Source organism: Furipterus horrens, unplaced genomic scaffold (genome assembly GCF_987537825.1).
Source record: "Furipterus horrens unplaced genomic scaffold, mFurHor1.1.pri manual_scaffold_4, whole genome shotgun sequence".
NCBI lineage: Eukaryota > Metazoa > Chordata > Mammalia > Chiroptera > Furipteridae > Furipterus > Furipterus horrens.
The window spans coordinates 62,821,767-63,398,482 of NW_028327174.1; the positions used below are offsets into that span (position 1 = coordinate 62,821,767).

At 38.1% G+C, this 576,716-nt stretch overlaps 2 protein-coding genes, 1 non-coding gene and 4 pseudogenes across 6 annotated transcripts; 4 read left to right on the plus strand and 3 right to left on the minus strand.

Annotated features, from left to right (window-relative positions):
* The first annotated feature begins 6,180 nt into the window (after positions 1 to 6,180).
* Positions 6,181 to 71,208, plus strand: LEMD3 (LEM domain containing 3). The gene is made up of 13 exons (XM_090273563.1): positions 6,181 to 7,794; positions 39,880 to 39,917; positions 44,897 to 44,963; positions 47,153 to 47,220; positions 60,969 to 61,048; positions 61,135 to 61,280; positions 62,147 to 62,248; positions 62,359 to 62,461; positions 63,120 to 63,298; positions 66,805 to 66,886; positions 68,571 to 68,676; positions 68,762 to 68,840; positions 69,053 to 71,208. Exons 1-13 carry the CDS (start codon positions 6,228 to 6,230, stop codon positions 69,214 to 69,216), a joined length of 2,781 nt encoding a protein of 926 aa, XP_090129689.1. The 5' UTR covers positions 6,181 to 6,227; the 3' UTR covers positions 69,217 to 71,208.
* Positions 71,209 to 91,707: 20,499 nt separating this feature from the next.
* On the minus strand, positions 91,708 to 91,916 carry LOC150012092 (small EDRK-rich factor 1 pseudogene; annotated as a pseudogene).
* Positions 91,917 to 97,969: 6,053 nt separating this feature from the next.
* MSRB3 (methionine sulfoxide reductase B3) lies at positions 97,970 to 371,024 on the plus strand. Of its 4 annotated transcripts, XR_016510495.1 has the most exons (9): positions 98,125 to 98,396; positions 153,042 to 153,150; positions 154,790 to 154,867; positions 201,410 to 201,438; positions 267,741 to 267,838; positions 295,688 to 295,879; positions 367,105 to 367,290; positions 369,840 to 370,503; positions 370,854 to 371,024. XR_016510495.1 is itself a non-coding variant. In XM_090273566.1 (7 exons), the coding sequence occupies exons 2-7, from the start codon at positions 134,398 to 134,400 to the stop codon at positions 276,357 to 276,359; spliced, it is 558 nt and encodes a 185-aa protein (XP_090129692.1). In that variant the 5' UTR covers positions 98,338 to 98,396; positions 134,347 to 134,397; the 3' UTR covers positions 276,360 to 279,307. The 4 variants fall into 4 exon arrangements, 2 of the variants coding, with proteins under 2 accessions (XP_090129691.1, XP_090129692.1); XR_016510494.1 differs by lacking the exon at positions 370,854 to 371,024 and having other exon boundaries at positions 369,840 to 370,718; XM_090273566.1 differs by lacking the exons at positions 295,688 to 295,879; positions 367,105 to 367,290; positions 369,840 to 370,503; positions 370,854 to 371,024 and adding exons at positions 134,347 to 134,473; positions 276,192 to 279,307 and having other exon boundaries at positions 98,338 to 98,396.
* On the minus strand, positions 172,787 to 174,473 carry LOC150012094 (spermine synthase pseudogene; annotated as a pseudogene).
* LOC150012095 (nuclear factor interleukin-3-regulated protein-like) lies at positions 226,461 to 228,527 on the plus strand (annotated as a pseudogene).
* Positions 289,762 to 289,897, minus strand: LOC150012096 (small nucleolar RNA SNORA48). Its single transcript, XR_016511045.1, has one exon. It is a non-coding gene; the product is annotated as a small nucleolar RNA SNORA48 (small nucleolar RNA).
* Positions 371,025 to 495,899: 124,875 nt separating the features above from the next.
* Positions 495,900 to 499,265, plus strand: LOC150012097 (small ribosomal subunit protein eS28 pseudogene; annotated as a pseudogene).
* The last annotated feature ends 77,451 nt before the right edge of the window (positions 499,266 to 576,716 follow it).

Genomic DNA, 576,716 nt, shown 5'->3' on the forward strand with positions numbered 1-576,716 from the left:
CTAATAAAACCTACTCCTTGGATAGTCAGAGGAGTTATATGGTCTTTTACAACATAATTAAAAGGCAGCTAAAATGATGCATGTCATATTAAGAAGACAAAATAAAATAAATACCATTTTTAAAAACTAGGCACACAAAAATAAAGTTAAGCAATTTAGGAGGAGTCAACAATTGGAGTAGCTTACAAAATATATGCAATGGATCCCTAAGCACTTTCTATGTTTGTGCCACATAACAGTCTGAAACTTTATGGCTGTTCTCTCAAAGAAGGATACATGGCAAGTCAGCAACCCAATAGTGTCCATCCATAAAGTGAAAAACAAATTAATAGTTTTGTGATTCCTCAAAAAGTTAAACATAGAATTACAATATGCTCTGTAATTCCTCGGAACATACCCAAAAAGAATTGAAAATAGGTATACAGATACTTGTACACCAATGTTTATAACAGCATTATTCATCTTAATCAAAAGGTGGAAGCAACCAATGTATCTACTGATGGATGAATGAATAAACAAAATGTAGTGTATACAATGAAATATTTTTCAGCCATAAAGAGAAATAAGTGCTGACACATGCTACAACATGGATGAACCTTGAAAACGTGCTTAGTGAAGGGAGTCAGATACAAAAGGTCACATATTATGATTCCATCTATTTTTTAATATGTTTTATTGATTATACTGTTACAGTTGTCCAAATTTCCCTTCCCTCTGCTCCCCTCCACCCAGTGGCCCCCCTCCCTCCAGTTGTCCCCCACTTTTAGTCCATGTCCATTGGTTGTGCATATAGTTCTTCTCAACCTTTTCCTGTCTATTCCATTCCCTCCTACTATGCTTCTTAATTCCTGTACTATCTCCCTACCTCTCCCCCTTCCCCCCCACTGACCTCCCCCCAGTATGTTCCCCATACCTATAGTTCTTTTTCCACTCTCGTTGCCTACTTAGTTTGCCTTTGTTTCAATTCCCTAGCTTCTGTTTTTGGTTATTGTCATGCAGTTTTCATTTTAATGTTCATAGTTTTGATCCTCCTTTTTCTAAACCAGTCACTTTAACATCTCATATAACAGTGGTTTGGATCTAATGAACTCCTTCAGTTTTACTTTGTCCTGGAAGTACTTTCTCTGCCCTTCTATTCTGAATGACAGTTTTGCTGGATAGAGTATTTGTGGCTGTAAGTTTTGGATTTTCATTACTTTGAATATTTCTTGCCAGTCTCTTCTTGCCTGCAGGGTCTCCCTTGAGAAGTCAGCTGGTAGTCTAATTGGGACCTCTTTATACATGATTCTTTTCTTCTCTCTTGCTGCTTTTAAGATTCTCTCTTTATCTTTAATTTTTGACAATTTGATTATAATGTGTCTTGGAGTGGTTCTCCCTGGGTCCAGTTTTTCTGGAACTCTCTGTGCTTCCTGGACCTGTAAATCTATTTCCTTCTGCAAGTTCGGGAAGTTCTGCTTCATTACTTTTTCACATAATTTTTCAATTTCTAGTTCTTCTTCTTCGCCCTCTGGCAATCCTATAATCCATATGTTGGATCTCTTATAGCTGTTCCAGAGGTTTCTGATCCTCTCCTCACTTTCCTTGCTTTCTGTTTCCTCTTTCGCACTGGTTGACTGTTTGTTCCTTCCCTATGTTCTGGTTTGTTAATTTGATCTCTGGATTTTATTTCCTCACCACTTGTCTCATATGTGTTTTTGTTCTTTTCAGTATGAGTGGCTTTCAATCTTTCCCGGTCTTGTTCCAAATCTTTTGTTAATTCTGTAAGCCACCTAATAACTATAGCTCTGAATTGAGCCTCTGAAAGGTTTCTTATTTGTTCGTCTGTCAGATTCTTCATCTGCTGCCTGGTGAGCTGTGTCACCGGGATTTCTATAGTTGTCTGCCTCATTTTGACAGATTTGTGTTTTGCTTTGCTTTCTGGGTAGGCTGTAGGGGGAGGAGCCCCATGTACTCGTCACTACCCCGCGACCGGTGGTGATCCGCAACCTTTTTCGAGGCCCTGTGGCGCTTTGTGTGGGGGCAGGAGCCCAAGATGGATTCCTGCTGTTATTCTCTGCTGGGAGATCAGGACCCGTCCTCCCGCCCTCTGGGCCTCACCGTCCGAGGCAATGGCGGGGGCTGCCTTTCCCAGTGTTGGGGTCGGGAGCTGCTTGGGCTCGACTGCAGCCAAGATTGCTCCCACTACCGCTGTCCCTGCTGCTACCGCCGCAAACAGCACCGCCTGATTTTGCCCCTCCTACCTGTTCAGGAGCACCGCTGGTTTATAACTTCATACATTGGGCTTCTGTGTAGTTTTATTTTCTGGAATTTCTAGTTATCTTTTGTTTTGAGGTAGTTGTATTCCTCTCTAGTTGTAGAGGGAGACCGAGCGTGTCCGTCTAAGCCTCCATGGTGGCTGGAAGTCTATATGATTCCATTTAAACAAAATATCCAGAGTGGTTAAATTCATAGAGACAAAAACAGATTATTGGTTTCCAGGGGCTGGAGGGAGGGAGAAACAGGGAATGACTGCTTAATGGGTATAGGGTGTACTATGGAAGGGATTAAAAATGTTTTGCCAGTCAGAGAAAGACAAATACCATATGATTTCACTCATATGTGGAATCTAATGAACAGACTGAACTAACAAGGAAAACAGAGACAGACTCATAGATGGAGAGCAGATTATAGCTAGCTGGTGGGGGTGTGGTGCTTAAGGGGTGGAGGAATTGAGCACAAAAACTACTGAGGGACATGGACAAAGTGTAGTGATGGCTGGGTGGAGGGTATTTACAGGGACTAAATAGTAATGGAAAAATGATAAAGATTAAATAAAAAATGTTTTGAAAATAGAAAGAGGTGATCATTATAAACATTGTAAATGTACTAAATACCACTGATTGTACACTTTAAAAAGGTTAATTTTATGTTCTGTGAATTTCACCTCCATTAAAAAGTAAACAAAGCAAAACCAAAATAAAACAAAAACAAAAACAAAAACAAATGAGTTCTTTGGAAAAGTACAATTATTTCCAACACTGAGACCAGAAAGAACAGTTTTGGGGAAATAAACCCTCAGCAATATCTTTATTTGAACACATTGTCAGGTTTCATAACATTCTTTAGAAGGTCCTTCAATGTAAGCTGGTGTCATGACTATAAAGGGCAACATGGGGAATGATATTTTACTGGGAATCAGGGTGAGTGTGGTGTTAGTAATGTGGCCCACATGACATTGGTCTCTGATGAGCCAGCTTAAGGCAAAGATAAAATGGAAAACATCTAGAGGGAGAGATGGATTGGAAATTTTTTCTGGAATCCATCATAGGTGTTTCCTTTAGTCAAATTTTGGAAGCAGGAGTAAGCTTGAGATTGCATTCCCTACCAATATTTGATTGCAGATCCTCCATTTAGAACCTTGTGCTCTAAATTTAGTCAATCTGGAAGCAGGATTGAGATCCATTGGTAAATGAGAAGAATGTTGTAAGTGAGTAGGGATGATGCTGAGACAGTGAATGTTCTCCAGAGAAAGAGTCATGTCTGCTCAAATGTCCAAACAAAGGGTAATTATAACCCCATATAGTTCTGTACAATAAATCATGCCCTCAAGATCTTCAGAGGTAAGATTTCTTGTGGACTAAATGAGACCATGTATATAAAAGCTCGTTGTAAATTGTAAAGTTCATATCAATTGTACTTTTCATTGTTATTAGTATCTGGCTATAATATATAACTTATAAATGACATATTTGAACAGCATTTTCACAAATGGTATTCATTCATTATTCTCAACAAATACTTATTAAATACTAATCGTGTGTCAAAAAGGGTAGGCAATATCAACATTTTAGAAAAGAATAAACTGAGGTTCCCAGAGCCTCTATGATTTGTCATATAACTTGGAGATTCAAGACATTTACTTTCTAGTTCATTCTAAACTTTGCTGTCCCCAAGGGTTAAAATGATGAAGAACTATGGTTTGCAAAGCCCTTCATCTTCACTAACTTTTAAGTCTGATCATTTATTTATTTGGGCAAAGTTTCACCATTTTTATTTCTGTCAGTACAGTGACATTTTCTTTAATTGCTGTTGCATGGGGTTCTCGGGAACCATGCTACCAAACACACATACAATGCTTGGGTTCACATTGTTGGCTAATAGTTATTGAATGCACATTGTGTGTTAGGCATGGCGCTAAGCATTATGCAGACATACTCTTATTTAATACTTAGAATAGACTTCTGAGGAAGGTTTATCATTCCTCTTTTGTTCATACAGAATTAAGTCTCAGAAAGATTAAATAACTTGCCCAAAGCCACAGGCAGAAATATAAATGGTCTTACAATTCTTATAGAAGTAAGTATATTTTAAGATTCATGAAAATCAAAGGCTGTACCAACAGACTTCTATGATTCCTATCTGAAGAGCCAGTAGGGTATGGGAGAAATGTTGAACTAAGAATAAAAAAGTTAGAGACAGAGCTGGGTATGTATCCAGTTTTCTTTAACACCAAAGCTCACAGCTTAACCATCCAAATACTCTGAGACACAGGTCTAGTAAGTTTGTTATAATTTGATTCCCACCCAGATGATTATGGTAATACATTCTGGGTCATAATCATCATGGTGCCTAGAATTTACTGTGCTGAACACCTTAGAAGTGCTTAACAGTCATAGATTCAGGAGCATTGTAAAATTTTAAAATCTCCTGGTAAAGAACAAGGAAGTGGCCCTTGACATTAAAGATTTTTGGTTTGTTTTTGTTTTTTTAGGAGATGGCAAGCTTTTGCTAAGAGTAGTCAGAAGTTTAGATTACTGAATATTATTCTGCTGTTTGATTCAGAATATTGAAAAGCTAGTACCCAAGTTTTTACCTAACATTTTTCTGTACAGATGTGTGTAATGCAATGGGGTAAAATAATTTGACCAAAAATTACTACCGTGTGCCAGATATTATGCTAGGTGCTGCTGTATAGTTATTAAGGTTTAAGTACTCAAGAAGTGTTAGCTCTGTCAAAGTTTGAGAAAGAGGGAAGCAACCTTTACCAAATTGGGCTAATTTTACCTCTTTGGGATTCATTTATTATTTTGTAAATGAGGGGGTTGGACATCTAGGTCTTAATTGGTTGTTTTTTTTTTTTTTTTTTTTTTACTTTGTGTGAAGATTTCTTCTCATCTGCCACTATTCCCATATCAAAACATTAATCTCATATTATCTTAGCTTTGCAATTCATTAATTATTTCAACAAGTATTTATTTAACTTCTAAGTACAAGGCTGAACTGAGAATTATAAAACCAAGGGTCCTCTGCTCGTGGAGCTTACAGTCCCAAGAACTGTCTTACAATTTTTTATTGTAAGACTTTAAAAATACATAATTAAAAAAACAAATGCAAAAGACTAATCATTAATAATAATTATATAAACACCTATAGGTTGGAAAGGTGCTAAGAAATATGTAGGATGGCGTTGCTATGTCTTCTTGTCATAGTATGAAGCAACTGATAGGCTCTCTCAATTACCAAAATGATGACTTATTGAGGTCATTAGATTTTTTAAAAGGCGGAAAACATAATACCTTACAACCAACTAAAGAATGACTAGCCCTTACTCTTGAAGAAAATTGTATTGTGACTGACCTATTCTGCATTTTCACCCTAGAATGGAGGCAGAGGCTTATCAAAAAGAGCAGCGAGGGTAACAAAATTGTATTTATTTTATTTTTTATTTGTAATTCAAGTGAAAAGACAAAATGAAAAGAGAATTTGGAGTCAGGCAGGGAAATCACCAATCGATTCTCACTATTTCTTTTTCAGCTTTGCTAGGCTTCCCTCGGTAGAAGCAATCTGGATGTACACTAACGTTATGAACTTCAAGGTGGAGATTTTATTTCAGTTATGACTGCCTGGTGACGGTAGCCTGGGAAGAGGAGGTCAAGGTGTGTGGTTTAAGAGGCAGTTCCCCGGAAAGTCATTAGGAAGGGCAGGGCAGAGAACGACAGGGACAAGGCGAAGAGAAGAAGGGGGAGAGTGTGCTGGCAATCTAAGGTGAGAGCGAAGAAAAACTCTCTGCCGCGGGAGTCCCGCGGCGCTCAGGTGGCCCTTTCCCGCTCAGGTGAGCTCCTCCCGCGCCTCCTATTGGCCAAGGCTTCCGTGGCGCTGGGAGGGCGACGCAGCCCGGTCTAGTTCAGGGTCTAGGGCGGCACGTCACTTCCGGTAGCGCGGAGCTTGTAAAACACCCTGGAGAGAAAATGGCGGCGGCGGCGGCGGCGGCAGCAGCTTCGGCGCCTCAGCAGCTCTCGGATGAGGAGCTTTTCTCTCAGCTCCGCCGTTATGGCCTGTCTCCTGGTCCAGTGACGGAAAGCACCCGCCCGGTCTACCTCAAGAAGCTGAAGAAGCTTCGAGAGGAAGAGCAACAGCAGCAACAGCAGCAGCAGCAACAGCAGCAGCACCGGTCTGGGGGCCGCGGCAACAAGACGCGGAACAGTAATAACAATAACACGGCAGCCGCCAGGGTAGCCGCTGCGGGACCGGCTTCGGCGGCCGTCGGCATTGGGGTCCGGCCGGTCTCGGGAGATCTCCCCCACTTTCGGACTCCTGGGGGCCTGGGCCGAATCTCGGCCTCCGGCGCGGAGAGCCCCTTGGGAGGGCCTGGGGGCGCCTCGTCCGCCCCCGCGGCTGGTAGCAAAGTGCTCCTGGGCTTCAGCTCGGACGAGTCGGACGTGGAGGCCAGTCCGCGGGACCAGGCCGGCGGCGGCGGCGGCAGGAAAGACCGGGCTTCGCTCCAGTACCGCGGGCTCAAACCGCCGTCGGCGCCCCTGACCGCCAGCGAGGTGACTAACAGCACCTTGGCCGAGCGAAGGAAGCCCCACTCGTGGTGGGGGGCCAGGAGGCCGGCGGCCCCCGAGCTGCAGACCCCGTCGGGGAGAGATGGAGCTGCGGAGGGCGAGGAAGAGGAGGGCGAAGAGCGGGAGGAGAGGGACCCGGAGGCCGAGGAGCCGCTGTGGTCCAGCCGGACCGTGAATGGCAGCCGGCTTCTCTCCTACAGCTGCAGGGAAAACTACTCGGACTCGGAGGACGAGGAGGACGTCGACGTGGCCTCCGGCAGACAGGTATTCAAGGAGGATTCCCTTGCCCGGCATCGGCCCAGACGGAGCCATAGCAAGCCTCTCCCTCCGCCGTCTTCGAGGTCCGCCGGCGGCGGGCTGGAGCCCTTAGCGCAGGGAGGGGGAGGAATCGCGATGAATGACAGGGCAGCGGCCACGGGGAGTCTAGACAGGAGTCGAAACCTCGAGGAGGCGGCGGCGGCGGAGCTGGCAGCCGGGTGTGAGCCGCTGGACTCCAGCCCCATTCCCAGATTCCGTGTTAACGCGAAGAAACTGGCCCCTCTGCGGCCCCTGCCACTGACGGACGTGGACGCGACCTTGGATTCGTCCACAGGCTCCCTTCTGAAAACCAATAATCATATCGGCGGTGGGGCCTTCAGCGGGGACCCCCCCAGGATTTTTTCCAACAGCCTCCCGCCCACTGCGACGGCGGCGGCGGCCGGCGCTGGTTCACTCAGGATCAATCACTCCAATCACACGGGCTCCAATCATACCTACCTGAAAAACACGTACCACAAACCGAAGCTTTCTGAACCCGAAGAGGAACTTCTCCAGCAATTTAAACGGGAGGAGGTGTCCCCAACCGGGGGTTTCAGTGCCCACTACTTGTCCATGTTTCTCTTAACTGCTGCCTGCTTATTTTTCCTAATCCTGGGACTGACTTACCTAGGAATGAGAGGGACGGGCGTATCGGAAGATGGATCCCTCAGCAGTAAGTACTAACCCCGGAGGGCGAGGCAACAAAGGGAATGTTGTTAGTGATCTGCTCTGATGGATCTGGGCGTTTTACCTGAGGTGACTTCTGTCTGCAAAAACATGGTTTAGTAGTGAAGGCAACAGATGGAGTGCAGATGTGTCATTGATCTTTAAGGAAAAACACTTAACCATGATCAGAATGAAAATTCCAGGGCCGATTAAAACATTTTTGAGTATGACATGTTGGGAAGTCCAAGATAAATAATAGAAAAAAGAACAAACCATCACAAGCGTGTTAGCAAAATGCATTTATTTGTGACTGTAGGTACAGGTGCCAATTACTGAACAGTATTGAGGTATTTTGATTGCTCAAGGGCATCGTTAATGCAGTGCTTTTTTTGACTTGAGTTGTGATTTTGAAAGGCAGTGTAGGATCTCTTGAAATTGCAGTTATTTTGTAGTGTTAAGTATATGTGTAGGTAGTTCTGTCATTTTTAAAAAGTGAATGAATATATAAGGTAGGAAGGCACACTTCTAAGTTGATTTCCCAGCCCAAAGTCTCTCTTCTCACTAGTGAAAAAAGTAGTGGTACCTGGACTGGTTTCCAGGCCCTGCCATTTACTTGTTAGATGACTATAGAGAGGTGTGTGCATTCATTCATTAAGCTAGCATCATCTCTATGCTGAGCACTCAGGATACAGTAGTGAAAAGTCAAATGATTCCTGTCCTTCAACACGAGAAGATGAATACAGATCATTTTGTGTTTATGAAGGAAGTAAGGGTGGAGTAATTAATTGGTATATGCTACTTTAGGGTTGGGAAGAGTGGGTACTGTTTAAGGCAAGACCTGGAGCAGGAGAAGGAGGCACCATTGCAGGGATGCAGGAAAACATTCTGGGCAGAAATTTAAGAGGAAAGGCCTTGAGTTGAGCAAGGGTCGTCTGGAGGTTAGAGTGGTTGAAGCCCTTTAAGCCAGGGGGAGTGAGCAAGAGTTTGAGCTTCTCCTTTTTAATCTGTAAAATGATGCTAATATTGATTAGAATGATGACTTGAAGATTAAAAGAAAGTAAACTTAGTGCCTGATAGACTGTTGAATACGTAATTTCTCAATGTTAACTCTCCTCACTCCCCCTGAAACTTCCTACCCTTTTCACTCAACGTGAATTCACTGTATCATGACTTGTATTTCTAAAATTGGCTTAGTATTATTAGATTTGTTTCAAAATAGTGAGCGATGCAGTTAGACTTAGATAAGAGTAGAAGTGAAAACAGTGTAAGTTGGATTTGGGTACAGCCAATTCTAAGATAGTCAAATGATAGATTATTGCTATTCAATATTACTATATTGCTTAAATAGAGGGTTTAGAAGAGGACTGAAATATAGCACTCACTTTAATTGGTACCCTGGGAGCAAGTGTGTTATATTTTGTCCTGCCCCAGATTCTTGTGAGAAAAAAGAATTAAGGTCACCCTGGGAGTTAAAGTAGTAAAATTCACATAAGTTAAATGACGTTACCTATCAGCAGTACATATCTTCATCTGCTTTTTTCTCTAACAACACCAACTCTTATGACCTGGACCTTTTCTAAGAGCTAGTAAGTGCTTTACACCTAGTAACTCATTGAATCTTCCTAACAACTCACAGAAGCAGATGGTGTTTATCCTTTTATAGATGAGGAGAGTGACACTCAAGGAAGTTAAGAAATGTACCCACAGTTGAACAGCTAGTGAATGATAGGGCTAAGGTTTTGTTTCTTTTTTCTTTTTTCCAGCTATAAAGCATATATTCTTAACACTACTTTGAGTATTGTTTGTAGAGAGCTTTCTAAATAAGAGGATACCTTAATTTTGTGTGGATTAAGAAAACAATTGAATATTTGGTAGGGTTTCAAACAATTGCTGATGAGCACAGTTCTTAATTAAGATGACTGTCACATCTTTCTCCTCACTGTTAAGAAAAATGACTAATTTACCACAATTTCAAATGGAATAGAAAGGGATAGGCCTACTAGGGTTTTTGTACCTTCTTCACCTCCACCAGTGTGGAAGGAAGGAAATTAAGGTGTTTTACCTTTTAATACTAGTAAATGTGAGATAGCCTGAGGGATGGAAAGAACTGGGGCTAAGAGGTAGAAGATCTGGGTATAAGGACTTCTCAAAATGACCATAGTCAAGTTCCTTAACCTTTAAACTTCATTTCAAATGTATTAAACAGGAGTAATGATTTCTGCTGTTTAGAGGGTTGATGTGAGGGTCAAATGAGATCATTTGTTAAACAAACATAAATTAGTATTACTTAAAAGCTTAGGAAAAAATTGTATTCCTGGTAAACTACAGTATAAATGTAAAGAAATAGTTAAAGTCATTTCTGTAAATGACATTTAGTGTATTTCTTATCTATTCAACATTTAATTTTTATTCCATTAAATACACATTGTAGACATTGATACAGAAATTTGAATCAAAGTTTAATGAATCCTTAATGTATCATGTTCTTGACTTCTTGTGTACCCTGGTTGAAAACCGTGCCTGCTAGTTCAGTTAGTCTGCATGACCAACGGTGAATAATTTTCACTCCCTATATTTATGTATTCTGATCCTTTGTCATGTTATAATGGTTAACTGATGCTTAACCATAGGGTTCATTGGTCAAATACTGTGCTTAAGGGGATAGTTTTACCTTGTGTAATTATTCACTAGAAGATTGTAGGTTATATGTGAGAGTAAGCTTTAGTAAGCTTTTATTAGTTATTTAAATTATTTATAACATGTAATAGATTAGCGTTTAAGTAGTTCTTAATCTCTTGGTCTTTGAAAAGTTTTCATCAATGCCTAGTTTTATTAATTAAGTTACCATGAGTTTCTGCTTCCTCATCTGTAAAACTGTGGGGTTGGATTAGATTATCTCTAAGCTTTTTTCAGTTCTAAGTTTTAAGATTCTAACTTTGAACTGCCCTACCAAAAAACTCAACTATCAGTCTACAGATCATGACAATCCATCAAAAGAAAATAGGCAGAATTTACTATCTTAGGCTCATATGATCATTATTTAGGTACTGGTTTTAAATCACAAGACATGATTTTTGTAGAAAATGTGGATAGAGATCTTTGAAGCAACAAATGAATGGGTATTGTATACCTCTCTTAGTCTCATAATTACCTCGATATAAGTTCAAATAATAACCTTTTCAGAACTTTCTTAATGTTTTCCAGGTAATGCATACATTTATATATTCACATGTGTGTACATTTTCATCCAACAACACAATGCCTACTATGTGCCAAGCAGTATTTTAAGCAGCAGAGATATGTGTTTAACAAGACAGATGAAATCTCTCTTCTCATGGAGTTTATTCTAGGAGGGAAGCTGGACAAATAAATAAAAATTTCAGATGGTGATAGTTGCTAACACAAAGTAATCATAGTAACTTTAGGGACTGAGCTGGAGGGGAATGCAATATTACAAACAGTTGGGGCAGGCCTCTCTAAAGAGAACTGAGATCTGAATGGCTTGAAGGAACTAGCCAGTCACAGGGAGAAGAGAATTTTAGGCAGAAATAACAGCAGGTGTAAAGACCCTGAGGCAAAAACAAGGTTGGCATGTTGAAGCATCAGAATAGAATGGCCAGTGTGGCTGGGGCATGGCATATCATGAAGTCAGAAGTAGATAACTTTCCATATATTAAGTACAAAAACAATTTAAAAATCTCCTCCACTAGTTCCTCTCTCAACCTATAAAAATGCTAAAAAATCTCTGCTATCCTGAAAATCTTCATCCCTCTGTTCTCCTGTAGCCAAGATTAGTATGTATCTCTTTCCTCCTCTGCCGTTCACACAAAACCCCGCTCTAGTTTAGCTTTTTTTTTACCATGCGTTCCTCTGCCTGTAGTCACCAGTTACTCAATTACCTAATCCGAGAAAGACTTCATTATTATTTTCATCTCTGATACCTTTAATACATTGAGAACTTCATTCTTCATGAAACTCTCCAAACTTCTATATCACCACTCCTTCCTCACTTTTGTTTACTCCTGTCTGTCTGTGTTCTAAATATGGTGGTCTCTGGATTACTTATTTATTTATTTATTTTGGATTACTTATTTTTGGCTCTGTTCTTTTGTACGGTTTTCCTAGGCAGTTTTATCCATTCTCCTGATTTGTGCCTTCCAATTTTATATTTTCACATTAGATATTTCTCTCCTGAGTTCTAGACTTACCTGTTTACTTATTAGACAATAACTTTTGAATATACCAGAAGTATCAAAACCATCTGTGTTCATCAGCTTTCTTTACTTTCACCTTGTTTCCCCCCTTTATTCCCCGCTCTAGTACTCAAGCTAAGAAATCTTGATTTGCCTGGATTTCTTCCTTTCCTTCATCTTCCTCCCAAACCTCATACTTCAATCTAATTGGTTACTGAGCCCTGTAGTTCCACCTCCTATATATGTTTTGAATCTTACCTGTTTCTCTTGGTCACCACTGCTCTAGGTTCTTGCCTGAACTGTTTCAAGTAGTCTTCTAACAGCTGTTCCTTCTTCTAGGTTGTAGCTCTTTCAGTCTGGTTTTCTGTGCCAGAACAGTATTTCTAAAACATAACTGCAATAATTCACTCTCTTGCTTTTAAGTTACTCAATGGTTTTCCCTTATTGGATGAAATCTAAATTTCTTGGCTAAACTATTAATGATCTGACTATGCCTGCTTTTTCTCATTTCGTTTCCTATCAATCCCTCTTATCACACTTTCTGGGAAACAAACTTTCTGAAACACTATACATCAAGGAATTTTGTTCACTGAATATGTCAAGAAATTTTGTACCCTTATGCCTTTGTACATGTTATTCCCTTTTTTGGGATTGTTTCTCCCCCTCTATTAATTGCTATTTATTTGTAAAAAGTGTCACCTATATATATCTTCTCTCTCTGTCCTCTTTACCCTAGAGTGTAGCCCATCATTCTCTGCTAAGATCTTATACATCATTCATAGCATTTATTACAGTGTATTATAATTGTGTATGTCCTCTGTGTCCTTGAGGTAATATTTCTATAGGAGGAATTGAATACACTGGTAAAGGGCACGGGCTTTTCACTTATTTCTGAGTTTGAATTTTATTTCTCTTTTATCTGCTCTGTGACTTTACTAGATACTCAGTTGCTCATATTAAAAATGAAGACGATAATACTAGCCTCCAGATGGCTTTAAGCATTATGTGAGATAATGTATGTAACGTTTTAGTGTTGTCTGGCATATAGGAATCACTTAGTAAATGGAAGTCACATGTATCCTTGGCACAAATTTATTACTCAGTAAATATTTGTTGAATAAATCATCACCTATCAGGTACCCAATATACGTGTATTGATTAACTCATTATCTAACTCAGTAATTGGTTAACTGCTCAGTATCTAACTCAATACTCAGTAGTGGGAAGGATACAAAAAACAATCTCATTCCTACAGAAGCCTCCACTTCTTTAGTAATAGTCATAGAAAATAAGAAACATACAAGATACGTGATAAATGTCACACTTATAAATGGGGAATGTTCGCTATGAGTTGGATCAGTGTCAGATGATCAAAAGCCCTGATTCCAAATTTGGATTTTACTCTGTAGGTTGAGCAATGGGAACCCATGGAGGTTTTAAACTAGAGGACTAGTTTGGTTAAATTATTATTATTATTATTATTATTTACTTATTTATTTTAAGAAGGATAAACTGGTGGTGGTATACGTAAAGGAGTAATAGGATTGGAGAGAACGAATGGAGTGATTGGCACTAAAGGCAGACGTGGAGTGATGAAAACCTCAAGAAGATTGATAACTACAGGGATGGAGTAGGGTCTGTGAGTGAGAGAATCCATTTAAGAAAGAAATATACTTGGTGACTGTTTGGATACAGAAAATGAAGGATTATTCTGTGGTCCTAAGCCTGGATGGTCGATAGACTTGATACCATTGACAAGAATTAGACATGCTGAAAAGGGATTTTGTTTGGGGAAAGGTAGTATAGAGAAAGTCCCTGGCTGGTTTGGCTCAGTGGATTGAGCGTCGGCCTGCGAGCTAAGTGTCGCTGGTTCGATCTTCCAGTCAGGGCACATCAGAGAAGGAAAACTCTGACTCCAAAAAACCTCCGCTGCCTTGCGGCATACCTCTTCAGGGGAAAGGCTAAGGGAGTAAACCCCGACAGAAAATCCGGAGCCGGAGTCCCTAAGGCGGTTTGACGTTGCAGTCAACACCGGCAACTCCTGCGGCGCACCTGAAGCCAAGCTGTATTGACTCCGTCTTTCCCTTGGACCCTTCAGCTGCGAAGAGAGGGGGGGTCTGCTGCATGGGCAACAGCAGACCCTCCATATCACCCTGCCCAGGCTCTGTAGCTTCAGCTTCACTGGAGAGGACACTCAAGCGTCATCGCAAGATGTCGATTCAACACGGGAGGAGACAGATACCGTGTCACTCCCGAGTCGGACTGCACAGCCATTCTCGGCGGTGCAGATAGACTCTTAAGAAGCTACATCATCGTCTCTCGAGACGGACGGCTGCCGACGAGTATAGAGAAAATGGATTATTTGGGGTTTATTTTTTTAATTGTTCAAATACCCTGTAGACTATTGTAATGACATAATTGGATTAAAGAGAGACTGGTGCTCATTGTGAGTACTAGAACTGCTTACTAAAGGAATAGATACCTCAGCATTACAAAAGGGTGCCATAGTATTTTTAAACATTTATTTTAACTTCTTCAAGTAATTAGACTAGCCAAAAGGCCCGACATTTGGTATCTATAATGAAATAGGCATAAAGAGGTTGAAAAATAGTTTTTGCTCTCATTCTTGAAGAGCTGAATGTTACATTTGAAGTTTCTCAAAGGTGACTACTTTGCAAGGAAAAAATATTCCACTATTGAATACCCCAGTTTGATGATCTAAAAAATTAAAATCTACTCTATGAAAATTTTCATTTGAAAATTCTCTCTGGAGTAATTTAAAATAAAAGTCATCAGAGTGAACACTTGTGAATTCCCCTTGAGAATATCCATCGAGCCTAGTTTGAGGAAACATTGGCATAGCTATCAGGACTTAAAGGTGATTGGCCCTTCTATCTGCTATCATTTTTATTAAAGGCAAATTGCTGAACCACTGTAAACCTCAATATCCTCATCTGTGAAACAGAGTTAAGTGAGAATTAATGTATGTAAAGTACTTGGCTCAGCCTGTGACACATAATAATAGTAAAAGCTAACCCTGTGTAGCACCATGTGTCAGGTAACTAGAATTGTTACTTCATCTTCATGAGACAGCTATGTATCCTGTTTTGTAGATATAGAAACTGAGACACAGAGAAATAACTTGTCCATGGTCCTGTAGCTAGTAAGTGTAGAGGCAGTATTTGGATTCAGATAGTTGCTCTTAACCACTCTACTAGATTGCCTTTTAATATGTATAAGTACGTAAGGACTTTGTATATGCTCTCTATTATTATTATCAAGAAAATTATGAAAGCTTTGGATGGGTGAAGCAGATTAATGCATGAAATCCTAGATGTGCCAGAAATAATCTATGAAGCCTATCAGCTTTAGGACAAGAAAGGTACAAATTTATACTCTCAACAATTAGGGGTTCATATGGAACTATTTTTCCTTACTTAAGGTTTTAGATTGTGTTGAGCTATGAGGGGGCCAATCTGATATAATATAAATTATATAATACATAAAACTTGGCCCTTGGCTGGTTTGGCTCAGTGGATTGAGCGTCGGCCTGCGAGCTAAGTGTCGCTGGTTCGATCTTCCAGTCAGGGCACATCAGAGAAGGAAAACTCTGACTCCAAAAAACCTCCGCTGCCTTGCGGCATACCTCTTCAGGGGAAAGGCTAAGGGAGTAAACCCCGACAGAAAATCCGGAGCCGGAGTCCCTAAGGCGGTTTGATGTTGTAGTCAACACCGGCAACTCCTGCGGTGCACCTGAAGCCAAGCTGTATTGACTCCGTCTTTCCCTTGGACCCTTCAGCTGCGAAGAGAGGGGGCGTCTGCTGCATGGGCAACAGCAGACCCTCCATATCACCCTGCCCAGGCTCTGTAGCTTCAGCTTCACTGGAGAGGACACTCCAGCGTCATCGCAAGATGTCGATTCAACGCGGGAGGAGACAGATACCGTGTCACTCCCGAGTCGGACTGCACAGCCATTCTCGGCGGTGCAGATAGACTCTTAAGAAGCTACACCATCGTCTCTCGAGACGGACGGCTGCTGCCGAATACATAAAACTATAAAACGTATGATACTATTTCTAAATTTTAAGAGATTTGCACAGTCTCAAATCTGGTGGGGAAAGTGGTCTTCTGATTTGCATTACCACTTTAAAACTTGTGCTTTTCATTGTTAATTTAAATGTAAAGACCTTTAAGTATAGTACATTTTTTCTCCCTTTTTTGTTTCTTTTAAATAAACTTTTCTTCCATTTAGATCAATGTTTTTCAATGGGAATGAGGTATTCTACAATTTCAGGGATCAGAGATATTTTTAAAAATCAGATATTTTCGTAGTTCCTCAGTAGAGTTCTGATGTTTTAAAACTAGCTTCTTCTTGCTCATTTATTATCCTGTATTAATTTTACCTATCTGAAAAATATTTTTTATGTAAATAAAAGGAACCTCATGCAAAGAGATATTTAATATGGTTTATAAGTAGTTTAAAAATAAAGTATAACTTACACTATCAGAAATCTCCAAAATATATGGTAAACCGCAGTAGTAACTTCTTTATAACAATTAGATTGCTAATGGTATATCTTTAATATTGTATTAATTTATTATACACTAAAAATTGGTACCATTTAATCTGAAAACCCAACCCAGTTGTGGAAATTCTTATAACAGTTATTGCCTTATAACTTTAGATTTTGACTTTTATACTCAGAATTTATTTTTAACAGATTTGAAAGTGAATCAGTAGCAGTATATTGGAATAGAAACCTTTGGATTATGTTGTTTTAATCATGCTTTAACCTGAATCACCCAAGTCATTGGTTAAAAAAAAAACAATTTAAACAACAGGTTTTACTTTCTGCTACTTATTTATCTTACATTTTATAGTTAAGTTTAACACGTTCACCATCATTCTTTTGTAAATAAGAAAATTAACTTTTAAAACAGATGATAAAAATTTGCGCTAATAGGGGTAATAATGTCTGACAATAGGATAACAGATCATGTATTACTTTTATGCTGTCTTGTTTTTTTTTTCCTAGAGGTATAGAGTTTAAAATTATACTACTTTTGTTTGGGTAGCAGATTTATTATTCTATACCAATAGTTTTTTTACTTAAAATATTTTTGCAAGATGACTTCTGAATTCATCTTTACAGCTATGTTGATGTCAAATGACAGGCTAACATTTAGGAATGGCTTGCATGGAAAAAACTATGCAAGAGTTGAGTTCAGCTGTTCTAAACTAATTGAGTGATAAGTATGCACCAACAATTGCTCTTCTGCCCTGAATGTGACATGAATGTAAAAAAAAATCCATCATTAGCCAAGGGCATTTTAATAAACAGAACATACTTTGTTTTGCAGTTAGAGACCCCTTTTGTATGTATCAATATATATGTACTGAAGGAATTTGCTTATTGTGGCTAATTCTTCTAAGCACTTTATATGTATAAAGGAAGCTTTGCTCTGTAGGAATTCACCTAGGTATAATTTTTTGAAGCTTGCATAAAGAGAGGGCCCTTGAAATTAATTAGGAGGGGGGAAATTTTAGAATATCTGTTTCTTCTAGTCCCTAGAACATGGTCAGCCTTATTAATGATTTCTTTGGTTTTTAAGGGTACCTCCCATTGTATCACAAATGCTTCCTTGTTTGATTTAGTTCACTTGAAGAAACATTTATTAAGGTTCTTCCATTTATTTATCTATTCATTCACTAATAAATTATTTTGGACACCTACCATGTGCCAAGTAATACCAGAAGGTGTATATATACTTTCTAGAATGAAAGGAGTGACACTGTTCCCCAGACACATTGCTTCTCTTCCCCCTACATAGGGGTGGCATTCTTGTCTTTAAAAAAAATATTCATGCACTAGCTAGTTTTCAGAATTGAGATTTGGTTACAGTGCACTGCTATATCATATTAGTATATTGTGACTTGGGAAACAACTTTAAAGATCAGATTCTGCAAATTTGAGTATGCCATATGTTAAACTTGACCAAATGTGTACTCTGCAAGCAGTCCCCAACCTTTCTGGCACCAGGGGCCAGTTTCATGGAAGACAGTTTTTCTATGGACTGGGGTGGGGGGATGGTTTCAGGATTTTTCAAGCACATTACATTCAAAATCACTTCCTGCTGTGCAGCCCAGTTCCTAAAGGCCTGGACTGGTACTGGTACCGGTCCATGGCCCCAAGGTTGGCGATGCCTGCTCTACACAAAGGAAATAGTTTCATTTCTTGCAGGTTTTTGGAAGTAATTTAAAAAGTATAAAAGGAAGAGACATACCGAGTGAGTTTGCCAAAAATGAAAATGTTTTCAGTATGAAGTGTTTATGATTATGGTTCAAGATGGTCTAGAAATATCCTTATGCTTATGACAAAAAGTCTTTTTTTAAAAAAGTGTGCTTTATTGATTATGCTGTTACAGTTGTCCCAGTTTTCCCTCTGCTCCCCTCCATCCAGTGACCCCTCCTCCCTCCAGATGTCCCCCCCTTTTAGTTCATGTCCATTAGTTGTCCATACAGTTCTTCTTGACCTCTTCCTGTCTGCTCCATTCCCTCCTACTATACTTCTTAATTCCTGTGCCATCTCCCTCCCTTTCCCCCTTCCCCCTCCCTGCTGACCTCTCCCCAATACATTCCCCATACCTATAATTCTTTTTCCACTCTCGTTGCCTATTTAGTTTGCCTTTGTTTTGATTCTGTAGCTTCTGTTATTGGTTGTTGTGATACAGTTTTCATTTTAGTGTTCATAGTTTTGATCCTACTTCTTCTAAACCAGTCCCTTTAACATCTCATATAACAGTGGTTTGGATCTAATGAACTCCTTCAGTTTTACTTTGTCCTGGAAGCACTTTCTCTGCCCTTCTATTCTGAATGACAGTTTTGCTGGATAGAGTATTTGTGGCTGTAGGTTTTGGATTTTCATTACTTGAATTTCTTGCCGGTCCCTTCTTGCCTGCAGGGTCTCTTTTGAGAAATCCACTGATAGTCTTATTGGGACCCCTTTGTCCATGATTCTTTTCTTCTCTCTTGCTGCTTTTAAGATTCTCTCTTTATCTTTAATTTTTGACAATTTGATTATAATGTGTCTTGGAGTGGTTCTCCTTGGGTCCAGTTTTTTTGGAACTCTGTGCTTCCTGGACCTGTAAGTCTGTTTCCTTCCCCAAGTTCAGGAAGTTCTGCTTCATTATCTTTTCACCTAATTTTTCAATTTCTACTTCTTCATCTTCTGGCAACCCTATAATTCGAATGTTCGTTTGCTTATAGCTGTCCCAGAGGTTTCTGAGCCTCTCCTCATATTCCTCACTTTTTGTTTCCTCTTTTTGCAGTGGTTGACTGTTCCTTCCCTGTGTTCTGATTTGTTGATTTGATCCCTGGTTTTCCTTTCCTCACCACTTGTCTTGTATGTATTTTTGTTCATTTCAGCAGGACTAGCCTTTGTTCCTTCCCTGTCTTGATTAAGTCCCGCTGTTAGGTCTGTAAGCTGTCTTATGACTATTGCTCTGAACTGAGCTTCAGAAAGGTTTTCTATTTGTTCATCGCTTAGGTCCCGTACTTGCTGTCTGGTGAGCTGCGTCACGGGGATCTCAATCATTATCTGTGTCATCCTGACAGTTTTATGTTTACCTTTGCTTCCTGGATGGGACTGTCACACCTCCTACACTATAGGCGTTGGAGCCCCATGCACTCATCACTGCGCCGCAACACTTCTCACCACGCTGTGGCGCTTTGTGTGTGGGCGAGGGTCCAAGATGGATTCCTGCCGTTCACTCTCCGTTGAGAGACCAGGAGCCTCTTTCTCCGTCCCCGCACCGCACCCTCTGGCCCTCACAGTCCGAGGCAATGGGGGGGGGGGGGTCTGCCTTCCCCAGCGTTGAAATCGCGAGTTGACAGGCTCAGCTGCCGCCGGGAGTGCTGCCCTGGCATTTCTCGCAGTCTTGCCGCTATCCCTGCTGCTGCCGCCGACAGCACAGCCCGACCTCTCTGTGCCTCTCCTGCTAGTCCGCAGGAGCACCACTGGTTTATAACTTCATTCATTGGACTTCCATGTAGTTTTATTTTCTGGAACCTCTGGTTGTTTTTAGTTTTGAGTAGTTGTAGTCCTTAGTTGTGGAGGGAGACAGAGCGTGTCAGTCTAAGCCTCCATCTTGGCCGGAAGTCCTTGTTTTGTTTTTTTAAACTGTCATTTTCAAATGTCCCTTTCAGATTCTAAAGCTTTAAGTAATAAAAGCATTTGTTGAGAACTTTCTGTGCGTGAGCAATTTATCTTAATTTTTATGAGGGAAATTACTAATTTGTTTTCGTGAGAAAACTGAAATATGAAGGGAATAAGGTTACACGTGTCTTGTCCAAGATTCCATGGCTACTAAGTTTTAAAGCCAGCACTTGAACCAACAATCTGACCTCAGAGTCCACAATCTTAACTACCTGGCAGGTAGATTTTCTTAGGTGTCTTTTCTCACCTAACTTTATTTGCATAGGTAAGTCACTTTATAACCTCTGGGCCTTGGTTTTTTGCTTCTGTCAAGTGAGGGGTTAGAAAAAGCAGCTTATTTCTAGCCAATGACTTCTGCAGGGAACTAATGTGATAATGTTTATGGAAATGCTTTGGAGGAATTTCAGGTGATACATAACTGTACATTTGTAATATTGTAAGTTAGAATTTCTCAGTTATAGTAGTCTCATTTAAGCAACATGTGTTTAGCATTATGGCATGTCCTGTCACTAATGTTAATAAGTGATAGAAGAGTGGGTTTATAGTCCTTATCAGTATTTTTACACCTTTCTCTCAAGCTGTCTGAGCAGATACAAGGAGTCATCTTTTTATGTTACCAGTTGTGCCTTATCTCTAGACACTGAAAAGGAATATTCTTATTTTTTCAGTTATATTTGTTTAGTAGGTTATGAAGCACAATTTGGAACTAGATTTTAGCCTCATTGGTCACTCGAAGATAGATTTGCTGATAGGGAAGTGAAGAGATGGGATATGTTTCTTTTAGTCCAAAATATAGTAGTGAATTTGAGACAGGAAAACATTTCTTAGGAATGTGGATAGGTCTTACAGTAAACTTGTGTTAACATTATCTGAAGAACAGACAGTGAATGCAGCTGGTAGAGAAGGATGGTCTTGTCCCATGCTGTTCTTCATTCAGTTAGTTTGTAAGGTAACATCAGTACTATTATTGCTAAAGTGGGAAGATGAGTTGTGTCCCTATGAATAGGCAGTAAATTGAATGTGGGTAATCAAGAGATTGAGGGTATAAAATAATAAAAAGGATTTCATAAAAGGGATATTAAAAATCATGCTTCCTAAAGTTTAAGGAATTTAAAGTAGAGTAGTCTCTTAGTCTCCTAAACAATTTATATGAAGCAGATAATGAAATTTTCATCTTATTTTGCATTTGAAACTATCAAAGATGTTATTTGTTTAGACCAGAGCTAATAGAAATATGACACTTGTAATTTAATTTTTCTAGTGGCCATATTAAAATGTAAAAAAGAAACAGGTGAAATTAATTTTATTAATGGATTTGATTTAATCCTGTATATCTAGTATATTATCATTTCAACATACAATCGATATAAATTATTGTTTAAGGTTAATTTGTTTAAGGTCAAAATCCTTGTAGCAGGGCAGGGATTTAACGCTAAGTCTGATTCTAAACTTGTCCTGTTCACTATACTGTTCTAAAGCATGGTCACCTGTCATAGGTATGTGAGTGAGAATTCCTTTTTATTCTTTTTATCATTTCCTGTTGTAAACTGCTTTGTACAGCTTTTCAAATTAGTCATGTAGGAAGGAGAGAGATGGCCTTTTGATTCTGGCACAGAATCAAGTGTCCTGGTTGATAAGGGAAAAGTCAGCTCCTGTTGAGAAAATGAAAACAAAATGTTTGTGGACATAAAAATTTTTTTTTAAGGGTTTCAGTACATCATTTTGAGAAAGATTTTGAGATGCTTTTACATATCATGGTCTTCAAAATATAAAAATTATCTTTTTTTTTACAAGATGTTATTTTATGGTGATTTATTCCTAGTGAATGTTTGCTCGCAAAGACAGGCTAGTTGCTTCCAATAGGAAAATGGGCAATCTTTAATTTTTGAATAGCTTGTCTTCAGATCATGTATACAATAGTTGTTTGAACTTAGAACATGTTTAACCACTGTTTTTAAACTTAGGTTTCTAGGCTAGCCCACAGAAACCTATTTTAGCATTAATGTAGTACACCTTGGTTTAAGTTTTGGATCCTAAGAGCAGTAGATCACGTTCCGTGGAAGTTGGATGAGGAGGAAGCAAGTTTATTTTTGGCATTTTATGTTTTTGTTTGTTTGTTATACTTTTTGATCTTTTAATTCCTGTTTTTATAGTGGCCTAAGCTTTCTGCTGTTCTATAATCTTGGCTAAACATCTAGGTGCTCAGTAATTCATTTTTTTAAATTGAGATTTTTTTTATAAGTATATTTTATTGATTATATTGTTACAATAGTTCCAGTTTTTCCCCTTTGCTCCCCTCCGCCCAGCACCCTCCTCCCCCAACAATCTCCCCTCCCCAAGTCCATGCCCATGGGTCGTACATACAAGCTCTCCTGCCTCACCCTTTCATATATTATTATTCTTCTTTTTTAAAAAATAATTAATTATTTTAACAATAAAAAATAACAATCCCTCCCTCTCAGACTTAAGACCCTTTATAATCTTATAAAGGACAATGGACGAAGGTCTCCAGCTCCTCTAGCTGCTTCAAGCTGGACATGGTTGTTGTCCTACCTACGCTTGGGTCCAGAAATCCCTAATAAAGGTGGGGGTGTGGATGCGGGGATGGCCTCCCCACATGGGGAAGGATCGTGCAGACTCCAGGTAGGTTGGCTGTTCCCGGACAACGGCGTGCTTGGTTTAACAGGCTGGCATCCTTGTTGTATTCTCTGGTTCAGTTTTGCTCATTTGTTTGTGTTGTTCATTAGTTTCCCAAAATAGGTAATAGCATAAGATATTTTTCTTTCATTGCCTGACTTATTTCACTAAGCATAATTCTCTCTAGTTCCATCCATGTTGTTGCAAATGGTAGAAGTTCCTTCTTTCTTTCAGTACTTATTCATTGTCATTTTACCCCTTTGTACTTGTGTTCCTCTCTTGTCTCTCTCTGTTTCTTCATCTTCTTATAGCAGACCCTTTAGCCTCTCTTGCAGTGCTGGTTTGGTGGAGATGTATTCTTTTAGCCTTCTTTTGTCTTTGAAACTCCTTATTTCACCTTCCATTTTGAATGAGAGTCTTGCTGGGTAGAGTATTCTTGGTTGTAGGCCTTTGTTTTTCATTGCTTGGAATATATTTTGCCATTCCCTTCTGGCTTGTAGTGTTTCTGCTGAGAAATCTGATGATAGCCTTATTGGAGCTCCCTTGTATGTTATTAGTTGTTTCTCTCTTGCTGCTTTTAGGGTTCTCTCTTTATCTTTGAATGTTGTCATTTTAATTATGATGTGCCTTGAAGTGGGCCTGTTGGGGTTCATCTTCATTGGGACCCTCTGTGCTTCCTGGACTTGTGTGACTTTCTCTCCTCATGTTAGGGAAGTTTTCTGTCATTAGTTTTTCAAAGAGGTTTTCTATCCCTTGTTCTTCTTCTTCTCCTTCTGGAATTCCTATGATAAGGATATTATTATGTTTCATGTTGTCCTGCAGCTGTCTTAGAGCCTCTTCAGTCTTGTTCAGTCTTTTTTCATTTTGTTGCACTGTCTGGGAGTTTTTGTCTACATTGTCTTCCAGCTCGCTGATCTGATCTTCTGCTTCCTCTAGCCTGCTTTTAATTCCTTCTATTGTGTTCTTCAATTCAGAGATCGTATTCTTCATTTCCTTCTGACTCTTATTGATAGCTTCAATGTCCTTTTTCATGCTGGTGTAATTCTCACTAAGTTCCTTGTAGTTTTTCTGGAGTTCCTTGTAGTTTCCCTGGAGTTCTTTGTAGTTTCCACTGAGCTCATTGAGCTTCTCCATAATGCATGTTTTGAATTCCATATCTGTTAGTTTGCTCCCCTCTATTTCATTTAGCACTCTTTCTGGGGATTCTACCTTTCTTTTCGATGGGGGGTTGTTTCTCTGTCTCCCCATTTTTGTGACTCCTATTGTTTGTTGGTGCTTCTTAGAATGATCTCTCAATTGAGATTTAATTGATAAAAAACTTAATAATTTTAGCTGGTTAATGATTTGATATATGTATATGTTGTGAAATGATTACCACAATAAATTTTAGTTAACATCTATCACTATACATTATTACAGTTATTTTTCTTGTGTTGAGAACTTTTTAAAAGTATATTTTATTGATTATGTTGCTACAGTTGTCCTATTTTTTTTTCTCTTTTGCCCCCCTCTGCCCGATACCTCCCTTCTCTCCAGTAATCCTCCCCTTCCCTTAGTTCATGTCCATGGGTCCTGCATATAAGTTCCCTGGTCCCTCCATTTCCTATACTGTTCTTAACATCACCCTGCTCATTTTGTACCCACCAGTTATGCTTCTTGAATCCCTGCACCTTTTCCCACATTCTTCCCCTTCCTCCTCCCCACTTACAACTCTCCATATGATATCCCTGTCTATGGTTCTGTTCCTGTTCTAGTTTTTGCTTAGTTTGTTTTTGTTTTTTGATTCATATGTTGATAGTTATGAGTATGTTATAATTTTACTGTTCATAGTTTTGATATTCTTTTTCTTAAGTGTGTCCCTTTAACATTTCATATAATAAGGACTTGGTGCTGATGAACTCCTTTAGCTTTACCTTGTCTGGGAAGCACTTCATCTGCCCTTCCATTCCAAATGATAGCTTTGCTGGGTAGAGTAGTCTTGGTTGTAGGTCCTTGCTTTCCATCACTTTGAATAGTTCTTGCCAGTCTCTTCTTGCCTGCAAAGTTTCTTTTGAGAAATTAGCTGACAGCTGACAGTCTTATAGGAACTCCTTTGTAGGTAACTCTGCTTTTCTCTTGCTGCTTTTAAGATTCTCTCTTATCTTTAGCCATTGGCAGTTATGATGGGTCTTCGTGTGATCTTCTTTGAATCTAGCTTGTCTGGAACTCTGTGCTTCCGTTGCCAAATTTGGGAAGTTTTTCTTTATTATTTTTTCAAATAAGTGTTCAATTTCTTGCTCTTCCTCTTTTCCTTCTGGCACCCCTATGGTTTGGATGTTGGTATGTTTAAAGTTGTCCCAGAGGTTCCTAAGCCTCTCCTCACTTTTTTCAATTCTTGTTTCTTCATTCTGTACTGGTTGACTGTTTATTTCTTCCTTATGTTCCAAATTGTTGATTTGAACCCTGGCTTCCTTCTCTTCCCCATTGGTTTCATGTGGATTTTTCTTCATTTCACTTAGTATAACCTTTACTTCCCTTATGCATTTGCCATATTCGATCATGTCTGTCAAGTCTGTGAGCATCATTATCATCAGTGTTTCGAACTGTGTGTCTGTTAGGTTGGCTATCTCCTCATTGCTTAGTTCTCCCAGTGGAACCTTGATCTGCTCCGTCTTTTGGATCATACTTCTCTGTCTTCTCAACTTGACAGCCTCCTGTATTTGCCTCTGTGTCTTCGGTAGAACTGTCACACTTGTTAACATTGTAAAGGGCGGAGCCTTAGGTATTTGTCAGTGTGGGGAGACCCATTTTACCACCTTGTGGCACTGTCTGGATGAGTATTGCTTCTTTATATCTTTGTTTGATTTCAATGCAGTTCAATTTTCTGATAGTTCTGGGGGTTTTTTGTTTTGTTTTGAGGTAGAGGTAATCCTTCTTATGGTTGTGGAGAGAAGTGAAGCATGTGTATCTACGCCTCTATTTTGGCCAGAAGTTGTGATGAGACTTTTAAGATTACTTTTTTGGCAACTTTCAGATACACAATACAGCATGTATTGTTAAATATACTCACCATACATTACATCTCCAGGACCCATTTATCTTAAAACTGGAAGGTTGTACCTTTTAACCACCTTCACTCATTTTATCCAACCCCCTGCCCTCCCTCTGGCAAACAACAACCTGTTCTCTTTATGAGTTTTTTCTTGTTTGTTTTTAGATTCCACATATAAGTGAGATCATTATTTTTCTTTCTCTAGCTGACTTATTTCACTTAGCATAATCCCCTATAAATAGTAGGTTTATTTATTGGGTGCTTGGCAAGTATAAACATTTAGTCCTCTTAAGCATTTTTTACATCATTTTACAAATGAGTAATTTTAATGTAGGATTAGGTTAATCACTTTGTCCGAGATTATAGGTCAGAGAGGGAAGTTTTGGACTTATGTTGTTGATTGAATATGACTTGAAAGCTCATCCTAAATGATAGCGCTGTATTGCATTCCACTTTCATATACCCTCCCCTTTACCAAATTCCAACTCCGTTTTTTACTACAGCTACTTTTAGTTAAATGTTAGGGAAAGCCATTTGAATTAATTGTAGAATCCTGATAATACAATAATATAATTTTATGGTAAAATTTGATAAAATGTGATTATTTTAATTAAGCATTGAGCCAATGGAATCTGTTTAGCCCAGCCTCTCTAAACTGTCCTTCATCCTTATATGCGTAGTAGTTGGGTTGCCTACATTTTTTCCGTTAGAGTTTATGTCAGTAGTTCTTAGCTTACGGGCTAAGGACATTTTGGGAAAGTGCATTACAGAGTATTGTCTAAAAGCCTAAAAAATTATTTGCCCCGCTCATATTGTGATATTATTTTTCAACTGCATATCAGTATTGCTATAATTATAAAAATTATATTTATGGTAGACTTTTGTCATATTTTCTTGGTAAGTGAATACAAAAAATATTGTGGGTATTTAAATGAAGAGGTTTTTTTACTTAAAGAGTAGAGAACCATTGTTTAAAGCATGCTGTAAGGAAATTATATATACTGTTTATATTTTAAAATTTGTTTTCAGAACATTCATAGTGTTTAAATGACTAACTGACCAAACTACAACTGGTAAAAGCCCCTTAATCTTTGAGATGATTGTGCTTTAAATGCAAGATCTTTATTAACCCAGATTCTATCTTTGATTAGTGAAATTTCTGGCAGTGAAAATTGAGGCATTATAAAAGACCGTTGGCAGGAGCCTTACTTTTGGGTTGTCCTTTTCATCTCTCCTCAACTCAACAGGTTTTGTAAGAACTCTTTTCTTCACAGTACCTCTATGCCATAGACAAATGAGGAATGGAGTAGTGATATATTGTGTTAATTTGTAAACTGAGTGCCTTTTTTTTTTCTTTTTTATTTCACATTAGGATTGGAAAGAGAGAAGGAAAAGCTAAGATATATTAATTCCTTTTCCATATTGCTGTGCGTAGTCACAAAACATCCCATTTTTCATTAGGTTATTAGAGTCCCAGAGAAGGTGACTTGCTTAAGATCACAAGTCATAAATGTTAGAACTAGTATTCTTTTTCCAGAGATTTTTTTTTCATTTTACCTCACAGCCTTTCAGTGTGGTGAGATACTTTTCCTTTTATCTAAATGACATAGCTTCAAAAGTAAACATTACTCAGAGGAAAATTTGTACTTCGTTTAAATTTTAAAAATTGTACGAGGTTGAAATGAATATAAAATTGTTATAAATTATATTAATACTCTGCCATCCAAGATGGAAAAAGGAAATGTCACCTGATTACTTTAAAAAGATTTAGCACCTTTTTAAAAATTCTGCAATCTAGGGGCTGGAAAATGAAACTCTGGTGATTTATACACATGTTTAAAGAGCAAGAATAGCCTTTAGTAGGTTATACAATTTGGGGAGGGGGTAGATAAAGAACTTAAAGTAGTAAATGAAAATTCTGGTAAGTTAATCTGCCAGCTAGACCATGAATGTAAATGTTATTTTGTTCTTTGATTTACAAGAGCCTGTTCTACTCACTGACTACAGGGTTTTTGCCTTCTTTTTTTTTTTTTGGTCTATTGTTGGTAATGAATCCTGGTTTTGAAGGAAGGGAGGTCACACTGCATAAATAAAAGCAGATAAGCTTAAAGTCAACATTTTTGGCACATAAGATCACCAGAATGAAAGGAATTTTAGAAGTCAGTTGCTACTTTGGGCGTTGGAGTTTGAGAAAAGATGTTTTAGTTGGGCTCTTGATCATAAAGATAGTCTTAAACTAATGGTTTACTCTGGGGTATATGTGGACTGGGACTGTAAAGACTTTAGGAGTCAATTCAACTCAAGGAACTCTAGGTATGTACTTGTGAGTGTCTGTCTCAGAACTGTGCTAAATTTTGCATGCATGGCAGGTAGTTATCATTCCTTTTGGATGAGGAAACTGAAGGTTAGGGAGGTTAAGAAACTTGTCTAACCAAAATTCGAATGCAGATAATCTGACTCCCAACATGGATATTTGTTTCTATGCTATGCTGTCTACATGGTTTGTATCATCTGAGTGTATTTGTTTTTTGCTTTTTTTGGAATTATCCTCACCTCCCCATTTTAAAAAAGTCTTATATTCTACTGGACCAATGGCCTATGACTCTTAAAGAAGCTATAAATGGACTCCAGGTAAATAGGAATTCCTTGAAATTGCATGCACATTTTATAATGTATATGCAGTTTCTGGGAAAGGGATCAAAATCTAAAAAAGGGTCTGTGGTCCTCCAAAGTGGTAATGATCACTGCACAACATCTGCTCTGGGAAGGTACAGTAAGTTTTCATCTTGTATTCCTGAGCACCTTATTGTATGGAATTTAACAAATAAGAGGTCTTACGTGGGGAAATTAGCTTGAAATTAGTAATAATTTGAGAATTTTGAGATGCCTTGAATGTTTATAAAGTGGGTATTATTAAAGCATCAGTTTTATTTACATGGTTCAGAAAACTTTTTTGTTACCGGTTCTGATTTCCAGCTCTTGTATATAGTGGTTTATGAGTTAGGTTTTTGAAATCAGAACTAAGAGCAAAAATTAATCATGATCACATATGTCATTAAGTCCCCTAGATTTAGAGGCTGCTGTATGTCTGGCCGTTGTGTTTACGTGGAAGCATGGGTTTCAATCTTAAGGTTCCATATATTGCAACCAACAAAAGTTTTATTTAGTCTCATTTAATTTACTAAATGTAATGACTGCTTACATTTTGTTTTATTCAGTGGTTTTATTTGTACCTAATGATGACATACTTAAATTCCTCTATTTCTCAAGTGACTTTTTATTCCTGTCTGGTTTTTCCTGAGCCAAAAGTCAAGATATAACTTTTAAGCACATTGCCCATAAAGTAAATGATGGGGATTTCCTGTTTAGCTTCAAATTCGGTTTATGTTTATTTCAGTCATACTTCAATCTCTGTGCTTTGTCTATACTTGTAATGCCATTTTCCCTTTTATTAGATCTGTGCTCCTTATCCCCACTTGAGGAATGGAATGAGAACTATCATTAAAATTTTTTTTTTAGTTCTGTTTGCCTTTACATTGCACTGCAGCTTTTCTCTGCAATTTTATTATTTGCATATGTCTTTGTGCTACACAAAACTATACGGGTAGTATTTATTATCTCTAGTCATTGAAAATGTTAAACACATGCATTTTGATTGAGAATGTTACTAAATAGAAGACCTCTTGTATGATTTTATGGGAAATGCATGTTGCTTTATTGCATTGATAAGTTGTAGAGTGTGTCACTGATCCTTTTTGGATCTCCAAATTCTCATTTAGCAGTATTCTTTCAGAGTAGACCTTGGTATAATACAATTTCACTTGTGTTCTTGGCAGTGTAAACCCTGAGGAAGTGTTACAGCCAGTCTCTAGTATGTAGCAGTTAATGTTTAAAATCTCTTAATACAGTGAGCTGTCATCATGCTTAATAAATTACGGTATTGCATTAGCATAAATTCCTTTGGGTGCCAAGTTATCTATTGCACAGATGCTTGGTTTTATTTATAGGTTTGTATCTAACCTTCTTGGGTTGGCTTGCTTTTATTTTTCTGTTCACTTGTCACCATGCAATAACGTAATTCTTTAACTGGCGTTATGTGTAAGTACAGTGTTCAAGAGTTCTTTGAAAGTACTGAAAAAGATCACTCAAACTTTTGGACTTTACCAGTATAGTAAGGTAAAGCACCCATAATTTATCTTTATTTGAATGCGTTCTTATACTACCTTTCCTCCCAACATTGGGGAAACTACAGGAGTATCTTTAGCTGACAAAATTAGATGGAGGCAGCAGCCTTATTGTTTCCCTCTAAAGTTTTGAGCCACTAAACCCCTTAGCGAGAAGTATATGTGTGTTGGGGAGAGATTATTAACTTCATATTTTATCTTAGAGTAAGCTGTTGATACTTCTTAAAGCCTTAAAGTCTTCTCTTGTATTAAATATTTTTTTTGAATGGGAATTTCAATTTTAGTCACTAGTTAGATTCAGTAGTCAGTAATTCCATCAAATATTTTTTTAGTTTTGGGTGCTCTATTAAAATATCTGTTCATTTTTGGAAGGGATAAATTATCACTAATGTCTTTTAAATGTGAAAAAAAAAATTCTGGATCTGCTAGTGATTAACTTTCTAATTTAGTAATAATTTTATTTTAAGTAAATGAAGCCAGTCTTGTTAAATTATTGTTAGGCAAATTGCCTCCAACTCCATGGGCTAAACATGTTAGAAAGTAATTTTGAAAATTTGTTAAACATTTACTTTTTAAAAATTATTATACATAAGCTCCTATATTTTGGCTGTTCTTCTATAAGCTAAGTTTCTGAAATTATTTTAGTAAAAGAGATAACTTAAAATCTTATTTGTAAACATAACATATAAATTGTAAAAAGTAAGACTATTATTATCCAGGTCTTTCTAAAATAACACAGAACCTTACCTTACAATAATTTTTCTAGTTTTTTTTTCTTCCTAAAAAGAACATTTCTTTTTAGTTTCTGATTTTTCAAGAATCTAGATTGAAGTGAAAGGAAGAAACTGATCATTTCTTATACAATAAACTGCAGCTCTTAAAAAAATTTTTTTAACCTAACATACTTAGGTATTGAAGTTATCTTTTACCAGTTCTCAGATAGGATTTTAGTACCACCAACAAATATTTTTTTATTTTGTTCTTTATACTTCTTTTTCCTCTAGCATTTTATTATAAAAAATTTTAAATAGACAATTGAAAGAATTGTGCTGAATATTCATATGTCCACATCTAGATTCTACAGTTAACATTTTCTATATTTGCTTTATTATATATCTTATCCATTACTCTATCCATTATTCTTATCTTAAAAAAAAATGTATTTCAGGGTAAGTTGAAGACAGGATACTTATTTCTTACATCTTTCATGTACGGTATTAACGAGTGAGGTTTTATTTTGTTTTTTAATGTAAAATTTGCATAGAATCAGATGCATAAATCTTTATTTTTTTAAGTATATTTTATTGATTATGCTATTACAGTTGTCCCAATTGTTTTTCCCTTTGTCTCCCTCCTTCTCGTACCCCACTTCCCTCCAGCAACCTACCCTCTTAGTCTATTAGTTCATGTCCATGGGTCATGCATATAAGTTCTTTGGCTTCTCATTTCCTTTACAACTCTTATTAACATCCTCCTGTCTCTTATGTTCCTACCAATTATGCTTCTTAATCCCTGTAACTTTACCTCCATTCTCCCGCTTCCTCCTTCCCCCTTCCCACTGATAACTGTCCAAATGATCTTTGTATCTATGGTTCTGTTCCTGTTCTAGTTTTTACTTAGTTTTTGTTCTTCAGATTCAGTTGTTGATAGTTTTGAGTTTGTTGTCAATTTACTGTTCATAGTTTTGATCTTTTTCTTAAATAAGTCCCTTTAACATTTCAGTAATAAAGGCTTGGTGATAATGAACTCCTTTTAGCTTACCTTGTCTAGGAAGCACTTTATCTGCCCTTCTATTCTAAATGATAGCTTTGTTGGATAGAGTAATCTAGGCTGTAGGTCCTTGCTTATCATCACTTTGAATACTTGTTGCCTGTGGTTTCTTTTGCGAACTCAACTGACAGTCTTATGGGAACTCCTCTGCAGGTAATTAACTGCTTTTCTCTTTCTGCTTTTAAGAGTCTCTTTATCTTTAACCTTTAGCATTTTACTTATGATGTGTGTTGGTGTGGTCCTCTGTGGGTCCAGCTCGTTTGGGACTCTCTGTGCTTCCTGGACCTGTATTTCTAGTTCCTTCACCAAATTAGGGAAGTTTTCCTTCATTAATTTTTCAAAGAAGTTTTCAGTTTCTTGCTCTTTCTCTTCTCCTTCTGGCATCTCTATGATTTGGATGTTTGGGTGTTGGCACTTTTGGAGATGGTTGAGTCTTATTATCTCCTTCTTTTTTTGAATTCTTGTTTCTTTATTCTCTACTGGTTGACTGTTTTTTCCTTATGTTCCAGTTCATTGATTTGAACCTTGGCTTCTTTCCCTTCACTATTGATTCCCTGTGGATTTTTCTTTATTTCACTTAGTGTAGTTTTCACTTCTCCCCTTAGTATACGTTTTCCATACTGAATGAGTTCTCTGAGCATCCTTATCACTAGTGTTTTGAACTCTGCGTCTGATAGGTTGGCTATCTCCATTTTGCTTAGAAGTTTTGATTTTTTCATTTGAGCCATATTTCTTTGTCTCCTCAATTTGGCAGTCTCCCTGTGTTTGCTTCTGTGTATTACGTAGAGCTGCTTTGACTTTGTGTCTTGGCCCACCTGTTACATTGTAAGGGGCAGAGCCTTAGGTATTGTCAGTATGGGGAGACCCATTTCACCACTTTGTGGCACTGTATGTGGGAGAGGGGTCAGAGAGGTAACAATGCTGCTTTCTTGGTACTCCTTTCCAGTCACTTCACCCACCCCCCATGTGCAATTGGCACCCATCTAGTTGCTGCCCTCGTGATGGTTTGTAGAGTGGGTGGGCTTGCATACATTTTAGGACCATGGAGGCCCTCTAAACGGACTCTCCTGAGAGATGGGCATTTTCTTCCACTGCCCCAACTCCCACTGGTTTTCACAGCCAGAAGCTCTGAGGCTTTATTTTCCCAGTGCTGGAACCTGGGGAATATGGTCTGTGGTGGGATCTCTCCCCAGGTGTCCCTCCCAGCTTTTATCTGCCACTTGTGAATGTGGGACCGCCCATTCCACCAGCCATTGCCAGTGCCTTGCCACTGCCATGTCACCTCCCCCACATTGTGTCCTCTCTGCCCCAGCTTCCTGACTCAGTCCCTCCTATCCCTTCTACCTGTCTGGATAAATATTTCTTCTTCAAATCCTTGGTTATCGGACTTCCATATGTTTCGATTTCCTGGCAGTTCTGGTTGTTTTTTGTTTTGAAGTTAATTGTGATCCTTCTTATGGTTGTGGGAGGAGCGAAGCATGTCTACCTACGCCTCCATCTTGGGCGGAAGTCCCAGATGCATAAATCTTTAATGTATCATCAGATTAGTTTTGATAAGTCATCCAGCCATGTAACTTAAATCTCTACAGATATAGAACATTACATTCAACTCCAAAAACTTCTTCATGTCTAGTCAATACTCATCACCTCATCACTATTTTGATTTTTTTCACTGTGTTAGTTTTGCCTGTTCTAAAATGTCGTATATGTAAGTGGATTCACAGACTACTCTTGTATAAAGCTTTTTTCACCTAGCATGATATTTTTGAGATTCATCAATTTTGGATTTTCCAGTAGTTCATTTCATTTTCTTACTCTTGGTTTATTTTTGAGACTCAAATGCATTGTAGGCAGAAATTATTTGCTCCTTCCTGAGTTCTTAAAGCACACTATACTAAACTCTGAGGTGGTTTTGATTAAATTATTATCGCTACTCCTTTGTCTCCACCACTGCTTAAGAGGCATGGTCTCAGAACATGGTGATTAGAATGTGCTCTGTAAACACTTGTTGATCAGTTTGTGATTAGAATTCTTTCTTACAGCTTTTGTTACATAGATCCCAAATTTGGGGTACAACTTTAAATGTAATTAGCATTTAAATAAAGACAAATTTCTATCATTTTTTTCCTTTCATAGGTAGGGAATCTTCATTTTTACAGTGAGTAAATGTGAGGGTTTTAAATAACCACAAAGTTGAAAGGGACCATAATGTTCTTTATCATATAGAGATGAAGAATAAGAACCAACTGTATATTGGGTTGGCCAAGAAGTCTGTATGTTTTTTTCTGTAAAATAAAAGTCACATTTTTCATTTTTACCAGTAACTTTATTGATTTGGATATTTTGAGTATGTTGGCTATCTCCCGCATGATGTAACGTTAATTGTACTCAGTGTCTTAATTTGATCTCTATCAACTTCAACTGGTCTACCCAACTTGTAGCATTGTGCAGTGAGAGATCTCCAGGATGAAACTTGCAAACCACTTTGACACATTTGATCAGCCACAGTACCTTCTCCATACACTGCACAGATCTTTTTTGCATTTCCATTGCGTTTTTACCTCTTGAAATAATAAAGCATATGCTGAAAATATCACTTATTTTCTTCCTTCTTCATTATTAAAATGGCTACACAGAAATTCACCAATTTTAAGTTTTTTCAAAAAATGCACACTGATATGACAGCTGTCACAATACAATCTAACAAAATTATTTCGAATGACGGTAAAGACAACTAAGCACTACTAGAGCCATCTTATGAAAAACACCGAACAACTTTTTGGCCTATCCAATATAAGGCTGTTGACAATTTAATTATGAGTTTTGATCTTTTATTCTCTTGGACACATGCATGTTTTCATTATGTTCTTAGAACTTTGATGTCCACATTTAAAGCCCTTTTTATTTTTATTTTATAGAATCACTCTATTTCTGTCATTCTTTAAGATAACAACTTATTTGAAAGTAGCACAGAATTGTTGCCTCTCATAAAACACTGCAGCTGAAAAGTTGGGAGCCCTGTCAGATATGATAAGTTAAGGAGCTTTTGGGTTTTTCTCAAAATGCCTTCCTTTTTCATTCATTATCTCCACTTAGGTCTGTACCTCTATAAATCCAGATAGATCGGTAGGGTTGAAGTGGAAAAGTTACATATGAGTAGAGCAGGGTGGTATCAGATTACCTTCGGCAAGCTTTATAGTAGACAGTTTTGTGCATAAAACTTGTCTGTTTTGATTATTGATTTAATCTCAATATTCACAGTATTTTATTAAGTACAGTTGAAGTGAATTGTTCTGTCTTTTAGAATGACCCATTTGATAGAGCCCTGAAACAATTGGAGTGCTTTCGGAAAACAAATGCACAATGTGCTGTGTTGCAGAAGAATGTTCACCCTGTCCATTTTTAGATTCGTCTGGCTGATGGTAAAGTGCAAAAGTGTTTGCCACACAGGTGCAGTGTTCTGCAGCTGTTGGAAACATTTGTCCCCCCCCCCCCCCCCACTCCCCACCTCCTACTTCTTCACATATAATTATGCTCTGTTGAAACCATTAATGCTAGAAGATGGGATCTGAGAATTTGAATGTCTGTTTACAGAAAGATACAACTCAGATAATTGGTCATTTAGACAGCTGAATTTAACTGCCTAGACGACTTGAAGTTTCCAAAGACTAAAACCTAGGTTTAAGGCCATGGAGTTATAAAATTACAAGGGACTGCCTTTGAAAGTGCATGTGTGCAGAGTTACTGCCCTTAAGACTGAACATTTTGAGAACGGGGCTTAACATAATTTCACTTTTTAAATTTCCTGCAACTTGCATAATGCCTGGCGCATGACAGGCATTCAGTGTGCATTTGTGAATATCTTATGTTGGAAAATGAAGCCAAAATATTGTTCAGATGTAGTATGGTACTTAACAGGAAAATTATGATTATTTTTAAAAAAATGTATGCCTTGTGCTAAGTTTTATAGCAGTCTTATGAAAAAGTGCCATGTCAGCAGAGAGAAAGGGAGTGATTAATGCTGCCTATGGTGGTCATGGGATACTTGGTATTTTGGTATATCATGGAAAATCTTTTCCTGAGCTATAGTTAGGTTAGTTTTGAAGTTTTCCTCACCCAACACACAATAGCATATTCTCTAACAGCAGTGTCTTTTCCTCCTTGCATCCCCATTTGGGGCATTTTTCATGCATTACATCATAAGGAAATTAAAGTTTCATGATTCCAAATCTGAAGGTTCTAGAGAAGAATGCTTTCCTTAAACCAAATTTTTTTCCCCCGGAAGTTGTTTTTTCTGTAAAGAAAAGAATGTAAGTTTTGGAGTCACACATAGGTTTGAATCCCAGCTGTGACAACTACAGTTACATTAAGGAAGCAACTTAACCTCATCATGCATCAGATTCTTTCTCCATGGCTTGTTCCCTCTGCTTGCTTGGGTTTCTGTTCAAATGCAGTTTTTTTTAGTATGGTTTTCTCTGACCTTATTTAGTATTGCTTCCTTCCCTCACATGTCAAGCACCATTCTTACTGTTTTATCTTTAAGGCACTAGAAGCATTTGATGTACTATACATTTTAAAAATGTATTTGTTTGCCGTCTCTTCTAACTCCTCTAGAACATAAAGCTCCTTGAGGGTAGGGATATTTTTTTATTTTGGTCACTGCCATATTTCTGGTGCCTAGCTCAAAAGTACTTTATAAATATATGTTAAATGTTTATTTTTATTTCTGAGTTATAAAACAACTTTGGTCATCACAGACTTTTCTTCCATTTACTGCTACCGGGTGACCAAAATGGAGCCTTTCTGAGAACAGTATTTGGTCAACATTCATATATTCTGTGAATATATTTATTGGTTCATATACTACATTTCACTCTTTTTATCTGGGAATTCATGATGGTCGATAAATTTGATCTTAGCCTAATAGAATTTTAAAAGAAAGTTTACACTTGACAAAAAGAATCAGTAAAACCAGTAACATTTTTAGAATTGATGTGAGAGAGAGGTTTGGAGAAACATCAGCGTGTTTTGTAAGTAAGTAGGAAAGGTCACAAGATTAGAATTAGTTCCTTGAAGAAAATGTGATGGGAAATCATTGGACAGTTTTTCGGAGTCTAGTAGTATAATTAAAGAAACATTTTTAGAAATTTGACTTTACGGTTATTAGGATAGTTTAAATGAAAGAAAAGTCAAACCATTAAGGACATTTACAAAGAAAAGTTTGGTGTTGAAATAATCTGGATAAGGAAATTGAAGGAGAAATGGCCAAAGATGAGATTTTAGGAAAAACAGGAATGTTGCAGGTATAGAGTATAGAAGAAGACAGTAAAACACTGAAAGATTGTGTCTTTGTTGGGTGGGAGAGTCAAGTTTGAAATAGCAACTTGGCATTATTGTGACTTTAAGATAAGGAATAAGAACTATAATTTACTCCCAGGTCCATCCCTAGGAAAGAGGCTAATAAATGAAGTGGCAGTGTCTTGCTGTGGAATGCTTTTGGAATAGGGTTTCTTCTCTCTGCTGTTGCCTAATAGGCAGGGGAGGAAGGAATATTTATTTCATTAGGGTTAACGACATGTGTTCCCATTAAAAAGTGTAGGTAATTTGGTTGAGATAAAACATGCTGATGTAGGTTTAGAAATACTGAAATGATTTGGCAGAAGAAAAGCTAGATGTATGAAGATGCTTGTTTTAGAAATTTGAGGGCTTTTGGTTTGTTAGAATTGCTGTTTTTAGACAGAATTTTCTTTCTAAAACTTAACCTCATTTTACTTCTGTTAATGCTGTTGTTAATTCTACAGGTCTCTGTTAATAAGTGACAGTTGTCATAGGAAATGGGGGAAATTTTTTTTAACAGAAGATGTGTAGGATGGAAAGTATATTGTTGGCTTTTTAGATATGTTATATGCTAGGGTGTTCTAACCCATTAGACAAGATGCAGAAATTTAGAAGGATACAAAGGACAGAGTAACGTTTTTCACCAGAATTATTGTTCTGCTCTTTGGCTTTCTCTTTGTTATCTTATCCCCCCACCCTTCCTTCCCAGTTACCCAGAACATAGGCTTCTCCAACTTCCTGCAGAATTTCACAGTTTCCCTTCAGTGTTAACACACAGAGTGGAATCAAGGAGGATGGATTTAACTTAGGTAGCAAAACCAGCACTTTTCAAGCATTGTGCTTAGCGCTAGGCATACAGACATGAAAGACACATGGTCCCTGTCATGAGAAACTCACAGTAGAGCAGTCTAGGGGGAGAACATCTACAATCCACAGCAATACTTTAATAGTGATACTTGAAGAGCTAGTTTTCCGTATAATAACCTGGACAAAAAATACTTATGTATAGAGTCAAAAGTAATGCTGTCATTTCATAGACATTAAAACTTGTGTTTTAGAATTGTATGTTTTAATACATTTTAGAATTATTTTAATAAAGAGCACATAAAAGACCTGTTTTTAGTATTGTTTGACCAATTTTAACTTTATTTTAACTAGATAGACAGGACATCTTTTTAACTAAATATATTTAGTTAACTATTTAACTAAATACAGCTTTATTTTAAATTGTTGAAATTTTACATTAATAAAAATCAGTGTTATTAGAAAGTGTCTTTTTAAAAGTTCAAGCATGTTCCAGTTCTTAACACTTAATTTAATCTTTAAGTTATTCTTTCTATTCCCCTATTGAGTACTTTTAATCTCTCTTTAGACATTTGTCTTTCCCAACATTAAAACCCTGTTGCTCTATAAAAAATTATTGTCTAAAAATCCATTAGCAAAATCCCTTTAGATGATAGCAGGATACATTTTTTTTCCTTTTTTTTATTGTACCTTGTTAAACTGGTCTCACACATGAACTTCCGTAGAATCAGGCAGTTCCTGGTTCCTGTGGGACTTCCTGTTTTCTCAAATAAAAATAGAAAAGCACCTCAAAAAGGAAACCTGGTGAGTGTGAAGTACTTTGTAGGCTCAGTTTTAGTTGTGACCTGGATTATAGAGATCCAGGTATCAATCCTTTGAATATTTTTACATGTGATTTAAAAATAGATGATAAGGAGAAGATTCTAAATAATAATCATGAGAGATGCACATAATTCAGCCATAAACTTATTTGTGTCTTTTTTTTGCGGGGGAATAGGGAGGTTGGATAGAAAGTGGTAAATCCAAAGTTGTTTAATACTGAGACTTAATTCTTAGCTACTTTGGTCTGTATATTTGTTTCTTGCCACTCTTCTAGATATTAACAAGAATTAGGAAGGTTTTCTTTTCATTATTAGAAGTCAGAATTCTAAAAGAATTATTCACTTAAAAAATATTTTATTCATTTATTTTTAGAAAAGGGGTAGGGAGAGATGGAGAGAAACATCGATGTTCCAGAGATAAATTGATCAGTTGCCCCTTGTACACTCCCAATTGGGGACCTGGCCTGCAACTCAGGCATGTGTCCTGACTGGGAATTGAACCAGCAACCCTTCGATCTGCAGGCCAGTGAGCCACACCAGCCAGGACTTGAAGTATTCATTTTTCAATCATGTTGTAGACTCCACAAGTAATTTTTGAAGAGAAATTAAAGTAGAAACAAATGATACAGTCATTAACAGAAACAATAATTGGTAACATATTAAGTATTTAAGGCTGTCAAGAATTTTTTTATGATTTATCTCATTTAATTCTCACAACAATAGTATAAGGTAGGTGTCATTGTTACATCCTTCCTTTACGGAAGAGGAAACTACAACTTAGAGTGGCAAAGTAGATGTGAGTTCTAGGTCATGTTGCTAGTAAGTGATGGAGCTGGGATTTGAACCCAGCACCTCTGACATCAGAGCGCCTTCTCTCAATTACTGCAGAGAGCACCACAAATTCAAAGTGATAATCATAAGTATAGTAAGTCTGAAAAAATACTTCCCCAACTGGTATTATCATCAGTTTGTTTTATATGCATGTTTTTATTCAGTTTTAGCAAAGTACATGCTGGCATTTTAGAGGACTTGTTTAGGGGGATTCTTATTCTCATTTTTAAATGATGCTAATAGTTTTCTCTCTTTTTTTCCTTAATAGTAAAAAACCCCTTTGATGAAACATTTGGAAAAATACAAGTAAGTAAAAGATTATAATACTGATATATTTTGTTTCAAATTTTATATGATAAAAGTATTAGGGTGACTATCAACCAAAAATAGTAATTTAAAAAAGATCTTTTAGGCTGAAGCAACAAATTTTATTATTTTGAGTATTCCTTAACTATAGTATAATGAAATTTGATACAGATTTTTCTCCCAAGTGCTGAACTGTTTATCATGTTAAAGTAAAAACCACTGTCCAGTAAAATGACAGTCGTATGTTGTCTGGGAACCTAGCCTTACCTTTGAAAGTATGAATGTTTTTATAAGTTACTGTATACCTTAGTAGTTTTTGTGCTATTTGACCTCATCCTTTCTCTTTGGATTTTTCGCTTATTGGTATGCCTCTTCAACCAGTGGGAAGAGAAAGTATTTAGAAAGAAACATTCCCTCAGGCTGCCCCTTTTATAATTCCTTTTCTTTTTAAAGAATCTATAATATTAATTTTAACTTAAATTTTATTTACATAAAAATATTTTTTGTTTACCATCAGTATAGGCATTTCAAAAATTAAGATATTTGAGTTATGATACAACTTGTTAATTTTTTATTTGTAGAAACTGATACCAGTATAGAACTGTATAGAACATATTATTTGTTGTGATAAGTAATAATGTATAATCAGATCCACAGAATATTGCTTTAGATTAGATTGTTAGAGTGGGACATTGTAATGATTATTTTTAATAATATTGTGTTGATATTTGTTTTAAAAGAGTTGACTTTACCAGTTAAAACACTGCTACTGACATCATAATTTAAATTTGTACAATGTACTCACCGAATATGGGAAATATTATACAAGACTTTATTCTGTATAATTTTTCCCATGAGGTAAACTAAAGTTCTGAACTTCTGAAAAATAGTAGAAATTATAATGAAGATGATGGCAGTTCACTTATATTATGTACTTACTCTGTGCCAAGTACCATGCTGAGTAAAATCCCTTATTATGATTTAATCAGATACATGATACAAAAAATTGAAAATATTTTTGAGGAGAAAATTGGCTGAGGATAGAAGAGGGAAATATTTTTTAAAAAAATTTATTTGTTTGTTTATTTTATTTTTAGAGAGAGGGGAAAGGAGAGAGGGAGAGAGGGAGAGAAACATCATTGTGTGGTTGCCTCTCACTCGCGCCCCCAACTGGGGACCTGACGTGCAACCTAGTAATGTGCCCTGACTGGGAATCGAACTACTGACACTTGGCTTGCAGGCCGATGCTTAAAAGAGGGAAATATTTAAAGGTGACAATATATGAGAAAATTTGGTAGAATCTCTTTACAGGTTGTTTTTTTCTCCCAAGGATAAGAACTTTACTTTAGAGAGTATGTATTACTCTTAAGAAAATCTGGACCTTACCAAACAATTAGAAGATAGCTATCTGAAATTATGAAATTATTTTTGTTTAATGAAAGGTTACACGAAAACTTACTTTAAATATTGACTTATTGGTAGATCTGTAACTTGTTTTGGGGGTGATTAGGGAAGCCACTAGTTAGATACATTTCAAGCTGAATGTTAGGAGAGACAATCTGAAAAGCGGTCAGAATGGAAGAAGACTATAATGAAACTGTAAGCCAGTATAAATTTTTATAAAGAAAGTAGCTTTAATATTTGATTTGCATACTTTTCAAATTTACTTTTAGGTTAGCATTCTGCTGCTAAAGATAGTTGAACCAAAGCCTTTCTCTTTCTCGAAATTGATTTGTTCACATTAATAACATAGTTTTAGATCATAACTTAGTTGATCATTTGGATGGCACTTGAAATTCTTGTTATGTAGAAATGTTTATTTTGAATAAGTTGTCATTGGAAAAATCGTGAAAAAAATTATAGTTGAGCTTATTGAGTGCTTAAATTCTTTGTATGAGAATGTATGTTATCCTGTATGAGATCCATTTCCATCTGATTAGGTTTTGTTATTCTACTTATCTAATCCAGTGCTAATACCTGAATCAAAAGATGAAGTATGATTACATCATTAAAGATGTAATCACAGAGGAGAGGGCAAGTATCAAATTTTTGGATTTAGTTTTATTTTCACAAGGGGAGTGGGGATAGGTTTGATCAGGATATATAAAACCAAAAGGAAATCAGTCACTTTTCCAGATAAGGGAGGAAACAATTTATAAAACTCAGCTACTTTAATCTCATAGCCTGATCAGATTTATCTTGGTTTTAGTATTATGTCCATAATCTACACTGTCATTGGAGTTCCTTCTCATCCTATTATAATGAACATATTTATTAAAAATAATTTTGTGGTTTAATGTATCACTAATACATGGCTTTCATAATCCTATATTTTAGCCCTGCAGTTACTTTTTGATGTCTTGATTTTTTTGCGGTTTGGATTTTTAAGCTTATGCAAAGATAAGAATCTGGTTGAGATAAAGTTGGGATAGGGGACAGAGGGATTGGAAGGCAAGTGGTTGGATGAAGGTATATCACTTGTCTCTATCAACCATCTCACATAAAATCAGGGACTCTGATACAGGATCGTGGAGCCTTTGATAAGTTTTCACTAAAGAGTGTCATTTGTTAAAGCTGTGTTGACAAAAGCATGCCACTTATAGTGTCCAAACTTTTCTTCTGTCTCTGAACGTATAGCATGAAAATAAATGAATGAGGTTGCATGTTCATGGGCATATAATTACTTTCCTAGCTTTTTATATCTTGTCTAAATTTGCTCTTGGTCATATTCATCTAAGTAATCCTCTTTTGTTAGACACTTCAGGAATAAAGGAAGTAATAAAAACACAGCCCCCTCATGAATCATGAATTTATTTCAGATAGTGTGATATGCTATTATTACCCCATCTCCTAACGTACCCTTCCCCGTTGTTTATGTCGGTCTCTCTTAATTGTGATTGCTCTGAAATTGGGGGGCTCATTGCTTTAGACTAGTTGGCAGGGTACATAGACATTGCAGTGGTCTATTCTCTGGTTTCTTTTATATGGTCAGAGTAATAGTCCTGATGCATGAGTCTATTTATTTTACTTTGCTCCCCCTAAACTTTCAGAATGAAGTCAAACTCTTCATCTTGGTATCTGGGGCTCTAGCAGTTCATTCCAAACTGCTTTTTCAGTAGGTTGCTAAATCTAAATAAGGCTACTGGTTATGTAAGATATATAACTGCTTTTATGCCTTCATGCCTTTGCTCATGCTGTTTCTTCTGCTTGGAATGCTGGTCAATTCTATTCTTCTTGTGAAACTCAACTCAAATATCCTCTCTTCCATAAATAGATCTTCCCTCCCTCTTTTGTATTTACATTATATTTTGTTTACAACTGTAATATAACCCTTAATATGTTTTTTGCCCTTGAGAACAGGCACTGCCTTGTTCAGTGGGTCTCTCTTTGCTGAGAACAGTCTTAACTCTTAGTAGATACTCCTTAAATGACTTGTTTTACTTTAATGGTGTGTAAATTTACACAGGGCCACTTTGGGAGACTAGGAGAGGTTGAGGGCCAAAGTGTCAATACTCATTCACTTATTATTATGTGGTTGAGTCAGATTAAACAAAGCATGAAGGCAGCCTGGAAGAAAATAGTGTCATAACAATATACATAAGCATACAGTTGTATGGGGGAGGGGCTTGTGTGTGTGGGAGCATTGCTTTGCTGATTGGGAGAATTTGTTGTGTATGAGACCTTTATTAGCACTAACTTTAATGCTAATTTCCTGATCATCCTCATCAAACGAAAAAGTTTTTGCACAACAAAGGAAATCATCAACAAAATAAAAAGATAACCCACAGAATGGGAGAATATACTTGCTGATACGTCTGATAAGAGGTTAATATCCAAAATTGATAAAGTATCTAACAAAACTCAACCCAATCAAAATGGGCAAAGAACCTGAATAGACACTTCTCCAAAGAGGACATACAGATGGCCAATAGACAAATGAAAAGATGCTCAACCTCATTAATCATCAGAGAAGTGCAAATTAAAATCACGATGAAACACCATCTTGTACCTGTCAGAATGGCTATTATCAATAAATTAACAAACAAATGCTGATGAGGATGTGGAGAAAGAGAAACCCTTTTGCACGTTGGTGGGGATGCCAACTGGTGCAGCCACTGTGGAAAGCAGTATGGTGATACCTCAAAAAATTAAAAACGGATATGCCTTTTGACCCAGCGATCCCACTTCTGGGAATATATCTGAAGGAACTCAAAACACTAGTTCAAAAGAACATAAGTGCCCCTATGTTAATTTTAGCATTATTTACAATCACCAAGTAATGGAAGCAGCCTGAGTGTCCATCAACGGATGAGGGGATAAAACAACTATGGGACATTTACACAATAGAGTACTACTTGGGTATAAAGAAGAAAATTTTACCTTTTGCAACAGTATGGATGGACATGGAGATAATTATGCAAAGTGAATAATCCAGTCAGAGAAAGACAAATACCATATGATTTCATTCATATGTGGGATCTAGTCAGCAAACTGAACTAACAGGATAGCAGGATGACAGCTAAGGTTGGGTGGGGGTTAGGGAGTGGAGGAATTGAGCAAAAAGGAAAAAAGGACTCATGGACATGGACAACTGTGTAGATTGCTAGGGGCAGGGTAGTATAAAAGGACTAAATGGTAATGGGAAAAATTACAATAAATTTTTTTTAAAAAGAAAAAGAATGTAAAATACCTCAATAATTTTTGTTTTGATTACATATGAAATAATATTTTGGGTATGCCAAGTTAAAGAGAATATATTATCCAAAAATAAAATACAATATTTAAAGTGATAATTTAGATTTTTAGGTTTAGGTTTCTTTAAAATATGGTAGCCATTGTTTAAATATGAATTTGTCCTTTAGATTATGTAGCTTTTATGGTTTAAATTTACTTGTGTTTTCTTTTTAGGGGTAAGATTATTGTTTGGTGTATGTATTTTTTGGAGTTAGATATTTTATAATAATTTTTTTTAATTGTAGGAAAGTGAAAAAAATCTTATGATGAACACTTTATACAAGCTTCATGATCGATTGGCACAGCTTGCAGGTAACTATTTTAACAATCATAGTTTCTAAAAATGTTTTGAAAATTAATTTGCATGCTGTAGCAGTAGAAATAGTTCTTTCCAAGTTCAGTGTTATGTTTGTGAAGTATTTTCTCTTTATAAGTTTTTATTACCTATACCGAGTGGGTTTTTATTTGTGTAGATATATTTAATCAAGGTCTTTTTTCTGTTTGCCCCATGTATTAGATGAAATATATATGTATATAATTCAAAAGTCAAATTTCTTTTCTGCATTAATAGTAACAGAATTCTGAAAGCTTAAGTATCAGTTGAATTGGGTAAGCAATGAATCAACTAAAATCCTAGATTAAATATGAAAATGTAGGTTTTCCTTGAGTGGTTATGTAAGTGTCATAAAGTAAATATATTCTAGAATTTTTTTTTCCTGATTCATTACATTTTCCTTATATTCTGCTCTTAGGAAGTCTTTGAGAGCTCTCAGGTATTAACATATTTGCAATTAGAATAATAACATAGGTGAATTGGTATCAAGTTTAGCACCTATAAACTGGAATAGGAGCTTAAAAGTTCATTACATTTTAACTTTTTTATTCTCATTACAAATAATCCAGGAAAAGAGACTTTGGATTTTCTTCTTATAAACAGTTACAAGGAAAGAAAAATGTAGTTGTTCAAACTTTTGATGTATGAGATCCTTCTGCAGAAATCAAATCAGTGGTAGAAAAGCCTAGTAGAGAAATGTGGAGCTTCTCTGATGCATGGAGGCATTTAGAATCCTGACAGTTCCTCATCCTCTCACCAACCTTTGTTTTTTTAGTTTGGGTCCTTAATTCTGGTCAGTTTTTTAAGCTCATAATTCTGTGCATATCATTAAAAGCCTTCTTTGCATTGACTGATAAACTGTTGTATTTATACACTGCAAGCTAATGACATTTATTTGATATACTGTAGCACCCAGACAAAAGTTAAGTATACTTTAGCCAGAAATTCCTTATGTTGCTACCATAAGCTTCTATAGAATTGTTTTATGAAGTATGCTAGGTCAGCATACTCTGAAGTGCTTTTAAAGATAAAAAGATTCCTGCTGCAGAATAGGGGCTGGCAAACTTTTCTGTGAAAGGGCCAGATAGTACATTTTTTAGGCTTTGTGCGCTAGATGGTCTTTGTCGCAGCTACTCAGTTCTGTCATTATAGCATGAAAGCAGCCATGGATAATACATAAATGAATGAGTGTAGCTGTGTTCCAATAAAACTTTATTTATAAAAACCAGAGGTAGGCCAAATTTGGTGTGTGAGCTGTAGTTTGTTGACTTCTGCTGTAGCTCTATGACATCTGAATCTCGGAGGATGCATTATAAAGTTTGAAGACTTACTTGTTTATCTGATAAGTATTTCTTTTCTTTTTACAACTGCAACCACTAAAATCTGGCTACTTGAACAAAATTAGAAATAAGAACATAGTTTCTTTAGTGATAGAAACACTTACTGAGAACTTTAACTCTTGTACTTTTATGTTAACTTAAAAGAATTACTTGAAAGAAACAAGGCAGGAAAAACTTACATTTAAAGTTCAACATGAGGATAATTGATCCTTAATAACCACAGATAGCCTGAAAGAAAAGGTTTTGATTCTCTTACAAATAATTACAAGAAAAAGAAAGTGTAATTTTCCATAGAAACCAGATCATAGCTAGAAACTTTTATCTATTTTTCCCGTTACTGTGTTACAATAATTTTTATGGCATGTATGCCCCTTGATAAAGATAGGCTTAATTATATTCTGAAAATATATGTTTTAAAACTTATTTGTTCATTTGAATTACTAATTTTAGTGATAGATATGTATATTAGCACAATGAATTTTCCCCCCTTGGAAAATAATGTCTATGGAGGGCCTTTTGTGTGCCAAATTCTATGGGTAGGCTTTATAGTGTGACATGGTTCCTACCCTGGATAATAATTTAGTTGGGAATATAAGAGGAAGGCATGTGCTTATATAGACTGAAATGCATTTTAAAGGTTGTTTACATAAAGGTAACTGTTTATATTACTTGAATTTTTCCTAGAGAATATAAATGATGTTCATATTTCTCTACTGATTATAATGACATAACTATAGTTATAATATGTAAAATATTTTGATTACTATTTGTTTTCTTCTGTTGAACACAGTACTGGTTTAAAATGAATAATATGCTGATCTTTCCAGGAGATCACGAGTGTGGCAGTTCTAGTCAAAGAACGCTTTCTGTCCAAGATGCAGCTGCGTATTTAAAAGTAAGCAGTGGAATTATAACTTTAATAGCTATATTCTTAAAGTTTATATATATCATTACAACTTATATCAAAAGTACCATGTATTTGAACTGTTAAAAGTTGGGCCTGCTGTTTGGTGTAATGTGAGCAGATAGAAAAAAGCAGAATTACTTAACATTTTTTGTTTTAGTTTGCTTTGGAACATTCTGTTTGAGAAGGATGCACATTAATTTGGAAAGGAAACCAACAACAGTGGTGAGAGAGAAATTGAGATTGGTATGTAATACGTAAGAAAGCAAGTGTGCATCTAACTATTGTCGTTTATTTCAAATCTTCTGCCCCAGATTAATTTCATCTTGGGGTACTAAAAGAACTTGCAGATGAATTTTATGAACCACTGTATGTAATCTTTAAGAAACCCTAGATGAAAGGAAGTGTTAAGGTGGACAGGTGTCATTCTGATCCAAAAAGAAAGTGGATTTTGAAAATCATACCGTGAGCTTCAATTCTATAAATATAATTCTGTAAATATAATTCCATAAGGATGTGAATACTTACAAATAGAGAAGTGCTGATCCCTAGAAGCTACCATGGTTCATTACAAGCAAGTCATGCCATATAAACTTTATTTTTGCCTTTGTTTATTGTGGTAAAAAAACCCATAATATGAGATATACCTTATGAACATTTTAAGTATACAGTACAGTATTGTTAACTCTATGCACATCATTATACTTAAGATCTCTAGGACTTTTCATCTGGCCTGACTGAATCTCTATAGGCCCATTTCAAAGCAGCTTTTCATTTGCCCTCTCCTCCCAGTCCCTGGCCACCACCACTTCACTTCGTGCTTCTATGAGTTTGACTACAGTGTATACCTCATATAAATGGAATTATGCAGCATAATGTCCTCAGCGTTCATCCATGCTGTAACATGACAGGATTTTTTGTTTTTAAGGCTGAATACTATTCCTCTGTGTGTATGTGTGTGTGTGTGTGTGTGTGTGTGTACATGTGTATGTGTGCATGTACCACATTTTCTTTATTCCATTGATCTGTTTTTTTTATTTTTACAATAAATTCAGTATTTTATTTATTTTTATTTATTTATTGTTTTTCTATTACAGTTGTCCCACTTTTTCCCCATTGCTTCTCCCACATTCCGCCCACCCCTCCTCCCACAGTCAGTCCCCACCCTGTTGTCCATGTGGGTGGTCATTTACACTAGTTCCTTGACTAGACCCTTCCCCTACATACCCTCTCCCCCTCCCCCCATTGATCTGTTAATGGACATTTAGGTTGTTGCTACTTGGCTATTGTGAGTAATACAGTGAACATGGAGGTGCAGATATCTCTAGATCCTCTTTTCAATTAATAATCGATTTCTTTAGGGTCAGTTTCTGGAGATTTATTTTCTTCCTTTAGTATGCATTTGAAAACAGCCACATACCCCCATCTTTATGCAGGGGAAAACCTTCAACAACGAACTCGGAGATTCTGGGGTCATCTCAAATTTTTTCTGTGGGTGCATCTTGTGGGATGATTTCCAACTAGAGAGGTATTCAGGCTGCTTTTTTTCTGTAGCTTGTAATTTCTTGCTCCCTCTGGTGTCCGTCTGCTGTACTGCACGTCCTCTGGAGTAGCAAGCTGTTCATTTCTTTCTTGTTCTCAGCAGCCTCCAACCATCTAGACTGTCAGATCTTGTCAATGCTCTGAAACAGGTGCTACAGATACCCTTGGGAAGGTCCCCGAGAAACTGGAGCACTGGACACATGCTCCAACTCTTTCCCTGCTCAGGGAGGAGCCATGAGTTTGAGATTTTCTTCTCCTCCTATACTGAGCCCGGGGTGGGACAGTGGTGAGTGAGCATGTGCTAGTTCAAATAGTTGCCTTTGTTCTTGGCAGCCCCCAACTTGGTGCCCTAACCTATCAATGTTTAGAATCAGGCAAGACTGAAACCAGTCCCTCTGGTAGCCCCCCCTAAAAGTCTGACCATTAGAAACATGGTCCAGTCTTCTCTTTCCGTCCTCAAGGAGAATCCAGGAGTTGGCAATTTCTCCTGACTAAACCATGCTGTGCCAGGAGAAGGCACTCTGGTGTGTGAGTGCTCTAAACTTTCCTCCTTGCTTCCATGCAGCTAGGTTTTGTTGGGGTCTCTTTGGATGCAGGAGCCTCTTAACTGGTTTTGGGGTTTATTGCAAAGGGGATTTGTCTGTATATTCAATTTCTGTCTCCTGGGGGAAGGAGGGACTGGGACTTCCTATTCTGTCATCTTGCTGATGTCATCCCCCACCTTTTAAAAAATTTACAACGTACTATAGTTCTAAGGCTTCCATCAAGGTTTCGTTGTCAATCTCTCTTGATATATTTGCCAAAACATCTTAATTAATGATTACGTGTAGATAGCTAACAGTTAAGACAATATGATATGATAGAGATTAGATGTGGATTCAGATTATAGCACTGTCACATAAAAGCTGTGTGTCTTGGTAAAGTCCCTTCACTGTTTTATACTGTTTCTCAGTGTGAAAGTGGGACTCATTAATACCTGTCAGAGTTGCTGGAGACTTAAGTGAGTGTATGAAAATACCTAGCTCAGTGCCTGATGATTATAGTGCTTCCCAGTATGTATGTTTTTTTCCTGTTTCCTAACTAATTAAATCAGTGTCATCTGGAGAGGTTTCTAATAACATGATACAGAATTCGTCTCAACCTTGTTCTTATCTTCATTTTCGGTTCTGATCTAGATGACAGGCAAATTTGTTGGTAGTATAATAGCTAATAGATTGGATAGCTAAAGAATCAGTATCCAAAAAGATCTCAAATAAGGAGGGGTTATGATTATGGGGTTCTGTTTTAGGAGATGGAAGAAGAATTGCAAGATGGATTTTGGATTGAGTAGGCTAAAGGGGACATAGAATAAAATATTCAAGGAAGAGGGCATAGCACATGGGAATCCAAAGCAAGTAAATGGCATCTTACGAGATATTTGGAAGTATTTTTACTGGTAGCAATAGGAAAAACTTATGCAAACCATTGCTTCCTTCCTGCTTTCTTTTCCCCCCCCATTACATCTTTTCAGTAATGGCACAGATATGTGTTGGTAATAAATTCCTGCAACACAATTAATATTCATTTCAGTAACTCTTAAAATCTACTGAATACTATATTTGAAGAACTAAAGGGATAGGACCCAGGGCTTGGGGACAGGATAGTGCCTGATCCAGTAGTTAAGCTGGAGCTGAGGAAAAGGAAGGAGTTAATGTGGAAGGATAATTAACCTCTTCTCTTTCCCCTCTTCCAATTATTGGATTGCAGCTATGGGTCAGCAATAGGATGTGATAAAAAATAAGGGACCCAGAACCAGGGTTGTGACAAGTCAGAGTCTAAGCCAGGCAGCAGTAGGGTACAGGAGGTTAGTTCTAAGGACAAGCAGCAAAGGAGTTGCTGATAGCACCCATGCATCAGTTGAGTTAGAACTGCTTGTATTGAATTTTAAGAAAAAATTTATATTAATGAACTACAGTCTTCAAAGATTTTTATATCTTTTCCCCTGGAATAATTTTATGTTTCTGAATAGGTTTATTTATGTAGATTCAGTAGAGTTTCTTATATATATATTTATAAACCATTTTGGATTGATCAATTTCATTAAGTAGTTTTAAGTGAAATTATTTTATGTAGAAATGGCAGTATCCTTTTATGTTTAGATGTATGTGCGTGTTAACCTTTTCTTTTTGGAATCCCATTTTCAGTTTTACAAATGTATGTATTTGTCCTGTGGTTTCACCAGCAACACAATTAAGTTATTGCATTCATTCAGGAGTCAAACCAAAGAATGTGTAGAACTCCTATAGGTATAAGCTAATTTTCTCTCAACTTACAGTGCATTATAAGCACAGTACTGGTAAATGTTTAATAGAGTAAAATTAGTGAACAAGCTGCAGTAAAATTTTATTTTCTTGAACTTGATTCTGTACATTGTTTTTATTTTTCTCACTTTCTCCATCAGAGGAAATTTAAATAAATGTATCAGTTAACTTAAATAATTTATTCACTCTTTTTCTAACTCCCCAATTTCTTGAGCATTTTATTCTTCATTTTTGTGATTGAGAGCTTGTTTTGATTTATGAAAAGAGGTCCCTCTGGTGGAACATTTAGGAAATACATAGCATTATAGTTATGAAAAGATAAATATTGTTTATTTTTTGTTTTCCTTCCACCTTCCCCTTCTGCCTCCCAATACCTTCCAATTTTATTTTCTGAAGGAGCACTCCAGAACAATCAAGGCAGACTCAGAGATTTACTGATATAGATTGGTTTTTAAGTTAAATGTTGGAAGCTTTGTGTGATAACTTTCCAATAGAACAATGTAATGAATGGGTGGTTCATTTCCTAGGTCACTTTCAATACCTGTTTAATCTTTAAAACAATGAATATGTTTAACATTTATGAAAAAAACAAACAAGAAAGAAGATAGCTACAAATGTGACAAATCATGGGTCTGGATAGATTTTTATGGTCTAGCTTAGAATGCTAATCACTGTTAATAAAATTGTATTTTTGTAGAAAAATAGTGTTCTTGGAAATAAAATGAGGGAGAAGTTTCACAATAATTACAATTATTACAATAATTACAATTTATCCAGTGCAGCAGGTCCTTGAATAATATCATTTCATTCAGTTTCATTCCATTATAAAGTTGATGAGATGACATAGAAACTTAACTCTTGTTTATGGTAAAAGTGGTTTTGTTACACATCATTTCGCTTAAAGTTGCAGAACCTATTCATGACATTAAGTGAAGACCTCTTAGTACTTTATGTATGTTACCTTTAGTATCACAATGATCCAGAAAGGTAGGTGGTATCTGACATACTTCATAAAGAAACTAATGCTCTGAGGGATTTAATGATTAGAATGTCCAGCTAGTAAGTGGTGGAACTTGGAAATTTGTTTTAACATTATTTGGAACTTATGTTTATAGGCTAGCCTTCAAAATTCTTTGTAGTAATGCAGAAATGTCATAATCTGCATATTGTAATAATATAAGCTGAAGCACATTTATTACAAAGAAGAGTTAATGCAATGTCTTCAGCTCTGTGGATAACCCCTATTAATCTTGTTTTGTGAATTTTGAAAGTCCTGTATACAGTAACCATCCCTTATCTGCAGGGGATACATTCCACAACCCTCAGTGAATACCTAAAATTTCAGAGCTAAACCCTATAAATACTATGGTTTTTCTTATATGTGCATCACTATGATAAAGTTTAATTTATAGATTAAGGACAATAAGAGGTTAACAATTACTAGTAGTAAAATAGAATAATTATTAAAGTGTACTATAATAAAAGTTATGTAAATGTGGTTACTCTTTTCAGAGGATCACTTGCTGAAGTCTTCATGTACCAATGCTTTCTGGTACAACATGTTGCTGTGTATCAGAACAGATTTTCTGTTCATGTCTTATACTCACAAATTTAATCCCTTTTCCTCCTTACTAAGCACCTATTATACTATACACTGGCCATAACTTTTGCAGTTTGAGGTATGACAGCAAAATCAGTATGAACTTCTTTTTCCTTTTTCATACTTTTCATGGATTGAAGATTCATTTGTATTTTATATCTTAGCAACCTCAGCATATAATTTTTTTCTTTCTTAATTAAATCAAGAACTTTCACCTTTTCACTTGAAGGCTTTTGTGTGGCATATCCAAATTGCCAGCATCACTACTCTTGTACTTTGGGACCATTATTAAGTAAAATAGTTTTACTTGAACACAAGTACTGTAGTACTGAGACAGTTGATCTAACAACTGGAAAAACTAAGTATTAAGTGACGGGGAACTTATTGGGTTGGCCAAAAACTTCATTTGGCCTTTTTCCATAAGATGGCTCTAGTAGCACTTAGTTGTCTTTAACTTCATTCGAAACAATTTTGTTAGATTATATTGTGAGAGCTGTCACAAAAAACTGCCCTGGCTGATGTGGCTCAGTGGATTGAGCACTGGCCTATGAACCAAAGGATCGCAGGTTCGATTCCCAGTCAGGGCACATGCCTGGGTTGTGGGCCAGGTCCCCAGTTGGTGGCACACAAGAAGCAGCCACACATTAATGTTTCTTTTCCTCTCTTTCTCCCTCCCGCGCGCTCTAAAAATAAAATCTTAAAAAAAGAAACTTATCAAAATTGGCGAATTTATGTATAGTCATTTTACTATTGAAGATAGAAGAAAATGTGCAACATTTTCGGCATATTATGCTTTATTATTTCAAGAAAGGTAGAAATGCAACTGAAATGCAAGAAAAGATTTGTGGAATGTATGGAGAAGGTGCTGTGACTGATTATGCATGTCAAAAGTGGTTTGTGAAGTCTCATGCTGGAGATTTCTCTCTGGATGATGCTTTACAGTCAGGTAGACCAGTTGAAGTTGATAGCAATCAAATTGAGACAATAATTGAGTACGATCAATGTTATACTATGTGGGAGATAGCCAACATACTCAAAATATCAAAGTCAATAAAGTTATTGGTGAAAATGAAAAATATAACTTTTGGGGGGGGCGGGGGAAATGAAGGGAAGTGAAACCGAAGATAAAGGGGTACTATTATAGCTTGTGCTTTATCTAAATCCTGATCCATGCAGTATAGTTAGACATATGTTCTCTTGATGCTTCTACATCAAAGTTTTTTCCTTTAGTTTTAGAGCAATGATTATAAAATTTTTGTTTGATTTTTAGTCATACACAAGAGGTTTCTAGTAGTATATTTATAACAAAACAGTAATTGAAATTATTTTTGTATGATTTTATTGTATAACATCTTAAAGCAATATTAAAACTTAAAAATTACTTTTTGTTTTTTAGTTTTTACTCATGAGTATGTTATAAATAATATAGGTTGAATGTTGTAGTTTTATTATTTTAAGCATATAGCTCTTTAGCTCTCATCATAATTTTCTTTTTTTAAAAATTTTATTTAATGTATTTTTAGAGCGAGGGGAAGGGAGAGAAAGAAACATCAATGTGTGGTTGCCTCTTGTGTGCCCCCAACTGGGGACCTGGCCTGCAACCCAGGCATGCGCTCTGACTAGGAAACGAACCAGTGACCCTTTGGTCCGCAGGCCGGCACTCAGGCCACTGAGCCACACCAGCCAGGGCTGTTCATCATGATTATTTCTTAATTCATAATACCCCACTGAAACGATTTCACATATGAAAACATTTTTCATTTATTACATATTTACATTGGCTGTAATTTTAAAAATATTTATAAATACTGAAATGAGCACACTTATTTATAAAATGATAGATAACCTGTAGTTATCTTCACTAATCTGAATAATTCTGATATTAGTTACACATAAGTAGTAATGCCTAGCAAGATTAGTCCTGCTTATAAAACTTTTATTACATTTTCAAATTGTATATATTAAAATTACTTAACAACTTTATATTAGGAAGTAAATTTACTGATCAAATGAAAACCTTGTGATTTCATTGCCATTGAAGAATTTGTCGATAAAATGTAATAGCTTTTACTTATAAATTTCCTTTTTTAAAGGGATTTAAAAAACTACTTATTTCTATTTTTATAAATTCATTTTTTACACTTCAAAAAGTACATAAAATCATCAGGAATTTTTATTGTTTTGTTTAGTGCTACATCTCTAGGTCCTAGAACAGTTCTGTGTGTTCATAGTTAATCCTCAATAAATATCGAAAGAATTTTCAGTGATGTTCAGCATAGTACTATTTAATATATTAAAATAACTGGAAACACTAAATGTTCCTTAGTAATGGTTGACTAACTTCCGGTCAAGATGGAGGTCGAGACAGACATGCTGCATCTCCCTCCACAACTAAGAAGGACTATAACTACCTCAAAACTAGAGACAACCAGAAGTTCCAGAAAACTAACCTGTGTGAAAGTTTAACAAAGATATAAAGAAGAAATACTCATCCAGGCAGGTAGGAGGGGTTGAGCCAGGGCAGAGAGGACATGGTGTGGTGGTGGCGGCGGCAGCAGCAGCAGTGATGGCAGCAGTGGCAACGGCAGGCTGGCGGAAAGTGCAGTCACACATTTTAAAAAGTAGGGAGGGACATCTGGGGAGGACTCCCAGCACCAGACCAGACCACGCAGTTCATGGTCCCAGCGCTGGGGAAAATAGAGCCTCACTGCTTCTGACTGTGCAAACTAGTGGGGGTTGGGGTGGATAAAGAAACTGCCCGTCTCTCAGCAGAGTCCGCTTGTTTAAAGGGAACCTGTGGTCCTAGAACATCTGCAGACACACATACTCTGGGAACGACAGCAAGGGCAACAGCTAGAGAGGCACCATTCCCGTACAGAAGTGGGAGTGCCTGGAAAATGGGATGAGTGCTGAGCAGGTGGCATTGTTCCCTCTTGAACCCCTCCCCAACACAAAGCACCACAATGTGGTGAAACAGGTTGCCCTCTACTGACGAATATACCTAAGGCTCCACCCCTTACAACATAACAGGTGTGACAGCTCTACCTAAGACACAGAGGCAAACAAACACAGGAGCCTGTCAAGATCAGGAGACAGAGAAGTATGGCCCCAGAGTGGGAACGGATCAAGGTTCCAGTGGGAGAACTAAGCAAGGAGGAGATAGCCAACCTAACAGACGGAGAATTCAAAACAGTGGTGATAAAGATGCTCACAGGCTTGACAGATATGCTTAAGTACAGCAAACGCGTAAGGGAAAAAGTGAAGGCTATGCTAAATGAAATGAAGGGAAATCCACACAAAACCAATGGTAAAGGGAAGGAAAGTGGGGTTCAAATCAATGATTTAGAACATGAGAAAAAAACAGTACAGAATAAGGTAACAAGAGTTGAAAAAAATAATGAGAGGCTTAGGAACCTCTGGGACAACTTTAAACATGCCAACATCCAAACCATAGGGGTGCCAGAAGGAGAAGAGGAAGAGCAAGAAATTGAAAACTTATATGAAAAAATAATGAAGGAAACTCCCCATATTTGGCAAAGAAAATAGAAATACAAGTCTAGGAAGCACAGAGTCCCAAACAAGCTAGACCCCAAAAGGACCACACCAAGACACACCATAATTAAAATGCTAAAGGTTCAAGATAAAGAGACAATCTAAAAAGCAGCAAGATAAAATCAGAGAGTTACCTACAAAGGGGTGCCTATAAGACTGTCAGTTCATTTCTCAAAAGAAACTTTGCAGCAAGAAGGACTGGCAAGAAGTATTTGATGTGATGAAAAGCAAGGACTTACAACCAAGACTACTCTATCCAGCAAAGCTATCATTTGGAATGGAAGGGCAGATAAAGTGCTTCCCAGACAAATGAAAGCTAAAGGAGCTTATCATTACCAAGCTATTATTATATGAAATTTCAAAGAAACTTACTTAAGAAAAAGAAGATCAACACTATGAACATTAAAATGGCAACAAACTCACAACTATCAACAACTGAATCTAAAAAATAAGAACAAAATCCAACGAAGCAAACCAGAATAGGAATAGAATCATAAGTATGGGGATCAGTTGGAGGGTTATCAGCTGGGAGGGGGAAGGGGGAGAAATGGGGAAATGGTTCAGGGATTAAGAAGCATAATTGGTTGGTACAAAATGGACGGGGGAAAGTTAATAATATAGGAAAGGGTGAAGCCAAAGAACTTATATACATGACCATGGACATGAAGTAAGAGTAGTGGGATTGCTGGAGGTGGGTGATACTAGGCAGAGGGGAGCAAGGGGGCGAAAAATTGGAACTACTGTAACAACATAATAAAATACGCTTTAAAAAATAGGTTGATTTATTAAAGTATAAATTAACCATACAATGGAATACCATTTCGTTGGAAAAACTTGGGGTTGTTCCATCTGTACTGACATAGACACAATACCTCATTCTGTGAAAAGGGCAAGTTTAAAACAATGGATATAATATACTACTTTTATCTTTAATAATTAGATTTAAAAAATACATAATCCACATACATATAGCAGTTTTTAAACACCGGTTTCAGGATTCTTTTTTATTCCTAAAATTACTGAGGACACTGAATGGTTTTCGTTTGTGGGAGATATATATATGTTTATATTTAGATAAATAATTACCATATTAGAAATTAAAAATAGAAGTTTGTTTAAAATAGGAATAATGAACTATTGCATGTTAACATAACATTTTTATGAAATATAACTACATTTTCCAAAATAAAAAATTTAGTGAGAAATGGCATTGTTTCACATTTTTTACAAATCTCTTTATTGTCTAGCTTAATAAAAAGCAACTGGTTCTTCATATCTGCTTCTGCGTTCAATCTGTTGTGATGTTGTTTTAGTTGAAGTACAAAGAAATTCTAGCCTGCTCTGGCCAGAGTAGCTTGGTTAGGTGTCACTCCACAAACCGAAAGATCACAGATTCATTGTTCACAGGTTCAGTGACCAGTCAGGGCACATGCCTACGTTGCAGGTTCTGTCCCTGGTCAGGGTGCATGTGAAGGGCAGCCAAACAGTGTTTCTCTCTCACATCGATGTTTCTCTTTCTCTTTTTCTCCTTCCTTTTCCCTCTCTCTAAAAATCAATATGTATGTCTTTGGGTGAGGCTTAAAATAAATGAAAGGAAGAAAAAAAGAAAACAAAAACAAAAAAAAAAAGAAAGAAAATCTAGCCTTATATAGATATGTTGTCAACATAGGGAAAAGTATTTTAATGCTCTTCAGATAATCATAGATATTCTTTGATACTACATTAAAACTCTACAATTAGTAGTTTCTTAATGATTAGTTACATTGTGGAGTTTGAAACCATAACTGAACTTTTTCATACTCATAATCTTTAAAGTCTGTTGGTGTGTTTTGCACTACAATGGATCTTTTACCTGTGCAAGATTTTATAATTCTGCATTCATCATTTGGAAAATGCTGGCTTACTGGTTAAGTAGATCTTGCAATGTTGACACATTTTATTATGCAATACCCAGAAGTCATAATCATTAATAATAATCACACCAGTCTTGTTGCATAGGGTTTCAAGTTATTGTGATGCTATCAAGCTCATAGTTATGGATACAAGTTTTTCATAATTCTACTTATCACTTGTAAGCTTAAATTTTATCAGTAGTAATATATGGTCAGTTCTTTTTCTTGAGTTGACAGACTATTGTTGAGAAAGTGTGGAAATAGCTAAGTCTGAATATTTGTCATTTGTTCATCTAAAAATAGTGTTCCATTTTTTTAAGCGACTAACTCACTCTTGATGATACTTTTTAAAAAAGTTATTAAAAAAAAGAAAACCACACCAAATCTGTCAATGTGGAAAAAAAAAGGAACATAGCAAAATATTAACAGTGGTTACTTAGGGTGGTGGGGAAATGGTAACACTGTGCAACACAATTTTCGTTGAGTTAGATGTGACACTTGTTTTTGACTAACTTTTGGCATCTGAATCCAAAAATGACCCCAGTTTTTCTCTATCGCGTCAACTTTTTAAGGTACAGGATACCCTCCCTGTGTACCAAAAGTCATATAAATGGTACACACAAAGGAAAATAAAGAAAAAATTATTCGAATATACAGTTTATTTATTTTATTCATATAAAGGCTATATAGTGTTACTGTAAGTCAAATTATGTACAGGTAGTAAAGTTCTGCTACCAAACATACATATTAAGATATTTTATCTTTTCAAACAACAGGCTAGGAAATGCCAAAATGAGATACTTGAAACAGTCTCCCTCAGGTGGCAAAGCTTTAACAAATTGCTTCATGAGACCCAGTTTTATGTGCAGAGGTGGGAATATAATGTTCTTCCTGTCAACAAGTGGCTCGTGTAGAATGTTTGGATCACCAGGTTTGAGGTCAGATGTTGGAGGCCAATTTGACTCCACCCAATGCTTCTCATGAGCTCTGCTGTCCCACATACACAGAAAACAGGGATACTTGGTGTATCTGTGTTGCTGACCAAGAAGGAAGCAGACCACTTTAAGGTCAACACAGATGATCCAATTGTGCTTGTGATATTGCAACAGATCAATGACTCTCTTTATATCTTCATATTCTTCACAAAAACAAACTGAGTGACCAATTGGGACTGCACCAAATAAATTGCCATTGTGGAGGAGGACAGACTACAAGCTTCGCTTTGAACTATCGATGAACAGTCGCCATTCAGTTGCATTCTAGATGGAATTCCCAATTCCTCCATTAAACCATGTATGTTATGGCAATACATTACAAGGCCACCGTCACTTTAAAAGCACTGCAGAAATGCACTTTCTCTTGATGGAAAGTAGGATGCCTTTGCTCCTTTTTCAAGCAAGTTTTTTTTAGTGCAGTCTTGATTCTAGGAATTCTGAAGCCTTTTTGGATAGTCCCAAATCTCACGCCAAATCATTCAACTCATGCTGATCAAATCTCTTACAAACTGAGTCATCTTCCATTTCAAAATCTTCATCATTGCTGTCACTTAATTCTTCACTATACTCCTGTTTTTCAAAAGAGGGTAGTTCAATGAAAACTGGCACTGGGATTTCAGCTGAATGAGGCACTGGGCGTATAGCTGATGGTAGACTAGGATACTCTATTTTATATTGATTTTTCTTGTTCTATCCTGATGTTCTCACTATGCAAAAGTAACAGTCACTTGAGTGATCTCTGGGCTCTCGCCAAACCGTAGGTATACCAAATGGCAATTCATCACGTGTTCCCTTTGTCCACATCTGTAAACTCTTGATACACTGCTTGCACACCTTGTGAGGGGCCCACGACTTAACTTGATCACCAAGTTTTACTTTAAAATATGCAAAACAGGCTTGCCTGACAAATGCACTTATGTTTGTGCTTTGACTGGGAATGGTGAAACTGCCACAGATATAACAAAATGAATCAGGGTTGTTTAGGCATTTATGACAATAAATAGCAGAGGCAGCCCTGGTTGGTGTGGCTCAGTGGATTGAGAACCAGCCTACAAACCATAGGGTTTCTGGTTTGATTCCCAGTCAGGGCACATGCCTGGGTTGTGGGCCAGATTCCCAGTTGAGGACGCATGAGAGGCAACCACATATTGCTGTTTCTCCCCCTTTCTCACTCTCCCTTACCCTCTCTCTAAAATACATGAATGAAAACCTTTAAAAAAAACATAAAATAAAATGATACTATTAAAAAAAAAATAGCAGAGACAGAAATGATCTGAAGGAAAGGAAATAAGTATGTATGTAAATAAAAAAATAAATTCTGCTAACTCCTTGTACATAGACAAGAACTTGGACTATACTTTGGAATATGATTCACTGTATATAGTGGTACACAACCTCTCACCATACTGTCTCACATGTAACTGAATAGCCTAGATAAGTATGAACCTGTTGCTGGTCTCGAAGGTCATCCCCCTCCCCTCCCCACTCGAGGGGGGTTTGCTCTCAGCCAATAGGAGAGCACCAGTGCTTCCCTCAATCCCGGCTAGATCCAGCCTAGGGTGGTCACATTAAGATAAGCTGTACAGAAAAAAACTTGACATGATAGAAGAAAACTAACTGCAGTTTTGAAATCAGCATGCCTACTTAAGTCTAAAACAGCTGAAAAATCGAACTCAACAGGAATTAGGTACAAAATAGTTTCCTGGTGAATTTTCTTTTTTGTAATGATAGTAATTTTTGTTATGCTATATAGTTTTAAGTGTTATGCAGAGTATGTTAATTATAGGACAGCTCACATATAGAATTAAATGAATGTGAGTTATTAGTAGTTAGTTATGATCTCTATTTTTCTTATTAGGATTTAGGTCCTGAATATGAAGATATATTTAACATCTCATTACAGTGGATTTTTGAAAATGGAAAAGATGTTGGAATAAGGTAAGAGATTTGATTTCCACTTAGATCATTTTGTAATGTAAGAAATTATTTTGCCTCTAAACTCTCCCTTAATTATTTTTAAATAGATGTGTTGGTTATGGCCCTGAGGAACAACTGACAAATATAACTGATGTGCAGTTTTTGCAATCCACAAGACCACAGATGTCTTTTTGGTGTCGTTTTCGACGTGCTTTTGTTACTGTCACGCACCGATTATTGTTGTTATGCTTAGGTAAGTTGTTAGGATGGGAAGGAAGATACGTTGTATTCTAAAATTTTATGTCTGTATTTTACCAAATGTCAGGGTTGAGAATTTATTTTTGTGATAGTTGCCATTATAAATCACAGCCAAAACTCTTCACTAAGGTATGATAACATTGAGCTTTTTAAAAATAATGTCAGCATCTGTTTAGAAAACAGTACTTATAAGAAGAAGTTGAAATAAAACTTTGTCATACGAATGTCAAAGAAAAAGCAGGTACAGTGCATAGATGGAAATCTACTTTAGAAAATAGAACGTGAAAATACAAAAATTAAACTTAATTAAAAAAATATTTACCTGAATTAATATTTTCATTAAGATTCCTAGGTTTTATGTTACTATTTTGATTGATAATAGGAATTGAGGAGATGTATTTTTCTGTTCAATTCCTTTAAAAACATTTTATCTAAAAAATAAGATGTATATTTAGTCTCAATAGATTCACTTTTCTAGTTTAAAGCTACAAAGGAAAAAATGTGTGAAACATATGTTGTTTTCAAAAAATTAATAGAATTTAAATGCCCACGTGTCATAATCGACAAATAAAAAAATTGCATAAAAACTTAAAAATTGGAAAAAAGTTCACTTGTCAATATAATGTAATAAGTGAGATTAAGATAAACTCTGGATTATGTTTAATATAATTTTTTCTATGTAGTTTTTTAACTATGTAGCAGATTCACCCACTATCTTAAAGGCTCATTCCATTAACCCCATTATGGCAGTTAAACTAATTTCTGTAGAAACTGTCATATGTTTTTTTGTCTTTTGCAATGAATGTTATTGAATACCATTTAACCACAGTTTTTAAAATGCAAAATATATGAATATTGCAGGTGTAATGATGGTTTGTGTCGTTCTGCGTTACATGAAATATCGCTGGACAAAAGAAGAAGAAGAAACAAGACAGATGTATGATATGGTGGTAAAGATTATAGGTATAGTATTTTTAAAAATTTAAACTATTTTTAGAATGGCATTCTGTAATAAATTATAACATGATTACCAATGATTGATTCATTTGTAAATGTGTTTTATATATTTTCAGATGTTTTACGAAGTCATAATGAAGCTTGCCAGGAAAACAAAGATTTACAACCTTTCATACCTATTCCACATGTGCGAGATTCCTTAATACAGCTCCATGACAGGTGTGTTCAAAGCATTATGAATTGAAGTAAATAAGGATGTTCTTGTTTTCTGCAGTTGTGAAAATTACATTGAGAGTTATGACCCTTCTCAATTAGATCTCTTTCCCTATACAGGCTTTATTTTTATATGTGAAACTTCCTTTTTTTCTGGATTCTTTTCTGTTACCTTACTGATTTTGAGTTGCAAAGTGGACAACTACATTTCTAAATCATTCTCATTCTAATAGATTTGATTCTTCTTGTCATTCTCTACCTTATTTCCTGTACTTTCATCTTGGTTTAAAAAAATAAGACGGTAGCCAGTGATGTTTTATTGGTAATGTTTTTAAATACTTTATTTTGTTAACAAAGCTTTTAAAAGAATTAGTAACTTCTTGAAAATAAAGATGATGCCATATGTTAAAGCAGCATTCTTAACCCTAGTAATACGTCAGGGTCACCAGTGGAAATTGGGGGAGAGGAGTGTTGATGCTGTGTTCCATCTCTAGAGATCAAAATTCAGGAAATCTGAGGCAAGGTTCAGGCATTTAAATCTTCCTTGAAAAACTCTGTGAACAGTGATAGGAACATCCAGAGTTAACAATAATCACTACCTTCAATTATTAGTATTTGAAAAAGGTGACAAGTCAAGATGATAGTCATTTTGTTCACATAATAGGAAGAAAATGAAGAAAGTCTGGGATAGAGCTGTTGACTTCCTTGCTGCTAACGAGTCTAGAGTTCGCACAGAAACACGAAGAATAGGTGGTGCGGATTTTCTGGTTTGGCGGTGGATCCAGCCTTCTGCATCCTGTGACAAAATATTAGTAATACCTTCTAAAGTATGGCAAGGTCAAGGTATGTTGTTTTTTTTTTTTTAAGGTATGTATTTTAAAACAGAAAAAAATACAAATTTTTTTCTATTAATTTTCAATTACAAAAGTCTTACATTGTTTAAAATAGTTCAGTTGAACAAGGTATGAAAGCAAAGCTCCCCTTCCAGTTTTATCCCACAGAAGGAATTAGTGTTAGCTTTTTATATATCCTTCTACTTTTCTCCTGGCTGATAATAAGTTAAATGGTTTGTCTTTATTGTACTAGAATACCACATACATTATGTTGATTTCTTTTTTCCCTTTCACTTAACAAAGCAACTTAATTATTATAGATTTAATTGCATTCTTTTCCCCTAATTTTTATGCAAATAAGACATATAATTTGTTTTATACATATATATACACAAACATATATATAAGACATATATATATAAGACATATATATATATATACACATTTCCCTGGCTGGTTTGGCTCAGTGGATTGAGCGTCGGCCTGCGAGCTAAATGTTGCTGGTTCGATCTTCCAGTCAGGGTACATCAGAGAAGGAAAACTCTGACTCCAAAAAACCTCCGCTGCCTTGCGGCATACCTCTTCAGGGGAAAGGCTAGGGGAGTAAACCCCGACAGAAAATCCGGAGCCGGAGTCCCTAAGGCGGTTTGACGTTGTAGTCAACACCGGCAACTCCTGCGGCGCACCTGAAGCCAAGCTGTATTGACTCCGTCTTTCCCTTGGACCCTTCAGCTGCGAAGAGAGGGGGGGTCTGCTGCATGGGCAACAGCAGACCCTCCATATCACCCTGCCCAGGCTCTGTAGCTTCAGCTTCACTGGAGAGGACACTCCAGCGTCATCGCAAGATGTCGATTCAACGCGGGAGGAGACAGATACCGTGTCACTCCCGAGTCGGACTGCACAGCCATTCTCGGCGGTGCAGATAGACTCTTAAGAAGCTACACCATCGTCTCACGAGACGGACGGCTGCCGACGACGACGATGCCGATTTCCCCATTCTTCCCCTTCCCCCACCCTACTGATAACCCTCCAGATGATCTCCACATATGAATCTGTTCCTGTTCTGGTTGTTTGCTTAGTTTGTTTTTTGTTTTTTGTTTTTTTTTTTTTAGATTCAGTTATTGATAGTTGTGAGTTTGTTGTCATTTTAATGTTCATAGTTTTGATCTTTTTCTTAAATAAGTCCCTTTAAAATTTCATATAATAAGGGCTTGGTGATGTTGAACTCCTTTAACGTTACCTTGTCTGGAAGCACTTTATCTGCCCTTTCATTCTAAATGATAGCTTTGCTGGATAGAGTAATCTAGGTTATAGGTCCTTGCTTGTGAACACTTTGAATACTTCTTGCCAGTCCCTTCTTGCCTGCAAAGTTTCTTTTGAGAAATCAGCTGACATCTTATGGGAACTCTTTTGTAGGTAACTCTCTGCCTTTCTCTTGCTGCTTTTAAGATTCTCTTTATCTTTAACCTTTGGCATTTTAATTATGTGTCTTTGTGTGGTCCTCTATGGGTTCAACTTGTTTTGGACTCTCTGTGCTTCCTGGACTTGTATGTCTATTGCCTTCATCAAATGAGGGAAAAAGAATGAAACTGAGATGGCCAACCTATCCAATGTAGAGTTCAAAACACTGATGATAAGGATGCTCAAAGAACTCATTGAGTATGGCAAAAAAAAAAAGTAAAGAAGAAATGAAGGTTATACAAAATGAAATAAAGAAAAAGATACAGGGAACCAACAGTGAAGGGAAAGAAGTCTGGATTCAAATCAACGATTTGGAACAAAAGGAAGAAATAAACATTCATACAGAACAGAAAGAAGAAACAAGAATGCAAAAAAATGAGGAGAGGATTAGGAACCTCTGGGACAACTTTAAATGTACCAATATCCAAATCATAGGGGTGCCAGAAGAAGAGGAAGAACAAGAAATTAAAAACTTATTTGTAAAAATAATGAAACTGGATCTTTTCATCAGCACTTAGATGGCTGTAGTCTCTCTCATTTTTAAGACAGTGTTGAACTCTACATTATCCTGTAGCTGTTAACCCTGTCTGTCTACCTACTTACAGCCAAGTAGCATTATACAGTTTACTCACAATCTACTTTTTCACCTGTCACTTATTTGTCGGCTGACTCCAGTCTGTTTTGAAACAGTTCTCAAACTTCCATATTGATAAATATGGTGGATTTTTTTTTTTTTTTCTGTCCTTATTTTACTTAGAACTGTTAACAATTTAGCCTGCCTAGGAACTTTCTTCTTTTGGTTTTGGGGCTACCACTTTTTTCTGGTTTCCTTGTACCTCAAACCATTTCTTCAGTCTTCTTCTTTTCTTGGACCTCTAGGTGTTAAGTGTCTCCGGGTTATTTTTTCTCATTTTGCCTCTCTCCCTAGATGATCTCATGCTGTGACTTCATTTACCATATATATGTTGATAACTCCCAAATTTATATCCTGAGCTAAGTCTTCTCCAGTTTTCAGATTCTTATACCCAGCTATATAGTTACCTTCTCTACTAGGAGATGGGCACCACAAATTTAACATGTGTGTGAACTCAATATCTTTTTCTCTGCAAACTGAGCTTTCCTGCAGTGTTCCTGTTTGATTAATATCTCTCAATTGATTCTGCCATAAATCTGGGAGTCATCCATAAATTCTCTTTTAGCCCCCTCCATTTGCAGGTCTTTAAATGAGTCACATCAGGTGTACGTACTCCAAAATACGTTCCAGTTCTACCCACTTATTTCCAAATGCCTTGTTGGCCTTTCTTATCGAAATTACTATCATTTCCCTCTTAGACAACTCTAATAATCTTTTAACTGGTCTCCTTATGTTCTCTTTTGCTTATATGTACCTAATTGATTCTCAACATGGCAGTCTATCTTTTAAAATTTGTAACTTTAAAAGATTTCATCATATTATTCATTCCTCTCCTGAAGATGTTTGAGTAGCTTTCTATTGCACTTAAAGTGATGTATAGGTACTTTAATGTGGCCTACATGGTCCTGAATAATCTGACATCTCTCTCTTCAGCTTTACCTTTCTTTTGTCCTCACTCTAACCACAATGGCTTTTAGTTACTTGAATAGATCAAGCTCCTTCTTGCTTCACAGGCAGTGTACAAGTTAGCATCACCTTTGCTTGAAATGTCCTTTACACCTTTCTTCTCTCTGCCTATTTTTATTTATTCTTTAGGTCCCAGCATAAATTTCACTGCCTTGATGAAGTATTATCTGATACTTTTCAGACTTAAGCTTAAGTTACTTACACAGCTTTCTTTATTATTCTTTCTTAGAATTTACCCCAATTATGACTTCTTTGGTGACATTCTGTTTCATCTTTCTCACCCACTAAACTGTAGACTGCGTGAGAGCAGTGACTCTGTCTTATTCACCTTAACATCCAGGGCTCTGCCTCATAGTAAGAATACACAGTGAATATTTTTGAATGAACTGAATGATTGAATACTTTTCAATAAGATGGAATAATAGGAAGTAGTAAAATAATTTTTTTTTTTGTAGCATTTCATTTAGATAGAAGAAATTCACCACCGAATAGTTTGACACCGTGTCTCAAGATTCGAAATATGTTTGACCCAGTTATGTAAGTATTATGACCAGGGGTATATGTAGTTTTTATTTGGACTGTTTGGCTAAAACATCAATGTTATGGTATGTCTGAATAGAAAAATATCTTTTATTTCTCAGTCTCTTGTTATGTTTTTTCTCTTCTCTTTTATGTTCCAAGCAAAGCTTTGGCCAAAAGACACAGTGGTAAAATGATTTGTAAAATTTTTATAAATCTTTGTAGTCATTGTGAATATCCATAGCAGATAAGTGCTTGAGTCAAATTAACGACACACGATACAAACAGTACTCTATTAGATGTATATGTTGTATTTGCCAACATGCCTTGCCTCAATAGGCAGTAGAGGTAAAAAAATATCTGCTATTTTAAAATTTCTAATCTTAATTGTAAAAATTCTCTACAAAGATGCTACGTACCTTCTCTTGTATAGCCCCGTTTATCCATGTAATATTTAACGAATTTTCTGTCCATTTCATATTTGAGAAACGTTTTTTGTCTGTATAATTACAGCAGCACATGCATCCAGAGAATAGCACAGACTAAAGTGATTGCCTTAGAGCTCATAATATTTAACATATAAGCTATAATAATCTTTAGAATTTGCTTCTTGGAGGCAACCACTTCTCTATTCAATGATATCACTAATTCTGTTTGCTTTTTTTAAATCCTCACAGTGGAAATTGTTTACAAATAAAGTATCCATAAGTTTACTTCAAGAAATAGTTGATATGATGAGATTCCAAACAAGTGACAGCAAAATCAGAAGTGTAGGGAAGCAACTGTCAGTGATATACACAACGTCTGTTTTGCAGACATAGAAACAATTAGCAAGGTAGTAATCCTTGTGTTGGGAATCTTACCTCATACCTTAATGGTTCGGAAATCAATATCACTCCAGTATTACATTTCCTAAGGTGAAGATTACCATTTAAAGTGTAGCTGCCTTTCCCTCTGCCCCACAATCTGTATCTCACAAATGTGCATTAGTGCAGCAGGATATCTTAAAGCTTTCTTATTAGTAAGGTGACTGTTTCTGAAAAATGTTCTGTATTACTCTAATTATCTAGAGAAGAGAAGCTCAGAATAAAGTACAGCAGGTCCTTGAATAAGGTCGTTTTGTTCAATGTCATTTTGTTGCAACGTTGATGATGTGTAGGACCTTAACTCCTGTATATACAAGTTAGCCTCTGGTAAAATCTGTTGTCATACATCATTTCACTTAAAGTCACAGTACCTATCGATGATGTTGAGGACTTACTATATTTACTACGAATTTTCCTTAAGTTTAGGAATTAGAAAATGTCATTGAAAATAAAATAATATTCATCTTTTACCTATCTACTCCAACTCATTAAAGAGCTTATTAACAATTGTGTGGGAAGAAAAAAGAAATGACTGGAGGTACATAGGATTTTAAACATAAAAATGACAGCACATTTGTGCTGTTGTGGGCTAATTCTTTTATTACCTCAGATCTGTGTGTTCTTACATTGGAAAGTGAAAAAAGGGCTGAGCTTCTGAATGCTAATATTTAAAAAATTACCTATTACTAGTGCCAGGCATTTATTTACTACTACCTTTAACAATATTTAGTTTTTAAACTATCCCCATTTTAATAGGATACATTTGTTTTAAGAAACAAAAGGCTCCTTACTGAATAGGAATATGGTTGTTGATTTTTGTTTTCATTAATTTTTAGGGAAATAGGGGATCAGTGGCATTTGGCAATTCAAGAAGCAATTTTAGAAAAATGCAGTGATAATGATGGCATTGTTCATATTGCAGTAGACAAAAATTCACGTGAGGTAAAGTAACTTTTACTATTGAATTCTACATTTTTAATGTGTTGCTATTCAACTAAGACTATTCTTTTTCCTTTAAATATTACAGGGTTGTGTATATGTTAAGTGTCTGTCTCCAGAATATGCTGGAAAAGCTTTTAAGGCATTGCATGGCTCTTGGTTTGATGGTAAGAAATCTGAGTATTATAAATGTTTTGAAGAGATAAATTATGGCTTACTATTTAAACTATACCAGATTTTAAATTAAAGAATTTTGTTAGCATTTTTAGAGAAATAACTTTAGGCTGTTTTATTTTTGTTTGTTATTACCACAGTTTTTCTATAAATTATTAAGCACATTTCTACAGATCTAAAATATTCTTTTTTTATCTTACAACAGGAAAATTGGTTACAGTAAAATATTTACGACTAGATAGATATCACCATCGCTTTCCCCATGCTCTTACTTGCAACACTCCCTTGAAGCCATCAAATAAACACATGAACTCTATGTCTCATCTTCGTCTGCGGACTGGCCTTGCCAATTCTCAAGGAGGTTCCTGAAAAGACTGAACAGACTTTCTTCCACTCCTAGGACTGTTATTTACAATGGGAAAATTCAAAAATTCCTGTTTGGCTTCCTGTCTTCCTTTTAAAATGCTTTTTGTATGTAATATTTTTATTGAATACAGCTCTGTTTGAACGTTCCAGAAATCTTAAGGTTCCAAAGGGACTTAGCAGCAGTGAGGCAGCAATGCTGAGTACATAAATTGTTTCATTCAGTTTTTGGAGCTCATTTAAGCCAATGCATTTAAAGTTTTGCATGAGGAACACTGACTTTATTATGTATTTTCAGATGTGGTGGTGGTATTTTTGCACCAGAAAGTGTTTTGATAACCACACAAAAGCATGGTGAAGAGGCTTCTTGTATTTCCATAATTTCCTGTGAACTAATGTTGTGAATTCTTGTATACAGTAACCTGCATAGTTCCTTACAGACTAATGTGGTAAAACGATTCATTTCCCAATTTAACCTTAGGTTTCTGTTGCTTGTAAGAGAGTCATTTGCAACAGCTGGTATAAGGGAAAACTTAATTTGGGTTTAGTGGTTACATATAAGTGGATGTACATGTACTTAAACTGGCTTTTGTATATATGTATAAATGCTGGTGGTGGCGAAAGTAGTCTTGTTTTGTGAGGATGTCTGCATTAAAGCAGTAAAATAAGCTGCTTATTTTATTCATTACCTAATGTGTATATATGTATGTGTATATATATGTGTATGTGTATATATGTGTGTGTGTGTATGTATATATACACACACACACATATACATATGGCTGTACTGTCACATAGACCGAACAGCCAAACACCTGGAAGTATTAGATACAAGTTTCAAATATCTTTTATAGGTTTTATATAAAAATGTCTTGAGTATGATTTTGTGTGAAAGTTTCAATACCAGTTGTAATGGATTCAAAGTTATGTGAGCAATAAAGAAGCAATTGGCAGATATTGGAAAAGTATTTTGTGAAAAGCTGTATTTATTATACTAGGGCTATGATATAGTATCATTGGGATTAAGTCATTTTCCCAATCTATTTATAATTTAATAAAATGTTAGCTCCCCTGTTATATGTCAAGTTTAAAGCAGGGCACATTGTTTTGCAAAATGTGTATTTGAAAAATCAATATTTACAATTTTGGGTCATGGAAGTTTGCAATATAGTAAATGCACGAGTGACCGTTGCTTTGTGCCTCAATATTTTACTTTGTTTCAGTAAAGTTACTTTATTTTGGTTTTTGATTTCAGATTAAAATAGTTGTGGAGCAAAGTTTACTTGTAACAACTGGCTTTTTAAAAAAAAATAACCTGTTGATATATCATTGTCAGTTCAAATGAATATGTGAAACAGTTGAAATTTTGATTTTGTTTAAAGCTCAGTTTCCTTGTTGGTTTTTATTGTATATGTGTTGGGTTTGCAGCATGAACTTGCACAGATAATGCACGTTTCCCGGTTAAATAAACATGATGCACACTGTTCTGTAACAGAAAACCCTATTGTGCCTTACCTATGTGCTTTTGTGGGCACCATGTTTATGAAGAATAAAAAATGATTTGTTATCTGAAGAGAATAAAATTTAAATTCTCAATTTATGTCTCAGATGCTAAAGTGTGAAAATATAAATATATAATATATAAAATAACCATTTTATGTGCATCATAGTGATTTATCTGAGCTTAGTGACCCCATCTTGTGACCTGTTGCGAGAGTGAATGTAAAAAAAATAGTTGTGGCATTTTAAAAGGTCGCCTTTTGATGCAGATGCATCTTTATCTTGCTTCTAAAACATATTTCATGTAAACATTGTACATTTATTATTGTAATATATACTATTATGCAGCTTATTTTACCTGAATTTGTTAAGCTGACCAAGGTCCCTCCCTGCAAGACAGATGGGAATGTGTATAATAACTAGATATTTGAGAAGTTCTGAAGTTTGATGTAATCTGTTACTTGTCCTGTTACAAAAAAGGATAAAATTAAAAATTTATTAGGTTTTTTTTTTTAATGCGTCTTGACTTCTAAAAAACTTTTAAGTGCCCTGTGTCTTTATTTTTTTTACCAGTGAAAATAAGTGCCTTTATTTTAAGTATTTTGGGTGGGATTTGTAAATATATGTGTGCTTGTGAAGATGGATAAAGACCCTAAAATTAATTTTAATTATCCATTCCTCAGCATTTTGCTTTTCTTTAAGAAGTGTCTTTTTTCTAACTCAAGTGTTTGGATCCAATTGGGGCAAGAGCATACATCAGCTGCATCACTAAAACACTTTAAGTTTAGCTAGACATTTTTTTTTTCTATAGCAAGACTTCCTCAAAAAAAAAAAGGAAGCCATCCTTTTACACATTCTGGTTCAAGCTTATTGTAAACAAATAGCTTATGGGCTGGCTACTTTGAGTAGCATTGGTTTAGATTTTTTGATGGTTTTATCATGTACCAAGAAGTCTTGAGCCCTGGCTGGGTGCTCAGTTGGTTGGAGTGTTGTCCCATATACCAAAAGGGTAGGGGTTTGATGCCCAGTCAAGGGCATATACCTGGGTTGTGGGTTCTATTGGTGTTTCTCACATCAGTGTTTCTCTCTCTCCCACCTCCTCTCTCTTTAAATCAACAAGTGTATCCTTGGCTGAGGATGAAAAAGAAAGAAAAGACAATGACTTGATATGTCAATTGGTAAATATAGCACTGTTACATATTAGGGATGCAAAGATGAAAAGACACACCCTCTCCTCAAGATGGTTACAGTCTAGAGGAAGAATATCGGGCAGATAAGTTAAATAAAATAAAGTGTGGAAAATACATTGAAAGAGAAAAGAGCAGAAGAAATTTTGGGACAAGAGAGAGGCACCTATGATCTTAAATGTCGAAGACATCGGGGCAGATGAGGTAATAGCTGAGACATTTTAATTCAGTTCAACATAAACTCTTCTTAATTGGTATAGATACAATAAGTCTCCCTTACCTTGAGCTTCCAGGAGAACTTCTGTTCTTGTGATGAACTCGTAAAAATTAATGTTTGGAACCAGAGTTATTACACAATCCATCTTAATGCTCATTGGATTCCGGAATATCTTGTGAATGTTCAAGCCTGATATTGGACACTGTTATATTTTCCTTGTATGGTATTCACTGTTTGAATGACAAGTTGTGATTTCCAAGTGAACAATGTTTTGATGTAGCATGTGTCCAGAACATTTCCTGTAATAAGATTGACCTTGCAGTCTCACTCCCTACTCCTAGTAACATCACTTTCCTGTAGGTCACCTACATGGCTGCTTTGCCCTTTTTCCCTAGAGTTATCTCGGCAAATCACTTCCAGATGACTCAACAGAGAATGCAAAATCAAGCAGAATTTTGGCAGCCACTTTTGGAAAGTATGCTGAGGAACAGGTTACACAATAAATATAATAATAAAAAGAACTGAAAATAGGAACCAGAAGTCGTGGTTTAAAGAAAGCGTCGAGGATACGCATTTTCTTGGTCCAATATGGATGCCTAGCTAGTTGCCTTTAAGCTGCACTGGAGAATATTAATGACTGGAAATGCATCTGATGGTAGATGTCTACCCCTAAGAACCTCTACTAGGGGATAGACTCGTGTTGATTCTTAGATTTTAAAACCAGCTGCATCTGTGTACTTAGATCTTTTTCTTTCATGGGTGCACACTGGAGAACTGCACATTCCCCTGAAATTGGAGAGGCAGCTATCTAGGCAAAGATGGCATGTTAAAAAAGATAGATTGATGAGAAGCAACCTGGTGCATTTATAAACCACAAGCAGTTTTTATGACTGAATTGCTCAGTACAAAAAGTTAGGCAATAATCACCTCATGGAAGGCTTCATAGATCACACTTAGTTTGGATATTGGTTTCTAAAGGGAGTTTAAGTGAGTTTTGGGATAAAAAGTAAAGTATATGAAGAATAAGACAAAATGGGAAGGACTTGAGTAGCTGGATACTGAGAAAGATATTGATGTCCAATTATGTATTGTGGATCTCTGACAGTCCCAACATTTGGAGAATAGATAAGTAACAAATTGGGAAAGATGGTAAATTGAATTTTTGGACATTTTGAGATCGGGATGCCTATGGAATATTCAGGTGGATGTTTCTAGTAGCTGATTTGATTTCTAATTCTGAGGTATTTTGAGAAAGATCTGAGCTAGACACACAATTTGGGAGTTAAAAAAAAATGAAAGTGAATTAGATAAGACTGCCTTTTAAAGGTTAAAGTTTTAAATTAATAAATTAGGGATAAAGTTGCCAAAACCAAAAAAAGGTTCCAGGCCCGTGAGACTTGACTAGTTTACAATGGCTGTATAATACACAGCTTCAAATAAGTTTCTAATTTTGGGTATACATATGGCAAAACGTTTACAAAGTCCTATTTTGACCAGTTTTTGTATTTATCCCTTCTGACAGTCACATCTCTCATCTCATTTTTCCAGAAACCAGTAAAAATGTTACCACCATGTAATCAGTTGCCCAAACTAGGAATGTGATCATTATACTCGGCAGCAGCCGTCCGTCTCGAGAGACGATGGTGTAGCTTCTTAAGAGTCTATCTGCACCGCCGAGAATGGCTGTGCAGTCCGACTCGGGAGTGACACGGTATCTGTCTCCTCCCGCGTTGAATCGACATCTTGCGATGACGCTGGAGTGTCCTCTCCAGTGAAGCTGAAGCTACAGAGCCTGGGCAGGGTGATATGGAGGGTCTGCTGTTGCCCATGCAGCAGACCCCCCCTCTCTTCGCAGCTGAAGGGTCCAAGGGAAAGACGGAGTCAATACAGCTTGGCTTCAGGTGCGCCGCAGGAGTTGCCGGTGTTGACTACAACGTCAAACCGCCTTAGGGACTCCGGCTCCGGATTTTCTGTCGGGGTTTACTCCCTTAGCCTTTCCCCTGAAGAGGTATGCCGCAAGGCAGCGGAGGTTTTTTGGAGTCAGAGTTTTCCTTATCTCCACTTTAACTGTATCCCATTTAAAGACCTTTTCAAATCCCACCTCCCTATTTTGTTTGAAATATTAATATTTCACCCCATCCCTAAGGGCCACAAAACTATAGTAGAAATAGGATTTAATTAAATTTCTAGAGACTCTCTGGCTTTATTTTTATATATTAAATCCTGTAATTCTTTTACCATAAAAAAGCTACAAATGTGTACATTTTTAGGTTTTAGTGGCTCTTTATTTACTAGTGAACAAAAGTGAAACTTAAGTTGATATTCAAGGCCTGCCTTTACCTAGACCAGTGCTGTTCAATAGATAGATAACACAGGGGAACAATTTTTAACATAATTCCTGTTGAGTTTGATTTTTCAGCTGTTTTAGACTTAAATAGGCACGCTGATTTCAAAACTGCAGTTCTATCACATCAAGTTTTTTTCTGTACAGCTTATCTTAATGTGAGCACACTAGGCTGGATTGAGCCTGGATTGAGGGAAGCCCTAGTGCTCTCCTATTCGCTGAGAGCAAACTTCCCTCGAGTGGGGAGGGGTGGGGGACAACCTTGGAGACCAGGACCAGGGTCGTACTTGTCTAGGCTATTCAGTTACACGTGAGACTGTGGCGAGAGGTTGCGTGCCACTCTATGTAGTGAATCGTATTCCAAAGTGTAGTCTGAGTTCTTGTCTGTATACAAGGAGTTAGCAGAATTTATTTTTTAATTTACATACGTACTTATTTCCTTTCTTTCAGATCATGTCTGCCTCTGCTATTTCTTGTTGTAAGTGATTAAACAACTCCGATTCGTTTTGTTATATCTATGGCAGTTTCACCATTCCCAGTCAAAGCAGAAACACAAGCGCATTTGTCAGGCAAGCCTGTTTTGCATATTTTAAAGTAAAACTTGGTTATCAAGATAAGCCGTGGGCCCCTCACAAGGTGTGCAAGCAGTGTGTTGGGAGTTTACAGATGTGGACGAAGGGAACACATGATGAATTGCCATTTGGTATACCTATGGTTTGGCGAGAGCCCAGAGATCGTTCGACTGTTACTCTTGTATAGTGAAAACGTCAGGATAGAAAAAAATAAATGTTAAATGGAGTATCCTAGTCTACTATCAGCTATACGCCCAGTGCCTCATTCAGCTGAAGTCCCAGTGCCAGTTTTCATTGAACCACTCTCTTTCCAAAAAGGTGAAGAACTAAGTGACAGCAATGATGAAGATTTTGAAATGGGAGATGACTCAGTTCGTAAGGGATTTGATCAGCATGAGTTGAATGATTTGGCATGAGATTTGGGACTATCCAAAAAGGCTTCAGAACTCCTAGCATCAAGACTGCCTGAGAAAAACTTGCTTGAAAAAGGAGTGAAGGCATCCTACTTTCCATCAAGAGAAAGTGCATTTCTGCAGTGCTTTTAAAGTGACGGTGGCTTTGTGTATTGCCATAACATACATGGTTTAATGGAGGAATTGGGAATTCTAGTCTATAATGCAACTGAATGGCGACTGTTCATCGATAGTTCAAAGCAGAGCTTGAAGTGTGTCCTCCTCCACAATGGCAATTTATTTGGTGCAGTCCCAATTGACGATTCAGTTTGTTTTTGTGAAGAATATGAAGACATAAAGAGAGTTATTGATCTGTTGCAATATCACAAGCACAATTGGATCATCTGTGTTGACCTTAAAGTGGTCTGCTTCCTTCTTGGTCAGCAACACAGATACACCAAGTATCCCTGTTTTCTGTGTATGTGGGACAGCAGAGCTCATGAGAAGCATTGGATGGAGTCAAATTGGCCTCCAACATCTGACCTCAAACCTGGTGATCCAAACATTCTACACGAGCCACTTGTTGACAGGAAGAACATTATATTCCCACCTCTGCACATAAAACTGGGTCTCATGAAGCAATTTGTTAAAGCTTTGCCACCTGAGGGAGACTGTTTCAAGTATCTCATTTTGGCATTTCCTAGCCTGTTGTTTGAAAAGATAAAATATCTTAATATGTGTGTTTGGTAGCAGAACTTTACTACTTGTACATAATTTGACTTATAGTAACACTATATAGCCTTTATATGAATAAAATAAACTATATTCGGGTAACTTTTTCTTTATTTTCCTTTGTGTGTACCTTTTGTATGATTTTTGGGACAAAGGGAGGGTATCCTGTACCTTAAAAAGTTGACGTGATAGAGAAAAACTGGGGTCATTTTTGGATTCAGATGCCGAAAGTTAGTCAAAAGCAAGTGTCAGATCTAACTAAATGAAAATTGTGTTCCCCAGTGTAATGTCAGCCATGTGTAATTTTAAATTTTATGATGGCTTCATTAAAAAGAACAGCTGAAATTAACTTGCATACATTTTATTTAACTTTATATATCCAGGATATTATGTAATCAAAATTTTTATTAGTGAGCTGTTTTATATGCATTAAAATGTAGTATATTACACTTACAGTGAGAATAACCCTGTGTTGTATGACCTTCATTGCTAAAACTTGAACAGTTGGTCACCTTATTTACAGCCCATCTCAATTCAGATGCTACATTTTCATTGAAAATACTTGATTTATATTTATATTTCATAAAATCTGTAGTTGGGAAAAAGTAGATTTGTGTACCCCCAAGTTTTTTCAAACATACTTAAAGTTTTTCTATAATTGAATCAGTTATCAGTTTTTAAACTGAATTTAAATTAAGTCAAATTAGATGTGCTCAATAGCCACATGTAGCCAGTGACTACCATGCTGACAGTGAAGGTCTAGATCAACTTGTACCTTTCTTGCTAAATCCACGTCCTCTCACAGCCACAGTGCTCCAGCTAAACTGCACTGCTTGCCTTTTCCATCCATATTCAACTTTTGCTTGATTCTGCCTTTGCTAGCATTGTTGATATCGGGTTTATGTATTTATTTATTTGCCTGAAACATCCTTCATTTCCTGTTACTATGTACCCAAATGTATACAAACACCTCCAGGAAGTGTTGAGTACCCCTGGATGGAAGTAATTCCTACCATGTGCATTCCTGAAATATTTGATTTGCATTTCTATTTGATTAGCAGTTTCTATCTATTATATAGTGTTCTCAGTCTGCTCTGGTTTGGCTTCTGTTATCACTCCTCTGAAATTGTCTAGAGATTACCAAAAAACTTATTTTTGCCAAATTAAAGAGTCATTTCTTGGACTCTCAGTACCACCTGTCATAGCTAATCATTACTTTTTTACTTAAAACCTTTTATTATGAAGTAATTCACATACAAGATTATATATAAAGTATATATAGCTTATACATTACTTACATTTTGAAGTACAACATCATTTATGATATACATTAACTTTGCAGCACCTCTGTGTTCCCTTGCCTAGTACTTCTCTCTCCTTCCCAACTCCCAGATAACCGCTATCCTGAATTGTTAATAATTCTTACTATAGTTTTACCACATATGTGTCTCTAACTACTACATAGTTTAATTGTTCCTGCTTTTTTTCAGCTCTTTATTTCTACCTACCTACCTACCTACTGACCTACCCACCTACCTCATTGTCTCTCTAATCTATTTTCTTGACCACCATCATATTGTGCCTGGATTGCTACAGAAACCTTGTAAACTGGTCTCCTTGTTTCTTACCCAGCTGAGTTATTTTTGACCTTTCAATGAACAGAATCAAATTATATGTATACTTTAGTGACCTTTTGCTCAACATTGTTTTTGAGATTCATCTGTATAGGTGTATGTAGCCATCACTTATTATCATGGCTGCATAGTATTCTATTAAAATACACCACAATTTATTCATTCAACTATCTATGGACATTTAGATTGTTTTCAGTTTTTTACTATTATAAACAAGATAACTATGAACATTCTTTCTTGAACATGTTACCTGGTGTACATATTCAAGTTTCTGTAGGTCAGTGATATTCAGAAAGTATGGTTCTCAAACCAGTATTGGCATCACCTGGGAATTTGTTAATCCAAGGAAATTATTCGGCCCCAGTCCAGATTTATTGAATTAGAAACTTTGGAGTTGGGTTTAACTAATCTGTGTTTTAACAAATTCTCCAGGTGGTCCTCATGCACTCTTGAGTTTGAGAATCACTGGCATAAAGGTTTCCTTTGTGAGATTAATTTGCATCTCCTGAATTCAATTTTTGGTTTTCCTATTACTCTTGAAATATTCTTAAAACTGTATGAACAAGACTTACTCTTTCTAAACTGTCTGCAGTTTGTTCCCTCCCTTTTCTCACTTTCAGATTTTTTAGTTTTTAAAAATATTATTTATTTTTGAGAGCGGGGGGAGGGAGGGAAGAAAGAACATGTCTTTTTGAGTGACAATCTGCAAGACGCTAGCAAACATAGACATTAACAAAAATAGTACTGGGAAGCACAGAAGGATATTTGAGGAGGCACTGATTTAGGTTCTGTAAGAGTATTTTATGCTCTATTATAACAATGAATATACTTGAATTATGAGGACACTGCTATATAAGAATTCAGTTTATCATAAAGGTGGCTTTAAAAATTAGCGGGAAAAGTATAAATCACTCAAAAAAAGTTAAAGATAATGTAACTAGTGTCAGGGACTATGACTCCTACAGCTGTGTCTCCTTAGAGGCATGGACCCTGTGGCTTATAATAAGAGGATTTTAATGACTAAATAGTTCCACACTGTGGGAGTCACTCAATTTCTTCATACTTGATTCTGAGAGGATATCTTCCACAAAGATTTCATATGTCCCAATAATATAACAAATAGTTGTCTTTTTAAAGTTCAGTCTCCTTACCATGACAAGCTCCAGGACAAAAGGGGCAGAAGAGGTTTCCTGACGCTTATTTTGTTCAGGGCTCTCTTTTTATTTGATAATTACAGTTGAGTTTCTCTTTCACTATCAGCATCTAAATTATAGAGTCCTAGTAACATCAGGAGAGAAGAGATTCTATCAGAAGAACCTAAGTAGCAGAGCTATTCTGGAACAGAACTTCCCAACTGACTTGTCACAAATGGGTTACAGCTGTACCAAGATATTAGCCTTTAGAGAGGCAGCAGGACTCGGAGTTAGTTCTGGCAGGCTCTTAAGTAGCTTCTTCCATTTAACCAATGCACTGTGCAATAATTATCCTTTTCTTTCAGTGCTATGAAGTAAAAAAATCGGTTGGGGAGCACTGTTCTAAGCAATTAGTTAGAAACAATGACAACATGAATTATGTGAATTTAGAGTCATTTGGATTAGGAATGAGAATAGCAGATTGTAGCAGAAAACGGGTGGGGCGCCGCTTAGACTTTTTTTCCTGGCTGAAATCACTCCAATTCTATTTTCACATTAGACTTTATATCATCAGTATGATATCTACATTAGTATCAGCCTCTGAAATGTTTACTTGTTAACAGTTCTCTACTCATACCTAGACAAATTCCAGGAGGAATAAAGAGTTGAGAAGTAAAATAACCAAAATAAAAATCAGAGGAAAACATTTGCTGTAGTGTTAAGCACAGAAACAAAGAAATCATAAAGAAAAAGGGAACATGTTTGGCCCTGGCTGGTGTGGCTCAGGGGACTGAGTGCCAGCTTGCAGACCAAAGGGTCTCTGATTTGATTCCCAGCTGGGGCACATGTCTGGGTCACAGGCCAGGGCCCCAGTTGGGGGCATGTGAGAGGCAACCACACATTGATGTTTCTCTCCCTCTCTTTCTCCCTTCCTTTCTCTCTAAACATAAAATCTTTTTTTTTTCAGATTTAATGTGTTTTATTGATTAAAATATTACATTTGTGCCAATTTCCCTTCCCTCTGCTCCCCTCCACCCAGTGGCCCCCCTCCCTCCAGTTGTCCCCCCCTTTTAGATTATGTCCATTAGTTGTGCATACAGTTCCTCCCAACCTCTCTCCGTCTATTCCATTCCCTCCTACCTTGATCCCCAATTCCTATATCATCTCCCTCCCTCTCCCCACTCCCCCTCCCTGTTGACCTCCCCCCAATATGCTTCCCGTACCCACAGTTCCTTTTCCACTCTCGTTGCCTATTTAGTTTGCCTTTGTTTCATCTCCCTAGCTTCTGTTTTTTTAAAACCAGTCCCTTTAACATCTCATATAACAGTGGTTTGGATCTAATGAACTCTTTCAGTTTTATTTTGTCCTGGAAACACTTTCTCTGTCCTTCTATTCTGAATGACAATTTCGCTGGGTAGAGTATTCGTGGTTGTAGGTTTTGGATTTTCATTACTTTGAATATTTCTTGCCAGTCTCTTCTTGCCTGTAGGGTCTCCCTTGAGAAATCAGCTGATAGTCTAATTGGGACCCCTTTGTACATAATTCTTTTCTTCTCTCTTGCTGCTTTTAAGATTCTCTCTTTATCTTTAATTTTTGACATTTTGATTATAATGTGTCTTGGAGTGGTTCTCCCTGGGTCCAGTCTCTTGGGAACTCTCCTTGCTTCCTGGACCTGCAAGTCTATTCCCTTCCCCAAGTCTGGGAAGTTCTCCTTTATTATATTTTCACTCAATTTTTCAAGTTCTAGTTCATCTTCCTCATTCTCTGGCAAACCAATGATTCTTATGTTGGGCCTTTTATAGCTGTCCCAGAGGTTTCTGATCCTCTCATTGTTGCTTCCCATTTCCTCTCGCTGCATTGGTTGACTGCTTGTTCCTTCTCCATATTCCAGTTTGTTGAAATGAACTCTGGATTTTATTTCCTTTCCTTCTGTCTCGTATGCGGTTTTGTTCCTTTCGAGATGGAACATGTTTGGTTTACTAAGATAAAAACCATCAGTACATCCAAAATTCTAAGAACAAATTAAAAGACAAGTGAATGGAAAGATGTTAGCATATATGATTTGCAATAATCTACAAATGAAAATTATTTTAATAAAAAGACTAACATTCTAATAGAAAAAGTCAAATGATACCAGAAGGTGATCCATAAAGTGCTACAAATGCCTAACAAATATATGAAACATTGTGCAACAAATGCGAATTAATCAACAATTGAGAAAGTGTTTTTCACGTGAAATTTGATACATTTTACTTAAGTTTAGGGACAAAAGGCCTCTTACATAAATGTTTTGTAGTCATGTAAAGAGATGAGCATTTCTAATGTCAATTTGGCAATATATAAAAAATGTTTTAATCTTCATATTCTGTCCTTATGTTTTAATTTTTAGGAGTTTATTCTGAAGAAATTATCAGATGACATGAAGATATTTGAAAATGATATTCATTATAGCTTTATACTATGATAAAAATTAGAATTGAAATTACAAATGAGAAAAAATGCATGATGGATTATGGTGAAATGGGAAATTGTTAAAATAATGGCTTTGAAGAATATTTAAGGTGTAGAAAATATTGTTTATGTGTTGCTTAAATTGAATGTACATTATTTAAGATAAACTACATTTCATCTAAGATACTACTGGTTGGAAGAGGTACCATTTTCTCTGGCACTAAGAAAGGAAACAACAAAAATAATACCCAATGATCGAAACAGTCTGGTACTGGCATAAGAACATATAGATAAGTGGAACAGAATAGAGAGCCCAGAAATAAATCCAGGAATCTACAGTCAACTAATATTTGATAAAGGAGGAAGAAACATAAAATGGAGTGAGAAGAGCCTCTTTAACAAATGGTGCTGGGAGAACTGGACAGGGATGTGCAAAAAAATGAAACTAGACCACCAACTTACACCACACACGAGAATAAACTCAAGGTGGATCAAAGACTTAAATGTAAGCCGTGACACCATAAAAGTCCTAGAGGAAAACATAGGCAGGAAAGTTTCAGATATCTCACGTAACAATATTTTCACGGATACATCTCCTAAAGCAAGAGAAATAAAGGAAAAAATAAACAATTGGGACTAAATTAAACTAAAGAGTTTCTGCTCAGCAAAAGAAAACATCAACAAGATGAAAAGGAAACCAACCATATGGGAAAACATATTTGCCAATGATATCTTAGGGAACTGATCTCCAAAATATATAAAGAGCTTATATGACTCAACATCAAGAAAACAGACAACCCAATTAAAAAATGGGCAAAGGAACTGAACAAACACTTCTCTGAAGAAGACATACAGAAGGTCCATAGACACATGAAAAAATGCTCAACATCACAAGCCATCAGAGAGATGCAAATAAAAACCACAATGAGATACCACCTCACACCAGTCAGAATGGCCATCATCAACAAATCAACAAACAACAAGTGCTGGCGAGGATGTGGAGAAACGGGAACCCTACTGCACTGTTGGTGGGAATGCAGACTGGTGCAGCCACTGTGGAAAACAGTATGGAATTACCTCAAAAAACTAAAAATGGAACTGCCTTTTGAATTAGCGATTCCACTGCTAGGATTATACCCGAAAAATTCTAAAACCCTAATTCAAAAGAACTTATGCACCCCCATGTTCCATAGCAGCACAATTCACAATAGCCAAGTGCTGGAAACAACCTAAGTGCCCATCTGTAGATGAGTGGATCAAAAAACTGTGGTACATTTACACAATGGAGTACTACGTAGCAGAAAGAAAGAAGGAACTCGTACCATTTGTAACAACATGGATGGAACTGGAGAGAATTATGCTTAGTGAAATAAGCCAGGCAATGAAAGAAAAATACCTTATGCTGTCACCTATTACAGGACACTAATGAACAACACGAACAAATGAGCAAAATTGAAACAGAGGTATGTGAACAAGGTGTAGACTAACAATGACAAGGGGGAAGGGGGAGGGAGACAAGGGGAAAAGAAGGGGAAGGGTCTAATCAAAGAACATGTATAAATGACCCATGGACATGGACAACTGGGTAGGGACTGACTGGGAGAAAGGGTGGCCAGGGAGTGGGGAAGCAATAGGAAAAAATAATGTGGGACAAATTTAATAGATAAACAATTTTTTCTTTTTTCTCTTTCCCTCTCTAGTGGGGGAAAGAGAGAAAAAGAAAAGAAAATAAAAAGAATGGAAACGCAATTCCAGTGAATATTAGGAGGACAAAGATTTTCCTTCACGCTGTATATTTTTCTCCCTACCTGATTTCTCCAGAAATTGGCATCCCGAAGAAGTAAGTAATGACATAAGGTTCTTTGCATGAAAATAATAAGACCAGTTAATAGAGATCTTGTTGACCAAGACTTTGACTGGAATGTCATGCCTAAAAAAGACATGCTTGGGCTCTGGTTGCTACCAAAAGCCCTAAGGAACCAAGGGTGAGCTTAGAAGGTAATAAAAGCCCACAAGGAAAAAGGCCTGGTACCTAGGTTGGATGTGCGGTCCATGGCAATCTTTCCAGAGAAGGAATGAAGGTTGCTTTCCTGAGAGATGGCTAAAAGGGACCTTAAATCACAGCGGAAAACCTGGAGGACTTGGAAAAGACAGGTGTCTACAGACAAGGCTGAATGGCAGGTACGTGGCTCAACTTCGGCGCCCTGAAGGGAAGACTGAAGGTCACCCTAAATATTCTGTGTTTAAGTTCCAGCAAAGCAGACTTAAAGATCAGAAGTGATCCTTTGCTGCTCTTGTTGAGTTCATGCAAAGAAACAGGATACGTTAAAAATGGACCTAATACAGTCCCTTCAATGACAGAGGGGGTAAGCTTAGGGAGAAAAGCTGTGACCCAAGGAAAATCACAATGCCCATTGGTAGACTATAAAGTAATACAGCTAACTGTTGTTAAAGTCTGTTCATTTAAAGTTACCTTGCATTTGTAAATTAAACTAGATCTGTGACATCATCAAAGATGCTTAATTTACAGGTAAGAAGAATGTCAAATGCCTTGCAACTGGATGTCTTCTCATTAAGACAGGCTTACAGAACTAGAGAATGGTTTGTGGGTTATACTACATAAATTAACATGTGTTTTCTATTTTCAAAGGGTATAAGCCTAGGATCTCACTACCTGAGTGATTGTCTGTACGTATAGGCCTCACTTAATCCTGTCTGCATCGCTGCCTCCTGAGACTGAACGGTTTGACTGTACCAAGTGGCTGGGTTTGTGAAGAATGGGATGGTCTGTGGGCTTCACCTTAAAACAGTTTCCTCTTTTCTATTCCAATGGCTTGGACAGAAAAGACCCAGAGGTCTAAGAGGGGGGAAACCTAAAATATTTCCCTCAGCCCAAGCTAAATATAGTGGACAAAAGGGTTCTGGACGGATATAATGTGCCTGGCACACCTTCCTCCAAAGAAGCCCCTCTTTTTTTCCCTAATTGGAGACATTGAAAATTTAATACCTGCCTTTTGTCATCTAGTGGTTATGGATTGAATGATGCCTTCTAACCCTGTTGCCAAATCTGTTGCCCCCAGGATACAACAAGGATGCCAGCCTGTTAAATCAAGCATGCCGTTGTCTGGGGACAGCCAACTGACCTGGAGTCTGCAAGATCCTTCCCCGTGTGGGAAGACCACCCTCCCCTCCACACCCCCACTCTTATCAAGGATTTCTGGACCCAAGGATAGCTTGAAGCAGCTAGAAGAGCAGGAGACCGTTGTCCACTGTTCTCTATAAGATTACAAAGGGTCTAATGTCTGAGGGGGTGGGGAATGTTACTCTTTTTATTGTTATAAAAATAAACCAATTAAGTAATCCTAAAATAATGGTAACATAGGAAAGGGGGAAACTGGAGAGATTGCATGCAGGAACCATGGACATGGACTGGGGAAGGGAGCGATTGCTGGGGGAGGGGGGTGCTGGGTGGGGGCGGAGCAAAGGGGAGAAATGGAACTATTGTGACAATATAATCTATAAAATGTAATAAAAATAAAAAAATTTAAAAAAAATACCCAAGATGTGGATTCTGATGAAAAACCCTGGTATAAAGCAAGAACAACCCTGGAGTCAGGGTAAATGAGACTGTCTCTGGAAGGGGACAACAACAAAATCAGCTGGTCCTCATTCAGATCATTGTTTCAGTTTCTACCCCAGCGTGGTCCGAAGAGCTTCAAGCAAAGAGAATTTCAAGTGCTCACAGTTGATAGTTACCCCAGCTAGAAGCAAACAGCAGTTCCCTGGCAGAAATGGATTTAATGCAGATAGACAGCAATTATTTCCTTTTGTAAACAATTTTTTTAAGACACCATTGATTCTAAAATTAATAATTTTCATATCAGTTGTTAAAAATGACAAAATGTGTGCTTAGTGAAACAGGCATATTATATATATATATATATATATATATATATATATATATATACACACACACACACATACAGTATTGGAGGGAATACATCAAAATTTAGCAGTGTAGCCCTATCTGTTGGATTACATATGTATTTTACAAAATTTCTCCATGAACATTTATTACATATATTTAAATGTCGAACTTAATTAGGGTTTCTCATAATTGTCTTGATTCCATTTTCTTAATTTGACTATTGTGCTCTGCTAGTTTATTTTGAATCACTCCAATCCTTGGTAATGAAGCTCAGACATTTTGGATTTTTTATAATTTCAGCACTTTGGGAAAGAGCTGTGATTGTTCTGGTTGCAGACCTGTGGCTTACTGTTAGTAGGTGTATGAAAGGTCTTCTAAAACAGTGAGTGCCTGCATGAGGGAGGAGGGGAAGAAGGAAGTGGTTAAGATCACAGTCTCTGACACATACTGGTGTGACCTTAGTCCAGTTGGTTTAAGTAGTCTAAGACTCAGTTTCCTCATTTTTAAAACAGTGATAATTGTACAGTTTACAGAACTAAATAATGTGAAATATGTGCCACATAATATTTCTGTTATCATTTCTAAATCAGGGTCTGAGACCAAACTACTTGATAATGTGATTTGTTTACACCTCTTTGTTGTTCATCATTGTAGTCACCCTTAGCAATGCTCACACATTAGTGAGACCTTCGAGAAGCTATCATCTCTTCAATGCATCCTTTTTTATGACAAATTTCCTATTCCACCAAATAGAAAAAGGGGTGCACTCTTGTTTAGTAAAACCTTGACGCAGAAAGCAAACAGAAAGGGAACTTACGTAGGCCAATCTCACTGAACAAAGATGCAAAAATCTCAAACCAAAATCGTCAGCAAACCAAATCTTGTACCATAAAAGTAGGAATTATACACCATGAACAAGTTGGATTTATGCCAGGAATTCAGGATTGGTTTGACATAGAAAATCAATATAATTTGTCACATTAACAAATAAATAGATCATCTCAAATAGATGCAGTAAAACCATCTGATAATAGTCAACATCTATAAATCCTTTTTATAAAAAAAGTGATTCTTAGTATATTAAGAATAGAAGGGAACTTTCTTAATTTGATAAGAGATATTTACCAAAGATATAAAGTAAACATCATATTAATGGTGAATTCTCTGGCGTATCCCTATTGGGTACAGTTCTGAATGCCCAGAAATTTTGACATCTTCCTTTGTTTCTAAAACTGGTTTTGTTCTTCACTATTAATTCTTTGTTCTTTCGAAATTAATGTATTCTTCCTTTTTATTTCACTTTGAAACACTGTACCTTATTAGTTTTTCATCTCTCTTAAAGTATTTTATTGTTTGTTTTCTTAACAATGTGTCCAAAAATTCTTCCTTTTTCTTCTCAGTGCTTCCACTTAAAAAGGTGGAAATTTCTGCTTCTCAGTGTGAATGACTGAGAGTCCGATCCCAGCGGTGACTGTCCGTGAGAGTGGGGTCAGTCTGGTTGGAATGAACCAGTGATGCTTCACCAGTGGAAGACAATGAATCTTGAAAATGATAGTCTGTGGTCAGTCCTGTGTGATTAAAATGTCCCTTAATATTTCCCTAAACATATAAGCTGGTTTAATCGTTTAACTGTAGGAGACTTAGAAATTAATTTTATGTGATACATTCCAGGCAACAATGAAGCTCTGTTATGTGGTGTACATCCCTGGAAGATAGCAGGCGCGATAGAGTTGAGTTGAGAAGCAGACAGTGAGCAAGAGACCTTTTATGAAGAGTCGTGAGTTGTCGAATACTGTTCTCACATTCAAAGAGCTAGCCAATGAGCCCACTGATTGGCCCCTCATTCTGTTATTGACCATTATGAATTATACATTGTTTCACATTTCAGTCAATCACATTTCAATGTATCACATTTAAATAAAACCACATTAAAAATTACAATGTATCATTAAATAAAGCAGCTTAATTATATAAAGTTACCATTTTCATTTTCCACAATGCTTTAGTAATATGGAAAAACCAAAATTGCTTTTCTTGGTTTTCCCCCAAGGACAGCTGAATATATCAAAACACTGCCTCATTATAAAATAGAACCTTATCATATATGGAGATTATTGGAATAAATATTGCCCCATTTAACTGGAATGCTTAGAGAAGTATGCTATTTTCATTGTTTTCAGAAAAAATGTGTGTACTATCAAAGTGTATCATATTCTACTATTAGATCAGTATAGAAAATTTCTATTTAACTGGAGCAATTTTTAAAGATATGTCTTAATAAATTTAATATTCCAGTTACCTAGAAGTTGTAATCTGATTTAAAAATAACTAGTTCTCAAAGAATGTAATAAAATATTCACAGTGCTAAAACTGTGGAACTTAATTTAATCATTGATGACTCAGGAAGCAACTCTGAATCTTGGAGTGCTTCATTTTATAATGAACCTCACTTACTACATGGTAAAACTGAAAATTTTAGTTATTTGAGTTGACTGGCTATTTGGATTATGAGTAAGCTTTTTATTTTGTAAAGATCATGAAAACTTATATATACTCATATTTTTCCTATAATCCTTTTCACCTCTGTTATAGGCGTTATAGGAAAGAAAGGTCAAAATTTACCTTGCTCAACTGGAAAGTAGACATAAAAATTACTCGGAGAATGGTCTATGGACTTCCTGTCTTAGAGTTAATCATCTGAGGCACTTTTTAGAAATGCAGATTTCTGAATCCTTCACCAGACCTGCTGAATCACTGTAACAAGCTCTCCAGGTAGTTCTGACACTGAATTTTGGGACCCATTGCCAGATGGCTGCTGGAGCTGAGATATCGACTTAGGGAGAATTATCAGGGCAGCACCATAATAATTCTGCCCATGAATGTTGATAAAGAAAAAAAGTGACAAAGATTGAAATGGGTGTGCTACTTCCTACAAAGTACAAGAACAGGAAATAATATGTTCTGCTGTCAGACCAAAGGAATTTTAGAGGCAAAGTTGGAAATAGTACAAAGCTATTTCATTCATGTTTATCACATCCTTGCTTACTTAATGTACAGATTTTCCAGTGTATTTTCCCTTACTGATGTGAAGTAACATGGAGTTAGCTGAGCATCATTTGATTCATTTGGAAAATGTTTTATTGTTTTAATGCTTTGCTTTTACTTAAAACGCTATAGTAAATATCTCTTTAGGATTTCTTTCCACTAAATGTTTTTGAGTTTTCAGAGCTTTGGTTGTGATATAGTTGCATATTTTCATCAATACAAGCCATTTTTACTTATAGTTCTGGTTGTTACTGTCTCCATCACTGGGAGCAGAATATAATGGTTTTTAAAAGGAACTATTTGATTTTTATTTTATTTAATGCCACATAGCTTTGATTGATTTGCTTTTTCTATGGGAGCTGAAACATATAGTCTTTCTTAACTATCTCTCTTCTTCCCCTTCAGCCCCACCCTCTCAACCTCACCCCCTCCCCCACCCCAGTTTTAAATGTCAATCAACAGCATTTATTAAGCTTTGAGCACTCATTTCACTATGGGGAGTTACAAAAGGAGAACCTAGTTTTCTTTTTAAAGTTCTCTATTACTGTTAAGAATTCAGTCAGTAACCAAGTCCTGCCAAGTCTTGCTGCATATCTCTATTACTCAAAAGTCTGCAACACTGTACTCACTTTTGCCCAGGGGAAGCCATCACTAAGCCACAGGCCAGTGCTGAAGGTTGGCCTTACTTTTTCGTTCATTCGTCTTCTCCAAAATGCTCCCCAGCAGTGTGGGTGGGCTGGAGGGCCTTTTGTAGCACCTGCTTCATTGTGCTGTTCTTGGGTACTGTTGATCAATTGTGAATTCTGGTCTGCCCCTACATCTACAAGAGGAGTGGGTTGAAACCAGACCCCCTTTCTCCTTGCTATCTTGACCTTTCAGCCTCCACAAAATAAGACATCAGAGCCTGGTGAAAGCATTTGCAGAAGAGAATTAAAAAGTAGGAAAGAGAAGGATTCAAGTTTTGCAGCTCTTTTTTTGATTTTCACTTGTATCGTACAACAGGTGATAAGACCTTAAAGCAGTGGTTCTCAACCTTCCTAATGCCGTGACCCTTTAATACAGTTCCTCATGTTGTGGTAACCCCCCAACCATAAAATTATTTTCGTTGCTACTTCATAACTGTAATTTTGCTACTGTTATGATTCGTAATGTAAATATCTGATATGCAGGATGTATTTTCATTGTTACAAATTGAACATAATTAAAGCATAGCGATTAATCACAAAAACAATATGTAATTATATGTGTGTTTTCCAATGGTCTTAGGCGACCCCTGTGAAAGGGTCGTTCAACCCCAAAGGGGTCGCGACCCACAGGTTGAGAACCGCTACCTTAAAGGGTCTTAAGCTTTTAAATGGAGAAAGTCATCTTCTTGAAGCTCCTGCCTGCTCTGCCTTCGGGTTTATGTTACTACCTCAAATGAATTTTTTCCTTGAATCTTTCAACTGCCCCTACCCCTCCACTGAAAGGGATCTCATTGTCTGAGGCTTTCCTCCTTCACACTCATGCCATACACTGTCCAATCAAGTAAGGCCACAAGGCTCTGCTCTGTTTCACACATGCACATGTGTGTGTAGGTGGGGGGTGATGGATTAACTGACTGGGGTTCTCCAGTTTATGTTTTTTATTCTCTCCAGGGCAACTGTGAACCAGTGGTTCCTTTGCTGATTAACCCATACATTAAGCGCACACATGCATGCACACACATTCACATAGGTTGTACCTGATAATGGAGAACAGAATAGAGCCACAACATTAGTGAGGCTTGTTCCCTGGTTGGAAAATAAATAGGTCTGTGAAGAACTGTTGATCTTCTTGGAATCCACAGAAGAGCTGGACTGGCTCTTCCTGACCTCCTCACTGTTTCACTGTGGTTACACTGCACACATTTTTTATTGTTGTTTCAGAATCTGCCTCAGAGAAATATGGGAATGAGCACTGAATAAGTTCAACAGTTTCTCTAGCGCGCCAGATTTAGCAAATAAAAATACAGGATGCCCAGTTAAACTGGAGTTTTAGACAAACCATGAATAATGTTTTAGTGTAAGCATGCCCCTTACAATATTTAGGGTATACTAAAGAATTATTTGGTGTTTTTCTGGAATTCAAATCTATCTGGGAATCCTGAATTCTATCTCACCACTAAATTCCTACCATACATTCTTGTTTATCTCTAATCTCATGGCTATTATCTGAGGCTAGGAACCTCATTACCTCGAGCCTGGGTCACCTCCTCAGCATTAGTCTCCTTTTCTAATTTACCTCATAGCCTACTACACACTAAATACTTTCTAAAATGCTATTTTCATAAAGCTTTTCTTCCACACAAGAACTTATGGTGGATCCTATTGCTTTCCAAAGTGATTTTCAATCAGTGTGCAATTGTATATCAAATTTTTTTATGTATGTGTATATATGTATTTTCCTTGGAGGTTCTTTATCAGACTCTCAAGGAGGTGTTGTCAAGATATAGTAAAAACTATGGCTTATATAAAGAAACAGAAGTGGGTAAATTTAGAAAAATTCACCTCAGTCATGAGTTTTGCTTTAGACATCAGCAGCTCAAAAGTCCATTTATTTTATCATTCAGCTCCACCAATATTTTGCAGAATAGACAAGGCAAGTATTATTACTTTCATTTCAAAGATAAGGTAACTAAATCCCAGACATGTGAATTGTAAAGTCAAGATATGAATTGTAAAGTCATACACAACTGTCACATGGCATGGCTGGAGTTTGAATAGAAATCTGCCAGTTACAAATTTCTCTTTTCACTTTTATGATAGCCAGTTTTAAAAAATATAAAACCAGCATTTGTCCACTTTAAACAATAGTTTTTAAACCACTTTGTATCTATTTGAGCCTCACATAAGTTCCTCTCCATCTCTAAAAAGATGCCCTCATCCCATCTGTCTGGTGGACTTTGTCACTCAGTTACCCTTTACGTAACACCGATATTGGGTGTGTTTGGCCATTTGACCTATGGGGATGGCCTGTCAGAGTGGTCTCAGTGGTAGAATATACGTAACTGAATTCCAGCCCTGCTATTCCTTATATAGAGAGACTATCTTTTAAGGTAAATTTAAAGTCAATTTATAAGTCATAAAATAAACTCATTTTTTTTTATATAATTTTTATTGAATTTTTTTCCCCATTACCATTTAGTCCCCTTATGTCCCCCTCCCCCCAGCTATGGTTAGTGTTATATTCTTTGAAGAATGGTTCTGAAACATCACACAAAGGGTGAAAGGTAAAGTTTAAAATAGTTTTTATAAGGCTATGTTATAAATATGTAATGACTGTTCACTCTGCAAAATCTTGATTACAGAGCTTATCATACACCTAGTTGGCAATAGCGCCCAGGTTTTCCAAATTGTCAGCATCATTTTTCTCTTGTCTGCATTAACTTCTTCTCATTAGCTGCTTTCTGCTTTTGTTGCATGATCTCGGAGTCCCTTTGTTTTCTCTGAGAGGTAGTCAAGCAATCCTCTTTTCTTTTTCCCTTCCTAATTTCCTGGGATTTCTTCATGTTTTTCTGGTGGGCAAGTTCTCGCTGATTTCCACAGGCCATGAGGACCAGCAGAGTGAGCCTTGGAAGAGAGAGACTCAGAAAAACAACAGCTTCCTCACTCACTCGGCGGTCATCCTCACCAAAAATAAACTCATTTTTAATGTTTTGTTTACTTTGTTAAAAGCATAAAAAGGGTATAACTTAGTTTGGTTATTCAACTATTTCGTTTTGGTTCTAAATAACTGTCTTTTTCCATCAATCAAATGTATTCTCAAAGTAAAACAAAAAAGCTTTATTTGCTGCCAGGTTCCATATTTGCCTGATTTCCATTCTACCTCTTACCCTTGCCTCCTTAATGATCTTTGCTGGCTCTTTTTTTCTTAAGTCAATCCATGGACTTGTCATGATTTAAATCTTTCTCTGCTCTCTGCAGCCCAGGCATTCTTCTATATATGCAACTGTCATATTGTCCAGATGAACAATGTCTTGTGTCTAAAAGCCATTTCAAACTTAACATGTCCAAAACTGAGCTGCTACTGTTTCTACTGCACCACCTGCTGCTGTCATCCCTATCTCAGGAAATGGCAATTCTGTACTGTGCAGGCTAAAACAAACAAACAACAACAACAAAAAAAAAAAAAACAGAATAAAAAGCATATAGACTTTCTTAACTTTGCTTTCTTTCACACCCTACATTTGATCTGTCAACAAATATTGTGGGCCCCTCCTTCCAATTTGATCACTTTCACCACCTTCACTGCTTCCTTTCTACTCCAGATTGCCTGATTACTTCAAGAACCTCCTAAATGGTCTCCCCTTCTGTCTCTGCACTGCTTAACAACAGCCAAAGCTATTCCGTTAAAATTTAAATCAGATCATGTCACTCCTCTGCTTAAAACCCTGTTATCGTTTCCCATCTCACATAAAAGTCAAAGTCCTTATACTGGCCCATAAGACCCTATATGATTGTCTCTGGGCCACATCTGCTCCTCCCACCAACCCCTTTCACCCTTTTCTCCCATCTTGGCCTCCTGGATGGTCCTAATGCACTTGCTTGGGCCTGCTTCTGCTGTGGGTATGACCTTTTCTCTCGCTGCTCCTCCTCTCTGAGATATCAGCATGGCTTCCTTCTTTCTGTGTCTTATAATGTTACTTCCGCCATGCTTTTAGTGACCATATCTGCCTTATTTATTTTTTATTAGCAATTATTACTCTAACATACTAAATATTTTACTGGTTTATTATCTACCCAGCACATAGTAAGCATTCAGTAAATATTTGTTATATGAATGAATGTAAAGATGATTTTCCTGAGTTGAAGATATTTTTTAAATTGTATTATATATTTTGATAGCAATTTTAAAGTGATTTTCACAAATGGTTTGAATAATCATTCATGTATTGTATATCCTCCTAATATCACTACTTTGAGGAAGTTAAAACAGAAAAACATTTGAAAACATAGTTACTATTAGTATCTTGGTTATATGTATAAAAAGTAACTTGGAAGAAAATAGGTGTTGAAAGGATTACTAATTCTGAACAGACTTCTATAAGAGGTGATTATGAATACAGATGTAGGACACTGAGCCATAAAAAGAAACCATGAGTCATTTCAGACAAAGGAAATCATATTACATAAGGCTTAAAGGCAAAGAGTGACTTTGTGGGGATTGAAAATTAGTAAGCAATGATAAAAGTTAATATTAGTACTGTGTTGACCTTTATTAAGGACTTACCATTTGCTAGCATAGTACTAAGCCTCCTGAGTGGTAGGTGCCTTTTTCCATTTTACAGAGGAGAAAGAATAGCAAGACTTAGAATAGTTAAGTAACTTACCAATTGTCCCACAAGCTTTAATGGTTGAGGCTATGCTTGAACCTAGATCTGTCTGCCCCCAAATCCCATGTCACTGACCACTGAGTGGAGCTGTATTTTACTTTGAGATCTGGTTTTTAAGGTAGGTTGCAGAGTGAAAATTAGGCAGAGGTGAAAGTAGTGAGGCCCCATTTTGGAGAGCAACATACCATCTCCCAGCATGCCCAGCACAGCCAGGACTTCCTCTACTACCAGGTTATATTGTAATCACTTTGGATAAATAACACAGGAAGGAGCTGGTTTGCAGTTACAAACAAGTTGTGTGAAAAATACCCACCTTCAAACACTGGACACACACACATACACCATGGGGTGAAATAGTCTGTGTATGAAAGCACTGAGGAACAAACTGAGTGAAAGAGTGGAATCAAGTCTCCTGTCAGAATCTTCTGATATGACTTAAAAAGTTCATTCTTGCCCTCCTCTTCTTACTCTGTGTATGTAGTTGATTTTGTATATACCACTTTATGTGATGCAATCTTGCCAAAAGCCAAAAAGTTTTGCTAATCTGGAGGGGATTATTTCTATATAACATTAAAAAGCTTATTAAATATTTATTACTTGTAGCATATCCACAGCCAAAACTGGTAGAATCAGGCAGCACATCAGTCATGGGAATATATACTTCAAATCTCTCCATAATTAATTAATAAGAGGCATGGCTTCAACTGTGTAAAAAAAAAAAAAAAAAAAGGTAACTTGAGATTTAGGTAAACCATTTTACCACGAATAGAACAATAACTCTCACTTTAATCCAGTCTGTCTTTGTTTAGGTGTCCCACTTGATGTAATGATAGAGTCCTTGTCATCTGAGTGCACTTGGTAACTGGGACTTAAAGGGTGTCATGGATCAGAATCAGAGAGAAAATGTCAAGCGTCTCCCTTAGCCAATCAGCATTGACTTTGTGTCCCTCAAGATGATGAGAAAATAGCTCTCCTCAACTCTATTCCCATCCCAGCACATTGAGGCATGGGACGCACTTCCTTCCGTGTAAAGGTGTTTTAAGCCAGGGCAAGAGTGACAGCATTCTACCCCCCAGGATAGGGAAACAGAATTTTGGGAGTTTGGATTGAGTGCAGTTTGAAAAACTTTCTTCTGGAGAGCCTCTTACATCCTCCTAAGAGGTAATTCCCTTACTCTCCAATTGATCATCATTGATTTAGGAAATGGCACTTGATAAATATTCATTGATTTTAAGTACTAACTTGGGGGTATCTCACCATGATTGGGCTTTTGAATAGTATCTATTGTGTCCATGCTCCTGTTTGCAGATGTTGGCATCCAACCAAGATATAACTTGGGGGATGTGGAGTGGGGACCGTCTCCAAGCTTTGTGTAGCGGCTGAGGGGATGTTATTAATGAGATGAGAATAGTATGTCAGAGAGTTTTACAGCTTGCATGCCTATCATGCTTACAGATCCTATTTGAAAGAGGCTGCCCCTAAACAGGTAGAACCACAGCCTGTTATTATTTTTAGCATAGGTGACAACATTGTGTAGCATGTGAGTCTTTCATCCTTGCCATAGTTGACAATGTAGGAGGGGACACCTGGCTTGGAGGCAGCCAATCTATAGGCTCAGTGGCTTATGAGATAGTCTCATGCAAGAACTTTCCGAGGGACAATGGTGATAGAATCAAATATTCCCCCAGGGGCTACGGAGCGCAAAATATAGCAGCTGGTAGTGGGAACAGAAGTGGAAAAAGCTGTGGGTGTGCAACCTAAATTACTGCTGTGTTCTGAGACATTTCCTGAGGAGCTGCGGCAGCGACGTGCTGGGGCCGTGTCCTACCAGCCCGAGAGTTGATTGTATGCATCTCTTCAGAGACACACGTTGGTGGGACTATTGACACCGCATAGATCAGTTTTCGTTACAATTCAGGTCTCCCTCCTCCATATCTCGTTAACATTTACCGGAACAACACTAGATTGGAAGCAGGATGGTTTATAGAAAACAGGGAAAGAAGTTACCTTCTTTGTCTTAAAAGGTCCTTTGTCTTAAAAAACAATGTTTAAGGTAATATGCTTACATGATTGTTATTAAGATTATAATAAAAAAGACAACAGAGAAAATATTGTGAAATATATGATTTAAATATCAGTGGTTAAGTTACAAAACTCACAGGAATGTGGTCAGAGGGTAGAACCTTTCCTTTTCCTGGTACCTATCAAAGGCAAAGGTCCCAACATTCCAGGCCCACAAAAGATGACTTGACAAGCCGGTTAAGTCTCTGCTCTTATTTCCACATGTATTCTTTTCCCTATTGCTTGAGGTAACCTGAGTGCACACCAGTTACGTAAAACCACAAGAGCCCAATGAATACAGTTTTTGAATGCCACTCTTTTTTAATTGTAGAGAAAATGGACTGATTAGTATGGTAAAAGAATAAAAATTAGTATGGACTTTGGAATGAGGTCTGGATTCCAATACTATTTCACCCCTTCCTGGTAGTGTAATGTACTTATCTATGTCTTGGTCTCCTTACCTGTAAAACAGGGATAATAAAACAAGCTAAGAAGTAAAATATCATGTTCAAAAACATCTAGCACAGTACCTGGCACTTATTATGTATCCGGTAGTTTAAGGTTTTTTTCCTCCTTTCTTTAACATACTTATTCAAGCCTTTAGACCAGCTGCTGGTATTGCTGTCAAGTTAGCAAAATTGATCTAATGAATTAACTCTCCAATTGTATTAATATGAATTAGGTTATAATGATATTGCATTCTTTATCATATTACACTTTTGTACTTAAAGTCAACTAAAATATTTTAAATATAGCTATAATTATTACAGTCCTTTGAAACAAGCTTTTCTCTACAGTTAGGGAGTTCCTATATGTCAATCTACAAATGACCGTGCTCATTTTACTTTTGTTTTTAAATAAATATTTAGACTATGGGCAAAGAACTATGCTAGGTGTTGTGAGGAAAGTAAGTAAAAACAGGTGCTTATATAATAAATGGTTAAATATACAAAAAAGAGGAAAGAGGTAATACGCAAGGGTTTCCTGAGAATTCCCTTCCAACTACCCAGCTTCTAGGTACCTAAATTGAACAATAATGCTATATATCTTTTAAGTCCCTTATTTACTCTATTAGTTTATTTACTGTTTGTTTACTTGGGTCATCTGCCCTTAGTCCCATCATTATAGCTAGTACATTAAGTGTGAACTCTGTCCCCTTGTCAGGGATGTGGCGCTTTTCAGTACCAGATGATTTACAGGGAGCAACTTGCAAATGGACTGCTTTTTGGCATATGGGCCTTAATACTTTGCCAAAATTGAATTTGTTTTGAAATACAGTTTCTGATTTTCAAATATATATGGCATTTTCAAACAGTGTGATATACAAATTACTATACTTTACTTCATGTTAGAATAATCCACACTCTAAATATGTTTGACATTTACCCCTTTAAGTATTTTGCATCAATAAATCATTTCTGCAAGCATCTTAAAATGTTTATAAGTAATTACATAACATCCTATATCCCCAGGGCCTGTCCCATTAGTGTAAAAATAAATAAATTACGGTAATTAAGACATAATTATGTTGTCTTGAAAAGCTAAGGGTCATTTGGACTTGATTCCTGGAGAAGTTATCAGTGAGTGCCAAAGGCAAGTCAGGGTACTACTGACTTAGGCCTGTAATTACACATCTGGGACCGACATTTTGATCATCAGAAGTAGTACCTTTTGAATAAATTTCAGCATTGCCTTTAAGACAAGCTACAATAAATACAGAACGAGGTAGAAAGGGCGACAGGTCAAAACAGTGGGATTTAGGTAATGTGAAAAACTACTGTCACTCAGCCTACCTCGACTCCATATGTGGTGTTCAAATATGAGTTTGGGAAGAGCACCTTTGTAATCTTGGCTAAAAAATCACACACACGCACATACCTCACACCTGGGGTAAAGGGTGCCCTCACCTAGAAGGCAGGAGTGTGGTTTATGTATCATGTCTGCTTGTTGAGTACAGGGTGGTTCACCTGAGTGTGCGCATAAATGAAGTGTGACTCCAGTCTCACCCGCCCACACTTAGAAGTATAATGTTTGCTACATCTTTTTATCCCCTCACTGCCAAAGCTCACAAGTGATGAGGGGCAGCGGAAGGATCTCCTCAAACCCCTTAAACGTCTTCCCACGGGTCCCTGGCTCGCTGCCCGGCCTCCTGATGGTGGTGCCTCTCTTTCCTACCCCTTCAGGGGTCTCAGATGGGACCCGCGGGTGGGATGCTCGGCTCCGCTCCTGGGCCCCCACGTTGGAAAGGCAGGGCCCTGGCACAGGGCTTCCCTCTCCGGGTCGCGCCTGGAGGTCGGCGGCCTTGGGGCGGCTACCGAGGAGAAGGAGGAGGGAACTGGCGGCCGCCGAGGCCGGGCAGCGGGCCCCGACCGCGCCGGGCGCGCTCCGCGGTCCTCCCTCGCTCGTCTCCTATGCTCATATTTGGACTCGGCTGCCAGTGCCCAGGAATTTCCCGTCATGCCTCCCGCCGCCCCGTCCGTCGCCCGGAGCCGGGGCGGGAGGAAGGGAGGCTCGGACAGAGGCGGCGGCGGCTCCCTGGTCCTTCCATGAGCTCTCGGCGGACCCTCCCGCGCCCCCTCTCGCTCTGCCTCTGCATCTGCCTGGCCGCGGCCGCGGCGCGAGGAGCCGCGCAGTCGGGTAAGTTTGGGCTCCTTCTCTGGCACCCCTTACCCCTCGCACCCGGACCCCGCCAAGTGGAAGTGGGATCGCGACCCGGCTCCCCTGCGAGCGCCGGTGGCGCCCGCCTTCGCTTTCTGCGGGGACACCCCCTTTCCCGAGCCGAGCAGGGGCGAGGAAGGGGAGCGCCTCGCGCGGGCGGCGAGGGACGGCTGGAACGAGGTCAGGGCTGGCTTCGCCCCCGCCGACGGGAGGCGCCTGGCCGCCTGGCTGACACCTTATCCCGTCCCCGGAGCGAACCTGAGCCCGCAGACGCTCTTACCCGGCGCGGGCCCCCGAGAGAGGGGCCTGGCGGGGCAGCCCGCCGGAGGCAGGGGAGGGGACGCCTCCCGCGGCTTGGGAGGGCGCGGGGTTCGCGGCGGGGCCCCTGGACTCTCCTGCTCCGCGCAGGTCGGCTCCGCCGAGTGGCCGCTCAGATAACGGGCCCGGGCGCGTTGAAGGGTGCCAGCCAGGCCCTCCCCTCCCGCCGCGCGTCCGGGAGGGCCGTGGGGCGCCGGGCGGCGCGGGGGGCAGTGGTGGGACGGGAGCCGAGGAGGGGCGCACCCAGCGGCGCACCCACCGCCTGAGCGCCGCCGCTTCCGCGCCGCTGGCTCAGGGCCGGCTGCTATTTAATAGGCCAGAACCGAACAACCCCCCGAGTTTTCCAGGTACTAGTTTTGTTTTGTTTTGTTTTTAGCGGAAAGAAGCATACAATCTGTTTTTAAGTTTTACACTGCACTATTTCAAGCTAAACTATATGAACGAAAGGTGCCATTCCATTATTTGGTTTAGGACTAGAAGTTATCAAGTGGGGCAACTTTGAATTCTTAGAATGATTTTTAAGGATAGTTTTCTTTAAATCATGTGGAAAATATCAGTGAGGAATTTTTAAATACACGATTATTATACAAATTAATAATTTGAAAGAACAAATATGTAGAATTTAAAGTAAATGTGAAATGGCATGAACTTTTATATGTGTGATCATTATCTAACTAGTCATGAAATTTTCTCGGTTCTTAATTTTATCTGATATGTAGGAACAGAAATGATAATTCCTTAGAGTTGAGATTTCTTAGGAAACCTTGCTTTTGTTTTTGCCACCAATAGACTAAATTGTTGAAAATAAGATATGGCTAACAAATAGGACTCATAAATTAGTTGAAAGTTGACTCTGTTAAGCTTAGATTATATTCAGCACTCTCTGGCTATCTTTTCATAATACATCCATTTGCAACATTGTTGGCAAAACAGATTTTAAAAGTTTTTTTTAAAAAAAAGTCTCCAGGACTTATGTAACCTAACATTGCCAATTCAGATTAATAGAAGGTTTTAAAAATATTTAACTTTTATTAAATGTGTAGTTTATAAATATTAATTTAAGTAATGATATCAACTTCATATTTAATTCTGGTTAATATTGTTTTTCAAAAAGATATACTTTTTATGAATTCTTATTTTAGAAGTAACTTTAATAACACTTCTTGGGAAACACAAGTTCTAACTTCACATTTTATCAGTGGTCTTCTAAAAAATACTGTGTTGGACCATAAACAGTGGATTGTACAAGGAATAGATTTATGTGTTTTTCCCTCAGTGATGTGTTAACTTACCTAATACTGTAGTAAAGCAGCCCCTGAAGACCAAAATCCACTATACTGTGGCCCCTTGTCAGCAGTTTTGAACACCAAGTTTATATTTAGATAATTTAAACATTTATTATTTTAATTTTGGTTCCAGCTGACATGTAAGTCTAATTTCTGAAGACTTTTATTAGGGCCTTATGTGATAGTCTGGAATTTATTTTATCTTAAAATAAGTATTCCTCTGCCATTTAGAATTTTATCACAGTGCCTAAACTGCCTGTCTGATGAGGTTACAAGCATACAGCATCACTTAGATTTTAAGTCAACACCCATTTTTTGGCTTAAAATATATTTTTTAATCCTCACCAGAGGATATGTTTATTGATTTTAGAGAGAGAGAAACATTGATGTGAGAGAGAAGCATTGATTGGTTGCCTCCCATACATGCCAGGACTGGGGATCGAACCCACAATGTAGGCATGAGCCCAAACTGGGAATCAAACCCACAATGTTTTGGTGTATGGGATGAAGCTCCAGCCAACAGAACCACCTGGCCAAGGCCATTTTTTTGACTTTTAAAGGTGCTTGTTCTAATACCTTAACTAAAATGTTAACCTGTTAGGTTAGAAATGTATTGTTTTGTTAAAGTCAAGTAACAAAATATATATATGTAAAATCCCAACAGTACTTTTTACAGATTTTTCCTAATACACTTATACTTTTTTGAATTAAAAATAAGTTTTCCACCATTAAAGAGCAACTTTAGGAAATAAAGTTGAAATAAAGAACCAAGTGCTTTTTGGTTTTGTCATAATTTGATCACAGTCCTTTTGATTTTTATCTCACCTGTGTTTTTTATTATAGTTAGGGACTTGGTTGATACATTTCATTTTGATGTTTAACTTTCTCTCTGTAAAATGATGAAGTTGGACATAGTCACCAAATTCCTTCTAAATCCAGGATCCTATGATATTGTTTTTTGTTTATTCAATCCTGCAGAGCCACCCACTAAATTGATTCAGACTTCTGATTGTCAACTTTGACTTGCTATACATGTTAAACTAGTCTACTCACAGTCAGATTTGGTGGGTGTGGATCCAGCATCAGGGAGCCTGGATCTGACTCAGGAATGTCTTAATACCTGGCATATGCACCCACCTGGACAGAGTTCCATAATATTAGGCTTCTGTAAGTTTCTTTTCCTTACCTGACACCAGAATGTGCTAATGAGGTCATAGGGTAAATGCCTAACTGCTCTTTGGGGACAGTTAAGTCCAGGCCCTAAAATGGTTTGGTATTCAGTTTTGGAATTTTTGTCTGAGTTAGAGATGCCTCTGAAAAGCAGCCAAGCCTTTTTGTGGTTGAGAGGAGTGTGGCTAGTCATTTGTGGGCATTCTGGACAAAATGCCCTATATGGGTTTTCACTGAATTGGATCTACCCATCTGGTTTATTCAGAAATAAATTGGCTTTCATTAGGAGGGTAGTCAGATAGAAAAATATCTATCTGCCAGTTGTTAGTTAGCATCTCTGATTGCTGTACAGATATCTCAAGGTTGTTTCTTGAATATTCCTATGTTTTCTACTTCCTGGGAACAATGGGTTTTCCTTTTAAAATGTTCTACACAATCCTGGATCTCTGTTCACATATTTGTCTCTATAGCTTACCAAAGTCATATTTATGGTTTTTAAAGAACTACAAAGTCAACTGGTTAATTCATGAGTGGTCTACCTCTCCTATAGTCATACCTTTGTACTCATCAGCTTCAGAACTCATCAAACCCTGTACTCGTTGCATTTTGATGAGGAAAAAAATGTTTCAGCCCTTGGCGTTTGATTGGGACTTGTCACACTTGCTAGAACTTATATGAGTCATAATGCTGCCCCACAAGAGAAAATGCTTCATCATTCAGTATTTGTCAGTTTTGTTATTTATCAAGAGTTCTGGAACAAATTAACAAGTACTTTCCTTTTTCTTTATTTGTAGAGGATTTTGGTTATTCCCTCAAAATTTAAGTTTCTGCTTCAAGTAATATAAATGAACTTGAACTAGTTTTAGGAAAAAGAAAGGAATTTGATGGAAGCCAAATGCAGACAGACCTTATTAGGGACCAGGGATTGGAATACCCGCAGCTTTCCCAGTCTAGTCTTTCCCTTTCTTTGCTTCATTATTCTCTATTTGCTGACTATTTTATTTCTGCTTCCTTTTATTCAGGGCTGAATGTGGCTTCTCAGGGGCTCCTGAGTATTTACGGAGAGGCTTAATCATTTAGCCTTGATCCTAAACTGAGAGAAAGAACCTGATAGGCATGGTTTGGGTCAAATGGCTGATCTATATTTTTCCTAAAGTCTCTTCTAATTCTAGAGTTCTTTATAGAATGTAGTGCAGACATTTACATGGTTTGATTTTATATTATTACTGTTTTTATCATGGACTTATTGGTCCTTAAGATCTATATTTTGTCCTGATTGCAGTGTGTGTGTAATGGAGTGTGACATCCTCAGTGGGACCCTAGGATGTTAGATCCGTTCCTTCATACTGCCACACCTGTGCTGAAGGGCAAGCCTGTGGGGAATGGAGCTTGGGATCCAAGAGAGTTGTGGAAATCCTGTTTAATAACAACTAATTGATCCTGCAGATAATCATCTGCATATTTTCAGGAATTCACTGAATTTAAGTGCTAAGCTCAAAAAGCTCTTAAAAGTAAATTAATTACATCTGGTCAAGATGGCAGCATAGGTAAACATGGTACTCACCTCCTCCCACATCCAAATTGCAACTAAACTACAGAATAATCATTATCAGAATCATCTGAAGTCTGGCAGAATGGAAGTTCTAAAACTAGGGAATTAAAGAAGAAGCCACATTGAAACTGGTAGGAGGGGTGAAGACAGGAGTGGGTTGGTCCTGCATCCATGTATGATGGATAAAAATTAGAGGTTTACCCTGGCTGTGGGGGTCCCGCCTTGAGGAGCCAGGGGTCCCTGTCCCACACCAGGCCCTACAGCCCACAGTCCCAGTGCCAAGAAAAGAAGTCCCCATAAATTCTGGCTGTAAAAACCAGTGGGGATTGTGGCTGAGTGAGATGGAGGGCTTCCGGAGTCCTAGGTTTTTCTCTTAAAGTGCTCTGCATGGATTTGGACTCATCCCCTCTGAGCTGCAGCACTGGGGCAGCAGCTTGAAAGGTACCAGGGACATACAGGAAGGAACTGAATTGTCTGGCATCAGGGTGAGGGCTGGGGTGCAGCTTTCTCCCAGACAGCTGGCAGAGACCAGTGTTCCTTTGCCGAACCCTCCCACCGCAGAGCCATGGGCATTATATCTGAGTCTCCGTCAACTGGCTATCACTGTTTACCCTGCCCTAGTGATTTCCTGAGACCCTGCCCCACTCAACTTGCATGTCCATCTAAGCTGTTTCCAGTGGTTTTACCATATGAATGGCTTGTCTAGGCTCATGCTTCAGACTCTCCTAAAATCTCTCAAACAGGGAGCATCTGTGTGTCCCATACCTCTTGTTAAGTGGTCCCAGGCTTGGCACTAGTGACTACCTGCTTAGTTTCACATCTTGGCCTCTCCTGGGAACCTCCAAGCCCAGAACAAGTAGCAGCCATCTACAGATCTCTTTGTAGCTCATGCCAGGTGGCCTCAGGCACAACACAGCTAGCAGCTGACCTTGGGCTGTACCTCCTGGGAGGCACCAGAGTCATCGCACCTGGTGCAGAGCTAAGACTACATCGAAGCACTACTCAACCACCTTCACAGGTGATATACTCAAGGGGAGTACTCAGCAGACACCAGAGCCCTGCTGAAATAAGTCCTGCTCTGTGGAGCAGGCCCTTACACAGCTGATCCTTCATGGTGGTTGAAGCCAGTCTTTAAAGCTGATTAGCCTGGGAGAAAATCCCTCCTATTGATGTGCCAACAGCAATCAAGGTTCGACAACAACAGGAGGGTATACACAGCCCATATGAGGGGGAGGCACACGTGGAGCACCCAGCTTTGGTGAACACGGAGTCCACACCACTGGACCCAAGAGAACACTTGCTATTTTAGGCCATTCTACCAAGCCTGGGAGATATAGCAGCTCTACTTGATACATAGAGACAAACACAAGGAGGCTGCCAAAATGAGGAGACAAAGAAACATGGCCCAAATGAGGGAACAGAACAAAACTCTAGAAAAAGAACTGAACAAAATGGAGGCAAGCAATTTATTAGATTCAGAGTTCAAAACACTGGTTATGAGGGTGCTCAATGAGCTAATGAGAACTTCAATACCATAAAAAGGGACATGGAAGCCATAAAAAAGAACCAGTCAGGAATAAAGGACACATTAATTGAAATTAAGAATAATTTACAGGGAATCAAGAGTAGACTAGATGAAGCTGAGAGTCAAATCAGCAATTTGGAATATAAGGAAACAAAATACACCCAATGAGAATAGCAAAAAGAAAAAAGAATCCCCCCCAACCCTCCCAAAAGAAAATAGTATAGAGCCTTTGGGGAACTTCAAGTGTACCGACATTCACATCATGGGGGTGCCAGATGAAGAGAGAGAACAAGAAATTGAAAACCTATTTGAAAAAATAATGACAGAAAACTTCCCTAATCTGGTGAAGGAAATAGACATACAAGTCCAGAAAGCACAGAGTCCTGAACAAGATGAAACCAAAGAGGCCCACACCAACACACATGGTAATTAAAAGGTTAAAGACAAAGAGAGAATCATAAAAGCAGCAAGAGAAAAGCAGTTAGTTACCTACAGGAGAGTTCCCATAAGACTGTCAGCTGATTTATCAGCAGAAACTTTGCAGACCAGAAGGGATTGGCAAGAAATATTCAAAGTGACAAAAAACAAGGACCTACAAGCAAGTTTACTCTACCCAACGAAGTTATCATTTAGAATCAAAGGACATATAAAGAGCTCCTCAGACAAGAAAAAGCTAAAGGAGCCCTGGCCCATGTGGCTCAGGTGGTTGGAGTGTCATCCTGTACACAAGGTCGTGGGGTTTGATTCATGGCCAGGCACATACCTAGGTTGGCAGTTTGATTCCTGGTCGGGTGTGTGGGGGAGGCAACAACTCAATGTTTCTCTCTCACTTTGATGTTTCTCTCTCCCTCTCCAACATCAATAAACGTATTTAAAAAATTGAAAAAAGAAAAAGCTAAAGGAGCTCATCACCACTAAACCAGTGTTACATGAGATATTAAAAAGATTCATCTTTAAGAAGGAGAAGGAAGAAAAGATTAAGAATAGAACAATAAAATAGCAATAAATACATATATATCAGCCAGTGAATCTAAAAAACAAAATAAAAAAGCAGAACAGATAACTCATAGATATGGAGAATTTTTTTTTCAGAGAACATTTTGATTGTTGCCAGATATGAGGGGCATTGGATTGGATAGGTGAAAAAGATGAAGAGATTAAGAAGTACAAATTGATAGTTACAGAATAGTAATAGGGATGGTAAGTACAGCCTAGGGAATATAGGAATAGTATTCTAATAAGTATGGTGTCAAATGGACATGAGATATATCAGGATGATCACTTAGTAAGTTATAATGTCTAATCACTGTGGTGTACAACTGAAACTAATATAATAGTTTGTCAACTGTAATTGAAAAATTAAAGGGGGCTGGAGGGAGGAAGAAGAGGGTATAAGGGGGATAGATGGTGATGGAAGGAGTCTTGGGGTGGTGAATACACAATACAATCAATATACAGATGATGTATTATAGAATTGTACACCTGAAGCCTATATAATTTTATTAACCAATGTCACCCCAACAAATTCAACTAAAAAAGAAAAAGATTATTTAAAAAATGTAAATTCATTAAAACTATGTGATAATTAGAGATATTTAGAATAGTAATAGTTTAGAGCCCAAGATTTCATTATTTATTTTCCTATTTCTTTCACATGTCTAGCATTTTCTACCTCTGCCATTCCTTTACACTGTTTCTGCTGGTTGGGATAATTTTCTCTCATAACCTGTTGAAGTCCTTAAGGCCTCCGTCACATGGTATTTTGTGATGCTTTCTTTATTTCTTAGAATTGTGATTTCCTTGTGCTTCTGAGACATTTTGTACCTTGTTTGGAGCACTATTTTACCATCTTGCATTGTAAAGCCCACATGTATTCATCTTCTTCATTTAGATGGTAAGTTCTGTTAGAGCAATGAATCATATAGATGAATTCTCATAGGCTGCTAGGATCCATTGTCCCAGGTGTAATGATTTCAGCTTTTTCAAATGTTCTGAAATTTTTATGACATCCTGTTTTGTCACCAATTTCTTGTTTTGACATTGGAGTTTAGTCACGCTGCTCTTTTTTCTCAGTCCTTGTCTGTTTTCTAGATTTTACAAGCTTTTCCGTGAATATTGTGATTTCCTGTGTGAGGACTGAGTACATAGAATGATAGCATGTTTTTCTGTAAATTGGGATGATATGGGGAAGAGGAGTATAGTAAACTCATGTGGAAGGAAATCAGCTTTTCTGAGCATCCAGAGTTTATCAGACCATACAGAAGGGTAGGTACAGAAGAAAAATTGGAGCATATACAAAGGGGAATAGCGAGAAAACGAAGTATAAAGATGGAAAATTAGTTTTGGCTTAGGCCATAGAAAACCTTTAATGCTTGCCTAGGAAATTTGGACTGGAGTAGTGAGCTATGAGATTAAATTTTTTTGGGTCCTTGAAGTGTCATGATCAGAGTTGAATTATAGCATGTGTTATCTAATAATTCAGAGGATGAATTGAATTGAGAAAGAACACATTGTACTAATACAGAAGGGTTCTAAGAGTTTTTCAGAGAATGAAAACCTGAACTAGGATAGTGGCCACAGGATTGGAGAAGTGTTGCTGAGGTAGATTTGACAGAAATAAAGAATTAATTGAATCTGGGGAAAGAGAGGGATGAATAGAAGTCGATGTTAAGTCTGGGCAGTTGAGAGAATGTGAACTCAGAGCAGGACTGTGGGTGCAGGTTAAAAATTAAGTTTATATCTATTGCATTTGACTTGCTGGTAGAACGTTCATGTGGAGATGTGTAGTAAAATCAGAAATGTGAGACCAACTTGGAGAGATCAGGGCTGGCGATAAACATGTGTGAGTAGGGAAGGTTAAAAATAAAAGGGAGAAGAATGCATTTGTTGACTGGTGTAAGTGAAGGGCCTAGGAAATGCATAAAAAAGAAGAAACAGTTTGATCTGGCTTTGAAAAATGCCGAGTCAGTATATAGCATTCTGTGAACTTTTCCCTTGTTGAGGGGTCATCATATTTACTCATTACAGTGCATGTGAAGCATTGAACAAGGATACTATGGCCGAAATGGCCTTTTTAAAGTGCAGAATTGTTGCTAGTACTTCAGTGCTTAACCTCCTTCAGTGGCTTCTTACCTTTCCTAAGATAAAGGACTAACTTCTTAAATGTCTTCATCATCATCAAGCCTTGCTCTCCTCAGTACTCCAGGCTTCCTAGTAGGTGTTCAGTTGGCCTTGAACATATGCCTTCTGCTCAGTCTCCTCCCCATTCCTCCCTTCACTTTCTCCAAGAATGTGAAGCATATGTGGCTGGCATCAGGCGGAGTACTCTCCTTGGCCTTTTTTTTTTTGGTTGCAGGTTGGGGAGTGGAGGAGGATAGCTCTCTATGGGCATTTTTATTGCCATGGCCACGTTCTTTTCCTCTTATCTCTTTAAGTATTACCTGCAGTCTTCCTATGCATTGGAGTTGACCACCCTGGCCACCTGTACCCAGCCCTCTGACACTTGGCATAGCACTGTTACCTGGCATTTTTGTGATTGGGTTAACCAGCTGTGTGCTGATTTGAAAATAGTGAGTCAGTTTCTTGATACCTGACTTTTGAAAGGAAAATTAGTCAATTTACTTCATTGAGAGGGCTTTATGTATACAGAGTGTGGAGGTCTTTAAAACATGGAGCTGAATAGAGAAAAAATGCTGGCGTTGGAGATGTGTTCTCAGGGCCCGGCTTCCTGACCAACTGGTAAATCCTGATTCTGTTTCTAAAAACAATACACTGTTAATAAATTTGTCTAAATTGACATAATTTATGTTTAGTATACAGGATTAAGAGTAATTTCTAATTCAGCTTAAAAAAGTGATCTTCCCATAACTACTCGTGCTTTGTTAGCTTCGAACTGAGAAAATACATAATAGCAAAAGGCTACTATAACATTTGAAATGAGTTTTTAAAAATATAAAAAAAGCATTCTCATATGTTTGGAAAGTACACATATGTGAAAATTGTGACTTACAGAGTCTACAGACAGTACTTGATTTCTTGCTTTGTGGATCCTCAGGGAGGTTCTGCTCTCAACTTCCAGCTGCTTATTGTGATCTCACTTTTGTTTTAAAATTTGAGCCATTACTGAAATTTTGAAATGGCAGGAAAACTCTGTCTCAACAGTCTCTTACAAAAATTGCTTGATGTATGCCTGGCAGTGTACTTTATGCTAAGACTGGGCTATCAAAATGTCTCAGGGATTAGTATATGAATACTTTAAAAAATCATATTTTCAGATAGATGAGTGTCATTCTTAGGGCTGTCATTCTGTTTTTAAGATAAAATGTAGTAGATGATTTGCATATGAGCACATATCTACAGAATTCTCATTTGGGCCATGGCAAAACTGCCCTTTATAACTACAAATTACACAATGAATCTTTATGGTTTCTTGAGCTGACTCAAGAAACCACGTTGTATTTAAAGGCAAATAAAAACTCATAAACAGAAAAACAAAAAAACAAACAAACAAAAACCCCAACTAATCCTTTAGGAAATATGTTAAACTTAGGGCAAAATTGAAAATAAGCCTGTGCTACATGTTAAAAGTCTTTGAAAAATATCAGGACAGACCTTATAAAAACCAGAGAGCACTGAAGTTTATGTTTGTTTTTTCATTTCTGTTGTTTACATATTGTGTTAGGTTGTCTAAGACTCTGGGCATGGTAGGGGTTTGGAGAGATCTATAGTGACTAATATAGATGGATACTTACTTTATTTTAGATCAGTGGTATATCAGGAAGGAAGGGTTGACCTTAGATCCCTATGTAGGAGATTAGTTAGATAGGACAGTGGGTGGGGGGCCACAATCAGTCTTGGAGTTCTGTTCTCACAGTAATTGAGAATGAAACCAAAAAAGCACATGCTTGTAGTCTTCGTTCTTGATTTCTTGTTGTGTGAACATGCTTTCTAGTCAGACCACCTTCGGGGGCTAGGGAGAGGGTAGGTTGAAGGCACAGGATATTTACCTATGTGCAGAACCATTTGAAAAATTGCATACTCGTGAGCATATTTGCATCCTTGTGTATATGTTCATGTTGCAAGGGAGTCAGTGTGGTGTGATGAAAAGAACATTGGAAGACTGGGTTTTCCTAGTCTCATATTTGCCTAAGGCATTTAAGCTCCTTTTGCCTCAATTTTCATATCTGTAAAACGAATGAATTGGACTGGGTAATACCTGATACTGCTTTTGTTTTAAGATTCGTAACCTACTGGTTGTCTGTAAGTCTTCAAGTAGTTTTCATAATTTTTAATGAATACATCATTAATAAATTATAGAGGATTATGTCTTTGCTTGTTATGTTGGGTTCAAGCTGTCTGTTTTGTGGAACTAAATATAAATGTTCTTCTGTGATGAAGATCTTATGTTTGAACTCTGTAGGCTAGTGTGCCCAGTAATTTGATCCATAGCAAAGTTACATAACCCATTTAAAGATTTAGTATTTATTTAAAGGATAGATTACAATGTTATTAGAAGCATCATATTAAATATCCCACCTGAACTAATGACATTAAGCACTAGATATTATGTGAGTTGTTCTAACTGTACAGCTAAGAATTGTTTATTTAGGATTGATGGTATATTTCAGATGGGGAAAGTTCTTTTATAATGATATACTCCCAGTAGAATTTGCCTTTGACCAACCTAGAAGTATATTTAAGTGTTAAAACTAGTTAATTTGATTTCATCATTAAAGAATATTTTCTCCATTCAGTTTTAAAGAAAAAAACTTGACTAATTTGACAGTAAAAAAGAAAAAAAGGTATCTTCTCTTTTTTTTAAAAGTATCTTCTCTTGCCTTTAAAATGTATTGGTAAGTCTTTGCCCCTTTATTATAGCATATTTTACACAAACAAAGAAAATGCATAATATCTACATAAGGCATAAATAACAAATTTTAAAAACCTGGGTACCCCCACTCAGAAGTGGAATACTGATGCTGCCTGTGTGACTTTTACCAGAGGTACACACAGACATGTATTTTGTGATTATCACTTAACCCAAATGATAACTGATAAACTCTTGCTTTCCTTATAGTTTTATCATTGATATATTTCTACATATTTTAGGTTTAGTTTTGCATGTTTTGACACTTTATATAAATGTTATCATCTTCTGTGTAACTTCCATGGCTTGCTTCCCCCACCCCCCTTGACATTATGTTCATGTTATCCATACTGGTGTATGTAACTCGTTTAAAAAATATTAGCATTTTAAAATTATGTGTTTTTCTACTTTTAATTTATTTCTCTTCCTTGCGTATTTATCCATTAGGGTTCTTGTATTTTCCTATGGAGTCATATCTTTGTGTTTTCTCCCATTGCTTTTAAGCCTCATCATTTATATATCAAATAAGAATAGTGGTAATAACAATAGCAAATACATACAGATCTTACTGTGAGTCAGGCACTAGTCTAAATATTTATTATTTAATACTCATGGCAACTTTTTCAAGAAGGTACAATAGTATCATGATAACTCATATACTAGTTCAGGCCTGAAGTACCGAATCATTCAGTAATATGTGTGACCGTTATTTGAACCCAGGCAGTCTGGCTCCAGAGCCCATGCTCTTAATCATTACACTATTCTAACTCCTATGCAGTCTTTTCTTTTAATTATATTTTTCCCATTTAACTTTTGAAGATATTAAATGTTTCTGTCACATTCAAAAAGGAATGACCCTAGTGTGATGCTCAAGTTGGTTCTCCTGTACACTAATTACTTAATTTCATGCCACAGCTTAATTTGCTTCATGGTTAAACCATGACTTTCTTATGCAGAAAGTCAATTCTCTGGGATATCCTACTGCTTTCCTTTCTAATTGGAAGAGAAGACTATGCCTTCTTCATTATCTTCCCAAAACTTTTCAGTTTTTTTACTTCTGATCCATGGTTTGGAATTGCCTCCATTAATACCCTGTGCTAATTTGGACCAGTTTCTTCATATTCAGAAAATGACACCTCTTTTAAAAAACTGAATATTTTTGAGCATTGGATTTCCCAGCTAAGATGCATTTGTTTAGTATAATTATTTTATTAAGTAAACATATGTAATTGTTAATCAGAACTCCCTTTCAGTGTGAAATAACCAAAGAGGATCATCAGAGAAGAAAAGTAAAGAGAAGTTCTTGATAGTGGTTGGAAACTACTGATTTGCCCCAGCCCCTCAAATTATAGAACAAGAATCTTTGATATAGAGGGATAGAATCCCTTTGTACTATAAATTCCTTGTATAGCTTTAATTTTTTCCTAAATTGATTAATTTATTAATTGGTTAATTTTTTTCTTCTTACATTCTGTGACTTTATGATGCCTTCAAGTTTTCCCAAGCTCTTGGAAAAATCTCCTAATATCCCTTATTTAAACATACTCAAATTTCTCTCATCTTAAAAAACAAACAAAAAGCCTATTTGACTTGCTGTCCTCTGTGACCAAGTTATTTTACGATCTTTTTATATCTTTTCTGTCTCTGTCTTTCATTCATCCAAAAATATGTATTGAGCTTGTGCTACATGTCAGGCACTAATTTATCTAATCCGTGGGGGTGCAGTATGAACCAGAGAGACTAAGGATGTCCATTCTCAGTTTGGAACCTGGATATTCTGTTGTAGTGAGTGAGAAAATGGTTTGTAGTAGGAGCAAGAGAGAAAATGGTTTAAGTTGAGGGCAAAGAGGAGGGCCAGGTCACATAAAGATCTTGGACCAGCCTGAGGAGTGTGGATATTATTCTGAGTGATGGAAGCCATTAGGGGATTTAGGCAGGCACTGTCAAGATTTAATTTGCATTTAAAAATAATCATTCTGGCTACTATGTGGAGAGAATGGATTGTAGGGGGTCTAATGTGGAAGCAGGAAAACCATTTCAGGCTAGCTCAATGGTTCCGGTAAGAGTTGATAATTGTTTGGATCAGGATGCTGGTGGCCAAACTGATGGATTGCTGATGGATTGGATACGGGGTCTAAAAACAAGAAGAACCAGCCACACCATTCCACTAAAACGGGTTTGATTGGAGCCACTGAGGGGGTCTGTAACAGTAAACCCAAAGGACTCAGTTTGGCCCTTGTCTTTCTGATGTCAGGGAACTTGATACCTTGACCACTCACTCCTAGAAATAAGTCTTTTCTTTTGGTTTCTAACATTATTTTGTTAGATTTCTGATATTAGGAAAAGTAATAAAATTATCAGTGCCCCCATTTCTTCACTTGGATATAGTATTGCTCCTACCACATAGGTTGTAATCATTAACTGAGGTAATAGATGTGAATTACTTAGCATAATGTTTTCACGGAGTTTATTCATGGTAAATGTTAGCTAGCAACATCATCATCATCGTCCTAGTCATCAACATCATCCTTGCCATTCTGGGACCAGACTTCCTCGGACCTCCTCCTTCTCTGGCCACGGCTCCTTCTTCCTAGTACTTATTGACTAGTTCTTTCTTCTCCAGGTCACCTCTAAATGTTGAAGTTCCCGAGGGCTCTGATATTTTCTTTACTCTTTTTACACATTTTATTAGGCAGTCTTATTTATTCTGTGGCTTCAGTTCTGTCTGTATAAATTAACTCCCCCTAAATCTACCCATAAACCCAGTTTTGTTTCCTAAGGCACAGCCTTATATATCCACATTCTCCTACATCATTTTCATTTGGACATCTGTATCTTCGGTACCTTAAACATGTGAGAAACTGAACTTTCTATTTTTTTTTTTTTTTCCCCACACTTAAGCCTCCTGCCTTGTTTCCTAGCTTAGTAAATGCATTTACCATTTGCGCAGTTGCTTGAGCCACAGCTGGAGTCCTAAGTTTTTTTCCTACCTCGTGCCCTGTATCAATCTTCTGTCTAGATCTCTGCAGTAGCTTCCTAATTAGTCGCACTACCTCGGGTCGTAGGCCACCCCCACCCATTTCCCACCTTTCAGTATGGCACTGTAATCTTTTAAGTTTGCATTTATGGTCATGTTATTCCGCTTAGACCAGCGGTCCCCAAACGTTTTCGCACCAGGAACTGGTTTTTCCACGTGGGGGTAGGGGATGCTACACTTGCTTGCAACTCACCTTCTGCTATTGACCAGGTTGGGGGTGGAGCAAGAGAGGGGCGGAGACAGGAGGTGGAGCTCAGGCGAGTTTCCCTTGAGGCCCAGGTCCGGGTCCCCGCGGTTGGGGACCCCTGGCTTAGGTTATTTCCCTTTCTTTTCAGGATAAAGTTCCAAATTCATATACAGGGTGGGGCAAAAGTAGGTTTACTATTGTGAGTATGCAAAACAAAATTTATTCCTGTATTATTATTTATTATTTGTTGTATTACTTTCCATGTGCAGAGAAGGAAAACTCTGACTCCAAAAAACCTCCGCTGCCTTGCGGCATACCTCTTCAGGGGAAAGGCTAAGGGAGTAAACCCCGACAGAAAATCCGGAGCCGGAGTCCCTAAGGCGGTTTGATGTTGTAGTCAACACCTGCAACTCCTGCGGTGCACCTGAAGCCAAGCTGTATTGACTCCGTCTTTCCCTTGGACCCTTCAGCTGTGAAGAGAGGGGGGGTCTGCTGCATGGGCAACAGCAGACCCTCCATATCACCCTGCCCAGGCTCTGTAGCTTCAGCTTCACTGGAGAGGACACTCCAGCGTCATCGCAAGATGTCGATTCAACGCGGGAGGAGACAGATACCGTGTCACTCCCGAGTCGGACTGCACAGCCATTCTCGGCGGTGCAGATAGACTCTTAAGAAGCTACACCATCGTCTCTCGAGACGGACGGCTGCCGACGACGAGGGGACTTTCCATGTGAATGACTGTAAACTTACTTTTGTCCCACCCTGTATACGCTTCCAAGATTTGCTTCTTCCTACCTAGGCAGCCTCCCCCTCTACACCTCCCACCTCCAGCCACACTGCCCTTCTTTCATAACCTTCAGGGGGCTATATCACTCTAATCTCAGGGCCATTGCTCATTTTATTCTTTGTCTGGAACACTTCTTTCCTGATTCTTAATCTGGGCAACACAGACTCTTAGTTCATTCTTAGTTTGAATGTTAAATATTACCTCCAGACACACGTTTTTATGCTTCCCAAACTAGAGTACATTCCTCTGCTATGTAAGATCTTGGTTTCTTCTCTGCCTCTCTGATCTTTATTGCACTTGCTAATAATATCTTTCTCACCAGCATGTAAGCTTCTTGACAGCAGGGACCATGGCATCTTATTTCTCACTTTGTCCCCAGCCTGTCTTTGTTAAATAGAGTAGGAGATGAATGCACCATGGATTTGCCCCCAAATGAGAGGCCCGTGTGGTGTGTTTTTCTTAATCTTTCAGGCTGATAAAAGGGAGAAGAGAAAAGTTTAGGCTTACTGGAGTAACTTTCAGACTGCAGTGGCCTCAGGCTAGAGAGAAGGGAAGCAACCTCAGATCTGGAGGTCTCTAGCTATATCACCAGGTGTTGCCTAAGGGTTGTTTCTTTTCTCTGATCTGAGTTGACATCTAGAATTTCTAGGGGAGTGCCCCTAGGATTTCCCAGGTTTGCCTGTTTTTTTCTGAAAAGCCAGCCGTGGCAGTGCTTCCCAAATCTTTGGTACTCTAGGCATGAGTATTGCCACACAACCCCTGGAGGTGTGGCTTCCAGTGTCAGAAATGCTTGCCAGAGTTACCTGCTGGATCCAGTTACACCTTGTGCCGTTACTAAGTTCCCCATATTGTGACTTATGTGTTCTCTGGCCTTGGCTTCTTCTAATTAGAATAATTAGAATCCTAGTGAGAATAGGCTGGATCTCTTTCACTAACTTGCAGGAACAATGCTTGCACTTGAGAAGAGTTGGGAGTTGGCTTTTTTTCAATACATCCTCTCTATTCTATTTTAGTTCTCACTGCTGATGTAGATTTTTCTGTATTTTTATATTCTAGTCACCATTTCAATAGGAACTGGTAGGAATCTCATTGAGGGAGAACATGAATGAGTTTTCTTTTAAAAGGTATGTATTTTGTATTGCCAACTTTGTGTGTGGGTGCGTGCACGTGTGTACATATACACAGTCTCTTTTTCTCTCTGCTTCTATTTTTTAATCCCTCTCTACTATTTTTTTGTTTTGTAATTCTGTATGAGAGTAATTTTTATTAGGTGCATTTAAATCATTTATCTTTTATGTTATGATGATATATTTGATGATATCTTTTTATCCTGTAGTTTTAGCCTCTTTTTATGATCTTTACCCCTTGGTCTTCAATCTTTGGCCATATGGTGTCTATTTTATTTGCTTTTTCCTTTTGTAGGGATTTGAAAGGTTGATGTCATGTTTTAGATCTGTGACCTTGAAAAAATGTTTAAAATTGTCATTGAAACTGAACTCTTCTAATTATTAAATTTAAAAAATAAAGTCAAGTAAAATAAAATAAATAAAAAACCAAAATGCAATAGCATTAGACTCTTCTTTGCAGGAAGGGATTTGGGATTCTTTTATTTTTTTCCCCCTCCGCCTTTTTTAACTGAAGGGGGGGCCTGTAGATCCACATGATTATTGTTGAATCGTTATTTTTATATGTTCTCTTTTAAGGATTTAAAAATCTTTTTCATGTAATTATATAATAACATCTGCTGTATTCTGTGATTACTACCATAAATTTAAACCTTAACTTTACACCTTAACTTCACCATTCTTAGGGATATTTTGATTAAATGCCATTTGGCTGGAGCTTGTCCTTGAGTGTCGGTTTTGTGTGAATATATGTAAGGAAGAGTGTGCACCTGCATATTTCCTGAGGTTATCTGAGGGAGTTACACAGACTGTTATATAACTGTTAACTCTCCCTTGCAAACAGCATATAAATGATAAGAGGAATCCAAGAAAGCATAATGAGGAGGCTAGGAAATGCTTTTAGAATAACCTGAATGTAAATACTAGTGTAATTATGGAATATAAAAAGTTGCTAGCATTCTATATGGAAGAAGAACCAAAGGACAGTGGAATATAATGACTTTCAGATGACAAATTAGTGTCAGTCACATGGTTACTACTGGGAATTTAGTACCTCTAGTATTGTAAATAATTCTATAGTCATAATACAAAATTAATTGTAAGTCCTGGAACAGTTTTATCTTTGAATGAGTGACTGATATGCGCAATTCTAGTCAAACTACAACAATATTGTATAACTCCTTTTGAGATGTTCGAGTTAGAGTTGACCAAAAGTTTACTTTGTCAAATTTCTGTTTTATTTGTACATTTGCCTCATGCACACATAAGGTTAGATCACTCTCTATGATTGACTGAAACAGTTCATTGCAAAACTTGACATATTTCTTTTTTTGGTCAGAGATAATGATTTTATTGACAGCCACTAAAACATAATTGCTGAAATAGAAAAATTAATCTTAGTTATCTATTAGACCAATGATTTTCAACCTTTTTCATCTCATGGCACACATAAACTAATTACTAAAATTCTGTGGCACACCAAAAGATATATTTTTTACTGATCTGACAAAAAAATTAGGTATAATTTTCATCCATTCACACCAGATATCTATTGTTGTGTTGGCTGTTGTCATTTTTTAATTTGACATGCTATGGGAAAAGAAGTCAGTGCCCCCGACTAAATAGTCAGGTATTGCATATTTTAAAAATTCTTGAAAATTGCTGTCAGAAAATCGCCTCATTCTTACCCTATTCAAATCTAAACTAAACTAAACCCTCCAACACACACACATCACATACATGTATACGTATACTCTCTCTCTCATTCTCTGCCTGTATCTCTCTACATGATATCTCAGAGCTCCTCTTGCTTTTTCTTCTCAGTAGGGGAAGTAAAATTTGCTAGTCTGCTGGTTACTTTCAAAAACTTTATCTCATTTAATCCTTCCAAAACATAATGAAGTAAGTGTTATGATCTATATTATGCAGGAAAGGAAACTGATAATCAGAGAAAGTAACTAATTAGCTCAAGATTTACCAGTTGGTTAAGTGATGGAGTCAGAGTTTGATCCTAGTTCTGACTTTTTCTTGTATACCACATGCCTAGATACACTACAGGACTCTAGTCCTGTGGGAATGGACATTAAGCACAGGGATGGGGGAAACAGGGAGTGACATTGGAGTTCAATTCTATGAAAACATAGAGATGAATATCACCAGCTACTCTCAAGGAAGTTTATAAGAGAGGAATATATGAACCTAAATTCTAACATGAAATAATAGATATAATAATAGAGATAGTGAAGTAGGAAGTAGTATAGAGGAAGCACTGACTCATTTCTAATGGAAGGTATTGGATGAAAGGTGAGGGGAAAATCTGTGAAGAAAGGTTTCCCACAGGAGATGATATTTAAATTGGGTCTTGAGGTTAAGAATGAAGAGTTTATATAATATGAGGTATATGGGTGGTATAGTGAGGGTAAAAAAAGGTGTTTGGGAAATGATAACTAATCAGCTACTACCAGAACAGAATATTTATTTATTTATTCAACAAGCACTTACTGAGTGCTTACTAAGGGTTAGGCCCTCTGTGAAGTACTAGAGATAAAGGGAAGAACAGGAGAGTTCATGCAGCATATTATGTACCACGGAGTGTTGAGGACTGATGTTATACAAGCAGGAAAAGGAGCAAACCTGGCAGGTCTTCATGCCGGGATAGATTGGCTGGATTTCCCCTGTAGTTGCTAGTGTGCCGTGGAAGCACGTGAAGCAGGGTTCAGCATGGTGAGAGCCGGTGCACAGAGCTTTTGCAGTATGGGGGCTGGGTGTGCGGGGAGTCAGCTTAGAGGCAGGAAGACCAGTAAGAGGTCTTTACTATATTCTAGATGAGAGATGAAAAGGATGTGTTTGAGCAATATCTTGGAAATAAAATGGACAGCACTTAGTGTTGATTGGATATGAATGGTTAAAATAGAAAATGATTAAAGGGAAGTCCCAGATTTGAGGTTTAGTGGTTGGGTGGATGGGAGTACTTCATAACAGGGTCAAGAATACAGAACAAATAAGAAATTGGGGAAGAAAGAAAGAAACAGTTTGTAATAAATGTTTTGAGGTACACGCAGAATACCCATGTACTTTTTGAAACATTATTTAATTACCTAACATTAATTTAAAAATACACTGTAGGACAAAGTAAAAATATTATTTTATAAAATATTTTATTCCTTTCACTTTATGACCTTGTTCAGGCTTTTTCGTCCTCCCAAGTTCCACATGGCTTTAAAGGATAGTTGATAGAGACCATTGAGATTTTCCTTTCAGTGAGTTAGAGGGAGTCTATTTTCATGTCTCCTCTATCTGCTGTATCAGATGCAAGGTGCAATGCATACCATTATGAGAATTTTATTTCATAATTATCTTAATTTATGTGATAGAAAGTAGATTTGGAGGGGAGGGATGCTAAAATTCTGACACAAGAGTAATTATTTATTTGCAGTTTCAGTGCTAAAATTTCCTATTCTTGGAAGGGTGGCAAAATTCTAATTTAAAATATTTGAAACATGATTTAAATATACATATTTTTAGGGCTTACACTCAACTCATTAAAAATAACTTTTCAGTGATACAGGTACTGTAGTTTATAGTTCAAGGCATAAGATTTAGTCAACCTGTGTTAGCATTTCCTTAGATGAAGTGGTCCATTGTGGCACTGCATCTTTATTGCATGTGTAAATTTTATTTTAATAAAGAACCTGCACAAGGTTCTTGGTACAGGGGAACCTAAGATGAAAAGGAGCAGCATCCAGCTTCACTCCTCCCATCTCTGTCTCACTTCTCTGAAGTAATATTTTAAAATTATTCTTCTGGTAGTTCCCTAATTTTAGTCAATACTGTATAGTTATAGCACTACTTTTTAATTCATCAATTTCAGATAATATCTAGTTATGAAAAATAAAGATTTCTGTTCTCTGTTCTGTTTACCTTTGTTTACTGTTCTGTTGACTTTTAAATTGCTGTATCATTCATTTTTCTAACATTAGGTAATATATTTGCTCATCAGCTTTTGAGAGGCTACATGCCAAGCTGTTGTGAGAAGAGATTCCAAGTAGAGTGGCTTACATAAGTAGAAGTGTATTTGTCTCTACCATAACAGTGCAAAGTAGGTAAAAGCCCAAGGCTGGATTGGTGAATAGCTTTGCCTCATGACCTGTTCAGTCTGTCTTGCTCAAGTAGCTTTCAACTGGGGGTCTAAGTGTGCTGCCACAGTATTGCCACTTCCCAGGAGGAGGAAGTGTGAAGCCTCCAAAGGAGGTGACCTGAAAGATCACACATTGTATTGACTTATATTCCACTGGTCAAACTTATTGTAGTATGTTCACAACACCGCAAGGGAGGCTGAGAGATGCAGCTGTATGTTCAGCTAAAATTTCAGAGGGTTCTATAACTAAGACAAAGAAGGAAGAATAGATTCTAAAGGCCAATTAGAATTTTCTAATCTAGTTAGTATCTCCTAACTCCCCACTTTATAAGATGAGGGTCCTGATACTCTTACTATTCCCTCTGCCTTTCTTTCTGGCCTTCCTTACATTTTATTAGCTATATACATTTTTTTTTTTTTAATCATGAAGTTACTAATGATTACATTCTGTTTTGTGACCACAGCCAAGTCTTTGTCTATAGGTTGTTTCTAAAACGTTGTTCACTTATGGATCAAAAAAGTGAACTTTTACTACAGTTCCTTCTCTTTAGGTCCAGGGTCATGATCTCTGGGCCACTGGAAATGATACACATTTTTCTAGCATCATGACAAATGAATAGTTTTTGTGAAATTGATTAAAAGCAGGGAACTTTATATCTAAGGTCTGCATCTGGGCAGTGACTTACTGGATCACTAAGAGAAGATGCAGTGAATGTGGTTAGTTTCCAGGGAGCTTTCAGTTGCTTCAGGAATGAGATCTTCGTATTCAGTAATTTTATTGTGACCAGGAGCTACTTAGTCAGTTTTACAAAGCTGAGTGAAACCTTAGTTCTTGAAGGGCTTGAATCGGTTTGTAAGCTCCAGGTGATCGAAGGTGAAGTAGTTCTCTCCTAACCTTTAATATCTGAGTATGCAGGGAGAACTGCATCTTCAGTTCAAGGTAAGAATCTCTGGAATATTTAGGAATAGAAGGGATGACTAATGAGAGAGCCTGGCCTTTTCAAAGTGGTCTCATTGTCTTTACATTGGAGTTCTCATCATTTCAGACCCTGTTGTTTTCCCAAACAAGGACAGCAATCAGGGACACAAGAATTCCTGCCCTTGAGGAATTTTTAATGTAGTAAAAGAGATTGAAATAGATTTTAGTTGAAATTTCAGCTCCATCATCCACTGGTCGTATGACCTCAAGCAAGCTGTTCTGTGAACCTTAGTTTCTGCTGGAACATACAATCCCCAAATCCCAATGGCTGAAAATGCTTGCTTATAATGCATGTTCATTGTCTGTTAAATGGAAACTCTGCTCCATGTCTCCTTACTCCAGGATCATGGTTAATGGAGCAGCCACCATCTAATTACAGAACATTTCTGGACGCTGTTGGAGTGGGAAAAGAAGTCCTGGAGAATCTCACACCAACAATTTAAGTACTCTGGCTTAGAAGTGACACACACTATCATTTCTGTTCACAATTTAGTGCCCAGGATTAGTGACATGGTCTCACTCAACCACAGTGGACTGGCCAGGAAATGCATTCCTACCATGGACTTGGAAAATGGAGAGCCAGAAATATTGAGCAAATAGTACTAATGCCTAGCTCAGGGTTGATGTGAGAATTAAATGATATTATATACACAGTCATCTAGTGCAGGTATTCAAAATTAATTATCATTAACAATAATATCATCATAGTAAGATGTACACATGCAAAATATTTGAATAACAATATTAAGTGGGACTCAAGATTCTTTCTTGTAAGCTGTATAAGACTATCGCAATGTATATGAAAGGGCCTTGTAAATTAAAACAATGTGCAAATGCAAGTTGATGTTACTATTACCTAACAGATATTAGAAGATACAGCATTAGAGCTTAGTTCAGTGTTAGAGCTAGATCTTTATAGTTGTCTATCAAGAAATGATGGATGAAGCTATAGGAATGGGAGAGACCTGCAAGAAAGAGACTAAACAGTGAGAAATAAGGAGGATTCTGAAGGGGTAGCTCCGGAGCATGATCACAGTTTGGGAATCAGAAGGAAGTATCACAAGAGCCAGGGAAGAGAGTTCTGGAAAGGGAGGAAGAAAATGATACTTTGTAGTATCATAGAAAAGTCAAGAGAATTTTTTTTTTTTAAAATATGAGGTCTGTGATTTACTTTATTTTATTTTATTTATCTGTTTTTAGAGAGAGGGGAAAGGAGAGAGGGAGAAAAACATCAACATGTGGCTGCCTCTCATGTGCCCCCTACCGGGGACCTGGCGTGCAACCTAGTCATGTGCCCTGACTGGGAATTGAACCAGTGACACTTGGTTCACAGGCTGACACGCAATCCACTGAACCACAGCAGCCTGGGCTTGAAGAATGTTTTTAATAACAAAAATCAACCACACAAAATGTCTCTAAGGCACCAAATTTCAGTTCTATGAGTTCTGTGGGGAGTATTAACAAATAGTCAGTAGGGAATGCCACTTAAGGGAGAAATTGCAGTATTATTGCAGAGGTGCCTGTGTGCCAGGTGCTCCTCCTGTAGCGATCTAGTGAGGAAGCTATTTATTATAAACTCTGCATGAGACTTTCAAAGCTCAGAGTAAAAAGTGGCAAATGAAGGCTAAGTAACTAGTCAGTGAGAAAGCTTCAATTTGAAGTACAAGAGAAGCAAAACCAAATGTACTATGTATGCACAACAAAATGAAAAAGGAAAAAAACCCTGAAAAGTTATGAAGGAATTTTTTATAGTAATCAAAAATGATTTATTTATGTGGGTTTTGCTTTCTTGTTGGCACTTTTTAAATATTAAGAAAATGAAACACATAATATAGAAGCTATGAACTGTGAAATCAATGTACATGTGAGAAAAAAAGATTTGTTTTATAATGGTGTTAGAAGTTTTAAAATATTAATATGAGAATGAATAAATCCCGATGTTTGCCTACATGCTTTATAAAACAGGAATCCTGAAAAACAGCATTTAACAGAGTTATTATTACCATTAGAAGATGGACTTTTGTCTATAAGTCTATTTTAATTACACTGGTGTACCTTCTGAATGGACATAGTTTAAACCTTGCATTTTTAGTATTAGGTATGATTCTTTTTTTCCCCCTTTCTTATGTTTTATATGAACTGAATCATAAAGGAAATGTAGGTCCTGCAACATGTAGACAAGAGGGGTTTTAGCTTAACATTTTATCCAAATGGCTGTCTGACCTTTGATTAGTCTCTTTATCTGTTTTGTTATTTACAAAACAAGAAGTTTTTATTTATTACCTATTCACTCAGTTCATCGTTTCTCCCACTTTTTCCCCACTGAGATACACATAACGGATTATATTCCGTGAGTAATACGCTCACAGTCATACACAGATGATGGTTATAGACTGGGGAACAGCTGGTTGAGGCTGCACATTCTTGGTGCTAGTTCTGACTCCACTCTTTTCCCTCCCACTCCAGAAAACATGTCAGAAAACAAGTAAATGAAAGTGACATTGTTGAAAAAATAATTAAAAAAATACATCCTAGTTGTTATCTTAAAAAAAACCTTACTCTCAAACTTTGGCATCTAAAGACAGTTTTCTTTAAAAGCAAACCCAGCCCTGGCTGGTGTGGCTCAGTTGGTTGGAGCTTCTTCCCATAACCAAAAGGTTGTGGGTTTGATTCCAAGTCAGGGCACATACCTAGGTTGTGGGTTCAGTCCCTGGCCTGGGCACGTGTGATCCCCAGGCACGTACTGGAAGCCCCCAGTCGATGTTTCTCTCATATCGATGTTTTTCTTTCTTCCTTCCTCTCTCTCTAGGAAGTAATGAAAAGTTGCCCACAGGTGAGGATAAAAAATTTTTTTAAAGCAAACCCAGATAGACAGTGCCATAGTAGCACCAACGAAATAGAGTAACTAAAGTGATCAATAACTTATAGAACAGTACAATCTTTTTATACTGAATAATACAAAAAGCATGATTTGTCACAATGTTCTCCATTTTTAAACTCTACAAAGCATGCATTTCATATGTTAGGATTCGATATAATCCTAATTATTTTAATACTTTAACCCTGATTATAGTGAAAAGGCAGCTATTTCTGCAAAATGCATGCAAAGTAACATTACTTACACACTATGTATTCTAAAAATATGTTGCTGTTATCTCTAAGTGATTTGGAAGATTGACTGAGGATTCCGAATAGCCAGGGTTCTGTATTTTCTTAAAACAAATACAAGAAGATCTCTGTAACAAAAGGGATGCCCAGTTCTTGCTAATAGCGAATTTTAGCCAATGGTATATTGATTACAACAGGTAAATGAGTAATTAATTAATTTATTCAACAAACATTAGTTGAGTATAAAGAATGCCAGGCACTGTGCTGATAAGAACAAAAATATTTTTATAGAACTTTGTAGTGGACAATTAGATTAGTGGTTCCCAAATGCTGGCCCATGATGAAGTTTTTACTTTAATAATGAAATGGGAAAAATAGCAACAATGAAAATGTTTCCCATAAAAGTAAATGTACTCGATTCATAAGAATATCCTTTATCTATCATGGTAAAATTATGAGTACACTGATATGGCAGGAGGGTGGCATGGGGTGGGGTGTGGTTATGGCAAGAGAAAGGCTAAAGAGAAAGGCAGCAGCTAGATTGAGAACTTTAGCTGCTTTGTTTAAGATTTTGGACATTAGTCACAGGATTTACCAGAATGTGTTCTGTGGAATAGGGATAGGAAAGAACAGGGCTTTCAAATATATATATATATATATATATATATATATATATATATTTGACTATACTATTATAGTTGTCCCAGTTTTTCCCCCTCTGCCTCCCTGTGCCCGGCATCCCCATTCCCTCCAGCAAGCCTCCTTTTTAGTTCATGCCCATGGGTCATGCGTATAAGTTCTTTGGCTTCACCTTTTCCTGTACTATTCTTTAAAAAAAATTTTTTTTATTTTTTATTTTATTTATTTTATTAATTATGCTGTTACAGTTGTCCCAATTTTTTTTCCCTCTGCTCCCCTCCAGCCAGTGACCCCCCTCCCTCCAGTTGTTCCCCCCTTAGTCCATGCCTGTTGGTTGTGCATATAGTTCTTCTCAACATCTTCCTGTCTACTCCACTCCCTCCTACTATGCTTCTTAATGCCTGCATCATATCCCTCCCTTTTCCCCCTTCCCCGTCCCCGCTGACCTCCCCCCAATATGTTCCCCATACCTAAAATTCTTTCCTCCCTCTCGTTGCCTACTTAGTTTGCCTTTGTTTCGGTTCCCTAGCTTCTGTTGTTGGTTGTTGTGATAGTTTTCATTTTAATGTTTGTAGTTTTGACCCTCCTTCTTCTAAACCAGTCCCTTTAACATCTCATATAACAGTGGTTTGGATCTGATAAACCCCTTCAGTTCTACTTTGTCCTGGAAGCACTTTCTCTGCCCTTCTATCCTGAATGACAGTTTCACTGGATAGAGTGTTCGTGGTTGTAGGTTTTTGATTTTCATTACTTTGAATATTTCTTGCCAGTCCCTTCAGCTGATAGTCTAATTGAGACCCCCTTGTACATAATTCTTTTCTTCCTTCTTGCGGCTTTTAAGATTCTCTCTTTATCTTTAATTTTTGACATTTTGATTATAATGTGTCTTAATGTGGCTCTCCCTGGGTCCAGTTTATCTGGAACTCTTTGTGCTTCCGGGACCTGTAAGTCTATTTCCTTCCCCAAGTTAGGGGAGTTTTGCTTCATTATTTTTTCACATAATTTTTCGATTTCTAGTTCTTCACCCTCTGGCCATCCTATAATTCAAATGTTCATTTGCAATATTGGGCGGAGCCCCATGTACTCATCACAACCCAGCGACCTTTCTCAGCACACTGTGATGCTTTGCGTGGGGCGCGGGTGGTCCAAGATGGATTCCTGATGTTACTCTCCACTGAGAGACCGGGAGCCACCTCCTCCGTCCCCATGCCCTCCGGGCCTCGAAGTCTGAGGCAATGGGGGTCTGCCTTCCCCAGTGTTGGAATCACGAGCAGACAAGTCTGGTCTGCAGCCGGGGCCATCTCCCAGGCGCTTCTCTCCTCCCCCCAAATATGGGTATCTGTTTACCTGGTCCCGCTGCTCGTTGCTGTAGCTGCTGCCTCCAGCACAGCTCGATCTTTCAGCCACGGCTTCGCCCCTCCTAACTGTCTGGATGAGCACCACTTGTTTATGACTTCATACGTTGGACTTCCATGTAGCTTTATTTTCTGGAACTTCTGTTTTCTTCTGGTTTTGCGGTAGTTGTAATCTTTCTTAGTTGTGGAGGGAGACAGAGCATGTCAGTCTAAGCCTCCATCTTGGCTGGAAGTCTGTACTATTCTTAACATCCCAATGTCTATTTTGTTTCTGCCAATTATGCTTCTTAATCCCTGCACTACTTCACCATTTTTTCCCCCTTCCCGCTCTCAGCTGCTAACCCTCCAGATGATCCCCATACCTATGATTCTGTTCCTGTTCTGCTTGTTTGCTTAGTTTTTTTTAGATTCAGTTGACAGTGGTGAATTTGTTGCCATTTTAATGTTTATAGTTTTGACCTTTATGGGACTGGGAATATGGTATGTGGGGCACAGCGGCTACAGCCCTCTGTACCATAGATATTGGTCTCCCAAAGCTTCACACTACGTAGGAAAGTAAAGAAGGGAAAGTGTAAGGCATGAAAATGAAGATGGTTTGTAAGAGTTTATAGAAGTTTTGTTAAGAGTTTATATAAGTTTTGAAAAAAAGAAATTTTATGGTTTTAGTAATGGAAGATATAATGCATGGAAATACAGTTTTAAAGGACAAGGATTTTTCTTCATGCTTTTATATTTTTCTCCCTTCCTTATCCCTTCAGTATTTAGCATTCTAAGAAGTAAGCAATGACATAAGGTTTCCTTGCATAAAACTAATAAGACCAGTTGCTAATGGTGGTTTTGTCAACCGAGGCTTTGACTGGGATGTCATGCCTGAAGGAGGCATGCCTGGGCTCTGGTTGTTACCAGAAAGCCCTGGGGAATGGGAGTTGACTTTCAAGGCTAATGAAAGCCAAGGATGAAAAAGCCTGATAAATACCCTAGTTAGTTGTGTGGTTCATGGCAATCTTTCTAGGGAAGGAATGAAGGTTGCTTTCCTGAAAGATGACTAGGAGAAACCTTAAGGCACAATGGAAAACCTGAAGGACTTATGAAAAGCATGGGTTTTACAGGCAAGGTCAGATGGCAGGTGTGTGACTCGACTTCTGTGCCCACAAGGGCAGACTGAAAGTCAACCTAAATGTTCCTAGTGTGAGTTCCAGCAAAGCAGACTTACAGATGATATATATTCAATTGCTGCTCTTGTTATGTTTATGCAAATGAACAAACTAAATTAAAACCGGACTTAATGCAGTCCCTTTAATGACAAGGAGGGTAATCTTAAGGAGGAAAATCACAATTCTCACTGGCAGACTATAAACTAGTACAGCTAACTGTCTTTAAAAGTTTGTTTTCATTTAAGCCCCGCTGGTGTAGCTCAGTGGATTGAGTACCAGCCTGCGAACGAAAGTGTCGCTGGTTTGATTCCCAGTCAGGGCACATGCCTGGGTTGCAGGCTGGGTTCTCTGTTGGGGGTGTGTGAGAGGCAACCACACATTCATGTTTCTCTCCCTCCCCCTCTTTCTAAAAATAAGTAAAATATTAAAAAAATAAATAAAAGTTTGTCTTCATTTAAAAGTTAAAACTAGATTTGTAACATCATCAAAAATGTTCAATCTGTAGGCAAGGAGGAACTGTCAAATTGCCACTGTTAAATATTATTCCAGCAAAGGCCCTGTAACTGGATGTCTCCACAGTCTTACAAATTCAGAGACTGGTTTGTGGATTATGTTGTATAAATTAACATGATATTCTTCCTTCTATTTGCATAGGGCATAAGCCTATAATCTCATTACCTGAGTAATTGTCTGTACATATGGGCCTCACTTAAAAAGCCCATCTGCATTGCTGCCTCCTGTGACACAAAGAATACAACAAGGATGCCAGTTTGTCCAGCAGTGCCAGCTCTTGAAAACCAAGCCTGCTGCTGCCCGAAAACAGCCAAGTTACCTGACCCGGACTTTACAAAATCCTTTCCCACGTGGGGCAGCCACCCTCTCCTCTTTATTCCTACTCTATTAGGGATTTCTAGGCCCAAGAGTAAATAGGATGACGGCCATGTCCAGCTTGAAGCAGCTAGAAGGGCACGAGATCTTCATCCATTTTCCTTTATAAAATTATAAGGGTCTTAAGTCTAAGAGGGGGAATTGTTACAAAAAAAAAAAAAAGTCCCCCAAATTCCCCAAAGCCTGTGGTTAGGAAATGGGGGAAGAAAATAGCTTTTAAAATGCCTTTGTAAATTGTTTGCTCATGACAAAATACGTGAAAAGCAAATAGCAGGTTTCATTGGCCTTACCACTATGTCTCAGGTAGTTAACAAAAAACGAGGAGATGTGGGAGACCAGTATGTATGGTACAGAGGGCTGTAGCCATTGCGCCCCATGTACCATATTGCCAGTCCCACACTCTAGGGGGTTTTAGAAGTAGAGTAGGAATGCAATGTACTCTTTGAAGCCGATGAAGCCTGCTTGCTCTGTGTAGCCCCAAAATCTTATCAGTAGAATGTGAAAACAAAATGTTTAAGTAAAAAGAGGTACCTGGATTTCTATGATATGCCTTGGTTCTTCACAGTCTTGCTACCTCCCTCCCTATGCTGATTTATGCTTCCCTTTGCTCTTACTCCCAACCATTTGGTGGAGGTTTGCCTGCTTACCCTGAGCATTTCTGCATGTAGCAAACTCAGTAAAAACCCTGACTGAGAAAAGAGTGATCAGTGATCTCCTATGAGAGATACTCACACTTCTCTCTCCTCAGACAATTTGTTTCTGAGTCAGTTCTTCCATCTGTGCTGAGAAATCCGAGAGATAGGTACCCTCCCAAGTGGTGCACAGAAGAGGGATGGGCAAGAAGGACTCACTGGGGAACCTCTCACTTTTTTTTTTTTTACATAAGTCCCTTTAACATTTCATATAATAATGGCTTAGTGATGATGAACTCCTTTAGCTTTACCTTGTCTGGGAAGCACTTTATCTGCCCTTGCATTCTAAATGATAGCTTTCTAGATAGAGTAATCTAGATAGTAGGTCCCTGCTTTTCATCACTTTGAAAACTTCTTGCCAGTCTCTTCTTGACTGCAAAGTTCCTTTTGAGAAATCAGCTGACAGTCTTATGGGAACTCTTTTGTAGGCAACTTCTTTCTTTTCTCTTGCTGCCTTTAAGATTCTCTCTTTATCCTTAACCTTTAGTATTTTAATTATGGTGTGTCTTGGTGTGGTCCTCTTTGGGTCCAACTTGTTTGGGACTCTCTGTTTTTCCTGGACTTGTATGTCTATTTCCTTCACCAAATTAGGGAGGTTTTCTTTCATTACTTTTTCAAATAAGTTTTCAATTTCTCACTCTTCTTCTTATCCTTCTGGCACCCCTATGATTCAGGTGTTGGTATGTTGAAAGTTGTCCCAGAGATTCCTACACCTCTCCTCATTTTTTTTTTCATTCTTCTTCTTGCTGTTCTGGTTGAATGCTTATTTCTTCCTTATGTTCCAGATCATTTATTTGATTCTACGCTTCATCCACTCCACTGTTGGTTCCCTGTAGATTTTTCTTTATTTCACTTAGTGTAACCTTCATTTCTTCCTTTATGTTGTTGCCATACTTAGTGAGTTCTTTGAGCATCCTGATCACCAATTCTTTGAACTCTGCATCTGATAGGTTGGTTATCTCTGTTTTGTTTAGTTCTTTTTCTGGAATTTTGTTCTGTGTTTTCACTTGGGCCATATTTCTTTGTCTTCTCAATTAGGTGGCCTCCCTGTGTTTGTTTCTGTGTATTAGGTAAAGCTGGTAGTAGTAGTAGCTACTACCTGTTGTAGTAGTGTGGCCTATTGTAACAAAGGCACCTGTAAATTGTGTGGGGCAGAGCCTTAGATAATGGGCATGGCGGGGCAACGTGCTTCATTTCTTTGTGGCTGTATGTAGGTGGAGGGCTTGGAGAGGGGACAATGCCACTGCCTGGCTTCTGGCTGTTTGTCCTCTTTCCAGTCACTGGTGCCCTTCCAGCTGTTCCATGGTGCTGGATCCCAGAGGGCATGGGGTTGCATGTGGTCTAAGTCCATGCAGGCCCTTTAAGTGGAGTTTCTTGAAAATCCGGCAGTTCTTCTACCGTCACAATCCCCACTGGCTTTTATAGGCAGAAGTTATGGGGATTTTTCTTCCTGACATGGAACCCTGGGGTGTGCAGTCTGGCCTGGGGCTGGGATCGCTTGCTCCTGATGTTTCCCTCCCAATTTTTATCCACCACATGTGAATGTGGGACCACCCATTGTGCTGCTGCTACCTCTCTGCACCACACCATGTCTCCGTGTCTCTGCTCGTCTCCTCCTCTCTGCTCCTCCTGCCCGTCTGGATGAATGTGGCTTCTTTAAATCCTTGGTTGTTAGACTTCCATATAGCTAGATTTTCTGATTGTCTGGGTGTTGTTTTGAGGTCTAGTTGTAATTCTTTCTGTGGTTGTGTGAGGAGGCAAAGCATGTTTACCAGAAGTATAAAGAAAGGGGATTTGAATGGTTAAAACTATTTGAGATGCACCAACTGAGACAAAGTTAAACAGGTGTATTTACTGTAAAGCCTCTCAGACCTTTATATTGGGTAGCATTTCCATGGTTATTTGACTACTGAACTTGTTTGAAAGGGCATTTCCTATTTCTCAGAACATGGTTTGGGAAACCCTGTAATATGCAATGGGAAATCATTAAAAAACTTTTAAGCAGAGAATTATAGACAAGCATGTAATCTAATTCTGTTCTCAACATTTAGTGTGATAGTGCTTATTAGTGTTATTCAACCAGTACTTTTTTAACCAAATATTTTCAAAATGATGTGCTAGATATTCTGGGAATTAGGAAGATGCATGTGTCTGGCAAGAAATGTTGATTATCTATACATGTCATTTATCTATTCAATTATTTGAGTCAAAGTCAATATAAAAGTAAGGAAGTTGAGGATAAACTTGAAGAATCAGAGACATTCTGGGTGGCCCTTGCTTAGTGCTGATTTCTATGGGGTGTTTAATGCTAATTCTTTCATCAAATATTGTCACTACTCAGAAGCATGAGCTTCTTTGGCCTCTTCTTGGAGTAGGATTGTTTCTGTCTATGATGCTCACTCCAGCAGCTCAGGGAGTGCAGTGGGAAGAAAGCTAACAAATTGAAACTTAAATTTTTTTTGGTGGGAGGGAGAACTGTCAGTTTGACCCTCAAAAGTACCATATCATCAACATATTGGAGCTTTGGTAGATTTAAGTAGAGTCTCTAGGGTATATCATAAAGATGTATCCAAGGAGTTTGGAGAAAAATTTTGAAGGTGAAAGAGAAAGGGAAGTTGCATCTGGTGGAAACAGAAAGTACAAATTTAGGAATCTGAGTATGTCTCAAACTTTTTGCTTAAGTCCCTACTTTTTTTACTCCGTGCCAAGGGAGAGAATCTTCAAATAATCTTCTTGAATTAATTGAATCCTTACTAAGTGTTTATTTATTTATTTTTAAAATAATTTATTTATTTGTTTATTTATTTATTTATTTTTAGAGATAGGGTAAAGGAGAAAGAGAGGGAGAGAAACATCACTATGTGGTTGCCTCTCACTCATGCCCCCAACTGGGGACCTGATGTGCAACCTAGTCATGTGCCCTGACTGGGAATCAAACCAGCAAAACTTGGCTCACAGGCCGACGCTCAATCCACTGAGCCACAGCAGCCAGGTCTAAGTGTTTATTATCAGCCACATTATATAGTAGGTAAACATAGCATCAGATTATCTAGAGTGGGTTGGTACAACTTCAGGCTTTTAATTGGCAATCGTGTAGTGGTCAAGAGCACTGGCCCTGGAGCTAGATGGCCTGGGTTTATATCTATTAAAACATTTGGTCCCATTATTTAATGGACTTGCTCCTTACTAACTGTAAGATTTTAGGTGAATTACTTTATGTCCCTGTATCTCTCTTTTCACCTACAAATGGGAAAATGATAATATGTATTTGATGAAGCCATGAGGGTTAAAATAGCTAATAAATGTGAAGGGCTTAGAATAGTGCCTGCTACATGCCAAGGGTTTCATCAACTTATTTTTAGACTATCTCTATCCTACTTTTTTTTATTAGGATAATTCACTGTAGAAATTCATCACAGTAGTCTTCTGGCCTAAATAGGATTCTGTCTATGGAGAATGGCCTCCTAATTCTAAATAGGATTGGGTATAAATGGACTGTTAGAAAATTTTAAATCTTTAATTAAAAAATATAGCCACTATTTGTACACTTAATAATAATAATAATAATAATAGGTAACATTTGCTGAGTTTCTACTGTGTACCAAGAGTCGTTCCAAGTCCTTTTTACCAATTAACTTATTTTAGAGTTGAGGAAATGGAGTCGTTGAGAGGATAAGTGACTTGCCAAGGTAAGACAACTAGTTATGGTCAGGTTATCTGGCCTCACGCCTCACACATCCATTAGGATAACCCATCTTTTATGCAAATACATTCTGTATTTTAGATCAGTTTGCCAAAGTGTTTCATTTCATTTACTGCAAACATAATTTAAGTGCAAAATATTAGTGAACATTTAATTTTGTTAAGTCATTTCAGCATAAAAAGCTTTTTTTCTGTTCTAGGATAAGTTGCTCTTGAAGTCACACATTAGAGTAATTTTAATTATGATTCTTTTGTTCTTTGCAAGTATAAGATTATGGGTTTGATTTTGCCAACTCACCCAGATGCAAGTACCCATTCTTTACATCTCAGCTACATATTTTTAGAATAGTGTGTAAGTAATGTCACTTTCCATTCATTTTGCAGAAATAGCTGCTTTTTTACTATAATTAGGGTTAAAGCATTAAAATAATTAGGGTTATATCAGATCCTGACATATGAAATGCATGCTTTGTAAGATTTGAAAATGGAGAACATTGTGACAAATCAAGTTTTTTATATTCTTTAGTATAAAAAGATATGCTGTTCTTAAAGTTATTGATCACTTCGGTTACTCCATTGGTACTAATGCAGCACTGTCGGGGTTTGCTTTTAAAGAAAACTGGGCAAAACTAATTTGCCACTAGATGGAGCCCTGACTATTTGGGTAAAAATAAATGCAACAGTTCAAACTTTAAATCATGCAGTCATATCATGCTGGAGGGCCCCCGGTGGTATTTGAGGCCCTCAGCTTTTAATTGTAGAATGAATCTTTGTTCTTTGCCTGACCTGCAGAGTGACATCACTCCCTCTCTTCCTGTGCGCTGGCTTTGACACAAGCCAGATGGCTACAGCCATCGGTAGGCGCACAGGCTGCCTGGTACAGCAGTTGATGAAACAGAATAGGAAGACGTTTTATGATCAGCTGCGGGAGCACAATGAGGCTGCGGCTTTGCTAAGTAATTACATTTACCGCACACATTTTATTCTTTGCAAAGAAGGTTGCAAGGAAAAAATATATTTTTATTTATAGTGTTGTGAGGTATAGACCTTTGATCTTTTATTAGTCAGTAGTCTGCTCCAAAGGAATGCTCTCTTTTCCCTGCTCTGCAATCACTCGTGAAAATGGCATGTTTATTTACATTGAATGGTTCTTTCAGGCTGTGCATTGTAATACTTACCTTCCCTCTTCTTCCCTTTTGTCTCCAGTTAGTCACACAGAAATGTTTTAGTTTTGTAGTGAGTTTAGTTTGGAGAAGTCAGAGTTCAGGCATGTTAATACAAGCAGATTTCTGTCAGATATACTCCAGAGTGATTTGGTAAAATATATTACTGTTTATTATGTGTTTGTTTTTCAAGGAGGTCAGAAGAGACCAGCAACAGACATTTATTTTGGGGGTATGAGGGTCAGGAAATGAACCAGACATTAATTTTATATCTATTTTTAAATGTAGTAGATAAGGTCACTTGCAATGCTAATTTTAAATAAAATGTTAGAAGTTAATATTAAGCTATTATTTTCCATCTTCATTTGAAGTTAATTTTTACCAACTGAAAGATTGTACAAAACTTTAAAGAAAACAGTAATTGCACTTTTTTCTAAAGTTTATCGCTTACACAATTGTGAGGTTCTTCCACATGACTCATTTCTAAAAACTTTAAAGAAAATATTTTCATCACTTTTAAGATTAAGTTGTCAATATTATTCAAATAATTGACCTAGAAATTATCAACTATAAAATAAAATGAACAATTCATATCCACTATGCTTTGTTCAAACTTAACACTGTTTCTAAAGTGAAGTCTTCTAGTTGTCCCTAGGTTATTTGGCTCTCTATTAACAAAAAATGAAACTCTAATAAAAGAAATCTCTTAATCTTATAATATTTTACAGTCTTCTCCAGGGAGGGCGATTTGCAAAAATTGCTGGAAGAAAGCAGCGTGGTGTAAGGAAAGAACATGGCTTTGCAGTAGATATAACAGGGTTTTCTAATCCTTTTTCATTGGTTATTTGCTTTGTGCCCTTGGACCTTTGAGCCTCGGTTTCCTCACATATTTATTGGGGGATAAAACCTACCTCCTAGGTTTATTGCAAGAATGAAATGATACAATGTGTTTATTAGGCCCCAGACAGTTCCTGTCACATGGTACGAACTTAGTAAATGCTAATTCCTTTCAACTGTTTTAAAGTTCATCTCTTTTCTGAACCACATGCAGAATGTGTTCACAGATTACACTATTTTATTCATAAGATATAAATAATCCTGGCTTGAAAGTAAGCTCACCATCTGAAAAATAGGCATTTGAAATTTATTAAATTGTGTATGTGTGTTCAGTTCCAGATAGAACCGTAACCATCTATTGTGCAATGAATGTGTTTAACATTTGTGATGTGTTAATTTTTTTCTTTTTTTCTCCTATTCAGCTCTTGCCCCTGTTTTTTGCCTCTCGTTTTGTCGGTGAAGATATTACAGTGATGTCTGCATTCAACCTGCTGCATTTGGTGACAAAGAGCCAGCCCGTGGCCCTGCGAGCCTGTGGGCTTCCCTCAGGTCGCTGCTTCTTGTACTGTAGCTAGTATGGGCCCTGGTCCGGGTGGGTGTTTCTGCTGCAGGAAATGCTACACCATAATGCTTTGCTAAATTTCGTTTTCTTTTACTTGGGCCGTAATTTGAAGACGGAAATTGGTTATAAATCACCACTCTACTTTGAGTAACATTGATTTCCACAATCCTTACAACCTTGGAAACGTTGTGAAGTTTCCTAGCTCAGTATATAATTGTCACTAATATTTCACGCTATCTTCTTGTTCTTTAACACACACTACACATCTGAAAATCATAATCTTGTTCATAAGAGGCTTGCAGTCTTGTTAAGAAACTGCTCCAAATCACACAAAATAAGATATGCATCTTGTTAAAGGATAATGAAATGCTTTTTATTTCACATGTGGCCATTCCTTTAGGAGAGAAAAAAATTAAAATGAACAACTTTAGTGTAATAAAGTTATTATAGTTAAAAAGAAAAAAAATGTTCTACTTATTGACCAAATCAACAGAATTAATATAGTATGTGTCAACTGGTTCTTAAATTAGAACCACCAGACTTTTAAAAAATGTGATTTTATGCATGAAAGTCCAAAATTTCATTATGTGCCTGTATTATAAGTTTAATGCTTTAATTTATTATGAAAATCACAATGGTCAGATATTTTCTGTGAATATTATTGTCAATATTATTTATGCTTTCTATTAATGTACGTATCTCTATTACTCTTTTGTATAGAGAATTTAATTCCAACCTATTAAACATTCGTTGAAAATTAACTGTGAGTGCCAGGCATTGTGTGAAGCAGTGAGGACACCAAACCGATTGCTTTAGCTAATACAATATGGAGATGGAGTTGTGTGAGGACCATTGAACCACATGGTGCTAAGACTAGACTAAAAGTATTTATACCTGGGGTGTGAGGGCAATCCAGACAAGGATGGTCCTAGCTCTTTGCTTAGGAGAAGAAATCTTGGAAGGGAGGACAGGTCTCTGATGTTTAAGGGGAATCTCATGGAGGATAGAATGTTTGAGCTGAACTCAATCTATGAGCAACAGTCAGCCAAGTGTCCAAAGAGGGGGAAGGACATTTCTAATACACGTAGTAGTGTGGGCAAAACATCAAGGCTTGAAAAAGCAAGTTATGTTCAGAGAAATCAGGCTATTTAATATGGCTTGCTTGGGTGGGTGAGGCCATTAGAAGAGGTGAGGGAGAATGGTAGCCAAATGAAGAAGCAATTATCTGATGTTTTATGGAATTTAAATCTTGGGGAAGGGATAGAGGGGGAAATGATGTGACTTGATTTGCATTTTATGGTTACTGATTTATTTAGTATGGTGGAAGGTCAGTGTTGGTTCCTGGTGTTTCTATAAGAAGGCTGGGATGGCACCTTGATTAGAAGGAAGGATAGGGCATTTATCTTAAAGCAGTATTTGAATAGTAAACATCTGTTGTTGCTGGTTTTTTTTAAAGATTTTATGTCTCTTTCTGGTTACATGAGAGGCTAATGAAGCTCAATGCATGGGGACCACAATCACTTTGCCTCCCCCACCCAGCTGTGCTCCTGCACTGCCACTATAGAGTATATTGGAGGAGTTTGAGGCTGGAGGGACTCAGGAAGTGCTGAGAGCTTTAACAGTAGGTCATTACAGTCAGTAGGTTTGGAAAGAAGGAGGATGAATTAGAGAGGGATTCAGGTTGTACAACTGACAAGGTTTATCTGTTGAATTGTATATGAGTTTGAGGGAGAACGTTAACAAGTGTAGTCCCTGTGCCATGTGGCATTTTTCATTATGAAATCCTTTAATTCCATGATTGGCATATCTTGAGGAATACCCTGTTAATTAATAAATTGTTTCTGAGAATACTTAGCCTCCTCTGTGTACTGCAAACTCATGTTACAAGAGATGTGCTGGTGCTCTCACATGTTGGGTTTTATTTTCAGGAAAACATGGTTATATTTAAATGAAATAAATTTCATATTCCAATTGTTATGTGTACTATATATTAAAGGATTTCATAATGAAATTCTTTAATCGAGGTGTAAATTTTGATAACAAAATGATTCAAAGATAAATGAACAAAGGTGATAATTCTTAAGAAGTAACCATAATAATACAGTTTTTAAGTACACAAATTCTGGAGTTTGACTAGTTTTGAAATCTGGCTTAGTCACTTACCTAGCTGTGTGCCTTGGTTTCCTTATTTGTATTATTATTTGAATAATAATAGTACTCACCTGAAAGGGTTTCTGCAACAATGAAATAGATTACAAGTGAAAATTGTCTAGAGCAGTGGCTGGCATATAGCAAGCGCCATACATAAATATTCTCTAAATTTACTATACATATCTATATTTATCTAGTAATTTTCTAGTACAAGAGACCTTTTAAAACATTTAAGTTTGTCCCATCTTTCACTTCACTATTTTTTTAAAAATAGGAAACACAATGCACTTTATATTTGAGAAATAACCATTTTTGTCAGTTGTTTTGATCTCTTTAGTTTAGTTATATATCCTAATGAACCAGAATTGAAATCCTATAAATATATGGCACATTTCTTTTAGTCTTACCCAGTACTGATGGAAGCCCAGAGAAAGTCTCTTTCTGGCTTGCAATCAATCCCATTTTAATTTGATAATTGAATTGGGTAGAATAGTATTCCATAATTCCTTAGCCAATTAAGCACCACTTACTTTTTTTTTTTAACCACTTACTTTTTATAGTGTTACGAAAGTCAGTCTTCCAGTATTTACATTATAATAAATGTTAGCGAAATATTTATCATTTATTTCTCAAACAGAATTTTACTTGTAGAAGTATAAAAGTGTAGAAGAAATTAAGTTCAACAATAATGAAACAAAGTATTTAAAATTTGAAAATAAAAATGAAATCTAAGTGGGAATTCTAGTCCTTATTATTTTGTATAAGTAGAGAGGGAAGAAGTCAGAATTAGAGATACAGGAAATCAAGGTGAAAGTTTGAAGTCTTGTTTTAATTTACTGTTCCTGGTCAGAACCCATTACAACAAAAATCTTTGTAAATCAAAAATATTTCTGCTCCCGAGCCAGTACTCTACTAATTTCAGGTATTATTCAATACAAAATAATTCCAGAACTAAAAAATAATTGGAACAATCTCTTAAAGTTGATTATAACTGGATTGACCTGTATGAAGGCCATATCCCAGAAGAGTGATCTATCATTTTTCAGCTTTGACTTCCTTTACTTCTTATTTTTTAATAAAGCATAATTTTAATTTAGAGCTTATTAAATGCACCTGAGTTATGGTTCACTCATGTTTGTAATTAAAGGTAATTTTTCTCAGAATTTCTTTTTAATTTCCTGTAACAGTTTCTTTTATGTATTAAAAGGAGCACTGGAATAGGAGTCAGAAAACTCTAACCACAGCTCTGTAATTAACTTCTGTGACCTTGAACATATCAGTAAACCTCTCCAGAGCTTAGTCTCTTTATCTTTAAAATGAGAAATTCAAATTAGATAATCTGTTAAATTCTGAAATTCTGTGATTTTATTAACTGTCGTTGGTTTTTACTTTTGTCTTTGGCTAAAACAAATCTTAAAACTCAGCACTAATCAATGACTGGGAATTTACAGAAAAGTCTGCTAGGTTGTGGTGGGAGGATAGGAATATTTTCCATGTTTGAACATTGGAATTCCTTACCTCTAAATCAAGACTGGAGCAGTATTTGAGGCAGGATTAAGAGGCACAATTTTATACATAGTTTCAATGCTTGATAAAAATTGTCTAAGTGTAGTTTAGACGAGTTATCATGGTAGCTTTCAGCCAAGTGAGAGTATTTGTCTAAAAAGAACTAATTACAGTGATAAATTATACTCTTCTCTAACATCATACACATAACGTGGTTGTTACTCTTACTTGACTTTAGTGGCAGTTTTTTCCTAATGTAGAAATTAGAAGTCTTAGAGATATTTTGCAAATGGTGTTTGTAAGTCATAGCATATAATCTGTAGAACTCTATTAATCAGGGACGTGTGGCTCTAGAGCTTAGCACAGTGCCTGACACTTAATAAATATTTGTTAAGTGAGTAAATAAACATTTAGAAAGTTTGCATGTAGGTGAAATGATAGCTATAACATTGATACAAATTTATTTGAGACTCTTTTATATGGGAAGATTAAAAGTAAAGTTAATATTTTGATTGTCTTTTGAGTGAAAAACAGTTTCTCCTTTCTCATTGTGGTACTAATACAATGTAGTGGATATCTTAGTCTGAATCACATTGTAGCTACACAAATAACAAACAACACAGATTCAATGTATATTATCCAGACTTGCTTTTACTTTTCCTCTCAAACAGTTTGAGTTTTGGTGGTAGATAAACTGTTTGAGGAAGGGAGTAAGTGTCTGTTATACTTACTATAAGAATTAAGAATTCTGGGTCTTTTGACCACCTCTACTTGGAGCAATTTAATATTGTTTGTTATGCCCTAAATTCTCTATCTGTAAAGAGGAAATGCTTGTAAAGAGTGTGTACCAAAGCAACACCCATAAATGAGAAATACTACTTACTATGTAAGTTTGACCTGGCAGTAGTTCATTAATGGTATCTGATGTTATATTTACCTTTTAAAAAATAATTGAAGTTATCAGTGTGCTGTGTACCTACTGAATAATTTGCTTTCTATTTTAGTTTTTAAAAAACCATTTTGAGGTCATGAAAAGAAGAACCATTTGTTCAGAACCTGTGTTCTAAAAGACACACATGAAACCAATATAAAAACTGATCAAAACACAGTATTTCTGATAGTCACCTATGGAATTATTGATAATCATCCATGGAATTCTCTCCCACCTGTTTAAATTAATGCCCTCTCTTTTGCAGTTTCACCATTCTTACATGTTCTTCTTACCTAACTTATTTGGTTATATTAAAAATCCTTTGGGGTAAGATTTAAAAAAAAGTTCTTTAAAAATAGACATACAAATTTCAATTCACATTATTCACAAAATAATTTGCAATGAATTGATTGAACAGTATCCACTTTTTCCAGTAGATGGCACTAGATTTACATTCTTTCACAGAATGAAAGGGTACTGATACTAGCACATAGGTGCGTTGTGAAAACTTAAACAAAAGTATGTTAAAAATATCCAGTTAAGAACATATGGATTTACAAACCACAAATTTTTCTGCTTATATTATGTTCAAACAATATTTGTGGAGTGCAAAACCTCTTTCCATTTTCAATAGGATTCCAACTTCCTTGTGCTTGGACATCTCATTGAAACTGTCTTTCATGTGTAGACTTTCTATAAACTAAAACAAGTTTTCATAAATTAACTTATCTTCTATCCAAATAGCTGATTTAACAGTAATTTATAGTTTTATATGCAGCTAAATTTTCTTCAGCAGACCACCCAAGAATTAAGGAAAATTTCACATTTTGTTTTGCTATGTTTTGGATTTTTATAGAATCTTGAAAATGTTATTAGTTTAACATGTTGACTGTTAAGCATGAATTTTTTTTGCATGAATTAAAATATTTTTGGAAACTAAGAAAATTTATATTTAAAGTGTTGATTAATGAGTACTCTGATGTAGCTATATTTTCATAAAACAGTATTTTAGCAGCTCTATGATATAATAAAGTTTTAGTTAATGTTGAAAAGTTACTATGCTGCATCTAATTACTGCATGATTTTTAAAAATTATTTGTGCACAAAGCTAAATATTATAGAACTATGCATCTGTACAAATAAGGTGTTGGGCATATGGTGTCTTAAATGTGGATTTTGTTAATTTTTTGTTAAGTATGAAATAAATTCTTCATATTATTTATTAATTATAAAATATATACTAATATCTGGTAGCAATAGAGATAAAATGGGCATGAACAAAAAATAAAACAAATTTTAGTTTTTGAGAAATTCACTAGTTAATTTGTAATGGCTGTAAATAATATAAAATATATATGAGTTCTAAAAACAATAATTCTATAGGATTAAATGATCTAGACAATATGGGCTTCTGGGGAGTTATACAAGTAGAGTTATCAGATATTTACTTATCTAAACATGTTCATCTAATAGATCATTGAAGGATTTATTAAAATGAGACTGAGTCACCTTTGACTCACAACAAACATGTGTTTAATGAAGGAATGAGCCATGAATGACAATACACAAAGACTAATACAGAAGATAGATATTTGATGTATTTTCATTATCAGTGTTTTCTAGTTTATAGTTTTATCTAAACACTTTATTTAAAGATTAAATTTCTCATGGCTGCTTTTGCTAGATACATTTTAATTTAAAATGCTTTAAATAAATTTTACTGAGATGCAATTCCAAATTATCTCTAATTACTTCTTGTGCCTTTGCATTTATAATCAACCATTTATTTGAAAATTGAAAATTTCTATCTCATTTATTTTAATTCCCTGTTTTTTCTCCCTTTTTTATATTTAGCATATTTGTACTCATATTAGTAACATAAAAATACATGTTATAAAAATATACAATGAAATGACAAAGATGATGCCAGTTATTTAGGTGATTTGTAAGAGCTATCCATTTATAGAATTTAAAGTTACTAATTTCCCTACAACACTATATATATATATTTATTATATTCTGCCACAAAATTGCAAAGAAAGAATGGGATGCTAATTTAAATTATTAGATTATTTGAATTTTAAGCAAGCAAAGAAAACTAAAAATTTGATAGCTGTAAGTTTTAAGGTTTTGTTTTGTTGCAGAAATGCATGTTTTAGCTCACAGAATAATCGTCGGCAGCCGTCCGTCTCGAGAGACGATGGTGTAGCTTCTTAAGAGTCTATCTGCACCGCCGAGAATGGCTGTGCAGTCCAACTCGGGAGTGACACGGTATCTGTCTCCTCCCGTGTTGAATCGACATCTTATGATGACGCTGGAGTGTCCTCTCCAGTGAAGCTGAAGCTACAGAGCCTGGGCACGGTGATATGGAGGGTCTGCTGTTGCCCATGCAGCAGACCCCCCCTCTCTTCGCAGCTGAAGGGTCCAAGGGAAAGACGGAGTCAATACAGCTTGGCTTCAGGTGCGCCGCAGGAGTTGCCGGTGTTGACTACAACGTCAAACCGCCTTAGGGACTCCGGCTCCGGATTTTCTGTCGGGGTTTACTCCCTTAGCCTTTCCCCTGAAGAGGTATGCCGCAAGGCAGCGGAGGTTTTTTGGAATCAGAGTTTTCCTTCTCTGTCACAGAATAATACAGCTCTGCATATTCCATTTTGATTAATATTTTAATATATCTTGTGCAAATTTGAGATATCACAAGTTTCAGGGATTGACATTGTATTATTGGTACTTAGGTGTAAACATTATCTGACATTTCCCAGAAATCTATTTTGTGCAACTTTAATCTCTGTGAGTAAGGAAGAATAACTAGAAACATTTTTTAAAAAGGAAGGAGTGGCACATCAAATAAGTCTGGGAAAGGTGATGGGTTTGATCAGTCAAAATCTTTTCCTAATACAGGAAAATCCTTGCTTACTGCAAAATGAGCTCCACAAAGACAGTTATTGTTTTGTTTTTTTGTCTGTTTAGTTCACTGCTACATCTCAACAAGTAGAATTGTGTCTGTCACATAATATGTGTTCAATAAATATTTGTTGAATGAATGAATGGTTGTGAATAAGTAGCTTCATCATATGTATCAAAATAATGCCACATTGTAAATAACGTGATCTCTGTTTTTAAGGAATGTACATTCTGGTGAGGAAGATGGCCACTTTGGGTCCAGGTTTTGTTATCTATAGGATGAAGCAAGTTATATACTTAATGGTTTTTGAATCTATGATCCACAAACACTTTCTTCTTTGCTTTACTAGGAAGGAAGGAAGTAGAAGTGAGATACACTGTGCTTCTTTCTGCCCAGTGTGGCTTCTTGGATAGGATTTGAAGCAATGACAGTTCTTCTGAAGGATGTTGAAGGAATGTATAGATGTAATTAGCAGGAGGTGGTAGGGGTGGGGGATATTGGCAAGGGAATGGGAATGGAATGTGGGCATATGGGTTAGTAAAAGATCAGTGTGTTAGGATGCTAAAGCGCAAGGAAGTATGGGTTCAAGGGAGAAATATAATGAATGAAGAAATTAAAAGAGGGAAGTGGCAGACAAGAGAACCTGCCTCTCGTTAATCAGGTGTGTGACCACGTTGCCAAGTAACTTCTTTGGGTCTTGGTTTCATCATGTGGGATTTGGACTAGAGGTTCACCTATTTTCTAAATTATAATCTGAGGGGAAGCATTTGAGATCTTGCTCCCAACATATGCTGTCAGTTTGGCTCAAATAAACTTATAAAAATTCAAAAAAAATAATGATCTGAGGAATACTAGTTCTACTAATATCCTCTAAATCAGACCCCTTCATCTACCAGAGAAACTGCATATTGCCAAATTTTATAAATTCTAAGATGCACTGCTTTTACATTTTATCATCTTGATAATCAGGATGCAGCTTAAAAAGATCATTGTGATGAGAAAGTATGTGTCAGACAGAGATTGGCAACTCTTTTTTTACTTTCCCAGTGCAGCATAAAATAATGGTGTGTCAAAGTACCACATTTTTAGTAGTACACATCAGTGTAAGAGGTCTTCGTGAAGAAACTCATGTAACCTAGATTTCCCTAATCTGGTTGGATTTTAGAAACTCCCTTCCCCACCAACCCCCACCAAGAGGAGCAACCTTAGCGTATTTTCAGAGCCAGTATATATTTTGAGAAATGCTCAATTAGGTAATCTCATAGTCTTAAATCCAGAGAGTTAATGGAATATTAGTCAAAAGATTTAAATGTGGAACTTTTCAGAGGTAATAAAGGATTCAGAATAGTAATAGAGGGAAAAAAAATCCATCATCGTTTATTCCTTTTATAATTTCACTGACTTATTAAGCAAGTACTGTTGCAGTTTTAAAACTAAATTCTAAGAAACATAGCCAAAGACATCACTTAGAAAACATCTTTTAGAAAGAAAGTTTAAATAGCAATAATAACAATGGAGAGTAAATAAATATTTAAATATAAGATATACTTATTTAGGGCTTACTCTTGCCCAGGCACATTGTGAGGTGCCAGGCATGTAAAGATGACTGAAATGTACATGTTCATTGTCCCTCATGGAGCTATTGAATAATTCAAGAGAATCCTTAGGCATTTTAAAAAATTATCTGGGTAATAAAGAAAATTATAAAAGTTTTTACCTTTTCCTCCAGAATCTACCGAATTTTTGTGGAATATATAGAGTTAGATTTAGCTGTCTTATTGAGTAGCAATTGCAGACTTGTTTTCTGCTTATACTTAATTAATTAATTTTGAATTTGATTTGGGCAACAGTGTAATTTTTAGAAACTTATAAAGCTGAGCTCTTAGACAATAAAAATTTTAGTTTTTTTCTAATGAATATTTAATGTTATATTTAAATAAAATTCTGCATAAAAATCTAAGAGAGGGCTCCCTTCCTTCCTTTCTGTGGGTGGTTACCTCTCATCTTCCTTGCAGTCTGTGTTCCCGAGGGGGCAAGGGAGCATGGAAGAGAAAGCTATTTTTTGCAAGTCTTTTTGATTGCATGTGAAATGTAGAATGGAAATGAGCCTGTCTGTTTTTAATTTTTTTTTTTTTCTGTATGGGCTATGATGTTCTAGTGAAGACCCATACTGGAAAAAAAAATTAAAAACAGGGAACTCCAACTTTGTCAGACATTTCACATGCAATCAGATAGACTTGAAGTTAAATGACTTTCTCTTCCACTACTGTCATTTGATGATGGAAATGCCTTTAAAAGTTCTTTTTTTTTACTCAAATGCCTTGCAACACAGAAAATGCTTTTTGGATCAAGACATGTTTTAAATATTTTCCTAAACTCTAGGCTTTATGGTCCACATTAATATCAAAATCATTGCTCTTGGTATTTGCATTACATTTTGAGGAGTTGATACGTACGCTTTAGTTTTTTTTTTTTTTTTTTACCTAAAGAATGCTGATAAAATTACTACTACATATAAATTCAAAAATTAAAAATTTGTAACACACATGTAAAAGACAGATATGTAAAATGTGGTTTCCATCTTACAGAGACATTCAGGTGAACGTTTCATCAGGATGAACATAGCAGCAAAGCTCCCCATTGTCCCCTCTCAAGAAAATCCTGCAGTCTCACAAATGAGAGCTTACTATTAAAGGCTAGAATTTTAAGTCATTAATAGGCTTTACATGCTGTGGAAAATATATTCACTCCCATTGCTTTATAGTGAGAAAATGTTTGCACATATACCCCTTAATTTAAAAACTTCCTTATTTATCAGCTCTTCAATTTCTCCCCTTAACAAATCTGAATCTATATTTTATTCTGGCTGTTTTATGCTTAAGTTAGCTGATACCATTTATCAGAAGGACTCTACATTCCTTTCATCAGGACAAGGATACTTAGCATCTTTACACCGTACACATTAGATCATGCTGTATCTCTCAACTTGCCTAGATGGAATTTTCTTCCCTGTTAGAATCTCTCTGATCCTTTAGACTCTTTCTGCAAATTATGTGAGTATTCCATATCCCAGTTATAACTGGATGGAGTCAGTCTAGGTGGACAAAGTTTAAGAGTGTTAATGTCTTCTTTGTTAACTTTCTTTACACAAACTTTGCATGTAATTTTACTCCAAGACTGAACATCGTATTGTTTTTCTTATCTTTCTGTTAGGTTCCCAGGGCAGAAGCCTTGGCTTATTCATTTTTAACTTTTCAGTGCTCATCAAAGTTCTTGATTCATTATCAATGTTCAATAAGTAGTTGCAGAAAGTACGAATTAATATTAGACTCGACAGTTTATATCTTCAAAGAATTAATAATCTGGGAAAATAAAGCAGAAATAACTGAAGACATTTGAGAATAATTGCAAAATGCTTTATTAGCCTGTGTAAATAGTACCCTTCAGATTAAATACACTAATCCTAAGGGCACACAGATGAAAGGAGGGAACAGAATAGCGGTAAATTTATCAGGGTATTTACTTTCTTGAAAATATTTCTCAGTTTACCTGTTCAAACCTTCATTATGGAAACCAGAAGACCAATGCTATCATTCAACTAAGCACCACTAAAATATAGGGTCTTGTTTAATTCAAGAAGTTTAAAATGGTAGGTTGACTTGGCATGCTTATAATGTTCACTGATGTTAGTTAGAACTCTGTGCATATATCAATAGGATATAACTGAAACTGATCCATAGAAATGAAATAATAGAAAAATTGCAAAAAAGGCATGAAATATTATTATTTTTGTGACAAATTTCTGATATTTCTCACATATAGAAGAGAAAGATCTTTATCTTAAAGATAGACAGTTGTCTGTTTTCTGACTCCTAAGACCTGGAGTTTTATTTTCTTTGTGTTATATTTTGGACTTGGAGGACAGATGAAATTAAACTGAATCTGAAGGTGAAAATTAAAATGTTTGTAAAAAGTGGAAACTAAATTGAGGTACTAATTTTGTGTTTTCTTACGTTATACATGTTTCCTGCCATCACCTACAAGATTACTCTGAAGGGGAGAGTTAGTGAAGTGGTTCAGAAGGGTGAAAGCATTGTTTGGTCAAAGGATTTTGCTGTCTAGGCCCATCAGAAATTTAACCTGTAAAGCATCTATTGGATGTCTTCTTACATGTGATTCCAGATTGGGAATGATAATCTAGAACCTGAAAGTGAGTAAATTAGCAGAGCCTGCACTCTGATTTCTATTCAAAGTTCAGCTGGACACTCTCTGAAAGCTATCTTGAGTATAGCACTTTGCTAAAAGGATATTCAGTGAGATTTCTCTTGGAAGTAAAAAAAAAAAAAAAAAAAAGTACTGTGAGACACTGTAGTGATATACATAATTACAAATTTCCTGGTTTAAACATCTATTCTTTGCATGTTTAAATTGTCACTTATCTACTCCATTCATATTCAAGTTTTAGCAGGTGTATTACAGTTACCTGTTTTGTCTCCACCGCTGGAGTATGAACTTCTTAGTGTATTCACCTCTTGCATTGGTTATTTCCGATGTGTGCTCAGAAAGCACTTCCTTCAGATATTAGCACAACCAACTTCCTTTCTTCCTTCAGGCTTTGCTCATATGTCATCTTCCCAGTGAGACCTACGTTGACCATTTCTGTAACTTCACAGCTCTTACTTCTAGCACTCCCAGTCCTCTTTGTTCTACTTAGATTTTTTTTCTTCATATACTTATCACCTTCTAGCAGGCTATATAACCTACTTCTTTTTAAAAAAATATATTTTCTATTGTTAGCTTTTATTATTATTATTTTTTAGATTTTATTTATTTACTTTCAGAGTGATGGGAAGGGAGAGAGAAAGAAAGGGAAGCATCAATGTGTGGTTGCCTCTCACGCGCCCCCAACTGGGGACCTGGCATGCAACCCAGGCATGTGCCCTGACTGGGAATTGAACCAGCAACACTTCGCTCGCAGGCCGATGCTCAATCCACTGATCCACAGAAGCCAGGGCCCTAACCTACTTCTTTTTAATTATGTTTTGTCTGCCTTCCTTTACTCCTGCTGCCTTTATGGGAGCTTCACAAAAGTTTAACCTTAATTTTGTTTATGGTATATCCCAAGTACTTAGAATAATGCCAGCATATAACAGCTGCTCAATAAATAATTATTGAATGAATGAATGAGTATATTTTACTTAGTACAGTGCCCAGCACTCTGTAAATACTCAATATTTGTCACCCCAATAAATTTAATAAAAACGTTTTAAAAAGAACAATTACACCCATTTTAAAAAATAAGAAAAAAATTTGGATCAGTGGTTCAAAGTAAGATCTGAAACCCTAGTTTCATGGAAATCAGAGTACTGTAAGCAATAGTGTCACGACATCTTAGATTATGTATTGATCTTAGGAATGTTTTTCCAACATAGGTCTACTTTGAGAAAAAAAAAATCAGAAGAATTAGTCATGCTTTACAGGCATGGAGGTTTTCTTCTCTATGCTTTGCAATTTTTTCTTAAAGCCTTTATTGAATTATTGGCATGTAAAACAAACAAACAGGAAAAATGGTTTATGGACTATATTTTACATTTTATTTTTAAAATGGACTAGATACGGCTTTATATATGCCCACTTATTTAGGGATTCCCAGCACTAGTATATCGGGAATAAAATTTTGTTCAGATTTCTAATTTGACAAATTAATAACTGGCTGAAAATTATAATGTATTTGTGAAAATTAAAGTATATTATTTAAAAATATAGTAGCAAAATATTTCAACATCAATTTTACTGTTTTAACCTGGTAAATGCAAAGCAAAACAAAATAACCTTGTTATCTTCTATTCACTTATTGGGAAAATATTTAATAGTGTTTTATTTTCTGATCTTAGAAACAAAATTAATGTTATGGGACCTTTAGGTTTTGTTTTGATTTTTCACACTGAAATATAAGATTTATGACTTAAAAGTGCTTTAAGATTTAGGTAACAGATCTGATTTACTTCTTAACAGGAAGTTATAAAGCCTTTTTCAACATTTTATAGACTTTGTGAGAATCCTGTTTGAACCTATGCTGAAGGAATGAACACAGGGAAAACAGACATTAGCTAATAGACAAATGTATTTATTTTTTCCGGATGTGCTGTGGCGATTCTAACTTTCCTCCCTTATCATCTTAAGTTGTTAGTGATAGTTTTTAAGCTGAAAGTTATCGCATAATTAAAGGAGTGAGTGGAAGCATATTTTTTCCTCACAGAAAATATAATGATCATTGGCTTTGTAGTCAGACAGTCCTGAGTTTGAGTCTATGTACCTATTTTCTTTTTTGTCTTTAGTAAGTTATATTAAACCTCAGTTTCTTTCTTTTTTTAAATTTTTTTTATTTATTTACTTTTAGAGAGAGGGGAAGGGAGGGAGAAAGAGAGGTAGAGAAACATCGATGTGTGAGAGAAACATTGATTGGTTGCCTGTCGCAAACCCCCAACTGGAGATCGGGCCCACAACCTAGGCATGTGCCCTGACTTGGAATTGAACCGGCGACCTTTCAGTTTGCAGGCTGGTGCTCAGTCCACTGAGCCACACCAGCCAGGGCTGAACCTCAGTTTCTGTATCTGTAAAATAAGCATGACATCTACCTCCTAGAATTACTGAGAGGATTAAATATAGATTATATAAAAGTGCCTAGCAATGGGCCTGGCACACAGTAGGCACTAAATTTTAGGGTTTTTTCCCTTCAATTCCTATTTTTATCATTTAATATGATAATATGAGTAAAATCCTATTCTGAGGGAATTATTATAGATAAATAATTACCAATAAAATACTGCAGGCGCTGAAATACCTGACCTGGCTACCTTTTAGAATACAGTTTTAACTTCAGAATTTATTCTAATCAGAATGATAATGTAATATTGTATTTATTCAGACAGTGTTTAATTGCTGTGATCCTTAGGGCAGACCTGTGAGGGTGGCAGTACCAAGTCAGAGAGACTGCCTTGCCTAAGGTCGCATGACTGGGAAGCAGAGCCAGAACATGGACTCTTGCTGTAAGTTAATAAACTTACTTAGAGCAAAAGCTTCCCATTAAAGCTTCAAGACAATACTGCCTTTGAGGCAACAACATAGAAGAAGCCTTAATATAAAAAGAGACTTTGGGCATATTTCAGTTAATAAATACTCTCGGTTTGGGTCCATGATGGATCTTATCTATACCAAAGTAACTGCAGGGAACGATGTTGTGCTTAGTTTCCAAAGTGGCAGTATTTCCCCCTCAAATGTACTTTGTGTTGCAAATATATATATATATATATATATATATATATATATATATATATATATACACACACACACACACACACACACACACACACAGACACACACCCTCACTTCTGCCTTCAAAGTACTCTATTAAATATTTAAATAAAGGGAAAAATCTTTCCTTAACATACTTCTAAGCCAATTTAGAGATCATCGAACAGATGTCACATAATACTAATGTTAAATTACCCTGTGTAATAAGAAAATTATAGTACCTAAGTGAAGATATTAAAGAGAAAGCATCCAATCAATTATTTTAGAATTTCAAAATGAAAGGATTTCTTCAAAATTTAACAGTGGTACCATATGACCTTAAAAAAGTGAGTCTGATAGGAAGAAGGGAAATCAGAGACAAAAGTGAAGCCTTTTTGTGTTTATACAGGGTGGGCCAGAAGTTGGTTAACAATTGTTCATATGGAAAATAATACAATAATTATTAAATAATAATACAAGAATAAACTGTGTTTCACATACAACTGTAAACCTACTTTGCCCCATCCTGTATATGCCAATTTTTTGTTATGATGCAAAGAACTAATGTAACAGTATAGCTTTCAGTTGTCCAGGAAGTATATTACTATTAAACTATGTGGCAAGAAATTTATTAAACTCTGACTAACTTCTCATTGATTTTTCATATAAAATCACAATAGTTTCTAGTTGACATATATGTCCTTTTGCTATTAGGTACACTTTAAAAGCCTAATTATTTTGGGAATATATTATGACCAAAAAATAAAAATGTACAAAGTTGACAACTTTAAATAAGCACTAGCATTTCTTAAAGAACAAACCTCACTTACAGTTAGGAAACAATATTTATATTTAAGGTTGAAAAGCCAGGATGTAGGAAAATTTTGCTAATTTGGAAGATGACCTTTAAGTGCACCAAAACCAAATAATTTGTAGGCTATGACATAGGGCACATTCCTACAAAATTTGTGTGAATACTGCTTTAGTGGTTCTTGAAAGACAAACAAAGAAAGCTGGAATGAAATCTCGGTCCCCCTCCCAAATAAGATGGAGAGTAACAAAAGAGTACAGCAGTACCCTTTCAAAGCTTGCCATTAAAACGAGGTCTCTGTAGCACAGTTAATGAGATGGTTCATAGTTGAAAATAATCTGTTTTTAAGAATGTTTAGATCAAAAGTAATTTCTAATCTATGAAATAAAGTCTCTTCAGTACCCTTCATTCACCAGTAAAGCTTTTATGTTTGTATTATTTACTTCAATCAGATGTTTTCAATTTTACCTTTTCTCCTTATACAAATACTTGACATGGTTTGTCAATACCGACCAACACTTTTATTCTTTTTCTCCAGTAAAGAGAGATTTTTGAGAGAGGGAGAATGAGAAAGAGAGAAACATCTTTGCCTAAACGATTTGCAAGCATCTGTGCTTTAAGCTACTTTTTATGAACACTCCTTAGTAAATGACTCAAGGTAAAAAAGCAGAAAAGCATCCAATGTTAGGAAATTGCAATCCAATACCATGTAATTTAAACCTGCAGTTGCTTCTCTTGTACTAAATGACATACAGATGGGTAGCTTAGTTCTCTCAACTTTGGGAACACAATTGGTCTTTTTGTATGAATGAACATATATTAACAAAAATATTTTGGACAGAATTGTTTAATTCTAATTGTACAGATTTTAACTATCCATGTCATTGGGAAAAATAAGTTTAACCAACATATTTTGTCGTGAAAATGTTTCAATTAATGATTTCTTTTGAAACAAAATCGACAAAGATGCAACTCTTCCAACAAATAAATAAAAACAAAAAGATAACATCTAAGAAGTCTGTAGTGAATTGAACAGAAAGGGGCCCATCATGGTCACCTGATTATTTAAGAAAGAGCAGTCTGCATTCAAGCTGTGGAGAGGCTTGTTCTGACATGACAATCATTTCCCAGGGAAACATTTCTATCTACCCCTTGGAAAATATTAACAGTGTAAGTAGTAGGTGTTTGGATAAAGCCCAGTGTAATATGGGGAGTGTGTAGGGGCGCAAGGATGGGTCAGCTTTTCCTGAGGATCTTTCCAGGCCAGAGCAGGGCCAACATGTATTGTGTAGCGTCACGAGAGGCATTCTCTGACAACCCACAGGCGTATTCCAAGGTACATCTTTTTGTTTGCCTCTGTTGGCTCTTTTCCTGCCTCCATATTTTCTCCTGGAGAATCAACCAGTCTGTCTTGGTGGCCCTGGATCTGGAAGCTGATAGCCTTCTTCCATCCCATCATCAGGGTAACTGGTTAGTTAATTTTCTCCTAGTTAAATTTCAGTGAACTCACATATGAACATTAGATGCCTTGAAATTAAAAGAACTACAAAACATTTTTACTCCTCAATCATATTTCTTTATATTTCAAAAGAAGTTGAGTTTAATATTCAGGAAACCGAGCAAGCTTTCTTTTAGTAATTTCAAAACATTTTTCAGGTAGGGCCATCTGTAAGCCTCTTTTTCCCTGTGATGGATGGCAAAGAAAAGCAGTTTTACTGCAGCCAGTAAGGTTGCCTTGTCCTGGAGTTATATTTCTTTTCATTCATTGTTCAGGTAAAATAAAATACTACATATAAACAGGTGTTGTCTGAACATTTTACTGCAGTCTGTATAGGTTGAAATAAAAGCTGCCATTGTTATTAGAATCACATTAAAATTATTTCACCATTCAAATACACTTAATCAGTGAAGTGTTCCTAGATATGCTTTGCAAAATGAAAAATTGGGTCTCTAAGTAAAATCACATTCACTTTTCCTCTTCTCTTTGTCTTTCCACCTCCCTATTTTTATCACCCTTTCTTTGGAACTTCTTGAATCTGCATTAGCGTAAATGCCTGTTCCTGGAGTCTATTAAAAGTTTCTTGCTGCCTGTTTAACGTGATAAGATACAGTCTTTAAAGAGACATTTGTTTTCAAGAACTCTACAGTACCTAGTAAAGTATTTGACAGAATCACAGAGAACAACAGTTCCTAGTTGGGGAAAATATATCTTTCGCATTAAAAAAAAAAAAAAAAAAGATGGTATTTACAATACCCAGAATGGAAATTGAATGGTGTAGGTTTCAAGGTACTCTCTACTAAGATGCAAAATTATTGAATGGAGAATTATTGTGTAACATAATATGCCCATCATCTTATATATACAGTGTAAATAGAGTTATACATTAAAAAAAAGAAAAGATTTTATTTATCTATTTTTAGAGAGAGGGGGAGGGAGGGAGAAAGAGAAGGAGAGAGCAACATCAATGTGTGGTTGCCTCTTGCGCACCCCCCCAACTGGGGACCTGACCCGCTACCCAGGCGTGCATCCTGACTGGGAATTGAACTGGCGATCCTTTGGTTCACAGGCCAGCGCTCAGTCCACTGAGCCACACCAGACAGGGCTAAATAGAGTTATACTTTTAAAATTCATTTGAAAAAAGAATTTCAGGGTGTTGGAGACATAAAGCATGTCCTACCACCCCATGATTGTTCAGTGAGTTTTTACTATCACGTGAGCAGTTTTGGCTGCACCACATTGTCAGTGCTCCCGTGCAATCACCTGAATCTTGAGAAACCTTTATTATTATTATTATTAAACTGAGAGAAAAAACCAGGGGCAGTTCAGGTAAGTTTGTGCATTAGGGACTGATCTGGTCACTGGCAATCGACTGCACAAGCTGTGCTGCGGCGGCCGGCCAAAGCAATTATTTAGGATTCAAACTAAAAAGCCTCCTTCTCCCATATCCTTTCTCTTCCCAGGGTCATGTGGGGATAAAAAGAACTGTAAGGTGGTCTTTTCCCAGCAGGAACTGAGGAAGCGGCTAACACCCCTGCAGTACCATGTCACTCAGGAGAAAGGGACCGAAAGGTAAGGTGAACTGTAAGAAAAAGTCATTAAGCAAGAGCTGTGTTTCTTCACCCCAGCCCCACCCCCTCTGCTTTGAATCCTCTTCCTTGACATTTAATTCAAAGAATTCTACACTTATTTGCTAAAGACTACAAATTAGGATCCTTGAAAAGGTTTGAAAATGGAATTGTTTAGGTTAAGACTAAGTTTTATTTATTCTTTCCCCCATTTAATGAACACTCTATCTTATGTAAAGTCACAAGGCTTTTATTAAGGGCCTGTTTTTAGTTTACTACAAAATGTGTGGAAGTAATAGCGATTTAGGTACATTTTTTGGGAAGACATCACAGTAAGCAAAACCATGAGGGACATGGCACTATGCCAGGATGCTGAAATTTTGAAGGTGGCCATTGTAAGTATAGACGTTTTGGCTGCAAAAAGAAGGTAGCATAATTTAGTTCCTTTCTACCCCACTCCAATTTCTTTTTGAAGCACATGTGGAGAAAGTATTTATTGGCTCATTTGTGGTTGGAATGTCAAAAATTTTCAATAACTGCCCTCACATGGCTTTGGTCCCTGGAAGTTCGCCCCGAGTCCTGAAAAAAGAGTTTGTTCACTTCCAAGACTTTTTAGTGAATAAAGTCTCTCTCAGCTGATTCCAGCTCACAGGTAACTTGCCAAGGTCCAACCATTTTGTTGTCTAATTTATACAATGGAGCTTGGCATAAGGCCGTAACTTACCTCTGATCCAAATTTATTAATGATGTAACTTCTTGTTTTCATTCAGGAAGTGAAAGAGCTCTTTACCACACATGGGGTTCTTGTTAATAGGCAACACTCTCTTCCTGTCACAGTGGATACTGTTTACTGAATTAACCAAGTGTTGAATCTCTGACAAAGTCCACCCTTACTACACAGTGAGCCAGGGGTGGACTTCATTCTCAGCCCAGGAGGACTTCTACCCGTCCTGTTGTGTACATGACTAGCAAAATGATTTAATGCACACAAACAACTAAAGATTAGGTCATTCTTAAAAATTCTGTTTATAAAAAAATTGGACCTCATAAAGAGGGTGAAAGGATAATAAAAACAAGCTGCAGAGCACATAGACTTTTTGTTGGGCTAGCACAGCTGATTTGTATTAGCTGAATGACCTCCTAGCCTTTAAGATTGTTAACTTAGAAAAATATTCCCTTAAAGCTGCAATATTCCTTTTCAAACCAAAAAAATGAGACTCCTTCCACTGGAAGTCTTTGGATCCTTCTGCATTTTCTGGTATATACTCTTGGACACTGTAGAGTAGCAAAAATCTTATGTAATAATGTTTTTTTCCTGTGAATCTGAACTACAGGCTTTATTTTTTTAATAGGATTTTTTCCTAAGTGTTACATAACTACATGGCTTAATATAATAAATATATATATACACATATATATTTATTTATTTAACCTGCACTAGTTTGGAGTACTTATATGCACGTTTTATTATAAAGATTTGAAATATATTAGTAATGTTCGGATTTCCATATGTTTGGTCTGTTCTCATTATAGGACAAAAAGCTCTTGAAAGATTTATTATAGAAATATTTTAAGCAAATACATTCCGTAGAAATAATGCTAACTTTACTTAAATTTTTAATGCTCTGTTTATTGTTTATCAGTGCCTTCGAAGGAGAATATACACATCACAAAGATCTGGGAATATACAAGTGTGTTGTTTGTGGAGCTCCATTGTTCAAGTAAGTATGCTAAAAACCTGTGGATATGGCCATATCACAGATGGCAACAAACTAGTTATTGTTTGTTCATATTAGACTCTTTACATTACTAAATTGTCTTATTTCTGTTTCTCACCCACAAAAACGAAATTGTTGTTATTGCACCATTTATATCTTCAAGATACTCAATATTAACTTGTTCATCGCAATAAACATGATTCTTAGCAGAGCTACAAAAGAGATTTTGGTGAGCATAAAAATATTTCTGTAGTTAATGAATTTTCAATCAGCAAGTGATGGCCCTAAATTTATTTATTGGACTATAACGGAAGTTATTCATGTGTATCCTTCAGATTGAATAATATTCACCAATTTGATTGTTCATGCTTCTGCAATGAGGGGTAATACCTGTATTGAAAGTAACATGGGAATTATAGCAGATACTTGTACATATGTAAGCAAATTACATAATATGAGCCTAACAGTTTTTGCATTGGTTGAAATCTTTATTTTAAAGATTTCCATAATTTACTACAAAATAGTCAGTGCATATAGACTTTTCCACCAAAACAGTTAATTCAGATATTGTATTTTGGAGATTATGAATCTTATTCAAGAAAGGAAAATCTTTACCAAAAATTTATTTATTTAGGTGGAGAAAATCCTAAAAGCCATGTACTTCCCATGGGGATGCTGATTTGGGGAAATAAAAAGACAGAAACCCTAAGTGAGAGTAAATGTTATGTATTTATAACAGAATTACAAATTTCTTAGGGGAAATGAACAAACAAGAATTAACACATGTAGCATGTAAAACATAGTATCTCTCCATAAATGTTTCCTTTTTAAAACACTAACATTTACAGATATTTTTAGAAATAACAGGAAACAGTAGTTTCCTTGAAAAATTAAAAAATAAATTAAACCCTTCTTACCTTGCATAAACTTTTTTGTACATTATTGTTGGTTGAGAATCATTCTGATTTCATAGGTATTTATTCTTCGTGTTAAAACACCAGCCCTTCAGGTTGTCACCCATTTCCTCTCAGAAAACACACATCCTTATATTTCAATACCTTTAGCTTGTGTCATATAGTTGATACAACACTTAAGATAGTTGCTGAGCCATGTTAAACTTGTAAAAAATATCTCAAATGGTAAAAATTGGCCACATCCCCTTTGCTTTTTGTTTAAGATTCTCCACCTCTTTTCTTATCATGTGATTCAGTAAAGTAATGGGTCTGAGGAAAACTTACTGTTTTAAATAAGAAATAGAACCACTGTAAATGAAAGATTTAACCCATGGAAGATTTTGAGTTACAAAAACTAAAAGCAAGACCCTTATCCAAACATAGGTCCTGGCGGGGGTCAGGGATTTTCACATTTGATGTGATATTGCCTCTATTTCCTTAAGCATTATTGTAGGGAAAGCTTCTGTTTTCTAACTTTTTATGGAATATGGCTTAATATTGTTATTCCCCTTAAAAATATTGTCCTTACTTGGTTTCCTGTCAGTTTTTGTTTTTTTGTGGCTGGGGTGGGGGGTGGGGGCAGTATCCCTGCTTTAGTCTCTTCAGTGGAATAGTAATTCGTTGATTTGGTGTTACTGTCTTCATACTGGAGACCTTTCCAGGGACCACAGGACACAAAAAGTTTTGAGGGAATCATTTTTCTGGTCCTCAACTATATGCACACTTTGCTGAAACTGATGTTTCTGAGAGAGTCTCTAGTCGGCCACATCTTCCTTTCTATCTCCTATATCATAATCACCCTTCTCCCACTTCACAAAATATGTCCTATCTTTTACCCATCCCAAATCATACTATGATTTATTGTCCCAGGGTAAAATATCTAAGGCACAAATATTGAACTGGTAAGGCTCAGCCTGCTTGTTTATCTTCGCATCTGTTGCCTGTCTCTCCATTTTCTACTGGTCTGCTCAAGTGAGATGGTTGTCATAAGAATATGTATCAACATATTTATGTATTTATTTAAATTGAAAAAATTAAAGTCTTTTTTGGGGGGACAGGTAATAAGCCTGATTTGGTTGACAGATATGACAAATAGGGCTGCCTTTGCAAGTTAGGTTACATGGTGGTTTTTTCCATTCATTAAATGATCTAAATACACAGCTCTAAGTTAAAAAAATTTTTTTAAGCTTGTAATTTATACATAGAACACCATAAAATTTATCTTTTTCAGTTATTTAAATTTTTGATAAGATATTTTAGTTGGTATTTTAAAATATATGAGGAAGTATGTATTAGTCAGCACCCATTCTGGATAGAGAAACCACACAGTAATCGGAACATGAAGGTTTAATATAAAGAATTATCACCTATAGCAGAGGATTGTGGTAATGAGAGATTGTCTAGTGAGAAGCAAATAGAAAATTTAAAGAATACAGAAATAACAAATGTAAGGAGTAATCATAACCCCTAGGGCTGAGATATAGCCCAAGGAAAAGTTTCCCCTGCAACCCCTACCCTCCAACCTTCCTCTCCTTGGGGCTGAGATCTAGACTCTCAGAGAGGGCATGTCTGTAGCTTACAATATACCAGAGAAGTAGTGTCACAATAATGCAACTTCCCAGAAATCCACCTTCTGGAATTTTCTGGAAATCTACCTTCTAAGTCAGTGATCTTCAACCATAAACTAATTACTAAATTACTAATTACTAAAATTCTGTGGAACACCCCAAATATATATTTTTTGCCAATCTGACAAAAAATAGGTATAATTTTGATTCAGTCACACTAGACGGCTATTGTATTGGCTGTTGTCATTTTTAAAATTTGACAGTCTAAGGGAAAAGAGGTCGGTGCTCCTAACTAAATAGTCAGGTATTGCCTGCTTTAAAAATTCTTGCAGCACATTGGTTGAAAATTGCTGGTCTAGTGCATCAGTGGCATCACTATCAGATATCCTCTTGAGATAACTGGTTTTATACTTTGAATACAGATTGTAGGAAACAGTTGAGGGGGGTGTGTGTGTAAGAGAAAGGGAAGGCATGTGGAGTTTTGTTAGCAGGAAGTGAAGGAAAAAAATTAGGCAGAAAAAGACTAAATAGCTGAAAAATATGGGAAAATAACAGTGTAAGGGAAATATAGGAAATAAAAAGAAAAAAGAAAGAAGTGCTGAATTTGAAAATGCCTAATCATTAGCAATATGGAAAGGTTATTTTCCTAACTGCCATTTCTGTTATTCATACTCATAGTGTGTGTGTATACATTCACACATTTGTATAATCCTCTTCATTTACTTGACTGATATATATATACACACACATATATAAAACTTCCTTACAAAAAAAGGCCAGTCAATTATTCTTATTTCATTTTCATACTTTACCCTAAGTATATTCCCACTCAACAATATACTGCTTTCTTACTGCTTACCAAGTACAAGAACCTTATTCACAGGCTGCTTGTAGACCACATGTGTAATTTATTCCATGGTTCACATTTTCTTCACATTCACAAATTCTACCAAGCTAGTTTACATCTCATATAGTACTACCGATTTTCAGTTAGTAAATTAACTGACAGAAGTAAAAATGTTCTCTCCTCTGGTTATTTGAACTTCTAAAATTTCATAAAATGAATTTATTGCACATCAGATAAACCAGGGAAGGCATTGGTGAAATAATTTAATTCAAAAAGTATATATGACCACTTGTATTTTGCTTTGGCTGACACTTTGCCAGGTGTTGTGAAACAAACCTATGATCTATTTTCTCCTTAAAGTACTTATAGTTTTGTTGGAGTGATAAAAAAAACACAATAATCAATTATAAATATGGAAAGATAATGTCAGTTTCTATCTGATTATGCCTGTTGGAAGTGCTTTCTTGTATAATAGGAAGGTATATGGTTGCATCAAAGCACATGAAACCACATTTTATCAGGCAGAGAGAAGGGTTTAGTTTTTCCTAGGTAGGGGATGCCTGATAGAGAATGCCATGTAAGAAGAAGAATTGGAGATAGGATGAGAAGTAGATTTTTTAAAGAAATAATTAGGAGACTGGTCCAATAGAAGTGGGGAGTAATGGGAGATATGGCTGGAGGACTAAAGGGCACCCATTGAGGAAGCCATTGAATACCAGAGAAGACATTACAACTCCTGGTTGGAATCCTTTAAGCCCTGGCATCTTTTCCTCCATGAAGCCCTACCTGAGCCTTCCAGAGTGAACTTTGTTGTCCCTTATCTCTGCTGACATAGTACCTTGTATGCACTTCTATCATTGCACATTCAACTCTGTTGCAATGATCTGTTTATATGCCTGTCTGCCCACTAGTAAGTGAACTCCACAGTGGCGAGGCTATGTCTTAGTCATATTTATATCTCTAGTACCTGGCATGTCATCGTAATCACTAAATACTTGTTTGTTGATCAGATTCATGCCTGAACACTGTCAGACAGATTGTGGAGAAATTTTGAGTAAGACAAGAGCATGATGAAAATGGGAAGTAAGCCCTAACAGTGTACAAGATAGATTTCTAGGGGTGAAAAGAGAAGGAAAAATGGATGTAACAGCCTCAGTGGGAACTTCTTTCTTTGTTAGCTGATAAACCTCAGTATTTTCCAATATATTCATGTATAATCAGCTCCTGATAACTTTAAGACTTTGAGGAGTGACATAGGACAGTTTTTATTCTGTATACATTTACTTATGAGACCGTATGCTGAATTAATAGCTTATTTTATATAGGTTCATTGATAGTGATGATGATAATACAAGAGCTAACACTTATATAGCTACTTATCAGATGCCTTCTAAGTGCTTTTTATATATTGTCTTTTAATCTGTATAATAACACTTTATAGATGAAGAAATTGAGAGACAAGTGCCGTGTGAAGAGCACATAGCTAGTATAAAAATGGATTTGGAATAGTAAGACTCTAGTTTTAGAAGAGACAAAAGCTAAAGAATCTTAGGAAAATAAAGTTTTAATATTTTACCTTGGTCACTCTAGTCTGGTTATTCTGCTCAGTGCAATGGGAACAAATGGAACCCACACACTGAATTCCTTAAAAAACCTGTATTTGTCATAGTACTTAAGTGGAAAATTGAAGACTATTCTAAAAGTGTGTGTAGGGGGGTGCTGACCCAAAAGTAAATAGATCCATCATGGCAGATCATCAAGGAGGACTCAGGTTCCGGCTGATTGTTATCCTTAGGGAAACCCCCTGGAATCCTGACAGGAAGAAGTAGCCAATGTTAAGTAAGCCATAAGGCCTTTCAACATCTGTGAGGTAGGACAGCAGCTGGATACACGGGTAGGATTCTAGTTATTGAAACCGAAGAGCATTTTATTTTCATTTATTAACTCTCCATTACATTTTCTCAAGTAGCTGTATTCCAAATTTTTACCTCTTTTTATTTTTTTCTTTTGGATTTCTTTTTTCATGACACAGTTGAGGCCAACAAACATGAGCTATTTTAACTGTCATTTCTCCTGTCTTAAAATTTCTTTGTATCTTAATTTTCACCAAACAATCAGAATACCCATGCATGGGTTGAAAGCAACTGGTAGAAAGAGTTGATGGGAACAGTTGAATATTAGCCCAGATGTGCGACCCCATATTCATTACCTATAAAATTGGGAAAATAAAACCAAACAGGTGTAAGAACTAAATGCAGAAAATTTCCTAGTATACAGTAGGTATTCTACCAATGTTAAATTCAAGTGGCCTGACCAAGTTTTAGGAACAAGTCATACTATCACAACAGCCTAAGAAATTCCTTATAATGTGAGAAAGTGCAGGCTTTATTAGAGAGAGTCTGTCTGTTAACAGTATATATTAGTGTGATGAGTCACTGCTCCAGCTGTGTTGCTATATTTCAAATGGAACTCTGCTGCAAAACTATTCACACATGCTACATTTCACATGAGCCTCCTGTGCAATTTTATTCTAGGCTACTAGAAAATTTAAGCCGTTTTTCAACTCTTTAAGAACATAAGCCCTTTCACTGAAGAAATTCCAGTTCAGTGCCACACACAATTTACTCAACTGTGCTATTCAGTGTATGTTACTCCATTTACCACTAAAGAAGACTTTCAACATAATCTTTTCCCCTTCTGATATAATGGTGTGTGTGTGTTGGGGCAGGGGTGGGCGGGGGTGGGGCAGCGGTGAATGGAGAAATGTAAAAGCAGGGAGGGTGAGAGAACAAGGGGGCAGGAGAGATAATTTTCTATTCTTACTCTATTCAAAATCAATTTTTTCAGCCCTTTAAAATGCTATCCCTATGATATTTACTCATAAACCATTGTCACTATGGAATTCTGCTAAGGAGGGTAACCTGAACTTAATTTCAAGTTCTCTTTTTATAAAACTCTAGTTGGAAATTGCTCATAATTCCAGCAAATGTTTCTTAATCTTTAACAAAGTGCATTTAACTTGAATTTAAGAGATTTGAATTGCCCTTCACCTCATTCTAAGTTCTTTAACACAGTAAGCTTTTTAGTACAAGGAAATCACTCTATAATGAACTACATTTCTCAGTAGTGGCTTAAACTTTTGTTGTATTGAAATATCATGTATTATTTTAAAGAGAATATAAAATTGACTTCTCTCATCCCATTTACCCTTCCTGTCTTGTCTCCACATACAGTGATTTACAGGAAAAGTATCTGTAACAGAGGGAGTTACTTTTCAATATTCATTTCATCTGAAAGCTCAGGACAAGACCACAGCTAGATTGAAAGAAAAGTACTTCCTGGAGTTACTGGCAAAGATACGGAGCAGAAAACATTGTGAATGCTTGACTCATTAAACCACTAGGGAAAAAAAGAGAGAAGCATAAATAGCATAAAAGTATAGCATAAAATAAAGGAAAGAACAGCTCCATTTCAAGAAATCGGAAAAATATGTCAAGGCATGATTCAAAGTTTAACAATGTGCAAAAATTCTTATAACTTCATCATTCTATTTAAAAGTTATAGCCCTTGCCAGGTAGCTGAGTTGGTTAGAGAGTTGTTTAATAAGCCAAGGTTGTGGGTTCAATCCCCGGTCAGGGCACATATAAGACTCAACCAATGATGCATAAATGGGTGGGATAACAAATCAGTCTTTCTCTCTCTCTGTCTCCCTCTCTCGCTCTCTCTTGCTCTCACTCCCCTGTCTCCCCTCTCTCCTTCCTCTTTCTCTAATATAAATAATTTAAAAAAGTTATATACACATACATGTAGAAAAATTGAAACAATACTTACACATAAAATTCCTGGATAGCCGAAAGTGTGAGCATGAGTGTGTGTGTATGTATATGTGTTTTGGGGGAAGAAAAGTGGGGGAAGCGCAATCTTGCCTTATACTACCTAAATCACAATCCTGTTTCTTTAGTAATTGTCTGAAAATACACAGAAATAGCTTCTTAGTGAATTAGAATGGATAGTTAGGGTAAGTTGGGAAACATAATAAGCAAAAGTTTTATCTATAAATTATGTAAATTTATTTATGTAATCAGAAGATATCACAAGTCAGAAAATTCATGAATGTTTATTCCACCTCACAAACTTTGAAATTGCTTAAAGATATTGAATAGTTTATAAAAAATAATGTAAATAATGTACTAATTTTAGCAATTTCTTCTGAGGCAATTTATAAAGCTGCCCTTCTTGTAAATAAATAATCCTTTTTTTCAAAATGTGATCACTGATTAAATAAGAACTGCAAGAATTTTCATTGAGATACATGTCTTCAGTGTATCTTATACACCTGGAAAAGTGACCCATCATATAACGTTATCAAAGAAAAGTACAGAAGCCATCCAGAGTACCAAGTGGAAACAGGGTTGTAAAGTTCTAGCACAGATTTGCTGCATAAACATAAGGAAGTTACTGAAACAATCCATCTCATTTTCCTCACCTGTAAAATGGTAAGAATAATGTCAACTCTTTCTAACTCATAGAGCTATGATATCACAGGAAATAATTACATAAACATATTCAAGGTATAAAGATACAATGTAAGCATTTTAAATACAGTTCAGCTTTAAATAAATTTATATGGTAAAGTATAAACAGCATGCAAATCTAAAGTTCTCAAAATCAACGTTGACTCCAACATTACCACATGTTTTATAATAGATTGTTTGACTCAGTGATCCATCTCATCCACAATATTTTTAGTTTCTGTTGAGTAATTTTTAAAAAATTGAGTCTGGATTCTAAATTCCCCAAATAATGTGACTTAGATGAGTAATTGAGAGTTTTAATACAATAATTATTTTCAAGTCTATAAACTTGAGAGAACAGGTCATGACTTAAGGTTTTTGTAACCTTCATCTAAATGGGCAGAGAACTTTCCATATTCTTGGTACTTAACTATTTGTTAAATTGTTTAGAAAAACAGACATCAGAGTTAAATGATTCCTGTTGATATGAAGTATAAATAGATATTTGGTTATTGACTCCCTTAATTATCCTCTACCACACTTCCCAAAGCATTTCTGTAGACCACTTATGGAACTTACTTTTGGTGAATTATATCAACAATAGCATAGCTTGCAACTGCAGAGGTGTACTTATCCTCACTAAGGGAGAGACAAAAATGTCTATGGCTGGGACCTTTTACACAGAAACATCGAAAAGAGCAAAAAGTGACAAAAAAGTAAGGTCAGCTATTCAAAGTCATACGAAAAGAAAAGTTTGTAGTAAAATAGTTTTATTAAAATAAGAAAGATTTAAAATAACTGAACTAAGTAGTGAACTCAGAATGCTAGAAAAATAACAAAAACAATAAAATAAACTGGTATAAAATGCTCACCTTTTCCCTGAAGGCATTTGCCAATTCTAGGCATGGGAAGAGAGAGAAGGATTCCAGACATTCAGAAGCAATGATGCCAACAGACCAGAATGTCTTAATTTCAACACAATTGACATCTGGACTGGATAATTCTTTGTTGTAGGAGGATGTCCTATACACTGTAAGATATTTAGGATCCTTCCTAAATTCTAACCACTAGATATCAGTGGCACCTGTCTCTTGACCCCCCAGTTGTGACAAAAATTTCTTCAATTTCTTCAGATATTTTCAAATACCCCCTGGGGGGCAAAATTACCTCCAGTTGAGAACAATTGATGTAGATAATCAACAGAGCAGTTAATCAAGCTCTGATTTGTAGTGTTTTTGGTTCCTGTGGTGCAAATACTTCCATCATGGACTATATCAAGCTACAAATGTGGCATCACTGGATGTGGAGTTGGGAAAAGATGTGTAGTAATATCATTATGTAGTATTTCTGTAATACCAATACAGTGGATGTAAATAACATAGACAATAGTTAAATTTAGTTTAACATTTATAAGTGGTGAGTATTATCTTTAATTTATTTATTAGTTTGTGTAATTCATTTAAAAAAAAAATGACACACTAGATCAGATGGATTTTATTGAAATCTTCAAAGCATTTCATCCAAAAGCAGCAGAATATATATTTTGTGTAATTCATTTTTAATAATGCCTATGTTTAGTAATTGGCTCCCAAAGTTCCCAAAATTTTAACAATAGGTTCTCTTGAGTATCAGCACATCATTGTAATGGGGACAAACCAAGGGTAGACCAGATTTATCAAAAACTGCAGCCAAGCCTCAAGTTAGCTCAGTCTCTAATTAATCTTCCCTTTCTCCTCCCCACCCTACTTGCCTATCAGAGGATAGGATGAGCCCTCTGCAGAAGATGACATCACCCCGAGTCTAATTTTTCACATACAATATCAAAAATTATCAAGTACACCAAAGTAAAGGACCAGGGGAAATAAACAGACAAAAGAAACAGGTCTATAGATGGTTCATATATCCAGATATTTAAGTCATCAGACACAGATTTAAAAATAACTGTGATTAATATTTTCAAGAAAATAGATGACAAGATGGAGAATTTCATCAGAGAATTAGTATCTATTATAAAGAACAAAATAGTTCGGGAGCTGAAAAAATAAATAATAAAAATAGAAACACAAGAGACGAGTTTAACAGCATGTTAGATGTAGAAGAGGCAGGATTAGTGAACAGAAAAACTGGTCAGTAGAAAATATCCAGATTGAAGCTAAGAGTTAAAATTTTTTTTGAAAAGATAATACAAGATATACAATTTCACGTGGAACATGTTAGAACCACAGGAAGGAAAGAAGAAGATAATCAGAAAGAAGTAATATTTGAAGAGATAATAGCAAGAATTTTCCCAAACTGAGAAAAAAAACTAAAGTTACAGATTCAACAAGTGCTACAAATCTAAAACAGCATGAATACAAAGAAAAATATTTATAGGCACATCACAGTAAATCTGATGAAAATCAAAAGGAAGGAGAAAAATCTTAAAAGCACTCAGCTAAAATAACTTGAAAAATAAAAGAGGAGAACTGTTAAATAAATCCAAGAGGATGATCTTCAAAAAGACCAGTAAAGTTGAACATTTCTGTCAAGTCTAATCAAGAGACAAAGGGAGGAAGAAAACATAGGTTTAAAACACTAGGAATAAGAATGGGATAAATAACCAAAGATATGGAAAAAATTTTAATGTAAAAGAATATGGTGTATAATACTATTCTATTAAATTAAAAATCTCAGTATAAATTTCTAAGAATAAAATACAAAATATGACTAAAGAATGGTTGTAATACTTGAATTGGCAGTAACCCTAGAAGAAATCGAGAGTTATCACAAACCAGTTTGGACTTTTACAGAAACAAAGAAAAAAATTATTTCTATGCTATTACAAACTGTGTCAATTACAGGAAATAGATGGAAGTCTATTAAATTCCTTTGACAAATATAAAATACTTATAAAACCAAGGTCTGACAAAGACATTACAGTGAAAGAAAAATGATAGACCAATCTGATTTATGAAAATAGATGTAAAGATCTTAAATAAAATATTAATAACAGGAATGTAACTCTGTGTTGGAAGAATAATATGCCATGACAAGCTAGGGTTTATTTTAGGAATATACAAATAGTTCATACAGGGACATTTCAGAAAAACATATCATTTTTGAATTCTCCTAAGAGATTTTATAAAAATTCAAAATGCATTGTTTAATTTTAAAGATTCTTAATAGGAATAAAAGTAAATATTGTTTTACCGAATATAAGAAGCCTTGATTAAATTATTTATTTTTTATTTTTTGTAAATATATTTTATTGCTTGTGCTATTACAGTTGTCCCAACTTCTCCCCTATTCTCCCTCTGCCCATACCCCCGTTCCCTCCAGCAATCCCCACCCTTAATTCATGTCCATGGGTTGTGCATAAGTACTTTGGCTTCTCCATTTCCTATACTATTCTTAACATCCCTCTGTCTATTTTGTACCTACTAATTATGCTTCTTAATCCCTGCACCTTTTCCCCCATTCTCCCACTTCCCCCTCCCAGCTGATAACCCTCCAAATGGTCTCCATATCTTTGAATACTTCTTGACAGTCTCTTCTTGCCTGCAAAGTTTCTTTTGAGAAATCAGCTGAGTCTCATGGGAACTCCTTTGTAGGCAACTTTCTTCTTTTCTCTTGCTGCTTTTAAGATTCTCTCTATCTTCAACCTTTAGCATTTTAATTATGATGTGTCTTGGTGTGGTCCTCTTTGGGTCCAACTTGTTTGGGACTCTCTGTTTTTCGTGGACTTGTATGTCTACTTCCTTCACCAAATTAGGGAAGTTTTCTCTCATTATTTTTTCAAATAAGTTTTCAATTTCTTGCTCTTTCTTTCTCCTTCTGGCATCCTTATGATTCAGATGTTGGTATGTTTGGAGATGTGCCAGAGGCACCTTGTACTATCCTCTTTTCTCTGAATTCCTTTTTCTTCTTATTGTTCTGGTTGACTGTTTATTTCTTCTTTATGCTCCAAATCATTGATTTGAATCCTGGCTTCATCCCCTCCACTGTTTGTTCCCTGTAGATTTTTCTTTATTTCACTTAGTGTAACCATAATTTCTTCCTGGGTCTTTTTTATGTTGTTGCTGTAGTCAATGAGTTCTTTGAGCATACTGATCACCAGTGCTTTGAACTCTGTCTCTGACAGGTTGGTTGTCTCTGTTTTGTGTAGTTCTTTTTCTGGGATTTTGTTCTTTTCTTTTATTTGGGCCATATTTCTTTGTTTCCTCAATTTGGTGGCCTTCCTGTGTTTTTCGGTGTGTTAAATAGAGCTGCTTTGACTCTCTGTCTTAGTAGCATGGCCTATTGTAGAAAAGGCATCCATCTGGATGAATGTAGCTTCTTTAAATTCTTGGTTGTTGGACTTCCATACAGCTCCAATTTATGTTGGTTCTCAGTGTTATTTGTTTTCAGGTCTAACTGTAATTCTTTCTGTGATTGTGTAAGGAGGCGAAACATGTTTACTACACCTCCATCTTGACCTGAATTCTCTGATTAAAGGATTTATTATTACTTCAAATAACACTAAGGACAAAAACTGCCAACTAAATTGTGAAATACTATTTATTGGTTACAGACACATTCAGGTTTCAGAGATGTTAATATGTTAAAATAAAAAGTGTCCAGTAGGATCAATGAAGTACTATACATAGTGTTGGGGCAGCCAACTAAATATTAAAAGTATAAATTTAGATCCTACACTCAATATCTGACAACAGTATCTTATACCCCAATAAAGTCTAGGTTAAATAAAAATTTAAAGTATTAACAATAAGATTATACAAGTCTTAAAATTTGTATAACATTGGCTGAGGTAAGCCTTTCTAAACATGACTCCAAGGAAATCAAGAAGAAAAAAAATTATTAGGTTGGATTACCTAAATATTTTACATTTCTGTACATCAGAAACACTTTAAAAAATGGCAAACTTGGAAAAAAATATGTAACCATGTGATAGATTAATACTTAAGTAAATTGAGAAAGACAAATACCGGGAAGAAAACAGAAGATACAAGCAAATACTTTCCAAAATGAGAAATATAATCAATGAGCATATGGGAAAATCTTTTACTTCTTAGTAATAAAAAATGAAGTAAAAGAAGGAATAGTTTTTTTACCTACCAAATTAGTGAGCATTTTCTTTTCTTGTTTCTTTACTGTTTTTATTTATTTTTAAATTAAATTTATTGGGGCAACATTGGTTAATAACATTATATAAATTTCAGGTGTACAACTTTATGACATCTGTATACTCCATTATGTATCCACCACCTGAAGCCTAGTCCTTCTGTCACCATATAGTTGATCCCCTTTATCCTTTTTGTTCTCTCCCCACCTCCCTTCCACTTTGGTAACCACCATTCTGTTTTCTGCTTTTATGACTTTGTCTTTTTTGTTTGTTGCTTTTTGTTTTATATCCCACATATGAGTGCAATTATACAGTTATTGTCCTTCTTCATCTTATTTCACTTAGCATAATACTCTCAGGATCCATTTATGTTGATGAAAATGACAGTATTTTATCTTATTTATGGATGAGTAATATTCCATTGTATATATATGTACCACATCATCTTTATCCAATCATACATTTTTTTTGTGAACTTGACCCCAAAGGCAAGGAAAATAAAAGCAAAAATAAAGAAATGGGACTACATCAAACTAAAAAGCTTCTGCATGGCAAAAGAAACCATCCAGAAAAATAAAGGCAATCGACTGACTGGGAGAATATATTTACAAATGATACCTTCCACAAGAGCTAGTAGCAAAATATATATAGAACTCATACGACTCAACAACAATAACAATAACAAGAAAACCAACAATTTGATTTAAAAATGGGCTGAAGACCTGAAGAGACACTTTTCCAAGGAAGACATACAAATGGCCAACAGATATATGAAAGGATGCTCGACATTACTAATTATAAGGTAAATGAAAATCAAAACCACCATGAGATACCACCTTGCACCTGTTAGAATGACTATTATCAATTAAGACAACAAATATGTGTTGGAGAGGATTTGCAGAAAAAGGGAACCCTCCCATACTGTTGGTGGGAATGTAAAGTGGTGTAGTGATTATGGATAATAGTATGGAGGTTGCTCAAACAATTAAGAATAGAACTACCATATGACCCAGCAATCCCCCTTCTGCGTATCTACCTGAAAAATATCAAAACTCCTATTCATAAAGATATATGCATCCATTATTCACAGCAGCCAAGATATGTAAACAACGTGTCCTTTTATGGATGACTGAACATTTTCAATATCAACAAATATAGTATTGGTTGTTTGGGAAATTAGCCTTAAAAATGCTGCTTGGTAGTGTGTGAATCAGTAGTAACTTTCTGGATGACAGTTTAATAAGTATGTCAAAAGTCTTAAAATTTTGCATGCCTTTGGTGTAGCAAATGACTTCTAGGAATTAATGCTAAAATTATGTTTATACACAAAGATGAAGCTACAAATGATTTTAATCATTCTTTTTATGATAGCAAAAATAAATATCCAAAATAGGTGTCTAGTTAAAAGAACTATCTCTAGTGAAAATACATACGGCAGTTCAAATAATATTGCAAAAGAATAATGATCTGGAAATAATTAAAAACATTTAAAAATTTACAAAACAACAATTACATATGACCTCATATTTGTAAAATACACATATCTATAAATATCTAAACAGAAAAAAGTTTAGAAGGTTATGTACCAAATATTAACAGTAATTATCTCTGGGTTGTTATATTGTACATGATTTTTTTTCCTTTTTGTTTTGTTTATCTGTTCTTTTTAGTTTTTTGAAAGATGAACATGTATTTTTGGGTAATAAGAAAAATATTTAATATTACTTTTAATATTACCTTTACTCACTGTGTTACTAACACTGAACAATTTATCTTAAAAATTTACTTAAAACATCACCTTTCTATCCTCAAATTTATCTTTTCCTAGTGGTAATTTGAAAGAATAAAATGGAATGTAATTCCAAATTTATTTTTGAGAGCCCAAATTCATCTGTTTATGATATACTCACATCCCATGTAGATACTTTACCCACTGCCTTCTAAGTTGTTGCTCTTCCTTTCTTTTATTTCTTTTACCCCTAAGTGACTGATTATAGTGATAAGGTGGCCACTGAGTGGTTAGATATAGCTCAATCCTTTTATTTATCTACTTTCTTTTGGCCTCCACTTCAAGCAGCATTTCAAATTTCTTCTCTCCTCATGATTATCTTCCATCTTTCTATAATTTTCATATAATTCTATACCCAGACACCTGGAGATAATTGATGAAGAATGAGACACTAAAGTCAGAAGACTTTTATTTATTTCCAGACATTTTAATATACTGCTTATCATGTTTAAATTAGGGATTAAAAACAAAAACATTGATTGAGAACTTACCATGTACCAGGCATTATGTTAAATACTTCAAAGAAAATTATCTCTTTTATTCTTTTTTTCTTTTTAAAGTTTGTTTGTTTGTTTGTTTATTTTTAGAGAGAGGGGAAAGGAGAAAGAAAAGGAGAGAAACATCACTGTGTGGTTGCCTCTCACTTGCGCCCCCAACTGGGGACCTGACATGCAATTTAATCATGTGCCCTGAATGGGAATCGAACCAGCGACACTTGGCTCGCAGGCTGACACTCAATCCACTGAGCCACAGCAGCCAGGGCTTCTCTTTTATTCTTTATAACAGAAAATCAAAGCTCACAACGGTTATGCCATTTACAGAAGGTAACACTAGCAGTAAGATATGGAGCTAGGACACATTCAGGTCTGCCTGTCCCCACAGGAACTGCTTGTCAGCTCCTATATTATGTTATAATGCCTCCCCGTATTTTGGCTGATTATTCTTTTTGCTGAGTAATTCACCATCTGGTACCTATCACACTCTGGTGTTAATTGGTGCTAATTTTCTGATGATGGCCAAGTGACTATACTGGATTTTAAAGTGGAGAAAGCTATGATTAACATATAAGACATGTGAGGTTAAAGTCACAACTTTCTCACTTATTGTGTGGGACTTTGAATGGCTACTTAACCTCTATGAGCCTTAATTTTCTCATTTGTAAGGATAATACCCATGCCACAAGAACTTTTGAGAGGATTAAATAAATAACATTGAAATATTTTGTTTTTGGATAAAACAGTGTAAAAGTGAACCACTGATACTAAAACATTGTAAGGACTGGCATAACTTCCAACTTTCAGAACTAAAGTTCATTAGAGAAAGGGAGTCATGCTGTTTATTTAGAACAGAGACCAAAAGGTCAATTAAGGAATGTTTTAAAATTTTGGGAAGTTTTGTCTGTTTGCCGTTTGATTCACATTTTAGTGGTTACCACAGATCGATGCTGAGAATGACTAGTAATTCGCTGCAGGAGGGTGGAATAGAGAGGAAGATGATTTTACTTGTCCACCATCAAGGCTGGTCGGGAGAAACCCTGAAGACAGTAATAGGTAATTGATAGTCCTGCAGACTTACAAATTGACCAGCCTATATCCAGAGTGCCCTGAGTTTCAGTACAAGACCCTTACTTTAAAAGGCTTATAGAAAAAATGCACCACATTCAGAGAAGAGCAACTTATGGTGAGGAGACTTAAAACCATGTCACTTCAAGATGAGATGTCTTTCACCAACTGACTTATTTCACTTAGCATAATAGTATCTCCAGTCAATGGTGTGGGGATTGACTGTGGGAGCCAGGTGGAGGTGGTGGACAGGGTGGAGGAGGGCAAAGGGGAAAAAATTAAAATTGGGACAACTGTAATAGGATAACAATAATAAAAAAATAAAAATAAATAAACCTTTCTAAAAACTAAAAAAAAAAAATGAAGAAGAATAGGAGGCGATGAGGAAAAGAACCTATAATGCTTAGGTTGGGATGGGGGTAGGGGAGAAAAGTCATAGAGGCTTCATGGACTAGTTTGGCAGTTTGCAAATCTAACTGTATTTTAGGCTCATAAATTCCAAGCCTCCTCTCCATGCCCCCCCAAATTCTTATTTAACAAGATTGTGGTGGAGCTGAGAATTGTTTTCCTTGTTTTTAAGGTTCTCCCCTAATTCTTATATTTGGTTATCATAGGTTTAGAGGAGGCTTAAGGAAGACTGGCCTTAGGGTGATGTCCATATCCACGTAAGGAAGGAAACAAACTCTATAGACAATACAGTAAGAGCTGAAAAGATTTATCAACTGTCTGAATGTGAGAGTGGTGAAAAAGCTGTTACTAATGATTAATTTGATGTTACAAACCTGGCTTGGGAGAAAAGATGATAAATTCAGGTTGGAAGCCTGGTAGATTTCAGGTTTTAACCTAAATTTTCAGATACGTCAATATTTCCCAGTGTGTTACTCTAAATATTTGTTTCATCAAACTACTACTTCTACATAATACTAGTTCCATGACACTTTAATATGTGCTGATTAAAAAAAAAATTCTGTGGACTAGTAAAACACAGGATTACTTATTGGAAAACATTCAGTTAAAGTAAGTCAATGATTGCTTTATCGTGAAAATCAAGCAGTGCACACAATTCACTGATATAGAGCTCCAGTAGTAGAATGATATATGTAGCATTTCTGAAAACTTTTGACCACAAATCTTTTCTTAATTGAGGAACATACTGTGAGGCTAATGCTATTGATAACACACATTGGGAAATACTAAAGAAGAAGATACAGGGAACTATATATGAAGCCTGTTATAGTACAAAGGCCAAAGTGAGATATATCAGTATCATGGAAAGCATGAACTAGAAGATTATGTAATGCTGCAGAGACTCAAAAAAGTAAGATCCAGTAGTTGGGTTTGGCAAGTTTAGAGAACAATTTCAATAGCAGTAGTAGTGAAAGTCAGACTGTGAAGATTTTAGGATACAATCTCATCTTTTCAAACCATAAGCTGAAAGGGAAATAATGTGATAACATACTGGAAATTAGAAAAATCCCTGAAAACACAATCATCCTAGTTATGTCACTATAGTTAAAATAGAAGTGGTGAGGTGAACCCCTTAGAATTGGAGGGAAAGCAAACTCAAGGCAAAAGTTGATTTTTTTTTTTCTCATTTGTAATTTTAATCAAAGCATTGCTAACTCGTTTTTTAACTTTGATGTAAGCACCAAATTTTAATTATCTAAGTCGATTAATTTTGGGGAAAAGAAACGCCATCAAGAACTGCCCTCCAGAACAAAACAATGATGTTCATTCTTCCAAACAACCAAATTCAAAGTCTACCAAAATAAAAACAAAAACAGCCCACACGGGGAAAAAAGTAACGAAAATCACATTCTAGGGGTTCAGTGCATTGAGCAGCCTTTGCTATGCTATCTAGTCATCCTTCAGCTGACTTTCAAAAAATAACACCCTAGTTTGTCAAAATATACATTTCCATTTGCTTTTTTAAATTAAAAATAATAATTAAAAAAGAAAACTTGGAAGGAATTCACAATCAATTGCCTGACTTGTCTTGATGTCATGTACAGCATGTGATGGTCAGGAAGGCTATTTGTAAGCACACACAATTAGGGAATACTGATCTTCAAGGTTCAGCTTTCTTCCAAACAGTGTAAAATACCCACAATTCCAAGTATGAAGGGACACAGACGATCTCCTTTGAGAATTCCACAGGACAATACAGGTGCCCAAGCTGTTCTTCATAGAGTGACAGGGCTTCTGTCAAATTGACACAGTTCCCCTGTGTAAAATATTTCCCGTCCTGTTTCAGTACTTTCATGGAGAGGTCAAGAATCAGTCTGAGAAACTCCTATGTGGAATCTTCCTCCGGAGATGTGGAGATTGGGACAGCTGTCAAATCATTAATCACATAATCAAACTCTCTCCCTTCTTTGGCGTACCTCTTCAGTACTGGAATACAGTCCTCTACTAGAACCTGATAGCAGTCTCCTTTAAGATTGTCTAAGACGTCACCACACGTTTTTCGCATGTATTTCTTACATCCATCAATCACCATTTGGTCAATCTCTACCATGGTGACCATCTTTGGTTTCAGTTTGACTATTTCACATAAAATGCCCCCATCTCCACCTCCCAGGATCAGCACGTCTTTGCCAGTGTAATCTTCTTTGCCACTGCCCATGATGGCCCGGGTATATGCCAAATCACTCTCTGCCAGATTAACATCCCCACTAAGGATGAGAATATTTCCAAACTGCTTCGAGTGCAGAATTTTAATGTTCTGATAAGGTGAATCTTTATCATACACCACTTCATCTATGTCGTATTCAACCAGGCGGCCATCAGCAGTGGGCCAGTACCTATCAATGGCCCCTCCTCGAACTATGGGTGGTAACCGCTTCACCCGCCTAGTACTGTCCTGACACAATTCTTTCATTCTTTCTTCTACTTTGTTCAAAAGACTGTCAACTTCTTTGCCTTCCGCATCACCATCATAACTCTGAAGGTCCAGCAACACCAATCCATGTGGGTAAATTCTCAAATTGGCAAAGCTGCCATTTTTGTTGATGTAGGTTGCTAAATAGCCATGGTCCTGCCAGGTATGCACCGACTCTGTCATTCCCTGCTCCTGGAAAATGGACTGGAGGCCTTTTAGGATGGTCTCACCATCATCTTTGGCGCCGAGCATGAAGTCGAACGTGCTGTGCCGTGCTGCTGCCATAGTGAGGCGAGGCCCTGGGCCATGCCTGGGGGAGGCGGCCGCGGGGAAACTGGGGGACCGCGCAGTGGGTCAGCCTGTGGCCGGCGGGGACTGCGCCGCGCCAGGGAGGCCGAGGGTTTGATTTTTTTTTTTGATAAATTGAAGAAAGGTATTAGAAATGAGGGAAAAGGGATTTAAAGAACAAGTAGAATAAGCTCTAGGAAAGAAGAATAACTTTTTTTCTTTCTGGGAGATAAGTAAAAGATTTTTTAGATTAATAATTGTCCATCTGTGAGATGGGTTTTAAAATCTTAATGTTTTGGAATTAGCTAGGTTCCTTTCTTGTAAGTGGGTTTGCCATAGAGTGGGAGTTTAACAAACGGCACCTCTTAGCAGTGTTGTCGCTGTTTCCACTATTTGAGCATTGTTTACTGTGTCATACCACCACAAGTAGGTAGACAGAGAATGGGGAGTCAATTAAAGTCAAACGAGGTAACTGTTCAGTTTATCATTCCTATATTTTATGATCATGGATCAGCTGACTGTAACTCATGATTCCTTCTGCTATTTATAATTCATTTTTATTATTTTGCATTATACTTGGAACAAACGACACTTTTGTTCATTTGTGTCTTGATTTGTTTTCCAGTGGTCATTCTAGTTGCAATTTTTCTCCTCTAAGGAAAGTTGGCTTTATGCTGCTGGTGATTTTCCATTTTACTTCTATGGACTCACTTCAGTATATAGTGTTAATGGCAGCTGCATGACTCATAGTCTACATGAGCATAAATTAACTTCAGTACCTCTGTGATGTGCCCTCTTTGAGACTGCTCTGGAAGACCACCCAGAAGGTGGAATTTACACAAACTGCAGAGGCCCATTCAATTTTAGAAACTGAGAAGTATTGACCAAATTACACCTGCATCCTTCAGGATGAACCCATTTGCTCCTGATGGAGGTTCAAACTGTTGATCTTAAATTATTACCTCTATGGGCTGAATTATGGCTACTTTAAACAAGATCTCTTCCTTCAGGTAGAGTTCTTTGCAGGTAGTGAGCACTCCATAACTGCTTTTGATTGACTATGACTTAGTGTAAGTTCAAATCATCTAGTGACGTTCTTTTCATGATTTCCAGATTTGAGGGACAGCTTCTTGATACTGAATCTTTCTCTTTCGTTTTATTTTTCCTTGGAGGTTTAATGGAGTGTAAGTTTACTGACCATACAAAACACATCTTAGTGATGAATCTTTCCAGGTAATTTGCTGCAAAGTAATTCATGGAACCTTAGGTTTTATCATTTGACTCATGTAGCCAGAAACAATAACTATAAAATCAAATGTTTTTAATAAGTTCACCAAGAAAGTGCAAATGTATTATTATTATTTTTTGCCTAGGGACTGGGCCTTTTCTGACAGATTTTTAGTTGTTCGGTATTTAGTCGGTGCTCCCCCAAAAGGTGATGAATAATAACTTATGAATGTGGAAGTTTCCACAACGTGCTGGGAAATTTTTTACTTCCTGGTTGGGCAAAAGTTCCTTTGAGAGTTACTAATGTAAACAAATTGAAATAATGAGAAAGGCAGAATGCTTTCTTATTTTAAATAGGAGAAGTTTTCTCTGCTTTAAAGGAATGCCATCCAGGTCCTGGTACTTGATATCATCTGGAGAATTTAAAAGTACAAATTTTTAAACTTTTTAATCTGTGCTTTTTAAAAGCTTGATGTAATTTGGATAACACAGGAGAACAATTTTTAACATAATTCCTGTTGAGTTCAATTTTTCAGCTGTTTTAGACTTAAATAGGCATGCTGATTTTAAAACTGCAGTTAGTTTTCTTCTATCATGTCAGATTTTTCTCTACAACTTATCTTAATGCAACCACTAGCGCTCTCCTATTGGCTGAGAGCAAACCTCCCTCAAGTGGGGAGGGGTGGGACATGACCTTGGAGACCAGTGACAGGTTCATACTTGTCTAGGCTATTCAGTTACGCATGAGACAGTGTGGTGAGAGGTTGTGTGCTGCTCTGTATAGTGAATCATATTCTGAAGTGCAGTCCAAGTTCTTGTCTGTATATAAGGAGTGAGCAGAATTTATTTTTTTAATTTACATACGTACTTATTTCCTTTCCTTCAGATCATGTCTGCCTCTGCTGTTTCTTGTTGTAAATGCCTAAATAACCCTGATTCGTTTTGTTATGTCTATGGCAGTTTCACCATTCCCAGTCAAAGCACAAGCAGTGCATTTGTCAGGCAAGCCTATTTAGCATGTTTTAAAGTAAAACTTGGTGATCAAGATAAATCTTGGGCCCCTCACAAGGTGTGCAGATAGTGTGTCAGGAGTTTAGAGATGTGAATGAAGTGAACACGTGATAAATTGCCATTTGGTATACCTATGGCTTGGCTAGAGCCCAGAGATCATTCAAGTAACTGTTACTCTTGTGTAGTGAAAACATCAGGATATAACAAGAAAAATAAATGTAAAATAGAATGTCCTAGTCTACCCTCAGTTATACGCCCAGTACCTCATTCAGCTGAAATCCCAACACCAGTTTTCACTGAACTGTCCTCTTTCAATAAAAAGAAGTATGGTGAAGAACTAAGTGATAGCAACAATGAAGATTTTGAAATTGAAGAGGACTCAGTTCATAAGCGATTTGATCAGCATGAGTTGAATGATTTGACATGAGATTTGGGACTATCCAAAAAGGCTTCAGAACTGCTAGAACCAAGACTGCACGAGAAAAACTTGCTTGAAAAAGGAGCGAAGGCATCCTACTTTCCATCAAGAGAAAGTGCATTTCTGCAGTACTTTTGAAGTGACAGTGGCTTTGTGTATTGCCATAACATACATGGTTTAATGGAGGAATTGGGAATTTCATCTAGAATGCAACTGAATGGCGACTGTTCATCGAAAGCTCCAAGCAGAGCTTGAAGTGTGTCCTCACAATGGCAATTTATTTTGGTGATTCAGTTTGTTTTTGTGAAGAATATGAAGACATAAAGAGAGTCATTAATCTGTTGCAATATCACAAGCACGATTGGATCATCTGTGTTGACCTTAAAATGGTCTGCTTCCTCCTTGGTCAGCAACGTGGGTATACCAAGTATCCCTGTTTTCTGTGTATGTGGGACAGCAGAGCTCATGGGAAGCATTGGGTGGAGTCAAATTGGCCTCCAACATCTGACCTCAAACCTGGTGATCCAAACATTCTACATGAGCCACTTGTTGACAGAAAGAATATTATATTCCCTCCTCTGCACATAAAACTGGGTCTCATGAAGAAATTTGTTAAAGCTTTGCCACCTGAAGGAGACTGTTTCAAGTATCTCATTTTGGCATTTCCTAGCCTATCACTTGAAAAGATAAAATACTTAAATATATATGTTTGGTAGCAGAACTTAACTACTTATACACAATTTGACTTACAATAACAATATATAGCCCTTATATGAATAAAATAACAGTATATTCAGGTAATTTTTTCTTTATTTTCCTTTGTACATTTTGTATGATTTTTGGGACAAAGGGAGGGTATCCTGTATCTTAAAAAGCTGATGTGATAGAGAAAAACTGGGGTCATTTTTGGATTCAGATGTCAAAAGTTAGTCGAAGACAAGTGTCAGATCTAACTCAACGAAAATTGTGTTCCCCACTGTAATCATACATTTTTCCAGAATCATTGAATTTGACCTAGGGAACCAGTGATTTAGTACTAATATTTGTCCCCAAATTAGGTTAAAAAACATTTTATACCATCTCTTTTAAGACAGTTACATTCTTTTCTGTTTTAAAGTAGGTTTTTAATATTTCTATGATTAAAAAAAAGCTAAGAGAATTATAGTAATCTGAGATCCTGTGTAAGACCATACATCTTGAAACTTTGTTGATCCTACAGCTCACAAGAATAAATCAGGAATTAGCAATAGACAGAGGGGGCAAAATGACTCAGACGCAACAAAACCTATTCTTCTCTCATTCTACCTCCCTTTTTACCAAATAAATGTAGTATTCATTATCTACCTAGTTACTTGAGCAAAAAACCCAAGATTATTCTCTTTCCCTCACTTTCCACATCTAATCTGCCACATTTTGTGCTGTGTACTTTCAGGATATACAAGTATTTTGAATTTGACTTGTCACCATATCCACTGCTTCACCACCATCTTTGTCATCTTTCACCCAAACTACTGTGATAGTCCCTCTGCTTTGGCTTTTTTTTCTTAACAGACTTTATTTTTTGAACAGTTTTAGATTGGCAGAAAAATTGAGAAGATGGTAGAGTTCCAAATACTTCCTTATCTAGTTTCCCCTATTAATAATATATTACATTTTTATAATATATTTGTTATAATTTATGAACTAATACTGATATATTTTATTGGCTAAAGTTCACACTTTATTCCTATTTCCTTAGTCTTTTCTAATGTCTTTCATCTGTTCCAGGGCATATTCTGGCCACTACATTACATTTAGTTATCATGTCTCCTTGGGCTTCTCTTGACTGGCAGTTTCTCAGTCTTCCCTTAGTTTTGATGACCTTTACAATTTTGAGGAGTATTGTCAGGTATTTTGTAGGCTGTCCCTCTGATGGTATTTTTAAAATGTTTTTCTCTTACGGCCAAGATGGAGGCTTAGACGGACACGCTAGGTCTCCCTCTACAACTAGAGAGGAATACAACTACTTCAAAACAAAGGATAACTAGAAATTCCAGAAAATAAAAATACACGGAAGTCCAACATATGAAGTTATAAACCAGCGGTACCATTTGGGCAGGTAAGAGTTAAAGAGGGCAGTGCTGTTTGCGGTGGCACCTGGACAACTGCGGGCGGCGAGGAATCCCGGATCCGTCAAGCCCCTGGCGGTGCGCGACCCCGGCGAGGAATCCCGGCTGCGGCCAAGACCCTGCCGGTGCGCGACTCCGGCGCTGGGGAGAGCGGCCGCCGCATCGCCTTGAACAGTGAGGCCCAGGGGGGTGGGAGGACGGATCCCGGTCTCCTAGCTGAATAACTGTGTGAATCCATCTTGGACCCCCGCCCCCAAAGAAAGCACCACAGGGCTGCGAAATAGGTCGCGGACAGGCAGGCGCCGGCCGGTCGCTGATTTGTGACGCGTACACAGGCACTGCCCCCCCTACAGCGGGCCCAAGAAAACAAAACACATCTGTCAAAATGAGGCAGACAACTATAGAAATCCTGGTGACACAACTCACCAGACAGCAGATAGAGAACCTGACAGATGAACAGATAAGAAACCTGTCAGAGGCTCAGTTCTGGGCCATTGTTAACAGATGGCTTACAGAATTCACAAAAGAGCAGGAAAAAGATATGAAAGAAGCGAAAAACTTTCATAACGAAAGGAACAAAACCGCATACGAGACAGAAGGAAAGGAAATAAAATCCAGAGTTCATTTCAACAAACTGGAATATGGAGAAGGAACAAGCAGTCAACCAATGCAGCGAGAGGAAATGGGAAGCAACAATGAAAGGATCAGAAACCTCTGGGACAGCTATAAAAGGCCCAACATAAGAATCATTGGTTTGCCAGAGAATGAGGAAGATGAACTAGAACTTGAAAAATTGAGTGAAAATATAATAAAGGAGAACTTCCCAGACTTGGGGAAGGGAATAGACTTGCAGGTCCAGGAAGCAAGGAGAGTTCCCAAGAGACTGGACCCAGGGAGAACCACTCCAAGACACATTATAATCAAAATGTCAAAAGTTAAAGATAAAGAGAGAATCTTAAAAGCAGCAAGAGAGAAGAAAAGAATCATGGACAAAGGGGTCCCAATTAGACTATCAGCTGACTTCTCAAGGGAAACCCTACAGGCAAGAAGAGACTGGCAAGAAATATTCAAAGTAATGAAAATCCAAAACCTACAACCACGAATACTCTACCCAGCGAAATTGTCATTCAGAATAGAAGGACAGAGAAAGTGTTTCCAGGACAAAATAAAACTGAAAGAGTTCATTAGATCCAAACCACTGTTATATGAGATGTTAAAGGGACTGGTTTAAAAAAAAACAGAAGCTAGGGAGATGAAACAAAGGCAAACTAAATAGGCAACGAGAGTGGAAAAGGAACTGTGGGTACGGGAAGCATATTGTGGGGAGGTCAACAGGGAGGGGGAATGGGGAAAGGGAGGGAGATGATATAGGAATTCGGGATCAAGGTAGGAGGGAATGGAATAGACGGAGAGAGGTTGGGAGGAACTGTATGCACAACTAATGGACATAATCTAAAAGGGGGGGGACAACTGGAGGGAGGGGGGCCACCGGGTGGAGGGGAGCAGAGGGAAGGGAAATTGGCACAAATGTAATATTTTAATCAATAAAACACATTAAATCTGAAAAAATAAAAAAAAAATAAATAAAATGCAAGGCAATCCTGGAAAAAAAAATAAATAAAATAAAATGTTTTTCTCATGAATTGACTGAGGTTATGGGTTTGGAGAGGAAGATCAAAGAAATAAAATGCCATTTTCATTATCTGCAGTCAACGGTATATACCATCAACATGACATCACTTTGATATTGACCTTGGTCACATGGCTGAGGTAGTGTTTATTAGGTTTCTTTACTGTAAAGTTATTCTTTCCCCCTTTCCATACTGTACTCTTTGGAAGGAAGCCACTATGTACAGCCACACTTAAGGAGTAGGAAGTTAGGCTCTCCATCTTGAGGACAGAGTATATGCATAAATAATTTTGAAAGGGAGATTTGTGTCTTTTCTCTCATTTATTTAATCATTTATTTATATCAATATAGACTCATGAATATTTATTTTATACTTTGAGTTATAATTCAGTACTACTTTATTTATTTTGTTGTTCATATTGTTTCAGCTTTGGCTATTGGGAGCTCTTACAGTTACTTCTCTGTCCCCTTGACATATGCCCATCAGTGTAGGGGTTTGTTTGTGTGTTTGTTTGTTTTTAAGCCCTACCTTACTTTTTGACACTAGTTGATGTTCTGCGCTTATGTTATATATTTTCTGCCCCAGCCTTAGAAAAAGCCGTTTCTCCAAGGGGCATTGTTCCTATTATTAGAGAATAGTATTAAAAACCAAGATCTGGGTGCTAGATGGACTCTCTGCTTTGGTTGTTGTCCCACTGTAGTTCATTCTTCACAAAACAGGATGAGGATGTAAATAATTTAAATAAGATGATTATTTGTTCTTTAAAACCTCTGATGATTTATCATTGCATTTTTAGAAATCACAATTTCTTACAATGGCTTTTAAGGTTGTGATCTGGCCCTTGTCTATGTCTCTGACTTCACATCTTAACCATTTTGTTTTTCATTCATTTTTTTCTAGATTCATTGGCCTTTATTTGCCCCTTCTTTGCCCCTTGTCCCCTTTGGTTGCCCTTCTTCTTCTTCTCCTTCTTCTTCATGCCAAGCTTGGGTTTTTATGTTTGCCTTTCCTTTGGAATCTCTACCAAAGATTCCATTTTGCACCCACATTGCATGCAGGCTCCTTCTCATTCTTTAGGTGTCAGCTAAAATGTCATCTCCACCTAAGGCATATACGTGACCACTTTATTTAAAATAGCTTTTCACCCCCATCCTAGGAGCTCTCTATCCCTTTGCTCTCTAGATTTTATTACAGAAGAGACTCTATGTAAGCTTATATCTGAAATAATCTAATTTATGTAGTTTGCTACCTGACTCTCTTTACGAGCATGAGACCTTAGTATCCCAGAGCCTAGAACAGTATCTGCACATGGTCAGTGCTCAATACATATTGAATGGAAAACAGAATCAATGACTTTCTCATCCATTTGCCTTTGAAAGTTTGCGTTAGGCTGGGTTTTAATTGCTCCAACTAGAAATGCCAAATTTTTGCCTCCCATATGCTCCCTGACTGGGAATTGAATCTGCAATCTAGGTATGTGCCCTGACTGGGAATTGAACCTGCAACCTTTTTTGGTGTACACGATTATGCTCCAACCAACCAAACCACTCAGCCAGGGCAAAATGCTAAATTTTTAAGTAAAATAATGAATGAATTTAGGATTATTATGAAAATTAATTCCTTTATTCAATTTAATTATTGAATTATGCTTCAATCATTATTTATTTTGTTTCCCAAAATTTATGTGGAATTGCAGATATTATTTTCCTTACTCTGAAAAGAAAAACAGCACACCTGACTTTATAAGATCCAAGTGGCTAATTTTAGGGCTTTGCAAAAACAGAGAGTAGACTTAAGACTGGAAATCAGGATTTTTCCTTCATGGTTTCTTTATTCTTAATTTATGTTTTTCTCTTTGTAATTTTGTGTTGCTTCTGTTTGTGTACAGTGAAATGAAGGGCTCTGTATAAATGTATCATCTAGACAATCAGAATATCTATCTTAACCTTAAAATTATTAACTAATGATTTTTAATATATAATGCTGAATAAATAATATACTTCCATGTCTTACTAAATGGTATAATTAAATGATTACTATCATGACTTATAGCTATCATTGTAAATATTAGTTATTAAACCATGTTATAAGACAATGGTACAGTTAGGCCCCAATGAGCTACATAGGGCTCTGTTTGTCCCTTTAAGAATTCCTTTAGAGTTCTGTAAAAGTGTAGAGGATGATCCTCTTTTATCTTTTCTTTCCCATTGGTGTCTATCGAGGTGTCTAGTCTTTGCCTCTACACTAGTCAACTCTGGATTTTTCTTTTCTGAGTTTCTTTTATTGCCTCTCTAAAATTTTATATCTGCTAGTTATTGTGTTTAGCATTAATCGGCTAGCTACAACTTCTATTGTTCTCCTGATTACAACCTAGAGTAGAAATGAAAATTTTCAGGGAAAATAAGCAAACAAATATTGTCTGTAAAACAGATGCAGGGCAGTAAATTTTACTACCTCCCAAGTTTGCCTCATTCCCCAGAGAGTACATGACAAATATGTTCGCAACACTAGTTGTATAAAGGACCAGGCAAAACCGTTGGAAACATTCTCTCACAGCGGTATGAAGAGACAAAGAACCCATTGATCAGAACCTTATGGTATACCTACTGGTGGTCTCTAGTAATCTACAGAAGCAGCCGCCCAATGGTCAAAATGTAGGTAAAGCACTTTGTCATAATATGGTTAAAATAATGAGAGGGAATGGAGAAATCAAATATATTTAGTACGTAAAATGGGTTAAAGTATATAAGAGCTGTAGACATTTTTATTTCCAGCTAGTTTCTAGGTTGTTGGCTTTTATTGGAGATTTGAGGTTACTAAATATTTGACTGAGGAAGAAATGAAGTGTGGTAGTTTGCTAGAGCTGCCATAACAAAGTACTACAGACTGGGTGGCTTAGATATCAGAAATTTATTGTCTCACAGTTCTGGAGGCTAGAAGTCTGAGATCAAGATGTCAGAAGGGTTGGATTCTTCTGAGGCCTTTCTCCTTGGCTAAGTTGGCTGTTTTTGCTCTGTATCTTTACATGGTCTTTCTCTGTGTGTGTCTGCATCCTAATTTCCCTTTCTCATAAGCACACCAGTCATATTGGATTAGGGCCCACTGAAACGACTTCATTTTAACTTAATTACCTTTTTAAAAACCCTATTTTCAAATACAGTCACATTCTGAAGTACTAGGGCTTAGAACTTCAACATATGAATTTTGGGAGGACACAATTCAGCACATAACATAAAGGCGCACTCTATTCTTGTGAACACTTTTATTTAGCATTTTGTGTTGTAAGAAGGTGGTCTAATTTCATTTTTTTCTGTGTGTATCTGTCCAATTTTTTCAACACCATTTACTGAATAAACTATCTTTATTTATTGTATGTGCTTACTTCCTCTGTTGAATATTAATTGACTATAAAGGTGTGGGTGTATTTCTGAGCTCTATGTTCTGTTCCATTCATCTATGTATCTGTTTTTATGCCAGTACCATGCTGTTTTGATTACTATGGTCTTATAGAACAGCTTCGTATTGGGCAGTGTGATTCCTCAAACTTTGTTCTTCTTTCTCAGGATCATAGTTGCTATGTGGGGCCTTTTGCGGTTCCTTATAAATTTTCGAAATATTTGTTCTAGTTCTGTGAAATACGTTGGAATCTTGATAGGAATTGTGTTCAATCTATAGATCGCCTTGGGTAGTATGGATATTTTAATGATCTTAATTCTTCCTATTCATGAACACAGTATGTGCTTCCACTTATTTGTATCTTCTTCAATTACTTTTTTCAGTATCTTATAATTTTCTCTGTATATGTCTTTTACATCCTTGCTTACAGCTATTCCTAGGTATTTTATTCTTTTTATAGTAATTGTGAGTGAGATTTTCTTAATTTCCCTTTCTGTTATTTGCATATAAAAATGCAACTGATTTCTGGATATTAATTTTGTATCCTGCTACTTTGCTGAATTCCTTTATCAGTTCTAGTACATTCTTGGTGGAGTCTTTGGGGTTCTTTATGTACAGCTGATAACCCTCCAAATGATCCCATACCTATGATTCTGTTCCTATTCTGGTTTGCTTAATTGGATTTTGTTTGTATTTTTTAGATTCAGTTGTTGATAGTTGTGAGTTTGTTGTCATTTTAATGTTCATAGTTTTGATCTTCTTTTTCTTAAGTTAAGTCCCTTTGACATTTCATATAATAATGGCTTGATGATGATGAACTCCTTTAGATTTACCTTGTCTGGGAAGGACTTCATCTGCCCTTCCATTCCAAATAATAGCTTTACTGGATAGAGTAATCTTGGTTGTATGATTTTCATCACATTGAATACTGCTTGCTAGTCCCTTCCTGCCTGCAAACTGTCCTCTGAGAAATCAACTGATAGTCCTATAGGACCCTCCTGTAGGCAACTCTCTGCCTCTCTCTTGCTGCCCCCAGGACTCTCTCTTTATCTTTCACCTTTGGCATCTCAATCATGATGTGTCCTGGTGTGGTCCTCTCTGGGTCCTGCACACCCGGGACCCTCCATGCTTCCCGGACCTGTATGTCCATCTCCTTTGCAAAATTTGGGAAGTTTTCCTCATTTTTTTCAATTCTTGCTTCCTCGTTCTGCACTGGTTGATTTTTTTTCTTCCTTATGTTCAAAATCATTGATTTGAACCCCAGTTTCCTTCCCTTCACCATTGGTTTTGTGTGGATTTTCCTTCATTTCACTTAGCATAGCTTTCACTTCTCTTATGCATTTGCCATACTCAAGCATATCTGTCAAGCCTTTGAGCATCTTTATCAACAGTGTTTTCAACTCTGTGTCTGTTAGGTTGTCTATCTCCTCATCTGTTAGGTTGGCTATATCCTCGTTGCTTAGTTCTCCCACTGGAACCTTGATCTGTTTCCCCTTTTGGCCCATACTTTTCTGTCTCCTCATTCTGATAGGCTCTTGTGTTTGTTTGCCTCTGCATCTCAGGTAGAGCTGTGGCTCCTGTTATGTTGTAGGGGGTGGAGCCTTAGGGATTCATCAGTACAGGGCGACCTGTTTCACCACATTGTAGCGCTGTATGTGGGGGAGGGGTCTGAGAGGGAACAATGCCACCTGCCCAGCACTCGCCCCTTTTTCCAGGCACCTCTCCCACTTCCGAACTGGACTGGTGCCCCTCTAGTTGCTGCCCCGGCCGTCGTTCCCAGAGTGGGTGGGTTTTCAGACACTCTAGGACCATGGAGGCTCTTTAAACAAGTGGTCTCTGCTGAGACTGGCAGTCTCTGCCTCCACCTCAACCCCCACCGGTCTGCACAGTCAGAAGCAATGAAGCCCGATTTTCCCTGGTGCTGGGACCGTGGGCTGCAAGGTCAAGTGAGGAACTGGAAATGCTCTCCGGGTGTCCCTCCTGACTTCTTAAAATGTGTGAGTGCGCTTTCTGCTGGCCTGCCACTGCCACCACATTACGTCCTCTCTGCCCCAGCTCCACCCCTCCTACCTGTCTGGGTGAGTATTTCTTCTTTATATCTTTGTTTGCTGGACTTCCATGTAGTTTCATTTCTGGAACTTCTGGTTGTTTCTAGTTTTGAGGTAGTTGTATTCCTTTTTAGTTGTGGAGGGAGATGCAGCATGTCTATTTACGCCTCCATCTTGGCCAGAAGTCCTAGATAAAACTTTTTATTCAACTTCTAATTTGTGCCAGGTCTTGACCTGGGCCTTTTATAGCAACATCTCATTTAATTTACACATAAAAAAATTAAAGGTAAATAAGTTATTCCCATGCTATGCATAGTGAAACTGAGACCTAGAGTGGTAATTAACCTCTCTAAAGTCATGTAGGGTGGAAAGTGGAAGACCTGTGACTGGACTCTGGTCTGCTGTCTCCATTGGCTGCCTTTTCCATGTCTGTTACCTCAATATTAAATGCTTTATAGAATACTCTGCTGTGTAGTCTCCAACATTTCAGGATGCCATTAGTCCCACTGCAAGTGCCAGGGGCTGGTTAAAAGAAAGCAAAACAAAATGAAAAACGGTACCAGTGGAAGTGCAAGTGTGCCTGTAGGGAGGAGGAATTTACACAGGCATGCTATATGTAGCATTGTGCCCAGTAGAAGCTGCTGTCGGTTAAGGAAGAGGAAATGATGAATCATGGTAACAGAACCTGAAAATTCTCATTAATGGGCTCATGCGAGGCTTCCTCAAGCAACATAGGAGGGACTTCGTTGCTCTTTTGTTCATGATTACCTTGATTTCTATATTTCTGATTTTTAAATTTATATTTCTCAGTTTAAAAAATCAAGCATGATTTGGGAACCTTTTATTTGTATCTTTTTCTTAGTTTTTAGTTGGATAGCTAACATGTTTTTAAATATTCAAATTCATGTGTATTTTTTGGTAATGTGTATATTTCGGTGTATTTTTCTGTTTTTATCATATCATTATCATAAATATATAACATAGAAACCTAAATTTTAGACACAATAAGTAGATAGTTCATTATCTAATGCTGCTATCATAACAAAATATGTTGGGTAGCCCTGGCTGGTGTGGCTCAGTGGATTGATCACCAGCTAGTAACTGAAAGGTTGCCAGTTTGATTCCCAGTCAGGGCACATGCCTGGATTGTGGGCTGGGTCCACAGTTGGGGGCATGCAAGAGGCAACTGTTTGATGTTTCTCTCCCTCTTTTCTCCTTCCCATCCCCTTTCTCTGAAAATAAATAAATAAGATCATTTAAAAAATAAAATACAATATGTTGGGTTAATAGTAACAGAAATAGCCAAGTAAAAGTGGCTAACAGTGCCAGATTTGATGAACTCAGCAAACCTCTAGAGAAAGGTTGTTCTGGAATGAATGATATCAGAGTTCTGGGTTGGCATTTCTGTGATTTTTCTTGGCCCTTCCCTTTTGGTTACAAGATTGCAACAGCAATTCTAAGTGTCATATCCCTACATATAATAACTTCAGAGGCATGAAACAGGGAGAGAGTAGAAGGGTCTTATCCATAAAATCACCCCTGTCTTTTTCATGGAGAAATACATTTCCAAGAAGTATCTCCAGCAGACTTCCTTGTACCTGTTACTGCTCAGACCTGGCTTACATTGCCTGTTTGCTACAATTGACTTAGCCTACTAATGATTTGTTCCTGGGGTGAACACATTTTTAGCACCCTTCAAAAAATGGAATTGTTATTAGGGAAAAGGGACACTGGCCATTGGATAGGCAACAAATAATGTCTGCCACAATTATTGAGCTCTTTCAATATGATTAAATAACCACATGAGCAAATGTAGGATAACAATTTTGATGAGGGCAAAGAAGGAGTCAATGGTGATATAAAAGTATAAACAAAAGGGATTTAATCTATTCTGGCCATTCTTCTTCAGAGAATTGATAATTAAGCTAATATGTGGAGAAAGGGTTTAGGAGTTAAATAGGTGGAGGGGTGAAGGGATACTAGAGTGTGTGAGGGGGAGCAGGAGGGAGCTCTCCAGGCAAAGGAAGCTTATTATGTTTATATAGTGAAAGAAGGCACAGAAATGTTTACTACTATTATTACTAGGTGCTGGTCTGATGAAAGTCTTTGAATTACTTTTAGGGGTAAGAAGAAATACTTATACTTGTAGGTAGGATCCTGAAATATTGGAATTTCTGAAAAGTTTTCATGTTTTTTAAAAATTGTTATTCTATTACAGTTGTTTCAGTTTCCCCCTCTTTGCCTTTCTCAGCCCATCCCACCCTCTGCTCCCATATTTATAGTTCCCACACTGTTGTCCATATCCCTGGGTCATTCATACATGTTCTTTTCACTGGTTCCTTTCTCTTCTTTTCACCATTATTCTTGTCCCCCTTCCTCTCTGGTCACTTTCAGTCTGTTCCATGTTTCCATGCCTCTGGTTCTATTTTGTTAGTTTATTTTGTTCATTAGATTCCTCTTATAGGTAAGATCATGTGGTATCTGTCTTTCGCTGCCTGGCTTATTTTACTCAGCATAATATTCTCCAGTTCCATCTATGCTATCACAGAAGGTGGGAGTTCCTTCTTTATTTCTGGTGTGTAGTATTCCATTGTGTAAATGCACCAAAGTTTTTTTAAGGGGACATCAGAACAGGTAATTTGACCCAAATTGTTCTAGAACTTCCTTGATATGGAGTTGTCATATATATTGCACTAAGGGGCAAAATCCAGTCTGTCCCTTCTGATCCTTCCCTCTAGTACTTTTATGTAGCTAGAATCTTTAGTTGACATCAATTAAAAATAGTAAGAACTGCATCCACACTCTTCTACATATTATCTGAAACCTTTTGGCACACTGACTTCATTAACTTGTAGTTCATACTTAATGTGATTTCCATTTTTTAAAATTTAATATCATTGAACAATTAGGAAAAAGTAATCTTTTCTCTGAGATTCCATGGGTTCTTCATGAGACAATAAAATTTGAAATACGATAAAATGAAAACCTAAAAAATTTCATTTTGTATGAGTTTCAAGTATACAGCATAGGATAACTAAACTTAATGCACATAGAACTTTCATAAACACTGGGTTATTTCCTATAAACAAAAAACAGTAATTTTATATATTTGTCTAGGACTGTAGAACTCTAACCAATGACTAAAACTGTCCTCTTTTGAAAATCTGTACCTCTATTATGCAAAAAATATATATAACACGTATTTTAATTATTTAAAAAGTAATAATAATACTTAAGTTCTCCTAGCATCTACATTTTGTGGGTTTTTTCAAGTATAAAAATTTGGACATTTCAGTTTCAGCCTTTTAAAAATGTATCAGTATTTATATAACTTCTCTGACAAGACTTCAAAGTAATAGTTGATTAAACATGGTAACAGTTAGGATTGATATGGTGCTACTAGTGTGTGTACCTTTGGCCCAAGGGGTGGCCAAAGGCTATTGCTCTGTCAGCTTCTATCTCATGATCTATGAGATCTGCTTCAGCTGCTTCAGCTCCTGGACTCACATCTGCATTCTAGCCGTGGGTAGAAGAGAAGAAGATGGGGAGGAGTTCAATCATTTCCTTTAAGGGTATAATTCAGATGTTCTACACATCACTTCTGCTTGTATCCTTTTGGCAAGAACTTGGACACGTGATTACAACTAGCTACAGGAGAGCTGGGAAAAATATTCTTACCTACGCAGCCATGTGCCCATATAAAACTCAGAGATTGTATTTCTAAAAAAGAAGAGAGTAGAAATTGGAAGACGGTAATAGTGTATGCTATATGAACCATCTTTTGGCAATTGCCAAAGGAACTGGTTGAATAGATTTAAACTTAAATGTAAGTATGAAATCAAAGGTTAAAATGGATGTCTGTGTAGAAAATTATATTTATGCATCTTATATCCCATGTAACCTTACTTCATGCATTTTTTAACCCCTTACCATCTAGCATAATATAGTAGTGAAAATAAGCACATAAGAAGTGTGTTTGGAATGAATGAACTCTTTGCCTCTCTTATATAACCTGTACTGTTTGAATTCTTTTTCATATTTGCCATTTGTTTGTTCTTATCTATATTTGCTTATTTTCTTAGAGGATTTTTGAATAGAGGTTAGTCTAGAATATATAGAGGAGTACTTTGTCTCTTTGTGTATGTGTGTGTGTGTGAGAGAAATCTGATAGTAACTTGAATTAACTTATACCACAGAACCAATTTCCCCTTCCTCTCAAACTGACCGTATTTACTTCTATTGTTATGTTTTAGTTATTAATAGAGAAGTTGTAATTTTTAAAGTTTCAGTATTGTGTTTGAGAATTCTGAAAATACTTTTTTTTTTAAATATAAGAAACTGATACCCAACATCATTAATTAGTTTGTGAAGAGCCTTCTCTTCCAATGGTTAGGGAATCTTCTTCTTATTAGGGGACAAGATTTTTCTTTTCTATATCAAAATTTTTTATTAAAAAATTTTTATTGTTACTGTATTACAGTTGTCCCAATTTTTTCCCCTTTGTCCTTCTCTGCCCAGCCCACCCCTCACTCCCACAGTCAGTCTCCACATGGTTATCCGTGTCCCTGGATCATTCATATATGTGCTTTGAGTAATTCTTCCCCTTCTTTCCACCATTACGCCCCTCCCTTCTCCCCTCTCACAGCTGTCAGCCTGTTCCATGATTCTATGTCTCTGGTTCTATTTTGTTTGTCGCTTTATTTTGTTCATTAGATTCCTCTTATAGGTGAGATCATATGGTATTTGTCTTTCATTGACTGGCTTACTTCTCTTAGCGTAATACTCTCCAGTTCTATCCATGCTGTCATAAAAGGTAGGAGTCCCTTATTTCTTTAAGAAGCGCTATTTGCAATAGCCAAGTTTTGGAAACAGCTTAAGTGCCCATCAGTAAATGAGTGGATCTTTTTTTTTTAATCCTCACCCAAGGACATTTTTTTTTAAATAATTTATTTATTTGTTAATTTATTTATTTTATTTTTTAGAGAGAGGGGAAAGGAGAAAGAGAGGGAGAGAAACATCACTGTGTGGTTGCCTCTCACTCGCGCCCCCAACTGGGGACCTGACGTGCAACCAAGTCATGTGCCCTGACTGGCAAGGATATTTTTTCATTGCTTTTATAGAGAGAGGATGAGGGAGAGAGATAAACATCCACCAAGGACTGGGAGTCAAACCCATGACAGAAGGAGCCTCCAACCCACTGAGCCACACCAACCAGGGTGGGGGAGGGGCTTTTTCATCACTCCTTCCTTATCTCCACCAGCCAGGCACTTGAATTTCAAGGCTGTCTAGACCATGCCAATCTCCTTCAGGGGGAACCTCTGCCCCTGGGTGCTCTCAGCTCCCCACTGTCACAAGAGGGTTTGAATTAAGAAGCCTCTGAGTAGGAATACAGAGGAGAAGGGAAAGCATATTGCTTTGCTCTCTTTCTTCCCTCTTCTTTCTGCCCTAAGGTCTAAGCTTCCTCCTTCAAGTAACAGTTTTAGTCTACTTGTGCTGGAGGTGCATACACACTAGTAGCACACCTGACTGAAGAAAGGACCCACATAGGCTGAGGAAGCTGGCTTAGCACCATTTGGCTAGAAAATGCTGGAGACCTGAGTACTTGGAGCTTCAGATAGAAAAGGGGACTCCTCTGGTGGAGAGGAGGATGCAGCCAGAGGAGGGCCAGGGCAGAGGGCTTTTTGCTCACTTGTAAGGGTAGTACTGCTCAATAAACACATGTGTGAACATGCACACATACATTCATGTACATACATCTGTGTTGTGCAAAATTGCATGTATTCTCATTGTGTGAAGTGAATTCTGTCTTCTGTTCCATTTCAGTTTTTTTAAATTTACTTTTATTGTTTTTCTATTACAGATGTCCCATTTTCCTCAATTGCTCCCCCCACACCCAGCCCACCCCTTCTCCCACAGTCATTCCCCACCCATCATTCCCCACCTGTTGTCCATTTCCATGGGTTATTTATACTAGTTCCTTTAATAAACCCTTCCCCTACTTATCCCCCTTCTCTCCCTTCCCCTCAACTCCCTGATAACTGTTATTCTGTTCCTTGTTCAATTTTATTTATTTGTTTGTATTGTTCATTAGTCTCCTGTATCAGGTGATACCATGTGGTACTTGTCTTTTGTTGCGTGGCTTATTTCGCTAAGCATAATTCTCTCTAGTTCCATCCATGTTGTCGCAAATGGCAGGAGTTCCTTCTTTCTTTCTGCTGCATAGTATTCCATTGTGTAAATGTACCACAGTTTTTTAATCCACTCATCTACAGATGGGCACTTAGGCTGTTTCCAGCACTTAGCTATTGTAAATGTGCTGCTATGAACGTAGGGGTGCATAAGTTCTTTTGAATTGGGGTTTCAGGATTCTTTGGGTATAATCCTAGCAGTAGAATTGCTGGTTCAAAAGGCAGTTCCATTTTTAGTTTTTTGAGGAAATTCCAAACTGTTTTCCATAGTGGCCGCACCAGTCTGCATTCCCACCGACAGTGCAGTAGGGTTCCCATTTCTCCACATCCTCGCCAGCACTTGTTTTTGTTGATTTGTTGATGATGGCCATTCTGACTGGTGTGAAGTGGTATCTCACTGTGGTTTTTATTTGCATCTCTCTGATGGCTAGTGATGTTGAGCATTGTTTCATATGCCTATGAACCTTCTGTATATCCTCCTTAGAGAAGTGTTTGTTCAGGTCTTTTACCCATTTTTTAATTGGGCTGTCTGTCTTCTTGGTGTTGAGATGTGCAAGTTCTTTATATATTTTGGAGATCAATTCCTTGTCTAAGGTATCATTGGCAAATATGTTTTCCCATATCGTTGGTTCCCTTTTCATCTTGCTGATGTTTTCTTTTGCTGAGCAGAAACTCTTTAGTTTGATGTAGTCCCATTTGTTTATTTTTTCCTTTATTTCCCTTGCCTTAGGAGATGTATCGGTGAAAATATTGTTACGTGGGATATCTGAAATTTTCCTGCCTATGTTTTCCTCTAGGACTTTTATGGTGTCATGTCTTACATTTAAGTCTTTGGTCCATCTTGAGTTTATTCTGGTGTGTGGTGTAAGTTGGAGGTCTAGTTTCATTTTTTTGGACGTTCCTGTCCAGTTCTCCCAGCACCATTTGTTAAAGAGGCTCTTCTCACTCCATTTTATGTTCCTTCCCACTTTGTCAAAGATTAGTTGACCATATAGACCTGGGTTTATTTCTGGGCTCTCTATTCTGTTCCATTGATCTATACGTCTGCTCTTATGCCAGTACCATGCTGTTTTGATCATAGTGGCTTTGTAGTATAGTTTGCTGTCTGGAATTGTGATTCCTCCTACTGTGTTCTTCTGCCAAGATTACTGTGGCTATTTGGGGTCTTTTTTCATTCCAGATAGATTTTTGAAGTATTTGTTCTAGGTCTGTGAAATATGTCATTGGTATTTTAATAGGGATTGCATTGAATCTGTAAATTGCTTTGGGTAGTATGGACATTTTAATGATGTTGATTCTTCCCATCCATGAGCATGGTATATGCTTCCATTTGTTTGTATCTTCCTTAATTTCTGTCTTCAGTGTTATGTAGTTTTCCAAGTGCAGGTCTTTTATTTCTTTGGTTAAGTTTATTCCTAGGTACTTTATTTTTCTTGTTGCTATAATAAATGGGATTTTTTTCTAGTTTCTCTTTTTGATATTTTATTTTTGGTGTACAGAAATGACTTTGATTTTTGAATATTGGCTTTGTACCCTGCTATTTTATAAAATTCACTTATTAGGTCGGGTAGTTTTTTCGTGGAGTCTATAGGGTTTTCTATGTACACTATCATATTTTCTGCAAATAATGACAATTTTACTTCCTCTTTTCCAATTTGGATGCCTTTTATTTCTCTTTCTTGTCGTTGCTATGGCTAGAACTTCCAATACTATGTTGAATAGAAGTGGAGAGAGTGGACATCCTTGTCTTGTTCCTGATCTCAGGGAGAATGCTTTCAGTTTTTTTCCATTGAGTATGACGTTGGCCTCAGGTTTCTCATATATGGCCTTTATTATGTTGAGGTATGCTCTCTCTATTCCCATTTTGCTGAGAGTTTTCATTATAAATGGGTGTTGTACTTTTTCAAATGCTTTTTCTGCATCTATTGATATGATCATGCGATTTTTGTCTTTCATTTTGGTTATGTGGTGTATTATGTTTATTGATTTGTGAATATTAAACCATCCTCGCATCCCTGGGATGAATCCCACTTGATCGTGGTGTATGATCCTTTTAATGTGTTGCTGGATCCTGTTTGCCAATATTTTGTTGAGGATTTTAGCATCTATGTTCATCAGTGATATTGGCCCGTAATTTTCTTTGTTTGTTGTGTCTTGACCTGGTTTTGGAATTAGGGTAACACTGGCTTCATAGAGAGAGTTTGGGAGTCTTCCCTCTTCTTGATTTTTTTGGAATAGTTTGAGAAGGGTAGGTGTTACTTCTTCCCTAATTGTTTTTTAAAATTTGCCTGTGAAGGCATCTAGTCCAGGGCTTTTGTGTGCCAGGAGTTTTTTGATTACTGTTTCAATTTCACTCTTTGTTATTGGTCTATTCAGGCTTTCTCCTTCTTCTTGATTGAGTTTTGGAAGATTATATGTTTCTAGAAATTTGTCCATTTCATCTAGGTTGTCAAGTTTCTTGTCATACAGTTGTTTGTAGTAATTTTTTACAATCCTTTGTATTTCTGTGATATCGGTTGTGATTTCTCTTCTTTTACTTCTGACTTTGTTTATTTGGGTCCTCTCTCTTTTTTTCTTAATGGGCCTTGCTAAAGGCTTGTCAATTTTGTTTATCTTTTCAAAGAACCAGCTCCTAGTTTTGTTGATCTTTTGGATTGTTTGTTTAGTCTCTATGTCATTTAATTCTGCTCTGATCTTGATAATTTCTTTCTTTCTACTTGCTCTGGGCTTTGTTTGTTGTTGTTGGTCTAGTTCTTTTAGCTGTAGGGTTAGATTTTTTATTTGAGATTCTCCTATCCTTTTCAGGTAGGCCTGTATTGCTATGAACTTTCCTCTCAGTACTGCTTTTGCTGTGTCCCATAGGTTTTGGGTTGTTGTGTATTTATTATCATTATTTCCAGAAACTTCTTGATTTCTTCCTTGATGTCATTGTTAACCCATTCATTATTTAATAGCATTTTATTCATTCTCCATGAGTTTGAATGTTTTTGATTTTTTTTTCCCTGAGGTTGATTTCTAGTTTCAAGGCATTGTGATCTGAGAAGATGCTTGATATACAGTAGTCCCTCTCTGTATCATGATTCACTTAGTGTGGCATCACTGTATCATGGGGTTTTTAAATATATTTAATTCTTTATCGTGGATTTTTCGCTATATCGCAGGATTTTGCGGTACTGTATACGTATGTTGTTAAAGTTACATAGGTTTAAGAATGTAGAATATGTTTAAGAAAAGTAGTGTTTATGAAAGTGTGGAAAAGGTTAATAAGGGAGTGGTAAAGGTTAATAAGGGACTGGAAACAGTTTATAAGTGTGTGGGAAGGGTTTATAAAGCCTTAAAATATATGTAGATACTAAAATAAATGTAAGGTTCCTACTTTGTGGATTTCCACCTATCATGGGCGGGTCTAGAACACTATACCCATGATAAGTGAGGGAATACGGTAATTTCAATTTTCTTGAATTTTTGAGGCTTGTTTTGTGTCCTACCATGTGGTCTGTCTTTGAAAATGTTCCATGTGCATTGAAAAAAATGTATATTTTGCTTCTTTGGGGTGAAAAGTTCTATATATATCAACTAAGTGCATTTGATCTAGAGTGTTGTTCAATGCCTCAATATTCTTTGTGTTCTTTTGCTTCGAAGATCTGTCCTTTGTTGAAAATGGGGTGTTAAAGTGCCCTACTATGAGTGTGTTGCTGTTAATATCTTTCTTTCTTGTAGTCTTCCAATATTTTCCTTATATATTTAGGTGCTCCTATGTTGGGTGCATATTATGTTTACCAGGGTTATGTCTTCTCGATGGATTGTTCTCTTACATATTATGAAGTGTCCTTCTTTGTCTCTTTTTATGGCCTTTGCTGTGAAATCTGTTTTGTCTGATATAAGTATTGCTACCCCAGGTTTTTTTTTCATGTCCATTTGCTTGGAATACTTTTTTCCATCCTTCACTTTCAGTCTGTGTAAATCTTTTGTTTTGAGATGCGTCTCTTGTAGACAGCATATATGTGGGTCATGTTTTTGTATCCATTCTGCCACCCTATGTCTTTTGATTGGAGCATTTACTCCATTTACATTTAAGGTTATTATTGACAGGTATTTATTCATTTCCCTTTGTACCTGTGTTCCTCTCCCTCTCTTTTTCTCTTCTTTTTCTTAAAGCATTCCCTTTAGCATGTCTTGCAATGCTGGTTTGATCGAGATGTATTCTCTTAGTCTTCTTTGGTCTGGGAAACTCCTTATTTCACCTTCCATTTTGAAAGAGAGCCTTGCTGCGTAGAGTAGTCTTGGTTGTAGGCCTTTGTTTTTTATTGCTTGAGATATTTTTTGCCATTCTCTTCTGGCTTATAGTGTTTCTGTTGAGAAATCAGTTGATAGTTTTATCGGAGCTCCATTCTATGTTATTTGCTGTTTCTCTCTTGCTGCTTTTAGGATTTTCTCTTTGTCTTTGAGTTTTGCCTTTTTAATTATGATGTGCCTTGGAGTGGGCCTTTTTGGGTTCATCTTCATTGGGACCCTCTGTGTTTCCTGGACTTGCATGACTTTTTTCTTATCAAGTTAGGAAAATATTCTTTTTCAGGCAGGTCTTCTATCCCATGCTCCTCTTCTTCTCCTTCCTGTATCCTAATGATACGGATATTGTTTTGTTTCATATTGTCCTGCAATTCTCTTAAACCCTCCTCATTCATTTTCAATATTGTTTTATTTTGTTGTAGTGTCTGGGAATTTTTTTCTACATTGTCCTCTAACTCACTGATCCAATCCTCTGCTTCATTCAGCCTGCTTTTGATTGCTTCTACGGTATTCTTCAGTTCACAAATTGTATTCTTCATTTCTTCCTGGTTCTTATTGATAGTTTCTATGTCCTTTTTTATGCTGGTGTAGTTCTCAGTAAGTTCCTTATAGCTTCCCTGTAGTTCTTTGCAGTTTTCTCTGAGTTTGTCAAGTTCATTAAACTTCCTTATAACCACTCTTTTGAATTCCGTGTCTCATAGTTTGCTTTCCTCTGTTTCATCTAGCTCTCTTTCTGGGGATTCTTCCTTTCCTTTCATGGGGAGGTTGTTTCTGTGTCTGCCCATGTTGGATGCTTCTTGTTTGTTTTTGTTTCTTAGATTTGTCTGCTTTGATTTCCCACCTTTGTGGTATGAGCCTCTGTATAGAAGACCTGGGGGATTCAATTGTGCAGTCTCTTTGATCTTCTGAGCTTGATGCTCTTGGGACGCCCTTTATACCCTTTGTTTAAGATGTCTGGTTATATTTCAGTTACTCTTTGGTGGAACCTTCCCTCTGGCTAATTGAGTGATAGTCACTCTGCCCACCACATCTTGAGTTCTTTTGTGGAGAGGCTGTTAAAACATAAACACACAACCCAGGTAAGAAACCCACATCCCCCAAAATATCCCCCACCCACAATCACACAATCAGCAGCAAATGAGCCAGTATTAATATAGATATAAAGAGTTTAAGACTATTATAATATAGGAAAAACAGATAAGAGTTGTTTTAACTGAAAGAAAGATGATTTTTGTGAGGGAAGATGGTAGAATAATAATAGTAGCAAGTAGGGTCAAGGCTATGTGAGACAGAAAGTAATATTTACATTGTGTGTTGAAAAAGGGAGGGAAGAATGCAGAATAAAGTGAGAAAGTGGAGGTCTATAGTATTAGGTTTATATAGCAGTTATATGTTATATATTTAGTGTGAGAGGAAGGATAAACCAAATGGACAAACAAAAAAATTAAAGAGGAAGAGTAAGAGGGAGAGAAGGTAGGAAACAGATTAAAGAAAGAGCTTTTCCCCAGTCCAACCTTTGGGCTCTGTTTTCTTTTTCTGGATCCTCCCCTGGTCAAAATTCCATGGATTTCAAATCTTCTTTTCTGGCTGGCTGTCTGTGAGGAGATCTAGATGGATTCTGAGGCTGCTGTTCTCTCACTCGTGGGCCTGCCACAGTTCTCTGCTGTGAGCCGCACTGAGTTGAGTCCCACCCACTGGTCCTGTGGCATCCTCCAGCATTCCTCAGGTGTGTCTAGCAGCACTGTTCTGCTGGCAAGCCAGTGTGCATGTCCCTAGTCCCTGCCCAGCCTTGGGTCCTGTCTCTGCTCCTCTTCCAAAAAAGTCTCTGTGTTGCCTCCAAGCTGCAGCACTGGCCTGCATCCCGGCCTGGCGGAGCCCTGTTGTGTGCGTGCCAGTGCAGTGTTGCCTGTCCAGGGTCCCTACCAAGTCTGGGTTTTTGCTGCAGCTTTCATACGTGTGCCCCTCTCTGTGGCTCAGTTCTGTGTTTTTGTTTGATGGAGCCCTGATGCGAGTGCACCCGCACACAGGGTTGCCAGCCCAGATGGTCCCCACCAAGACTCAGTTCACACAGTTTCTCACAGTCCGGGCTGTTCTCTGTCTTCCCACGCCTCTGGCTGTTTCAACCAAACCTTCTCACTGACTCCCTCTGGGACTTTGCTGGTCAGGGTGCCTATGGCAGGGGGAAGTTTCGAAGCAGAGGCACCGGGCTGCGAAGCCCAACAACTCCGCTTGGAGAGCACGGGCTGAGCTTTCTGCCCTCTTTCACGCCACTCTCACACTCCCGTCCCTGTTCACCCTGTCTGAAATCTGCACTTACTCACTCCACTCCGTTTTTGTACTCCAACTCCCTTCACGATGGAAGCAAGCAGAAACCACTGCTACCTATTCCACAGCCATCTTTTTCCCTCCCATTTCAGTTTTTTAAATAATGCTAGTTGCAATACGCTAAGTTGATTTTATAATCTACTAATGGATCAACCTGTGACCCAAGTTTGAAAAACTTTACTAATGTGAGCAGATTGATGTTTTGGATATATCTGGCCACTGATTAGGTGATGGATTGAAAAGGAAGAGGGGATGCTGGTTATGAGATTATTGACTCAAAGATAGGCCTAAAGATGGTTAGAGGGAGAACAGAGAGGAAAGGAAGGTAATAGAATCAATAGGAATTGGCAGCTAAGTAGATATTGAGGTGCAGGAAAAAAGTAGAATAATGCTTTGATTTCTACCTTAAATAATAGGGGAGTTAGCAGAGAATTATATTTGAGGGAAAGAAGATAAATTTAGCTTAGTATATGTGGACCTTGAGGTTGTAGTGTGATATTCAAGTAGTATTATGTGATAGTTTGGAGGCAGGTTTGATGGAGACTGTAGCAGGGACTTTGGGTTTAGCATCAGGAAGACAGTAATAAAGCAGCAAGGACAGATTATATTGGTTCAAATAGTGACTATGTTGGGGGTCAGGAAAGGATGACTACAAACAGGATATATTCTGTCCTTTCAATAAACATGATTGAAAAGTCAGGAAGAAAGAAGGAGGACAAGAGCAGGTCACAGATTGGAAGGAAGGCTTTTATTTAATTCTGGAGTACATCTAAGGAGAAGAGAGGAGGAACGTATGGAAACCAAGATACTGAAGATATGGCAGAGAGAGGAGTAATTGATACAGCCTGGTTTAAGGGGGGATGAGGGAATACATTTTAGGACATAAATAAGAGGGAACATTAGACAGAAGGAAGAACATAAAGAACATATAGGTAAGGAGATAAGGGTGCGTGTGGAAGCAGAAGTTTTCCTCCACAGATATTTGTTAAGTACAAGCAGTAGGCACTATACAGGTGCTGTGACTACAAAGGTTAATAAGACATAGTCTGTGGGGGAAGATACGATAGGCAGGGAAACCAGCAGGACATTGTGTGGTCATTGTCATCCAGAGTAATGCTCAATGATGTGGAAACAAAGAGGCATGACGCAAGGCTTTCCAAAACAGGCCAAAGAAATGAAAATGGGTTTCTTCCTGAAGTAGGAGGTTGGGACATCTAAGAGAAGAATTGAGATGCAGGCAGTGATGGGCCCAAGGCTTGGGGAAAGTGTGGTCCTGGATTACAGTGGTGTTTCTTGGTAACCGTGGTTATAATAATAATTTTTTGTTCTTACAGTTATTGACTTCATTTAAGCATCAGGTGAAACGTTATTTGGGAGTACTTGAGGAAATGAATTTTTATGACAAAAGAAGCTGCTTCTTGCTTCTTCTCTACCCTAATTTAGGTAAAGAAAACCATGGTTTCCAAAAGTGCTTTGGTACCCTGGCATCATTTCAAAGAAACCTCCTTTCCCACTTAGTTAACTACATTTCTCTAGAAAAAAAACAAAAAAACAAAAAAACTTCTCTGTCAATGTAACATCCTTTAACAGGACTCCTGCTGGTTGGTTCTTGTATCTTGGGGTGGCAGCTGTGAACATATATGCTATTGATTGTTAATGTGTGATATAAATCCGACTGGAGCATGCCCACTAATTGGTTTGAGAGCTCGATATAGACAATGCTGTCTTAGAGTAGCTTGTGTAGATAGGCCTAGTCTTAGGGTTAATTCTGCTTGACAGCACATCAGCAGCATCTTGAGAGTAATTACCTAACAGAAGTTTTCCCACAGCTGAACTGAGAGCTTCAAAGGCTTCTGAATTTATAACCAGTATTAACCTATATCTGAAACATAATGTTCCCACAAGGACTCAAATTTTTTTCTCTTACTTATTAAACATATGGGGTTACTAGGTTCATTTACTCTGTGAAGAACTTAGTGAAAAATTAGTTGGTGTTGAATAATTGAAAAATCTTTAATAATATGTCAAGAGGATAGTTTTAAATTTAAGTTTTCTTTTTGCTTTATTATATTACTGAAACAAGTTAATCTGTAGAGACTGGGGGCTTTTTGTTTTTTATGTAATTCAGCCTGTTTCTCTCAAAAACAAGCTAAAAAGTTAGTATCTTTTCCGTACTGTGCTATTGCTATGGATATGTGCATATTTAGGGGACCTAGGGTAATGCATGCATTTAAAGTCATTAAAATAAATATGTATTTACATTTTAAAAAGCTATTTTAATTGTTGACAAGTGTTCTGAAATCTATAACTATTGCATCTAACCACCACTCTCACCATAAAATAACAGTTATTCTTTAACAAGCAATTTTCATATTGTAAAAAATGTCTTTCCCTTTGCAGGTCAGAAACCAAATTTGACTCTGGTTCAGGTATGTTTACATTAATAATGTTTTTCTGAGTATATTTTATTTACATTATTCTCTGAGGAGTAATTCATCAGATCAAGAACCATTTTGATTTTAAACAGACGAGGCAGTCTCTTTTCAAAACATGAACCCTACCTCAAAGCAGGGGTATTAGCTGCTTGGAATCATAACTTGAGATATTCACCCTGGGATTCTTGATAGTTCTGCAATAAGCATTAAATGCTCTCTATCTGCAGTCTTATTTTAAAAGCAGAGGTGGGGGTTGTACATAATCATTTCTCAAAATAGAATATTAGTCTCTCAGTGGACAAAACATCCTGAATAATTTAAAGATTCTTTGCAAGTGACTTGTCATCAAATGTGGGTAATAGACACATATTATCCAGCAAACTATAAAGAGTTTTAACCAATAGAGGTAGATATTTGTCTATGACTTATTATTTTTTATTTGTTTTGTTGGGGGAGTAATGGAAAATTAAGGTCACCTTAAGCCATCATTTTGTATCTATCAAGACAAAATTTGTGTTCTCACAAACAGTGGCATATCAGCCTCCCTTCGTGTTTTCTTATGAAGCGTGAATATGGCCTTATAATCCTCATGCTTGACTGTGTCTCTGTCACTTGCTGAGATTTGTGAGCTTCAAAGTTTCTGATGGTATTTACAATTAAAGCACAAAAACTGCCTCATGTACGGTGCTAAGGAATTATGCTCTTTAGTGAACTATTAATAGGTAAATAAACATTAATTTTCAATTCCAGGAGAAATAATTTGCAGGAAAATATGTAAATTTTGAATTTAAAAGTAACATTCCTACTCTGGTTTGAGTTCCATTTGTGTTTTAACTTTTAAAAAGTTTTTGTTTATTATGTACACAAAGGAATGAAGATTTTATATATATATATATATTTTTTTTTGATAGTGGTGTTAAGAAGCCAACATGCCTTTCTTCTTCAAAATCTTCTTCCTTTGTTTATTGAATAGATTTATGAATTTCTATAACTTAGTGAGACTTTAAATGAGAAGTTTGTACATTTGAGTTAACAATTTCACGTAATATAAGAACTGTGATTCCAGAAATCTTTCCATTCCGTGTTCTTGGGCTTGTGAATATGTGTGACATTGATAGTACAAGATAAGCATTTCTGGTTTATAATATTGACTATATGGAGACTAAAGGCATAGTAGATTTTACCAACTATTGGACTTTTTTTATTGATTTATAGGAGGTGCCTCAAAATAGGGTGAAAAATCTTTGTCATTTTTAGTAGTTAAAATCTTTAAGTATAAAAATAAATGAATAAAGTTGATGAAGAATGAATTTTTACATAAAACTGCAAGTCTTTTTGTCATTGCCCATCACCAAATATCTATTAAGAACCCACTTTGTTGTGATCTGATTTAATTCCCTAAACATCAAGTCAGAAATTGGTTTTAGGCTTAGGATCTGGAATATAGCTTTTAAAAATGAAAAAGTCCACTAGGTTCATTTTGAAGGTAAAACCTGGAAATAGTGTACAAAACTGAAATATTAGGCAGCTATTGTCAAAGTCAGAAAATTTATGTTAAATTTTCAAATCCAAATTAAAGTGTGCTGCTAAATTCCTGTACTGAAAGTTAGTATTTATTCTGAAAATAGTTATAACATCTGTACAGACACATCTTTCACTTTTGTGACCAAAGATTTTGTTCATGATTCTTATTTTTTTCAAGTCCTAATTTTTTTAAATGCCTATCATGACAACATCTGCATGTCTGAAAACTATAAAGTTCTGTACTCTGAAAAACCTTACAGGGAATAATGATTAAAAGTTTTGTTGTTTTTTTAAAAATTTTTGAATTAAATAAGTTGTGGAAAGAATTTAGTTGGTTCTGAGTTAAGAAACATAATTTTTTTTCCTTATAAACTCTTTTAGCTTACTATCTATTGAATGAAGGAATCATGACAAAGTTAGAAATGTAGTCTTCAGCATTCCATATCATGCAAAATTTGGTTAGAAATAAGGTAGCATATTGGAACAATTACATGTATGACTTTAATAGGTTCAGATTCTCTATTGTTCATCAAATACAGAAAGTCAGCTAACTCTGTTTAATGTTATGTACAGCTGTAACAGTGTTCCTGACAAAGTGAGATTTTTAAACGAAGGAAGATGCCATCTTACTAAGGAAAAAAAAAACTTAAAAATAAATACTATAGTCAATGACTAGCCCTAAAGGAAAGTATTTCAAAGTGAAATTATACACACAGACACACACACACACACAATTTTTTTCTTTTCAAATAAAGAAGCCAACTTATGCAGAGCTTTACTGCACATTTGCAGTTTGTGTAAATGAGTTTCAAGCTGTGGAGTGAGATTCAGGAGGAAGGAAAGTTTTCATTGTTAGCACATGGTAAAAAATGTCAGTTGTTGAACAGATATCAAAATGATCAACCTAGAAAGTAATTTAAATTTTTCTTATTAAAATTGTCAGTACTTTTCTTCAAAAGCAAATCCATAGATACTTTGTTTTTTGAAGTTTCAAAAATTTTTCGTAATGAAAAATTTCAACTATATATAAAAGTAGAGGGTACGATATAATGAGCACATATATATCTGTCATCTAGATTTTACTATTGTTAATAATTTGCAATATTTATTTCACTTTCCTTTTTTCTTAAAATATTTTAATGTAAAATACATATATTTCATGTGATTTTTAAAACCTGGAAATTGTAGATTGTCTTGATTTATTGAAAGAAATCAGTGACATTTTTAAGATTTTATCTGTCTCCAAAATTTGGGTCACATATTAATTATTATGGAAAGGAGTGTGACATTATCATGCCCACATTCAGTTACAGAGTCTAAAGTTCTATTTGTGGTGAAGATTAAGAAAACCTCAACCAGAAGGCAGAGAGGTGCTGAATTAATTCTGACCAGAGAACCCAAAGAATGTTCTGTCCTTAATTTGATTAAAACTTTTGCTGCGATCTAGCTGTGTCCTCTATATACTGAGTTATATACTGATTAAACTCCATTTCTGTTGGTTTAGTGTAACTCAATCAATTGTCTAACGTTTTAGGCTTTGCCAATTGAGAGCAATCTTTCTAAAGCAGTTTTTAGGTTTCCATTTTAATACTGTCTCCTACTTGATGTATTAGTGTTGCTTGCCTATGATTGTTTGTAGTTGGTGATTTTACTAATAGAGTAAAACAGACTTCCTTTTATGTTCAGAAGTAGCAAGAAGTTGTGCTCTTTTCCCCACCGCCCAAGAAGGGAAGTTAGTTGATGCCGGAGGAAGCAGAGCATTGAGTTTAATGTAGTGATTAAACATGAAAGCCATATATCAAATCTCAGGAGAAACATGCTTTTGAAAGAGGCAGAGAACTGTGGAGCATATTGCATGATAGGCTATGTAAACAGAGCCCTGGAGGTCAGTGTGTGGATGCAAACCAATTAAATAAAGAACTTACTGGCTTTGCTTTCTATCATTTGGTTGGGGAGGATCACAAGTTAACTTGCACAGGATTCAAGTGTAAACTTTGCTTGAATGAGCTAGGCACCTTTGGAAACTTCATTAACTCTTTCAATTCACTAACAGATTTTTAAAAATTTAACTAAAGTCCTTAGGAAATAAAAAACAAAATATGTGCTCTGTTGGCCCTTCTGTACATACCTATCAGCAAAGGTGCTAGTGATGAGTAGAGTGGAAGAGAAAGCAGAGGATGAACTGCTGAAAAGACCAGAGTTGACTGTGTAGTCAGCTTTCAAGAACATGCATATGTCTTTTAAAAACAACCCATTTGGAAAGGCAGAGCTCTTGCAAATAACTGAAAAAAGATGTTTTTCTCTTCTGAATTCTGAGTATGAGACAAAGATATAGTTGGAATTTACTAGTCACTACATAACATCAGGATATTGTTATTTCTGTTCCATTAAAATAGAATCATTTTCTGACCAAGAAAAACCTGAAGCCTATAACTATATGTTAAGGACTGCCTGGTGTCTAATTCTGTGGTTCTAACCTTCTCAGGCAATGTTTGGGTGAAAAAATGAAATACCAAGTTAAATGGTATAGTTTCATGGTCCATAAACATTCAAAACAAAGATTTTTTTTTTCTTTTTCCTGTAGTCATGTTGGTTCAGAAAGTGAATAAGCTTATGTTTAGTGCTTGTTGATTCTGGGCTGCTTGGAATGGCTATACTAAGGAAATGGACTCACAGAGCACACCAACTGAAAGGTATAAAATTTCATGAAAGCAAATGATGGAGGATTAAGAAACCTAATGAGCATGGTTTAGTGTGGAGAGTAGAGGAGGGAGCTCATTATTAAATAGAGCCCAAGAGTGTACAAGGTTAGACGATCCTAAAAGACACCATAATAAAGGCACAACAGAATATAATTATCCTGTTGGGGGAAAAAAGACTTCCAAGGAACAAAAAGCAGCTAGTGTCGCTTTTAAGATTTGCAGTTAAAAAGGAATCTACACTAGGGTAAGGAAATCAAAGAATATAATCAGTAAGCTGATAATGCTGGTCACTAAGTTGAAGGGATATGAGGAATTTGAATATAGAATAACTATAATTTTGAAAGTTTATAAGTAAATGAGATAATCTACCTAATATAGTAAGCCTTTCTTAAGAAATATTTATAAGGAAAACATTTTCAGATCTTATAAATGTGAGAATATGTCAACAGTACTTTTTAATTGCTACAGATCAATTGTCATTTTAAAATTTAATTGTGGAGTTCTCGTTACAGTAAAGAACAAGGAAATAATATATAACTATAAGAATATTGAAATCTGTCCCAATCTGTCATCACTCACTAATGGAAATTACTTTATTCATTAATTCAACATGTATTTATTAAGCAATACTATATGCCTGATGCAGAGCTTATTTTATTGCTGTGAATAGGGTAGATACAATTCCTTCTCTCATGGAATCTTACAGCTAGTTGGTTCATTATACAAATTCACTTGGATTTCTTAGCATATTTAGCTGAGAAGGGCTGCCAAAGCTAAATTTATATCCAGATGCTGAATTAAATCCTGATATTAAAACATAAACTAATATATTTTAGATTTCGACATTCACCTTTTTTTACTTTATTTAAACCATGTTACTAGTTTTCCATTTTTACTTTTAAAAGGCTGGCCTATTAATGCTAACGATTAGTGTGTAGTTTTCTTATACCTTTTAAATAAGGAGTGACAGTTCACGTTTGATTATTATTAAAAGAGATTAATTTAGAACTATGGCAAATGTTTGAGAATACTGTTCTCTTCTTCACATTCATTTATTAATTCATTTATTCTTTTACTAGATCCTATTCAAGGTTGGCTTGAAAAATCAGGCAACTTTTTCTCTAACAATCCTACTGGATTGTGTAGAAACAAGTAGAGGGGACAAAGCCTGTCATTTTCTTTGATAAACTAATTTAAAGGCCAGGAAGAAGCAAGGCATATTGGCTAAGTGCAGAGATTTTGGATCAGATAGATCTAAATGAAATTTCTCCTTAATTTCTAATAATTTTCTATTGGTTTTCCTGTATGCCATTATATCACATACTTAAATTTTGTATTTCCTTTCCTTCTAATTTAGAATTAGAGCATTTAAAGGTATGACTTTTCTTCATTAAAGCTTTAGCTGAATCCCAGAGACTTTTTATACTGAATTTCAAATACTTGCAGTTTTTATTTTATTTTGGACACATGATTATTTAGGAAAATGCCCAAATTTTCCTACTTTCTACTTTTGTTAGTCATTTGTTTGGTGGTCAAAGAATATGGCCTTACTGCCTTTTAGTAAACGTGTTACTCAGTACTTATTAAAGTTTTATTTTTTTGGCCTAATATGCATCCAATTTTCAAAACTCTTCTGTGGGTTATTTGAAAACTATATTCTCTACAATATAAAGGGTTTGATGCATATTTACCAGATCAACTCAATTAATGTTTTATATAATTATTTATTGGTTTCTATTTTATGAGAGAAGAACTGTGCAAGGAGAAAGTCTGTGTGTGAGTGTGGGCACGCGCGCACACGCACACCCTTTTTTTTTTTAACCTGAATTATACCTCTTTAGGTATTACCATCCCTGTGTTGTCAGCTCCATGTACTCTCTGTTTTCTGGTACTAGCCATCTTGCTTGGGTCATGTATTGCAGTTAGTCCTCTTGTAGCCAACATTATTCCAAATCAGTGCTTATGGGAATGAAGTATGCTCTAAATAGGAAACTTATGTCCCAAATTCATATGTGAAGCAAGAAATTGTTTTACCACCTGTTTTTACCAGTGCTTTCCCCTTCCCTGTTGCTCTCAATGCCAACTCATAGCTTTATAAAGAAAAAGGCTCTAAGTCATATGATACAAACCTTTGTTTTCTCCACTTAGCATCTCCCCTATTCCTCCATCTGTCTGGCAAGATTCTATTTCTCTTTTAAGACTCAGCTCAAGCATGCTCTCTCAAATAAATATAGTCTTCCTTAACACCTTCCCAGCAGTTAGTGATCTCTTTCTCTGTGTAAACATTGGATCTTATACTTACATTTATTATGGCATTTATCATCTGCTATAATTATTTGTGTGGATTTCCTCTTTGTTTCCACATCTGTAAGTTTATTAAAGGCAAGAACCATATCTTATTTATCTTTATAACTTTGCTGTCTGATTTGAAATAATCAGTCAACACACAAAAATTCCATGAGCTTCGGAATCTCAGTCTTTTCTGTTCCCAATTGTGATAGAAATGCTTGACTAATGACCAGTGATTTATTCTCCCTTTTCATAGTGTAGAGTTGTTGTTGAGAAGTGGCTACTTGGCCAGGGATTACAATTTCCAGCCTCTTTGTATCTGTGAGGGGACATATGACTAATTCTCCCATTGGAGTTTGTGTCATTTCTGGATGAACGGGATTAAGTATCCAATATACTTCCCTACACTTCTCTTCCTCCTCTGAGGTTATATCAGCAGTACATGTTGAACATGATGGTATCAAAATATGGAAGGAGTCTGGATCTTGAGTCATACTTGGAAGAGATTCACTCAAGAGAGCCTTTCATCTAAGAACGTCCTCATTGGATTTTATAGAGAAAAATAAACATTTATTGTAACAAGCTACTGAGATTGTGCCATTGTTTATTATGGCAGCTGGTGTTACATACCCTGAGTAGCCCAGCGCCTAGACTACTCCCTGGCAAATAGTTGGTAGTCATTGATTATTGTTGGTTCAGTGACAAAATTAATGCCTAGGAATTATGTTATCTAACCTGAAAATGATTCTTTAAACTAAGGATAATACAAATATAGTATATTATATTCTAGATAACCACTGAATCTATCAATAATTACCACAATAATACAGTATAACAGGACACCTCAAAAAACAGTGACTTAAAACAACAATAATTTATTTATGTTCACATGTCTATGGGTTGGTTGGGAGTTGTCTGACATAGGCTAGTCACAAGTTAGTTTCAGGTCTGCTACACGAGTCTTGTCATTGATGATAAAAGAGAAGAGTGCAAGCCCAGCTATGCAAGCACATTTCAAACCTCTGTTCGCATTAGGTCAGGTCTGCTAACATCTCATTGGCTAAGTAAGTCACATGGCCAAGCTGAAAGTAAAGGAGTGGGGAAAGAACTGCTGAATCACATGGTAGAGAGTAAAGATAGGAAGGGGAGAAGAATATGAGCCAATAATTGAATCCACAACATTAGAATATCATGTATTTACATCAATTATTTCATAAAAGTATTTATAGAGTTAGGGCGGTTATATTTTTTAAGTGATTCTAATTCCTTTTTTATAATCACATTGTTTGGTAACCTAAATTCAAAGGTTATATTAATTGATATATAAGGATGAAAATATTTGTATAATGCTTTATATTTAAAATGTGCTTTAATGATGCTTACCAAGTTTGAGACTCACAAAAATCTTAGTATGATACACAAGGATATTTTTATCAACGAAGGAATTGAGATAAAGGCTAAAAGACTTGCTTAAGGCCATTTGGTTTGTTAATGGCCAATCTGGTATTGGACTTCGGGTCTCCAAGTGGCAAAGATTGTATCCTTTTTATTAAATGATGAGATAGTTTTTTTCAATGGGCAACTTTTGTTTTCATTTTTCTGTTATTAGCCTTTTATTTTTCTATAATTACTGTGTTTAGTAACATACATTATAAATTTGTTTCTTAAACTTAACATAATAATATGATTATAAGCACGCCTTGAAAATACAAAGTGTAATACAGATTTATATAGTATTACAATGTGACCATTAGTAGGCTATTAATAAAGTTTCTGGCAGTTCCCCAAGAGGCCTCAAAAGATAGCATTAATTGCCTTGGTAATTTTTCTGTGTTCTACTATCTAGTCTTAAACTTTCAGGCTCAGAAACATAGATGTTTCATTATCTCTCAGCAATGGACCCTTATTGACAAATCCAGAAGATGGACGAAGCTAGAATGTCAATGTATTTGCTTATGATGAAAAATATAATTTTCAGCGGCTCAGAATACTTACATCTGCATATCAATGTCTTCTTTATAAGTAGTGAAGCTGTATTACTCACAAAATTACAACAAGAACTCACTTTATCAATTTGTCAAAATAAATCACTCATATTGGGATTGATATTTCCTTACTATAGTATGTTATCACCCTAAAGACTGACCTAGATGAGGAGTCAGATCATAACCAGGAAAGTTACTGTTTTCAGCACTGAATAAAAACAATGGGAAACAGACAAATTGAATGTTTAGCTTCATAAGTTTAAGTTGACATGAATTATCCATCTCAAAATAGGGATGGTTCTGGCCAGTGAGACCTTATATAACCTAACATTCATTGGCTTCACCTTTATCCATTCCTCCACTCATCCATATAGAAGAGAGCTTTGACACTGGGCCTGGGAAGCAATCTACAGGTCCAATGAATATGACTTTGTTACCAAGTTCTTCCAGCAGGAGGCCATATGTAGCAATTTCAGAATTTAAAAGTTAAATTGAAATGTTTCTTAACTACTGGAAGCATGTATTATAATTTTAATGGTTTAACATACCACTTCACCATACTGAAATTAAGATATACAACTTAAATATCGAGTCGAGTCGGCAGCCGTCCGTCTCGAGAGACAATGGTGTAGCTTCTTAAGAGTCTATCTGCACCGCCGAGAATGGTTGTGCAGTCCGACTCGGGAGTGACACGGTATCTGTCTCCTCCCGTGTTGAATCGACATCTTGCGATGACGCTGGAGTGTCCTCTCCAGTGAAGCTGAAGCTACAGAGCCTGGGCAGGGTGATATGGAGGGTCTGCTGTTGCCCATGCAGCAGACCCCCCCTCTCTTCGCAGCTGAAGGGCCCAAGGGAAAGACGGAGTCAATACAGCTTGGCTTCAGGTGCGCCGCAGGAGTTGCCGGTGTTGACTACAACGTCAAACCGCCTTAGGGACTCCGGCTCCGGATTTTCTGTCGGGGTTTACTCCCTTAGCCTTTCCCCTGAAGAGGTATGCCGCAAGGCAGCGGAGGTTTTTTGGAGTCAGAGTTTTCCTTCTCTGATGTGCCCTGACTGGAAGATCGAACCAGCGACACTTAGCTCGCAGGCCGACGCTCAATCCACTGAGCCAAACCAGCCAGGGTACAACTTAAATATACAGATCATGATATAGAGCATTTCCATTGTTCTAGAGTGTTCCTTCATATTTTCCTTCAGTCAGTCTCTACTCCCCAGGGGCAACTGCTATGCTGACTTCAATCACCTTTAATTAGATTAGTCCATTCTTAAGCTTTATATAAATAGAATCATACTCTCTTGTGTGTGCTTTTGTTTTATATAACATTATTGAGATTTATTCTATAAGTACCAGGCATTATTACTGCATAGTATAAGTCAGGTTGCAAGTCTGGCTACCATTCATTCAATTTGTTTCCTGAGCAGTCTGTTTTCTAAAATCCTCAGCCCCAGAATTATGTTGTTAATGCATTGAGCCAGTTTGTAGACGTTTTTACGTTGACTCTGCATGATCAAATTGCATGTGCCTGTAGAGCACTCTATTTAAGACAGAGTGGAGGATATACAAGTATGACACAGTTTCTGCCCTCATGGAGATACACATACAAACGCACATGAAGATACTGTAGGTGCAAGACAGTATGAGTGGTTTTAGTAGTGGAGCTTAGAAGGAGAGGAATTACTTTAGGTTCCTGTGATTGATTAGGGAGGTTCCTCATTGAAGGTAGAATTTGGATCTTCAGAGATCAATATTAAGAGAGAGATGATTTTAGATAGAGAACCACTTGAAGTCAGGGACAGAGGCAAAGGTACAAAATATGTTTAAGAAACAGTAAGTAAACCAAATTGCCAGGATTGGAGGTTTTTTGGGGGGAGTAATGTTATAGTTGGGAGTCTATTGGAGATCACAGGGTAAAGAATTTGGACCTAACTCTGTAGATAATAATAATAAAAGTAACAATTGCCAATACTGCTTTTATGTTTACTATGTGACAGACACTGTGCTAAGTGCTATATACTTACTGACTCTAATCTGTACAAACCATTCATTATTTTTCCCATTTTACAAATGAGTAGACTAAGGCACAGAAAAGTTGGGTATTTTGCCTAGTTATATAGCTAGTAAGTGACAGAACTGGGATTTGGTCCCCAGTAGCCTGATTTCAGAGCCTGTAGTCTTAACCATTATGCAATTATTAAACCCTAAATCCTAGAATATAATTTGCTGTGATGAAATATTTATGAATTTTTTACTCATATTCCCTTTTACTCACACACGACAATTTTTCTCAAATATATGACATTACTTGTCCAAACAGCAACACATGATTGTAGAAATTTTCTCCTCTATTAGTTTAAGAAAGGATCTTGCAGGTGATGTAGAATTTTAATTTCTCAATGCAGATTATCCCTTCAGCATTGAGTCACTTGCTGAAAAAGATATTAATGTAGGATCTGTTGTAAAGAAATGATAGATAAAAAATTAACTGGCTATGAAGAATTGATAATCATTTTGTTTTAGACCAGTTCCTTATTTTTAATATAGTTAAAAATTAATATAATTCAATTAATACAGTTTACTGTAGCATTGACAGGAAGTGAAATGCTTACTAAGGTAAGCTAGATATTCATCAGTGGTCATTTCCAAGTTTTTGGGGGACAGTGCATGGATTATTTGTCCATTAATGTTGATATGCTTTTTTTATTCCTGGGTAGACATATGATACATCCAACTACTAAGTATAAGAAAATGTTGCTATAAAGAGGTCTAAGATTTTTAATGTTTTGCTCCAGTATGAAAATACTTTAAGGAACAAGTAGAAATGAAGTAAGCAAGCTATCAATTATTTCCTTATTATATTGAAATGTTCTATTGAAATAGTTTCAAATGACAATGACTTTTTAGTTCTTTTTTATCTCTCAATAAATTTTGGTTTAAATTTTAGTTCTTTTTATCTCAAATAAATTTTCCTCGAGAAGGTTGTAATTGGAGGTGAATAGTAGGAGAACTGTGTGAGGTCCCAAGGTGCCTACTTTGAAGGGGACTGAGGTGTCATTGTCCTATGTACAATGTTTCTTGTATCTTGTATCTTCTTCAGTAAATGTCTCTATTTTACATATTACATGACTGGATACTTTCTGGACAGACTGCTGATTCTAGAGCTAGTTACTGTTCACAATATTTTAGTATTTGTAAACTTCTTGGTGGTGTGACTAACAACAAAGTGATAATAAGTAAATATTTTTTTCCTAAAGTGGAAAATTATATAAATGAATAAAACTGCATTGTTAGTAGAATTATTTTAAGTTTAAAGATATACAGCTCAATATTAACCAACTTTATTACTTAATAGGCATACCACTATAGATTTGGGGGAACTAAAGATAGTTTCTTTATATTCTTACATATGGTTAATTTTAATCTCTATTTTGTAACCAGTTTTTAAGAAAATAATCTTTTGAGGGTAAAAAAAAGTACTTTGTTTTGTAGAAACCCAAAGTATATCATGTCTTTGCAGTTATTTTTTTGTCTTTTAGAAATTCCCCAGTTTGAATAAAATAATTAAATTAATTCTCATCTCCATCTTGTAATCACTTTATACTTTTATATTCTCTCAAAATACTTCAAATTTGTACATTAGAAATCTAAAAGATACCAGGTCTCACTTTTATAAAATAATTGGTAGGAACTTACTTTTTCACTTTATTCTTCTTACTGCTAGATTTAATTATCTTTCTCTTTGGGCATAATTTTTCAAAAACTTTTTTCCATTTCATATGAATTTTGATGTATATGATGTCACTACACAAAAGATCAAGGTTCTATATTTTATCTATTATCTGCATTTCTCACTAAGAGTCAATGGGACGGTTTTATATAGCATTATTGAAAACAGGAAAGCTATGGTTTAGAAATGTTTTAATCTGTTTCATATACTTTAGCAGGGCAATCTGGTAAAAGTGACATGATTAATGACTGAAGAAGATTAAAATATATTCACATTCTGTTTTTAATGACTGCTATCTTAAGCTTCTACATTAAAATTTATAACTAGTAAAATATTACAGGAAAAATATACCATTAATAATTCACGTGAAGTTGTGTTTTACCTTATCAGATTGAGCCTGTTATTTAGCCAAACAGCATAAATTAAAAACAAATTTTAACTAAAACGTTGCTTTAGTGCTATTCTTTAATACATTCATTAAAGTGTTAACATTTATTAAGTTTGACAGAAAAGAGCTAAGATTATTGTTTTCAATTAGGGTAGCACTTCAGTCAGTATGTAATTTAAAAATTTATCTTTACAACCTGCAGATCTTCATCATTTGGAAATAAACCATTTTAGAAAGTTTAACTATAAATATTTTCTATGCATATAAGTAGGTGGCAAGCACAACTATTAATGTTGGACTTTTGCCCACTGATTCTAGTTGTTCTGTCTTTTTTATCCAGAGATAATGATGTGTATTCAATCTTTGTCATATTTACCTAGAGGAAGTCTTTTTAATCCCTCATTTTTCTCTTTTACTGAGGTTCTATGTAAATACTACATAAAATGGCAAATGGAAGAAAGTCTGTTTTGTCTAAAGATACCAGTCATCTTAAACAAACACATTGGTCTGTCTTTGAAAGCATAATGATACGAGTTTTGTTTGGTGGGAGAGAAGGAGGATGGATAAGACAAAGCAAAATATGTTGCAAATTATATGAACTGGTATTAAACCCCTTTAAAAATTGGATAAATTTTTCTGATTGTGTTTACTTAAGGAAATCAGCCCACCCCCACCCCTACACCCTTCCAGTGCCTTTTAACTTCCATCACCATTGGCATTCTGTTTTATGAAAACTTGCACTGATTTCTGACAGAAATTTGAAGCTAATCTTTAATCAGACATCTTGTAGCACAATTTTGTAGAAAGCCAGGTATGTGAATTTATAGTTCCATATAGGAAAAAGGAACATGTTACTTTAATTATATCTAATTTTGAAATCTCACAAAATGGAAGAAAATAACTTTATTTAACTCCCTATACTGTGATCTCTTTAGGGACAGAGGCCCTGTTTAATTCCTTTATTATATTTTTTCCCCAGCACAAAGCACAGTTGGGTCACAAGTGATGACTGAATAAGTGTTTACTAAGCTAATTCCAAATGAATTCATCTTTAATTGCTTATATTTGCTCACTTACATTTATTATGATAAATCATATATTTGGTATTGTTCCTGCCATCTTGTATTCTTTTTATGGTCTTGTCTTTTCCCCTTTGGTTGGATTGATTACATTTTTACCTTTAAAACAATCTTTCAGTTAAAAGTTAAACATGTTATTTCTTATCTGTCTACATTTAAAGAAACATATTTGACTTCGTATTTTTTTTGTTAATGCTAGGAATTAATTAAAATCTATAACTTCTTTCCGCTTCTCCCAATATAAGAACTTTAGTACTTTTTGAGTTGTCTCTGGGCCCTATGCCCTTAGGCAGCCTCCAATCTGGAATTTTTATAATACTTCTCATTATGTGCCACTACTTCCTTAAAATTCATTTTTTAAGAATTCTGTTATGCATTACAGCCACATTGTTAACTATTTAGACTTAGCTAGTTAATTTTACTTCATTATTTATTCATTGCTGTTTCTTACGTCCTGATCTTCTATCTATTTTTCATTTTGCTGTGTAAGTTCTTTAGGTGTTCTCTCAGAAACTGTTTTTAATAGCAAACTGTGAGTTGCTTTATACATAGATTATTTATTCACAGTTCTCTTGATATCCAGAAGTATTCAAGGCAAAAGACACACAGCATGATGCATTTATTCTCCAACTGTGAAAATTGGCGAAGAGAACTTACATGGTTCTAAGATCTTCACGTGGGCTTTCATTAAGGGTGGACTTCTTATTTTTCTTTACAATGCTAAACTTTTTTATAGGTATGATTTGAATTTAGTTTATAATTCATATGCTAAAAATACCCCGTTGTAGGAAAAAAAGGGAATTTGTTAGTTATACAGTTAAAAATGTGCACTTCAAAAAATACTTAATAAGTATTTTTCTATGCAACAAATATCCAGTATTGAGGAGGAACATATTAAATAAACTGTTTCATTTAATGTACTAAAATACACATTTTTTATGTTATAGCTTTTATTTGGCCTTTGTGATTTTGAATTTTGCTTTTAAATGTATTTTTAAATTAAATACATGAAAAGTAAATTTTAAAGACATATTATCATCTTTGATCAAATGAGTACAAATAGCACCACTTTTAAATGTCATTATCCATTTTGGATAATTAACTAATAACAACATGTTAGAACAATTCAAGGGATGAGAGGATTTCACTTTGTTTTTCTAGTTCACAAAGATTAATGTGGCAAAGACCTTTTATGTCAGTTTTGTTGTGAGGGAAGGACTAGAATGACCTGTTACACAGATATATGTACCTTTAATATAGGTTTTCCACCCTGGCTGGTTTGGCTCAGTGGATTGAGCGTCGGCCTGCGAGCTAAGTGTCGCTGGTTCGATCTTCCAGTCAGGGCACATCAGAGAAGGAAAACTCTGACTCTAAAAAACCTCCGCTGCCTTGCGGCATACCTCTTCAGGGGAAAGGCTAAGAGAGTAAACCCCGACAGAAAATCCGGAGCCGGAGTCCCTAAGGCGGTTTGACGTTGTAGTCAACACCGGCAACTCCTGCGGCGCGCCTGAAGCCAAGCTGTATTGACTCCGTCTTTCCCTTGGACCCTTCAGCTGTGAAGAGAGGGGGGGTCTGCTGCATGGGCAACAGCAGACCCTCCATATCACCCTGCCCAGGCTCTGTAGCTTCAGCTCTTAAGAAGCTACACCATCGTCTCTTGAGACGGACGGCTGCCGACGACGAATATAGGTTTTGTTTTCTGATATTTCTCTTTCTTATCTCATTATTTCAACTTATGGGTTTATTTATATAAGGCTATTGTAGAGTTAATGGATGACAGGATTATAGTACAACATTAGTATCTTACTTTAAAAGCATTCAGGGAGTGAGTTTGACACAACAAAGAATATAGTCTGAGAATAAAGGGCAATGAACAAAGGGAAATAAGGGGGGAATTTGGCAATGTGAATAAATAAAGGTTTGCACATTTTTAAGACTTTTGAGTTTTACTGTGAAATAGCTTTCCAGAAAAGAATTGTGCCAATTTATACTCTCACCAGCTGTGTAGAGTTTCTTTTTTCTGGATACACTGACCAAATGTTTACCAATCTACTACGTGAAAAGTAGAATCTTATTGTTTTAATTTGCATTTTTAACGACTAGAAAAATTTAATATTTTCTTGCTTAGTATTACTGATCAGCTATATTTCTTCTTTTGTGAACTGCTTATTAACTTTTTTTTCTTTTTTGGTGAGGCTCGGTGTAAGAGCAGGGCGTAAGTCGGCCACTGTCATTTGGATCCTGGTCCTATCTTTTAAGCTTGTGTGTTTTTTTTTAATTTCATTTTTTGGTTTTTCAATTACAGTTGTCCCATTTCCCCCCCATTGCTCCCCCCCACACAGCCCACCCCTTCTCCCACAATCATTTCCCTCCCCGTTGTCCATGTCCATGAGTCATTTATACACATTCCTCGACTAAACCCTTCCCTTACTTATCCCCCTTCTCTCCAACCCCCCTCCCCCCTATTGACTGCTATTCTGCTCTTTGTTCTATTTAGTTCTTTTGTTTGTGTTGTTCTTTAGTTTCCTGTATTAGGTGATATCATATGGTATTTTTCTTTCATTGCCTGGCTTATTTCACTAAGCATAATTCTCTCTAGTTCCATCCATGTTGTCACAAAAGGTAGGAGTTCCTTCTTTCTTTCTGCTACATAGTATTCCATTGTGTAAATGTACCACAGTTTTTTGATCCACTCATCTACAGATGGGCACTTAGGCTGTTTCCAGCACTTAGCTATTGTAAACAGTGCTGCTATGAACATAGGGGTGCATAAATTCTTTTGAATTAGGGTTTTAGGATTTTTCGGGTATAATCCTAGCAGTGGAATCGCTGGTTCAAAAGGCAGTTCCATTTTTAGTTTTTTGAGGTAATTTCATACTGTTTTCCATAGTGGCTGCACCAGTCTGCATTCCCACCAACAGTGCAGTAGGGTTCCCGTTTCTCCACATCCTCGCCAGCACTTGTTGTTTGTTGATTTGTTGATGATGGCCATTCTGACTGGTGTGAGGTGGTATCTCATTGTGGTTTTTATTTGCATCTCCCTGATGGCTAATGATGTTGAGCATTTTTTCATGTGCCTATGGACCTTCTGTATGTCCTCTTCGGAGAAGTGTTTGTTCAGTTCCTTTGCCCATTTTTTAATTGGGTTGTCTGTTTTCTTGATGTTGAGTCATATAAGCTCTTTATATATTTTGGAGATCAGTCCCCTGTCTGAGCTATCATTGGCAAATTAAGCTTGTGTATTTTGAGACAAGTAATGTAATCTCTCTGAGCCTGTTTTTTTCTGTTGTAAAACAAGAATATTTATAATTATAATATCTACTTCAGTGTTGTAAGGAAAAAAATAAAAAAAATAAAGCACTTAGCAAAGTAGATGTTACATATTAGGAAAGTTGTTGCTGATTAAAAATAGTGACAATATATTAAATATTTTTCTAATTGATTGCTTGATGTTTAATATGAAGATTTTTTTCTTATAGAAATTAAAACTTTTATTAGTAGTATGTCAGTCTTTTATAATATTTACTTTGGAGTTATGTTAAGAAAATAATCATTTATTTAACAAGTTACTTTTAAACTAAAAAAAAACCTTTGACAATATATACCCCTACATTATTGGTATATTTAGGAAAGTTCTCTGCTAACACACACACACACACACACACACACACGGCTGAATGACTTCTCTTGGTCAAGGCAAGTACACAGGACACAGGCCAGGGAGTGAGGGGGGCATGAGTTTCAGTTTAGCTCCCACTTGTCTCTCTCACCAGGTTTTCTTTGTATTTCCCAGATTGCACCATGTCATGCGAGGACCCCATGTTTCAGTGTTACCACAAAATGGCTTTTGAAATAAGATTAATTTTGAGAAATTAATCATTAACTTATCTAAATCCACCTGCATAATTCAAGTGAATTGAGCAATCTTGTATATAGGTACTTCTATAAAATAAAAGTCTTTTGTTTGAATATTGCGAGCAAGAAACAAGATCATTAGCTCCGATCATACAGCCTCTGTTCTATCCTGGGTATTAACTCATGAGCTATTAAGGGTTAATTTTTTTCCTCCTAGTAAATAAGTGATGTTAATGACCCATCTGAAGCCATGTATTCTTGAATGTTCTTCTTGTTATGGGAAAATTGACAGGTATTCTGTTGAGTCTCATGCAAAATGTGCTTTGCAGAAGTCTCACCCTCTAACTGTATTTAACTATCCCATGGCACTCCTTTCTCTTACCCCTATAACCCTGTATAGCTCATTATTCATAATTCTTTCTTACCAACGTTGAGGCCATTTTTAAATATTATTTTTTAATATAATTTTTTCTTGTAGTTTTCCATTACCATTTATCACCCGTATACCCTCTTCTACTTCCACCCACCGCCCTGCCCTCTGCAGCCATTTTTTGCTGTGTTCCTTGGTGCTCTCATTCCATTGTAGATGCATTCCTTTTTTATCCTCAAATCTCTTCAACAATGTTTTCTTCATTTCCTTGCTTGGAGACTTGTTTCTCTCCCAGGGTGCACCCTGTGACTGCATTTTCCCCCACGTGTAGAGGCAGGGTAAGTAGTCACTCTTTGTACCTTCTTCAGAGCCTCAGTTTTCCTTTCTCATGTAAGAACTCCTGAGGTTTCCCATCCTATTCAACTACTTTTTTGCCTTTCATCATTGCTGTGGTCTGTTAGCTCCCTGGTAAAGTCCTTCATTTATTGAGTATTTTAGTTTTCCACTGTAATTCTTGCTGTCCTTATGGGTGATTTCAGTGACCGTGTGGACAGTCCAACCAGTCTATTAGGCCCCTTACTGTTTTATTTTCTTCTGCATCCATCCTAGACTCTGGTGTCCATTTTGTTATTTTTGCCACTACCTTCTGGGTTCTGGATTTGTTTTTCTTTGTTGAATTCCCTGGAAAATTCCCAACCATCTGCTTTTAGTTGTAGCTCCTTCATCCAGACTGCATGGCCCTGCTAAAGGAAAGACCATAATTATGGAATAGTTGCCATCAGAGATTTATGGTCTTCAATTTCAGATCACCTCTTGGCACTATTCTGCAGTCCTTCTACCTCTTTATCACTTTTTTAAAATCTGCTTATCTACCATCCTTTTCTGTCTCAGAAATAACCTTGCCTTCTATTTCATAGAGATTTTTGAGGCTATGAAGCTTGAGTTCATCCAGCTTTTCCCTCCTGTAACTACAAACATCTCTGCCAACACTTACCTCCTTTTTTACTTGGTTAAAGGAAGAAATGCTCTTTCTTCTAGTAACCTCATCAGCTTTGCTTCTGTAGAACGTTATTCCATCACTTATTTATGCTAATTCCTGAATTTCAAAGCTCTTTGATTCTGCTTACTTCTTCCCCACAGTCTGATGATGAGCTCAAATAATTCCATCTTAAAAAAATATCAAGCAAAACATAGGTCCTTCAACATTGTTCTCTTCTAATACTCTGTCTTCTTTCCACTGGAATCAAGGTTTTCAGGACAGTATGGTATTTCCACCTTTCTTATTCATAGAAATGCCCTAGTGAAAGAGGACAAAGAATAGGAGAATTATTAAAGACGCATAAGCATTTGCAAAAATTCAGTCTAACTATAAATGTTTACTAAAAATTCAGAGCTTCAAGAATATAGTGAGATGTTTACTCTTGAATATTACCACTGGGAATACGAATTGATGCAATCTTCCTGAAAAGCCTTTTGGTAACTGCTTAATCCAATGATTCCACATTGGGCGATTTTATAAAGAAAATGTTCAGAGATTAATATGAAAGAATGTTTTGGAAGCATTATTTACAGTATCAAAAAAAAAAAAAAAAGGAAATAGCCTAAATGTCCAATAATAGAGGCAGGCTATCCCTCTCTCTTCATAGAAAAGTGTCTAAAATTCAACACACCAAAAGGTTAATGGTAGTTACTTTAGAGTTATAAAATTATAGGTGATATTATTATCTTCCCTATACATTCCTGTAAGTCAAGCTACTTTGATTTGCAAGAACATGTATTTGACACCTAATCAGAGAAGAAGAAAGATATATATACCCTTCACATTCCCCCTGCCATTTCTGCCCCTAGCCAAAGAATAGAGATTTTTCTAAAATCCTGTTTATATGTCTGTACTCTTTCAGTGTGTTCCAATTATTCCTTAGTTCACTTACATGAAACATTGGAGTACATTTTAAAAGATGGGGAACATTGTTTTCCCATCAAGTGTTTGAACAATAATAGGAATATGTTGACCTGTTCACAATGTTAGAGGAGGGAGGAGAGGAACTCAGCAATAAAGGGTGTGTGGAAGCATTAAAAGAGAAGAAAACCAACTGGAAAAAAGGAACCAGATCATCTCAAGCTAATAGGCAGTAGGTGCACATCAGGGTTGGTTGGTTGTCCCATAATAATTTCAATGACGATTAAGAATGAAAGCCATAACATCATTTAGTTAAAAATAAAGTGGGTTGCTTCCTTCCATCCAAAATGAGTAAAAGTGATTAGTGATGGTAGTATATTCCTCTTCAGAGACTAGAAGCAGCTGTTGGTTAAATAGAAATGTTCATGATAAATGCCTCTAGCTGGAAACTTTTAATTTGTGACTTTATATATGTAGACAAAAAATTACTATATGGATATTGTGGCTCTGTCCTTTGCTCATAAGTCATATTGATACAAGTGATACTATTATATCAAACAGTTGCCAGAATATGACATACAGAACATTCTCAAAGAAATGAATAGGTTGTTTGTTAAAAGCTCATTTGTAGGTTGGTGTTTTTTAATGTAGAACACATTTTACAATAGAAAAATTAGATTTTACCAAACATGTTTAACCTGTAGTGTACTTGAGAATACATAATAATTTTGGTTAAAATTTTATTCGGAAGTTTAGGTCAGGATTTCAAGAATCAACTTCCCATTCCACTATTTTATGTTAAGTATTTTTTAAAGGATCTTCTTAGTGCTAAGCCTCTAGAGGAGTTTTGAGTAGATTTATAGACAATTACGTACAAGATTTGCCCAAGCTAGTCGGTAGCAACAGAGGATTGGAAAAGAATGTTTTTGGAGTTGTGGAACTGAGGAAGCATGAAGACAGGGTGCTGGAGTGTTACTAACATGATTGTGAAAGCTATATAGGATTATAAAGAGTTGGATTAGAGGGAGAAACTTTGAGCCAGGTTCTGAAAGAAAATGGGGGAGTATTTTAGGAATCTACAGATGGAGGGTGAGAGAGGGATAATTGAATTTCAAAATTAGTGTTTCTTGAATTATGAAGCTCTACAAAGCCTGTCTAATTTTCCATCCACAGTAGTCCTATTACCTGTTCCTTGAGATGTTTACACTCAGTTTGATCCCAACTTTAGCTCTGGTTACCAGGTCCAATTTTACTTAGAGCAGTTTTTCTCAGTACTAGTCACACATATGAGTTATCTGTGGAACTTCTTAAAAATATAGGTTCCTGGGCCCATCCTAGAATAATTTACTCAGAATTTTTGCTGTTGGGACCCAGGCATTGGCGTTATTGTAAAAGTTTCTCAGCTGATTCTAATGTGGATCTAGAATGGAGAATAGCTTGTTAGAGTCCGAAACAAATTGCACAGGCTAGAAATAGTGGGTTCCTGTTTTATTCACCATGATACTTCTGCATCCAGGTTAGTGCTTCATTATTAATAGGAACTCAATATTTGCTTGAATGGAAGAATGAATCAATGAATGAAGAAAGAATGGATTTAATTAGCTCTAATTCCACATATTATAGTTCAGCTTTATGGCAAGTCTCTTTCCAACCTTGTCTCAACTCAGATAACCCTGCTTTCTAAGGAACATTTACCCTATTGCATGTCTTCTCTTCTTGGTCCCTGTTTCTCGGTCCATGTCATCATGATCCTGTCAAGAACTGTGACTTTCTCAAGTCAACCTCACTTCTAAGGCACAGACTATGGCCCTTGAATCTCAGCCTTACAGCTGAGGGCTTGTAAGTTTGGCTGCATCTTGACTTCTTTAGTACTACTTACCCTAGAATCTGCCTCAGTGTGCTCATTCCCTTCCATTGCAAACTCCTTCTTGCTCTGGAACTAGTTGTAGTTTCTAAATGCAGACAAACAGTTCTTTAATTTAGTGAGGCTCATCAATTATATCATTCATATCATTTTCTTTTCTACTTTTGTTTACCTTTATTTTATCTTTTGAAAGTTGTGTGTTAATAACACCCACAGTAGTTGAAGATTACCAAGCTTCTTTGTATTTCTAATAGTTTACTGCTTTATAGTACATAAAAGTTCATGATTGTTACACTTTTTAGAATTATTACTTTTTATTAAAAATATCCCTTTTTATCCTAGTTAATGGTTTTGAATTGAATTTTTTTGGTCTGATAGTGACTGAATCATCCTGCTTTTCTTATGTTGTATTTACCTTGCATATCTTTGTTATTTCTTTATATTTAATATTTTTTGGCCATTTTATTTTGTGTGCCTCTTATAAACATAATTTAACTAAATTTTTATTTTTATTTTTTATCTAATAGGAGAATCTTTACTTTAGAATTGAAAATTTTAAACCTTTCACTTTTTTTATGATCAGAGACACTTTGAAAAGGACCTACCATTTTATTTTATGATTTCTGTTTGCTATTCTTGTTTTGTATGTTTGTATGTATTTGCTTGCTTATAAAGGAAATATATACACACATACACATACAGATGTTATAAAATAATGGAAACCACAAAAAGAGTAAAAATGTCCAGTAATCCTATTATTCAATCTATCATTAATGTGTATAGATATGTATACTTCCAGTGTCTAATTTTTTAAAATAAAAATGTTTATCATGATTATATTGATTTGTAGCCTGTTTTACCACTGAAAAGAGAAACATCATGAGTATTTTGCATGCCATTAAATATTTGTAATACCTTTATGGTTTAAAAATATATTTTAACACAAAGTATTATAAATAAAGTTATTCTTTCTCTATATGTAAAAACACACATTCTGTGTGTATATATAAATACAACCTGATTAAGTAGGATTATATAGACTTGTGGGAAGGTCTTTAAATTACAGAAGTGTGGAATATGATGCCATTTATGTAAAAATGCATATATATGTACTGAATGCTTATATGTTTAAATATGTATATTGATTTATTAAGTATCTCTGTATGCTTGAATTTTTAAAATTAAGAATGTATTTATGTATTGCTTACATAATAAAAAGTAAGCTAGAATTTATTTTAAAGTATTCAAGTGCCAACATATTTGGTAGTTTAGATGAAAATGGACAAATTCCTAGAAAGACATAAGCTATTGAAACTGACTCAAGACTAAACAGGAAATCTGAATAAACAAATAAAGAGATTTAATACTCAAAAATTTACCCACAAAGACAAACACAAGCCAAGATGGCTTCATTTGGTGAATTCTATGAAATATTTAGAGAACTAATATCAATTCTTCATTAACTTTACCAAAAAATAGAAGAGGAAGGGACATTTCCCAGCTCATTCTACAAGGTCAGAATTACCCTGACAGCAAAACCAATCAAATAACACAAGAAAAAAAAATACTACAGATCAATGTCTCTTATTAATATATATACAGAAATCCTCACCAAAATACTAGCAAACCAAATACAGCAACATATAAAACACAACAAAGTAGGATTTATCTCAGGAATGCAAGGTTTGTTTAACATTTTAAAAAGTACTTAACATATTGCGTACAGGTGGTGAGAATTCTCGTTGTTTCTAAAAGGCATTTAAATTCCCCGCTATGCAACATGTTAATATAATACACTACATCAATAGAATAAAGGACAAAAACCACATGATTGTCTCAACAGACACAGAAGAAGCATTTTATGAAAATCCAACAATCTTTCATAATGAATACACTAAAAAACTAGGAGTAGAAAGGAAATTCCTCAACATGATAAAGACCACTTATGAAAAATCTAAAACTTATAACATCCTTAATGGTGAAAAGATTGAATGCTTTCCCTCAAGACAAGGATGTTCACTGTCACCTCTTGTATTCAACATTGTATTGTTTTACAGTGAACCTCTTTCCTAGAGGTTGTGGCCAGAGCAATTAGATAAAAGGAAGAAGGATGAAAAGAAGAAAGGAAAGAAGGAAGGAAGTGAGGAAGGAAGGGAGAGAAGAAAGGAGGGAGTAAAGAATGAAAGGGAGGGAAAGGAAGGAAGAAGGAGGGAGGGAAGAAGAAGGAGAAAAGAAGGGCAGACATTCAGACAGGAAAGGAGTAAACAAAACTATCTATATGCAAATGATATGATCTTGTATATAGAAAATCCTATGGAACTAATAAATTCTTCAAGGTTATAGGGTATAAGATCAATGTACAAAATTAATTGTATTTCTGAAATAATTTGTAGTGCTTAGGTACCATTTCGTCCTTAAATGGTTGATAGATTTACCAGTTATCCCATCTAGTTTTGGTGCTTTCTGTTTTGAAAGGTTATTGATTATTGGTTCAATTTCTTTAATAGATATAGGCCTATTCAGATGATCTTTTTCTCTTTGTGTGAGTTTTGATAGATTGGGCCTTTCAAAGAATTAATCTGTTTTATATAAGTTATCAAATTTGTGGGCATAGAGTTGTTGATAATATTACTTTATTATCCTATTAGGGTCCACAAGATTAGTAGTGATGGACTCTCTTTCATTTCCAAAATTAGTAATTTCTTATTCTCCCCATTTTTCTTAGTTAACCTGGTGAGAGTTTTATAAATTGTATTGTTCTTTTCAAAGAATCAGCTTTAGATTTTCTATATTGATTATCTTCAATTTCATTGGTTTCTGTGGTATTTTATTATTTCTGTTTTTTAATAATTTAAATATTTTATTATTTATGCTATTATAGTTGTCCCAATTTTTCCCTCTTTGCCCCCCTCCACCCAGGCCACCCCTCATTTCCACAGTCAATCCCCATTGTTGTCCATGTCCATGGGTCATTCATATATGTTGACTAACCCCTTAACCTTCTTTCAACCAGTCCCCACCTTCCCCTCCCCTATTATAGCTGTTGATTAGAATCCACTTATAAGTGAGATCATATGGTATTTGTCCTTTACAGACTATTTTATTTCACTTAATATAATAGCCTTCATTTCCATCCATGCTGTTACAAAAGGTAAGAATTCCTTCTTTTTTTACAGCTGTGTAGTATTCTATTGTGTAAATGTACCAGTTTTTTTTAATCCACTCATCTACTGATGGGCACTTAGGCTGTTTACAGCACTTGGCTATTGTAAATAGTGCCACTATGAACATAGGGGTGCATATATTCTTTTGAATTGGTGTTTCAGGATTCTTAGGATATAATTCCCAGTAATGGAATTACTGGGCGATAAGAGAGTTCCACGCTGCTGCTGCTGCCACCACCACACTATGTCCTCTCTGCCCTGGGTCTGCCCCTCCGGGTAGTCTGGATGTATCATAGGCTAAGTGTACAAAGTCTAAAGTTGTTTGCAGTATGTCCTAGGCCTTCACATTCACTTACCACTCACTGACTCACCCAGAATAACTGCCAATCCTCCAAGCTCCATTCGTGAGAGGGGGAACGGAAAGAGAAAGAGAGGAAGAGAAACATCAATGTGCAAGAGGAACATCAGTTGGTTGCCTCTCCCACGCCTGCAACCAGGGACTAGCAATGCAACCCAGGTTACCTAGAAGATCCCAACTCCATTCAGTGGGAGCAGCTGGAGCGATTTATCCTGGACAGAAAAAAGGAAGACTATTGATGGATTTTAAAACCACAGTTTGAAAGCTTTTGAGAATCCTGGGAAGATAGTGTTCTCCTGCCTGCACAGATAGGTTAAAGCTATTTCTGATGCAGCTGAGAAAAATGCAGACCATCAAGAAGGAGCAGGCATCTCTTCATCCTGGTAGCAGTGTGGACAAGGTGATGTTGCTTAATTCTGCTTTAACTGAAGTCTCAGAAGACTTGACGACAGGAGAAGAGCTGCTTCTAAGTGAAGGAAGTGTGGAGAAAAATAAATCTTCAGCATGCTGGAGAAAATGGGAATTCATTCCCAATGAAAAAAAAGATGCCATGTATTGGGGAAAAAGGCGAAAAAATAATGAAGCTGCCAAGAGATCACGGGAGAAACGCCGACCGAATGACCTGGTTTTGGAGAACAAACTAATTGCTCTGGGAGAAGAAAATGCCACTTTAAAAGCTGAACTGCTTTCCTTAAAATTAAAGTTTGGTTTAATTAGCTCTACAGTATATGCCCAAGAGATCCAGAAATTCAGTAATTCTACAGTAGTGTACTTTCAAGACTACCAGACCTCCAAATCCAGTGTGAGTCCCTTTGTGGATGAGCACGAGCCCTCAGTGGTGGCTGGCAGCTGCATTTCTGTCATTAAGCACTCTCCACAGAGCTCTCTGTCTGATGTATCAGAACTCTCTTTACTAGAACACTCGCAGGAGGGCCCTGCACAGAGTGGTTGCCAAAGCCCTGACAGCAAGTTCCAAGTCATCAAGCAGGAGCCAGTGGAACTGGAGAACTATGCGAGAAAAGCAGAGAGATGACCAAGGTGCCTGCCTACCAAGCGTCCATGTACCAGAACTTCGTGGGGAAGTCTTTTCCAGCCTACTCACACTCCCCCCCCTCTACTGCAGGTGAGCCAGTCCTCCAGTAACTCTCCAAGACTGTCAGAAACCAACGATGGTGCAGTGGGAAAGTCATTGGGTGGAGAAGATGAGCAGGTTCCCAAGGGCCCAGTCCACTCTCCTGTCGAACTTCAGCATGGACACGCTACAGTGCTTAAAGTTCCAGAAGTGAATTCCTCTGCTTTGCCACACAAGCTTCGAATTAAAGCCAGAGCCATGCAGATAAAAGTAGAGGCATTTGATAATGAATTTGATGCCACAAAAAAACTTTCCTCGTCTGCTGATGTGACATCTAAGAGACAATTTAAACTGGAGAAGCATAGTTCCCCAAATATGGTACATTCTTCTCTCACTCCTTTTTCAGTGCAAATGACTAACACCCAAGATTGGTCTCTCAGACCAGAACACTGGCATCAAAATGAAAGATAATGGCTACAAAGTTTCTGACCCAGAGAATTTGTTTTTGAAGCAGGGGCTAGCAAACTTAACTGCAGATGTGGTCTCACTTAAGAGACTTAGAGCCACACAACAGATCTCTACTTCGGACTCTGGATAAATTACTACTGAACAAGCTCTGGGTATTTAGAGGTGTCATTTGCAATAGGTGCATACGTTTTGTATTAGGCTAAATTTTCACTGGACCTGTGATGTCATTTCAGTGTAATGTTCACATGTTCTCTGTCAGATGTCTTTTTGTGCACAAATTATTATGAAGATTAGATTGTGTTATCACTCTTCCTTGTGTATAGTCAAATAGTCCATGCAAAGGCTGTATATATTGAACATTATTTTTGTTCTATTATAAACTGTGTAAGTTACCTGTTTCAATAAAGAATTGGTGACAAACACAGGAAAAAAAAAAAGAAAAGAGTTCCATTTTGTGTGTGTGTGTGTAAATTCCATAGTTTTCCACAGTGGCTGCACCAGTCTACATTCCCACCAATTGTGCACTAGGGTTCCCTTTTCTCCTCATCCTCGCCAGCACTTGCTGTTAGTTGATTTATTACTGATAGCCATTTTGGCAGGTGTGAGGTGATATCTCATTGTGTTTTTAATTTGCCTTTCTCTAATGGCTAGTGACGTTGAGCATTTTTTCACACGTCTATGGGCTGTCTGTATGTCTCTTTGGAGAAGTGTCTATTCAGGTCCTTGGCCCATTTTTAATTGGTTGTTTGTCTTCCTGGTTGAGTCGTGTAAGTTCTTTATATATCTTGGAGATTTAGCCTTTATCTGATGTATTGTTGGCATAATGTTCTCCCATACAGTGGGTTCCCTTTTCATTGTGATGACGGGTTCTTTAGCCATGCAGAAGCTTTTTAATTTGATGTATTCCCCCCTCCTTTTTTTTTTTCTTGCCCTAGGAGATATATTGGCAAATGGACACTTACAGGATTAGTTTTAGTTTTTTCTTCTTTTCTAGTATATGCATTGTGTTATAAATTTCCCTCTAAGCACTGCGTTTGTTGCATCCCACAAATCCTGATAAGGTGTTTCACTCACATTTAATTAAAAATATTTAAAAATTTCTCTTGAGACTTCTGTTTGAACCTTGTGTTATTTAATATTATGTTGTTTAATCTCCAAGTATTTGTGGCTTTCTGGCTCTCTTTCTGGCATTGTTTTTGAGTTTAATTCCATTATAGTCTGAAAGCATACTTTGTATGATTTCTTCTTTTATATTTGTTAATGTGTGTTCTATAGCTCAGATCTTGGTGAGTGATCCATGTAAGCATAAGAACAATGTGTATTCTTCTGTTGTTGGACAAAGTATTCTATAAATATCAACTAGATCCAGTTGATTAATGGTACTGTTCAGTTCAACTATGTCCTTACTATTTTCTGTCTGCTGTACTTCCCAGTTACAGAGTGAGGGGTACTGAAATGTCTAGCTGTTATAAGGAACTTTCCTACTTCTTTTTGAATTTCTATCAGTTTTTGCTGAGACTTTACACTTCCTGATATCAAGCTATATTATAAAGCTATAGAAATCAAAACAGCATGGTACTAACATAAAAACAGACATACAGACTAATAGAACATAATAAAAGCCCAGCTATAAAACCACACATACATGGTGAATTAATACTTGACAAGGGTTCAAGAACATACAATGAGGAAATGATAATCTCTCTTATTTCTTTAATCCTTTATTTATTTATTGTTCTTCTATTACAGTTGTCCCACTTTCCTCCTCATACCCCCCCAACCCAGCCCACCCTTTTTCCCACAGTCAGTCCCCATCCCATTGTACATGTCCATGGGTTATTTATACTACTTCCTTTACTAAACCCTTCCCCTACTTACCCTACTTCTCTCCTGCCATCCCTCCCCCTTGGTAACTGTTACTCTGTTCCTTGTTTACATGCATGTGGTTCAATTTTTCTCATTTGTTTGTGTTGTTCATTAGTCTCCTGTATTAGGTGATATCATATGGTATTTTTCTTTCACTGCTTGGCTTCTTTCGCTAAGCATAATTCTCTCTAGTTCCATCCATGTTATCGCAACTCTTAATGAATGGTGTTGGGAAAACATAAAATAATGGAATTGGATCCTTATCTTATACCAGTCAAAAAATTAACTTGAAATACATTAAAGACTTAAATGTAAGATGTGAAACTATAAAACTACTAGATGAACACCTAGTGAAAAAGCTTCTTGACATGGGACTTGGCGATGATTTTTTTGGTTATGACACCAAAGTACAAAAAACTAAAGTAAAAATAAACAAATGGGACTATACCAAAATTTTTCTTTTGTCTTTTTCCCATTACCATTTGGTTCCCTCATACTACTCCCTGCCCATGCAATCACCATACTACTGCCCAAAGTTTACACACAGCAAAAGAAACAATCAGAGAAGATGGCAGAGGAATAAGTGGAAGCTACACCAACGTCCTCCCAGTACCAATCTGGAGTTACAACTAAATTGTAGAGAAATCATGCAGAATACCCAACTGAACACTAGTTGGAGAGAAGTCTTATAACCATGGACAGACAGAAGAAACCATTGCACCACAGTGAGACTGGTAGGGAGTGCAGAGGAGGAACGAGAGGGCTGGCAGGACTCTTTTGGTGGCAGCTGAAGTGCCAGAGGGATGTTACAGCAGCCTGGGGGTTCCTCCTGAGAAGTGTAGGGTCCAAGCTCCAAGCTGGGCTCTCTAGCCTACAGCACCAGACCCGAAAGGCACCCAGATAACATATATCTATTAAAAGCATCAGAGTTTCTGTCTGCCAAGGAGAGACAGCTGTAGATGTAGAGATCCTCTTCAAGGACCAATGAACAAAATCTCATTTGCTGCCACTTACACTGGGCTCCAGCAAAGGGAGGGCAGAGTGGACTAGAGAGGCTGAGGAGAGTCTGGAGTTGGTGGTTCTGGTGAGTGAACTGAAGGAACGTCCTCCAGGATCCCTGTGCTGAGTCATTCCCCATACTGCAGGGGCCCTCTTGATCAGTGAGAGCAGTTCCTGGCAAGTGGCATTAGCCTGAGAGGAAGCAATAGCCCTGCCCACAGAAATCACTCTGTCCCAGCTTGATTATGTTAACAGCTGGTCAGTTTAGTGACTGATTAGTTTAACAAGTAAGGTGGAAAATAAAAAGAAGTAGCCAAAATCAGAAGACAAAGGGACAGATCCCAAATGAAAGAACAAGAAAATTCTCCAGAAGAACTAGATGATATGGAGGCAAGCAGTTTATCAGATAGAGAGTTTAGAATAATGATTATAAGAATGCTGAAGAGTATGAAAAAAAGACATAGAAACCTTAAAAAAAGGACCAGGCAAAAATAAAGAATGCAATCTGAAATAAATAATATACTGGAAGGAATAAACAGTAGGTTAGATGAAACAGAGGCTAGAATCAGTGTTTTGGAAGACAAATTAGAAAAAAAAAAACCCAGGCAGAGCAGCAAAAGACAAAAGAATTTTAAAAAATGAGGAGAGCTTAAGAAACATTTTGGACTACATGAAGCATAACAACATCCACATCATGGGAATACCAGAAACAGAAGAGAGCTAACAAGGGATTGCGGATCTATTTGAAGAAATAATGACTGAAAACTTTCCTAATCTGGTGAAAGAAAAAGTCACACAAGTCCAGAAAGCTCAGAGGGCCTCAAACAAGTTGGACCCAAAGAGGCCTATACCGAAATACATCATAATTAAAAAACAACAAGGCTTAAAGACAAGGAGAGAATCCTAAAAGCCACAAGAGAAAAGCAGGGAGATACCTACAAGGAAGCTCCAATAAGACTGGCATCGGATTACTCAACAGAAACATTTCAGGCTAGCAGGGAGTGTTGTGAAATATTCAAGGTGATGAAAAGCAAGGACCTACAACCAAGACTACTTTACCCAGCAAGGATATTTAAAATTGAAGGAGAAATAAAGAGCTTGCTGGAGAAGAAAAAGCTCAAGGAGTTTATTAACACCAAACCAGTACTATAGCTAATGTTAAAGGGCTTGCTTTAAGAAGAAGAAAAAGAGAAAGGAGAAAAAAAAAAAACAGAGGAAAAAAGTCTAACAATAAAATGGCACTACATTTGTATTTATTGATAATCACCTTAAATGTAAACGGCTTAAATGCTATGACCAAAAACAGAGGGTAGCTGAATGGATAAAAAAAATAAGACACATGTATATGCTGCCTCCAAGAGGCCCATCTCAGATCAAAAGATACACACAGACTATGTAAAGGGTTGGAAAAAGATATTTCATGCAAGTGGAAAAGAGAAAAAGCTAGGGTAGCAGTATTTGTATCTGACAAAATACACTTAAAAGCAAGGCTATAGGAAGAGACAAAGAAGGACACTACATAATGATAAAGGGAACAATCTAAAAAGAGAATATAACACTAATAAACTTTTACAAACCCAACATAGGAGCACCTAAATATGTAAAGCAAATCTGGCTCGACAGAAATACAGTTATGGTTGGGAATTTTAACACCCTATTGACTTCAGTGGATAGATCTTCTGGCAGAAAATCAACAAGGAGACAGCAGCCTTAAACCACACACTAGATCAAATGAACTTAATTGATATCTTCAGAGCATTTTACCCCAAAGCAGCAGAATATACATACAATTCAAGTGCACATGGAACGTTTTCTAGGCTAGACCACATGTTAGGACACAGAATAAGTCTCAATGAACTTAAGAAGATTGAAATCCTGTCAAGTATCTCCTCTGACCACAATGCTATGAAACTAGAAATCAAACACAAAAAGAACACTGAAAAACATGCGAAGTTATGGAAGCTAAATAACATGTTATTAAACAATGAATGGGTTAGCGATGCGGTCAAGGAAGAAATCTAAATATACCTCAAAACAAATAAAAATGAGGACATGAAAATCCAGAATCTTTTGGACCTAGGAAAGCAATCCTAAGAGGGAAATTCATAGCATTACAGACCTATATATATAAAACCGAAAAAGCTGAAATAAACAATCTAGCTTCACACTTAAAGAATTTTGATAAAGAACAACAAACCCCAAAGTGAGTAGAAGGAAGGAAATAATAAGGATTAGAGCAGAAAAAAACAAAATAGGAGTCTTAAAAAAAAACAATACAAAAGATCAATGAATCTAAGAGCTGGTTCTTTGAAAAGATACACAAGATTGACAAACCTTTAACCAGACTTATCAAGAAAAAAAGAGAAAGCACCTGAATAAATAAACTCAGAAATGAAAGAGGAGAAATAACAACTGACACCAAAGAAACACAAAGGATTGTAAGAAAATATTATGAACAACTATATGCCAACAAAGTGAACAACCTGGATGAAATGGATAAATTCCTAGGAATACTCAGTCTTCCAAAAATATATCAGAAAGAGTCAGAGAATCTAAATAGACAGATCATACCTAATGAAATTGAAGCAGTAATAAAAAAAAACTCCCAACAAACAAAAACCCTGGACTGGATGGCTTCACAGGTGAATTTTACCAAACATTCTGAGAGAAACTAATACCTCTCCTTCTCAAACTATTTGATAAAATTCAAGAGGAGGGAAGGCTCACAAACTCATTTTCTGAGGCCAGCATTATCCTAATTTCGAAACCGGATAAAGACACTACAAGGAAAGAAAATTATAGGACAATATCTTTGATAAACAGACACTAAAATCCTCAACAAAATATTAGTAAACCAAAGACAGCAATGCATCAAAAAGATCATACGCTATGATCAAGTGGGATTTATTCCAGGAATGCAAGGTTGATACAACAATTGCAAATCAATAAATGTGATCCACCACAGAAACAAAATGAAGGCTAAAACCACATGAGCATATCAATAGATTCAGGAAAAGCATTTGATAAAATCCAACACCCACTGATGATCAAAATTTTCAGCAAAGTGGGAATAGAGGGAATATATCTAAATATAATAAAGGCCATATATAACAAACCCACTGCCAGCATCATACTTACTGGGCAAAAACTACGGCATTCCCCTTAATATTTGGAACAAGACAGGGATGTTTGCTTTCACCTCTCTTATTCAACATAGTACTGGAAGTACTAATCACAGCAATCAGATAAGAAGATGAAATAAAAGTCATCCAAATTGGAAAGGAAGAAGTAAAACTGTCTTTATTAGCAGACAGCATGATACTATACATAGAGAATGCCAAAGATTTTACCAAGAATGTACTAGAAGTGATAAAGGAATTCAGCAAAGTAGCAGAATACAAAATTAATATCCAGAAATCAGTTGCATTCTTATATGCCAATAATGAACTATCAGAAAGGGAAATTAAGAAAACAATCCCATTCACCATTGCTTCAGAAAGAATAATATACCTAGGAATAAACCTAACCAAGGATGTAAAAGACCTGTACACATAAAATTATAAGACACTGAAGAAAGAAACTGAAGAAGATACAAATAAGTAGAAGCACATACTGAGTTTATGGATAGGAAGAATTAACATTAAAATGTTCATACTACCCAAAGCAATTTATAGATTCAATGCAAATCCTATCAAGATTCCAATATGTATTTCACAGGACTAGAACAAATGCTTCAAAAATTTATGTGGAACCACAAAAGGCTCCACACAGCAACAGTGATCCTGAGAAAGAAGAACAAAGTTGGAGGAATCACACTACCTAATATCAAACTATACTACAAGAGAAATCAAAACAGCCCGGTGCTGGCATGAAAACAGACACAGATCAATGGAATAGAATAGAGAGCCAATAAATAAACCCATTCCTTTATAGTCAATTAATTTTCAATGAAGGAAGCAAGCACATACAATGGGCTAAAGATAGTTTATTCAATAAATGGTGTTGGGAAAATTGGACAGATACATGCAGAAAAATGAAACTAGACCACCTTCTTACACCACACACAAGAATAAATTCAAATGGGTCAGAGTTAGATGTTAGACCAGGAACCATACACATTTTAGAAGGAAACATAGGCAGGAAAATCTAGGACATTGCTCCTAGAAAATTGTAATCGAATATGTCTCCCCAGTCAAGGGAAACAAAATTAAAAATAAACAGATGGGACTGCATCAAACTAAAATGTTTTTGCACAGCAAAGGAAATCAGCAACAAAATAAAAAGACACCCCACAGGATGGGAGAACATATTTATTGATACATCTGATAAGGGGTTAATATCCAAAATGTATAAAATACTTACAAAACTGAACACCAAAAAAGTGAAACAACCCAATTAAAAAATGGGCAAAGGACCTGAATAGACACTTCTTCCAAGAGGACATACAGATGGCCAATAGACATATGAAAGATGCTCAATGTCACTAATCATCAGAGAAATGCAAATTAAAACCATAATGAGATACCATCACACACCTGTCAGAATGGCTATTATCATCAAATCAACAAACAACAAGTGCTGGCGAAGATTGGAGAAAGGGGAATCCTCTTTCACTGTTGGTGAAAATACAGACTGGTGCAGCCAGTGTGGAAAGCAGTATGGAGATACCTCAAAAAAATTAAAATAGACCAACCTTTTGACCCAGCAGTCCCACTTCTGGGACTATATCTGAAGAAACTCAAACACTAATTCTAAAGAACATAAGCACCCCTATATTCATTTCAGCGTTATTTGCAATTACCAAGATATGGAAGCAGCCCAAGTGTCCATCAGTAGAGGGGTGGATAAAACAACTATGGAACATTTTACACAATGGAATGCTACTCAGCCATAAAAAGGGAAAAAATTTTACCCTTTGCAACAATATGGATGGACCTGGAGAACATTATGCAAAGTGAAATAAGCCAGTCAGAGAAAGACAAACTCCATATGATTTCACTCGTATGTGGGATCTAACGAACAAACTGAACTAACAAGGAAAACAGAAACAGACTCATAGATGGAGAGTAGATGACAGCTAGTGGCAGCAGGGGGAGGTTAGGGAGTGGAGGGATTGAGCATAAAGGAGAAAGGATTCATAGACATGGACAACAGCGTGGTGATTGCTGGAGGTAGAGGGGTATAAGGGGACTAAAAGGTAATGGAAAAATACAATAAAGATTAAATTTAAAAAGATACAATCAGAAAAATTAAAAGGCAACCTATTAAATGGGAGAACATATTTGCAAACCATATGTCTGATAATGGATTAATATCTAAGATGTAAGAAGCTCATACAACTCAATAGCCAAAAAATAATTCAATTAAAAAATTGGCAAAGGACTTGAATCAACATTTTTCCAAAGAAGGCATACAAATGGCCATCAGATACATGGGAAGATGCTTAACATCACCAATCATCAGGGAAATGCAAATCAAAACTGCAGTGAGATATTGATTCAAATCTGTTAGAATGGCTGTCAATAAGAAGGCAAGAGACAAGTGTTGATGAGGATGTGGAGAAAGGGAATGCTGTTGTACTCTTGGTGAGAATGTAAATTAGAACTACCATATGATCCAGCAATCCCACTTCTGGGCATACTTCTGAAGGAAATGAGATGTTTGCATTCCCCTGTTCATTGCAGCATTATTCACAATAGCCAGGATATGAAAACAACCTAAGTGTTTGTTGACAGATGAATGAATAAAGATGTGGTGTATGTATACAATGTGTTATTATTCATCCATGCAAAAGAAGGAAATCCTGCCATTTACAACAACATGGATGAATCTAAAGGACATTATTCTAAGTGAAATTAGCCAGACAGAGAAAAACAAATACTGTATGAACTGACTTATATGTAGAATCTAAAAAGAAAAGTTGAGTTATTTGAAACAGAAATTAGAGCAGTTATTACTAGGAGCTAGGAGATGGGGAGATGCTGGTAAAAGGGTGCAAGCCTTCAGTTACAAAATGAGTAAGCTCTGAAGACCTGATGTACAACATGGTGACTAGTTAATACTAGTTAATACTGTGTTAGTACATGAAATTTGCTAAGAGAGTAGACCTTACATGTTTTCACCACATACACACATACACACAAACACACACAAGGGTATTGTGTGAGGTTATGGATGTGTTAATTAATCTAATTGTGGTAGTAATGTCCCAAAATATATGTCAAGTCATCATACTGCACACTTTAAATAAACACAATTTTGTTTGTCAAAAAATAGATTTGTGTCTACTGCTGTAAATAATGATAGCTCAGGAATTGCTTGTTAGTATTCATTTATTAAGTCATCATCATCATTATTTTTAAAAAGTGATAATATAGAAAATGTAATTCAAAATAATTTTTCTTAACTTTTCACTTGCATAGAATTCTGTTTTTAAAGTTAATTACTATTTTAACAAAACTTTAAGAACTATATAAAGTTAGCTTAATTTTCATGAGTTTAGAAGAGTAAACCTCTATTGACCAGAAGAAAAAATGTGGGCAATCGATCTATATAGATATTTCTCCAACAAAGATATAGAAATGACCAATATGCACTTTTGAAAAAATGTAAAATATTAGCCATCTGGAAATGAAAGTGAAAACTACATTGAGATACCACTTCTCACTCTATAGGATGGTTATAATAAAAAGACAGACAATAACAAATGTTGGCAAGGAGGTAGAAAAATTGAAACCCTCATGCATTGCTGGAAGGAATGTAATGTGATGCAGCCTCTTTGAAAAACAGTTTGGCAGTGTTTCAAATGTTAAACACTGAGTTAGCATATGACCTGGCTGGCATATACCACTCCTAGGTTATAACCAAGATAACTGAAAACATATGTCTATGTAAAAATTAATACACAAATATTCACAGCAGTATTGTTCATAATAACCAAAAGATAGAAACAATCCAAATGTCCATCAACTAATTAGTGGGTAAATAAAATGTGGTATATTTATTTAATTTAATGGATTATTACTCTACCATAAAAACAAAAGAAGCACTGATGCAGGCTACAACATGATGAACCTTGGAAACATTATCTTATGTAAAAAAAAGTCAGTAATTAGAGAGGACACATTACATTATTCCACTGATATGAAATATCCAGAATAGACAAACCTATAGAGTCAGAAAGCAGATTAATGGTTGCCTAGGACTGTGGGATGTATACTTACATATATATTTTCCCTCTCTTCTATCTGTATAAATTCATTGAAATCATTGGGAATTATTTCAGATTATTAGTAATTTTTTTCTTACAAAATGTTTCATTCATTTATAAAATTCTTTTTGTATGTTACATTAAACTATGTTACCAACAGTTATGTAGATTTATCATTAAAGTAACTTTAATAAGTTTTGTTTATCACAGCTATTGCTATTGCTAGTTTTTAGACAGTAAGTCTTCCCTTATCTTGAGCTTTATTTTTTAATTTTTAAAGAACAGAATATTTAGAACCAGAACATGGGTGGTATACTTTCTAAATGTTTCCACGTCATGGTATGAGCACTTTAAAAAATTGTGGCAGTTATTACCAAGTTACTTTCCAGAAAATTAGTGCTAATTTAACTTCCATGTGGATTTTGTGGGCATTTTAATTTCTCCATGCTCTCTTTCTTTGATACTGAATATTTGCATTCTTTTCAATACCTGATTATGTATGGCATACTTGAAACTTATGCATGGGCAACAGCAGACCCTCCATATCACCCTGCCCAGGCTCTGTAGCTTCAGCTTCACTGGAGAGGACACTCCAGCGTCATCGCAAGATGTCGATTTAACACAGGAGGAGACAGATACCGTGTCACTTCCGAGTCGGACTGCACAGCCATTCTCGGCGGTGCAGATAGACTCTTAAGAAGCTACACCATCGTCTCTCGAGACGTATGGCTGCCAACGGACTTGAAACTTAGTATCTCACTAATGTTTTAATTTGCATTCTTTAATTATTAATGAGTTCAAAATGTTAAATATAATTATTGAATATTTTTTCTTTTATGTATTTCTGGTTTATGACATTTGCCTATTTCCCTTTGAGGTGTTTATATATTTTATTGCTTTGTAAGTTTTCTTTATATATTAAGGATAAAATCGTATATGTTACAAAGAATTTATTCAGTTGATATTTTATGATGTTCATTTATGCAGTTTTCAGGTTGGCACCAAATCAACAGTTGCTGGAATTTCATTAGGGAGATGGTTAAGAACATGGACTCTGGCTTCAAATCCCAGCCCAGCAATTTGTTCCTTGTATAATCTTGGAAAATTACATAATTTCTCCTAACTCATGCTACAATTTATGTAAAACAATAGTGTCAACTTCATGAGATTGAGAGGATTAAATGACTTAAAAGGTTTTAGCATAATTCCTGTCATAATTTAGTAAACAATCATTTCTGGCTGTTACTATTTGTGTTTTTATTAGCAGATGAGTTTATCTCATCTTTCTAACAGATAAGCAAAGTAGAAATGAAAATGATGTGGAATGAATGAGCATATGATTTATATTCGCTGCCCTGTCTGGCTTCTTCCCATTAACCTTTCCCCCAGGTGAAACTTGTTGGAGAGCTTTTTACACTGTGACATTTGGGTCTTATTGATCAAACTACTGCCTGTGGACCTCCCCTCTTTTTTATGAAGCAGCATATTTGATATACAGTATTGTCCTTATTTTGTTTCAGTAATTCCAGAACCTGTTGGATAATCATTGTGAGGTTTTCAATTAAGTGTACTTTTAAAATAAATAAAGCTCAGCAAAATCGAGTACTGTTTTCAGATACAACGTATACTTCATTAAGTTTCTTTTTCCTACATACATAATAATGGCAGTTGTAGAAGTAAATTATGTATGCTCCTAGGCTGTTCTTATCTCTGAATATGCCATGCAGACTTTAATTCTTTTTTGATTAGTGACAACTTTCTTTCAGAAAAACCTGGAGGAATGGGGTGAGCTTTCCGTAGGGAAGTCTTACTTGTGCTGTGTCTTTTTATTTAATTTTTATGTATCTGTTTATCCTGTGGTAGAATAGAATATGTCCTCTCTATGGCCACCTGTGCAACCTTTGTACATATGCTACCCATTATATTCACATCTTCTTCTTAAAACCCCACATGTACAAATGAATGTAACCTTCCTACTCTTTTACCTTTGAAACATTTGTAATGATCACCACATCTTTTTAATCATTAAGTTGGCAAATGCTTAAATTCTCACAAAAATTCCCTTTATAAGCTGTTTTTAGTTTTTATATATTCAGTGATAGGTGCCTTTTGGAAAGACAGAAACACAGGGTGAGGCAAACATAGGTTTACAGTTGTTCATATGGAAAACAATAAGTAAGAATACAAGAATAAACTGTTTCACATATTCACAATGTAAGCCTACTTTTGCCCAATCCTGTATATATATGATTTTTGATGTAATGGAAGAAGAATTATTGTTATATTGCTACTCCATAATTTATTGAGCCAGTCATTGTAAACTAGACTATTTATAATATATTTATATATTTTATATTTATAGATTTATATTTAGTATATAATACTAAATATCTAATATATATAATGCATAATAAATATATACACATATTTAAAACAGAGGATGTGGTTTATCATGAGTTGACTTTATAGGAACATAATGCTAGCATTTGAAAAAAGAACATGTAAGATTATGTAGTCCAATGCTCTCATTTTGCAGATGGTACAAGCTTAGAAAGGCAGCACCTGGATTACTTCAGGTCTCATGTGGGAGAACCTAGTCAAGAATTCAGGCCTGTGTTCCTAATATTATTATTATAGTCACACTGTCACTCAATTCCAAATCCTTTTTATTTTGTTTAATTTTATTTTTAATAGCACAGTTGTTATTATTGTTGTCATTATTTTGCATGGCTAAGCCCATTCCAGTTACTCCTAGCCAGTAATTTGACAGGTTCCTTTAAACAATAGCCATCATTAAAAGGCAGTTTGCTTATGAGAAACCACTAAAGTTACTTAAAATAAAATTGGCAAGGTTCATTGAAAATGTTCAAGAACAGCCACCCCAGTACCTACAACATGTTATGTATATTCCCATCTTAAGCCCCAGTAGAATAATAAGTGATTGCTTTCTTTCGCCTTCACCTGTGCCCTCCAATCTGCCTATTGGGAGCTTTGAAATCATATGCCGTGTTCAAAGGTTTCTAAGTAGTTCAAGATCATATAATTAACTGGATAGGCTTAATAGTTAGGATTGAAAATGGTGTGCCTTTTCATGAAATAGCATATTAAAAGTACAGCTAGCTCTAATTGCATTTGTCGTGGTACCCCTGGAGAGTACTAATTTTCTTTTCCCCCTCCTTGTGCGGTATTCAGCACTCTGTTTTCAGTAAATAGCCCTTGATAGTTTCCTGTATATGTATTAACAATGTCTCTTAAAATTGAAAATATCTTCTTTCCTACCTTCCAATCAAGGTACATTTGTTCAAATATCAGATCTTTCTTTCTTCTTCTTTCACTCTCTTTCTCTTTTTTCAATGCATGTTCTAATGGATTGGGCACTGAGTATATATGGTGCAGCAGAGACTCAGGCTCTGCTTAAATGAATGGATTTAAAAAATAAGATTACAAAGACAAGGTATGAGGTTTTTGGAACTTGCAAATCATGTCACCCTGCCCAGAGTTTTTCAATGACTTCCTATTGGTACAGGATGAAATATCTCTCCATGTGAATGGCATGAAAGGGCTTTTATAACCTGAATTTTTCTCTGTCCAAATGTAAGTCAGACGCAAATAGTGTAAGAAGTCAAGGAAGGCCTTTGGCTTTTAGCTGAAACCTGGAGGATGAGTGTGGAAGAGATAGACAAGGGAGTAGGTGGGTTGGGTGAGAGTAGTCCTAAGTAATAGAGTGAGACTAAGTGAACAGCTTGAGGCAAGAGAGAAAATAGCAAACCCTCTGTTGCCTTTCTACCCTGGGTTCCTCATCTGAATCACAGACCACAGAAAATAATTTGATTAACTACTTTCTCAGTTTCCCTGAGGATGATACATAACAAGTGCCACTCTAAATTGTTTCTAGAGAAGACAATTACCATGCAGTGGGTGCCTTAGGTTAGGCCCTACAACAGGGCTTTCAAGTTTACTTCTCTCTAGAAACTGTTGCTGAGAAAGGCTGTGAGTGTGGAAGATCACCACTGACAGGTCATGAAGCCTTAAAGCTCTCCTCCTCCATTGGAGATTGTATCATTACCTCATTTTAGCTCCAGTCTTTTTGTCAATTTTAGAATTCAGTGACAGGTGCCTGGTGCTTTTAAATCATTATATGATATTATTGCAAGCTCAAGTGCCTGAAGCTACTGCCACATCCAATGCTTGAGCAGTTTTCCCGTGCTTGGCCTGGTGGGACTTCTAATCATCTTGCCTCTACTTTTTGACTATGTATACATGATGTCTTGCAGTTTACCTGAATACATTGTGTAGATCATACTACTTCTGTTAGTCCTGGAGCTAGAGAAAGTGGGCCCAAATAATGAGAAATGTCCATACACCCATGAAACGGAATTCCTTGTTTGTGGCAGCTTTCTGCCTCTAAACGCTGACTGTATTTAGGTGAGAGAATATCTGGAACTGTTAAATACCTAAAAGTAAGGGAAAGAAAAGCTTCCTATCTGGTGAACAGCTCAGTCCTTGTACATAATACTTCTTTAACTAGACATTAGTATCAAGAACCTCTTCTCAGGGCCGCACCATGGGTGAAGGCCATAGCATATGACCTAATGAAACTACCCAGAGAGAAGATGGATTATTTAGCAGAATTTGTCTAAGTTTTTATGCCACCGATTCCTTCTTCCTCTCTATGATACCTGTTTATTTTGAAACTCCATTGGAGATCCCTCTGCTACCTGCCCATAATTTGATTTTTGAAATCACCTAAATCAGTTATCAGAGTTATTTTTCTAAAATGCAAATCTGACCATGTCATCTCTTTGCCCCCAATTTTTTCCATTGGCCATAGGATGAAATCTCTCTCCCTTTGCATGGCAAGGAAGGACTTTTATGACCTAGATCCTTCTCTTTCCAAGTTTAATTCCTTCTCTTCCCATTTCCCCTAGCAATTTATATTTTGTAAAACCTTAACGAAGTCCCCCTAGGACAGAATTGTGCTGTTATGGCTGTTCCTGTGCCTTTGCACATAGTCACCTCCCTTGGAATAGTTTTTTTTCCCCTGTTAAGATAAACATATGTAAGCTCTTTCTATTAGGCTTATGTACCCCCTTTAAGACAATTATCCTACTGTAGTATGATTACTTGTCAGTTTCCATGTCTTTGTAACGTTTTTGAAGATAAGTCTGTATCTTTTCATGTTGTTTATCCTCAGCCTCTAGTAGAGTGTTAAATACATTTATTCACTAAATATTTACTGCTTCAGGGACAATAGTAACAGTAGTTACTACTGTAACAGAGGTAAATGGACAGGCAGGGCTCCTGCTCTTAAAGGACTTTACATTCTAGTGCTTATATGAGTTTTGCACTAAAGTAAACAGATAAATGTGATGACATTTGATAAGCAGCATAGAGGATAGAAAGGATCAGATGATGGGGAATGGTGATGGTGGAGTGGGATTTTTAGGAAAGCCTCAGTGCAGAGGTGATATATGAGTTAAGGTCTGAAGTATGAGAATCTAAACAAAGAATTTGGAGGACTGTTCTAAGCAGAGCCGAAAAGTAAGAACGATGGACCCTGGTACAGCAATGAACATGATTATGTTAAAGGAACTGAAAGAAGACATGTGGTCAGAGCACAACTGGGAGTGTTTTGAGATGTATTTGGAGAGGGAGGTAGGAGTCGGATCAGGTAGGCTTTTGTCCACCTTCAAATGTGTCAAACCTGATGTCTAATTATGCGTATCTTGATTGTCCTCATCCTTCACCATAGTCTTAGGCAGCACTTCACCCCCATTGTGTTTCTACTGGGCCTGAAATCACATTTCTCTCTTCAGTTTTACTGGTGGAATTTCACCAGATTTAGAAACATTAACGGAATTAACTTATTTTCGGTGTTTCATCTTCTGAGTGGGCCTTTGATAGGAGCCATATCATAATGAATTCAGGATGATGTGAAGGATGATTGCAGAGGAACAAGACTAAGCACAGTTCTTAGAGACCTCTAAGTAACACCCAAGATTGAACTCCTTTCATTTGCTCCTGGCTTTTGTCTTCATCTGAACCAGTGACCTAAAAAAATGAAAGAAAAGTTCTATGTCCAGTAATCAGTTCACTCCCCTGTACCAGCAGAAAGTTAGTATATAACCTAGTAAAAAGGCCACAAGTGGACTCTAGAAATTTTACTACATTTTTCTGAGATGTAAGTTGAATTTTTTTTTTTTTTTTTTAATATAAGCAATGAAGGATGTAACTGCTAATGTGAAGAATCTGAGTCTTCAGGATAACAGTGAGGCGGACTACACATTCTTCTTCCAGCTGCTGCTGTTCACAACACTTTTGACAGTTAAAATACATCACACATTCTCTTGTCCTTCTAATGTAAACATTTACTGTTTTAAGCGGACTATAGAATCAAACCAAAATAGAAGGATGCAGACTGATATTTCAGAGGTGAAGCTAAGCACTAGACTAAATTAAATAAAAGTAATTTGCAATCTAACTCATAGTTACATATTGTACATTATGCTCCGTTTGTCCCTGGGAAAAATTAAACAGAGGGCTTTCATTGCTTGCTTTATTTTTACAACTTGTTATCAGAAGGAAATTTCATATAGAACAGGCAAAAAGTTTAAATTAGAATTAAGTTATAAAAAATGGAAAATGTTTTAAGGTAAGGACAGCTTCCTTGATGTTGAGTTTCTTCTAAGCATTATCTAAAGTCAAGGAAATAATGCTGTTTCTAGTTTTTGTTGTTGTTGATCTCCCCAGGAAAAACTTGATCTCCTTCTTTCTTTTTACATTGGTGTCTGGCTCAAGCCTTTACCTTCAACTCTTACTACTTTCTTTCAAAGTATATTAAATTTGAAGACTAAGAACCTTCTAAATGACCCATATTTGAATCCTGGGCCTATTCCTTAGCTGACTTACTTTTTAAATATAGGTATGAAATTTTGCTTAAATTCCCGGTAGTTAAAAATGTGGCATTTTACAAAATGTCACACCATTTACAAAATTCTGGTGTCTTTGAAGTTAGTTTTACCCTGAAAGGAAAAATTACAGATGCATTTGTAGTTTCAAGTTTCTTCAATTATTTCCTGTTTTGCTTAAAATTTTTCTGCACAACACATAAATTCATCCAACTCCTTTCCTGGTGACAATACTTCATTAGATTACTTCAGTTGAATATTCAGGAGATTTTAATCTTATGAGTCATAAAATTCTTTTATTCCCTGAAGAATTTCCTGTGTCTGCCTGGAATTTCACGTCTTTGTAGTTTTAGCTGGATTCCTTGAAGCAGTTACTTTCTAAATGACCATGTTCTTGAGGTCTGTATGTAATACCTGTGGAGCCGGGTCACAGATTGACTCCTGTTTTTCAAAAAAAAAAAGAAAGAAAAATTAACCCCTTTCATTATCTTAGTCTTAGTAATTTTATTCAGAAAAAATGTTTAAACTTTTTAACCTCTTCTCACAATGGAGATATTTTCACTTGCCGCTTTGCAGTTCCCAGCTTAATCTTTTTATGGCCACTTAGGCCTGTTTTTGTCTATTTCTGTGACTAGATGTTACTGTCTTGCTTGCTTGTCTCATCAGGTTTTCATCACTAACTGGTGTAAAGGAAAAGGAGATAGAATTACAAATACATTGGACCATTTAGCAATTGATGAGAAAAGCCTTTGGATATCCTTTTTCCTCATCTTTTTAGAGCTCTTTTTTGAAGGTGAAAGTCAGGTTATAGTGGAAAGCCAGAACCCTTGTGTGTTCCTGTTTGAAAGGTCCAGGGAAGTGAAGATGATACTTTTTGACAGGTGAGTTTGAGAAATTCTTGGTGGTTATTGTTAATATGCTTTTCACTTATGCGCAGAGCTTTGTCTGCATATGCATGTCTTTGTGTGTTTTAAAAGATAAGGACTAACTGTGTTCTGATCATACATGGCAGGTGAGCATGCCCAGAGGAGACTGAAATCTAAGCCTGGATATGCTATTTGGCAAGAATCAGCTAGCATGGGACAAATGAAAAAATGTAAGGCCAGTAGAATAGCGACACTAACAAATAAATTATTCAAAACTTGAGTACCAGAAAATCTTTCACTAGACTTCAGTATGTTTGATGTCTTTAAGGACACATCTAGAATTTTATCCAAAAAGCTAGGTACTTACAATATTTGTTTTATGGAAACCTTTTAATTTTTCAGTACAGGGCTTTTAAAAATGTTAAATCAGTAAAAGAAGAGATTCTATTTATAATTCATAAAAGAATATATGTACCAGACTAGTGTTTACTTGGTTGATTAGTATATTAGTTATTTTTAGAGTAGAGAAAAATCAATGCAATAATTGCTTGCTATTTACATATATACAAAAAATAAGTCCTTGGAATGTAGCACAGATTGTCATTGCATAGTCTATAAATAAGTACATGCTTTTATAACAAGCTGCAATATTAGGCCTATGAGGAAAGAACCAGATAGTGGCACAGAACAATTTTTTTGGTTAGGAAAGCTGAATGAGTTCCAAAATTTAAAATTTTTTTTGAAGCTTGATGGTTCCACAGTCAAATAAATAAATAAATAAATAAATAGGTATTGAGATATGTATAAACACCAGCTGACATTCAGAATGGCTAAATCCCTTCTTCATTTGTTTTCTCCTCTAGCTCTTCTGATCCTGATGTAGATAAATTAACTGACTCACCTTCTTAGCAGATGAAGACAGGAACAAAGATGTCTGTCATTGTAACCTCTCCCCAACCTCTTACCCCATTCTCTTGTGTGGCCCTACTTTGACAGTTGTTCCCTCACAGTTAGAGGCAGGTCAGTATCAGTCAGTGATATAAGGATTGGAGCCTGCTGGCTTAGTTGGTATAAACATGTTGCTAATGATGCTAGGGCCACATGTTTGATTGCCAATGTGAGTATTTTCATACAGTGAAAAAGGTCTTTATCCAGACATATACCATTCACCTTACCCTTATATAAATTTATATAAATTTGAGATAAGGGGATTTGTGAATATGAGAGTGACTCATTAAAAATATATTCTGACCCTTGGCAGGTGTGGCTCTGTTGGTTGGAGTGTCCTACTGAAAACCAAAAGGTTGCATTTTTGATTCCCTGTTAGGGCACAAGCCTAGGTTGCAGGTTTGGTCCCCTGCTGGGGAGTGAATGAGAGGTAACTGATTGATGTTTCCCTCTTTTTTTCCCTCTCCTTTCCCTTTTCTCCAAAATCAGTGAGCATGTCTGAGCCCATTAGGATGGCTATTGTTAAACAAACAAACAGAAAATAAGTGTTTGAGAGGATATGGAGAAATTAGGACCCTTGTACATTACTGGTGAGAATATAAAATGGTGCAGTCAGTATAGAAAACTGTATTATAGTTCTAAAAAAATTAAAATAGCAATTTCACTTATAGGTAATATACTCAGAAGAACTGAAAGCAGGGAGTCAAACAGATATTTGCACACCAATGTTCATAGCATCATAATTCGCAGTAGCCAAAAGGTGGAAACAACTCAAATTTCCATCAAAGCATGGATAAATAAAATGTGGTATATACCTATAATGGAATATTATTCAGCTCCTCATGTAACAGGAGATTTCTAACAGTACATAGGTGGACAGTAAATGGATCGAAGGAGAATTTGCTCATATTAATTCAGGGCCAATAGCAGGCCTAAGTACACTTCTTCAGATTGATGTGGGAAGTAGAAAATGAACAAGCATAAAACCTACAAAATATTCTGCAATGTAAGCCAGTAAAAGTAACAAAATGCTGGGAGAAAGCATACATTTTAAAAGTATTTTTATAGATAAAGTATTTGCACTCAATAAAAGATAAAAACTATAAAAGAGATAAAAGATGAAATATGATCACAGACTAAGATATAACAGAGCTGGCAGAATTAAGAAAAATTCTTCAAAGAAATGAACAATTCAATAGCCAAATTGAAAACTTCATTAGAAGCAGTGAAGAACCAAACTGAATCTGCTAAATATCATATATAGTTAGTAATCTAGAAAGCAACTTGACAAACTATCCTGTAATGCAGAGGAAAAGAAGAAAATGATTGGCAGATAGTCAGCAATAAGATGATTGATGCAGAAGATAGAAAACAATGATCCAACTAAGTAGATAGTTGCTGTTCCTCAGGAAGGAAAAAGGGAAAAACCAAACAGTAAAGGACACAACGAGAGGTATGTTAAGAAAGACAGGAAGATCAAATTTTAAAGACCACATTTACTACATCTCTGCTAGAATCAATGAAAAAAAATACCAGCATCTAGACATATTCTGGTAAAACTTCTGAATTTCAAAAAGCAGAACTCACAATTATATTTTAAGCCTCTAAAGAGAAAAAAATCTCTGAAGGAACAAAAATCAGTCATGTCTCAGACATCTTCTCAGCCTTATTATCAGAGGACGATGACACAATTTGGCTTTAGAGTTGTGATAATAAGAAGATTGTGATTCTTAAATTCTATATTCAGTCAACTGTCATTCCTTTATGAAATAAACAGGAAAATATTGTCAGACTTACTTAGGAAGAATATTGTTTACATGCTTTTCTTGAAAAGAAAAAAAAAAACTTAATGAAATATTCCAAGCAGCTGAGAAATGAACCAAAATAAAGAATTCTACTTGGAAGAAATTGTGATATATAAGGAATATTTGTGAGTGTGTAACAATAAATATTGAACTAAGTTTAAATCATTGTTTCAAATATAGTAGCTCCACAAAATGTAAAATCAAAATGAATTTTGAAAGAACAGAGACATCAAATAGAAATGGATAGTTTCACAAATAATTACTAGAGTCAAAAATCTCAAATTAAGCCAACCAAAAAAGTAGAATTATGAAAGAAAGGTATAGTATAAGTAAATGTGTGCTGATTTCCTTATCTGACATTGCCAGGTTTTCAATAAACACTGTTTCATTGTATTTAACTAATACAAGCAAATTTAAAATGAAAGATAATCCATTCTAAATTAAAAATACTATATATGTCTACCAATCAACTGAGAAAAAAACAAAGAAAACACTTATTTAGGGAAAACAGAAATCACAATGACTATAGAATCAGAAAATAAGATGAGTAAAATTGAGAAGCAGTATATTTATCATATAAATTTAAATGGGACAAACTTACTTTCCCTTTAAGGCATAGATATCTTCAAGTTTAGTTTAAAGAATCACATTTCCTAAAAGAGTTACTCTATCTAAAAGGGGTACGTTAAGCAAAATGACACAGAAAAGTTAAAGATAGGAGAATGGCAAACAAAATGAAAGTAAGAGTCACACAAAAAAAAACATCCAACATTCCAGAGAGTTTTTAAAGAGTTGGCTGATGTTGTAGTACATGATGAAGATGCATTGATGTTGAAAATTCATATGTCAATAATGTAGCTTCAAAATATACATATAAAAATTGCTAGATATAGAAGAAATTGAAACACAAATGTAGTGAAAGACTTTAACATCCCTTTCAGTGTTTGACATATCAAATTATCAAAAATAAAGACATAGGCATCTTGCTACTCTATATTATATTCGCAGAATGATGTAGTAGATATACATAAAATTGTGTACCCTATAGAGAACATAACTGACTTCAAGTATTTGGAGTTAAGAAAGTATGTCTTACAGTATAAACCATAAATAAAAACCACATTAAGTTAGTCCAAACAAAAACTGTACAAATCAAATACTTGAGTAAAATATAGGAAAGTCAAAATTAATAATAAACTACAGTAGTTCCCCCCTTATTCTAGGGGAATACATTCCAAGACCCCCAGTGGAATTCTAAAACTGGGGATAATACAGAACCCTGTATGTAGATACTACATTTTTTTCTACACACACCCTTTTCACTTGAAGGAAGCACTTCATGGATTCTCTTTGGCATATGCAAATTGCCAGCATCACAGCTCTTGTGTCCTGGGCCATTATTAAGTAAAGTAAGGGCTACCTGAACACAAGCGCTGTGATACCACAACAGTCAGTTGATCTGATGACTGAGATGGCTACCAAGTGACTAAGGGGCAGGGAGCATCTGCAGTGTGGATATGCTGGACAAAGGGGTGATTTACCTCCTGGGGGGACAGAACATTCACACATACACAGGAGGAGCACGGGTTATTAACCTGTGAGCAGTTTAGGAGAACTGTACGACTAAAGTTTGTGTTTGGTCTTCTGCATCCATTTTGGAAGCCGCTGCATTCAGCATTTATTGACTCTGGGGGCACTTTGGAGTTTTCAACTGTCCTACCACTTTAGAGTGGATCTTTTAGGTGCTTTGATACAAAGGCCCCACAGGCATGGATTATAAATTTAATGTGGTCGATTGACTTTCTTTTTAAATTTGGGAAGTGTGATTTCCTTTTATTCATTCTCTCTCCATTCACCCCTGACGTTTTCAGTGAGAATAACACCCCCAAATTATTATCCAAGTCTCACTTAACTCTCACTAGACATTTTTAATGTCAAATTTCAGTACTGATTTCAGTCCTCTCTTTATACATCATGTGCAGAATGAGACCCTTGCTGCACATTCCCATCCCCTCGATCACAGTCCACAGGCCTGGGCAGTCACTGGGGTGTTTAGGGTATTTGGGGTGATTTCATCACCCTCTTCTGTTTCATTGATAGCAGGGCTCAAGGGTTTTTTGATATTGATAATTTTCCCTAGTTTTCATGACTTAAAAACTATTCTTTGCTTTTTCAAAAACAAATTTTATCTCATTAAATTTCTGGTAAGGGAAATCTTCAGTTTGCATCTATGCTGCTTCCTCTCCTAGAGCCTGCTTTTGGGCATTTGGGTTTTTTTTTTTTTAAGTATATTTTATTGATTATGTTGTTACAGTAGTCCTAATTTTTTCCCCTTTGCTCCCCTCTTCCCAGTACCCCCCCTGCCCCCAGCAATCCCACTCCCCTTAGTTCATGTCAGTGGGTCGTACATATAAGTTCTTTGGCTTCATCTTTTTCTATATTATTCTTAAATTTCCCCTATCTATTTTGTACCAACCAATTATGCTTCTTAATCCCTACACCATTTTCCCATATCTTCCCCTTCCTGCCTCCCAGCTGATAACCCTCCACATGATCCATCCCCATGCCTGTGATTCTCTTCCTGTTCTGGTTTGCTTAGTTGGATTTGGTTTTTATTTTTTAGATTCAGTTGTTGATAGTTGTGAGTTTGTTGTCATTTTAAGGTTGATAGTTTTGATCCTCTTTTTCTCAAGTAAGCCCCTTTAACATTTCATGTAGTAAGGGCTTGGTGATGATGAACTTCTTTAGCTTTACCTTGTCTGGGAAGCACTTTATCTGCCCTTCCATTCTAAATGGTAGCTTTGCTGGATAGAGTAGTCTTGGTTGTAGGTCCTTGCTTTTCATCACCTTGAATACTTCTTGCCAGTCTTTACTTGCCTGCAAAGTTTCTTTTGAGAAATCAGCTGATAGTCTTATAGACACCCCTTTGTAGGTAACTCTCTGCTTTTCTCTTGCTGCTTTTAAGATTCTCTTTTTATCCTGAACCTTTAGCATTTTAATTATGATGTGTGTTGGTGTGGTCCTCTTTAGGTCTAGCTTATTTGGGACTATGTGCTTCCTGGACTTGTATGTCTATTTCCTTCGCCAAATCTGGGGGGTTTTCCTTCATTATTTTTTCACATAAGCAGTAACATACCACATAAGCCTAATTCATCCAGCTGAAGTTCAACTTCCTTTATGTGATGACACCTAAATTTTAGTGCATTAAGCTTTTCATTGGTCAGAATCAAAGCCATTGAAACTTTCAAATTGGAAAAGCTACTTATGAGGTCTCTCTGGAAAAAGTCCAGCCATTGTTAATATAATGAGAATTGTTTGTGCTACATCAATGTAACCTGGCAGCCAAAGAGAGTGGACTGGAATGCTCATGCATGAACAATGATGACTTCACTGTACTAGTCAGTGGGGACAGTAGAAACCATTGAGTGAGCATGTGTACTGTGTGGCCATCACATTCAAAATGACTGAGTGAGTAGAGCAACTGAATCTGCATCAAATTTTGCGTTAAACTTGACCATTTTTCTACAGAAACTATTTGAACGATTCAGAAGGTCACAGCTGTGGGCAACTGGTGATTGGCTGATTGGCAGCTTCATCATGACAACATTCCCTCTCATGCCTCATGCCTCATATCTCATGCAGATTTTTTGCGAAACATCAAATCACCCAGCTCAAGTTTGGTGCCCTGCGACTTCTGGCTTTCCCCAAAACTAAAATAGCCTTTGAAAGGGAACAGGTTTCAGGCCATCGATGAGATTCAGGAAAATACAATAGGGCAGCTGATGGTGGTTGAATTGTGTGAGGGCCCAAGGTGCCTACTTTGAAGGGGACTGAAGCATCATTGTGCTATGTACAATGTTTCTTGTATTTTGTATCTTCAATAAATTTCTCTTTTCATGTTATATGGCTGGATACCTTGTGATATACCTCATATACCCATGGGTCTTGCATGGTACAGGACTTTGGCTCCATAGACTAGTTTAGTTTCCTCTTTCTCAGTTATACAAAGAGCTGTTGAGAGGACAGATGTTAAGTGTGTTATCTTCATGGAGATTCATAGAACATCTGTAGAAATTTGGGGTGGAGAGAAGACTGTCATCCAGGTGTCAAAACCTTCAGTGAATATTAGTTAGTGATCTAAAGATTCTATAACTAATTCTATAATAGACTTTCATGACTGTGTATTTTAAAACCAAAGCAAGGATTAATTTTAAATCCCAGACTTTCAGAGTAACAAGAATACATACAGAAAATACATTCAGCCAAAGTTTATTACATGCCAGACCCTTTTAAGAGCTTTGAATGCATCAGGAACTACATAATTGTCTCTGACATGGAACTTCTACTCTATTCAATAATTTGGGGAATATAGTCAACAAACAAAAACATTGTGAACAATAAGTTATAGTATATTACAACATGATTAAGAATAAAAAAGAAGAGCAGAGTAATAAGAATTGAGTGTTAGTAAAAGATTTCCCTAATGGGTTTTTAAAAGAATGAATAGTTATCAGAGTATACCTTGGTCTGATGTAGTTTGCTTTATGCCTTTTTGATATAATTTATTTAAAAATTTTAATATATTAGGAAATGTACAACCCTTGATAAATTGCTTCAATTTTGCTGTGTGTGCTACAAAGGCAAAACATCTTTTGTCATATAAACAACTCCTAAGCAATTGTTTTGTTCTAAAATATTTGTATTTAATAGCTTTTCTTAGCAATCTGCTCCATTTCAAAAGACTTTTTTCAAGTTGGGCTGTCAGAAATTTAAATTGTAGTCGAAATTTAAATTGTAGTAGATATAACTAAGCTTTGATGCATCATAAAAAGTTGATGTAAACCAATGAATGATCATAGATTTATTAAAATAAGGAAATATTTTATTTCAAATTGTGGTACTTAAAGGTACAGAATACAATGAAGATCTGAAGCCTAGTCACAAGTTTAGAGAGATTTCAGTTAGGGGAAAATATCTAGGTAAATTTAGGTAAGTAAAAGAATATCAAGACTTAACTCCCTCTTAGAAGAAATAATCTTACATTTTTATCAGACGTATATTTAGGAGAGCAATTTTTCTGAAATTTTGATAGGTACCCAACTAAAAAATGTAAGTCATATTTGACATTCCCAAATGATACTATGTAGTGAATAGACCTAATTCAGGACTGCAGTTGAATGGAACGCTATTTCACTTTTAGTCTAGATTGAATGTTGCTAAGAATAGAAGTTGTATTTCTTTGAATTTCCCCATCCTATATCCCTCCTGGTAGTCTTAAGGTCAGTTAAGCACAGTAAATAATCTTTACTCAGCAAGCAACCCAAATTACCATCTTCCCGTCCAATGTAGCTAATAAATTCTAAGCAAACTCTAAACTCTTTGTGAGGCATCCCTAATGGATACCTCACTGAACTGAAGAGCTTTTGGAAGCAAAATAAAATAATCATCTAAAGTTGAATGTTTTTGGATAAAGGTGACTAGGTCAACACTAAATTTAAAGCCAGTTTGAGAGACATTTTGTAATGGCACTTAGAAATTATGGCCAAAGGTCAGGCTGTTATATGTGATGTTGCTCAGATCCTTTGATGCTAAAGGTCTACAACTGACTTATGTGAAAGATATATTTTTAAAAACATCAACTGTGATTTAAAGTAGCAAGCAACAGTGTTCAGGCCAGGGAAAATAAAAGTCCCCATTACCCAGTTTTTTGGTTGAAATGGTTTGAGTTCAGTAATTTTATTGAACCTGAAAAAAATTAATAGCTGCCTCCACAAAGGGAAATAAGGAAGCTTGCCCCTGTCTATTCCTGCTTAGGAGTTTCTGGGATATTTTGAGATCGCAAGAAAACTGTAGATGAAATCCATAGAGATCTTGTGTGTTTGGAACCATTTAAAAATGCTGTGCTGAGCTCAAAGGAATTAGTAAAGCCTAACGGAGTATAGCGATGTTATTAATCTCCAAAGAGAATAGACACCAGATGTTCACACTACCCAAAGGACACCTCAGTGCTCTTGACAGTCTTTAGTCATATTGTCCTTTAATAGATTTAAATGTCTGAAATGTTTATGGGTGATAGGGTTATGTACTTTCTCCATACGAAATTATTAATAATCAGTTTGAAGAAATGCACTATTTCTATTAGGCAGAAGAGTAAATGTACTAAATTTGATATTTGCAAAAATTGCCTAAAGCAAACTAGTTGAAATACTTTGCTTTTTTTTTCAATTTCTCCAATTTTCCCTGACTGGTGTGCCTCAGTTGGCTGGGCATCATCCCACAAAGTGAAAGGTTGCTGGTTCAATTCCTGGTCAGGACACATGCCCGAGTTGTAGGTTTGATCCCTGGTCAGTGTGTGTACCAGAGGCAACCAATCAATATTTCTCTCTCACATCGATATTTCTCTCCCTTTCTTTCTCTCTTCCTTCCCCTCTCTCCAAAGATAAATAAACTATTTTTTAAAAATTTCTTCAATTGGCCTAGTGATGGGGTTATTCAAGCTAAGTGATGATCTTTTAAGTAATCTAATTTTGTTGTTAAATAATAAAATATGATGTTTTATTTATTAATTTATTCAACAGATATTTCCATGAGCTAGAGGTTGAGGATATGGTAGTAAACAAAGCAATCATAGTCCCATGGAGCTTAGTGAGAGAAACAGATATTAATTAAAAATTGCCCATGTAAATAAGTAATTGTAAATTGTGATACATGCTTTGATGAGAAATGACCGGTTGCTGTGATCATGTTTGACAGGGGAACCTGACCTAGAGTTAAGGCTCTGGATTAATTTATTCAACCATATTTATTGAGCACCTACTTTGTGCCAAAAAACAAAACAGATTACTGTGGTCATTTAAAACATTACATATGACTCACAATTTGATAGACCAAAAGATATGAACAACAACAATAAAAAACTTAAACTTGAGATCAAAGGGATTCCAGGGATGGAATTTTATTTTAGTCATCTAGTCTTTCTTCAAATATAGCTTTTCTTCAATATACTACAGAGCATTTGAGTAATGCTTAAGATTTTTTTAGCATGTCTAAATATTTTCATGTCACTCATTTTATTGCTTAAGTTCCATTATAAAAGTAATATTGTAACATTTTAAACAATTAAAAAACAGGGAAAGATGGGGTCATGATAGGGACCCCCCAGAATCCAAATATCTTGGCATGAGCATCATCATAGACATCAAGCCAGTTTAACTCCCTCCCGCCAGGCTTTGTAAAGAGTAGGCTTTTGCTCACTCTCTCCACTTCACCTATGCCTTTCAGCCCAACAGAGTTCAGCTTCTGTCATCATCTCATTGAATGGCTCTTTCTAAAGTCCTCCAGATCCCCTAATTGTTCAATTCAGCGGTCCCCTTTCATATCTTATTTGACTTGTCCTTTCTTTAGTTTATGTCACTGCTGTCTGCTATTCAACTCTGTCCTCCTCCTATTTCTTGAAATGCTCTCTTTTATTTTCCTTGTCTGACTCTTATTCCTCAGCTTACCATTTAAATATTTGTCTGGTTCTCCACTCCAGTTATATATATTTGCCTCCTACATATCTTCATCCATAACCTTACTGTCCTCTCTGCTCTGATGACTTTTCCATCTGTACTTTTAGCCAGGGACTCACTTTTGAGCCCACATATTCCTCTGCCTCTTAGATAATTCCACACTAACCTGATTTAATTATTTTCTCAGGGAAAAAAATGTATGACTAGCACAATCCAGCTGGTAACCTGTTAGTAATTTGATGCTGCTGCTGTCCTTCTCCTTCACTCCCCACAGGCACACCTCAGTCAGCAGAGTCCAAGAATTCTGTTCTCTTAACCTCTCCCCTCCTTTCCAGTCCCAGTGCAAATGTCTTCATCAGTTCTGTTCCCCTATATGGTCTTCCATCTGACATACTTGTTTTCATCCTTCCTCTTATGACCCACCCTCCAGCTACTTTCAGAGACATCTTTCTAAAACATAAGTCTGATCATCTTACTAGTCTGCTGAAAGGCATTTGGGTGGCCCACAATCAATATGACATCTAAGTGGGCACTGTCATTTAGAACTACTGAGTTACTTTGACAACAAGATGAAAAAGCAAGGTAACAAGTAACCAAAATAAAATTAATGCTTGAATTGTATATTGCACTTAAACTTTATTAGCATTTCTTATCTTCATGAATTTTTAGAGTCTATAGATCTATGCTAGCTTATATATGTATACATATATAGTTTGTAAACTCCCTGCTTTTTAAAGATAAGTATTTTAAGTACTGTTTTTACTTGAGGTACTGGTTAATAAAGCTGAAGGAAGCAGAGGAAAATGCCAAAACCAATGATTTTTTTTTTTGGTCATTATTACTGTTAAACTATTTTCTTGACTAGAATAGCTTGCCTCTTGAGACTATTGCTTGTTTGCAGTAATGAAATTATGTCATCAGCATTTAGGAAGATACTTGTCCTCATTTTTGCAATGGCAGGAGTACAGAAATAGAGTAAATTCTCAAACTGTATCCAACAGTCAAATATAGTGTTGAAAAGCAGTCTGAGAAATTTTTTTCCACCAAACAAGTCAGGGAAAAGATCATCCTGACCTGCCTTAATCTTCACTCACAGGCCATTGTGAGTGTCCTAATGTAAGTGTTAACCTCATACATAAGCCCATAATCACTTTTTAAGCTGAGTCAAATCTGAGCCAGTTGAAGTTGTTAAGCCTTACATTGTTTTGGTATTTTTACCAGTAAGGTAAGTAATAATATAATTAAGCCTGAAATCTGTTAACTCCTCCCATAAAATATTAGATCAAGAGAGTAAAATCTGCAGTTTATTAAAAAGAAATCTTGGCATCTTGTCTAAAATGATAGATGGAGCATACATATTTGTTTCCTTCTCTCCCTAGAGACTGCTTTAAAGTGAGAGCAAGAAAAAAAAAAAAAAAAGAGGAGGAGGAAGGGGTGGAAAAGAAGAAGGAACACCCTGCAAAGAGTATTGGAGTGAGGATGAGGGTAGGGTCTTGAGCAAGCAAGAAACTTTAACCAGTTTTTCCAGGGTTGGGAGGGAGATAGTTGGAAATAGATTAATGGGTATGACTGATTAAAGAAAACTGTAGCCCAAACTGTTGCAAAGATGCCCAGCAGGATTATAAAGAGACTGAGTGCAGAATTGTCAAGAGCGAAAGGGGGCGGGGGCTGGCAATAAGGTGTTTAACTCGAAGCCTAAAGAACAGCTAGACCAGTTTTCCATTTTTCTCACTTTCTTTTTCTAATGTGTTTCTCAATTTTCCAGATTTTTAAATTGAATTTATTGGGGTGATTTTAATGAAACTCTGTAAGTTTCAGGTGCACAATCCTATAATACATCATCTATATATTGTATTGTGTGTTCACCACCCCAAGTTAAGTCTCTTTCCATCACCATTTATCTGCCCTTATACCCTCTTCTGTCTCCCCCCACTATCTTCCTCACTTTCATATTTAGAATCAGAGATAATCATTTCAAGAAAAAAATAACTGGAACACTGTTCTCAAGATATTAAACAACCTGTCTGGGAGAATTGGGGCTGCTATTGAGGTGTGGTATTCCAGAGTAAACCATTCCCCAATCAGCTATACAGGGACCCGAAGGACAAACCCTTGTCTATCAGCAAATGATGACAATGTTGCCAGAGCTGCCAGACAGCTTTTCTGTTCAGAGTTGAATCACAGTAAGGAAACGGACCCTCACATACCCAATGGCAGAAGAAACACATTAGCTGCATAATTAGAAAAGGCCGATCAAGGATCACCAGAGATATATAAAGAAAACCAGAAACATGAAAAACAGAAAACCAAGATAAAGAGTAATTGTCCTGGAGGAGTCAGAGGTATTTTAGAGAATAATAGAAAAACTCAAATAAAACAACTCTATATTCTCTCCAAGTCAATATCAAATATTGATACTTGAAATATTTCAATTATAAAATAAGGTGATACTGTAGAAACAAACTGTGAATAATGTGAAAAAATAAGTTCTAAACGATACTTGTGATGCAGTGTCATTTATGTAAAATTTTAAACATTTTATATTGTTTTTGGATGTGAACATATGTAGAAAATAAATGAAACAAATGTGGGAATGGTGCATTAACAATTATCTTTGAGGCACCAGGAGGTGGGGGAATAAGGGAGATTGGAGGCAGACCTGGCTGTAATTGTAACATTTTATTTTGTTAGAAAAAGAGAAAAATCTGTAACAACTATAGAAAAAAATGTTATTACCTCTTAAATCTGGGTAGCTAATATCCGTTAAATTATGAATACCTATTATACAGGTTGGGGCAAAAGTAGACTTACAGTTGTGAGCACATAAAACACAGAGTTTATTCTTGCATTATTATTGTTTAATTGTATTATTTTTCATACAAACAACTGTAACCTACTCTTGCTCCACCCTGTAATCTATATATGTTCGCTTATGTTTGAAATATTTGTAATTAAAAATTAAAAAATTAGGACTTCCGGCCAAGATGGAGGCATAGACAGACATGCTGCATCTCCCTCCACAACTAAGAAGGAATACAACTGCCTCAAAACTAGAAACAACCAGAAGTTCCAGAAAACCAAAGAGCATGGAAGTCCAACAAACAAAGATATAAAGAAGAAATACTCATTCAGACAGGTAGGAGGGGCGGAGCCAGGGCAGAGAGGACACGGTGTGGTGGTGGCAGTAGCGGCAACAGCAGCAGGCTGGCGGAAAGCACGGTTACACATTTTAAAAAGTCAAGAGGCACACCTGAGGAGTGTTCCCAGCTCCTCACCAGATTGCACAGATCACTGTCCCAGCACCAGGGAAAATTAAGCCTCATTGCTTTTGACTGTGCAAATCAGTGGGGGTTGGGATGGAGGCAGAAACTGCTGGTCTCAGCAGAGTCCACTTGTTTAAAGGGCCCCCACGGTCCTAGAACATCTGCAGACCCACCCACTCTGGGAACGACGGCCAGAGTGGAAGCTAGAGGGGTGCCGGTCCAGTGCGGAGGTGGGAGAGGTGCCTGGAGAAGGGGCGAGTGCTGGGCAGGCCACAGTGTACCTTCTTGGACCCCCCCCCCCCACATACAGCACCATAACGTGATGAAACAGGTCACCCATTACTGACAAATACCTAAGGCTCCGCCCCTTACAACGTAGTAGGAACAACAGCTCTCTCTGGGACACAGAAGCAAACAAATAGGAGACTTCTGGCCTAGACTGACACGTTCCCTCTCCCTTCACAACTAAGATGGAATACAACTACTGCAAAACCAGAAAAAACCAGAAGCTCCAGAAAAATAAATGGAAGTCCAATGTATGAAGTTATAAAGAAGTGGTGCTCATCCGGACAGGTAGGAGGGGTGAAGCCAGGGAGGAAAGTTCAAGCTGTGCTGTCTGTGGCAGCAGCAGCGACGGAGGCAGGACAGTGGTAAGCACAGACACCCGTATTTAAGGGGAGGCGAGAAGTGCCTGGGGAGCACCCTCGGCTGCAGACCAGACCCATCAGCTTGCGATTTCAAAGCCGGGGAAGGCAGACCTCCATTGCCTTGGACTGTGAGGCCCGGAGGAGGTGAGGATGGAAGAGGAGGCTCCCGGTCTCTCAGCAGAGAGTGAATGGCAAGAATCCATCTTGGACCCCCACCCCCCACAGAAAACACCACAGTGTGGTGAGACGGGTCGCCTGGTTGTGACAAGTGCATGGGGCTCCGCCCCCTATAGCATAGGAGGTGTGACAGCCCTGCCCATGAAGCAAAGGTAAACACAAAACAAGATGGCACAGATCATGATAGAGGTCCCAGTGACACAGCTGGCCAGACAGCAAATATTTAATGTAACGAAGCAGCAGGTAGGAAATCTTTCTGAGGCTCAGTTCAGAGCTTTGGTTATAAAAATGCATACAGACCTAACAGCAGATCTTAAACAAGACAGGGAAGGAATGAAGGCTAGTCCTGCTGAAATGAACAAAAACACATACAAAACTAGTGGTGAGGGCAAGAAAACCAGAGATAAATCAACAAATTGGAACATAGGGAAGGAACAAACAGTCAACCAGTGCAGAAAGAGGAAACAAAAAGTGAGGAAAATGAGGAGAGGCTCAGAAACTTATTGGACAGCTATAAGCGGGCCAACACCCAAATCATAGGGCTGCCAGAAGGTGAAGAAGAAGAACTAGAAATTGAAAATTTTTCATAACTCAGGGAAGAAAATAGACTTACAGGTCCAGGAAGCACAGAGAGTTCCAAAAAAAACTGGACCCAAGGAAAACTACACCAAGACACATTATAATCAAAATGTCAAAAATTAAGGATAAAGAGAGAATCTTAAAAGCAGCAAGAGAGAAGAAGAGAATTACATACAAACAGGTCCCAGTAAGACTCTCAGCTGATTTCTCAAAAGAAACTCTGCAGGCAAGAAGGGACTGGCAAGAAATATTCAAAGTAATGAAAAGTAAAAACCTACAACCACAAATACTCTATCCAGTGAAGCTGTCATTCAGGATAAAAGGGCAGAGAAAGTGCTTCCACGACAAAGTAAAACTGAAGGAGTTCATCAGATCCAAACCACTGTTATATGAAATGTGAAAGGGACTTGGTTAGGAGAAAGAGGATCAAAACTATAAACATTAAAATGAAAACTATATCACAACAACCAACAATAGAAGCTAGGGAATTGAAACAAAGGCAGACTAAGTGGGCAACGAGAGTGGGAAAAGAATTATAGATATGAGGAACATATAGGAGGGAGGTCAGTGAGGAGAGGGAAGGGGGCAAAGGAAGGGAGATGGTACAGGAATTAAGAAGCATAGTAGGAGGGAGTGGAGTAGATAGGAAGATGGTGAGAAGAACTATATGCACAACCAATGGGCATGGACTAAGAGGGGGGGGACAGGTGGAGGGAGGAGGGTCACTGGGTGGAGGCGAACAAAGGGAAAAGAAATTGGGGCAACTGTAATAGAATAAATAATAAAGCATATTTAAGAAATTAAAAATTAAAAATTTGGATTATAGAAAAATTTTGTAAAATTATATAATAAAGTCATGGTTCAGACAAAAGATAAAGTATGACGTGCCTTGTAACACATGATGTAGTGTAAAAAAAGGAAAAAATCTGTTTGACTTAGGCAGACTTGGATCGTGACAGTTGGGCCGTTGGAGAGGAGGTATAATCCCAGAACTCTTCAGCTCTGTGTATAGCCATGATGATGTGAATGAACAATGTTCACTAGTTTTCAATCCCTGAGAATCAATCTATGTAAAAGCATAGAATACTTAATTATGGTTGGGCACCAGAATGTGGGGAGGATCAGAACTCTAGGGAGGTCTTATGGAGTGGAGAGTCAAATGATGTTAAGCTATAGGATAGTCATGCATTCATTTGTTCATCAGATAATCTTTTTTGCAGCACCTCTTAGGTCACAGGCACTATTTTAAGGGATTGGCAATACAGTAGTGAACGAAACAGATGAACTTCCTGATCTTATTGAACTTACATTTTAGCTCAAGGAGCAGATATTACCAAACTGGTTTTAAAAGAATTAAAAATAATATAACTATCAAAAATTGAAAGGGTATTGGGCAATTAGAGTAAGTATGAATACTCAATCTTCATCATTCAGAAGAGGGAATCAATTTATAATGTCTAAAACAGCATTGTCCAATGGTGGAAGTTTCTGTATCTATGGAAATGATAATGGAAATATTCTGTGTCTGTATCTATGTTGTTAAAGAGAGTACTCATTAACTATATGTAACTGTTGAGAACTTGAAATGTGGTGAGTGTGACTGAGGAAATAAAAATTTTATTTAATTTTAATTGAGTTTAAATTGTGGCATATGGCTGGTTGCAACTGTATTGAACAATACAGATTTAAAATGAACGAATGAAGAGTTAGCAGCATAAGTATATATTTTAAAATTAAACCAAAACCTGTTAACATGGTTGTCTGCAGGGGTGTGGAGATTTGAAAGGGAATAAATAATTCAGTGAGTCATCTTGCAGTATTTGCTTTTCTACTACATTGCATGTATTTGGTTGATTGCTACTCAAAACTTTGGGGTCTTTGAGGGGGAGCAGAGAATCATCCCTTTAAAAATGAGAAAAGTTATGTTTGAAGTGTCAATTGAAGTGAATAATTTGTCAAGAATCACAACTCTCAGCTTCAAACAATTATTTTTAGCAGGGGAACTTTAGAAAGGAGTTTTATTATTTGGCTTGAAGTAACTAATAAGGTGAAATGTCGTTAGTGAGATGAACAGATCTGGCTTCAGAGAAACTAAAAGCTACACATTTTGAAATACGGTCCTGGAATTATAGAGCTGAGAGAATTGGTAACACACACAAAAATATAGATTTGCAAATCTCCAGCTTGTCTAACCGAAACCATACTGAAATGTATACCGTCATTATTAAACTGTCACCCAAGCCCAACTGGAATTTACTGTACTCAAACTTATTTTGCATTTGAAGATAACAAAATATTTGTAATTACATTTTAATCCTATGTTCTATTGATAGGTTATGTAGCCAACTTCCTGAAGTTTCTAGTTTTTGTATGGGGGTTTGGGGAGGATATGGGGCAGTGAAGCTGTAGAGATAGCAATCCTTGTTAAATGAAGAGTAGGGGAATGAGGGCCACATTTTCTAGACATGGTACAGATGGAATTGGCTTCAACTTGTTTATAATCTGTTGCTAGTTTTAACAACTTCAAAGATTTTTGAAAGGAAGCAGGGCAAGTTGGGGCTAGAGAGTTTTTCTCAGGAGACAGTTGGAGTGAAACATTTAAAAATTGTCAACAGAACACTACTTGTGGAGAGCTGTGTCATTATTCAGTTACTGGTTCAACTAGGCTCTGAGCAGCTTTAATTCAGCCACATTGTGAGTGAGAAGAAATAATGCTTTCTATTGCAGTTAAAAAATTTTATTCTAGTGTAGATGGTAGCAAGCACTGAGAATCTAGTGTTATCATTTACTGGATCGCTTGCTCTTATATTTGAGATGTAAATGAATATAGTCTGGATTTGCTTTACATTATACTAGCAGTATTTTTATGTCTGCATATTAATTTGGCCTGATGGTTGGATAAAATTGAGGCAGAACTGCCATATTCCGACCTGTCTGCTTTAGTTGTAGTGCCTGAATTTATTTACTATCCAGAAATGAGAATTCTTTGAGGGGAGAAGCTATTTATTGCATGTAAGGTATTCTTGATAATAATAGCCTAATATCCTTAAAAGTACAGTGCATAACATGTCCAAATCTAACCTCATCTTAGAAACAAAGGGATGTATTGGGGGTGGGGTGAGCCAACTGTTTATACAGGTTTTCAATCGGCTTTTCTTTTAAAAAGCCCATGGAATGCATCCAAAACTAATAATGTTTTGTTAGATGAGAAGACCAAAAGGGAAATCCTAAAGAAAGGAGGATGGATGATCTTTCTTTAATGTCAAACTGACATAAACAGCCCCCCCCCCACCTTTGCTCAAGATAGTTTTCTCAACAAGACCCAGATTGCTTCAGTCTTTGCCTATTACCCTTTGAAGCACTTTCCTTATTATTAGGAGTGGGGGCAGGGTTTCCTTTGAGGATTTTTACAGCAGTGAAGAGTTCCTCCTTTAAATATTTTCACATGATGAGGGAATTCCTCTTTCAAAGTGCTGTCATCACTGTGCCTTCTCTGCCGTAAGACAATTTATTCCTGGGTGAACGGCCTTCTTAGTTTGATTGTCAATAAGGACTTACCTTTCTGATGGATTCTCTTTCTATTGGGCTGCACTTTTTGGAGAGACCTAGCGAAAGAATTCAACATTCTCTAGTGTTAACCTTATTGGTGCACTTGGCCCTGATTTTCTTGTGAAATGTGTTCATTTCACCACATGCACTGATCGTCTTCACCATGGTTTCTCTTGTCAGTCTCCACTAATTAAGATTTGGGTGACGGGGCAAATGCTCCATCTTGAAAACTACATTTCTAATACAGTGAAAAGGGACACTGTGTGAATTGGGAGAAGTTTTAAAATGTCTTTTTTTTAAAGAGACTCTTCCAATGTTTAAATAATACCAAGCAAACAACAGATCAACTGCTCAAATGTCAACAGTTTTCTGAGAAACACTGAAATCTTTTGAGGACCTCTACTCTGTTCTTGAATATAGTCTTCTAGAAAATTCTATTAATATTTAATTCATGGTTACAAAATGTGTAGTGGTATGGCTTACTAGCTCATTTGAAAGCAGTTCACTTTCCTCCCCGAAATCTTTAGTCTGCAATGATTCACAATTATTAGGAAAGAGTTAATATTAAGAAACCCCAAACAGGAGGAAGGGTTTTCTTAATATTATTGCCTAAAGGTGCACTTCTAAGCCTTTGTGGTTGTTTCAGATAAATGAATAAAAAATATCTATGTTTCAAACTTTGGACTTACCCTATGAACAGTTTGGTCATTGGAGGGTGAAAGAATCAGTGTTGTTTAGAATACATTCTTACCTGCTTTATGGAGGTCCCTAACTGGAACACTAACTACCAACCAATCCAGACTTGACACTAAACATACTTCTTAAAACCTGCTGCCTTCTTCTTGCTTGAGCGTTCAAGTTAACCACCTCTCAGCCTTTTGTTGAGGAGGGAAATGGAACATAAGAAGAGAGCCCTAGACTAAAGCCAGACTACCCATATTCTGGTTTTGGCGCTGGTGTTTACTGCCTGTATAACATGGCAAGTAACTTATACTTGTGTTCCCACCCCATCCCAACCCTGTAAGTGAGTGGTCTAAGTAATCTTCATGTTTATAGCATCCTAAATAAATATTAAGCCTACTTCACCTACATAGAGAGGCTTAAATGTAATGACTGAACCAAGTCGCATATTCCAGTGAGAAACCAGGATTGATATTCTTAATCTAGTCGGTAAAGAAAGGAGCATGATTATATTTTCTCTCTCCTGTAAAACTCTATGATGTACCATAATTATTCATCCATTTTCTTTGTTTAAGGCTCATTGGAAATCAGTTTTAAAAACATTTGCACTGTGCCTTTGTGCTGTTTTCCATGACAGGCAGTGAGAAGACTCAGATCAGTGAGTTCAGACTCTGCCTTTGAAATGCTCACCACCTAGTCAGGGTGCAAAGCATAAAAACAAATAAATCACAAATCCAGTGAGATAAGTAGAACAAGATAAGTTATATATGATGCAGGGGTAGCATGGTGGGGGGAATAAATATATATATATATATATTTCTCTGTACCTATTTTTAATTCTATAGGAAAATGTATGAGGGGGGGTGGGTAGAAGCAGCTTTATGGTAAACTAAAAACAAAACAACACTCCTAATTCTTTACCTGCTTTCCATTGAATCAATTACGTCCACCCATAATAGTTGTCATAAACTGCAATCAAGTGAATTATGACATGAGAGGTTAAAAAATACTGAATGTTCTTTCTTTTCATAAATAGTTTTTCAATGTCCTCAAACATCCATTAACCTTCTCTTTACTAACAGTTGTGACTTCTGTCATTGAGCAAAGATGAACACGTAAATGTGTCAAGTAATCATTATGAACTAAATACTACAGCCTAAAATATGTTCATATTCTCTTTAGGATTTGGCCAATAGAGAAAATTGAGTTTTCTAAAGAATACTGGTGTGTCTTAGCATAATTAATTTTTTGTAGAATCTTATAACTAGAAGGGTAAGGTTTTCCTGGTGATTTGAAGCAATCTTGAACTCAAATCAAGGAATTGGAAAGTGTTCCAAGTCTGGGGTTAAATCTAGCACTGACTGTGAAAGCTTTATTGTTGTGCAGTGGGGGATGGGGAGCTTGGGGGAGTTCCTTATAAAAATTTGGCCCAAGCTAATTTGTTTTGTTTGAAACTGGAAATTGTATTGTTGAAGTTTGCATTCTGTTTTCTTTCAATAGGTATATTAACACAAAGCACCGTGCTTTTAAAGGGTTTCCTCCTTTCTGCAGGAATAAATTTGGCTTCTGAAAAAGAAAAAAAAAAATGCACCAGCAATTCAGCAACATCGCACCTCTTTCATCATTTTGGGGGTGCAAGTTTCAGCTCAGTAACTCCTGACATATTTTCTGGAAACATGTAAAAACATGCCTATAAGTACTGAACATAAAACCTGACTTTACACTCATAAACATTTGTATAATCTTATGGTCCATAAGTACTGAACATAAAACCTGACTTTACACTCATAAACATTTGTACAATCTTATGGTCCATTTACCATTGAGTTTCTTAAAGCTATGTGCATATTTTTAAAAATCATTAGAATAAATGAAAATTGGAACAAGATGCTATTTGAAAGAAGGTGCTACCCAGAAATGCCTGAAGGACACTATTCTACAACTTTCTCCTATGACGTGAGCAAGCCTCTTGCCCATAAAATAGATAGAAGCAGTGCTTTCCAGGCACCACCCTCCTGAGACATCACATTAAGTTGGAAACAACAGAATATTCATTTTTTAGTATTTTAACCACTCAAACTACGTAATGAAAAAGCAGGTTTCCTAAAGGGGTATGGCATAGTTGAAAAGTTAAAAGCCAGATCAATTGGATTGTATTTTGGAATAACAGGACATTTTAAGACTCATAGTGCTTCAGCGCTGTGCCCAGTGACCCTGAGGATAAAAGAGATAAGAGAAAGTAGAGTGAGGGAGCTTTAGAAGTCCAAGGAAGTTCTAGATAACTACTAAATAGTCTGAGAATGTCTCATGAAACAGAAAATTCCAATGCAACTGTAATCTGAGTGTGAGAAAAAGGTCATTCTTTAAAAAATAGTTGCACTCTTGCAAAATGTATTAGCTTTCAGTGTCTGACTTTTTTTTTTTTTTCAGGTTGAAAAAGGTAAGCATGATTCATATACTAGTATTTCTTTAAAATTTCATTCTAATGCAAGACTTTGTATCTCTCCTCTCTCTGTTTTGGTTCTTGTGCCTTCTCTGCCCCAGGTTGGCCTTCATTCCATGATGTGATTAGTTCTGACGCTATCACATTTACAGATGACTTTTCCTATGGAATGCACAGGGTGGAAACAAGCTGCTCTCAGGTCAGTTAACCCCACCTGAAAACCCAATGCTCATTCTATGTTGCAAACACTTCCAAGACTCCCGGTTTTGCTAAATAGAGCAACTAAAGCCTAGTGAATGACAAAAAGGGAAGACAACCACAATGAAGTCTCAATGAAGTCTCTATGAAGTCCTAATGAGATCTCAGTTTTCAAGTGCTTAGCAAGTCCAGTTCCATGTGAGTCATTGGCTTCAACAAGATGAGACAAAATCATTGGAAGGAAAAATCATTGTCGTTTGACTCAGTACAGTCGGAATGGGCTATTCTTAGGGCATATGACGATTTCATCCTGTGGCCGTATGTAAGCTGAGGTCTATTTAGATCATCCTCTCCCTGCGGTTCTGTGCACTCATTGTTCAGTTATCATACCTCTAATGCTAATGATCCAAACACAGTGAACTGAGACCCCAGAAACAGCTTTCCCTGGATGGGGTGAGGAGGGAGGGTGGATAATGGCAGTAGGAAGAGGAAGTTCAGTGGTACGCTGTATGAGTGCAGAGTGGGAATACAGGCTAATTTCCTCTCTGCTTCTTCAAGAATATAGACCTATCCTCATTTCCAAGGATGTTCTGATTAGTTCTTTTATTCTGCTCTCACCAGATTTACTCTCCTAACTCTAAGAGAGAAAATAAGCATGTGTTGAGGAGGAGACAAAAATACTTAATCTGTCATACAAGTCATGAGACTTGAATATGTGGGTATTTTATGCTTAACCCTTTGAGTACCATGTGTAATTGGAAATTTGGATCAACATGAGAAAAAATTATATCAATATATAACCTGAGGTACAAAAAAAAGAGAACAAAACAAAATACAAATTATTCCATTGCTATTTACATTTATAGCCATTGAAAAAAGAGTCGCTGGGAGCGATGCTGGCACTTTTGGGAAACTTTGTCAGCGTCCTCACAGCGATGTTGGCACTCAAGGGTTAAACCTAAAGACATAGCCAGAACCTTCTTGCACATAGAATAAGAGCAATCACACATTCTATTCTATAGTAGGTAGTCCTGTTCTTGTCTGCTCTAAGTAAGTGAAATGTAAAGTCTAATTATTGTGGCACTGAAATTCATTGATACTACAGAGTACTTTGTTGGGGGATGTCTGTTGCATCTATCAAAGGTAAAGGGGGCACATCAGGCAGCTGTAATAGCAAAGTGATTGCCACATGGGTCTCCCTCCTCATTCTTCTACTTGCCCTTTAACCCCCTCCATCAGGCACAAGAGTTTAGGGAGTAGGTGGCATATTTACTACCAAGTGGGGAGGGAAATCGGTTTGACCCTAACCATTTGATGAATTTCTATTTTCATTTTTTTGTTTAAATAAGGCTGGAAAGTTTGCTGTCTTCAGGTATGAAAGCTACTCACTCCTTTGGAAAACAGACTTCTTATTTTTATCTAAGTCACATTTTCAGTTTACTCTTGGTTCTCAGATATGTGTCTCTGATAAAGATAGTGGAACTTTGTGAGGCTGGGCCTTACTTCCTGAGATTCTGATTTAATCAGTTGGAGAGTCCTGAACATCAGCATTTTTAAAAGATCCTCTGGTTAACTCTCACAATAACTGTTTTGGGTATATACTCTCTTTCTCTCTTATTTTACAGTTGAAGAAACTGAGGCACAAGGAGGACAAATTACACTTGTATAAATTTACATAGATTTCAGTGGCAGAACTGAGGTTGAATTTGGGTGTTTGGCTGCAAAGCTCTTTATGGTGCTTAGGTAGATAGACCATAATCACATTGAAATAAGAAAAAAAAAAAAATCCTAGTATTCCCCAGAAGTTATTTTAATTCGATTCAGTTTTGAATTCAGTTGAATTCAACTGATATTTTTATAACTGCCACAAAACAAATTATGGATATTTACCCAGGACATATATTTGACAAAACAGTAACTCGGTTGAATGGTATATAGTAACTTATAACTTAGGAACCTACATAATACTTATGGAAGCCTAGTTTAAAGCTAAAAGTCCTTCCTTCCTTGCTTCTTCCTTCCTTCTGGCTGCCTTAAAGGCTGTTATATGACTGCTACTCTCCTTTTCACTTAGAACCCACTTTCAAATGTTCAGTCCCATGAAAACCAAATACAAAAGGCATAGAAAAAAGTGAGGCATGAGATAGCTTTCATGAAGGCCCTACTCTCTGATGGCTTTGTGACTAATTCTTAAAATTCACTGTTGGAACAAACTTCTCCTTTTTCTCTGCCAGCCACAGAGATAACATCAGTAGTAGTAAAGTAAAGACCATGAAGGTGACCAAAGAGAATTGAAACCAACAAACTGCCAAAATTAGACAAAATTCATAAAAGGGTATCAAGCTAACCCAGGCATAGCTCTCAGCCCTTGGTTAAAGGCCTAGGTGATTGTTACTTTATTAATTTTGGGTGAAGAGTAACAGTTGGGGGAAGAACTAACACTGACCTGTTCTTTCATCTTCTTTTTCCACCACCTTTACTTCTCATATTTAAAAAGTGGTTGACTCTTTCTTAAATAAAACTCTTAAGTTTAAAAAGAAGAGGGAAGGAAATTTGTTTTCCTAAGGCATTTGTAAAAATACATGCTTTGCGAAGTAAGCTCCATGTAGAAAGTAACTGGGTTTCAGCCCCAGAAATGATACATTTGCTGGATTCTTCCCCATGTGGACAGAGCAGGAATGTCCATCACACAAGTGCAGTAACAGCTCCCTAAATTAAAGTGTGCCAGGCATCTTTCATATCATTTTTTTTTTAATAATTTGTGTTTCATACACAGGTTTATTTTCCTTTTGTTTTACATTTTTCTTTAGTTTTCTCTTTTTATTTTTTTCATTTGCCTTTTTATCTTGACTTAAAAAAACTGCTTTAATAGTTTCCATACTAGAGTAACCACTTGTATTTTACTTTCTAGTTTCTCATTCTTTAACTATCATTTTATCCTCTTTTGCCTTTTTTTCTTTCAGTTTGTGTAGTCTCTTCCCCTACTCTCAACTTCTCCCATCTTTTCATTTTGTTTTGTCTCCTTTTTGATATGACAGTGTGTGGGAAACTTCTCTGATTCGCTTCTCTTCTTTCTAGATTTCTTGCTGTATTTTGAATTCACATGTCTTGTCTTTTCTCTGGACAAGATTGCATCAATGTATTATAGTTTGTATTCTGAAGAATCTGTTAGATGCTTTCAATATCTTGTAGACATTCTTGATCGGACCTGTTATGTGAAGTACTTTTTTCCCTGTAGTAAAGGTGCAGTATCTAAACATGAAGACCCTTTTGCCCTTTTGCTGCCAACTTATACAAATGAACTGAGCTTCCATGGATGAAACCAATAGACTCAACATGCTTGCTTGGCAGTGTGGTGATATGTTTTTGGTCTGTTGGTCCCTAATGCTTGCTGAAGTATTTAGAATTCTTTTTTTTTTTTTTTTAATTGTGAAATGGATCACACCATCACACCACACAGTGAATTAGGCCTCATACTTGGGTAGAAATTGCAGACATGCTGGGAGCCATAACCTACCACCTCTTTACACTACATTGTAGTTTTCCCATGTGTCCAGTGACTCCTTAAGTAATAATATTTAGTAAAATTTTATTGAGAAAGTTGAGCTTGATTCAGTACTATCACCACTTTTCAGAGGAATGTTGCAATAAAGTCCTTCTATAAGAATTGCTGTGTAAGGAACTTAGCACATGGCCTAATCTTTTAAGTTAACAGCACAGAAAACAAGCAAGGGGGGTGGAGACTCTTCACTGGCTTCCTTAGGATTCCTGCTGGTGGAGGAAATAGGGGACCTGCTACATTCTGGTTTTTGTTGCAACCATATTCGTTTTTTTTTTTACTATTCTGTCTCCTGAATTGAGGAATTATATTCCAGTTATCTCTTCCAAAGAGGATCTTTATCTTAAATTTGCCCACTTTTGGTGGGCACACGCACCTTTCTACTGCCTGTAGCAATTTCCTAACACTTTTCAGTTACAAAGAATTTTCCTTAATTTTATTTAATTTACATCTTTCAGTTAGTGATAAAATACATTGCTTCTATTCCAGTTTCACTGACCACTGTGAATAATTGTTTGACAGCTTCTCCCTAACCCTCCAAACCCAGCCTGTTAATGCTTTGTCAGAAGTTTAAATTCAGTGCAAAGAGGTAAGATTTGCGTGGTTTAAGCTGTAGTTCATAGAAGTAAGTTCCTGCTGGAAATACTTCCTTCTTTAGATCAAAATTCTACATCTGAAGCAAATGGGAGACCAATAAATCACATAACTTTTTATAATAATCTTTAAGGAAACCATCAGATCCATGAGTTTACCCAGGTTGGAGTCTGTTTATGACTGCTGCTATTATTGCTTGGATCTATGGTAGAGTCCCTTAAGTTTGTTTTAGATCATTATTAATTTCTTCTAACTCAGCCAAATCAACAGAAAGGTAAATATCCACCAATACAAAGTATTTTTCAAAAGTTAAGCAGTTTTTGGTAAAACCCCAAACCTTATTAATCTTTTGCAGATGACAACTCGTATATTGCTGATGATTAAAGATACCCATGTGTTACAATAGGGTTTCAGACTCACAGCCCATCTCTCTTTTTCTTGATCTTTCAGTAAAATCATAATGCTAAACTGGTGACTTTATAATCATTTCCTTGGAAAAAGATTAATACATAAGCACAGAGGAAAAGAGCCCTACTTATACACAAGTGTCTTCAATAACAGTGGGAGAAAACAGGATACTACTGGCAAAGTAAATTGCTTTTCTTCTTAAAACGCTTTTCTCCTTCCCATCCTGCCCCACGTGCCCAAGTGTAAAAGCCTTGCTTTGAAACTACTTCATCTTGTAGATCAAACACTTAAGAGAAAATGACAATAATAAAGCCCCAAACATCCTAGGAAGAGCTGGGAGAAAACCCTCCAGGACAGTTGGAAATACATCAGTGTAGAAGTATGTAACTGTGTTGAATGCACTATTTGTGTTTCTTATGGACACAATTGAGAATTGCAGTCAGATTTTAAAGAATTATGTTAAATTTGATGCTCAATAACTTTTTTGCAGAGCGGGGTGGGGTGGGGTGGGGTCCCTTCCTTCGGTTCCCTGTAGGTTCTTTAGTTGCCAACTTTTCTATGTTGGGAGGCTTAAGTGATAAAAGATTCTTGTGGGAATTAAAATTTTTCTTTTGAACATCTCTTGTTTCTTTAGAATAAGAATAATAGTTTGTATTTTATCTATAAAATGCAGAAATGCATAATCATTTTAAAACAACTTTCAAAATTCACACCAAAGATTCTACCCTGAAATAAATCATTAACAGCAGGTTTCTGAGATTTCTCCATTGGGCAACTAGTTTGTTTCAGTTACAACCAGGTGTGCTGAGAGACCCCAACACATTGCCAGTTGGCTGAGGCTGGGGAGGCAGAACTTGCAGGCGGCTACAGAAACAACGCATCACTGACAACTTCCATTCATCATCCCAGCCTTCGGCCAGGGGTAGAAGCTGGAAAGAATGGGCTCCATGTGCGTTCTCAGGGAGGAGCCTTCAGGGCTTGTGCACTTTTAAAAGAAAGCCGGTAATAGTCTTCCATGTGAGACTAGATGTACCTGGAAGGATGCAGATAGGGTGCTGTGTGGGTAGGCCTTCCTCTTACAAGTGGCCTCTCAGCTTGGTGGGCAAAGGGGGGTGGACAGGTATGTGGTGGCCCAGACAGAAAGAAACACTTTGCTATGCTTTGAAGTGTTGCTTCTTCCTCTGTTATCTGAGCTAGGAGTGAATCTTCCAGGACACCTTACAGCAAGCAGGATGATGTTATCATTCTTATTTTTACACCTTTTCTGAGATTTCCCTAGCCAGTCCCTCACCCATTATAGTTGTTCGCAAATGACCTTTGTTGCCTTTTTATGACTATAGTGTCTTTCTAGCCCCTCTTCCTTTGTCTTTTGCTGGGATTAGGCACATCTTGAATCTGTGTTTTCCTTTCTGTTTAACCAAAAGACCAGTTCCAGAGTTATCAAACAAAACTGCAGACCAATAACCAGCTTAGTTCAACAGATTAAATTACTCTGATTTGGAATTTTTACAAATGATTTGGGAAATGAAGACCATACAAGTACTTCTAAATGGCTTCAAATATATCCTGACTGTGCTTTATTTTTGGAGTAAGGTAAATAGAACTTTTTTCTAAATATGCCCAAGAGATGATTAATAGAGGCACTATCATTTATTTTGCCCAGATAGCTGCATTCACTCATTGAAAAGAAAAAAAAAAAAACTATCTGAGGCTTTTATGTGAAAACTCCACCTCTCAGATGCCAAGTGATCAAAGTGCCGGGGCTGCATGTGAGATCAATAATGTGCACACATACTGGTCACTGAGAGCACTCGTTCCTGTTGGCCTGCATGCTGACTGTTTTGGCAGGCAGAACTAGGTGTTTTCCTGTGTCCATTGGGTAAGCATATGTATTTTTTACTGGTGCATCTTAGCTGCTGATGCCTGAAAATTTGGCCTCAATTGTTTATAGAAAGGAAAAGCAATCTGAGCTGTCAGCCTTGATATTACCTAAACCTGCATAGAATGTGGTAAAATAATGCAAGATTTGTTTTTTAGGCCTGTTTCATATTTTCCAGGCAATAGATCAAATCAGTTTAGGGTTCATTTTTAGTTCTTTAATAAGCTGACACAGTATGTTGGCAGTAAAATAAGAATGCACTTTTAACATGGAAGTGCCATAGAGTCGAACTTGCTATTTGTGCTATTTATTAATATAACTAGAGCACCCTCGAGAATTGAGTTTAGCACTTTCAACGGGGAAACTGAGATTCTAGTTCTTTTCATTGTAATGAGCACCGTCCCTCCCTTCTCTCTCACCACCTTCATTTGGTATCTTAGCCCTATTCCTTTGTCAATTCCCACTTTCTTTGTTCTGCAGTTTGTAAGTGTTTTACACACCAGACAGGCAGTGAGAATAATTAATGAATCACGTAGGTGCCTCTTCTCTCATGTTCTTCCCTAAACCTTGACTCTTCCATATGTTCAAAATGTCCTCCCCTAGATACCACTGCTTTCAGGTTCTTGTACCAGAGCCATCCCAGAAAAGCCACCCCTCACCCCCATACCTAAAAGGCCAGCCCCGAGGCCTGACACCTCATATCACTTTTTTTCTGCATAGCATGCATTTCCACTACTATACTTGACAGTTCTTATGTCCTTGCATGCGTGTTATCTGTTTCTCCATGGGGCCGGGGATTATCATGTCTCTCCAGAGTCTGGGGCAGTGCCAGGTACTCCATAAACATTTATTAAATAAATGAATGGAAGTCATTTGTCCCTGGCTTTTGTTTTTTTGTTATGGGACAAATGATGTATTTTCATAATCTGTTTGAATGCGGTGCACTAATGCCTCCATAGCCTTCACCCCCATCCCTGCTGAGAAAGGGTGGGAGACAGGTCAGTGGGACCTGTGCTGTTGTCTTCCGGAGCCTTACCCACCATCCCAGCAGTTAGTGCAGGGCTTTATTCAGCAAGCCAGCCTTTTGGGGACATCTTCTCTGGGCTGCATTTCTCTTAAACACTATGGGAACCAACCATCCCTCCTGCCTCTGTCTGGATCCCGTGCCTCTTCTCCTTCCTCAGCTGTTTTGCATGGTCAGTAGCATGCATTTGGGCTAAACAGCGTATTCCTTCTTCACATAATATAGTTCACATAATATAGTTCACGTGAGTAAAGAAGCCAGCATGGCACTCCACCTATTGGAAGCCAGAAAAAAAGGTTGCGGGGACTAGCAACGTTCCCATTCGCCACACTTGCAGTCCTGGTGACCGTGACAAATCCATGGAGCCTTGCTATTGCTTTGCTGGGTTCCAGGCACATCCAGTACTGCTCTGATGTTAAGTTTTACTGCCCATGAAAGCAAACATCACCTCCGTCATGGCCAGTTAAACAGTATCTTTTACAGTGGACTTCTGCATATCTGAAACCCACCCATCCAAAGCCAGAAGTAATGCCAGGGGGAGAGATTTTATTCTGCCATGTTTCTTACAAAAGGAGATCAAGGGTCAACTCAATTCATAAAATTACTGCAGTCATTTTTCAGCTGGCTGAGAGACTTCACAGATCAAAAAATACAGTGGCTCCTAAATGATTTCTGATATGCACAATTCTAGTGTTTTTTCTTCTCAGCATGTGGTGCAGAGCCTGCCAGAAACCATCTTTGCAGCTATTGACGGGCAGATTAGAAATCATCCACGATGGTTTCCATCATTTCTCTACAGGCTGGTCATCCATTTAAACTGCTTAATGGGAGTTCCTCTCAAAGCCTGCTTTGTACACACTTTTCGCTTACATTTTGCTCTTCTCTTTCAGTGTGGTGCTCACCTTGGGCACATTTTTGATGACGGACCCCGTCCAACCGGCAAAAGATACTGCATAAACTCGGCTTCCTTGTCTTTCACACCTGCAGATAGCAGCAGTGGTGCCGACGGGGGCAGCGGGGCGGGCAGCCCAGCCCAGGCAGACAAAACGGAGCTGTAGAGTCCTGGGAGTGATGGAAACAAGTGCACTTAATGCACAGCTTATTAACAGAATTCAAAAGTGTCTATCTTAGATATATTTTTTCAAAAGAATATAAGGGCAGTTTTGTGCTATTGATATATTCCTTCTTTTGCTTAAACAGAGACTCTGGCCACCGATGTATTTTGCTATTGACTAGATCCAGAACTGTTTATAACTTTAGTGAGCGGAGATAGCTTTGTGAAACCTCCACAAGCCACTTAAGTACCATTTGGCGTTATTCTCTTCATGCACATAGCTTCTTTTGAGATTCTTTTCCCCCTTGGTTAATAGGCTGAAGGTGCTTGGTCTTCCAGCGTGAAGAGCTCAGAAGCACAGGGCACGAAGGCCTATGGGACACATGGCCTTGAGTCATTTGTACAGATAAGGATGGAGTGATGTCTTATGAGACTTCTTAGTTTTGTGGACAGTTTGAGCTAAGGTCGTTTATTCTCACTAAAAGGGTGTGAAGGTCTAAAGTCTTTCCTTATGTTAAATTGTTGCCAGATCTGAGGGGGTGCACTGAGTATTGTGGCAGAGAAGTAAACATTACCTCACGGTTAGGCCTTTATTTTATTTTCCATTGAACACATTGGAATGTAAGAGAATTGTAAAATGTGGAGCCCCATTTTGTCCAAAGTTCACAAAGAAGAACACCTGCCATTGCCTTTTATAAGTCCGTCCCTCCACACCTAATACCAGCTGCATCCGGAAGAGCATTTTGGTGAATTCCACTGTGTAAAATAAAATATTGGGCACAACACACTTCATCAAGGCAGCGGAAATAACGAGCAGAGAAGACCAAAGAGGAAGTCCTGGTTGCTCATGCAGCCAGTATCATGCAGAAGAGCTGACAAGGTAGTGCAAATAACGAACAGAACCCTATGGGAGGGACTTTGCGCACAGGGTTCAGGAGAACCCTGGAAAGATGATGGGGGTTAAAATAGAAATACCCATGAGCCTGTGTCCCACCCTTGACCCTAATCTGTTATGTGGCAAAAGACGAGCATTTAGCCTCTTTATGCCTATTCTTCATGTCTAAACTGGGACTTATAATATTTGTAAAATAATTGACACTCTCAGGGCAAAATTACAATATTATATGGCTATACAGTTAAGATCAGTGTTGTAAAATTAAACTGATCTGGTTCTAATTGCCTCAAAGGCCAAACCCAGGCATTTGAAATGGAAAGAAGCAGAGAGGAGGTTCAGTTAGCTGATTGGTATGGAAACAGTTGGGCTAAGAGCCAGAAATTTTTCTTTGTAGCAGTATGGCTGGTTTTACTCTGAGAAGCTCTGCTCAGTTGTATAACATTTAGTCTGGTGAGATGGATGTCATTGTGCACAATAAGGTTTTCACGGATCTTAGCCATGGTGATACAAATTGATATCGCTGCAGCCAGGTGTGAAGGTACAGTGTATGGCTGATATATTTTGTGTCTGTAGCCTTGAATGCTAATCCTGAAATGCAGTTTTTGAAAAATATTATTTTTGTAAATCTTTGAAAGTTCATGAAAATTGACATCTTATATGCACCAGGGCAAAAATAAGAGAGACACTTGACAATATTAAAGAAATAATGAGAAATTAAAATGAAAAGTTGTGACAAATTGAAATGTCAGTGTGGTTATGTCTACATTCTTATATGTGTCTCCCAACTTCCTGGCGAGGCCCTGACATCCCAGTGACTCTTCCTCGTCCTGTGTGCTACAACTTTGCAATTCCAGATAAGTTATGCTTGTCTTTCCTCAGCTCCCAGGTGTTTCCCCTCAGGCCCTGGGATCACTCGGGAATTTGCAGGTTTCACTCCCCTATAGAAATGAATTATAAAATTTAAGATCGTTGAAGCCTCAGCATCCAGACTGTCCTAGAAGCTGTTTCCAGCCTCACGGAGGGAGCACCACCATTCCCCAGCGACCCAGCGATCCCACGTGGAAGTGGCCAGTGTGAAGACCTTTGGGCGCACACACAGCCCCTCTCATGTCACTCCAGTTCTGTGTGGCGCCCCAGGGTCCGCTGGCCACGAGCCACCGTGCTGGGATAGACAAGGAAGATAAATTAGGGGCTTCTTTCCTCTCTCTAGAGACTCTGGGTTCTCTTTGTTCCTTCATATTTATTGTAGGGCTTAACGTTTCCCTCAAAAAACTCTTTTTCTAATCCTTAGTCTATGTTTCATGGAAAGCCAGTTTTTATTCTACCACGTTTTCCAGCATCAACTTTAAGAAAAATGTAACATTCATAGAAAAAAAGAGTAGGGTGTATGCATGTGGTTTAATTCCAGATTGCTTTTGAGTTTAAGTGGTATCAAATTTCAGTATATTTCTGTCTTATGTTAAGGAAATATATTACTAAAATGTCAGTGAGCAATAATGTCAGCTGTCGAGCACTAGATTTATTTTTGCAGGATATGGATTGCAATGAACTGAGTCAATATGGTGAGGTGTATGTGATCTGTGGGAGTTATGCCATTTAACATAGGAAATGCATGGGACTTTCGCTCTCTTCTTTCAGCCCTTACTGTACTGTTAGAAGATGCAGGTTTGTGCTGGTGTGTACAAAGCATGTCCAGAGAGTCATGCAGAATGGATCTGAAGAAAGCAGCGGTATCTATTGTATTAGCGAACATTTCTATGTGTTTAAACTTTTTACTTCTTAGATGCATTTAAATTCTTAATGCAAACAGCACAGTAATTTAAAATCCTCTCCATGTTAACTGAATTGAATGTCTTGCTTTAAATACAGAATATGATGAATGGGTTATCATTTGTTTGGAAGGTCAAATATTATTTTTGCTTCAGAAAGCTTTGTAATAATTTTTCTTCAAACAATTCAAAACTTTTGAAAATGATGTGAAGTTTTCATTAAAAAAACCCTTTCCTATATTTATTGTATACAGGAAATATGCAATAAAATTTCTTTATAAAAATGTTTCTTGTCTGATTCCTAAGACTCCTCATTTTAAAGCACAGAGACATGGACCATCCATGGGAGTTTGCAGTAGGCTCTTCTGTTTACCCCTTTCCCAGCTGATGAGCCTGCAGTTTGTACTGAGGGTCTCCTATCTGAAATGGCCTTTGCAAGCTGGGGCTCTGACAGTGGGTTTGAGTCCAACTCTCCATACCCCAAGCCCCAGGAAAGGCCTCCAGGGATTTGAAAGACCGGAGAATTATACATCCTTAACCTCACCTCAGCAGAAGCTTCAGCAGCTTGTATATGTTCTTGTGTTTCAAATATAGACTTTGGGGAGTTTCATCATGATAACTCCATGGAAAAAAATGCAGGAATGATACTATGCTGCTGCCTAGATTCTTCTTAAAGAATTTGACAGGACACTTACACTGTTGTCAAGAATTGGTCTCTAAGGAAAGACATTAGGAGTTCCCCATTTTAAATACCTTTGAAATAATTTCTACAGAAGAGTTTCTGTATATAGTCATGCACCGCATAATGACATTTAGGTCAATGATGGACAGCTTATATGATGATGGTCCCACAATATTATAATGGAGCTGAAAAATTCCTATCGCCTAGTGACTACATAGCATAAGGCATTACTCATGTGTTTATGGTGATGCTGGTGCATAGTGTTTATAAAGTCTGCATAGTGTACAGTAATGTCCTGGGCCTTCACAGTCACTCACCACTCACTCACTGACTCAACAGAGCAACTTCCAGTTCTTCAAGCCCCATTCATGGTAAGCGGCCTATGCAGGAATTTGTATTTTTTATTGTACCTTTTCTATATTTAGATGTTTAGATGTTTAAAGACACAAATACTATTTTGTTACACTTGACTACAGTACTCACTACAGTAATATGCTGTGCAGGTCTGTAACCTAGGAGCAATGGTTATATTAAATAGCCTAGGGATGTAGTAGGCTATACCATCTAGGTTTGTGTTAGTCGCACACACAACTAAAAAATCACCTAATGACACATTTCTCAGAAAGTATCCCTAATTGTATGTATGACTGTAGAATTATTTATTCAAAATTGTTAGTTTAATTTTTTGGTTTATTTTGTTGATTATTTTGAGGAGGAGAAGTGAAGTGATGAGAGGACTTTTGTTTTTTTTCAGCCAATTATTTAAATCATATTCATGGGGTCCTAAAATTGAGAGGTCAGCGATTTCATGTCGTGTACCTTAGGACAGTGCTTGCAAAGGTGTGGTCCCCAGGCTGCAGTGTCAACTGCTCCCAATGCAGGTTTTAGCCCCCCTCCCAGACTTCTGGCTTCTACAGTTCTGGGGTGGGGCCTTCACAATTTGTGTTTTGGCAAGCCCTCCATGTGATTCTGGTTCCTGTTCAAGTTTGAGAACCATTTCCTTGGAACTTCTAGTTATAGAAATTCAATTAATATTCATTTTAAAAGCATGTTTATCTCCCCCACTCCCCCACCACCTCCGCCAAATGGTTTCATTTGTCATCACTGGTTGTCTTTGTATAGAGAGGGGTCCAACGGTTTTCCCAAAGCTTCCTGTGGTTCAGCTATTCTCACCCTTGGCTGCCCATTTGTCTTGCTCCAGAGGGACTAGCCGAGCCTCATCAACCAGCACCACCTTCACTCCTGTTTGTACTGCTGGGCTGACTGCGGGCTGCTGGTGGTGCTCAACTGCCTCTCTGGGACTTCAGGATGTTCACGGCAGGGTTCATCTCAGCGATTCCAAAAACTGGAGAACAGGTCTGGGTGAGCCGTGTACACGGAGAGAGAGCTATTATAGTCACAGAGCTCTGTTGTAACCTTAGAGTTGTTCCAGTTAGGTTTTCATGACCCACATAGGGTGTGAGAGCTTTGCCCCAGGCTGTAACAGTGCTTCCGGTCTTTGTTAAGGTCTCTATTGTAAATTTTGACATTTCCCCTTTTGATAAATATTTTTCTCTGAAAGCATCACTGATCAACAGTCAAGTCTTCTGATTTCAGCGGCCTTTTGTCCCTTGATACTAGGAAAGACCTCTGGGTGTTTTGACCCACGTTAGAAGGAAGGTGCACTGACTGGAACTGCTTGTGCCCAGGTTTGACAAGACACAGGTGCAGAGCTTAAGAACAAAAAGAATATAGAGCAAAATTAAAAACAACATAACAAACTTAGTCTATATCATGATTCCAAATTAGGAGCTCAGGACTGAAAGTAGTGAAATAAAGAGTCATTATTATCTTGGACAGATTGAAGCTCTTGATGACAGATTCAGCCACTGGGGAGGTTTCCTCTTTCACAGTAGATTGGGAAATGCAGACAAGGGCATTTTCCTCCCAAGAAAGACAAAAGGAACGAAAGTAAGAAGCAATAGTAAGAAAGCGTTGCACAGGCCTGGTCTGGTGTTTTTGCGAAAGCTGTCTTCTTCAGATGCCGCCTGCTTCTGTGTGCGGTTCCAGTCAGGTTTTGGTGACACTTCTTTAGGTGCCATACATGAATTCAAGTGTCTACCCCCATTTTACTCTTTAAATATGCACCACCTGTGAACCATGAGAAATCAGCATTACCCAGAGGAGTCTCCTGCAGATCATTACGGGGTGCTGGTGGCAGGGATCAGGAGGTGCCGCTTCAGTGTTAAGCAGGTGTGAGGAGCTTCATCAGTGTCTGAGGGGAGAGGAGTAGCTGGATGAAGGTTATTGCAACATAGAAGAGTTATGTGAGGAGCAGTTAAAAGAACAGGACTTCGTAGGAGATAAGATGACTAAAAGGTGCTGGGTGTGGTGAGAATCCAGGAGGGCTCTTATTGCATGAGGTACAAAGGTGGTTAAAGGGGATCCCCAAACAATTTCCTTATGGCCTTAACCAAAAGGACCATGGAAGTAGTGGCTTCAGCCAGGGGGATATCCCTGAGCCACAGGGTCTCCTTGCTGACTAGAACACCCTATGGGCCTACAGTGGTGACCATGTTGCTGAGATGTTCAAGAACAGATGGGTCATTACACTCTCCTATGAGGCTTAACAGGCTATGTTGCCCCCATAAAGTTGGGTTGAGACTGCCATTAGTTAGTAAAACATACAAATAGTTTGCCATAAGGAGATGGGGATTCAATTTTCGGCAATAGCTCAAGAAAGCCTCACAGTTGCTGCTTAGTTTTGGGCCTTGGGAAGTTTAGGACACCATGAAGCCTGCTTGGGTACAGGTATAATCCTTGTTCTGATATTAGATGCCCCAGATATTGAACCTGGGTTTGGACGAACTAATTTTTCTTTAGAGGTTTTATTTCCTTTAAACCTAAAAGTTCTAAAAGGTAGAAGTTGTTTCCTTGTGAGAAGACTTGGGAGGAAGAGCAAAGAAACAAATCATCCATGTATTGCAGCAAAGAAGAACTTTTAGAGAAAGTTATATCATCCAAGTCAGCCTTCAGGATTTGTGAGAAGAGGGGCTCACAGTAAAATCCCGAAGCATTACTGTCCAGGAGCACTGATTCCCTTCCCAAGTGAAGGCAAAAAGGTATTGGCTCACTTCATCAACTGGAATGTTAGTTAAATAATGCACTGTATAAATCAATCCCAGTAAAGAACTTCCTTCCAGTTGGGCTAGAATCTAGTAGTGTGTGAAGGTTAGGAACAACAGGGTGTCAAGGGATAACAATATGTTTCTTGCTCAGAGGTCCTCGACACACCTCCACCCTTAGCCCTTGGGTTTTCTCATAGATAAAATTGGAAGGACTAGGACCTTGGGTTCTTTAATTTTCTATTATGGACTTTATACCTTGAAGGACCTCTTTACTTACAGGATATTGATTAATTCTGGGAAAGGGTTTGAAGGCTCTATTTGATCTTAATAGGTGGTGCACTGTGGGTTTTGCCAATATCAGTTGAAGATTTTGCCCATAATGAGGATGGCAGCTGATCCAATAGGGACAAATCATCAGTGCTCCCAGATTCAGCTATAGTGCCATCAGAAAATGAGCAAATAAAAGATGTCGAAGAGTCATTTAGTTCACCCAGTTGGCTATTTTGATAGCCACTCTCAAATTTTAGGATTATTTCCCCCCCTTCAGGAGGAAGAAATTTTGGCATGATACTTCTTTAAGAAGTCTTGGCCTAAAAAATAAATAGGAGTAGAGGAACTAAGGAACTCTCTTAAGGACCTAAATAAAATGGGATGGGTACAGACATAGAAACCCAATGAGGTTTATTTGAAGTCCCAACTAGGGCAAAAGTAATGTTCAACTTTTTTAAAAGACAGTTTTAGATAGTATTTATTAAATTTGTGCCTCTTATAATTTTTAGGTGTCACAGTGACTACTTTATACCTTATTTTTTCAGATTATTGAAGTATTGTTCATAATCATTTGCAATATTTGCACCCACTGGGTTCATCCCATCTAAAGACCACATTAGAAATGTTTTACTCTATGAGTTTCATAAAGGTGCCAATGCAAGTACAGCAACAAAGTCCATTCAGAGTGCTTATGGGGATGATGCAGTGACTGAAAGAAGTTGCAGGAGGTGGTTTTCCCATTTCCAAAGTAGGGATTTTAGTTTGAAAAACGAGCCCAAAAGACGGTCATCCAAAAAAACTTGATTCCGATGTGTTGGAAGCTGTTGTCACAGAAAACCCCACGATTACCTCTAGGGAACTTGCAGAACAATTGAATGTAGCCCATACCTCTATGCTACACCAACTGAAAAGTATTAGAAAGGTTTCAGTAGTTGGAAAATGGGTCGTACACAAACTATCTCCAGAGAATCTGCAACAGCATGTTGCTTGTTGTGAACCATTGCTTTCACGACACCTTCAGGCACCATTTTTAGGTAGGCTTGTTACAGGTGCTGAGAAGTGGATCCTTTACCGTAACATTAAATGCTGCCAATTGTGGATCAGTTGAGGAGGAAGAAGACTTCAACAACCAAGATGAGGACTTCATCCAAAGAAGATCATGTTGAGTGTATGGTGGGATATGGAAGGGATCATCCATTATGAATTGTTAGACAACAATCAAACAATTACTGCTAATCTTTACTGTGAACAACTTCATCATTTGAAAGCAGCTTTGAACCAAAAGTGACCCTCCTTAGTCAACAGAAAGGGTGTCATCTTCCATCGTGGTAATTCTTGTCCTCACACAGCTCGACTCACCAAAAATTTCTTGAAAGAGCTTGGTTGGGAAATATTGCTTCATCCTCCATATTCTCCTGACCTTGCTTCTTCTGATTATCACTTCTTTCGGGGACTACAGAACCAGTTTGATGGTCCTAGGTTGACATCAAGAGAAGAGGTTTAAAATGAGTTGGATTCATATTTTGCTTCAAAACCTAAAGAATTTTACAAGCATAGCATTTATAAACTAGTTGACAGATGGAATGAGTTTCTAGAAAGCAAAGGAGGCTATGTTAATGAATAAATATTTTCATAATCATGGGCTTTTTCATTTTTAAAATAGACCTCGAAATCAGACATTATTTTTGCACCAAACTTATATTTGAACTGTTTTATTACTCAGAAGCAGGGGCCACTTTACAGCAGTGGGGTTGAGCACTGAGAGTGTAGCTCTGGTGTCAATAAAAATAGAGAGATTAATCCCCAACTTGGAGAAAAGTTTCTCCAAACCGATTTGGAGAGAGAATTGGACTTCTAGTCAAGATGGAGGTGTAGATAAATATGGCTTGTCTCCTCACACAACCATAGAAAAAATTGCAACTAAACTACAAAACAACTATCACCCAGAATTGTCAGAAAATCAGGATGTATGGAAGCTTTGACAACCAAGGAATTAAAGAAGTCACATTCAGCCAGATAGGTAGAAAGGGCAGAGATGTGTGGAAATGTGGAACAGGTGGTCCCACACCCACGTGTGGTGGGTAAAAAGTGGGAGGGATACTTTGGGAGCAAGGTATCCCAGCCCAACACCAGACCACCTAGCCCAAGGTTTCAGTGCCAGGAAGATAGTCCCTATAATTTCTGGCTATAAAACCAGAGAGAGTTGGGGAGCTAGAAGAAACTGCAGGATTCTCAAGCATCTTGTCTTAAAAAGCCCTCAACAGACTTAGGACTTACACAGATTTACTTCCTCTGGGCTCCAGCACCAGGGCAGCAACTGGAAGGGCACACGGGGAGAAACTGAAGGGTTTGGCATCAGGGAAAGTGCTGGGGACAACTTCTTCCCAGACATAACTCCAGAGGCTAGGTAACGGAATTATCCCCTTTCTGAGCCCTTCCCCACACAGAGCCAGACAGTGGCCACATCATATTGGAGACTTCATCAACCTGATTCACACTGGTTTCCCTGCCCCATGGTGATTACCTAAGGCTCCACTCCATCCAACTTACCAGTGCGCTTTTGTACAATAGGCTACACTACTAAGACAGGGAGTCAAGCAAGTCTACCAAATACATAGGGACAAACACAGGGAGGAAGCCAAAATGATGAGACAAAGAAACATGGCTCAAATGAAAGAACAGAACAAAACTCCAGAAAAAGAACTAAACAAAATGGGGATAAACAATCTGTCAGATGCAGAGTTCAAAACATTGGTGATCAGGATGCTCAAAGAACTCATTCAGTACTTCAAAAGCATTAAAAAAGACCCAGGCACAAATGAAGATCATACTAAGTGAAATAAAGTAAATTCACAGGGTGCCAACAGTGAAGTAAGTGGATGAAGCCAAGAATTAAATCAATGATTTGGAACATATGGAAGAAAAAAACATTTAATCAGAACAGCAAGAAGACAATTGAATGAAAAGAAAAACAAGGATAGGCTAAGGAGCCTCTGGGACAACTTCAAACATACCAACATTTGTATCATAGGGGTGCTAGAAGAAGAGAAAGACCAAGAAATCGACAACTTATTTGAAAAATTAGTGAAAGAAATCTTTCCTAATTTGGTGAAAGAAATAGTCATACAAGTCCAGGAAGCACAGAGAGTCCCAAACAAGATGGACACAAAGAGAACCATAGGAAGACGCATCATCATTAAAATGCCAAAGGTTCAAGATAAAGAGAGGGTCTTAAAAGCAGCAAGAGAAAAGCAGATAGTTATCTACAAAGAAGTTCCCATAAAATTGTCAGCTGACTTCTTAAAAGAAACTTTGTAGGCTAGAGAGACAGGCAAGAAGTATTCAAAATGATGAAAAGCAAGGACCCTAGATTACTCTGTCTGGCAAAGCTATCATTTAGCATGGAAGGGCAGATAAAGTGCTTCCCAGACAATGTAAAGCTAGAGGAGTTCATCTTCACCAAGTCATTATTATATTAAGTGTTAAAGGTACTTATTTAAGGAAAAGAAGATCAAAACTATGAACATTACAATGGCAATAAATTCACAACTATCAACAATTGAATCTAAAAAACAAACTAAGCAAACAAGCAGAATAGAAACAGAATTATAGATATGGAGATCATTTGGAGGATTATCAGTTGGATGGAGGAAGGAGGAGAATGAGGGAAAAGGTGCAGGGAAGAAGTGCAAATTGGTAGGTACAGAATAGGCAGGGGGGTGTTAAGAACAGTATAGGAAGTGGAGAAGCCAAAAGACTTATATGTACAACTCATGGACATGAACTAACAGTGGGGATTGTTGGATGGAATTGGGGATGCCAGATGGAGGAGGGCAAAGGGGGAAAATTGGGACAACTGTAATAGCATAATCAATAAAATATATTTTAAAAAAAGAATTCTTCAATGAACTAAGTCTTACTTAAACTATTTCCAGCCTAAATTTAAATGACACTCTTTCAAAGAAGTCTTCAGTGACCCCCCACCCCCGAGCCCCAAATAAAGTTATGCTTCCCAATGTTTATCTTCTACGGTACCCTTTTCTTTTGTAGCATCTTTCACAGTTTATAATTATTTATTTGTGTGTCGCCTTTATTAAAAAAAAAAAAAAAAAAAAAAAGAGCCCAAAGAGGAAGCATTGGGAAAATCCCCTGTAGTTCCTCAGAGCCCCATCACGGGGATTAGGAAGACCTTGGAAAGGCTGGTTTGAAGGCTGAGGACTCCTGAAGTGTTTGCATTTATGACGATCTCTTTTCCAATATCCCGACTCTTTGCAATAATAGCAGAAGCTAGAAGACTTTTGGTTTTGCAGTGCAAGCTTCATTTGCCAGAGCTGAAAATTAAAAATCTCCATGGTCTTACTTCTAGGTGGCTCATCTAGGGTACAAGCAAGCTTATTTACTAAATTAACCAAATCTAGAGTGGACATGGTTTTCAATTTCATCCTGGTTCTTTTAGCTAAAAGGGAAAAAATGTCAGTTCAGTCCATTAATAAACACGAGTGAAAGGTTACTTAAGTAGGATGAACATCTGGAGGAATACCTGAGTTTTCTTCAAAAACATTCTAAACTTGATTATAATAGCCATGAAGAGATCTGTCAGACTTTTGTGAGCAGGTCTGAATTTTGTCCTGATCAACAGCCTTTGGAAAGGGTACTGAAATTGCTCTGTAGAGAACTCCAACGAGTTTTCTAGCCTTTTCCTCGGTATCAGAGGTTTTTAAAAAAATCTCTTTCGGGATGTTCCCATTGAGCAAACCTCACCCAATGCCACGTCTGGCCTTCACCTACTAGTATATGAACTAGTTGATATGAATTAGAAAACTCAGTCTGGTAGGTTTGAGTAACTATGTTGAACTCCTCAGCAAATCGGTGAGTATCCTTGGTTACCTTAAGAAATTCTTTATGGTTCATAATTCAGCTTTAGCCCAGGGAACATGTAAAACTTTGGAATCTTCAGAGGGCTAAACTTTAAAAGGACAAGTGCTGAAGTTCTTTTCAGAATGGGAGAGGAAGTTAAGGGGAGAGGCTGTTACAGCCATAGAATTCAGCTGTAACCCTACAGTTGTTTCTGTAGCAATTAATGTTTTAGTATTTTATCTTATCTGGAAATGATCTAGACATTCAATGAATTCCTGTCATTTCATTTCATTTAACAAGTTACCAAGGAGATTTTGGAAATCATTTTTAAGTACACATACTATAATGTATAGTTATTGCTGAAAAATTTACCTAAACTCTTATTTCACTTACATCTAATTCATTTTCTCCCAACAATGATGTTTAGACTACTCATTAGAAAATTCATTAGACAGTGAACAAAGTCAGCCATCACCCCAAGCTACTTTTCTTGCTAACAAATTTTATAATTGAGATAACATGAATTTATTTACTAGTAAACTCGTGTATAATAAAAGTTGTATATTTGCATTATATTTAATGCTAGTAACTCTGAAGATATACCTATTTTAATGAAACCAAACTTAAGCTAGCTTTTATTTGCAAAGATTATCCCAGATCATGTGAACTTGAAAAACATTTGGGTTAGTTTCTGTATTTCTGGGTTTTAGGAATACTTAATTCATCCACACTTATTTTAAAGCCAACTAAATAGAGATCTTTACAAATTAATTTTGGCAATACCATCTGGAGATAGAAAAAAAAATCACATATACATAATATATACATATATAAACACATAGATAGACACAAAGAACTTTATAGCTTCTGTTCTAAAATTTTAGCCATCAGGTTTAACAATACAGTATACAACTCACTAGTGTATAAATAACAGTTGGATCCCAAGTGGCAGATGGCACAAATTAAGGTTATGCACTCCAATGGCTAATGCTTTTTACTACTATTTATGTAGAAGACTTTTTAAAAAATAATTTATTTATTTGTTTGTTTACTTATTTTTTTTTATTTTTAGAGAGAGGGGAAAGGAAAAAGAGAGGGAGAGAAACATCTCTGTGTGGTTGCCTCTCACTCGCGCCCCCAACTGGGCACCTGATGTGCAACCTAGTAATGTGCCCTGACTGGGAATTGAACCAGCGACACTGGGCTCGCAGGCCGACACTCAATCCATTGAGCCACAGCAGCCAGGGCTCAGAAATTTTAAAGTGGCTGTAGAATAGATTTGGGACAAGAGGTCTTTTATAGCATTTTGTTTTTTAAAAGACTTCCATTTTTCTTGGTCTCGGGCAATTAATTGTGGGCAGAATTTTAGGTGCTTCCTGGGGTGTTTGCATTTAAAAGATGTGATAATATTTGCATCTTCAAGGAACAGAGAAAGAATATAAGTTTTTTTCCAGTGCCTTTTGGATGGTTTCAGCAGTTCTAATAAAATGTAGTAGTGCTGCTCTGTCATTAAAGGGAACACCTGTAAAATTAAATCCCTGGATCTAGGGTCAAATGGGGCCTCTTCAGGCAGACCTCTGAAGAGGGGGTCATTTAAGTCACTATGGTCATGGAAATGATCAACCCACTGGACCATGTCAATTTTGCCTAACAGGAGATGGACTTCATCTTGATGTTTTCCATTCACTATGAGTCTCAGCAGTGATCATTGTGATGGGAGGATGGGCACAGAACCAGACAATAAATATCCATGTGAGAACAGGAAGGGCCCCAGTACAAATATATATATACATATTTTTAATTAATTAATTAATTAATTTTTAAATCCATGTCTCCAAGGCATGAACCAGGCATGGGCACAAACCAAAAGCCAACCTGGGATAAACAAGGAATTGCTTTGTCCCTGGCTAATATGAGATTAGCACCACCAAACCAGGTGCAACTCTACCCAGGTCAGGGACAGTAAATTAATTTATTTTTTAACAAGTTTATTTTATTATTTTTATTTTATTTTATTTATCTGTTTTTAGAGAGAGAAGAAAGGGGAAAGAGAGGGAGAGAAACATCAATGTGTGGTTGCCTCTCACATGCCCCCAACTGGGGACCTGGCATGCAACCTAGTCATGTGCCCTGACTGGGAATCGAACCAGCGACACTTGGTTTGCAGGTCGACGCTCAATCCACTAAGCCACAGCAGCCAGGTTGCCCTGGCACAAATATTGATGGCTCTAGGGAACTTTGCCTTCCCATCTCCCTCTCCCTCCTCACTAGAGACTTCGATAACCCTCTCAGCATTTCCCTTGGTGACAGGGACACCTTGTGCATCATGCTTCTAGGTCTGCCCTGTTCAGGGTAAAGCTGAGGGGGCTCAGGATCTGTAATGTCTCCGAGCAAACAAGCATACAGTCCAGATGAATCTTTAAGAAAGTTATACGTTTTAGGGTCTTCAGTGATATCGGCCATTTGACACATTTTGGCAGCCATGAGTAACAATTCAGAGCCCTTCTGTGCATAAAATCTTTTAGAAAAATTTTAATTTCCATCAAGGTATAGTTTCTGATCTTAGTTTCTACTTGATTTTCTCCTGCTACCTTACTCTTAAGTGTTGTTACTGGAAACATAGGTGGATGGCATCCCTGTGAGCTGCTTTCTCAGGTGACCACTTTCCTCTCCAGGGCATCTCAATCTTCCTCTCCGGGATTGGGATCTGCCTCCACTGGCTCAGTGTACACAGGGTCTGTGGGAAAATCCCATAGGCCTTTGGAGCATCATATTAGAGCCTTGGCATGTTGGTAGGCTGTGGCACCGAGCAATGCCCAAGAGGCTTCCATAGTGGTTTTACATTTATCAAAGGGCTGGTGTTCCTCCTGGGGCTTCTTAGGAGGCACTGGCACTAGATATTACAGACACTTATATCTGTCCTTTATATGTTTAGCAACATTGCACCAAGGATTAGACCCACAATAGCCCGCTGGGTCAGGGGACAGAGCTACAGCAGTGAGTGAGCAGAGACACAGAGACTGGGCGCCTCTGTTGCACGTTCCCTTTGGTGGTGCCATTGGTTTCAAACCAGCTGCAAGGCTGGTTCCCTCTTCTGGGTTGGGACACATCAGCTAGGCATTACCCACCAACTCAGTAGTCACAGGCAGAGGTCCCCTATCCTCCTCACCAAGGGAATCTTTTCCTAATGCTTTCATCCCAGAGCCTGTTCTTAGACTGAGACAATAATAGCCTTGCAGTCCAATCCATCCTTCTTGATTCTCCTTGGCCTTGAGGTATGAAGGACACTTATGCACATTAATAGTCAATTAAGGGCTTTATAGTTAGCAGTCTAATCCTCTCATTAGACCATATAGCTTTGATCATGCTGCTCTGGGGAGATCTTTGAATTATTATGGCAGCTGTGACCCTTTGGGTGTGATATTGTAGACAACACCTAGACTCCGAGCAACAAGCTGTGCTTCTTTCTGAGATGGTGTTACTTATCTGAGTTAGGTGGTTAGTAAGTAAGTTGCAGGTAAAAGGCATTCCCCTGGGTTCGTTGGAAGGTCAATTATGCAATCCTGCCAACTATGCCGATGGTTGTGTGCCAGTCTCAGCTATGATGATAACAATGCTATCTGCTAGAAATGTCTGGGTGTACTCACCTGGGCCCCAGTTAGTTTCCCACAGACATCTCCCTTTTCCAGACCAGGGTTAGGACTGGGACCCTTGTGGTTTCTACTCTGATTGCAATACAGCCTTCAGCAATAACCATCAGGAAACTTTGAAGAAAAAAAGTTTATAACTTAGAGGTCCTGGAGTATACAAGGCATGCCAGAGAGCATACAGATAGGTTGGAGAGAGAGAGAGAGAGAGAGAGAGAGAGAGAGAGAGAGAGAGAGAGAGAGAGAGAGAGAGAGAGAGAGAGAGAGAGAATGAATGAAAGAGAATGTGAGAATAAATGTGAACATGGGCCCGGGGTTCTGCTTTTACTGAGGTCAAGATTGGGGAGTCCACAGTATCATGGACTCACTCTTTATTGGTGAATTTATTTATTTTTATTTATTTATTTAAAATATATTTTATTGATTATGTTGTTACAGTAGTCCCAATTTCTTTTCCCTTTGCTCCCCTCTTCCCAGTACCCCCTCTTCCTCCAGCAATCCCACCCCCCTTAGTTCATGTCCATGGGCCATGCATATAAGTCTTTGGCTTCATCTTTTCCTATATTATTCTTAACTTACCCCTGTCTATTTTGTACCAACTGATTATGCTTCTTTGTCCCTCCAGCATTTCCCCATTTCTCCCCTTTCTCCCTCCCAGCTGATAACCCTGCAAATGATCCTCACACCTGATTCTGTTCCTGTTCTGGTTGTTCGCTTAGTTTTTGTTTTTATTTTTTAGATTCAGTTGTTGATAGTTATGAGTTTGTTGTCATATTAGTGTTCATAGTGTTGATCTTCTTTTTCTTAAGTCAGTCCCTTTGACATTTCATATAATAATGGCTTGGTGATGATGAACTCCGTTAGCTTTCATTTGTCTGGGAAGCACTTTATCGCCCTTCCATTCTAAATGATAGCTTTGCTGGATAGAGTAGTCTTGGGTGTAGGTTTTTGGTTTTCATCACATTGAATACTTCTTGCCTGCAAAGTTTATTTTGAGAAATCAGCTAGTAGTCTTAAAGGCAACCCTTTGTAGGTAACTCTCTGCTTTTCTCTTGCTGCTTTTAAGACCCTCTCTTTATCTTGAACCTTTGGCATTTTAATGATGATGTGTCTTGGTGTGGTCCTCTTTGGGTCTAGCTTGTTTGGGACTCTCTGTGCTTCCTGGACTTGTATGTCTATTTCCTTTGCCAAATTTGGGAAGTTTTCCTTCATTATTTTTTCACATAAGTTTTCAATGTCTTATTCTTTATCTTCTTCTTCTGGCACCTCTATGATTCGGATGTTGGCATGTTTAAAGTTGTCCCAGAGGTTCCTAAGCCTCTCCTCATTTTTTTCAAATCCTGTTTTCTCATTCTGCACTGATTGACTGTTTTTTTCTTCCTTATGTTCCAAATCACCGATTCGAACCCCGGTTTTCTTCCCTTCACCATTGGTTTTGTGTGGATTTTCCTTCGTTTCATTTAGCATAGCCTTCACTTCTTCCCTTATGCATTTGCCATACTCAAGCATATCTGTCAAGCCTGTGAGCATCTTTATCACCAATGTTTTGAATTCTTCATATGTTAGGTTGGCTATCTCCTTGTTTGTTAGGTTTGCTATCTCCTCATTGCTTAGTTCTCCCACTGGAACCTTGATCTGTTCCCTCTTTTGGCCATACTTCTCTGTCTCCTCATCTTGACAGGCTCTTGTATTTGTTTGCCTCTGTCTCTTAGATAGAGCTGTCGTACCTGTTACATTGTAAGGGGTGAGCCTTAGGTATTTGTCAGTACAGGGGCGATCTCTTTCACCATGTTGTGGCACTATGTGTGGGGGAAGGGTCTGAGAGGGAACAATGCCACTTGTTCAGCACTCGCCCCTTTTCCAGTCACTTCTCCCACTTCCATATGGGCCTGGCGCCTCTCTGGATGTTGCCCTGGCCATTGTTCCAAGAGTGGGTGGGTCTGTGAATGTTCTAAGACTGTGGGGGCCCTTTAAACAGGCACACTCTGCTGAGAGACTGGCAGTTTCTGTCTTTTCCCCTACCCCTACTGGTTCGCACAGTCAGAAGCAATGAGGCTTTATTGTCCCTGGTGCTGGAACCGTGAGCTGTGTGGTCTGGTCTGGTGCTAGAAGTGCTCCCCAGGTGTCTCTCTCCACTTTTTTAAATGTTCAACTGTGCTTTCCACTGGCCTGCCACTGCCACTGCCACTACTGCTGCCACCACCACACTGCATTCTCTCCACCTCAACTCCACCCCTCCTACCTGTCTGGATGAATATTTCTTCTTTACATCTTTGTTGTTTGGACTTTTATGCAGCTCGATTTTCTAGAACTTCCAGTTGTCTCTAGGTCTGAGGTAGCTGTATTCCTTCTTAGTTATGGAGGGAGATGCAGCATGTCTGTCTAGGTCTCCATCTTGGCCGGAAGACTTTTACTGGTGAATTTAAAACATAAGAGTGGCAATTTAAAGTGTGAGAGAGAGGAAAAGAGAGAAAAAAATCCAAGTGACCCACATGGCCAGTTATCTACATCAACCAGGATCTCTAAAACAAAGGAGCTTCCTGGTGGGGTGGGTGGGGTGAGTCTTTATCTAGCTGTGTTTCTGGCAAAGTGTTTATTTAAGATAGCCATTGGCACCAAAACTTAAATCAGACACTTGCATTACAAAAAGAAAAGCCAACTGTCAGGGCTCACACTGCACAGGGGTTGTGTCTATTAGACAGCACAGAAGAAAGTAAGAGTTAAGGTGCTGATGCCTAAAGCTTTATTTCTAAAGCTTCTGATGTCACTTAGGAGTTCTCTTCACCTTGATGATGCTGTTTGTTAACTAACCTCTCTTAAGTCAGGCACTTGATCCATTATTTTTAACATGAGGTACCTAGTCTTATCCCCATTTTACAGATGGTGGAGCTAAAGCTCAGAAAAGTTAAGGAAAATGACATAGCTAGTACCTGCCCTTCCAGTCAGGGCACATCAGAGAAGGAAAACTCTGACTCCAAAAAACCTCCGCTGCCTTGTGGCATACCTCTTCAGGGGAAAGGCTAAGGGAGTAAACCCCGACAGAAAATCCGGAGCCGGAGTCCCTAAGGTGGTTTGACGTTGTAGTCAACACCGGCAACTCCTGCGGCGCACCTGAAGCCAAGCTGTATTGACTCCGTCTTTCCCTTGGACCCTTCAGCTGCGAAGAGAAGGGGGGTCTGCTGCATGGGCAACAGCAGACCCTCCATATCACCCTGCCCAGGCTCTGTAGCTTCAGCTTCACTGGAGAGGACACTCCAGCGTCATCGTAAGATGTCGATTCAACACGGGAGGAGACAGATACCGTGTCACTCCCGAGTCGGACTGCACAGCCATTCTCGGCGGTGCAGATAGACTCTTAAGAAGCTACACCATCGTCTCTCGAGACGGACGGCTGCCGACGAGTACCTGGCCAAGCTCAAATTGCAATCCGGGTTTGTTCAAAGACTGTTCTCCCTACTCAACACTCAAGTGCCCCCAATCTAGATACTCACTATTTGAATAGGGTTCAGTTCATTAAGATAGATTTTATATTGGGGAGGGGGTATGTATCATTTCTTATTTATTTCCAAGTAATTGAAATTTGCCCTTGCAAAACATATTCTGCAGTGTGACTATTTCAGAGTGGGCTAATTAAGCATTGTACCCTTTACTTTTTTTACATTTCAGTGATGGGGAGTTTCATTTTTTCCCCCTAGGGGCCAACTTTAATACTCCTAATAATTTCTCATGACTACAGAAACAAATAAGCCACAGGTTGGATTCATACATGAAAAAGAAAGAATAGAGGTGATGCTAAGGATGCGTTTGATCAAAATGCATCAGCTTCTGGCACAGCTGATCCAGTTACTCTCTCCTATCTAGAAAGATGTAGAGCCCAGGGGGTGGGGATGGCACTAAATCACTGACACTGTGAGACTGGAGACTGGAGGAGGGGACAGATTCCTCAGGGCTCCCACCATACCCAGAGCAGGTCTGCGGGGCATATGATGGACTCCTCTTGATGGAATAAAGAGGTTTGTTTCTGTTTGATGCAATTCATGACAGATTGATAACTGCAAAGGCATTCAAACTCGGTGTTTCACCCCCCTCCTCTTTAACACTACAGATTGTGAAGCTATTCAGGCATCTGGTGTTTGTTAGATGGCTGCGTTGCATCATCCTTATGATTGCTGGGGAACATCTCCTAGCATTCGAACGATTGGAGAGAAGACTATGGGGCACAAAATGGCCTCATCCGGTTTACATCTTCATTACTGCGCTTCTCACATACCTGCCTACATCTGGAAAAAATCTCCAGGTAAACCTCTTGGGCTCTTTTTCTAAAGAGTAACTATAATTATTAGGGCTATACCCAAATTCGTCTTAGAATAGGTATGTGGCTGAACTTCAGCCAAAATCCTGTGCCTGTCTAGAAGAAATTTTCCTTTTTTTTTTTTAACATCCAATTATATAGGAGGGGCCTTTTACCCACACATGGCCAGTGGGGTCCCTGGTTCTCTACACCCAAGTCTTCCATTTATGCCCTAAGGTAAATGACGAGGAGCTTTTAAGGAAGAAACTTAAAGATCTTTTAAAATCTCACACTGACTTTTTTTCTCATTACTGAATCCCAGAATTCTAATGCAGGTCAAGTCAAAATTTTACATATGTCAAGTCTTTTTCTTTTTAGGTACTATCACAAACTTTACCATACCAAGTAACAGCATCAAAAAATCTTCAGTTTCTACTGTTGCCTGCTTATCCCCTTGTATATGGTTCATCCATTCAACACACATTTAGTGAGCACTTACCAAGGGGCCAAGCTCCATGCAAGGCACAGGGAACCTAAAACTGAATAAGACACAATGGCAGTTAGCTGAAGAAGCAGATACACAGTGAATCACACACAATACTGAAATGTTGCCTAAGGTTATGCAGAAGTGTGAACAAAACATTATGAGAACTCAGTTGGGAGAAGAATGAACTGTACAGGTATGAAAAGGGAGGTAGCAGAGAGGGTCGCAGTCAAAGAAGGCTAAATTTAGAGATTAAACATAAGATGAGCTTTGAAGAATATGTGACATTTCACATAGAAGAGAATAAAACAAGAAGAACGAGAGAAACAAGAGGAAATGAAGCAGTAAGGAACTTGTGTGGGCTGCAACTTTTTCAAATATTTCTGGTTACTTGGGTTGGTAGTGGTTTTCCAAGGTCACCTTGTTACCTTGCAGGGCTCGTTCACATGGCACCTTGGTGTAAGACCCAACAATTAATGTTGAGAAAAACAGGCCTTTATTTATAATATTCCAAACTTGGGGGGTAGGGAGTTGGGAGCACTTCAGCTTGGAGCCCTGTTTTCCCATGAGACCCAGCACTTCCTTTGCTCCCCAAAAGGCTATAAGCCAAAACTAAGCCCAATAGTTTCCCATTCCTTATATGTCAGCCCTGTCTTTCAGGATCTGAGATACATTGTCATCAGCCTCCGTATAATAGTCCAGAAAAGCATGTGATGTGTTACACTGGATCATGGTAAAGTCCAGGAAAGACACAAGTCCTAAGAGAATGTCCTGAGTTCCAAGAGTCCAGATAGAGTCCAGGTCTGCAAGGCAGAGTCCTTGGTGGCTTTGCAGTCAGCTGGAACAGGCACAATCAAAGCAGCAGTGTGCCTGCTTCCCTGCTAGCTCAGGACACATGGCCAAATCCTGACTACAAACTGTATAGCTGCTTCTTCCTTCTCAACACAGACCAGCTTCACTACAAGCTGCATGGCTGCTTCTTCTCTACAGGTAGTATGGCTGAATCCCTTTCCAGATCATGGGTCCTTCCTCATGGCCACTTCCCTTCTCTTTTGCACTCACTCCACTTGCATGGCCCTCTCCCATGGTGGACCAGCTCTCCTACAAACTGCCTAGCTGCTACATCATGGCTCTCTTTCTACACACAGACCTCCTAGCAGACTCCTGTCTACATCTTTTCAGACCACATAAGTAGCTTCTCCTTTTGGCTGCCTGCCCTTATTTTAAATCCTGAACCAGAGCATCATAGGTCATTGTTATGAAAAGTATCTAAAGCCTATCATCTGCCCTTTTGCCTTGGACTGCAGCAGGGTATTATCTAGTTACCGACTTGCCATAGATATGCAAAGTACCTTAAAAGCTGTATTATCTCCTTTCCCCATCGCCAAAACCATGAGCTGTGGGGACTTTGGGGACCCCAACCCTCCTCTGTTAAAACCTCATGATGCAATGCTTTTTCATCTGCCTCCTTTCTTGTTTTTAAAACATTTATTCTCAGTAAAAATTCAGAGAGAGAGAAAGAGAGAGAGAGAGAGAGAGAAGGCAGGAGAGAGAACCAAAAGGAGGAGGAGGAGAAAGAGGACCTTAAGAGTCTCAGCAGTCATTTCTGCCTTCTTTGTATCCAGGGCATATGAGGAGAAAGCAGCCTCTGAAAAGTCCTCCACCTCTGTTCTGCTCCCTCTGCTCAGGGCCTGCCATTAAGAGCTCATCTGGACTGCTGCAACAGTTGCCAAACTGGCTTCCTGTCTCCAGGCTCCCTCTCTCCCTTCCAGATGCCAAATGTAGCCAGTGATCATTTCAAAGTATAAATCTGGTCATCTGGCTGTATCTACTCTTAAGATGTGGCGCAAACACACTCTAGCAGGGCCCCACAAAGGCCCTTCACAATCTGGCTACAACCTGTTGATTCCAGCTTCATCTCTCACCTCTCCTTCCTTACCCCACCCCCAGCCACTGACAACTTCTTGCCACGTTTACATGGCACATACATACATTCTGCCTGAAGTGTCCTTCCTGCCTTTTCTCCGTAGTGGACTTGAGTTATCCTTCAAATCCAGGGACAGCATCTGTTGTATGAAATACATTCCCAATTTCTTTCCTCCCCTAGCACAAATGGATTCCCATTATCATTTGTCTATGCCTTGATTCTAGAGTTCATCACATAGAAAACTGGTCTCCCTTGCCAGATTGGGAGGTCTGGTTGAGGACAGACACCTTGAATAAGTCATCTTAGTAGTTCCAGTGCCTGTAACAAAGATAGAATCGGCACTAAACAAAAACAGGTGATGAAATTTATTTCCACTTCTCTTCCCTCTCATTTTCTTTGCCTTGCCCCATCTTTTCTTCTAATACTTCACCAAGATCTGTCTCTGGGCAATGCCCACATCCCTAGGCCTCTTTCCCCATTTATAATTCTTCTTGGAGTGTAATCTGAATGATAACAACTACTTCCTACCTCCAGCATTTATTAGAGGCTAGACTCAGTGTTAAATTTCATTATCTCATTTGATCTTCTGGGTATAATAGAAGTCACAGACTGTAGGCTAAAGGGGTGTTTTCTCTGCCAACACCTTAAAAATTATTTTTTCACTAATATTGAAAAATCAGGAGATCATACATAGAAACCCAAATTTCAATATTCTTTTGAATAAGGAAAAATCTGTCAATTCCGGGTCATTACCAGATAGTGCTGAGGAGCAGTCGTGTTCTTGATGTGAGGGTGACATTTCCAGTTTGCCACAAGCTTCCACCTCTTCCTATTATTAGATAGGACAAGGGTCTAAAGGTCTGGGCCATTTTTACTAAACGCTTTTCATGCTAAATATTAAAATGTAGCACAGTATTTTGCAGACAAGCTGTAAACAGGATGAAGTTGACAGGAACTCAAACCAATAAAAGTAGCCAACTGCAAAGAAGAAATCAACACAAAATTGACCAAACAGAGTATATAAGCAATGGCTAAGCCTCTCTTCTGGGAGGTAGAGCTTTGGGTATGAATCCTGTGTCTCCTCTACTTGCTGCAAGTAAATAAAGCTACCTTATGACAACCACATGTTTTTTGAAAAGAGCACCCCAAGCAGTGAACCCCTTGAATTCAGTAACACTATGGGCTCCCATTTTTCTTCCTATGTGTGTTGTTTTGTTTCTTAAAATAGATAAAAAATTTTTGTATCCCTGTTTCTACCAAAATGGAAAACTAAAATATAGGCTACAAAGGTCATATGACTTTTGTTTCTTAAAAACCTACTTACTGCAGATGTTTGGTTTATGACCCCTGAGGTAGGTAATATATTCTTAATTTTACAAATGAGGAAACTGAGGCTCAGGGAGGTTAATGGCTTCACCGTGATTCTATATCTAGAAAATGTCCAGGCAAAGACAGGACCATTTTACTCCAAAGCTCGTGTTCTTAAATATAGGAAATTTTTGATCCTGTAGCTCTACAAGTAAAAAAATTAAAAAAGACAACCTTTGTGCATCATTAGTGAGAATGCAGACTGGTGCAGACACTGTGAAAAACAGTATGGAGTTTCCTAAAAAAAATTAAAAATGGAACTACTTTTTGACCAGTGATCATGCTTCTGGGTATGTATTTGAAACTAAGTAGAAAGAATGCATGCACCTCTATGTTCATTGCTGCATTATTTATAATAGCCAAGATCTGGGAACAGTGCAAGTGCCAATCAGAAGGTTAAAAATTTGTGGTATATTTATACAATGAAACACTACTTGCCCGTAAAAAGAAATTTATCTTTACAGCATAGATGGACCTAGAGATTATTATGCTAAGTGAAATAAGTGAATCAGAGAAAGACAAATGTTATATGATCTCATTTATATGTGGAATCTAATGAACAAAATAAACTGACAAAATAAAAACAGGCATGAATACATGGAACAGACTGACAGCTGTTAGAGGGAAGGGGAGTTGGGAGGCTAGATGAGTGAAGGTGAAGGGATTAATCAAAAGAAAAGAAAACTATATATATATATATATATATATATATATATATATATATATATATTATACACAGATACAAGAAGGAAAAGGAGGTGTTGGGTAGGAGGAGGTGGGCAAAGTGAGAGAAATAGGGATAGAAAGAGACTGCTTGGGGTAATGCACACAAGATGCAGTGTGCAGAGATAATATTTTATTGCATTGCACACTTGAAACCTGTATGGTTTAGCAAAAACAATGCCACTCCAATAAATTCAATAAAAAATAAGCAAACAGCCCTGACTGGTGTGGCTCTGTTGGTTGGGCTTCATTCCATGAAACAAAATGTTGCCTGGGGGAGGGAAGTAAAAGGGACTAAATGGTAAAGGAAAAAAAAAAAAAAAACGCACAAAACATTAAAGATGAAATAATGAAAAAAATTTTTTTAAAAGAAATGTTGCCAGTTTGATTCCTGGTCAGGACACACTCCTGAGTTGTAGGTTTGGTTCCCATTTGGGGCATGTGGTCAGGGCACATTTGAGAAGCAACTGGTTGTTTTTTTTCTCATAATGATGTGGCTCTCCCTCCCTTCACCTCTCTCTAAAAATAAATAATAGATAAAAATCTAAAAAATAAAAAATTATTGAGTATGCACACCTATTACATACATTTACTTTTATAACAAATTTTTTTTTCAAATTATAAGAGAATGTTTATTTAGAAAGTCACAGAGGTAGAGCCGCTGGGCTGTGTAGGCTCAGGAAACAAGTTACCGAAGGAAAAGAAGAACTTTTGGAGCTTAGGAGAGAGAAGGGAAAAGATCTTTGGAATGAGGACAGAGGACAATGAGATTAATCAGAGAAGGGAGCCAAAACTACTATAATGATAGAAGGAAGGGCAACCACCAGGATTCATTTCTGGCTCTTCTAGTACCTTCCAAAAAGTGAATTTAGTCTTCCTACCTATACTTTCTCATCTTGTTAGGAGGCATCCAAGATGGTGGAAGAGTAAGTAGAAGCTACACTAGCCTCCCAGGACCAATCAGAAATTATAAATAAATTGTAGAGAAATTATCTAGAATACCCAACTGAACACTAGCTGGAGAGAAGCCTTAAAACCACAGACAGAAAGAAGAAACCATTTCAACACAACGTGACTGGTAGGAAGTGCAGAGGAGGCACAACAGGGCTTGCTGGGCTCCCATGGGCAGCAGCTGGAGAGCTGGAAAGATGTTTCAGTGGTCAGGGGGCTTCCTCCTGAGAAGTGTGGGGTCTAAACTCCAAGCTGGGCTCCCCAACCTACAATACCAGATCTGGAAAGGAACCCAGATAACATCTGGCTATGAAAAGTAGCAGGGTTTCTGTCTGTCAGGAGAGATGGCTGGAGACCCAGAGAGCCTCTTAAAGGGTCAATGCACAAAATCTTATTTGCAGCCACTTACCCTGGGCTCCAGCAGAGTGACAAAACAGTGGGCTAAATATGCCTGAGGAGAGTCTGGGGTTGGTGGATCTGGGGTGAAAACTGAAGGAGCAGCCACTAGGATCCCCGTGCTGAGTCATTCCCCATACCACAGGCCCAGTACTCTCCAGCAGAACACTCTTCCCTGCATGACATCAGCCTGAGGAGTAGCAATACTCTTGTAGGCAGGAATAACTCTGACCCACCCTGTGATGCTTAAGCTAGGCTGCTGGTTACAGCTTGATTAGATCAAAACTGATCACTTTAAAGACTGATTAGTTTAACAACTAAAGCAGAAAACAGAAAGAAGCCAAAATAAGAAGACAAAGAGACAGACCCAAAATGAAAGAACAAGTGAATTTTCCAGAAGAATTAAATGAAATGGAGGCAAACAATTTATCAGATAGAGTTTAGAGTAATAATTATAAGGATACTTAAGAGCATGAAAAAAGACATAGAAACCATAAAAAAAGGACCAGTCAGAAATAAAGAATGCAATATCTGAAAGAAATAAATAATATGTGGAAGGAATAAATGGTAGGTTAAATAAAGCAGAGGATAGAATTAGTGTTTTGGAAGACAATGTAGAAAAAAACACCCAGGCAGAGCAGCGAAAGGAAAAAAGAATTTTAAAAAAATGAGAGTTTAAGTAAAATTTTGGACAACATGAAGTGTGGCAACATCCACATCATGGGAATACAAGAAAGAGAAGAGAGCCAGCAAATGATCAAAAACCTATTTGAGGAAATAATGACTGAAAACTTCCCTAATCTTGCACCTGCAACACTTTCAAGGATTGACCACATGTTAGGACACAAAAAAAAGTCTCAATAAATTTAAGAAGACTGAAATAATATCAAGCATCTTTTCTGATCACAATGTTATAAAACTAGGAATCAATCACAAGAAGAACACTGAAAAAAACATAAAGACATGGAAGCTCAATAACATGCTATTAAACAATGAGTGGGTCAACAATGAGATCAAGGAAGAAATCAAAAGACACCCTGAAAGAAATAAAAATGAAGGACACAAAAATCCAAAATATGTGGGACACTGGGAAAGCAATCCTAAGAGGGAAATGCATAATAGGCATATCAAAAAATAAGAAAAATCTCAAATAAACAATCTAACTTCACACTTAAATGAACTTGGTAAAGAACAACAAACAAAGCCCAGAGTGAGTATAAGGAAGGAAATAATAAAGATTAGAGCAGAAATAAACAAAATAGAGTCTTAAAAATGATACAAAAGATAATAAATCCTAGAGCTTGTTCTTTGAAAAGATAAAAAAGATTGACAAACCTTTAACCAGAATCATCAAGGAAAAAAGAGGAAGGACTCAAATAAATAGAACCAGAAATGAAAGTGGAGAAATAACAACTGACACCAAAGAAATACAAAGGATTGTGAGAAAATATTATGAACAATTATATGACAGCAAACTAGACAACCTGAACAAAATGGATAATTTCCTAGAGACATACAATCTCCCAAATATAAATTAGGAAGAACTAGAGAATCTGAATACACAAAGTACATCTAATGAAATTAAAGCAGTAATAAAAAGAACTTCCAACACACAAAAGCCCTGGACCAAATGACTACACACGTGAATTTTACCTAACGTTCAGAGAAGAACTATCACATCTCCTTCTCAAACTATTTCATAAAATTCAAGAAGAGGGAAGGTTCTCAAACACATTTTATGAAGCCAGTATTATCCTAATTTCAAAGCCAGTTAAAGACACTACAACGAGAGAAAATTATAGACCAATATCCCTGATGAACATAGATGCTAAAATCCTCAACCAAATATTAGCAAACCAAATGCAGCAATGAAGCACAAAGATCATATACCATGAACAAGTGGGATTTATTCCAGGAATGTAAGGTTGGTACAACATTCACAAATCAATAAATGTGATTCACCACATAAACAAAATGATGGATAAAACCCACATGATCATTTTAATAGGTGCAGGAAAAGCATTTGATAAAATCCAGCACCCACTGATGATCAAAATTCTCAGCAAAGTGGAAGTAGAGGGAACATATCTAAATATAATAAAGGCTATATATGACAAACACACTTCCAGTAACATACTCAATGGGCAAAAACTACAAGCATTCCCCGTAAGACTGGAAACAAGACAAGGATGTCTGCTTTTATCTCTCTTCTTCAACATAGTACTGGAAGTCTTAGCCACAGCAATCAGACAAGAAGATGAAATAAAAAGCATCCAAATTGGAAAGGAAGAAGTAAAATCGTCTTTATTTGCAGATAACATGATACTATACATAGAGAACTCCAAAGATTCCACCAAAAAACTATTAGAACTGATATATAAATTCAGCAAAGTAGTAAGATACAAAATTAATATCCAAAAATCAGTTGTATTATTTGCCAATAATGAACTACCAGAAGGGAAATTAACAAAAAAATCCCATTCACAATTGCTTCAAAAAGAATAATATACCTAGGAATAAACCTAACCACGGATGTAAAAGATCTGTACACAGAAAATTATAAAACACTGAAGAAAGAAATTGAAGAAAATACAAATAAGCGGAAACACATATTGTGTTCATCAATAGGAAGAATTAACAACATTAAAATGTCTATACTACACAAAGCAATCTATAGATTCAACACAATTCCTATCAAGATTCCAATGACATGTTTCACAGAACTAGAACAAATATTTCAAAAATTTATATGGAACCGCAAAAGGCCCCACATAGCAACAGTGATCCTGAGAAAGAAGAACAAAGTTGGAGGAATCACGCTATCTAACATCAAACTATATTATAGGCCATAGTAATCAAAACAGCCTGGTACTGGCATAAAAATAGACATAGACAGATAGATCAATAGAACAGAATAGAAATCCAAGAAATAAATTCACACTTTTATAGTCAATTAATATTTGACAGAGGAAGCAAGCCCATACAATGGGCTAAAGATCGTTTATTCAATAAATGGTGTTGGGAAATTAGACAGATGTGTGTAGAAAAATGAAACTAGACCGCCTTCTTACACCACACACAAGAATAAATTCAAAATGGATCAAAGACTTAAATGTTAGATCAGGAACCATAAACTTTTTAGGAGGAAACATAGGTAGCAAAATCTTGGATAGTCTCCTAGGATTTTATTGGATATACATCTCCTCAGGCAAGGGAAACAAAAGAAAAAATAAACAAATGGGACTACATCAAACTAAAAAGATTTTGCACAGCAAAGAAAATCATCAACAAAATAAAAAGAAGCCCTGGCTGGTGTGGCTCAGTGGACTGAGCACTGGCCTGCAAACCAAAGGGTCACCAGTTCAATTCCCAGACAGGGCACATGCCTGGGTTGCATGCCAGGTCCACAGTTGGAGGCGCAGGAGAGGCAGCCACACATTGATGTTTCTCTTTCTCTCTTTCTCCCTCCATTCCCCTCTCTCTAAAAATAAATAAATAAAATCTTAAAAAAAAAAAAGACAACTCACAGAAAAGGAGAACACATTCACTAATACATCTGATAAGAGGTTAATATCCAAATTTGATAAAGTACTTACAAAACTCAACACCAAAAAAACAAACAACCAAATTAAAGAGTGGGCAAAAGACCTGAATACATACTTCTACACAGAGGACCTACAATCAGCTGATAGACTAACATAAGATGTTCAATGTCACTAATCATCAGAGAAATGCAAATTGAAACCACAATGAGATACCATCTCACACCTGTCAGAATGGTTATCATCAATAAATGCTGGTGAGGATGTGGAGAAAGGGGGACTCTTTTCCACTCTTGAGCATGTGGACTGGTGCAGCTACTGTAGAAAGCAATGTGGAGTTACCTCAAAAAATAAAAAACAGACCTGCCTGTTGACCCACTGATTCCACTTCTGGGAAAATATCTGAAGGAACCCAAACACGAATTCTAAAGAACATAAGCACCCCTATATTCATTGCAGTGTTATTTACAAATGCCAAGTATGGAAGCAGCCCAAGTGTCCATTAGTAGAGGAGTGGGTAAAACAACTATGGGACATTTACACATTGGAATTCTACTTGGCCATAAAATGAAGAAAATTTTACCCTTTGCAACAGTATGGATGTACCTGGAGAACATTAAGCTAAGTGAAATCAGCCAGTCAGAGAAAGACAAATACCATATGATTTCATTCATATGTGGAATCTAATGAACAAACTGAATTAACAAGCAAAATAAAGACATATTCATAGACGGAAAGCAGATGACAGTGGGGGTGGGGGAGGGGCGGGGGGGAGGGGTTGAGCAAAAAAGGAAAAGGACTCATGGACATGGACAACAGGATGGTAATTGCTAGGGGGATGGGAGTATAAGAAGACTAAATAGTAATGGAAAAAATATAAAGTATGCACATTCTAAAATATATGCAAGTAATATTTTTAGTGAATATGCTGTTACAGTTGTCCCCTCCACCCAGCACACCACTGTTGTGTGAAGTTTGTGGAAAGAGACGCAAAGATAATTCCAGCAAGCAGGATGAGTTGCCACCTATGCACGGAGGACTGTGGCTCGCTCAGGCCATCAGCAATTGTTCACAGCCCTCCGATCCTTTACTGGGTTGCAGAAAAAAAATTTTTTAAGTAAAACTAAATAGAAACTAAAAATGGTAACAAACATTCTTTCCTCTAAAAGGAATAAACATTAACCTATAGAGCTACAGAACTAAAAGGCTTACGTGATTCCACTAAGAGGGATAAACATTAATCTATAGAGCTACAGAGCAAAGCGGTAAATTACAAAGGTCCAAGGGTCTGTTCCTCATCCAATATAGTTGCTAGGGGAGAGGAAACACTAATTTTCAAGATTCTTTGTTCTTAGAGACTTGTAAACCGGCCCCCAAGAATTGTGCGTGGGTAAGGGTCCAAGGGTCTGCACCACATCCGATGTTATCACTATGGGAATGGAGGCTTAGGTCTTCAGCCCTCTTTGTTCCCTGAATTCCGTGACTCAGCCACCAGGAGCCGCGTGCAGCCGCTGGCGCCGGCAAGACTCGCTTGCAAGTTCTTGCAAGCTGAGGTCACAGAACACCTGGGCGAGGGGGCCCGCTTGCAGGCCCCCCAGCAGAGGGCGTGTGACTTTCACCTACACACCACACTCCCTCAGACCATCCCCACACCGTTGTTGATTTCCATAGGTCATGGACATAAGTTCTTTGGCTACCCTATTCCCTGTAACGTACTTCACATCCCCATTCACCTATAACCCCCTCCCATCTGGCAACCATCAAAATGCTCTCCATATCCATGATTCTGTCTGTTCTTGTTTGCTTAGTTTGTTTTTTAGATTCAATTATTGATAGATATATATTTTTACCATTTTATTGTGCATAGTTTTGATCTTCTTCTTTTTCTTAAGTAAGTTCCTTTAACATTTCATATAATAATGGTTTGGTGATGATGAATTCCTTTAATATTTTCTTGTCTTGGAAACTTTGTATCTGCCTTTCACAATTCTAAAGGATAGCTTTTCTGGGTAGAGTAATGTTAGCTGTAGGACTCTGCTTTTCATGACTTTGAATATGTCTTGCCAATTCCTTTGGCATTTTAATTATGATGTTCTTGGAATGGGCCTCTTTGCATCCATCTTGTTTGGGACTTCCTGTGCTTCCTTGACTTGAACATCTATTTCCTTCACCAAATAGGAGAAGTTTACTTTCATTAGTTTTTCAAATAGATTTACAATTTCCTGCTCTTTCTCTTCTTCTGGCACCCTATGATGTGAATGTTGGACTTCTTGAAGTTGTTCCAGAGGCTGTTTATACTTTCCTCATTTTTTTTCATTCTTTTTTCTTCTTATTGTTCTGATTGGTTGTTTTTTGTTTCCTTGTGTTCCAATTCATCGATTTGATTCTTGGGTTCATCCACTCTACTGTTGTTTCCCTGTAAATTGTTCTTAATTTCAATTAGTGTATCTTTCATTTCTGAGTGGGTCCTTTTTATGTTGCTGAGGTCCTCACTAAGTTCCTTGAGAATCCTTATAACCAGTGTTTTGAACTCTGCATCTGATAGATTGCTTATCTCCATTTCATTTAGCTCTTTTTATGGAGTTCTGTTCTTTCATTTGGGCCATGTTTCTTTGTCTCCTTATTTTTGCAGCCTCTCTGTGTTTGTTCCTATGTATTAGGTAGAGCTTCTTTGACTCCATGTGTTGGTAGTGTGGCCTAATGCAGAAGGTGTCCTATAGGGTCTAGTGGCGCAGCTTCCCCTATCACCCAAGCTGGGTACTTGAGGTGTGCCCTTTATGTGGGCTGAGTACACCCTCCTCTTGTAGTTGAGCCTTGGTTGCTGTTGGCAGATCAATGGGAGGGATTTACCCAAGCCAATCAGCTGCTAGGATTGACTGTGACCACTTACCACCAACCTCTACCCTCTGTTGAGGATTATCTGTACAAGGGCAGGATGGTGGTGCTCCGATGTGGTCTATATCTATCCACTGGGTGCACTGGATCCAGGGTTTCCCTGGTCATGCAGGCCAAGGTCAGCTGCTACCTGTATTTTTCCCATGGCCACCCTGCCTGAGCAATAAAGCAATCTGAGATGGCTGCTACTTCTGCTGGGCTTGGAGATTCCAGGGAAAGCCAAGCTGTGAATCTAGGCTGGCTGCTGTTAGTGCTGGGCCTGGGGGTCGATGAGACCTGCTGTTGTTTTTTGGGAGGATTTAATTAGGTATGCAGCCTAAGCCAAGAACAGCCATTCATATGGAAAAGCAGCTTGGGTGAGCTCCTAAGTTGGGTGGGGCAGAATCTCTGGGGATCGCCAAGGCAGATCAAGAAGTGTTAACCAGGTGATAGAGTCTCAGATATGGCATCAGCTTGTTGGCTCTGTGGCTCTCTTGGGGGAGGGTTTAGAAAAGGGACAATGGCCTCTGCTCGCCTTGATGCCAGACACTTCAGTTTCTCCCAGTCTGCCACTGGTGCCTTTCAAGATGCTATCCCAGTGCTGGGGCCCAGAGGGAGTAGGTGAATTTGTATGTGAGTTCTTTAAGAGGAACTGCTTGGGGCTTCAGCAGTTTCTATCACTGGCTCAATCCCTGCTGGTTTTTACAACCAGAAGTTGTGGGGACTTATATTCCTGGCACTGGAACCCTGGGCTGGGGGGCCTGGTGTGGGGCTAAGAGCTCCTTATTTCCAAAATATCCCTCCTGAGTTTTTATCCACCACATGTGGGTGTGGGACTCGCTCGTTCCATGTTTGTACCCCTCCTACCAGTCTGGATGGATGTTGTTTCTTTAATTCTATAGTTGTCAGACTTATATTCGACTTGATTTCTGACAGGTCTTAATGATGGTTGTTCTATATTTTAGTTGTAATTTTGATGTGGTTGTGCAAAGAGGTGAGCCATGTTTGCCTACACTGCTATCTTGACCAGAAGTCCTTATTTATTTGAATACATTATTTTTAAAAGTCTGTGTTGAAGATCTGGATCTAAATTAAGTTTACTTTAATACTTGCTTAAGTGGTTGACATAACTGAAAACTACTTTCCACAATGACATTTCAAAGGAAAGGTGCATCCTGGGGTCACTTATTGCTCATGATACTCATTTTTAAATCCAACTACTGGTGTACAAAAGTGCTATGAAATTTTGGTTACTGGATCTTTGTATTCCCAAGTGTCAATAAAGTATTATTGCTAATTATCCAGATACTAAAAAATATTTATCAGATGTGAAAATCCATGAAACAGTATTGAAGATAGATTTTAAGATTCTGATCCTAATATAGATTTTAAAGCATTCAGATGTAGAAGATTTTTTAAGGTAAGACACATATATCTTTTTTATTTTTGGCAATAAGAATTACACAAAACCAGTAATAGTTCCAAATACTCATTGTCAAAATGCTCCCTCCAGAACCAGAATTTCTCTAAAAAGGCATTATTGAGATGTCACGTTTACTCAAAAGGAGTGGTTTGAGTGTATTTTTCAAAGATAATTGTTAGATAGCATAATAACAGATGCTCACCATCACAGAAAATGTTGGGAAATTTGGAATTTAAAAACTGATCTCATCTTTAAGATTGATAACCCTTCCATGAAATAGGCAGCAAGAGTAAAATATTTTCATAGCTATTATTTATCTCACTGCCAACTATTATAAAGATTGGCCATAATTCCATGTCTCATTTTTATAAAATTAACCACACCAGTGACATACTGTAGCACTTCTGGCTTCAGTGTCTTAGTGAGAGGGACAACTTGTTGATGCATAATGAATGAAGGGGATGACTTTAACATACAATCTCTTTCTGTAACCTTCTTATGAGATCCATTCTTTTCCCAACACTCTAGTGTTGTTTAGCAGCCCGACAATGGTGATCACACTTACAAAGTTTGCCATGAAACATTATGTTTATTAAATCAGTTATTTCCATCTTTACGTTATTGACTGAAGAAAAGTAGTTCATTATTGAAATAAAATCTAGCAATTACCCTAAGCTGGGAAGTGAAAGAAACATCTGTACTTCAGTGCAACTGCAGAGTAAGCCTCCACACTACGTGTAATATTTTAAAGTATATTTTATTGATTATGTTGTTACAGTAGTTCCAATTTTTTTCCCTTTGCTCCCCTCTTCCCAGTACCCTTCCCTCCAGCAATCCCACTCCCATTAGTTTATGTCCATGGGTCGTGCATATAAGTTCTTTGGCTTCACCCTTTCCTATATTATTATTAACATCCCCCTGTCTATTTTGTACCAACCGATTATGCTTCTTAGTCCCTGCACCATTTCCCCATTTCTCCCCCTCCCCACTCCCAGTTGATAACCCTCCAAATGATCCCCATACCTATGATTCTGTTCCTATTCTGGCTTGCTTAGTTGGATTTTGTTTGTATTTTTTAGATTCAGTTGTTGATAGTTGTGAGTTTGTTGTCATTTTAGTGTTCATAGTTTTGATCTTCTCTATCTTAAATAAGTCCCTTTAACACTTCATATAATAATGGCTTGGTGATGATGAACTCCTTTAGCTTCACCTTGTCTGGGAAGCACTTTATCTGCCCTTCCACTCTAAATGATAGCTTTGCTGGATAGAGTAATCTTGGTTGTAGGTTGCTTTTCATCACATTGAATACTGATTTCCAGTCCCTTCCTGCCTGTAAAGTGTCCTCTGAGAAATAAGCTGATAGTCCTATAGGCACCCCCCTGTAGGCAACTCTCTGCTTCTCTCTTGATGCCCCCAGGACTCTCTCTTTATCTTTCACCTTTGTCATCTCAGTCATGATGCATCCTGGTGTGGTCCCCTCTGGGTCCAGCTCGCCCGGGACCTTCCATGCTTCCCGGACCAGTATGTCCATCTCCTTCGCAAAATTTGGGAAGTTTTTCTCATTTTTTTTCAATTCTTACTTCCTCATTCTGCAATGATTCACTATTTTTCTTCTTCTTTATGTTCCAAATAATTGATTTGAACCCCGGTTTTCTTCCCTTCACCATTGATTTTGTGTGGATTTTCCTTTGTTTCACTTAGCATAACCTTCACTTCTTCTCTTATGCGTTTGCTGTACTCAAGCATATCTGTCAAGCCTGTGGGCATCTTTATCACCAGTGTTTTGAATTCTGCATCTGTTAGGTTGTCTATCTCCTCATCTGTTAGGTTGGCTATCTCCTTGTCACTTAGTTCTTCCACTGAACCTTGATCCATTCCCTGTTTTGGGCCATATTTCTCTGTCTCCTCATTTTGCCAGGCTTCTGTGTTTGTTTGCATTTGTGGCCCAGGTAGAGCTCTTGCTCCTATTACATTGTAAGGGGTGGAGTCTTAGGGATTTGTCAGTACAGGGCGACCTGTTTCACCACGTTGTGGCACTGTATGTGGGGGAGGGGTCTGAGAGGGAACAATGCGGCCTGCCCTGCACTCGCCCCTTTTCCAGGCACCTCTCCCACTTCCGCATCGGACTGCTGCCCCTCTAGCTGCTGCCCTGGCCATTGTTCACAGCGTGGGTGGGTCCGTGGATATTCTGGGACTGTGGGGGCCCTTTAAATAAGTGGACTCTGCTGAGACCGGCATTTTCTGCCTCCACCCCAACCCCCACTGGTCTGCACAGTCAGAAGCAATGAGGCTTGATTTTCCCTGGTGCTGAGACTGTGAACTGCGAGCTCCGGTGAGGAGCTGGGAACGCTCCCCAGGTGTCCCTCCTGACTTTTTAAAACATGTGACTGCGCTTTCTGTCAGCCTGCTGCCGCCACCACTGCTGCCAACACAGCTGCCACCACCACACTGCATCCTCTCCGCCCTGGATCCACCACTCCTACCTGGCTGGATGAGTATTTCTTCTTTATATCTTTGTTTGCTGGACTTCCATGCAGTTTGATTTTTCTGGAACTTCTGGTTGTTTCTAGTTTTGAGGTGGTTGTACTCCTTCTTAGTTGTGGAGGGAGACGCAGTGTGTCTGTGTATGCCTCCATCATGGCTGGAAGTCCCTAATTTTTTCTATGATTTGTTGCTTCCCATCTTAAGCATGTTTTCTCTGCATCTTCCAGTGAGACTTGCTTTCTGTAAATACATTTTTATTGACTATTTTTCTGTCATATTACTTTAGGTACTTTCATCAGGGTAGGAAAAACGATTGGTATATGGTCTTTTATAGTTTACTAAAAATGAATCATTATGTTTATTGAAAGTTGGTAGTTTATTAAGTATTATGTGATGCTAAACCAGTGAAAAAAATTATAAAGCATGTTTTCATGTTTGAAGCACTTGGTAACTAAATGTTGAGCTCACTGTTATGGTATCATATTATCAGCTGCTTCTAACTGAAGGTACGATATATCCTTATAGAAAATTCACTGTTTATAATACTGGGTATAAATTGATATTTTATGTATTCATCCTAATCACGTCACAGTTTTTGCCGACTTCTTGAATGATCTGATTACTGCTATACACCATAAGAGGCTGACAGAGAGCTCTAATCAGAAGTGGCATCTCTGTTATTTACTTGTGATGCTTTTGAGCTTACATTTTTATTATCTTCAGTCTGCACTTTATTTATTTATTTTTTTAAGTATATTTTATTGATTATATTGTTACAGTCGTTCCAATTTTTTCCCCTTTGCTCCCCTCCTCCCAGCACCTTACCTCCCACAGCAATACTCCCCTTCCGAGTTCATGCCCATGGGTCGTACATACAAGCTCTCCAGCTTCACCCTTTCATATATTCTTCTTCTTCTTTTAAAAAATTAATTAATTAATTGTTTTAACAATAAAAAAATAACAATCCCTCCCTCTTAGACTTAAGACCCTTTATAATCTTATAAAGGACAATGGGCGAAGGTCTCGAGCTCCTCTAGCAGCTTCAAGCTGAACATGGTCGTCGTCCTACCTACCATTGGGTCCAGAAATCCCTAATAAGAGTGGGGTTTTGGAGGGGAGGGTGGCTTCCCCATGTGGGGATGGATCGTGCAGACTCCAGGTCAGTTGGCTGTCCCCGGACAATGGCGTGCTTGGTTTAACAGGCTGGCATCCTTGTTGGATTCTGGGGGGCAACACATTTGGTGAAAAGGGTTAAAAGACATCATTCAATCCATAACCACTAGATGACAAAAGGCAGGTATTAATCTTTCAATGTCCCATATTAGGGAAAAGAAGGACTTCTTTAGAGGAAGGTGTGCCAGGTACATCTCACCTGTCCAAAACCCTTTTGCCCATTATACTTAGTTTGGGCTCAGGGAAATATATTAAGTTTCCCCCCTCTCAGACCTAAGGGCTCTTTCTGTCCAAGCCATTAGGATAGAAAAGAGAAACGAGTTTTAAAGTGAAGCCCACAGATCACCCTGTACTTCATCAACCCAGCCACTTAGTTCAGCCAAACCATTGAGTCTCAGGAGGCAGCAATGCAGACAGGATTAAGTGAGGCCTATATGTACAGTCACTCAGGTAATGAGATCATAGGCTTATGCCCTTTGAAAACAGAAAACACATGTTAATTTCTGTAACATAACCCACAAACAAGTCTCTAAATCTGTAGGACTGTCTTATTGGAAAGACATCCAGTTGCAAGACATCTGACATTCTTCTTGCCTATAAATTAAACATCTTTGATGATACTACAGACATTGTTTAACTTTCAAATGAAAACAAATTTTAAATGAAAAGAAACTTTAAAGATGGTTAGCTACACTACTTTATAGTCTACCAGTGAGCATTGTGATTTTCATTGAGTCACGATTTTTCTCCCTAAGATTACCCTCCTTGTCATTAAAGGGACTGCATTAAGTCCAATTTTTATATTTCCTATTCATTTACATAAACAAACAAGAGCAGCAAATGATCACTTACGATCTTTAGTTCTGCTTGGCTGGAACTTACCCAAGGAACATTTAGGGTGACCTTCAGTCTGCCCTTCAGGGCACAGAAGCTGAGCCACATACTTGGCATTCAGCCTTGCCTATAAACACCTGTCTTTTCCAAGTCCTGGTTTTCCATTGTGCCTTAAGTTCCCTTCTAGCTATCTTTCAGGAAAACGACCTTCATTCCTTCCCTGGAAAGATTGCGATGGACTGCTCATCCAATTAAGGTACCAGACCTTTTATCTCATGGGCTTTTATTACCTTCGAAAGTCAATCCCAGTTTCTCAGGGCTTTTTGGTAACAACCAAAGCCCAAGCATGTCTCCTTTAGGTATGACATTCCAGTCAAAGTCTTGGTCAAAAAACCTCTATTAACAACTGGTTTTATTAGTTTTATGCAAAGAAACTTATGTCATTACTTACTTCTTTAGAATGCCTAACTCAGGAGGGATCAGATAGGGAGAAAAATAAACAGTGTGAAGGAAAATCCTTGTCCTTCTAATATTCACTGAACTTGCATTTCCGTTCTTTATAGTTTCATTTTTTCCCCCACTAAAAATTTTTTTGTTTGTTTTTCCATTACAGTTGTCCCACCTTTTTCCCCCTCTTGCTTCCCCGCACCCTGCCTCCTTTTCTCCCACATTCAGTCCCCACCTAGTTGTCCATGTCTGTGGGTCATTTATACATGTTCTTTGAATAGACCCTTTCCCTTTTTACCCCCTTCTCTCCCTCCTGCCTCTCCCCTTGTTACTGTTAGTTTATTCCTTGTTTACATACATCTGGTTCAATTTTGCTCATTTGTTTGTGTTGTTCATTAGTTTCCTGTAATAGGTGAGAGCATAAGGTATTTTTCTTTCGTTGCCTGGCTTATTTTGCTAAGCATAATTCTCTCTAGTTCCATCCATGTTGTTGCAAATGGTAGAAGTTCCTTCTTTCTTTCTGCTACATAGTACTCCATTGTGTAAATGTACCACAGTTTTTTGATCCACTCATCTACAGATGGGTACTTAGGTTGTTTTCAGCACTAGGCTATTGTAAATAGTGCTGCAATGCTGCTGTGAACATAGGGATGCATAGGTTCTTTTGAATTGGTGTTTTAGGATTTTTCAAAAATAATCCTAGCAATGGAATTGCTGGTTCTAAAGGCAGTTCCATTTTTAGTTTTTTGAGGAAATTCCAAACTGTTTTCCATAGTGGCTGCATCAGTCTGCATTCCCAACAGCAATGCACCAGGGATTCCATTTCTCCGCATCCTCACCAGAACAAGTTGTTTGTTGATTTGTTGATGATGGCCATTCTGACTGGTGTGAGGTGGTATCTCATTGTGGTTTTTATTTGCATTTCTCTGATGGCTAGTGATGTTGAGCATTCTTTCATATGTCTATGGACCCTCTGTATGTCCTCTTTGGAGAAGTGTTTGTTCAGGTCCTTTGTCCATTTTTAAATTGGGTTGTCTGTCTCCTTGGTGTTGAGTCATATAAGTTCTTTATATATTTTGGAGTTCAATCCCTTCTCTGAGATATCATTGGCAAATATGTTTTCCCATATCATTGGTTCCCTTTTCATTTTGCTGATGTTTTCTTTTGCTGAGCAGAAACTCTTTAGTTTAATGTAGTCCCATTTGTTTATTCTTTCCTTTATTTCCCTTGCCTTAGAAGATATTTCAGTGAAAACATTGCTACGTGGGATATCTGAAAATTTCCAGCCTATTTTTTCATCTAGGACTTTTATGGTGCCAAGGCTTACATTTAAGTCTTTGACCCATCTCGAGTTTATTTTGGTATATGGTGTAAGTTCGTGGTCTAGTTTCATTTTTTTGCATGTCCCTGTCCCATTCTCCCAACACCATCTGTTGAAGAGGCTCTTTTCACTCCATTTGATGTTCCTTCCCGCTTTGTCAAATATTAGTTGACCATATAGACCTGGATTTATTTCTGGGCTCTCTATTCTGTTCTATTGATCTATATGTCTGTTCCTATGCCAGTGCCAGACTGTTTTGATTGCCGTGGCCTTGTATTATAGTTTGATGTCTGGAATTGTGATTCCTCCTACTGTATTCTTCTGTCTCAAGATTGCTGTGGCTATTCGAGGTCTGTTTTGGTTCCAGATAGATTTTTGAAGTATTTGTTCTAGGTATGTGAAAAATGTCATTGGTATTTTAATAGGGATTGCATTGAATCTATAAATTGCTTTGGGTAGTATGGACATTTTAATGATTCTTCCCATCCATGAACATGGTGTATGCTTCCATTTATTTGTATCTTCCTTAATTTCTTTCTTCAATGTTATGTAGTTCTCTGCATACAGGTCTTTTACCTCCTTGGTTAAGTTTATTCCTAGGTACTTTATTGTACTTGTTGCTATGATAAATAGGATTTTTCTTTTAGTTTCTATCTCTGATGTTTTATTGTTGATGTACAGGAATGTCTTCAATTTTTGAATATTGACTTCGTACCCTGCTATTTTGCCGAATTCACTTATTAGGTCGAGTAGTTTTTTTGTGGAGCTTATAGGGTTTTCCAGGTATACTATCATGTCACCTGCAAATAATGACAGCTTTACTCCCTCTTTTCCAATTTGGATGGCTTTTACTTCTCTTTCTTGTCTCATTGTTGTGGCCAGAACTTGCAAGACTATGTTGAATAGGAGTGGAGAGAGTGGACATCTTTGTCTTCTCCCTGACCTCAGGGGGAATGCTCTCAGTTTTTGCCCATTGAGTATGATGTTGGCTTCAGGTTTCTCGTATATGGCCTTTATTAGGTTGAGGTATGCTCCCTCTATTCCCATTTTGCTAAGAGTTTTCATCATAAATGGGTGTTGTACTTTATCAAATGTTTTTTCTGCATCTATTGATATGATCATGTGGTTTTTGTCTTTCCTTTTGTGTATGTGGTATATTACGTTTATTGATTTGTGAATATTAAACCATCCTTCCATCCCTGGGATGAATCCCACTTGATTGTGGTATATGATCTTTCTAATGTGTTGCTGGATCCTGTTTGCCAATATTTTGTTGAACTTTTAGCATCTATGTTCATCAGCGATATTGGCCTGTAGTTTTCTTTGTTTGTTGTGTCTTGACCTGGTTTTGGAATAAGGGTTATACTGGCTTCATAGAACGAGTTTGGGAGTCTTCCCTCTTCTTGGATCTTTTGAAATAGTCTGAGGAGGATAGGAGTTATTTCTTTCCTAAATGTTTTGTAGAATTCACCTGTGAAGCCATCCAATCCATGGCTTTTGTGTGCCGGGAGTTTTTTGATTACTGCTTCAATTTCACTAGTTGTTATTGGTCTATTCAGGCTTTCTGCTTCTTCTTAAGTCAGTTTTGGAAGATTATATGTTTCCAGAAATTTGTCCATTTCCTCTAGGTTGTCAAATTTCTTGCCATACAGTTGTTAGTAATAATTTCTTACAATCCTTTGTATTTCTGTGGTATTGGTTGTAATTTCTCCTCTTTTGTCTCTGATTTTATTTGTTTGGGTCCTTTTTTTTTTTTGATGAGCCTGGTTAAAGCCTTATTAATTGTGTTTATCTTTTCAAAGAACCAGCTCCTGGTTTTGTTGATCTTTTGAATTGTTAGTTTAGTCTCTATGTCATTTAATTCTGCTCTGATCTTGATGATTTCCTTCCTTCTAGTTGCTCTGAGCTTTGCTTGTTGTTCTTTCTCTAGTTCTTGTAGCTGTAGGGTTAAATTTTTTATTAGAGATTCTTCTAGCTTTTTTAGGTAGGCCTGTATTGCTATGAACTTTCTTCTCCGGACTGCTTTTGCTGTATCCCATAGGTTTTGGGTTGTTGTGTGTTCATTATCATTAGTTTCCAGAAACTTTTTGATTTCTTCCTTGATGTCATTGTTAACCCATTCATTATTTAATAGCATGTTATTCATTCTCCATGAGTTTAAATTTTTTTGAGTTTTTTTCCTTGAGGTTGATTTCCAATTTTAAGCCATTGTGATCTGAGAAGATGCTTGATATAATTTCAGTTTTCTTGAATTTGTTGAGGCTTGTTTTGTGTCCTACCATGTGGTCTATCTTTGAAAATGTTCCATGTGCACTTGAGAAGAATGTATATTTTGCTTCTTTGAGGTGAAAAGTTCTTTATATATTGACTAAATTCATTTGATCTAGAGTGTTGTTCAATGCCTCACTATCCTTGGTGTTTCTTTGCTTCAAAGATCTGTCCATTGTTGACAATGGGGTGTTAAAGTCCCCTACTATGAGTGTGTTGCTGTCTATATCTTTCCTGGTGTCTTTCAAAAATTTCCTTACATATTTGGGTGCTCCTAAGTTGGGTGCATATATGTTTACAAGGGTTCTATCTTCTTGATGGATTTTTCCCTTAAGTATTATGAAATGCCCTTCTTTGTCTCTTTTTTATGGCCTTTGCTGTGAAATCTGCTTTGTCTGATATCAGTATTGCTACCCCAGATTTATTTTTCATGTCCATTTGCTTGGAATACTTTTTTCTATTCCTTCACTTTCAGTCTGTGTAGATCTTTTGTTCTAAGGTGGGTCTCTTGTAGACAGCATATATGTGGGTCATGCTTTCTAATCCATTCAGCTACCCAATGACTTTTGATTGGAGCATTTAATCCATTTACATTTAAGGTTATTACCGATAGTTACTTATTCATTGTCATTTTCCCTCTTTGTACTTGTATTCCTCTCTCTCTCTCTCTCTCTCTCTCTCTCTGTTTTATTCATCTTCTTAAAGCAGACCCTTTAGCATGTCTTGCAATACTGGTTTGGTGGAGATGTATTCTTTTAGCCTTCTTTTGTCTTGGAAACTCCTTATTTTACCTTCCATTTTGAATGAGAGCCTTACTGAGTAGAGTATTCTTGGTTGTAGGCCTTTGTTTTTCATTGCTTGGAATATTTTTTGCCATTCCCTCCTGGCTTGTAGTGCTTCTGCTGAGAAATCTGATGATAGCCTTATTGGAACTCCCTTGTATGGTATTAGCTGTTTCTCTCTTGCTGCTTTTAGGATTCTCTCTTTGTCTTTGAGTTTTGCCATTTTAATTATGATGTGTCTTGAGGTGGACGTGTTTGGGTTCATCTTCATTGGGACCCTCTGTTCTTCCTGGACTTGTGTGACTCTTTCTCTCCTCATGTTAGGGAAGTTTTCTGTCATTAGTTTTTCAAAGAGGTTTTCTATTCCTTGCTCTTCTTCTCCTTCTGGAATTCCTATGATACTTATATTATTACATTTCATGTTGTCCTGCAGCTGTCTTAGAACTTCTTCAGTCTTGTCCAGTCTTTTTTCCTTTTGTTGCACTGTCTTGGAGTTTTTGTCTACATTATCCTCCAGCTTGCTGATACGATCTTCTGCTTCCTCTAGCCTGCTTTTAATTTTTTTCTACTGTGTTCTTCAATTCAGAGATTATATTCTTCATTTCCTTCTGGCCCTTATTGATAGCTTCTATGTCCTTTTTCATGCTGGTGTAATTCTCAGTAAGTTCCTTTTAGTTTTTCTGGAGTCCTTGTAGTTTCCCTGGAGTTCTTTGTAGTTTCCACCGAGCTCATTGAGCTTCTCCATAATCCATGTTTATGAATTCAATATCTGATAGTTTGCTCCCCTGTACTTCATTTAGCACTCTTTCTGGGGATTCTACCTTTACTTTTGATGGGGGGTTGCTTCTTTGTCTCCCCATTTTTGTGACTCCTATTGTTTGTTGGTACTTCTTAGAATGATCTGCACTTCCTGGATCTGCCCCTGGTGGCATCAGATTGTGTACCAGTCTGGCCCTAGGCAGCCTGTTGGAGACTTCCAGGGATCTACTGCCTTTGTCTCTTTCCTTTAGTTGTTAATCTATTCAATGTGTGATTAGCCATCAGGTTTAAGGACCAAGGGTGTGACAGCTTAATTTCTGTAGGCAGGGCTTTTGCTTCCCCTCAGGTGACGCCACTCAGAGGGGAATGGTCTGCCTGCAGTACTGGGAATGAGTCAGCACTGGTACCTGGTTGGCTGCTCCCCCAGTTCTCCCCTGAAAGCCACCGTGCCAACCTCTCCCCAAGCATCTCTAGTCCTCTCTGCCTTCCCTCTGCTTGAGCCCAGGGTAAGTGGGGGCCAAAATATTTTCGTATATGGTCCACTTAAGAGCTCTTTTTTCCAGCTGTTTCTCTCTGGCTAGCAAGAAACCCTGTGGCTTTTTGCTTTGCACAGCGGGATACTATTTTATTTTCCAATCTGTTGCTATAGGCTGGGAAGCCCAGCTGGGGATTTAGACCCTGCCCTTCTCAGGGGGAATCCCTGGCTGTTGAGCTGTTTCTCAGTCCCTTCAGCTGCCATCCATGTGAACCCAGCCAGCCCTTCCGCATCTCTGTACTCCCTATAGGTCACGTTGTGATGTAGCAGCCTTTTCTGTCTCTCCGTGGTTATAAGACTTCTTTCCAGCTAGTATTTGGTTGGTTATTCCAGATGATTTCTCTAAAATTAAGTTGTAAATCCAGACTGGTCCTGGGAGGAGATTAGTGTAGCTTCCACTTACTCTTCCACCATCTTGGATCTCCTTCAGTCTGTACTTTAGTAGTGGAAATTATCTTATGACACTTGTCAACACTCTGACAGTTCACTTCCTGAACTATAGATTATCCATCAGTCTTCTTGAGCACGCACCCATGCAGGTGCCTCTAGTCAACTTTGGAGGTGAAGATCTCCTACTTTCTCCTGACATCTTGTGTGACATTAACCCCTGGACCCATGAACTGAGTGAGAGCACCAGCATCAATCTATACAGCCAACCCAAGTGGTCCTTACTTTGCATGTTAGTATGAAACTACAAAATTTACCACGCAGGATGAAACCATGCAAAGCTACCTTATGAATCAATTGGAAAAATTTCAATTGTTCTGTGACTTAAAAATTTCAATTAAAACACTAAAAACTTTTACAATTGGTTGTAAATGTGTATGTAAATGAGGGAAAAAAAGTTCAACAAATACTTATTTAGTATGCCGTAATTTAAAAAATTACAAATATTGAAAATGAAAGTGTTTTATCTCTGTAAAAAACTGAGAGTAGTTTGAATAGAGCTTGCTTTCTTCTCATCGTTTAACTTAAGATTCAAAGAGAGGCTCTTTTCTATGCCATGGTGACACACGTCTTATGTCACTTGTCTAGGTCAACTGTAGGGCTGGCTGGGTGCTGGCTGTTCTAACATGGTCACTACTAGGACAACTTGATTTTCCTACATATGTCTGTCACATCCCTCTAACTGGCTCTCCTGTGCATGTTCTCATGGTGGTGACCCGGATTTAAGAGAGAAAATAGAAATGTACGAGTACTTTTCAAACCTTGGCTTATGTTATTTGTTACTGTTCCTTTGGCAAAAGCAAGTTACATGTCTACACCTAGAACTCATGACAGGCCCTACCAAAGATATGAAAACATAGTCATTAATGGAATTAGTGAAGTCCAATAGGGGACACAGTCAGTCTTAGGCATCCCATTTCCCTGTCAGCATCTTTAAGTTCCTTAGTGTTTCTGAAGATCAATTACTTTATTATGACTTAGCCTAAGATAAATTTCTTAAATTAAAAAATGCATGCACACATTTTAAAAAGCAAAGCAGTGCTAAGTTATAACAACAACAATGAAAAGCCCTTGGCCCTTTCTTTCATTCTATCCTATTCCTTAGGCATAGCCACTTTTAATCCTCCTTGTTGTTTCTTCTTACATTTTACCCATATTACCTGTTGCCATTAATTAATTAATTAATTAAAGACATCAGCTATTGACTTACTACTTGAACTCTCTTACATCCCTCATTTCTTTCCTCTTATCCATCCAGCATAATTTTTGGTTATATTCACACTTAGGATCTTCATTATTATAACAATAAAATTAAGAGTTTAATGTTGAGCCAACTATTATAGTATTATTACTGTTCTTTTTCTGGTTTTCCTTGGAATTAATCATTGTCTCATGTTTTCACTTGTTCATTTATTCTTTTGTTTTGTTGACTCTCTAGTTAAAATTTCCTACATCTTCAACAGCTTTGTAAAATAACTTTCAATGAATTTTTCACTTTCTCAAATATGTCAGCTAATATATTAGTTAAATTTTATTTATAGGGATATCCGTGCTGGAGTCCATAACACACACAAACACACACACATCTGAGATTCCAGTTTGGACTGACTGCTTGCTCCCTAGACCTTCCACATTGCTGATGACCTGGATCCTTACTTTGTCCTCATCCTGAGGATTCCTGTCACTTTTTTCCTGTGCTGGTTTCCTTGTTTCTGGGTACCACATTTTAGAAGAGCAGATCTCTGGTTTACGATGAAAAGGCACATGCAAGGCTAAACTTTTGAGGGATGGTAGGTTTGAAAATACCTCTGCTCTCAGAGTTCATTAATATTTTGAATATTTTTACAGTCTAGAATCCAAGGTGAGAATCATTACCTCTTCAAATGTGGAGGCTCTCTTTGCTCTATTGACTTCTCTTTTCAAGAGTTTCTCTTGAGATAGCCAGTGGAGTTTCCATACTTTGGATGTGAGTGGTTTTTTTTTTTTTTTTTTTTTTTTTGCTGCTAGAGTTTGGAAAAAATGGTATGCCCTAGTGAGGGTCTTTTCCCATTCATTTTGCTGGGTGCTTGGTGATTTTTTTTTTTTTTTAAGTTCTCATCCAAGGATATGTTTATTGATTTTTGAGAGAGAGAGAGAGAGAGAGAGAGAGAGAGAGAGAGAGAGAGAGAGACCTTATTTCATGTACAGGATGATGCCCCAAACAACTGAGCCACCTATCCAGGGTCTGGTGGACATTTTCAATCTAGAAATTTGTCCTTTCACTGTAAGAAATTTTCTCAGCATTCTTTTGCTGATATTGTTTGTTTTATTTGTACTTCCTTTTTGTAATTTCTATTAGTCAGATGTTGCCCTTCTTGGATTGATTTAACTAATCAATTTTTCTTCCATTTTCTATCACTTCACCTTTTGTTCTCCTTTCTAGAAAATTTTCTTACATTTTTTTTGCAACCATTTTACTGAATTTTTTGCCTCCCAAATACATATATTTTCCATTTCCAAGAGCTCTATCTGATGATTGGTTTGTTGTTACAGCATCCTTTTCTTATGCTTCTCATTTCTCAAAGACAATTAGTATCTTCTCATTTCCTAAGAAAATCAATGATAATTTTTAAATATTTTACTCCTGCATGCATTTCTTCAAATTCCCTTTCTGTTTTTCTTATCCTCTGTCTTCTGTGAAGATTTTTTTTCTCAAGATCTTGCTTATTCTTGGCTGTCCAGGTTCAGTAAGAGTGAAACACTGAACAACTGATTGTACCTGAAGGGAGTTTGCTGCCTGATGGGTTTTATGGTAGAGGAAGGACTGGGTTGCCCTTTTTAATTTTTTCCTGTGGGACCCTAAATGTCTGATTGTTTTAACTTGGACAGAAGTATAATTGGTACAAGCATTTTGGAAAATTTGGTGTTCTTTTTTTTTCCTCAGTTTTTCTGGAGAAAGGTCATCCAATTTCTTGTTTCTGAATCTAGAGTCAGTCTGGAGCAATTGCTCTAGAATGGACCTCTCAACTGTATTGGTGGAACTGGTGGTGGGAGAAGTCACCTGGCAACAGCAGGCAGGGAAGGGGATTTGAAAACCTAACTTTCATTCTATAGACATTTGTATATTATAATTTATAAGATAGTAGTTAATACAAAAAAACAATGTAATTAATACATTTGTAAGTTTTGGAGTATAATATTAATATGAACACCCATTATCCCACCACTGTAAGAACAATATCTTTGAAATTTATCTATGCGCTTTTTCCCAATCTTTTTCCCCTTCCTACCCCAGGTGGTAACTCCATGTCTGAATTTTGTATTTGTTTTCATTTTATTTTAAAAAGAGTTGTATCACATATGTAACCATAAACAACATATTGTTCTAACTTTGCTTAATTTTGTGCTTCTTAAAAAATAGTATGATGCTTCACTTAATATTCTGATTCATTTATTTTCTTGTTTGTAACTATATTTCAATCATTTTACTGCTGTGTACTATTCCTTTGCATGTATCCTACAATTTTTTAAATCAATTTTTCTGTAAGTGAACATTTGGATTGCTTCCATTTTTTTTGTTATGACATTCAATGTTGTATAACACTTCTTTTACATATGTCCTGGTGTACATGTGTGTGCTGTCATAACAAATTACCACAGGAACAACAAATTTATTGTCTTACAGTTTTGTGGTTCAGAAGTCCAATATGGGATTCACTGGGCTAAGATGAAGGTGTTGACAGGACTGCGTTCCTTTCTGGAGGTTCTAGGGGAGAATCCATTTTCTTGCCTTTTTAAGCTCCCAGTGGCCTCTCTTTGGTCCCTGCACATCTGTTTTTTAGAATGAGCAACCTGGCATCAAATCCTTCTCACATGCCATTTCTTTGACCACAGCTTCTGGGAAAAGTTCTAAGCTTGTATGGATTCTTGTGATTACACTGGGATCATCCAGATAGTGATTTAAGATAATTTCTCTATCTCGAGGTCCTTAACCTTAATCACATTTGCAAATTCCCTTTTGTCATGAAAAGCAGCACATCCACAGGTGTTTGGAATAAGGATGTAGACATTTTTTTGAGGGGGAGCCATTATTCTATCTACCACCAGGTGCAAGAACTTCATCTCTAGGAATAAAACTGCTGAGTCACATGAACATGACAAAATTGTTTCCCAAAATGGTTGTAGTGATTTATACTTCCACTAGCAAAATATAGAAATTCCTGTATCCTTGTCAATACTTTGTGTGATTGGACTTTTCTTTTTGCCAGTGTAGTATATGTAAATCACAGGTTTCATTTGAAGTTCCCTCAATACTAATGTTTCCTATGTGATCAGCATATGCATTCTTCCTGCTATGTGAAAAGCTTATCCATGATGTTTGGCCATTTTCCATTGACTGTCTTCTTAAAACAACATACTGGTTGGAACTCCTTTTTGCATTTTTGGATATTAATCTTTTTCCTTTTACACATGCGGCAATCTTTCTCCCAGTTTGTTTCTTATCATTTCACTTTTAAAAAATGAAACACAAAAGTAATTTTATTGATATTCAAAAATATTCATTAAAGAAAATTATTAAAATATAAAATCTCACTGAGGCATTTTGGAAATGTCAGATATCCACAAGCTGAAACATGCCTCCCAGTACATTACTGACCAAAAATCTTTAGCTTGAAAAAATCTTTAGAGTAAGTTGATATATTTATGAGTTTCTATGAATAGTAAAAGATTAGAATAGAGTTTTAAAAATTCAGAATGTCATTTACAAAAATAAATAAAATGTAGGCTTCCAAAAATAAATACAACAAATCTAAAAAATACAGTTGCATTAGTTCAATTATCATTAAGGTAGAAATTTTACTAAGCTATTAGCTTGAGAAAGTGAAAACTAAACAGAACTACAAAATATAATCTTGCCAATTAATCTTCTCTTGCAATGGCCATGATCCTCAATCACAGAAAACTACCTTATTTGGGAAATTGCTCTGGCAAAGGTATTCTAGCATCCATATAAAGTCTCTAAGATTTTAGGGAGCATATTAAACACAATTTTATAGCTAGCTATATTAAAAAGTTAAACAAGTTAATATAATTTTTCATGTATTTATAATAGGTATTTATCACTTATTATATGTTGTATATTAGATTCATGATACTTTACATTTGATGTATAGTAAACCTTCAAGTGTATATTATAGTTGCGTTTACATTTTTTATATTTTTATTTTTTATTGTTCTATTACACTTTTCCCACTTTTTCCCCCATTGCTTCCCCCCACACTGCCCACTCCTTCTCACACAGTCAATTCCCACACTGTTGTCCATGTCCATGGGTTATTTATACTAGTTTCTTGAATATACCCTTCCTCTTCTTACCCCTCTTTTCTCCCCCCGCCCCTCCTTGTCACTGTTAGTCTGCTCCTTGTTTACATGTCCCTGGTTCAATTTTGCTCATTTGTTTGTGTTGTTCATTAGTTTCCTGTATTAGGTGATATCATATGGTATTTGTCTTTCATTGCCTGGCTTATTTTGCTAAGCATAAGTCTCTCTAGTTCCATCCATGTTGTTGCAAATGGTAGGAGTTCTTTCCTCCTTTCTGCTGCATAGTATTCCATTGTGTAAATGTACCACAGTTTTTTGATCCACTCATCTACAGATGGGCACTGAGGCTGTTGCCAGCACTTTACTATTGTAAATAGTGCTGCTATGAACACAGGGGTGCATAGGTTCTTTTGAATTGGTGTTTCAGAATTCTTCAGGTATAATCCTAGCAATGAAATTGCTGGTTCAAAAGGAAGTTCCATTTTGAGTTTTTTTTAAAGTATATTTTATTGATTATGTTGTTACAGTAGTCCCAATTTTTTCCCCTTTGCTCCGCTATGCCCAGTAACCCCATCCTCTCAGCAAACCCACCCCCACTTAGTTCATGTCCATGGTCATGCATATAAGTTCTTTGGCTTCCCCCTTTCCTATATTATTCTTAACTTCCTCTATTTTGTACCAACCAATTATGTTTCTTAATCCCTGAACCATTTCCCGATTTCTCCTTCTTCCACCTCCCAGGTGATAACCCTCCAAATGATCCCTATACCTATGATTCTGCTCCTATTCTGGTTTGCTTAGTTGGATTTTGCTTTTATTTTTTGGTTCAGTTGTTGATAGTTGTGAGTTTGTTGCCATTTTACTGTTCATAGTTTTGATCTTCTTTTTCTTAAATAAGTCCCCTTGACATTTCATATAATAATGGTTTGGTGATAATGAACTCTTTCAGCTTTCCCTTGTCTGGGAAGCACTTCATCTGCCCTTCCATTCTAAATGATAGCTTTGCTGGATAGAGTAATCTTGGTTGTAGGTCCTTGCTTTTCATCACATTAAATACTTCTTGCCAGTCCCTTCTTGCCTGCAAGGTTTCTTTTGAGAAATCAGCTGATAGTCTTATAGGCACCCCTTTGTAGGTAACTCTCTGCTTTTCTCTTGCTGTTTTTAAGATTTTTTCTTTATCCTGAAACTTTAGCATCTTAATTATGATGTGTGTTGGTGTGGTCCTCTTTAGGTCTAGCTTATTTGGGACTATGTGCTTCCTGGACTTGTATGTCTATTTCCTTCACCAAATTTGGGGAGTTTTCCTTCATTATTTTTTCACATAAGTTTCCAATGTCTTGTTCTTCCTCTTCCACTTCTGGCACCCCTATGATTCGGATGTTGGCACATTTAAAGTTATCCCAGAGGTTCCTAAACCTCTCCTCATTTTTTTCAATTCTTGTTTCCTCATTCTGTACTGATTGACTGTTTTATTCTTCCTTATGTTTCAATTCATTGATTTGAACCCTGGTTTCCTTCTGTTCACCATTGGTTTTGTAGGGATTTTTCTTCATTTCACTTAGCATAGTCTTCACTTCTTCCTTTCTGTGTTTGCCATACTCAAACATCTGTCAAGCCTGTGAACATCTTTATCACCAGTATTTTGAATTCTGCATCTGTTATGTTGGCTATCTCCTTGTCTGTTAGGTTGGCTATCTCCTCCTCATTTAGTTCTCCCATTGGAATCTTGATCTGTTCCTCCTTTTGGGCCATACTTCTCTGTCTCCTCATTTTGATGGGCTCCTGTGTTTGTTTGCCTCTGTGTTTTAGGTAGAGCTGTCACTCCTGTGATGTTGTAAGGAGCGGAGCCTTAGGAATTCATCAGTACTACGGTGACCTGTTTCACCATGTTGTGGCACTGTGTGTGGGGGAGGGGTCCAAGAGGGACATTGATGTTTGCTCAGCACTTACCCCTTTTCCAGGCACATTTCCCACTTCCATATGGGACTGGTGCCCCTCTAGCTGTTGCCCTGGCCATCATTCCCAGAGTGGATGGGTCTGTGTATGTTCTAGGACCATGGGGGCTCTTTAAACAAGTGGACTCTGCTGAGAGACTAGCAAGTTCTTCCTTCAGCCCAACCCCCACTGGTTTGCACAGTCAGAAGCAATGAGGCTTGATTTCCCCTGGTGCTGGGGCCATGAGCTGCTGCAGTCTGGTCTGGTGCTGGAAATGCTCCCCAGGTGTCTCTCCCCACTTTTTAAAATGTGTGACTGTTTTCCACTGGCCTGCTGCTGCACCAGCTGCTGTCACCACCACAATATGTCCTCTCTGCCCCAGCTTCACCCCTCCTACCTGTCTGGATGAGTATTTCTTCTTTATAGCTTTGTTTGTTGGACTTCCATGTAGCTTGATTTTCTAGAACTTCTGGTTGTCCCTAGTTTTTTATTTTTTAATTTTTTTAAATTTGTGCTTTCCAGGTTGTTTCAAAGAATTTTAAAGTTATCTTTATTTTTGCTATGGTAAAATGTATAACATAGTATTTACCATTTTAATGATTTTAAGTTTATAGTTCTGTGGCATTACATACACTCGTATTGTTCTGCAACCATCACTACGAAGCTTCCCAGGTTCATATCAGAGATCGTAGTGGCTGGAAGGGACCATAATAACCACTTGTTCTAATCTTTCCTTTGCAAAAAAGAGGGAATCAGGCCCACAGACTGGCAATGACATACCCAAGGTCTTTTTTTTTTTTTTTTTTTTGGTGCTTCTTCTTTTATTAAAAAAATATGCTTTAGGCCTGGCTGCTGTGGCTCAGTGGATTGAGCGTCGGCCTGCGAGCCAAGTGTCGCTGGTTCGATTCCCAGTCAGGGCCATTACCAGGTTGCACGTCAGGTCCCCAATTGGGGGCGCGAGTGAGAGACAACCACACAGTGATGTTTCTCTCCCTCTCTTACCCTTTCCCCTCTCTCTAAAAAATAAAATAAACAAACAAATAAATAAATTATTAAAAATATATATATACTTTATTGATTATGCTGTTACAGTTGTCCCAATTTCTTTTCCCTTTGTTCCCCTCCACCCAATGACTCCCCTCCCTCCAGTTGTCCCCACACCTTAGTACGTACCCATTGGCTGTGCATATAGTTCTCAACATCTTCTCTGCTCCCTACTACTGTGCTTCTTAATTGCTGTACCATTTCCCTCTTTTTCCACCCTTCTCCCTCCCAGCTTACCTCCCCCCAATATGTTTCCCTTACCTATAATTCTTTTCCCACTCTCGGTGCCTACTTAATTTGCCTTTGTTTTGAATCCCTAGCTTCTGTTGTTGGTTGTGAACAGTTTTCATTTTAATGTTCATAGCTTTGATCCTCTTTCTCCTAAGCAAGTCCCTTTAACATTTCATATAACAATGGTTTAGATGTGATGAATTCCTTTAGTTTTACTTTGTCCTGGAAGCACTTTCTCTGCCCTTCTATTCTGAATGTCAGCTTCACTGGATACAGTAATCCTGATTGTAGGTTTTTGCTTTTCATTACTTTGAATATTTCTTGCCTGTCCCTTCTTGCCTGCAGAGTTTCTTTTGAGAAATCAGCTGAAAGTATTATTGGGACCCCTTTGTACGTAATTCTCTTCTCTCTTGCTGCTTTTAAGATTCTCTCTTTATTCTTAATTTTTGACATTTTGATTATAATGTGTCTTAGTGTGGTTCTCCCTGGGTCCAGTTTTTTTGGAACTCTCTGTGCTTCCTGGACCTGGAAGTCTATTTCCTTCCCCAAGTTAGGGAAGTTCTGCTTCATTAATTTTTTACTTAATTTTTAAATTTCTAGTTGTTCTTTACTTCTGGCAACCCTATGATTTGAATGTTGGCCTGTTTATAGCTGTCCCATAGGTTTCTGAGCCTCTCCTCATTTTCCTCACTTTTTGTTTCCTCTTTCTGCAGTGGTTGACTGTTCGTTCCTTCCTTATGTTCCAATTTGTTGATTTGATCCCTGGTTTTCTTTCCCTCACCACTTGTTTTGTATGTGTTTCTGTTCATTTCAGCAGGACTAGCCTTCATTTTTTCCCTGTCTTGTTTAAGATCTGCTGTCAGGTCTGTAAGCATTTTTATAACCAAAGCTCTGAACTGTGCCTCAGAAAGATTTCCTATCTGCTGATCCATTAGATCAGACATTTGCTGTCTGGTCACCTGAGTCATTGGGCTCTCTATCATGATCTGTGCCATCCTGACAGTTTTGTGTTTACCTTTGCTTCTTGGACGGGGCTGTCACAACTCCTACACTATAGGGGGTGGAGATCCATGCACTCATCACTACTGGAAGACCCTTCTCACCACATTGTGGTATTTTGTGTGGGAGCGGAGGTCCAAGATGGATTCTTGTTGTTTACTTTTCGCTGAGAGATGAGATGCTTCTTCCTTCATCCCCACCTCCTCTGGCCTTCACAGTCCAAGGCAATGGGCGTCTGCCTTCCCTGGCATTGGAATCATGAGCTGATGGGTCTGGTCTGCAGCTAGGGGTGCTCCTCAGGAGTTTCTTGGCTCTTTTTAAATACGAGTGTCTGTGCTTACTGCTGTTCCACTGCTGTCGCTGCAGCTGTTGCCACCAGCACAGCTTGACCTCTCTCCCCTGTCTCCCCCTCCTACCCATCCGGATGAGCACCACTTGTTTATAGCTTCATACGTTGGACTTCCATGTAGCTTTATTTTCTGGAACTTCTGGTTATTTCTAGTTTTGTGGTAGATGTATTCCTTCTTAGTTGTGGAGGGCGATGGAGTGTGTCAGTCTTGGCCTCCATCTAGGCCAGAAATCCCATTTTTAGTTTTTTGAGGAAATTCCAAACTGTTTTCCATAGTGACTGCACCAGTTTGCATTCCCACCAACAGTGCACTAGGGTTCCCTTTTCTCCATATCCTCACCAGCACTCGTTTGTTGATTTGTTGATGATGGCCATTCTGACTGGTGTGAGGTGGTATCTCATGGTGGTTTTTATTTGCATCTCTCTGATGGCTAGTGATGTTGAGTATTCTTTCATATGCCTATGGACTCTCTCTATGTCCTCTTTGGAGAAGTGTTTGTTTAGGTCATTTGCCCATTTTTAAATTTTGTTGTTTGTCTTGGTGTTGAGTCATATAAGTTCTTCATATATTTTGGAGATCAATCACTTGCCTGAGGTGTCATTGGCAAATATGTTTTCCCATATGGTTGGTTCCCTTTTCACCTTGCTGATGTTTTCTTTTGCTGAGCAGAAACTCTGTATTTTGATGTAGTCTCATTTGTTTATTCTTTCCTTTATTTCCCTTGCCTTAGGAGACGTATCAGTGAAAATTGCTACGTGGGATATCTGAAAATTTCCTGCCTGTGTTTTCCTCTAGGACTTTCATCTTGTCATGTCTTAAATTTAAGTCCTATATCCATCTTGAATTTATTCTGGTGTACAGTGTAAATTGGCGATTTAGTTTCATTTTTTTGCATGTCCCTGTCCAGTTCTCCCAGCACCATTTTTTGAAGAGGCTCTTTTCACTCCATTTGATGTTCCTTCCCACTTTGTCAAATGTTAGTTGACCATATAGACCTGGGTTTATTTCTGGGCTCTCTATTCTATTCCATTGATTTATATGTTTGTTCTTATGCCAGTACCAGACTTTTGATTACAGTGGCCTTGTAGTATAGTTTGATATCAGGTATTGTGATACCTCCTACTGTGTTCTTCTTCCTCAAGATTGTGTGGCTATTCGGGGTCTTTTTTGGTTTCATATAAATTTTTAAAGTATTTAAAAATACTTTAAAATGAAATAGTTCATTGGTATTTAATAGGGATTGTGTTAAATCTATAAATTGCTTTGGGTAGTATGGACATTTTAATAATGTTGATTTTCCCCATCCATGAACATGGTATATGCTTTCATTTATTTGTATCTTCCTTAATTTCTTCAGTGTTATGTAGTTTTCTGAGTACAGGTCTTTTACCTCCTTGGTTAAGTTTATTCCTGGTAATTTATTTTTCTTGGTGCTACAGTAAATGGGATTTTTTTTCTAGTTTCTATCTCTGATGTTTTATTGTTGGTGTATAAAAATGCCTTCGATTTCTGAATATTGACTTTGTGCCCTGCTATTTTGCCAAATTCACTTATTAGGTCAAGTAGTTTTTTTCATGGAGTCTGTAGGGTTTTCTATGTACACTATCATGTCATCTGCAGATTATGACACTTTTACTCCCTCTTTTCCAATTTGGATGCCTTTTCCTTCTCTTTCTTGCCTCATTGCTGTGACAGAACTTGCAAGACTATGTTGAATAGGAGTGGAGAGAGTGGACATCTTTGTCTTGTTTCTGATCTCAGGGGGATGATTTCAGTTTTTGTCCATTGAATATGGTGTTGGCTTCAGGTTTCTCATATATGGCCTTTATCTCAATATGCTCCCTATATTCCCATTTTGCTGAGTGTTTTCATCATAAATGGGTATTGTACTTTATCAAATGCTTTTTCAGCATCTATTGATATGATCATGTAATTTTTGTCTTCCATTTTGTTTGTGTGGTGTATTACATTTATTGATTTGTGAATATTAAACCATCCTTGCATCCCTGGGATGAATCCCACTTGATCACGGTGTATGATCTTTTGGGGGATGGGTTGGGTATTTTATTTTAATTTTTATTTATTTTTTATTTTAAAATATATTTTATTGATTATATTGTTACAATAGTTTCCATTTTATCCCCTTTGCTGCCCTCTGCTCAGCACCACCCCTCCCACAGCAATCCCACTCCCCCAGTTCAAATCCATGGGTCATACATACAATTTCTCTGGCTTCACCCTTTCCTATATTATTCTTTTAAAGAATAACAATAAAAAATAACAATCCCCCCTCTTGGACTTAAGACCATTTATAATCTTATAAAGGACAATGGGCAAAGGTCTCGATCTCCTCTAGCTGTTTCAAGCTGGGCATGGTCATCGTCCTACCTACACTTGGGTCCAGAAATCCCTAAAAAGAGTGGGGGTGTGGAGGGGAGGGTGGCTTTCCCATATGGTGAAGGATCTTGGAGACTCCAGGTCAATTGGCTGTCCCTGGACAACAGTGATCTTGGTTTAACAGGCTGGCATCTTTGTTGCATTCCAGCCACTTAGTTCAGCCAAACCGTTGAGTGTATGATCTTTTTCATGTGTTGCTGGATCCAGTTTGTCAATATTTTGTTGAAGATTTTTGCATCTATTTTCACCAGCGATATTGGCCTGTAGTTTTCTTTCTTCATTGTGTCTTGACCTGGTTTTGGAATGAGGGTAATACTGGCTTCATAGGAAGAGTTTGGGAGTCTTCCCTCTTCTTTTTTTTTTTTGATTGGTTGAAGAAGGTAGGAGTTAGTTCTTCCCTAAATGATTTGTAAAATTCACCTGTGAAGTCACTCTGTCCAGGGCTTTTGTGTGCTAAGAGTTTTTTGATTACTGCTTCAATTTCACTTGTTATTGGTCTGTTTAGGCTTTCTGCTTCTTCTTAAGTCAGTTTTGGAAGACAGTTCCAGAAATTTGTCCACTTCATCTAGGTTGTCAAATTTCTTGTGATACAGTTTTTCTGTAGTAATTTCTTACAATCCTTTGTATTTCTGTAGTATCAGTTGTTATTTCTCCTCTTTTGTTTCTGACTTTGTTTACTTGGGCCCTCTCTCTTTTTTTCTTGATGAGTCTGGTTAAATCTTATCAATTTGATCTTTTCAAAGAACCAGCTCCTGGTTTTATTGATCTTTTGAATTGTTAGTTTAGTCTCTATGTCATTTAATTCTGCTCTGATCTTGATGATTTCCTTCCTTCTACTCACTCTGGGCTTTGTTTGTTGTTGTTCCTATAGTTCTTGCAGCTGTAAGATTAGACTTTTATTTGAGATTCTTTTATCCTTGTCAGGTAGGCCTGTATTGCTATGAACTTTCCTCTTAAGACTGCTTTCACTGTGTCTCATATGTTTTGGGCTGTTGTGTGTTCATTATCATTAGTTTCCAGAAACTTTTTGATTTCTTCCTTGATGTCATTGTTAACCCATTCATTATTTAAAAGCATGTTATTCATTCTCCATGAGTTTAAATGTTTTTGAGTTTTTCCCTTGAGTTGATTTCCAGTTTCAAACCATTGTGATCTGAGAAGATGCTTGATATAATTTCAATTTTCTTGAATTTGTTGAGACTTGTTTTGTGTCCTACCATGTGGTCTATCTTTGAAAATGTTCCATGTGCACTTGAGAAGTATGTATATTTTGCTTCTTTGGGGTGAAAACTTCTATGTATATCGACTAAGTCCATTTGATCTAGAGTGTTGTTCAGTGCCTCAATATCTTTGGTGTTTCTTTGCTTCAAAGATCTGTCCATTGTTGACAATGGGGTGTTAAAGTCCCCTACTATGAGTGTGTTGCTGTCTATATCTTTCCTGGTGTCTTTCAAAAATTTCCTTACATATTTGGGTGCTCCTAAGTTGGGTGCATATATGTTTACAAGGGTTCTATCTTCTTGATGGATTTTTCCCTTAAGTATTATGAAATGCCCTTCGTTGTCTCTTTTTATGGCCTTTGCTGTGAAATCTGCTTTGTCTGATATTAGTATTGCTACCCCGGCTTTTTTTTTCATGTCCATTTGCTTGAAATACTTTTTTCCATCCCTTTACTTTCAGTCTGTGTAGATCTTTTGTTCTAAGGTGGGTCTCTTGTAGACAGCATATATGTGGGTCATTCTTTCTAATCCATTCAGCTACCCTATGTCTTTTAATTAGAGCGTTTAATCCATTTACATTTAAGGTTATTACCAATAAGTACTTATTCATTGTCATTTTTCCCTTTTGTACTCGTGTTCTTCTCTGTCTCTCTCTGTTTCTTTATCTTCTTAAAGCAGACCCTTTAGCATCTCTTGCATTGCTGGTTTGGTGGAGATGTATTCTTTTAGCCTTCTTTTGTCTTGGAAGCTCCTTATTTCACCCTCCATTTTTAATGAGAGCTTTGTTGGGTAGAGTATTCTAGGTTTTAGGCCTTTGTTTTTCATTGCCTGGAATATTTTTTGCCATTCCCTTCTGGCTTGTAGTGTTTCTGCTGAGAAATCTGATGATAGCCTTATTGGAGCTCCCTTGTATGGTATTAGTTGTTTCTCTCTTGCTGATTTTAAGATTCTCTCTTTGTCTTTCAACGTTGCCATTTTAATTATGATGTGTCTTGAGTTGGGCCTGTTGGGGTTCATCTTCATTGGGACCCTCTGTGCTTCCTGGATTTGTGTGACTCTTTCTCTCCTCATGTGAGGGAAGTTTTCTGTCATTAGTTTTTCAAAGAGGTTTTCTATCCCTTGCTCTTCTTCTTCTCCTTCAGGAATTCCTATGATACGGATATTATTACGTTTCATGTTGTCCTGCAGCTGTCTTAGAACCTCTTCAGTCTTGTTCAGTCTTTTTTCATTTTGTTGCATTGTCTGGGTGTTTTTGTGTACATTGTCCTCCAGCTCGCTGATCTGATCTTCTGCTTCCTCTAGCCTGCTTTTAATTCCTTCTACTGTGTTCTTCAATTCAGAGATCGTATTCTTCATTTCCTCCTGGCTCTTATTCATAGCTTCCATGTCCTTTTTGATGCTGGTATAATTCTCAGTAAGTTCCTTATAGTTCTTCTGGAGTTCACTGTAGTTTTTCTGGAGTTCTTTGTAGTTTCCGCTGAGCTCATTGAGCTTCTCCATAATCCATGCTTTCAATTCCATATCTGATAGTTGGCTCCCCTCTATTTCATTTAGCACTTTTTCTGGGGACTCTACCTTTCCTTTTGATGGGGGATTGTTTCCCTGTCTTCCCATTTTTGTGACTCCTATTGTTTGTTGGTGCTTTCTTAGAATGATCTGCTCTTCCTGGATCTGCCTCTGGTAGTGTCAGTTCATGTACCAGACTGGCCCTAGGCAGCCTATTGGAGACTTCCAGTGATCTACTGCCTTTGTCTGTCTTCTTTAGTTGTTAATCTACTCAATCTGTGATTAGCGGTCCGGGCCTAAGGACCGTGGATATGGCAGCTTAATTCCTGTAGGCAGGGCTTTTATTTCCCCTCAGGCTGATGCCACTTGGAGGGGAATGGTCTGTCTGCTGTACTGGGGCTGAGTCAGCACTGGGTGGTCCTGGGAGGAGGTTAGTGTAGCTTCCACTTACTCCTCCGCCCTCCTGGATCTCCGTCTGTGTTGTTCTTGATGTTATTTCTTTAATCTGTCTGGTTGTATTTCAGCTACTCTTTGGTGGATCTTTTTCTCTGGTTAGTTGATTGAGAGTCACTCTGCCCACCTTGTCTTGAGATCTTTTGTGGAGGTGCTGCTAAAACCTAATCACACAACCTAGGCAAGAAACCCACACCCTCCAATATTTCCCCCAACTACAATCTCGCTATAGGCTGCAAATGAGCCCATATTAATATACTTGTGGAGATATTGGGACTCTTATTTCATATGAGAAACAGGTAAGAGTTGTTTTAAATGAAGGAAGGGTAATATTTGAGCTGGAAGTTGATAGAGTAATAATATTAGCAATTGGGATCAAGGTTATGTAAGACAGCAATTAACATTTACACTGTATGTTTGAAAAGGAGGAGAGGGTTACAGTGTGGAGTGAGAAAGTGAAAGTGTATAGTATTAGGATTATATAATCGGTATATGCTATATGATTAGCATGGGAGGGAGGATTGACACAACAGATATCCAGACAGACAGACAGCCAGAAATTGAAAGAGAGGGCTGGGGAGGTTAGAAGGTAGGAAACAGATTGATAAAGAGTTTTTCAAGAATAATACAGAGTAGAAAATAGCAAGACAGGAAGGGAAAGAGGAAAGAGAAAGAGAAAGTAGAGAAGAGAAGAGAAGGGTAGGAGAAAGAACGCAAGAAGAAGGGGAGGAAGAAGAGAGGGGACTGATTTATTATTTTTAAAAATATATATATATTATAAAAAAAGATTAGGAGATTAAAACATATAAAATTGCAAGATAGAGAGAAAGAGAGAATATATAGAGAGGAATAAGAGATGGGAAAGCAAGAGGACGGGGGAGGGAAAGAACACAGAGGAGGGAAGGATATCAGTAGGAAGAGGAGATATTAGAGAGGGAAAGATTGAAATTGAAGAGCTAACAAAAGATAGGATGAAGGAGAGAAATACAAGAGGGAGAGAAAGAAGTGAGGGGATGGGGTGGAAAGAGAGAAGGGGTAAGAATGGGAGGGTGAAGGGAGAGGGGGATAGATTAGAATTATAATTTGAATATTAAAAGATTAGAATATAAAGTGGAATAGGGAGAGAGAAAGAAAGAGAGAATATTTATAGGGAGAGAAGGAGAATAAAGTCAAGGGATGAAAGAAAAACGAATGTAGATTGAAGGGGGACAAAATAAAGAAAGAAATTTAATAAAATTGAAGGTGTTTAGTGCAGAGGAAGGAGATAGAGAGAAAGGGAGAGAACTTAAAATTAAAAAATTAACTGAGAATAGGATGCAGGGGAGACATGCTAAGGGGAGGGAAGAGGAGGGGAGAAAAGAAGAGAGAATAAGAAAGGATGGGGGGCAGTTAGAGAGAGAGTGAGAAATAAAAGAATGAGAGGATTTTAACTCAATTCAACTTTTAGGCACAGTCCCTGGGTATTTTGGTTTGTTTGTTTTTTTGTTTTTCCTTCCTTCCTTCCTGAGTCCGCTCCTATTCAAAATTCCATGAGTTTCAAATCTTTTCTGGTTGGTTGGCTGGCTGTGGGAGGGTTCTTCTTGATTCTGGGGTTGCTAGTCTTTTATTCGTGGGCCTACCGCCGCTCTGCTGTGAGCTGCGTTCAGTTGTCCCCTCCTGAGGCGCCCTCAGCCCTCCTCAGGCTTGTCCAGCCACCCCCCCCACCCCCCCCACCCCCCGCTGGTCCAGCCTGCGCCCGCCAGCAATCCCCGCCCTGCCTCCAGTCCTGTCTCTATTCCCAGTTTACAGCTTCTGCTCTCTTCCCTGTCTATATGCCTGCGCACCCTATCTCTCTCCCTGTCTCGAGATCGTCCTTTTGTTCTGCAGGACTCTGGCACAGTCTGTCAAAGTGCCGGGCCCAGTGGCACTTTCCTGCCCAGGACCTTTCCCCTAGTCTGGAGCTCCGCAGCGGCTTTCCCACGTGTGCTTTTCTCCTTGCCCCAAAACTGTCTCTATTCTGAGCTACAGCTTCCGCTGGCTTCCCTGTCTATAGGCCTGCACACTCTATCTTTCTTCCCGCCACAGCACCGTCCCTTTGTTCTGTAGGGTTCCAGTGTGGTCCGTCAGCGCAGCGCTCTCCTACCCAGGAGCTCTCCCCCAGTCTGGAGCTCTGCAGCAGCCTTTCCCTGCGGGCCCCTCTCCCCGCCCTAAAACTGTCTCCACTCCAGAACCACCGCCTCCGCTCTCTTCCCTACTTACACACCCTGCGCATCCTATTTCTCTCCTAGCCCCAAACCCGCCTTTTGTTCTATGGGGTTCTAGCGCGATTGCTCAGTTCTCCCCTGGTCCGGAGTTCCGCAGCAGCCTTTCTGTGTGGCCCATCTCCTTGCCCCAAATCTGTCCCTTTGTTCTGTAGGGCACTAGCACTAGTGCTGTGCACACCTGGAGTGCCAAGCTTTCGGTCAGAGGTTGCAGCTGAGGAGGTTTCCCTCTAGACTCAGATCACACAGTTTCTCCCAGTCCTGGTCATTCACTGTTCTCTCCCTCCTTTGGCTTTTTTGGCCAAATCCTCTCCCCAACTCCCTACAAGAATTCACCCATTGGTGTGCCCCTACCAGGGGGAGTCCCCAAGCAGCTCTCGATTAGTGAATTCTCCGGTTCAGTACTGCAGACGCACCGAATCCCGGAATGACTCAGCCTGCAGTGTGTGGCAAACCCCTCCACCCCCCTCCATGCTGCTCCCACGCTCTCCTCCCTGTTCACGCTATCAGAGATCCACACTCACTCAGTCACTCCTCTTTGCATTCATTCCTGGAGTCTCTCCCTAACAGGAGTGAGCTGAGAACACTGTCCCTACTCCGCGGCCATCTTCCTCTTCTTTTTCTTAAAGCATTCCTTTTAGCATGTCTTGCAATGCTGGTTTGGTGGAGATGTATTCTTTTAGCATTTTGTATTGGAAACTCCTTATTTCAACTTCCATTTTGAATGAGAGCCTTACTGAGTAGAGTATTCTTGGTTGTAAGCCTTTGTTTTTCATTGCTTGGAATATTTTTTGCCATTCCCTCCTGGCTTGTAGTGTTTCTGTTGAGAAATCTTATGATAACCTTATCGAAGTTCCCTTCTATGTTATTAGCTGTTTCTCTCTTGCTGCTTTTAGGATTCTCTTTTTGTCTTTGAGTTTTGTCATTTTAATTATGATGTGTCTTGAGGTGGACGTGTTTGGGTTCATCTTCATTGGGACCCTCTGTTCTTCCTGGACTTGCGTGACTTTTTCCTCTCATCAAGTTAGGGAAGTTTTCTGTCATTAGTTTTTCAAAGAGGTTTTCTATCCCTTGCTCCTTTTCTTCTTCTCCTTCTGGTATTCCTATGACACAGGTATTATTATGTTTTATGTTGTCCTGCAGCTCTCTTAAACCTCTTCATTCTTTTTCAGTCTTTTTTCATTTTGTTTCACGGTCTGGGAAGTTTTTTCTACATTGTCCTCCAGCTCGCTGATCTGATCTTCTGCTTCCTCTAGCCTGCTTTTGATTCCTTCTACTGTGTTTTTCAATTCAGAAATTGTATTCTTTATCTTCTTCTGGCTCTTATTGATAGCTTCTATGTCCTTTTTCATGCTGATGTATTTCTCAGTAAATTTCTTGTAGTTTCCCTGGAGTCCTTTGTAGTTTTCATTGAGCTTGCTGAGCTCATTGAGCTTCCCTACAACCCATATTTTGAATTCCATCTTTGATAGTTTTCTTTGCTCTATTTCATTTAGCACTCTTTTTGGGGATTCCTCCTTTCCTTTCAATGTTTTTTTTTTTTTTTTTCTGTCTCCCCATTTTTGTGACTTCTTGTTTGTTTCTGCTTCTTAGATTGATCTGCACTTCTTGGATCTACCCCTGGTGGCATCAGATCATGTCCCAATCCGGGCCTAGGCAGCCTGTTGGAGACTATCAGACATGTACTGCCTTTGTCTGTCTCCTTTAGTTGTTAATCAATTTAATCTCTGATCAGCTCTCAGGCTTAAGCACCAAGTGTGGGGCAAATTAATTCCTGTGGGCGGGGCTATTGCTTCCTCTCAGGCTGACACCACTTGTAGGGGAGTGGTCTGCCTACAGTATGGGGAATAAGTCAGCACTGGGACCCAGTCAGCTGTTCCCACCTCAGCTGTTCCCTCAGCTCTCTCCTCAAAGTCACCACCCCAAACTCCCCTTAAGCATCTCTAGTCCTCTCTGCCCTCCCTCTGCTGGAGCCCAGGGTAAGTGGTGCCAATATATTTTTGTATGTGATCCCTTTAAGTGCTCTTTGTCTCCAGCTGTTTGTTTCAGGCCAGCAAAAAAAAAAAAAAAAAAAAAAAAAAACACCCCAAAAACAAAAACAAAAACAAAAAATACCCTGCGGCTTTTCACTTTTTAAAGCTGGATGCTATCTTACTTTCAGCTCTTTTGGTTATAAGTCTTCTCTCCAGCTAGTGTTCAATTGGTTATTCCAGAAGATTTCTACACAATTAAGTTGTAGTTCCAGACTGGTCCTGGAAAGAGGTTAGTGTAGCTTCCACTTACTCCTCTGTCATCTTGGATCTTCTCAGTTCATTAAAAAAAAAAAAATTATTTATTTGTTTGTTTGTTAATTTTATTTTTAGAGAGAGGGGAAAGGAGAAAGAGAAGGAGAGAAGCATCACTGTGTGGTCGCCTCTCACTCGCGCCCCCAAATGGGGACCTGACGTGCAACCTAGTAATGTGCTCTGACTGGGAATCAAACCAGCGACACTCAGTTCATTTTTTAAATGAGGACTTTTATATTTTGTCTCAGTGAACAGTAATTTTTAATATTAATATAGTCAAATTCATCCATCTTTTCTTCGATGGTTACTATTTCTTTTTTTTCCCTTTTCTTTCTTAATTTATTGGCGAGGGTGCCCAGTACATGACTGAAATCATAATGTTAGCAGAAATCGCTGTTGTGTTTCTGATCTTACGGACAATAATTCTTACTTTTCACCTATAAGAATACTGTTGCTTTTGGTTTTGGAAGTTATTAAGAAAAGGATATTCCCTTCTATACTTCGTTTGATAACAGTTCTTTTTTTTTTATTTCATGAATTGGTGTTGAATTTTATTCAATGCATTTCTGCATCTATTAAAATTATGTTATCATTTTTAGTTTTTAATGTGTTATTTTGGTACTTTACAAGTATAAGTTTTCTAGTTTTATAACATTTTTTTGTTTCTAAGATAAACTCAGCTTGGTGGAATTGGTTCCTCAGCTTTTGTGGGGGGTGAGATTTTGGCATCTAGGTTCATGAGTAAGAGTACCCTGTAATTTTTCATTTTATTCTGTCCTTAGCTGATTTTGGCATTACAGTATACAGACCTTATACAGTTAGGGTATTTTCTCTTCTGTTCTCCAGAGGCATTTGTATGAGATTGGAATGATTTGTTCTTTGGTAGTTTGGTAGAGTTCACCTGTAATAACATTTAGGCCTCATGTTTTCTTTGTGGGATTATTTTAACTACCAATTTTATTTCTTCAGTGGTTATAACACTTTTCAGACTTTCTAAGATTTTGTTCATTGTGACTATGTTTCAAAATTTATAGACATCAAGTTGTTCATAATATTCACTAACTGATTTTAATTTCTGTATTTAAGTACCCTTTTCATAACCAAAATATGTCTATTTTATTTTATTTTTTAAAACAACCAAGTTTTAGTTTTGGCAATACTCTGTATTGTATCTTTGTTTTCTATTTACTAAATCACTGCTCTTATTTTGTATTATCTCTTTCATTCTACTCTATATGTTTTTATCCCCTAACTTCCTAAATTGGGTATTTGACTTACTAATTTTTTTATTCTTTTCTACTATAAGAATTTAACACTAAAACTTTCCCTCAAAATACTAGTTTATTTGTATCCTACAAATTTTTGTTTTTATATGTAATACATTCATTACTATTCATTTTTATTTAAAAAAATTCCATTATGATTGCCTCTTTGATTTATGAATTCTTTACAAGTGTGATTTCTCATATATACTTTTTATTATTTTTATTTTAATTTCATTGTGGTCTGAAAGCAAAGTCTGCATGATAGTTATTCTTTAAAATTTGCTGAGGTGTGTTTTATTGCTTGGAATGCGGCCAATTTTTATAAATGTTCCATGTGTGCTTGAGAAAAACATGTATATTCTAATTGCTAATTCTGTTATGTATTTATTAATTGTATCATTTGACGCTTTCATGTCTTCACTAATTTTTTGTCTGCTTGAGTTACAATAATCGACAAAGATATCCTGAAATCTCTCAGTATAGTTGCAGATTAGTCAGTATCTCCCTGTAGTTCTATCTTTTTGAATTTTGTATATCTTGGGGCTCATTTTTGATGATACCAGTTTAGAATAATTATTTCTGCCAGATGATTTAAACATTATTAATATATAATGATCCTCTATATCCTAAATAATGGTTTTGATTAGTATGTATTTGGTAAAAAAAATGTATATAACAACTTTACCTTTTATTGTTTGATATATAGATACTTATATTTCTCTTTCATATTTAACCTTGCCATTACATTATATTTTTGTGGGTCTCTTCTAAACAGTATACAGTGGATCTTTTGATTTTTAAATCCTGCCTCACAACCTCTTTTAACTGGTTTTATACATATACATATGTCAGAATTATTGCTATATTTTGATTTGTCTATGCCATCTTTATGCTTTTTAGTTTTCCTGCTTATTTTATGCTCTTTTTTTCCTCCTTAAATTGATTTATGTTGTTTGCTTTTTCACCCTTTTTTTATATTTAGTAGTCATAGTCTTTTAAAAAAAATGTTACTCTTGGAATTAACAATGCATATTTAACTTAACATCTATGTTTTTCAATATCTGAATAACTAAACAACTTTAGTCTATTTTAGATATTCTTGTTACATAATTTTAATTATGTTACTGTGTTCATCTCACAGAATACATATTATTATTATTATTTATACTGGCTCTACATAGAGATAATGATGGCTTGCCTACATGTTTATTAATTTAGTTGCTCACAGTCCTCTCTTGTTTCCCCATCTTTTCTTCTGAAGCTATTTTTCTTGTTCCTGAAGTACACCCTTTAGAAATTTCTTTGGTCAATGTTTTTTGAGGGTAAATGCTGTCTCTTTTTAAAAATTTATATAAAAGAAAACTTTTATTACTTATTTTTTAATTATATTTTATTAATTATGCTATTATAATTGTCGTGATTTTTCCCCCTTTGCCCCACTTCACCCAGCATCCTTCACTCCCTCAGGCAATTTCTCCACCATTGTTCATGACCATGGGTCATGCATATAAGTTCTTTGGCTACTCCATTTCTTATACTGTACCTTACCTCCCCCTGCCTATTCTGTAACTACTTATTTGTATTTTAATCCCCTCATTTTTTCACCCATTCCCCCACAACCCCCACCCATCTAGCAACCATCAAAATGCTCTCCGTATCCATGACTCTGTCTCTGTTCTTCTTCCTTATTTTACTCCTATTTTTAAAAGTTGTTTCCATTGATACACAATTTTAATTTGATGGTTAATTTTTCCAGCACTTTGAACATATTATTTACTCTTTTGTAGCTGTTCTAGTTCTTATTCTTTTGTAAGTGGCCTCTCTCCACTCTCTGGTACTTTTAATATTGTCTCTTTCCTTAGAATTCTTCAATTATACTACATTGCTTTTCCTTATTTGGTTTAGTGTACACAATTCTTTTATGTGTAGATTTGTCTCTTCCATTAGTTTTGAAAAATTCTCAGCCTTTGTCTCTTTAAATGTTGCTGCTCTTCCACTTTCTCTATCTCTTTTTCCTTCAGATTTCAATTATATGTAAATACAAAGTATTTCTGATTCTACTCTCCATGCTTTTTAATTACCATTTCATATTTTCTAATTCCTTGTCTCTTTATGCTGCATTCTGTTTAATTTCTTTAGCTCCATCTTCCAGTTTACCATTTTTTTCCCTTAGTTGAGTCTAGTATGTTGGTTAACTTACTTATTTAGTTTAAAATGTCAATGATTATATATTTCAATTCTAAAAGTTCTTTTTCCATTCTTCAAAAATGGTTAGCCATATTTGGTAGTCTCTTACTCTTGGCTCCCTTTGAAAAAATTAGCCTATTAAATTTTGTACACTTGACTATTTCATACTCTATATCTGCTTATTTCTATACCTGAGGTTCTTAGGGTCTAAATTTTAGTTTATTGCTTCAGCCATCTCTCATAATAGCTTCTTTCCTTTTATGTTTGGTTAACTTTGGATCGTGCACTCATTTTGTGTTTAGAACTGAACCCTTGGGAGATGTAGGGTGCTTTTCTCCAGAGAGAATTTGTGTACACTGGACTGGAACCACGTTTGTACTTTCACAGCCCTGGATTTACTGAGAGTGTCATCTCTCTCATCCTCACATGGGGCCATGATAAGTGCCCCAGCCCCAACTCTGGTGTTAACACATTTGCTTGCATGGCTCCAGGGCAACCAACTCAGGAATTTAAAATACTTACTATTGTGGTTCTGTACTCAGGTTCAACTAGCTCTTTTCCCCACCCTCCACCCCCCACCACCACCCAGAGGAAGGTACAGGGATGGAAACTAGGGATTTCTTAATTTTTAGTAATATCAAAACACATTAAAATGAACTGTGTTGTAGTTTATCCAGGCTCTAATTGCATTTTGGCAGGAGAAATGCTATTGTATCAAATCTGCCATACTGCTAGAAGCAGAGGTGTCCTCCTATTGGGCCTTTATCCAGTCCTCCTGTCCCCTGTTTCCCTTGATGAGTAAGAATGGTCCCATATGGAGTACCTGGAGCTTCCAATTCCTGTGCCTTTTCTTTCAGGACAACTTTAATCAATATCTGTTTTGAGATCCTCAGGTCTGACTTTCGTCCACTCTGCTATGTCATTTAACCTTCCTCTGTCTACTTCAACCTTCATATAATGAATGTGTGGTTGCATATATCTTCTAGTTTTAGCAAAGATAGAGTCTGTATTTTTCCATTTCTTGTTCTTTATTTTTCTATGAGGGTAATTTTTGAGAGGAGCAAAAAGTGGAAAGAGCATGACTCTGCCATCTTCAAAACTCTGCTTTAACTTAAAAGCTTCTTGAAATTTATTGCTCACATAGCTCTAAGAACTTATTGTAGTCTACATGTAGTTCATATTCCCCCAAAGTAGCCTCTTTCACTTTGGGATCCTTTCCAGTGAGAGGTAGATCATTGTTCAAATAAGAGGAGATATTTTGGCTTTTATAGGTGAGGTTTTAGACATTTGGACTGGTGATGAACATTGGACTCCTCTCACTGACCCATGGAGCCAGAACAAACATCTGTCTTCCATGGAATTGTTCTACAGTTACTGTCTTCTTGATGTGTAGTTTGATTATCTCTAAAAAGACCTGTGAGTAAAGACTTTCACATTTGCCCTGAATGAATATTGATGCTTTCTGTAAGTTCCTATCTCTCCAGGACTTTGTGTCATTTATTACTGTTTTATCCTGAAATTTGATGTTGCCTCATCAAAGCAATATTTGTCTCCTATGCACAAAGGATTGAGTTCTTAGTGTTGTTTTATTTGAATATTCTTAAATGCTGTAACTCTCACAAATTAAGAAATCTTTTGGGGATTTAAAATAAAATCTTAATTTCCTTTAAACATGAAGTCCACCATAAAAAATTAAATTTTATAGACTCTTCCCAGTTTCAGCTCCTTAGATCACCAACCTAAGAAATGAGAAACTATACAAGCATCATTATATTTATATAAGTATGGGAAACTTGGGCTTCCCACTAATAAAAGTATTTTCATGGATGTGACTTAATTTGAGTTCTTATAATTCTGAGGGAAAATTGCCAGCTTTGTTTGAGGTAGGATAGGAAGAGTTTTATAGTAAAATATTTCAAACTTGTGGTGGAAAAAACCCCTACTTAATTTAAAACAACAAAAATGTCAGCCATAAAGATATACAACATTTTTCAGGAAGTCTTGTCCATCCTGAGCAAATGTTTTTATACCAAATAACAATCCTATTATAATCCCTGTTATTGAGAGACATCCCAAGGTTGCCAGATGGAAATATGTTAAATATGTTCTGAAATTCAGTCTAACAGAATCTCAACATTTGAGCTCATTCATGGGAAGGCATTCAAAGGCAATGTAATTTTCATAAAATATGTCTGTCTAGGTAATCATGAATGCGGAATATTGTCAAGGTTTCTCAGGAATTCTCAGTCTTGTGGAAAACCTTTCCAACTGGACTTTTAACCACCAAGAAGGAATAATAATAACTTGGAATTTAAAATAAACAGTGCTGGAAAAATACTATAACCCCCACCCCGAAAGGCAGTGGTAGGAATTTAGTGCTACTTGTAATATGACACAGGGTCTGAAAGTGAACCTAAATACTAGGCCTAGGACTGACTGCTGAAGTATAGACAAGCATGTGTGTAAAGGAAATATGCCTCTTCCAAATGATCCACCCAGGTGATACTACATTCTCCAGTAGTTATGAGTAGATGTGTCAATGGCAGGAATGTGTGAGTGACTCAGTAATAAGTTTGTCGCTGCATGTGCTGCTGATTATTAGCAGGACTTGGTACTAGCTCTGGGTCTCTAACTCCCTGAGAATGCGAGAAGAAGAAATGGGCCAGGAAAAGGTCAAACCTGTAGGCACAGGTTGTGTCTGCAAAGCCTCCCTGGTTTGGAGACCCCCTCAAAGAGTGGACAGAGGGAGAGAATTGGATCTGGGGTCTAATGGTTTCATGCAACAGTTGCCTTTTTACATTTTATTTCCAACGTCTCCTATAACAGAGCAGGGACTATATCGCAACACAAATTTTATTTTTTTTTGGCAAGTTGAATCTGTCGAAAAATGACTCAGTGTTGAGGAGAGTGGGGTTTTCTGCCTTTTCCTCATGCATCTAAGTCTTTTTATTCTGATATGTTAATACTTCAAGTCATTTGATCTGCCCTAGGCAATATAAACAACATTTACAGCAAGTCTTGCACTCTATCCGTCATGTGCAAATGGCCTGCTTTTCCCATTGCCACATGAAAGTGAGAGATTCAAATGGGGCCATTCAGACTTTCCTGCTCAGACAATTAGACAGTGTCAGCTTCAAGCTCTGGCGTCACCAGTTCTCCAGGAGCTAGAACCTGATGGGGGAGGGTGGGCCAGTTTGTTTCAGCATTTCCCACATAGCAAAATGAGCAGGTCTGGGGCCATGCCTGAGCCTAATGGGTGCTATAGCAATGGCAAAGCCCATGGCACTCTATGGTAACAGAGTAATCGTAGCTGAGAAAGGGGAGCCCAGGAGACTTTGGGTCAAAAGTTCACTCTCCATTGGGAAAGCAGATTTTACTTGGTGTGACATTGCCCTTTAAATGCCTTTATTCAACAAATATTCCTCTTGTTCAAGGTCATTTCCACTCTATGCATATATATCTGTTTTAATCATAATTGTCCGTTTGAACCATCAGCTTACACCAGTCACCAAAAAAGAACTTTCAATTTTAGGAAAGCTGGAGAGGGACCCACCAAAGACACCTGATGGCAGGCAGTGTGCCTAGGGTGTGGGAAGGTTTGCAGCGAAGGCCTTGTGTGTCCTCACACTGTAGAGTGAACCGAAGTGTAGAACTGGAAGAGACGTCATTAATAATCCTCCACCAAAACCCACCACCATAAGAAGCTGAGGGATACGGTCTTTTCTCAATCAGTGTCTTAAAATTAGATGTTGGAACTTTCCTGTGGTGCTGGTGGAAGTATAAATCCATTCAACCACTTTGGAAAACTCTTTGGAAGTATCTATAGTAACTGAACAGATGCACACCGTATGACCCAGCTATTGCTGTCTTAGATATACAATACTCCCAGCAGAAATGTTCACCAAAAGATATTAACCAGAATATTCTTAACAATGAGATGAAATGACTAAATAAATTGAGACACATTCACACACCAAAATACTGGCAGGCAATGAGAATGAACAAACTACAGCTTCATACAGCAATGTGGGTGGACATCACAAACACAATACTCAGAGAAACAAGCTAGACACAAGAGTTTGTGTTATACAAGTCTAGTTATATAAATTTCAAAAACAGGCCCAGTAATATTTGAGCTAGAAATCAGAGAAGAGGTTCCCTTTGGCAGAGAGTGTGGTGGTGGTTGGTGAGCAGGTGGGAAGGGACAGAGGAAAGGTTGTGTGAGGGCTAATAATATTCTATAATATTTCTCGAGTACATGCTGGATGCATGGTTGTGCCCACACTGAGAATTTTTTGAACTGGACACTTACAAAGCTTTAACTTTTCTATGTGTGTGTTACACTTAAATATTTTACTTTTAAACATAGATGTTTCCCCTTCTCATTTTTTTTAACATCTAGAGAAATTAATTTTCTTCAGTTACCAAATGCAATTCAGAAATAGACAGTTTCTTTTCTGGCCCACAATCCATCATCCTAACCCCAGATCCCGTGGAATAATACACAAGTAAGAACAAAGTTTAAACTGTGAAAGAATACACACAGCATGATACACTGGTACTGTTAATTACAATTTTATAATACAACCTAAATTTCCTCTGTTTTGCCTTGAGGATAAACCATAACTGGAACCTTTTTTATACCCAGGCGAGATGTTCCTGATTTGGGCTTTAGAAGTGCCCCCATGTATCACAAATAACTACATACTTTCACCTCTTAGAATCTGACCCTGAGTGCTTATACAACACCACCCATCACCCCAAGCCAAGCTTGTTCTCATAATTTATAATGTTCGGGACTCAGGGAACTGATTCTCCATATTATTTTGCCCTTGGTTGTAGACAAAAGGTGACAGTCTGCAAGCTGGGAAGGTCTGTGGCTTCTTCTACAGCTGGGATTGAGCTAGGTACTGTGTCTGAGTGTGGGAATAACTGGGGAAGCAGAAACACCCAGTTAGAAGAAGCACAATTTTTACTAATTTGTCAAACCCTTCTTTTTCTGCATGAATGCAGTAGATTTTGCATTAAAAAAAAATCTTTTCACAGTTCAGAGGGTTGCTTTACTTGCTTCATTTTGTGTTCTACAAAGCTCTGGCCCTGGCTGGGTGGTCCAGTTGGTTGAAGCGTCATCCCTCCATACCCCAAAAGGTTGCAGTTGATTCCTGGTTGGGGGTGAATGGGAGGCAACCAATTGATGTTCCTCTCACACATTGATGTCTTTCTATTTCTCATTGAAATCAATTAAAACAAAAACAAAAACATATCCTTGGGTAAGGATTAAAAAAAAAACTTGGTTCCACCCTGTGCACTGTTGGTGAAAATGCAGATTAGTGTGGCCACTAAGGAAACCAGTATGGAAGGTCCTAAAAAAAAATTGAAAACGGAACTCTCTTGCCCTGGCCAGGTAGCTCAGTTGGTTGGAGCATCATCCCGATGCTCTAGGATTGTGTGTTCCATCCCCAGTCAAGGTACATGCAGGAGTCAACCAATGAATGTGTGAATCAGTGGAAAAACAACTCGATGTCTGTCTGTCTGTCTGTTGGTCTGTCTCTCCCTCTCCCTCGCTCTCACACACACACCCTTCTTCCTCTCTCTCTCTCTCTCTCAAATCAATTAATAAACAAAAAAAATTAAAAATAGAACTGCCTTATTATCCAACAATCCCACTTCTTGGGATTTATCTGAAGAAACCCAAAACACTAATTTGAAAGAATGTATGCACCCTTATGTTCATTGAAGCCTTATTTACAGTACCCAAGCTATGAAAGCAACCCAAGTGCCCATCAATAGACAAATGGATGAAAAAATAAGTGGTGGTATGTATATATACAATGGACGATTACTTGGCTATGAAAAAGAATAAAATCTTACCATTTGCAGCAACATGGAGAACTTAGAAGGTGTTATGCTCAGTGAAATAAGTTATTCAGAGAAAGACAGATACCATATGATTTCACTTATATGTGGACTCTAAAGAACAAAATTAATGAACAAACAAAATTGAAACAGAACCCATGGACATTGAGAGTGGACTGGTGGTCGCCAGATGGAAGGGGTTTGGAAGACTGGGTGAGAGAGGTGAAAGGATTAAGAAGAACAAATTGGTAGTTACAAAATAGTCACGAGGATATAAAGTACAGCATAGGGGATACAGTCAATAATATTGTAATAACTATGTATGGTGCCAGGTGGGTGATGGAAGTATCAGGGGATCACTTTATAAAGTACGCGATTGTCTAACCACTGTTCTATACACCTGAAACCAATACAAAATAATATTGAAAGTAAATGGTAATTGAAAAAAAGTGGTTCCAGAGGTACTCACAAATTATTGTGTATTCACAACAGTTGCCATGGTGGCTAGGAATATTTGTGACATAAAACAACTCATATTACTGTTGAATTTGTACACACACACACACATCTAGACTTGAAATGCCCAAAACGAAATACCAATTTTTTGCATTGACAGTTAGTGAATATTGGATTGGCTAGAACTGAAATTAGTTTTATTAATTAATTAATTTTTATCCAAATGTCCTTATTTATGAGAACACTAGTCATAGTGGATTAGTGCCACCCTAATGAACTAATTTTAAATTGATGATCTGCAACGACCCTATTTCCAAATGAAGTCCCATTATGTGGTCTGGGGGTCAGGCCCTCAACATGTGAATTTGGGGGGACACAAGTCAACCCACAACAAACCCAACTGCAAGGATGCAAATCCGTATGCAGTTGCTGCCAATGCAGGCTGCCAGTGCCTGAGAGCATTCTTTCCCCTTGTTATTGGGCATGTGGCTCAAGACCCCCTTTTCCTTGCAGCTCCATGTGGCCATGTGACTTCTCACCCATGGGATATGGGCACCCTGCCTGGAATCCCCCAGTTGCATGCTGGGTGCCCTGCACATTACTTCCTGCTGGCTGGACACAGGCACCAAGTGTCCAGGCTTGCCTCTTGGGTCCAGGTGAATGGTCCATGTCTTTCTCCACCCAGAGTTGTTGTGTGAGACCTGAACTTTCTCTGTAGGATTTAGGAGTGCCAATAGAAAGTCTGGCCATCCCTCTGGGTGCCCCTGCTGCCAGCTACTTTTTAAAAAGAGTATCTTATTGATTATGTACAGTGGTCCCAATTTTTTTTCCCTTTACTTCCCTCTGACCAGTACCCATCTTCCCTCCAAATCCAATGCCCCCTCAGTTCATATCCGTGGGTCGTGCATATAGGTTCTTTGGCTTCACCCTTTCCTATATTATCTTAACTTTCCCCTGTCTATTTTGTACCAATCAATTATGCTTCTTAATCCCTGCACCATATCCTCATTTCTCCCCCTTTCCCCTCCCAGCTGATAACCCTCCAAGAGATTCCCTTACTTATGATTTTGTTCCGATTCTGGTTTGCTTAGTTAGATTTTGTTTGTATTTTTTAGATTCAGTTGTTGATAGTTGTGAATTTGTTGTCATTTTAATGTTCATAATTTTGATCTTTTTCTTAAGTAAGTCCCTTTAACATTTCATATAATAACGGCTTGGTGGTGATAAATTTTTTTAGCTTTATCTTGTCTGGGAAGCATTTCATCTGCCTTTCCATTCTAAATGATAGCTTTGCTGGATAGAGTAATCTTGATTGTAGGTCCTTGCTTTTCATCACATTAAATACTTCTTGCCAATCCCTTCTTGCCTGCTAAGTTTCTTTTGAGAAATCAGCTGACAGTCTTATAGGCACCCCTCTGTAGGTAACACTCTTCTTTTCTCTCGCTGCTATTAAGATTCTCTTTTTATCTTGAATCTTTGGCATTTTAATGATGATGTGTCTTGGTGTGGTCCTCTTTGGGTCTAGCTTGTTTGGGACCCTTTGTGCTTCCTGGACTTGTATGTCTATTTCCTTCACCAAATTTGGGAAGTTTTCCTTCATTATTTTTTCACATAAGTATTCAATGTCTTGTTCTTTCTCTTCTTCTTCTGGCACCCCTATGATTCAGATGTTGGCATGTTTAAAGTTGTCCCAGAGGTTCCTAAGCCTCTCCTCATTTTTTAAAAATCTTGTTTCCTCATTCTTCACTAGTTGACTGTTTTTTTCCTCATGTTCCAAATCACCGATTTGAACCCCGGTTTCCTTCCCTTCACCATTGGTTTTATGTGGATTTTCTTTTGTCTCATTTAGCACAGCCTTCACTTCTTCCCTTGTGCATTTGCCATACTCAAGCATATCTCTAAAGCCTCTGAGCATCTTTATCACCAGTGTTTGGAAGTCTGCATCTCTTAGGTTGGCTATCTCCTTCTCGATTAGTTCTCCCACTGGAACCTTGATCCGTTTCCTCTTTTGGGCCATACTTTTCTGTCTCCTCATTCTGACAGGCTCCTGTGTTTGTTTGCCTCTGCGGCCCAGGTAGAGCTGTTGCTCCTGTTACATTGTAAGGGGAGGAGCCTCATGGATTTGTCAGTACAGGGTGACCTGTTTCACCATGTTGTGGTGCTGTCTGTGGGGGAGGGGTTCGAGAGGGAACCATGCCGCCTTTTCAGCACTCGTTCCTTTTCCAGGCACCTCTCCCACTTCCGCATCGGACTGCTGCCCCTCTAGCTACTACCCTAGCTGTCATTCCCAGAGTGGGTGGGTCTGCAGATGTTCTAGGACTGTGGAAGCCCTTTAAACAAGTGGACTCTGCTGAGACCAGCAGTTTCTGCCTCCGCTCCAACCCCCACTGGTCAGCACAGTCAAAAGCAATGAGGCTTGATTTTCCCTGGTGCTGGGACCATGAGCTGTGAGGTCCAGTGAGAAACTGGGAATGCTCCCCAGGTGTCCTTCTGACTTTTTAATATGTGTGACTGTGCTTTCTGCCAGCCCGCCACAGTCACCGCCGCTGCCACCACCACATCGCATTCTCTCTGCCCCTCCTACCTGTCTGGATGAGTATTTCTTCTTTATATCTTTGTTTGCTGGACTTCCATGCAGTTTGATTTTCTGGAACTTCTGGTTGTTTCTAATTTTGAGGTAGTTTTATTCCTTCTTAGTTGTGGAGGGAGATACATCATGTCTGTCTATGCCTCCATTTTGGCCAGAAGTCTTATTTAAACACTTTTACATTTATCTTAAATTACATTTTGATAACATATTTGCAAATTTTGTACTTATTTGTATTTCAGTCCATCATAACATTATAGGCAGTCAAACCTAAATTTTGTTTAAATGAAGGTATAAAGTATTTATTTTATGGAATGAATACATAAGTTATAAATTATGCAGGTTTCCATTTTATGACTCATCTTAACATCACTAGCCATCAACAAAATACCCCGACCTGAGCAACAATAATGAAGTGTAGAGTTTTTGATTATTTTACTGACTTTCAGTCATATAAAAATCATATATTTGCATCTATTGTTTAATTTTGTTGCTTTAACGGTGTTAATATGAAGGAATATTTGTCAAATAGAAATGTTTTAAATGGGAAAAATATTTTATTTAAGAGTCTGTGAGCTTGACTTAAAACTTTAAAATATTTATACATAACGTATAAATGCCTCTGTTTTCACTCTTGCTTTTTGAGCTCTGCAAACATTAGAGACAGTTCTGACCAGAGCTTTCTTTCACCCATGGTCACGCAGCTGGGGAAGAGCCATGGCTGTGACCAGATGCCTCCTGTCTAGCAGTGCTGACTAGCTGTCTTGCATTATTAAATCTACGTTGGTTCAGTTCTCCTTGCCTTGTAAGTAAGTGTCCACCTCTCTCTCTCTCTCTACATCATAGGTCTTTTATTTGTAAGAGAGTATTTTAAGAACAACAGGGAAATCTTCACAATGCCTTTGTTTCTTAAATCAGTAATATAAAAATAGATTAAAGTAACTCTGTGGCTTTTATTATCAGTCTATTTGAATCCTTCTGTGATTTCATCTTCATCTCCTCCTCCACCTCTTCCCCTTTTCTTATTCTTCATTTCCTCCTCCTCTTCCTTTTCCTCTGCCCACTTCATTTTAGTGAAAAAAGACTTATGGTAATTTTATTGCCATAGCATGTATTCTCCTCCCTCTTCCCTTTTCCTTGCTCAAACCTAAAGTGTCAAAAATGTTTTTGAATCTGAATTTCTGCCAGAATTCTTTATATAAAATTCTTTTATTCTCTAACATTTAAAAAATTTATTTGCACAGAGAGAATTGGAAGAGCCTACAGTATAGTTGTTTATAGTTTTCTCATGATTAACAAAGAATGCTATTTCACTTGACAGCATTTTAAGTCCAGTAATGGTGGAAGTTCTCCCTTTTATATAAATATCATAGGAATAAATGAAGAATCTGGAACTACTACTACTGCCATGTCTCCTGGACTTTCCGATAAGAGCCTTCTCTCAGTATTTCACCCTTCAGGAATCTTCCATGTCCTTGATTGTCCAGTAAGTGGGGAGGAAGCAGGGTTTCCACATCATGCTAAGAAAAGCTACCCCTCTTTTTTTTGCTGTCCTACTGACCACACATTTTCACAAATTACTTTGTGCTGGGTGAGGCAGTTGCCAAGATAGGCAGTCTAGACTATAATTAAAACTAAGATTTTTTTTCAGTCTATAAATTTAACAGTGTATTTCTTGAAACCAGCCTCTTTCTCTTTTCTATGGCTCTATGAAAATAAACCACAAGTGACACGTTTTTCACTGTGGTTTTCTCAGACATTGTGGCCATCCTTATTTGGGCTGTTGTGCTTTACAGTGGCTTCAGATCCAGGCTGCGTGGTGGTGGTGGGTATTAGAAAGTCATCATGTCTCTAACCCCATTTAAGTAAATTAATAAAATCTACTTGACAAGAAATGAAACCTCTTGGGAATTGCCAGAGCAAAACTACCCAAGTCCCAGCCTGTTCTTATTTATAATTCAATGCAACAGTCTAGACTTTCAAAAGCACTGGGTCATGGGTTGGAAGTAACCTAAGATGGGCTCCACAATGAAGACTTTCAAGCATCCCCAAGAAAGTGTGGCATTATTAAGCATGTGCAGAGCTGCAAAATCCTTTCAGAGTGCTTTATTTCTATTCTTGAGGGCTTCCCACAGATGCATAGTTAGCAATCTATACTTTGTTTCTCCCATTAGCTTGCAAATCCCTGTTGCACACTCTTGTATCATGAAGCCACTGTCCTTGGAAAATATGTAGGGAATTAAAGGTCTGGGGCTGGTCCCTGATGTAATCTCACTCCCAGTTCTTCCCTTACTATTACTCAGTCATCTTAGGCTGTAAGTCATTTTTATTTGGAAAATGACCACATAGTGCTGTCTTGGGAGGTGTGGCAGGATACTGTCACATACTTACTTAACAGAACCTGAGGGCTAAAGACACTGATGCTGTGTGATTATGCAAAGTGTCTCTTGTAACTTTTCAGACACTTGAATTTCTGTAAGCCTGGGTACTGTCCCTCCTCTTTTGAAATAATAGAAATGATAACCACAGTGAAAGTTAATGACACTTGCACTCCATGCCAGACTCTGGGTTAAGAGTATCATGTGCATTATCTTATTTATTCTTCTCCATACCAGCGTGAAATCCCAGTAATTCTTCTCTCCATTTTATAGATGAGGAAACTGAGGTGTAGAAAAGCTAAATAGTTCATTTGAGGTCTCCCAGCTCCAGAGAGGTGGAAGAGAGAATAATACCAACTAGCTTGCCTTCAGAGCCCACATTCTTAGTCACTTCCCTCTCCAGGGAGCAAATATATTTGGTCATCTATTATGAAGCAATTGAGGAGATCAAGATATATTCCAAGACATATTTTTTTGCCTTTTGAGTCCTTAATCATTCTTTCAAACTTTCCCGTTGTCATGGCTCTATGCTCATAAAAAGATGTTTCATTTACCGAAACATGACTCCAGCAGACTTATGAATGCAGCAAGCACCGAGTGGGTAAGAAGGAGTTAAAGTGCTGGCAGTGCTTCCTGTGAGGGTCTAGCCAGCAGCAGTTCATCACAAATACAGGGCTTTGATCCTGACAGCTTTCCTTTCACTCAGGGGGAGCAGGGAGGGTTGAAGGGGGAAGCAGGGAAGACTACAGAGAAAAGGGTCTTGTTTGCTTCCTGGGTGGATTGCCTTCTTCTTGGCACACCTCCAGGAAGCGAGTCTTTTCCTGCCCTAAAACTTCAGGGAAATAAATCTCTCTCCTGTAAAACAGACAGGAGAGAGGCCCCAGGGAAGCTGCATGAGATCCTTCAGGTGTAGCCACTTGGCCCTCAGGGTGGCCAGTGTGTGGCCTGGCAGGTAGCTGCAGCCCCTGACTCGAGTGGGAGTGGGGGGAGGCGTCAGCATGACCCAAGGACTGACAAGAGTGATGCTAGGGTGGTCTTTGATCCCAGGGGCCAGTAGTGAAGGTGGGTACCCATAGAGAAATAGGTGTCCTGAGACTGATCCTCTGGGGCAGGAAGCCTAGGAGAAAGGACAATTTTGAGGGCATTTGTAGAGAGGATCCTGAGAAGCAAGCAAGGGAGACTGAGCCCAGCACTCCAGACGCCAAAGTAAGACTCTCCTGTACAGAACCCAAGAGAGGAACAGGAAGTGTAATGGATACAAGCCCATGAGAAACAGCCCCAATGGTAAGAGCAAGAGCAGGAGGGGTGAGGTCCCTACACCCTATGTGGTGTCTTGCAGCCCAGGATCCTTTCATTCTTGTGACTGAATCCTAGTTTCTGTCTGTGGGATTTAACCCATGCAATTTGAAAAAGGTGATCTATCTCCCCAGCTCTAGTCAACACAGGTAGTCCTGTTTGTCATACTAACAGGTGCAGGAATAGGCAAGGATGCACCAGGGCCAGTGGAACTTGTGACCAGCGCTCTTATCCGCAAGGAGAAGTTGGTTAGAAATACAGCTGATGTTTGAACAACACCAGGGATTAGGAGTGCAACCGCACATGAAGGAAATTCATGTATAACTTAAGTCTGCCTTTTGCAAACTTAGTTTCCCAATTGTGGGTAAAAAAATACATACATTCTGACAAAGTTTATCTAGTTGGGACTATGATGGGGTAAGGACTCTGTGTTAGGTTTTACTATTATTCAAACATTTACCTTGCCCCCCCACCCCACTTCCCTGGAGGAGTAGACATCTTCATTGCGCCTTTGCCACGTGACTTACCAGTGGGAAGTCTTTAGTTTTGGGTTCTGCCATGTGACTTGCTTCGCCAATGGGATGTAAGCAGCTATAACACAGACAAGAAGCTTGAAATGTGTTTGTGCAGTTGGGCTTGCTCTTTGTGCCTCTCCTGTGGCTGTGAAAAGAATCCTCCAGTCTAGCTGCTCTCTCCTCAGTCCAACCTCAATATGAATCTCTAGCCTGCACAGAGGAACCACGTTTAGCTGGATCCCTGTGTGAAGCCTAGCTACCCAGAGCCTAACTCAGCTGACACCGAAGAGGGTGAGTAAGCCCAGTTGACATCAGCTGACTGGCAGATGTGTGTCAGAGAAATGCTCATTGTTGAATGCTTCAGATATTTTGTGGTTGCTGGTTTGGCATCATCATTGTGCTAATAGCTAACTGATGTAGCCTTTTTCAGAATGAAGCCAACATGGCAGTGACAGGGCTAAGAGATAGAGTAAGGGAAATAAAATAGGTCCTGGTGGCATTGTTTGAACCCCTGACCAAGCTGTTCCTAGAGCCAGGCTACCTCTTGAATTTTCCTATTCTGTGAGTCAATAGTATCCCTTTGATTAAGCCATCTCAGGTCAGATCTTTGTCATTGAAAATAGGCCCTGATTGGGCCAAATATTGACTAAATGTGAAAAGGATCTATATGGCCCTACAATACAAACACACAATATATACACATACATATAGATACCATTTATGTGAAGAAGCAATGAGTAGACAACAAATTAAAAACCAAATGGGGTGGGTAGGAAGAATCCTTTGGACACAGATTCAGAGATGGAGATTTATGTGCAAGTGAGTACTGAGGTGTGTTCATAGAATCAATGCCTGTGAGGGTGTGAGAGAAGCAGAATGGGGCAAAGGGAAAAGTTGAATTGCAATGTATTTTGTACCAGAGACTTCAGGAGATTCCACAGGGAGCCCTGGAGCAGGACTGGATCCTCAGGCACGTTCACATAGAAACAAGAGAGTTAGACTTTTGTACCCACCTCATTGACCAGGCATTGTGTGTGCTGGTGTCAGGAGGCACTGTAACCTTGGGTGAGGCAGTTCTCTTTTGTGGAGGGCAAGTCCTGGGGAGAGGCTCAGCTGGGAACTATCAGCAGCCAACACTTTGGCAGCTGAGGGTTTGCAAGCCTCAGTGCTAAACGAGTGGATGGTAGTCTTGGAGGGGGCACCAGAAATATGCACTACAAGGGTCACAGCCTGATGCAGGAATTAGGATGGTTTTTGCTGGAACTATCTATTGGTGAGAGCAGAGAATTGCTCTAACAGTTATTATTTGACCTACTTTTGCTTTATATTATCAAGAAGGAAGAAATAGTCAGTCAATAAGTATTTATTTAATATGAAGAGGATACAAAAAAGTTCCATATTTACATAACCAGAAGGCATTAAAGTGACAATAGTTATTCTGTTTCAGAAAAGTCAGAGGAAATTTGTCATGAAAGATGTCATAATCAATGTTTTACTTCTCACAAAGGTGCTAGTGGACTAGAAAGGCTGGCTGGTTCTCTATAGATTCTCATGGTGATGATGTATATGAATAAAACTTTTCCATGTTACCAAGAGAAATGAGCACTCAATTCTTACTAAGAGAATCAAGTATGTCTCTGTAAAGATGGAAGAATTCTTGATCCTAGAGCTGGCCAGGCACTAACCATGTTTGGAAATGGAGGCCATCTCCGTGCTTAAGCACCCTTTCTGTCCCTTGGGATATCCTTGTTTTCTCCATTCCATCTCTCTCAATAGTGCGCAGAGCCTCTTGGGGGCTGCTTAGAAGGCAAGGGGGAGCCCCTCTACCTACAGCTCTTCTTGCTGAGAAATTCTGTTTCTTGACTTTTCAGCACCCTTATGTGGAAATGTGTTACTTACAATGCCTAAAATATTTGGGGTGGAAGGGGTGGAAGCAGGGAAAGTAATAATATTGGCAACACATCATAAATCCACAGAGACAGGGATGCTGAAAGTGGCAGAATTAAGGACTTTGGAAAGCACATGAGGTCAGCTGTGAAGAGGGCACTATTGTGAAACACTCAAGGACTGTTTTCTTAATCCTGGTGTGCAATATGGTAGAGAAAGCATTCAGGAGTTACACCATTAGAGCACTGATTTCACATGAGTTTAGTGTTTCATGTTAATCGTTTTGACATTTCCAGACATTGGCTAATATTGGTCCCCATTCTATAACAGCCTATTTCCCTCTTCTTCACATGAAAGGCAAAGCTGCTGAGTGTTCCATCCCTGTTGGGTCTGGATTTTTACCAATTGTTTGTTTTGGGTGAAGTATGATTCCTAGGTATAGAGGAGAACTACAATTTTTCTTTCTAGCTGGTTCTTTTTTGAGACTGGGCCAGGGAGTTAGGAGTTTGTCAGAGGCAAAATATATTGTGAAAAGAAGTATTTTAAAGCTCAGAATAAGGAAATTTATTAGATTTATAAAAGTAGGATTTGAGGTTCTCTTCTCTTGATCAGAGCATGAAATGACATCTATAATACAAATTTTAGTACTTAGAATTCTGATTAACTTTTATATTATTCTGTTATCATAGACTTCACCTACAATAATGATTCACTTTTTATATCATGCCCTTGTAATAACTCTAAAAAAGGGGCCCTATCATAATAATTTTAAAAAACCTACTTTCCCCAAGGACAATTATTTATAGACATTTTGCTATGATAATGACCAATTTGGAAAGGCTATAACTTGTGGTAAGATAATCTTTATTCTGAATTATCAAAAATTATTATAAAAAACTCTGTGTTTCAGGAGATTTTGCATTAGATAAAATTCAATATCTCTTCTGGTAAGAAATCTTAGCAAACTTGGAATAGAGAATCTTTATTATTATTTTTAACTCTATAAAGAGCAGCTGTCTGAAATTACAAAACATTATGTTTACTGAAGAAGACTCTTAAATGTAGATATAAGACAATGATCCCAGCTATCACTGCTATTATGCAACACTGTGGTGAGTTCCAGCCATTGTGATAAGATAAGAAAAATATATATAGATTGGAACTAAAGAGAACACTGTTCAGCTAGAATATCCAAGAAACTCATGTAAAAAACCATTAGAACCAACAAAATAGTCCAGTAAGGTAGTCATATATAATATCAGGGGTATAGTAATGCTCAATTATAAAGTGTTAAAGAAAGAGAGACCTCATTGAGAGAAGCAACAAAACTATAAAGCACTAGGAACAAATCTAACAATAAAAGAAACATGACCTACATGAAGAAAATGTTAATACTTCGCCAAAGACATGCTAGAAACCCTGACTAGATTGAGAGTTGGAAGACTTAATGGGAAGACTCGATATTGAAAAGATGTCAATTTTCCCCAAATTAACCTATTAATTCAGTGAAATTCCAGTCAAAACAAGGAGCAGTTCTGGCTTTCCCTGACAGAGAAAAATAGGTCTTTGGTGTATCAAAGCCACTCTTGAGCTCCCAGAGATTTTTGGGGTAGTGTCAGAGCTACCACTTCAGAGGAGAATACCCCAGCTCCAGTTCCACCAGAGATGACAATGTACATATCCCTTAGGTACTTGGTGTAGCAAACCCTGCTGGCGACCAGTGGTGCCATGAAGCAGGAAGGTGACTTCAACATTGTAAGAGCCCAAATCTACTTTGTCAATTAAACCCAGTTTTGTTGGAACAATTAAGTCAGAACTGACTCTCAGTTCTTGTATTTGTCACAAAGAGGAAAGGATCTCACGGGAGAGGCATGCTGGGGGGTGGGGTAGAGTGGGGGCGGGGCTGGCGCTGTTGCTCTCCGGATAGCAAGATGGGACATTTTCTTTGAAAAAATTTAAAAAAATGTATGACTTCATCTTGCTCATCAAGCTGATAAAGTTGTCAAAATCAATTCTGTAATTATAAACATAAGGAAAATTAATTAATTTTCTAACGTTCTTCTTTTCTGTAGACATCATTCTCTATATTTAGAAACAACACATAAATATGTACCTATTCCTTGTCCTCAATTATATCATGACATCTTTGAGAACATTTACTATGCATCTGTCTTTTGGAAATGCTGAAAGATGGTAAATGAATTTTAAAGTATAAAATGTCCAAAAACAGAAAGTCCAAAGGATGGTCCAAGAGTATTGATGGAATCAGTTATTATATGTATTCATTCACTTACAATTGTTTTTGAAAAGTCCAGGAGAACAGAGTAGATGCCAGGAAATTAGAAAAATGCAGCTATGGTGCAGATCTTCAAAAGGCTTAAGTTGAGCAGTCCTTTCAAATTACTCTCTCTCACTGTCAGTTTGGAAGATTTGGGAATAATTGTATAAAGCTGAAATATGAAAAGAGAGACACACAAAAAAGTTTAACAAAGCAATTTGAACTTGAGTATGTGCCTATAATAAAGGGATAAGGAGACTGGTCCACAGATGGTCACTGTACTTTGCTCAAGCACATTGCCTGCCAGGACCTCACACAACTTCATTTATCAAATTCCTTAAGCTTAAAAGAGAAATTGTGATGACTTCACTTTACACTAGCCTTGAACACAGTGAAAAAGATCAAGGGGGAAAAGCTGGGCTATATATATCCAGAAGCAGCAGTGCCAGACAATTTGGTGAGGTTTGATATCATTATGGGGGATCATGAGTGAGAAAGGCCAGAAGATTCTGCAGTCTAGAAAAAGATCCTGTAAATTTCAGAGTTGGGGAGACACCAAAAACACCAACAAAGATCTGAGAATTGATGCCAATAGGAAGTAAGAAGATGAAACCAGTGTGAAGAAAAAAAAAACAACAACAGCCAATTCATCAAGGAAAATAGATTTCAGTATTCAGGGTCGAGAGTAATCTGGAAAACCACAGTGACATTCGTGATGTCATGAGGATAGTGACAGCAAATTAGATATGTAATCAGTGTGTCTCTTCCTTGAGCTGCCTGTCTAATGTATGCCTTGATGTTCTGTCACCCCGAGAGCAATCTGGGGTCATGTTATTTTGGGTTCAGTGTATGAGGACACAGACATGTGACTTGTCCCCTTTACAAATCCCTGCCATTCTTCTACTCTCTTCTGACAACCAGATTTTGGCTCAGACTTCCTCCTGAAAAGTCTTTGAAGCTATGGTGCCCCTTGCCCTGCCATTAGGACATAGTGGTTTCTGGAATGTGAAGGGAATGTTTGCAAGTGTCCAGAAACTTTTCACCCTACTTTCATCCTCCTGACCACCAGATGAGAAATTTAAAAAAGCAGAACTATCTTTTCAATAATCTCCTTTCAGAAATCACATTCCTGGCAGGTTTGCCATTCATTTTTGTACCAAGATCTTTGAAGTAGAAATGGCTGAACTCATCTGGCAGTGCTTGATTGCAGACGGCCAGTTCCCAGATCCCTGGGGTGTGAGGGCTGGGTTCTCCCCAGCATGAGTTTTTCAGTAAACATTCCTGCACCTGGTGTTTTTACTCTAGTTGCCCCATCCCTACCCCTCTAGCGTCTGGAGCTTTCCACCTTGGCTCTGGCTCCTTGGAGCCTAGGCTCAGCCTTCCAATTCCAGGTTGACCTTGGTTGAGGGCCTCACATGGCCACTCTCCTTGTAATAATAGAAAATTTCAGGCACAGATTTATGCAGTTGGCCTCTGCAGAACGTTTTAGTCCTTGAGGCTGATGCAACCTCTAGCTGACACTGAGCAAAAGCAAGAGCACTTGCTTACTAGAAGTCTGGGTTTACTGACTGGAATTTGGCCTTTGGCAACCCTGCTGCTGAGGCAACAGTGAGAAAAGCTCGAGCTGGGTCAGGTCTCAGGTCTACCCTGGGCTTGTTTAGCACCTGTGGGCATGTCTGGCTCTCACACTGACATTCTCAGGACACACTTTACCTCCTGCTCTGTAGGACAAAACTCTCTCAGGGTGTTCTTGACCATCAATGCACCCCTAGACATTTTACAGAAAAAAGTGTTGTATGCCTCATTTCTTCCTCTGCAAAATGGTCACAATGAAAATACTTACCACATATGAGTGAAATCATATGGTATTTGTCTTTCTCTGATTGGCTTATTTCACTTAGCACAATGTTCTCCAGGTCCATCCATGCTGTTACAAAGGGTAAAACTTTCTTCCTTTTTTACGGCCAAGTAGTATTCTGTTGTGTAACAAACTGAACTAACAAGCAAAATAAAGACAGACTCATAGATAGAGAGCAGGATGACAGATAAGGGTGGTGGTAGTTAAGGGGTGGAGGGATTGAGCAAAAAGGAAAAAGGACTCATGGACATGGACATGATTGTGGGTGGGAGGTGGGTGTAAGAAGATTAAGTGGTAATTGGGGGAAAAAATACAATTAAAAAAAAAACCCAAAAAATAAACAAAGAAAAAGAAAGTACTTACCACATAGGATGGTTGTGAAGATTCAGTAAGATAACTATTTAGCTCAGTATTTGGTTAATTGAAAATGGTTGATTATTAATTGATTCAGCTGAGTCAAAAACATTGACAAGGAAACACAATGTGAGAGCAAATTAGAGATGCAATCAAGCTGGGAATCTTCAGATTTCTGGTTCCTTCCTTGATTTTGAGGGTAGCAGGCTTCACCTTACTGTCAGAGAGCTGGGGGCTTGGATAATGTTCCAGTCCTTGTCATCTGAAAGACCTGCAATTAAAGATGGCTCTGCAGTTTTGAACTGTGCGACCATAAAATCTTTGAGCCTCAGTTTCCTTGTTGGTAAAATAAGTACCATAGTCCTACCATATAAAGGAGTTGGAAGGATTAAAAACTCCCAAAACTTAGTAAGTGCTTGATAATTCTTATTTTAAATCCTGGTACCAGCACCTTCCTTGGTTTCAACCAAGATCCCCCAGGTTCTGGCTTTTCATGACCTCCCAACAAATGGCATGAATTATGTGGTCTAGTCCTCTGCTTTTTATCTCCAGTCTAGCCAACTTGGCTCTCCAGTTTTTCTTTTTTATCCAGTTGGTGGTCCTTTGCTGGCTGCTGCCCATGTTTTGGTGTGACATGCTATGTATTTATAAGTTAAATATTTTGGGCCAATTTATTTTATTTCTTCTATTTTTCTATTTAATCCTTATTGTATTTTTTCCATTACTATTCAGTTTCCTTATACCCCTCTCCTCCCAGCAATCACCACATTGTTGTCCATGAGTCCTTTTTCCTTTTTCCTCTGTCCCTCCACCCCTTAACCTCCCCCATCCACTAGCTGTCATCTATGAATATGTCTCTGTTTTGCTTGTTATTTCAGTTTGTTCATTAGATTCCACATACGAGTGGAATCATATGGTGTTTGTCTTTCTCTGACTGGCTTATTTCACTTAGCATAATGTTCTCCAGGTCCATCCATACTGTTGCAAAGGGTAAAATTTTCTTCTTTTTTATGACTGAGAAAGAATTCCAATGTGCAAGTGTCCCATAGTTATTTTATCCATGCATCTATTAGTGGACACTTGGGCTGCTTCCGTATCTTGGTGACTGTAAATAATGCTTCACTGAACATAGGGGTGCTTGTGTTCTTTTGAATTAGTGTTTTGAGTTCTTTCGGATATATTCCCAGAAGTGGGATTGCTGGGTCAAAAGGCAGATCCATTTTTAATTTTTTGAGGTATCTCCATACTGCTTTCCACAGTGGCCGCACCAGTTGGCATTCCCACCAACAGAGCAGAAGGGTTCCTTTCTCTTCTCATCCTCACCAGCACTTTTTGTTTGCTGATTTATGGATGATAGCTAGACCTATCTGGCAACTTCCTTGAAATTTTTCTTGGGTAAATCCTCCATTCTCTGATTCCTTGGCCACCCTTATCATCTAGTGTCAGGGATGGCAAGTATCTGCTGCATATGCTGCCAGCACACTCTCCTGAATTCAAGGCAGACAGCACTTTTTCCCATGAGCTGGGCAGAATCTCAGAGTCACTTTGAGCACATCAGGCCATTTCTCTACACCTTTTACTTGTTACCCGTCTGGGACTCATGAACCTTGTAGTCATCTGTGCTCCTCCTGTCTTTTCTGTTAGACTGAATATACATATATCACTTTTGAGGCATATGTATATTCACCGACCATTAGTCTAACTGTCTAAAAAGACAAATTACCTCACCAATAGCCCTTGCCTTGCTGCTATAACCAGGGTTTGTCATTATAGGTTATATGGTTAAACAAAACTGTTTTATTATATTTTTTCCTTCTTCTAGTTAATCATAATCATTTCCCATGACATTAAAGAAGTAGTCCTTAAAAACATGATATTTAGTAACTGTGCAAATAATCTATCAAATGATATATTCCTGTTTATTTAACAAGTTCCCTGGTATAGGGCCTGGTATTTGGCTGTTACAGGGGTCTGGCTATTATAAGTCACACTGTGATGAATTTCTTTGTATCTATGTTTGTGCCTGAATCTCCAATGATTTTTTTTATATTTTTATTGTACTTATTGGGATGACATTGGTTAATAAAATCTATAGGTTTCAGGTGTACAGTTCTATAAACATCATTTGCACACTGTATTGTGTGTTCACCACCCAAAGTCATCTCCTCCTGTCACCATTTATCCCCCCTTCTTCTCTGGTAATTATCAGATGGATTTCTAAAAATCGGAATAATAGTGTCAAATTGTTAAGAACAGTTTTAAGTTTCTTGATACACATTGACATATCTCCTTCTAGACATAGCTAGACTATTTACACTCCTCTTAGTAGTATAAAATAATAATGTTAATCATCACTAATCCTTGTAGATCTTGCCTTTGTGCCAGGCACTGTCCTAAGAACTTTATAAACATTAACTCATTTCATGCTCACCAGACCCTTATTTTACAGCCAAGAAAATGAGCACAGAGTGGGTAACTAAGTTGCCCAAGGCCACACAGATGGTACATGGCAAAACCTGGATGTGAGCCTGTTCACTTACCCTGATACCCTAAAATACTTTACTGTGCCTTCAGCAATGTTGAGTGCAACTGGATGTTTCTATTTAAGCAAGACAGAAAAAAAATCTACTTCTGCTGGTATGACTTGAATGCAGTCTTATCCATAAGCTGAAGGATGGTCTTGGTGCTACTGCTCAGACTTTGTAGTACAACCAAGTCTTAAGAGAACTCAAAGTATTTGGTGCAGAGTAACTGAAGGATTGTATAACCTTACAGACATGAAGGAATAAAAGTGTTATCATTTAAAACAACAATAGTATTTTTCTGAAACAGTGTTACCTATTTTCCAAGAAAACTCATCAGTGGTCTGAGGCAGCTGTTTTTTAGTTTCATAGAAGGAACACATGTGCCCAGTAACATTCCTTCAAGAGCACGGGGGAACGAGAATTTGTTATTTCTAAACTGAAAAGTGGTCCTAAGGACTTCTGCCCCAAATGAAAGAGAAATTAGTTCAAATCAGCTCAAAATGTGTCAGCTGAACCACAACACAACTTCAAGGTTATTGTAAACAACAGTTCCCTCTCTTTTTCCTTAAACTAAAATAATACTAATGCTAATTTAAACATGATCAGCTGTTAGAAGGCACCATATTTGAACTTGTTTCTCCCTCTTCCTGTGAAATCTGAAGTTTAAAATCTCAAGTGATAGGGGTTTCTGACTAGCAAAGGGATGATTTTTCCTTCCCTTTCCTTTGTGTTTCAGGCAAATGATTAGTTTCCTTCAGTCTTTCATTCCTGTGATTTCTCAAAATTAAGATGTGACCGGGAGGGTAAGGTCGCCAGATTTAGGAAATAAAAATGTAGGACACGCAATTACACTTGGGTTTCAGATAGACAACGAAACTTTTATTTCTTTAGTATGAGCATGTCCTATGCAATATTGGGGACATACTTAACACTAAAAAAATTACTCATTGTTTCTCTGAAATACAAGTTTAATGGGGGGGGGGTTACTTCACTGGCTCCACATTATGGGAGGTAGATGAGGAAAGCTAAGAAAGTTCAGGGAGGAGAGAAGAGGAGAGGGATGTAAAAAAAGTTTTTTTGTTTCATTCAGGTTGAAAAAGAAACATGAACAGTGTCTGCTATGCTATTCATTGCTGCCATCCCTCAGGGTTCAAGAATTGTCTGCTTCCTGAAGAGCATGCTGCTTACTGATTCAGGCTGTCCTCATGCCGAAGGGGAGTTTCTTAAGGTTGCAGATGTGCCCTTAGCACTTTCCCTGGAAATCACATACCGTCAGGTAAACATTACCATTCCTCTTATCTCAGTTGTCCAAGTACAGTTTATATGTTGAGGGTCCTTTTTGCAGAAGAAAGTTCCTAAGGCTGGCATTTCCCAGTAGCAACATAAAGACTTTTAGGCAATTTATGAAAAGACAGTAAAAATTGTGGTCACTTTAGCTGGAGTGTGTGTGGTCTTGGTTTTCAGGTTGTTTGGTGAAGCCAGGTCGGGAGGGGGAAGGTCAAGTTGGGAGAAGAGATTACTAGAGGTCATCTGAAAACAATCACAGCCTTCGGAGACCTGTCTGTGCTGCCTCCTCCAGCTCTGCCTGTCACCATCTTCCCCTGTGCTCATGGGGATGAATACATTTTCAGTTTCTGAGCCACACAAAGCTGGAATCAGGACACTGGACATTGACAAATTAATCAAGTCAAGCAACTCAGGAGACCCCATGTAGCCCTCTCCTGGGACCCCTCCACATCTCCTGCCCAAAGGACTGTTTTTTTTAATCTTCAGAGGCAATGGCATTCAGAGAGGGACAGAAGATGCCACAGCGATCAGCTCAGTGGCTTAGCACTGGGGTTCCCATGGAGGAATGGATGGGATGAAGGAGTTTGAGAAAGGACCTGGGTGCTAGCATTCCCTTGATATAGGCAATCATGGGTTTTCCTTGTGGTAGCAGAATTCTGATGCAGACCTTAACAATAATCAGACTACAAAATGTAAAGCTAATGATGCTTATTTTTACCAGGTTGGGGGGTTGGGGTGGGGGGAGAGAGGGGTTCAGTGAGTTGCTCCTAATATCTTGGCAGTTAGTGGCTGAGAAAGCAATGAAGCCCTCCCTGTTTAATCATCAATAAGGACATTGTCTTCCTCTTTAAAAAATTTTTAATACTTACCTGAGGACATGCTTATTGGTTTTGGAGAGAGAAGAAGGGAGGGAGAAAGAGAGAAAGGGAGAGAAAGATCAATGCGAGACAAAAACATCAATTGGTTGCCTGTCATATGCGCCCAGATTGGTGTGTGCCCTGACTGCGAATCAAACTCACAACCTTTTGGTTTATAGGAAGATGCTCCAACCGACTGAGCCACACTGGCCAGGTCTCTCTGTTTTTTAAAACTTTTATTTTCTAGTTATTGATTTAATAAAAATTATTGTGCATTTGTAATTGGCAAAAGTAAATGTGCTAATCAGGAAAATTTGTAAAGAGTGCAGAAAAATATAAAGATGAAAACAAAATCAGCTCAGTCTCATACTGTAGAAATAATCACTGTTAACATTTTTATGTACAGTATCCCTCACTTATCGCGGGTATTATGTTCTAGACCCCCCCGCGATAGGTGAAAATCTGCGAAGTAGGAACCTTACATTTATTTTAGTATTTATATGTATTTTAAGGCTTTATAAACCCTTCCCACACACTTATAAACTGTTCCCAGTCCCTTATTAACCTTTCCCACTCCCTTATTAACCTTTTTCACACTTTTACAAACACTACTTATGTTCTTAAACATCTTGTACACTTTTAACCCATGTAACTTTAACAACACACGTATACAGTACTGCAAAATCCCGCGATATAGCGAAAAATCCGCGATAAATAATTAAATATAATATTTTTAAAAATCCCGCGATAACAATGAGGCTGCGATAAGTGAACCGCGATATGGAGAGGGACTACTGTATTTCTTTCCAGTCTTTTATGTGTATATATTTACATTATTGGGATCATACTAATTATATAGCTTTATATCGAGGAGGCGGCCCAGAAAAGATCGAGGCGGAAGCAGCGTCAACAGCAGCAACAACGGCCATCTGCCTTCACCTGTACCAAGTGCGGCAGGGATTGTCACTCCCGAGTCGGACTGCACAGCCATTCTCGGCGGTGCAGATAGACTCTCAAGAAGCTACGCCATCGTCTCTCGAGACGGACGGCTGCCGCCGCCGACGACGATATACTTGATCAATACACTCTTGATAATTTCTCTGTGCTATTAAACATTTTTGCACAGTACTGACTGAATAAATACCCTACTGCGTGGATACACCAAGACTTACTCGATCATATCTCTATTGATTAACTTTTAGGTTACTTTCAGGTTTTCATTCCTATAAATAATTCTGTTGCTCTTCTTCTATATCAGTCTTTGTGAATTTCTAATTATTTACTTTATTTTCAAGAATACATGTTATTTCAAGCATGCTTGGGTTTCCAGGCTCTTGAAATCCTCGCTACTGACCTCATCAACATCACTTCCAATATCTCCTTAGCAAACATGTTTCTGTGTTCAAACTGGGCAACAGAAACATTTTTTGCCCCTATGGCCTCTGACCTTTGGCCCAGGCAATGAGATAGGCAGCCTCCTCTCTCCCCTTCCATGATGTATCTAATTAGACAATGAGATTGGGCTCTCTGCCTGCTCAGAAGCCATGAATGATCAATCTAAGGGCTTTGGGTGGAAACTCCAGTGAGGCAAAGACAGTGGTGGGTGGGGTGGGGTGAGGAGTATTTTACTGAAGTGCATGCCCTTCTTGAGCCCTTGTCTTCTGCTCTTTTTTCCCCTTAGGACCTCAAGAAACGAAACAGCTGCTCATCTTTGTACTGCCCCTACCTGTCGCTCAGAGGGAGACCAACTGGTGGATGTCCCGTGGCAATGACAGGACAGGCTCCAGCTGGAGTCTTTCTTCCTCCTGCTGTGCTCAGCTCATCCTGGTTTTCCCAAAGACAAAAACTGCCCTTGTCTCAAAGGGTTTCTTTCAAGCTCAGAGACACCCCAGTTTCAGAAATGCTCATGGCACCTAGCACTTGGCCTGGCACATGCTAAGCACTTAATACATATTTGTTACTTCAGGGCAAAAACGATCAGCGGTGATTTTTCACTTTTCCAAAAGATTCACAGCAGGGTTCCTTTAAATGGCAGGCTCCCCTGGTGCATTTAAAACACGACTTGATTTATAGGAATTCGATGTACATGGTTTTGCAGGGCCACATCAATCGTGTAAATTGAGATGCATGTGCTGCTGGGTTCCCACTGACCGAGCGTGTTGGCAGCCCTCCTCCTCCAGCTTGGAATGCACAGCAGCCTGGGGTCTGTGCTGCTCCCGGCTTTTATCACAAAGGAGCTCATTTTGTGAATGAACAGCCGCAGCCAACAGCCTGATGCTATTCCCAGTGACCTTTGCCCGGGGATTGGATTCCCGCCCAGCGGGGAGACAGGGCCTTAGGAAAAGGTTAGTTCATTGGTTGTCACAGCCTGCTGGGCTGAGGACTGGGGAGGAAAGGGCCCAGAGAACTTTTTCTTTTCTGTGAATCACCTCAGAGAAGCCACACTTCCCGCCTCCGTAGCTCTGTCTTCTTTGTGTGAGCAGATTGCATTCTGTTCAGCAGGGAAGTTTTATTGCTTCTGCTGCTTGCGCTCCTGTATTTTCTTTCTTCTTTCTTTCTTTTTTTTGTAGCTGTGAATAATAATCATTCTAGTTTGCCTCGCTGTTTCCCAACAGCAATTCTGGGGTCCTCATGAGCTTCCGCCCCTTCCTCCCCCACCCCCATTTCCTCCTCCTCCTCACCAGGGCTTTTTCAGTTTGATGTTTTTAGGTATCAAAGGAAGGTCTCCAGGAACACTGCAACTAAAGACTTTAATGAGGACCATGCCCAAGAAATCCTGGCTGCCAAAGACATGATGATGATTTATGTCGCTCACTCACTCCCTAACAGCAAGAGGACTATTTGTAAAAATAAAAAAGCTGCTCATATGGAATTAAACAAGAGTATAGCTGCTTCCTTCCAGACCCCGGGAGCTTAACAAAGAGCATCCACACTCCGTCGCCAGCAGCACATGGCTCAGGGCTGATATTAGTCTTCCTGTCACATAAAGCTAAATCCTGTTAGCAGAGGCAGCAGTGCACACTCTTCCTACCGGTGGACCTCAAAAGGCACATTCCCAAAGAAACACAAATGTGCATCAGACACAAAAGCGTAGCTGCTTAACCTCAGGCCTAGGCTGAGCCCCTGCAGGGCTGTGTGGCAAGAGCAGGTCTGAGCTGCTGGGCTGCTAAGTAATTAGGTTCCCCTATTTGTTCCTGGCATCAGAGAGTTGAGTGACTCTTGGATGCCAACTGGGTTCTGGCCAGCTCAGTGGAGAGAGCACCGGAGGGAGATATAAACTCTAATGCCTCCATTTCCTCATCTGGTAACTTAAGTTACCTCATAAGATTACTGTGAGCAGTAATGAGATCAAGCATAGAAAACATGTAACATAATGCCAATATATGCTAATTATTATTATTATTGTTATTATTAAATTCTATATTGTGGTTGCCATGGAAGGGCAGACCTCTTGCTGCAGACTGATGGACTCTTCCGTGTTCTTTCATGTGATGGTCAGTTAGGTGCGGCCACAAGAGGGGACACAGGAGAGGCACAAGAAAACAAAGTTTATTATAGTCACAGGTCCTGGAGAGGAGGCCGCTGCATGCCATGCAAGGCCACAGGGGAAGAACCAGGTTCTGTTGCTTCAGACAGGTGTCCTTGGCATTACCGCTCCTCACTCCGGGGTAAGAACGAACAAAAGCCAGCCTCGTGCTTTCTCTGTACATTGTCCTCTCTGAGGACACAGACTACTCACTGTTGTGATTTTGTAAGGGTTTGTACCTCTAACAAAAATGAGAAACAGACAGGCCCTAAAAAGCCTTCCTCCTCAACCCCATTGACTTCTCTTTTTCGTTTAGACCCCCTTAAGAAAGTAGTAACACTACCTGAAGAATAACAGTGGTTGTTCTGGAGACCTGACGGCCTGAAGTTGCCTGTGAAGCTGGTTAGGGGAAAACCAGACTCAATTGTCTTCTAAACCTTTCCTCTGAGGAGTGGAGGGGCCTGTGGGAGTAAAGGGGTGAGGAGAGAAGCCAGGTGTGGGAAGCTCTACCATGTGGGTCCCAGAGGGACCTGGGCTGGTTTTAACGACCATGCTTTCCAGTGCTTCTCCCTTCGCCCCTTCCCCTTTGCTGCTAGTTCTGACCCTTAGTGGGTGTGGACTTGAAGGCTAGGGCTCCCAGGCAGCAGAAAGAGAAGGCAAGGCAGGAGTAGGAAGAAGAGATGGAAATTTCAGACATTAGCAATCTGGGAAAACAGGAAGTTCCTTCTAGAACAGGGAGCTGGGGGGGTGAAGGTGCACTGGGGGATTGTTGCAGTTATTACTTAAGGGAGAGATGGAAGACATTGCCTGCCTTGGTGGATAGAAATATTGGTCATTGCTTAGAAATGTACCCATGACACACTTGAGCAAGAACTCGGAGAGGATGACAATGATGAAAATGAGGTGATGATGGCTATCTTCCATTAGATTTTCTGTGGGCCAGACCATGTGTCAGCACTATAAGTACATTGTTTATATATCACCCTCATCACAGCTCTGTGCCATGGGCATTGTTGTTGTTACTTTGAAGATGAGACGTTGGAGGCTCAGAGGTATCAGCAAACTTGCCTAAGGGTACCAGTTGGTAAGAACGAAGACAGATTCCAAACTTAGATGCTCTCTCTAAGACCCATGCACAGGGTCCTACTGCTGCGTTCAACTCAACATTCTTCACAAATCGTGAACTGTAAGCCAGGCATGGTAGGCTCATACAAAAAAAGAGAACAACCACTACTTTTACTTTTCAAAATCTTGCAGTCTAGTGATGTTTCCAGAAGACATTTCTCTTTCTTCCTTGCATTGAGTCCATTCCATTTGACATCAAAGCGCCTTCTTAGGATATGACTGCAGGGTCACTGTCTTCTCCAAGGAGGCACCACATCCCTTATCACCTGGCCAGCAGGCTCATTGCCTTGCTTAAGCTCAGGGTAAAGACAGAGACCAAAACCTAAAGAACTGCAATGCACCTTCCAGTGAAGGTCTTGGTCTGGTTTTCTGTCAATTTAGAGTCTTGAATTCAGGAAGACAAGCAATGATCAGTGTCTTTGTAAGGCCTGAAGCAGGAAGCTATGGCCAGGTGTTCAAGGAGAAGACAAGGGCCTCCTGCCAGAGAATACAAGCCCCCTATCTTCCATGTGACTTAAGAAATAAACAAAAAAGAACAGAAATCCCTTAAAGATATCACATCATGCCCTTTGATGGGCTTTTCCCCTCCCTCTGCACTGCCTCTTGCAATGGCAGTAAAGTAATAGTAATTATCCCACGGATTTGCAACATAGTCCACTTGGCCAAGCTGAAAGAAGCACATATGGCATGAGCTTGTCCATGTTGGAGTTCAGCTGTCAGATAGGTTGGTGAGCCTGAGAGGCATCCAGGGAGCAGAGAGCATAGCACACGCCATGGAGGCAGGGATGGTGTTCACTCAGGGCTCAGCCTGACCCTAGATCTGGCCTTCATCTCTGAATGAGAATCTGTTATGGACTGAAGTGTGTTCTCCTCAAAATTCATATGTTGAAGTCCTAACTACCAGAACCACAGAATGTGACAATATTTAGAATTAGGGTCTTTACAGAAATGACTATGCTAGTGAGAATATTAATGTGGGCCCTAATCCAATATTACTGGTGCTCTTATAAAAAGAAGAAATTTAGATATAGGGACATAAATAAAGGGAAGACAAGTGTGAACAAAAACAGGGAGAAGATGAACATCTATAAGCCAAGGAGAAAGACCTGGAACAGATTCTTCCCTCATGGTCCTTAGCAGGAACCAACCGTGTTAACACCTTGACCTTGGACATCTAGTTTCCGGGACTGTGAGACAATACATTTCTGTTGTTTAAGCTCCCAAGTCTGTGGCACTTTGTAGGGCAGCCTAAGCGGACTAATAATGCGCCTCCTCCCCTTCCTTGCAGATAGAATCTGGCCCCATTCTTCTCCCAACCTTCACACAATGTGGTGATGGAGGAAAGATGGCATTTTTCTTTCCCAGAGAACTGGGAATTAACCTTTGACCATGGGAGGGAGAGCAGGGGGAGTGAGGCCTGAGGAAAAGCAGAAAGACGGGCTTACCACAATGAGCACTTGGTCATGCAAAATGGGGAAGTATTGACCAAAACACAGGTCACAGACTCCTCAAAGGCAACAAATGGGAAAGACACACTTTGCCCTTTTGATTTTAATGCACAGATGCTATCAGAGAGCAAAGAAAGTTATTTTGCAGGGCTAAAAATAGAGATAGGCTGTCTGATAAGAAGCAGGGTAGATCAATCACACTGCAGTCCAAAAGCAAGAAAAATGAGGCGAGAAGAGGGACACACTTAGGGACTAGAACCTAAACAGCAAGTCATATGAAGCCTTTGTTTTGCCCCCTGAGAAGTCTAAAATGGGAATTTGTGAGAAAGGGCTGAGTGATACCTCAAAATCACATCTTGACATTGTTGGAAAGGAAAGTCTCATTGGTGCTGGGTCAGAATCAAGAAACATGAGCAATTTTAACTTGCAGGGTGTGATGTGACGATCCAGTCACTTTCCTGGGGGCAAATCAAGTCAGACTATGACAGATACTACGTTACAGCAAACCATGTCTGTCAGGGAGCTAACCAATGCTCAAGGCAGGGGCTGTAATATCTTAATGTGCAAACCGTCTCCCTAAAGTAAAACATTTCATGAAATTGCCTTATTCAGTCTGGTGTTTTTTTACACACCAAGGGGTAGTTTCCTGCTAAAACATTTTCTTTTTTCTTTTATGTAAACAACAGAAATGTGTGGGGTTAGAAAAGACAAATCTCCCTATTCAAACATGCACACTGACTGCATGTGCCTCTTTTCAATGTTCCTGAGGTGAGACGAAGTTGCCCAGTGCACCTAACGTGACTTCAGGCCTCTCTTTCAACTTAACTTGTGGAGTTCCCTGAGCTTACCCCCATCTGCTCAGTGCTTTATAGGACAGAACAAATGGCAAACAATGAAAGACAATAAAGAATTAGGCTTTGAATTATATGACAGTATCTCTGCACCCACCCATGTCAAGAGGGGTAACTTACAGGGAACCCAAACGCTCTGTTAGAATGGAGCAACCCAAAAGGAGGGCAAAGGGCAACACTGGGGTCTACAGGAAAGGTAAGGAACTGCCCAGCCACAGCAAAACCAGCAGTAGAAGCCACAGCTGAGGAGAGGGGACTCTGGGGGACAGCTACAGCTGCAGAAGAGATAGTCACTTCTCAGGAGAATTCATTTATTTATCAAGTACCAATAGGCATTAAGAGAATGAGACTCAGGGAGTGGAGAACCAAAAGGATCAGTCTTTAGATGCTAACTGTGATCTACAGATTTGAGACAGACTTGAGTGACTGCCCCTGCCCACCTGCACTAGCCTGGGGCATCCCTATTCTGTTTCTTCTCTTCCTTCTCCTAACCCTGTATTTTCCTCTTACCTTTAGGATATCCTTAGGTAGTAAAAGCCCTAACTTGTATTTCCCACTTTTTTGCTAGAACAGCAGAAATGGGCATTTTCACTGGGAATCTCACTGGCATTTTAGACTCATCATTTTCCCCCAGTCATCTCTTCTACAAACAGACAAATCCCAAAGCAGCTCCTTAACACACTGCTATTTGTCATTGTGGGTCAAAGCCTCAAACCGTTTGGATTCTTCCCTCTTCTCCAAGTCTAGTTAACTACCATATTATTATTATTATTTCAATCCTTGCCCGAGAATACATTTTTTTATAGATGAGGGAGAGGGAGGAAGGGAGGGAGGGAGGGAGAGAGAGAGAGAGAGAGAGAGAGAGAGAGAGAGAGAGAGAGAGAGAGAGAGAGAGAGACATTGATTGCCTCTCACATGCATCCCCACCCTCACTGGGGACTGAACCCTCACCCTGACTGGGAATGAAACCCATGACATTTTGGTGCATGGGATGATGCTCTAACCAACAGAGCCACACTGGCCAGGGCTACCATGTTATTTTTGACTACCTATACAAAGTACATGGAAGATGCTTTTCTCTTCCTATTCCAGCTATCACCATCACTGTTCCTATTGTCATCATCCCTCAGATGTGTTACTGCAGTGGTCTTCTAACTGATCTTGCCTCTCACCAAACTATATCTCTATCCTTAACTTTTCCCCATTATTCCCACGGGTGGAATTCCCCTTGAAAGGGTAGCCCAAATGCCACCATGTCCTCCAGGAATCCTCTATAATATGCCCAGTGAGATACGGGCTCTCCCTCTTCTGAAATCACACAGCCAGGATACATCCAAGGTTTATATTATTTATCTTGTGTTCCATACAGACCTGTCCAACATCTTACAACCACCTCAAATTAACACATCCAAAAGAGAATTCTTGATTTCCCCCCTCAAAACCAGTCTTCCTCATTTTGTTAATAACACGATTCTCTGTGTGAAACTAAAAAACATGGATTTATCACAGATTCTTCTTCATTCTCATCAAATCTATCAAATGTTTCTATTTCCAAGACATTTCCTGACTTACTAACTTCTGGTCAACCTGTTATTATCTTAGCGTAAACCAATATCTTGCCATGATGATTATAATGAACTCTTATGGGGTCTTTCTGATAAAGTGGTTTATAGAAAATAATGTGAATTAGATCATGTCATTTACCTGCAGAATACCCTCCAATGGCTTCTCATCACACTTAGAATAAAATTCAGATTCTGTCCTACAAGGCTCTATGTTCTAGGCCCTGCTGCACCTCTGACTTCATCTCCTACTACTTTCCTCCTTGCTTCCCTTGCTCCTTCTGTCCATTCCTTGAATATATCATATATTCCCCTGCCTCAGGGTCTTTGCTCTTCCTCCTGTTTGGGACACTGTTTCCCACCTCTCTGCATGGCTAACCCTTCTCTTCTTTCCTATCTCAATTCACATATCATCTCAGAAAGGCCTTCTCTGACTATTTATTAGAAAACAGGAGGCTTGCTCACTTCACCTCATCTCACCTTGCTTTATTTTTTACACAACATTAAACTCTTACCTTAAACATGAGCTCCATAAAAGTAGGAGTCTTGTGTGTTTAGCTAACAAACTTTCACCATAATGGCTCTTGGAAAATTATAATCTAGCTTCCAAAGTAGCCCACAGGTCCATTCATGCTGTTGCAAAAGGTAAAATTTCCTTCTTTCTTTATGGCTAAAAAGGACTCTATGAAACCACACCATTTTGAAGTAATTTGTTATGTAGCACTTGATAATATGCTACAATGGTTGGATTGTTGTTGTTATAATGCCTTTTTTTTTTTTCCTCCAAGGATACAAAAAAACATACCATAATAACATTTCAATTTCAGACAAAGAAAACTAACCAACTTATTCAGCCCAACAGTACCTACTTTGGGAATATCACATGGACAAATTTGAATTGTGTGCTATATTTGGATGAACTCAGAAATTTTACTTTCCATGCTTAAGACAAGCAAGAAAGATGTAGTGCCATCTATTACCCTTCAGTTTGTTGAGAGCATGTCCTATTTCCATGTGCTCTTGTGTTTAGACATTTTTAAAATGTGCTTCCCAAGATGTTTTTCTGTGATAAAACTTTATAAATACAAAATTCTTATAACCATAAGAATATCTTGAGTCCCCCAAACTTGGAAATATTGGTTACTAAAATGATGCAGAAAGATGTGCATTCAAAGAATGATTCTTACATTATATTGCATTTATTTCCTTATAAAGTTTATAACATATTTCTTTTTATTGCTCAATTGTATATATTTTATATCTGTGAAAATTGTTTGATATCTTAGATAGAAATGGAACACATAATAATTTTCCTTTAATATTAATGGAAGTGTTTTTGCATTATCTATTTTTCATTATGTGGCAGGGTTTTCAGGAACAAATTAAATTTTTTAAGTGAGGAATGAGTTGGATATACATGGTTTATAGGAGGCATTCAATAAATAGTCAAATGGACAAACAAAAGGCTCTACTGTTCTTTAGACCCTGAGCTGGGTTGGAACCCAAATCTCATAGGCCAGTATGCTTTTTTTATATCATATTCCATTCTGGCTAGGATTATAATTATTTGCATACAAATCTTATCCTCTAATTCTTGAGGACAACCTCCCTAAGGCCAAGCCATTTTTATTCTAGTTACAATTAAACTGACCTTGTTGTTCTCAGTGCACTTCATCAGAAAATTGAGTGTAGACCCACCCATCACAGTTACTTATTCAGTAAGCGTTGACTGAGTGCTCCTCCAGATGTCAGGCACTGTGCTAGATACTGGGTATCCAAAGATGAATGCAGTATGGTCCCTGAAATCAAGCTGCTCATAGTTTAGTAAGAGAGAGAGAGAGGAAAAACAAAGAGTTAAATACAGGGAAAAGAAAAAGTCAAATGCTTTAATGGAAGAGTGAAGGGAACATGGTGGTGGGGATGATTTGACTCTATCACAGGGAAAGAAGGATTAGAGAAAGCTTTCAGTGAAAGGGATGCTTGAGTTAGATCCTGAAGAACAAGTGTTAGTAATCAATGAATGTTGGTTGACATTGCCTCCAAGACACTGTTGGCATGAGCCCTGGAATTGTTCTTGAGGTTGGATTATCTTTTTTCCCTGCTGGAATGTAGAAATTAATGAGAAAAGAGAAGAAGCATTGACCCCAAAGCTGGGAAGAATTTATTCCTCATGCGTCTTAAATTAATTCAAAGAAAATGAATACAGAGGATTATCAATAGTACTTCCTTGAGTTTTTTCCTTTTCATTTTAAACTTTGTTACAGCAACATTCTCTTTAAGCCTTTCAAATGTATAGGAGACTGTCAGTTGGTTGTTATGACTGAAATGGAAGGGCTGGAAACATTTTCAGAGGTATCCAAGTGCATAAGGTGCAACTATTAGGTAATGAGTTGGAATTTTAACAGTCCTGAACGCATACATCTTAATGAGCATGGTCCCCCAGGGAGGAGGTCAACTGCTATTCCAATGATTTTACCATTACTGGAAACATTCTGAGAATGCATGTCTCTCTGGAAATTGTCTTCAAACCTACAGCATATTCTTTTGAACTGCCTTTATGATGGGTAAATTTTAGTCCTTTGAGTCTGAATTCTTAGTTATTTCTAACAGGTAATTTTCCAGGCCATACCAACCTGGGGGAACACTTTAATGATAAGACAATGACATAAGCCCATTAGTTCACAGCTCAGCCTTGCCAGCTGGGTTGCTAAAATTCTGAACTACTTCATTCTGCCTCCAGGTGTATATTTGGAAGTGAGGGGCAACATTGGGATGGAGAAGAGGGGAGGAGATGAGTTTAGTTTTCTTTTTTTAATAGGCTTATTTTAACTAATTTATCTATTTTTTTCTTCATAACTTTTAAATTGTCTTGTGATCAGTCCAGTTGCTCCCACTGAATTTAATGATACTTTCTGGACATATTCCATGTGGTTGGTTGTCTTACAAGATGGCTGCCATCAATTCCTTCTCTCCTAGGTTCTTCCTACTCTCTTCTTAAGAAGTGAAGTCTACCCTCCATCTGCTTAAATTGGTGCTGATGTGTGAATAGAGCAAAACTGACTTTGTACCGGTTCTGTGCCTAGCCTTTAAGAGGACTAGCAGCGTCTAATTCCTGCATCTTGAATTACTCCCTCCAAGGAACTCAGCTAGTGAGCATAAGCCAGGTGGGGAGGCTGTGGGCAGGTACTCCAGTTGACAGTCTCCAGCTGAGCTTCTAGTCCATAGCCTGCATCAGTGTGGGCTTCAAATAACTCCAGCAAGAGATACTCCAAGCTAGAACCACCCAGGTGAGCCTAGTAAACCAACAAAACCATGAGAAATAATATACTGTTGTTTTAAGCCAGTAAGTTTTGGGGCAGTTTGTTATGTAGCAACAGAAAAGCAGACTCTCCCAGGCCCTGTATTCTACCAGTGCTGGGCCAGCATTGTTGACACAATGGTGCTGCTGCCATTGACATTCCTTCAAGCCATTCCCCACTGCTTCCCTTCCATCCCCACTTTGGTAAGTAACTCTGGTAGGCACTGAAGCTGAGCTCCATTGATATGGTAGTTGAGACTATCAGCCAGAAATGACAGTTTTTCTCTTTTTTTATTTATTCTTGCTCTATATCTCAAACCAAGCTAGCAGGAGGAAGTCAAATAATTTGTTCTTAGGCAAGATTATTTTTTGCCAGAACTTTGGTTATTTGGGTGGTGAATCTTCAAATTCTGTCCTTTGAAAGGACAGAGAATTCAAGTCCTCTGCCTTTTCATCCATCTGTACCACTGTTACCACTGTTTTCTCTCCTCACCTAGCTATTTGTTTTTCCTAAAATTTGTTCAGATGATTCAAATAAGTTTAAAAAAAAATAATCACAGGGCTACATGCAGACAAAATGCTTTACAAAATCTGCTTGCTGCTTCCCTTTTTCATTCATCAAACATTTATTTAGATGCTTGTTTTACTTTCAAAACTTTAAAAATATATATTGGTGTGCTGGAATGGGGGAAAGAGGAAAAGGAGAAAGATTTTGCAAGAGGTAGAAACACCTAAAAAGCTCAAAGGAGTTAAGTCTCAGAAGAGAGATGAGTGACAAAGCTGTGGAATTCTTTTTTTTAGTAAAAAGGTGTCATTTATACAATAATGAGACTGGCTTTCTTTTGAGGCTCAGATATCAGTCCTGAAGGCAATTACAAAAGTGTATATATTATGAAGGTGACAAAACCTAAAATTTCATTGATTTACACTCTGGAGTGTTAAGAATAGACCAATTTTTACTAAAACATGAGTTGGGTATAAGAGGTAGGGGAAAGGGCAGAAAGGGGGAAGGAGATTAAGAATACAAACTCCCACTTAGAAAATAAGTTATGGGGATGCAATGTATAGAATAGGGAATAAAGTCAATAACATTGTAATAATTATGTACAACAATAGATGGTGGCTAGGATTATTGTGGTGATTGCTTTGTAAGGTATATAAATGTTGAATCACTATGTTGTACACCTGAAACTAATATAAAATTGTATGCCAACTATAATTAAAAATAAATTCAAACCAGTGTACACATGTGAAATATGTTTTGAGCAATAGCAACATAACTAGACAGAGCATAGCCTCCTAAGGTGACTTTGGAAGGAACTGTCCTCACTGGCACATGAACAATGTTTGACTGGCTGTTTAAAAAAAAAATCAGTCACACCCTGGCTAGGTGTTCCAGTTGGTTGGAGCGATGTCCTATACAGCAAAAGGTTTCGGGTTTGCTACCCAGTCAGGGCACATGCCTAGCTTGCGGGTTCTATCCCCAGTTGGGGTGTGTGTGAGGAGGGGGGTGTCAATGGATTGATGTTCCTCTTTGTTTCTCCCTTCCTTTCTCTCTTAAATCAATAAACATATCCCTAGGTGAGGATTAAAAATAATCACACCAGGATCTACTTTGAAAACATGAGAAAAGGGTGATGTATGTGTGTGCTCCATAGTTTTGCTTGGTCCAGCTAGGGGTTCAAAAGTGTCTACAGTGTGCTTCAGAGACAAGTATATTCCCCCCTTCGTTTCACCACACCTGAGTCAGAGTGGTGACTCTTAATGTCCAGAGCTTTGCTTCTCAACTTTTCCATCAAGTCAGCATCATCGCTCCCTTTGCAGAAGCATCCCAACTGGTCTCCTTGCTTCTGTTCTTGCCCACTCCCACAAGCTTATTCCAACCACTAGCCAGAGGGATTGCTTTGGAATAAAAATAAAATCACATCATTTCTATGCCCAGAACTCTCTAGTGCTTCCCCGCCTCTCAGAACAAAAGCCCAAGTCTGTGCAATGGTCCATACGGTGCCCCAGGGTCTGCCTCCAGTCCCTAGCATCTCTGAGATGCTTATCACTTAGGCACATTGCTCTCCCTACTGACTGTTCCTTGAACAAGCCTATATATGAGCTGTTCCCTCTGCCTGGCATGCTCCCCCTTTATGACTCACTCCCATGCTGGCTTTAGTCTCTGCTCAAATGTCATCTGAATTGTGAGGATTTGGCTCTCCATTCTTTTAACAAGAGCAATACTTACCCCCTCTTCAACACTTCTTATGCCCCTCACCTTGGTCTATTTTTCCTTCACATCATAGAATGGCACACTTGATGTTTTTGTTCACTGCTCCCTCCCCAACTAGAATATTAGCTCCAAGAGGCAGGTGATTTTTGCTTGCTCACGACTCTATCTCCAGTGCCTACAACAATGCCTAGCACTAAGTAGACACTCACATATTTGTTAAATGAGTAAATTAGTTACTCCTAATGGCAGAGAAGGGAAAATTCATAACTAGCGGAGTGGCTTCAGAACCTAAATAACCAATCCAAGGTGTAATTGTTTTGAAAGTCTCATGTTTTATCTTAAAATTTAAAGACGTTTGCATTGTATTCCATAATAAAATCTGTTAGTAGAAAAGGTAATCCTGGAGTAGAATTGATGTCTATCATTCACTCATGAAGGAAACATTTGTTGAGCACCTGTGAAGTGCCGAGTACTGTGCAGGGCACTGGAAGATTCAAGGTGAGCCCTCTCTTCTGTTGCTTTATAACCTTTCTAGCACCATGGGCTCTCAAGAAGTATGTGCCCTGCAGATAGTGAAGCTCAGAATTTAGGAAGCATTTGTGATGTTTTCCCCCAAAATGCCAGTAATAATTTTGTTTTTTGAGAGAGGGGAAGAGTGAGAGTGATAAAGAGAAACATCGATGTGAGAGGTAAACATTGATCAGTTGCCATGACCAGGAGTCAAACCTGCAACCTAGGTATGTGCCCAGACTGGGAATCGAACCAGTGACCTTTTGGTGCGTGGGATGACACTCCAACCAACTTGAGCCACATAGCCAAGGTGGTAACAATGTTTTTTATCAAGCAATAGTCACATTTTTTGGAGTTTTACTTAGTGTTCTGATTGTCTATTTTTGCATAACCACTTAAAACTCAGTGAGAGGTGTGAATGCTATTTTTCTGGTCAGGATCTGGGCAGGACACTGCACTCTTGTCTCTGTTCCACATTGATGGAGGGCTCAGAATGGCTGGCTTGCTTAGGGTCATGTGCCTGGAGACTTGGTTCTGGAAGTTGTCCCAGTTTCTTGGTTCTCCTCCAAGTTATATCTTCTGGACTTGAAATGAACGTTCTTCACTTACATGACTGGTATCTGAGCTGGAACAGCTGGGGCTGGCCATGCCTCTCTCTTTCTCCTCACAGCCTCCACATGTGGCCAGCCTGAGCCTCCTCACAGCCTGGTGGTCAGCCTCAGGGTAGTTGGACTTCTTGCATGGCAGCTGGTTCCTACAGAATGAGTCTTTCAAGGAACAAGACAGAAGCTGGCAGGTTTCTTATGACCTAACCTTGGAAGTCTCAGGAAGTCAATTCCACCACATTCTATTTATCAAGCAAGTCACTAAAACCAGCTCATATCCGAGAGAGAGGAATTCTAGTCTACCTCTCAGTGGAAGGGATAGCAAAACAATATTGTGGTCATCTTTAATCTACCACATCATGTGTAGCAGTCTGCTAAGCCTTACATTTGCAGTATGATTTTTAATCCTGTGACAGCTCTGTGGAGCAGATACAATTATGGTTTTCATTTCACAGAAAAAGAAATTGAGGCTTTGAGGGAAAGTAACTTCCCCTTGAAATATGGAACTATGGGACTAGTAGTGGTGGAGCTGGTAACAAACTGAAATTAAATTTCCTTGAATTTATAAAACGAACAGATGGCATTCTGCCTATGTAGAAAAGGGTTCAGGTACACAGAGAAGAGTGAGCGGAGGTGCGGGGTGGGTTCCTGTGGTAAGTTTTGTAACTGCTCATAAGGAAGGACCTCATCAAGCATTGACTACATCATGAGCCCATCTTTGAGCTTAGACCAGAGAGGGGGGTTGGCTCCAGAGAACAATGTTGGCAGCTATGCCTCAGGGTGTATGTGAATCACAGCTGGTAACCCTGACTGGGATATTGATTTCTTCAGGGTAAATGAAAGAGAACATGTATGCCAAATTATGTGTGTGTGTGTTTGGTTTCTTTTTTTCAATCTAAGAAAAATAATGGCAAATGTGGACCAACACTAACAATCCCACATTCATGAATTGGCTCAAATCAGCAGGACTGTGTTTGGAATGGAAAGATCGGAGCTGAGGAAAAGGAAAGTGGAATTTCTCTTTGGAGTTTTGAAGTCTCTCCTTACCTCATGGCTTTGAGCTGCTTGAAAAGCTTGAAGGGAATTTCCACACTTAGCACACTTCCCAAGACTGCCCGCCTCCTGGCTCCAAAGCACATTTTGTGGGGTGTAAGTGTGTTCCATTCCTCAGCATTATAATAGATACTGTCAGTAGTGCTGGATTCTGGCTGTGGAAGGTAGGTCGCCCTGGAAGGTTTACCATGGTCCTGTTTCCTGACTGAATGCTTGGTTGATGGTATCTTGTCTGATTCATATCCTATTGGAAACGGTGTGAAACAGGGCCCTGGTGCAGATCTGGTTTTAGTCAATCTGACTTATGCAGCTATGTTTGACAGGAGGCAAGGGCTGGGCAGCTGGTTTTAAAAGGGAAATCCTAGTTTGTGGGGAAGAATTTTTTTCCTCTTCAATAGACTGAGAAACATAACAATTGCTTGAGGCTGACACAATGCTGAACCCACACAAAATGCTTAGAAGAAAATAACCTCTGTTTGCTTGTTTCGTTTATGTGTGCACCAAATGCTCATTTGGGTACCTTCTTTATGCCAGGTATTGTACTAGGTGTTAGGGAGAGAGTTATGGGCAAAATAGGCATTGTTTCTGCCCTCATGATTATAATCTACTGGGAAAGACAGAAATTGAACAACTCCAAAACTAATATAAATAGGTGCTGTAAATGAAAGATACAGGCAGTAAGGGAGATTAAGATGGAGAGGTTTGGGTAAATGCTAACGAAGAGGCACTGAAACAGAGACTGGAGGGTAGAGAGGAGATACCCAGACAAAGAGTTGGGGGAACAGTGTTCTAGACAGAGGGAACGGCAGGGGTGAGGGAAAGTGGCTCATACCGCGTTTGAGAGTCAGAGAGAGCCCAGAGCATGCAGAACCTGAAGGCCAAGAACACAATTTTGTATTTTGAATTCTCCTCCCAATCAGTTTTGTTTAAACTACTTCCTACCATTGTCAGTTTGATTAGAAGCAAGTACCTATCAGGCACTGAGCTAATTAGACCCTGAAATAGCCAATTAATAGTTAGGTCTGTCACTGCCAAGGCTGCTGGCATCCTCTACTGAAGGGGTGGGGTGGGAGAGTCAATATGAGAGCACCTTGGCAGAAAAGATGGGATTCCAATGTGAATTTATTGTCCTGTGTATCATTTTCACTATTTAGTCCATTTGATCAAAAATTACTGAATACATCCTATATGCAAAACACCTTAAAGATTCAAAGAGGTCTGTGACACATCCATCCCATCTCTCCAGGAGCTTAGGACTGAGTAGAGGATCTGGCTCTGTGAATCACCCCACAAAACCATAGACTCATGCAAAGAAATGGACAGTGTCTTAAAGAGCATCTGGTCCAGGTTCACAGATGTATTCTCCAGGGTCGGAGACCTCTATAGTAATTGTCTTTTAATTTTGTGGTTTCATTTTGATTATAATTTAAAATGTATTTTACTGGTTATAAAGGAAAAAATGTCCTCTTATTTACTATAATGATTTACAATCGAAAGAGATTTCATGGGGTAAGACTTTAGTTCTTTAAGTTAATGTTTGTCAAACTGGGGTCCATGGAGACATCAGAGCCCAGAGATATATTTTGAGGAATCTATGAGAATTTTTTTCCCCTTAGAATTTAGGTCTCCAACTTTGAGAAACTAATCTATTCTAGTACCTCACTATTAAAAATAAGAAAACAGCCTAGGAAGTATAAAATTAAAGTTCCTACTATATTAAGAATACCTTATATTAATTAGTGATTATTGTTTTCAAAGCTCTTTTGCATTCTTTACTTCATTGCTTTCTTGTGAATATCCATGAACCACAAAAGGTAGACTGTATTATCATCCTTTTCTTAGGGATGAAGAAATTGAGGTTTGTAGCTGTTAAGTAACTTGACCAAGTTCAAGCAATAGTCAATGTAAATAGTAGAGATGGAATTAAAATATTCTGATTCCTAGCCCAGTGCTCATCCCATTGTCCCACCTGCTAGAAGTTATGACAATGGATAAAACACATTAAAATCTGAAATCTCTCTTCCAGGCTTGTGGTTGCATGGCTTTTTTCTTTGTTTTGTTTTGTTTGTTTGTTTTAAAATATTTTATTTATTTATTTTTAGAGAGAAGAGAAGGGAGGAAGAAAGAGAGGGAGAGAAACATTGGTGTGAGAAACATCGATTGGTTGCCTCTCCAATGCACCGTGTCCAGATACCGAACACACAACCCAGGCACGTGCCCTGACCTGGAATCAAACCGGCGCCCCCTCACATGTGGACCAACACCCAACCAGCTGGATCAGGGCACAGTTTTGTTTTGTTTTACCAATTCCATACAAATTCCTCATTTGGTCATAGTCATCTCATGATAGCTTAATGATTTTCTCTGCTCAGTTGTGGTGGTTTTAAAATATCTACAAAGGATGTCTATGTTACCTCCTTATGAATCTGGTTGACCCATGGTGTGTGGTAAAAGTGACTTCTGAGGCTAGGTCATAAAGGGTGATACAACTTCCACCTGGCTCTCATGGGACAGTTCCTCTTGGAACCCAGCCATCATGCTGTGCACAAGCCCAGGCCACATGGGGAGGCCATGTGTCAGTGCTCAGTGGACACCCCCAGCTGAGGTCCCACCACACACAGCCAGCTTCAATCCCAGACCTGAGTGGCAGCCCCTGAGACGACGCCAGCCCTGGCAGCGGCCCAATAATGCAACTGCACAAGAGAGCCTGTGTAACAACCATCTAGCTGAGCCCAGAACCCTGGAAGCTGATAATAAAACAATCTCTAAGCCACCAAGTGTCAGGGTGATTTGCTAAGCAGCACCAGTGTCTGGAATGCCAGAGCAGTACCTCCTGTGGGGGAGCTCTGTCAGTGGTTCTCCTGAGAGGCCTCATGCTTAGTACTATGTTGGGAACTGAGACCAGAAGCTGTGCCAATCATTATTTGACCATCCCTAACCTTTCTGGTCCTCTGACTCTTATGTTTTATTTTCCATTAGAAAATACTGTGCATTTGACACCAGCTCAGTACTGCTTTTTTAAGTGGAATCAGCTCAGTCTTGAGTAAAAACCCCCATGTTCCTTAGAGTTCCTCCTGATGAGGTGTTTTTGTTTGCAAGTGCTGAAAGGGTTTCCCTCCCAGATCTAGGGACCCAAGATCCTGCTGCCCTGGATGGATGGAAGGGTCTAAGGCAGCCAGATGGAAAGTGACAGGCAGTGAGCATCTTCAGGGCAAGGAAGAGATGTCTGCATCTCTGGCCCCAGCTACCCTCTCCCAGCACAGTGCTTCCCAGATGTATCTGGGCTTCTGAATAAATGAATGAACTCAAACTAGCAATAGATACACCTGATCTGACTGAAGTCACTGGGCTGTTAATGAATCATCACTGTACATACTCTTTCTTAGGGAAAGATTATCCATCTCCCCCTGCCCAAAGTGGGGAGCGCAAGAGAACAAAGTCATTTGAAATTGAGGGTAAGACAATGAGTGAACAAAAGAATTTTAAAATAAAATATTTAACAGGGGAAAAAATAAGCTTAATTTGGTTGAGTTATTTTCTACCCTATAGTCACTTGGAAGTGGAAGTCAATTCATCATTGGACAGCTTGATTAGGCAGTGGCAAGAGGCCTCTTTTCTGCTGTGCATCCCCAGCTGGGCAGCTTGAGCATTCCTTCGGAAGCATCGGAACCCGCGATGCCACAGACATTGCCCGAGTCCCACGACCATGTCTGCTTGCATTTTCCCAGAAAGGACTGTCATTATCCATTCCCTCTACTCGGCCCGCAAATGAAAGAGATGGGAACTGAGAATCATAAGGAAACTCTGAAGAACCAAGGAAATAAATTTTTTTTCTTATCATTCTGGATCCATTCACCTATTGACCAGTTGAGAAAACCTTGCAGAAAAGCCATTTCCTAATATGGCACTTTGGTTATACAATGTAAACATTTGCATTCATGGGACAAATAGGCTTGAGACATTGTTAAGCTCTCTTGAGACACATCATTCTTTCTATTTTCTTCTCCGTGATGTGATATGACATTATATAGTGTTGGAGACGTGAAGAGTCTTGTGTACTTATGCATTTTCCCATTGATTCACTCATGTTATTTTGATTATGCATTATTTTCCCAGAAAAATTATCATAAACCATTTGGAATGGTTACGTTTTTAATGGGTGCTAAAGATTTTTCTCTCCAGCGTTGTCATCAGAAATAGACTCTGAGAGGTTCACTGTCTCACAGTGAAATGGTGGTAGAGCTGAGATTTGCACCCCAAGTTCCCACTTCCCATCTGTACTATCCGCACCCAACAACTCTTCTTTCTTTCTGACCCTGGCTCAGACATATGCTTTAGAATGGGAAGATCTGGCAAAAGCCTGACACTAAATAGCTTGGTCCCTTCACTTTGCATTAAGTATTCTTCTGCTTGATGAAGTGCCGGTTGACATAAAGCCAAAAGCTTGCCATGTGCTCCAGAGGTCATGGAACTCAGCTCCGCACCAGAGCACAGAGTGGGTTTAGAAGGCAGGATGTTTCCACTAGGCTCTTCCACTCCTGGACAAGGAGCACTTGCCAGGGCCCTCAGGGTCAATCCTACAGAACAGCTGTGTATGTAGATCCTTCTGGTGGGTTGTGCTGACTTGGCTCTCAGCTCCACCCACAAAGCTGTCTGCCAGCCTCCACTGCCTCTCCTGGATGCTATAGCTCCATTCAAATCACGTAGGCTTTGGGAGGGTGTGAGGGAGTGGCAAGAGTGCCCTGCAGAGAGTTAGTACAGAAGGCAGCCTAGAGCAGAGAGAGAATCCTGGGGGAGGTGTACAAGATAGTGAGAGAGCCTAGGCAGGCTGCCTCTTGGTCCTTGGGCCAGATAGCCACAGAGCTAGTGGGAAGGCTCAGGTCTGCCAATTCCTAGCCAGGAACATTTCTCCTGTCAGCCTCATCATGAGAAAAGATCCCCTCACTTTGCAGACATAGCAAAATATGGAAGCAAGGTCATTTGCATTTGAAAGAGCCCTGTAAGGCAATTCTGAAACCAAAGTAATGAACCCTGATTGATAACATTAAGTTTCTGTCTGGCAGCTTGATATTGCATCATGAGAAAATAGCAGTGTGTGCTGTCACTATGTTCAGAGGCTATGTTTAGGATGGCCTGACTTACAACCAGACTATGAAGCATGCAGCAAATTCTTTAGGGAGAGGTTGGAAATCATCCTCCAGAGAATTTGCAGGTCTTTTTGCAATCAAGCTGCTTTTCACAGCAGCACTTCCAAGTAGCTGAGTTCGATGGTGAATAGCCAAGGATTCATTTATTTAGCTGCCATTAATGAATCCTAAGAACTGCATGCAAACTGCACATATTGGCTCGCTTCAGCACCTCGGTGTTGGGGACCTTATCCTGCCAGGCGACATGCAGGACGCGTCGCAGGCACCTCATGTGGAAGCTGTTGAGTTTCTTTTCGTGCCTTGCGTAGGTGGTCCACGTCTCGCTGCCATAGAGGAGAGTGCTGAGTACGCAGTTTGCATGCAGTTCTTAGCGAGAGACGCCTCAGGTGGCTCGGCCATGTCAAAAGAATGGATGCAGGCCGTATCCCCAAAGACCTCCTCTACGGCGAGCTAGCAGAAGGCAAGAGGATGACAGGGCGCCCAAAACTGCGGTTCAAAGACATCTGCAAAAAGGACATGACACAATGCTCCATCAATCTCAACACATGGGAAGTTCAAGCAGACGACCGCCTAGCCTGGAGGCTCGCGGTCAGGCAAGGTACGTCACGCGCGGAGGCTGCGCGCAACGAGGAGGCGGTCCAGAAAAGATCGAGGCGGAAGCAGCGTCAGCAGCAGCAACAACAGCCATCTGCCTTCACCTGTAACAAGTGCGGCAGGGATTGTCACTCCCGAATCGGACTGCACAGCCATTCTCGGCAGTGCAGATAGACTCCCGGGAAGCTACGCCATCGTCTCTCGAGACGGACGGCTGCCGACGACGACGACGAATGAATCCTAAGCAATCCTTAAGGAAGCCAGTGCCTCACAGATGGTAGGATGTCAGCCCTGGTTGAGAAAGCTGGATCTGAGGGCTTCCTAGTCACCCCCAAACCACAGGAAATGAGCAACTTGCCAGCCCAATCTACTGCCCAAGACTCCTCTTTATTTCTTCTGTAGGAAAGCAAAGCTGAATTAGGATGTTTGCTAGACAACACAACACATGCCACTTTGGGTGGGAGGAAGGGAGCAGGGGAGGACAACTCAGGAAGTAAAGGTCAAGTTAAATTGTGGCTGCTCTTGGGCGTGGGGGGGGACACGATATCCAGGGTCTCAAAGGAAGGGCGGGAGCCCGGGGCACCCAGAGCCTGAGTCCCTCTCCCTCAGGCCTCACACAATCTCAGGGAGTAGCCAGGGGGCTCTCTGGTCCTAGGGAGCTGATTAGCAGAGTCAAAGTACTCCGGTTCTCCCTCCCCCACATAGGGTCAAGGTAAATCTGTGCTTTCAACTAAAACCACAGCCACAAAGGCCCTTAAAATTTTCCTAGAAGCCAATTAAAGCAAGGAGAGCCACAGTAGCAGATAAAATTAAACTCTGTACCAATTCTATTGGCTTACAAGTCCCTGAATTGTTTGTTTACACATTAAATGCAGAAAGGGACTGTATTCTTTCCTCTTAATTGCTGTAATTATACTTGTGCCACCCACAAGAGAGGCTGTTGATCTCGTTTCTAAAGGGCAATTCTCTAGCCTCACTCTTCTTAGTGCTTTACAAGGTTTTTCTCATTTTCTGATTACCAGTGGCCTATTCAGCTGCCAGTAGGAATTTATTCTCCCTGTTGCACATATTCTCTCTCTCTCTCTCTCTCTCTCTCTCTCTCTCTCTCTCTCTCTCTCTCTCTCTCTCTCTCTCTCTCTGCTGTGTAGGAAGAGCTGACTTCCTTGGGATCAAAAGGGATTGCAGTTTCTGTGATCAATTGTATGCGGTTAGGCATTCTCAGAATATCCTGAATGTGGAAGTACTCAAAAGCTCATAATCTGGATAATAGTGGTCTGTGCTAGCCACATCCCTTAGGAAAGGCTCGGGAAACCTGGGTCAAAAAACTTGCAAACTCTTGTCTGGCTCACGTGCATTCAATGCTGAATTGGGTCGAGCGCTTCTTTTGGGTTACATGATATGGAGCAATTTGAAGTATTGTTGTAGCTTTCTGTGCTTATCCCTGAAAGTCCTGCCTGAATCCTTTCCCTGTTTAATCGTGAAGGAATGCTGTTCCAAAGACTTGGGGTCAGAAGGGCACAATAAATCAATCCAGATACACCCCTAATGAATGGCAAATTAAACAGCATTTGTTTTAAGTTCAGAGGTCCTCTTAGAAGATGGCTTTTTAGTACAAGCAACATTCCTGGGTTGCAGGTATGGAAGGTGATGGGGATGGTGTGTGGAGGCCTTATAGTTCATGGTCTTTTTAGCCAAAGTTAAAAAAAAAAATTCTTAATACATCCCCAAAGTTTGTTTCCCCAACTAGCTCTGAACATGCAGTGCTTTCTGCAGCCATTATCCTGCGACAAAATTTTCTGATTACTGTGGACGCTGGGGTGACCAGACTCTTGGTCCAGTTTCCCCCTTAGCTCATTCAGCTGGTCCTGGTGGCTGGATAGGTGTTTCTGGAAACCTGCAATTGATTGTGAGGGCCGCAGGGATTGAGCTAAAACAAACCTGCCAGTCACATACAATTCTAGCATAATCACAGAAACGGGGTACTGAGAAGGTTAAAGCACCAAGTCTAGCTGAGTTCCCTACCCCCCTACCTCCCACCAATAACTATAGTAAACTTAGAAAAAGTGTCCGGACTGGGAAAAGCAGACAGCAGAAACAGCAGCTTTAAAACCCATAGACTGTGGTCAGGAGAGCCTGGTATGTTTTTAATAGTCATAGAACGTGGGAAGAAAGTGGGAGCAAGCATGGATAGGAAGTCAGGAGATCAGGGTTTCAGGCCTAGTGTTACCACTGTCTGGATGTGTTACCCTGGACAAGAGTACTATCCTTTCTTGATCTTGGCTTCTCATTTATCACTTAACGGGGTTGGAAACCTTCCTATTGTATCAGCTACTCATTGAGCTCTCTCATAAAACCATGGGTACACATGCTTCTGACCCATGCTTCCTTTTACCCAGAAGGGTCAAGCTCACAATGGGTGACAGACGAGGGATGAAATGGAGCAGTGTGTGTCCCTAGCCTCAGTCTGCTGTGCTGTGAATTAAAGAGCAAAGCCTTCCCTAGCTTGCCTCCCCCCAACACAGCAGAAAGCCTCTGATAGTGTAGGGCAGTGGTTAAAAGCTAGGATATGAAGCCCAACTGTTTGTTGATTTGGGTTCTAGCCCTGGGTCCCCTGTAATCAACTGGGACCTTGATCAAGTTATGTTTCTGAGCCACAGGGTCCTCATCTAGAAAATGGTGGCAGTAATTCTTCATAGGCATATGACAACCCCAAACATTCTCATAAGCATATTTTAGATATTAAATATTAAATCTGAAAATGAATGAAAGGGCCTAGCATAATGTTTGACATATAGCTCTCCATTACTGGTAGCCAGAAATCAACAATAACAAATGTTTCCTAGGCCTTTGTCTCTTTATACCAGTAGCTAAAGGTAAACTGTGACCAGGAGTGTGGGGTAGGGGGGTGGGGAGGTGCACTGATTGGTATGTAGGAGTCTCTGCCAGGCATAACTTAGCTGGTTAGGGTGTTGGCAGGGGAGATGCTATAGCAAATCTTAGGATCCATGCCTGGATTTGCAAAGGGACTGGGGAGGCTGAAGGAAACAGGAACAAGAGACCAGTTAGGGGGAAAAAAATGTCAATTTCTTATTCATCCATTCATTTATTCATTCAGCACTGAGTACTTATTCCAGTTAAGATTTTTGCTTATTTGCCATGTGCCATTCCAGTGGTAGGGAATGCAGTAGGATTATAGAGATAAGTAACCCCAAGTCCTCAGGGAACTGATAATGTCCAGTGCTGCAAGAAAATGGGCAATTATAATAGAGGATCCTAGCCCTAGTCCAGGAAAAGTAAGCAGAGAGAAGATGGGAAATAGGAGACTTTTCCAATTTGCCTGGGACTCTCCTAATTTTAACACTTTTGTGGGAGGAGCCAGAAGAACAGCACGTAACCTAACCTTGCCAAGTCAGGGAGGGATCCTTGAGAAGGGAAGGCCTACAAGGAGAAGTAGAAGTTAGCTAGGTGAGGAGTGAGGGTCAGAGATGATCCCAAGTAGAAGGAGCCATGTGTGCAAGGACCCAGTCAAGAGAGAACACGAGGAAGTGGGGGGCATGGGAAGAGATGGTAGAAGGCCTTCAACTGTCATAGGCACAGGTCACCCTACAAATGTGTCCCACCGCCTCTTGAGCTCCCCTCTGACTCATGTTGCTTGAGAGTATAGATCTGGAAAACTGTTGGAGATGCTATTTAGGTACCTTTCACATTGAATAGGAGGGCAGAGAAGACTAATTCTTCCCAAGGTCCCTTCAAACTAGGAATCCATACCACCAAGACACCTATCAGGAAATATTCATTATATATATAACAAATGGCCTGCACCTTCCCTATCTATTTCAACTGCTTTAATGAGCAACACAGATCCCAATTTTCTGGTAAGGGTGTGTCCAGATTAAAGTGGGCCAGAATGGATTCATTGGCAGGATTGCTAGCTGGTTGAGCCACTATGGAAGTGCAAATTTACTTGTTTTGTTTTTCTAAATGAAAAAGCCCCTTTCTCAATGAGGCCTTACACTGTTTCCCATACTTGTGAGGGCCTAGAGAATCATCTGGTCTTTTTCTTTTCATTATTTCCTAAATCAGCTGGTGTGTGGCAAGAGTTTTTAAAACATGCAATACCTGCCTATTTAGTCAGGGGGACTGACTGACCTCTTTTCCCTTCGGTTGTCAAAAAAAAAAAAAAAAAAAAAAAAAAAATAGACAACAGCCAACACAGCAGTAACCCTCCCATGTGAATGGCCCGTCTTGAACCATCAATACATAGGTCATATAATACAGTCACATCTTATCGGTCACATTGCATAATAAGGTTGAGTCTGATTGGTTAATTCCTGGTGCTAGAAATCCTTAATTACAAGTATGGGCACCTGATTTTAAAAAGTCACTTGGGAGCAAAAAGGTAGGTATTTACTATTATTTTTTGGTTTTTGGTAAATCAATCAAAATTATACCTATTTTTTGTCAAATCGGCAAAAAATACAGTACAGTTTTGGGTGTGCCACAGAATTTTAGTAATTAGTTTATGTGTGCCATGAGATGAAAAAGGTGGAAAATTGCTGCCCTAAATGTTTGTTCCAAAGAATGCTTTTGCTTTAACTTGTTTCTATTCTTTGCAATCTGTTCTACAAATATGAACAGTATTAAATCAAGAGGGTACTTGTTTAATTTTTCAGTATTTCTTTCCCAAAATGAATCACTTCAAGAAAGGTAATTTCTGAATTACTAATCCTCTAGGTATGTGTTTTATCTTCTACTGTTGGGCTTATATAGACACATTGGGTAAAAAGAATAGTGTCTTTTCTAAAGCCTCTCCCACAACAGAAAAGAACATTATTTAAAAAAAAAAAAAAAGTCTTTAAACCACTTAATAAAGCTTTATGGGAAACTCCTTTGCTACTATAGATAACATTGCTAATGCACATTGCTCAATGAGAGAAAACGTCCCAGGCTACATTTTACAACAGGCAGAAAACTTTGAGTTGTCTTGCCAATGCTTTATACTAAGTGCCAAATCCTTATTACTTTCTTAGGCATTTATTGTAAGAACATGAATCATGATGCATCACTCTGGTATTCGTGTGGCTGCTCAATGTTAAGTCCCCAGGACCTCCATGGAGTTGACTTTATTTGGTTTTCCACTTCCGTTTCTGAGTGAGAGCAGCATGAACTCAGACATGAAGGCTCACAGGAGCCCGAGTGGGCGGCCCTTTTTCTTGCTGTTTTGGTCTGCCTGTACTCATTCAATGGTGGTGGTATGTGCGGGTCTGAACCACTTCATGGGACACTCAGCTGGAACTGCCCTCAGTTCCTCAAATTACCCCTGAAACAAGAGGCGTGGGATGACGCTCAGGAGAGCCTGGACAGTTGCAAACCTCTGGGGCACTTGGGAGAAACATGGCTAGAATTTTGGCATACTGACATGTATGTTTTCTATCTTTGCCTATATAATCCTGAGAGTCGGGCTAGATGTTAAAACCTGGAGGGGGGAGATTTCCTAGGGGACAGTTGTTGTCCAAAAATCTGCCCAAAATTTCAGTGTCAGGTTTTTGACCCAATGGAGAGTTTGGATGAGTAGCTTCTAGGTACTTTGAAAGGGGTGCCATTGAAAATAGCACAGGCAATGGTGAAGCAGAACGGACATCGTTAGCAATAATTTTTAGCACAGAGATGATGACTGTCAAAACAGGTAAGGTGTATGAGTCCAGCAGAACACCAACCCCTTGCAATGGCTATGGCACAGACATTGAAACTGATGTCTCATCCATTGATTTGTTTAATAACTACTGTGCGCTTACTATGTGCTACTCACTCTGTGAGGCACTTGGGGCACAATGCTGAAGAAAATCAGACATATTCCTGTGTTTCTGGAGTGGAACGTTTATTAAGAGAGACAGATATTAATTGGATAATCATATACAAATACCTAAAATACACCTTGACAAGGAAACACATAAGGTACTGTGAAAGGCCTTTGCCTAGCTGGGGGTAGTAACTGAGCTGAGACCTGAAAGATGAGAATTAACTAGACTACTACAGGAGGGACGAGTTCTTCAGGCAGAGGAAACAGCATGCCCGAGTGAATCTGAGTAATTTGCCCAGCCATACAGTTAATAACTGGCAAAGTCAGAGATGGGTGATAGAGATGTTCTAATGCTATACTGTCCAAGATAGTAACCAGTAGCTATATGAGGCTATTGATCACTTAAACTGTGGCTAGTGTGACTAAGGAACTAAAAAATTTTCATTGTTGTTCTATTACAGTTGTCCCAATTTTTTGCCCAGTTTTTCTCCCCTGCCCTGCCCAACCTCTGCTCCTACAGTCAATCCCCACACTGTTGTCCATGTCTATGGGCCATTTATACCCGAGGAACTAAATTTTTGTTTAATTTTAATGAATCTAAATGTAAATAGCCACATGTGGCTACCATGTTGGAAAGTGCAGATCTATATGAACCAAGTGCTGAACTACCCCAGGTTACATAGGGCAGCAGCTCTGTTTACAATAGCTAAGTGCTGGAAACAACCTAAGTGCCCATCTGTAGATGAGCGGATCAAAAAACTGTGATACATTTACACAATGGAATACTATGTAGCAGAGAGAAAGAAGGAACTCCTGCCATTTGCAACAACATGGATGGAACTAGAGAGAATTATGCTTAGTGAAATAAGCCAGGCAATGAAAGCAAAATACCATATGATATCACCTAATACAGGAAACTAAAGAGCAACACAAACAAATGAACTAAATAGGCAAAGACTAGAATAGTAGTCAGTAGGGGGGAGGGGGGAGGGAGAGAAGGGGGATAAGTAAGGGAAGGGTCTAGTCAAGGAACGTGTATGAATGACTCATGGACATGGACAACGGGGAGGGATATAATTGTGGGAGAAGGGATGGGCTGGGAGGGGGGAGCAATGGGGGAAAAATGGGACAACTGTAATTAAAAAACCAAAAAATAAAATTAAAAAAATATATCAAAAAAAAAATGGGAGTAAATGTTTTTTGAGAAGATGATAAGTTGCATTGAATTCAGGGACTTCATTTAGTCACTTTCTCTCTCAAAAATAAAAATATACTGGGTACCCACTATGTGTCAGGCACAAGGCTAGACCTGGAGATTCCCTGGTTAATAAGACCAAGTCACTGATCTTGAGGCATTCACAGTCTAATAGAGGAAAGAGGCTCAGAGGCATAATAGCAATACGCTGTGAGTGTAGTGACAGGTTTTTGCTCTTTTAGGACTGCTGTTAATGGGAGGAACTGAAGAGTAAGTCTCTTCTAACTCAATCCTGGCTATTCTCAACTCTGTAGACAAAGGTCATGGTTCCTAAATTTTAACTGCTCTCATACCTCAAGTCCTTCAAACAAAGGGGAGAATTTTAATATAACACTACACCTAAAAAAAAAATCTCCCAAACTAGGTACATCAGGTGTTAGAAAAAGGTAAACTTGCATTTCTGTATAATTTGGGACATTGTATGAAGGATATCTATTGTTGGGTTTGGGAGGATAGGCCCCACTAATAAATAGTCTTCAGACATAGATCATGGGAGCTCAACTCAAGGATCTGGTAAGTGACATCCCATTTTAGTCACAGCCAGGATGCATTTTTATGGGACTTTTGGGCATTGACTTCTGCCTCTCACCCAGGCTAAAGAAAGAACTAATAACTTATATATTTTTAAAAGCACTTTTTTTGAAACCTCTCTGCTATTGCATACAGAATGCTGACAGTTATTGCATCATTGTAAAAAATACTTCCTGATACTCAAACTTATTATGCCTGAATGTTCAATTCCTGCCAATACACAAGTTAAATAATCACTTCAAAATAATTTATTTCCATTTTTCAGAATTTATTGAATCACCTTCTCAAACCAATCACCTAGAAAAACATTACATGCCAGGGAGAAGAGACTTTTCTCATTAAAATCCCAGGACACTTGCCCATGTGCTTCTTATGGTACATTGATTTTTCCAACGGGCTCCATTTTGGAGAGCCAATGAGGAGAAACCTAAATGATGTGCCCTTCTGAGCTAGTCAGTAACAACTATGACCTCCCAGCAAAATTAGCTGGGAGCTTTTATTTATTTACTTATTTTAAATTTTAATCCTGACCTGAGGATATGTTTATTGATTTTAGAGAGAGGTGAAGGGGAAGGGGTGGAGGAGAAAGAGAAAGAAGAACTTCGATGTGAGAGAAAAACATCTATTGCTTGCCTCCCATGTGCACCCCAACCAGGGACTGAACCTGCAACCGAGGTATGTGCCCTGACTGGGAATCAAACCCGCAACATTTGGTGTATGGGATGATGCTACAACCAACTGAATCACCCAGCCAGGACAGCTGGGAGACTTTTAAAACACTACAAGAGCAGAGAGTCTTCAAGGGGAACTGGGAATCTATATTTTTGAAAAACCATCTCAGGATATATAGGAATGACTGGTTAAGAGACTAGAAAATACTGTCTTACTTAATTAGGATATTTTATACTGTTACATTTATAATTTTTGAAGTGTAAGGTTTATTAATGTCTATTTTCTCCTGAATTAGACAAGTACCTCAGAATTCCCTAATTTCAAAGTGACCCTCTGTCTTCTGTATCATGGCTCACCAGAATATTGTATTTCCACTGTCAATACTTTTTAAAATTTCCCAACATGTTTTACTTATTTCTTTGTTTACCAATGCCTCTTGTATCTCCTTCTGGGTTAATTTTTATTCCTGCTGAAGTATTATTTTTTCTTCTCATGAAGGTCTGAGGAGTAAACTTTTTCTTAGTTTTTAGAAGTCTGAAAGGATCTTTATTTGCTGTCATTTAAGAATGATACTTTGCCCTGGCTGGTGTGGCTTGGTGAATTGTGCTCTGGCCTGCAAACCAAAGGGTCGCTGGTTTGATTCCTAGTCAGGGAACATGCCTGGGTTGTGGGCCAGGTCCCCACTTGGGGGCATGCGAGAGGCAGCCACACATTGATATTTCTCTCCCTCTCTTTCTCCCTCACTTGCCCTCTTTCTAAAAATAAATAAATAAAATCTTAAAATTAAAAGGGGTGATACCTTAACAGGTTGTGAAAAGCTGAAATAAAAACTGTGTCCCAGTGGCACTTAAAAGATATTATTCCACAAATTGGCAGTTACAAAACAGTCACAGGGAAGTAAACTACAGCATAAAAAAATATAGTCAATAATATTGTAATAACTATGTATGGTGCCAGGTGGGTACTAGACTTATCTGGGGGTGGTGGGGGTGATCATTTTATAAATTATATAAATGCCTAACCACTATGCTGTACACATAAAACTAATGTAATATTGGATGTCAACTATAAATTAAAAATTAAAAAATATATTATTCTATTATTTTCTTGAATCCATTATTGCTGATAAGAAGTCAGTTGTTAATCTGATTATCAGACTATCATACCTTTTAAGGTTATCTGTCTTTTCTCTCTGGTAGCCTTTATGTTTATTTTTATGTAATCGTCGGCAGCCGTCCGTCTCGAGAGACGATGGTGTAGCTTCTTAAGAGTCCATCTGCACCGCCAAGAATGGCTGTGCAGTCCGACTCGGGAGTGACATGGTATCTGTCTCCTCCAGTGTTGAATCGACATCTTGCGATGACGCTGAAGCTACAGAGCCTGGGCAGGGTAATATGGAGGGTCTGCTGTTGCCCATGCAGCAGACCCCCCCTCTCTTCGCAGCTGAAGGGTCCAAGGGAAAGACGGAGTCGATACAGCTTGGGTTCAGGTGCGCCGCAGGAGTTGCCGGTGTTGATCACAACATCAAACCGCCTTAGGGACTCCGGCTCCGGATTTTCTGTCGGGGTTTACTCCCTTAGCCTTTCCCCTGAAGAGGTATGCCGCAAGGCAGCGGAGGTTTTTTGGAGTCAGAGTTTTCCTTCTCTGATGTACCCTGACTGGAAGATCGAACCAGCGACAGTTTTCATATTATGTGTTTTTGTATGGATATGTATTTAATAATCTTATTTGGATTCCATCTTCTTTTTTAATGTAAGGATTCATAATTTTCTTTAAATCTGAAAAATGTTTTTACCATTGTCTCCTTAAATAATACCTACCTACCACATGTAGGGCTTCTCATTTTATGTCCATGTCTTTTTACTATCCTTTTTATATGCTCCATCTCTTTATCTCTAATTTATTGAGTTGGCCAGAAAGTCCATTTAGTTTTTTCCATAAAAGACACATTTTTTATTTTTACCAATAACTTCATTAATTTGGATATTTTGAATATGTTAGCTGTCTCTGGCATGGTATAATGCTGATTGTTCTCAGTTAATGTTTCTATTTGATTGCTATCAACTTCAACTGGTCTATCGGACTGTGGTGCATCATCCAGCAAGAAATCTCCAGCACAAAATTTCACAAACCACTTTTGATACTTTTGATTAGTCACAGCACCTTCTTCATACACTGCAAAAATCTTTTCTTTTGCATTTCAATTGCATTTTTACCTTTCATAAAATAATAAAGCATAAAATGCCAAAAATGTAGTGTATTTTTTCCATCTTCAATATTAAAATTGCTATACAAAAATTCATGAATTTTGATGTTTTTTAATGCACACTGATATGATAGCTGTAACAATCTAACAAAATTGTTTTGAATGAAGTTAAAGACTACTAAGCACTACTAGAGCCATGTTACAGAAAAAAAACAAATGAAGTTTTCGTCCAACCCAATACTAATTTTCTCCTCAGCTCTACATTACTTACCATTTCACTCATACAGTAATGCCTTAAAAAATTTTAAATGAGTATATTTTTTATAACTAAAATTGATAGTTGCCTGTTTTTAAAATTCTCCCATTATTCCTCCAAAATATTTCTTTTTGCCTATTTCTTGTTTTTTTTCTCTTGATTAAAAAAATACTAAATAAAAACCTCTTTCAGATTGCTTCTTGTGCATTTGCTCAGTGTCTTTCATGGGAGCTTACTTCCTTATGTGCTTCTGAGCTCATCTTTAGCAAGAGTTGTTTTCCACAGAAGGCACCTCTTTGTGGAGGTGCCAAGTTTGTTTGTGGACAACTTTTTATGTTAATTTCTCATTCCCATATAATACAGGTAGCGTGAATTTGGAACTAACTCCTAGCAAGTGTGATCTTGAGGTTTCTGTTTTTCCTAAGTGACTTTTGCCTTTTTCGTGCCACATCCCTAATCTGGGGGGTCAGAGTGCTCCTAATGCTAAATCAAGGCAGAATATCCCAGTGTCTGGCATTAGATGGAATTTTGGGTTCAGCTTTACTACTCCAGCTTCTGGTGTATTCCAGCTCCACCATACCCATAAGGAGTTCTGTCTTAAGGTTCTCCCTTGAGCTCTTCTTTAGAACAGTGATTAAGAGCATAGAGTCTAGGTTCAAAACTTGGTATTAAAATAGCAGCTCCACCATTTACTAGCTGTATAAATTTGGCTAAGTTTCTTAACCTCTATGTGCCGCAGTTTCCCAAACTGTAAAATGGGGATAATAATTTTATCCTCATGGAGTTGATGTGAGGATCAAATGAGTTCATATATATGAAATATTGAGAATGGTGCCTGGTGCATAGCAAGCATTCAATGTGTGTTTAAGATTATTTCTTGCTTTCAAGCCTGTCTAAGTATTAAGTTTTTTTGTAATACATGGCATATAAGTATATATTAACATATTTTCATTGTATATTATTTTGTTAAATATATTTTGTTTTATATGCATAATTTCTTTATATGTTTTCTTATCTAATTAATACCTATCATACATAGATAACATAAAATTTTTATTCTGTTGGAGAAATATGGCCTTTCCAAAGTGAGGGCACAGTGGCCACAAGTAGGATATGAGAAGCTTACATTATATTCAGTTGCTATATACAGGATTTGGGGCCCCCAACTTCTCAATGGTAGAATTCTTTTTTCCTCACTAAAAGGTCTGCTGGGCTCTGCTATCCTTCCCTACTTCCCATGGCTGTCACCGCTAATCTTCACAAATTCATCTTTATTTTGAAGGTCATGGAACTCTAGAGATGTTTAGATGTGTTTGAGCTGGCAGGAGAATTATTTTACTTCATTCATTCCTCCATACAAAAGGTTTTTTATTTTGCATCTTACCATTTTATTTGACCACACCAGCAAGTCTGTTTAACTGAATGTGGTATTTTCACAAGGAATAATGATCTGAGGAAAGGGGCCTGTTCCCAAAAGTGGAATTGTAGAGGCTAGTCTTGGCTCCATTTCTGGGGTTTATTAAAAGAGTGTTTATAAAACCACTCTATTTGTATTTACCAAGAATATTAGTGGGGGGATGGGGCAAAAAGATGGCCTGGGATTCAAAATTCTCTGAGGATAAATCAATCATTAAGAAGATCATATTTAAATGAATAACAAGGACTTGATGCAATGTGTCAGACTACGCAGCTCCTAGCCATGGGTCATCAAAGATTTAAATGGACAATCAACCTTCTCTCATTCCTTAGAAGTAAGCGAAAAACTAGTCAAATATTTAGTAGGCTGCTTTGAGGTTTCTTGAGTAGGAGGGTCTGAAAGAATTATTTCGCTGTTTGGTATCCTTTAGATTTCCAAGCCAGTTAGAAGTTCTAGGGAGCTGACTTGCTGTTCCCCTGAAATGCAATAAAAAGCATCACTTTTTGTGAGCTTGTGTCTCTCTTCTTCCTTTTTTCTTACTCTTGGAAGCCCAGAAGTTAGCCTTGTACATTGTGGGGGTATATATTGACAGTTTATCAGAGGCACTGACATTCAACATCCATTTTGGCAAAAAAAAAAAAAAACCCTAAAACAAAAAAACCCAAATGCCCCCCAAGACAATCTTGAACTTGGGTAGAAAGTGCACTCCATAAAATGTGTTGTGAACATAAGCACATTTGGGGGCTGCGGTGGGGGAAGGGATGTGCAGTACCACAAAGTGTCATGGAGCCAAAGTATAGTGAGAAACCCTTAGTCTGAGAATTCCACTCTGCATGGCCTCATTCAGTCCACAATAAACCAAATGGGTCATCACTAAAAGAGGGTGTGACTTTGATGTGTGTTACACAAGAATGTGTCTAAGCTACAAGGCTGAGTTGAATAAGTGGTTTCATTTATTTTGATTTCTGGAGACAGACCCACTGTTTATCAGAGGGTATCAATACATGGTGGACAGAGAGCAGTCTACAAACAGGGAGGATGGCACGCCCTCCCCCTCCCTGCTGGCCCCATTCAGAGATGAAAGCAGCCTGTATCCATGCCGCTGTAGGGTTTTCTCTTACTTTGAAAGGAGAATATTCGTAAGGTCGGTTTTCAAGCTGAAGCCATCCAGCAGCCCTGAGCACTGCACTGCCACCCCCTCTCCCCCCAGCAGCCCTGGTGCCATTACTGCCTAATGGGAGAGGGGTGTGAAGGAGGAGTGGCCTCCGCCAGGGTGAGGCTGTCAGACAGGCTGGGGCCAGTGGCGCTGCAGGGTCATTCTTACCGCTCTTTCTTTCTTACCTGGTGGCCACCATTACACTTCTGCTTGGCCTGTGATTGTGAACTCAGGTTTTTGAAAATGAGAAGTTGCTCCCTGCTTAGTTCTCTGGGTCTGAGGGGCACGTTCCAGGCAACCTGACAAGCAAAACTTGAGTTTGTTTTCATTAACTTAAGTGCTTGTTCTTGTCGGGATTTCCCAACTTCTCTACCACTGTCTCTTCTAGTCCCTTTCCAAGGACACTCACATTCTCACATGTATTTCATCCCTCTCCACAACGGTGGAGCTGGGACACCCAGACTATATTCCAGATCTTTCTTTTTGTATCTTTTCACTCTGCCAAACACAGCTGTTCTGACAAAGATTTCTAAGCTAATGTGGAAATAGGTAGAACACCTAATTAGGTTCAGGAACACTTAAAAAAAAAATTTTTTTTTTAACAGTGGTTTCCCCCCAAACCAAGAAAGAACTCAGCAGAACAAGTGGAATTTTTTTGTTCTGTGGTAGCCCTTTGGGGAAGACTTGCATTTCAATAGTTCCTCAAATCAATCCCACCTGGGCATGGATTCCAGGTCTGATTTTTCCTCTTGAGGCCCTGGAGTGTACACCCAGATGAACAAGGCTTTGGACTTCCAAGGGGTCCAGGCTGGCTAGTGAACTATCTGTAAACTGGCTGCAGCCCAGCAGAGCAGACATTATCTTAATGGCACTGATAGATCAGGAGTGCCACACATCATTAAAATAGCTGATTGATTAGAAGAAAATAATTAGCTTGCCCTGCCTTGCTGGAAAGCTTTTTGACATGCCAAGAAGGAGATATGGAAGGGAAGGATGAGGGGTCATCCATCTTTTGATCATTTGTTTTCCCTCCAAGGTGATGAAAAAAGGCCCTGATAACCCTCAGGGAAGGGAAAGAATATAAACAAGTCGTAGTTCTTCTTTGCCATTTACTCCAAGAGAAGCTATCTGCAGACTTTCTGAAGTGTGGTGTGTTTATTCCCGTTACATAGATACACTCCTTTAAATCAAACACTCTGTTAGTGCCTTGGTGTTGTAAATTAGTGGTTCTTTTCAAGTGACTTGATAGAATGTGATATTCTGCTTTCCCTTGACAGCATATAAACACAGAAACCTAAATATTATAATCAAGGCCAGCCATTGGCAGGACTATGAAGAAGGAAGGGCATGAAGATTCCAGTGGCTTTTCAAAGACTTTCTGGCCTTGCATGTTATCTGCGTTTCTCTGGGTGTTTGTAGTCATCCTCTTTGTCCACTTGGGAGAGAAGCTGACAGAGTTATTTATACTGAGGAGTGATAAGGCTTAAGGCATTTTTATGCTCAGAGACATTTGCATTTTAGCCAAAGGCACAAAACTTCTTAACCCAAAGGATGTTTCTGATGCCATGGGCCTTCTCACTATCCTGGAAATCCTGCTGCTGACTCAGTGGCCTCCTCATAACACCGCACCCTTAGGGAAGAGAGAGGATAGAGTAAGAACAGATCTGGATCACCTGGGAGCCTTCAGCCGATTCTGGTAGTATATACACCTGCCACCCTCCCCATTCTAATTCTTCATCATGGCTTCAAATAGCCACAGGTGAAAGTACATTGTGATGCTCATGTAAGGAAATAAAATGATGAAACACCGTTGGCCTGGAGGACAGAATCTGAGTTTGGAAGTCAGCCAGAATTGGACATTCAGTCCCTTATCAGTCTGCTGACCTTGATCATATTACATAACGTCCCCACAGCAATAGAATACTGACCTTAAAAGGCTTATGAAACTTGCATAAAGTCGTCGTCGTCGGCAGCCGTCCGTCTGGAGAGACGATGGTGTAGCTTCTTAAGAGTCTATCTGCACCGCCGAGAATGGCTGCGCAGTCCGACTCGGGAGTGACACGGTATCTGTCTCCTCCCGTGTTGAATCGACATCTTACGATGACACTGGAGTGTCCTCTCCAGTGAAGCTGAAGCTACAGAGCCTGGGCAGGGTGATATGGAGGGTCTGCTGTTGCCCATGCAGCAGACCCCCCCTCTCTTCACAGCTGAAGGGTCCAAGGGAAAGACGGAGTCAATACAGCTTGGCTTCAGGTGCGCCGCAGGAGTTGCCGGTGTTAACTACAACGTCAAACCGCCTTAGGGACTCCGGCTCCAGATTTTCTGTGGGGGTTTACTCCCTTAGCCTTTCCCCTGAAAAGGTATGCCACAAGGCAGCGGAGGTTTTTTTTTTTTTTGGAGTCAGAGTTTTCCTTCTCTGATGTGCCCTGACTGGAAGATCGAACCAGCGACACTTAGCTCGCAGGCCGACGCTCAATCCACTGAGCCAAACCAGCCAGGGCTGGTAACAACCAAAGCCCAAGCATAAAGTAATGTAGGAGAAAATCCTTAGCCAATAAATGTTAGTTTTTTTCTTTTTTAAAAAACTAATTAGGAATTCTAATTTCACCTGAATATAATCTATTGCCTCTCAACTGCTAACCAACTTGTACAGCTTTTTATATTTTGTTAACATTATTGACATTTTCTCTGAGCATATAAGTAATACGTATTTTTATGCAAATTTGAAGAACTAGAAGAAAAGAAGCCTCCTATAATCTTTCTTTAGGCAGAATTACTATGTTTAAAAAGTTTTTTTCTGTACTTCTTAAATGCATCTGGGCACTTTTTTTTTGGAATTGTGTTTGCCATCATACCACACACACACACACACCCCACATTCTTTTTGTGGCTTTCTTTTCTCATATCATACATCATGAGCACTTTCCCATGTCATTAAACATGCAGAGTGTGTATGTGTTTTATAGTTGCTGCTGTCACTAATGACAGCCATTAGTAAGATGACACTTGCTTTTCTAGGACATATGTCAGTCATTGAAATATCTGCTCTCAGGGCAAAAGTTGTGGCCACTTTTTGGTTTGTATTTTTAATACCCTCATTTCCACAGGTGGCTCTTGGCAAGACCTTGAGTTGTTTGGATTTTTTTTTCTTGAGTAGGAGTGCAGAATGCCAGTGGATTTCAGCCTATTTCTTTTTCCACTGGCCAAGAGTTCCCTCTATATTCTATGACAAAAGGCCATGCCTCCAATGCAGTTATCCTTCAAACCACAGCTTGCCCCAGAGCATTGTAGAGTTGTGGCAAAATGATTTTTGAAAAAAATAAATGCATGCACAAAATAAGAAGTCTTCCTTTCATCCAGAAATAAGGATTCTGTGCTGATTATAGTTATCCTCAGCATGATCTTATGGGTAAGTTTTAGCTTTCTCTTTTATATTACTTGACTTCTCTGTGCCTTAGTTTCCTTACCTGCAAAAGTGGAGATAATACTACCTATATCATGGGGCTCTTGGAGTGTTAAATGAAGGAATACATGTGAAATGCTTTCAACATTGCCTGACAAAAAACAATCACTCAGTAAACCATAGCCATCATCATCATCAGCGCTTTTCTACATTTTTTAAAATTTCTTGAGTCCAGCTACACATACACACATTATTTATTTATTTATTTATTTATTTATTTAACGGTATGAATGGCCTTTATTGGTTGCAACGGGAGTGGAAAAGGAGAGGATATGACAGCTCCAGTTCCTGGGGCGGCTTCAGAGACTCTGCAGCCACCCTTGGAAAAGCCACACATTATTTTTTAAAATGAGTAACATGCAGTCATGGAAACAGAGCATCTTAGGTCAAAGGAGTAAAACAGAATCGGGAAGATTGGTTAGATACCAGAGAAGGAGGTTGCTGATGTAGACAGAAAGGGACAGGATGAAAACAAGGCAGAGAAAAAGGAAACCAGCGAGAAAGGAGGGGACAAATTATAGGCTGGCCAGAATTCAGGGTTGGGGGGCAGGCATGTTTGTTTAAAAATTGTTCCATGGACTTGAGCCCGCTGCACTAGCACCTTGACGAGGGAACTCACAGAGCCTTCTGCAGCTCCCCGTCCCTCAGCTAATCTGGGAAAGGTCAGGGGCCAGGCAGGGGGAAGTGAGAAGGGAGTACAAGTAGGAACTGGAAGATGAAAACACTGATGCTTGGAAAGGTAAATCAACTTGTGAAGGTCTCTCAGCTAATTGGTGGCAACACTGGTCTAGAAATCAGCTTTCAGGATATCCACACTTATCCTCACTACCTCTCCACCCCTGCCTGCCAATTTCTCTCTGTATCTAGAGACCCAAATTTAATAACTGACCCAAGAATTTGGAATCTGCACCATGGCAAGTCGGGCAGCCATATATTATTGAGGATGGAACAAAGATGCTGGTCAAAGTTTCCATCAGTGGTCTGTGGAGGACTGAATAATATCTATAGGCCTCCACCTGCTCTCTACTGCTCATCCTGCTCAGCTCTCATGCCTTTTTGTGGTGCTTTGTGGACCTGCCTGTCTTTCCAGAGAATAATCAGAGCAGGTACCAAGCCATAATTTAATAGTTTGTTGTATTTATTGTACAAGATGTAAGGGAAAGAATCTATTGGATGTTTCAGCTTTACACCAGCCAATGTATGCGTGCTGACAAAGTGACTTGACTGAACAAAACTCGGAAATTTTCTCAAATACTTCTGGGCTGATATGTTTGGCTTCTGGAATTCTAAGCCTTTGCATGTAGCCTGGCCACAGACCCTATGAAAACACAACTTTTAATTTTTTCTTTCTTTTCTTGGGGCACTTTATAGTACATTTGCTGATACAATTTTCAAACAGTGGTCAGATTTAAGTACATTTTTTGAATATATAAGGATGTCTGTGTTATTTTTATGCATTTATTTTACTGGGTTATTGGACCAAATATGATTGTGTACACTGTGAAAGAAACTTGTTTGTTTGTGTTTTGGTTTCTAAAAAGTTGGGAGTAAACCTATTGCCATTGTACAAGGTCTTTCTAAGGACCTTGTGCCATTGAGACCGGGCCAGATCTGCTTTGCTCAAATAATCTAACTTAGACCAAAGACAATTTAATACAAGGAATGGGGGAAAAAATAAAATTAGCAACCATTAATTAAGATTAATTAGTGCTATTTTCTATGAAAAAAAGGGCGTGGGTTGCACTTACCTGCTATCTGGCAGCCACTTTAAAGCCCCAGCAGTGAACAAAGATTGGAACCCAAGGAAGATCACTGGGTGGGATGCAATCTTGCAACGCGATCAGGTGTAGAATCTGAGACACGATTTCTAAGAAGACGCCATGTTCTTATGAAGTGGCTGGTGTAAAAACCAGGGCATTCTGAATTAGTCTAATTTATGTTTCTGGAAGTGATATTTTCTTCCCATGTCAAAACTTCACAACACCTGAGAAAATAAGTAGGCATGTCTTCGCGGTTACAAACTTGAAGCGAATGATGACAATTTTGAGGCAAATGCTAAAATAGGATATCCTCATTTTCCTCATTCCTCTTAAGGTAGTGGTCTGGGCTTGTTCACATTTAAAATCTGCAGCAGGGGGCAGTTGGAGCCTCCCCCTCAGGAGGGAGTGAGGGCTTCCTTTGTTCCCTTTGGCTTCTGGAGTTACTCTGGAGCTATACAGCTTAGGACCAGCAGATGGCATGTGGTGTCAGGCTCGTGGACTCTTAGGAGCCTGGGAAAGCCATCTTTTTCTACCATAAAATTCTAAGCTTTAGTTTTAGCTATTAGATACTGCACTCGATAATCTGGCTCTGACTTTCTATGATGTCTAGTTCACCTGTGGTGAAAACAAAATGAAATAGATAGCATTTCACTCATTTCTTCAACTGGAAATGAATAAAGCTTACCATTTTCCTCAACTGGTCTAGGATACTCATGCAAGCCTCATAGATTGCTGTGGAACAGAATAAGAGGGCAGGCAGTATATAAATTCTCGGGAGAAGAGAATGAGAACACCGCTCCCACGTGTTCTGAGAAGGGAAGAGATGATCATAACAACCTACCCCATTCTTACCTCACGCCACAACAAAGATACCTGGGATGTCCAGAATGCCTGCTGCTGGAATCTAGAGACAGCAGAAAGCACCAATTGGGGTTCTGAAAGTATGTTATTTCCACACTTATCAAGCAGAATTTTCCTTAATCTCCTTGTTTTCAGTACAGCACCTTAGCTGTGCCCTCCTCTAGGCCTGGTATCGCTGAGCCTGGAACTTTAACAAAGAATAAATTTCTAGTCTTCTAAGGGGAGCAGGAAGGGGAAGGATAGCGTGGACATATAAACATGTGGCTGCATGGGGTGAATGAGAGGATGTAGAAGTCTACCTTTCATAGATTTTCAACCAGACTGTGTTTCAGCCTCATGTTCCACCCTCACCTTCTACAGTACTGACTGTCTCTATGACCTGAATCTTTCTGGGGCTCTAATGAGAAAAACAAAACAAAACAAAACTATAACAGACACCTGTCCTTCTGTTAAATCCCCACTCTACAGTTTCATAGTTTCACACATTGTGAGCCTTACTTTCCAGGGGAAGAATTTCCCAGCATAATTTGTAGCCAGGGGCAGGCATGTGACCTAAGATTCACCAATCAAATACACCCACATGAAACTGATTTGGAAGTCAGCCGCCTGGGAGAACAGACTGGGTTCTGAGCCTGCGCATTTTGCAGATGAGGGTGCTGGCAGAGAGTGGTGGTGGCAGCACACCCTCACCGGGTTGCTTCTGCATTCCAAGGAGCCTAGACTTGACTTTTTTTCCTCCGGGCTGCCCATTGAGTCACTGAGCTACTAATAACTCAATATATTATTCAGATATCTTAGCAAGGACAGAAATCTTGAAGGAGTTCTTGACACCATTAAGAGTCATTGTGTTATACTCTTGCTCATCTGTTGTTTTTTTGTTTTTTGTTTTTTGTTTTTACATATGGCTGATGAACTGGGAGAGGGGAAGTGGCCTAGAAAGGATTAGGGTGGGTGTATATAGGACATTGGTGGATATTCAAGGTGGAGAATGGCCACCTGTGAACAGAAACCATGCGGATCATCCTGTACTGTCTGCCCTTTTCTACCGCGCCTTACAATGACTTCCTACCTACACTCAATCAAAATGACCCCATCCTTCTCCCTCCTGATCCAACAGCTTCTAGCATAATCTAGAGGTCAGCTGAGGTACAAATAAAAGTGGCTCCAGCCCCCTTTTCTAGCGTGACAAAGGAGTTTAAAGTAGTCAGTCAATGGGCTGGGGATGGAGATAGGAGGAGCTTTCCTCATTAGCTCTGATTCAGACCTCATACTTCTGCTGATCATTTCCAACCCACAAGTGCTGTCTCATTCCTTTGATTGCCTTCATTTCTACCCAACCTCAAGAAAAAGAATAATGTAAACAAACAAATAAATAAAACCAAGATCTTTGTGGGTATTGGTGAAGGCTGAGGGAAGCCAAGGAGGTCTTTAAATCAAGGTAATGCAAATAATTTAAAAACCTCAGAATTCTCAAAGTTAGAAGGACTCTTGGTGATTTCTGTCAACTCAGGTTCTAATATTGCCACCACCCCTACTGCCACCCTCAGTGTTTCTTGGATCCTTCTCTCCTTTTCTTTCTGCCTCCCTCTCTGGAGTAATAAACTCAGCCAAACCCTACTAGCTGTGCCCGTATTTGAATGCAGAACAATTTGTCCTTCACTCTATTCACTCTTCTTCCAGACTCTGGGTCTGATTTATCTTTTTAGACTCAACAACCTATGAAGGTATTATAATAAAAGCTATTCCTCCTTAAGAAGAATTCTGATGTAGCTATTAAGTAGCCTTTGACCTTTTTACACATAGTTAGTAAAACAAATGGCCTTGTTCGTTATTTTTTTTTTTTTTTTTGGTCTTGTTTTCAGCTTTTACTTATTGTCTAAATGGCTATTGTTTTGGCAAAAAGTATTCATTAAAAATTCCAAAAAATTTGGAAAAGTAAAAAGGAGCAAAAAATTTATGGTATCCAAAACTTGGCATTTCTTAAGGACAGTCTCCATTTCTTTCATGTCTCATTCATGCCCTTTGACCTCCCCTCTCTAGCATAGAATCATTCACTGGCTTGACTTTCTAGGACTGCCTCACTTAATTTTACAGAAATATAGATCCTGTTTGTGATCCAAGAAGGACATTGTCAGCATCGGGGGCCTCCCTTATCTCCATCCATGCCCACAATATTTGGCAGGTGTTTTTCATAGTTTGTTGTTTGAGATTGTAACTGTTTCCTTGTTTCATTCATGATGAGGAGAGTTTTTCCTTTTATTTTTGTTGCATTTATTGTTTTCATTGGAATTTTAGGAAGAGGAATGGCATAAGTGTTTTTACTCTGCTGTCTTTAACAAGATCTTCTTTTCAAAAACGATCATGTGTCTGCTTTTAATTTTTCACTTAAAGAAAAAGTTAAGGAAAGAATGTGTACAACGTTGTAGTTACCTTTCAGTTGTTCAGGTGCTTGATAAAGAGGCACTTCCTTAAATGGTAGCCAGTCCTGTCCTGTAGATGGCCTTCCCATGGCCCTTAGTACCCTGGTTAGAATTTTCCCAGGGAGAGGTGGCCTAGCCCCCTGGGAGTTGTCACCATAGGTTGCCCATGCTGAGAGGGCAGACTGCAAACCACACCAGCTGCAGACACTTAGAGAACACATGTAGAGAGGATAGTGGCTGATGCTTAAAGACTGAGAGGAGCCATACCTCAGCTGTAGACCAGCAGGAGCTTGCAGAGGAAGACAACCTGCTAGTTACACATCCTTTCTCCTGCTCCATGAGAATTCACAAACTTCCCCATCACTCAGATGCCATCTTGGGAAAAGGAAAGTGAGGAGGTCCTTAGAAGATGGGGAATTGGCTTTGGTAAAGAGTTTCAACACTGAATTCAGCTCCCCCACCCTTTTTTCCACCCTGGAAGAGGCTGTTACTTGGCAAGTTTAAGTTTATTTCTGCCATCTTTAGAAAAGAGAGCTTCAGAGCAAGATTAAATTGGTTATGGAAAACAAACACACTACTGTTTTTGTACATCTGATTTGTAAGGTGTAAATCTTGACCCTGTGACATCTTTCTGCAATAGGCAGCCTGCTAGAAGGAAAACTGCTCTGCTGGGGACTGGGAACTGATCTTGTTTTACTCCTGGCTCTGCCACCAACTGGCTGTATAATGTTGATTCAAATAACCTAGTTTTAAATTTCATCAACTCTAAGATGTAGCGGTTGGACCAGATAAGTAATATTCAAATATTCTGTTTATTTTGTTTATTAGCTGTGTCCTTTGTTAAATAAAATCTTACATAGATGGACAATATAGGAAACAGATACAGTTGGAATTTCCTCTGACAAAGTGGGGAGGAGGTATCTAGGACCATATGCATTAGGGAGCCCCTTGAGTCACTACTGAAAACTATAAACTCTGGTCCTTTTTGAGTCTAATCCTCAGTGATTCAATATCTACCCAGGGTTAGCAGTGGCTGGCAGCAGCATGAAATAAGCTATTCCATGATCCATGGGCATCTGATATGGTTGTTTTTGACTTGTCTTTTTGAGGGGCAAGTCAATTTATCTTAATATTAAAACAAAAAATTCTTAGAAATTTATGGTGGATAGAGGTTTGTTCTCTCTTTTACAACAACAACAACAACAACAAAAGACAAAAGGCTTGAGGTAACCCATGAACAAGAAATTGGACACCATTGCATGAGTAACACAGCAGAGTCATGTCCAGGACCCAGCAACACTTTAGCATTTAACATGTGCTGGGTGCTGTGGAGTCCTGATAACACCCCAAGAGATGGGCAGGATCCTCACTTAAGGATAGCATAGCCAGTTAAGTAACTTCCTCAAATATCACACACTACTACAGAGAAACATTACTTAAAATTTTTACTGTAATAAATTAGATGTTCAAATATACAACCAGTTAACTCAGACCTATCATTCAATGAACAACTCTATGCAAACAAATTGAAAAACCTAGGTGAAATAGATAAATTTCTAGAAACATACAATCTTCCAAAACTGAATCAGGAAATATCATAAAATTTGACTAGACCAGTTCTAACTAATAAAATTGAGGCAGCAATTTTAGAACCCCCTGCACACATAAGCCCTGGACCAGATGGCTTTACAGGTGAATTCTACTAAACATTTAAAGAAGAGCTAACTCCTGTCCTTCTCAAATTATTCCAAAAAATTCAAGAGGAAGGAAGACTTTCAAGCTCATTTTATGAGGCCAGTATTCTCCTAATTCTAAAATCAGATAAAGATATTACATAAAAAGGATATATATGCCAATATCTCTGATGACCACAGATGCTAAAATCAGCTGACTTCTGGTCAAGATGGAGGCATAGGTAAACACAGTTTGCCTCCTTACAGAACCACAGCAAAAATTACAGCTAAACTAAAAACAACTATCACCCAGAATTGTCAGCAAATTGAGCTGTATGGAAGTCTGACAACCAAGGAATTAGAGAAATCACATTCATCCAGATGGGTAGGAGGGGCAGAGATGTGGTGAAGCACAGAGACACATAGAAGTAGAAATGCAGAAAGGGCAGTCCCCTCACTATCTGTGGTGGATAAAAACTGGGAGGGATACCTCAGGAGCAAGGCATCTCAGCCCTACACCAGATCACCCAGCCCAGGGCCGGGAAGATAAGTCCCCATAACTTCTAGCTGTAAAAACCAGTGGGGGTTGGGGAGGCAGAAGAAATGGCAGGATTCTCAGGTGTATTCTCTTAGAAGGCTGTCAAAAGATTGAGGACTTACACAGACTCACTCCCTTTGGGTTCCAGCATGGAGGCAGCAGCTGGAAGGGCATCAGTGGCATACATGGAAAAACTGAAGTGTGTGGCATCAGGGTGAGTGCCGGGGGACAGCTTCCACCTGGAAAAAGCTCCAGAGGCCAAGCAGTGGCATTGTGCCCTCTCTGAGACCTCTCCCACACAGAGCAACACAGTGGCGACACCATATCAGAGTCCATCAACCTGGTTCACATGGGTTGCCCCACCCCCTGGAGATTACCTAAGGCTCTGCCTCATTCAACTTACAGGTGCACTTTTCTACAACAGGCCAAGCTACTAAGACAGGAAGTCAAAGCAGCTCTACCTAATATATAGAGACAAACACAGGGAGGCTGCCAAAATGATGAAACAAAAAAAACCTGGCCCAAATGAGGGAACAGAACAAAAATCTAGAAAAAAACCTAAACAAAATGGGAATAAACAATCTATCAAATGCACAGCTAAAACACCGGTGATTAGGATGTTCAAAGAACTCATTTGGTACTTCAACAGCATAAAAAGGACCCAGGCATAAATGAAGGTTATACTAAGTGAAATAAAGAAAAACTTACAGGGAACCAACAGTGAATTGGATGGAGCCAGGAATCAAATCAATGACTCGGAACATAATGAAGAAATAAACGTTCAATCAGAACAGCATGAAGAAAAAAGAATCCAAAAAACTAAGGATAGGCTAAGGAGCCTCTGGGTCAACTTCAAACATACCAACATTTGAATCATAGAGGGGCCAGAAAGAGAAGAGAAAGGGCAAGAAACTGAAAACTTATTTGAAAAAATAATGAAAGAAAACTTTCCTAATTTGGTGAAGGAAATAGACATACAAGTTCAGGAAACACAGAGAGCCCCTAACAAGATGGACACAAAGAGGACCACACCAAGACACGTCATAATTAAAATGCCAAAAGTTCAAGATAAGAGACTCTTAAAAGCAGCAAGAGAAAAGCAGAAAGTTACCTACAAGAAGGGGCTGGCAAGAAGTACTCAAAGTGATGAAAAACAAGGACCTGCAGCCTAGATTACTCTGTCCAGCAAAGCTATCATTTAGAATGGAAGAGCAGATAGTGTTTCACAGACAAGGTAAAGCTAAAGGAGTTCATTGTCACCAAGCCATTTTATATGAACTGTTAAAGAAAAAGAAAAGGCTAAAAACTCTGAATATTAAAATGGCAAAAAATTCACAACTATCAACAATTGAATCTAAAAAACAAACTAAGCAAACAAGCATAACAGAAACAGAATTACAGGTACAGAGATCATTTGCAAGGTTTTCAGTTGGGAGGGGGAAGAAGGTGAATGGGGAAAAAGGTGCAGGGAATAAGAAGTGCAAATTCACAGATACAGAATTGACAGTGGGTGTTAAGAACAGCACAGGAAGTGGAGAAGCCAAAGAACTTATATGCATGACCCATAGACATGAACTAAAGGGGAGGATTGTTTGAAGAAATTAGGGGGTACCAGATGGAGGGGGCAAAGGGGGAAAATTGGGAGAACTGTAATAGCATAATCAATAAAATATATTAAAAAATAAAACCCTCAACAAAATATTAGCAGTCCAGATTCATCAATACATTAAAAAGATCATATATCATGATCAAGTGGGATTTATTTATTTATTTATTAATTTTAATGTGTTTTATTGATTATAATATTACATTTGTGCCAATTTCCCTTCCCTCTGCTCCCCTCCACCCGGTGGCCCCCCTCCCTCCAGTTGTCCCCCCCTTTTAGATCATGTCCATTAGTTGTGCATACAGTTCTTCTCAACCTCTCTCTGTCTATTCCATTCCCTCCTACCATGATCCTTAATTCCTATATCATCTCCCTCCCTCTCCCCATTCCCCCTCCCTGTTGACCTCCCCCCAATATGTTCCCCGTACCTATAGTTCTTTTTCCACTCTCGTTGCCTGTTTAGTTTTGCCTTTGTTTGAATTCCCTAGCTTCTGTTGTTTCTTGTGATGCAGTTTTCATTTTAGATTTCATTGTCTTGATCCTCCTTTTTCTAAACCAGTCCCTTTAACATCTCATATAACAGTGGTTTGGATCTAATGAACTCTTTCAGTTTTATTTTGTCCTGGAAACACTTTCTCTGTCCTTCTATTCTGAATGACAATTTCGCTGGATAGAGTATTCGTGGTTGTAGGTTTTAGATTTTCATTACTTTGAATATTTCTTGCCAGTCCCTTCTTGCCTGCAGGGTCTCCCTTGAGAAGTCAGCTGATAGTCTAATTGGGACCCCTTTGTACATAATTCTTTTCTTCTCTCTTGCTGCTTTTAAGATTCTCTCTTTATCTTTAATTTTTGACATTTTGATTATAATGTGTCTTGGAGTGGTTCTCCCTGGGTCCAGTTTTTTTTGGAACTCTCTGTGTTTCCTGGACCTGTAAGTCTATTTCCTTCCCCAAGTCTGGGAAGTTCTCCTTTATTATATTTTCACTCAATTTTTCAAGTTCTAGTTCATCTTCCTCGCTCTCTGGCAAACCAATGATTCTTATGTTGGGCCTTTTATAGCTGTCCCAGAGGTTTCTGATCCTCTCGTCGTTGCTTCCCATTTCCTCTCTCTGCATTGGTTGACTGCTTGTTCCTTCTCCATATTCCAGTTTGTTGAAATGAACTCTGGATTTTTTTTCCTCACCATCTGTCTCGTATGTGGTTTTGTTCCTTTCGTTATGAGTGTTTTTCGCTTCTTTCTCATCTTTTTCCAGATCTTTTGTGAATTCTGTAAACCACCTGATAACAATGGCCCAGAACTGAGCATCTGACAGGTTTCTTATCTGTTCATCTGTCAGGTTCTCCATCTGTTGCCTGGTGAGCTGTGCCACCGGGATTTCTATAGTTGTCTGCCTCATTTTGACAGATGCGTTTTGTTTTCCTGGGCCGGCTGTCGGGGGCAGTGCCTGTGTACTCGTAATGACCCAGCGACCGGTGCCATTCGGCAGCCTTTCTTGCTGTGCCATGGTGCTTTGTCGTCACAATCCAGCGACCGGTGCCTGTCCGTGACCTATTTCACAGCCCTGTGGCGCTTTCTTTGGGGGCGGGGGTCCAAGATGGATTCACACAGTTATTCCGCTAGGAGACCGGGATCTGTCCTCCCGCCCCCCTGGACCTCACTGTTCAAGGCGATGTGGTGGCTGCTTTCCCCAGCGTTGGGGTCGCGAGCTGCCGGGGGTTCGACTGCAGCCAGGATTGTTCTCCCCGCCGCTGTCCCTGGTGCGACCGCAAACAGCACCGCCCCCTTTCGCTTTTACCTGCCCAAAGGGCGCCGCTGGTTTATAACTTCATATGTTGGGCTTCCGTGTAGTTTTATTTTCTGGAATTTCTAGTTATCCTTTGTTTTGAAGTAGTTCTATTCCTCTCTAGTTGTAGAGGGAGACCTAGAGCATCCGTCTAAGCCTCCATCTTGGCTGGAAGTCCCAAGTGGGATTTATTTTGAGGATGCAGGGTTGGTACAATGTTCAAAAGTCAATAAATGTGATACATCACATAAACAAAATGAAGAACCACAAGATCATATCTACAGATGCAGAAAAAAACATTTGATAAATCCAGTACCCATTTATGGTAAAAACTCTCAGCAAAGTGGAAATAGAAGAAGCATACCTCAACATAATAAAGGCCATATACAGAAGACCTGCAGCCAACATCATACTCAATGAGCAAAAACTAAAAGTGTTTCCCCTTAGGTCAGGAAAAAGACAGGGATGTCTACTTCCACCACTTTTATTCAACATATTACTGGAAATCCTAGCCACAGAAATCAGTCAAGAAACTAAAAGGCATCCAAATTGGAATGGAAGAAGTAAAACTGTCGTTATTCATAGGTTACATGATACTATACATAGAAAACCCTAAAGACTCCACCAAAAAACTACTAGAACTGATAAGTGAATTTGGTAAAGTAGAAGAATACAAAATAAATATCCAGAAATCAGCTGCAGTTTTATATATCAATAATAAACTATCAGAAAAAAAAATGAAGAAAACAATCCCATTTACAATTGCAGCAAAAATAAAATAAAATAAAAATAAGGTACCTAGAAATAAATTTAACCAAGGAGGTAAAAGACCTGTACTTGGAAAATTATGGGATACTAAATAAAGAAATTAAGAAAGATACAAATAGTGTAATCACATACCATGTTCATGGATAGTTGTGGACCGGAAGAAATAACCTCATTAAAATGTCCATATTATTAAAAGCAATATATAGAGTCAATGCAATTCCTATTAAAATGTCAATGGCATATTTCACAGATCTAGAACAAGTATTCCAAAAATTTACATGGAAACACAAAAGACCCCGAATAGCCACAGCAATCTTGAGAAAGGAAAACAAAGTTGGAGGTATCACTCTATCTGATAGCAAGATATACTACAAGGACATTGTAATAAAAGCAGCCTGGTATTGGCATAAGAACAAGCACATAAATCAATGGAACAGAACAGAGAGTCCAGAAATAAACTTATGCCTTTATGGTCAATTAATATATGACAAAGGATGGAAGAGAACATAATGGCATAAAGACAGTTTTTTCAATTAATGGTGTTAGGAAAATTGGACAGGCACATGCAAAAAATGAACTAGACCACCCACTTACACCATACACAAGAATAAACTTAAAATGGATAAAAGACATAAATGTAAGTCATGAAACCATAAAAAATCTAGAAGAAAACATAGGCAGTAAAATTTCATAAATCTCTCATAGGTATATTTTTGCTGATATATTTCTTATGGCAAGGGAAACAAGGAAAAACAAACAAATAGGACTACATCAAACTAAAAAGTTTTGCACAGTAAAGGAAACCATCAACAAAATAAAAAGGCAACACACTGAATGGGAGAACGTATTTGCCAATTTACATCTGATAAGGGGTTAATTTCTAAAATATATAAAGAACTTATACAACTCAACACCGAGAAGGCAAAAAACCCAATTAAAAAATGGGCAAGAAACCTGAATAGACACTTCTCCAAAGAGGGCATACAGATGGCCAATAGACATATGAAAAGATGCTCAACATCACTAATCATCAGAGAAATGCACATTAAAGCCACATAAGATATCACCTCACACCTGTCAGAATGACTAGCATCAATAAATCAACAAACAAGTGCAGGCGAGGATGCGGAGAAAAGGGAACTCTTGTGCACTGTCGGTGGGAATACAGATTGGCGTAGCCACTGTGGAAAACAGTATGGAGTTTCCTCAAAAAAGAAAAAATGGAACTGCCTTTTGATCCAGCAATCCCACTTCTGGGGATATATCTAAAGAAACTTGAAATATTAATTTGAAAGAATATATGCATTTTTAAGTTCATTGCAGTGTCATTTACAATAGCCAAGATCTGGAAAAAGTCCAAGTGTCCATCAATAGATGAATGGATAAAAAAGCTATGATACATTTGCATAATGGAATACTACTTTGTTAAAAAAATCATACCTTTTGAGACAGCATGGATGGACCTGGAAATTATTATGTAAAGTGAAATAAGCCAATTAGAGAAAGACAAATACCATATGATCTCACTTATGTGTGGAATCTAATGAAAAAGATAATTTAACAAACACAATAGAAACATAAACAGATACATAGATATATAGAACACACTGATAGCTGTCAGAGGGAGGGGGTTAGGGACTGAGAGAAAAAAAGGTGAAGGGATTAAGCAGAAGAGCAACAGTATGGTGATTGCCAGAGGGAAAGAGCCATGGATGAGGTGTAAGTGGGAAAAGGGCGGATAAATAGGGATGGAAAGAGACTTTATTTTGAGTGATGGGTGCACGATGCAGTCAGCGTGCAGATGATGTTTTGTTGAGTTGTACACTTGAAACCTGTATGGTTTTATTAACCAATGTAATCCCAATCAATTTCATAAAAGAAGCTGTAATTTAGTAACTCTCAGAGCATTTCTGTACATGAAATGGATAAGGAAAATGTTTGAGACAAACAATCTGAATTTTAAATGCAGATCAAAGTTCCCTGTAGCAGTGAAGAAAGCCTGTGGGTATTTCAGGGAGGTTTACCAAGAAAACAGGCATCTTTCCCTCTACTTGACTGGCTTATATTTTAACAAGTTCAGCCATTGCAGTCCATGCAGGAAAACACTCTCAAAGGAGTATTTACAATGTGGATCTTATATTAAACATTTGGTTTTATATACTTGAATATTTATAAGGGCATATGTGGAATAAATTTCAGTCTACAAACCAAAGTGTGCAAAACATATCAATTTCTTTATTTCTTTAAATTAACTTAGTTTCATACTCTCGGCCTCCATCCTTCCTCTAAGATGGTAAGAATGTCTATCACATCCTTGTTGGGGCCCCCTGCCTCTCTCCCAGATTCACACCAGAACCATGAAGCTTTACTTGGAATGGGGGCTGTTAGGAAGGGCCTCTAATCTCCAGTTTTTCAAGGTATCACTGGCACCCATACTGTGAGGCCCAGAGTGGTGCCCTTGATTTCGGTGGCATCGTGTAGGGTTAGGGAACTTTGTAGATGGTGCCTCCCTCCTGCAGTGATCTGCAAGAAGATATCTTCTCTAGGTAGAGCCAGCGGCATGGCCCTGCAACCTGTGTAGTTTCACAGGGTCCCACACTCAGAACCCTGAATTTATTTTAATGCTCTGCTGTTGCTAACTTGACATTTGAATGAGGAGTCTCACAGTTTCATTTCATGTTGGGCCCCACAAATCATACAGCTGATCCTGCCTGTGGGTTTAGTCACCACCTCCTCTGCTTTCTCAGTGGGGTCTGCAGTCTTCCTCCTCTACCCCATTAGGCAGAAGAGCCTCTTCTGACTCTGCCTCCGATGCTTTGTCCCTCTTCCATAGTCTGGGGCACTTATCTCTTCAATGGTTGTAGACATTTACAAAAAACAGGAAGAGCCACATATTTCTGCCTTCAAGCCTGTAAAAATTCCTGAGGAAAGGAAGCACAAAAGGAACTGGTTTCTTTTTAAATTGGGAGAAGTAAACAGATATGTGAGGAGAAAAAAAGAAACACCTTAATTTTGCAATAAATTATTATGCCACATATACAGTAGTGCTTCAATTCACTGTAAGTTGGTTTCATGATTCATTTTGATACTTTGCCCCACAAAATAGGTCTCTAGGACCCCAACACATATTGACATACCTATAGAAAGACACAGATACCTAAGCTGGGTGTTGCTATTTGTAGGGTGCCATGTACATTCTAGCTCAAACTGGGACACTTTTGAAAAGCACACTATCAATAATTACACCAGAACAGTAAGAGTGAACTGGGACCACCCTGGGCAAACAGGGGTACATGATCACCCCATCTATATATATAAGCGATGGAGCCAGGATTTGAACCCAGGCCTATGTGGCTCCGACTGTTTTGGTATTGATTAGGATAATCTGTGGTTTGCTCAGGCAGTTGCCATGAATGCTCTCTCCCACATCCATTCTGTTGTGGTCCTGTTGACTAGGTTCACAACTGGAGAGTTTTATTCATGAGGACCCCAAGAACTGCATTCCTCAGTTGCAATTGGCCAGTGCTCCAGGCATGAATGAGGGAAGTTTCATCTTCAATATTTACTGAAAACAGACACTGAAGTTTGAGAAGCAAATGTAAAGTGCTCATTTCAAAAGCCTCTTTATATACATGTTAAATCAGTTTGTGGGAAAGAGACCACAGAGATTGTTTAAACATTCATACTGATGACACAACTGTTCTAAAATATGCAGTTCCTTGTAGCTCTATGTGGAATTAATTGCATATGGAGGAAGTCATCTTTTGAAACCAGATTAAAAGAAAATAGTTCATAACCCAATGATATCAACATGCACACCATTGTGCCTGGGACTCAGCTTCAGTTTTTCTTATCTCTTCCACTGTCTGAAGACAGTGTTTTCTCCCTCAAGGCGTCATGACTGAACTATGTAGCTCTGTGGAGAGAAAAAGAAATCTGGGGCCAGAATGGAGGAGACCTCAGTTCTGCACAAGTGCCACTGTTAGGAGTCTCTTTCTGACCTTGGACTCCGAAATTGAGCTCACTTTTCTATGTCTGTCCCTTAATGGAGGACTTGAAGAGCTGGTCCCTCTCCACCCTTGAATTCCATCAGAGTAATTAATGCAGCAAGTATTTGGGAGCACAGTTTCCTCCCTCACCACACACCACATTTTGATATTCATCCTTAAGTGAATTACCCACAATTCTTAGCAGAGACTCTTGTTAACCACAAAGCAGATAGCTATGTTTAGAAAGAAACAGTTCCTTATCTATGGTACTCTAAGGGGAATCAGCAGTCATTTCCTAGAGATGGTCTTAGTGTTGCTGTGGGGTTCAGCTTCTAGAGGATAGATACAATCAGCCCTCTAGTGAAGCTACATGAAGTGGAAGAACTCCCCCATATGTCTTACTCACTGCAGTAATCACACTTTTAGTACATCTGTTGTTTTTACATTTCCAGTCCCATTAATTCTTCCTTTTTCAAAAAAGATACGAGGAGTTGAGAATACCCATATTCACTTTGAAGTGCCCTCACTTAAATGAGAGACTTGAAAAAATCGAGACATGAGGCAATCCTGAAAATATGAATAAAAGAATATAAATATTTCTCCGGCCTCTCTAGTCTTCATTAAAATATGCAAGATGAAGAAACTGGTTTGCCCTTTCATGTTTAATTTGGATTCTAACCTCTTTGAAAACTTCAGCAATATGATTAATTTTAGCTTATCTTATGGAATGTCTCTCCACCTATAAAGAAGTCTATTTATCTTCAGAAGTGCATAAATATGTCTCCTGTTTTACAGTTATTTTAAAATATCTCTTACATACAATTGTAATGAGATCTACTTCCAGGACAATAGCTAAGTATCAATTACATCTCCATTATGCTCTATTAGTCTCATGGTTGGAAAAGTTAAGCAAAAATAAGCTCCCTTGAATGAATATTAATACAATGTTCATTGGATCCAACAAGATCAAAAAGAACAAAAAAGAGAAGGAGAGAAGGGGACAGAGAAGGGGAGAAAGAAGAAAAAGAAGAGGAGGAAAAAACAAGAGCATGAGAGTTGTAAATTGTTGGTAAAGGTATAGAAAATTTCCTTTTCACATTTTTCTGTGTTACTCCACATAATGTTGGAAAACTTGTGGAATAGTATGAAGAGAATGAGACAGACAACAGAAGGTCCTAAGTGTCTAATTTTCCACTTTCAATAGCTAAGTATCTAATTATCTACTTTTCTATCTCCCAGAGTCCTCAGGCTCATGTGAGGTCCATGCATCTGTATAGGAAAGTGCTTTGTCTATATGAATGCACTGAACACAGCATTGCATTATTTGATGCCTTGAGGTTGATGAATTTAAAAATTATTTCTAGTGTAAAGTTATAATCAAATAATTAAAAGTATTTATAATGACATCTGCTTCAAATTGGTGATGAAAGCAACCTGCATGATAAGAGATTGTATAGTCAGCTATTAAAAATCATATTGCTATAGAAAAGAAGTTAACTATCTGGTATTTTAAGGGCCACAATTCATTTCTTACATTTGAATTCAAGCCTTTCAAATGAAACTTACCCATGAGACTTACACATGGGAAATGAATGATCAATTTTTCCTTCCTAGAAACATGGACTTTCTGTCCAAAGACAAAGGACGTGCTTTTCTCCAGAGAAATATCTCCCCATTGATAAATAATGAGCAAATGCAGAAAAGTAGTATTCTTGCCAGTAGTGTGAGTCATGTCAGCACTAACCAGCTGGTCCTTGTCTCTCTTCTGCAGTCAAAGAAAATGGGAATTTAGCTTGCATCCCAGTTTCCAAGGATAGGAAGATTTGCTCTCCCAGGTGTGCACATAGGCAGAATGCCTAAACCCAGGTAAATTTTACAAAAACCTTTGCTCAGGCAGGCATGGCCAGCAAGGCTGTGGAAGCCCTAGGGAAGCAAGCACAAGGCCACAGTTGCTATTTCTGCAATAAAGTTACTCTATGCAAGACATCCTTAGGTTTTCTCCACTTGGTAAACAAATATTCAGGGAGCAAATTGGAGTCATGAAAAACTGTTGGAATGGTGGGCAATTCAAATGTTGTAATTTTTGCCATTCATTAAATAAATACAGTTATTTCAGTAATCAAATGAGCATTCAGAACAATCAAGAATGTGGAAGGTAGGGGTGGTGAGTGATGAATTACCAAATAACTGTCACCTTTGACCCACTTGCTTCTATCTATATAATCTTGGAAGTGGGGTAATATTTATTAACACACTTTGCAGGCCAAGCTATTCACATGTAATCATTGCAAATCTTGGGCAATACACTTTGTTCTTCCTTGTCTAACTCAGGAAGGCAAACTGGAATGAGAGTAATTTTTCTGGATAATTTGATCCAATGGAATAATACCCTGTTGTCATGTGATGATGTTGAGGTTCCTGCAGCTCAAGGCCTAGAACCAAGTTACATGGGAGGCCATGTTTGAACAGTGTCCTTTAAGAAATCCAGTAACTAAATCTCACTGGACAGGAGCCAAGACAAGCCTCTTGAATTCCAAATTCCACTCTGGTGGGTCATGTTATTTGATGGCTCAAGTGAATTTGGGCCATAAGAGAAGGACCTCCTTTCCCTCAGTAGTGGTTTGTTTGTTTTTGTCTGAATTATCCAGATGATTGGCTTCAGTTTTGAACTTTTCTTTGCCTGTACAGAGTAGAGAGGCAGCTCTAGTTTTTAGTTTTGTGTTTTGTCATTATGGAATCATTACCTTTAATTCTCAGAAGTCATTCTCATGACAATGTATAACTTTTGGGTATATCAAAAAGAATCCCTTAATTCCAATTAGTTATTTATTCTTTTATAATTTTTATTTGTTCATTGTGAGTCATTCAGCAAATATTTATTGGACAAACAAAAGACGTATCATCTCTATGGCCATTTATTTAGAAATCTCTAACCAGCTGACAAATCTTTTAAGTACTACGAAGCACCAGGAAGAAGGGAACAATTTTTGGAAAAGTTCTCTTTGTGTAAAAACAAAAAAAGATGAACTTATAAAACAAGCATATTATTTGAAGCTAACACAGCACCTTTTGCTTGAAAAGATTTCTGCCATTAACATTTAACCCCGACAACATTAGTCTCCCCAAAATAAATTGTACCTCTCTTTGAAGACTGGAGAAGTGGAAACCTTTATATTGTGTTCTTCCCTCTACTGGATGATCATTTAGAACAAGGCCACTTGTCTCCTACCTGCTCGCCTCACCAGGTCATCCTGTAGAATCTGCAAAAATGAAATGAGACTACATGCCAAGTGAGGTTTTCTTTCTGCCTCACCCAGGACTGCTTCCCAAATTTAACAGCCCTTTTGAAAAAGAAAGCAATTTATTTATTTACTTTTTTATCTTTTTTAAAGTGTATTTTATTGATTATGTTTTTACAATAGTCCCATTTTTTCCCCTTTGCTCCCCTCTGCCCAGGACCCTACTCCCCTCCAGCAATCTCACCCCCCTTAGTTTATGTCCATGGATCGTGCATATAAATTCTTTGGCTTCACCACTTCCTATATTATTAAAAAGAAAGCAATGTATACTTCAAGTAACCCAGGTGTTATATATCTCTTTTTCTGCTATGGTATTGATAATTACTGTCTTACTCATCTCTTGTAAGCAGTAACAGCAAATCACAAAAGAATATCCCTTTGCTGAATAAAGGAAGTTATGCTACCCAAGGGTCTGGGAGAGGGAAGTCATGTCCTAAGCCTGCGAAGGTTCAATGTTAGATTTGCTGATCATTTTCTGATCTTTAAATATGGTCTGCCACGATCTGGCAGCTGGGAATTGAGAGAAGAGGGTAGACAATCACGGTTACATGACAATAAAGCTAGGAGGCTCACTTGTTACTTGCCTGGTTTTGTTACTGCTCTCACAAGTGATATCTACACAGCTCCAGCTCTTCAGCAAGGGTCAAGCAGAGGACAGAAACGTTTGTAGGGAGATTCAAGCATCAGATGAGTAGATGGATTGGGTGATCATAAATTATTTTGTAAACCTGAAGTTATGTAAATACCAATTAAAACTTTTTTAATTGGTTGAAGTTTTTCATCTTTTTTATGTTCAAAAGAATGTTAAATATAATGCATTCACAGAAAAGTATATACATAAACACCTGCGAAATAATCGTTTAGGAAAAAAAAATAGTGTGTAGCCAGCACCTCAGAAGTCTTCCCATGACCCTTATCTATCACATGCCCACTATCCCAACATTTTGGTAAAGACCTCTTTTCTTTATAACTCTATCTGTCCCCTAAGTATAGATCTCTAAGTAATATGGTTTAATTTGCCTGTGTTCTGAACTTCCTATAAACAGAACCAGACACTTGAATGCTTTGCTATTTATGTTCTACCTTATGTTTAAGATTGATACATGCTGTTAGATATAGTTGCTCTTCATTAATTTTGCTGACTGGACCCAGGTAAGTTTTGATGGGTAAAGGCTTAGGCAAGTCCTGAGACCCTATAACTTAGTACTTCATTAATACTTCAGCAGAACTGACTACTGGGTTCCATCACAGAGAATAGAATGTCCTCTAGCTAACTTAGGTAGGTAGAGATTTCCTGCAGCTTTTTGGAAGGCCTGACAAAAGAGTGTCTAGGGTAAGCTTTTGGCAACCTTCCTTCCCTCTCCTCAGACACAACACAGGGCACCCAAGCAGCTCCTACCACTTTAGGTTGGGACTTCTCAAGCTCCAGCACCACATTGCCACTGCCTTGATCTTAAGGCCAGTGCAATCAGAAACTGTCCTGATTAAGAAAGTCTCATATTACAAAGCCAGAAATACATCAGACTCTAAAACCATTCTGTGCCTGATTCAAACTTCACCAGCAAAAATGAATATCCCTTGTCTTTCTACTTGATGCCTGGGAAAGTTACCTATGCTAGTGAGTAAGCCCCTGCTGGCATTGTCAAGAAAGACCAAACACTTTCATGACATGCTTGCTCTGCAGGAAGAACAAAAGAAATATAAAGGCATTTGGTTTGTAGAGCCTGAAAACATCTGGAACTTTAGCTGAAGTACGTGGGAAAGTTTTTACCTTCCTGGTCTATGTTATACAGCAAAGCACATTATGGCAATGATTTTCACACTGTCGCAATCAGGACCCATCATTCGTTAATCTTGAATCCCTAGGAAAAAAAAAAGAAACAGAACAGAATAGAAATTTCAGAGGCCATGGACTCGGTATGGCTAAGTTCTGTTTTGTGGAACACATACACATGTGTATCCTGGATTGTAATATAAGATGTTTTTCTTGTGGTGGGTTGAATTTTAAAATAAAGTTTGAAAGCTACTACACTAGAAGGGGGTGGAATAGGTGTTGAGTGTCAATTCACTATGTCCACCATAGCTCCTACTATTGAATGTGGAATAAAAAATATGTTCAACAAGGAGACATTTGGCAAGTTTTGTTGGCCAGTGTCTTCTAACAATCCATTCTGAAGCATCTTAGTGTCTGTCTGGACCATCCTTTCAGCCTGACTAATTAATTCAAAGGCAGGAGACAAAGCTGGCAGCTTGGATTAAATCCCCTTTACAAGTTTCTTAAAGTTAGCTAAGATCAGCTCAGAACAGATAGAGCTTGGCAATCTGTGTGCTGCATATAACCGGTAGAGTGCTGTGATTGTGGCCACAGATGTTTGTGTCCACCTGCTCTGCTTTTGAAGTCACCCTCTACGAATCCCTTAGTGAACTTTCTGAAATGCAAACCTGATTATTTCACTCTGTTTTAAAACATTCAGTAGCACCCTTTGACTTATAGCTGTGATTTCCAAACTTGAGGTGTTTGTTTAAATACAAGATTCCCACATCCTCCTCAGAGATTCTAATTTAATAGCTTTGGGATGTGTCCCAGGAATCTTTACTTTTAGTGGGAATAAAAACAGACTCCTTAGCATGAAAAGTAATTTGGCCCCACACCAACCTGGCTGTACCTCAATTTTTCCAGTCTCTTCCTCCTGCTTCACCACCAGTCCCCCTCTCCTCGCTCCTACCCTTCCCCTCCTGAGACAATGAACTACTTCTGTGTCTCTTTACATTATCATATGCTGTTTTTATCCAACTAAAATATTCTACTTATTCCCACTCCATCAAATATTTCCCAAGCTCTTACTTACCTTAAAGAGCTCAGGTCCAATAATCCCTCTCTTATATCCTAACAAATTTATGTTTCTTTGGTCATCCGTATGTTTTATACCTGCATTATAAAACATTGTTGTAATCACATTGAATTATAATTATTTGTTGACATTATTTTCCCCTATTAAAACCAGAAGCTTATCGAATATAAGCACCTGTATCTTGTGTTTTTGGTATCTCCACTGTCTGGCAACTGTAAAAATATTATCAATATTTATTGAATGAATGGATGATATGTGGATGGATAGTCGGATAGACACACACTTGAATGAATAGAACAGCTTCTGTAAGATACGGGTTTTCTTTTGATATTGGTCTTCAACATAGATTAACACTGTTGCTGCTGAACAACTGGTCTTTCATCAAGATAGCTAATGCCTTTGGAAATCAAAATAGATTATGTGTTAAGACCAGGTTCTATAGGATGCAGCATGAGCCATCCATGGCTGGTGGATAGAGTTTTGATTGTAAACTGAATATTGCTACAGACTCAAAATACCTTCCCACAAGGTGCTTATCAGTTACAAGAAAGAAAATGGTCCCTTATGGAGGAGAAATTGGTAGACATCAATTTGACTTAGTGAACAATAACCTCACTGGTTTGGGGACAGATTGGCCTCATATGTCTCTTGATGTGATATCCCAAGAAAAGCACAGCATAATAGCATTCCTGCAAAGAAAACATGGCTTGATTCTGGACATGAGAAGTCATCAGACAAACTCAGGGAAAGAAATTTATACAGAATGAAAACATGAAAGAATAAAAAACTATTCCAGCTTGAAGGAGATTAGAAAACCATGACAATTAAATGCAATGTATGATTCTGGTTTGGCTACTAGACTAGAAATAAAGAGACATTGTTGGGACAGATGGAAAAACTTGAGAGTGTTATTTGAACTGGATGGTAGTATTTTGTTGATATTTTTTCTTAATTTGGTTGTACTATGTTTATGTAGAACAGTTTTTTGTTTTTTTAGAAATAGACTGGAGGAATTAAGAGTGATGAATCATTAGGTCTGCAATTACTCAATTACTCCTTAAATGACTTAAAAACATAATAAAAGTGTGGTAAAATATCTGGGTAAAAAGGATATGGGAGTTCTTTGTACATGTCTTGAAATTTTTCTGTATGTCTGAAATAATTAAAAAATAAATTACTGACTTCCTCTTGTGGTCAAGATGGAATAACAGGGATCAAATTTACCTTCTTCCCTCAAACAACTGCCGAGGCCACTTGAGTTTGTAGAAAAGGGTATCAGGAATAGCAGAGAGAGCTTTACAGAGAAAAGTTCTGGAGATCTGTAGAGAGCTCCTTTTGAGTATTCAGAAGAGTATTAATAAGTGTGTATTTATATATATGAAAAACTCTTCAAGGCTGTATAAAACATTAGAGAAAAAGTATTCAGCACTCACAAAGGGCCAGGAATAGTGTCTATTTTCACCAACCAGACTGGAAAACCTCATAATTCTTGGGGAACTGAGTAGGGTAGTTAGAAGGGTTTCACCTCAGTACTAAGGGACACATTACCAAGATTAGATGCTGCTGTGGTCCAGATTAACAAATCTTACAAAGCAAAACTCAAAAGGATAAGAATGTCTCCAAAAATCTTAACTGCATCCAAGAACAAAGATCAAGAATATTTATAGTTATACAAAAATATCCAGACCCAACAAGATAAAATTCAAAATGCCTGGCATTCAGTAAAAAAGTACCAGGCATTCTAACAAGCCAGAAAATATAACTTATAATTAGGAGAATAATCAATCAATTGATATGTACTCAGAACAGATACAGATGTTACAGTAGAAAATATAGAAATTAAAAGTTATAATTGTATTCCAAAAGCCCTTAAATATGACATAGAAATATATAAAATACAAATAAGATACAAAAAAGTCAGACAACAAAAGCTAAAAACTATAATGTCTGAAGTGAAAAATACACTGGATGGACTTAATAATAGATTAGATATTACAGAAGAAAAGATCAGTGAACTTGAAAGCAGAGCAATAGAAGCAATCCAAGACGAAATTCAAAGAGAAAAAGAATTTAAATAATAAAGGATTTAGTAGTTCTGAGACAATGTCTAGCAGCCTACTCTATGTGTAATTAGAATCCCCAAAAGAGAGGTGAGTGTGAGAAAGAAAAAAATATTTGAAGAAATGACTGAAAATTTCCAAATATGATGACATCTATAAATCCACAGATCCAATAATCCCAGTGAACTTCGAGCACAAGAAACATAAAAAGAAACCCAACATTAAGACATAAGATAATAAAATTTCTCAACAAAAGTGATAAAAATGAAATATTGAAAACACTTAGAGAAAAGCCACAAGTTACGTACAGAGAAACAAAGGTAAGGAAGATAGCAAATTCCTCATCTGAAACTATGCAGAACAGTGGAGTAACATCTTTAAAATACTAAAAGAAGATAATTATCAACCTAGAAGTCTATACCCAAAGGGGGAAAAAAAGACTTTTTCAATCAAACATAAGCTGAAATAATTCATTACCAGCAGCACCTCACTACAAAAAATGTTAAAGGAAATCCTTCAAGCAGAAGGAAAATATTATCAGATGACTATAAGGATATCCTCAAGAGAATGAAGAGAACCATAAATGTAAGCTATGGGAAACATACGTTATTTAAATGTCTTTTGTGAATATTTGATTATTTAAACAAAAATTATAACAATGTTTTATGGGATTTATGACATGTATAAGTAAAATGGAAGGAAACATTATAAAGGCTGGGAAAGAAGAAATGGCAGCATACTATAAATCTGTAAGATAATAAGGGACTATTTTAACAACTGTCAATAACTTCAACAACACAGAGGAAATGATTAAATTTCTTAAAAGACACAAAGTACCAAAGCTTACAAAGGAATAAATATATTTCCTGATTAGCACTATATCTATTTAAAAATCAAATTTATAGTTAAAAACCTTCACGCATGCAAAAATTCCAGGTTTAGATGACATCACTAATGAATTCTACCAAACATTTAGAGAATAAATAATACTAATTCTATATAAACTCTTCTAGAAAACTGACAGTAAGAAAATACTTCTTATCTTAATCTGTAAGCTCACTATTACCTTGATACCAAAACCAAAGATATTATAAGAAAACTACACATCAATATTTTTCATGAATATAGATACAAAAATTTGAAACCAAAATTTACCAAAACAAACACAAGCATATATGAAATGCATAGTACATCATAACCAAGTAAGCTTTATTCCAAGAAGGCAAGTTTGGTTTAACATTCAAAATCTATCAGTGTAATTCTTTATATTCATACACCGGAAAACACATATAATCATTTAATAATATGCAGAAATAAATTTAATGAATTTTAACATCCATTCTTGATAAAAACTCTCAGCAAATTAGAAATAGAAGAGAATTTCTGCTCAACCTGATAAAGGCCATCTAAGAAAATCCTTGAGCCCACCAATGCTTAATGGCAAAGATTGAATGTTTTCATCCTCTGTTTAGGAATAAGAAAAGTGGCCTTTCCTACTCCTATTCAGCATTATACTGGAGGTTTAGCCAGAGCAACAAGGCAAGAAAAAAACACATTTTTTTCAAGACAAATAGATTTTATTTGCAGAATGCATTATTGTCTATGTAGAAGATCTGATGGAATCTACAAAAAACTACTAGAACTGATAAAAAAGTTTAGCAAGTTTGAAGAGTACAATATCAATACCAAAATCCATTCATTTATATGTATTAGCAATTGGAAATTGAAATACAAAGTACAACTTGCTTTATCATTAAAAATATAAGCTACTTAAGAATAAATCTGACAGAAGTTTGGCAAGCCTTCTACATTGAATATTACAAGATATTTCTGAGGAAAATAAACTATAACCTAAATAAATGGAGAGATATACCTTTTTTATGAGCCATAAAATTCAATATACTTAAGAAGACAAGTTTATCTGTGATTAAATGCAATACCAAATAAAATCCTAGCAGGCTTTTATGGGGGTAGAAATTGGAAAACTAATTCTAAAATTCATACAGAAATTCAAAGAACCTAGAATAACAAAAACACCTTTTAAAAAGAACAATATTGGAGGGCTTACACTACCTTATTATAAAGACATTTAAAAACCTTTATGTATACTTATTATAAAGCTAAAGTAATCAGGACGCTCTGGTATTGGTGTCCATATAGACAAATAAACCAATGAAACATGCAGAGTACAGAAGTAGATCCACATATGTAACAGCTGATAGCTATATGGACAGAACACATATGGACAAGTAGTATTTAGCACAAGTGCAAAGGCAGTTCAGTGGAGAAAGAGTAGTCTGTTCAACAAAATATGCTGGAAACATATTGCAGACAAACAAACCCCAAAACAAAAAACTTGAATCCATACTTAGAACCATATAAAAAATTAACTGAAAATACATCATTGACTTAAATCTACACTTAAAACTATAAAAGTATAAAACATGGTAAAAAATATTTTAGATACAACATTAAATATATAATCTACAAAAGAAAAGATTGGAGTGGTGAATCATTAAAAACTTATACTCTTTGAAAGACATTGTTAAGAGAAGAAAAGCACAAAACAGACTGAGAGGAAATACTTCTAAAGCATTTACGTCATAGCACTTGTATTCAATATATATATTTTAAAAACTCTCGAAATAATAATATGAACACAAACAACCTAAATAAAAACTCAGTTAAAAAGTGGGTAAAAGACTTGAACATATACTTCACCAAAGATGACAATTAGACCCTCTTTAGGAATGGTGAATAGGAACTTTATATTAGGGAAATGCAAATCAAAACCATCATGAAATACCATTATACACCAAATTCAAATGACTAAAGTTAAAAAGGCTGAACACATCGAATATTGATAAAGATATGAAGGAAACAGTACCATCATTATTGTTGGTAAGAATGTAAAATGTTATGACCACTTTGGAAAACAGTTTGGCAATTTCTTAAAAAGTTAAACATCAACCTACCATATGACCCAGCCATTTCACTCCTAGGTATTTACTCAGGAGAAAAGAGAGCATACATTCATATAAAGGATCTGTACTTGAATGTTCATAGCAGCTTTATTTGTGATAGTCAAATATCTATCAACAGATAAATAGTATATCCATTCTAGGGGAAAATAATCAGCAATGGAAAGGGATGAACTACTGAAATATACAACGAGTCTGAAAATAACTATGCAAAATGAAACAAACTAAACAAAACAAGAGTATCATATAAGCACATCTATAGTGACAAAAAGCAGATCAGTAATTGCCTGGGGAGGAGTGGATAGGAAGAAGGAATATTGCTTTGGTATCTTTCAATTGATGTTCACTATCATTGTTATGATGATAGTTTCACAGGTGTAACATTTGTCGAAACTTACCTAATTGTACACTTTAAATAAATACAGCTTATTATGTCAATTAGATCTCAGTAAGTTGTTTTTAAAAAGCAATAAAATAAAACATAAAAAGTATTAATGAACCCTTTATAAGAAGATAATGCATGTTGATTGCTTGCAAATTGGATGGAGGTAGGTAGATTAAAAACAGGTAGGGAAAATGGTGAGGTAGGAAATATATCAATTTTTCTTTTTAACAGAAAAAATTAGAAAAACAACAACAACAAAAAAACCCACCATTCTTACTCTAGGTTATTTATCTGTAGGACAAAAGTTATATATTAAGGACACACTACTATATTTAGAAGACATAGTCTGAAAAAAGCTAAACATTTCTTATATTAATTGTCAGAAGAAGTGCGTCTGAAGAAGAAAACTAGAACTCTAAAGTCAAGATTTAGGCAGGCAGGAAAGGATTACCTGTCTCTCTAAATTTTGAGCTCTAGAGTCTTAGTGGGGGCAGACAACATTTAATCTTTGCTTGGAGATACCCATCAATAGGTAATTCCCCACCTTCTTAGTACCTCCTCCCCAAGAGAAGTTTAGTGACTTAATTTGATTAATGAGTTTGGAAATTGAAAGAACTTCCTTTCCTCCCACCTTTCTCTTTGAAACAAACTGCCTTTGGGTGCATTTTTCTGGGTTCCTTCTTGATGTAATCTTTTATAGGGGTGCTCTGCCTCCTCCAAATAATGGAAGAGCCCGACATGATTAGATGCCACCTGAAACTGGGATTGGGTAAGTCTGTAATTCTGGTGTTCAACTTTAAGAAGAGCTCACCACTTCCAGCCAAGATGGAGGCCTAGACAGACATGCTGAGTCTACCTCCACAACTAGAAAGGAATACATACCTCAAAACTAGAGAAAACTAGACGTTCCAGAAAATTGAGCTGCACAGAAGTCCAACAAACAAAGACATAAAGAAGAACTATTTATCCAGACAGGTAGGAGGGGCGAAGCTGGGGCAGAGAGGGCATGGTGTGGTGGTGGCAGCAGCAGGCCCTCAGAAAGAACAGTCACACATTTTTAAAAGTAGGGAGGGACACCTGGGGAGGGCTCCCAGCACAAGACCAGACCACACAGCTCACGGTTCCAGCGCCAGGGAAAATAAAGCCTCATCACTTCTAACTGTGCAAATCAGTGGGGGTGGGACTGAGGAAGAAACTGCTGGTCTCTCAGTAGAGTCCACTTGTTTAAAGGGTCCCCCTTGGTCCGAGAATGTCCACAGACCCACCCACTCTGGGAACGATGGCTAGGTCAACAGCTAGAGGGGCACCAGTCCCATATGGGAAGCAGGAGAAGTGCCTAGAAAAGGGGTGAGTGCTGAGCAAGTGGCATTGTTCCCTCTCAGACCCCTTCCCCACATACAGCACCACAACGTGGTAAAACGGGTCACTTATACTAATGAATATCGAAGGCTCCACCCCTTACAACAAAACAGGCGTGACAGCTCTACCTAAGACACAGAGGCAAACAAACACAGGAGCCTGTCAAAATGAGGAGACAGAGAAGTATGGCCCAAAAGAGGGAATTGATCAAGGTTCCAGTGGGAGAACTAAGCGACGAGGAGAGAGCCACCTCAACAGATGAGGAGATAGCCAACCTAATAGATGTAGAATTCAAAACGCTGGTGATAAAGATGCTCACAGGCTTGACAGATATGCTTGAGTATGGCAAACACATAAGGGAAGAAGTGAAGTCTATGCTAAGGGAAATGAAGAAAAATCCACACAAAATCAATGAAGAAGGGAAGGAAACTGGGGTTCAAATTAATGATTTGGAACATAAGGAAGAAAAGAAGTCAACCAGTACAGAATGAGAAAACAAGAATTGAAAAAAATGAGGAGAGACTTAGGAACCTTTGGTACAACTTTAAACATGCCAACATCTGAATCATAGGGGTGCCAGAAGGAGAAGAGGAAGAGCGACAAATTGAAAACTTATGTAAAAAAAATAATAGAGGAAAACTTCCCAAATTTGGTGAAGGAAATAGACATACAAGTTCAGGAAGCACAGAGAGTCCCAAACAAGCTCGACCCAAAGAGGACCACACCAAGACACATCATAATTAAAATGCCAAAGGATAAAGATAAAGAGAGAATCTTAAAAGCAGCAAGAGAAAAGCAGAGAGTTACTTACAAAGAGGTGCCTTTAAGACTATCAGCTGATTTCTCAAAAGAAACTTTGCAGGCAAGAAGGGACTGGCAAGAAGTATTCAATGTGATGAAAAGCAAGGACTTACAACCAAGATTACTCTATCCAGCAAAGCTATCATGTAGAATGGAAGGGCAGATGAAGTGCTTCCCAGACAATGTAAAGCTAAAGGAGTTCATCACCGCCAAGCCATTATTATACGAAATGTTGAAGGAACTTATTTAAGAAAATGAAGATCAACACTATGAACATTAAAAGGACCACAAACTCACAACTATCAACAACTGAATCCAAAAAATACAAAAAAAATCCAACTAAGCAAACTGGAATAGGAACAGAATTATAGGTATGGGCATCATTTGGAGGGTGTCAGCTTGGAGGGAGAAGGGGGAGAATTGGGGAAATGGTGCAGGGATTAAGAAGCATAATTGGTTGGCAAATATAGACAGGGGGGAGTTAGGAGTAATATAGGAAAAGGTGAAGCCCAAAAACTTATATGCATGACCCATGGACATGAACTAAAGGGTGTGGGGTTGCTGGAGGGAAAGGGAGTACAGGGCAGAGGGGAGCAAAGGGGGGAAAATGGGACTATTGTAACAACATAATCAATAAAATATAATTTTTTAAAAAAGAAGAGCTCACCATACTACACCCTGCACCCCCCCATCCCCGGATTCAAGCCACAATCTCCTACATCAATTTTATCATTAAACAAGAAGATGCCTGTTGTCTCTATTTGCTGATGACTTTTATTTCTCAATTGGTTGAAACTTTGTGGGGATTATGATACATTTGGCTCTCTAAAAGCTCCAGGAAGTCTGGACTTCAGGGTCACGAACTAAAGAATGTTCCCAGGGGCTCTCATGGAAGCAGGCTATGAACTAGGTAGGAAGATATCCCAGAAGGGAGTTCTAAGCTATAAATAAATAACTTTGATTTTGAAAAAAGGTTCTATTCTTTATTTCATATTTTAACAGAGATTCAAGCCAACACCTTGTTTTGATGTCTGGTCTATTAGAATGTCAGTGGAAAACAATGTTCTCTCCCATCCATCAGTTCACATTAAATATGGGGCTCACAGCCCTTAATGAAGTGTTGCAAAGGATTGAATCAGGTGATCTCATACCACAACTTCTGGAAAACTAAAAATAATAAACAACAATAACAAAAACTACAATATTCAGAAACACCTCTCTTTTCAGCTTTATAAATAGAAGTATTCATGTTGGACAAATATAATTTATTATACTGAGGAAGTTCTGCTCATATGCTCCATTTATTCCTGTTGTTTGGGTCCTTGAAGCTGCCCTGATTCATGTCCTGGTTTACATTTTTCTTTAATTCACTGACTTCTCCAGATCCTCCTTTTAAATTTCTTTCTCTGTTCAGCTTAACCAGAATCTCTGTTTATTGCAACTGAAAAACTTTAATTGATAAGTCTTGTTTAATTAGATATTCAAATCTCTCCAGTTCCCTTGTTAGAATAAAAATTCTATCTCTATATTTCAGTTGAATGATTACAATAACTAAATCTAAATGAAATAACCATGGCTTCCTATGAAACTCAACTTCTTTGGACATTGGGTGGGAGGATATATTGCTGTTTTCTTCATCTATGCTGTATTAATAAAAATAATTTGGGGGGCTCTGACTCCATGAGGTTTTAGGTATCCCCAGTCTCTTTCAGAAAGCCTACCACAGAGGGCATTCAGCATACCCTTCCAGAAGTATTACTGCTGGAGAGGGGTGCTGTAATTCTAAAGCTAAATTCTTCACTGGAAAATACTATGAAGTGTTACTTTGCAAATTACTAAGATAGATCAAATGGAGTTTTTGTTCCTCCATATCATCCACAGATCATTATCCTTATATTGCATTCATGGTAAGTAAATTCATGGTAAGTTCTATTGCATAAACTGATGACCACTTTGCACTGGACTGTCTTTTTATGACCCAACTCCTGGTTTTACTTTCCTATGAAGAAAGAAACCCAGTTTCCCAAATACCAGATGATTTGAACTATTCCAGCCATTTTGGAGATTTCTTTTAAAAAGATATGAACAACATATGCCTTCAAGATTTAAAGCATCTGCTCAAAGCATTTATACTTTGCATCTTTAATCTGCGAGCATATTGTAGAATAATCCTCTGCCACCTGAGTAGGGTGGTATCCCTGGACAATTTGCAGGTATCATAGAGTTTGTGTTTCTTGCCCTTGGAATGAGCAAATGTTCCCTACCCACATGTACTAGAGAGCATTTATGTTAGAAGCTGTTTCTATAATTTCTATACATGTAATAATATAGTTTAACCAACTTTTCTGAGACTATTACAAATACTAAATCCCATTTCAATCAGTAGGTGCATTTTACTGATGGCCATTCTGCAACGTGTTATCCAAGGTGTTTAGATGGCATGTTGTCAAGATGGCAGCAAGATTTTTACTATACAGTATAATAGCAAGCTTCCTGCCAGGTTTCTGATTCCTTTATGTGGGGTTTAAAACTCTGAACAATGAATGTTTTCAGTAGTCAGTACACTGCTTATAATCTCATGAGTTCATCAAATATTCTAGTTTTACACAAAGCAGAATACTTCTCTTTTTAAAAATATTTTATTTATTTATTTATTTTAGAGAGAGGGAATGGGAGAGAGAAAGAGAGGGAGAGAAACATTAATGTGTGGTTGCCTCTCACACACCCCCAGCTGGGGACCTGGCCCACAACCCAGGCATGTGCCCTCACTGGGAATCGAACCAGCAACCATCTGGTTTGCAGGCTGGTGCTCAATCCACTGAGCCACACCAGCCAGGGCAGAATACTTCTTATTATGGTGAATGTTGGAATCTCATAGATGGTCAGAAGCAAAGTACACGTATATTGAAGGGTCCCTTATTTTGTTAGTTTTAAGGCAGTTTGAAGGCCTTACTTGGCCATAGAAATCTCAGACAAAAAGGATAAATGATACCAAGCTTGTCCACATGCCTCCAAAGTATTTTTAAAGGTTCCAGGGTTTGATTCTAAGTATTTAATAGATAGAATTAATATTCACTGAAGTATTCCAGTAGTTCTTGAAAAGATTTGCATTGTCTGTCTTTTAGTTTTGCTTGCTTGATTAAGGTGACATCCCCCCCACCCCCCAGAAAAGATATTAAACATCTGCAACTATTACAGATAGAATTTGACTTTCCAAAACTACTCTGGTTCCCTCATCTATCCTGTAGCCAAAATTTACTGCCTCCTGCAAGGTCAGAAAGGCAACTGGACCAAGTTTTCCCTCCTTTCCTTCAACTCCATCCTCATCAGCCACTGCACTCCATGGCACACATAACAATAATAGTCCTTTATTTGCCTCTTCTATTTTAAGCCATCCACAAATAGGAGCCACTCTTCTGAACCTCCTATTGCAGCAATTCCCCAGAATTGCAAAAAAGGCCATCTGTTGTCTCCACTATCTGTGGAGCTGAAGTGAAAGCTTAACTTAATGCTCTTCAGCTTAGCAATAGGAAAACATCCATCACCCAGTGACAGGTTAGTTCGTCTGCCCTAACGGATGGATGTCTGCAGTTGCACACAAGAAACTAAGAACTACTGAGGAGGGGTCATATTCTTCCAGAATGCAAAGCTATTCCCTAATTTTATATCTTGTGCATTCCAAATTCACGTTAAACTCTCAGACCTTGGTATTGCTGACTGGTTAGTGCAATGAGGCACTCGATGCATTAGGCTTTTGATCTTTCCACTCCTGAAATAGAATAAGCAAAATGACTCTGGTTGCTCACCCTGTGGGGAGACACGCTGGCTCTGCCAGCCCCCAAGAAGCTCTGGGAAAGTGGAGAGAGGCAGTCTCCACAATGGACAGATGTTTGCAGGACTTCTAATCTCTGCTACTCAAACTTCCCCTCATTTTCACCTTTTAACTTGTTCCGAAGATAAGTCTTCATATTGTTTCTTCTTCAACTTCCCACCATTGAACTTACAAGATTGTTTTTACCTGCCCATTCTTTCCATGTCATTATAAAAATTAATCACTGTTAATATTTATTGAGAATTTATTACAAAAAAGGCAGTGTTTTCAGCACTTTGTGTATATAAACCCCATGAATTCTCACAATTCTGTGAGATTGGTAACTGTATTATCAACATTTTGTTGATGCGACAACCCAAGCAACTTGTTTAGCTACACAGTTGGGAAGTCACAGAGCCAGGATTCAAACATAGGTATTCAACTATTCGGCAGCCGTCCGTCTCGAGAGACAATGGTGTAGCTTCTTAAGAGTCTATCTGCACCGCCGAGAATGGCTGTGCAGTCCGACTCGGGAGTGACATGGTATCTGTCTCCTCCCGTGTTGAATCGACATCTTGCGATGACGCTGGAGTGTCCTCTCCAGTGAAGCTGAAGCTACAGAGCCTGGGCAGGGTGATATGGAGGGTCTGCTGTTGCCCATGCAGCAGACCCCCCCTCTCTTCACAGCTGAAGGGTCCAAGGGAAAGACGGAGTCAACTATAGAACCCATGTTATCTACTACATGGTTGCAAGTGAGGAGAGCCACCTGCTGTTGGTTAATGCCTCTTCCTGTGCTCTCACATCATCCTTCTGCAAAGATTACTGAGCGCCCACTCTGTGCTGGGGGTATATAATGGTATGCAAAAGCAGGTATTAGACATGAAGTTCCACTAATTCATGAATGGCTAAGTGGGAAAGGAATACACTACTAAGAACACATATAATAAAGGACCTTGACCTAGACTGGGGGACCAAAGGGGAATTCCCAGGAGAAGAGATGTTTATGCTGAATGATGAAGAATGGTTAGGAGGTACCTTGGGGAAAAGGGCAAAGACAGTTATTGTGGACGAAGCAGGAAATGTCAAAGATAAGACCCCAGTTCATGGCTGGCTCATCTGAAGGCTAGTTACTCAATAATTTTGGAAGAAAAAGACATAAGCAATTTCCTGATCTTTTCCCTTGACTGGAAGTCATTTAATTATATTGTATTTTATATATCTTGTGCTCCTAAATATTTTAACAAATATATAAAATACATAATATAAATATGTGTATATGTAAATAATGGATGCATAGATAGACAAATGCATACATGTGTGTGTGCACCTGTGTGCATCTTTATCCAAAAGTCAGAAACCCACCCTGAGACATTAAGAAATGGCATGGTAGATGGGGAGAGCAATGAACAAGGGGCCAGAAGCTCAGCAATTAACTCACTAGGTGACCCTGGCCTTGATTTCTTCATCTGTGACATGGAGATAGCAGTACCTGCTCTGGTTGAGCCCCACAGTCATTATAAGAATTGAATGATATTATCCACTGGGGGAAACAAGCTTTGAAAACATTCCCATGCTTTGGCTAAGAGCCTTGGAAAGCACTGGTTAAGTGGAGATTCCAGGGAAGTTTGCTTCAGTTTCCTCTGCATTATTGGATTTCTTGTTGGGCTGTGGGGGGGCGGGGGGTGTGTGTGTGCTTTGTGAATCAGGATTTCAGAGCCCAGACTTCCTTAACAAGTACAGCACATGTCCCTGAGGGTATACAGTACACACTCCCCTTTTAACAACTTCACATTTCACTTAATGCTCAGCATTTCTGCTTCAGAATAAATGCCACCCCACGGCTGGTGTTGGCTGTATGTGCCAGGTTGGTCTGAGTTCATTCCTGTCAGTGATTAACGTGGGTGAAATTGGTTGGGAGAGGAGGAGAAGTGCTGTTCTGCTTGGTAAAAATAAAATACGCTCTTTCAATAAAGAGGGGGAGTGAACAGAAAGCAATTGACTAAGGAGAAGGAGGGTGGTCTGACAACTGCAGAAGGGAATTTAAAGTTTGGCATCAGAGGCTATTGGCTTCCAGTCCTAAATGTGACACACTGCATTGTGTGACATGGATATGCACATGCACGCACATATGATACTCATACACATGCTTTTGTGTCTATACAGATATCTTTGCATGGATATGTAAATATGTGTATTTATATTCATAACACACCCCTTATAGAGCTCAGTAGGCTCTGAATTATACTCGTATAATTTATACCTTAAGATGATTTTCTTTTATCTTAAGAAATTGGAAATTTTATCTAATCTAAACATTTCTATTGTTATAAGTCAGGATTTTTAGTTATAAGTAGCAGACAGAAAGTCATTCTAGGGGAAAGAATTTATTAAAATCTTTGAACACTCATGGAATTCCTAGGTAACTCAAAGCACTAGATCCTGATCCTGAGCTCTACAGACAGGGCCAATGTCCAGAATCAACCTGTCGACCTGCTTTGGGGAACACATCTCAGCTGCTGTGAACCCTAGACTCTGCAGCTGGCACCTCTTAGGCATTGCTCCCGCTGACTCAGGGCCTCAATCACCCTGCAGCTGCCACCACTGCTGGAGTGTTCGTCATTATCCAAGCTTCTCGCCTCACCAAGTCCAGATTCTAAGTCAGTGATGGGTGTATCTGATTGCAAAGAGCCTGAGTCACATGTGTGGGGCCCCGGCTCAAAAGAAATATGGGAAACAATGAATACGTAGCATTTTTAGCTTCTCTGCCAGTAAATAACATGACCTTCCATTAAGAATCCTATGGTGAGAAAGTCTCCAAATATGGGTATGGAGTTCAGATGTTTGTTGGGCAACCAAAAAGAATGTCAATGTCCACTATGACAGACTAGTACTAACAGGTGCCAACTCCAAAGTCAGAGGGCTGACCCTGGCTTCATTTTCTAAGAAAGTCTTTGAGAAGGGAAGTCTACACGATACATTCTTGGTCTTGGGAACAGTTACACATTCTCCCAGGAATACCCTGATATATCACAACAGTAAGAAAGCAACAGCTCAAGCCAAAGGAGCAGCTATTTTCACAAAGAACTTGAACAAGGAATAAAAGCATAGCCATTGATGTAAAACATATGATATATGTTTTAAATAAAATATCAAAATATCTCTCACTTTTTTCAAAAAAAAAAAAAAAAACCAATCAACCAAACAAACAAACAAACAAAAAAAAACATTGTTTCTAAAAACAATCCACCTGCTGTCTCTAAGAGGAGATGAGTTTTACCAAAAGGCTTTTTGGACTTGTCAAGTTCATGAAGCAACGTTTCTGATGGGCTGAGGAACTTAAAAACTCTTAGTCATTCAATGAAGTTTGCTACGACTTGGGTCAAGAAAAGGCAGGCCTATCACTTTCTGAATCGTCATGTCTTAGGCCATCTGTAGTAGTTCCTTGCTATTGGCAACAGCCTCTGTAAAAGTAGTGGTCGTGCTCTTCCTGGAGCCACCTCCTTGACTTTGGTGAGGAGGTATGGCTGGGTCAGGGGGCCAGGTTAAGCAAGCCTCTGCCAAGACCCAGCTTGGGCACAGCCACGGTGTTCTCATGCCAAGATCTCCCCAGAATGAGTCTTTAGGGGGTTTAGGTCTCTGAGTGTGAAAAGCTGGTTGGCAGCCAGCACACGTACAGAGACACAGAGAAACATGAGGGCACAGTATCAGCCTTTTTTTTTTCTTTACCTCATCTCTACCCTTTAGAGAAAACAAAATTTTGATGTCAATTTTAACATCCCACAATTGTGGAGTGGCCACCTGTCACCTCGTGTTGCAGATCAACAACCACAGTTCCTGCAGGGTCTCTGGCAGAAGGACTTGCTTGCAGAGAGACAAAGCAATTCAGTGGCCTCTGGAAGGCAGCCGAGCAGCAGCAGGAGGCCTATTAAATCCACAATTTTAGACTTGCGGGGTGGGCATTTTCTCCTGGCGTATTAAGTAACACACCTACTCAAGTTACTGTGTGAACTCAGTGGACAGCTGCCCTTTCGGTGAGAAGCAAAAGCTTGCGCTGCACTCTGCCCACCCCACCCTGCCCCACCAAGTTCAAGCACAGACTCTTTAGAGGAGGATGAACTGGAAAGAGCAATGAAAAAGGAATAAAACCTGAATAAAGATCCCCGTGGCAGGAGTACTTAGGGATTCACCCCCAAAGTCACAACTGGATAAAGAATGCATTAACCCTAAATAGTGGTTGATGTAGTTAGAAGGGTCCACTAAAAGTGGAAATGGTCTCTATGTTCATGTTTCCCTTTGAAGACATATCTAAGGCAGGATTCCAAATGATTTTTCAGAGAATAGATTCTGGAGGCAGAATAACATGAATTCAAATTCCTTAAAGAATTGGTACCACTTTGCACAAGTCCTGCTTAATCTCTCTAAGCTTCATTTTTCTCTTTCATGATGAAAATAATAGAATATCACCTCATAACATTGTTGTGGGAAATAAATGAGATATTAAATGTAAAACAGGTGATACCTACTTAGCACACAATGTATCAGCTGTTTTAATGCTTTCAGGGACAGCGGTAACTGGTGTTGTTAATACGTCCATCTTTCCTTTGCTTGATGAATGAGATATATTTTCCTTCAAGGTGGGGCCATATGCTATTCATATTTAATATTTTATTTCATAACATGTTTCCATTTAATAAAAAAACTTAAGAAGAAAACGTCACCCTGTGCTTCTTGCTTTGCGAGGTAGATGCTGTCATAGAACTTCCTGAAATGGATTTTTAAAATTGAGGTGTAACTGACACATAACATTATATTAGTTTCAGATGTATAACATAATGGTTCAATATTTGTATATATTGGAAAATGATTACCACAGTAAGTCTCATTAACATCTGTCACCACATACAATTACAATTTTTTTCTTGTGATGAGAACCCTTAGCAACTTTCAATATGCAATACAGTATTGTTAACTCTAGTCACCATGCTGTACATTACATCCCCATGACTTATTTATTTTATAAGTGGAAGTTTATACCTTTTGATCTCCTTTACCCATTTTACCCATGCCCCATCCCCTACCTCTGGCAACTGCCAATCTGTAATGAATTCTTAAGAAATTAAATAAGAAGAATTCTGTGTGGGAGGGAAAATTCAGTACCCCAAAAGGGAACCCAAGAAGGAAAGTAAATAAAGAGAGGAAAATATGTGGAAATACCATTTACAGGAAGACCCCCTTTCCCTCCTGTCTAGACTGACTAATATAACATTGACCAATATAGAGTGTCATAGAAATGCTCATGCATAATGGAAGTGATGATCGGACGTGAACGGAGCTTACCTCTGCTTTTATTGTGCGTTCCTTTCACAGCACAGAGTCCAGCTTTCTGTGGTGAGGTAGAGGGCATGAAATATAGATTGCTAGGCCTTTGGGGATTCTGAGGAATGAAAGGTACTTAATAAGGAGAAAATTCACCCTGCGCTAACTACCTTGCCTTCTCCTGTCTCAGAGTCTCTTGTATCATGAAGTAAGTTTGGCAGTAAAGAAGAAGAAAGATAGAATTATTTAAGATGATGGAGCAGCAAGTCTGTTCCTGGGCAATTTGGGGCAAATTTGACAATAAACAAGGATTAAGATCATGAGACTTCCTTTACAATTCTCCAACATTTTTTGTTTGTTTGTTTGTTTGTTTGTTTTTATCCCTGATTCCCTCAGAGAAGCTGTTGGATCTTCCCTATTAAGGAGAGAGGTATAGGAATAGCTTTCTTTTGTTTTACCTCAGGAGGAACATATGCTCTGTGAGGCCAGAACAAAACCTAGGAGGACCCAGGAGGTGAAAATGAAGGAGGGGGTGGGGATCAAAAGGAAAGGGGGCCTTTGGCAGATGTGTGAATTGTAAAAAGGGGGAACCACAGGTGATAATGTGGAAGGAAGAGAATCTACTTATATACTTAACATCACATTTATGTTCAGAGTCTGACAGCTCTGATTTCTTTACACCTTTTGGAATTTTCCCCACAACCTTTCAACATACTGTGATTCCCAACTTGAAAACATTGGACAAAAGGGTTATGAATAAACAATAGATAAACTCTGTGCTCAAAAAAGACTTTACCTTTGACACTTCCTACTTTAAAAAAGAAACCTCCCTCTTTTCATAGGGAGCACTAAACAATAAGAATGAATTTATACCTTTTAACTTTTTTCTAATGAAAATCCTATTCAGATGCATGCGCATATTTACAGAGGATATGAAATGTCTCCAATGGCCAATTTGGAATTATAAACAAATCTTAGAATCAGAGACACTTAGATATGGGAGGTACCATACAGGTCAACTTGTCCAGAGCGCACCTGCTGAAAGGGTCCCCTCCATGTGTGACACCCCTATTTGATGCTAACTGAGCCTCTTCATGATCTAGACATGGCAAACTCAATAATTCCCAAGGCAAATCATTCCTTTGTGAGAAGCTATCAGGTTAGAGGGTTCTTTATTGAGTCAAATCTAACCCTCTCCTTCCATCTCAGCATTTACCAAGATCTAGTTCTGTGCTTTATAAAATCACGCCCTAACCAAAAAATTAATCACTCTTCTACAAAATTGTCCTTAAAATTAATGTGAAGACAGTTCTCATTTCCCTCACCAGTTTTCTCTTTCCCAAGTAAAGAGATAGCTCCCTTTCTGCACCCATTCCTCAGCTGTTGTGGTTTCCAGACAGTTTCTCACACACATAACTCTGTAGAAGTTCTTTCTTCCTTCAGTTATTTTTTTTTTTTCTCTTTTGAAGGGCAAGCTTTCCTAGAAGAGCAAACAAAACATTATTTTTCAAGGTCTGATGGGGCTTAACCATTCCATACACATCATGGCATGTGATAGTGGGCTATAAAAACTTTTATTGCTGTGCATTTTGAATACAGATGACTGCATTTGTTAAGCAAGCTCTTTCCAAACAAGTCATAATAAAAACTTTACAGCATCCCACTTCATCACATAACTTTTTAAGGCCTCTCCTTTTGTTTGGTTTTGGTTCTGGTTTTCAGTCCTTCTTCACTTTTTTCCCCTTGAAGCATCAGAGTTATTTTGGAAACTCCCATGGAGAATTCAAGTTGGAAACCTAGTCCTAAAACATCTTTTCCTGGAGACCCTATCCTGGGTTTGGACCGTGAATCAGACTGTGTGGAAATAATGATGCCATCCACGTGGTAGGGCCAGTGCTGTGCACATGTGCAGTATAAAGTCAGTTTATATAGGGTTTGAAATTGTATCCCAGGGTTTGGAAAATGCAGAAGTTTATGTGATGGATATCATGACCACACATGAGGTGTTGTGGAGATACATGTGTATCTTAACCTATACATAGCTACAAGAATAGACATATCTGTATATATGTATAATGGAAAGCTTTAAACTATCAAAGCCTTCAGGCAAATATTTTACAGCTATCTAATAGCGAGTATTTATAACTTAACCTCTTGACTTCAAAAGTTGAGATTTGGCACTACAAACACCCAGCCTTGATTAGTGTAAGAAAGTCACACCATTGGCATCAAATAATTAAGGTGGTCTTACTTTAAACATTTGTTCAAAAGTGCAGAGGAAGTACTAACATTTTTAAAGCACTGAGACTGATTTTTAAGATGCCTTTCTCTGGAATTCTGATTTTAAACATTTATCTTTGGGCCAAAAAAAATAAAAAAAATAAAAAAAAATTCTGTCTATGAAAAGAGTAACTTATTCAAGTTAAAAGATTTAATGAGTCCTTTCCCTCTTCATCACCCACACCTTCTCCCTGAAATATTATTAGTATTTGTGTGTATGCTGGGAACAGGAAGATAAGCCAGTCAGTTTAGCTTCAGTTGTGGGGAAGGACTCTGTAAGTACTTTAAGGTATCAAATCGGGAACAGTTGGAAAAGCAAGCTTGATTAAAGACAGCTAACATAATTTCAGGAAGGGGGGTCGTGCCTAAGTAATTTGTTGGAATTCTTTGAGGAAATCACTGCCCCAGCGAGCTGGATGGGGGAAGGGAGGAGATTATAGTCTGAGTTTTTAAGAAAGGGCTCTGCAGAATTCTCCACTGTTGGTTAAAATGCTTCAGGTATGAAGTCATGGCAGTGTAAGACAATTGGCATATTGGACTAAGAACTGGCAAAGAGGGAGGAAAGAAAGAGTAACTATGAACAGAAATGTATCAGCCTTGAAAATGGGATCATCAAAAGGATCAGAATTGAAGCTGAATTTAGTGTACCAACCACCGCTTTGCAAGGATGCCAAAGGTGTCCCTCTGGGAAGTTTGTATGGCAGAGGGTTGAGGGGGTTGGAGTGGCAGGACTAAAGGCAGATAGATGCTCTTTTTGTGGGGACTTTTCTTCCACTTGGAAGAGTATCATGTCCTGGTTGTCACTCTGAGCTCTATAGCTTCTCTCTCTCTCCTCTTCCTTCCTCCCTCCCTCCCTATTTTTATCTCCCTCTCCTTCCTTCCTTCCTTCCTTCCTTCCTTCCTTCCTTCCTTCCTTCCTTCCTTCCTTCCTTCCTTCCTTCCTTCCTTCTTCTCTCCCTTCTTCCCTCCCTCTCCCTCCCTCTCTTTCTTTCTTTCCTTCCTTCTTTTTTCTTTCTTTCTTTCTTTTTCTTCCTTCCTTCTTTCTTTCTTTCTTTCTTTCTTTCTTTCTTTCTTTCTTTCTTTCTTTCTTTCTTTCTTTCTTTCTTTCTTTCTTTCTTTCTTTCTTTCTTTCTTTCTTTCTTTTTTCTTTCTCCTTCCTTTTGTTCTCCAAAATAAAAACACAAAACAATTCTATTTTCTTTAAGCCCTATCATAGTGTAAACTCAGAGCAATCTGGATATATTTTAAGATGAAACAAACATTTCCCCTTTCTGAAGTTGTTGAAAGAGATAAGAGAATTCATAAAACAACATTTTATACCTCACTTTCAGTGATTTAATATTCTGTTGCCTAGAGATTGACAGTTCTGACTGGGGGTTATGTGTCCCTTTCCACCCAATCTACCACTACACTTTCCCCAACGTTGGTGGTTCCTTTGCTTGTTAGTGTCTGACAGAACCCAGAAAGGAAAATGAAGGTTGATCAAAATTAATTTGTTTTCAGGCCTTATGTGTTTTCTACAAGACAACTGAAACTCCAAGGAAGTACCAATTACCTTCCTTTGAGTATTTTGTTTTGCAGGATTACAGAAAAAAAAATTGCCTCCGTGATTATACCCCAAACAACCCCTCTCTCACAGGTTCTGGATAAAATATAGGTTTCTTATGAAAGAGACAACTATTAAATCTTTGTTTCAAATTAGATTCACAGGTTCAGAGAAGGGAATATAAGGAAGGGAAACTTTGATGAAGAACCTGGGGGGAATGTGTTCAAGGAACCAATGCCTCAGGGTCCAGACAGGAAACACTAATGAGGAAAGAGGTGGATGCCAGAGAGTGGGAATAGGGAGCCTCTGGTGCCTGCAGAGCATACACCGTCAGGGAAAAATGTCCACATCCAGAGACATCTGGAGCACTGGGCTGGCCAAACCATCCCATCTGCTGACTGGATTAGGCCCTTGGGCCACTTTTGAGGGACCTCTGAATTAGAGCAATGGTTTCCAAACTTTTGAGGATGAGAACCACTTTCAATGTAAAAAAAAAAAAAAAAGGTAGTTTCCCAATATAGTAGTTTCGTATCTGTTGATTAATAAATTTCACAAAAACAAAATGTTTTGATGCATTATTGCAATCTGTGAACATGAATGTTGTGAAACCCACTGAGCCTGATGCCGTGAATATGAGATTGAACATGAAGTAGCCCCTCCCTAGTTTAATAAGCAAGGGACCAAGTGCAGAGGTGATCACCAAAGAATCTGTTTACTGATAGAAAAGAAGTGAGCACATGGTGATGTGGAGTCACACAGGAATGGCACCTAACTCAATTTTGGCAGAGTTCAGGTAAGACCTTCCCAAACATGTGGCAACTCAGCCAGAACTAAAGTATTAGTGGCAGTTGGCCAGAACTTGGCATATGTGGAGTATTTTAAGGAAAAGAGAACAGCGTGTGCAAAGTTCTGAGGTGAGAGAATAGGTTTCCCTCCAAGATATCAGTACAGCTTGAATAGAGTGGTGAAAGAGTTAAATATAGGAAGGAATGCAAAGGACAATCATTGGGCAACCTCACACAGCATATTTACTTGGCTTTAAAATTGAGAATGTAATGAGTATATAAATCTTTGAGACCCTGGCAAGAATTCCAAGACTCCCTCAAGTTGGTGGTTCACACTTTAGGAATCAAATGTACAACAAGTGGAACTGTGTATATAGCCTAGTGTATTAGTTTGCTAAGGCTGCCATTACAAAGTACCACAAACTGAGTGGCTTAAATAACAGAAATTTATTGCCTCACAGTTCTGGAGGCTGGAAGTCTGAATCAAGTTGCCCACTGGGTTGATTTCTTCTGAGGGCTGGGAGGGAAAGGTCTATTCTAGGTTTTCCTCTTTGGCTTGTTGATGGTTATCTTCATGTTTGCATGATATTCTCTCTGTATACATGTCTGTCTCTAAACTTCCCTTTTTTATAAGGACACCAGTCATATTGGATTAGGGCCCACTCTAATGACCTCATTTTAACTTGATTACCTTTATAAACACCCTATCCCCAAAATAAGGTCACATTTTGTGATACAGGTTGCTAAGACTTCATCATATAAGTTTTGAGGGACATAATTCAACTCATGACATCCAAGTTAGATTGCTCAAAGATATTTTGGAAACCTAGAGCATTTGGTGACTAGCTGAAGGTTTCTGGGTACCTGGAGGAGCAGGAGGATGGGAAGAGACAGCAAGGGAAGAGGAAAGGAGAGGGGGGGCTGCAAAAACCAGACTTGGCTCTTCTTCTACTCTTGCCTCTATTTGGCCCAATTCCATGATTCCTAACAAGCTGGCTGTACCAAACCATGAGGAGTATCATTACTTTTCACAGATAAGGTAAAGGTTGAAGTCACTTCCTTTGCACTGTCTAACAACCATCTTGTGAACAAAGATCTTCTTGAAGTGAATGCCTCCCTCTTGTCATGGGAGAGCTTAATCCAGAGTTAATTTTGACCTTGGCTCTTTGGTGAGAGTCACCTAATCAAAATATTTCTCAGGAGAAATGTGGTCTCTACATCCTTGCCTCCCACAGCAAATGGCCTCCTTCCTTAGGGTTCAGAGTTACTTGGCTGTCAGAATTATGTAGTGTCAAAAAGACCACTTAGAAATAGGCACTCATCCATTCAGTTTGGAGAAAAGCAAATCAAATGAAACAAATACAAAGAAGGCAGATTTTAGTTCTGTATGTGGAGCCCCTCAAGAGAGGGCAGTTAATAAAAACCAAACTATTTGAGGTGAATTCTGATACTTATTTTTTTAAAGCTTGTTTAGGCAGAACAGAATCAAAGTTTCTGTGTGCCTCTGTGGGCAGCATCTTATTAATTGTCTTGAGGAATTCTCTGGAAAACGTCAATTGATTTGAACCCTCCTATTATTTTTATTTAATTTCCAGATGTGCTCTGATGTTCTTTGGAAAATAAACCCTCATGATTAATAACCCCAGCAGTGTTCAATCAGTAGAGATGCTGGGACCATAAGTGCTGTTTCTCCTTACTTAATCTCTCTTTTCCCTTCAAATAAGAGATGAGACTTCATATACCAGGGAGAAGAAAGCAAGATTTTTTTAAATGAAGATATAGCAACTTTCTGAAAAGCAAGTAAGGTGGAATGGGCTTTTTTCCTCTTTCCTGGAAACTACCCACTATGGAGGTAAGATGAGAGAAGAGACATTTTGGATACATAACTCACAGCTGGTGAAGGGTTATTCATTCTTTTAGAAATAGGAGGTAAAGAAGAAAGGCTAACTGGAGGCTAATTTTCTCAATGAAAAAGGTATGATTAATTTTTAGATGCTTTCCTTTGAGGCCAAAACACTATCAGGACTTTTGTCCCTTCTCCCCATTCATCAACAGAATCTGAAGTCCATTTCTACCTCTCCACCAAGCATGGATTTTGACTTGTGTGGGCAGGACTGTTAATATGAGAGACAGTCTCAGAGATGAGTGCTTTCTAATATTCAAAGGCATGGCCAGGTAATGGTACCCTGGAGCTCAAGGTTAATGACTCCATACTTGAGGAGCACAGAAGCAAGTTGAAAAGTTTGGAGGAGTCACTTAGAAGTCTCCAGCACTGTGAACTCTGTATGAGTTGGGATATAATGTTTAAATTTGAACAGAAGGACAGATTGAACAATTTTTAGGAGTCTGTCCTTGTGACTGGGTGTTAACAGTAGGATCATTTTGTCACTGTCTATACTTAAATGAACTTAATATATGTAGAGCTTAAAACAATGTTTGGAATTTAGTAACTCTAGGACCACCTTTCTGACAGAAAATTGCCTGGGAACATGTTAAAACTATAAGCACATAATTTGTAAGTTGGGATTCCAGCTTCCTGTTTGGTTCTTAACATGCAATTTTATGTAAGTAGGACTCTGTGAGTCCTTCTGCAGAGTGAAGAATATTGTTAACAGAAACTCATTCTTCTTGCTGGTAATTTATGAGCCATTAAAATGGAGATTGTACTATTTTAGAGATAAAATGGAACAATTGATAGTAAAAATTTATAGAGGGCTTGCCATATACTAACTGTGCTGGGCTCTGTGCTCATTGTTCCATTTAATTTTCTCAACAACCTTGACATGTAGCCTTTAGAAAGGTGAAGTGATTTGTGAAAAGTCACTCAGTTGGTGGGTAGACAATCAGTTTCAACTCCAAATTCACCCAACATAAAAGGTGAGGCTCAAACACAGCATTACACTTCATGTGGACTAATAGTGTGTCAAATGTTTAACCCTGATCATAGGGCATCAAGAATTATGAAACCTTCAATCCATATGCAGTTAATTCTTGTTATTTACAGTCATTAAGTGCTTTAAAGTCACTATAAACACTGAATCATAGCTACTAGAAGAAATGCAGGAAAAAGTTTCTGAGAGTCTCTGATCACAACATTTTTCTTAATCAATCAATACATAACCTTGTCTTATATGTGTTGCTGTTTAAAGATTCCATATTTGTAATATACTATTGATTTATTATCATTGAGCTCATGGCTAAAAGCCCTATAACTTATACCTGAACAAAGCCTATGTCACAAGGTTTGTATTTTCTTTATAAAATATCTCACAGTCTTCTCACACTTAGGAAAACTAGACAGCATTACACTTGTCAGGGAGGGCATTTTGAAAAGAAAAAAATACCAACAAAATGCACAAAAATGCAAAAACATGGCACAAAATAGTCCACAGAAAGAACATTTTTGTGTGTGTGTTTATGAGTTGAGACAAAAGGCCAGAGCATCATCTTGTTCAGCCTCAGCTGGGAATGTGTGCATCTCAAATTCTCACCATTCTGTCCACAACAGTGAAGGATGGCAAAGGTGCTATGAGTATTAATTTTGGGGTTACAAATAAACTGTAGTGAATAGAAAAATTTGTAATTACAGGACCTATTAATAATAGATAGACTACTTGCTGACATAGTTATTAAGCTAGTCTAGTCAAATCCCACATTTCAGAGGAAAAATGAACATTGGTCTTTCAACCTAAATGTTTGAGTACAAAAACCAGATCGTTCCTAAATACATTCATTTAATTTCTACTCATTTAAGTTCTCTGAGTCCAAAGATGGAACTCTTAGTTTATTGTATTGTCCCATATAGAGGAGGAGTTTTACAAAAAGTATTCACCTTTGAAGTTTCTAAAATTTCTTTTAAATTAAGTTCTTAATGAATTTTTTGCCTCTTGAGAGAAGAGTTCATTAAAGGAGAGTCTACAGGTGTGCAATACTTAATTTTATTTTTTAATATTTTATCATTTCTTCCACAGGCCTTTGCATAGCTGCTCAGTCCAAAGTAGTATCATCAGCCACTTTAGCCCTGTCAAACCCTGGGTGGGACATCACTCCTTTGAAATCTCATGAAGACCACCAGACTCAGTCTTTGCCAATAACAGAGATAGGAGGGGTTAAGCAAAGGATATTTAGTTAACCACTCACCTAACATGGAAAATCACCTTCAGAAAACTCTGTGGAACATGGAAATCAAGATGCTGAAAACCAGAGAAGATATTTCCTAAGTTTCTTTTCTCCATGAGTTTTGTTTATAATGAATGATTGATAACCACTTGGTTAATAAATGTAAAGTATTTATAAAGAAGAGGATGCTTTTTTGAAAAGCTGGTCTTTCCTCTGACTGACACGGTGGAACAAGGTCTTACTTCTGCCTAAAGGCTAAAGTCAATCTTTGAACCTGGCATTCAAAGTTTTCCATGATTTGGATCCAGTTTTCCTTGCACTCATCTTCCACCACTGCCTATCTCTGTGCCAACCAAGTGAGTATTTTATACTGATGGAGAAGAAGGCATGAACCATAGCTGTTAGGCAGTTGGCACCTGGTTGAGAAGATAAGACTAACATCCACAACAGTGAAAGATGTGAGAGTTTTATATAATTAAGGTTTATTAATGTGGCATGGACTGGAGAGTATATATAAGCTTAATACGATTAAAGGGGAAAAAGAGAAAGAGAATGAATTAGTCAGGGAAAGCACTGTGAGTTCAAAATGGTTCTTAAAGAACGGTGAAAATTTTCATAGATCTGGAGGAGGAGTGGGTTGGAGGGAAAGAACAGAGGAGAGTGAATAAAGATGAGGGAAAGCAAAAACAGTGAATGTTTGCAAGAGGGAATGCATTTTGGTGGAACTGTGAAGACATCTACCTGAATGGCCAAGGCAAAGCATGTCGAAGAGTAGGAGGGAAGAAATTTAAAGACACAGGAAGAAACTGAATTGATGTGCGCAAATAAAAAAATAGGTGAAAGCACTGAAATTGGGTAAAGTAGGAAAAAAGGCAAAAGCATTAACATTTGGTGAAGATGAAAATAGAAAGCCAATGAAGTCTTTTTAAGAAAATCTGCCAATAAACCAACTTGCACTAATATCTATTTACAGATTTTTTTTTTTACTATGTACAATAGGGTTTTTGTTAAACATTCATCCAGATTTTAACAACTTTTAATTTAATGCCTATTATGTGCTAGACATTTTGGAAAATGATAGAGCTATAGGAGTGGACAAGATCAAAATGAAGATCAAAACAGTTTTTATATCCCTGAAACTTGTAGTCTAGCGATATTCATTTTCATTATGTGTTTCTCTTTTTGACTTTATATCTTAGATGAAAAAGTCTTCAGGAAAAGTGATAACCTTCACCTTTTTGTGTTTGTAAATAGCATTGTGTTTAACCTAGCCTTCCAAGGACTTGGTACTTAAAGACATAGCACTCTAACCTAGGGGAAGCCTTCTCTGTCCTCTCTGAACTGGCCAGGAGCCCCTCGTCGATAGTATTTAGAAATAACCTACTCTTGTCAGCTCTACTTCCTTAGCATCTGCTGCTGACCTCCTCCAAATAGACAATAAGCACCCTGGGTCAGAATCTTCCTTCATCTCTACATTATCACTGTAGGAGCTTCATTAATGTTTAAATGAAATGAGTGAATGGAGGAATGATTGTCAGTTTTCCTTATCTAAATTTTCTTCCTCTGGGGCAAGTATTTAGGGAGACAAAGAATATGTCCAGTGCAAGGGGTAAAGATAAGTTCTATCTTACTCTTTATGTGTATGATAGCTTTTGTGAACCACGTTTGATTGTTCTTATCAGGCCAACAGAAGTGCAGTGACATAGAGCTGGATGTCATGCCCTAGGTGATTTAAAAATGACAAACTTCATGCATGTTTTTCATCTCCTTAACAGCTGTAATATTAACTCACCCCGTAAGTCACAACAGTTGGCTCTGTCTTAATGCCATAAGTATTTCTGTAATATAGACTGCTCAGCAAATTATCAGGTAGTTATTAGTAAGAACAACGCAAATTTAATTGTAGGTGTCTTCTTAGAACCTTTAAGATCTGAGATGTGGATTTAAAACACTTTGGATGTCACCATGAGAATTGTTACTTGCAATTCATTGTCTATAATTCTCTCTGGCAGCTTTGCAAAACAAATCTTGGAAAGTGACTGGAGAAAGCCATTCTTCCTAGAAAACTTGGAAATCCTTTACATTCACTCTGCATGCCAAGGACAGTGAATGAAAGTTTTTTGTCTTGTTTGTGTATCTGCCTGCTGCTTTGCTCCTTCATTCATTCTTTTTCATTTTTTAAATTGATTATTTATCAATTCAATTTTCAAAAAAAGAGCAAACAGGTTAGGTTTTAAAACACCATTGTACTCTATGTCTATGGGGATGTGTCCGTCAAACTCTAGGTGGCGCCCCTCAGCAAGCCTGGGACGTGGGGGAAGGAGCAAGGCACTAGAGCTCTCAGAAATCATGGTCACTTCGTTAGGTATATAAATGTTGAATAACTATGTTGTACACCTGAAACTAATATAATATTGCATGTTAACTATATTTCAATAATAAAAAAAAGAATGGAGTAAGAACCACAGAACACCCAGGCTGATCCTGAGCGGAGGGGCGAGCTTCCTGTGTGGGGGTATAGGGCGGGGCGGAGCTACATGTGTGCTTGGGTTTCATTTAGAAAAAACAAACACTATATTGCAATATAATTTACTTCTAGTTTTTTATTTGGAAAATAGTATAAAAATTTCCAACTTTTGTTGAACACCACCCTCCTCACCTCCCAGATTAGGTCAAGGTCCCTTGTATTTCTTCATGGCAATTGCATCATTTTTAACTGTTAAAGTATTTGTTATTATTTGTTTAATATCGTCCCTCCTTGGACTGTAAGTTCTATGAAGCAGGGGCCTGGCAGCATTGTTCACTGCTATATGCCTGGTGCCTAACCCAATACCACCTAGCAAGATGTAGGTACTCAATATTAATATTTTGTTTTGTTTGCTTATTTGCCTGCTGCTTTTTGCTCATTGTTGCCTTTGGTCATTTATTAATGCCTTTCTGTATCTCCACCTACCCCCGTCCCACTTCAGCCTACCCTTCTCTTCTATGCCTTTCCCCATTCCAGTCCCACCACCTTACCTCATTCCCAACCTCTCCCCACCGCCCTCGCCTCCCCATTTATCATGAGTTTTAAATGTTAACAAGTGGGGAAACTAAATGCATGAAAGCAATCTTCAAAGATACCTTCCAAGTCCGGGGAAAGAATATCTGAGGTTAAGAAAGGGACAGTTTGGCCGATGCAAAAGAGAAAGTGTGGCCTCCACAGCAGTCATTTTGCCACACGCTGTGGCTTTCCCGAGCAGGTGCTGCACCTTCTGGATTTGGACAGCTAGAGGCAGATTGGCAGATGCTTCCCCTCTGAATGGTCTGGACTGGGGACAGTTGGCTGGAATCCCAAGTGGCTTCCTGGCTAACCCCGGTGGTACTTCAACTTTCACAAATGGCTCATTTCTGGAGTTGCAAAGTTCCAGCACATGAGGGATTTCCCTTTGTTAGATCCTGACCTACAGAGCCAGAGCTGTTGCGTCAGCCTCTTAAAGGCCAAGGAAGGAAGGTAGGAAGGAAGGAAAGGGGAAAAGGAGGGAGGGAAGGAGGAATGAAAATAAAGAAATAAGAAGAAAAGAGTAAAATTTTGGAGCATACTGACTTATTCACAGACATTGAACTTGCTATATGTTAAAATACATGTTAAAGTTAATGTGAGCTAAAAGAAGTTACTGTGATATTGGCATTCCCTCTCTATTCTGCACTGAAGTGATATGAGTGGAAAGACAAGAGGCATCCCCACTTCCTTTCATTATTACCTACTTAAGAAACAAAACACAGGCTGGAGAGGAACTTCAAGTATAAATGCCAAACCCCTCACTGTGCAGATTAAGATAATGAGGCTCTGAGGTGAGTGACTTTCTCAGCCACTCAATTCAGGAGTTATGGCCAAAGTTCGGGTCTTTTGAGGAGCCCTGGGCCCTTTCTGCTCCACAAACTGCAGTTTCTGTTTCAGTTAAAATGAGTTTCAAACAGACCATCTTCCATCAATGTGTTTCCTCAACTCATTCTCTTGTGTCAAAACCTCACAGAGGACCCAACTTCTGATGGCAAAGGGCAAATATTATATTGTCTAAAAAATGCTCCAAAGGAAACTTGATTACACATCAATGTCACATCACCCTGTGAGTAGGAGCCCATCGTTATTGTGTGGGAAGTAAAGAAATAATTGAAGAAACAGATTCCAATTAATTCCACACATAGCATGTGCCTTTGAAAAAAGGAATAAAAGTATTTTCCAAATATTCTCACATAGGCTATGCATCTGTCCTATGTAACCTAAAAGTGATTTCCCCTTGTGAAATCATTTGTGCAAACCTGCCAACGATATAAATGATTTTGTTTATCTACTGTCTCAAAATAATTGATCATACATACATTCAATTAATTAAAATAGCCAGGCTCTTTCTTTGCAGAAAATCCAAAGGCCTTTTTAAACTGTTCTTCAGAGGTCAGGAAAGCAATTCTCCTGAAAGAGAATAGAATGTGCTTCAATCTATTAAGATAAAGCCAAAGAATGTGTTTATAATGCATTGATTTAAAATACATAAAAATATCTGGTATTTTTAGTCAGTCTCCAACTTACTAAATGGTTATATCCCAAAAGTTAGTGAGTGAATGGGTTGTCTGGAATTCAGAGTGCATTTTCCCATAGAAACAATGTCACCCATAGGAGTTAGTTCCCAGACTTAACCTCTAAGTGCTATTTAACCCATAGTGTAGTACACGTTTGTATTATCATTTTAGGTTTAATATTCTTAATGAATTGACACAAAAATAACTGAATATACATTTTTAAAATGTTAACATCTAAAAGAACTAGTTTTATTACAGAATTCTGAGCTAGTACTAGAGACTTCTGAGTATTTTCTGTAGAAGTCTTGGGGTACCTTTAAACTCTAGAAATAGATGATACTAGGTCTCTAGGTGTCTAATTTCACCTGACTACACTACGACTAAAGGACGAAATAGAAAAAAAAAGGCCACTAGTTCCCATTCAACTTCCACCACCACCAAGGTAACAGGATAAGAACTTGGAAAGAAGGACAAGAGTACAGAGGTTAAAATTACATGCCTGTGCGTGTGCACAGAGAGTACCTGAGCAATGAACAATGAGAGAAAAAGGGAAGTAAGACACAAACAAGGCAGGGGAGGGGTAGGGAGCTGGTTCTGAGAGTTCTCTGTGCTGTTCATAGGAAAGTGTTAAGGGGTAGTCTGTTTGTGATTGTGTACACTGATGTTTAAGACTTTCAATCAACAGGGGAAAGAGCTTTCTGACTTAGGGAGAACTTGCCTCCCAGTTTGAATCCATACATATCAACTGAAGACCTATAGTGTCCCAAGAGCTGGGGATAGAAGGTTAAGTGCAAATATTATCATGCTATCATCCTTTAAGGAGATAATAGCTGGCATTATTACTTGTTATTATCATTTCATCTTCACAATGACTATATGAAGTAGGTGTTACAGTAGTCCCTCTCTAGATTGTGGTTCACTTATCGGCCTCATTATAGCGGAATTAAAAAAAACATTATATTTAATTATTTATCGCGGATTTTTTTGCTATACCGCGGGATTTTGCGGTACTGTATATGTATGTTGTTAAAGTTACGTAGGTTTGCGAGTGTAGAATATGTTTAAGAACATAAGTAGTGATTATAAAAGTGTGGAAAAGATTAATAAGTGAGTGGGAAAGGTTTATAAGTGTGTGGGAAGGGTTTATAAAGCCTTTATATATATATATATATATATATATATATATATATATATATGTGTGTGTGTGTGTGTGTGTGTGTGTGTATATATCATCATCGGCAGCCATCCGTCTGGAGAGACGATGGTGTAGCTTCTTAAGAGTCTATCTGCACCACCGAGAATGGCTGTGCAGTCCGACTCGGGAGTGACACGGTATCTGTCTCCTCCCGTGTTGAATCGACATCTTGTGATGACGCTGGAGTGTCCTCTCCAGTGAAGCTGAAGCTACAGAGCCTGGGCAGGGTGATATGGAGGGTCTGCTGTTGCCCATGCAGCAGACCCCCCCTCTCTTCGCAGCTGAAGGATCCAAGGGAAAGACAGAGTCAATACAGCTTGGCTTCAGGTGCGCCGCAGGAGTTGCCGGTGTTGACTACAACGTCAAACCGCCTTAGGGACTCCGGCTCCGGATTTTCTGTCGGGGTTTACTCCCTTAGCCTTTCCCCTGAAGAGGTGTGCCGCAAGGCAGCGGAGGTTTTTTGGAGTCAGAGTTTTCCTTCTCTGATGTGCCCTGACTGGAAGATCGAACCAGCGACACTTAGCTCGCAGGCCGACGCTCAATCCACTGAGCCAAACCAGCCAGGGGCGTATATATATATATACATACATATATATATATATATATATATACACACTAAAATAAATGTGAGGTTCCTACTTTGCGGATTTTCACCTATCATGGGGGGTCTAGAACGTAATACCCATGATAAGTGAGGGAATACTGTATTATCTTACCATTTTAAAGTTGAAGAGACTGAGACACAGAAAAGACAATTGATTTCCTCAAAGTCATGTGGCTAATAAATGGTGGGGCCAATATTTTAACCCAGGTAGTCTGAGAACTGAGCTTCTGCTCATAACCATCAGGCTATACTTTGCCCTGACATTTCTCTGGTCAGTATGATTGTCTCTGGTCCCACCCTGATTCCATTTAGGACTTGGAATGTCCTCACAGAAGTGGCTGTGTCTAGAGCCTGGAAATGGAAGAGGCATCCAAGGTCATGGCTTTCAGGCTCCCTTCAAATTCTACAGCTACTGAGAAGCAAGTTGCATTCCCACAGAGAACATGTCAAACTGGAAGAAAATTATGACACAAGGTCTCCAAAAGGACCTCTGAAACTTGGATCCGATTTCTTTCCACAAGCCGAAGCCAGTTTCCTAAATCAAAGAACGAAACAAAGTACCTCTTTATCAAATATTGTTTTGAGACCACACCCTTTCTATGACTGGACAGACGCTCCCATTGTCTCTAAATAATTTTTAAACACTCCTGAACTTTGGCCTGGAGACCCTCCTTTGAAACAAATTTACCTCCCTGGCAGACTACTCATATTTTTTTATTTCGACCTGGCAAAAGTTATTATCCCTCATAAAACTTTACCCTCTCTTTTTTCTAAGCCATCACATAAACCATTCCTCCTGATTATACATGCCTCGTCTCAAGCCATATCCATTACTCTGTCAACTTCCCATTGAGGTTAATCTACTAGTGAGAATTTAAGTGGACCCCTGGGGCAGAGTATTCTCATAGTGGATGGAGCTTAGATTGAAATAAGCTAGTCCAGGCTGAAATCCCAGTTCTGCCATGTGGATAAAGCTATTTAACCTTTCTAAATCATTGTTTCCTCACCTGTAAAATGAATATGACACTAATAATATGGGCAATAGTACAGTTGTTCTGAGAATTAATTGAGATATTGCATATAAGAAGCTTAATTCAGGGTAAACACATCATAAAATTCAACAAATGTTAGTCTCCATTTATTACAATTCTTTTGGAGTGCAAAATAATCAGAGAGGTTCAACACACTATTTTTAAAATAAATGTGAAAAATTAGTAGTAATTTGTGCCTGACCATGGTTGTATGTACAGCCAGTTAAAAGGCGTATTTGGAATATTGGGAACTATTCAGACTATACTGATTAGTTTTTAAAAAATGAACTCCCCAAACTTATAGCATATGATATTTGAGGGAAAATGTGTGCTTAGAAGAAAGAAGATTGAAATAACTTATTTCAAAAAGGAAATTTCCGTCATCTCCAAGGAGATAAGGTGTGCGGAGTATAGATGGGATTGGAATTATGAATGATTTTTAAAAAATGTTTTGTATTTTTCTGTGTTTTCTAAATTTTACACCCTTTATAACTGGGAAGGTTATATGCTATAGAAAAATACTGTATATAGTTGAGCCTTCTCAGTGATCTCCTCCTGACTCCAATTAATCCAGATATCTAGCTCATTTCCTTCCATAATGCCATTCTCTCTACAGGTTTACTCTTTCTCTGAACAGCTGCAGTTGGTTTTGAATACTTGGCAGAGGCCGTAGTTGGTGTTCCAATAGATTTATGTGGGTTCTTTCTCCCTCATCAGATTGCATTTTCACAAGAGTATTTTCCTTGTGTTTTCTCTATAATTGCACACAGTGACTTGGATGCTCTTTGTCCCAAATGTCAACTGATTGAGGTCATTGTAAATAATTTGGTGAGAGAACAAACTTGCTTAAATTGCTTCATTAATAGCATTAACATTTATTGGTAGCTTGGGTTCAAATGTTAGGAATGGAGGGGCTTATAGATCAGTTGAGAATCAGGCCTTGTGCCTGAGACAATGCTATATATTTCTGTAGATATTTAATCTCCTCATAGAAATATCAAATTTCAAAGGCTGTGTGCATTGAGAAGGGGTTCACATGACTAGTTCTGACCAATAGAATGATAGAAGTGGTTTATGCCACTTTCAGGCACTGAATCATTTTGTTTGTTCTTCCATGAACTCCTGCATCTCCTGTTGTCTGCCAGCTGGATAGTGCCAGGGTGACCTTAAAACCACAATATGGTAGAACCACAAGATGCAAAGGACCTGGGCCCATGAATTTCTGCTTAGAGAAAAACTACCCAAGACAGTTACATGAACAGAAACATCTGAAATGAAGTGTTGATGAAAAAGATAATACTCATTATATAAAGGCACTGAGATTTGAGGTGTATTTGTTCCTGCAACAACAATACCCAGACTAAAAATAGAAAATTATGTAAATTGTAAAGAATTCAAGATATATTCTAAGGATCAAATAAACAGTAGAATAAAAAAATATGCTTAATGTTTTACTTTTCCCCAAGATTTTCTGACTCTAGATACTGTGCTCTTTCCCCTATTGCACACTGACTGTTTGCCTCTAGGCGTGAATACCACAAGAGTTCAGAGCAGTGGCTAATGATTAGATTTTTATGCAGTAGAAGATGTTTTACCTAAAATGTTTAGGCAATATTTTTCAAACATTGTTTCTACAAGAAATTAATACATGTCCCAAAAAATAGAGTTCCAAGGACAAATGAGTTTGGAAAATACTAGGTTAAGTAAATGTGACGAGGAGTCTTCTATTTACTGCCAAGCTCTCAGAGCCTTTAAATGATGAGTTGTAAATTCACATAGACATGGTATGCATGACCTATACACATGACTACAGGCATCAGGATTAGCGTCTACTGAAACAAACCCTGAGAAATGCTGTTCTAGATAACTCCCTCACTTCTGCATTGCACCTTGCTTCCACTTAAGTTTGTTCACTTTCTCTCAAAGTATATTTCTCAGCTAGTGCTGGAGACAACAAAATTCTCAGATAAGCACATGGGACTTATAATCAAATGGGACTTCCAGGGGATTAAAGAAATGCATTCATTTTTTAGCTTATTCCAAATAAAAGTAGGACATATTCACTGCAACTGAAAGATAGAAAATACAAATAAACAGAAAAAAAAAAGATGCAAATCAACCAACTTCTATTCAATACAACCAGCATTTACTACTATAGGGGGCTGTTGAGTCAGGGGACAGTGGGATTTGAGGAAGGATTAGATAATTTTATGAGCGTGACTAGCATTTAAAGCCATGTGAACTAAAACAAAAAAGATACAAGGAAATGAAGTCTCATGTTCCAGAATGTAAACTGATTACAAGTAGAGGGAGGGGCAAGAAGGAATTCCCACCTCGTACTCCAGCATGGGATTTTATACAATGGGCCAGGTGCAATAGGCTTGACTTTCCCCTCTTTGTTTTCCTTTTTCTTTTTCTCTGGTACATCTGATTCTGGCTAAACAGGAAGTGGGGATATTAACCCTGGCAAAGAGTGATTTGATCCCACAGGGCAACTCCTATTGAAAACCAAGATAACACAAATATTTTCAAATCAAGTTAAACCCAGACTAAGTATTTTGTTTTGTGGGTCATCTCTCTGTTCTCTTATTAAGGGAAAATCATTTTATGAGAACTAAGAATATTTGCATTCCTAGCATGGGAAGAATTTAAAATTCTCAACCAACACATTGTTCAAGCAACTAAGAACTAGACGGTTCCTGCAAGGTAAGGTAAGATTATCTGAATTAGATGAGACTCTTGAGCAAGAATGAACCCAATCTTGAAGTACTGGCTATTTTAAAATGTGCCTTTTATCTTTAGTGGAAAAATAAATTGTGTTTTTGAGCAGAAAAAATAAATTGAGTATTCTGAACTTGGTAATGATTGGAAGTCCTGTATGAGGATAGGGTAGTTTTTATTGGATTGGGTGGGTTCTTACTCTCCATATCTGTATGGGAAATTTTGTGAAAATATTCAACTCCAGTGATTTACTGAAAAACATCTGGGCCACAGGGAGTCAATGAGAGCTAAATTTTACAGAGCAAATCTCATCTGAGACTAGCAGAATTAAGAAAAAGAACTACGGGAGAAAGGCAACAAAGGCAAAACCAGCCTCATGGCACAAAAGGTTAGTCTTTCTGGATCCCTCAGCATTATGATTTCCTCTATTAAGATTAGAATACAGAATCAATCAGATCAAGGATAGGAGATTTTATTCACTGTAGGACCTTACTTGACTTTTTCCTTTTTTTTTTTTTTTTTTTTTTTTTAAGGGGGTAGCATATTATGTTTACTAATGCAATGCTGAATGATTTACATACATTATTCCCTATAATCCCTTCCTACAGCCTTTTGATATCATGATCACACAGATGATATTGGTGCTCATAGAGATGAAATGTGTTTACCTATGTAATACAAAAGTGAAAAACTTGCCATTCAAATCCTTGTTTGTCTGATGGCAAACTCCATAATCTCTTTGTCTGCATGTTTTTTCCAAACTACTTTAAAAATACTATTGCTTTTCCTTTGATGTTCAGCACCTTGTTTTTTTTTATGTATATTTTATTGATTATGTTGATACAGTAGTCCCAATTTCTTTTCCAGTAGCTCCTCTCTTCCCACCCCCCCTTAGCTCTTGTCCATGGGGCATGCATATAAGTTCTTTGGCTTCACCCTTTCCTATATTATTCTTAACTCCCCCCTGTCTATTTTGTACCAACCTATTATGCTTCTTAGTCCCTGCACCATTCCCCCATTTCTCCCCCTTCCCCCTCCCAGATGATAACTCTCCAAATGATCCCCATACCTATGATTCTGTTCCTGTTCTGATTGTTTGCTTAGTTGTTTTTATTTTTTAGATTCAGTTGTTGATAGTTGTGAATTTGTTGTCATTTTAGTGTTCATAGTTTTGATCTTATTTTCTTAAATAAGTCCCTTTAACATTTCAAATAATAATGGCTTGGTAATGATGAACTCTTTTAGCTTTACCTTGTCTGGGAAGCACTTTATCTGCCCTTCCATTCTAAATGATAGCTTTGCTGGATAGAGTAATTTTGGTTGTAGGTTCTTGCTTTTCATCACATTGAATACTGCTTGTTAGGCCCTTCTTGCCTACAAAGTGTCTTTTGAAAAATCGGCTGATAGTCTTAAAGGCACACCTTTGTAGGTAACTCTGCATTTTCCTTGCTGCTTTTAAGGTTCTCTCTTTATCTTGAATGTTTGGCATTTTAATTATGATGTGTCTTAGTGTGGTCCCCTTTGGGTCTAGCTTGTTTGGAACTCTCTGTGCTTCCTGGACTTGCATGTCTATTTCCTTCACCAAATTTGGGAAGTTTTCCTTCATTATTTTTTCACATAAGTTTTCAATTTGTTGCTCTTCCTCTTCTTCTTCTGGCACCCCTATGATTTGGATGTTGGCACGTTTAAAGTTGTACCAAAGGTTCCTAATCCTCTCCTCATTTTTTTCAATTCTTGTTTCCTCATTCTGTACTGGTTGACTGTTTTTTTTCTTCCTTATGTTCCAAAACATTGATTTGAACCCCGGTTTCCTTCCCTTCACCATTGGTTTTGTGTAGATTTTCTTTCGTTTCACTTAGCATAGCCTTCACTTCTTCCCTTATGCGTTCGCCCTACTCAAGCATATCTGTCAAGCCTGTAGCATCTTTATCACCAGTGTTTGAAATTCTGCATCTGTTAGGTTGGCTATCTCCTCATCACTTAGTTCTCCCACTGGAACCTTGATCTGATCCCTCCTTTGGGCCATGCTTCTCTGTCTTCTCATCTTGACAGGCTCTCATGCTTGTTTGCGTCTGTGTCTTAGGTAGAGCTGCTGTTCCTGTTACATTGTAAGAAGCGGAGCCTTAGGGATTTGTCAGTACAGGAGACCCATTTCATCACATTGTGGCACTCTATGTGGGAGAAGGGTCTGAGAGGGAACAATGCCACTTGCTCAGCACTCATCTCTTTCCCAGGCACTTCTCCCACTTTCATATGGGACTGGCGCCTCTCTAGCTGTTGCTCTGGCCTTTGGTTTCAGAGTGGGTGGGATTGTGGACTTTCTAGGACTGTGGGGGCCCTTTAAACCATTAGACTCTGCTGAGAGACTGGCAGTTTCTTCCTCCTCCCCAGTTCCCATCAATTTGCATAGTCAGAAGCAATGGGGCTTGATTTTCCCCAGTGCTGGTACCATGAGCTGCGTGGTGTGGTGGTCTGGTGAGGAGCTGGGAACACTCCCCAGGTGTTCCTCCTGACTTTTTAAAATGTGTAACTGTGCTTTTTGCCAGCCTGCTGCCGCCGCTGCTGCTGCCACTACCACATTGTGTCCTCTCCGCCCCGGCTCCACCCTGTCTCCACCCCTCCTATCTGTCTGGATGAATATTTCTTCTTTATATCTTTGTTTGTTGGATTTCCATGCAGCTTGATTTTCTGGAACTTCTGGTTATCTCTAGTTTTGAGGTATGTAGTTGTATTTCTTCTTAGTTCTGGAGGGAGACCCAGCATGTCTGTCTAGAACTCCATATTGGTCAGAAGTCAACTTTTTTCTTAAGTCTTAATTATTTGGTTGTGTGACAGCCCTATATCCCAGTAAAAACCCTAAATAGGAAGGACTTCTCATCTTGCTACCTAACAATCTTTCTGAACTGACAGCAATTGCAGACACTGATGTCTATGCAACTTCATTCTCCTACCCTCTCTTCCTTAGCAGAGGCCAATTGCAATGATAAAAACTTGAAATTCTGTATAGGCACCTAGTTTTTCAGCCTTACCTTGCACCTAGAGTTGACTATGTGACTCAGTTCTGGCCATTTCTGCCTTGGGGAATTCTATAAAATATTTTTATGTTGGATAAAATGAGAGAAATGTGGGAGGACAGGGTTTTTTCCTTACAACCCTATCTTCTTCTTCTTGATGTAGTTATAAAAGAATATGCTGCTTGGAATTGTGGCTGCTGTTTTGTGACCATGGGATGACAAGCCTGAGGACCAAATGCACTATCATAGGATTGACTAATTGGAAGGGCAGACACATCTTGATGTTGTACATCAATTAGCCACTGTCAACAACCCTGTGACCATATACCTCTTGATTTCTTGTCAGAGACCAAAGTCTTCTAATTAAATACATTCGCTAAAACAGTCTCCATGTGTTCCAATAGAGTACAGAACTCAAGGAAACCCATAGCCTGTGGCCTCTGGTCATCTCTTATCTTTGATATTCATAGATGTAGTTTGGCATATTACCCCTGGAAAAAACTGGAAAACCAAGACTTGCCTGACCTCAGTCTGAGTATTCACTGGGTAATGTTGGCAGAGCCAAAGGCTGTGAACACTCTTATCATTACAGAGGAAGCAGCATTCATTGATATTACAATTCAACATGAGAAAGAAAAGGAGGATTTTACTCCATATTTCATACAACGTTTCTTCACCTTTCTTCCTCATTTCCCACAATCGCATCTTCTCTTTGTTTCTTACTTTTACTTCGGAGAACTTTTACTTTTCTATTTTGCCAATTCTGATGTTACTTACTTTTTTGACATGGTAAAACAGTAAAAAGAAAGCTGGCTGATTGACTCAGAGCAGTGACAAAAATGTATGTCTGGAATGTTAGGACATGCTCTATTGAGTAATCAGAAATTTAGTTAATCTCCAAAGGAATCCAACACTCCTGCTCCCCACCATCCTCCTTGTCCAAGTATCCCTTCCTCTGATCCTAGTAAGCAAGGAACTCTCCAGACTGGCATAACTTCCACTCTGTATACCTTAGACTAAAAACCCCAAACTACTGTTACTGAAAATGATAGAATTCAAAGGCCTGTGAGGAATTCTGCACTATGGGAACATGTCCATTTAAAATTGTGTTTATTTCGGAAGTTCTGTCTGAATTTCTCTTCTTGAAGAGTTTGATTTTCATCATACATGAGCAGAGAACTATGATGTGTGCCTTATTCTGTAACTTAGTTAATTTGAAAATATGCACTTTTTTCTCTTACTACTGTTGGATTGTTGATTAATAGTAGTACCATCCTGAGCTCAGAGCACAGAATCAGAGATGATGAATAACCAAGACATTTGGATTTCAGTGCTGAAAGTAATATCTAGAAAATTTATTTTTCTGGAGCACAAACATTTAGCATTCTTACCTGAAATATGTGAGAGGAAATAAAGCCTGTCATAAAAAAAAATTCTGTTTGCAAAGCTAGGAGGGTATTCTACAGGTGCTTCACATGTGAGAGACTGAGTATCAATATAATTTATGTTGTGCAGTTTTGGTTTGTTGGTTGTTTTTGTTTTGTTTTGTCTGAAGCCATTTTGCTTTTGTTTCTCAGATTAAGGAGAAGATGATTTACCTGAAAATAAGCAAGACATGCTCCTGGCAGTGTGCTGTTCAGTGATTGACTGTTCTTTCATTTTTGGTGTTGATTTACCAGACCTCACTGTTTTTCTGTATTACACAGACAGGGCCAGACATAACCACCTCTTAGTGTTGAGAAAACTTCTTGGCTCCCATCAGACAGAGGGAGCAATCTTTCAAGTTAAACTATACAGCCTCCATTAGCTGAATGGCTGAGAAGTCTATGATTTAGCATTCTTTGCATATAAAAATGAGAGACAATTCAGGGAGCTTTCTGGGTCTATTTCCTCTGATGCCAAGTATAGATACCAACGCAACCTTTCTTCCCAATGTTGTAAGAAGGAAGGATTATTAACAATAATTATGAAAACATGTTCAACAGCATTCGTCATTAGGGAATGGCTAATAGAAACAATAATGAGATACCAGAAATTTTCATTCATTGCTGGTGGAAGTACAAAATAGTACAATCACTTTGGAAGATTGGCAGTTTCTTACAAACTGAAATACACTGTACTCTTAGCTTCCAGCAATTGTGCTCCTTGGTACTCAACCAAAGGAGTTTAAAACTTATATCCAAACAAAACCTACATATGGATATTTATAACAGCTCTATGCATAACTGCCATAACTTGGAAACAACTAAGATTATATGTGAATGTATAAATAAGTTGTGATATTCATATAATGGTATTATTTAGCACTAAAAGGAAATGAGCTATCAAGTCATGAAAAGACATGGAGGAACCTTAAAGGCAGATTACTAAGTGAAAGAAGCTAATCTGAAAAGATTGTACACTGTACGCTTCCAACCATTTAACATTCTGGAAAAGGCAATGCTATGGAGAGAGTAAAAAGATCAGTGGTTGCTAGGGATTTGGGGGGAAGGAAGGCAAAATTAATAGGTAAAGCACAAGGGATTTTTAAGTCAGTGAAACTATCCTGTATGATACTGTAATAATGGATATATGTATTTATAATTTTCAAAACTCATAGACTGCAACCAATGTACCACCAAAGAATGAATCATAACATAAACTATGGACTTTGGTTGATAATGATGTACCCATGTTACTTCATTGATTTTAACAAAACAGGGTGTGGGATGTTGCTGATGGTGGGGTAGGCTCTGTGTGTGTGTGTGTGTAGGAAGAGAATGGTTATGTGAAAACTCTGTACTTTCCACTTAATTTTGCTGTGAACCCAAAATTGTTCTAAAAATAAAGTCTATTAAATAAAACTTAAAATCTAAATAAAGTATTATAAAGTAGTAAGTGTGTATAATTACATAATTGCATAAATTGGTAGAAATAATTGTTGAAAGTATGCTTTAAGATTAGGTTCAGTTCTATATGACAGTAAAAATAATAACAAAATGGTGGCTAAGAAAAAGATAGAAGAATATTTCTCTGTTATGTAAAAAAGGCCTAGAAGTTGGCAGTCCTGACCTGGAATGGTGACTCCACAGAGATTTTATAGACCAAGACTTCTGACTTTACCAAGATTCCCACCTCAGTACTTAACTACCATCCCATAGTTTGGTATGGTTGCCAGAGCTCCAGCCATTGCATCTGCATTCCAAAAAGCAGAGAGTGAGAAAGGGGAGAATAATGACATTCCTTACTCTCTTTTATGGAAACTTACTGAAAGTTCCACACTACACTTCTGCTTCTGTCTCATTGGTCAGACACTTAGATAAATGACACACCTAACTGTCGTAATATGGCAAGTTTTTAGATATTTAAGTTATTTTAAATTTTAAAATAATATAAATAGAGAGAGGCCCAGCTAAAAAGCAGGACTCTGTTTCTAAATCAAAAGAGAGGAAAAAATGTTGGAGTAGGCAGCTAGCCATCTGAGACATTGAGCAACAGTTGCTATATTTAAAATACAGTACTAGATGCAGAGGATGTAAAGGCATTAGCTCAATAAGGGAAATACACATATAAGCACATAGACATTATATATAGGGGCAGTTTGTTAATGACACAAAGATTTCAGAAGAGGTCATGAGTATGCCCTGCTGGGGTGATCAGAGAAGGGCTCCTAGACAGAAGGCTGTTTTACAAGGGCCTAGAAAGATGAAGAGAATTTGGAAAGTAAGAGGTGGAATAGAGGGCAAACTTGGTATAGGAATGGCATTAAAAAAGGCAAATTGTTGTTTGATGATGAAGGCCATGCTTTTCCTTGGCACATATTATATTCTACTCAGTTACAAAAATTTCCCAGACAAGGAGAAATTGATGTCTGTCATTTGAGTATATACCCTAATGACATCAGTTTCTCGCTTTACAATCTGTCCACCATCCCCATGGAATGGGGAGTGAGAAAGAATTCCATTCAACAACGCACACTTTGAGTATCTCAGGCCAAGAGTTTTTTTTTTGTATAGATATTTATGATAAAACACCAAAATATACATCCAAGTGGGATTACCAGTCTGGATTGGATCCAAGAGATGTTGGTTACCAGAACTATTTCTCATCATAAATCCCTAAACAAGTTGAGTTTTTCACTTCCTCTCCTAATCTGCCATGGAGCACAGCCGAGTTGCTTGAAGTCATGTACTTTTTGGCAGTGGCTACAGTTCTGAGATGATAGAGCGATTCTTTTCCGTATACATCATTATTATTTCTAGTATAAATATTTACTAAGCACTCACTGTGCAATAGAGAAGAGCTCCTGCTTGGTGGTCTTCCCAGCTGAACAGAACAAATGTGAGTGGAGGCCAGGGGAAGAGGAGGAAGAGAACCTCAGCTGGTGGGAAACAATAGAATCGATTTCTCACCGCAACCTTTTTTATTCAAATTCAATAGTATTTGGACTTGGCTGTCTTATCTCAGATATGTAAATTAAGTGTTTTTATTTGTTTAACTTACCCACATTTAGGGAGTGCTATGCATTGTTCTCAGCTTTTAACAAATATTAACTCATTTAATCCTCACAGGAATCCTGCGAAATAGGAACTATTTATTATTCCATTTACAGGTAAAAAAAACTGCATGTAGAGTAATTTGCCCAAGGTCACCAAATCATAAAGCTCTAGAGCCACATTGTTCAATAGAACTTTCTCTGCCATAAGAAGTGCTCTATGTTTGCACCACCCAACAGGATGGCCACGGGCTCCATGTAGCTATTGATCACTTAAAATGTGGCTTGTGTGACTAAAGACCTGAATTGATAATTTTATTTAATTGTAACCAGTTTGAATTTAAGTAGCTCCATGAAACTAGTAGCTACCATAACTGGCACAGCAACTAATAGAAGTCCATACCTGGTACTGTTGTGCTCTGGTTTCCTTTTCTTATTTTAATGAGTGAAGGCTGAGAACAAAGGGATTCCTTCATATAACAGAGTTCCTGTCTGGTGCATTTGCTATTTAATTATGGTAAACGATGTGAGATGGAAGTGTATGGGAGAAAATGAACAAATCCCTCAGGTAGTGCCATTCCCCATTTATCCCCTGACTATTACGGAGAACTACAATAAACTCCATCTCCAATGAAACTTTGCTTACAATTAGTAGCAGATGATAAGGTCAAAAGGGAGAAACTGAGGGTTGGGGTGGAAGGGTCATGCATATTTGGTAGCACAGAAATATTTTTAAAAGCAAAAGGCAACATTATGGTATCCTGTGTCTGCTCAGAAAGGCAAAGAGCAGAATGTCATATGCTGTCCCAATCTCATCAAGACACATTCTTGCTTTCTTTCTTTTCCTCCCCATCCTTATGCATCTATAGTCTACTTGTTTTTCAAGGATAAACTTAAAGATACTTCCTCCTTAAAAAAAAAAAAGGTACTTCCTTGAAAACTACTCTCATTTCTCCATCTGAAAGCAAACTTGAGAGTATAGAACCTGTTAAGTGTCAGAAGGAAGATACAGTTATGCTTATGTCATTGCTATGTAAGCACAAGCCCTAACTCTCCTACTGTACTCTCAACATGTACGGTCTGATTTATCTTTGTACTTATTCTTCATAAAACATGTGCAGTTCCTTGCTCACATTCTATAGATTATTTTATTTTTGTCTCTATTTCTCTATGGGAAACTCTAGTACTGTATATTATTATTAGTAGTAGTAGTATTAGTATTATTTTATTATTATAGCATTGATTGAATTGATGATGATCTCTCTCTCCCCAAGAAGATTGTAAACCCTTTTAGAACACCACAATTCTCATAATAGATGCTCAATAAACAGCAAACAAATATTTGTTAAAGAAATGGTCATTATCAGAAATTTAAAAAAATTTTTAAATATTTTATTTATTTACTTTTTGAGAAGGGAAAGAGGGTAGAAAGAGAGGAAGAGAAACAACTATGTGTGGGAGAGAAACATTGATTGGTTGTCACTCACGTGACCCCAACAGGGGGTCTGACCCAAAACCCAGGCATGTTCCCTGACTGGAAATCGAACTAGTGACCTTTTTGTTTGCAGTATGACACCAAACCCACTTAGCTACACCAGTCAGGGTCATTGTCAGAAATTTGAAGTATACTTACTTGTCTTTTGTTTAACACAAAATGAAATCCTACTCCAGTGGCACCATTCTATACTAGCAGATTAAGCATTAGGTTATAGCAAACTAACTTCATTATTTTATCAGAGCACATCCAAAAAGAATTGGATTTTTGTGAATTTCACAGAACCTAGTATAGAAAAAAGTGTGAAAAGTGGCCATTAGTTGATATACTGCAATTTTCTACAAGTTCATAAAGCTCAAACTTAAGAGAATATTTTTGAGAATTATACGAAGTGTATGTGAAGGATATTATGACATTAAATGAAGTAGGGGAAGTTGCAGACAGAGGCTGAGATAGACCAAGATCAATTTAACAGTCTTTGATTTAGTTTAATTGATTGAGCGCAAAAAGAAAAAAGGGAGAAAAAGAATGAGATGGCGAAATTGAAAAATGTAAAATACTGTAACAGAAATTACTGTAGCTTGCTTTGAGTAGGAGTGGAAAAGTTTGTTATACTAGGAAATAGTCATTTAAATGGAAAGATGTTTTTTCATGTCTTTTATGGCTGTCGTAAATGATTAATTAAATACTCTGAGTGTTTCATTAAAAGTATGCATTCCTTCCAAATTAAAGTGTGTAGAGACTCGTTATAAATTAATTCATTGGGTGAATGAAAGCATTTACTTCTAAATGAATATTACTGGCAAATTTCATTCTTGACATTGATTAAATAGACTGAATTTATTTTAATGTGCAATATGAACAAATTACAAGGCTAATTGGTTTTCTACCTTAGTATTGCATTATTTAATGCATTTATAAGTGATTCAACAATTTTAAGAATTCACTGCATAAAATGCACTTTGCTATCGAAAATAAAAGAACAGATAAGAGATGCTTCCTGTTTCAGTTATTTTCTACACTCATACTTCGTGGAACGATTTTAAGTGCCTACTGTGTGCAAAGCATTTTACTGGATGCTGAAGATAATAGAAAAAAAGTGACTTATTTCTGCCCAAGTTCAAAATGTCATAGAAAAAAAAACATGTATAAAGTAACTTTAATATAAGACAGACTCAGGTAAGTAAGTGCTAAAATAATAAAGGTACAAAGTGCTTGGGGAATGCGAGGAATAGAGGGATTAAGTCTGATGGGAGGGGATCAAGAAAGGCTTCTTGGAGGAGGAAGGATTTGAGCTTGGCCTTGAGAGATGGTTGGGAATTTAACAGGAGCTGCAGGGGGAGAGGAGGAGAGAAAGGGTTTGTGTGGTCTGGGTTGTTGGGCTGTTCTATGAAGAGGTTTTAGTGTTTCTCTGGACAATTGAACTGTCACGTGGAAGAGACATGTCACACAGAAAATACACAGATCAACTAAAAACTGGTCTGCAAATATAGCTATGTGACTTCAGAAAGAGCAACCGTGTCAGGCTGGGGTGTGGGCTACAGAAGTGACAGGTATAATTAGACACTGAGCAGATCAGCATTTTTTGATTAATAAGCTCGGTCTTCCTATACATTGACTCATGGGCCTAAAAGGAACCTCAGGAAGTTACTTAGGTCACCCCTGACTGTGATGTTTTTCTAGACTGTTCCTTTAGCCTTGGCCCTATAATATGAGCTCTTCAAATGCTGAGACCACATCCTTCGGGCTCTGCACGAGCACCAGTACAAAAAACACAGAGGTGGCATAGGTAGAAACAGCCTCTGAAGAGCACTGTTTTTTAGCTATATTAGTAACATCAGGTGGGAATTGAGGCAAGATTTGTGGGTCTCACAAGGTTTTCTTTCAGTCTGCCCCCACTGAGTGATACCTTCTGCTCAAGGAGAAAGCTGAGCACTGGACTGATTCATGCTGGTTTTTACCGCTAGCTTTAAGACAATTTATCCCTATCTAGCTACCAAAGAGAAGTGTAAGGTTATACAATGTTAGAGCAGGAGGTGCTATTAGGAGTAATCTGGCCCTACCCCTTCATCCATCATTTAACACTGGAGGAAAGAGAATCTCAGGGACAAGTGTTTTTTGCCTCAAGTCGCACAATTAATTATTGGCTTCGCTGAACCACAGCTAGAGTGCAGGTCTGTAGGTTTCCTCACTTTCAGATCCGTTGGTTTCCCCTGCACCACACTGGCTTCTTTATTTGCTCCCATGGGTGAGTGTGTGTGTGTCCATGTGTGTGAATATTTCCAGGAGTTCGGCTTAAATCCAGTGAGATCATATAGACCAACGCATGCTAAACTAAAGGAGGAAACTGCATTGGATCAAAACTCTTCCGCTTGGAAAAACATTAGAATCCTGGGAATTTCTTGCGATGCGAGAAAGCTCAGCCCTCTGGACTTGCAGTGTAAACACTGTGGCTAATTTGTTGAAGTGAGATGCCATTGATGATTCTCCCTGCCTTGAGAGATGACAGGGCTCCCCGATGGAACAAAGCAGATTGCTGTTAGCAGGTTTCAAAAAGTGATCAGGAAAAGACAAGACATCTTACCGAGACAGATCATCTTTCTTGAAGAGGAGATGAGAAAACAAAACAAAACAAACAAACAAAAAAACCTCAAAGGCATTCTCCCATAAAGTTTGCTTTTCAGAGTGCAACCCTTTCAACAGCTGGGCCTCTGCCCACAGGATGTCGGACATAACCTGGAGTAAAGCTTGGCAAAGCAAGTACATCGGTTCTGCAAAGCCATTCTAAGAACAGTAAATAGGATGTTATAGAAAGTACTCTGGACACTTGACCCAGGAATTTGCAATATCAAAGTTAGATGAGAACAACCTTCAACATGTTTACTTTCTAGTCACTTGTTATTTTTTAAAGCTTACTCTTATAAATAAAAATGATACTCTGCTTCTACACATATTTTCTTATCCAATAAAAATGTCCACAAGTCTTTATGTAGAATAACCTGCCTTACCTAAAAGAATTTTGTCATCTAGATGTGGTTCAGTTTGGGGCTGTCCTTTTACTTCCCATTCACATTTGAAATTCTATTTATAATAGCAGGTTTATGCAATTTCTCAGAGTTGTATTTATATTCTTTGAAATATTCTTGTTTCCATCCATTAGTAGAGCACTTTACCTCTATTGCTTTGTAATAACTTTTCTTCTGCCTCTACAATAAGGATGGTTAACCTGGTGTTAGAGCAGAAAGCTACATTAGCAATCATCTGCTTCCAGGTCCTCATATGCTGGATGCAGGAACATCCAGGGATTAGTAGACACCTCAGGGTTCACTCAGGGAGGAGCAGTCATAGTCTGGCTAGGACTCATGTCTTTGCTCCCATTCTTGTGCTCTTTCCTACAGGTCATTTGCCTTCATTAAAACAATACCTTAAATCACATTTCCCTTAGGAAATATGCCTCCCTTTTGGTTTTAGTTTGCTCACCTTCAAGGAAGTTTTAAGAAAACCACAAAATGCCCTCTCTCCCATTTTAATGGAAGGTAGGATTTTTTTTTTTCCCATCTTAAATTCCAAAGAGGAGAGCCACTATTATTAAGTTCATTATGTTTATTTATGACTATATTAGTCATATTTTAATGTGCTATTTCTGGGTACAAACCTCTAAATCTCTGGCTCACAGCAATGAACATTAGCTTTTTGCTCCCAGGTCTGCGGCTTGTCAGGAGGTTTAGTTTCAAGCGATGGGTTGAGTGCAGGTTTGCTCATTGTGAGACCAGAAACTGACAGCAACTTGCTCATCTCATGGTAGAGGGCAAACACCCAGGACAAGACAGAACAGGCAAGCGCATTGAAAGCCTCTCTGCTCAGAACATGTGCTAACTTTCCATTGGCCAAAGCTAGTCACATGGCACAGAGGAAAAACAGAGACGAGTGCTCTGCCTGCTCTACAAGAGGCACGTCAAAGTTATACAGTGGGAAACATGGAATCAGAATATTATTATAAGATGGAGTGGAAAACTGAAACTGGTGTTCAAATCTAACAGTGTGTCAATTTAAGACCGAAAGGAAATATTAGTCATCTCTAGAATCAGAAATCATACTACTGACTTCTCCAAGATGCTTAGAATAAGACAAAGGCTTATTTAAAATTTAATTTTCTAAATGCCTTTGCATTTCTTGAATTATCTAGCATACAGCAGATTATCTAGATACTCGATAAATATTTGAGGGGTTAAAAATACTGTGTCCACTAAGAAGCTGCTTCTTTTCTTTCTTTTTTTTTTGTGGGGGGTCAGGGGAGGAAAGGAGAAGGAGGAAACATGTGTGACCAGAGATGTGACCCACTCCTGGCCCCCCTGGGAAAGAGGAGAGACTTCTTCTTTTGTAACCTCAGCTCATTCATTCATTCAAGGAATATTTGTTGAGTGTTACCATGTGCCAGGCACTATTTTTAACTGTGTAGGATATATTAGTATACCAAAAAAACAAACAAACAAACAAAATGCAGTCCTCGTGGAGTTTATCTTGTAGCAAGGAGAGACAATTAAAAATAAAATTAAAATACTAAGTAAAGCATATACTATGTTACTATTTTATATGTGCTTAAAAAAAAGAATAGCCTAAAAGTATTAGGAGGAGTTAGGGTAGGGATGGGGAGAATCTGAAATTTTTCTACAGTGTGGTTAAAAGTTAGTCTTACTGAAGAGGTGACATTTGACCAGATATTTCAAAGAGGTGAGGGATTATTTTCAGTCTTCTCCATTGTAGCCATGGAGTCCCATAGTGGATCCTCAGAGACCATTTTGAGTGTGAGTGTTGGGGAAGGGATGTTTGAGGGAACACTAAGAGTCAGGGATTTGGACTAGCTCCCATCCACACCCAGCACCAACCAGAGCATTTCCAATTTTGCATTTAGATTTAGCCATAAGATTTCTTCTAAGGACTATCCTGCCATTACAAGTCTAATAATAATAAATGCCTCGAAATACTATGTTAGACTGTAAACTTAACAAGGTCAAAGATTTGGATTAATATCTCAAATAAGAACTTTGAAAATTTTATTTATTTATTTTTAAAGATTTTATTTACTTTTTCAAGAGAGGAAAAGGGAAAGAGAAAGAGAGGGAGAGAAACATCGATGTGTGAGAGGTACATTGAACAGTTGCTTCTCGAAAGCCCCCAACTGGGGACCCAGCCCATAACCTAGGCATGTGCTCTGACTGGGAATCAAACTGGTGACCTTTTGGTTTGCAAGCTGGCGCTCAACCCACTGAGCTACACCAGACAGAGTGGACCTTGAAAAGTTTATTAATTAAATTAATTAATTTTTTTAAGGATGGCAGTTGACTATAGAGACAGTGACAAACGTTTCTCTTCTCTCATGGTATTTTTCTCTTGGATATTTCATTTAGTCTTGTGACCTTAAATACCTTCCATATCCTAATGACTGCCAACTTTGTGTCATCCTGGACTCCTGCAATGAACTCTAGATAGTTCTACTTGGATTCTTGAACATGACTGAAAGAGAACCATTGATTTCTGCCTCCCCTATTGCACTTCTGCCTTCTCAGTTGTCCTCATCTCAGCAAATGGCACATAGCATCACTCATCTTTTTCCAGCACCTTCAGCTCCACATCCAAAATATATCTCATGTTTTCTCTCTTCTTTCCATCTCCATTCTTGCCCAAGCCCCATTATCTCTTACAGCTACTGTTATGGCCTTCCAGCTGGTTTCCCTGATCTACAATAGATTATCTATACTGCAGTCAGTTATAATTTAAAAACATAAATCATATCATGCCATCCCCCTCTAATGCTTTACATGGTAATAAAGATAAAATACAAACTTCTTACTATAGTCTACAGAACCCAATGTCATATGGCCCATGAATATATCCCTTACCTCTTATACTTCTATCCCTCACACATATGACCATAGAACACCATGCCTGTCCTGGCCTTGGGCCCTCTGAACTTGCCATTTCATTTGCCCAGGTCGCTGCCACACCCCTTCCCTCACCCCATATTGTGATGTGGCTGGCTTCCACAAATGATGCCCATCTCAGCTCAAATATCTAGTCTTCAAGGAAGTTATCTCAGAGCACCCAGTCATTCTCTATCATTTCACCCTACTAGATTCTTTAACAGCACACTACAGAAACACATACGGAAACACGAAAAAAAAAAAAAAGAAGAGAAAGAAAGAAAATAATTAAAAGATTAAGGAGTAGTTCATAGATGGGAAGTGAAAATTAACAAACAAAGCAAAACAAAACAAAACAGGTTGTAATACAGGAAAAGCTTCAAGGGCTCAGGGCCAGGAATAAACAGACACTTGCTTCAAGACACCGAATTTGAAATAAAGGAACTATACCGATTTTCATTTTTGTAAAAGATGTTATTTACTTATTTTTAGAGAAAGAGGAAGGGAGGGAAAAGAGAGGGAGAGAAATATTGATGTGTGAGAAAAACATTGATCAGTTGCCTCTCACATGTGCCCCAACGAAGGATTAGGCCTGCAACCCAGGCAAGTGCCCTGACTGGGTATCAAACCAGTGGGAATGACACCCAACTGAACCATACGAGTCAGGGCAACAATTTTCATTTTATGACACTTTATTTGAGTTTTAATTTCTGAGGTAGCAATGTCTTACACAATTTGAGTCCTGCGCCCACTCCTGGATCCAGGCATGGAGTGAATTCCCATCACCATAAACCCAGTGGACTGTTATCAGAATAAAAGGTAATGGATCCTGGACAGGCAACACAACAGCTGTCCACTCCATTCCATTAAAATATCAGAGGGTGAGGTGTTTCATTTTAGAAGGTTATAATCTAGTCTGCAAGGAAATAAAATGAGAGGTCACTTATCTCAATGAATGTAATGTTTTACTGCTGGGAGAGTAAGGCATCCTTCCTGTTAACCTGTGAGAAACTAACAGAGATTTATTCCTAGACATGCGTTTTCTCTCTTGAGGCCCATTTTAAGATCAGTGTCTCTGATCTCCTGAAAACTGTCAGCTGGAACAGAACCTCTCCTAACTTCACCAGGGCACCGCTTATTCCTGACTGCAGGATTTCCTCTCTCCCTGCCCTCTACAGATTTCATAGCAACTGGGCAACAAATTTAGGTGTTAAATAAAATAACTCCAACCATAAGCCTCAGTAATTCATAATCTATTCCTGCCTTGCATACATGTATGTGTTAGGTGAGACTTAGAGCCTAGGGGAAAAGTTTAGAAAAGGGGAAGAAGAAGAAAACTTAGGGATGAAGGCTCAACAATGGAAAAACAAAGAGGATATCCTCATGGTGAAAATATTCTATCCCTCAAAGCTTATGGATTTTAGGGCAATTTGCCTACTTGGAGCTAGGAGATTGCATAAGCAAAGAGTGGTCACATGAAAAAAGATTCATTTTTGTATGCCAGTAGACACATACTATAATTGATGTGCTTATTTGTTTCATCAACAAAACTTTACTGTGCCTACACTTGTGCTAAGCACACATGACTGATTCAGGTGTGTTTCATGCCTTCACAGAGCTGACAGGGCAATGGTGGCCAGGAGGAGGTGGAGAAAACAGACCTGGATGTTTCCCTGATGGGTAGGAGGAGGGAATTGAAGCTGCCATGGGCTCCTGTCAAAGAAAAAGAACATGAAACTCATTCTACCATGTATGATTACATTTGTTTTTTATTTTTAGTGTTTTTGACTAGGTGTCGACTTAGTCAACCATTGGCTTCCAATCTTACTCATCTGAAGACTGGAAGAACTTACCACAGACTAGCTTCTGATTGTATATTTCCAACTTTGTTTCTCTTCTACAACTCACATGCTTCTATGATATGGTATAGGGTATATTCTTCTCATGACAGGACTTCTGGTCCAGCCCCATTGTGTCAGCAGTGCATTCCTTCCAGGAGTGTTTCTGGAAGCCATTTTAATAATGGGGAGACCAGAAGTACCTGTGAACAACAAAAACCTATCTTAGGAAATCCAGATTAAACTCAACTTTCCCTTAGCAGGATGCCAAAAATGCCCATGGCCACTTTAATGTCCTTGACCATGGGGGCAGTATGAGAGAGGGGAAGTTGTAGTAGAAAGAGACAGTAGTGTTAACTGATTGTAGTGAACTATTACTCTTTCACAAATTTTGTTACCCATAAGACTATGAGCACATTGTATGGCACTCTCATGACTCTGAAAGATAACTGTGCAACTGAAGAACTCTGAAATTTGTCAGATCCTGGAGTAGGCTTAGGTATTCAAGAAATTTAAGAATAATGCCTCATTATGGAAAAAAAAACAAACAACCAAAAACAAAAACAAAAAACACCTAAACTTGAATAACAACAACAAAACTGTAATCCAGGGTGTTAAGATCTGGGAAATAAGCTGGCCACCCAAAGGAGAAGAGAAACATATGAGATTTTGGAAAGGATCATAGGGTTTTAGCCAGTGCCAAGATTAGCTAGAGCATCTACAATTGTAAACCAACTAATCCTAATAATGATGATGATGATTAAAATACTAGAGCATTTTCCTCTGCACCAGGTCCTGGTCTAATTTTCTGTGTACATCATCTATCACTGTATTTGTGATAGCCAAGGAAACTGAGGCACTAAGAGGTCTAGCAAACTGTTGAGGGTCATTCAGCTAGTAGTGGTAGAGCTGGCATTTCAAACAAAGTCTGTCTGGTATTCAAAACTCCTTTCTCCCCATCACATTCCCCTCCTTCCAAGCCTTCTAAGCCTATCAAGTCACCTCTTTCCTACCATCCTTTACCCAATCTTCCCACCATACCATGTCCCCAAAGAGGAGTTTTTTGTTTGGGGTTACTGCCAAGGGGTCTTGCTTTATAAATTACTGGACATAAGTGTAAACAGAATGGAAACATAAGAAGTAGAACCAAGGATTAAACATTGGATTCTAAATCTTTCAGACATGCAATGCTAGGTTGATTATATTCCATGGAAGTTTAGCCTTAAATTTTCAGAGCAAGACTTTGAGCCTCACCTAGCAAAGGCCTTCCCAAGTCCAGTGCTCTGATACATGACAGCCAACATTAATGTAGCCCTACTATGTGCTTGCTGTTGTTCTAAGAACTGCAGGCATGTGGACTCATTTTAATCTTTCCAATCATCTCATGGTGTATGACTGCTATTATTATCTTCATTTTAATGCAGTTTGTCCACAAGTTTCATAGTTAAGTGAGTGGTTGTTCTAGAATTTGAACAGAGAAAGTTTGGCTCCATGCCATTTGCTACATCTTTGTCTTTTTTCTATCTACCCTGCTCGCACCTTGGTGATGATGCTCTGTCTATAGAGACTAAGACCTGATCTTCATGTTTGTGTTCATCAATAAAAATTCTTGAGGACTTCAGGCCAAGATGAAGGTGTAGACAGAGATGTTATGTCTCCCTCCACAACTAAGAAGGAATACAGCTACCTCAAAACTAGAGATAACAAGTAGTTCCAGAAAATCAAAATGCGTGGGAGTCCAACAAACAAATATATAAAGAAGAAATACTCATTCAGAGAGATAGGACGGGCAGAGAGGACACAGTGTGGTGGTGGCGGCAGCAGCAGCAGAAGCAGAAGCAGTGGCGTAGGCAGCAGTGGCAGGCCAACGGAAAGCACAGTTACACGTTTTCAAAAGTCAGGAGGGACACCTGGGGAGCGTTCCCAGCTCCTCACCAGACCACGCAGCTCACAGTCCCAGCATTGGGAAAAATCAAGCCTCTGACTGTGCAAACCAGTGGAGGTTGAGGCACAGGCAGAAACTTCCCCTCTCTCAGCAGAGTCCACTTACTTAAAGGGCACCCATAGTCCTAGAACATCCGCAGATCCATCCACTCTGGGAACAACAGGCAGGGCAACTGTTAGAAAGATGCCAGTCCCATATGGAAGTGGGGAAAGTGCCTGGAAAAGGGGTGAGTGCTGGACAGGCGGCATTGTTCCTTCTCAGACCCCTCTCCCACATACAGTGCCGCAACGTGGTGAAATGGGTTGGCCTGTACTGACGAATCCCTAAGGCTTGGCCCCTTAAAATGTCACAGGAGCGACAGCTCTACCTAAGTCATAGAGGCAAACAAACACAGGAACCTGTCAAAATGAGGAGACAGAGAAGTATGGCCCAAAGGAGAGAGCATATCAGGGTTCCAGTGGGAGAACTGAGTGACAAGGAGATAGCCAACCTAACAGATGAAGAGAGAGCCAACCTAACAGACACAGAATTCCAAACACTTGTGATAAAGATGCTCACAGGCTTGACAGATATGCTTGAGTAGGGCAAACGCATAAGGGAAGAAGTGAAGGCTATGCTAAGTGAAACAAAGGAAAATTCACACAAAACCAGTGGTGAAGGGAAACTGGGGTTCAGATCGGTGATTTGGAACATAAGGAAGAAAAAAAACAGTCAACCATTGCAGAGTGAGGAGACAGGAATTGGAAAAAATGAGGAGAGGCTTGGGAACCTCTGGGACAACTCTAAATGTGCAAACATCTGAATCATAGGGATGCCAGAAGAAAAGGAAGAGCAAGAAATTGGGAACTTATGTGAAGAAATAATGACTTAAAACTTCCAAAATTTTGCAAAGGGAATGGACATACAAGTCCAGGAAACATGAAGAGTCCTGGGCAAGCTGGACCCAGAAGGGACCACACCAAGATACATCATTATTAAAACGCCAAAGGTGAAAGATAAAGAGAGAATACTGAAAGTAACAAGAGAGAAGCAGAGAGTTACCTATAAGTGGGTGCCTATAAGACTATCAGCTGATTTCTCAAAGGACATTTTACAGGCAAGAAGGGACTGGCAAGCAGTATTCAATGTGATGGGAGGCAAGGACCTACAACCAAGATAGCTCTATCCAGCAAAGCTATCACTTGGAATGAAAGGGGAGCTAAAAGAGCTCATCATCACCAAGTTATTATTATATAAAATGTCAGAGGGACTTACTTAAGAGAAATAAGATCAAAACTAAGAACACTGAAATGACAACAAACAACTATCAACAATTGAACCTAAAAAATAAAAACAAAATCCAACTAAGCAAACCAGAATGGGAACAGAATCAAAGGTATGGGGATGATTTGGAGGGTTGTCAGCTGGGAGGGGGAAGGGAGAGAGGTGGGGAAATGGTGCAGGAACTAAGAAGCATAATTAATTGGTACAAAATAGACAGGGGAAGTTAAGAATATATAGGAAAGGGTGAAGCCAAATAACTTACATGCACGACCCCAGGGACATGAGCTAAGGGGGTGGGATTGCTGGAGGGAAGAGGGGTACTGGGCAGAGGGGAACAAAGGGGAAAAAATTGGAACTACTGTAACAACATAGTCAATAAAATATACTTCAAAAAAATTCTTGAGCCTCTGCTAGGGTGAGGTGCTGTGCTAACTGTGCTGTATAAATTGGTAGAAGATAATAGACATGATCCCTGTGTTCCCTGAATTGCATTCTTGTGGAAGTAAACAAGTCTTAAAGCAATAAATATCTTTATTTAAAATTAGAAAGTCAGTGAATAAAAATACAGCTTTCAATTATATGAAATGTAATGAAGGAAGCAAACAGGGTGACATTCTTTTATTCTTACTCTTTCTACAAGCCCTGCTAAAATTGAGTGTAATAAGAATCATTGATGAGAAAGAAACTGAGAAGGATGAAGAGAATTGAAGAGAAAGATAATTGTGGTTTCAAAGAGTGAACATATTTTTGAAAAATAAAAAATGGAAAGAGGACTTAGCAAAACTAAGAATGCTGAATGCCAAGTGCTTGCTAACAGGATGTGATTTTAAAAGGAGCCAAGTCATAGCACTGGACTACCCAGGAAAGTTTCAGGACTTGAAGGCACCTGTGTGTGTCAGACAGGGGTGAAGGTGTGGGGAGGAAATCAGGAGAATGCTATGAAAGTCAGCATAAAACACACTTAGATCCGCAGACTCTCCCCTCTACCTCACCTATTCAGAAAACCCTCCTTCCCTCACCTTGCCAGGAATCCAGAAGATTTTTATTCCATGGAAAAGCTGAGTGGCTCCATATCCCTGATGCCAAGCCCAGAGGAAGTGAGTGAAATTACATGGAAACAAGGGTTTAAGCACAGGTCTCTATATTGGAACATGATTTCTATACCCCCAGCTTCCCAACCCTCTGGGTTTGGATGATAATCTTGTAGTATCATTTGACTCTTTTGAATTGTATGTTTTTATTCCTTTCATAAAAATTACACATGCACATATACATATGCTTTTTTTCTTAAGAGAAGAGGAAGGGAATTCCTTGCAAAGGGAACAGCATCTATGAAGGTCTTGATTGGTGCATTCAGGGAACAGGAAAGAGGTCACTGTGACAGAGATCAGGGGCCAGAGGAGGAGACCTTGGATATGGGGTTAGAGAGAGAGCAGGGCCAGACATTGCAGGACCCTGTGTGCCATCAAAAGGAGTTTGATTTTTCTTTGAATTGCATTCATGAAAGGGTTTTCAGCCATGGGTAACATGATCTTATTTAGGTTTCAGGAGTTACTCTGGTTGTATAAAGAATAGATTGTCACATATTTTGCTGGGCCTTCTCATGAAAAATTATGTATCCCAGTACTTTAGAGCGGAAAGGACCTTCAAGATCATTGAGTCCAACCCTTCCTTTTCAAAGATAAGCAAACTAAGACACAGAAAATTTATGATTTGCCCAAGGTCGTATAGCTAATAACTGTGTGAGGCTTTTAAACCAGGAGTTGGAGAGTGATAGATTATACTTTTAAGAAATCATTCCACTCTATATTTCCTTTGGCCAGAAATGATGTCTCCCTTTTCTGAACTTTCATCTCACCTTATTTTTCTCTCCTCTGGTACTTACTCATTTATTACCTTGATCAGAGTTCTTTGTGTTCACATCTTGTCTTGTCTCCTTTGTGAGATTGTAAAAGCACTTTCTGGAGAGCAGGAAGTATGGTCTCAACTTAATATGTCTCTGTAAGACTTTGCACGTGGTAGGTGTTCAATCAATATTTGTTGGATGTATGGATGGATTCTCCATATGCTATAAACAAAACAGAGCATCTACTGATTGGGTATGCACATATAGATTTTATTCATTATGATTTATCATTTTAGATAACCTCTTACCTGTATTTTCATTCCTACAAACATACTGAAAAGCAGTCATTTTTCAAAAATCAGATGAAAAGAGGTGGCCTGAAAATGTCATATTTCTAACTCAGGCAATTCTTTTCCCCAAGCTTACCAGCAGGGAGAGCCTATCCACATTTTCCCTACTTGCTGGGCTTATACATTCTTTCTCAACACATGGCCTTTTGGGAATTCACATTTTAATAGCTTTTTTTTTTTAGATTCCTATCTGAGGATATTTTTACTGATCTGAGAGAGAAAGAGATGGAGGGAGAGAGAAACATTGATGTAAGAGAGAAACATCCATCAGTTGTCTCCTGTATGCGCTGCGATCAGGTATCGAAACTACAATGCTTTGGTGTATGGGGATAACACTTCAACCAATTGAGCAACCCAGTCAGTGCTGGGAATTTGTTTTTTTTATCAGAACTCCCCTCACATCAGTCCCCCAAGGGATGGCTGAGACTGCCAATAAGGAACAAATCAAATGTCCTGGGTCTAACAGTGATATCACAAAGAAGAAATATGTGTGCTAAAGTACTAAAAAGAAAATGCTGGGCCATACCTATGCCTTCTCCAGAAGAGAAACATACAAACATATCAATGAATGCTCATGCTGCCAATAATGGAGAGAAAGCGAACCCTGGATTATGTCCCTGGCTTCAGTTTTGATGTGTTGAGTGGCTTTGTTAATTTGTGAACCAGCCCCCCAACTCTCTCTCCCCTTGTCCATAAATGAGATGTGAAAATATTTATGACAACCAGTCATAGTTTCAGTTTCTGCTACAACTAAATGACCCATGAATTCTGCCAATAAAATTAGTCAGATTGGTTTTGGGGGTAACTATTCCATTTTGGGACTCACTGACTTGACTTTCTGCATGTACACACTTAAGGCACAAGCTGAGGATCTTTGCCAGGGATGAGGTTTCTCAATGCATTGGTTTCCTCAATGGAGAAATGAGCTTCAGGGTGTGGGACTTTCAATGATCTAAGATCTTCACTCAGGCAATAGGCATTCAGAAGACAAACATGACTTACTGTGAATGGGATCTCAAAACTTCAGTCTGAGGGTTGGGAAGGTCTGGAAAAGATTCTAGGGTAAAGCTTAATTCAGAAGGGTACAGATTGTTTTCTTCGTGAAGTGACACATGCTGGGGTTGTGAAACAGTGGAAAGTGGAAAAGAGTGCCTTGTGTCAAGTCTCATGGAGTGATCCTGCTGCCCCAGCCCCCAGGCATCAGTTGATTTCCTCTCAGGCGTCCCACCATTTCAATGAAGCCACTGCTCGCAGACCTTATCCACTGCTTTACCACATCAGTTTTCTCTTGCTAAGAAATAAACCATCCTAAAAGTTAGTGGTCTAGGGTCACCACATTTTATTATTTGCTCGTGATTCTGTAACATGAGGGAAGCTCAGCTGGGAAATTTCTTTCAATGGTCTTGGTTGGGGTCTCTCATGCAGGTGCTGTCATCTGGAGTCTCAGCTCAACTAGGACACCCTGAATGACATCACTCATGTGCATGGACCTCAGCGGGGACAGCCAGAATGGCTGGGCACTGGTCTGGCATCTCCCCGCCCTGCCCACCCTTTCTCTCTCTGGTGGTTTCTCTCCAGTAAAGTAGCAGAACTTCACACTGTGGTGACTCATGGTTTCCAAGAGCACAAGGACAGAAGCTGCCACGCCTAGAACCACCACAATGTCAATTCTGCGGTATTCTATTGGTTGAAGCAAATCACAGGTCAGCCCAGATTCAAGGAGGGGCCAACAGCTTCTACCTCTTCATGTAGAGTGGCAGAGAAAGGCTGGCCATCTTTAATTCACTACAAACTCCAGTTATGTAGTCAGGTTTTGTGGAACAAGGAGCATCTTGTTACTTACTCATTCTTTTCCTCCAGGCACATATTTTCTGTTTCCCATTTGATGCTCCACTGTTATAGTGAAGCCCTCACTCCAGGTTTCTGTGTCTGCTGCTTCCACCTCTCTGACACCACTAGCCAGCTTCTCTCTAGTCACTTTCTCTTCACCTCATAGTTTCCTATTATTTAAGTGCTCTGTTCTTCCATGCTATGACTCCCTTGTGGCTTCTATGGCTATAAAAGTCAGTAGCGTGCAGAAAAGAGTTAACACAGAAGGCCTGAGACAGCTATGCTTATGAAGAAGACCTGCTTGCAAGGTTGACCCTTGACTGGCACCTGGGAACTTGAGTTTTGGAAGGTATATTAGGCAGGGTTCTCCAGATGAACAACCAGAAGGCTGTGCCTATATTTGTATAGAAAGGAATTGGCTCATGTGTCTATGGAAGCTGGCAAATTAAAATCTGCAGAATGAACTAGCAGGCTGGAGACCCAGGACAGGCAATCTGAAGCCTGAAGGCAGTCTGTTTGAAAATTTCCTCTTGTGGGGGAGACCAGTCTTTTTGTTCTAGTCAAACCTTCAGTTGATTAGATGAGGACCACCCACACTATGGAAGGCAATCCACTAACTCAGAACTCACTGATCTAAATGTGATCTCATCCAAAACATCCTCCAAACTGACACATAGGTATAACATCACAGGAAGGTTCCCACATTCTCAGAACTGATAAGAGTGACTCACTGTGCTAAACTGTTTATAGAAGCAATGTGGTGGCTCATGCAGAAGCTTCCATTATTCCCATAAAGCACATAGAAAGGAATTCTCAGTCTGGAATTTTATTACATGCTAGGCAGAGTGTCTATGTGATCAGCCCTCAGTAAAAACCCTGGGCACTGAGTCTCTAATGCTTCCCTGGTAGGCAATATTTCACACATGTTACAACTCATTGCTGGAGGAATCAAGCAAGTCTTGCATTCCTTCATAGGGAGAGAACTCTAGGAAGCTAGTGCCTGGTTTTCTCTGGACTTTGCCCCATTCACCTTTTTCCTTTGCTTATTTTGTTTTGTAGTCTTTTGCTGTAATAAGTCTGAGTCATGTCTATGACTATATGCTGAGTCCCGTGAGTCTTTCCAGCAAATCACTAAACCCAGGGGAGGCCCTTCAGGTCCCCAGCACAAGTAGGAAGTGGAAATATTATGTCATTAGTCAAAGTCTGTTCATAATTGTTAATACAGTTGAAACAAAGATGGAACTTATTTCATATATTTGAGGTCTTATATGAGTGGAACACAATGCTACGGATCATGATGCATTCAAAGGAGATGTTAGAAACCTAAATGAGTGCCCAAGGCTTCCTAGAGGGGGTGGGATATTTGAGTCAGTAGGAAAAACAAGGGAGGAAAGTCATGGAGCCCAGTGATTGAGAGTTCAGACTCTGGGGATATGGTTGACTCCAAATCTTGTCTTTAGTGGCTACTAGGAAGTTGTTAATCAACATGAGCTATAAATTTCCACATTAGAAGGTACCATAATAATAATAATGGGTAATATTTATTAAGAGCTTACCACATCCTAGCCATTTCATGTATTAACTCACTTAACTCCCACAACAACCTTATTAGGTAAGTATCATTTTAATCCTTATTTTACAAATTTGGAAACTGAAGCCTAGAAAGAGATCTTGCTAATATCCATATCACAGAGTATTGGGAAGTGTAAACGAACTAAAATGAACTAGTACATGTAATGCTCTTGGGTAGTATCTGGAGTGTCAGAAGTATCCACTAAATATTAACTATTATCTTTTAAAACATAATATAAAGGAAAGGAAGGGAAGAAAATGGGATAAGGGCCCCTGCATGAACAAAGCACAGGAATGTAGCATTGCAGAGTGCATTCTATGAGTAATGGGTAGATTGATGGACAAAGAGCTTTGATTAAATACTCCTATGTGCCAGGCATTGGGCTAGGGACTTCCACCCAGCACACACAGGGAGGGATATCAGATTAATGAGTAGTAGAAATATAACCTGGGGACAGAGTTTAGAGGGTCCTGACCATTATTTTAGCACTTACCATCTAGGGCTGTGATTGTCAAATTGACATATGACAGAGTGCCTAGAGGCCAAAGTCTTTGCAGGCAGTATGAAATAACTATATACCTGTATACTTAGAGTAGCTGATGATCAGAATGAAAGGTTAAGAAACAAACTGAAGGGAGAAATATTTCAAATATTAAATCTTAAATGCTTATTTTAAGAAATGAACATTTTCTTTTTTGTAAATGACTGAAGTGTCATGTTATTTGATTTTTAGTAGCTTCAGAGCTACTGCACTAGACAATGGAAAAAGATGCATGGCTGGAAAGCTATATCTGGTTTGGGGCACAGAATTTGGATTGAATAGGAGGAAAGAGAATGGTTAGGAAACTAATTTGAACATAAATAAATGAAGGGCTGACTCAAGGTGGGTTCATGGAAAATGAAAGGAAACGAATGAGCACAGGATCAATAATAAGACTAGATGGTATTTGTAGTTCATAAAGACTTGAGTTCAAGTTTTCATCAATTATCAGCTTCTGACTTCTGAAGCTCCATTTACTAATGGGTAAAATGGATAACAATTACATTAGTGGAACTTCTATGATGACTGGATGAAATGAGAGAGACGTCGCCAGGTTGCTCAGTCGGTAGGAGTGTCATCCTGGACACCAAAAGGATGTGGATTTGATTCCCGGTCAGGGCACATGCCTAGGTTGAGGGTTCAATCCCTCACTGGGGTGCATATGGGTGGAGTTGATCAATGTTTCTCTTTCACATTGATGCCCTCCCCTCAAATCAATAAACCTATCCTTGAGTGAGAATTAAAAACACGAGAGTGAATGTGTTTTGCACTTGATGCAAAAGCTATTCTCATTGTAAATGATGCTTGTCTAAATGTTGGGAAGAGAGGCAGTTGGAGGAGTCGAAGATGGCCACAAAGATTTGATCCCAGGAGTCTGGGAAACAGATGGCTCCGGGAAAAGCAATAAGAAAGAGGGAAGGTTAATCTAGTCCTGGAGGAGGATGACTGGTTTCATTATATGCACATTGAACAAGTTTTGTAAGTGTGCTACATTAAAAAGAGAGCTTTTAATGAGTATGGAAAAGTAAAATTACACTCTTAGAAAGACTGATACAGTGGTTCCTCTCTATATCACGTTTTCACTTATTGTGGCCTCACTGTATCATGGGATTTTTTAGAATATAACATTTAATTATTTATCACAGATTTTTCACTATATCGCAGGATTTTGCAGTACTGTATACGTATGTTGTTAAAGTTACGTAGGTTTAAGAGTGTAGAATAAATGTAAGGTTCCTACTTCGTGGGGGGGGGTGGTGTCTAGAATGTAATACCCATGATAAGTGAGGGAATACTGTGCATATTTTATTATTTCCCTGTTTGTGGCATACTGAATGGCTTTTATTGTCCTGTTAATTGAAATTATAGTGCATGGAAAGATTTTCAAAGAAATATAGATTTAGGGCAAAAAGTGAAAGGAGTCCTAGAGCCTAAAATAAATTGTACCCCATTTGTGATATAAAGAGTGTAACTGGATTTTTATATGATAAACTGTGACTATTGTATGACTGCTCAACCTTACAGGGATTATCTATATTAAAACATACTATGCATGGGTGAAAATAAACTTTTTCATGACTTTCTGTGAATGGTCAGATCATTTATGTCTAAATTGAGAATACCATTTGGAATCAGGTAGTCTTGGCTTTGAATTCTGACCCTGTATGCAAATTTGGACAAATTTCTTAACCTCCGTAGGGCTCAATTTCCTAATATGTACAAAGAGATAGGAATAAGACCTCTTTTATAGGGTTTCTGTGAGAATTAAATGAGATATATATGGCACTCACACATAATTGGTTATCAATCAATATAAGTTCCCCATCCCTGTGTCCTCCCTATAATGGCACTGAAGCTATTAGCTGCAGAAAAAAAGTTACAGGTATAATTTGAGAAGTTTTAGAACCATACTAATAATCTGGCTTTTGCCTTAACCAGTGGAAGATGAGGTACAAAGAAATATTCTAGTAAAGTCTGGACTGAGTGACTAAATTCAGAATAGAAACATTAACAAAAAGCATATTGCATTAAGTACTAGTAAAGCACATACCAGGTTGTACCTATAAAATCATTATTTTAAATCTTGATGCTTTATAATTGCCTATTTCAACAGGTATTATGTTCAAGGTATTCCACTAAAGAGCCATTTTATCACTTATGGAGCTGGAAATTCATGAATTTGATTGATATCTCATTAGAAAATGCCATCCTTGTCTAGGGAAATATGATGAAAATCCATTGACCAATGACAGTCAAATCACTTACACTTTTGAGAACTTACCTCATAAATGAAAACTCATAACATGGTCTTGCTGACCCTGTAGGTCTGATAAGATGCCCCATATTCCACAAGCACTACTGCAGCACCTGGAACTTATCTCTGGTTCTATACCTGGCTGTACTTGTGTGATATACATATTTCCTCTGGATCATAAGCCCTATGATAGAAGGAAAAATATCTGTCTATCTCATTGCTATTTTCCTGGAATCTAACACAATGTCTGGCACCTCATAGACACACAGTAGATGTTTGTGGAAGGATGAGGGAAGGAAGGTTGGAGGGAGGAACCTAATACATTACTTGGCAATGCAGTCAGCACTTAAAAAAACTTGTTTAATGAATGGAGTAAGTCACGTTTCCTGTTTTTCTCTTAGTCATATACTTTGTAAGACAGAACAAATGTATCTTAAGTCTTGAAGGAAAGTCTCAAGGCAAAAGCATAAATATTAATGAAAACTATATTAATATTATAATATTAACTAAAATTTAATGAAGCGCTTACTATGTGCTAAGCACTTTATATGCATTAATTTATTAAACTTTCATAATAATGCAATGAGAGAATTTTCATTGGACAGATGGAGAAACTTCGTGAAGCTCAATATGATTTTATAAGGTTGTTAACAGTGGAAATAAGATTAAAATTCAAGTCTACCTGACTCTTCACTCCTCTGCCCACCTGCCCTAAGGTCTCAGCACTACCTTGCAGTGATTTCCGAGTCTTCACTCACAGCACAAGGGCAGGGTGGTTGAGTCTTCTGTGGACAGGCTAAGGGAGGTCACATCTGCTTGAGCACAGAAAGATAGCCCTCCTGGGTTTGTGCAGCCCATGCATGACCAGTATTCCTTCCAATGTCTGGCCACACACAGTTCAGAACCAAGGAGGCTTGTAGAAGAAATGAATGAATGGTGAAGGGAAGCAAGACAAGTTGTCTTCATATAAGACCAAAAGAAACACAAATCTGGAAAAACAAAGAGCTGGAATCCCAAGGATCAGGCGGATGATGGGAACAAATGCATTGTTGTTAAAAAGGGAATGTGGGAGCACCTTGCTGGGGTCTTAGAAAACTAAACAAAGGCTATGGGTCAGAGAGTGATTGATGGAACATAAGATAAGACCTTCTATAGAGGCATGGTTCTTTGTTCACCCACAATCCCATCCCTATATCCACATACTCTTTCTCCTTTCTCTCTCTTTCCTATACATGCTTATGTATATGCACATGCATACATATACTGATGCTACTAAAGTGTTCTTACATGCCCCAGGTCACTGGCTTCCACTCGTCATATAAACATGTTTGGAAAACAAGGTTAAAATGTCTGGCTCCAGGATTGAATTGACAGTGCTTATGTCTCTGTCTCCTTCATCTTGAGACAAGAATGCATATTCTATTTCTTTTTTTATCCCCCTCACAGCACCTATTACTAGATACCATATGCTCTGCATGTACTTGGCACTCAATAAATGCTTGGTGAATGGCTGACTTTTCCCGTCTCCCCCACCTTTTCTTTCCCACTCCTACAGCATTACTTTAAAGATCTGCTGCAGAGCTATGGGGCGAGGTTTAAGATCCGTTTTGACAAATAACCCTTATGGGTGTTTAAAGCCAAAAGATCGAATATTTAAAGCAGAAATATGAGCTGTGACTTCATGGGTGTTCTGTGAAGAGATGCATAAAGCTGTACAAATAGATAGCATTTCAGACAGGACATAACAGACTCAGCTTTGTGCATTTGCAAATATACAGAGGAGAAGAGCCCGAACTTCACTTTGAACCCTATGTTTCCTTCTGAAACCAGTTTAAATAGAAGAGTGAAAGTTGTTAAATCATCTATATTTTTTAAAGGAGCTCTTACAAATACTTTTAGCTTTAAAAGCCTATGTCATTGATTCATAATTTAAGAGGTGACATTAAACCTATCTTCCCTTCCTCCTTCCTCCACCCCCACAGATAGGAAAATATAAGCAGAAACAGGACTGATTCCATGGGAATTGATTTCTATAAAAGGGAATTTTAGACTCTCAGACATGAGACCTTGGTGTTGGGAAGTCTTAGAGGACTAAAGGAAGCATCTAGAGTCAGCAGATGGTTGAAGAACCATAGCAGAATCAGAATCACAGGGTGACTCTAGTAAGTGACTTCATGATGATGCAGAACTTAGAATACACATCCCAAGAGAGAAATTAGCATGAAATGAGCAGCAGGTCCATCGCCCCATAGGGTCCATTTTCTCTACAGGATGTTCAGAGTTCCCTGGTTGCTTAGGTTAATATGGTAGGAACAACAGGGCATCCTGTCTCTTTTTCAGCTCCAGCTCTAACTGTCCCAGGTTCTCTTAACGTACTGATAATGAAGAAACAGTGAATGTCCTGAGCTTTAGCTTGTAAGTCTACTCTGTTCTAAATGTTCTTTCAGCAAGTGGAAGCTGCTTGACATGTGCTATTTTTTGTTTTAACTTAAGTACAACTAATTTTAATGGAGCTATGCTTGTCCAGGGGCTGAAGAGGTTAATAGGAGCTAAGGATTTGAAGAACAGTTAGACTTAAATAAACTTTACTACCTAGCAAGAGAAATTAAATTGACCTTAAGAACTCTGGGTTATATTACTAATTTTTACATTGCTAAGATTAAAAGTGTGCCCTCTTTCCAATTTATCCTTTGTTATCATCTTCTGTGTATTTTAGTATATCAATATCCTTGGAGTCTACAGAAATTATATTTGCACAAGGTGATTCACCAGATAATAGAAATTTGGATAAACACACAGTAACTTAGTTTTATTGATAAATTTTTATTGTTTACAATGAAACTTATTTCTCATCTCATGTAATTATAGGCTAGGAATTATTATTATTGCCTTTTTATAGACGAGGAAATGAAAACTCAGAGAATTTTATTCAGTTATTCATTTATTTATTTTGTATAATTTTGGACCGAATTATATGTTAGGTACTGGAAATACAAAGAGAAAAAACCTAGTCATGACCTATAGGAATTTACCATATATTGTGTATGACAAATAGATAAATACAACATTGATAGTGGCATGTGATGAATACTATGTTAGGCAGAGGTATTATATACCATGGGGGCAAAAGGAAAGAATTACTAAATTTACCTGGTTGTGAATGAGTGGTCTTTTCAAATGAGGATACTTTTGAAGTAGATGATAATAAGAAGAAATTTGCCAGAAAACTGGAGTATAAAGCAGAGGAGCAAAGTACAGAACCAAGGAATTATATAATGAATTCAAGATTAGCAGACAGTTCAGCCTGGTGTGAAATCAAGAAGGCAGAGAAACAAGATCAAAGAGTACTTCTTTGGGAATATGTTACCAGCGAGGAACAAGGAGGTTCTGGATTGGTCTGGTGTGTCAGCGAAATAAAGTTTTTAGAAACTCAGATTCGTTTCATCTTGTTTCACCACACATGGCTTTCATGTCCCAGATCACTTCCTGGCCCAAAATGGTTACTCCAGATTTAGCAATTGCATCTATTCTGAACTGCAGAAAGGAGAAAAAAGGAGCAAAGGTGTAAGCCAACTGCTTTTTTAGAGACTCTCTTAGAAGATGCCGGAGGAGGGATGCTTCTACCTACAGCTCATTGGTAAGAATGAGTCACATGGCTATAGCTACTGCTTAAAGACTTATAATAGATTCTATTATAGTGACTAATATGCTCAGTTAAGATTTTGTGGTGCTATTAATATTGAAAAAAAGAGACTGGAAGACAACTGGGAGTATCTGCCACCGAGTGGCATGAGAAAACTGATAATAAATTGTTATGAAATTTGAACTTTGCCTTCTGGATAATGGAATGTCATTGAAGGGTTTTGACCAAATACTTTAGATGACCATATTTTTATATGTCAATAAGATGGATGATACACTGGAGAGGGTGTGATTGGAGACAGAGGATCCAGTTAAGAGATTATTATGGTGGTTCAGATGAAAGACAACAGACGCCTGAACTAAGTAGTAGGAGAGATGGCAGGGGGCAGGAAAAATGAGGAGGGGAATCATTAAGGAAGTTACCTGTCATGATAGTTGAGTCGTAAGGGGCAGGAGTCAAACCCCAACCTTCAAATCCAAGTCCATGTACATAAAATCTATCTCTCTTAACCAACATTATGGCAAGCTGGATTTCAAACTCCCACCAGTCCTTCATATTCAAGTTGTTTTTTTTTTTTTTTTTCAGATTTAATGTGTTTTATTGATTAAAATATTACATTTGTGCCAATTTCCCTTCCCTCTGCTCCCCTCCACCCGGTGGCCCCCCCTCCCTCCAGTTGTCCCCCCCTTTTAGATTATGTCCATTAGTTGTGCATACAGTTCCTCCCAACCTCTCTCCGTCTATTCCATTCCCTCCTATCTTGATCCCCAATTCCTATATCATCTCCCTCCCTTTCCCCATTCCCCCTCCCTGTTGACCTCCCCCCAATATGCTTCCCGTACCCACAGTTCCTTTTCCACTCTCGTTGCCTATTTAGTTTGCCTTTGTTTCATCTCCTTAGCTTCTGTTTTTTAAACCAGTCCCTTTAACATCTCATATAACAGTGGTTTGGATCTAATGAACTCTTTCAGTTTTATTTTGTCCTGGAAACACTTTCTCTGTCCCTCTATTCTGAATGACAATTTCGCTGGATAGAGTATTCGTGGTTGTAGGTTTTGGATTTTCATTACTTTGAATATTTCTTGCCAGTCCCTTCTTGCCTGTAGGGTTTCCCTTGAGAAGTCTGCTGATAGTCTAATTGGGACCCCTTTGTACATAATTCTTTTCTTCTCTCTTGCTGCTTTTAAGATTCTCTCTTTATCTTTAATTTTTGACATTTTGATTATAATGTGTCTTGGAGTGGTTCTCCCTGGGTCCAGTCTCTTGGGAACTCTCCTTGCTTCCTGGACCTGCAAGTCTATTCCCTTCCCCAATTCTGGGAAGTTCTCCTTTATTATATTTTCACTCAAGTTTTCAAGTTCTAGTTCATCTTCCTCATTCTCTGGCAAACCAATGATTCTTATGTTGGGCCTTTTATAGCTGTCCCAGAGGTTTCTGATCCTCTCATTGTTGCTTCCCATTTCCTCTCGCTGCATTGGTTGACTGCTTGTTCCTTCTCCATATTCCAGTTTGTTGAAATGAACTCTGGATTTTTTTCCTCACCATCTGTCTCGTATGCAGTTTTGTTCCTTTCGTTATGAAAGTTTTTCGCTTCTTTCTTATCTTTTTCCTGCTCTTTTGTGAATTCTGTAAGCCACCTGATAACAATGGCCCAGAACTGAGCCTCTGACAGGTTTCTTATCTGTTCATCTGTCAGGTTCTCTATCTGCTGCCTGGTGAGCTGTGTCACCGGTATTTCTATAGTTGTCTGCCACATTTTGACAGATGCGTTTTGTTTTCTTGGGCCGGCTGTAGGGGGCAGTGCCTGTGTACTCGTAATGACCCAGCGACCGGCGCCGTTTGGCGTCACAAGTCAGCGACTGGCGCCTGTCTGCGACCTATTTCGCAGCCCTGTGGTGCTTTCTTTCTTTGGGGGCGGGGGTCCAAAATGGATTCACACAGTTTTTCAGCCAGGAGACCGGGATCCGTCCTCCCGCCCCCCTGGGCCTCACTGTTCAAGGCGATGCGGTGGCCGCTCTCCCCAGCGCTGGGGTCGCGCACTGCCAGGGGCTTGACCGCAGCCGGGATTCCTCGCCTCCCCGCCGCTCCGCAAACAGCTTTGCCCTCTTTAACTCTTACCTGCCCGAATGGCACTGCTGGTTTATAACTTCATATGTTGGGCTTCCGTGTAGTTTTATTTTCTGGAATTTCTAGTTATCCTTTGTTTTGAAGTAGTTGTATTCCTCTCTAGTTGTAGAGGGAGACTTAGTGTGTCCGTCTAAGCCTCCATCTTGGCCGGAAGTCCCATATTCAAGTTGTGTTGTGAAAATCAGATAGTATGGTCAAGAACCAGGAGCCAAAGAACCCAAAAGTAAGAAAAATTTGTGGCAGGATAGTATTTTGAGATATTGTCCATTTTTTCTTTCTGCATTCAAGCAGGTAAAAGATTCTGAGCGGGGCTTCTTAGCTTATGGGAGGTCTACAGTGAGACTTCTGGGGTTTAATTTCTGAGTCTCAGCACATTCAAGAAGAGAGAGTTTGAAGAGGTAGATATTTCAGCCAGACTAGGAAGACATTTTCAGACTCTGGAGGAGGAAGATGAATTTCCTCCACTCTCTCCTGGCACCAACCAGAGGACATGGCAGGAAATAAGGGGAAAAGGACATGAGATGCCCCAGGGAGCTGGATCCAAGGCCTGGTGTCACCCAGGATTGCTCTACCCCTAGCATGACCAGCCTGGTAAGACAATGTGAGCAGAGACACCCAATCTGGCTGTTTCCAAGACCAGCAGTCTACAACAAGAGTCCGGCAAGATTAAAGGCAAACCTGCCTTCACAGCCTGCCAGGAAGCTGGAGGCAGGATTCTGGCCCAGGGTTTCAGGAGTCTAAAGGAACACGGGTTTTGTTTTTGGTGGAGGAAGGACTGACAGAACAGGGCGAGGGTTTCAGCAGCGAGCAGGGCCTGCTCACCACTTGGCGATTTTCTGGTAACACAGCTGCAGCTTCGCCGGCAAATCTCGCCGTGGAAGGAGAGGAAGGAGAGCACGTGACTCGTTTCCCATGGACCGCTGCCGCCACCAGCATGTGGCAGTCGTGTGCAACCTATCAAGCTGGCCAGGGTCACCATGGTGCTGGGCAGGACCGGCTTCCAAGGACAGTGCACGCAGGTGGGCACGGAATTCATGGGCGACACGAGCCGCTCCCTCATCCGAACGTGAAAGGCCCGGTGTGCGAGGGCAACGTGCTCGCGCTACTGTAGTCAGAGCGAGAGGCTTGGCGGCTGCGCTGAGTTGGTGTCTGGGTCCTGGGTGCCTAGGTGGACCACGTGGCCCATGGGGATGAAGTTGGACGGTTAATAAAGCGTTTATATTGTAAAAAAAAAAAAAAAAGAAGAAGAAGAAGAAGACAATGCGAGCAGAAGTAATCTACAATCCAAAGGATATCTCAGAAAACTTAGCACCATGGCAAATCCTCAACTGCCATTGAACTACCTTCCACGAAGAGAGCTAGAGGTTACAATGAACTGATGTATAGAAATGAAAAAGTGCACTGAAATAATGAAAACTAAGTTTAAAATGTACAAAAAATAAAACAAAAGGACTGTGATTCATACCTACAACTCTTCTCTACAGAAGAATCCTGTGTGACAAGAAGGCTTGCTATAGCCTCAAAGGGTGGACAGTTCAGAACAACTCCAGAACATAATTTTGTCACTATTTTTCCCTTTTCTTATTTCTGATTATATATATAAACAAAGGCAGACTGAGTCTATCTATATCCATATCCATTATTTACTTGTAAATGTTCCAAATAACTCAGATCCTCCCTCAGAAAACACTCTAGCATCACTTAGCTGTATATTTCAGGACAAATTCACTTCATGTTTGGAATTATCCAGCTAATATTCTAGTCATAGTCTAATTTTTTCTTTCACTAATACAAATGTTCAAATCAGGATATCTGTATATAGTATTTATCTAAACATCATTAATGTATATAATGCTGACAGTATATAGAGCCAGCATAATTTGAAAAATCAGCCTGATACTTCTATTTAAAGTAAAATGCCCTGGGTGTGATCTGAGCTTGAAAAACAACTTTACTTTTTTTTTTTTTTCCTGGAGACAACATGTCAAACCTTAAATATGTTTCCAAGTTAGAACTCTGGGGGAAACAAACCTCAACCCTGCAAAGTAGGAAGTATGTTAAGAGTCCACAGAGTTGGAAATACATAATAATGTTCTAGAAATCTGAGAAATATGTTCTTAGTCTTCCTCACATCAGAGAAGGAAAACTCTGACTCCAAAAAACCTCCGCTGCCTTGCGGCATACCTCTTCAGGGGAAAGGCTAAGGGAGTAAACCCCAACAGAAAATCCGGAGCCGGAGTCCCTAAGGCAGTTTGACGTTGTAGTCAACACCGGCAACTCCTGCGGCGCACCTGAAGCCAAGCTGTATTGACTCCGTCTTTCCCTTGGACCCTTCAGCTGCGAAGAGAGGGGGGGTCTGCTGCTTGGGCAACAGCAGACCCTCCATATCACCCTGCCCAGGCTCTGTAGCTTCAGCTTCACTGGAGAGGACACTCCAGCATCATCGCAAGATGTCGATTCAACACGGGAGGAGACAGATACCGTGTCACTCCCGAGTTGAACTGCACAACCATTCTCGGCGGTGCAGATAGACTCTTAAGAAGCTACACCATCGTCTCTCGAGACAGACAGCTGCCGACAACGATGACTTTCTCTTGTATTTTGTCTACATAAGCTCCTTTTGTCCTATTTACACTCTATTTAATTTTCTCTCTGCCTTGAAGTAGCTTTATTTTATCTTAAAAACATTATAATCTAAAAATATGGCAAGGGGAATTCAACTAAAGAAATAATAATCAGAGCCATTCATGGTTCATGTGCCCAGACTAAGCTGTGTTTTTTTTTTTTTTTCTAGAAATTTAACGTGTAAATTAAGTTGCAGCACAGCAAGTCAAATTATTCCCTGGCCATTTGTAGTATGCAATGTTTTATGTGACTTTTTACCCTCTTATTCAATAAAACAATGCGTACTTGTATAGCAGCCAGACGAAGTGGTGATTCACACTCATCGAAGAGATGCCAAGTACTGTACCTCCTTGAGGAAATACACTCACCATGTGTAATGAGAACACTTTGGATTTCCTGAAGTGATTCAACATTAAATTGAATTCAACACTGAACTGAGTATCCTTAGCTGTTAAAGGTCACAAGATCAGACATACTAGAGTTTCATTTGCCTTTGTGCAACTCCCACTCATTTATTACAAGTTAAGAGAGACATCCTTGTTAGGTTGAAATAGAACATTTTCACTCAAGGAAATTGATTAGAGAATTTGACCTGTTTCTTATTAATACAAAATAAGCAAGGATCTTTTGGGAAAGGGTGGCCAGCTATGGATCTGTGATAGAGAGCTGCTGTTGAGCCCTTCTCTTAAATTATGCAACTTCTAGCTCAGGAGGAACTCTGAGCAAGGCTGGCCCATGGCTACATTATTACTAGTTTGATAATATAGTTACAATTTCCATTAGAAAAGATCCCTATAATAATCCATAGCACACTAAATGTCAGGCCACCAGAAATTATTGCTTTTAAGTGTAGGCAGAGGAGTACAGATTTGATGTGTCAGCACTAGGGAGCTACAATGGGTCACTGAGTGAGGAACTAAGTATTTCATTGAAAGTTCAAGTTCACTCCCAAATGCCTAAACACAACAGTTTAGAGAAACCCAGCTACTTTATCCTTTGGAGACAACAACCAAAAACAGAGGCTCTTGGACTACAAGAGTAAAATTATAAGAATGGGAGTGAGAATGGGGGAAAAAGAAAGAGCTACAGGAGTAATAGTGGGCATGACCCCTGGAGGGAAAAAATGGCTATATATACAGTTTGAACTAAGCTAATTAAAAATAAGGACATTTGGATGTGTGTGAAAGGGGAATAGTCACCAGAGAACTTGAGTTTATTATATACACCATCTAGGTCCTTTAATCACAAAGTGTTTGGAAGGTTAGAATTTCAAACTAAATTATAAAAGTGTCACAACAAGGTTCTACATAAAATAAAAGTTGGGAAATCTGAACTAAATTGCCAAGAAGAAACATTCAAGAGAGTATAGTGCACAAAAGTGAAGGGCCACTTCTAAACTACCCATTAATCTCTCTGAGAAAGTCTCCTTTTAACCAACTCACATCATATGGTTAAAGGCTAGGACTGGAGATGCAGGAAATCTTTTGTTTCCCCAAAATTGGTATGGACTTGCCTTTTTTATGCAGGTTAACTTTGCTACCAGCAGCTGGCCAGAAATGCAAAATCCATTTCCTCCTACTACCTAAAAAGAGTGTGAAGCATTATCAAGTTGACCAACGAGGCTGTTCCATTCCCTTGGCAACAATGCTTGGTTTAATAAGAAACCATTTCAGTCTCCAACTCCCCACCAGTTCCCACCATATGGCTTAGGAGAGCTGTGATTCTTCTTTCAAAAGTTGGTTAAGCAAACAACATATGAACCTTACAAGGAAAGTTATTCCTCTAAGACCATAACCTGTGAGGACAATTGTAAACTTGTAGCCATGAGTGTTCATCTTTCCCATAATGTGGAGAGATACTGACTAAGAACTGGCACCAGAAAGAGAGAGAGAGAGAGAGAGAGAGAGAGAGAGATGAAACCATTGTTTGAACCCTGGGACCAGCCATGAGTGAAGCCAAATTAATTTCAAGACTTCCCAGTTAGGTAAACCAATAAATTACTTTTTGGCTTGAGTTAATTTGAATTGCATTTCAGTTTCTTATGATCAAAGTATCCTAACTAGTGTGTGAATAACATATCTTTCAATAAATGCCTTCATGGGGAGCATAAATAAAAGAGTACACTGGACTGGTAGTCAAGAAATTGGATATAATATTTGGGCAAAATCTATTGAAGAAACTTTAGTCTCTGAGTGTTTCCTTACTTAAATGAAACAGAAAAGCTTGATCTTGAGTCACTTAAGAAACAAGTATTTTAGATCTGGTAGAAGCCTTAGAGAGTCTGCATTTTAGAAAAGAGAAAACCATAGTCCACAGAAGTGGGCACTTAATATTGTAAGCTGTTGGCAGCCATTCAGGCTCAAACCTACCTCCCCTGACTCCTGTTCCAGTGCCCTTTCCATAAAACACTTGACAGAATTTCTGAAGGTGTGTTCATGTCATTGTTATCTTTATTATATATAGTTTAGGTCGCAGGTAACTCAAATGACTTTAAATTAAGAGATTTATTGTTTACATATCAAGAAGTCCAGAAAAAGGCTGATTCCAATGTTGGTAAGTCAACAGCATCAATAAAAACTAAGATTCTTTTCATATTTTTACTCTGCCATTTTCAATATGTTGACTTTGGTCCCCAGGTTCATTTTTCTTGGTCACAACACAGTAACAGCAACTCACATAAGTCTTTAAGCCAAAAGGAGAAAACATTTACTTTCCCGATCTTCTTTTTAAGACTGAGAAAACACTTATCAGGACCCCAGAAAACTCCCCCTCCCATCCCACTGGCCAGAACCAATCACTGGTGCAGAAAATTAAATAGCAACTTTGGCTTCAGCTACTATATTCTCACAAATATAAAGTGTGTTTGATGTCAGGGAAATTGAAAATTTTGCAATATATATCTTAGAATTATTAAAATATAGTATGATTTGTTTACCTGGAGGAGAACCTGGGGGAGAAACTGGGTGGCTTAGGAGGTTTCTGCAGTCACATTTCCCTTTGTCCACATTCTGTTGGTGATAAACAGAAAAACCAGGGAGATGTATCATAGCTGTGTGCCTGGGAGGAAACAGTAAGATGTGGCAGTCTCTGCCCTTGGCTGCTTAATAACTGAACCAAATCAGGGCTCTGTTAGTGAGAGAAGAGCTGTGAGTAGCTATAGGATAGCCAACCTACAGAATTTACAAGGTTTTACTTTGAAGTAGGAGCCCTGGCTGATTTGGCTCAGTGGATTGAGCGTCGGCCTGCGAGCTAAGTGTCGCTGGTTCGATCTTCCAGTCAGGGCACATCAGAGAAGGAAAACTCTGACTCCAAAAAACCTCCGCTGCCTTGCGGCATACCTCTTCAGGGGAAAGGCTAAGGGAGTAAACCCCAACAGAAAATCCGGAGCCGGAGTCCCTAAGGCAGTTTGACGTTGTAGTCAACACCGGCAACTCCTGCGGCGCACCTAAAGCCAAGCTGTATTGACTCTGTCTTTCCCTTGGACCCTTCAGCTGCGAAGAGAGGGGGGGTCTGCTGCATGGGCAACAGCAAACCCTCCATATCACCCTGCCCAGGCTCTGTAGCTTCAGCTTCACTGGAGAGGACACTTCAGCGTCATCGTAAGATGTCGATTCAACACGGGAGGAGACAGATACCGTGTCACTCCCGAGTCGGACGGCACAGCCATTCTCGGCGGTGCAGATAGACTCTTAAGAAGCTACACCATCGTCTCTCGAGACAGACGGCTGCCGACGACTTTGAAGTAGTAACTTCTTCCATTATGTGCTCATGTGAAAAATGGCCATTATGAAGCATAACTCCCCATCCCTGAAGTGTGGGCTGCACATAGTGGACTCTTTCCAAAGGGTACAGATACAAACATGAGAGGAGAGTACTTTATAATGGGGAAACCAGACAAACACTACCTTATTCAGGTGTTAATATCAACCACAATAAGGTATATGTCAACAGTATGTACCTTTGATGAAATATAATGAAAATGGCAACCTACCTCTATGGTCTTCCTCCCAAACCCCTACAACTCCAGGCTAATCATGACAAAAATATTAGACAAATCCAACTGAGATGTTCTTTAAAATACATGACCAGTATTTCTTAAAAGTGTAAAGGTCATAAAACATAAGAAAACTCTGTTACAGCCAAGAGAAGCCTATAGAGACATAACTAAATGTAATGTAGTCGTCATATCTAGATGAGATCATAAAACAGAAAAAGAGCACAAGGTGAAAACTAAGGAATATTGAATAAAGCATGGGCCTTAATTAATAATATTGCATAAATTTGGTTAATCAATGAGGACAAATGTACTATAGCAGCTAACATAATAGGTTAATAGGGAAAACAGCCTCGAGTATATGAGAGTTCTCTGTGTTACCTTTGTAATTTTTCTGTTTATTTTTTAAATGGTCTTTTCTAGAGCCTGAAATAAGCAGAGCTCATTCCTTCTTTCTTCTGAAAAATGTCTTTGTTCAGAAGTTGCTGCTGTTAAATGTGGGGAGTCTATGCTCATACCAACAACTTGACTGAACCAATTTTAGAATGAAGCATTTCCTGTTTCTCCAGAGCAATATACTCATTAAATCTTTGCAGCAATGATGAAATTGGGATATTATCAAAATATTATCTGATATAGTATGCTGCAATAGCTTACAGAGTGTAACTTCTTTTTATTTTATTTTATTTTATTTTTTTATTTTTGGTTTTTCAATTACAGTTGTCCCCTTTTCTCTCAATTTCTCTCCCCAACCCATCCACCCCCTCTCCCGCAGTCATATCCCTCCCCGTTGTCCATGTCCATGAGTCATTTATATATATTCTTTGACTAAACCCTTCCCCTTACTTATCCCCCTTCTCTCCCTCCCCTCTCCCCCCTATTGACTGCTATTCTGCTCTTTGTTCTATTTAGTTCTTTTGTTTGTATTGTTCTTTAGTTTCCTGTATTAGGTGATATAATATGGTATTTTTCTTTCTTTGCCTGGCTTATTTCACTAAGCATAATTCTAGTTCCATCCATGTTGTTGCAAATGGCAGGAGTTCCTTCTTTCTTTCTGCTACATAGTATTCCATTGTGTAAATGTACCACAGTTTTTTGATCCACTCATCTACAGATGGGCACTTAGGTTGTTTCCAGCACTTAGCTATTGTAAACAGTGCTGCAATGAACATAGGAGTGCATAAGTTCTTTTGAACTGGTGTTTCAAGATTCTTCGGGTATAATCCTAGTAGTGGAGTCGCTGGTTCAAAAGGCAGTTCCATTTTTAGTTTTTTGAGGTAATTCCATACTGTTTTCCATAGTGGCTGCACCAATCTGCATTCCCACCAACAGTGCAGTGGGGTTCCCGTTTCTCCACATCCTCGCCAGCACTTGTTGCTTGTTGATTTGTTGACGATGGCCATTCTGACTGGTGTAAAATGGTATCTCATTGTGGTTTTTATTTGCATCTCCCTGATGGCTAATGATGTTGAGCATTTTTTCATGTGTCTGGACCTTCTGTATGTCCTCTTCAGAGAAGTGTTTGTTCAGGTCCTTTGCCCATTTTTTAATTGGGTTGTTTGTTTTCTTGATGTTGAGTCGTATCAGCTCTTTATATATTTTGGAAATCAGTCCCCTGTCCGTGATGTCATTGGCAAATATGTTTTCCCATATGGTTGGTTTCCTTTTCATCTTGCTGATGCTTTCTTTTGCTGAGCAGAAACTCTTTAGTTTGATGTAGGCCCATTTATTTATTTTTCTCTTTATTTCTCTTGCTTTAAGAGATGTATCTGTGAAGAAATTGTTATGTGAGATATCTGATATTTTCTTGCCTATGTTTTCCTCTAGGACTTTTATGGTGTCACGGCTTACATTTAAGTCTTTGATCCATCTTGAGTTTATTCTCGTGTGTGGTGTAAGTTGGTGGTCTAGTTTCATTTCTTTGCAGGTCCCTATCCAGTTCTCCCAGTACCATTTGTTAAAGAGGCTCTTCTCACTCCATTTTATGTTTCTACCTCCTTTATCAAATATTAGTTGACCATAGAGGCCTGGGTTTATTTCTGGACTTTCTATTCTGTTCCACTGATCTATATGTCAGAGTGTAACTTCTAATGCTTTAAATAGTTAATTATGTGCTGTAACCTCCCAACTCATGTGCACATGAACTGCAAATATACTTATTGTGACCTTACAGAGCCTTGCAGGTAAAAGATGTGTATACAGCCAAGTTACTGGCTGGACAAGTCACAACACGACAGGAGAGGCTGTAAGAATTGTCTTCCATTTCTCAACACCACACCACAACTCTTCTTCCAACATTTGTGTGTGTATATGTTAATATCTATATAATATCAAGGTCATCACTGCAAACTCTCCCATCTGCATTCCCAGGAGGATAAATAAGACACTTCCCCTGCAACAAAAAGGGAGCACACACCATTGTATGCTGTGTGTTCAAACTGGCACCAATTCAAACTGTAAGACAAAATATTTTAGAAGATCTCAATGTTTAAATGTCTAATTCATACAGATACCAAGATGTCCTTTAACTTTTTTTATTTATTTTTATTTTTTAATATGCTTTATTGATTATGCTGTTACACTTGTCACAATTTCTTTTCCCTTTGTTCCCCTCCACCCAGTGACATACCTCCCTCCAGTTGTCCCCCCCCCCGACTTAGTCCATGCCCATTGGTTGTGCATATAGTTCTTCTTAACATCTTCCTATCTACTCCACTCCCTCCCACTATGCTTCTTAATTCCTGTACCACCTCCCTCCCTTTCCCCACTTCCTCCTCCCTGCTGACCTTCCCCCATAATGTTCCCTATACCTATAATTCATTTCCCACTCTCGTTGTCTACTTAACTTGCCTTTGTTTTGGTTCCCTAGCTTCTGTTGTTGGTTGTGATACAGCTTTCATTTTAATGTTCCTAGTTTTGATCCTCTTTCTCCTAAATAAGTCTCTTTAACATTTCATATAACAGTGATTTGGATATGATGAACTCCTTTAGTTTTACTTTGTCCTGAAAGCACGTTCTCTGCCCTTCTGTTCTGAATGACAGCTTTGCTGGATAGAGTAATTGTGGTTGTAGGTTTTTGCTTTTCATTACTTTGAATATTTCTTGCCAGTCCCTTCTTGCCTGCAGAGTTTCTTTTGAGAAATCAGCTGAGAGTTTTATTGGGACCTCTTTGTATGTAATTCTCTTATTCTCTCTTGCTGCTTTTAAGATACTCTCTTTATCCTTAATTTTTGACATTTTGCTTATAATGTGCCTTGGTGTGGTTTTCCCTGGGTCCAGTTGTTTTGGAACGCTCTGTGCTTCCTGGATCTGGAAGGCTATTTCCTTCCCCAAGTTAGGGAAACTCTGCTTCATTATATTTTCACATAATTTTTCAATTTCTAATTCTTCTTCCTCACCTTCTGGTAACCCTATGATTCAGATATTGGCCCACTTATAGCTGTCCAATAAGTTTCTGAGCCTCTCATTTTCCTCATTTCTCGTTTCTTCTTTCTGCACTAGTTGACTGTTCCTTCCCTATGTTTCGATTTGTTGATTTCATCCCTGGTTTTCTTGCCCTCACCACTAGTTTTGAATGTATTTTTGTTCATTTCAGCAGGACTAGCCTTCATTCCTTCCCCATCGTGTTTAAGATCTGCTGTTAGATCCGTAAGCATTTTTAGAACCAAAGCTCTGAACTGTGCCTCAGAAAGATTTCCTATCTGCTGCTTCATTAGATTAGATATTTGCTATCTATTCAGCTGCATCACTGGGATCTCTATCATGATCTGTGCCATCCTGACCGTTTTGTGTTTACCTTTGCTTTTTGGGCAGGGCTGTCACAGCTCCTATGGGGGTGGAGCCATGTGCACTCGTCACAACCAGGCGACCCTTCTCACCACGGTGTGGCATTTTCTGTGGCGGTGGGGTCCAAGATGGATTCCTGCCGTTCACTCTCTGCCTAGAGACTGGGAGCCTCCTCCTCAATCCCCACCCCCTCTGGGCCTCATAGTCCAAGACAATGGAGGTCTGCATTCCCTGGCTTTGGAATTGCAAGATGACTGGTCTGGTCTGCAGCCAGGGGTGCTCCCCAGGCGCTTTTCATCTCCCCTTAAATATGGGTGTCTGTGCTTACTGCTGTCCTGCTGCCGTCGCTGCTGCTGCTACCGCGGACAGCACAGCTTGACCTCTCTTCCCCAGCTTTGCCCCTCCTACCTGTCCATATGAGCACCACTTCTTTATAACTTCATATGTTGGACTTCCATTTATTTTCTGGAACTTCTGGTTATTTTCGGTTTTTCAGTAGTTGTATTCCTTCTTAGTTGTGGAGAGAGATGGAGCGGGTCAGTCTAGACCTCCATCTTGGGTGGAAGTCTCCTGTATTTGTTTGCTTCCCTGTCCCAGGCAGAGCTGTTGCTCCTATTTTGTTGTAAGGAGCGGAGTCTTAGGTATTCGTCAGTAATGGGCAACCTGTTTCACCACGTTGTGGCCCTGGATGCGGGGAAGGGGTCTGAGAAGGAACAATGCCACTTGCCCAGCACTTGCCCCTTTTTCAGGCACTTCTCCCACTTTCGCACTGGACTGGTGCCTCTCTAGCTGCTTCCCTGGCTGTCTTTCCCAGAGTGGGTGGGTCTGCAGATGTTCTAGGTCTGTAGGGGCCTTTTAACATATGGACTCTGCTGAGAGACCGGAAATTTCTGCCTCCATCCCAACCCCCACCGGTCTGCACAGTCAGAAGCAATGAGGCTTGATTTTTCCCGGTGCTGGGACCCTGATCTGCGTGGTCTGGTGAGCTGCTAGGAACACTTCCCAGGTGTCCCTCCTGACTTTTTAAAATGTGTAACTGAGCTTTCCACTGGCCTGCTGCTATTGCCGCAGCTGCCACCACCACACCGTGTCCTCTCTGCCCTGGCTCCGCCCCTCATACGTGTCTGGATGAGTATTTCTTCTTTATAACTTTGTTTGCTGGACTTCCATGCACTTTGATTTTCTGGAACTTCTGGTTGTTTCTAACTTTGAGGTAGTTATAGTCCTTCTTAGTTGTGGACGGAGATGCAGCATGTCTGTCTGTGCCTCCATCTTGGCTATAAGTCTGTCCTTTAGCTCTTTAATTAGGAAATGCCTTCAAAAGGATGTAGGTATAGCTATCCTGTGCTGCTTGGAGAATTATCAACTCATTTTTTTCTCCTTTTTTCTTCCTAAAGATTTTGAGACAATTTAGAGAAAGTGTAACAACAGTTTGAAGATGAAAATTCATGGGGCCCGGGCCTAGATTAGGCTTGAGATTTCACTTGCGTCCTGCTTTCCAGTGGCGTCCTGTCTCACTTCTCAGGAACCTGAGTCCCGAAGGGACCTGCTAAGGAAGATCCTGGTGCCTTCAGCAAGGCCAGGGGGACTGGTACACGAGAACCCCCAGGACAAAATTAAGAGTGGAAGTGAGGATACTCCAGAGGGGCAGAGGTGGAACCCTGTGCAGATTCCAGGATCGCATCTCCCACGCTGGGTGCTGAGGCCTCCAGAGGACAGGGTGGAGCTGCAGCAGGTCATTGTCTCAACAGCTGTCTTCACAACTCAGAGAGAAAGGAAGGGAGAGAGAGAAAGAATCAGACAGATATCAATGTGAGAGAGAAACATCGATTGGTTGTCTCCCATACACCACCGACTGGGATTGAACCTGCAACCTAGATTTCCCTTCCTCCCATTGACCAGTGATGAACTCCTTATTCATCAAGACCCAGATGGCAGCTGAGTAAGTAGCAGTGTTATCTGCTTACTCCTATCATGGAAAGCTTGGGAGACAGACAGGGAGATGAGTGACATCTCCACAAAAGAACTCAAGACAAGGTGGGCAGAGTGACTCTCAATCAATTAGCCAGATGGAAGGTCTCACCAAAGAGTAACGAAAATATAACCAGACAGCATAAATAAACAACATAAAGGGTATCCTAAGAACGTCAGGCTCAGGAGATCAAAGAGGCTGCACCACTGAAACCCCCAGATCTCCTATAAAGAATCTCATACCACAAAGGCGGGAAGTCAACGCAGACAAATCGAAAAAACAAAAACAAACAAGAATAATCCAACATGGTAAGATGCAGAAACAACCTCCCAATGAAAGAAAAAGAGGAATCCCCAGAAAGAGAGGTATATGGAAGAGACATAACCCAAATGTCAGACATGGAATTCAAAATAATGGTGGTGAAGAAGTTCAATGTACTCGAAAACCTCAAAAATAATTATGACAACCTCCAAGGAAGTTACCAACAGCTCCAAGAAAATTACAGGGAAGTTATGGAGAACTACACCAGCATAAAAAAGGACATAGAAACTATTAATAAGAACCAGGAAGAAATGAAGAATACAATCTCTGAACTGAAAAACACAGTAGAATCAATCAAAAGCAGGCTAAATGAAGCAGAGGATTGGATCAGTGAGTTAGAGGACAGTGTAGAAAAAAATTACCAGACAATACAACAAAATGAAAAAATATTGCAAAAGTGTGAAGAAGGTCTAAGGGAATTAAGGACAGCATGAGACAAAATAATATCTGGATCATTGGAATACAAGAGGGGTAAGAAGAAGAACAAGGAATAGAGGGCCTGATAGGAAGAATAATGACAGAAAATTTTCCTACCCTGATGACAGGAAGGGTCATGCAGGTCCAGGAAGCACAGAGAGTCCCAATGAAGAGGAACCCCAAAAGGCCCACTCGAAGGCACATCATAATTAAAATGACAACATTCAAAGACAAAGAGAGAATTCTAAAAGCAGCAAGAGAAAAACAGCAAATTACATACAGGGGAGTTCCGATAAGACTCTCGACCTATTTCTCAACAGAAACACTACAAGCCAGAAGGGAATGGTCAAAAATATTTCAAGCAATAAAAATGGAAGGTGAAATAAGGACTTTCTCAGACAAAGGAAGACTAAAAGAATACATATCCACCAAACCAGCATTGCAAGAGATGCTAAAGGGAATCCCTTAAGAAAAAGAAGAAAAAAAGAGAGGGAGAAGAACACAGGTACAAAGGGAAATGAATAAATATACATGTCAATAATAACCTTAAATGTAAATGGAGTAAATGCTCCAATCAAAAGACATAGGGTAGTGGAATGAATATGAAAACAGGACTCACATATTTGCTGTCTACAAGAAACACATCTCAAAACAAAAGATATACACAGACCGAAAGTGAAGGGATTAAAAAAAATATTCCAAGCAAATGGACATGAAAAAAAAGCTGGGGTAGCAATATTCATAATGGACAAAACGGATTTCAAAGCAAGGGCCATAAAAAGAGACGAAGAAGGACATTTCATAATATTTAAGGGAACAATCCATCAATAAGATATAACACTGATAAACATATATGCACCCAACATAGGAGCACCCAAATATATAAAGAAAATACTAGAAGATCACAAGAAGGATATTAACAGCAACACATTCATAGTAGGAGACTTTAACACTCCATTATCAATAATAGACAGATGCTCGAAGCAAAGAAACACCAAGGATATACAGGCATTGAACAACACACTAAAGCAAATGGACTTAACTGATATATATATAAAACTTTTCACCCCAAAGAAGCAAAATATACATTCTTTTCAAATGCACATGAAACATTTTCAAAGATAGACCATATGATAGGACACAAAACAGGCCTCAACAAATTCAAGAAAATTGAAATTATATCAAGCATCTTTTCAGGCCACAATACCTTGAAACTAGAAATCAACCTCAAAGAAAAAAATCAAAGACCTCCAAACTCATGGAGAATGAATAACATGCTGTTAAATAATGAATGGATTAAAAATGACATCAAAGAAGAAATCAAGAAGTTTCTGGAAACTGATGATAATGAACACACAACAGCCCAAAACCTATGGGATACAGCAAAAGCAGTCTTGAGAGGGAAGTTCATAGCAATACAGGCATATCTGAAAAGGATAGAAGAATCTCAAATAAAAAAATCTAACCCTAAAGTTACAACAACAAACAAAGCCTAGGGCAAGTAGAAGGAAGGAAATCATCAAGATTAGAGCAGAATTAAATACCATAGATACTAAACAAACAATTCAAAAGATCAATAAAAGTAGGAGCTAGTTTTTTGAAAAAATAAATAAAATCGACAAATCTTCAGCCATGATCATCAAGAGAGAAAGAGAGAAAACCCAAATAAACAAAATTAGAAATGAAAGAGGAGAAATCATGACTGATACCACAGAAATACAAAGGATTGTAAGAAATTACTACAAACAACTGTATGGGAAGAAATTAAAAAACCCAGATGAAATGGACAAATTTCTAGAAACATATAATCTTTCAAAACTGAATGAAGAAGTAGAAAGTCTCAAGAGACCAATAACAAAGAATGAAATTGAAACAGTAATCAATAATCTCCCAGCACACAAAAGCCCTGGACTGAATGCCTTCACAGGAGAATTTTACAAAACATTTAGGGAAGAACTAACTCCTACCCTCATCAAACTATTCCAAAAAATCCAAAAAGAGGGAAAAATTGAAAACTCATCCTATGAAGCCAGTATTATCCTAATTCCAAAACCAGGTCAAGACACAACAAGGAGAAAACTACAGGCCAATATCACTGATGAACATAGATGCTAAAATCCTCAATAAAATATTGACAAACAGGATCCAGCGACACATTAAAAGGATCATACACTACGATCAAGTGCGATTCATCCCAGAGATGCAAGGATGGTTTAATATTTGCAAATCAATAAACATAATACACCACATAAACAAAATGAAAGACAGAAATCACATGATCATATCAATAGATGCAGAAAAAGCATTTGATAAAGTACAACACCCATTTATGATGAAAACACTCAGCAAAATGGGAATACAGGGAACATACCTTAACATAATTAAGGCTATATATGAGAAACCAGAAGCCAACATCATACTTAATGGACAAAGACTGAAAGCATTCCCCCTAAAATCAGGAACAAGACAAGGATGTCCATTCTCTCCACTCCTATTCAACATAGTGTTGGAAGTCCTAGCCACATCATTCAGACAAGAAAAAGAAATAAAAGGCATCCAAATTGGAAAAGAAGAAGTAAAACTATCATTATATGCAGATGACATGAGAGTATACATAGAAAACCCTATAGACCCACTAAAAAACTACTCCATATAATAAATGAATTTCAAAATAGCAGGGTACAAAAAAATATACAGAAATCTAAGGCATTTCTGTACACCAACAATAAAATATCAGAGACAGAACAAAAAAGAAAATACCATTTACTATAGCAACAAGAAAAATAAAGTACCTAAAAATGAACTTAACCAAAGAGATAAAAGACCTGTACTTTGAAAATTACATAACATTGAAGAAAGAAATTAAGGAAGATACAAATAAATGGAAGCAAATACTATGTTCTTGGATGGGAAGAATCAACATCATCAAAATGGCCATACTACTCAGAGCAATTTACAGATTCAATGCAATCCCTATTAAAATACCAATGACATATTTCACAAACCTAGAACAAATCCTCCAAAAATTCATATGGAACCAAAAAAGACCCCGAATAGCCAAAGCAATCTTGAGACAGAAGAACACAACAGGAAAAGTCACAATACCAGACATCAAACAATACTACAAAGCCACTGTGATCAAAATAGTCTGGTACTGGCAAAAGAACAGACATACAGATCAATGGAACAGAATAGAGAGCCCAGAAATAAACCCAGGAATATATCGTCGTCGTCGGCAGCCGTCCGTCTCGAGAGACGATGGTGTAGCTTCTTAAGAGTCTATCTGCACCGCCGAGAATGGCTGTGCAGTCCGACTCGGGAGTGACACGGTATCTGTCTCCTCCCGTGTTGAATCGACATCTTGCGATGACGCTGGAGTGTCCTCTCCAGTGAAGCTGAAGCTACAGAGCCTGGGCAGGGTGATATGGAGGGTCTGCTGTTGCCCATGCAGCAGACCCCCCCTCTCTTCGCAGCTGAAGGGTCCAAGGGAAAGACGGAGTCAATACAGCTTGGCTTCAGGTGCGCCGCAGGAGTTGCCGGTGTTGACTACAACATCAAACCGCCTTAGGGACTCCGGCTCCGGATTTTCTGTCGGGGTTTACTCCCTTAGCCTTTCCCCTGAAGAGGTATGCCGCAAGGCAGCGGAGGTTTTTTGGAGTCAGAGTTTTCCTTCTCTGATGTGCCCTGACTGGAAGATCGAATTTTATGCTTAGTGAAATAAGCCAGGCAACGAAAGACAAATACCATATGATATCACCGAATACAGGAAACTAAGGAACAACACAAACAAATGAACTAAGTAGAACAAGGAGCAGAATAACAGTTATTAGGGGGAGGGGGAGGAGGGAGGGAGAGAAGGGGGATAGGTAAGGAAAGGCTTAGTCAAGGAACATGTATAAATGACTCATGGACATGGACAAAGGGGAGGGATATGATTGTGGGAGAAGGGGTGGGATGGGTGGGGGGAGCTAAAGGGGAAAAAAAGGGACAACTGTAATTGAAAAACAAAAAATTAAAATAAATAAATAAAATCGTTTTTTAAAAAAACAAACAAAAAAAGATGAAAGTTTAAATTTTTTGCTTATATAGAGACTACTAAGAGAAAAAAGTTAAATTAGGTGTTTTTGTCTGACTAATTAACCATAGGCCCTAAGCCCTTTCTGCATCAGGGGCCACAAGTCTCAAAACATTTGATCCTTGTGGTATGGGGTGTATAGAAAAGCAGCAATATCTGAGAAAGCAAGAGATGCCTGAAATTTATCTTTAAATACAATTTAGAAAATTCTAATGAATTCTCATAGTGTTTTTCTCCTCATATAACACAAACATGGAAGCATGAGAATGTTCTCAGGTTAAGAATTCTAAATGAAAATATAATCAATTTGACTTCAAACATTAGACACAATTCCCTAACAAAAACAAATATAAATATGTACTATTTGCTGCAAAATGCTGACATATTGCACCACTGTATAAGGAGTCACTAATTTATCTTAGGGAAGGATACTTCACTTCACTGAAAGCCTTTCTTAGTGACTAATTAACTAATCAGGGTGTTGAATGTTAGGAGGTCCTGTCTATAAAGATTTAATCATTTATGAAGTTGACAATCCTTGAAATGATGGAAGTAAAAAAGAAGATCTATCTCAGTTTTAACAGTCATAAATTCTATATAACTTCTAAAGAGTGTGAATTTTATAAAAAAGAGTGGAAGGTTGAGGCCCAGGAAATAAATTAACTAAAGCAGCCTGAACAGAACAGCTGATAAGGAAGGGTTGAACTTGACACAAATAGTTTTAACATAGTGGTTTAAATGGCACCTCGATCTTCCGGCCAAGATGGAGGCATAGACAGATACACTGCATCTTCCTCCACAACTAAGAAGGAATACAATTACCTCAAAACTAGAAACAACCAGAAGTTCCAGAAAATCAAAGTGCATGGAAGTCCAGCAAACAGAGATATAAAGAAGAAATACTCACCCAGCCAGGTAGGAAGGGCAGAGCGAGGGCGGAGATGACGCGGTGTGGTGGTGGCAGCGGCAAGCCAGCAGAAAGCACAGTTACACGTTTTCAAAAGTCAGAAGGGAAACCTGGGGAGTGTTCACAGCTCCTCACTAGACCATGCAGATCACAGTCTCAACACTGGGGAAAATCAAGCTTCATTGCTTCTGACTGTGCAAACCAGTGGAGATTGGAGCAGAGGGAGAAACTGCCAGTCCCTCAGCAGAGTCCACTTGTTTAAAGGGCCCCACAGTCCTAGAACGTCCACAGACCCATCCACTCTGGGAATGACAGCCAGGGAAACAGCTAGAGAGGCATCAGTCCCATATGGAAGTGGGAGAAGTGCCTGGAAAAGGGATGAGTGCTGGGCAAGTGGCATTTTCCCCCTCAGACCTCTCCCCCACATACAGCGCCACAACATGGTGAAACAGGTCGCCCTCTACTGACTAATCCCTAAGGCTGGGCCCCTTACAATGTCACAGGAGTGACAGCTCTACCTAAGACACAGAGGCAAACAAACACAGAAGCCTGTCAGGATGAGGAGACAGAGGAGTATGGCCCAAAAGAGGGAACGAATCAAGGTTCCATTGGGAGAACTAAGTGATAAGGAAATAGCCAACCTAACAGATGAGGAGATAGACAACCTAACAGACACAGAATTTCAAACACTGGTGATAAAGATGCTCAGAGGCTTGACAGATATGCTTGAGTATGGCAAATGCATAAGAGAAGAAGTGAAGACTATGCTAAGTAAAATGAAGGAAAATCCACACAAAATCAATGGTGAAGGGAAGGAAACCGGGGTTCAAATCAAAGATTAGGAACACAAGGAAGAAAAAAATGGTCAACCAGTACAGAATAAGGAAACAAGGATTCAAAAAAATGAGGAGAGGCTTGGGAACCTCTGGGACAACTTTAAACGTGTCAACATCTGAAACATGGGGGTGCCAGAAGAGAAGAGGAAGAGCAAGAAATTGAAAACTTATGGGAAAAAGGAGGAAAACTTCCCAAATTTTGTGAAGGAAATAGACATACGAGTCCAGGAACCAGGGAGAGTCCCAGGCAAGCTGGACACAGAAGGGACCACACCAAGACACATTATGATTAAAATGCCGAAAGTGAAAGGTAAAGAGAGAATCCTAAGAGCAGCAAGAGAGAAGCAGAGAGTTTCCTACAAAGGGGTGCCTATAAGACTATCAGCTGATTTCTCAAAAGAAACTTTGCAGGCAAGAAGGGCCTAACAAGCAATATTCAATGTGAAGAAAAGCAAGGACCTACAACCAAGATTACTCTACCCATTAAAGCTATCATTTAGAACGGAAGGGCAGATAAAGTGCTTCCCAGACAAGGTAAAGCTAAGAGAGTTCATCATGACGTAGCCATTATTATATGAAATGTCAAAGGGACTTACTTAAGAAAAGAAGATCAGAACTATGAATACTAAATGACAACAAACCCACAACTATCGACAACTAAATCTAAAAAAATACAAATAAAATCTAACTAAGCAAACCAGAATAGGAACAGAATCATAGGTAGGGGGATCATTTGGAGGGTTATCAGCTGGGAGAGGGAAGGGGGAGAAATGAGGAAATGGTGCAGGGATTAAGGAGCATAATTGGTTGGTACAAAATAGGGGGAAGTTAAGAATAATATAGAAAAGGGTGAAGCTGAAGAACTTATATGCAGGAACCATGGACATGAACTAAGGGGGATGGGATTGCTGGAGGGAAAGGGGATACGGGGCAGAGGGGAACAAAGGGAAAAAAAATGGAACTACTCTAACAACATAATCAATAAAATATACTTAAAAACAACAACAACTATGGGTCATTTACACAATGGAATACTACTCCGCCATAAAAAAGAAGAAAATTTTACCCTTTGTGACAGTATGGTTGGACCTGGAGAACATTATGCTAAGTGAAATAAGTCAGTCAGAGAAAGACAAACATATGATTTCATTCATATGTGGAATCTAATGAACAAACTGAACTAACAAGGAAAATGGGAACAGATTCATAGATGGAGAGCAGATGACAGCAGCGAGGGAGAGGGTACGGGATAGATGAATTAAGCAAAAAGGAAAAAGGATTCATGGACTTGGACAACAGTGGGGTTATTGCTGGGAGAGTGTAAGAGGACTAAAGGGTAATTGAAAACAATTCAATAAAGATTAAATAAAATTAAAATATATATGTAGTGAAAATAGCAAAAAAGAAAGAATGCAAAATGAAGATGAAGTAAACTTATTCCAAGAAAAATAAAAACAGAGAATCCTTTGCTAGCAGAACTGCCCAACAAGATATACTCGAGAAAGTTTTTCAGGCTGAAAGAAAATGGCACCAGACACTAATTCTTATCTATAAGAAAGAGTGAAGAGTATAGGAAATGGTAAATATGTGCATAAGTATAAAAGACAATATAAATGGATAAACAAAATATGGTTATAGAAATAATAATAAAACATTATTCAGCTCTAAAAAAAAAAAAAAAGGCACCTGGAGCTTGCCATGGAATCTAGAGAACCAAGAAAAAATGGAATGCCTACTTTACAACTGAATGGTGACTGACATGATCTTTTTAAAACAATTTTTTTATTTATTGATTTGAGAGCAATTCCAGGCTATTTAAAAGAACTTCTCTTGGTTTTTCAGATTGATTAACGAAAAATTTTAAATGCATTTTATTCCATTTCTAATGAATATTATCAGAAGAATATTCAATACAAATTGAAATTGACAGCAATTAAACTGACACTCTATAAAATTTAGATTTACAAAATTTGTCCTGGGGATATTGTAGTTATTGAAGTAATTTCTTCTCTCTCTCTCTCTCTCTCTCTCTCTCTCTCTCTCACACACACACACACACACACACACACACACACAAATGAATTCATAGAATCATTAGGATCAAAAAGCTGATGGAGGAATCACATTTGGTAAGTATTTGCTCAGAAAAGAAAGAATTGATCCCCATGAAAATATAAGTAAAATTTAAAAAAAGGAAAACAATTGGAAATGGTTTACCTGATGAAAGAGTTAGTCAAGATTTAAGGAAAATTCCTGCAGACAATGCTTTTTTGACAAAAATGCATTAAATGTTTTTCACATTGCCAGTTAAAGGCTTACTTTCATACTGTCACCCCCAAAACATCCTCAGGGTTAAAGCAGTGAGAATCAAATATATTCTGTGACTTCTAAATCTGTTATGTGGACATCAAGTTACATTGTTTTACCTCTCATCTTTTACATGTGTTGCTCCCTCTGCCTAGAATTCCCTCTTTTGTCTTCTGGTCTAGGGGAAAGCAAGACTTCTCCCTCAAGACTCAGTTTACAAACATTGCCTCCAGCTTGGCTTCTCTTGACCTCCAGGCAAAATTAGATACTCATACCCTATGTTGTTTTGGGTATGTTTTATGAACATTTTGTCATATTGCTTAACTTCTTGTTTACATGGTTTTCTCATACACTACATTGTGGATATTTCTAGGGTATGGCTCATGTTTTAGTCTTTTTGTTATTAAATCCTTGGCGTATAACAGACACATAATGAAGTAATGCGAAATAATTAAGTGGATATACAAGTGAGGTCTCCATGCTACCCACTCAATCATTCCCCTTATTTTTTATTTATGAACAAAATTATCAAATCTGCATTGCAACTTTAATGATGTATTTAAGAAAAAAAAGTCCTTTTATAATTTTAAATCAATACTAAACATGCATTTCACGATGCCTCCATCTTTCTCAGCAACACCTTCCTCCTTTGCATCTCTCCCTTAACCACAACCAAGACAAGCTGTGCATTTACGGGAATCCACTCAAGACTGAGATGGCCAGTTCAGGGGCACCTCTCCATGGGGCATCGCTATAGTATGGGATCACTTCTGGGAGGTCCAGAGGTTAGGTCAGCCAAGGGCTTTTTCTTTCCATCCATCTTCAGTTGGACTCTGGATTCAGCTGAATATAGTTAAAGGATTAATTGCCCATCATTTTGTTCCCTAAATTAGGAGTCATTTTGGTAAGAACCAAGCATAGGAATATGGGCCAACCACAAAGAAATAAATTACTTTGTAAGTTTCAAAAGATTTTCACCAAATGACTGCTTTGTGCAAATGATGTTGGGGTGGGGGAGAAGAGTTTGTTTGAGAAACATTTTTTCTGTGACTGTAATAAGGTATTTGTACCCCTGCTGAGATATGAGTCATATGCCCTGTGATAGGAAACTGTGGCTAGCTTTTGTGGGTTTGGGGTTTCATACTAAATTTTCAGTGCCTCATGTTTCCTATGACTGATGAATGGATCACCACCTGACTCATAGACTGTTTTGCTATGGATCACTAAAGTGTAGCTTTTAAAATTCAGTAATGTGGCACCCAGCTGCTCAGAGTTTTAACATGAAGGGAGAAACACCGGAAACATGAAATCAGTGCTTTAAAATGGACTTTTCTGAGGTCAACTCTTCCCATCCTTGGGCAGAATTATAATTAAATTGATGTACAATAGACTGTTTTGTAATTCTTATTTTAAAAGACTGACAATGCCCCCTTTTTGGTCTAAGTAATGTGTTATCTTACCTAGATGTTAGTCCACTCTGGCTGCTATAACAAAATGCCATAGACTGGGTGGCTTATAAACTATAGGAGTTTATTTCTTACAGTTCTCGAGGCTGGGAAGTCTGAGATCAAGATGCCAGTAGATTTGTTGTCTGGTGGGACCTGCTTCCTGACTTACAGACAGCCACCTTCTTGCTATAAATCTCACATGGCAGAGTCAGGGATTTCTCCAGGGTCTCTTTTATGAGAACACTAATCCTCAGAACCTAATCACTTCCCAAAGGCTCCACATCCAAACACTATCCATACATTGTGGACTAGATTTCGGCATACAAATATGCAGGGGTTGGGAGTGGGAACACAAACATTCAGACCAGAGCAGTAGGTATACAATAAACATTTGTTTGTTTGTTTTTTCCTCCACATTAAGGACGTGCCACCAACCTCAACTTCAGCATTCCTGAAAGTGAATATTTATTAATTTATGCAACAAATATTTATTGGATAAATAATTCTGCCCCAGTTATTGAGACAGGCAGAGATGAGTTAAGATGAGACCCCTGCAATCAAGAAGCTTGAAGTGTGGTGGGGAAAACCTACAATGAAATACAGCAAGTGCTGTGATGGGGTGTTCATGAAGTGTACAGAATGAGAAATGAGAGACTTAAGAAAAGGCATGTGCAAAAGCAGGAAGTCAGGAGAGAAGACAGCTATTAAAGGATCAATTCGGTATGGCTGAAGCACAGGCTAGTGGCATTGCCAGGGAAAGTGTAGGGGATGAGATTAGAGAGTGAAGCTAGATCTTACAGAGACTTAGGACTTTCTCCTGGGATCCAGGAAGAGCCCTGAAATGTTTCAGCAGAGGGGTGACCTCACACAGTTTGCTGAAGTGTTAAGGACAGATTAGATGAAGGCGAAGTAGGGTTTAGGTAAACAGACCAGTTAGGAGCCTCTCATGATAATCAAAGGAGAAAATGTCTTAGAGCCTGGATGACAGTAAGCTGGGTGGGAACAGGGAGTAGGGGAAGAAAGTATTGGGTTGGCCAAAAATTTGTTTACTTTTTTCCATAAAAGAAAAGACACATTTTTTTTTCATTTTCACAAATAACTATTGATTTGGATATTTTGAGTATGTCAGCTATCTTCCACGTGGCATAATGTTGATTGTCCTCAATAAATGTCCCAATTTGATTGCTATCAACTCCAACTGGTCTACCCAAGTATAGAGCACCATCCAAAGAGAAAGCTCAAGCACAGAACTTCACAAATCACTTTTGACATGTTCGATCAGTCACAGCACCTTCTCCATACACTTCACAATTTTTTTGTGTGTGTTTCAGTTGCATTTTTATTTTTATTTTGAAATAATAAAGCATAATATGCCAAAAAATTGCTTATTTTCTTTCATCATCAATATTAAAATAGCTATACAAAATTTCACCAATTTTGATGGTTTAAAAAAATGTATTCTGATATGACAGCTGTCACAACACAATCTAACACAATTGTTTTGAATGCAATTAAAGACAACTAAGCGCTACTAGAACCATCTTATGGCAAAAACAAAATGGACATTTTGGCCAACCCAATAACACTGATGGGTCCTGGTGACTGACTATGGGCTTTGATTTAGAGTCCAGATGATCAGAATTTTAATGTTGGAGTCTGAATCCCTGCTCCACCCCAAGGGCATAATCTTTGGTCCTCTTCTTTTTTTTTTTTTCCCCTAGAGAATGCATTCCCTTGTCAATCTCAACTAATCTCATGATGATATTCAAATTTTTATCTTCAGATCACATATGTCTGAAATTTAGACCTGAATATTTAACAGCCTATGTGACATCTCCACTTGCATGTCTAGTAAAGATGTTAAACTTAACATGCTCTACCCTGAAAGTGAGACTTGCCCTGAAAGCTCTTTTACTTGTAGTCTTCTCCATTTTTATTAATAGCAACTCTACTTCCAGTTGTTCAGGTTCAAAACTTTAATGTAATTGTTGACTCCTTTTTTTTTTTTTTTTAAATTTATGTTTCTCATTCAGTCCATTGGCACCTCCCTTTGGCTTTAGCTTTGAAATTTACAAAGAATCTATTTCCCAGCACTTCCACTGCTACTATCGAAATCTAAGCCATCATTGTTTTACTCCTGGATGATTCTATCAGCTTCCTAATTGGTCTTTCTGCTTCTTCCCTTGCCCTCTGCAGTTTACATAGCAGCCAGAATGACGCAACTCTACTCCAGCCAACTTTTTATTTGAAACCTTTAAAGCATACAGAAAAGGTGAAATAATTGTACAATATGAAATGTCTTTTACAGCTTTTCTTTCTGATCCAGGATTCAATAAAATTTCATGCATTTATTTGTTTATTATATTTTTAAATCTCTCTTAACCTAGAAAAGTCTGCTTGCTTTTTTCTTTTGTGAGATTCACTTTTTCCTATAAAATAGCTCACACATTCTGAATCTGTCAGTTTCCTCATAGATGATATTGTGTACTTCATACTGCATCACATCAAGTACATAATGTCAGGTTCCTAATATTAGTGATGCTGTTTGATTACTTGGTTAATGTGGTGACCTGCCAGAGTTCTCCCTTGTGAAGGTAAATGTTCCTCTTTGTAATTAGTAAAAAATTATGGGATGATATTTGGCGCCTTTCAAATATCTCATCTACCACAATCTTTTACCCAATGTTTTTAGCATCTATTAATAACCCTTCCTAGATTATTTTTATACTATATGTTGCAAAATGTTGGTTTTTAAATTTTTTAGTATTTTAAACTTTATTTTTATGGTTGATATTACTACAGATGTCCATATTCACCCCTTCTCCTTTTGTAAATACTTTCATTCCTATTTTTTTAGCAGACATTTTAGTAAAAAATTGCTTTTCTTTTTTTCCCTTTCTTCTCTCCTACCCTTCACCTATTTGCCTTTCTCCTCCTATTTCTCCTCCTTTTTCTTCCTTTGATTTCCACAATGGGGTCATAGGTTCTGTTTAATTTAATGTGTAATAATTACCACAAAAATTCATTTCAATTGTGTATCAGATCATGTTCTACTCCTCTACTTGAACCTTATTGATGACTGCCCACTTCACTCAGAGTAACAGCCAAAGTTCTTATGGTGGCTTCCGAGGCCTGCATGATTGAGTCCTCAATTCCCCTCTGGCTTTAGCTCCTCCTGCTCACACCTTCATCCATCTGGTCTCCTGAGGATTCCTCAAACTTTCAATGCATGTTCCTGCCTCAGGGTCTTTGGTACCATTGTGTCCTTTCTCTGTAAAGCCCCTCCTCCAGATACTCACTTGGTTTCATGCCTCATTGTCTTCAAATCTTTTCTCAAAGTCACCTGACCAAATATTTTTAAAAATTTTAAGTCAATTCTCTCCATCTGCCTTATTTCATTTTCTCCATCAATCTTACCATCTTTTTACATTATCTGTGTTTATTGTCTTCCCCCAACTAGAATGCAAGCTCCTTCAGAGTAGTCTGTTTTAGGCACTGCTGCATCCCAGTGACTGGAATAGTACCCTTTCAGTAGATGTTTAGAGTGAATGGATGCACTGCTTGGATAAGAGATTGAAGGAGAGGGAGATGATTATTTTTCTGGCTGGGCTATCTGAGATGACAGTGCTCTACTCTCTGGGACAGGAAACAGAACAAAAAGCATATTTGGGAATAAATTTTGAAAATGTTGAGTTTTAGGTGCCTGTGACATAGTCACATGAACAACTCTGTAGGAGCTCAGCTAGACCTGGACAGACTGGACAAGAAGTAGTTTTCAAACACCTTAGGAAAAGTCATGTCTTAATTCATTTTAAATGAATTGAACATTCCTGAGTTGAATTAATATGAAAGAAAAGGCTACGTGTCTTTCACCTACCAATCTGGCATGTCAGCCAAGCATGGGAAGAAAGCTATTAACACTTTCTTGAGTCTGGTAGATTTTGAATTGCTGGACTCAAAGACAGCACTAAACACCTGGTAATAGTTCTAATGGTTTGTCAACAGAGTTGGACTTGTTAGTCTTCTAGGCTGATAACTGTTTCTTGTAGTCTAAAGACTTGGTTAGAGACACTTGCATCTTATATACAGCAGTTAGTACTTTTAAAGTATGGTTTTTCTATTGATCTTCTAGTGGGATAACCTTTGCAATTCATTTAGTCAAAGGATAGGAAAAACAACATCAAAATCCTTTCTTTCATTAGGTGCTAATCTTTTGCTTCATGCACCTTCTTAATTCTTCCAAGTCTTGGGAAAGCCTCCAATGGATGAGCTATAAGAATGCAAGAAAAGTTTGTCTTGTGTGTTATCACCAGCGCTTAGAATAGTGCCTAGCCTAAAATAGATGCTAAGTAAATTTTATTCAGTTGCATATTAACATCCACCTCCTTAAGAGCCAGACCACCATCCATATTCCTACTCTATTCCCAAACTCAATACCCCATTTCTGAACAAAGTCTTGAGCCAATCAGTCAGTCCTTACAGTTAAAAATAAAAAAGGAGAAGTCAATGGCATTTAAAGTAGCATATTCATAAAAGTTGTACATTGCTTTGGATGTGAGGGAAACTTAAACTTATTCCAACATCATAATACTGTATGCATACCAATGAATGGGAACATAGGTCTTTTTGGATGCTCATGGAGAATTTCCGTATTAGCTTATAAATCCTGACCACATGGTGGGTCATTCCAATATAAGTTCCTAGAGGTCTTTATTTTCTTTTAAAATGATGATGCATAAAGTAGATGCTGTCATTCATGTCTCAAAGAGTAAAAGATCAAAGTGAAATTATGGGCATATGTTTTAGTAATTTCAAAAGAGTTTGCCATTATTTATGACAATGACAATACTGGTGGTGTGCTGATCTATAGTACTTTGAGATAGCAATGTTACTAAGTTACAAATACAATAAATCAGAGGAGTCTTCCCTTCCCCTTTATATACAAGAAAATAATTAGGGTCTGAACTGGTCTACATTAAGGTCAAAAGTAAATATATATTTAATATGTCCATTGTTTTTATGGCTCTCCTTATTTCTTTTCTTTTCTTTTTTCTGGGATAGACACAGTTAAGTTAGGAAGGTAATTGACATTAAAAGCACTTTCTAGAGTAACATGATGAGATGGCCAGGTAAGGATGGCATCAACCACAAGTGTTGAGCCACTGAAATTCACTTCAGTGAAACTGGAAATTAACAGTTGTTTAAACTCCAGCACTGGAACAAACTCTTGCTATTCTGACCTTTCCCAAGTATTTGATTTTCAGTCATCTATGCTTAAAAAAAAATTCTGTGCAGAATAGATTTTGTAAGTAGCAATTACTAAGAGAAGACATGTCAACTAAAGGCATACAGCTTATTAATTTAAGTGTTAAATTCAGCAATAATAAATTCTCATAATGGACTTTCATGAAGTCATAAAGCAGGAAAGGATTAAGAAATGCAATAAAATATTGTTAAATAATTTAATAAAATTAAATATTTCTAAAACAATAAAAAGAGATCAAACAACGTAAAATAGAGAGAGGATATCTAGCTATAATTTTCATTTAGATAAGCAAGATTAAAAGAATTAAAAATGGCTAAATAGTCCCTCTGAAGTTGGGTGGTTACTATTTTTTATATGGTGTTTTAATTAGCTATTCATTCATTTTAGAATTTTACAGATACCGAAGCACTTAAAGTTTAAGTCACTGACATAGAGGTGGCAACTCATGAAAACATCCCATCTGCTTCCAATAAGAAACTTGATATTCTTTAGGATTTATGGATGGTGGGAGGAGGTTGCCTAAAGTGAGGTTTCAGAAATGGCCAGAAAATCCTTGCAGGTGAAACCCATATTTCTTGGACTGTATGTAGTTCTACATTTATATGTAGAATCTAAACAATAAGCATAGAGCAGTTTCTTTGCCCAAAGATAGCTAAATTACAGATTTCTGATGAATCCAGTAGGCATACTTATATACAAATCTTCTGGGGAGAGGGAGCAATGTGAGGGAAGAAAAATATCTGATGACAGATTAGAAATACTTTTAGTTTCACACTCATTTGCACTCATACAACAGTTCCAGATAAAGATAATAATAGTAATAATGACAGTTATTGATCCTGGCGACTTGCTGTTTGACTCTTTTCTCCCGTCCTGTTCCCAGATTCTGAAATAGTTCCTTCTACCTGGTCCTAGTTGAGAACTGACCCAGAATCTGTGCTACATGAAGATTCAACAGCCACCTTTAAACCCAGAAAAAAAAGGCCAAAAGAATCACAAAGCCTGGCCTTTACATTGTAGAGACACTAAACTGAGGCTAGTAGTCACCCGTCTCCAAACTTCCTGTTCTATTAAGAAAATAATCATCTAGTTGTTTAAAGCCACTACTGGTTGAGTTTTCAGTTATTGGCAGCAATACCTAGCCCCAGCCTCATCTGACACACTCACAGCCATGCTAGATTTGGACTGACCTCTTTAGGCCTCACTCTGTGGGTTTGATTAAAATTCAAACAGCACAAGGTGTGCAATGAAAAAAAGAGGGAATGGTCTGCCTCCCTTTCTCTCAAGTGCTGCTTGTGTGAGCTACTCCAACCCCCAACACAAACCTAGTTATCTAACATGCCTCCTCCAAAATCTTGCTTTTAAAAATCCATTCCCTGAATCCTACCTCCTAACCTTCCAGCTTGCTTACTCTGATGCCTCCCACTTCTACAATTTTCTACTTCAGTGACCCTCTCCTCTTTTTCACTGTTCATTTATCCTACAACACTTGCACTATTCCTGACCCTTCATGTCTTCACTTCCCTTTTTTATCCAATTTAGATTCCATTGTGTGTCACTGCAAATGCCCTCAACTGCCTTCTTTCTCTCTCCAGCACACTTTTCTGGTTAAAATTAAGCAAACCAAAGCAAAAGAAAGAGAAACAAAACAAAAGCAACCTTACTTAAACCTAACCCTCCTCCATCTCTCTGTACAAACCCATGTTGCCATGTTGCTGGATAAGATCCCACTAAAAGAACCTTTTTTTAGAAATCATGCCCCAAAGCCCATATCCCAAATCCCCAAATCACTACCCAAAAGTTCTAATTTAGTTACTCTGTAACTTGTTTTCTTATTCTTTGACTTAATATTCAATACTTGTTGCCTCAAACCTCCCACTATCTCTACCACACTGTCTCAGGCATCAGTGTCTCATAATTTATCAAGAAAAGGGATTTCCCAGCGTCCCAATGACTAACCTAGAAGTTTAAGCATATTGCCTGCTTTTATAGAAGAATCATCTCTACAGCTAAAAAAGAGTAAGAAGTCCTTTCATTTGTGCTCAGATAACATCTCCTCTCCCCTTCTCAAGAACATTTCCTTGCCAGATATTTCAGCTTCTGTGCATCACCAATCTCTTTCTCTCTACTTAGTCATTTTCATGTGCTAGCATTATCCTTTGACAACCCTGCATTCAACTATTCAATCATTGCCCCATTTCTCTGTTTTCTTTCACAGCAAAATTTGTCAAAAGACCTCTAAACATGCTGTCAGCACTTTAGTCACCTCCCATTTCTTCAATTTTTAATGCATTCCAGTCTAGCTTCTGTTCCCACCACTCCATTGAAACTGCTCTGGTCATGGTCACCAGTGGCTTCTATATTGCTAAATCCATACTGCTCAAACTTGCAGAAGGACTGAACATGGTTGAGCATTTCCTCCTTCATGAAACACTCTCTACTCTCAGCTTCGATCACACCACACTCTCCTATGCTATTTTTCTTCCTCACTGGTCACTTCTTAGTCTCCTTAGCTAAAATCTCATTTGTTTACTTGACCTCTGATATTGGAGAGCCTTCTTCTCTGATGTTTGGCCATCAGCTTTCTGCCCTATTTATACTTCTTCCCTAAGGAATTGCATCTATGCTTGTGGTTTTGAATGCCATCTTTTTTTTTTTTGTATTTTATTGATTATATTGTTACAATAGTTCCAATTTTCTCCCCTTTACTCCCCTCCTCCCAGCATCTCCCTCCCCCAGCAATCCCCCCCCAAGTCCATACCCATGGGTCGTGAAAAATAACTATCCCTGCCTCTCAGATATTAAGACTCTTTGTAATCTTGTAAAGGACAATGGGCGAAGGTCTTAAGCTCCTCTAGCTGCTTCAAGCTGGACATGGTTATCGTCCTACCTACCCTTGGGTCCAGAAAACCCTAATAATAGTGGGGGTGTGGAGGGGAGGGTGGCCTTCCCACATGGGGAAGGATCGTGCAGACTCCAGGTCAGTTGGCTGTCTCCAGACAACGGCATGCTTGGTTTAACAGGCTGGCATCCTTGTTGTGTTCTGGGGGCAACAGATTTGGCGAAAAGGGTTAAAAGACATCATTCAATCCATAACCACTAGATGACAAAAGGCAGGGATTAATTTTTCAATGTCCCACATTAGGGAAAAGAAGGGCTTATTTTGAGGAAGGTGTGCCAGGCACATCTCACCTGTCCAAAACCCTTTTGCCCACCATACTTAGTTTGGGCTGAGGGGAATAATTTAGGTTTCCCCCCTCTCAGACCTCTGGGACCTTTCTGTCCAAGCCATTAGGATAGAAGAGAGAAACCAGTTTTAAAGTGAAGCCCACAGACCATCCCATTCTTCACCAACACAACCCAGCCATTTAGTTCAGCCAAACCATTGAGTCTCAGGAGGCAGCACTGCAGAGAGGATTAAGTGAGGCTTATGCATACAGACAATCACTCAGGTAATGCGGTCATAGGCTTATGCCCTTTGAAAACAGAAAACACATGTTAATTTATGTAACATAACCCACAAACAAGTCTCTAAATCTGTAAGATTGTCTTATTGGGGAGACATCCAGTTGCAAGGCACTTGACATTCTACTTGCCTGCAACTTGAATATCTTTGATGATATCACAGACATGGTTTAATTTTCAAGTGAAACCATTTTTTAAATGAGAAGAAACTTTTAAGACTGTTAGTTGCCCTACTTTTTAGTCTACTACTGATCATTGTGGTTTTCCTTGCATAATGATTTTTCTCCCTAAGATTACCCTCCTTGTCTTTAAAGGGACTACATTAAGTCCATTTTTAATTTATCCTGTTCATTTGCATAAACATAACAAGAGCAGCAAATGATCACTTATGATCTTTCATTCTGCTTTGCTGGAACTTACCCAAGGAACATTTAGGGTGACCCTCAGTCTGCTCTTCATGGCACAGAAGTTGAGCCACCTACCTGTACATACCTGTCCTTTCCAAGTCTTTCTTGTTTTTCTTTGTGTCTTATCGTCATCTTTCAGGAAAACAACCTTTGTTCCTTTCCTGGAAAGATTGCTGTGGACCGCACAACCAACCATGGTAGCAGGCCTTTTATCTCGCGGGCTTTTATTACCTTTGAAAGTCATTCCCAGTTCCTCGGGGCTTTTTGGTAACCACCTGAGCCCAAATATGTCTCCTTTAGGCTTGACATTCCAGTCAAAGACTTGGTCAACAAGACCTCTATGAACAACTGGTCTTATTAGTTCTATGCAAAGAAACTTCTGTCATTACTTACTTGTTTAGAATGCCAAACTCTGGAGGGATCAAATAGGGAGAAAAATATACAACGTGAAGGAAAATCTTTGTCCTAATATTCACTGAACTGGCATTTCCATTCTTCATATTTTCATTTTTCCCTTACTAAAAAAAAAAAAAAATTTTGTTTGTTTTTTCATTACAGTTGTCTCATTTTTTCCCCCCTCTTGCTTCCCTGCACCCTGCTCCTCCCTTTCCCCAAATTCAGTCCCCACTCAGTTGCCCATGTCCGTGGGTCGTTTATACATGTTTTTTGACTTGACCCTTCCCCTTCTTACCCCCTTCCCTCCCTCCCACCTCCCCCCTTGTTACTGTTAGTCTACTTCTTGCTTACACAGCTCTGGTTCAATTTTGTTCATTTGTTTGTGTTGTTCATTAGTTTCCTGTAATAGGTGACAGCATAAGGTATTTTTCTTTCATTGCCTGGCTTATTTTGCTAAGCATAATTTTCTCTAGTTCCATCCATGTTGTTGCAAATGGTAGAAGTTCCTTCTTTCTTTCTGCTACATAGAACTCCATTGTGTAAATGTACCACAGTTTTTTGATCCACTCATCTACAGATGGACATTTAGGTTGTTTCCAGCACTTGGCTATTGTGAATAGTGCTGCTATGAACATTGGAGTGCATAGGTTCTTTTGAATGCCATCTTTATGCTGCTAGTTTTCAAATATTTATCTTCAACCATGCCCCCCCCTCCTTGAGCTCCAGATATTTATAGTCAACTTCTTATGTGAAAACTCCGCTCCATTTGTATATCTTATATGAATATCAAATGAATCTTCCACCATTACACATAGCATAATTCATGATCCCTGGGATCCTCTCTTTCAATAAAGGTTATCATCTCCACCCACATGTTCAAAACAAATATTTAAGAATCATATTTAGATTCCTCTCTTTTCCCCAACCCTCACATCACCAAGTTCTCTGGGTGCTACTTCCAAAATTATGTCAAATGCCCAATTTTTCTCCATCTTCACTGACATTTTTTTTAGACTAAGCCAAAATCCTTTCTCTCCTGGACAATAGCAATAATTTCCTAACTCTTCTTGCCCCTCCCTTACAGCATTTGAAACCCCACAGAGCATCTGGAGAGATTCTCTTAATATATACATTAGATATTTTAGAATAAAATACAAATCCTGTCCCATGGCCCACAGGTCCTGCACTGTCTGGTCTCCCTCCCTCTGCACGCTTTCCTACCGCTCCTCTACTCATCAATATAGTCTAGGAACCAAGCCCTTTTTCTAACCCCAGGCTTGGAAATCTGTTGTTCTCTCTACATAGAATGTGCTATTCCCTACCCCTTCATATATTGGACCCATTCTTATCATTTAGTTTCCATTTTAATTAACATCCTCTGAGAAGTTCCCTGGCCACGGCTCTACAATGGCCTTCCCCACAGATGCTCTGTCTTGTCAACTTGTTTGTTGTTTATGAAGGACTTATCATGGTCTATAACTATTTTATTTGCTTATTATTTATAGTTTACCTCCAGCACTCAAGGTTATTTTAAGCAATAAAGCACTTATTAGCAGGTTTTGAGGTTGTTCCCAAGAGGAAATGGGCTCCCCATGCTTTAGAAAGGACGGACGCTAGGGTGGCTCTTGGTATTTAGGTAGCAGGTTAATGGGCAGTCTGTCAGGATGCTGGAGTCAGGATGAATGAACTCTGATCCTTTCTCTGCATTGTGCCACTACACTTGCTGGTCTGATTCCCAGAAGGAAATATGGGAGAGTCCTAGTGTGCATCTTGTTCACACTGCTTGTATAGTCAAGTATTGGTTCTGCCAATATTTCATGTGATGGTGGCTGGTTGATCTCTTAAATGGAAATGGAGGTGCTTTTGCCAGATGAAGAGGAGCTAGATGCTGGGCAGACAAAACAACAGATATCCATGGTACATCATCATGCACAACTGGTAGGAGCTGTGCTTGACACCAAAACATTGGCCTCATGAGGAGCCCAGTCCCCAGGTTGGTATTCTATGTTTTCTAAAGTTATTTGGCAATGGCTCTCTTTCCAGTGGGTTATGCAAGTGTTCCCATGTGAAAATTCCTTCACAAAGCCTGAAAAGGCAGACAGTATGGCCTTGTGTGGAGTGAATGCTGCCAACCGGTGCAGTAGCTCTAACTTACTGCACACGATATTGTGTTTGTTCCTGTTTGCTCCGGCATCAGGTTGCTATGAGTGGAATTTTGATCTCTCTCTCTCTCTCTTTCTCTCTCTCTCTCTCTCTCTCTCTCTCTCTCTCTCTCTCTCTGTCTCCCCAAATGAAGTAGGCCTGAGAAATATATTCTCTGCTGTTGAGAAAGTAGGTACATTATCCACATTTTCTGTTTATTCATGATGTTCCACAGCTAAATTAAAGAAACTGCGATAATTACAAGCATTAACTCACCATATACATAGTAATCTCTAGGCAGGGATTAAGATTACACTGAAGAGAAATAGGAATGAAACAAATGCTGTCACTGTATTTTCCTTATTCCCGACACTACTCTTCTTCCCTTTCTGCCCCTCTGTAGTCCCAGCACAGTCACGCACCACCTACACAATGCCTGGGTCACCAACATCCATATCTGCTGCCTGAGGGCTTTTTTTAATGGGTGAGAGGAAAGAGATGAAGGCAAAAGGAGTGCTCTGGAGGGTTTCCAAGTGGAAATATAAAGTTCAAAAGAACTAAGGTGACTTCTCCTTCCTTCACTAAACAAATCAGTAACCATTGAACTTGGGAGATTGAAGCTCTCGGGCAATCTACCTTCCTCTGTTATGAATGGAAGATATCAGCCATCTTTCTACTGCCTTTTGAATGTTATGCATCCTAGGCTATAACATGAGATGAACTGCGAGGCTGTTGTAAACTCCAGTGCTGTTGCAGACAGTAATGGAATCTTGTAAAGAGATTAATTAAAAATCAATATTTATGAAACTATACCCAGAGATTAAAAGGAAACAAAAACATGTATCACCAGATAGCAGTCTGGGATGCAATATGAGAACTCAGAATCAAAGCTGTTTAATTTGAAATGACTTTGCATAACATGGTGTATAATGTCATTTACCTAGAGTATCTGGCACCTGGCAAAATACAAAACAAACAAAATCTGACTAATATGTAAAGATGTCTCTATTCTGCTCCCTATGTGGAGAAGGACTTATGCTGTGTAAATGTAAACTGCCCCACTTACCACCACTCCTGCACATTCCTCCCAAATGCAGTTGCAAGATGTTAAGCAGGACACCCGGATGAAGAGGCTGGGCTGATCACCTGGATAATCCTTAGGATGAAACTGAGAATGGTCTCTTCCAGTATCACCAAAAAGTGTAAAAGGTGAGGCCTCCAAAGACGGGTTGGCACTCTACATGGGGCATCCTAAACTCTGAAGTCTGTGTGGTAGAAGTCTTAGAAAAGTCACTTTAATTCTAATTAAGACAACATGTATAAATGGCAGGCATGAAACTGGAATGAAGGAATTCAGGAGCCTTTTGAGACATCATTGTCTGAAACTAAATCTGATCTCGGGAGCGGAACAAATATACAGTAGTCCCTCTCTATATCGCGGTCCACTTATCACGGCCTCACTATATTGCGGGATTTTAAAAAATATTATATTTAATTATTTATCACGGATTCTTCACTATATTGTGGGATTTTGCAGTACTGTATACGTATGTTGTTAAAGTTATGTAGGTTTAAGAGTGTAGAATAAATGTAAGGTTCCTACTTCGCAGGGGTGTCTAGAACATAATACCTGCGATAAATGAGGGAATACTGTATATATGTCCATTGCTCTGGCTCATGTTATAATATGAATAATAATAAAAGCTAATAGTTACTGAGCACATATGTGCTAGGGACTATGTAAGGGTTTTTACATGGATTATATCATTTATATGGACAATACAACACTACAATACCTTACTGTCATTGGCCCAATTCTTGAGGAAACCAAAGCATAGAAAGACTAACAAACTTGACCAAGGCCATACAACTAGTAAGTGATAAAGCCACAGTTTGATCCCTGGGAAACTGATCCCAGGGCTTGAACTTTTGACCACTTAATGACCATGTCACCACTATAGAATCCCTATGCTTTGAACTTTGTAGTAGGCCTTTTGTAGGCTTTAAAAAAAAAAAATTTAAATGAGGTGGTGGTGCTCATACTTTGTTAAATTTTACAATGATTCTTCTGCTTTTTAAATTTTCTTGAAGTCAGAAAGATAATAAGGGGTAGATTGGGACACCTCCTACTCATCTCATTGGTGAGGGAGGGACATGGGGATGGCTGAACACACAGCATCCAACACTGGACAGATGAAATAGACAGCAGTTAATCAGTTACATGATTAGAAGGGTTGCTTGACTAGAGAACCCTTTCTGCAGAGTGGGAAGGGGGATTTGCAGATAGGCCATTTGAGATCCTTCTTTTCCAAATGTCAAGACATCACATATTATTGGACCTTAATTTTAAGGTGTACACCATGATCTCTCTATAAAACATAAACAGATGAGAAATGCAAGGGAAACTCATGAATAAATATACCCGGCTAGAAAATAGGAGGGTGTATTTAAATAAGTAAGTCTATGTGAAAAGGGAAAGTATTAGATGAAGCTGGAAAGCTGGTAACCCATTAAAGATTTCCAACAATAGAACATCGCCCAATATATGTTTAAGGAAAAACCTACCTATAATGAGGATGGATAGAAAGGCAGGAGAGAGAAGAGACAGGCAAAGCAGATTACTCTTTGTTGAAAACACGAAAGTGAGAAATCATGAGCATTTGAAAATAAATATTGTATTAAAATATTTATCTTGATCACCAAGTGTATTAATTTCCCGTAGCTGCTGTAACAAATTACTACAAACTTAACTTAAAATAACAGAAATTTAGCCTTTCATAGTTCTGGATGCCATAAGCCTGAAATCAAGGTGTTTAAAGGGTCACACTCCCTCCTGAGGCTCTAAAGGAGAATCTATTTCTTGCCTCTTCCAGCTTCCAGTGGCTGCCAACATTCTTTGGTTTGTGGCGGCATCACTTTCATCTCTACCTCATAATCACACTATCTTCTCTTCTTATGCTTGTGCAAAATATCCCATTGCCTGACTTTTTTAAGGACATCTGTGATTGCATTTAGGACCCACCCAGATAATGCCATACACTATCCCGACCTCGTGGTCCTTAACTTAATCATGTCTGCGAAGTCTTTGTCATATAAGGTAACATTCACAGGTTTCCAGGTGATTGGGATATGGATGGGGTGGGGGGAGATTTTTAGCCTCCAGCAGTAGGTTTTTTTGACACCTCTTTAAATTTGACATCTAAGGTAAGTGAGTCCCCTTACCGTCTTCATTTTGGTGCTGGTCCTGGATCATTTGGGCTGGAACATTGGGAGAATGGTGGTTTTCCTTACAGAAATGGGAAGTTCAAAAGAAGGAACTGATTTGGTATGGAAATGTTGCTTAAATATTTCAAATACAACTGCTATTGTATTAGACATTGTAGTGTGTAATTGGAGTATAAAACCTGATTTTTATGTTCCTTAAACATGGCCTCACTTTCCTGGAGCCAAATTAAAGCTCACCTTAAGCAATCAGCAATGGGGGGAAAATTGGGACAACTGTAATAGAACAACAACAACAATAAAAATGAAATAAAATAAAATAGAACATTCAACAAATGTTTTAAAAAAGAAAGGATAAGTTGGGATACTTTATGTCTTCACCTGGAGTTGAGAGGATAATCCTGTCCAGCACTAATCTCTCCCTCTTGGAACCAGTACTGGAAATCTCTTTGGGGATCCACCTTTCATCTCCTCTCAGACCATGTAATTAGAAGGTCTCTAGTCCCAGCTCCAGGACTGCAACTTCTGATCCAGACCTAGTCAATCAGTGGAACTGCTTCTCCCTAGCTACCAGTTATTAGCTTACAAATGTGTACTTGCCTCAAATTGATCTAATAAAAATGAATTCTGGGATTTCTGTAAGAACCACCAGGAAGAAGTACTGAGTTTTCCTCTCAACTTGTATTTGTGAATATGTGTCTTGGAGCCTGAAGCTAATGGAGGGAAGGCAAAATTAAGATGCAAAAATCCCAATGACATCATTTAATTCACTAAATCAAGTCACACTTGAAGTCAGACCTACTCCTAGGCTTTTTCAATTACCCAAACCAATAAATTTATTTTATTGCTTAAGCAAGATTGGATATTTTTTTTTCCTGTTCCTTAAAATTTACCTGATAGTAAAACATTTTTTAATAAAAAAATTCAAATTTTTAATATTCGGCTGCCCAATGGAAATGGTGTGGTGCATGGAGTAGGTAGAAAACCTTTTTAAGCTGAGGTTGTATCCTGGGACATTTGTGTCTTATTGGGTGGGAGAGTGTGAATTATTTTGTTCTTTGACCAGGAATATCACCATTGTCATGGAATTTTTTCAGTGCCATAAATCTTCCAGTGGAAACACATTTTCCCTCAAGGAGAGGGTATTATCTGATCAATCTTCAGGGAATTCACTGACTAAGGAGCAAAAGAAGAATTAGAGGAAAGACTAAGAAGGTCACTAGATGATCTTGGGCAAAGCTCTGGGTAAATGAAAGAGGAGGACCATGTGGGCATTTAGGGTAGGGACTGGGGCTAGGGAAAACTCTCTAGGAATTCAGAGAAGTGATAAGGTACAGAATACTTACCAGATTGCATTCTCTAGAGCTGCTGTTTCCTTGAATCATCGTGGACTTTCTTAATGAAAATAGCAATGAACTTATAAATGACTCCTAACTACTCTATACTGCCCATACTTTTCTTTTTGAAATAAAGGAAATTAATAAAAAACAAGTTAAAAATGTAATTAAGATATTAATTGAAACCATTTTCTTTTCAACATTCCCGTAAGTATTCTTAATATCTGGGAAGAAATGATTATATGAGCATAAGATTCTGTTATGCTAAAATAAAGAAGAATGAAGGTTTCATAATATTCTTCCTTTAAACATCTTCTCACCACTTTACATTTCAATATCTGACTTCAGGAGAGCCCCTTTCCAGTGTGACATTAGAATGTTCAAGAGAAAGAATCAAGTCTACCAGTAAGAGAGCTCCTCCAGTAGAATAGTAACTATTCCCTCAGTATAGCCTACATAGTCAGAAGCAATTTAATGCCTTGCCTAAAATTTGCAACATCTCATTAGCTCTCTACTTCACTAGGAAAAAAATGGCTGATATGTTGGGTGGTTCCTTTTGTATTATATTTATAAAACAGCATTGGCTGCCTGTATTATACTAATTTTATCAATGGGCTGAAGTAGTAGGCAAAATAAAACCCCCAGAAGAACTTGCTTTTAAAAATATAAATAAGTAAATGAAGAACCTATGAAGATATTAACAGTTTTCCTTGATCTTAAATTTTCAAGCACTATTTAAAGCTCTTTTGGGACCATAATCACTGAAGTCTATAGAGTTACTACTACTTGTATTTGGCAATATTCTCCCTGTCAATTGTACAGTGTGAGGCTGAACAAGAAAGAAAAGTAAAGGGGAAAAATTGGCAGCTACAGAAGGAAATTGCCTTGTTCTTAGCCTTCATTTATATGACTCAGGGAAGTATGACAGTCATCACAGTGAATAGAAATAAGAGGTGACTTTTTGCAGGAAACTCAGCTTCTCTTTTATTTAAGAAAGTAAATTCAATTGACCTTGAAACAAGATTTAGGTATGTTGGAGGTAAAAACATTAAAGGATCAGATATGTGATCAATTTTAGGAGAAAGTTTAAAATTTTAAACATGCCATGACTTATAAGTATACAATATATGTATTCATACATGCAAACATATTCTGAACATTCTGATTTTAAAAAGTGCTGTTTATACTTTTTAGATCAGTTCCAAAATTCACGTAGGAAAACTCTTAGAAGCTCTAAGAGATGAAAATTCTAATAAATGAGCTTAATTTTCATGAATACCTGTACTCAAGACTATTTGACCTGAATTACACAACACATTTTGAGCTTTGTAACTCTTAGAGTGCATATAATTTTTAATTGACTTTTCTTTGGCAATATCAGTATGTTTGTATTATATTCATGGGACTCCCTCTGCTGTATAACTTAACACATGAAAATTCTTATTTTACTCTTTACCAAGGTTTCCTTGCAGCCTGATGGATAAGGTGTCTAATTATGGAGTACTGCAGAAGGCTTTGGATCAAATCATGTTTTTATTGAAAATGAGGTCATGTTGGGTTGAGTGATATAGCTAAATAATCATTTAACTATTTTTCCAAGCCAAATACAAAGTAATTAGGTTTAGTAACATGGCTTCCTCCCTAAGATTCATAACTCAGACATAGTGGTTTAGGAACAATATGGGTAGAAATTGTGTATGTTTTTCTTAGACATTTAAATGAATGGCATTTTATAACTAGACTGCATCTTTAGATAGAATTTAATTTTACTTTTGTTTTTACTTGTGACAGTGCTTGGGAGAACAATGTCCAAATAATTGTCTGAAATTAAGTGGTCCTCAAATTTATTACTTAAGTAGTAGAAGTCATGTTATTATAGATAATCAATGAATTGGTGAGTTCTGAATAATAATTTAAACAGTGATATCCTTAAACAACCATTGAACTATTTTGATAGTAGAGTTCCAGATATGTGATGGAAGTTTTGATTTAAAATATAGTCATATTGTCCCCTCTAACCCACCCTCCAAAAAAATCCGTGAAATGTTCTAGTTCCAATACAATCTGTCCCAAATATTTGTGTGACTTATATATTTGGAAGTCTTAGTTTGGTGTTCAAGAAACAATGACACCCATGCTGTATCTGGGTCCATTTGTTTCAATTTTATTAAAACAATAAACTTAGATCAGTCAATAATTTTTGTTCAAACAATGCCTAATTTTTTACTTTTTAGGGGATAAGCTTAGACACAAATTTTTAGAATATAAGTATAAGATAATTCCACTAAAAAATTAAGACTTTCTTATTTCTCTTTATAAGATTATACATTAAAATTATAGCTTCTTTCAAAATATGAAAATTTGCTAAGTATTTCACATTGTTATTTTGGTCATGCAAAATATTTTCACATTTTAGCTTTGGCCCACTAGATAATTTTTCTATTCCTTAGTTATGCCCCCAAAAGGTATTGTGTAGTATATCATTATAGAATTTCCATATCCATCTTAGGTTTACTACTGGTATGACTTCAAAAATAGGATATTGTCAGAATTGTGCTGACTGTGAAATGAGATGCCTTTCAGGACATCCATAAACAGCTGTACTGAATAGCCTGACATCTGTGAAAAGTGTATTTCGAATTCAACTTTCAAACCACAGAATTCAAGTAAGCAAAAACTTACCATGTGTTAAAAACACTTGAAACTCTTCCTCTTGTAATTGTTTATCTACATTTTTAAAACTCTGTTTACATTGTAGTAACAGCTGTGTTTAAAAGGGACATGACAGAGCAGACTAATTTATAATGCAAAACTTTATTCTAAAAAAAACTTATGTTTGAAAAAACACTTCAAAAGAGGGCAAAAATGATTAAAATAGACACAACCATTTGTTTAAACTATGACTTTCTCAAGAAAAAACAGCCTAATGTAAACTGGCCTATGCATGTTCCAAGCAGCTGTTCTATGTAACGCCTCTACAAAACCTTTGGCAGGGGGCAGAAAGAAAATGATCAATTGACCATAACAAAAGGTCATTGCCATGTAAGAAACAGCACAAATTAAGGATGAAATACTAAATATTTTTGAAGTGTGCCATAAAACTGGGGGTGAGGTGACAGAGTCAGTTGCCATACTTACAGTAAGCAATCTTACAATTGAAAAGTGAAAAAGTCACCCTTGAGCAGCATTCATTCTCTGGGTTTCTATAGAAAAATTGCAAAAGTTTATGATAATAAAAAAGCCCAGAACCAACCATATGGGAAAACATATTTGTCAATGATACCTCAGACAAGGGATTGATCTCAAAATATGTAAAGAACTTATATGTCTCAACACCAAGAAGACTGAGTACCCAGTTAAAAAATGGGCAAAGGACCTGAACAAACGCTTCTCCAAAGAGGACATGCAGATGGTCCATATGAAAAAATCCTCAACATGACTAGCCATCAGAGAGATGTAAATAAAAACCACAATGAGATACCACCTCACACCAGTCAGAATGGCCATCATCAACAAGTCAACAAACAACAAGTGCTGGCGGGGAGGTGGAGCAAAGGGAACCCTGGTGCACTGCTGGTGGGAATGCAGACTGGTGCAGCCACTGTGGAAAACAGTATGGAATTTCCTCAAAAAACTAAAAATGGAACTGCCTTTTGAACCAGCAATTCCATTGCTAGGATTATATCAGAAGAATCCTGAAATACCAATTCAAAAGAACCTATGCACCCCTGTGTTCATAGCAGCACTATTTACAATAACCAAGTGCTGGAAACAGCCTAAGTGCCCATCTGTAGATGAGTGGATCAAAAACCTGTGGTACATTTACACAAGGGAATACTACGCAGTGGAAAGAAAGAATGAACTCCTACCTTTTGCAACAACATGGATAGAACTAGAGAGAATTATGCTTAGTGAAATAAGCCAGGCAATGGAAGAAGACAAATACCATATGATATCACCTAATAGGAAAAAAAAAAAAAAAAAAAGCTAGTCACTTGCCTTTCCCACGCATGCAAGGAGTTCGGACTAGTCATCAGCCTGACGAAGACAAATGTTATGGCTCAAGGCATGGGGACTCCCCCATGCATCACCATCGACGGATACACCCTGGAGGTTGTCAACGACTTCACTTACCTCGGGTCCACCATCTCGAGCTCTCTGTCAGTCGACTTGGAGGTCAACCGGAGAATCGCCAGGGCAGCCACAGTTATGGCCAGACTGAACCGGCGAGTGTGGAACAATTCCAGCCTCACTGAGAAAACCAGACTGCGCATCTACCAAGCCTGCGTACTCAGCACTCTCCTCTATGGCAGCGAGACGTGGACCACCTACGCAAGGCACGAAAGGAAACTCAACAGCTTCCACATGAGGTGCCTGCGACGCGTCCTGCATGTCGCCTGGCAGGATAAGGTCCCCAACACCGAGGTGCTGAAGCGAGCCAATATGAGCAGTTTGCATGCAGTTCTTAGCGAGAGACGCCTCAGGTGGCTCGGCCATGTCAAAAGAATGGATGCAGGCCGTATCCCCAAAGACCTCCTCTACGGCGAGCTAGCAGAAGGCAAGAGGATGACAGGGCGCCCAAAACTGCGGTTCAAAGACATCTGCAAAAAGGACATGACACAATGCTCCATCAATCTCAACACATGGGAAGTTCAAGCAGACGACCGCCTAGCCTGGAGGCTCGCGGTCAGGCAAGGTACGTCACGCGCGGAGGCTGCGCGCAACGAGGAGGCGGTCCAGAAAAGATCGAGGCGGAAGCAGCGTCAGCAGCAGCAACAACAGCCATCTGCCTTCACCTGTAACAAGTGCGGCAGGGATTGTCACTCCCGAATCGGACTGCACAGCCATTCTCGGCGGTGCAGATAGACTCTCAGGAAGCTACGCCATCGTCTCTCGAGACGGACGGCTGCCGACGACGATCACCTAATACAGGAAACTTATGAACAACACAAACAAATGAGCAAAATTGAACCAGAGGCATGTAAACAAGGAACAGAGTAACAGTTACCAGGGGGGAGGGGGGAGGGAGAAAAAGGGGGTAGGTAGGGGAAGGGTGTAGTCAAGGAACAGGTATAAATGGACATGGACATGGACAATGGGGTGGGGACTGACTGGGGGAGAACGGGTGGGTTGGGTTGGGGGGGAGCAATTGGGGAAATTGGGACAACTATAATACAAAAACAATAAATAAAATAAAAACAAAAATAATACATCACAATCAAGTGGGGCTCATTTAAAAAAGACTAAATAAATAAATGAAATATAATAGTTTGTTCACATTTTTTGCATCAATTTTGACTTTTTAAAAAAATATATTGCATGTGCTCACGTTAGCAGAAATACACAAGAAATATATTGCATTAAAGCATTTATTTTGAAAAAAGTCCAAATAAATGTTTTTTCTATGTTTTACCATATCATAGCTAATATTTATTATTTTTACCTCCTTTAAAAAAATCATTGTTTGAGCATCTCTTAGTCATGACCCACCATTTTCATTGGTGTCTCTTGGTGTTTGATACAGTTGACCATTGCCTTTTATAACACTCTCACTACTTTGGTTCCCATGATATCATTTTGTCATCTAACCCCTTGAACACTTCTAAGGATCTAGAGATAGCACCTTTTTTTCTGCTCTTTTCCTATATGTTCCTTTTAGTGCTACCCGCAGCTACCATCCCTTCTAAAATGCAGCAAAATAGTCTCCTGTTCCTGAAGGAGGCAAGGAAGTAGAGTTTCCCATATTTCAGCCTACCCTGCCAGCCAGCTGGCCATGTGGCCAGGTTGTCAGGAATTAGTTGAGAGAGTCACACCTGAAGGGACCTGTGTGGATCAATGACAAGGACCAGACAGAAGCAAGGATGTTTGGTCAGATGCCAGCAGATAAAGTGGACATTACCAGAACCTGCCTCCCTAATCACACGCGTGCACACACACACACACACACACACACACACATCAACCATAGAAGTGTACACACAACCCCAAAGAAAGGGGCATGAAGTCTCAAATAGATTCAGTTAAAATCTTCACTGCCCAGCAGAAATAGGGCCCAAAATAGAAAATCAATTCAGTTACAGAAACATGACAACAGTTCCACTTTCAATGTGACTGCTGAATGATATTCCTAGACATTCCCAGAACTGTGCCTGGAATAGAATTGGAGTTCAAAGGACATGATTTCCTTTTCTCTGTGGAAGATCACCGACTCTCACGTAGCGTTATGAGTTAAATTGGATGGACTCTAATTCATTCATTTATTTACTCATACAACAAAGATATTTTAAACACTCTGTGCCAGGCAATATTCTAGGCACTGAAGAATACAATGACAAATAAATGAAGTTCCAGCTCTTTAAAGGCAAAGACAGTTGGAAAATAAATGAATAGAATAGAATAGAATAAAACAGAACAGAATAGAACAGAACAGAACGGAATAGAATAGAATAGAATAGAATAGAATAGAATAGAATAGAATAGAATAGAATAGAATAGAATAGAATAGAATAGAATAAAGAAAAGGAAAGCAGAAAAGAAAGGGAGGGGGAAGGGAGGAAATGAGGAAGGGGGAAGGAAGGAAGGAAGGAAGGAAGGAAGGAAGGAAGGAAGGAAGGAAGAAAGGAAGGAAGGAAGGAAAGAAGAATTAGAAATGACAAATGTAAGGGGATAAAACAAAGCAGAGTATTAGAGAGAGATAGAAGGGGAGTGTCTCACTCTCTTGGCCATAGTGTTCAGAAGGTGTCTCTGAGTAGATGAAATTAATACAGAGACCAGCATAAAGTTAAAGAAAATGATTTGGAGCTCTGCATAAAGAACACTCCAGGCTGGGGAGCCAGCAGTGTATAAGCCCTTGAGAAGTCTTCAAAACCAGTTATTCTCTAAAAGCATAACTCAAATTAGCATGCGAAGAAAGAAATCTGTAATCTTAATGTGAATCCTAACCACTCTTTGTTTCATTTATATAAGAGCTAAAATATATTTTGGAAAAGTAAGTCAAGATACATACATATCTACATCTACCTACATATCTGTCTATCAATATATAGCTGGTTATTTGACATAATTGTTTTGCTTCTAAAGCCCCGACCCAATTAACTTATTTCTGAAGGGGCAAACTGTCCTCCTAGGAAACTTCTCATAAGTAGAGTAGATAAATGGGTACATATAACATGTATCTATATATTTGGCTATGCTTGCAATTGTATTTCTTATACATAAGGCTTCAGCTTAAGCACTCCCAGTTCATTTTACAAACAAACTGGATCAAGCATCTTCAACATCTACTCATAAAATAAAATTTGGGGGATCATTTTTGTTACCATCTTACAAAAGAGATGTCAGAAAGAACTCTACCAAAGAAATAATTAATTCTAAAAAACATGCGATCTTTATTATTTGGAAAACGTCAACATGTTCCTACTGCTTCACAGTCTCCTTAAGGTTTCCTCTTGGAAGAGTCCACCCCTCCTTTTCCCAAAGCAAAATTTGATGATGGGTTGCAGATATCAATGCAGTCCTTCCAAGGTAGTTGACATATCCATAGCATCTTTAAGGGTTATATAAAATATGTAAATTTTATGCAAACAATTCTTAGCTTTGTTTATAATCAGGGCCTTAAAGTTTTAAGTACAGAGTTAAGATACTTTTTAAAAAAAGAGATTCTACATTTTCTGATGCCCAATAATACTGATATTTATCACGTATAACCTTTTTCAATGATTCCATAATCATAATTTTTAATGACTGTATTCATCATAATAAAAAAATATATGCTTTAAAGCCTTTAAACATAAGATAGCTATAACAGTCATCTTACACTAAAGGAGTAATCTGAAATGAGTCTTATATAATTAGAATGGCCATATGCTTGATTTTCCTGGACAGTCCTGGTTTATGTCTATTGTTCTGGTGTAACAGCAGTGCCCACATTGACTTTCAAGGAAGTCCTGGTAAACTATGGCTATTCTACATAAAATCAATTGCAGAATGGTTATAGTGAAGAAGTTTTATAAATTTAGTGTTTTGTCTGGGACAGGAAATACCACCTGTCACTAATATCTGGACAATATAGTTACCACAGTATATAATATTTAATTATTTAAATAATTTTCTTCCTCTGGGAACCAAAGAACAAACGAATAAGAAAAACAGAGTCGGAGCACAGAGGTAGCTCAACTGCCACACCAGCACCAGTATAATAGCATAAACACACAGATACAGGACAGATTTTTTATAAATTTATTTTCTTTTGAAGTAAAATAACTGAAATTGATATTTGTAAATGTATTCTTCTGGCTAAAATTTATTTTTATGAACTAGTAGAAAATTGAAGTTTGCAGCAACAAATCATTTCTACTTTATTTAATACTAGCAGGAAAAAAAGTTATTAAAAATGAAGACTTCTCAAGGGATGTGTCAGTCCCATTAATTAATCTTCACCCCAGTAAATATTCAATTACATGGAAGAACACCTTTAGATAATCTTACATTTTTCTAATATTTTTCATTTTTATACTTTCCCACATATAGTAGACTTGTTCTTCAGAACAACACTTATGTTTAGTATGAAAAAAGATATTTGGTATTTTTTAAAGGAAAGTACATAATTTTTGGAAAAAATTGAACTAGTTTCATTACTGCAGAACTTCTTAGAACCTTTAACATGCTAATATACACAGTGACTCTAAGAGATGAGTCTGGCATGAGGCATTTCCCAAACATGCTTGTCAACTGACCTATCTTTTTCTACAACATCCTGCTGGTCTAATGTCTGTGTAACACATTGGGGGAAATGTCTCCTCAGAATAATGTCTTATTCTTCACAAATATACATGGAAAAAATATCTAACCTGTCTGTTAATAGTTTTAAAACTACTTAAAAAATAAAGGTATGAAAAAATTATAAGAAAATGTATCTACATTTATTCATTCCTTCATTTATTCTGCAAATATCAATTCAGTACCTACTATGTGCTACACACTTTTTCAGCCACTGGCATTGTAGCAGTGAACAAGACATGCAAAGTCCCTATTCTCAGGGAGGTTTCTTTCTAATGGAAAATAAATAATAAGCACACACATACATGTATAAGTAAGCAATTTATCAGGGTGCTACTGTGACACCTTTATTTCTATTTTTAAATTTTCTCTAGTGTGGGTATAGTGCAGCTATAAATTTAATGTGATTATAATCAACATCCAAAAGGATTTTTTTGTGAAACTTAATAAGTTGATCCCAAATTTTACCTAGGAAAACAAAAAGTCAAAGAGACTCATAATGATTTTCAAGAGTAAGAAATTTTTCCTAAAATATTAAGGAGCTTGAAGTTATCAGTACAGGACTAGAAAGTAAACTAAAGGTACAAAATAAGGAGTTCAGAAACAAAGACATGTGTACATGGAAATTTAATGAGTGTAGAAATAGCACTGAAAATCAATGAAAGTGATGGATTAATTATTCAGTAAATAATGCTGAGACAACTGGTTTTACAAACAGAAAAATATCTTGAATCCCTGCCTGAGGCCTTATTTATAAAAGAAATTAAAGGTAAAATAAAGAACTAAATATGAAAAGAACCATTATAATCTTAAGGAAAAAATATAGAACATCTTTAAGACCTGACTTTAAAAGACTATCTTAGATTATAAGCTCAAACTATATAAAAAAAATCAATAAGAGTCACTATATTAAGATTTTAAATATATGTGATCAAATATATCATTAAAATAAAAAGATAGTACAGATTGGAGATGACACTAACAATGCATATAACTAACAAAGAACTAATACCCACAATACATGGAGAACACTCTCCAAACCATTAAGGAAATTCAAACAAACAGAAGAATGAGCAAAAGTTATAAACAGATTATTCAGAAAATAAAATGGGAATGGTCAGCAAACATCTGAAAAGATGCTTAACTTTATTAATAATTAGAAAAATGTAAATTTAAGCCACACAGAGATACCATTTTTATATGTAACAATTTGGAAAAAGATTTAAAGTTTGACGATACCAAGTGTTAGGATATGAAGCCATGGAAACTTATCTTGGTTGAATAATAATGTCCAATTTCTACTCCCCGATTTAAACTCTAGAGAAATCCTAGGACATGTGTACAATAGACTCATACAAGACAGCCAGAGCAGCACTGCTTATCATTGTGGAAGGTTGAAAGTTACCTAAACGTTCACTAACAGCACTTAGTAGAATGGTTAGATTAATTTTGGATTAGTCATCTAAAGGCATATTCCACAATTATAAAAATTAATAAAACTAGTTTCATGTATCAACACAAATCTCAAAAAGTTAACAGGAAAACTCAAAAACTTAACAGAAAAAAGCAAGTTTCAGGGAGATGCAAAAAGTATAACTCTCGTGTTGAAATTCAGTTATATAAAATAATACTAAATATTGTTTTAATATATATACATATATATTCAAAATATAAAATCTGGAAGTAATCTGAAAGGGAGAAAGGGAATTATGGTGTGGCATCTTCAACTCCATTTTTATTTTTATTTTGTAATTGATGATGGGTTCATTGGTGTTGGCTTTATTATTTTTTGTACTTTATGTGTGACTGAAATATTTCACTAGAAAATGTTAAGAAAGAGAGTGAATGGATGGTGTCATCCCTCAAAATAGTCTTAGCCAATGCTATATTCTTCTTTGGTATTTCTGTTTAATAGTCTCCCAGAGTACTAGTATTTTCTTTTCAGATTCATCTGATTGACAGAGTAAAAAACATTAGAACCACAGTGCAATACCTTTAAAAAACAGAGAGACAAAAAAGAAACAGGATTAAATAGTTTCCTCTCTCAAATATGAGCAAGTCAAAGGAGATTACGATTTCATGTCATTCAGCATTACACATGCCTACACACACACACAAAGGCGTATGTACATATATCTACAGAACTATATGGCTCTAGGTCAGCAGTTCTCACTCAACCTGTGGGTCGCGACCTCTTTGGGACTCAAATGACCCTTTCACAGGGGTTGCCTAAGACCATCAGAAAACACATATATAATTCCATATTGTTTTTGTGATTAAGCACTATGCTTTAATTATGTTCAATTTGTAACAATGAAAATACATCCTGCATATCAGATATTTACATTACTATTCATAACAGTAGCAAAATTACAGTTATGAAGTAGCAACAAAAATAATTTTATGGTTGGGGGTCACCACAACATGAGGAACTGTATTAAAGAGTCACAGCATTAGGAAGGTTAAGAACCACTGCTCTAGGTAATTATGGAAAAAAGGATTCACTTCAATCTCTTTCCATAATATCAATGCATTTAAAACTCTCACAAACATGAACCTTTAAAACGTTTGAATTTTCACAGACTAAATTTCATCTTGTAAAGTAGTCGTCATAAACATGCCTCTCCTTACATAACAGCATTAATCTGTAAGATAATTCTAGGTATCTGGAGCCCCTATTAGAAGGAAGTCCACTGTAAAGTAGAAATTGCCAAGGATTTAGAATCCAGAAGGCAGAGCTCAGTTCTAGCCCCACCTTTCCCTGAGGATGTAATATCAGGCAAATAATTTGACTTCTGTGAGGTTGTTTTTTTCATTTATAAAATGAGAATAATAATAGTATCATTCTCACTGAATTATCATGAGGATTAAAGGACAATATAGGAGAAAGTATTTTGTTAAATAGTAAACTCACTTTGGCAAAAATAATACCTAATTTCTGTACCAGTTAAAAGCAAAAGATGCTTCTCACAGGAAACCTGCTCTAAGGGAGGAGACAAGATTAACATGAAAACAATAGTAAGCAGTAAGAAAGAAAAACAAAAACAGAAACCCAAAGAAAGGAAAGTTGAATTAGCAGTTGAGACTATTAGTTCTGTCTTGGGCTTCAGTGTGGGTCAGGATCTGGGATGACAGATTCTTTGACTGTGCCTGGGGGATTGGGGGTGTGTGGAGAGCATGTTCTAAGTAAGGGGAAGAGAATACAGTCTATTTGCAAAATAGCAATAATAAGGTTAATATATCCAACTTGGTTGGGATCTTTTTACTATCTTTCTAATCATATTTCTTCTTTTTTTTAATCCTCGCCCAAGGATATGTTTATTGATGAGAAAGAGAGAGAGGAGGAGGGGAGAGGAGAGGAGAGTGGGGGAGAAGGGGGGGGAAGGGAGGGGAGGGGAGATGACTGGGATCAAGCCTGAAACATTGTTGGTATACAGAACAGCACTTCTATTAACTGGGCCACCCAGCCAGGACCTAATCATAATCGTGTTTCTTATTAAGGGTGGAAGGCTTTTCTTGTAGGTTAACCTAACTTTAAACTGAAAAAAGGACTTGGTAAACAATGAACACTGACTGATACTTAGAGCTGCTAACAATGTTATCATCAGGCGGCAGAGAACTTGACCTTAGCAGCTCTTTTATCAGGTTCACAGCATCTTGTCTTAGATTTTTGTCCACAGCTATTTGATCACAATGACTGTGAGAAATCTCACCTTTGCTTTGTCAACATCCCAGAATTTAAATTTACTGCTTCTAAATCTATCCACAAATGGGCCAACAAACATGTAAGGATATTCTTCTTGTACCAGATTGGCTTACCAGACCTTGAGACAGGTATCTGGGCTGAAATTTCGTCTACTTTTAAGAAAGTATTTTTTTTCAATGCTCTCTATTTTCAAAACATTTTCTTTAATTATTTGTTTTAACCAATCCAAAATATTAGGTTGAAACAACTATTTCTGCCTGACTTTATAGGCAATCTGTGTTGCCCGCTAGATCCTGCTCAGGAGTAACGTGAACCACGAATCCATAATACCAAACTGTGTGGCTAAAAAATTTTCAGATTTCAATAACATGAAAAATGTTATGCTGAGATTTTTGTTTATAGTGAAATGTCCTGTCAGCACACTCTTTTCATTAAGTGGTATGTGATAGATGTTTTTACATAAGTTGTCATTACTTTGTTGAAGATAAGACAATATTGAAATTGAAGATAACTGATTTTCAAATAAAATCAATCCTATTGATAGGTTTAGAAACAAAAGAGCTTCACATTTATATTACTGCCTTCATTTTTGTTATGGGAGGGAAGGTGGGAGGAGCTAGTGTGTATGAAGAAGGGATTGTTTTTTGTGGAGACAAGCCTAGTATTTCAGGGAAATAAGAAAGTAATAACAGATGTAAAGTCAAGGTGAGAAATGGCGCACACTTCTCCCTCCTTCCTGCTTCCCACTTCAAGTTACATTCCATCTGGAATACTTTAGACCTTTCCCCAACATTTTAGTTACTGAAAATAAACCTGGAAATTTTGGTCTGCTTACCCTCTCGTTGGGCACTAAGAATTAAGCCTTTTTAGTGAATTATTGTGATTTACTTATATAGTAAAAACTAACCATAACTCAAGCACCTCATAGTACATTATAGGTCAAAATACATCATCTAATTCAATTTTATACTTAAAACGATGCTGCCTACCTCACCTCATGTCTACCACCCACCTAGCTAGTTTCTCTTCCTTTTTCCTTACTGAGTCCTTCAAAGCTGAGCCCAGCCTGACCCTGCTTTGCAGATCAAACCAAGAATTACTGTAACAGATTCAGTTCTCTTTAATTGGAAGTCAAGGTACACTGTCCCACTATGTTACTCAGAAACTCCCATTTTCTGTCCCTCACATCTGACACAAGGCCATGACACCTAGTTATCCAAATTATCCCCCAGCACAACTCATTCTGTTCGTCCATTCAAATTATAGCATTAGGACACTTCCTTTGACTCTGTTCTGAAATGTCCAGACTGTTGCCTCATTTACTTCCTCAGATCTCCTTGAGACCTGGTACATGATCCTAAATTTCAACCAGAGCCACTGCAGTGTATTATATTCCTGAAGGACATTTCAGAAGTTCCAATAGTTTTGCCCCTGGGTCTCAGCCTGGTTGTGAGGGACAGGAACCAATAGAGCCACTTTTCTTCTTGCCTACTTGTTCCCACAGGACTCCAGGTTAATCTGTTCACCCCAGCTTTTAGAACATCATCTTGAACTATGCTTCCTAACTGCCCCTCATCTCACCTGACTCACACACGCCGTGGGCTGAGAGTCCCCAGGATCATGACTAAACCTGGCATGCCCCTCAGATGTCAGTTTCCACAAATGATCATCTTTCTCAGTAAGTGTCCCTCTTTCCCCTACTCTGCATTGCAAGACATGCAACAGCTTCATTCAACATTTACTGAGTGATGGCAGTTATGTGCCCGGCTTTGTCCTAGTTGATGGAGAGGCAAAAAAGGCAAGTTTTGGACATGAAGAGGTTGACAGGCCTTATCCTTTTCTAATAACATCCATATTCAGAGATAATCTGTGAAGCATCTCTCTCATTAGATTGCAACCTATGTGCTGTGAAAATAGAATACGTAACAACAGGGTCTTACAGAGTTGGACTCCTAGCCAAGTGTTACCTTAAGCAGTATTTTAGTTATTCCATAATTCTTTTATCATTGAAAATGGAAGTATGACATAGGATTACCTGTAAAATGCAACATGGAAATGAAGGAAAAAGTATGTATTCAGAGGCTAGATGAGAATAGCTATCTAAACACTGCAGGTTTATTGATCTGGATCATTGATTCTCAATTAAAATGGTACCTCCCTGGGAGGACATTTTGGAAATTTGTGAGGATATATTTTATTTTCACAGTGATTGGGGGGCTACTCTAACATTTGATGGAGCCTGCATGCTAGATAGCCTATGGTGGAGGGGATTGTTTGCTCAATGAAGAAGCTGAGTTTCATATAACTTTTAAATATCACAGCAAATAGTCACATAAATTAGAAATTTGTTTATAATATCTGAGCCAGAAACCTAAAGCTACTTTATATATAGACACAAACTATTTTTGAACAGTTTTAACATACACTGAATTTCCAAGAAAACAATTAACCATGTAAATCAAGGAAGAATGGATTTTGTGCTTTAGAATGTTAGTAGGTTGTTTAACATTTTGAGAGATCACATTACCAATTGTCATAATGTTCATGGTCTTCAGCAGCCCATTTAACAAACCTATTTTAGTCTGTGTCTGTAGATGTCACCAAAAATCATAATAAAAAAATCTGAGATGTCTTTTAATGGATTTAACATCAAATATTATATAAGCAGAGATACATAAAATATAGAGATTGGATTGAGATTCATTTAATAAGGCTGGTTTACAATATTTTATATTCAAAGATTTGAGGCACAATAATAAGAAATCTATGATGTAAAAATCACATTTTTAAGTTATCTGGTGATTTTAGTGGTTGTTTGCTGTTTTTAAATCTTACTCTGATATTGTCCCCAGAGGTATACCATATAATTTGTCTACAGCCTCTTTAACTACAGTTCCTTTTCTAAACCTACCTTCTATTCTTCATCATCTATCAAAAATACAGCCTTTAAGGACTTTTAAAATATCAGAGACTGAACACATGTCTGGAAAGACTGGAGACAGAATTTTTTTTTAATATTTTGTCATTATCCTAATCTATGTCATAACATTGGAAATTATTTTGGTATTGCCCTTATAAACAGTCTAGCTCCTCTGTAAAAATATTGAACTTCATTTTTTTATACTTTTACTCTGTATTGTAGTTCTTCTTGAAAATTTTCTCCAACTTAAAAAATCCCAGTTCATGGTGGTAAGTCAATTTCAACAAGGCACTATTATGTCTTATCTCTCCACCTAGGGCAATGGTGCCAAGGTTCTGTTTGAGATATTCCTATGTGTTAGCCCACTGTAAGGATGACTAAGTAGCAAAACAACATTGGGTAAGAAACGCTAAGAAAATAATTGTAAATCCAACAGTGGAGATGATGAAGCCAAGAATTAAATAAACAATTTGGACATGATTGTAACAGAACCCACGGGCTGCCTCAATTGAAACAGAACCCACAGGCTGTTCAGTTATGAGGGACCTGATTGCCCACCACCAGAAGCATAACTCTCAATACCAGAGTTTGGTGAAAAGAAAAAGAATTATTTATTTAAAGGTTATACAGATTTAGATTATTGGTGGATTTCTGCCATTAAGTCTTATTTTCTTTGAAACACCCACAAATACATAGTACTGCCTCCCCCTGCCAAACCAGGCTAGTTTTAGAAAAGTTAGAGATACAGTTTTCCTACTTCCCAGACACAATTCAGCTTTACCAGCAGCTCCCAAGCATTTGAGCCTGACTGGGGAGGTTTTACCTGTTGTGGTGCTCTCTAGCTCTTAGTGCAGAACCACGTGGAGTTTCCAGCCTCTTTGTAAACCACATGGAGTTCTTCCTTCCCTTTCAAAGCTACATGGATCTCCTCTTCTACCTCCTTGTAAACTGCATGGAACATTCCTCTCTGCAAATCATGTGGTTCTCCTCTCCAAAATGGTTGCCACCTTATTTTTAAATCCCTGACTGTGGTCTGTGATGCTGTGGGCATGGTAACCGGTTCTGACCATCCACAGAACCTTGTGCAGGCCCTGTATGCTCTTCCCTCACCATTCCATGGTCAAAACCCTTCCCATCTCTTGGTGCCTTGGAAAAACTAAAGCCACTTGCATAACTAAGATGCTAGCTACCAGGCATCTTGAAAGCTGTCCCCTCCCCCTCCCCCGCAAATTGCGGGCTCTGGGGAATTCTGGTGACCAAGCTCTGTAACATGAGGAAAAGAATCATTCGATCAGAATAGCAAGAAGAAAAAAAAAATCTCAAAAAAATGAGGATAGGCTAAGGAGCCACTGGGATTCTTCAAACATACCAACATCCAAATTATATGGGTGCCAGAAGGAAAAAGGAAGAGCAACAAACTGAAAACTTAGTTGAAAAAATAATTAAAGTAAACTTCTCTAATTTGGTGAAAGAAATAGTCATACAAGTCCAGGAAGCACAGAGTCCCAAACAAGATGGACACAAATTGGACCACACCAAGAAACATCATAATTAAAATGCAAACAGTTAAAGATAAAGAGAATCTTAAAAGCAGCAAGAGAAAAGCAGATAGTTACCTACAAAAGAATTCCCGTAACACTATCAGCTGATTTCTCAAAAGCAACTTTGCAGGCTGAAAAGGATTGGCAAGAAGTATTCAAAATAATAAAAAGCAAGGACTTACAACCAAGATTACCCAGCAAAGCTAACATTTAGAATGGAAGAGAAGATAAAGTACTTCCCAGACAAGTTAAAACTAAAGGAGTTCATCACCACCAAGGCATTATTACATAAAATGTTTAAGAGAATTATATAGGAAAAAGAAGATAAAAACTATGAGCATTAAAAAGGCAATAAATTCACAACTATAAACAATTGAACCTAAAAAAACAACGAAGGAAATAAGCAGAACAGAAACAGACTCATAGATATGGAAATCATTTCGAGGATTATCAGCTGGGAGGGGGGAAGGGGGACAATAGGGGATAAGGTGCAGGGATTAAGAAGCACGACAGGTATGTACAAAATAGGGGGATGTTAAGAGCAATATAGAAAATGGAGTAGTCAAAGAAGTTATATGCATGACCCATGGACTTGAACTAAGGGGGTTGAGGGGGGGAGCAGATTGCTGGAGGGAATGAGAGTACTGAGTGGAGTGGGAAAAAGGGGGGGAAATTGGGACAACAGTAATAGCATAATCAATAAAATATATTTTTAAAAAGTTGGTAGTATCAAAACTGTTATAGGGATATAAATTACAGCACAGGGAACATAGTCAATTATATTGTAATAACAATGTATGGTGCCAGGTGGGTACTTGACATATCAGGAGAATCATTTTATAAAGTTTATGACCATCTAACCACTGCACTGTACACCTGAAACTAAAAGAAAATAATATTGAGTGTAAAGTAAATAAATAAATAAAACATAATAAAATTAGGGGATGGGGAGGATGTCCTCTGTCACGTCTGTTTCTGTGCTTCACAATGTGGGAGGTGGATAGGGATGGCTGAGGGGAGAAAGTGTTTTCATAAAGGTGTCTTAGCTACATATTAGCATGCCAGAAGAGAGAGGGTTCTATGTGATTTCAGATGTTTAGAATGTGACCAACCTCAGAGATTTAAAAAAAATTAGTTTAAAGCACAAATATTTCAACATAAACTATCGCCATCACTTCATTTATTTTCTCAAAAGGGAAAAAAGAAACCCTTATTTTGGAAAGAACAACTTTTAAAAAGAGCAATGAGCCCAAACTGAAAAAAAAATTAAATATTGGTAATAAAAATAAAGGGTTAAAAATTATGTCAAAAATACTAATTTTAGAAATAGATACTATTGATTTGTGTTATACAAACTACAAATTGCAAGCCAAAAAAATGTTGATAAAAAGTGTCCTTCAAAATATGGCTGATTTAAAGGGGAGAGAGTATCTCAGTTTAATGTGCTGTGTCAGGACACAACTTCTCTGCAGCCCAAGTTTCCCATATATATCAAATACACACCCAAGGGAAAAAAGTCAGTTTCATGATTGCTTTACAAAGCTAGTTAAAGCAAAGGTGATTGTATTAGTTTCCTGTGGCTGCTGTAACAAATGACCACAAACGTGGTGACTTAAAACAACTGAAATTTATGCTCTTACACATCTGGAGGTGGAACGTCTAAACAGGTTTTACTGGGTTGAAACCAAAGTGTCAGTCAGCCGACTTCATGCCCTCTGGAAGCTAAGGAAGAATCTGTTCCCTTGCTTTTTCCAGCTTCTAGAATTGCACTCTTTGCTTTCTTGGGCTCATGACCTCTTCCTTCATCTTCAAAGCCAACAGTGTAGTGTCTTGTTTCAGAGTTCACACTGCCTTTTTCTTCTGTCTCTATAGTCAAGTCTCCCACTTATAAGTATACTTGTGATTGCATTTAGAGTCCACCAGGTTAATCCAAGATAACCTCCCTATTTCAAGAAGGTTAATTTAGATTTACAAAGTCATTTTATCACACAAGGTAACTTTTGCAGTTTCTAGGAATTGGGACCTGGGTATTTTTTGGGGGGAGGGCGCATTATTCAGCCTACCACAGTGATAAAGACTTGAATAGGAGGCTGGCTTTTTAAAGTTCTACTTCCAAATTAGGAATAAGACAGAGAAATTACACTAATAATTGATACCACCAACTTTCCAAAATATGTATGCATGAAAGAAACAGATAAATGAAGCCAAAGGGAGCTGCAGTTACTTCCTATAACTTGAGGTCGCCATCAGTATATATACTTCCTCATCTTAAAAACTGAAAAATTGATACCAGGTCTCTCTTCTATCATTCCTAATGTTGTCAAAATAGAAATATTTGCAACAGGCTTGCAGTCATTGGTTGTGATCACTAATAAAATTGAGGATACATTTCTTCCTTATGTCCTTCAAGATCAGAAATTTTGATAAAATTACTATTTGAGTGGGCTCTCACAATCCACTGTTTATATTTTCCACTGTGATGACAGGGGGGTTTGGAAGGCAAGATAGGTCTGATATCTCCACCTCTTCAACTTGAGTATTGTGTAATGGTTCCATTTATTTCGCACTCACTCCCATTTTAAAACACTTATTAAGTATGGGTGATAGTTTGTAGTTTAAATTCATTGTTTTTTATGTCAGTTCCCACTATATAAATCAAATTGATGACAAACTCGGTTAACTGAATGGTTGGAAGAAAACAGATTTTGTGAAACAGTTAATAATTTCTTGCTGTTTGCAAACTCTGCATAAGAATAACGAAAAATAAATACCGATGCATACTCAGTATGCATCACAGATCTTACCAACTGTTCTTGATTCATACTCATGGATGCCAAGAGATTTGACTTTTCTCATTCCAGTTTTATAAATCTCCAGTGGGAAAAATTGAATGGTTGTTACCAGATGATGAAAACCATGATTGCGGCCCTCATGATCTGACCTCTTTAACTTAATAATATACAAAACACACTGGTCTTAGACCAGAAGACCTCTAAGTTCCCTTCAAACGCTAAGTTTTATGACTCTCTGCTTTTATGTTTGTTGACAAAAGAACAAGCAAAGAGAAACCAAGATGAGCACACATTTCTCCTTTGCATGTGAACCTTTTGCTTTTGTTTGAAATACTCTTGGAGATAGATATAACCTCATGGGTCACATTCTTGCCGCCATCTCTACACTTTTGGTTGAGACTGTACCTGATAGGGTGGCACACCTGGGAACCACAGCAGTTCCCAGAACCATAATTCTAACTGCCATCTTAGCAGTCTTTAAATTGCACTGGTTCCCTTGTAAGGTGAGAAACCCTGTCTCCTGGAGGTTTGTTTATCTTGCAGTTAGGAAAGGTAAGGGACTCCTTTGTGAGCCATTTGCTTGGAATTTGAAAGTATAGTATTGCTGACAGAGTGCTGAAAATTCATCACATAGTGTATTTAGCATTTTCTCTCCCTAAGAGCAGTGAGCTGGGGGTATCCCCTCTATTCTGTCCAGTTATTCTGAGCAGGAGCAGAGGATAGCTGTGATGACTCAGCCACTTGCTCATAAGAGTTCTCTTATCACAGGTTTGTTTGGAAGGCTCACTTCCAAAACAAAGATTAAAATACCTTTTCTCTTTAATAGTCTCACTGAACACTGTTGCTTGTTAATGTTCAGGCACTAATAGCACGGGAAAGAGTAGTTGCTGTGTCAACTCATCAAGTAGTCTAAACAAGCCTGTTGGAGGCTGGCCAGCTCTGGCCAGCCATTGACCACAGACACGATCTGGAAGGCTATTACAACTTGTGGAAGTGAGAGGTAGCTCTGCTTCCTGTCTAGCCCACTTCCCAGGGATTGTCCCCACTGGACTTTGAGGCCAGTAGAGGTTTTTGTTCAGCTATAGACTTAAGAGGTGCATTACTTTTTAGCACCAAAATTGAGATGTGTGTAAAGCTTCAGGAAATTCAGAAATAAGAGCATTATCTGAAGTGATGCTTGGCAGCTGGAAGTTTATGATACAGTTTTGTGGTTAGAAGGTGCTGATAGTTTTTATCCTACTTGTGCTTTTGATGACTGGGTGGATTGATTTGTGATAATTCTCTTCTTTGGATGATTATTAGGCTTTTACAGAGACATCCCTAGTCTTCTTTGGATGAGCCACATTCATCGCAGACTCGTGCTTGCTTTCTATAAAAAGAGCTTTGGGACAATTCCATACCCCTCAGTAAGATGAATGGAAAAAAATCAAGTATGGCTTTCTAGCAACAGTTGAAGAAATCAAGCAAACAAATTAAAAACTCAGAAAATTAAATTGAAACAATTTTGTGGAGTTGTGTCTGCTTTCTAACTCAGGAGTATTTTTCAGAAGGGAAAAGAGTGGCTGTATCTGCTACACTGGATCCAAGACCCAATTCTTGTTCACTGTTTATTTAAGAAATTATTAACCATGCTAGGAACCAGGGATTCAGAGATGAAACCACATGGCCATTGCTCCCAAGGAACACATATACTTGAAATAAAGTAGTTGTTATGATAGAAGAACATAGAGAGCACAGAAGGGAGTACCTGAGAGAGGCTGGAAAGATTTGATTAAGGACATTCTCTTTGAACTGAAACTTAAAGGACTAAGGATTTGTCAGATGAAGCAATCAAGAGAACAGGAAGAGGGAGATGTTGTAGGGGCCAGAGTTTCAGAAGCACTGAGGAGGAGTGGGTATGCTTACCCGGGGAAAGCCAGATCCTCTCCTGCCATCACAGAAAAGGGGAGGCTTGAGGGAGAAGGGGCTGGAGAGACCAGCAGGGACCAGTTTATTCAGTGTCTTGCAAGCTGAGTTTAGATTCGACTCTTTATGCGATGGCAGGTGACTGAAAATTTCCAAACGAAAAAAGTGACATGATCATATTTGTAGGTGAATTTAAAAAATCACTTTGAAACATGGCATGCATACACAATGGGATCCGTTCATCACCCGACATCTCTTCATTGGGCTGACCAGAACACACAAGAAAAGCTATCTATCTCCCTGTCTGTCATTCTATCCCTGTCTTGATCCATAATGGACTTAAAGGGCTTTCCACATCTTATTTCTAGGCTTATGCAAGCCATGGAGAGGTTTGAGCTCTTCACATTTTATCTGTCCACGTCTCATTAATTTTTTTCTCTTCCTGCTTGTCCTCCAGCATCCTATGATGACTTGTTATATTTGAGTTAGTAACCTTAAGGCTTTTCAAAACATATTCAAATGTGGAGTAAAGCTATGATAATTAAAACAATGTGATATTGAAAAGACAAGATTGAAAAGACATTGCAATGGAAGACGTAATTGATTCAGAATCAGACTCTGGTATGTATAAATATGTAATATATGAGAAACGAATCAGCACAAGCCAATCTTTCATGAAAAAGTGTGATTATTACAGCTGATTGATAAATAATAAAGTTTAATTTTACAGTTAATCAAAAAGGCTAAGTAAAGCTAAAATAAGACAAAGGATATTATTAAACAACAAAAAATAAATAAATCTAATGCCCATGATGTACAGATGAAAAAGATATTCTCTTAGTGAAAGACATAGATTTTCTGAAAAGGCTTTTATGCATTAAAACCTGTTTTTTTTTGAAGTTTATATCTTTGATTTTTGTGATTTTACCAACAGGAACATTTTAAGAAAAAAAGATTTATGCACAAAAATATTCACTGCAGCATTATTCATAATATCAAACATTCTAAGGAGAGTATAAAATTAATCATACCAATATTCACTCCCCTTCATAGAAATAAATATTTACTGAACTTCTACTATAGCTATTGATTAATTTATCTCCTGTAATCTTCCCATGTTATAGGACTCAGAGGGGTTTGGTAATTTGCTCCCAAATCCCACAGCTTTGGTGCTAATCTCAGGTATGACACCAAATCCTTGTTCTTTCCATTACACCTCACTACTTCTATTAATAAACATATGTCAATTGTTCACTTGAAAAATATCTACATGTAGCTCCACAGCTCTTTCCGTTTTTCCAAACTTCCAGAAAACAAAGATAGTTCTGCATTTAGAGTCCTGCGGTGTGAGTGGGAGAGCTAGTGAGTATAGTTTTGAGAGTCAGTAAATTCATCAGCTTTAGGTCATTTGTATCCCAAGAAAACATAATGAGCCATAAGAATGCAATGCTCCTCCTGGGAATCTTTCTTCTCTTACTCTTGGAGCAAATCTAGGAGGCAAGTACTGAAGAAACTAAGTACGTCCCAGATAGGATCTGTAGTAAATATTGTCTAGTCTGTTTGCATTTAGTGTTTACAAGGCTCCCTCTTCTACTGGATAGCCAGTTAAAGAAGTGCAATGTTGTCAGTGCATTGAAAATAGAGAGAGTACACTGCCTAGGGGTAGAAATAAAAGACTACAGTTATTTCTCAACAGTCAATGGCTTGACTCAGTCTTTAAAAGAGGCACAGGTTGACTTAAGTTTTTGTAAAGATAAAAAGTGGAAGTAAAAACAAACCACTACCTTCACAGGATCAAAGGTCTCTCAGTCTATACTTGCAAATTGCCAAGAAACACATTGCAGGAACACCAAATGTTGATGATCAATTGGAAGGTCACAAAATAAATAACACTTCTTTGCCTCCTACTTATATTTTCTTACTTTGAAGTGTTGAAACACTTGTTTTAATTATTATTACCACATAATGTGCTATTCTGTTGTCTTTACATACAAGCCAGAAGTTAGGGTCAGTTTTGGATACTAAATAGTGGGAAACAATAGAAAAGTCCTCATAGGAAATTCACAGAGAAATCTCTCCTTTCCAGCACTTTCCCTCTTTATCCACTTCCTCTCTCTTTTCTTCTCCCTTCACAAAGAATAGAACTATGGTTTTATTTCAACAAATCCAAAGTAACATGTTATAAGATGAACCAACACTTCAGGTGTAATTAAGAAAGAAAAGTACTGCCAATTAAAATGATTTTTTAACTTAGAGTTTTTATTTTGTTCTTGTTGAAAGATTCATTTAAGCTTATTTAGGCATAGATTTTCCTTTATCATATATTGCTGTCTCTTGCATACTTACAGAAAAAGGGAAATATAAACAAAATAACTAGCTTAAGTTATTCCTAAAGCTGCTTCAACAAGTTAACTTTTCTTAATCATATTTTGATTCAGAATTTTTCTCCACACACAATATTGTTCTCTGTTCTATCAAAAATGTTGTTTTTGTAGCACAAGAGTTCTCCACTGTTATCTCTGGGATTTTCTTTCAAGTCACAGATGTCTATTGCTGTAAATGCTGGTTATTGCTTGATCTCTCCAGATCAAAAGAATGTTTTCAGACAACAGCCAGAATTCACATTTCTTCCTCAAATTATCTTTTAACAGTTTGTTGACTAAAATATTGAAGGGTTGCAATTATCCAGTCATGCTTCCAAAATGTCAACCAAATTCAAGGTTATGGGAGCAAAAGCAATGGTGATTATATCAGGACTTTCACCTGATCAATAATGATTATGAGGTGCCATTAATTGTAAGATTTCAAAGATGTAAAAATGTAAGTAAGTAAACTGAGAAGGGGAGGAATGCATCATAGAACTGATGATATAAAGTCTGTATTCAATTTCTGTTGCAGACAAGGGAAAGTGCGGGTTGGGTATAGAGTTAGGGATTAGGGATGGGGAATTGTCTTCTGATCATTATTTACTCCAAGTCTGAGTTTTGGTGTCTTCTTATAGTATAGTATCCTCTCAAAGTGTCCTGCAAAGGACTTAGACAGTGTTTGTGGGCTGAACCCAATGCCTTAAAGGAACTGCTGAGGTTTTCAGGAGCTGTCTCATGTAATGAGAACCTAGGTTTATGTCAGCAGCTAATTTTCATTTCACTTCAAAGGTTTTCAACTTATAATTAATTCTTACAGAAATAGTTCTACCTTAACTTTCTTTGTTTTTCTCCCCATTCTGAGGTTTGAACACAGTTGATATGTGGGTACCTGCTTCTACCTTCAAATTAAAGTGAAGCCAAATTGATTGATTTCATTGAGCTTACATTGGAGGAATTGTTTCCTTGATTACTCATACAGGAATGTGGAATACAAAACAAAAGTCAATAAACAGTAGTATAGCAGTGTTTTATGTTTAAAAAAATGAAAAAACAAAATATTCTCTGAATTAGATGGACTTCTGTAGAACAGAGGTAAGAAAAGAAGAACATAGAAGAGGAGGAGCAAGAGACTGGAAAGTGAGACTACCTCCAAAGAGATAAAATGTATGAACAATAGACATTTTCATGACTTTCATGTCTTTTAAACACACATTATGTTTGGAATTAGCTTAAGTTTGTTTTATTAAAAAAAGGCCCTTAGTTTTTAAAAATAAACTGCATTATGTTAAAACAATATTGCTCTGATTTGTTCTGTAGATCAGAATGAATTTTGGTCTGGAAGTATACGACATCTTATTTTTGTCAACTGTTGTTTAATTTTATTATGTAAAATGTCGAGGTTCAAGACTGAGAATCTGACCAAAGTTAGGAAGCAAAATACAAAAGTGACAGTTTCCATGTGAGGAACAAAAACAACAGAAAGACACCTTGCATGCAATACATATCTTTAAATTTAAAAAAAATCTACAGATATTTTGTTTTGTGAATTCACTGAGTTTGGGGCTAAAAAATATAGAAAATGCACAAAAGTAGTCTGAACAGATGTCCAAAGAGATGTTAATTGTAGCCACTGGCTATATGTTTACCTCCACTTCACTTTGTATTAAGACTTTGCATATAGCTCATTAATTAGAACTGAAAATGTAAAAATGTAGCCAACATATTCTCAGTTTTGCATTTTAAAAAAATATCAAGTCCAAAACCTCTGAAGATGTTTTCTCATCTAGATCACACAAGTAGGAAACATGTTCTTCACCTTATCCTTTGGTTCTAAGAAGTGATCTGCTTTAAAAACCAAATGGTATCTTCATATTTTTATAAGATAACATAAAATTGATTTGTATTATCTTATTATTGTTGGTGGTTTTCAGTCTAGCTTTCTATTTTTCCGATTAATCATTTTTTAAAAAAGCTTAGGACAACTGCAAATAGGTAGGAAAGAGTTTAACAAAATTATCAGCTATTTGCCTGTATTTCTGAAACACTTAAAACCTCTCTCACACTTAAGCATTTTGTCTGCTCTCTTATGACACAGTAATTCTTAAATAATACAGGCTGATCCCAGGCCCTACCTTGTTCAAATTCTCATAAACCTTTGCTTAAAGAAGGATGCACTAGCGGGATAGATGGAAAAGAGGGCACATATTGTAAAAGTGCTATCGGTGTTGGCCTCAGGTAAAAAACAAAAAACAATGAATCACAATGGCAAGAGACTACACGTCTCTGGTTGATTGGAAGGACAAACCCTAGTATCTTTTTTGGAATTCCAGCTTCATCCAGCTCACCTCCGTCCACTGCAAGAGCTCTAATGACACCCGAGAGTAATTGTTTAACTGGTACAGTTTATTCTCTACGTATCGGTCACAGCAACATGATTGCTTTCCTCTCTGCAACTTTCCTAGCACATGTAAGTGCATGCATGTGCACACACATGCACACACACACACACACACCCAGCGACTGATGCTCAATGAGTCATTCTGAGCCCAAGACTAGGGTGCGATGTTAATGAAGACTTTGTACTTCATGTTAATGAAGTTCCCTTGCCCCAGGTTGCTGAGCCCCTCTCCCCCTGCCTCCCTCTTTTGTGCCAGGATAGACTTCTCTTCCCTCTTCAGGGGAAATTCTGTTTTCAAGAGCCAGTTCTCCAGTTATCTCCCCAAATTCAGTCCCTCCTTCCCTGGTGGACTCACAATAGTGTTGTAGGTTATAAAAGCTTATTAGCTCCATCTTTTAAAGAGGCAACATATTCAGGACAGGTATGGCCAAGATAGAGGTGGCTCTTCCTCATTTTCTGTGCTCAAATGACCTGTGTGCGTATGTGATCCTGGGCCCGATAATCGGTGACCCAGATTTTTGACCCTCTAGATTTCTCTACCCATGAAATGGGAGACTATGTAACCTGCCAGCCAGAGGATTATAAAGAATGTTTACCCAACATACTTTGTTTTTGTTCAAACTCCCTGTACAAATAATTATTTCAGGATAGGCTGAAATATTATGCCAGATATGAGACGTATTTAGAACATTGGTGCCTTCATCCTTTGTTTCAGAAATCCTGAAGACTCTATTCTATTGAAGTAATGTGGCTGCTGGTTTATACTTCTGCATAAGGCAAAAGCATGCCTGTATGCCTGTTAAAGAAGCTTCAGTAGCTTGAGCAGCTGCATGTTTTGTGTTTGTGGTTTGTGTGAGGTTCACAAGAAGGTAGAAGAGGGCATTATTGGCTCATGCAGAGTCTCACTTTAAGTTAAGGTTTATATTGCAATACAACTGAAACTGAGTTTCCCTTCCTTTCCACCTGAAACCATAATTCATCTCAGGTTCATTTGAAATTTGCCCCTATCTAGTTTAGGGCTTCAGTCAGGTTCACTCAGAGTTTTGTGAGCCTCAGCAAACCTCTCAGTGAACTTGGCCCGAATGTGAGATTTTGATTCAGAAGTTTGGAGTTTTCATTCAGGAGCTTTGCGTGATCCTCGTCTATCTTGGGCCACAATCTGAAATCCCATCAGACTCACTTCAGACCATATGGAGTAAAGATAGAGACCACTATGGCTCTTACCACTTGCCATACATTCATTCCTATGTTTCTATATCCTCAGCAGACCTCACTAAGGCTTCTACAGAGAACACTTTTTCTCAAAAAATAAAAAAAAGACATTAGTCTCAGTGGCTGCTAGGAATGAACTGGTCAAAAAGACTATCAATTTCTTGACACTCCATTACATATGTTGAAGAATTGTTTCCAAAGTGTTTCCTTTCACTACTCTCAACAGACATGTTTGCTGCTTTTAAATCCAGTAACCACCCCCAACTGTATAATGTATTAAGATCTTAAACTATTATTTCTAATTATGGTAGTGACTTTTCAAGAAGGCTCATTATATAATTTTGATTATAAAAGCTACAAAAATTCTAGTCAGTCTTTAAAATACTCTTCTTGAATGCTGTTAATATTTGTAATAAATGAGAATATAAAGTTGTATATTTTTAAAGTCTGGAATTTGTACCATAGATTTTACCCTATGCTAGTTATTGTCCCAGTGTGAGAATCTATTTTCATTACAAGTTCTCATTTATACTGAAATGACTCTTATTTTTATGGTAAACTGTATTTTGTCGCTGCTTGCAGTATAAGTAATAGTAGGTCATAAGAAGAAATGGAGCAAACCAACATAAAATAGAAAAACTTCTATTAGTTTTGACAATGGGGAGAAATTCCTGTTTCCTTTGGTGAATAATACAAAAGAAGGATTTTTTTCTCAGTTATAGTGCTTTGGAGGCCATCTGGCTGCAAAGTATTGGGTTTTTCCAGACAATAGTGCTTTCCAATTGATTTCCAAGTTATTTCTCAAATCCTCAGGAAACAGATTAGCTTTGCATTATTTATACAAACATATTGGAAATCAAAGTGGATTTCAACTGGTAAAATGTCTGAATTGGAGACTATTTGTAAAAAAAAAACAAAAAATACTGCATCTGGATTCCTTTTAAGGATATACGGTCATTGAAACATGGCTAATAAAGTTTCTAAGCCAAATCCTTTGAAGGAAACTCTTTCATGAATAGAAGAGACAGTTGAGAATAAATTATAATCAGCAAGTCAATTGTTTCTAATAAGTGGGTTCTTGAAAGCTCTTTGTTCCTTTCAGATTTAAGATTCTCCCCAAGTCTAGTTTTCACTATTAATTTTCTGGGTGCACTTTGTGTTCACAGAAAATGCAAATGCATGCTTCAATCCAGCTTCTGGATCAGTGAGATTCGTTGAGAAACTGGGGGCATTGTCCAAGCCCTAGGCTGCTGCCTCCCTGGCTGGTTCAGTTATCACTGCTGGCTATATTTTCTTTATTGTCTTCCATTTCTACCATATCCCAGGCAAATAAATGTACTTCCCCTCAACTGCCATTTTCTCTGGCCCTTAGTGGGCTTGCTCCCCCAACCCCAGATCACTGTCAAGCTTAAAACTTCCTTCATCTGTCTTTCTTCATCCTCCCCAGAGTTCAATCAGTGACCAAGAAGAATCCAACCAATGAGTTCACAGCAATATTATTAACTTACCTCTATTCCTCTCCATTTCCTCTGTCAGAATGCTAGCTCAGCAACTTAACCTTTGTCACCTGGCCTAGCTACAGACATCCAGGAATCCTCTTAAACCTCTAGCCATCCTTCTGTCAATCCATTGCTCAGAACACGGGGAATTGTGCCAGCTCTGATGATAGTGCTCCTCTGGTCAAAAACCTCCCATGGCCCCTATTGCCTGCTGAGCTCAGCACAGACTTCCTTGGCCCAGCAGTTGGGAGCCTCCACATGAACTGGTTCCAGCTCCTTCCAATGTGAGCTCCTACTCACCTCTGGGTAAACCTCACACTTGAACCAATCAGATTATTGCCTTTCTGTTACCCAAACACACTGTGAGTCTTCCAACCAACCTCTTTACATATTCACAAGCCATTTCCCCATTTTTCTCTCAAAATCTTATTAATCCTTTAGAGCCCAAAACAAACATTACAGTTTCCAGTGTGTGTGTGTGTGTGTGTGTGTACACTTCTACAGTTATATAGCATATATAATTACTTACATGCATATCATACAGGAAAGCACTAACCATATTTATAAATATGTGATCATTGAGTGCCTTTATAAATATGTGTATCATATATTCATATATATTTTGTATTCACAAAACACTCTAGAGTTAACAAAGAATTTTCACTCAAATTATCTCATTTACTTTACTGTACACACCCAGGAGATGGGCAATATGGACAGTTGACAAACAAAGAAGCTAAATCAGAGGAAATTACATACATTACCCAAGGTCATCAAGCTAAAAAGTGGCAGAAGAAGCAGATTTCATGCCCAGGTCTTGTCACTTTCAACCAGATCACAATGATCTCCATTCTAATGGGACAGTGATATGAATTGAAATGATTTCTGTAGCAGATGGGAAGAGCCCAGGCCATGAAGGTCAGGGGAGGTTTGTGAGGAGAGCAGTGGCATGATCAAAGCGTCGCTGCGGGAAGATTGATCTGGTGGTGCTGCATGGAGTGGATGGGAGCAGGAACACCCTGCTGGAATCCATCTCTCACTCTTCTGAACCCCTGTGGCTCTTTGTTCATGTTCCCCATGCAGCATTTAGACAGTGCTGCTAAGTGGTTGCTTATTTGTTTATTTACTCCCCACAAACACCCAGAAAGGGCTTAAGGTGGCTTTACACTGTCCTATATTTCACCACAGTGTTAATGCCATTAGATTTTATCTCCTCCACTTGATTTTAAGCCTTGAGCATAAAGAAATATATATTTTACATCTTTGTACCAACCATGCCCTGGCTGGTTTAGCTCAGTGGATTGAGCGTCGGCCTGCGAGCTAAGTGTCGCTGGTTCGATCTTCCAGTCAGGGTACATCAGAGAAGGAAAACTCTGACTCCAAAAAACCTCCGCTGCCTTGCGGCATACCTCTTCAGGGGAAAGGCTAAGGGAGTAAACCCCGACAGAAAATCCGGAGCCGGAGTCCCTAAGGCGGTTTGACGTTGTAGTCAACACCGGCAACTCCTGCGGCGCACCTGAAGCCAAGCTGTATTGACTCCGTCTTTCCCTTGGACCCTTCAGCTGCGAAGAGAGGGGGGGTCTGCTGCATGGGCAACAGCAGACCCTCCATATTACCCTGCCCAGGCTCTGTAGCTTCAGCGTCATCGCAAGATGTCGATTCAACACGGGAGGAGACAGATACCATGTCACTCCCGAGTCGGACTGCACAGCCATTCTTGGCGGTGCAGATAGACTCTGAAGAAGCTACACCATCGTCTCTCGAGACGGACGGCTGCCGACGACGACGACCAACCATGTGTTTGACATGGAGCCAGACTGATCATGGATTTTCAGAATCCAGTGAATGGATGAATAAGTGAATGAAAGGGAAAGGGCATATGAGAGATTTCTGCTAGAGATGGAATGGGGGAGGGGACATGGTTAAATAAATTATTGGGTTGGCCAAAATGTCTGTTTAGTTTCTTTCTGTAAAATAAAAGACACATTTTTCATTTTCACTAATAACTTTATCGATTCGTATATTTTGAGTTATGTCCGCTATCTCCCACTATCGGCGTCTGGTGGGTAGAGGCCAAGGGAGCTGCTAAACATCTTCCAATGCATAAACGGCCCACAGCAAAGAATTATTTGGCCAAAATGTCCATAGTACCAAGAGACTTCGCAAACCACTTTTGACATGTTCAATCAATCACAGCACCTTCTCCAACACTGAAAAATCTTTTTGTGTGTGTGTGTTTAGTTGTGTTCTTATCTTTCTTGAAATAAAACATGATACACCAAAAACGTTGCTTATTGTCTTACATCTTCAATATTAAAATGGATACACAAAAATTCACCAATTTTAATAAGTTTTTTAAAAATGCGCACTGATATGACAGCTGTCATAATACAACCTAACAAAATTGTTTTGAATGAAGTTAGACAACTAAGCACTACTACAGCCATGTACAGAGAAAACAAACAAACTTTTTGGCCAACCCAATACAATATACAGCCATTAATAGGATGAGGAACATCTATATGGATTTAAATGATGAAAAGACTATGATATATTTTTCACTAAATCACAGAATATACACATATATACAAAAAACAAGGTGCATGTGCTCTGTGTGTGTTGCACATTGAACTGTTGACACTGGTTACTTCAGAAAAAAGTAATGGGATTGGAAAAGAGTCCTGTAGACTTCCATGCTATAGTTAGTATCCAGAGTTTACATAATTCTATATAGTTTTGGAAACACTGTAACATATTTTATAGTAGGTTTGTATGATTTTGTGTTCAGAGAATTTGATAACATAGACAATAATAACTAAGATCTAACTCTACAGTTTCACATTGTCGTGTGGTTTCAGTTGGAGTTTAAAAGTACCATTTAGTCTCTCCCATGTGCTGAATGTCTTCATTTAAGTTAATCCTGGAGATTCTTTCCAGCTTGTGATCAAGAGCCACTTCTAAGTCCAACTTCCTTCTCTGTGTCGCCTGCTTGCCAAGTGGCCATGAAAGATGCCCCACACACGGCCTCCTGGTCTCCTTTCAGTGTTTCCTTTTCTAGGAGTTTTCATGACATGGCCTGGTCCCTACTGGTTTGACTCTTCTTCTTCTGCTTGGGACCACCTACCTAGATCCAGCCTCACTGCCTCCCATAGCCTCCCTGGCAAGGTTGCACAATGCTCAATGACATTTTCAGTGCAGCTCCTTGAGACTTTAGTTACATGTGTGAAACCACCTTGGACCCATTCTTGTACTTGCAGTAGGAAGAACTATGGTGCCCTGCCTGATTCATTCCCTTCTCCATCTCCCTACCACCCCTGATTAACAATCATTACTTTTCAGAGGAAATTATTTTCCTTAAATATTGAATGGTGTTCTCTATCAATGATAAAATATAGGCATCAAGTGGTTATAATGTTTTGAACCATTAATACTCAAATAGTAATTAGAACTATGATTTTCTTCATAGCCAACAGTCCCTCTTTACCTTGCATTCGGGTGTTGTTTTTCCTTCTGACAAGTACACTTTTCCTCTTAACCACTACATACACTTTCATTCAACCACTAAATATCTTCCTTGTATTGCATGAACTCTCACTTATGTTTCATTCTCCTAACACTTAAATGATGACCAAAATAGTCCAGTCTTATCAGACAGCAGTATGCAATTTTGTCTTGTACGTATGGGTGAACCACAGCATAAAATGTGAGGCTACTGAATTACCCCCAGGAACCTGAGGAGATTGTTCTAGTTATCAGGCATCCTCTAGCATGCTTGTCACCGTCTTTACCACTTTCCTCAAATGCTTATTGTGCATACTGGATGCTCTGGGGCATTGAGTTTCCAGTAGGTCTCACAGTCAGTTCTGTGACCAAAAGCCCTTTCCCCAAATAATCAGCTGGAAATTGGTGCATCAAGGGTGCCTACTGTGTGTTTCACAATCACCATACCTCATACACTTGTCCCCAGTCATCATAACCAGTGCACTGTGATCCCCTACAAGACATGCGGGACTAAAGAGCGGATAGTTGGTAAAACCTTTACAATAGAGCATATAGAAAAATATCAGGCAGGTTTTTGAAGTTTGAAGTAAATTGTGCTTGTACTACTCTTATTTCACCAAGACTCTCATTTTCTAGGAAAGTTCATTCCCTCTCACCTCTCTGGAAATGGAATCAAACCACAGTTCTAATATTTTGTGGTTGCAGATCCCTTGAGAACCTGTTGAAAACTATGAGGCCTCCTTTTCCTGAAAACAAAAATACACTTCTGTTTATATGCATGAAAATTTACAATTTCAAGGCATTCGCCAACCCCAACGCTCCCTCCCCAGAAAGGTCTTAGATCCCAGGTTAAGAACTGTGAACTAAAGGGAGAAATCAATCTCCTGGAACGAAGTCCAGGGTAAAGAGTTTCCAAATGGAGCTTATAGGTTGTTCTCACAGAGATGACTGGGAAGAGAAGGGAGGTGGTGGCATTTAGGAAAACAGTAAAGCATGTGTTGGTGAAATATAGGATCAGTATAATGGCATTATGCTTGTGGGTCAGTATGTGATGATACTGAGCAAAAAGCTTAGGCAAAACTGCAAAACTCCCTCAGGCAGTGCAGTTAAATGCTTAAAGTAGATTTTGGTATCAGATGGATGTGGGTGAGGCCTGGCTCTGTCCTGTAGTAACTTTAAACAATTTACTCACTCTCCCCTAAACTTCACTGTCCACAGCTGTAAAATGGGGATAGTTAGAATTTAATGGGGATGGGGTAGTAAATGAAGTACCTGAAGTACTTGTGAGGTGCCTGTTACAATGGCTGCCCAAGTGCTATCTATTAACATTATGCTGTTTTTCTTTTTCAGGCACCCAAAGGATTCTGTGCAAGTCATTTACACTGTAGTGTGAATTAAAATTAAATACTAACTCACTGAAAGTTATTTGCACAGTGAACCCTCTTTCACTACAGAAAGTTGTCCCATGTCAGTCCTTAGCAAAAAGGTGGAGGTTATGGACATAAGTTGGGGGAGGAAGATGAAAAGACACCTTAACCTCCTTAAAATCACACCTCTGAGATTCACATTGAGGGGCAAAGGAGAAGGACTGTGGCAGGGGTCGTGGAGTAAGAAGGTACATCTGGTCTTGGGTCTCAAGCCCTCTGTATTCTGCTGTCTGTGTTTGAACTCAATGATTAAAATTCATACATGGCCATCAACAGGCATGGTGTTCAGTCATCTGCGAAGATGGTCCTGTGGCCCAATTCACAAACCTTAAACTGAGCAAAGATGTCAACTGCATGAATTAAAAATTATTGCCTCAAATTGCAAGCATAATGACACTATATCTACACCAGGGAACATTGCAATATTCTAAGCATAATTGACACAGTGCAGAGGCATTAATAATGAAGTAGGACAAATGTCAAGCCTATCTGTGAAGTGGTCTGAGACTTGAGGTTTTGAGTCCTGATGGTAACCATGCTTTATGATTCAGCCATGTAATGCATTGTCCTGACCACTGCTTTGGACAGATTCATTATTGTGATAAATAGTGTGGTTAAAATAGCCAAAAATAGTTCCCACTGAGGCTGCTCTATCTTTATTATACCCGATGCCCAGGGTTCCTAGTGGAGCTTATCATCCACTTTACTAAGTCTCCAAGGAAAACATGTAGAACCTTTAAAATGATGACATAGTGTGATCCAAAGAAATTTAAGCTTTTATTTATCAATTTCTATACTAGTCATCCCAACCACTTAAAGTATATAAAGATTTTATTTCACATTCTATTAAAACAGACCTGTAGCACTTCCTCTAATTTAATGACTCAGGTGCATATAATTTTAGAACATTGAAAGTCAGACATCTGTATATGTGCTTATTGTTTGTTGGTGTATATATATGTTACAAACATATCAGGTTGTTTGATGAAAACTTGTGTTTCTGGATTTCATTTTACTTTGAGGAATGAAATTTGAAACAACTCTGAGATTATTTAAGTAGATTATTTAAAGCATAACATTGATCATGCAACTTGTTTTGTTTTTTAAATCTTTAAAAGTCCATGAGTTGTTTGACCCCACAAACAGAGATTTAGGTTTCTAACTTGGTCTGATCTTCATTAACAACTGTTCCTTTCTTATAAACAGAAGAAATAGTTAGAAATGCAGCAGAGTAGTCTAACTCCTAAATCTGATGCCCCTCTCTCCACCTTCCTTAGCTTCCTTCCCCCATCTCTCTCCATCTCCTTTCTCTCTAACCAGTTAACTATTTTCTATGGGATTTGCTAACTGTTGGTTAAGAGAGAAATTAAATTTAGGAATCTTTGCTTCTTGGAGAATCCAAGGATTTGTAGAGCTGTCTGTTATGAGGGATCATGTTTGCCCTAAAGCAACAACCTTAATTTCTTGGTACTCATTTTCCATTTTGTTTCATTTCTATGATTAGTTGAAAACTTTTACAGGACATGAAGGCTCTTTAAAGAATGAAAGGTCTAATGCCAGGGCAAAGCCCACTTATTTGTGAATGACTGGAAAGTTAATTGAGAAAAAGGGCAGAGTATATTTCATTTATTGCTAATTTAAGTGGAGCTGATAAACAAAGAAGCAAAACATTATTAAATTATCAGGTATGTTTCTCAGCTTATGTCAATATCTTGGATTTCTTTTTCATAATAATTTTGAAAGTCAGAGGTGTGTTTTATATTAGTTCTTATGAAATATTTTACTATATTAACGTATCTCCTAGAAAAGCTTTCCAAGCTATAGAGTTCTAAAAATGTAATGAATTAAGTAAGAGGTCTGGTCAAACTTGAGCATTTGCACTTAGTTCATTAAGATAGTCAACTCTTCTGTTATACATTTCTTAAATGTTACACAATTCTTTCTCAGATGAATGAGTTTACTTTTACTAGATGTATAATTATTCAAAAATCTAAAAGTTCCAGGGGAGTAAAAGTGCAATATTGGAGAATTGAGTTGTGGTAGTGTTCAGTGAAACTCTTCTTTGTTTCCACTATTTTTAGTTTGGTTTTGGTTTTCTAAGAATTTGCACCCTTGATTTTGGAACTCATTATTTCAAACTCCAATAATCCTAAAAATGAAAGCTGAAACTATGGAATTTTTTATGGCTTTAACTTGATCATTCCTTTCACCTAGAAAAGGGCAAGAATTTGCCCCCAACTAAGCCAAATTTATGGAAAAGCTTGATAAAAATGGCAAATGTTTTGTGTATGCAGAGATGTCCAGAGTGGTGTGACCTTTTCTGCCTTCAAGTTTTATTATATGAAATGTTCGTGCCAATCTTCTAGAAATGCTAACCTTATTTTTCTAAGACTCCTTTCATTTTTTTCTTTCAGTCAGAAGAGGGGAAGTAATTTGCAAGCAGTTTGGTATTGTGGTAATGTACAGGGGTTCATGTTTTGTGAGAGTTCAGAAATGGATTAAAAATAAATGCAGTTCAGTGTTCTCATCCTTAGAAATAGAGAGGAATTTCATTGTTTATAAAAGAAAGGAGCAAAAATGTGCTTGCCTTATAGGATATAGTGAAGTGAAGCAGGGAACTGAAAAAAAAATATATATATATATATATAAAGGTTATGATAGTTGCAAAAAAGAAAAAACAGCATCAGCAACAAATTTCATAAAAATTAAATGTGAGAGACAGTTGAACGTTCTCCCTCTCATTAGTTGGTCTTTAAATAAAATTACAAAACACTGTTCTCATAGACTTTGTATTTTATTCTTCTCTCTGCTGCTGACACTGAATGATCAAAAATAAGTGTTTGAAACATGTTGTTCATGCACAATCTCTTGGCTGCTCTCAGAGTTAAGGAAAGATAAAACTGTGGTCACACAAACACACAGGCTTTAAATCCTGACATTTTCAAAAGTAACACTGAGATTCAAATGTTCTGCTTTTTTTCTTTTTATCCCAAACTGTGGATTACACCTATTCCCAAAAGATCTTTTAAACTCTATAAAGTTTTTCACCCATCTACTTCTTGTCTCTTAGTCTTTCAATCTGGTCTTCATATGTTCATTTTGGCCTTCCTGTAATCGAGCTTCCTGTCATGGTATCCAGATAGAAAGAATAATATAGAAAAGAGGAAAGTAAAGAAATGAAAATGTCAACAGATAGGAAGGAATGGAAACAAAAGATTAAGGCAATTTTGTACTACAAAGGCATAGAAAAAGAGGAAGAATCTGGGAAGGTTAATTATATTAGGCCTGTAAAACATGAGCTTTTCAGAGAAGGCTGGGAGATGAGGAACTGGTCAGCAAATGCAGACCAATGTTGCAGTTCACCATCACAGACAGGAGCTCTGCCTGGGACTTGGGGCTGTGTCCAAGGGCCAGCCTTGAATTTAGAAGCTCAGAAGCTCTGGGATGCACTTAACCTCATGACATTTCTGGGTTGTCTGAAAACTGGGGCTTAACAGAATGGTAAAAAAAAAAAAAAAAAAGGGTCCTCAGGGTAGATATTCCTCTTCTTCCCTTGACTGGCTGGACTGAATTCCAGGGCCACTCTAGGTTCACCCAAAGCATCCTAAGGCCTCTTTTTCAGCTATGAGTCAAGATCTGTGGGGTCCAGCAAGATCAAATATAGCCCTTGGTTGTGGAAAAGTTTTTTGGAGAGCTTTCTGATTTAGGGTGACTACAGAAAGTCTGATGTAAGTTTGGTAGGCTGGCCACATATCTTTGTTTGCTTAGGGCAGACACATTTCGCTCCTATTATCCCAGCATAATTATTAATAGTGCATTTATTGTTCTCAAAAGAGATAGATGAAAAATTCCAAGGTCATCCTAAAGTTTAGGCTCTGAGATTTCCAAAGAGACCCAATAATTTATCCAGCTCTTTTAAGGCTGGAGGAGTGTGAGCCAGAGCAGCTCACAAGTAAATGAGGACATCAACTCTGTCATCTCCCTGAAAACTGGAGAGTGAAGACGACAATCATAGCTAGAATCATTCTGTGATCTCAGTATACAAATGTGACTGGCATTTTCTAGCTATAGAGAAAGGCAATAAATTTAACTGTTGTGACAGAGGTTCCATATTTGTGGGCAGCATCTTATCTGGTGGAGGTTTTTAAAACTATTTATTATCTCTTCAAGTTCATGGCTCATTGGGTGAGTCACTGGGATCTACCACTGGGAATTCTGATGTTCACCTCTAGCAACAAATTCATTCCTTAAGGTATGCTAAATAAAGGTACAACTCCACTGGTGTGTTCATTCAACTTCTCAGAAGAAAAAAAATTTTAATTACAACTAAAAATCTTAACAAAGTAAGACAAGGGTGCTCTTGGTCTTTTAGTCACTTTAAGAAAAGGCAACCAAATACAGCAATAAAAATTAAAAAAAAAAAAAAGAAAGTCCTTATCCATCATACAAATTTGCAGTGAGTTTCTTTTAATATTAATTACCCTTTAAGAACATGAATTTACTTTCATTTATATTTGATCATCAAGAGAACTTGTGATATAGGAATTAATTATTTTAAGGCTCAGAGAGTTTTATGTAGTCAGTCCAAGCTAATATGAATATTCTTATAAAAATTCAAGTAAATTTTAGGAATACAGAAAAAAATAACAAAGGAAGAATCTGTCATCAAAAACAATATCTTAATGGAATACACTTGCACATGTTTAATTTCTATGTAGAACTTCACAATGAACAACTAGAAGGGCTTCTCAAGCCCAGCTGTCATTGCCAGCTAGTCTAAAAAGATTTAGTTTTGTAAGAACGCACTGGTTAGTGACATTACTATTCAATAACCTTATGACCAAGAAAGTCTTCAGATGCTAATGTCCATTTCTCCCATTGCCACTGATATCTCCTTTCTTCTTACTTAATCTCTCAGTATGTTCCAACTCCAGAACTGTTAGGATAACACTTAAATAATTTAAATAAGCTATTAATAATCCCAAATCTTCCTTTACTAGCATCATAAAATTTAACTCCTTAAATATTTTCAATTGATGTAACTTAAATTTCTAATCCTGGTGGTGCTCTTCTCTGAAATATTTCAATTCTTGTACTGTTCTTTAAAACATAGAGGCAAATATGACTTTGGGTCTAATGTTAAGCACCTCATACCACAGTTAGTATCTTCAAGGCTCTTAATATCACACATGCAAAGCTGCCCTCCTCAGAAGCACCACTGTTTCCATGATGTCTCTGAAATTTACTTTTCTTGCTAGAAAAACATATTTTTAGTTAAATTAGTGCCCAGAAAGAGAACGATAGGATGGTATAGATGGTGTTACTTGAACACATCCTCTGTGTTGCAAGACATTTTAATGAGTTTTACTGTTGTACTTTATTTATTCTTTACAGCAAGACTATGTGTACAATTTATTTGTTTTTTATTATTCTTCATGAACTAAAAATTCTTTAATTTCTTTCTTCCTCTTTTCCTCTTTTTTACCTCTCCCCCACCTCCACCAAGTGCACCTTGCCTTATAGGTAAGATTCCAGTTTCTGAGAGAAAGTGATAATGCCAACTAAATTTTAAATTTGAATTTTCACCTACTTTTGTGATACATAACACTCCACTTAAATTATCAAAGACTTTTCCTTAGCTGAAAATTTTCCTTGTCAATGATGCTTTACTTGAAATGT

Bases quoted from the DNA above. Each gene is read 5' to 3' on its own strand.
- LEMD3 (XM_090273563.1), top strand. From the start codon at position 6,228: ATGGCGGCGGCGGCGGCGGCGGCAGCAGCTTCGGCGCCTCAGCAGCTC. The intron at 44,964-47,152 runs GTAACTATTTTA...TGATCTTTCCAG, and splicing joins TCGATTGGCACAGCTTGCAG to GAGATCACGAGTGTGGCAGT. The intron at 47,221-60,968 runs GTAAGCAGTGGA...TTTTCTTATTAG, and splicing joins ATGCAGCTGCGTATTTAAAA to GATTTAGGTCCTGAATATGA.
- MSRB3 (XM_090273565.1), top strand. From the start codon at position 97,970: ATGCTCGGCTCCGCTCCTGGGCCCCCACGTTGGAAAGGCAGGGCCCTG. The intron at 98,397-153,041 runs GTAAGTTTGGGC...TTCTCTTCCCAG, and splicing joins GCGAGGAGCCGCGCAGTCGG to GGTCATGTGGGGATAAAAAG. The intron at 267,839-276,191 runs GTCAGTTAACCC...CTTCTCTTTCAG, and splicing joins TGGAAACAAGCTGCTCTCAG to TGTGGTGCTCACCTTGGGCA.